At 38.1% G+C, this 518521-nt stretch overlaps 7 protein-coding genes across 17 annotated transcripts; 5 read left to right on the top strand and 2 right to left on the bottom strand.

The window, feature by feature from the left end:
- Nucleotides 1-47973: 47973 nt before the first annotated feature.
- SESTD1 (SEC14 and spectrin domain containing 1) lies at nucleotides 47974-109222 on the top strand. 11 transcript variants are annotated; one of them, XM_064451721.1, is made up of 22 exons: nucleotides 48351-48754; nucleotides 49678-49784; nucleotides 51401-51460; nucleotides 52144-52246; nucleotides 60285-60364; nucleotides 64941-64976; nucleotides 66272-66380; nucleotides 69965-70055; nucleotides 71828-71941; nucleotides 83727-83840; nucleotides 86179-86276; nucleotides 86661-86716; nucleotides 89188-89399; nucleotides 93098-93220; nucleotides 96695-96889; nucleotides 97589-97703; nucleotides 98834-98993; nucleotides 101599-101680; nucleotides 101996-102118; nucleotides 103387-103578; nucleotides 105979-106100; nucleotides 108472-109222. In XM_064451721.1, the coding sequence occupies exons 5-22, from the start codon at nucleotides 60310-60312 to the stop codon at nucleotides 108599-108601; spliced, it is 2127 nt and encodes a 708-aa protein (XP_064307791.1). In that variant the 5' UTR covers nucleotides 48351-48754; nucleotides 49678-49784; nucleotides 51401-51460; nucleotides 52144-52246; nucleotides 60285-60309; the 3' UTR covers nucleotides 108602-109222. The 11 variants fall into 11 exon arrangements, with proteins under 11 accessions (XP_064307792.1, XP_064307795.1, XP_064307791.1 ...); XM_064451722.1 differs by lacking the exons at nucleotides 48351-48754; nucleotides 49678-49784 and adding an exon at nucleotides 47974-48344; XM_064451723.1 differs by lacking the exon at nucleotides 49678-49784.
- Nucleotides 109223-125403: 16181 nt separating this feature from the next.
- On the top strand, nucleotides 125404-226575 carry CCDC141 (coiled-coil domain containing 141). The gene is made up of 29 exons (XM_064451719.1): nucleotides 125404-125708; nucleotides 127282-127404; nucleotides 148347-148538; nucleotides 150711-150819; nucleotides 153551-153804; nucleotides 161489-161608; nucleotides 169597-169791; nucleotides 174652-174824; nucleotides 183133-183274; nucleotides 185079-185198; nucleotides 187140-187331; nucleotides 188125-188301; nucleotides 189815-189994; nucleotides 190924-191049; nucleotides 191615-191803; nucleotides 192112-192291; nucleotides 193339-193488; nucleotides 200315-200455; nucleotides 202515-202709; nucleotides 204320-204503; nucleotides 205801-205910; nucleotides 207888-207992; nucleotides 208620-208703; nucleotides 212330-213213; nucleotides 215157-215329; nucleotides 223875-224029; nucleotides 224127-224256; nucleotides 224351-224513; nucleotides 226282-226575. Exons 1-29 carry the CDS (start codon nucleotides 125607-125609, stop codon nucleotides 226403-226405), a joined length of 5172 nt encoding a protein of 1723 aa, XP_064307789.1. The 5' UTR covers nucleotides 125404-125606; the 3' UTR covers nucleotides 226406-226575.
- A 7467-nt stretch (nucleotides 226576-234042) lies between these two features.
- Nucleotides 234043-475364, top strand: TTN (titin). The gene is made up of 300 exons (XM_064453243.1): nucleotides 234043-234212; nucleotides 236341-236444; nucleotides 240018-240221; nucleotides 240938-241225; nucleotides 241980-242068; nucleotides 242159-242403; nucleotides 244097-244390; nucleotides 244633-244780; nucleotides 245258-245377; nucleotides 246410-246547; nucleotides 247343-247480; nucleotides 247953-248090; nucleotides 249743-250006; nucleotides 250120-250245; nucleotides 251335-251616; nucleotides 251895-251960; nucleotides 252458-252716; nucleotides 253015-253075; nucleotides 253191-253403; nucleotides 254129-254271; nucleotides 254877-255082; nucleotides 255197-255427; nucleotides 255981-256225; nucleotides 256950-257173; nucleotides 257292-257456; nucleotides 257562-257730; nucleotides 258245-259935; nucleotides 260033-260314; nucleotides 260587-260853; nucleotides 261007-261279; nucleotides 261387-261650; nucleotides 261748-262008; nucleotides 262559-262819; nucleotides 263329-263592; nucleotides 263685-263945; nucleotides 264118-264378; nucleotides 264819-265079; nucleotides 265167-265308; nucleotides 265398-265563; nucleotides 265769-266000; nucleotides 266563-266847; nucleotides 266952-267077; nucleotides 269229-269417; nucleotides 273726-273782; nucleotides 288291-288569; nucleotides 289658-290221; nucleotides 290722-291003; nucleotides 291115-291393; nucleotides 291761-292039; nucleotides 292137-292415; nucleotides 292542-292829; nucleotides 292949-293227; nucleotides 293328-293609; nucleotides 293717-293995; nucleotides 294106-294384; nucleotides 294479-294757; nucleotides 294863-295150; nucleotides 295242-295520; nucleotides 295659-295940; nucleotides 296071-296349; nucleotides 296493-296771; nucleotides 296877-297155; nucleotides 297278-297565; nucleotides 297759-298037; nucleotides 298244-298525; nucleotides 299101-299379; nucleotides 299488-299769; nucleotides 300290-300568; nucleotides 300690-300977; nucleotides 301180-301458; nucleotides 301560-301838; nucleotides 301941-302219; nucleotides 302322-302609; nucleotides 302737-303024; nucleotides 303925-304206; nucleotides 304949-305227; nucleotides 305346-305627; nucleotides 305774-306052; nucleotides 306177-306464; nucleotides 306687-306965; nucleotides 307061-307339; nucleotides 307417-307695; nucleotides 307846-308133; nucleotides 308307-308594; nucleotides 311322-311603; nucleotides 311872-312150; nucleotides 312264-312545; nucleotides 312668-312946; nucleotides 313422-313709; nucleotides 313860-314138; nucleotides 314233-314511; nucleotides 314610-314888; nucleotides 315416-315703; nucleotides 315858-316145; nucleotides 316661-316951; nucleotides 317645-317932; nucleotides 318927-319019; nucleotides 319142-319424; nucleotides 319680-319863; nucleotides 320208-320297; nucleotides 320378-320645; nucleotides 320743-321003; nucleotides 321585-321794; nucleotides 321904-321981; nucleotides 322095-322121; nucleotides 322804-322851; nucleotides 323762-323818; nucleotides 323914-323991; nucleotides 324276-324530; nucleotides 325222-325314; nucleotides 325872-325949; nucleotides 326607-326675; nucleotides 327291-327374; nucleotides 327618-327680; nucleotides 327938-328012; nucleotides 328367-328447; nucleotides 329005-329082; nucleotides 329214-329291; nucleotides 329696-329773; nucleotides 329991-330071; nucleotides 330276-330350; nucleotides 330660-330758; nucleotides 331941-332018; nucleotides 332861-332935; nucleotides 333103-333177; nucleotides 333431-333514; nucleotides 333768-333830; nucleotides 334129-334206; nucleotides 338401-338733; nucleotides 340653-340730; nucleotides 340937-341011; nucleotides 341217-341300; nucleotides 341507-341593; nucleotides 342134-342214; nucleotides 342339-342488; nucleotides 342707-342790; nucleotides 343699-343800; nucleotides 343958-344077; nucleotides 344431-344508; nucleotides 345027-345128; nucleotides 345349-345684; nucleotides 346234-346314; nucleotides 347298-347381; nucleotides 347821-347931; nucleotides 349313-349396; nucleotides 350740-350820; nucleotides 351365-351445; nucleotides 351662-351772; nucleotides 351930-352043; nucleotides 353006-353086; nucleotides 353817-353900; nucleotides 354186-354266; nucleotides 354508-354588; nucleotides 354895-354978; nucleotides 355307-355456; nucleotides 366748-366843; nucleotides 367407-367481; nucleotides 368367-368447; nucleotides 369622-369726; nucleotides 370178-370255; nucleotides 370627-370680; nucleotides 370903-370986; nucleotides 374876-374926; nucleotides 375006-375401; nucleotides 375610-375885; nucleotides 376113-376388; nucleotides 376541-376680; nucleotides 377131-377257; nucleotides 377344-377607; nucleotides 377713-377979; nucleotides 378116-378379; nucleotides 378910-379049; nucleotides 379173-379299; nucleotides 379416-379682; nucleotides 379782-380048; nucleotides 380535-380801; nucleotides 380902-381041; nucleotides 382007-382133; nucleotides 382882-383024; nucleotides 385475-385598; nucleotides 386452-386718; nucleotides 386866-386963; nucleotides 387119-387287; nucleotides 387382-387648; nucleotides 387802-388068; nucleotides 388160-388438; nucleotides 388545-388953; nucleotides 389057-389181; nucleotides 389277-389543; nucleotides 390162-390431; nucleotides 390594-390896; nucleotides 391016-391318; nucleotides 391665-391852; nucleotides 391940-392054; nucleotides 392623-392907; nucleotides 393199-393350; nucleotides 393487-393634; nucleotides 393768-393945; nucleotides 394035-394156; nucleotides 394262-394549; nucleotides 394643-394939; nucleotides 395047-395233; nucleotides 395829-395944; nucleotides 396040-396339; nucleotides 396588-396887; nucleotides 396981-397086; nucleotides 398182-398378; nucleotides 398484-398789; nucleotides 398895-399173; nucleotides 399616-399915; nucleotides 400018-400320; nucleotides 400418-400792; nucleotides 400891-401193; nucleotides 401674-401973; nucleotides 402062-402358; nucleotides 402458-402742; nucleotides 402834-403127; nucleotides 403514-403813; nucleotides 403921-404229; nucleotides 404321-404511; nucleotides 404992-405421; nucleotides 405927-406235; nucleotides 406648-406796; nucleotides 406886-406918; nucleotides 407019-407148; nucleotides 407249-407548; nucleotides 407634-407951; nucleotides 408041-408337; nucleotides 408446-408745; nucleotides 409447-409761; nucleotides 409855-410003; nucleotides 410909-411059; nucleotides 411150-411431; nucleotides 411522-411824; nucleotides 411912-412214; nucleotides 412333-412614; nucleotides 413096-413395; nucleotides 413483-413785; nucleotides 413901-414209; nucleotides 414295-414576; nucleotides 414805-415104; nucleotides 415252-415545; nucleotides 415642-418608; nucleotides 418714-419034; nucleotides 419143-419427; nucleotides 419645-419944; nucleotides 420280-420582; nucleotides 421685-421960; nucleotides 422074-422373; nucleotides 422463-422765; nucleotides 422996-423295; nucleotides 423418-423705; nucleotides 423794-424090; nucleotides 424181-424483; nucleotides 424577-424882; nucleotides 425701-425988; nucleotides 426100-426390; nucleotides 426485-426772; nucleotides 426931-427521; nucleotides 427613-427717; nucleotides 428208-428405; nucleotides 428490-428786; nucleotides 428916-429503; nucleotides 429598-429900; nucleotides 430012-447114; nucleotides 447443-447739; nucleotides 447843-448430; nucleotides 448531-448833; nucleotides 448963-449259; nucleotides 449739-450026; nucleotides 450114-450413; nucleotides 450504-450806; nucleotides 450971-451276; nucleotides 451387-453153; nucleotides 453249-453545; nucleotides 454122-454409; nucleotides 454501-454800; nucleotides 454879-456945; nucleotides 457038-457340; nucleotides 457422-457727; nucleotides 457822-458112; nucleotides 458227-458526; nucleotides 458641-458946; nucleotides 459195-459500; nucleotides 459596-459877; nucleotides 460167-460760; nucleotides 460862-461149; nucleotides 461265-461564; nucleotides 462019-462321; nucleotides 462609-462911; nucleotides 463030-463614; nucleotides 463743-464048; nucleotides 464138-464437; nucleotides 464683-465258; nucleotides 465351-465656; nucleotides 465748-466341; nucleotides 466460-472404; nucleotides 472493-472646; nucleotides 473670-473963; nucleotides 474088-475364. Exons 2-300 carry the CDS (start codon nucleotides 236354-236356, stop codon nucleotides 474384-474386), a joined length of 98637 nt encoding a protein of 32878 aa, XP_064309313.1. The 5' UTR covers nucleotides 234043-234212; nucleotides 236341-236353; the 3' UTR covers nucleotides 474387-475364.
- On the top strand, nucleotides 274140-283405 carry LOC104047476 (muscle M-line assembly protein unc-89-like). The gene has a single exon (XM_064451716.1). It carries the CDS (start codon nucleotides 274765-274767, stop codon nucleotides 280909-280911), a length of 6147 nt encoding a protein of 2048 aa, XP_064307786.1. The 5' UTR covers nucleotides 274140-274764; the 3' UTR covers nucleotides 280912-283405.
- A 6199-nt stretch (nucleotides 475365-481563) lies between the features above and the next one.
- PLEKHA3 (pleckstrin homology domain containing A3) lies at nucleotides 481564-494597 on the bottom strand. The gene is made up of 8 exons (XM_064451717.1): nucleotides 494315-494597; nucleotides 490200-490316; nucleotides 488852-489007; nucleotides 488029-488165; nucleotides 486880-487044; nucleotides 485686-485729; nucleotides 485067-485182; nucleotides 481564-483444 (listed from the first exon to the last, which is right to left on the bottom strand). The coding sequence occupies exons 1-8, from the start codon at nucleotides 494352-494354 to the stop codon at nucleotides 483320-483322; spliced, it is 900 nt and encodes a 299-aa protein (XP_064307787.1). The 5' UTR covers nucleotides 494355-494597; the 3' UTR covers nucleotides 481564-483319.
- Nucleotides 494598-494608: 11 nt separating this feature from the next.
- On the top strand, nucleotides 494609-499648 carry FKBP7 (FKBP prolyl isomerase 7). The gene is made up of 4 exons (XM_064451718.1): nucleotides 494609-495000; nucleotides 496492-496643; nucleotides 498858-498991; nucleotides 499289-499648. Exons 1-4 carry the CDS (start codon nucleotides 494792-494794, stop codon nucleotides 499448-499450), a joined length of 657 nt encoding a protein of 218 aa, XP_064307788.1. The 5' UTR covers nucleotides 494609-494791; the 3' UTR covers nucleotides 499451-499648.
- Nucleotides 499649-500869: 1221 nt separating this feature from the next.
- On the bottom strand, nucleotides 500870-511317 carry PJVK (pejvakin). The gene is made up of 6 exons (XM_009500197.2): nucleotides 509819-511317; nucleotides 507446-507641; nucleotides 505720-505861; nucleotides 504876-504993; nucleotides 502987-503091; nucleotides 500870-501603 (listed from the first exon to the last, which is right to left on the bottom strand). The coding sequence occupies exons 1-6, from the start codon at nucleotides 510027-510029 to the stop codon at nucleotides 501302-501304; spliced, it is 1074 nt and encodes a 357-aa protein (XP_009498492.1). The 5' UTR covers nucleotides 510030-511317; the 3' UTR covers nucleotides 500870-501301.
- Between the last annotated feature and the right edge of the window lie 7204 nt (nucleotides 511318-518521).

The raw sequence follows: 518521 nt of genomic DNA, 5'->3' as shown, positions 1-518521 counted from the left end.
GTGGGTCATTATGGTTTTATTACTGCACCACCAAAATGCTACAGCATGGTTATGCCATCTCTGATGGAGATTAAGGATTAACTTTAAAACCAGCCTGGGCATACCTGAGACTGGAAGCAGGTCACTTTGTAGCCAGGGCTTGCTCTAAAGCATAGGCAAAGTAAGCTGCTGCTTGATGCAGCAGGCTTTTGAAGGCAGGTGTTTGGGGAAGCTGTGAAATTATTGTTTTCCCTTCTGAAAAGCTTAATCTGTTCTATAAAAATCTTTACTTTTTGCTTTGCATTAACAAAGAAAAGAGTACAAGAGTAAAAGACTCAGCTTTAAGGCTGTTGAGGGTCTTACAAAGCCAGCAGCACCATCACAAATCCGCAAAGGCCAAGGAATATGAATTTCAGGAACTTTATAATGAAGAATTTACAGACCAACATATACCTCATAGTGGCAAGATATTAGAGACCATTTTCTGCCCAATTTCCACTATTCAGTAGTCACAGCAGGTGACTGTGTTGTAAGAGGATAATTTGCTGGAGAATCACCTACAAAGGGGTAGGTAAGAGAGTCTGGGCTTTCTGCATCCTCTAGGGAAGCAGGTACAGTTGTATTAATCCTTTGGACTGTGAGAATTCCAAGGCAGAACAGTGCTTTTCCATGCGCATCTGTGCCTGATTTTGTAACTCATGCTTGTACATAGCCAGGTTTAACTGCTTAGCTACTTTCAGAGGAGTTACTTGCATGAGGAGCCTGTTTCTGTCCAACATGAGATAGGTTTACAGAACTGTGTATTTTAACTAGTTCTTCAGGAAACGAGTCGTCAATGTATTAAAACACTATTTTACCTGCTTTTTATAACCTACTGTTGGTGATGAGAAATTTAAAGCAATGACAAGTTTCTGCAATTGAAATTGTTCCCATACAAAATCCAGAAAACCTGTACTAAGGAGGGGACTGGCCAGGGTTGTGCAGATTTATTGGACAGCTGATTATTTCAAAGATCATCTTACACTGGTGAATATTTAGGTCACTAAGAATGAAAGAATATGTCATGTCACTCAGCAATGAGAGGAATTACTTAACCTGTGAAACACAAGGAGCTAAAAGGCTATGATTGTAAGCCAAGAGAGACTCGGGTTCAGATTCATATTCAACACCCTTGTTACTCTTCGCTGCTTTAACTTATATTTCGTGTACTGTAACTCCATTTAGAATCGCTTTTCCACCAAAGTTTTGTCCATGACGTGCAGGACTGAGCATTTGAGATGATAATTACGTGATAAATGGCAAACCCTCTCATTATGCCTGCTGGGATCTCATGTTTTAGAAACAAGCTTTGTTTGAGAAGGAAAATTTGTATCGTACTTGCACAAAGGCTGTCAGCTGCTTTTTTGATGTGCTAGGATGTTTTCTCCTGAGGTGTAATATCATTACAGACAGCTGGCTATGAAGTTCATGGATTTGTTATAACAAAGAACTGATACTGAAATATAATATTTGCAATGCAGTTACCGTTTTGAATAAATACATTGAATGTGCAAACCACTAAGGTAATAAGTTTAAAGTAACAGGATCACATCCTCTCACATGTCTATTATTCTCAGTCTGTTCACTGCACTCTGAGCTGCAAGTTGTTCCTGTACAAGAAGCCAAAAGTTATAAGGGGCACTATGTTCACCAGGGATTGTCATCTGGCACTGCCGTCTTTCTGTAACAGAAGAAAAAGGATCCAGACTGGACACAGACACATCAGCAGGAACTTCCTGCTGGTGTGTGTGGCTGGATCATGGTCCCTGTACTGCAAAAGATTTCAAGGGTATCAAACAGAGGACATGGTCCAGTAGTCTACACAGAAACATACTTTTAAGAAAAATAATAGAAATAGGATTTTCTATGACCACTTCAGGATACTAGTACGTGTGCCTCTCATTTCTGCAGGTCAAAATGGTAATAAAATCTTTCCCTCTGATTTTGGTCGGACAGCAGAAGGAGGAAGACAGAAGCTAGCACGCACATTGCCCTGTCCGTATCCTCACTTGAAGTCCTATGATAACGTACACTGGGTCCATCTACTGATAAACTAATAAACATTTCCTCTAAGAAAGATATTATTTCAGTAAAAATAAGTTACCTTATTTTACTCTCTTTCGCTGTGATCTTGGACTATAAATTTTGTGCTCAGAAAAGTTTTGCAAAAGAATTTGTCACATTTGTCTGAAACAGCATAGTGGTTTTAAGTTCTGCAGGAAGTATTTCACTATCTTTATGCATCTGGCAATAACCTAGGGAGCCTCACTGTATATCTTTTGAACATGTCACCTTGAATAAGTGAGGTATTGTGCTATTTATCCATGCTTGGTTGGACAGTAAATCTCTACAGCTGTCACCTTCTGGTCACAGTGGTCATGATGATTTTCTTACTATGCCTAGTATATTTTTTTAACCATTTTTTTTCTTAACATTGTTGTTTCAAGTGACATCCTGAGTATCCTCAAGTACTTATTGGAATGACCAGCATTTCAGGTAAAACTATATGCATGTTTTTGAGTATCTAGAATTCTTAGATATTATGGTTTTGGATTAAAGTAACATTGATATAGAAGTGTTTCTATTTGGTTTAGTTTACTATTAATATTTATTTGTACTGATAGAGTACTGTGCTAGATGCTGAATGCTAAGAGCCAATTTTTGCCAAGCACCAGAAGTGGAGGAGGCCAAATTGAGCCAGTTGCCTTTGAAAGGCTGCAGCTGGGGAGGTCCCCCATAGCTGTAAAAAGGGCAATTTTATGCCTGTCTTTAAAAATGACGAGAAAGAGGACCCGGGCACGTGAAAACAAGTAGGTGATTAGGATTGGCCAACATGGATTTACCACAGGCAAAATCATGCCTGAGCAGCTTGGTTGTTTTCTGGGATGCAATGCCTGCCCATGCAGGCAAGGGGGAGCAGTGAGTGCCCTTACGCTGGCTTCGGTCAGGCTTTTGAAAAATCTCTCGTAGAATCCCAGCAGGCAAATGGGGGCAGCATGGACTGGGTGGGTGGCTGTAAGAGTGGCCGGGCCACCGAGCTCCAGGCACTGGGCAGTCCTTTGCAGTCTGTGACAGCCAGTTGAGTGCTGTTCCTCAGAGGCCAGTAACACCTACGGTACTCACCAGTGACCTGTACAGTGGGACAGAGGGCACTCGGCAAGCGTGCAGCTTTTAAATTTGGTAAAACAGGGAGGCCTGCTTTTGCAGGCAGTATGCTGGAGGGGAAGGCTGCTGTCCAGAGGGACCTCAGCAAGCCGGAGATGTGGTTTGACGAGAGCCTCACGAGGTTCAAAGGCCAAGTCCTGCATCTGGAAAGGAGCCACCCGTGCAATAGTGGAGCCCGGGCCTGCTCACCAGATAGCAGTTTTGCTAGAAAGGACCCGGGTGGGGTGGGGGGACACCCAAATCTTCTGGTGGCCAAATTGAACACAAGTCTGCAGTGCGCCCTTGTGGCAGCAGAGCTTAACTGAATCCTGTGCTGCTTCGGCACACCATGGCCAGCAGGCTCAGGGACGTGGTAAAACTCCTCTGTTCAGCACTTTTGGAGTTCCACCCGGAGTAACATGTCCAGTTTGGGGCCTCTGATACGAGATTTTGACAGACTGGAGCAAGTCTGGGAGAAGGCCACAAAGGTGGTTTGAGCACACTGTATTCAGGAAAGTGAGATAGGTTTGTCGTGCCTGGAGAAGGCTATGGAGGTTCTGGTCACTGTCGTCAAGTGTCTGATCGGTGGTTACAGGGAAGAGAGGTGGATGTTTCTCAGAGAAGCCTCACAAAAGGATGAGAGGTGACAGTCAGAAGCTGGAGGAAAGAACATCTTGGCTGCACATAAGGAAAAATGTTTTCTCAGTAAAAGTGAGTAAGTCCTGGAGTAGGTTGCCCAGAAAGGTTATTGCAATATCCACCCTTGAGGAAGTTCTTATATGAAGCCAGATGAGCAACTCCAAACGCTCTGAGCAGGAGGCTGGACTAGCTGACGTCCAGAAGACCCTGACATCTTAAATGAGTCAATAATTCTAAAAAAAAAAAGAAAGGTCTTCTGCTGAAAAATCAAAAGTAATCATTGTGTTACAGGGCATTAAGAAGCTGAAGGAAACTTTGCAGCACTAAATACTGACTGATCACTCATAATATGGTGGACACCTGCTACGAAAGCCTGAAAAAAATGAGACAAGCATCTTATCTGTACTAGGCTGAAGAAGGGGAAGTGAAAGGAGGATGTACCTGGAAAGGTGAGAGAGGCAAGGTGATAGGGAGGGCAAATTATTTGTACTGCAATATCATGACTGGATTTTGGAGGTGCTGAGGTTGTATTTTTCAGGCCAAAAAAAAAGGGACTTTGCAGTAATTGCAATGTGATGTGTTTCAGGCCTTGGTGAGTTTTGCTAAAACAAATATATTTTCATAAAGTTATTTGTTTAGATTATGTGAAACCATTTAACCAATTCAATGGATAAAAAACTTGTCTTGCTCATGTCCTGTGTTCACAGCCAAGCAACTTTTCCTAGTGCATCAAGCACCATGGCTGACACCTCTTCTGCATTTGTCTCTGGGTACATGTGTTTTGGAGCAATGGACTGTTTGGATTTTGAATTGCATGTTTCTTTTGCACACTACCAGACTTAAAAAGGAAAGACCAGTGCAAAAATTGGTCATATTTTTTAGAAAAGTAGTATGGACTATTTAAGGGTAATGTTGGCAACATAGTAAAATAGCAGCAAGAGGGTGGATTATAATAGGAAAAAAATATACTGTGCAACAAACAGTAAGGCTACTGCTGGCTGAATCTGATTAATATCCACTGGCTATGCGGGTAATATTCTGACTGAAAAAAGGGCCCTGCTCTCTCAGAAGCAGGGTGAGGTACGGTGGAGAGAGATTTCTGTGTCTGGAGAACTGGCCAGCAAAATCCACAGAACACAGATGTGCTGTCAGACATAAATTCATTACACAGATTTTTTTTTTCTCTCTGAAAAAAAATTCAGATCTATACAAATGTACAAAGAAAAATTACTTCTTTCTCCCCCCTAAAATAAAGGTAGGGAAAATATTGTGATTTTATTGCGCAAGCCAAATGAAAATGGAACAAAACGGAAAGGTGGAGTTCATACCTTGGCAACAATTTTTCACTAACTGTTACGAAGTATTTGAGTACCTCCACTGTTTGTCTAAATTCCACAAGGTGTTAAGGGAAAAGGATGTTAAGGACTTAGGTGGAACTGAAGAAAAAAATAGTAAAACATATTCATGAGCATAAAATGTTTTAATGAGTTACGTGAAGGGACAGAATCTGGTCAGTCCCTTTACATGAGATGGGATAGGTGTAGGCGTCTGCAGTGGGTTTGTTAGTTCAGGAGCCACTTAGAAACAACAGATGGCTTCCTCTCACACAGAAGACCTAGGGAGCCCTGGAGGAAAGGGATACCTTCCCCCTCAGACGGAATGAGGAGAGGAACAAGCATAGCCAGACTCACAACCACGAAGTTCAGGCAGCACAAGTGCCAGGTTGGCCACATCTAGCCCTGTGAAGCAGGTTGCATCAGGAAAGGGACCGGCATGTTTGGGTCAGTCTCACATGAAAGCATTTGACTACAGTGCTGCTGAAAAACACTTTCATTATGGAGGTGTCAGCTACTGTGAGTTATTTTCTGAGGCTAGAAGCAGCCACGGCACAAGGACTGCGGTTTACACTTTATATATACAATGCAATTTCAGCAGATTTAAATGCCCAGCACAGCAGCAGCCAGTTGGTGCTGTCAGAGTACTGAATCTGAGCCACAGCTTGCAAGATACTTCAGGCAATGAGAACCCTCTCTGGTGCTCCAGACCCAAACACGGCTCTTGTCCAGCAAGGGAAATTTCCATTTCGTTTCCTCGGGATTTTGTGTTTCCTTCAGGAGGACTCTTGCTCATAAAAATATGTCATTTTTGGTTAAGCCTTCTCCCCAGAGCCAAGTAACCCAAGTTACTTATCCATTTAGACACTTCTGCTCCTCCAGCTGTAAGAGGGAGGTTTTTCCCACTGTTCAAGGACTGATTTCTGCCAACCAAGCTCTCGCCACCCTATGTCTGAACCTACTGCAGCATTGTCCTGCCTTGCCTTCTGATTATATTCTCTCTCTAGCTCCTTCCTTGACCACATCAAACCTTGCCACTTGTTTCTCTGGCCCTCTATCAGCCTCTTAAGTATCAGTTCTCATAGCCTGTCAAGATGTCAGCTCCTTCCTCCATCTCCTGAGTGAAGTCTGTCTTCATTTTCCAGCAAATACTGGTGTGATTTTTTCATTCTGTCCTTGAACTTGAAAGCAGCTCCCTGAACTATAAAGTCGCCAAACAGTCCACCTTCAATATATTCCCTACAGATCACTTACAGCAGCAAAAGCCCTCTTCCAACCCCCTCCCCAAAAAAAGATGCACCACCACAACACCCACAGGGAGAGTAAAACTGCCAGGAGATTTTGTGATGTCAGATCTTAGCGTATAGGAAAGCCTAAGAATGGGGGACAACTTAACCATGACCCTTGTCACTTCATCTGTCTAAGCTCTGTCAGCCATGACTGCACTAAGCACATTTCTGGCAGATCTGATGCTTGCCTTAGAGGGTCAGTGATGCCTGCAAACACTTCTTTTCGGGATGTATTATCTCCTCAGGAAGGCAGGTGGTAGCTTCATTCAAAGTTAATTTTCATGTTCAGCTGTGCCAAATCAGGTTCTCACATGCAATTCAAATTTTAAAATGTTCTCTAACATTTTCTGCAAATGCTGAATGAGAAATGGATCTTCACTGTCTGACTTCACCAGAGCTGCTCTGAGGCTCTCATGGTCAAATAGTGTGAGCCTACCTATTGCCAAACAGGACAAAGGAAGTAGTGGGGGTTTGATTTATATAAGAGCAAATGCACTGGCTACATCCTTGCTTTTTCTCGTCTGTATAACTCCTGGTAGGATCACACAGAGTTGCGCTCCTGTTCTGAACACAGTCCACCCACCCTGCAGAACAGCACTGTTTGCAGTGTAGCCACAGTATTGGAGGGCGCACACGTGCCTTATAATATGTCCTGGGTTTTACCTTCTTTTCCTGCTAAATATCTAGCATGCATCAGAGGCAAGAGATCTGTCTCCTGTTGTATATCTGCCCCTGAGTCCAGGGCTACAGTAATACCCTTCCGTATCATGAAAAGTTAATCCTCCGGAGTGCCTTAAGTCTATGCCTCACCCCTTCCCTGGGGCAGAGATGTGTTTCCTTCCTCTCAGCTTTCAGCCTCCCTCCCACAGTGGAGAGGCAGAGTTCATGTAGAAAATCCCTCCAGTATGAGATTTACCTGTGACTTTCACAGGTGCGTGTTCGCTGATGAATTATTCAGCCCCCAAGGAAAGGGAGATGGAACAGGAACACAATACTTATCTGACAGCAGTTTGGACTTCATTAGTGAACACTTTTCACCTGTGACAGCTACCAAACCTTAAATCCCAGACTCCAGTTCCTTGCTGACACTAAACAGACTCCAGTCATATTCTCCTCCTTCTCTGCTACCCATCTTCGGAATACATAAGGGGTAGGGGGACCACGCAAGCACAGATACTTTCTACCACCTGCCAGACCTGGCACCAGGCTTGTAAATCAGCTTCAGTGGTTGCTCTCTGTAAATGATTTAGTGCAGGAGATACTGATTAGTGGTACCATAGGCATCAGAACTCTTCAAAAGTACAGGGTGATAAGAATTACATCCACATTTTCAAATGCAAAAGTTAATTTTAAAAGTTATGACTTGCTGTTCCCTCTCTGCGACTGAATGCTGGGAACACTGTGGTGCCTTCTAAATCATCAGAGCTGGCCTGCTCTGCAGTCCCCTGTCATGAGAAAAAAACATTGAACAGTTTTATCCTCTTCCTGAAAATACTTAACTCCCTACATATGTTGCCTGCCATTATTTACAGCTATTTTTACAGGGAATAAACAGAAATTTGAGATATGTTATATTTAAATTTGAATCCTGTAGTGGCTGCTTGCTGTGTGCCAGGTTGACGCTCCACTGGTACAGAGAGGAGGAAGCAAGATGAGAGTGGGCAAGGTGGGCTGCAAGAGGAGAGGGAATTCTCACTGCACGGGGATGGTGTGTGAGCTACTAAGAGGTAAAATGCACTCTCAGGCATTTAAGGAGGAAAACATTGCTTAGGAAGGTGTGTTTTCAGACTGTCAGATTTTGTTTTATATTGTGAGTGAGCAAGAATTCAGTTGTGATTTGAAAGGCACGTCTGTGTTGTCACTTAAAGAATATATAACTAAAGATTTAAACTGAAAAGCTCTTTGATGGATCTTATGAAGCAAGCCATTGAGAGGACTCGACTCAGTGCCAGTAACTTCACCTGGCCACTCTAACCCATTCTACTGTCATTTTCCTGTGCACCACGGCTTGATCACCTATAAAATATATTTATACACTAAAACCCTTAAATTTTTTTCAGGTTTTTACTCCTAGGACTGCAATTTTACCTGCCAAATTTGATTCTATGGCTTGAAAAAGCTCCAATGTGCAATAAGTTCAAGAGTTCTATTCATTTTCCACAAGGCACATTTACTGTCAACATCTTCAGAGCTGGCAAATGTTCTAAGTCAAGGAGGTACCAGATAGCAAAGAAATGTGGATGGTGATGGTTACTTCTTTCTATTCATATGCTCATCACATATGTTTACTCTAAGTAGACATTCAACTCCATACTTCGATAATAACCTAGAACATTGATATTGAAGGTAGAACTTTAAGACTAACAGAACTTGTCAGATATTTCCAGCATTTCAGTAAAAGAAATTTTTTTCTTGGCATAAAGGAGAAAGGAATTCTCTTACCCTGATTCACTGGTGGTGGTTGACTTTGACATAAGGAAGGAAGAAAGAAACACAAAATGCTATTCATGTTGTTCCTCAGGGGGCAGCGATAGAGAGCTTGAGACCACTGACAAAATGTTGGCCTCTCAACATATTAATGTGGGTATAAAGAAGAAATATCATTGCTTTTTTTGCCTCATGTTCTTAGTCTGATTTGAAGCTTGGTCATGAGGCTTAAATTACATGATGTTTGGATGCTATCTTTCACTGCTAATACAAAAACCAAGTGGACTGATGACAATATTTGAATGGGGTAACTGCTGATATTCTTCAATGTATCAAATAGGGATAACATTGAAGCCGTTACAATACAGGATTTAAATACGGTATATCTGCTTTACAAACAGAAATCCTCTCAAGACTCTATTGACATGACCAGACATCCTTTAAAACATCCCATGTAGAAACTTCATTCCTGCCTTGATCACATTTTAAAGTATTTGATTCTTCCAAAATACTCATAGAGTTTTCAGAGAATAAGGTCAGTAGAAATTGACTCCAGATAGCAAATAAGGTTTCTTTTAAGAAGATATGAACTAGCAAATTACAATCACCCTCTTTCATTTTAGAAATATATTTTACCACATTGTCAAAAGAATTGTCTTTTCTCATCGTGGCAGATAGAGAAGATGAAAATCATCAAACTTTTTTTGCTTGGTATTTGGAAGGCTGATAGCAGTGATTTTTCCTACCTTTTCTTAAACCTTGTTTTCATGCTTTCAACATGCAGTTCACACAATGATGCATTTCAATGGATCACCCACTTGCTTTCTAGTTCCATTTAAAGTAAGAATATTATCAATTCTGTGAGTGTCTCTTTCACATGTAGTTAAGACAAAGGGAGCTTTTCTATATGGCCTGCTGATGAAAAGAAACACCAGGACCTTAAAAACAGCTAGTGCTTCTTTGAAAAGTGGAAAACACAGGCACATCTACCAGGACTGAATCAAGGCAGTCTGTGAAACAGGCTTCCAGGCCCCTGTGCTGATGGGAAATTAGCCTTTCGCCCATTACCTATTATTAAAAGGAAGAGCTAAGAAAGTAAAATGGAGGTCACACTGCAGTTCATTTCTTTGCCTTATAATGGTAAGGAGGAAGGGGTGATGCCATTCTCTTCAAGCAGGTGAGTGCCCCAGCCATAACTTTTGGAAATCTTGAATGCTTCTCTTCTCTGATCTCTTATGCAGTTTGTGATTCTGCAGCCAGCCCACGGACAGCACTGCCTTGTCATGGAGAGAACCTGGAGTCATTTATAAGCTGATCTTTAGGAAGTATTTACAAGTATTGTAAAGAGAAAAATCCAATTTCCAAAGTTATTTGTATCTGACATATCTCATAACAGTAGACCAGCCTGACTCATTTTCTTATTTCTGTTTAATGTTAAGAAGGCATGACATTTGGTCTGCATATACTACTAGAGGTAGGATTTTCCCCCCCCTATTTGCTGGGAAAGATCTTCTTATTTCTAGCAGCATTAATACAAGTGAACAAACAAAATCCTTCTGCTGTATTGGAAGTCTGTTTTCAGAGTTAAATCTTGGAATAAGCAGAGTCTGCCCAGAGTCTCTTTCAAGGATAAAGAAGCCAAAAATACTGAAACCATGACTCTGCAGCAATAATGCATTTCTTTTTGGCACTGATTGAAAGTATAGAGGTTAAATATGTACCTCCAAAGAAATATCTCTGTGGGCATTGTAAAGAAATTGAGAGCTGATGCCAAGTACTTCTGAAGTTCCCACAGAGTCTTCATACCAGGAGGACAACAATGGACCCCTAGGAAAGCTCAGTAGAGCTTGTCACACCTGAAACAGCTATATGTAGGTTTATAATAGAACTAGTTCAGTCTGGTAAGAGGCCTTCAGGTTGATTTTTAACAAAAGAAGAAAGAAAAGGAAAAAAAAAGGTTATTCATTGTTGCCTGAGAACTTCACATTGATCATGCTTTTTAGTTTTCCTTTTTTTTTTTTTGGTAATGTATTTTAATGCACTGAAAATAATCTTTAATGTTCTTAAGGTACAGCTAAGTTAGAAGAACTCTTCAAGCTTTTTAATTAGCTAGAACTTGAATTTGTAATTAGTTATATTTTCAAAGATTCCTCCCATACTGTTATTGATCTGCACAATGCCTGCTCTTGGAGATACAGCCTTAGCTGTGATAAGAAGTGTAGTGACTGAGGTACCCAGCTCAGTTCCATGTTCTGACATGGCCTCTGTCCTCCTTTGCTTGGTCTCCCATTGAAGGAAAAATACAGTGGACAAAAGCATCACAGAACTTCTGCATAAAGGAGTTTCATCTCAGGAATCTCCTTTTCTTCACTAATCCAGGAATGAAGGAAACAGCAAAGAACTGCACCCCTAAAATCTCTAAGTCTCTGTTGAGCAGAATCCTTGCAGGGACCCCACGAAGTCAACTTCACTGCAGCTGTCTGACCAGCTGTGCTCTTCCCATAGGCATGCTTGTTGAAAAGAAAAACAAGGATCTTTATATTAGAAATTCTGACTTGACATACAGATAAAAACTAACAATCTGTGATTCTTTCTGATGCTTCATGCTACCTTGAAATGCAAAACTTTAGGAATAACAGTGTAACTCTCAGTTCAGTTGGCACTAGGGATATTTGATTTATGCTGCATTTCAGAGTGAAGGAAGTAATGCAGATAGATGGGTTTTCTTATGGCCAGCTGCTGTTAGTCTAAGATGAATGCAGTTAAACTTGCAAATATCTTTCTTTTTTCTTCTTAGAACTACAGCTTTAAGCTGCAGAAGTTCTGCATGTCTGCAAAACTGAGTCTACCAGGGCCCTGTTTAAAGTATAGCACATACGCTTCAGCCTCAAAGAATGATTTTAGCAGGAGAGCCAGCTGTACGTACATTGATCCCCTAAAAACACAGATTAATCAGAAATATATCATTAAAAGAAAAAAGATACTTTTCTAAAGTACTTTCCAAATTACTTTCCTAAAGTAATTAGATTACTTCAGAGTTTACTGTTAAAAGTCAATAAAATTGTTTGCCACAGAACCTAACAAGACATTTTAAAAATATGGTATACAATAAAATTTTACTTCTTGTAAAGACACATTAAAAACTTAATGTTAACTGACATTTATCATGCTATAATAAAAATGTTAGTGATCCTTTTTTATAGGCAAATACTTTCATACTTAATTAGTCGGAGCCCATAAACTAAAAAGAAAAAAAAGCCCAAAACCCAAAGATGCAAATCCTTAAATCTGAAATTCTGTATCTTAAACTAGAACCAAACTACACCGGGCTAAGATTTCTGAACAATGGAGATGCAGGTACCATGATACAGTTAAAAAAATCTTTATACTGCATAGTACTACAACATTCTGTTGAAAATGTTCTGCTGAATGAAATTATAGCACTATGAAAAAATGCACCTCCAGCCAGAGAAGCACTTAGATGTAACACCAAAGAACCTCTCTAACTGGATTGTTATAGATTTTCTACAGAAAATCAAAACATAACTCAGAGTTGATGATTGAAGAGGACTAAAATTTGAAGCAAGTTGAACACATTGGCTTTCACCCTGGATTAGGGCTTTCCTTAGAACCAGCATACGAGAAAGGTGCAGAACGGTTGAAATGGTACCACATAGATTTTGAGGGTCAGTCACCCACAGCACATCACGTCTCACACCAGCAACCCCTGCCATAGCAGCGGAAATACCATTGGGAAGCAACCTATGATGCCTCTGCCAAGTCCTGGCCTTGGGTGCCTGCCTGTGCAGGAAGGAAGCAGGGACTTCTCCGCTTCAACTACAACCTTTTGAACAATCCAGAACCCCTGGTGACAATTCCTGCCCCTTGTCTTCTTGGGTCCAACTAATAAGTGAGTCAAAGAGGATGTAAATGGGTACATACCTCTCAATATGTATGCTATATGCCAATTAAACTCATTAGCCAGTATGTAATTACACCTAATTTCACATCACTTCAGAACTTTGCCTATTAAGAAAACTTAAACTAGTATAACTTATGTTCTCTGAGACAGCAACAATCTGACCTTGAATGAACTGAATGTGAAATTGCCCAGTGATTGATTTTTCAATTTAATTATTTTTTCTTTAGAAGTTATATTTAAATGTGGCACTTGCAGTGTACTGAATCTAGGTCAAATAGATGGGATATTAATAATAACCCATCCTGTGTGAAGTCTAGGGATTATATTTAACAGTAAATTCAGCTTGTGGAATCCTGTGAAGCCTGAGTTTCATGTAAGTAGCCATCTCACACAGGACAAAGGCATACGCCAGAGTTTCCCAGACTTCTGTACACACTCCAAACTGACCCAGGACTCTTCCTCCCTGGTGTGCTTCCCTCCTGTCCTGGTTTCAGCTGAGATAGAGTTACTTTTCTTTGTAATAGCTAGTATGGGGCTATGTTCTGGATTTGTGCTGGAAACAGCGGTGATAACGTGGAGATGTTTTAGTTGTTGCTAAGTAGCGCTTACACTGGTCAAGGACTATTTCAGCTCCCCGTGCTCTGCCGGGTGCACAAGGAGCGGGGAGGGGGCACAGCCAGGACAGCTGACCCCAGCTGACCCAAGGGATATTCCACACCATATGACGTCACGCTCAGCATGTAAAGCTGGGGGAAGAAGGAGGAATAGGGGTTGCTTGGAGTGACGGCGTTTGTCTTCCCAGGTAACCATTATGCCTGATGGAGCCCTGCTTTCCTGGAGGTGGCTGAACACCTGCCTGCCCATGGGAAGGAGTGAACGAATTCCTTGTTTTGCTTTACCTATTCAACTGTCTTTATCTCAACCCACAAGTTTCCTCACTTTTACTCTTCCAATTCTCTCCCCCGTCCCACCAGGGGGGAGTGAGCGAGCGGCTGCGTGGTGCTTGGTTGCTCACTGGGGCTAAACTACGACACCTCTGCTGTACCAATTCTGGGCACCACAGGTGCAGAAAGAAGCAGAGGGCTTCTTGATTGAGATTCTCCTTTTCCTTGTTTAATCAGTTTTCTTTCTACCCCCAAAGAGATTAAGTTCGTGAAGTAGGCTCTGCTATCTGCCTCACGTAAGAATAACTGCAAATGAAGACATAGGATTGTTTCCCGTGGATCCCAGAAGGAAGCAGGATCCCACATTGATCCAGCCAGAAGCTCGCTGAGCTAAAAGGTTTTGGGTAGCATCCAATCCAGCTAAACCACCTCAAAAGGTAAAAAACAAAAAATTAGGCCTTGAGGATTGATAAATCAATAAAAATATTTTGGCTTGTGTGAGCTGAAACAAAATAACAAACTTGGGAACATGTAATTTATTTGTGTATTGGAGCTAATTTGCTTTTCTGAAAGACAGAAGCTTTCATGACGCTGGGTTTTTTTACTACAATGTGCTCTCTGTAATTTGTTAATAGATGGTATTTAAGAAAATGAAGGGGTGAACCTCTCCCTGCATTTGGCTCTTGTGAATCACCTGCCTGGTGCCAGACAAACCAAAACCAGCTCAGCAGAGCTGGCAGCGACTGGCTGCAGGACGCTGCCAGCACAGCGCAGCCCACGCGGCCGCCACGGCAGCTGACCCACGGGTGCTGCCTGGCTGTGTCCGGTGCCCAGTGGTTGTACTGCTTTGGCACACCTTTGGCTGAGTTTACTTTTCCCCCATGCACACTGCAAGTCCTACAGTGCCTGGCCATCTATGTGAATTCAGGGCAGGTTTATTTCTGCACTTGGCAGATAATGTTTTTTCATCAGGGATCTGATTAACAGCCCTGGTTAATGCCTATCATTTACTCAAGCTTCTGATCCAGATGATTTTAAAAAAAGAAATCCCCTATGCAGTAAGTGAATGTAGAAATGGAGAGGTGGACAAGTGATAGCATACAGAAATCGGCAGTTAAACTCTGTTAGGTAGAAACAGCATTTAACATTTTTGTTGAAAAAGTGAAAATTTGGAGAGGGAGAGATGGAGGACCAAGATGAAGAGTTCGTTTGCTTTGAAAAAGAAATTCCTTCACAATCTACTGGGGTGGGATGGGGTTAAATGTTTTCTAAGTAAAACCCTGGAATAAATTAGTATGTCCTATCTGATGCCTCTTCAATTCATGCTTGTTTTTCATCTTGTAGGTGTTGTGTAACTGGGAGATCCGATGGCTTGTTGAAAAGCCAGAAAGGCCTGACACAAGGAGAAAGGCTTTTTCCAGGCATGCTGATGAGCACTGTAAATCCGAGCACAATTTACAATACCTCTTAATGAAACCAAAGGTAAGCTGATGTTAGCCACCTGCAGAGCAAAGGTTTGGAGTGTGCCGTTTGCATCTTGTTGCTGTAATGCAAAAGTCTAGTTAAACAGAGAAAGGCAGGGGGAAGTCAGAAGTGTGGCCCCCCTTACTACTGTGTCAATTTATTGGCAGCTAATGAGAATTTACCTTTTTTTTCCCCCCAGAACTCCCAAATCTTTCAGTAAGTGGAGAGCCGCCGTGCTGGTGTGCGTGTTGATGACACCTAGTGGCAAAATTGGAATAACGCGCCAGAAATAGAAGGCACCATGGGCGATAGTCGTAGTTTAGCCCCAGTGAGCAACCAAGCACCACGCAGCTGCTTGCTCACTCCCCCCTGGTGGGACGGGGGAGAGAATTGGAAGAGTAAAAGTGAGGAAACTTGTGGGTTGAGATAAAGACAGTTGAATAGGTAAAGCAAAAGCTGCGCGCGGAAGCAAAGCAAAACAAGGAATTCGTTCACTCCTTCCCATGGGCAGGCAGGTGTTCAGCCACCTCCAGGAAAGCAGGGCTCCATCAGGCATAATGGTTACCTGGGAAGACAAACGCCGTCACTCCAAACAACCCCTATTCCTCCTTCTTCCCCCAGCTTTACATGCTGAGCATGACCTCATATGGTGTGGAATATCCCTTGGGTCAGCTGGGGTCAGCTGTCCCGGCTGTGCCCCCTCCCCGCTCCTTGTGCACCCGGCAGAGCACGGGGAGCTGAAATAGTCCTTGACCAGTGTAAGCGCTACTTAGCAACAACTAAAACATCTCCACGTTATCACCGCTGTTTCCAGCACAAATCCAGAACATAGCCCCATACTAGCTATTACGAAGAAAAGTAACTCTATCTCAGCTGAAACCAGGACAGTGATGTCAATGTTACTGAAACTAAAGGAAAATAAGATCCAGGGGGGCATAATGTGAACTAGAGGTTGACAGCAAGAAGTGGAAAATAGTATGTTTTGAATGAAATGGAGAAGCTTAACAACATTATTTTAAGAAGCAAAACCAGCTCTGATAAATATATTACATATCTTTATAAAGTGTTCCATACAGAGGAGCTATAACAGGTTCTATGGGATCAGTTACTGACTATTTGAAAACAACTGTAAATGGCAATAAAATAAGATTAATTGGATACCATTCAAGTGAGTTCCACCATTGTTCATGCGAAATAATCAGGAATACAGGCTTCAGGGTAATAAATATAGTGTTCAAGATAAACATTCATCAAGTGAAGTTGATGTGGAAAACTCTCTTTTCAGAGCAGAGGCTTTGGGTTTGCCTTTAAACACCTTGCAGCAGGCAAGGGGAAGGGGGCAGAGGAGGGATCCTGCCCAGGGCAGTGCTCCGCAGTCCAGCACTGCTGGGACCTGCCACAGTGGCAGGAGAAGAAGCCACAAGCCTCCACAGGTAGCTTCAGTGAGCTTCTGATAGGCTGTTTGAGTATGTTAGCTATTTATTTATTTTATTGCCATGCTGGATCTGTGAGGCTATTAAAGTGAAACACCAGCATCTCTGTTCTCAGGTATGAGCCCTGAGAAAGCCCTTTCACTGAAGAAAGAGTTTAATGCTTTTTGTTTTGTTTCGTTCTTCAAACATACTCCTCCTGTACCTTGCAGATGAGTTCCTGAGGGAAGTCTGCCGCCACTGTTACAGGCCTGCAAAATACTCCAGATCCCTGCCCTACCTCACACAACAGTTTCTTTCACTCTAAAGGTTTTTGGCACCTTGCTTTTCAGCCATTCTGTGTCATGTGTTTGCATGCTATCTTCTGTTTGCTTTATTGAAACAGCCTTGAAATCACCTAAGTAGCTTCAGTTTAGCTTCAACTTCCCATGTGATGTCTGCTAATAGATGGTATAGATCGGGAGATATGTACCCAGAAAACCAGGCTGTTGTTACCCTGCCATTCATATTGCCCTCCTCATCTCCCGCTGTGTGCCATGTCATGGAAGCACTGGGGCTGCATTCAGCCTGCTACAGTATTGCTGAGGGCACAACTGAATTACCAGTTTGAGATTCTTCAGTCAATTGAGCATTTGTTTTTAAAATGGTTTAACTCGTACTTCACAGAGGAGCAGTGAAATTAGTTTGTTTTCTCTTTGTTTTAAATCTCTTAAAATTTCATGACTGGCTTCTCTTTCCCCACTCCATGTTTTGTGTTACCTTAACTTGCATATTGGGCTGGTTTGTTCTGAGGGTTTGGGTTTTTTTAGAAGATAAAGACTATTCCTCTAAATTATGGGTCTCTGAGTTGAAATATTCAATTATCTGAGGGCATTGGTATGAATGATTTGCACACAGTGACACACAGAGCTCCATTTTCCTATCAGAATGTCCTCATTTCCACTTTGTAATATCACAGTTAGAGGTCAGCAACTACTTCAGTTTCAGGACTCTAAGTTAGAAAAGAAAGCAAGGAGGAAACTTTCAAAAACTTCCCTCCTCCAACAACCTCTCAGCAATTTTTTTCCTGTTTGGACAATATCCCACACTTTAAAAGCCTGGTTTGGGTCTTTTTTGTCTCATTTATATTTATTCCCAAGGTTGAATAACATATCAATCCTGCTTATGTGGTTTTTTTCTGATTATATGATTTAAATCAGTTAAACAAAAAAAATTGTGATGAAGAAATAAAACATCAATATTCTCACAATATGCAAGTGAACTCTGTGTCCAAGCTCTAGCTAAAGCAGGAATTAGCTATTTGTGTTTAAAAGTAAGGAAAATTAAGTATGTATTTCAAACTTAAAGGAGTTATATATAAGGCTAATACCTTACCAAGACTTAATGACAGCAATCCTGGATTTTAGTGCCCTCTTCTATGGGATGAGAGCCCCTGTCTTGGCTTAGATAGCCAAGATAGGATATACGAAAACACATTGGCTGTCAGGGTTGAACTAGCTATTTACACCCCTGGAAGTGGTGTAGTCCCTCATTCAGACCTGCTGCTGCTCACTACAGGAGCTGTAAGACTAGCAGTTTGCGCAGTATAGCATAAGGGAAAGGTGCAGCCCTCATCAGACCCTATGCAACATCTGCGTGTGTGTCAAGTCTGTGAAAGGCTGCAGCAGAGAAGAAGGAAGCAACCTGTTCTTCATGTTGACTGAGGCTGGCAGAAGAGGCAACGAGCTTAAATTTGAGGAAGGAAGATTAAATTAGATGTTAGGAAAAATTCTCACGTTTTGGGTAAGTAGGCATTGGCATAGATTGCCTAGGCTTTGCTCTTAAAAACTACAGCAGGGGAGATTTCACAATCGCTCAGCAAACCTTTGCCAAAAATTACTCACTGCAGAGTAATGTGTTGACTGATACCTTAAGATCCCTTGCCACTCTAGATTTTAATAATCTGTACAGGCACAGTTCATTGATTTGCTGGTTTGTTCAATAATTTGACATCTTAGCCCCAGTAATTACATCAAAAGTCCTATATCAGCTGCTAGTATGGTTGCATTACAGAACGCTTTGATGTGTTTTTACTAATTGGCTGCTTCTGTATTATTATTTAGTGCGCATTAACTTTTAGCCTGACTCACAGAGAACACTTCAAGTACAAGTGCCAAACAATAATTAATGGTGTTAAAAATACGCTGCAGAAAAAAGTAGAAACTGAGAGTGACGAGTGAAATGTTTGTTACTTTGTCCCCAGAAGGCTCCAGCATGAAAGATATTACAGTATCAACTACTCATGTAACAAGGGCTTGTGGCCTTCCTGTTAGGTCAATGCATTTCCATCAAGGATTCACTTTTTCCTGGAAAATCCTAGTAATTCAAGACTTCAGAGTACCCAAGTTAATAATAACAGCTGTGAAGCGCTTTCCCCAGCCAAACAGTCTAGCAGTCTGCCAGGGCCATCAACTTTTTGCAGCCTTTCTGTTCCTTTTCCTGCCACATACCTGGTAGCACAGAACTGATGTGGGGTTACAGATGGTGACCACTGAGGGCAGCTCTTGACGTAGAGGGACACCTTGTTAACTGAAAAGAAGTTACACACTGATATCAAAAGTCATCTTTATTTTGTCTTCAGAGAAGATGAGAACAGCTGTGTAGCTCGTGTTGTGATATGTGCCAGGAAAGCCGCTGAGGCACACTTTTAAGAAACTCAGTCCCACTTTCCCACTACCTCTAAATTAATAAAGGCCCCCAAGATATCCCCGTTGCTCATCTGGCAGCTGCTAGAAGGGTTTGTCACAAATACATTTTTCAGCTTCAGTCCCAGGTCTGTCTGATGGATAGGGAAATATAAATTGGGAAATAAATATTTATGAGGTATAGTTGCTTGGATTCTTTTATTTATAGATTGTTCAGTGCAGATGCCTATCACAACAGTAAAACTAAAACTGAGCTAGGTTTCAGCATTTATGATTCATCTGCTATGGAAAGCTTAAATCATCAGTCCACTAAAGGAAATGGTTCTGAACTAAATCATGAAGTCTTTATAAGTGTCAGTCTTGCAAAGAAAAGAAATTTATGTTACGCAGTTTTTGCATTGCCCAGAAAGGCTATCTGGAATGCAGGGTACTTCCTAACCATCCCTTGAATACCAACAGCAAAGCTTAGAATAACTGACACTGGAAGCGTAGTTACTGGAGTTGACATATCTCTGAGAAGACCATGGGGTTCAACAGTGATCCCCACCTATATCAAAGGGTTTCCAAAAGCCACTTGCGCTTTGCTAAATGCAGTGTCTGTCACTCCATCACACATAGAGTGAAAGTTGTTATGCTAGGCAGGAGAAGTTGACAGTCAATTAAAACCATGCTCTGCCTGACACTTTGCACTTCTGAAACCCGAAGTGCATGATTTTCCATGCAATTTAGCTTTGAAGAGACATAGTCATATCTGGCCATCATAACCTAACCTTATGAGTTTCTAGCTCTGCAACTCTCCTCTTCATGGGCAATGACTGCAGGTGAAATACCTTCAGGTAAGAAGATGGCTCTGTGTGCCTGTAACAAAGTATCTCAGCCTCTCCTCCAAGTCCAAAAGACTGCTACTTTGGATCTACCGATGTGAACCAATCTTAAGCAGATAAGAACACAAACAACATAAGAAAATGGTTGAAAGTAGTTTAGATGCCAAGCTAGCAAGCTTTCTTGCTTTTAATGCACAGTGCTGGGAAAGCAAAACTTCTGTGTGAGGCTCAAGCACCCATTATCAGCTTTCATACACTAGGCTAGATCACTCCTCAATCTCCTTCCCTGCCCCCCCCCCCCCCCCCCCCCAATATTTCTTACTAGTATTTGTATTACAAGTGATCTTAGTCAGCAATCAAGTCTCCACTGTGCTCATTACTGCTTGCACACAGAAAAGATCATCTTACCCCAGAACGCCTATCACTTAGGCATATGACAAATGAATTGATGTCCAAACTACTTTTGGACCTCTGGAGGGAAATGAATTGGACAAAAGAATGGAGGATAATAGATAATAATAGAAATGGCACTCCATTTCTACTGTACCATGACTGCATCTTTCTTCCACAGAAAGACCTGCCTGCTTTTGCCCATCCAGCTTTTGGGGAAAAATGTACAGCTTCTGGAATAATCAAATCTTGTTATTGTTTTCCCTTGGTTTAAATTGGTGCCTCTTGCTCTTAGTTGTCATTCACTCTTAGTCTTTTTCCATAATTGTTCAGGTTACTTTAACATACAGCACTCCTGCTGGTCCTCAGCCTGGGTAGATTTTTTCTTTCTGACTCAGCACTGTACATTCACTTGCTTACAAAGCCCTCTTACCAAGCTTTCTAGCATTGTGCTTTATAAGATACAAAAAAGTACAGAATTGTACCTCTAACATCATGCCCTCCTTGTGAATCCTCACTTACTTGTCCCACAATGTGTCTTCCTCTCTGTGAAACTGTGAACCATTTTTGGCATTTACCATTTTCTTTATTTTTCAGTTCTGAAGAGGGTCTTTCACATTTCAAGATGGGTATTGGGCTTCAAAATCATATTGATCTCAATAATTGATTTTATGAAGACCAGATCCTCTGCTGTTCCCTTACCTCTCCAAATGGCACTCCACTTAACAGGTAGGAGCCTTCATTCACAGGTACCAGAGTGGAATTGTTTTCCATCAAGAACATTATTACCTGTAAAACTGGATCTTTACTAAGGAAGGTAGAGCTTCCACATTTGTATAATGCATATTTGATGAGTAGTTGAATGAGTTGTGCTTCTTTGCATTGAACTGACATGAGATCTCTAACATTTCACCCAGGCACATTGCCTGTGGCAGAATAATGGTTTGATCAGTGTAGTGTCTTTCATAGACAGTACTGGTACATTGCCAGATAGCTTTTTGTGTTTTTTATCTTGGGACACTGCCGTAAGAAAGCAGGAAAGTTATAACTGAGGCCTGAAGAGAAAATGTAACCCTGCCTAATCAACCCTCAAGTTTCTGGTGCTTTCATTTAATCTTTGAGAGTATTATTCACTGACCAGGATCAGACTGAAAATGCACAGAAGTAGCAACAATATTTACTACAAATATCATCTGAACAGAGGGTTAAAAAGCAGGACTCTATTAACTTGTTATTTTTTTATCAGTAGTGACATGTCTGGTTTGGTGTCAGCTCAATACATAGAGGAAAAAGTGATTCTTGTCCTAAAGAATTTTTGCAAACTAAAACTTAAAATGGGCATTTCTGTGGGTGGACCCCTGCCTGAGCCTCTGTGCCACCAGAAAAGTCTGTCTCTGCAGACTCTTCTGGCTTTAAGTGTAGTCAGGGCTGATGAGAAATAAAACAAGACATCCGATAATACTGCTTACATATCCTTATGCTGGTTCTTTGGAAAGTAGTCGCACTTCAGTTATTGTCTGGGGTTTGGTCCAAGTCAAGCTGTTTGGACACATCTCTTATTGTGATAATTCACATGCAGTTTTCCTTTTCTTGATTTAATGAAGTTGAAATCACACCATTGTTGTTGAATGTATATACTTCCTGGGTAGCAAAGCTCTGCTGAAATTTGATATGTTTAGTTGGTAACTAACACTTACTTCCCAGGCTGTAATATAATTTGCTTACCTTGCCTTTTTTGGCTTCAGAAGCAAACAGCATAAAAATAGATCAGCTTGACTGAGGAAGGCTGTTTTGGAGCCAGTCTAGAAATTAGCTTTGGCTGCTGCTTGCCTACAGACAGGCAAGGCCTGTCTTCCTCCTGAGGGCCCTATACGGCCTTTTTCCAGAGAGGCCCAAATATGTCAGTAGAGGTTTCACTGCTCAGTCTGATTTCTTGCCATCCTGCAAGTCTGAGCACTATCAGAGGTTGCCAGGTTCACAGGTAACAAGTTTCCTACCAAGCAGGAGTTAGTACAGATGGTCCCTCCACCTGCCCTTTCCAGCAAAGGAGGACCTACGTTTTGTCCTATATTCCCTGCAGTGCAGCATGGCCACCTCAGCATGGTCATAACTAACTATGAATCTGGCCTGCTATTTTAAAGGTCATTTTCATCCCTTTCTGATGCCAGAGGTCAGTCTGTTTAGCTAATTGCACATAAAAGTTGCTCTCTGAGTTATGTGCTCTATAAGCAAGTCTCAGTAACATGATGAATCACTGAAGGGGAAGAGGCAAGTCTAAAGTAGGGAAGTTTAACAATCTATTGTATCCTTCCCTTAATTAAAGGTTTGAAGTGAGGCATGTAGATGTGAAGAAGAGATAATGAACTTCCCTCTTTAAAGGGGGAGAGGAAAACCAGCTGTAGGTAGTCTTGGCTTTAAACATAGCTGGCAGAATATCAGCCTGGAACTCAAACCATCCTCTGTGCTTCAATTATCCAGGGAGAGCACCTGGTTCCCACTAGGATGCTGGTACTTTATTTACCTCTTTGTATGAAGACCTATTTTATTTCCTTGGAATTACATACAATTGAATTTCAGGCCTTCCAGGATTTATACAAAACATTAATCCAGCTGCAAGTAACAAAAGGGAAAAATAGAAATTCTGTAAAAAAACCTTCATATAATTATGTAGGAAGGATAGCAAATGTGTGATATGAATAAAGATGCAATCATAAGGAAAATTTATCTCTCAAATGGCTAGAGGTTTATGGGACAAAGATCATCACTGAAAGTCAATCTGTCAGCTGCTGCACCTCTTGTGAAGGATTAGACCTGCCCTTTTCAGTCTGACAGTAATACTTTCATGTTTGCCATTGCTATAGAGAACATTCAGGCAGCCTTTTGGACCTACGCTGCCACAGTGACAATTCTTGCAGTGTTCAAAAGACTGAATAAAGAGATTGGTATGCATTGATACTCATTTGAGCCTCTTAAAATGCTTGTATCTTCATCTAAGCTTTTGCAGTCCTGTTCCACTTCTCTGTTTACTGTAAATCAGAACTCTCCACCTCAGTGAAACTTTGTATGGCATTCCCTGCTCTCCAGAACAAACCGTGGAGGAATCTGTATTTTTTAAAGGCCAAAGGTAATGAGAGCCTCTTTTGGCAGTGGCAGACTGGGATATGAGTAGCAAGCAGACATTGATGCTAGGTACTTCTTAGTAAAGACAGTTCCTTATGTCAAGTGCAAATGAACATGTAGATCAGGCTGGCTGCGCACAGCTGAGATGAAGCCAGATCATACACTGCTCAGCATCCGTCAAAATAAAATATTTCCTTACTTTAGAACACTTGGAAACAAGAGAGGGAGAAATCATATCCTGTAGAATAAGTGTCCTTCAGATCAGTTGCCTCCCTTAGTGGATGGGACAAGGACACATCTCCAATACTTAATCCTCTCTTAATGATGCCCCCATGCCCTTTCACAAAGCCTATGGTCCTTACAGGTCTCCTGAAATCAGCATTACTCACAGTAACAATAATGGATCTATTGTCTTTTAAAAGGGAATTGGTCCCTTTGAGAAACTTCAAACAGTACCCCCAAACAAATGTTTTTAAAATTAAAAATTGTACAGTAAAACATTTGCTATACAAGCAAAAAGATATAAAATACAAGAAATTACAAGGCTTCAGTAACCTGAACAAAACAACAACAAAACATTGTGGTTTTTGTGTGAACAACAGAGAACCGTGTTCCTGATGCTACCACCCACCATGGCTTTTCCGTGGGGACATGCTTCCCTTTAAAACGGTTGATGCTTAACTGAAATTTCAGATCCACAAAACCCCAGCTCACAACCACACTTTGACTTTATCTTTCTCCCTCTTTGATATTTGAGAAAGACCCTTTTATTTCTCTCTTGCATTTGACAAGAAAAACTTGTTTAACAGAAATGCAGAACACAATGGTGGCAGACCTGCACCACATCAAACACTGTGGGAGAGCCTTTTGGATTTTTGTACTGAGGTTATGAAAAGAGTTTATATTGATAGGAAGTTTTTGAGGGATGTTTTGTTCTGAAATGTTTTACCTGCAAACAAATATGAAAACAAAGACCACGTAGGATTGTGGGTTTTACTGGCAAAAGAGTATTTGAGTAGAAAATGTGGTTATTCTTACTGAACACAGGGAGCAGAATTTTGCTTCCTGTAAATTCTTCTGGTTGAGGTTGCTTTCCCAATTTGTTTAGCCTGGAGAATACAAGACTGAGGGTGGATCTTATTAATGCTTATAAATATCTAAAGGCTGGGTGTCAAGATGATGGGGCCAGACTCTTTTCAGTGGTGCCCAATGACGGGACAAGGGCCAACAGGCACAAGCTGGAACACAGGAAGTTCCACATAAACATGAGAAAAAACTTCTTTCCTGTGAGGGTGCCAGAGCAGTGGCACAGGCTGCCCAGGGAGGGTGTGGAGTCTCCTTCCCTGGAGACATTCAAACCCCACCTGGATGCATTCTGGGTGTGCCTGCTCTGGGTGTCCCTGCTCAAGCAGCGGGGTTGGACAAGATGATCTCCAGAGGTCCCTTCCAACCCCTACCATTCTGTGATTCTGTGATTCTGTGATACAGGGTGGTACTCACCTACAGAAACTTTAAGTCAACATCTTTCTTTTTGTTGTCTCTTTCTACCTGTAATATGAAAGAGAGAAGAGGAGCTAGTCATAAGATGGTAGATAACACGTCTTAATGGTAGGAAAATTTAAGTTAGGTTGATCTTTGATTTTTAATAGCAGAAGCTGACTTAATGCTATGCAACAGTTGCTGGTGCATACAGCAAAGACGTCCCCATGTTATAGTGCATGCTGAATGTTAATATGGTATTTGCTTTTTCTTATCCAACTCAATTTGCTTCTAATTCTTCTCTTTACTTTTTTTTTTTTTTTAATTCTGTCAGGAAAGAAAAATCTTACTGGTTGCTAAGTAACTGTAGCAGTATTCCTGCAGATGTGCGCTAGGCATATCTGCTTACTCTAGTGGTCTTCATTTTTTAAGTAAAAAATATCTTTAAGTAAAATAAACATGATTTTGAAAGTAACAATGGCCTGATAAAAGATGTTTTTTATTATCCAAAATGTTTGCAGTGATATATACATTACATCAGCTGATAATAGAAATAGGTTTTGGGAGGAGTGTGTTATTCTCAAATGGTTTATTTTTATTTTATTTATCAACCACCATAGGACCACCCCTCCCAAGAGATTTACACACACATCAGATATGACATAGAGGCAGTCTTGTCACACCTGGCTGCATCTGAGGTGGGAAAGGCCTTCTTCACAGCATACTCATACTAAAACAGAGTAGGCCAGAAGATGGAAGATGGTGGACTCCTTTTAACAGTTTCTGCAAACATTTCTAGGTAGATCATGAGTCTTATCACTGGCCAAGACCTAATATTTCTGCCCAAGGAGGCTGACAATTCCCCCTTTGCTTTTGTCAGTACAGTACTACAGACCTTTAGCCAAAGTTTTATGGGAACGTAATGCGGGTGGCTGTCATGGCAAAATGAAATCTCTCAACATATTTGCATGGCTCCTCGCAGGTAGCACATACGTTATTCAAACATTGCAGTTGTCCTTTCTGAATTTATTTCCCCAAGCACTGCAGATCTCCTTGGGCTCTTGGAAGTCAGGAATCCCCACGGCAAGCAAAATCCTCCCCCATTTCGCATCACCCCTTGTCACATGGGATGGCACGCGTTGTTCACTGACCGGCCCATGTGAGGCCTAACAGTTATCTCCATTATCAATTGCTCCTGTGTGTAAGAGAACTACGCTGATGGGCGTGAAGTATAAAAGTTAAAATCCTATCGATCATTAATTTGGGAGGAAAATACCAGAATGCATATGTAACAGTGAATGATTGTTCTAGCGATAGATTTCATTTTAGCATTTACTAATTTGTGTGTGTTTGACTTTGTACCACAGCAGGATTTTAATGTAGATTTTTAGCTATAATTATCTATAGATAGACTCTCCTCTTAGTGTAGGAGGAACAGAAGAGTTTTAATTGTTGACAGTATTCAAAACTAATACATGGCACTTTAAAGGTGTGGATATTGTGTTAATATTTAATTTATTTTAGCTAGGTTAGGAGGGTTCAATTTATTTTGGGTTTTGTATTCAGTTTAATCAACTATGTCCATTAAGTGTAGGATGTGGCATTTGAATTCTTTGAGTGTATGCTTGTAGGAGATTGATTTCTACCTGTGTTTGCAGAAAGTGAAGGAGTTTGGCCATGTAATCTCCAAAAAGGTCAAACCTTGACTTAATAAACGTATGACTCAAGAACATAAAGCTCATTCTTTAGGACATCACATTAATATTTATTGGGCTTTGGATACTACAAAGACCTGCTAATTAGCTACAGAGTCTTTTGTGTATTGGTTAAACTGGCTTAAATCCAGTTTTGCTCAAGACAGATTAAAATTGCTCCCATTATGGTAAATCTGCTAAGCAGGGGACTCATTCTTATTAATGCCTATGGCTCAGATTAGTGTGTACGTGCATCTTTCTGCCACGACTAATAGCTAGTGGTAGTTGATATTTTTAATAAATTCAGTGAAGAATATTCCCAAGAAAAATCATCCCCTATTGCTGACAGTAAAGTAAGAACCAGGCAGCAGTCAAGGAGCCCAGCAGGACCTATGCAGCTCCATCTGGAAGAGGCACTGACCGTCCCACCCCGTGCAGCTCTTGCATTGTGCAGGAAGGGGGCAAAGGAGCAAAGACCAGAAACCTGGGCTAGGAGTTGCCTGAAGGAATGCCCCCACATATAGAACTGACAGTCCAAACTGTCCAAGTAAAGGGCTACTATGCACAGCTGTAGTTGCAGTACTGCCTAGGTGAGGGAGGATATGTCTATATATCACGCAAGACAATACGGTACAAACATCACCAGGCTGAACTGAGCCTGTAAATCCACAAGACTCAGTCTGGATCTGGTCCAGAATGAGTGCAGCTATATTTGCATAGTGCCAGCCCTAATCAAATACACCCTGCTTCTGGAGTCTGTTCAGTTGTTTCTCAAATACCTTTGATTACAGAGTTAGTGGGTTGGAAAAGATAAGGTTAGACAAAGCAACTAGAAATCTCAATCTTTCTCCAAAGAGGGAAGGAGAATGTATGCAGTGTAACAGCTGAAAAAAGCCTTCATGCCCTGGTAGAAAATTCCCAGAATGAGTGGGCTTAAACTACACTCACAATTAAAAGTTCATTCCTTATGTTGCACGAAGAAGCCATAGAGTAAAATCTGGATTGAAAAAATAAGGGTGGAAAGGACCTAAAAGAGGATGCTAAGCAGAATCACCATTTTTTTTTCCTAAAGAAATATGGAGAGTACCGTTCATAGGCATGACACTAAAAGGTGCAGAGCAATGGAGGGACGAGAGTATGTTTTGTCAGCCCAGGATGCCCCAGGTGATCCTGCTTCTTGGTGTTGTACGTGGTGATACAGACCAAGGTGGGGAGGATGCTGAGGAGGCAGGTTCATGCCCTGTGAGAACACTGAAGCGAGGGAAGGAAAGTAAGCACTTATATATGTTTGACGAAATTGGAGAGAGTGCACTTAAATGTAACTGTAGTAGACCAGCTTAAATCTTAGAGGCACTTTCTGGACTAGTCAGTAAGAGATAAGTATGAATGGAATTTGCCTGACCTTGAATCAACAGAAGCTTCTTTGTTTTCATAGAAGGTATAGCATCTGATAACAGAGTGATTCAGCTGAAGAACTTTGCACCTCAACACAGTATCGTCAACACTGTGGTAAGTCTGGAGGGATAATAAGATTTAAAAAAAAACTTGGATGTGGCTGTTGGAATCTTAACTCCTGTAATTTTCTTTGTTTTTCCTTCTGACAGGTATTTTTCTAAAATAGAAAAATATTATTTCATAAAACCTCATTTAAGCCCTATCCCCTGAACCTTCAGGACTCTCATCTCTTGGTGAAAGGGAGAATAATAGGAAGAGAGCTAAACCATCTGCATAAACTATTTACCCAGAATTCCTGATGGGGTAAAACCACAGAGAATAAAGCGCTCTCTGCTCTTTGTTATTGGCACACGGGAAAGTCAGCCATCAGAAAGCTTCATTTGCATCAACTTTTGACTCAGCACTTCCCACTGATGCTTTTGAGCCATTATAACAGGAAGCAAATTAAAAACTGGTTTGGATAGTGAAGCTGAACTTAACGTAGAGTTCAATTTAGAGTCCTTCTTCAGAATGAGACTCCAAACAAAGTGAAGGTTCTTCCAGAAGCTGAACAGAGTGATAGCAAATTTGGATTAACTCCTCGAGGGCTTCCTTTTTTTCCCCAGAGCTAAACAGAGCTGAAATGGCCACTGTCAGCTGAACTGAAGGGCAGGGCTAGGCAGTGTTCCCAAGGGGCTGAAGCCTCTCTGTGAGCCCTCTTAGACAGTACCACACAATGAAAACCATACATCAGCCAGGGAAGTGGTGGCTAACAGCATATATGCCCACTGCATGCTCTTTCCAGTGAGTGAGGAATCAAAATAATGAACTACTTCTAAAACTAGCTTAAGGGAATATATTATCTACTATCATAAACATGTTGCTGGGGGCAGTGTTCAGGTTAAAGCTGTGTTTCTGTAATAACGGTAATCTCTTCCTCTCTTCCCACCCCCAATAATCCAGTGCTTGGAAGGGGGATATATAGGTAGTGGTTCTAGAAATTCTGGCTAAGGGCTTGAACTAAAGATATATGCTAAGAACCCTGAAATACATTGAACTGGTCTTTTTCTGATTATTCCAGTCTGCTAGAAAAGATTTTATACGATTCAAAGCTTGTATTTCTTGCTAACACATGTTCACACACACAATGGCATTCTGTTGAATTGTATCCAGCAAATTAATTATTCTTCAGAAGGATTTTGGCTTTCTCTGAGGACAGTCCCTACCTCTCTGCATTAAATAATTCTTATGTCTTTGTTTAACAAATAGGTGCAGTGGGGAAACACTTGCCTGGGAAATACCTGGAGGAGATAAGATGTACAAAGATCTTGATGCTGCAGTCCAGGATAAATAGGATGTTGTAATACTCTTAGCAAATGAAAATGTAAATCACAGAAAAGTAGAGGAAGAAAAAATATATTCCCTGGCCTGAACATTCAGAGAAAGGGAGTGAGACTGGGAGATGTCTGACAAGTGCGTTATTTGCAGTCTTCTGCTAATTGAGTGTTATCTGAATTGCTCGCGGCTGTCATTCCATGACCAAACGTATTTGTAGAAATGCCAGTAGTTTCAGAGAGATGATGCACTTACCAGAAAGAAATTGTGAGCACTGTAGGGAGACTACAAGCAAATGGTAACTGATAGGAGATGTCCAGGAGGGCTCCTTGTACTTATCAAAAGTCCTTTCTTAAAACCTAATCAGTGTGGTGTTAATTATAAGTTACAGCTAAAGAATCTAATTGGAGTTTTCTTTGTATATGTGAGTTCAACTTACCAGTGTGCTTGGCCTCTCTACAACCTGACAAGGGACTACTATCTAAGCAATGATCTTCAGGTGAAGCCAATGCAGAAAGATAACTGGCAAAGGAAATACTTTTAAAGGGACTCAAGAAGTAAGCATACAACTTTATGAGACATAGAAAGCAGAAAGAAAAACAACAAACAAACAAAAAAAACCCTCAAAAAACCCAAAGGAGAAGAAACATAGGGTGAGGGAAGAAGAGATGCAGAAACAATAAAGGAATAAATTTGAAAAAAGATGTAGAAAGAAAAAGGAATAGGAGTGAAGGGAAGAATGATTGTGCAAAGAGGAAAAGTTTGGATCACAGAGGGACAAACAGAGTTATGCAGAGGACAAATAAAGAATGGTATGAGAAAAGAGACTAAAATAAGAGAAAATGTGAAAATGAGAAAATACAAACAAAATATCAGCAAAGTAGAATCATGAAATGAATTAAAGGCCTATTTAACACTGTGCTCAGTGAATGTTTCATACTATTTGTCTTAGGCTTTCTGATGAATCTATATTATCATAAACCATGAAGCCTTGATGAGCCATTGATGTACCACACTGTGGATCTTTGTAAGATGAGGCTGCACGTAACCAAACTGAAAAATGCTTTGCCTGCTAGCAGGTGTGTTGCCATGTTGTGATCCTCAGATGCAGCTTGTGGGTACAAAGGTACCTTTTAGATGCCCCCAAAACCACTTCTCTCTCTCTTCCACCTGTCTTTGGCTGCTACTAAACCATAGATTTGTGACAAATGTATGAGTCTGAAGGACCCTTACAAAGTAGCTATAACTCTGTAATTCATACTTTTATTTAGCAGATACAGTTTAACAAGTCTTCTGGCACATATGATTTTACTCCTCGTAGGAAAATCTTACATGTATTTTTAAACCTTTTAAAGGCATTTAAATATATGTTCATGTTTATTTTCAACTAGAGATCATTTCATTTCTACAGTTTCTCCTTTTGGGAGAAACACAGTTTTATGGAGATGGAGCAATACAAATGACTGCATCCAACAAATTCTCTTTCAAATTTCTGTGTGGATACTGAGTAGGTGTTCTGAAAAACAAAACTCCAAATATTCCAAATTCTCCAAAATCGCATTTGTGTTGAGGCATCCTGCTGCTAACAATACCACTTGCCAGCTGCCAACCCCCTGATCTATTGTATAGCTTGTGATGTTTTTGCCATGGATTATTGATTGGGCACTGTGGCCAGCAGAGCATTGGTGATTCTGCTCCTGCCTTCAGTTACAGCTGTCTGCAGACACAGAGGTATGCGCATGCCTTCTCCAACCATGCCAGTGCGACTCTGTTTTCAAAAGCATTAACCGTTGCAGAAAAGCAAGGAGGATAATTGAAGTCCCGTGAGCATTTGAAATAGTTCAGCCCCACTCTATACTGTGAAGACTGCCAAGCATTATGTGTTGTGAGGCAAGTAGAAAATGTTTGAGTAGAGTGTGTGAGGAGAGAGAAATAGATTGAAAGCCACTCTCAGCACACAGCACCTTTTTCAAAGCACTGACTAGCAGTTTGTGTTTAGACAGTAATTTGGGGTTGAGAGGATACTTTCAGGTCTGCTCCTACCTAGCTAAGAGGTGGGGGGAGTGACTTGACTCAACAGGGTTATTTTTCCCTGAATTATGGGCTCATTCATTTCTATGCTCTTATAAGTGGGGTTCTTTTTAGGTACATTATCTCACCCTTGAAGCCTCTCAGCAGGCACTGCTGATTTGTTGTTTGGAAGATAACTTCTATCCCAGGTTTATACAGATAAATTCTATAATGTAAAAGCTCAGTAGAAATGGCTGCATGCAGCTGTATGTGCTTTAGATCCCAGAACAACAGTGCTACTTACAAGCTACTATGAATGTATAATGTCTCCCAGATAACGGGAAATTGCTCCTGTTCTAGGGATATCGTATCTCCAAAAACCCAAACAAACCATGCCATGAAAAACAAAACAAAAAAAACCAAACCCACAAGTGCCATGAATGGTTTCTAAAGTGAAAATAGGTGGCAGTTTTTTGAGTGTCAGCAGGAATGAGGGATGTCTTCCCAGTTGATGAGAGAAGAACTTAAAAAAATATGTATCGGAGCTTTGAGAAACTTTGTGGTGTTGAGTGTCTTGTCCTCTTGAAATAAGAAGACATGGTATAATCACCTTGGAACCAGTAAGCCATCACAGTTTGGTCACTGTGGCAATTTAAAAAAAACAAACCAACCAACCAACAAAAAACAGAAAAGGAAGGGTATGGTGCAGTTCAGATATATATGCCCTGAATGTTTTATATCACAGAGGAATACACATATAATTCAGCTTAAAAGGAATGGCTCTGTTCATATAACTGCAGCAGAAAGTGTCTATTAAAATAAATGAAATGTAAAGATAAGTTCTGGCTACTATTATGACCAAACTGACTTCTTAATCTACACCACAGTTTACGTTCATAACAGGTTTCAGTCAAGCCATTTATTTTATCTTCTCTGTTGTTGTTTTAGGAAAGAACCAGGAAGATCAGCTAAAATTTTCTCTCTTTTTAGGCAAATGCAATCCTGACGGCTGTGGCCTGAAAGGAAGAGCTGCCCTCCCGTCTGAAGAGGAGGAGGACTCTGTTGACATCTGGTGGCAGGAGTGGAACAAAGGGTTGGTTCTGAGACACAGTTTGCTGCCGATGTTATAGGTGAGATATTTTTCATAATAAGCAGACATACCATAATGAGAGTGAAATTGTGTAGTTGCAATATTGAGTGTAAGTCTGGGCAAATCAGCTCACATAAATGTAATTTGGGGTACCAAAGTTGTAGGCTGACAAGGCAGGATAGAAGCCTATTTAATAAGTCTCCTTTGAGTAGGAAAGATGTGTGTGCAGTCCTGTGTGTTACACACACTCTTGCTGGTGAGCAAAGGGAACTGAGGAGCAGGTGTCCTTAGCACAGCTGCAGTGATTACTCGTATGAGTCTGGAGCTGCAGAGGCTCTTTGGAGCGATGGGGCAGCCAAGACAAGTGGCTGGAGGCTCAGAAACAGCAAATGATAGTCAACTTGGACCCGTGGAGCATCAGGAGCTGGAGGCCTTGTTCCTCAGCAGCGTGGGAAACACATACCACCAACCCAACAGTCATAACCTGCAAGAGTGAGGTGTTACTATAGGATGAGAATAACAGCCACAGGACCTGGCACAAGAGATGAAAGAGAAGGACCATATATTATATACTTGCACTTCTGGAAAGGAGTGGTTATGTATTTTATACTACCCTAGCTCCCTGTTACCGCTTCTTCCTCCCCCCTTCAGTGAAATACTGTTCTAATATTTGAGGTCATTTGTCATTCACAAGTGGGAATAATTAGTTCAGTTTTATATTTCTAAGTTTTGGGGTATATATTTAAGCTGGTATTTATTTGAAACTCTTGAAGTTTGAACCCAGCCCTTTTTGCTGTCCGTAAAAGGTTACAGAAGGGTTACATGCCCCCATCTTCATAAATATGGTATTTCCTGAAATACTTTGCAGTTAACTTTTGGACATTAAGCCCTAATAAATACTCAGAAAAGTGTGAGAAGTTCCATATGCTGCTACGTAGTTCCAGATACTGCAGGGTATTGCTGAATCTTCAAATTTGTTCTTATTTAAAGTACATGTGCCTCTCTTCTTATTACAGCTTGAATACATGCTCTAGCTATTTCTAACAAATGTAAGGTCATCCATTGCCTCGCAGTTGTTTACAGCACCCAGCATTACGATAAATGCCTCTACCATACTCAAAGAGTGGCTTGTCTTTCGGTAAAGACACTATATCATCTAGAATGAGGCACCAGAAAGACACCAAGTGATTGGCAACCTGAGATCAATTTATGTGAGGAGGCTGCATTCCTCCCACCTCCCTCCCTGTGGGATCAGGCATGCCGTTGGTAGAGGTGCTCATAATACACCTTCCTCAATCAAAGTGTGGGTCTTGGCAGGATATTCTTCACAGGGCCCCCTGATGGCTTTGAGATGTTTTCTTGCTCTCGCTCTGAAATACTTGAGTTACTCGTTCTGAGGCATAAGGCTTGGCTCATTTGTTCCAACTTTTCTTTAAAAACGGGAACAAAGCATGAAATATAGGCTCCTGTGTCTATCCTGGATACCAGCTATTGCGTGTGGGAGAAATTAAATAGATTGCATTTTCATTTTTGCAGTCTGAAATGGCTGATGGGACATTCAGATGTGATAGTTAAGTTCTTTAAACTATGCTAAATTTCAAAAAAATAGGATAAAAACATTTGCAACTTAACAGAAGTTACTGGTAGTTCAGGTATGATTTTAAGAAGATACTGCACTCACTATTGGTTTAATTTACTCTTATTTTTCATTTAAATATGCAAGACTTACTCTATTAGTAATATTTGAAAATATACCTTGTTCCTTCTTAGAAAGGCAAAGTTTCTCTTAACACTCCTATCTGTAGTCTCTGCCTACTTTACATTTGGACCCCAACATAAAAACCTCATGTTGTGGTTTTTAGCAGTCATCAAGATACTAATTTGTAAAGCATTCCTGTAAAGGCCTCTACCATGGACTAATCTCACAGCAGAGAATGCTTGACTGTTATTTAGATCACCACACTTTTCTAGCCCATTTTCCAATGTTGAAGATTCTAAGTAATCATCTGTTACTTCAAATAATATAAAAATAGCATGTCATTACTATTAAGCACCAACTGCAAGGATTTAATTTTAAACCATTTCTCCTTCCTCTGACTGAAGAAATGCCTCTGCGATCATTTTTAACCTTTCATCAGCAAAATTGCTAAATAATTAACAATGGTTAAATGATGAGAACCTGAGAGATTTGAAAATTATTACTGAAGTGTGTATTTCACTGGAGCAATGACCTATATGAATCTGTTTCAAAATAAAAGCAGTGTATATTCACCACCAGCAGCAGCACAAATATTTTATATGTGCTAGATCTTCTGCTATATGTGCTTATGCCTTAGTCACAGATGCCCCTGGTTCTACATAAGGCGTAAAGATCCATCTCACTGTGAAGAACTACTTCTGGGCTGAGGCTGAGCTCTACTTCTCCAAGGTTACTTCATAATGCTTTGCAATGTCTTCATTTCCATTAATACAAATTACTTATTCCATAGAATAAGCTGTGGAAAACAATGTTGAGGCTCTATAATCCCCTTCTATTTTTGTAGCAGATATTAAGTATTTCCTTGCTTCTGTTAGCTGAGCTGAGCTGATTAGCACTCTGAGTTTTTCTGCAGTTTCTCTACTCTTCTCAATGAGCTCCACGTGCTGATTTTGGATATGCCTTTTATACACCCTTTAGGAGCTCAGAGTCATCAGCCTCTCCATCCTGTCCCATCTCTGTGAGTCATGGGGATTTACTCACTCTCCTTTGCCTCCTAACTTGGGTATGCTTAGAAGCTGCACTTAGTTCTGCTGGGATCCTGATGACCTGCTAATCTAGGTGCCATCAACACCTGGGCCCTTATATCCTCTTCTCCCCTTTGTTCCGGGTACTCCTGTTCATTCTTCTCTCATCCCAGTCTTAACATTTCCACTACAACCCTCTGCATAACAAGAGTAGGAACTGGAGGTATTTATTGGTGGGTGGGGGGGATGAGGAGGAGAGCAAGGCTAGGTGAAACCATGGGAACATGCCATGTACAGCATAAATCTGTCACAAGTCTGGCTGCTCCCTGAACAATTACTTTTTTAAAAAAAAGTTCTGGTGGTTAATTAGTATACATACTGTTATGGTGACACTATTAGGACCCCCAAATCTCTGTCTACAGATCTTTTTCAAGTCCTTCTCAAGTTCATCCTTTTTGTAGATAAGTTTATCTTCCCAACAGTTTTTCGTAAAATCACGGAAATTTCTCTGTGGCTTTCACTCCCCACTTTGAGGGTGTGGATATATCTAACATCTAATCACAAACCTGCATCTCCCTTTTCTGCAATATTCTTCCTTTTGGTTGCATCATGTACCTTTAGTAGTTCTGCAGCCAGTGCTGATGCAACTACCCTTTGAATTGCAACCCCCTCCGGTTTCACCCTCATCTCTCAATAGCCACTTCTTTCTTTCTGCATGCTTTCATCTATTGCTGTGCCATTCATATTCAGTCAAAGTTAATTTAATTTTTTTGGCTGAGGTTTTTGGGAATATAATGGCAGAGAGCTTGTTTTATTTTGGTTTTCTGTTAGAGGTTCCAAGGTACACAGTTTGCTGAATTACCAGTAGTGTTTATACAATCCTAATGACCCTTCACTCCTGTCACTTTATTTATGCCATTGAGCTGTTTAAATCAGGGGCACCTGGCTGGAAACAAAGGGAAGTGGCTGTCTGAGTGTTTTCACAAATAAAAGTGATGTGTCTGTTGCTTCAGCTATATCCCCACCACTTCCTCCTGGAGTATTTAGCACAAGGGTGTTCAGCAGGCTTTGTTAAACACCTGCTCAGAAAATCTGCTGAATACCGGAGGCTATGGGAGTACATCAGCCCATTAATTCTTGCTTTTGAAAATGTTGGTCTAACACTAATACAGAAGTTGTGATCCTCTGTGAGAAAGTGCTCTAAATGCAAATTTTAATCAATGCCATTTCCTCATAAATCAGTCCCTCTAGCTTCCTAATTATCAGCACCAGGCTCTGAATTGTCATTATACTTCTCATATTGAGGTTCAGACAGAAAGTGATATCTTCCTGTGCTGCACAGGAAAGGATTATCACTTTCCTGCCCTATCTGGGATCTGAGCATACAACAAGAAGCTGATTAGCATGCCTTCCTCTCTCCTGTGCACAAGGTTCCACCACTGCAGCTTTCCTACTGTAAAGCTGCTTATGTTTATGCTTCTTTAAAAAACAAAACAAAACAAAACCTACAGGATGCTTCTGCAGTAGTCATTTATAGCTACTTTGAAGAAATGCCAAAATGAAAGTTGAGCCAACATCATTATTTTATCACGCAGTTCATAAATAATGTGATGATAACTGCCGCTTCCCTTTCCTCCTATGCTAACATGTTTTCAGCCTCCTGCTTTTTCTGAAAAACTGAAAACTCCTAGATCAATAAAAAGTGAATTTTCACTAGAATGGCATACAGATGTCTAAGCTTTTAAAACCACTGTGAAATAATTTCGCTCCCAAGTAAAAGAGATGTGAAATTCATTGGCAAGCAAGTGCATGTTCTGTTTTGTTATGTGTAAATGGAATAATAAAAAAAAGTTTGATTCCTGTATTATAATTGTTTGGAAAACAACTATATGCAACCTGTTTCCATTTCCAATAAGCAGAGCTCATTTATTGATTTAATAATGTAAAAATAATAATATGCTTTCATTAGGTTGTTTGGTTTCCTTATGATTGCATGTAACCTTGTTATACCTAACTACTACATATAGTAAAATTTATGATTGCTGGTGTTTATTGTTAATAAAATAATAAATGAAAAAGAGAATATGATCATGTTAAAAAGTACAATCCTTTTACTGCAACAAGCAGTAAATATTGTGCACATTTTAATAAAATTTATTTTTGATTATTTAAATAGACAGTCTCAAAGAGATTTTTGCAAAGCAAAGCGAAAATCTTTTGCATTTAAACCTGAAATTAGAAACAGATATTATATTTTAAAAAGATTGTATGGTAGCTCAGCACTCAGGATACTGCAGTTTTTTAATGACTTTTGAAGGCATGCTCTCCCAGGGAAACCTAAAAATGTAATTGAAAAAAATGCATGGTGGCCACTGATAAAAATAAGGATATTAATGAATATGCAGAATAGAAAAACTTGACATCTATTCAAGGTTGAAAATTTTGAGGCATAATCTGGATTAAACCCAAATACAGTGTTTTATTTACCAATTTAAAACAACAGAAAGACTTTAGGGTGTTGTTTTTTTGTTCAGCTCTGCTGCTGCTGAGCTGCTGCAAATGTTTAAAACCATATCTGTGTCCTGCTCCCTGTGGGAAGCAATGAAATGCTGTGCATTTTCAGTTATGATCTGGGAGGAATCCCGTACTCCTTGCTCTGGGAGGTAAAGAGCCTTTGTCAAGAGCAACTTGGGCCTTGCCTCTAATGTCTGCTTTACAGAACAGAGATATCTAAAGACAGGTTTGTCAGTTTGACTCATCTTTCATGCAGCTAAAAGCCCATTGTGCTCTCCCAAAAGACTTCCAGTAATTAGAAATATATTTTTAAATATTTTATATCGATCATATACTTACATGGTTTATAGGTGGTCTAAAGTCCAGACCGCAGTTCTGCCAGCGGACCCACATGAATAGGGCTTCTTTTCAGTAGTGGCTACTACACAGATCCAATTACAAGATTTGCAGTCCAGTGCAAAAAATATGTCTAATTCTGCAGATTTTTACTGAAATAAGCAACTTCATATACATGAGTAGTCACGCTGAATTTTAAATACAAGAGCACAGATTATACTGATGAGGCTTAGCAGGACTGGAAGAAGAATTACGAAAAGGATTTTCTTCCCTTTCTGTCAAAAATGGCTAAATTTCTTACGTTGGGTTGAAAATTAAAAAGAATGAAGGAAGAAGTCATACATGACTGCCTGGGGAATCTTTGCACAGCTTACAAGTTCTAACTGATCTCAAAATATTTCTGTATTACTAAATATCACAGTGTATGTGTAACCTGCCTCATGCTGCCAGAGGTGGACACACATTCATGAACTGGAATATTGGAGGGCTCCTGAACTTTGCTTGTTGAACACAAGTGGAAGCCACTTGAAGAATGGCACAGCAGCAGCTTAGAAAACCCTGGCTAGTCAACTTTGTTGGACAACAGCAAAATGTTTGAAGAGAGGACTAGTGAAGTCAGGGGTTGATAGCAGGGAAGGCACAAAGGACTGACTGAGTACTCAGAGGGAAGGGCCTGTGTGACTTAACAGGAGGCATTTACTTTTTAACTTTAGGTAGAGTTTGATGAATACTCCCTTTGCTGGAAGTGCTGGCCGAATCAACTTTGCAGGGGAGGGAAAGAAGCTCGTTTTGATCTTAGGTAGTTCTCGAGCCTGGCTCACTGTGTAACTGCACAAATTAAAATGCACAATGAAAAGGCAGTGGCGAGAGGGGCAGGTGCTAATGAAGTTAGGGCTTTTCAAACTCTGGCCTGAGATGACCAGCTACAGAGGACAGGCTGCCTGTAGGTGGGAGGATGGAGAGACATGTGCCATCTTCCAGGTGACAGAGGCATGGGTAGACAGGCAGCGTGGGCACACAGAGACAGCTTTTAGCTAAACCCAAAACATGTTTAGAGCGGGGAGGAAACAAAACCAGAGAAATGCATAACAAAGTTTCTACTGTTAGCTGACAGCAAAGCTGAGAAGGCTGTTTACTTCCCTTACGGCATTTGACACTGAAATGATAAACTCTAGGCACTAAATAGGCCAGCCAGTTTGGAGTTCAGAAAAGGACTTCACTTGAGCTAGTGAGGATGTAGAGGAAGCTATAGGGGAAGAGTTGGCACTTGAACTGGTGACAACAACCAACGGACATAAGGACATGTGTCTGTAAAGGGGTAAGAGATGGCCTAGATGGTACAGAAGAGAATGAAAACGGATGGGGCCTGTTTATCCTAAGGAAGGTTTAAAAACATGCTGCTTCTGACTGCACACGCTTAGTATGTTCATGAATTTTAAGTAGGAAGGTTCATTAGGACAATTTGCTGCAATGTCAAGATATGGAAAACTCAAATGCTTCTTGCCAGTCCTGAGAATTCGAACTTTCTACAGTCTTTTTTCCCCTATTTTATTCCAGATTCTTATCATGCAGGCATTCATAAATACAGGGCAGCAAATTATAAGCAAAATATTTGCTTTTAGGATAAAAAGCCAGACAGTAGTCTGGTTCCAGGTGCTGATTATAACTAGAGGACATGCATTTTACTTATGGATAAAGTATAAAAGATAGACACAGTCAGTTATGAAACAGGGTTTAGGAGAAGAATGAATGAAAACCAATTACTTCATAAAATCATGTGAAACTAGCACAGTCCTTGCAAAATGCTTAAGCAAAACAATCTCACAGCTCTGCATTTATTACACCATTTCAAATATGTCAGCACTCCAAATATACTTCTGATTCATTTTAACCAAACGTTTCAAAAATCCTGAAATGTGAGCCTGTGTAGAAAGAAGCAATAAATGTCAGTAATAGTACCAAACTCTTAGCAAGCAATATATCTGCTAAAGAAGCACAGATTTTGAAAAGCTCTAGCTCCAGATGTCCATTTCATTCTGCTTTCTCCTCCAGCTCAAAACACAATTTTGTAAAACCTGAAAAGGAATAGAACTGCCACAGTTTTACTGAAAGATGCAAGCGTATAATGTTGCAAATAGCTATTCCTTTTCTGTAGAGTCTGAGAACAAACATAGCAGCTTGAATAGCTCACCATAAAAGGATCTACAAACCACACAGATCGACTGGCTGGATTTGATGGGTAGGTACAGACAGGCTTTCGTGATAGCTGTGAGCCAGCTGCTGCATACCCTGTAGCAGACTGCAGGAAAGAGTCCACCCAATTCCTGCTTCTCTGAAGCTAAAGCAGTTAAATATTAAGAAATAAGTAAACTTTAGCTCTTAACACTAAAAAATTAAGTAGATTTAAACACCTTTATTACCATTAGAAGACAGATACTATTGAAACAATAAGGTACTCATCAATATTTATTACAATATAAGATATCAGCATGTATACAATCAAAAATGACTAATTTTGAATTCTTATGTAATGCGAGTATAGAACCATTTTTTCCCCCTGCCATGCCCTAAAAGTGGAGTTGCACACGTGTATTTGAGCTGCCTCTGACTGTGCTCTCTGAGATTCCTTCCCTTTTATCTGTTTGCATCTGGTAAGTTTCCTTATAGTTTGTAGTACTGAAAGTTTAGTTCATAGTACATTGGGTTTTCGACCTGCTTACTGGCTGATGGAAAGAATATGAGGAGTTCTAGTGATCTTTTCTTTAGAAAGGATCACTTACTGTGAGCCTGTAAAGGAAGGGTTTTTAATATTTTATTTTTTTTAACATATAGAAACGTAAATTTTCATGTCTTGTAAAATTTTGTTACATAAACTCAGTGCATGATAATATTCAACAATATTTGTTCTTATGAAAGTTTTTCCACACCTTATTAAGTAAAAATTGTTTCGTGATTTCATTCATCTCTGCCCTATTTTTCCTATCTCTTAGTATAAGCTGTTCTCAAATTATATTCATGTACCAGAAGACAAAGTGCCAAGTACCTAATTTAGTACTTAACAGTTATATCCGAATTTCAGCTGTTGTATAACACCAAATACTGTAAAGACGAAAAGCTCAAGAAATCTTTGCCTCAGACTAGAAAATTATCAGCACTTTGGATTAGACACTATTATTCATATTCCATTTAAATAGTACCTTATTCTCAAGGTGGCCTGAATGACTTTAACAATCTATTTGTAATGTGTGTGACATCTGTGAATAAGATCAGTATTGCAACCTGATTGCCCATGACTTCTGATTTATGTGTGCAGAAAAATGATATAGGAATAGGCTTACAAATGACGTGTGAACTATGCAAAACAACATCAAAACAAGGACTAATGAGTGGGATTTGAAAACACCTCTGTGATTCAGAAACATTGCCCATGATTAGGCTCCTAGGGCTTTCAAATGTGTTTGAAAATCCTGGGCATTCTGACTAAGATTTCAGAAATCTTAGCAAAGTTAAGGATAAACACAACTATTATATTTCAGACTACACTTTCAAAACGCATTAAAATTTGTACACAACGGTTTTGATAAAACAATGAGAAATTACCTCTGCACGTTCTAAAATGTTTTACTTTTTAATTACAACTACAGGTGTAATTCCTTTCTTTGGTAAAACAGTTGGGGTTTTAGCCATGACATTCTCTCTTTCCTGAAAAGGATTTCTGACATGCAAGATGAACACTGAATACGGAATAACTGAACACCCAGTAACACTGAATCTATAAAATAAGCACTCTTCTACACCATAGGTTACAATTTAAAGCTCCGAAGTGCTTAATAAACATAACAAACTATAAAGTCAGGAAGCTTTAAGGACATCCATAGACTAGCAGACACAGTGATGAATTTTGACCAGCTCAGCCACTCACTCCTAAAAATGGCTTTTCTCTGAGAGTGAAGAGCTCTGGCTTATTGCCTCTAAAAATAGCTCATATTTCTTATCCGCTTTCAATTCGCTGTCGCTAACAATGATTGTGATTAGTGTTAGTATATACCCTGGAAGCCAGCTGCCGTTTGTGAAGTTAGAAACCCAAGACAAAGAGGAACCTATACAGAGAATATATTTAAAATCCATAACTGACCAGTTCTTGTTAACACAGGAATACTTGCTATTTGGACATATAGAAAAAATGTTATTGGGAAACTCCGTTCAATTTATTCTTTTTCCAAATGGTCCCCCTTCTGATCCCCAGAAGAAAACTAGAGAAGTTTTTTCTCAAGAACATGCTCGGTAATACCTCCTGGTCAGAACCGTGCTAGCATCCAGAATTGCCCAATATGAGGAATGCACACAAAAAGTGTAAAGCTGTCTTTGTCTACCCCTTTTCTAAGACGGCACAATGTATCAGCTGCAGCACAGCAGTTTCTTGATCTCTGACATACATTACCATCTAACCTCCTTTATACTGTTAACATTTTGCTAATAGCTCATTCTGAAGCTGGAAACGAAATGCAAATCTAATGTAAGCAAAAATGGTGGTGGAACAGAATGTAGCTTCTTCTACAGGCTAATACTAATAAACCGCATGGCCAAAGAGTGAGCAAGTTGCACGGAGAGAGTAAGTAATCAAGCCTCATTAGAAAAATCCTTGTTCTTTTGGTTTTTTTGGTGCAAGCAGAAGAAAGCAGCATGGAGCTGCAAATAGGATTCCAGCAGAACATTCGGTGCTTTGTACAGGAGTCATACAAAACGTCACTGACTATCAGCACGCTCTCTGTTACTTCTATAGTTAGCATTTCAGAGTCATGTACTTTCAGATCTCTAATGCCTCATGTGATAACTAGCATAGAAAGCACGGTTGTTCCTTTTCTTCAGCAAGCACCACAGCAGTAATCCCTGATCAGATCGAGCCATCAGGTGACAGACTATGCTTCAGACGTCCCACCAAACCTGCTCAGTGGTACGGGACAAAAGCACCTAATGTGACAGGTAGGTTGGTTCCCAACTCCCTCCCCTGCCGCCGCAAACGTGACCTGAGACATTCCCATCTCCATTCTACTGTTGTATACCTTCTGACTGAAGCTACAGAGACAGAATCAAGATCCATACACTTGTTATTGCACGAGACACAGGCCAGACCCCTTGGTGCAATTTCCTGTGTAGAAAGGAAGGCATTCCCCCTGCCTTATGGAGGCTCGGGGTCTACTGTCAGCTAGAAAGCAGTTTTCCTTCACAGGACAAAATAAATTTGTGAGGAAACCCTGTTTGTGTTTAGGAAACCTGGGCAGCAAGATACTGACCACAGATAGTTTTGCTTCCCATTAAAAATTTCTCAGGTAGCTACTCAGGCAATGCAGCCTTTAGGCTTCTATTTTATTTTGTTTTTTACAAGAAAGTCCTTATTTCCTCAGTAGGAAGGAAAGGACAAGTTATGAAGATTGTATTTTACAGAAAATAAAAAGTGATTAAACAAAGTAATAAAAGACAGTGCTGAGTTTGCTGCAGGACGTACATTCCAACAGCCTCTAGTACTTGGAAGGATATGATGAGATCAGGGTATGCTTTATTGTTTCCACCTGAGCACTAAGAAGCATATGTAACAAAGACACAATTCCCCTGCCCCATTTCTTCAGAATCCTGCAAAGATTCATACCACTGTCTCTCATTACAGACATGTCACTCATGCAAAGACCTTTATAAACCACAGACTTTCTCGTATTTTTTTATAATTTAACTGAAGAACTTCAAAATTATTGCCAACATGAGGTGGCTATTTAAAAGATTGTTTTATACACCCTTTGATAAGTACGAATATATTAAAACATAGATCCTTCAAAACCTGCTAGGCGCTGCCTCCACAGAGTGCCAGGCTTTCAGCTTGTGCTAATCAGTAAATGCAGTCTCACGGGTTGGGGCTATTTGGGACACAAGTTTCAGATTCTATTAAGAGCACAGTTTAAGGTTTTGTTGCTAATTGTTTCAGAAGAAAAATCTTACTCCTCAGTTCAGGATTAAAAACTAGTATTTGTTTTTAAAAGGACATTTCAAATTTTTTATGCTGCTTGCAGGTGAACATGGCTACCTTCAGAAGCCAGTGAATGGTAGTTCACATAGAGTACTGTAGCAGATCTTTTGTTTGTTTCTGTGATGTTTTGAATGTGCACTTTTTTTTTTTTCTGTCACTTCCTCTTGCCAAACCTCCTGATACTGTTTATTAACACAGAAGGGACTTTTCCCACTCTTTTGCCAACATGAATCTGGCTATATGACAAATACATAAGGCTTTAAAGTAATAGATGTCTTTGCTGCTTACCTGTGAATGCAATGATGTCATCTTGTTATGATCATAAAGCTCCACATACAAAACATTCTCCAGCTTTTATTTACAATTCATCACTCCCAGCCTACACTAATCCCACTGCATGTCATTATTAGCTTATTTACTGTATATACCATTTACGAATTGCAGTGGTCTGCAAGTTACATCTCTAGCCACTTACGCTGGATAGTGCTAGCTTACACTAATTTAACTACTCACACTACTAATTTTTGTGCTACAGGCAAAACCAGTTGTCTATCTGTTGCACAGAGATGTGGAAGCAAAAAACAACCAAGGCAGCAGAGTAAATCACTCCAGGTGGAAGGTTTCCAGCCTGCCCGGTGCAAGGCTGTGCCCGGCTGCATCTCCCTGCGTCCAGTGGCATGTGGAGCAAGAGTAAAGGTGCATAGCAGGTCCACAGAGAGCTGCGCAGGATGGCCACTGTCACACCTGGTGACACCTGGGACCAGTCTTGTGATGAGCTGGTGTCTACTAGAAGTGTGTGTGAGTTTGGCTTGTTTTTCTTTGAAGGCTGATTCTTCTGGAAGTGCAGCAACTGAAGCTGGAAGCAGTAACTCTATTGTGAGAGTGCTGCTCCGCCTGTAACAAAGGCTCTGTTGTGTAAGCACCGCAGCACAGAGCCCAGAGCTCAGGATGTTTTCAGCCTATTTGCTTTTATTTGTATTTGAGTAAATCTAGTGTGGCTGCTGGAGAATAACAGCATATATTAAGGCCTGTTTTAATCAAATGGATCCTTGATAAAAAAATGTACTGTGATTTCTATCTACTGACAGTTTGCATGGCAAAGGCAATGAACTGCAACTCTGAACTGCCAGTATGACCTTAAACAAGATTAATCATCTCAGGTTCTGTCCTGGCAAATCACTCAGCAGAGTAGACACGGAAAAGGAAAGTCAGAAAACCTGTTACAACATCTTGATACGCAAACTAGCACAGCTCCAGCCAGAGTAAAAATGAGGGTGACTCTTGGGTTGCTCTGTCTTACAGCCTCGGAATCAGTTGCAACAGTTTTCCCCTTCCTCTCTGCAGGAGAAGCAGCCTCATTCAGTCATTTGAGAAGAGATTTCAGTTGTGACCAGGAAAAAGGAGAAGGAGAAGTTGGGTCTATATCCTTTTGGCCTAAATTTTCTCTTCTCTTCTCTTCTCTTCTCTTCTCTTCTCTTCTCTTCTCTTCTCTTCTCTTCTCTTCTCTTCTCTTCTCTTCTCTTCTCTTCTCTTCTCTTCTCTTCTCTTCTCTTCTCTTCTCTTCTCTTCTCTTCTCTTCTCTTCTCTTCTCTTCTCTTCTCTTCTCTTCTCTTCTCTTCTCTTCTCTTCTCTTCTCTTCTCTTCTCTTCTCTTCTCTTCTCTTCTCTTCTCTTCTCTTCTCTCTCTCTCCTCTCCTCTCCTCTCCTCTCCTCTCCTCTCCTCTTCCTCTCCTCTCCTCTCCTCTCCTCTCCTCTCCTCTCCTCTCCTCTCCTCTCCTCTCCTCTCCTCTCCTCTCCTCTCCTCTCCTCTCCTCTCCTCTCCTCTCCTCTCCTCTCCTCTCCTCTCCTCTCCTCTCCTCTCCTCTCCTCTCCTCTCCTCTCCTCTCCTCTCCTCTCTCTTCTTCTCCTCTCTCCTCCCTTCTCCTCTCTTCTTTCTCCCTTCCCCTCCCCTCCCCACTTCCTTCAAAAATAACTATAAGAAATTTTATTAGGATTAACTAGTTTACACGTACTGAAAAGTTTGAGATCCACAAGCCAAACCAAAAGCACATGATCTTGTCATAGATAGGTATACTTTCATTTATTGTACAGGCTAGGTGATAGGAATGGTACACAGAATGTAATGTCTGCGCTACAGAGACTTTTAGAAGTGTGAAATATGAAAGAAAAACTCCGTATAGCAGTCATCTGCATTTTTACCTTTACTGATTCTAGGTTTGCACCTTTTAAAGATTAAAGATACATATGTCAGTGACTTCCATTGAGTTTTCACTTGTGATGGACATCAGTGCTGGTCATCAGCTCACTCATATAGTGTTCTGAAATACTATTTGTCCTACAGTCAGAGATTACAAAGATACAGCCTGTGGGGTTTTAAGTAAATGTTGATTAATAGTGAAAGTTTCTTTTTATTGCCTTACCTTCTGACCACAAGTATGCAATAAATAGGCATATATGTAGAAGAGTGACCTAAAAGTTGTATCTGAAGCATTCTTAAAACATTAGCGTGCACACTTAAAATATTGTTAAAATTTTCCTCTTTTAATAAAGTACAAAATATTTTATATGGTTCTCTAAAGCAATTACTTTCGGTGGGAGGCTGATGAAGATCATGTATCTTTGTTTACCTCTACAGGTTGTTAGGGAAGTTTTTTTGTCCTTCCTTCCTCTTCTTTTGCTGCTGCTGTTTTTAGTATTCCATGAAAGAAAGACCCAACAGAGAAGGTATGTTCCCGAGGCTGACAGGCCTTGGCCTCCTCTGAAAATTTTAATGACAATTCTTTATGTTTAGCTCTTGCATGTCCAATGGGTTGTATTGCTGAGAGAGGGACAGCTTTCTGAGTCAGCAGAGGCCCGCAATGAGGTCAGTGGCACAGGCGTGCTCCAATGGTGACGCTGAGGGTGATTGCTACAGCAGATGTTGACTCCAGGAGCCAGGAAACAGCAGCCACCAGGAAAGGGGGCAAACAGTGGTGGTTTTGCAAACTGTGTTATGAGGGGAGCAACCAAGCAGTTGCAGCCTATGTGAGACAGTTTTCATATTTGGAATGAGATACAGTAAATTATATTCACTCTGCAAATAACAAGAGCAAAATTACTGTTAAGACAGAGCTTGCAGAAGCCAATTTTTTGTTTTAAGAGCCATTATGCGGCCTGAAAACGATGCGTTTGGCAGGAGGTTTAAGACTGACAGCAACTTGACCTAGGGCAGTTAGACTGAAAGTGAGACAAGTGTCCTGGCTGGCTTTCTTCACAGCATTTCTTTCTACATTTTTCCTTGTGTTATTTTAGTCTTGGCATAACAAGAGTTTTAGGATGTTTGTGCAGTAGTTTGGACAGACAATTGGTTATTAGCTGCAGCACAGGGGAAACAAAACACACCTTAGTGTTGTGATTCCTGAAACACTGATGGCAAAGGGCACCGGTGGACGCTGACATCAGCCTGTGCCACTATCAATGACCAGTGTTCACCTGTGATTGATTTGACTTGCACTCAAGGCACGCACTCGCGCACCTGTTATCTCCCGATAGTAAAGCACGACTACTGTTATCTTAACAGGGCTGCTAGTGCTAAAAAATCTGAAGTCGGTCAGACTCCGGCCTGTCCTACGCTGGATGTTTACGATGGCCCCTCAGTGTCTGACCGGCAGCCGGGGCGGCGGGAAGGGGGCCCAGGCGGGGCCGGGCCGGGCAGGGCGGTGCCTGGCGGGGCCGAGGCCTAGCGGGGTAGCGGCGGCGGCGCGTTGTCTCCCGGTGGGGTGGGGCGGGGCTCCGCGTTGCCGTCTTTCGGCCGAGCCGAGCCAGGCCAGGCCCGGCGCAGCTGCCGCGGCGGCTCCGCGGGAGGGTCGGGCGGTGCAACGGCTCCGCGCCCCGCCGGCGGGGACGGGCTGAGGCGGGGGCAGGGGAGCGGAGGCGGGCTCGGCAGCGCCCGGAGCTCGCTGACTCCTTGCCGACAGGGGACGGGTCGGAGCCGTCCCCGCCCCCGTCCCCGTCCCCGGGGGCTGTCGCCGGGCCAGCAAGGCGGTACGAGGCGGCTGGGGCAGCCTCTGCAGCCGGGCCGGAGCGGGTGGGTCTAGGCGCCGCCCCGCCCCCCCCGCAGCCGGCGTTTACCCAGCCCAGACACCCAGAGCGCCGCAGCCGGGTGAGTAGCCGCGCCCGGAGGAGCTTTTCCCTCGCCCCGCGGAGGGGAGGCCCCGGGCGCAGCGCGGGCTCTGCGGCCTGGCCGCGCTTTGTTCGCTGGGTGGCGGCGTGGGAGCAGTGGGGCGCCCCGCTCTGTCGGGCGGCGGCTGGCTCCAGGCCCTCCCGGGGGGCGGCGGCCTGGCCTTGCGGCGGGGCAACCCTGCTGCGCCCGGCCGCCCTGGCCGGTGCCGCATCCCCGCGGCAGGCGGGCGGGCTAACGGGGTACCTGGTGGCTGACTGCAGAGCTCGCTGCCGCCTTCCCCCCGCCCCCCCGGTTCCGTCCCGTTTCGCTGCCCTTTTGTGGGTCCAGCCGGCTGCTCCCGGGCCGGGGGCACGGCCGGTCGGTGCAGCCCAGGGGAACCCGCGCAACAGGTTTGGGTATTGTTCGTGCCGCCGCTACATACGTGGCCGCCGTGGTGGTGGGGCTCCCGGTGTCCGCTGCCGCCTCGCTGGGGCCTGCCTTTGTGCGGCTGCCACGGTGGGCTCGGGAAGGAGGAAGAGGGCTTCGGTCGAGGGAGAGCCCCCCGGTCGGGGGCGGGAGCCGGCTCGCCGGTCCGCTCGGCTTCTGGCGGGGTTTTTCCCGGTGCGTGGCCGCTGGTCAGCGCGGCGGCGGCGAGTCACGGCCGTGTGACGGCCTGGCCCCCGGGGTTTCTGGAAGCGCTGCCTGGTCGGGAAGCTGATTCACTGCTGGAGCGGTGCTTGCTCAGAGCCATGGTTGCCATTGCTTGGATTTTTGACAGCTCCATTGTCTAGCGATTTTGTATTTCTCCCCGTAGCTGTAGCGTCCCTTGCTGCCCCCCAACAGAGCTTTTTAGCCAGGCAGTCGTAGGAACGAGGTGCTCTAAAGCACCCTTTTTAAAAAGAATTTGTATGAGTGTATGGAAGCAACTGTTAAAGACCGGAGACGATGTTGGTGGAGAATGGCTCTTTGTATTTTGAATTTTGTAATTTTTTTAATGATCGAAATGGGTAAGGTTTACATAGATGGATATTAGTAGGTGCTTTCGTCAGTTGTTCTTTCATCTTTCTTCATCCCAAAGGAATGGTCCTCTGTGTTTTTAGTATTGCAGTGTCTGCATTGTCCTAACGATTGGATGTTGACTTTGCCTCCCATGTTAAAATTCACTGTGATGAGGAAGTGCTGGGTTTTTTCCCCTCTTTCCCCATTCCGTGACATTGTCTGCTAAGATTCAGTGTATAGTAAATAATGCTGTTATTACATTGTAGGAATACTGCTGGAGATGAACTTCCATGCTAATAAGGGCTTTCATTTTTCTGAATGTGGGTTTTTATAGTCCGAGTCCTACTGTCTATACCAAGCAGAAACTTAAGAAGGATAAAAGGGGGAAGGTGGACTACAGAATAGAACTGAAGCTTGGTCAGCGAGGCCTACTGCTAGCTGGTAAGGTGCTGATCATGCTTTGCTTTGTCAGAGGGGAAAAACCAAAACTAGCTAAAAAAACAAACCAAGAAACCTCACCAAAACTAGGACCAATCATGTTCTTTTAGTGATGGATTTTTAGGATTTTTCACAATTCTTTACATCATAGATTGCTGCTTAAAGAATCCCATAAAATCACCTCAGGCACCTGTTTTTCCTAAAGTAGTATGCTAATAGATGATACTTTATTTGCAGTTTAGATTATCTTTGACATCAGTCTTCCTAGAAACAAAAGTGAAGAAAAATTAAGAAAAAAATATTTATTTAAAAATTTTGTACAAGAAGCAGTGCCATGATGTCTCGTGGGGTTGTAGGCTGTAATTCTAAATTGGCCATGGAATTACATTTTTCGGTAATGCTTATGTAAATGGGAAAGGTACATGGTTTTCTTATTTCCCAGTAGTGAAACTAAGGAGTCAGGTGAAGTTCAGCTCAGTTGCAGTTGGCTGCTTCTTGGGAGTGGTAGTAGGGAGGGGAACTGGAGGTACTTTTATGGAAGAGACTAGATGCATTGATGGTGCACTTCAATACAGTACTATAAAACTATCAGGAGACCTTAGGAATAGGGTGTGAAGAACACCACATTTATTCCCCACTGCTATAAGCAGTTGGGGAAATACAGAACACCTTCAATATGTAGTTTCTGATAAAGTAGGCAAAGCCTACCCTAGGGTCTTGTAGGGGTAAGAAATGATGTTGCAGGACTTCCACTGCATGTCTGCTCAAGCTGTCGTGAGTGCTTGGCTATTGATATTCTTGTTCCTGATCTATGGGTGTGTACTCTTGCCTTCTCTCTATCTTTTTGAGGCTGCTAGTTTACTTGCCTGACTAGAAAGCATCTGGTAATATAAGTGTGGGGTTTTTTTTAAATTAAAAACTTGTTGCGAGAGAGGTTACTGTAATGACTGCTGCATCTGAGTAACTGAGTGTTTAGCGTCTTGGCTTTGCCTGTAACACAGTATACACTATTTTTGGGTTTTGGGGTTTTCGTTGGCGGGTGGATTTTGACCAGTTACAAGGTTTCATACAAGTCTTAAAGCATTTGCTGAGGTTTTAGTTTGCTTACCTCTTAGTTCTGCATATTCTAATACAAAAAGGGATTATTTACATTTTTTAATTCAAGTTATAAATTGCTTTTTAAATTTTATAGCAGTGATTAACTTAATTTGTAGGAATACCTTCTTCCTCTCTTCACAAAACCCACTAATACTGTTGTATTTTTCAATTTTGCTTAAAACTCTGTGTAGATTACCTCTGACTGAAAACTTACTACAAGGATTCTGGTTCTTGTTACTTTCCCACTGCTTCCGGTGTTGCCTCAGGAGCATTGCCTGCTAATTATAAACAATGTTGATGTCTACCATATGTTTTGGTAGAAAATACGGGATTCCTGCTGTTCCACTCAACTGGAATTCCTAGCTTACAACTATTTGTGACTATATAATGGAAATGTTGACTCCCCCACTTTGTAGCTTTGTAATAAACCCGTGTTTTCCACTGCCAAGGAAATAAAGTCTTAGATTGAGTATTAACATCTAAATATATGGTCAAATACTTTTTTTTATTTAAATTTGCAGAATTTGGGATCTGAAGCTCAAACTTGTATCCCTAACAGACGGTGTATTCCAGTACCAATGGTAAGTAAGATCAACCTTTTCCAAAAATAAGATCTTTAAAAATTTCACGCAATATATTTGGTTCTTATGAAGCATTGACACTGATGAATACACTGCATAGAACAGTATTTTTGCAGCTGGTTTTGCACAAACTTATTGAGGCCGTAACTCCTGCTTCCTTTAACTTACCTACTTTACTTTGTTTTCATCTTGTGACTTTTAAAAATCTTTAAAAGGTGCTATAACATAACCAAGGCTTCTGATACTAAAGTTGTGTTACGTAGTTTGGCTTAGATACTGTATAATAGCGCAGCTTCTGTTAGTGTGTCTCACATAGCATTAGTGTCTCACACAGAGGGTAGTGTCTGCAAAGGTATTGGAGGATGTTTAAGCATAACTTTGGAGATATGTGAATTCTGATGTAGAGAGGGAGCTGTGGTTGTGGGTTCGAGTAAGGAAAGAAGTTTTAAAAGCATTGAGGTAGATTGTTGCTGCTCTGGGATTGATAAGCTTGTGCACAGAAGAGAGATGAGAGACTCGTGCACCTTGAATGAGCAAATAGAAAATTGCACTGGCAAAGCTTTTTGCTCTTTAGACTAAATGAGAGTGAGAGATTTTGAAGTGAGGATACCCTTACAGCAGATTCTAAACCCGACGAGAAAGCAAGTGAAAATCAATATGGAGTGTTGTTTTCCTGTTTCTAGGTGAGAAGATGAGCTGCTGCATTTTGGACAAGCTGAAGTTTGGAACGCTGGGACATAAAGAACCCATTAAGAAGGAAATTACAATAGTTAAGAGGAGATGAAGGTATGACTTAGGGCTTTGCAAAATCAGTGATTCAAGGGAGATAGATGCAGTAGGCATGTGAGAATTCAGAGACAAGCTAAATTCCTACTGTGTTAGCAGAGTTGAATCTGAGATGTGTTCTTAGAGAGATATGATGAAGGATAAATGTTGACCAGACTAAATAAGGCCAGAAGGGGGGAGAAAAAAAAAGTGTTGGAAGAAGAAGGTAAACAGTTTTGATGTTAACTTGATGTTTTAGTCACTAAATGATATGTACAGCTGAACTTGAAAAAATAAATGTCCCTTGTTAAGGGAGAGGGACATGTAATATGTTGACAAAAGGTGCCATGGCTTATCTACTTTGAGGTGTTAGTAAAAGCAATGGTTTCTTTCTAATCGGTATACCCTCAGTGTGGATTGTGGCTGTCTCTTTTCTCTCTGCTAGCATAGTGTGTGCTAATTCTTTCATGTTGCATTCTAATTTGGCCCTAGAAAATAGTATCAGTGGAAAATGTATGAGTGTTACATCTATGCAAGATACTCCAGGTAGCAGTTTAGAGAGCCTGATTTTATATTCTCTGAATGTGACTATTTATGATAGTTGAATGCTATATGTTTTGTTTTGAGGGAGTGGGAGAGCAGGAGAGGTGCTTTGGTTACTGTGGCCAATTCAATTTGTGGTTTGCGGTTGAAATGTTCAGAACTTTTTAACATGAGCACAAACACTCAAGACATCTGTGTAAGTTAAAGTTTTATTTCTCTTGCACAAAGTAGTTCAAGGACAGCATAGATAATTATTTTTATTTTACATAAAAATGAATTAATGTAATTCTGAAATATTTTGAAACTTAAAAATGTGAATTAACAAGGTCTGGCATATACCAGATCTGGCATTTTTCAGTCTCTTCTACTTTCATGTTTGGTTAAGATAAGTGAAGTTCTCAAATTACCTATTTATTCCTTAGGAAGGACCTTTTATCATTATCCTTGTTGCATCTACCTTGTGCAGTGAGGAGCGGGGAAGCTACTACCATAATTTTTCGGGGTTTTCTTCTTTGTTTTGTTTCAAAAATACAGAGGAAATTGTTCAGGATGTTCCAAGGTCCACACAAAAATCTTACTCTTGAGCTGGGAATTTTTTTGGTCCGGTATCAAACCCAAAGTTCCAGAGATTTGTAAGCAGTTTTTATTAGCCTCTCATTTGTTTTCTTTTGTTTTGGGTTAGTTTTCTCCACCTGAAAAGCATGACTGCTTTTGTCTGCTATGTTTATGCCTGTGCACCCCACCCTACCTTTCCTCTCAAACAATCTCTTGCCCTTTCATACCCCCTTGCCATTCTATGTGGCTTTCAGTTTAGAAGAGCATTTTTCTCTGTTTCCGTTTGGTTGTAGTGTCACTAAATTGGGCTGAGAAGTGATTCTGAGGGCCTGAGCCACATGCACTTGTAACCAATGCCAAGGATTTGTATTGTTACGAGGTTTTAGATTGTTTTCTTATATAAATGTTGCAAAAGGAACAAGAAGTTCTAATCTTGCACCCCAGAGGAAACTTATTTTTCATTTGCTTCAGACTGCCAACAGTTGCACTCATTGATGCAGTTGTTTGTCTTTTGACTCAGCTGCTTATGGCCTGGAATTGTCCAATCTCTTTCTTCCCACTGTCTTAGTTTTATGAAGTACTGAAGTCATAAGAGCCCTCTGATCTTTTGTCACAAACTGGTTTTGGACAGTTCCTCAAAGAACCAGTGATAAGGTGCTCGTTTCCCCCAGCTCATTCTTGCAAGCTTTTATGACTTGTTTGGGTTTTTTTGAGCAGAGAGAGCTAGAAGAGTAGTATATAATTTTATTACTTTATTCATTGATTATTTTTCTTCCCCCAACCCATGACTCAAACTATTTCTGTGGGAGAATTTACAGTCTGTCTGATTTGTCACATGACCTCTAAGTAAAATTTTAGGAGCTGAACCTGATATTTATTTTTTATGGTTCCTAGGGAAGTGTGATGATGAAGAGAAAATGTCTGTGCTATGCTTTGAACTCAGCATTTCAATTGACCTATTACTATGTAGAAAGTAGTGGAAGAAGCAACCTCCCAAAATGCATCATTCTGCATATTCTGTGGTTATGTGATGCTGTGAAGTGAGTTGGGACTATACCAGATGACTGCAACTTCTGCTGTTTAGGCTGCCTGTTGCAAGGGAGGGTGTAAGTTAGACCAGTGCCTTCTGTTGCCTGTGGTAATGTCCTACAAGGGCAAGCTATAGGGTTCTGCAGGAAGGTAAACATGGGGTGAGTCTCTGTAAACGTGGCAGAAAAGGAAATGTTGATGTACCCAAAACCTGTGACTTTTCTCTACTATTCTGGATCAAAGAAGACTGAAAACTGCAGTAATTTAACGTATACTGTATGTCTCTGGCTTGGTCTGGGGCTGGAAAGTGTAGAGAAAACTAGCAAGCTATCGTTTTGTATGTCAAGTGTTGTAGCATCGTCATGAACTTCTGCATGTTTTCCTTTGCGTTGGAGCAAGACTGCTGTCTGTGGATATGGCCTTTGGATTCAAAGTGCTATTCTTTGAGAGTGCTAATTGCTGCACAGTATCCTGTGCTTGAAAAGGCTGAGGTGTTGGTATTGTGTTTCACAGCTGTATGTGCAGATGGTATTGTGCATACTTAGTTATATTGTTTCTGTGCTTGACACTCTTCCTTCTTTTCTTTTCCCTGACACTTGCTCTAAGCCTGAGGAAAAGCTCTACCATTCTGTGAAATGAATAGTTGATTGAGATCAAAGTTAAAACTTACGAGCACAATGACTTTTTCTTCTTGGATGGCATAAGCTCTCTTATTCACTTGTTCTCCATCTGCTGGTTCACTATTCATTATATTGCTCATCACTTCTTTTTGCCACTCATCCTTCACTTCTCACAAAATGCTGAGGGAGGGGGGTAGAGGGTAAGAAACAAATATGAAAGATGGGTTAAATGGAGGAAGTAGTTAACAGACAACTCTTCTAAAGTCTATAGTTACCTATAGCTACATATATGTAGAAGACAAAGTGTACAAGGTAAGCCTTGAACCTCCAGGGGAAAATGGGGCAGAAGAAATGTTTTTATTTCTGAACGAGTTTTTCCAAGCTTAAATCTGGTATGGCTTTGAGAATGTGCTTTTGGATCATGGTCTAGCAAACTGTTAACCCTAGGCTTAAACAAAAGTAGAGCATGTTTTCAATCTGTCCATTCATCTGCTGTCACAAGTTGCTGGGTTAAAGTACTAACTGAATGTGGAATGGAACTGACATTGTGTGGTTGCATTTTGCTTTGAAATTAAACGAGCCTACATATTTGATGACATCTACTGAGTCTATGGTTTTTATATTCTTAATGCTTTAGTGTAAATTAACAAGTTATGGAAGATCAGGAATATTTTCTGTGGGTGCAACATAACTTCAGTATGCCCCTTTTTGTGGATAGTTTTTACAAATAGTCAGAAAGAAAATAATTGTAGCAGAACAAAATGGTTGAAAAACAAACTTTGATCTGTTCTTCCTCAAATATGTGGAGTTACCCTTTCTCCTGAGGTCTTCAAGGGCTCTAATGATAGAAATTTATTAGTGCTGCTCATAATATATTAGAGAGTAAAAATGAAACACTGTGTTTGAGTACCTAAGCTAATGTTAATCTGTCATGTTTTATTGTTATTTTGAAACTGTCCAGCTGAGTAACCCAGTTCCATGTGCTCTTTAATTGAAGACAGAATTAATGAATGAATGCCTACAGCCTTTTTCTATTTTTTGGGCAGGTTTGGTGTGCTTCTCAAATTACCCTGGGCTATGAGCCCTGGAGACATCTTCGTTTGTGTTCTCTCTTTGTGCCGCTTAGGATGTCATCTCTCCCACAGCTTTAATGTAGCTTTAAAGGAAGATGAAATAATAACCTACATAAATAATAGTGATATTCAGCTTTCCCTGTCTTTTGCATGTGGATTTTTATTTCTGTGTGGGACAGATGAACTTTTTTTTGAAAAGCTGATCCAGGGAAAGAGTGGGGTAACGCTTTGTGGGTTGAAGTTAGCATCTGAAAAAACTCGCATCTGAAAAAACTTGCATGCTGCCTTCAGGGAATGAAGCTGTTAATTCTGAAGGTCTGCAATTTGGAAGCTGATTTTTAAAAGGAAAAAAAGAATTTCATCCTATATGATTGAGGCTTTCCACACACACTCCCCCGCACCCCCTCCCCCCACACCCCTTCAGAATGTCTGTTGTTATTTGTGCTATTGTTTGTGCCTGGACATGCAAGCTGCTACAGTTTTGAATGTAGCTGTCCATCTGCTTCTTGGTTATTTATAGGCAGATCTATGGTGCTCCTTCTAATATTTCAAGTCTTCAAAAACATTAATGAATTAAACATCACAATACTCTTGTAAAAAGGGAATTAATATGTAACATCTCCACTTTACAGATGGAGGGACTGAATGAAGGCTAAAGGGATAAATGACTTACTGAAAGCCATATGTATATTTCATAGCAGAACAAGGAAACGAAAACAGATTTTTTTTTTTTTCCCCCCCAACTTTTAGTCCTGTGTTTAACAGAACAGCTATGCTCTTTTTCTTCATACATGATGAGGGAATAAAGTACTCATGCTCTGAAACTTGCAATAGATGCTTGTGAACAGACTAACCCATTTAAAGACCTTGCACCATGTACTGAGAGTATTGAATGGTTCAGATCTAATGAATTTGGGTAAACGTGTTTATATTAATTCTCATCGAGCCTGAATTTGTTTTGATTGTCAATGTTTTTGACCAGTGGTTCTCACTGGGTTGCTTAGAAAGAAAACACCTGCTAACTGCTAATTGCACAGCAGATTCTTTCTAATGTCTTCAGGGCATCTTACTTCCAGTCATCTATTGTTGTTTTTTGTTTGTTTAAAATAATTTCTGGTTTATCCACTACAGTTTAAAATTCTAATGTAACTTACAGGCTTTCCAGAGCCTGGATATGATCGGGGATGCAGCCTACCAAGTCATGATTTGATTTCACATTGGAGTGCAACCTGAAATATTGTTTGCATTTTTGTCTGTTCTGTAAAGTTTTTTTACTATTTGTTTACTCCCATCCTCCCATCTTCCCCCAGATGTACACCTATTTAATTTAAGTTTGTATTTAAGAGAATTTTCTCCACAAGTAGTATTAGTTTCTGCTTGGTGGTGGGGGGCAGGGTTCAAGAGTTTTCTAGTTTAGGTTTTAAATACAAATATTATGTGGATTTATTGTTGCCACTTTTCTGTGGAAACCCTCAAAAGAATGAATACGTTGTTGGAGATTAACATTGCTGTATTGATTTAAGGACCTGAAAGCCCAGGTCATTCTAAACCAGTTCAGTGAGGTTCTTCAGTATGGTGCTTCTATTTACAATGTTTCCTGTGTACACAAGTCTTACAATCTGGCATATGGTATTTTAATTGGCAGAGTAGATTGCAGGTGCGCATGCAGCACTCCAGGTTGTTTCTGAAATCCAGCAAACAGATTTAACCTCTTTAACTTGTTTCCTATCTGTAAAATTTAAGCATATGAGTTGTCTTTTGTTTTGGAAATGACAAAATGCAGCTTCTTGAAGTATTTCACTTTAGTCAAGTGAAATCTGTTGTCTTCAGTGCTCTTGTTTTTCTTCTGTGGCTTTCTTTTTTTTTTATTTAGTGAGTCCAAATGCCTTTTTTTAATTGGTGAAGAGACACTGGATCTGTTTCTTTCAGCTAAATAGTGGTATGACATTGAGCAACACATCATTCTTTCCTTATTCTCAATTGAGAGCTTGATGACCAGTTTAAGAGCCTGACATTTTGTCTTCCTCCAAACAAGTTAAAAAGACTTTACATTTTATTTGTAGGTCTAAATATACTTATCTGCCTTCTAGTAGTGTCCCTTTTTAAAGCACCGTTGACAGCTCCCAGGGGAAAATAGATGCCAGCCGTCTTGAAATTTTCACTTTTCAATATCAAAAAAAGACTTTTAGTTTAATTCATCCCACGATTCTCTGGAGTGTTAGAGAGGGGTGTTACACCTTATTTTTAAACCTGAGGATTTTTTTCTGATGTGTTCTGATAGCCTGCTCTGATGAGAGTTTTCTAATGGATGGAGAACATCAAGGCTCTCACAAGAGAGAGGTAACTGAAAACTTCAGGGGTTGCTGGAACAAAGGCTAGGTGGTTGAAATTATTGGCAATTTTTGACTCACCTCCCTCCACTCTGAAAGAACAGAGACTTTCCTTTGGTTCCAGGAAATACTGAACAAAAGAACTATTTTCATCCATGGACAGTGGCACTACTGTGGCAGAAATCCAGGCAGTGATTTCATATTAAATAAATAGGCCTTTTCACAACAGCAAAGAAACATGCTCCCTACAGTCAATAAATTGATGCAAACTTCTGTTCATACGTGAAAGTATGAAATAATGAAGTGAGTGTGTAGATTTGGGCTTTCTTCCTTGATTATAATAATGAGCCAGTTGTAATAATTTTGAAATATAACTTGGGGAGGAGAGGGAGAAATCATTACCAGGTACATGTTCCACATTTTAAGAAAAAAAGAACACTGCCAAAATTAAATAGCTTACACAGGGTGGTTTGAGCATGGTGTTTGAGGGACAAAAATGACTGTCTGAGTCATCCCTGAGTTTTGTGTTTTATGCAACAAATGACTTACAAACTCTTGTCTGAAGCATACAGGAAGCTTTAATAGGATGCTTATTTGAGTAATTGCTTAAAGTGCAAGCTGTCTTGGGACTCAGTTTCCTGAAAGAACTGAAGTTTGTTTGTTTCCTTCCTTAGTATGGGAAATGTGTATTTTATATAATTGACAAAAATGACAGTTAACTATGGATATTTTGGGATAAGGGGTAGGAACGAACATTGCGAAGCATTACACATTGGAACATAGAGGGACAGTAAAAAGTTGTTGAGATGTTATTTCTATTTCACAATAAAAATAATTGTTCTTCTCTTTTTGTAATAAAGCTCATTTTTTTTTTTTTTAAAAAAAGAAAAGGAATAACTATTCTGTTTTACTTCAGGATCTGTTTGGAGTGCTTTGGTGCTTTTTTTTTTTTTTTTCTTTCCTCCTTTCTCCTAGATCATTTATAGTTTTGTTTCAGTTAACTTCCCTTCCTCAGGGAAAAAAAGTTCTATTTGTGTGCATGAATGCTGAAGTATCTGGATGGAGATCTCAAGGTTGCTGTATGAAACCCTGTGCCTGAAAATAAATATTATTTTTTTTTTATTTTGACTGGATACTGGTCCATATCTTGAATTACATATTTCTGTGCAGAGTTAGATTTTTTTTTTTACTATTATATGGAATAATTTATGCAAGTTTGAACTCAGACTTACAAGGGGATGCCAGTTGCTACTTTGTGTAGGCTGGAAGAGGAGGTTGCAGTTCAGGTGTCCTGTTGATTGGCAATGTAACACAGAAGCTTAATCACAGTGAATTGCAGTTCATAATGCAATAAAAATGGGATGAGGGTAAGAAGGGAGCTGGGGACAAAAGGAACAGAAACATTTCCAGCTGTAGGTTAGACATGCTTTTATTCTGGCTGTTGGATGTTTTCCTTTGAAGACCTACCAATGGCAGTGTCCTGATAAAAATGTAGCATAATGTATTTAAATAATTATTATATTGCTGGTAATATGGGACAGACTATGCAAAAGTATAATTTTATTTACACTTATTTTATATCTGAATGACCAACCAAACAGATGATCTACCTGTAAATTAATTGTAGTTTAATGCAGTTGGGAAATAGGGCTTTTGTATAAAATTATCTTGGTCTCCCTGGTTGAGATTCTGCTTTGACTTTTTTTAACGACAAGAAGAAAAAATCTGTAATTTTTTATATGGCAAAAGGCTTATGATGTTTTTTCTTCGCTTTTTAAAATACTTTGGATTTTGGTTACAGGGTTCTGTGCTTCCTTCAGAAGAGTACAGAAGTGTTTTGACCAGTGCTCATTCTAGTGAAACGTAATTGATTTCCTGTGCCTGACAACTTTAACTTCTTGTGTTTCAGAGCTGTGAAAATTATCTGAAGTAGAATGGAAGCTTCAGTAATATTACCCATTCTGAAGAAAAAATTGGCTTTTCTTTCAGGTACGGTTTCTGTTTTCCTCAGTTGGTTCCTCCCTGCATAATTTGGATGGGATTTTTAGGTTGGTTACTTGTGTTCACTGGATGTCTTAAACAGAAATACATTGTTGGTTAGTACTTTGTCACATTTCAAAAAGATCTCTGAAACTTAATCTAGGAGCCAAGCTATTGCTGTTGGCATTTAGCACTTGTTTTTGCTGTTGCCTGTAATTCAACCCACAAAGTTGATGTCATGAGGTTTCAGACCATATATAAAATAATGATGATTTAGCAGACATCCAAGAATAATCCTTTCCAGTTTTTGAATGTGGTTTTAGAAATACAGACTGAATATTTTCAGGATTTTCTTCAGAAAGTTTTTTATTTCTTTTCACCCCTGTCTTTTCTCCAACATAGACATGAATGGAAGCAGAATTAGCCATGGGTTGCAACATTTTGATTATTGCCAAGTAGTTAATTCAGGCAAGGCTGGAATTATCGTTGTTTTATTAAAACTTCATGAATCTTGGGTTGAAGGTAATTTTCTCTCCTCCACATGCCAGAGTAAAACAGAAGGGAATACTTAAAATGATGAATTACATTCTCTTGCTGATTTCACTGCTGCCATAGATAGCTGTGTTAGTTCTTGGTGTTTGATTGTCTATGGTAGGTAGATAACTTGCAGAACACTTCTCAACTTCACAAATTGACAAGTGTTGCCATAAATATTCTTCTGGTTTAGTTTACTTTAGCTAGTCTAGTTTAGCCTGCTTCAGTCACTTGAGAAGTAAAACCTGTTCCTTTTGTTAATAGAATTTGTTTTGCTTTAAATTTGCCCACTGTCAATTGCAAATCCAACAATTCTTCTTTAAAAACAAACAAACAATCAATCCCTGCCCCCTCCAAACTCAACTTACATTAAAGCCTGGGACAGCAGGCAATTTCTTGCATAGTAACAGCAGAGGCAGAGCATGTTGATGGTTCAGCATTGTATTGCAAGGGGAAGTTGTCATTAAGTAGAGTGCATTTTCAATTTGCTGTTAAAGCTGCCCGATCCATTTCAAAATATAGATGTTCTTAGTGGAAAGTAATTTATTGAGTGGCAGTTTAAATGCTAGGAACCTTTTTGAACCTACATATTTCTAAGTAGGTTTGACCTTTTTGGAATTGCATAGTATTAATGGATGCTTTAATTTAATGAATGATAAAGATTCATGCAGTAGTTCTTTTAAGCATTCTTCAGCATAAGTAAAGGAACCTGACAGAGAAATCAGTTCATCGTGTCTCTTTAAACCAATTTTATTCCATATAGTTTCATAAATAAAAACATATTAATGATTAAAAGCAAATAATCAGAAAAATTGTATTTTAGGAAAACATTATCCAGTATTTATATGTTGAAGTCTCTTGTAATCTTTAGTTAAATTGGTACAAATAATGTTGGCCCTGCCTTCTTTTTCTGGAAGCAAACCAGAGTGGCTTCTAATGGAGCAGTGTCTCATCAGATTTGGAATCCATGGCAGTGTAACTTCCATGTTGGTAGGTCATTACAAATAGCAGGGGGGAAAAAAGGCAAGTTACTGACTCAGGAAAAAACTCGAACAACCACTTTGGTGCAAAATGAATAAAAGAAAGTTCTTGTGATGCTCTTGGTTGCTTTCCTTAAATGTATTTTCAGTTTATAAACTATACCACTTCTGAGTTACAACACACATCAGGTTCATTCCCCCTGATTTTATTTTTCTGGTTTCTGAAGGTGGTGGTAAATATTTATACTAACTTTAGTTTTTAGATAAGAGACACAAATAATAAAATCAAGATCAAAGAACAACTTAATTGACTGTTGAATTAAATAATTCTTATTGTTTATGGGTTTTTATGGGGAAATGTTAGACTACATCTATGACAGCCAGCACTTCTTAACTGGTAACTTTAAGTAATAGTCCTTTAAAGCCCCATTCAGGGTTTTTCGGTATTTCCTCTAAAAATGCAGTTATTCTTATATGGATAAAGGTGCACCAGTTATCTATTACATAAATGACTGGCCATCATTTTTCATGAATCAGTGATAACTCCTACCTTGTTCTCTTTGTGCTATGGCAGGTTGGCAGAATATTTACCTGATGTGTATATACTTCAGTGCAAGAAAGCTGCACAAAAATCACTGTGCAGACAGAATACAGATGCTTGAATCTTTTCTAGTAGTGTTTACAAGCTGGGGGAAAAACCCATCAGTTGTAACACAAGATGACTTGTCATGAAACTGAATAATTATTGCAGTCTTTTTGTGAAATGTCAAGGGATTATAGTTTTTGGGATTGGTTTGTGGTTTTTTTTTAGTCAGTTCAGCAAATGCTGTTTAAATCCAGGTATAAAAGTAAGAATTTCTGTGTCTGGTGTCTTGTGTGAGTTGGCTTCAAGTGCCAATTCTAAACTTCCATTAGCTAGACCCTGTTCAACTCTGGAGTCTTTCAAGTCTGTGTAAACAAAACATGAGCTGCTATTAATAGTTAACTACTTTTGGGGCTGGCGTTTGTCTATCTTATGAATCCAGCAGTAACTTTGAACAGAACAAGTGCCTTCCAGTTATGAATCAGCTATAGTAAGACTAACTTGCTATAAATGTAAGAAAACGTGTATTTCTGCAAACCCTTCCTTCCCCAGCCATGTATATATTCATTAAAATGAACAGCTTCAATGTTCACTCAGGAGTTTATGGATAGGGAGGAGAAGGAGTGTTAGATACAATTCTTACAAATATATTACCCGGTAGAGTCCTGAGCTGCTACCATGGCTCATGGAGTATTGCACCCTGAAAGCTGCTTCAAGGCGACCCTTCTACTGTTCTCTGTCAAAATACCTTCATAACCTCTTGTGTTCTCACTTTTCCTGTTTCAGGCTCTCTCAGTTTGATCACCAAATTCTGTCCAGTCTGTGTCTCTTATTTTTATTAATACTTGTGACAGTGTTCCCTTGCTTCTCTGCTCCAGTAACTTTTCATAGTTCCTCCATTTTACAGCACGTAACCCATTTTTGAACTTAGCTGTTGCAAATTTTAGTTTCAACAAATTTATTTTCTATATTCCTAAAAAATGCTACCCTCCCTTCTCTGAGGATTTTCTTATGGATATGGAAAGACCAAACAACCCCTGAACATGTAAGGAAAGGCTTCTTTACCAATTTTAATGCTTTATTCTTGCTGAGAGATGGTAGCTAACAAGCTACCATTGAATCAATATGGCTTCTGAACTAGTAACTTACATCTGCAAGTTTTCTTCTTATTTGTTGGATTTAATGTATGCTCACTAAGCAGAGTAGCAAGTGGAGAGAAATTTTTTTCACTCCAAGTGTACAGATGAGCAAATGTCCAGCTGAGGTATTTTTCTTTCCTTTTTCTTCTGCTTCCCCACCCCAATTTTCAGGCTTTCTGCCATTCAGAAACAGAAGGGTGGACAAAATATAAATAATGTTTACTTCAAACTGTGCCTCCCTCTTAGTTTTGGTGCAAAGGATCTATCCGTTTGTCCGTTCTCATATAGCACCACTCTTCAATTCTTCTGTTTAGAAATATAGTTATTAAAATGTGCATTGCTGTTTTCCAGCAACAATTCTACCCCAAAAAAGAGAAAAGGAGGGGAACACTATTGCAGTGGCCCATTTAAAGCAGTACGTCCTTTATGAAGATGTGGAGAGTGTGTGTGTATCAGTGGATCTTTAATACTCTTTGGGGAGTTTGCACAACTTTGGAAACAAGGAAGAAAACTATTGCAGTTAAGATGCCAACATATATTATGTAAACAAACAGTGGGGTTTTTATCTTGCCTGCATCTCTAGTGGATGGGGGGGAATTCTTATCAAATTATGTCAGTGTACATCTATGCATCTGCAAGCATTACTGTGCTGTGTGCTTTGTCTTATTTCGACACAGTTGTTGCTATTCTGTAAAAAGTTGTTCTTACTGATTAGGTAGAACTTAAGTTCTACCAACATTAAGTAACTTTATGAAGCAAAAGCATGACTTAATGGCTTTAACTACGTGAATAACACACCTAATTTGAGAACAAAGGTGTTCTTTCTCAGGTTACGGAAACTTACTTTGCTGCTCTTTCACCCCAAATGAAGCTGGGATTATCGTTATCTTTGTACAGTTTTTCTAAAACATGGAAAAAATTGTTTAGCAACTGCTTCCTACAAGTACTTAAATACCTCTGTGGTATTTTTTAATAAAATAGCTAGTATTAGAACTTATTCTAAAAAAATAATATTGAATAAAATGGAAAAATCTTTCTGCTACTCCAGATTGTAGAAAACTTACTTTGAAACTGGCTTAATGTAGAGATGGCTATTAGTTTAAAAAAAAATACTCAAGGATTAACAAAAACACCCCCGAACTTTAAGATGGCTGAAGTTGTGGTTTAATAAGCTATAAACTCAGTTGCTATATCCTTCTCAAGTATGTTTGGATTCATTAATGTTCTTCACTTCATGTGCAAATTTCCTCTCCACTTCTTGTACTTCCCCTCCTGTTCCCCCACTAAAAAAACCCCACCAAAATATTTGATTGGGTTTTGAAACTAAGGTCTTTTCTTTTTGGTTGTAGACATTAAAAAATTCAAGGGCAGAGAGGAAAATATAGGTAAGCTTGTTTGCTCAAAATAGTGAATACATGAATAATATGAGTTGCTCAAATTAAGTGGAAAGAGGTGTCACAGCTACCTTTGTCCTTTTTACTTAATCCTCTGAGTTAACAGCCGTTTAGAGGCAAATGTTCTGGTCCCAAGGCCTTCTGCCTTCAAAAGGTCACCAGTGATACCCCTGTTACTTGGAGATGTGATAATAGAAGTCAGGTATACACCTGATTTGCCTAGCTCTACAGCGTTTGCGGATTGACCCTTTCAGAGAGCTGTTTCAGTATTTTTCAGGTGATCTTGTTGCATTCAGTGGATTTGGCTTCAGTTCCAGTTTAAGCTATGAGTAAGAACCTAGTCCAGATTAATTTTGGTAACTGGTTCATACCTGCGTAACTCAAAAGTCAATATTTTAGAAGAAAGACAAGAAGAGAAACTTTCAGCTTTCTTTAAAGATCCTTTTTGTTGTCTTGTTTTTTTTTTTAAACTGTACATTTCCAGAGACTTTCTTGAGTCTGAGTAGTCAAAACCAACCCAAACCACAGTTGTCAAACATCTACTTAAATGGAGCGCATCAGCATCACCTAACGCTTGATCTTACTGGGTCTCATAATGGACACATAAATGTGAGGCCAGCTCTTTCAATATTTTTTTGTTTTGCTGATTTGTTTGTATAACTCTTACCAGTAGGACATGAAAATGCATATCAAGATTAAAGCAACTGGTTGGAAATATTTATCTTAATTGTGAGGTAACTGTTAGGTGTTTTCCAGACCTATTTACAATCTTATGTGTTTGAATGAAATACCAATTTAGAGTATCTGCCATGCGCAGCCTGTGGGGTACAGGTCCTCCTTTGTGTAGTTGATGTTTCTAGAAGGTGTTGTGTTCCCGTTGGAGCTGCTGGGTACATGCTCACCTTGGAATTTTACCAGGTTTCTGACAGGCTGGTAGTGTAGAAGTTCTAGGATATATTTTTTAAAAAATGTAATCTAGATGTGCAAAAGTAATGCTTCTGGAAAAATTGATTTGTAGTGTTTATGTTGAAAGGACTAGATGAAAGACTATGACAGCTACAGATGTGGTCTATGTTCTGAAGCTTTGGTGATGCCTTGAATATCAATGTGGTGAATGAATCCTTACAGCTGAGAGGTGAAATGTCAGTTGTGGTTTTTTTACGGTAACTTTAAAAATTACTTTTATGATCTGTTTTGAAACTGTGTAACTACAAAGAATGTTTTAGAATGTTTTACCTTAAAGCCATTACAATGCCTTTCTAATGACTTTCCCCCCCCTGCAATAGGAGGAAAGGACAGAAGAAGTGGCCTCATTCTGACAATTCCGTTATGCCTTGAACAGACAAGTATGGACGAGCTGAGTGTCACACTAGACTACCTTCTAAGTATCCCAAGGTGATTTCAAAGGCATTCTGTTCCAGGCTGCCTTCTTTCCCAGTGATGGAAGGGATCTTTTTATTGGTTTTTATTTGCCTTTCAGTACCAAATGAATTTTATGTAAATGTTTGTTTCAAATGTGATACTGTCTGACTGAATTAGAAACACACATACCAATAAACTAAGGGATATCTACTAAGGCTTGCGTATGTCCTTCTATCTTTTATTCTGTATATCTGGCTTTGGGGTTGGGTTTTTTTTATAATGTGTATTTCCTCACTCCTTTCTTGGGATATCCTTGGTAATTTGTTTTTAATGACTGTGCACTTAATTGCTATGTAGATTAATGAGCCATTCTAATGAAACTCCTAAGCTTACAAAGGTAGCATTCCCCAAAGTAAAACAGCTTCATCCTCCTTCTTTCTTTACTATGTGGCTAATCTTTGTAGCTTGTAGTGCTTAAGTTTGCACTGAGTCTAAAAATATATGAAGTCTTAATGAAGTTAGTAATCAACTCAGATCTTTAAAGTTAAGATGCTGTTTAAATGTGGCGAATGATGACTTGAATATCCTGTCATCCAGACCTTGCTGTAAAACCATTGTTAAGTTCTGCGCGTTACCCTGCAAGCTTATAGTGACAGTTCTTGGTCCTAGCTTAGTTAACTACTTTTTTTTCACTTAAGATCCAGAGGTTGATCTTTATCATAGCTTTGTTTTGTTTTGTTCTGCCACTGATTTGAAAAGGAGAGAAGCCCCTCAGGTAAATGCTTGCCTATGTATCCCTTCAAGTACCTCTTCTGGAAACAGAGGACAAGTGGCATAACTAAAGACTGCTTATTAGTGTATAAATGTTTTTAAAACACAATTAAATGATCCAGTTTTTTTGTAGTTGAGACTTCTTTGCTTCTCTCCCCAAATAGAATTTTTTAAGCATAAGTTCAGGTTGCTTACAAGTAAAACATCAATAGGTATATGAGTATATCGCACAATGTTTTAGTCACGGAATTTTTAGGGTTTTTCAAACAGCTTGTTGTCTTTTGTAAAGTGATGAAAATCCCAAATGGTCATCCATGCAAGTCATCTCATTGATTTAAGGACTTGGCAGTATTTGTGGAACAGGTGCAGGCATTGTTGTTCTAAAGAGCATTAATTATTCTGCAGTCTCATCCTGATGTATGTTTTTACATACATTAGTGTAAAAATTACTGTCTGAAAATTCAACCAAAGTACTCTTTATACTTGGTACGAACTGGGGAATCTGTTTGAAAGCAAAGTTCAGTGTTTCTACATCTAATGTACTGTTTGTCAGTTGTGGAAGAAAATGACCTCTCCTTTATGGTGGCAATATGAAAAAATAATTGTCGGATTTGCTTGCATGTTGTTTTTTAGTGGGAAATACAAACTTTTTGGCCTAAGCACTTGCCTTTTTTTTTGTTCTGGAACTGAAGAATGCTTAAAAAAAAAACAGGTTTGGGCAGGGATGTTGTCCCAAACCCAGATAGCTGTCAAAAAAACATTAATGTCACTATTTTCCCCCAAGTTCTATGTGTAACCTAATATTTAATTCGGTTGTGCATGCCATTATGTTGTAACTATAACTGTTTTGACATATGCATTCTAGTGTTGATGGACATCTGTATCCAAAATTTGAGAGGCATTGCTGTTTATAGTGTTTTGGGTAAAAATTCTTTGGGAGGTGATGTGGGGGGAGTGTTTGTATGTGTAAAGCTTTCACCAACCTTCAGACAATTTATTCCTAGTGTTTCAGCTACTGTTACACCTTTCTTTGATGCTATTTGATGATTTTCTTTGGGTTCTGAAGGCATCCTCAGAATCCAAGAAAAAAAAAAAAGTGGCAATGTTATGCTATTGCCTGTGCATACTGAAGTTTGCTTCCTTTGTATTCTGTTTCTTTTTTTTCTTTTAAAACTGTCATACAAACATTTATGTTTGAGTGTTGGATAAACTTTGCAGAAGTGGTAGTTCACTTTTGAATTTGGTTGTTTGGGTCTTTTGGGGGTGTGTTTGTGTGTACGTTTTGTTTGTTTGGTTTGTGTGGGTTTGCTTTTTTTTAAAAAACGCTAGGTCTAGTAGTAGGGAAGAGCAGATTCTGATGCTATTAGATTTCAGTGAGCCTAAGAAAGCCATGTCTCAAGATGCTATAGTGACACTTCTTATCTTGTTCTTAAAAGTAGTGGTAGTGTGCCTTTTGCATTCATTCTGAATAAACATTGAATGCACAAAGCCTTGAATATTCAGAGTGCTTCTAGGAAAATCATGTGTGTTATCCTAGAGGTTCCTTAAAACTAGAAGTGTGTATGGATTGGCAGTCAACTTTGTAAATTTTTTTTCTTCCTAAATAGACTAGTAAGGTGTCTTTTTTCTTTTTTTAAAATTTTAAATTCTAAGATAATTTTGTCTTTCGCCCATACCTGATGAAGCTCAGATTAAACATGAGACAAATTGCAGTCAAATTTCTTAGTGTGAAACATAATGCTTACTGTTACATGCAAGTTGCTTTGTTTTTTATAAGCTAAGGAGATCACAGAAATGGCTTTTCTGTAATTACAGATTTGGGTGCTAAAGATTACATAATCCTTTTCTTCATCATGTAAATGTCATGGGTTTTTTTAGTTACTTATAACTTTGGGCACAGTAAGTTCAATGTAAGACATGATATCTATTGTGGTAACTAATACTAAGATTATGGGCTCGCTTCCATGTACTTCTCTGGCTGCTGCTGTCCTGGTTGTGAGGAGGTAAAGTTTCCCAGGTGTTGGGACAACCAGAGATTGCTGCCACCATTGTACTCTCTGCACAGCTGTTGTAAGCATCTTGTTGCCAGCTTCTATTAGAAATGAGCAGGAGAGGTCTTTCTGGGAATGCACAGAAACTGAGGGAAGTTTTGGGAAGTTTTAAACTATTTTTCCTGTTTGGTACTTGAACAGAAATACTTTTGAATTTTTGGCTTTGCAGCTGTTTGCAGCAGGTTTTTTTTGTAGTATATGCCAACTGAAACCTTATTAGAAGAAAAAGATTATGTCAGTCTAAAATACTCTTTCCTGTAGATCCATATGCAAAGCCTCTATTCTTGTAGAGGCTTTTTGTGCACTGCAATTCCTAGTCCATTTGTTCAGGAAAGAAATTTAAGCATGTTTAGATGGTTTGTTGCTTGGACATGAGTCACGTCAGATATAGCTGCATCCTCAATTCTGTGCCAATTCACTAGTAACCTTGTGAAAACTGATATCCCTTTGTCTTCCTTATGAAACTGTCAACCTACCTCTTCTTCTTTCTGAAGATTTTGTGAAATACATGTTTATGAAACCTCTCCAGAGTTGCTAAAGTTTAAATAAATGCTTGCATTATGAAATACATCTCAGTGCTACTGAGAAACTGTAATTTGGAATATCTATTAATATGCTTGAGCATTAAAATGGAAAATTATTTCTAAATGAGTAAACTTAAGGTTTTTAAAATAGTATTTTTATAAGTAAAAAACTATGTAGTTTTATTTTTCAGTAGAGTTGAAATCCAGAGTCATTGTGATATGACACTTGTTCACAGATTGTATTTTTTCCTAAGTGTTTTTCTTCTTTTAGTGAGAAGTGTAAAGCCAGAGGATTTACTGTGATAGTGGATGGCAGAAAGTCTCAATGGAATGTGGTAAAGACGGTTGTGTTAATGCTACAGGTAAATACATTTTTATATACTCATAGTTGACTGATTAGTTTTATAGATGTGACCCCAATAACTGTGTTTTTGTAGAGGCAGTAATTTCTTTTTTGAGAAATAGGAAATTTATGGCCCTTTAAAATCACAAAATGTGGTTCTGTGACAGAGTTTTGTGTAGTAAGAGACAATCTGAAAAACAGATGATACACCTTGCTCAGCTGAGGGACAAATTCATTACATGCTGTGAACACATGATTGTAGACCTTTTTCTGAAACGGAGTTTTAGTTAAAATACAGAAATATGCTCCTGGCATCAACTGTGACTAGTAGGAATGTCTGCAGGGGAACAGTTCATGCTGATAGTGCAGCTGAGCAGGTTCTGATGCAGTATGCTGTACTACTCGATTTACATTGGAATTGGCTATAATTGATTTTTTTTGTGTTTAGTAGTCCCAATCAAAACTTATATTCTGGATGCTATACAAAGTAGGAGAAGAAAAAGAAAGTGCCAATTCCCAAATAAAGAAGTTCATAACAACTTGTTTAGTTTTTCAGAACTATGGGGTTAAAATAAAGTACTTGTGCTAAACAGTATAGGTTATTTTCTGGTCCTAGTTGTCAAAAAAACCTGCAAGACACACCTATTCTTGACTAAGGTGGAATTCCTATTAACAGTTATAGTAATTGGATCCATTATATTCTGATTATGCTCTTGACTGAGCTTTCACTTCAGCTAATGTGCAATTGTGACATTTAGTGGGAACTTTAGCTAGTGGGGAAGGTATCTGTTTGCCCATGCTCAGATTTCAGTGGCTTCCTGTGAGTATGAAGCCTGCAGAAACAGAAGTTGCACATCTGTGTCTTAAATTTGAGGAGGAAGCAATAAATAAGATTTTCATATGTAAACTAGACACTTGTGCAGACCACTTGAAACTTCCCTCTGCTTGGACACATGTAGTGGTGGTTGGTCATCAAAGAGACACTTCAGTGAAACACCTGTTTTTTAGTGCTATGCTTTCTGAGTTGGATGCATATAAATTTTTCAGAATTATATTTTTATAAGTAAAACAAACTATTTTAAGAGAAATCCCATGCACTGTGTTACTTTTATATCAGTACTGTGATTATCTAACTGTTGCTTATTGCTATAGCTGAGTAATTGGGATTATCTGTTCTTTGCTGTCATGCTGAATGTAGATCATAAAATCAGCTTGGTAGGTGAAATTACTGTTGTAGGCTGAGGAATGTTAGTGTGATAATACTTTTATGAATTAATATGCTGAGTTGTCAATATTAAGCCCTTTCATTCTAGTTTAAGCAAAATATAGAGAAGTATAGGATATAATCTTGACACGATTTAATAACAAAGTACACAATTCTTTTCTAACTTTATGATTACAGTTTCATTCTATGCAGCAAGTGACACTGGTAACATCTTTGTCCTTAATGTTTGACTTTTTTTGGTAATGAAATGCCATAAATAAAATCGAGTCTAGGCAATAATTCATGTTTTTCTGTACTGATGTATCATGGACTAATGGTTAGGCCTCAGAACTGGGAGTAAAGAGGTTAGATTTTCTTTTCAGTTCTGACACGATTTTGATATGGGATTTAGTGCAATCTACTACAAAGGTTGGAGCCCACATGTGATGTAGATGCAGCTGACTTAGTTTAATTTCTGTCTGTAAATTTTAAGTTCTTGAATAGATGATGACATGTAAGTGGAATTCAGTTCTGTGGTAAATGAAGGTTTAATCTTGAAAATTTTACTTTTTTCATTTGTTCTACAGAATGTTGTTCCAGCTGAGGTGTCTCTTGTTTGTGTAGTAAAGCCGGATGAATTTTGGGATAAGAAGGTTACGCATTTCTGTTTTTGGAAAGAGAAAGATAGACTTGGCTTTGAGGTATGTAGAACTTTTTGTCTACTTCAAACAGAAATACCATTTCTGGTATACTAGAGTAATTGGTTGAAAATTAATGCCTCTTTAAAAATAGTTATATTTGAGATGCTTTGTGGATATCCTTAAACTGCTGTGGCCTTTTAATTTTTCTCTCTTTAAGAATATTAAGTAAAGTAGGGCTCAAATTAGAAATGTGTGGCATTTACTACTTTGCCCAGCAAGAGGATAAAGCTGTTTGATACACATTGATGATGATTTGAGTAAGAAACTCAAATTAGTTTAAATTTTTTTTGACTCTTCTATAATAGACTGTAGAGGTGCGTGTTGTATGGTGTCCCTAAATCAGTAGTAACCGTTTTGAAGAACATCTTGTTGCTGTTGCATGCATGTTCGTTCTTTTTTTTTTTTTTTTTTGAGTTCTCTGACTTTAGTAACAAAGGTTATAGGTCCCTTCAGTTTGCCAAATATGATGTGATAGTGTTCTTACCTTGAGGCAGAGCGTGTACAAGAGACTGCACAGTAATGTTAGCAGTTCCATTCTTTTATCATTTTGGGAGGTTAATGGAAACTTCAATTTTCCTCTTTTTTGTGCTAATCTTGTTTGAACTATACAGCAGGCTTGCTGTACTCACCAAATACTAAAATGTCTACTTGTTTTGTACAACAAAGCTCTTAGTCTCTTTTTGGTGAAATAAATGGAATAGAAAAGTGTTTTGCAGCCTTGTCTAATGCTGTGTAATTCTTTCTGATGGTAAGTTTGTAACATTCTTGAATACTGCTGTAGAAAACTTAATTCTGGGAAAATGGGAATTGGAAGGTGGCAGCTCTAAAGAATCTCTTATGCAGATGTAATGCTGGTAATTCATATGAATTTTGTCCTGTTAAGTCTTGTATCAGACTTTACCTAGAATAGGTGGCTTCATTTTTCAGAAGCAATTCCTGCATGTGAATATGCTCTGAAGGAGTGTCAGGGTAAGATTCCTATTCTTCATCAGATGAGCAAACCCCTCTCCCTTTTTCTTTTTAAATCTGCTTTAAGATTCCCTTTATTACATTACTTCATTTTTTGGTAATCTGATTTAGAGCCTTATAAGTAAGGAAATCCTGTGCGTTTGCCTTCAGGTTGTGTATCTTACAGACGAAGATCATATTTTCTTTTTGAGCAGTTCTTTAAAGACAGATTTGAAAAGTAGCCCAAGTTCAACAGAGCAATGCAAAGAACCTCTGAACAGCAGCTTGTGTGTTTGAAAGTCTGCAGCCAGCAAGATATTCACCAATAAAGGTACTGAGGTGCCTGAAATTTTGCTACTGGAAGTGGTTCCAACTATGATAATCCTGTGACTTGTGTTACAGTTAGACTCTTGGGTTTCACAGATGTCTGTCTGTCTCTTCACCTGAATCCATTAAGGTGACTGGCAAGGAGGTGTGGTCAAAGTGTATTTTCATATTGAAGTTCAGCATGTAGCACCTCAGTCATAGCTTCTTAATCAAAAACATGATTATCCAAAGAGAAAGACATGAGTATGGTGGTGTCCACCTTTTATAAACTAGTCTATTGTTTGGAGCACATCCAAGATGAGAATTAAAAACAGACTGAACCAGCCATCTGTACTCAAAAGGAAGATTGATTTAAGAGCTTGTGTTTAGAAAGTGACTTAAGTTTGCAATATTCAGTTTCACATGATGCTTTCAGGACATAAGGTAAACACCAAAGTCCAGAGAGTGGCAGTAATAAAGGTGAAACCCCCCTCTTCATCAGTCCCTACTGTCTGATTTAGGCTTTCTTTTCCCATCTGCACACTGTAAATATGGTCCTTGGAAAAGTTCAGGAAGCCTTTGAAGTTGTAGTATAAATATTTTATACAGTCTACGTCATGGTATTTCTAGTTTGGAAATTAATCCTCTAGAATAGATTCTTCTTGGATTTTTCTTTAATATGACTTAGCTAGAATCTATTTCTAGACAAATAAGCAGAAAGCCTGCACAAAAATATGTTAATGAAGCAGGGATAATGTTACATGGCTACGATAATAAAGGGATTTTTTTGTTTGACTTTAAGGATTGGCTAACAGTCATTAAATTACTAAATTTTATTAGAGGATTATCAGCTTAGTAATTCTATGAAGCCTGTTCTGTGCTAGTGATGATGATGACATTGTTGGCATAGACCATCATAGTTGTGTAACTAAACCTTTTGGTTTCTGTTTTTAAACTACTTTTTTATTACTGAACTGTAAACATTTCTCCCTGACCTGAAGCTTTGATCTAAGATTCTCTTAAATTAATAGTTCTAAAGTTTTAGGAAGAAGAAAATAAAGTATTAGAGACATATTTCATGCAAACATATATCAAAATGTGTCAATTCTAAGAAAAGTAGTCAATGATGTATCATTTTACAAGAAAAATAATAATCCATTAAAACACAGCAGCTGCTTCCTAGGTGGGAGGAAAACTTCAGATTTGTTCCCTGATGGCTCATTGTATCTTGGCTTGATGCATGGGCAGATCAGAAGTTTGTGTGAGTAGAGGATGATAATAATAGGTAGTTGCTGAAATCTCATTTTGGTTGGCAGGACTTTGCTCTTGAGTTTCCCTCCTGCCTGGTTTAGAAGCACTGAAAAGAGGGTGAGACTGCTTGCTTGCACTGTCAGCTTTGGGGCGGTTGTCATCTGAGGCTGGGTAATGAGCAGCTGTTGATACAGCGTTGCTATAGATGTTTCAAAAGAGGCTGCGTGGTACCATCCTAGCTCATGGCTTCTGCTTGGTTCTTGTGCTTTTTTGGGTTTTCTTTTTTTTTCTCTGTGCAATAACTCACACTCTCAAATGGCATCCTTCATTACAGGACAGGGAAAGCTGAAAGACAGTAGGAATATCTTGTGCTTTCCCAGACAATGAAGCATCACCATTGGTATTAGGCAAGCATTTGTTCTTCACCCTTCATTAATTCTTGGTTATCTGTTACCAGGAAAGCTGGCTCAGTAAAAATGACCCACCTTCTCTGTGCTCCAAAATATATTTTTTTTAGAGGTGGTGGTATGCCTTTTCTCTATTCCTAATATGAGTACAGAGCACTGATAAGGCTATGGAAGCCTCTACCTTATGCACAAATCTACAACTGCAAAATTTATGTTACTGGCAGTAAAAAAAAACAACCACCAAGATTTGTGTAACTACTAGGAAAATCCAAGATTGCTTTTGTACCAATTAAATAAATATGATCTAAAAATTTAAATGAAAGTATGAAATCTTTTTATTCACTTGAGAGAGTAATCTATTTGAATTAAATGCTATGTAACTGTGACTTCTAATTTCTAATGGGGCATCACATCTACCTCCTATTTTCTGCTACCTGATCTTAATACCTTGCTTAATATTGCCTTATGAAGTCATTAATCACAATGCCTCCCTTTCTGTTCAAAGGCAGAGATCCTTCAGAGTGAGATGTGGTGATGGTGAGTTGCAAAGCACTGAAAGTAAATGTGGGAACTGAGATCAAAAGGCTACTGGGTGGATAAGTACAAAGAGGTGGGCTGATTCAGCTGAGTAAAAAAGTGCATATCCTTACTCCTGCTGCAGGTCAATTCACATTCATCCTCCAGCAGAGCTTTCCTCTGTTCCTTTATTCCTCCCTGAAATGCTTATTAACAACGAGCTCGTGTTCATTGAAGCAGTTTTTTTCTGGTCCTGTGCCCATGCTTCGTAAGAGGAGAGTTGTCTTAATTGTTCCAAGTGTGTCTTTCAGCTGAAATGTTGCATATGTTACAGTGTAATACTTCAATATTGTTAATGTTTTAAAACAAATGAAGAACAGGGTTTAAACATAGAAATTTCCAACTGTGTTTTGGAGGGTTGGGAGGTGCTGTTTTTTGTTTTCTTTATTAATGTACTCTACATAGGGATGTGAAACAAATCACTCTTAGTAGCTGTAGTGTGTTGTATTTGGCTGTGAGTTTTTCATACGAAGACAACTAGGATAGCTGGAGGAAAATGCATACCATAAAAGTAGAAGAAATGTACAAGTTCTGCATATGTTGCAGTTTTTACACAATGCAAAATTGCCTGCAGACTGGGGTTTTTTCTGCATGTGCCATTCATTTCAGGGAATGGGAGCAAAAATAATCTCTGAGACTGGTTTAGCTGTTAGATTAGTCCTTTGAAAATTAGTTTGTGTGGAAAGCAGGGAGGAGGAAAGTCTGCTTGCTGTTCTCATCCTAGTGGAAATCATGGAGCAAAATTTAAAAGTTCACCTAGGATTGTGAGATAAGAAATTAAGGGCTAGGTGGTTTTAAAAAAAGGAAAAAAAGAGGAAGGAAAAAAGGGTGACAAACTACTGGAAAATAGTTGGAAAAAATCAGACCTTAGAGTATATAGCAAAAGGATCCTGATAGAACTACTCAGACTTTGGACTTCAGGACTAAGTGTTTCACGCTTGCACTGTAGCAGCTTACAAGTCTAAGTCTCTAGTAATAGTGTCAGAAATTTGTTAAAATCGTATATCAGCAGAGTCTACTCTGGAAAATCTTGTCTCTAATGTGAAATCCTCATTGTAGAGAGGCGTACAGAAACATAAAAATCACATTTTTGCTTGAAAATTTCCTGTGTATCAACCTGTTTATGGTCCATATACTTGCACATTAGAATTGCTATGAAAGAAATATTAGCTAGCTGACTCTTTTGCCATTTTATGTAGTTGGAAAACGTTAGTAAGATCTTGTCATTTGTGTAAAAGTTTAGGAATTGTTTAAGAAAACAACTGGAAAGGCTAAATCCAATGTGATTAGACCACAGTGTTTCATATCAGTCCCCAATTCAAGTAAAGTGAACTTTTTCTCTAAGTCAGTGGTACCTACTACTTAAGTAGGTATTTACCTTCTCTAGACTAACAATCTTTATTGTGAAAGTGATTAAATATCTGTTATGTGGTTAAAGCAGTCCTTAATGTTCCAAAATACAAGAATCTCCACCCCAAATACTTTTATATGTGCTTTCTTTGGTGCCATTGAAAACACACTGTGGTCTAGAAGTTTCTACTGTGTTATGACAAGAAGTTTTTATACCGCTTTGGCATTTTGAAATTAACAATTGTTACTACATATATCTTTATATCTTAGCTCTCGGTATTCTACTTGGAAATTGTGGCACAATTGTTCTTTCAAGAATAATTCTAATAAGCAGAATATTACTCCACAGAATCAAGAATGAAAAACACTGTAGAAAATCTTTAATTTGTGTCAGATCTTCCACTGTTTTAATACTGAGGCATCTAAATTTGTAGCTTTCATGGACCTTCCCAAAAATGCGTATAGGAGTTCCTTTTTTTTTTTTTTAAATCAAAATGATGTTCATTTAAATGCATCTCTCTTTTCATCCGCATGTGTCTTTGCTGCTGTTTTAACACTAGAGGCAATGGGTTCGTTCTTCTAAAAACCTGGGCCAAACCAGGGAATTGTCCCTGTGGAGCTGGAGTATGTAAGCCTGTGTTTCCATCATGCTCTAAATTCAGCCTTAAAGAAGGGTGTGTTGGAAAATAACAGATTGTGTGTGCCTATTAGTCTCTTCTCCAGGACGGAAAAAGATGGTGTGCTAATTATTAGCGTGAGCCCTGGAGGGGAACGTGAATGAGGGGGCAGATCCGTGAGTGCTTTAAAGTGAACGAGACAGTTACTGGGGGTGGAGTTGACAGTCTAGTGCATATCTAGATTCTGCTGGCTGCCCTTGGATTTCTAGTATGCCAGATTTCTGTGTGATACTGGCCAGATAAATATTTAACTTGTGTTTCTTGGTGTAAAGTTAATGCAAATGACCATTGTATAGATTAGTGTTCCATATTAACAAATATCACTCCATCCTACTCAGTGTTTAATCAAATAGTGTTTCAAAAAAAAAGGATTGAAATAATGTTTATCCTCAAACAAAAGGATTCTTCTCCTCGAGAAGAGGAAGTCTTTGCTTTATAATTCTGTGGCAATGGATCACTGTCAGACCAGAGATATGGGCAGCTATGTTTTGTCTGCTAAAAGTGCCATAGTTATTCTTAATATCACAAGGAGAATAGCTGAGGCCATATTTAAGTTATTCCAGCAGCTCAGTTTGCTGGAGAATAAGCACAGCTAACTTTCAAAAAACACAAACACTAATTTAAAAAAAAAAGTTGCTGGCTTTTTTATACAAAAGCTGCATTCAATGTAGTGTGAAAAATGAACATAAGCGTTCTTCAGTTTGGATTTCTGCACAGGCTGAAGTGCAAAGTTATTCTTGCAAAATCTCTACCTTGTTTGTTCAAGCTTTCCTCCTATTTTTCCAAAGCTGTTTGGATATGTAAGCTGCTGGCATAACAAATCATCAAGAATCAGTCCACTGAGAAAACAGCTTTAAAATTGAGCCCCAAGGACTTTATCAAAATTAAGCACTTTATACTTATCAACCAGGCTGTGAGTGGGGAAGGGCTATCTGGGCTTCCCAGTGTTTCTTGGCAGAATCCTGGGGAAATGGAAAAAAAACAAAACAAACAAAACACAAAACCAAACCCTCTATTTATACCTGTTTGAATTAAATTTGTCCAAAATTACCAATCAGTGACCAGATCAGTATAACCAGCTTTTTCCGTGCTTTACTTTTTTTAAAAGAACATTAACAATATTTTAGAAATGACAGATTCTTATATTCCAGTAAGTAAATGAAAAAAGTGTTAAATATTTTGATGCTAGTTCATTAAAATTAGTAAATGGAGGCAGTGATGCTCTATTTGTATTGAGTAAATACTTTACAGTAGCTACATTTGTAGTCAGTTACATTGCAATGTAACAAATTGGAACTGATAATCAAAACATTATATTATTGTATATGTAAATGTTCTTGCCAGTAGTTGCCTTTCTATCACTTTTGCATCACATCAAACAGGTAATACTGAGTATAATATATACATTAAATTATTATTAGAATATGTTTCTAAACATGCATCTAATTTCCTACTAGTATCACTTAGTACCCACGTGATCATGAGGATTACTTAAAATAAGTGAGAAACTGTGGTACATGTTGGTAATGCACTTTCAGCCCATATAAACTTCTCAGTAGTTGAACATACCTGGTAAGAATTCTTTACAAAGGATTGGTGACTTGGTCAGACCTTTTTGCTTGTTGGATATTGGGTTGCTTGAAGTGTAAAACAAAGCCCAACACCACCACCACACCACACCACCCGCCACCCCCCCAGAAAAGCCCAAACCAAACCACCCAAAAATCCTTAAACCAAAACCAGGCTAATAAATTATAGATGGCATAGACATGTGTATGTAATGAATTTTTATCCATTTCCATAAACCTGTTTTGTGAGGATTGGCTTTGTTCTGTGAAATCCAGTGTGTTTTTAGGTTTACACTGTTGTGTAAATGTCAGTTAATATTTTTTCTAAGAGATGACAGCAATTATTCTTAAACTAAATTTGATTTTTAAGATCTTTTTATGCCTGAGATTAAAATTAGGATTTAGTCCCCTTACAGTGCTTCTGTACCTATTTCCTGGTATAAAGATTTTGATCTGATAATAGGTGTAGAATACTACCATCCAATTTAGATAACTTTCTTAATTTATCCCAGAACTTGAATATATTACTCATTGATACCAAGCTATGAAGATTAGTAGATATTTACTTTTCTCTCAAGAAGCTTTCATGCTTAGATTTCACTTGTTTAAATTTTGTATTCTCAAGGGACATGTGCCGTGTTCTTTTAGAAAGTAACTGCTCCTTTCTAGATTCAGTGGCATGGTTGCTGTGATATACTACGCTTAAGAAAAAAATGCCTTGTTACTGAAATTTTACACCATCCTGTTGCCCAGTAACTTCTGGGTTTGGCTCTGAGACACTTGTGTTAAAGAGCTTTTTCATTTCTTCCCTCAGGAAAGTTCAGATGGGTGTGTTTAACATTTTGGTGGTAGTTTTACATGTCCTGTTGAATATCCAGAATTCCCCTCTGATCTTGACATCTGCCTCTCTCTCATTGCAGATGATCAGTGAAAATAATTACAAAAACCAGCAAGAGAGGTCAGCTTTGTAGAAACAGAATTCAAAGCTCTCTTATTATGAAAGATCAGTGTTCGTAGCACTGTTGCATGGGAGAAATAAAAGTGCTGTATTTTCCAATAAAATTAAAACAACCTTTTAAGAATTGCCAAACAAACAAACAACCCCATGTACTGCAAAGTCTTGTGCTTCAACTGCAAAATTTCCTTATTTCTCAGGAGTGAGACTGCAGTTATTTTTTTTCTAGTAACGCCTGCTTACTTCTCCTAAAGCACTGTTCTGAGGTATTTCTGCAAAGGCTTTTGTAATTTTTTTGCCAGCCAACATTGTACAAAGCAAGTTTACTGATTAGAGTAGAGCAATGATGAGAGCTGCTACCACTCTTCTAAGTTTTAAAAAGAGCTGAGTACATACCATAATGACAGGGACTCTGGTCTGTAGCAAACAGGGCATATTTGAAACCTACTACCACTGTCAACTTATTAGCTGTCACTGCTGTCAGAAGTGGTGGATCAAGTGGGAAGTGAAGCAAAGATTTAAGGATTCAATAATTAATACTTTTTTTTCTGTCTTACCATCTGTCCAGATCTATTCCCTTAGGGAATTTAAGCTGCTCACTTTAATATCCAACTGTAGTCTGCTGTCCAAAGGCTTTTACTTTGTATTATGAAGACTTTTTTTCTCTGGAGTCAATGTAATAAGATGACTTTGCAAAAAAAAAAAAAAAAATTATTCCAGTTGTAAGCAAACAGTGGGATATTTCTATTTTTATAACTGTAAGTGATTCTTCATCTGTACCTGTGTCTTATCCAGGAGTATTGAGAGCTGGTCAAGCAATAGAAAGCCATCATTATTCTTTTCAGAGGGAGGAGAAACTGAAGATGTTCTCTGTGGCTAGTGGACTAGTGCAGTTTGGTAATCATTATTTTTAAAGGGAAGGATGACAAATAATTCTAAGTATGCTGTTAAATTATTAAACTGTTGAGGATTTTGAGGAGCCTATGTGAGTAAAAGCTATGTGAAGCACAACAGACAGTATGTCAAAGTGTGAAATTCAAATGCAAAGGTGGAATGCTAATTCATAAAGAAAAACTTTGTCAGGATTTGGTAATTTGACATTTATTTTCACAAAAGGTCAAAGATAATTACTGTGATTGGATTTTGAAAAGTTTTAGGAACCTGACAAAAAATTTGCATGCTATAGGTGCTGAACTTTAAGTAGAATTTGCATCTTTAAAAAAGTGTGTTTTCTCTCCGTGCAGCTTCACACCTACTGTTTTTCAATTTTTTTTTGTTTTTATTTTTTTCTTTGGTCCTTGGTTTATGTTCTTACGGACTATTAATCTGTGGTAGCTGATCAAAACAGTATTTCAGTACCTTAAGAGGCAAATTGCACTTTTGACACCTAGAAATATCAGAGTTACTAATCTAAAGCATATGGAGCATGTTACATCAGCAGTGCTACTAGTCTAGGTCTAGAACAAGAGCTAAATTCTGTTCAGGAACCTCCCTTCTACCACCACCTTGTCAAAAATTCAAATCTTTACTTTTTTTTTTTTTGAAGTGTTCAGGCAGGATTTCTGTAGTTATCCCAGTGAACAGTCAATAAACAATTTAAGAAAGAAACAGTTCAAAAAAAAAAAAGAAAGAAAAAAGAACCCTAGAGACTGGATGATTTTTGGAGCGGTGCCTTAAGTTATAATAAGTCTTACTATTGAGGTGGAAGTTTCTTTTTCAAAATTTTTCTAATAAGGTGCAAAAGAAATCTGTGTCCTTTGACCAAATCTCACTCGTGGGGTGGGTTTTTTTGTCGGAGGATTATTTTCTTATATAGCTAATGTTTGTTACAGGCAGGCTTTTATTTGCAAGAAAAAATTTGTTTTGAAATGTTTCCCTGGTACAAGTTTGTAAAGCATATCCCTTGCCCGCTCTCCTACTTGAAGGATCTCAGTTTTAAAAAAAAAAATAATTATCAGACATAAGTGGTCTCAATCCAGTCTATCCTTTTCTTCAGGCTATTTGTGGTGGTGTTTTTTTTAACAGGTATTTCAGTGATGTGTACCAGCTGCCCTATCTACTTTAGTTTCCATACCAAAAGGTCCTGATTGGGTACATTAATTTTCTCCTTTTTTATAAACTCAGAGATGAAAAGAGAATGTAAAAATGACCTAAAATATAAATGTGTGCCTAAAGAAGGAAGTACAAAGGCCTTTTTTTTTTTTTTTGGACCTAAAGTCATCTGGGGTTTGGGATGGATACTGGCATTACTTAAAGAAACTACAAGCTAATGCCATTTACGGCAGCTACATACTGTTAAGAATACAGGAGAATAGCCTATATTTGCTGAATGTTACTGGAAAATGTTCCTGTACATTAAATATTGGAACATTTGTTTGGAACTACTCTGGATTATTTAGTTGTAAGAATTGAAAAAATCAGAGTGATTCCTGTTGGAAGAGACCTCAGGAGATATCTCTAGTCCAACTTCCTGCTCAAAGCAGGACCATGTCTGAGGTTAGACCAGGTTACTCAGGGCTTTGTCTATTTGGGCCTTGAAAAACTTCCAAGGATGGAGACTGTGCAACCTCTACTTTCAGTTCTTAAAGATGGCCTATGGTGGTTGACTTGAATGGCTTTTGTTCTCAAAACCTGCCTCAGAAACATAGTATTTTCATGAATGATTTTGGTATATTGAATTGGTTTAGTGATCTAAACAGGTCAGAACTGTCCTGAAGTAGTGGAAGACACAACCCTTGAAGTAATTTTAAGGAGAAAACATGTAAGTTTTTAGGATGGGTTTTCTGTCTTCCAGTGTCTGCAGGAACACGGAGCTGGGTTAGAAGTAGAAGGCTCTTTACAGGTGGCTCTTTCCATATATTCTTGTCCCCTGCAAGAATATGCGCATGGTCTAATGGATTCTCAAAATTGTCTCCACTTTCTTCTTTTCCTAGTGATGTATTGCCAATATGTCTGCTTCCATATAGAGTTTTTTCCCACCAGAATTTTATTCTAGCCTTAGCGTATCATGCATCAAAGCAACCTGTGCTGCCAACTTTTGTTTCAGGCTTATATGAATAAGGCTCAGCTAGGAGCCTCTAGAATGCAGGAATGAAGGGAAGAATTTAGTCTTCTGACTAGCAGTGAACAACATGTGTTTTCCTTTATTTCCTGAAGTAGTTGATGAACTACATTTTTTTCCTAGGCAGATGACTCAGGCTTTTAAGCATACTAAGATTTGATTTTGACTATTCATGGAAAGAGTGTGGTTGATCCAACTCTTGCTGAGCGTATTTGCACAGTAAATGCAGGCACTTAACTTTTATGGCACAAACTCACCTCTAGAAGTATTGCAGGTGAGTGATAAAAATACCAAGTGCTTTGCAGTATTATATCCTGCTACTATATTCACTAAAAATAGGTTGTGTTGTGTATGACTTAATCAAGAAGCATCAGTTACTGCCAAGAAAACAGATAGGCAAGAAATGTATTTTGTTTTCCTGTTGTAAATAGAGAAGGTGGTAGAGATGATGCTCTTAACAGGATTATGCATGAGATATACACTGCGTATTAAAATTACTTGTGTGTGTTAGGCCCGTGTTAATTGCAACCGTTCATTTAAATATTTAGCAGTAAAAGGGTCGCTTTCTCTGAACCACAGAAAGATCTGCTCAGTACCTCTAGACACGCTTAACAGCTGCTCAGGTGCTTAAGGAAAAATGTAAGCATTACTTACAAGCATACCTGAAATTTCTTTTGTTGTTGCAGGTTATTTTAGTATCTGCAAACAAGCTGACTCGATATATAGAGCCATGCCAACTAACAGAAGATTTTGGAGGAACTCTCACTTATGATCACATGGATTGGTTGAATAAGAGACTGGTTAGTTTTCATGGTGGTTTTTTTTTTTTTGCTTTTTTTAAAATGTCATTCTTGAGCATTGAATTTCCATTTGTATAGGAACTGCTAAGTGTGTAGAAATTGTCATGTGTGTAGTAGTACAGTTCAAATGCATGAAGTCTTATGATGATAATACTGGATTTGCTCAAGGAATGGTAAAGCTAATGTAATGAATTTGTTGAACCAAGGAGTTCCTTAATGAAGCTGTCTTCTAGACTCTCACTCTAGAAGAGCTTGAGTGTATGATGTAGTCACTACAAAGGGAAATTGTTTGGCTGCTGATAGGAGAAATCCAAAACAAGGGGGAAATACTTGGACTCTGCAGATACTCTGAGGTTGGTTTTCTCTTAGGCCTTGGTTCCTGTGGTTTGAAGCTGTCCTACACTAAAACCTCTGTAAATACAGCTTCCCCAGTAGATACAGAGATGCAGTAAATGTCTAGGAGCAAGTATGCTCCTAAACAATTCATGACTATTTATGATTTAAGCAACTGTTGGTGCGCATAGCACTCAGAATGTTTTTAATCCGTTCTTCACAGGTAGTTGTTTTTTAGTTACTTAAGTATTGTTCTGAAAATTCTGTTTAATCTTCAATGAAACAGTGTGTCCCTTTCCCATGCAATCTATTCTTAAAATGCACATCTCCTCCTAGAATCTCCAGGTAGGATCCTGGACAAGGAATACTCCACAGTGTGCCCCAACCACAACTACCCAAAGCCTTCAAATGTACCCAGCCAATCTCACAGCAGTGCTTCCCCTTCAAGAAAATTTCAGACCTTACACCATGCGTACCATGTTTTTTTTGCTGAATCTTGTCAAATTGTGTGTTCAGACCCAAGGGCAGAGAGAGCATCACCTACTGTGCAGCTTTTTTTCTACTGATCTTTTTTGCATGGCCTTTATTTGTGTCTGTATTAGGGCAAGGCAGCTTGTTTCTTCTCTGCCTGAAACTGAGAGCACCTGGACACAGGGGAGGGAAGGGAGACCTAGTATTTTCATTGTCATTCACTTCTGTCTGTTATATACAAATCTGGCTTTTACTCACTTATTCCTGCATTCATAAAATTCATAAGGACAGTACTTCAACTCTAGCTGGGACTTTTGCTTTATCTGTGCTTGAGACTATAACTGAAAACTTCTTTCTCCTGTCTCCTCTCTTGCCTTGTTCTGCTTGTTTTGTATATTAATGAAGAACATCCTCCATTGCTACTCCTGAATTCTGAAACTAGACAAGAGGGCAGAAAGGTTGTTTAAGGTACTAGCTGAAAAATAGTTTACAAGGGTTTATAAATTTTAATTCTATGGATTTTTCCCTTTTGTAACAACTGAATTTAGCTTGTATTTTATAAACTACCCTCTTATAAATTGTTTTTTTAAGACCTGTCCACCTCATGTTTTTTTGTTTTCCCTGAAATTTACGTAGACCTAGATATGTTAAAGAAGGCTTATCTGCAGGCTATTGATTAATAATGTATTAACACCAAAAAAACCCTGAAAGTTATTGGGCATGTCACTTGGGCCCTGGATCATGATCAGTCCTGTTAAAAAACAAAGCAACCCCAAAAAAATAAAAACAAACCAAAAAACCTCCAAACCAACCTACCCCACAAACTAAACAAAAGCACAAACAAACAAGAAAACCCAGCCAACTAACCAATAAATGAAAAAAAAAAACCAAACAAAAACCCCAAAACCAACCCTCAGAGGTTGGGTGCAGAGGAATCATCTGAACAGTACCCAGTGTTTGACTGTACAGGCCTTGTTATCTGAGATCAGAAGCCCCTATACTCAAAGAAACTGATAAGGGTATTCCTTTATATATAAATCTTTATCTTAGTTACTCATTACAATATAGCCCCTGTTAGTAGTCATTAAAAGCTGGGGTCTTCACAAAGTTGGTTATTTTAATCCACTCCAGTGAGCTGTCAGATGCTTGTGTACATGCCTTGATTCTCTAGCATTATTCTTTAAGTAAACCTTAAGGCTTAAATGAAGATGTAGAATAAATATGTCCATAAGAACTTACAGGTTTTGCAGAAATCTCAAAAAGATTTCAGTATTTTAGAATTCAGTCCATCTTTGTTATACTCAGTGTAATATTTACAATCTCCCTATGGAATATTAGTGTTCTTAGGTGTTCCCTGAAAAAAACCTTATATTTTCTATTCTTTCTACCCTACCATCTGAATGTTGGGAAGTAATTACACTGTGTAAAGACTGAAGTATGCTAACAGAACTATTGGATAAATTTGCACCGCTGCTCTCAATACTGCCATTTACATAATTTTTATTTCTTAAATTAAAACTTGCATTTTATTTAGGTATTTGAAAAGTTCACGAAAGAATCTACATCCTTACTGGATGAGCTGGCTCTAATTAACAATGGAAGTGATAAAGGAACTCAACAAGAGAAAGAGAGGTGTGTGGTTTGCTTTTTGAAATCAATGCTTTTGGATTATAAAATTTCATTGGAAATCCAAACAGTATTGAAAATATGGTATGTCTTAAGTATTTTGAAATTTGTAAAGAAATTCTGCAAGTTTAAAGGTAGACTATAATGGATGCTCATTTGGCTATTGACTACATGCAGCTGCATGTCTGTTTTCATACAGTGAGTTGAAAAAGTGAGGACTACTGAGTGAGGAAAGAAACATACAGTCTCTTAACAGCCTGAGGTAGCTCTGGCCTTAAATGAAATTTTTAGTGCTACTGTAATACAAATTATTAATAATGTGTTTGTTACTTAAAGTAATTAAAAATATTGATTAAGCTTATTATTAATAATGTGTTTACTTTATTCAAGATCAATAGATTTGAACTTCCTTCCATCAGTTGATCCTGAGACGGTATTGCAGACAGGTATAGTAAGTTGAAAAATTATAATATTAGTCAACAAAGTAATATTATTAATTTTTAAGCCTGAACTGAAAGCACAGAGGGCATAGTAATTATCTTAGCCATCATCACAATGTAACCAGCTTAACAATTAATGTAATCTTTGTAGGGTTTTAGAAAAATGTTAACAAATAAATGAAAGAACTCCAAATGCGTCTTTTGAAAAAGCTTTTAATAATCCTGATAACATCTTCACAATATTACCATAATTAGTAAATTTTGAGAATACATTGTTTGTAGATTATGTCAATATGTTGGCCTTATAGAATGAATTTGTATCATAACCACCAAATACTACCATACAGATAGCATTTTCCTACACAACTCTGATAATTTGCATCAACCTAGTTCTGAGCCGACCATCTGTTAAAAGTGAAGCATACTGGCTTCTGAGTCTTTGCTGCTTAGACTCTCCCTTGAGCATTAAACAATTTGGGGTTCTTTGAAACGCTGGGGGTTTTCAGGGTGAATTTTCTATTGGCAATAAAGTATAATAGCAGTGTTGATTTGGGCTAGAAATCTGCTTAATGGTTTGTGCCTTTATAGACTAGGAAGTAATGCAAAGTGTTAAGGTGGTGATCAGAGTCTGAGTGCTCAGAATCCTTATCTTATAGCATCCTACAAACTAATGTCTGGACCACATTTGCCACAGAACTGCTGGCTTTATATGCTCTGTGTGCAAAATTTTAACTTATTTAGATGTGGGATAATATAGTTTGAGCTAAAAGGTGAAACAGTAATTCCTCACTCTGGTCTTTAAAGTTTTTTTAAATACGAAGTGTCTGTAGACACTGTCACTAGATTTTAGTCTAATTGTGCATCCTCCTCTAATGGTAAGATTTTTTTGGACAAAACAACACTTCAGTTTTGTGTAAGTAGATGGCTCCCAAGAATGTTAGTTTATACACATTCTCTGCTTTCTTAATTATGGCATAATGAATTTTTTTTTGAGCTATGAAGTTTAACAACTTTCATTAAATCTTGGGAGTTCCTAAGAGGCAACATTTCATTGTTATTTCACTCTATTGCAAGTCTGAGAATAAAAAAGTAAAACTCTCTCCAGTTAAACTTTCCCATCTCTTAGGGGTAAATATGAACAAACAGGCTTTAGATAAAAGGCTTCCATCTTCTGTAGTTACAAGTACTGTTGCTTTTACAAGCTCCAAATCCACATATAAAGTATAGTTCTTGAACTAGATTCTTATCAAATTCTAAAAATGTTTTTACCTTGAAAATATTAATTCTTTACTGCTGAAACAATACAGTAAAAATTCAAAATTATCCCAGTAAAACTACAGCTTAAAAAAGCCTTTAAGTCTGTTTGCCCTGCAGCTATCTGTGCCTATCTGTGCAGTATTATAAAGGATGAAATCCAAGATGTTTTTTTCCATAGTATGGCAAAATGTATTTCAATTCTTAAAACACGTTCATTTCACAATAATATAGGCTAGGTAATTTGAAGTTGCTTGCTATAATCTCCAAAGCCCTTGGCTTTTGACTGTCTAGATAATATCAGTTGAATTTAGAGTCTACTTTTCTGTGCTTTCCTTGAGATATTACAATTCTAGTGGTAATTTTTCTTAGTGAACTGGCATGTTACCATTGGAAGACCTGCAGAACCGATGATATTGAATTGGCAAATTTTTCACTTTTACACCAACATTTCTTTAGTGAACAAACACTGTTTTATTTGTTAACTTGTTCGTTGAGCTTTCGGGGAAAAAATTAATGATCTGGGTTTACTAGTAGCATGGTGTTTACATCCTGAAGACTTTACAACAACTTAACAATAACATTCTTTGAACAGTTTAAATACAGGATTAGAGAGTCAAAACATACTATTTTCCCATATACAGAAGTTGTTATACTCTATAGAGTCTGTACCCTGATATGGTGCTTAAGAGCACAAACTAAAAGGTGAGAACAGTGAGGAAAAAATTATTGGTTAAAATACTTTGTATTCAGCTCCACACTTCCTATGACAGTTTTGTACATGTTATAAAAATCATGAAAGATAACAGAGAAATTATATGCTCAATTTATTAGTGCTTCTAGATAATTCATTTAATCTAAGAATAGGAATTGTTTGAGAGATACTTTGGATGCTACACAGTATTTTGAAGTAAATCAGAATACTTATAGTTAAGTCTCAAGATTGTGCTTTGTAATTGTTTATTTACATTAATCAATATGAATGTTAAGGTCACAGTATCCCTTTTATATATCTAAAATTTACCACATACCTGTTTTATGACTGATACAACCCCACAAACTGTGGCCAGTGCTCTGCATTAAATGGTATCATTAAATGTGCCCAATGCATGAAAGATTAGCTGCAAAAATGTACTACCAGATGGTGTAAAGGCAGGCATACTTAAAAACAAGTACAAAAATTATTACTGACTCTAACGGCATCATTAAATGTGTTCTTAAAGGTCATGAGTTACTATCTGAGTTACAACAGCGTCGATTCAATGGTTCAGATGGAGGGGTATCCTGGTCTCCAATGGATGATGAGCTACTTGCTCAGCCACAGGTCATGAAGCTACTAGACTCGCTCAGAGAGCAATATACCCGCTACCAGGAGGTTTGCAGACAACGTAGCAAGCGCACACAACTAGAGGAGATTCAGCAGAAGGTAATGCAGGTAAGCTTGGAGTTGCTTTTGAATACTGTGACGCGGAGGTTCAAACTCAAGTCCCAGACTTGAGTTGAGTTTCCTGCAAAACTTAGAGAAGTGAGAGCTTCATGCCTGGTTTCACTCCTCAAACTGTGACCTGTTATTTTTACTTGTACCCACTATGTAAAGCATCCACAGTGACTTTCTGAAGACTATTCTGATACATGGAGGTGATGAGAAATGTGCTCGCTTGCCATCGTGCTGAAGAACCATCACATTGTCCCTTTGTTGTGTATAGTGGCAGTGTACCTCAGGTTGTCAAGGGTCAAATGCCTGACCTGTTAACGAAGAGAGGAACATTCACAAATGACACATTTGACTGTAATCTTGCTTGAGAGTTGGTAACTTTCCTCTCCTCATGTTAAGTTCCTGTTACTGAAAATAAGCCATTCCTTATTCCTTAATTTGTCTAATGTTTGGTGCTTAGTAAAGTGATTAAACTCTCTGTATTTCAAGGCTACCCTGACCAGAATGAATACAAATCTTCCTAATCAATTGTGTGTTAAAGGTCATAATGAATTGGTTTGGTCCTTTGGAAACAGGCATGTAATTAGCACTTTCAACATTTCCTCAGTAGAGAAAATCAAGGAAATGGAATTAATTTATTCCTCTTGTGTTTATTACTTGAAATTAGATTTATATTTTTTTCAAGCTTCTGTACTGTTTGAATATGCATAAAATGGAATGGATATTTCTTTTAACCTTTCAATATTGACATTTCTAATACGTGAGGAGTGAAAATCAAGTACTTGCACTTTACAGCGTTCCAGGTATGGGTAAAGATAAAAGTTAATCTTGTTATTTCTAGCATTGAAAATATAAATCTACTCAAGAAATAATTTTCCCTTATGTAGTCATTCAGGTTATTATAAAAATATAAAAAAGCAAATGTCATCTCTAGATATTTTGAGCTGGAAATAATAAAAACAGAGATGAAAATAGTACTGTATAGAATATATTACTATGGCTGTGGGTACAATCAGGTGAGGCGTCTTTCTTGAGTTAGAGTTACAGTGGGTGAACAAGATGTGCTGATTGAAATGAAATTTATAACGTACTTCAGCAAACTGTTAATGCATTTAAATAGACTTGTCCACTGGGGCATCAGCCTCATTTTGCAATATTTGTATTAGAAATAGTTTTTTGTTTGCTCTGTCTACATATGGATGCTGCATAGTAAGTGAACTGAGTCACAGTACACAGGAAAAATGTATTTTGGTGTTTTACTGAGCTTATCAGTTTTATAAAGTGCATTTAAAAGCTCTCTAAATTGCATACAAAGGTATGGGGAAAACTTACTAAATCTAGAAATTGATTTAATTTCCTTTTAGTTTATGGGAGAAAATTAGGCTTACAGAGAAAAGTAAGGAGATGATGGACTTGGAGGAAGCCGTTTCAGGCAAAGTGCTGTGGAATTTTTTGCCAAAACAAACAGAAGTTGCAGTAAACATGCTTGTAGTGTTTTCAGTTGGAACGGGTGTGTAAAAGAAAGTTTTCCCCTTGTGTTGCTGATTGATTTTTTTTTTTTTAAATTTTCTTTTATTTTTTTTAGTATGTTGATTTCCTGTTAGGTTTCCTTACAATTACATTCCTACTTCGTTCTTTATATAGCTTTTTATATTGCTAACCACTCCTGGCTTGCTTTTGTGTTCCTGTTTCATTTTCACTATTTGCTCTTTCTGCTTACTGTGAACCACTTAGTTCTTACTCCTGTCTCAAACCCCTCATATTCATAACCACTTGTCTTCTCTTGTACCTTCAATACCCTACCCTCTCTTTTTAATCGCCATTCTTCCTTCTATTCCATAGTTTTGTTTCCTTTCATCTTTCATTCTGCAGATGGCAATGATTTCCAGATGTTTTCTGATGAGCAGAACGTTCTCCTAAACAGACTGCTGATGAGCCACTCCGTATGTTACGATAAAATCTAGCTTTCTCCCTCCTTAGGGCAGAGGTGTTAATTACTATTTTTCTAATCTTAATTCAGAAAAATTAATGCCAGGCCTTGCAGTAGTCTAGTAATTAACCATTTAAAAACATATTTTATTAAAATAACATTGCTTGCTTCTCCAGGACCCTTAGTGATTCTTCTCTCCTCAGGTCAAGTATCTGTCACACAAGAATGGCCATGTGTTAAGCTAAGCAGCTCGGAGGCAATGCAGTAGTTGCTGGAAACTTGTAATGGGGAGGTAGTCTTGGTTGGAGAAGGTGCTGCTAAGCAGTAGTCTTGCACGCTGTTTCAGGTTTGAATGAGAACTGTCATTTCCACATGAGTTTTCCAGGCCACACTCTGGTTAGAGGGGCATCTGGGTGCCTTCGCTTCTAGGTCCATTCTGTATTTAACCAGAGATGGCTGTGCAGAGGTGCTGAGCACAAAAAACTTTTCTTTAAACAAAAAGAACCTAGAACTGTAGAGTCTTAATTTGCCCTAGAAATGATAAAAGTAAGGAAGACCCAGGATGCTTTTGGAGCAAAGGATATATGCTCTAAAACAGTGCTGCTTATGCAGGGGGGTGAAAAGAGAAGGTAGGAAGACAAGCGTGACGACTAAAAGGTGGGATGAATTGAGTGACCTTCTGTAATGGTAATGGTCATTCTTTATTACTGTTGCAATGTTTGCCTAGCAGCCCTAGAAAAATGGTCTAGTTCCTTTTTCATTTGTCTTCACAGTTATGGTGTTACATTGTGTATTGTGTTCTATTTCCTGAAAAACTGTGTGAAACTGTTCTGTCACCTTTCTGTAAAGAAAAGTCACATTAAAGAGAGAAAGCTGGCTTCCTATGCTTTTTTATTTATGTTCAGAATGTGGGGGTATTCCTGCATTTCCTCATTTCAGAACTCCAATAGTGACTTTTGCACTAGGTTTCATCAGGGCTGTCTCTGTTTTCTAGATGTTTAAAAACTTATCATAAAATTTTGCCATAGATATCAGCAGATAATTCAAATGTGTATAAGAAACCAAAATTTTACATACTCTGATTTGCCTTGAATAATATCAACATCAAATTAAATAGTTTCAGAATAATAATAGAAATCCATTACTGTAGTCCAAAACCGTGTTGCCATGACCCTGCAAAGATTCCTGCAAAGGCAGATTCAGGGGGTACAGCCATTCAGACTCTGTAAGAGGCTTCTGTTATTTGAATAGAGCAACTTGAAAAGATGTAAGTATATGAAATACTAAATTGTTGTGTAAATCTAATTTTGGAATGAGTACATATCCTGAATTTGAGTGCTAATATATTCAACAAAATAAGGAGAAAGCTTTCAGGTGTGAGGATGAATATAGCTGTACATTGTAATTCACTTGTTCAGACAAGAATTTTTATTGCCTATGAGGTCCATCATCTAGAAAATTGTGGTGTAAGCTCTCTTATTGACATAGATAGAAATGACAAAGTAGGTATGTAACAAATCTTTTGCTAGCTGCCACCTGCTTTCATGGAGCTGACAGGCTAAGGTTAATGAAAAGTGTTTTCTACTTAATGCTTTTGAAGATATGAATGGATTCAACAAGAAGACTTCTACAGATTCTAAAAAGACTTTTTTTCATAAACGTATACTTACTTTGAAATATTTCTGCTTATGTTACATAATTCTTTTTATACCACTTTTCTTGCTATTGATTTGCTACTTTATTTTTGTCATTTTTATCTTATTGACAGGTAGTCAATTGGCTTGAAGGACCTGGATCAGAACAGCTCAGAACCCAGTGGGGAATAGGTGATTCAATTAGAGCTTCACAAGCTTTGCAACAGAAACATGAAGAGATTGAGAGTCAGCACAGTGTGAGACTTCCCATACCCTTTTCAAGCAGCAAAATAATTCTAAGTACTTGCAGTTATGAGCAATGTGTTTTGATTAGAGTATCTAGGAATTTTGCATAGTGCATGATTTTATGGGTTACAGAGGAAAGTACCTGAGCATTTTAAGAACTTAATATGGTCATTATGTGTACACATTATTTTGTCTTCCACTGTAGAAAAATAGACTTCTAGCTTTGATTTTTTTTCTTTTATTTTTTATTATGTTACAGCGGTTCTAATATTTTCATGTTGAGAGGAGGAGTAAATTTCCTTCTTCCTCACTGCCAAAAGGGCTGAGAAGTCCTGTACTTCTCAGGTGAATGTGTTTAGTATTTTCATCTTTATTAAACTACATTTACTAGTAGCTGAAACTGGCTTAACGCTTTCACTGATCAAGGCTTAAGATATAGTTTATATTCATAATGAAACCTTGCAGAGACTGTTTTGTAACTGTACTGACTTGATGTCTTTGCTTCTAATTTTGAAGTCTTATTAAGGTTCAGTAGGATTTTGTTTTCATTGGATGATTAACTACAATTGGCATATGAATACTTGGTGTTCCTAAAGGAACAAAGTTGCTCACAGTGCTTTTCCTCTTTCTGTCTTTCATTGATGTAGACATTGACAATTCTTGCACTTTTCCTAAGTCCCTTTGTAGTCATGGCAAAGTGGTTAGTTGCTGTTTTATAATTTTTCTGACGTAAGTTGAGGGGGGATGACACGGACACGATGACAACGACGACAAACCACAGCAAAACGAAAAACAACAACAAAAAAAACCCCACAACAAAAAAACTCCACCAAAAAAAAAACAACCCCAAAACAAAAACCCCAACCCAAGCCTTTATTTTGAAGCCTGTGCCCTAGACTACACTGGTTCTATTGACTATATCTCTGGGTACGGTTTCCTTGCTCATATGGAGAAGTGTGTTTGTGTGTTTTGGTCATGTGAATCCCCTGTCATTCCTCTAAGCTCTTCAAGCAATGTTCTACTCTGAAAACCAGTACCTTCTGAAGTATCAAACATCTTACAGTTAAAATCCTAATTGGAAAGAAAAGACAAAAAAACCAACCTGCTTGCTTCATTGACAAAAATAATTCTTAATATGTTTCAGTCATATTAGCACTTCAAACTGAAAAGAGAAAACAAGAGTGAAAATACTTTGTTCTTACTTGGATATCTAGAGCAGAGAACTATGCTTTAGCTGGGGCTAAATACAGTCCTTGAAATCATTGAAATCCTGCCAAAGTTTGCAGGCTGGTCTACAGTTTGCTCATCACTAAAGCAAGCACTGACAAGATGGAATGCTGCTTGGTTCTCAGGAGCTGGCCGGAGTTTGTAGAAACAACAGTCAGAAAAATTATTTTAAATTTTATACTAAAAGAAGTAATTGGGAAGCCACTGGCCTACCTTAAATTTAGACGCCTGTTTATAAATTCAAACCATTTTTGGACAACAGCACTGGAAAAAGTGCTTTGCCTTTTCCTTTTATTTTTAAACATCTCATAATACTACTTCTCTTTCATTATTTTCCTATTACTATTTCCGAAACTATTTTTTTCTCCTAATAATTGAAGTGACAGCTTGTACGCTTGCTTTCTCTCATCTTCTATTTATTGTTTATTATATTATTTCTATTTTGAAGATACTTGCAAAAACATTTGATTTGTCTTAAAGATGGGCACTTTCATTTCAGAGTAAATTGAAGTAAAAAAATAATTTTCTTAGGGTGGTTTTTTGTTCTGGTTTGTTTCTTGTTTGGTTTTTTTGGGCGGGGTTTCTTATTTGTTTTCTTTGGGCAGTAGGTTATTTTGGGTTTTTGTTTTCTGACTGTTTTATTCATGAGCAATATACCGCAGCTGTTGTGTTTGAGTAAATGTCCGCCTTTTCTCCATCATTTTGAGCTGTCACAGCTGTGCCTAACCTTCCCCTGTAGAAAGGATCAGAAATACACTTTTTGTATCTGTTTTGCCAGTCTCTTAATTTCATTCATAGCTTGACCAAAATCAATTACTGTGACTATTTTACTTACTTTTAATGCTAAAAATAGAAACTAAAAAATTATTAATCTAGATTTTTGTTTGGCTTCTCATATTGTAGTTGACTTGTCCCACTCAATAAGCTTGATTTGTATGTTCAGTGTCTAAAGGTAATAACAAGAGTTATGATGTGTAAACTGAGTTTATTGAACGTATATACCTATAGTATGTGTGTGACAATGGAAGGTGTTTCCATACGTCATCTTAGTTGCCCCTTTTGGGGTAGGTGAGAGACTTATTCTGCTCTTAAATTTTTGGCTGATTGCTAATTTAACTTTTCGTTACTTTTTTTTTCTCTCCTTGCATCTTTTCATACTCTGTTTCTTCCTGTGAGCAGATGGTAGAGGCGTCTTTGGGTAAAAAGAAAAAAAATTTTCAGAATATGGATATTTACTCTCTATATTTTGCATGCTTTGTAAATAAATTGTGCAAAAGCTGAAGGCATCATTTAAAAAATTGCATACATCCCAATAGGAGTGTGACAAGAATACTAATTAAATCAGATGTTTTAGGCCAATAGATGGTGCTATTCCATAGCATTAGAAATACATAGGGCATTTGAAGGTCACTTTACTGTAGGCCAAAATAAAAGCTGTGGAGCAAACATGTTTTGCTTTACAGGCATCTCAATCATGCAAGATGTGAATGTGATCTTGATGTATCAAGTCACTTTTAAATGTCCCGAAATTGTTAAGTGTTTGAACTATTTTCTTTTGCAAATATACCAGGATCACAACATAACTAACCCCTATGTATGTATTCAGTAATCAAAGCATATGAAAAAACAAATCTACACAATTTGAATTGAGTAGTGTAAAGCTTTCCTTAAATAAGAAAAAAGGATCATTCTGAAGTTTCTGTACATGGATACTCTGTTTTATTCAGAAGATAGAGATAACTTCCACTTTGTCATCGGTAGTATTTATTTCTGAATGTTTTAAGAAAACTATTGCGGGTTTCAATCTCATAACTGAAAGTAACACCTAGATAGTCTTATGAACAGCTCTTTTGTAATAGCTTACCACTTGCCAAAAGGTCTTTTGTTTCAGTAGAGCACTGTAGACATGTAAGCATTAGAATTTTCTTTTTTTTAAATGGAATTCCTCTGTTGGTTCAGTAAAAGAAGTTTGAGTGGGAGTTTGTGATGGGAGCTAGTAGCCATACCGTGTAATTTACCCATCTTTCTGCACCATGTTTTTTATACTACAGTACACATATTAAAATATACCTAGCGCTTTTTGGGTTGATTTGAAATTAGGAACGTGTTTTCCTCTTGTGTGAGTTTTCATAATTATTGTTTAAACTGTAAAGTTCCTTTTTAATCTGATTATTGATTAGTCTGTGGTTAGATGTATTCCATTTTAAGAGAAATAGAATTGTTTGGTATTTTAATGCTTGATTATCTTGTGTTTGTAGGAGTGGTTTGCTGTTTATGTTGAGCTTAATCAGCAGATAGCAGCCCTTCTAAATGCAGGGGATGAGGAGGATCTTGTGGAATTGAAAGCACTGCAGCAACAGCTGAGTGATGTGTGTTATCGGCAGGCCAGTCAGCTGGAATTCAGACAAAATCTATTACAAGCAGCACTTGAATTCCACAGTGTTGCCCAGGATGTAAGTTTTTCTTTTTGACTTTTCACAGGCTCACCTGTCAATATATTATTGCCTTAGTATTATAAATGTTGAATACACTGGAAAAAATTTGGGGGGAGGAGGTGGGGAATATAATGTCACTTGGAAAATATGGTCAGTCTTCACTTATTAAAATTGAAACACTGAGAAGATGGATTTACCCTTTTTCAGGATGAAAGTGCTTTGTAATATGTCTTACATTTCAACAGCATTTGAAATAAAATGGTTACTAGTTAAAGTTGCTTCTTCCCCACCCTCTTGTATGGGTGGTTTTTGTTTGGTTTTTTTTTTTTAATTAGAGGCATATGCGTTAACCACAATTTGGTGTAGTTTTCATAGTTTCTTTTTTAAATTGTCATTTAATCCTTTCCTATATTTGTCTAAAAAACTGCCAACAAACAAATGGAAAAAAAAAAAAACAAAACAAAGAAGCACCACCTCCCCCCCACAAACCCTGCCTCAAAAAAGCCCCTTCCCCCACCTCTGCCCCTATCTAGGGATGTGTGCTCTTGGGATATTATAGGCAGATGGGTCATTTTTCTTTCATCTTGACTTTCATTTCCTATAGATGCAAAGAGAAACTTCTGAAATGACAGATTTCCAAACATTTAGAAAAAGATTGCAGACCCAACCATCTGAAGCTCAAAACTTTTTAAATATTGATATTTGTTTTTCATTTAGTTGTCTCAGCAATTGGATGGCTTACTAGGAATGTTGTGTGTAGATGTAGCACCAGCAGATGGAGCATCAATTCAACAAACTTTAAAGCTACTGGAAGAGAAATTGAAAAGTGTTGGTAAGCAAAGTATTTCTGCATTTAAGACACAAACATTCTAATGAATGCATTACAGGAAAAACTCCAGTAATCCCATCACTCCTTCTGAAAAAAGACAGCAGAAAAAAAATTATACTGATTCCTAGCTAAGTAATGTTCCACCTAATTACCTTTGACTTGCTTATGGTATCTACTGTGTAGTAGTTCTATCTGGGAAAATGATCTGGAAATATTTTCTTCAGTTATTTTACATGTAATATATTTGTTGTATACCATTAACATGCACTTCATCTGTAGACAAGTTTTTTTTTCCCCCTAATAATCACTCATCTAGTGCTTAGATCTTTTTTTCTTCAGAACTGATGCCCTGATGATTAGGATCGTTATCCCCTCAGTTTTAGAATGCTTATATGGAGTATTTTGCAGTAGTTATGAATGTATATGTTAATAAATGGCACATTTATGGTTGCTACACTGTCAAGCATATAGAATGGAATATTTCAGTTGGAAGGGACCTACAAGGATTATCTAGTCCAACATGTTGCGGGAGAAAGAGCTTTGAAGCAAAATCATATATGGTAGAAGCAGTTATGATTTGGAATATGTTTGATGCATAAACTAGATATTCCTTTGGGAAAACAGATAGTAGATCTGCCAGATAATAGACGTAGCAGCAGATTCTAAGGGTTGATACATTTTTCTGTACTGAAATACATCAGCTGTATCGGATGTACTATAAAGTAGTAATTTCTGCCAGCCATGGAAGAACATTTAGGCTACAACTGCTTAGCAGTGATAAATATTGTAGGCATTGTGCAACTGTGTGGATGAAAGACATTAATTAGCTATTTATATGCTGAAAGTTAAGACTCACTGTCAGCTTTCATTCCTTTTGTTATCTGCTAGGTCATAAAATAGCAAAGCTGTAGCTCATTGTTAATATGGACCAATGTTCACTCAAACTTAAAAGTTGGAAAGGGTAGTGAAGGACAGATAGTAATGTCCTTTTCGCTTTCCAGCCTTCCATTCCAGATTCTGTTGCATTTTGTATCTCTCCTTTGGCTGGGGCAGGAGGAACCAAAACCCCAAATTTATAAGTGTGGCCATTGACTTTTTTCTTTCTCTTTCTTTTTTTCTTTTTTTTTCTTCAGACTTAGGCTTGCAAGGCTTGCGTGAGAAAGGTCAAAGTCTTCTTGATCAGATATCTAATCAGGCATCTTGGGCCTATGGAAAAGATGTGACCATTGAAAACAAAGAAAATGTGGACCATATCCAAGGAGTGATGGAAGATATGCAGCTTAGGAAACAAAGGTAATAACAGCAGTTCTAGTCATTAAGATTTTTTTTGTGGTGATAGGTCACACACACGCACAGAGGAAAAAAAAACCCCATATATATAGATGAGACCATTTTGCTTTGCCTTCAGTTAAGGGATGTAATACAACTGTGATTTATATTTGTGATATGTTTAAATGGGACAGAAGCTTTCCTGTCTAATCTGTTGTAGTAGATTCCTACATCCAAGTACCTTTTGTATTTTGGTACTGGATGGAGTTATTTGAGTGCTTTCCTGTACTTGAAAATGCTCAGGAATTATACATTCCATTTATATGGACTTCTGGAATGGATGTAAAAGGCATTTTTTACGTTAGCAGTTTGAGATGGAAGGTGTGCTAAGGCTATAGTAGTGATGATGGCTCTAAAATTATGTATTAATTATGTACAGACTTGTTTATCCTCTTTTTTTCACAAGCTCTACTCTTTGAGCTTGGTATTTTCACTCCTGAAGATGATAAGAAAGATGAGCTGGTGTCAGGTGGACAGGGTATAAAATGGAGTCACAGAGTTCGGTTTTCAAAATATGGGGTTTTTTGTGAGTTTTGTAAAAAGATAGGGTGGGGAATGAAGTTGTGGTAGGGAAAAATACTGGAGAGTTGAATATGCAAGAAGGGTGGATTTTGCTATTGCTCTCTTCTTCCAAGCCCTATTGATTATGGTTTTTTTTTTTAAAGGTTTAGTAGTACTGGATTGGCTATGGTAGTGCATTTTTCTACTCAACTGTGTGAAAGAATCAGTTGTTGCTCTTTATTACTGCTGGAACCCCTGAGACAATAAAGTACTCTCCATAGAAAGTGCCTGAAATTTGATGGCAATGGCTGAACAAAGAGGTGCCTCTAGGGAACAACAAGGTCTAATGAGTATGAAGTTGCTCATTTTGGGAATTAATTCTACCACCCACAAATTGTTTTCTTAGGGGGCTTAGTGTAAGAAATCATGTGTTTTGATAGCATTAAGAGAAGGTGTTTTAACTATGTCCTCTGAATCCTATTTACTTGAGTAGCACAACAAACTGTTTAGAGGGCCAACTTCAGAGAGCTATAGATGACCACGTGTTACTGTGCCATAAAATGGCAGCTGGAATTCAGTACTGAGAAGAGAAATGCACATGGGAGAAGGGAAAACTTATATATGTAGTAATGGAGTCTGAACGAGCTGTTAACTTGAAGCTAAGCATTTTAAAACTTTGAGCATTAAAGCAATTTTTGCAAATCATGGCTGTGAGAAGCAAGTAGAATGCTACGGATTATTAGGAAAGGAATAGAAAATTAGAAAGCAAATGTTATTATGTCACTGTATAGATTTGTAGTCCATTTGTGTTTTAAGTGTTATGCAGTTCTGGTCCCTGTTCTCAGAAGGGATATAGAATTGTGGGAAGTCAATAAGAGGATCAAAAAGTCAATAAAATGTTCAGACAGAGTTATGAAGCAGCTTCCAGGTGATGAATGATTAAACAAGGTTCTTTAGCCTGGACAAGAGACAAAAAAGTATAAGGACTACTCTCTCTCAGTAGCATTTAATAGTAATCTTTGTGACACTTTTTTTTTCCTCCCCAAATCTGTTGAATGTTCCTCATTTATATACATTTGTAGTATAATATTTATTTTTTAGGGCATTTTGCTGCTGTAGTTATGCTTTTAGAACCCATAAACTGTGTTCCTGCATTATCAGATCAACAAATTTCCTTTCTGTAAACATCACAGCACTACAGGACATGTAACAAAACGCAGCATGCTAATGAACTGTTCTTTGGAAGTGCTTATGTTTGCAACCAGTGTGAAAAAACAGATACATGCCTACAGTCTTCTGCAGTCGCTTATAGCGCTGTTGTTGACACTAGTAATTCCATTTGCACTGGACAGGAGTCTGAATCTTGCCATCTACTTAGTAGGCTCTGAAATTGAAGTGCAAAGGTCATTCTCTTAAATACATTAGCTTAGCTCTCACTGTGGAAAGAAACGCACTTTTAATATTTTTTTTTTAATTCTGACTATAGAAAGAAGTGCAAAATGTGCTTAATTCAGAACAAGAGAATTAGAATTAGATTTTATATGAATGAGATTTTAAAATCTTTTCTGACAAAAATGGAAATATGTATTAACATCTTTTAAACAGTCCTCATTTTATTCACCAAGAAAATTTTCCCACCAGCTCACAGTACAATTCAGAATTATGTGAGGTTTAAGCCAGCTTTCACCTAGACTTCAGTAGGAGAAAGTCTCTTAGCTAGTCTGTGTGGTCTTCAAATCTCACCAGTTGGAACAAGTTAGGGAACATGCAATGCAGCTGGAAGGCCTTGTAGCTACTGCTGGTGTTGCTATCGAAAGCATAGCCATATACGGAGTCTTGAGGATCATGATTTCAGTGGGTTCTAGTGGTCAGTTCCATCTACTGCACATTTCTTATTGTTATGCAAGGGGTGGCATATTTTGGCCAGCTTAACAGCACAAAAATGCTTTAATCACCTTTTCATGAACACTTGCATCTTAATGTTGCTCACTGAAAACACTGCTGTCAAACTCAGTGTATTGTGTCTGCTCGGCATGTGTTGGTGAGTCTGTCTGTGCTACTGTTTAAGGTGTGAGGATATGGTGGACGTGCGGCGACTGAAGATGCTTCAGATGGTACAGTTATTTAAATGTGAAGAGGATGCTGCTCAGGTATGGAAATGCCTATGGAACTTCATCATTCTGGTCTTTGTAGTCCAATGGCTAAACTTATAGGGGTTGATAGTTGTACAGTATTTTTGTCACTTTCAAATGTAGTTTTATTTAGTGAATTTGTACAGTGAAAATCAAGGATACAGCAATGACTGAAAATAGTGTATTTGGTGATTGCAGGCATGATCTACCAGTTAAATATCTCCGCTTTTTTCCATATCAGAATTATATGCTAGGACTGAAGTTTACTTTACCCTTCTGGATTAATTTCCTTTCAATTTGCTATTTTTTATTCTTTTAAATTCTGTTTTAAAGGCAGTAGAATGGTTAAGTGAACTGCTGGATGCTCTGCTGAAGACACACATCCGGTTGGGAGATGATGCTCAAGAAACAAAAGTTTTACTGGAGAAACACCGAAAATTTGTTGATGTTGCACAGGTGAAATTAATTACTTTTTATCAATATGGGTTTTGTACATGTTCAGAAGATCTAAATAGAACTGGTACCTGTATGGACAATCATGGAACAGCTGTTACTAGTCTTAATGGTTTGCCTCAGTGCTTGAATGAAGAAATCAAGATTGCTAGAATTGGTGATGAGCCTAACGAGATTTTGAAGTTCCATCAAGAATAGCGACCCTGCAGTTTACTACCTTAGTTTTTTTTCTGCTTCACGTAGGCAATGCAAACCACAAAACTTAAAGTTCACGTTGACTTGCTTTAAAAGGTGTGCATTTCAAACAGTCTTTATAATGGCTTTTGAAGGACTGCAATCAAAATACTTGAAATATGCATGAGCCACTTGGTTTCAGTCTATTTTGTGCTGTACTTCATGGAATAGAGCCTGTCTTTCTACTGGTTTTCCAGATAGAGTTGACTCTTGGTGTATAATGGTCCTGCTCGCACAAGGAGTTTTGGCACCAGCAGAGTTAGTGGTTGAGCAGAACTGACAGCTTTAATTCTTGACTGTAGCAGCCAGCTACAGTCCTGCTGTACAGAATCCTGCTGTATGAGAGAGTCTGCTTACATTCATTGAAGCCATAGGGCACGTTTGCACACCAGTTTGCAAATCTTGAATAAGCAAACAGATGCCGGGTACCTGTGAAAGAATTTCACCAACGAATAAAAAGTGTACAAGCTGGACCTTTTTGGATGCTTTTTTTCAGATGTATACTGCTTTTTAGGAATGTCTAATTCAGATTTGCCAATTAACAGATGTGATATTCTCAAATTGCACCTGTTACTCTGGAACTGATTTCTCTCTTGATGAATTAGAACTGATGATGACAGGAGGGGTAGCTTGCTGTTATAATGATGTGCCACAATGCACCAGGATGCTGGGTGACCACAAACATGGTGACAGTTAAGTCAGTGAGACAGTCATCTTGGCAGTAGATATCAAGTTCCCTTTGTAAGATCCAAGCAGCTATTTGGTATTTTCAGGAAGCTATGTTCTTTTGCCAGTATAAATGTTAGACAACAGGATTTTTATTGTTGTTTTTTAAAGAGCAAAAGCACTGCTTGGTAGTTACCATTTTATAAATACTTCAGCAGTGCTCTCTAGTAGACCAGATTAGTACCATATACTTCGTGGACCTAAACTGAGGAGGCTTCATAACCTTTGTCTGATGTTGTTTTGAGATGTTAATTAGCTCCTAAGTTAAATGCCGTTTTTATGTGTACTTTCCCATACCATTCAACTTCTAGAGTACTTATGATTATGGGAGACAGTTACTGCAGGCAACTGTTGTCCTGTGCCAGTCCCTGCGATGCACTTCAAGGTCCTCAGGGGACACACTTCCAAGACTGAACAGAGTGTGGAAACAGTTTACAATAACTTCTGAAGAAAGAGTGCACCGGCTGGAAACAGCTGTTGCCTTTCATTCAAGTGCTGAAAAGGTGAGTGTTGTGTTTCCTAAGAAAAAAAATTTCTTATTAGAATTTTAGCAAAGAAAATATAAGAAAAATAAAGTTGTCAGTGTATACTTTTTTCCTTTCTAAATTTAAAAAAAAAAAAGGCAGAAAAGAATTTAAGCATATCTGTCTAATTGTTAATTTCAATACTTAACACAATTATTGCTTGCATACCTATATTCGTATAGGGCCTGCCTAACAAAAAGGAGAACAGCAGCCGTGAAGTTCAGGTGCATTGAGCTGGGGCTGGGAAGAATTTTTTTAACTCTTCAGAGATTCTGTTGATCGTAAAGCATTTCTTTGTGTCCTTTAGACTGTAATTCTTATAAGCAAGGAACACTTTCTGGTTTGTGTTTTTGTGCAAGGTATAATAATACAAAGCTATGGGGTCATTTAAGGTCTCTGGAGAGTATTGCCTTTTAAGCTGTGTGCATTTTGAATGTGATATTCTTCTCACAAACTGTATATGAATGAAACCCTCACCAGTTTAATTTTCATGCTTGCTGTATTGCTGTATCTTGTATTTTGCACTTGGAGGGTTTTAGATGTGCTTTCTTCAGACTCTGCCTTGGTATGGTTTTCAAACTCCTGTGACCAAGTGTCTCACCACTGTGCCCAGCTGGATGATGCTAGAAGCCACAGAGGGTGATGAGCAATCCACAACTATGTTATCATGGATAGTTGCTATTCAGTAACAGCTTGCTAAGGGTGGAAATGTTGAGAGTTTTCAAATGTCTGAATTCAAGACAATGGCCATTAACATAAATCACAAGAGGTAGGCCCTCTTTGTCCAGGAACCATTCTTTCTGTGAAGTGATACATTTTGGAAGAGCAATTTAGAGCATGTATCTTTAACATTGACAATAGACTGCACGTAACTGCAAAAAAGCAACAACCTTGCACATGATAAAAGAATATAAATTCATTCTGTCATTGAAGGAAGGCATGGATGCAAAGGTGATTCACGTGCTCCTTGCTTGTATTAGTTTCTGGTTTGTGTTAATAGAATATCCTTCCAATCTGTAGGTATTGTGAGTTGCTGGAAGTTCACAAAAGCAGAAGTATATTATCTTATGTTGCCACAGATGGCTCAGATACCAAATTAGAATTCAGTGGTTCATAAACTTCTAAGAGAGTTGTTCTCAGTCCGTATTATGAGCATTCTTTCATTACTGCAGTAGTAAATTGCTGTGTTTTTAGGCAATCTTAAGTTTAAAAAATAAATGGATAGCTGAAAAAATATGCTGCTTTTCAAAAACATAGTTCTAGGACTATTGTGACATATTAATGAGTCTGTGAGGAAAATACACTATTAATATTCATGTTACTTTGGAACAAAGTAAGAAGTGGCAGAGGGAGAAGTGGAAGAAAATATAGAACTAAGTGCAAGTATTGGGTCCCAAACCTGTCTGGAAACACTTGTGTTCAGACTGTTTTAATCCTATCTGCTCTGTGCCAGATTTGGATTTTAGTTTTGAAACGGCTTGTAAGGGGCCCTTCATTTTCATATTTATAGAACAAACTGTTTCAGTTGGAAGGGACCAATAATGATCTCTAGGTCAACTGCCTGACCACTTCAGGGCTGACCACATTAAACCATGCTATTAAAGGTATTGTCCAAATGCTTCTTAAACACTGACAGGCTTGGAGCATCGTCCACCTCTCTAGGAATCCTGTTCTGGTGTTTGACCGCCATCTCTGTAGATATTAGGAAGCAGTTCTTTAGTGTAAACCTCCTCTGATGCAGCTCTGAATGATTCCCATGTGTCTTATCACTGAATATCAGGGAGGAGAGCTCAGCATCTCCCTCTCTACTTCCCCTTGTTAGGAAGCTGTAGAGTGCAATGAGGTCACCCCTCAGCCTCCTTTTCTCCAAACTAGATGAGCCCAATGTCCTCAGCCACTCCTCACAGGACATGCCTTCCAGTCCTTTCACCAGCTTTGTTGCCCTCCTCTGGATGCATTCAAGGATCTTCACATCCTTCTTAAATTGTGGGGCCCAGAACTGCACGCAGTATTCAAGGTGAGGCCGCACCAGTGCTGAATACAGCAGGATAATGGCTTCTTCCATTTTATATGACTGCCTTGATGCAGGTTACTATTTTTATGCATTTTATGTTTGTTGTTGGAATATTGTCTAGCAAGAATATTTTTTCTTCCCTCTTAAAAGTAATGTAAAATGTAGTATAGTTCAGGGTTTTCATTGTCTATCTATCTTTTCTAGCTTAATTGATGTTTTCCTTTCTTGAATTATGTGAATATTTTAATCACACATAAATGTGCCAGTGAAGATGCTGAAAGAGCATTCACTCTGCCAGTTAATGGCACTTAAACTACATGCTATCCCATGTCTACTTTATTCTGCATTTCCTTTTTTTTTAACAGATTTTGCAAGAATGTCCAGAGCAGCCTGAAGCTTTTAATGAAATGGAGCAATTTGATGAAATTGAAGCAGTTGGGAAATCGCTGTTGGACAGACTAACAGTGCCTGTAGTTTATCCCGATGGGTATGCAAAATGTTTTTCTAATGCCTGTGGAATCTTCTTTTTGTAAAGTTTCATAATAGTCTCATGTGCAGAAGAACCCTGAAGGCTTATTGCTGAAATTAAAGAGGCAGTGCACTAATACTCATCAAAAATTCTTTCCAATCTTTTCCCAGAAAGCGGGCAGGTCCACTTTCAAACTTTCCAAAGACAATATGCCCACTTTTTCAAAGTATTAACTTTTTCACACTCCGTAGTTATTAGGTTTCGCAGTCTTTACACCAGCAAAGTGTGTAGAAGTAACAGAAGAATGACCAGTCCCAATCTCTTCTCCCTGAAAAAAGATACCAGATTTGAATCAGTGTTTTGATCAATTTATTCACAATTCTATCTGAAGTATCAATCCAGTACATTGAAGATAAATTTACATTTGATTTATTCAGCAAATAAAACAGTACTTCCCTTGTGAGTTATTCATACTAATTTACAGTTGATGGCTGTCTTGGGCTACAAAAGCAAATTGAATTTGGCATCTCAACCGTACTAAAACTCAGTTCTCTGTTCAGTAAAATACACTTGTACTTTGTGATGTTGAGCTTGTAGTTAATTTCTTCTACCTGAGTATAACCAAGCCTTGTAACTAGTCTCTGGGTGTGTAGGATCCCACACCATAGTGAATAAGATCTGAAATCAGTATTTTGAATTAAAGGCTGAAACCTTGTGAGATGGTATCAGGCACCTACATTATGGGTTACCTGAAGACAATCTGAAAACTACAGCTACAGGAAGCTGGTCATGAAAATCAATCTCCTGTCATCTTATTTCCAAAATATCATGCTCCCGATACAGGATAGTTTCCTTCAGTAAGGAGTGCTACCCCACGAAGATGGACCCAGGCCTGAACTAGTAGTGATTTTTACTGCCCTTTCAGAAGTGTATTTTGAAAATAGTGGAAGACTTTATAGCTTGGACAGGGGGAAACACCGCAAGAAGTGTTATGTTTGTTGAAGTATTTTGGTATAACTTTTGTATAGGAGATTTTAGTGACCCTGTAAAAGCAGCATCTGTTATTTATTTTTAAAACCAATGTAATTTGCAGATGGGCTACTAAAGTAAAAACAAACATTAGAACCTGGGAAAGCTCCCTATGAAAGATGCTCGCCGCACTTTGAGGTCTGAGTCTTAACACAATGCTCCTATAGCCATAGGTATACATACACCTGTATTTTAGGCTGACTGACTCAACCTGCAACATTGTTTCTGACCCCTCTGGCATTTCAGCAGAGTTCTGTGTGTCCTTCTCAAAAATGGGTTCTTAGCTGTCCTAAATCCCAGGATCCCCTGCTCACCGTCCCTAGGCGTTCTACTTTTGAAGCATGTAACCATTTGAAAAGGGTTCACTTATTAGTAGGAATATTTAAGAAATATAGGAACACACAGAATGTCATAAAAAGCATGCAGGCATTTTCATCACCCTCTTTGCAACTTAGGACTTTTGTCAGTATCTTCTTGGAAGTCCAGGTCACTGTTCCCTGTCCTGCTCATGGCTTCTAATCTGCAGCAGGAAAAAAATCTGCCCATACTGTGGTCCCATGCATAGTTGTGCAGTCTGTTGTCTTTGGAGTTCCCTAGTCAAACTAGACCACTCCTACATGAAATAACTTTTCTGCCTGCTTATGGCTGTCCCCCCCCTCTCTGAAGTCCTTTGTTCTACCACCACCATTTCCAGAGACTTCAATGTCTGTGCTTTATAATTAGATTTGATACCTGTTCTTCTGAAACATATATTCTGTTCAAATCCTGCTTTTGCTGACAGCTTGGTTAGTGGTTTCCCTAGCATTGCAGCTGTTCTTTTGTTGTACTTGAATGGGAGAAATCAACTTACGCAGGCATGTGCTCTTTTTGGTTTGAGAGATAGATGACAATTCAGCAGCATGTGGCTGACTTCACATACAGAGTCCTGCAATAATGCAGCCATTGTATAGCCTCAGAAGTCACGTATAGACAGATTTCCATGATTGTTATAGTACTCAAAACTGCCAGACTGACTTGGTGATAGCCAGAGAACAGTGCTAAAAAGTAGTGTTAGGAAGTATCTAGTTGTGCTTATAGAACAGCGCCTTGCTGTTGAAAGAATCATCTTTTGGATATAAAAGGACCATTTAGTATTTGTAATAATTTCATCAAGATATCCTGTCAAGTCTCATCACTGAGTCTCCAAAGCCTTTTAAAGGTGGCTTTCAAATTTCAAGAGGAAAGAGTGCCTGTTTTTCTTATCTGCTTTGTGTTTTCTAGTGCCGTTCATGTGTATATTCACACACTGTCTTACTTTTCACTGATAGCTTTTTGTGGTTTTGGGTTTTTTGTTTTGTTTTGGTTTTGTTTTGTTTTTTAGGTCTGAGCAGTACTTTGGGAGCCCAAGTGATATGGCTTCTGCAGCAGAACACATTAGAGAGAAGATGAAGCTAGTTAGCCTGAAAAAGCAGCAGCTGAGACAACCAGAAGCCACTACCCCAGAGAGCTAATACTGACCCTTGTCTATGAATTCATAATAGGACTTCAGTTTGTAATCCAGCATGTTGTCTGCATATTACAGAATTTGGCATAATATATTAAAATGCATTTCACAGCCGTTATAAGTCTCATATTTTTTCAAAGTAAATGTTCTCAGCTTCTTAACACTGTACATCTATCAAGCCATAATTATTTAACATGCTATGAAACCATAGATTCCAAGTATCTTATGAAAAGGAACTGTAAACTTTGCACTGAAATTTGCTGTAAAGCTTTACCTGACCTGTCAGCTGCTGCTTAGTTAAACAGCTGATGCAAGCTTTGAATGGTGCTAATAAAAGTGTTAGGAGTTCCATATTATGAAATTGTAGTTCTTTGCTTCCCCCTATGCCCAGGTGATGTAGTAATTTTAGACTGTAGGTAAAGTTCCTGCAGGGTAGGCAGTGGTGACCCTATAATTTTAATTTGAAATATTTAAAAAGAAAATCATTTTTATTGTGCCAGTATGCAACCTGCCCATGAAATCTTTGATATATCAAATTCATTAAACAGATGTTTTCCTATTTGTATTGATAATGTATTAAAAGCTGTTTGTGCTTAATAAAAATCTTGTTTTTAAAATCTAATATAAATTTGTTCTGTCCATATTCCCAAATGTCACTTGTGTTATTTTTGTGATAAATGGTAGTAAAATTCATCACTCCCACAATACATTTCCAAAGTCTGTATAATTTCTCTTATTAAATACTCTTTTAACAAACTGTAGCTATAAGGGGAACTACTCTTGAACTATTATTAATAGGAGTGAGAGTCTGGGGTTTTTTTTCTCACTTTTTGATAGTAAGTACATGAAAGTATGGTAGTATGTGCATAAGTCAGTGTTATATTAATAATAGTTCTGTTCCCGTGTAAGACTGGTACACATCTCTTGTGCTTTATTTCTTAGTCTTGTTTCCCTTTGAATGGAGGATGTTGAATAATGTGAATATCCCTGGTAGTACCTTTGAGGTTAAAGACTTTCATCTAATGAAAAAATGATTGACATGAAGTTCATAAACAACTTAAAACCATGAGATTAGTAATAAAATTGAATTTATTAAGAGAAGGGAATTGGTTTGAAACAAAATCAGCTGTGTGCGTAATTTGGTTAACTTCAGGATTTAATCTGGATAAATTCAGCATTATATTTACTGGAAGATGGTATGGTATCTGACCATTTTAGAATACTATGTATGAAACAACTCTAGGTCTAACATAACCTTATGTTATCTCAATATATTTTGCTTACAGTAAAGATAATGCACTCTTCCTGTGGGCATGGTTATTACTCTGCAGGTTTTCTTGATGGATCTGTCATTTACTTGTGTCTCGGTTTTTTTTGGTGTTTTGTTCCCCCCCCCCCCAATGTTTTCTCCGTAGGAAAGTGATGTGTCAAAGCAATTTCTCTATAAAAATAATAATTCAAAATTAATGGCTTCTCTGTAACTTCATTGATAAAGGTAGGTTTTTTCCCTATCAGGGTATTTTGGCAGAGGAAATCCAATTATTTTCTTATGCGTTTGATGCAGGGGTACAATATTACATTAATACTAGTTTAAAATGATCTGAAGTTTCACAGACCTTATTTATAAAGATACTTTTTCACTATAATCTTTTAAAATTTAATTTAGTTGTTCAATTCTGTTTAAAAAAAAAAGCTGCTGTTACTATGGCTAGTATTTGGATGAGTTAAATTTATTTAGAGAAAACAAACATGAAAAGTCTACCTATATTTAATATAAAGCACAAACTAAAGTAAATTAAGATTACTGTCGTCAATAAGCACTGTCTCCAATTCTGCAGCATTTGTTTGTAAATTGAGTCTCCTTAGAGTAAATAATGGCGTGCAGTATCAAGTTCCATTAAAGTACTATGTTACATTAAGTACATGTTACAAACACTAAGATTATTTGCAGGTTTTTATTTTATATCCCATTTTTATTCTGTTTAGGGGCTCAACAATGTACGCAAAACCAGAGCAGTATCAGAAGCTCCGAACTCATTCATGTGACAGCTGTGTGTGCAACTTGGAACTGACGACCGTTCACCCTAATAACCCCGACGTTAATTTTGGCTCTGTGATTGCAGTTCAATCTTGAGGCTGTTCTTATCTGTCATCCGGCATTCCTAGAGGCCAGTGGATTCTGACTTTCATCCGATTGTCTCTACTTGAGTCTCTGATAGGCCCTTGGGCCTATGCCAGCTTTTCTTCTGTCTCTCTGCTCCCTTCCCCTTCCTCTCTGGAATTCCTTGCCTTTAGGGAGATCAGGTGGCTGGTAAGGTGCTATTTGCCAGGGCTTTGCAATTTGCCCATTTTCTAGGTATCAGAAATGATGGCAGTAGTTTTCTAGGTCATGTTGAATGAGCCTGCCAGGTATTTCTGAATCCTCCCTATAAACTCTGAGACTTCTTATCTTACTGAAAGAATAGAATAAACACCATCTGTTAAGAATATTGTTGAATGTAACTAATTGAGAGAGAGATTTTTGTGCTAGTTATCTTAGTCAATCTACCATCTATGGTTGTACTTGTGACTGAACCTTTAGAAATGTACGACCCTTAGCAGCAAAAAAAAAAGTCAGTGAGATATACAGAGACATGCTAAATGGTAAAACTCTGCTCAAGTAATCCGTGGGTACTTGTCTGTGTAGGTACTACTGCAAGCACTAGTGATGGCTCTGCCTGTGGCTCTTGCGCTGCGCTTTTTGGTTGCAAAAACAACTCAAACATTGGAGTTCCAAACAATGCAAATATGTTGTTTAAGGTTTGTTGTTGTGTTTGGTTTCTTACAAAAATCACCTGCAGTGAGGAATACAGTGCTACACGTAAGATGGCGAGTCAATGTGTTCATTTCAATGGTGTAATTTTCAGACATGGTTCACTGTGTTATGCTTGGTTTGCTCTGTATGGATTGCCATCTCAATTTTAGGGCTTCTGCTTCCCGTGTTCATTTTCTCAGCAAGAGTTGCAGATGCTGGGTAAGTGGCAGCAAATTCCCACTGTCATTGCTGACTTTCCAGGCATGCTTGGATTGCTCATGATCCCCATGCCTTCACCGGGTCAGAGGCTGCAGAGTTCCAGTGGGCTGGAGAGCTCCAGTAGGACTTTTCTCTCAAGTATTACGCCAGGATTTTTTTTTAAGTCTTGGCCCAGTGATAAATGTTTTTAATGCTCTGTTCTCCTCTTAAAAGTTCTTAGACCACTTGGAAAGAGAGTAGCTTTCATGGTGTCTTAACCATTTCTACAGGCAAGTATACAACACGGTTACTTGGTATATTATGATTGAGTTATGCGAGTCTGACTTTTAGAGACTTGGGAATAAGCCATATTCTAAACTGGTACTAAGTGCAGACTGTTCTCTTTCTGAACATTTGTATGCAGCTCTGCATGCCTTTGTTGGGTGATAGATAATTGCAAGCTAGTCGCAGCAGGGTGAAGATTGTACAATGTATTCCACACGTTTGACTGCTGCTCCACATATCTGTGGTGATGATGTGAACGTGATGCCCCATTGTCTGCTTTGTATCACTCACCGCCTCTCGGAGCATGGCCTTCCTCCTCCCCAAGACAAATGTATCCAAAGGAACACAGTAACGTGGTCAGTTTTAGCCAGGGGTTTTATTAATGCTTTGCTTGAAACAGCATCAAAAGGCTACAAGAAGCCACATGCTCAGTGAGCCTTGTAAGGTGGGTGGGTTTTGTTTTGTGGTGGTTTGTTGGTTTTTTTGGTTGTGGGGTTTTTGTGTTTCGGGTCTTTTTTTTCCACCCATCATATATGGCCAATTCATTAGGTAGCTGCCTTTTGCAGGCATCATTTCGTGGTGCATTACCTCTGCAGAACCAGTTGCTCACGAAGAAGCCAGGGCGTTAGCTCCTGCAGGTGACAGAAACACGAACTATTGGAGTTCTTTTTGCCATTTACTGTTAGCTGTTACGTATTCTCTAGGTATGGCTTTGTCCTCTGGACCTTATCAGAGGTATGTCCACATGTTTGCCACTAAACTGTCTTCTTTGCTAACAATTTTCTCAGACTTTGCAAGGGATCCAACAGACATTTTAAAGAGTTCCTTCATTGTTTCCAAAGAATAATTTACTTTCAGGGTTAAATGGTTGCTACTGCCAGTGCGTGTGTTGGGAGGGTATGACAGCTGCATTCCCTGCTTCACAGGGTTGTTAGGAAGGAAACCTTATTAATATTTGGGAGTGGGTTGATGTTATAGTCGTGGAAATCAGACACACCCCCAAAGGATATAAAAAGCACAGCTCAAATAGTTTTCATCTTAGAACACTATGGTGATGGGGTTTTTTTCCTATATATGGTAATGAGACCTGAAGAGCTGTAGTCAGCAAAAAGAAAGGAGGGAAAAATGAAGGAAGTGTAATAAAACCATTTGGTGAATTTTTAAGAGTTTAATTTACAATAGAAATATTACAAAAATCCTGTGGTGTCAACAGGTGGGATGCAAGGAAGTTTGGGAAGATCAAGCTCATCCTTTGAAGGCAGTTAATCAAATACCCTGTAAACAGAAGAAATGTTAGCACAGAGAGAAGGAGTAACTCTGAGAAAGGGGTTTAATTACAGAATATTTGGCAAATAACAGATCAAGTAGGGGGAAAACAAAAACAACCCTATGCAGCCCATAAAGTACTCTTGCATGATATTTTTATGCCTGGAACACTGAAAACAAGGTTCTAAAACATAGTTACTGCAGATCCTGCTGCATTGACAAGGGATGACAAGGTACATCATCTATGTCCGCCTTCTGAAGACTTCCATGTAATGAAAGGATAACAGGGGACTCCTCAAAAGTTTCTGTTGACTTAGGTCAAGTTCTGGGATTCCTCATTGAAACGTGGCTTTTAATCTTTCAACTCTCTCCTGGAACTGCTTATGTTGGATTAAAGCTCTGTGAGTTTAAAAAATGGACGCAATGAAATAGTTTATTTTTAAAACTTTCTATTGGTTTTTAGCTAAAGAAACAACGCACAGTAATTGTATAACTGAGAAAAAAACCTAAATCTAATGTTCCATCTTGCAGCTTAAAAGGATTATTTAAGATTTTTTTAAAATCTGAAAAGTACTGTGAAACATTGCATGATTTTAAAGAACCTATGCAAAAATAGACAAATATGAAACATTAAGGATTTGCAAATACCTTAGCATTATTTTAAATTTACTTGGTTTATGTCCCTTTTACCTCGGGGCCTGACAAGATGTCTCAAGAGTAACACCCTGATTTATGACCATTTGGAGATTAGAGGATAGGAACAGACTGGAGCAAAACCTACTGCAGAGCCAGTGATGCCATGATATCTACTGTAAACCTTCTGTAAAAATGTCAGTGTATTTTTAATGTGACCAGTCAAAACCTTAATCTGAAAGCTATTTTGCATTATGTGAATTTTACCTCAGCACACCAGCAATGTTGTTGTTGCCAGTGAGGACACAGTACTGTTCTTGGACCGTAACATCCAGGCAAATTGATGTGATGTCTGAGAACGTACCCTGCAGTACACTGCCTCAAGCATTCTCATATAGAAATTGTGTTAAGGTTGAAAACCAAACAAGAACCTCTGTGCAATTTTAAAACTGCAAGAAATTTACAGTTGTACTTGATTTGATATTTCCTTTCTCCCCCCTCCCCCAGTCCTGGGACATATAAAGGGTCCCAGTGCTGCTTTGTGTCTGGCTTCAAATTTCAACTAAAGTGCTTGCCTGCTTTTTGTCTCCACACTGTGAGGAAGATCACAGGAGACTATACCAGAAAATATATTTTATCCACCATATCATTAAACTTCAATTTGTATCCTTTTTCAAGCAAAGGTGGTTGTTATTGTCATGGGCAAACCCATTTTCAAGTGTGAAATTTGAGGTAATTAAGCAATGGGGATCCTTAATCAAAGCAGCTGACTGCAGAGTTCACTAGAGGACTGATGCTTCTGCTGAAGCTAGTTTGAGAAATTGGAAAAACTGGTCAGAAATAAATTATTCCACAATTGACAGGAAAATACTTTTGTCTGGGCAAAAGGATCCTGGACAAGTTACTTCATGCTCTGTGATGGATAAAGCTCTTGGAAAAGATATATTTGAGCAACTGGTTTGTTTGCATGATCAGCACTGATGCTGTTGGCAGATGGTAAATGTGTATGTGTAAAATGGTCATAGATAGAACCTATACCTTGCAAGTCTAACACCGACAGCAAGGTCACAGACAGTCAATTTAGCAACTTGTTTTGCAGCAATACTGCAGTACTACAGTGAATGCCTGACTGTTCATTCACTACATCTCAGGCTCTCAGAGCACTGTTATTTCATACAATTTAGTCTTTAGTAGAAAATTAATCTGGAAGCTGAGATCGAAATGTGATTTAAATTGATCCAATACTTAATGCAACATTAGGTTCTCGACCAATGTGTGTGCCACCTTCCCACAAGCTCTTTTAGCTTGTACCTAACACACATCAGTAGCCAGATCCTGAACGATGTAGAGTTCTTTCAATACCTTGACGTGGTTCTCTTGCTACAAAGGGCCAAGTGCCATATATGCCTTTGCATGTACTGTTGATGGTCAGTCCCTAATTCATTCTTGCAGCTCTCAGCTTCTTGTTCATCATTTATAGAGACTTCTCCTGGTTCAAAAATCTTGTCCAGTCTTTTCTCTTCCAGCTCTCTGTTTGAATTCCTTCTCTTTCTTATCCTTTTTTAAATCGTCATTTCTCCCATTTTATGCTGTTTTACTATGGAGAGTGCTACATCTTCTGCCTCCTGCTGGATTCCAAGAGGAGAAACCTGAGTTCCCAAGACAGATGATCATTAATCTGTGTGGTGGAAGAACAAGAAGCTGCTTGGAGCAGACAGCAGAACAATTCAGTGGCCTTCCTGAGAGTTTGCCACTTTCATGACTGCTGTTGGGCATAAGAGAGCAGGAATGCTGTGTTGAAGTCATGGGAGCGAAAGCAGTGTTCTTGAAGACTCAAAACTGATTGCACCTTGGGCAGAGCATTGCAGCCACATACCCTGTGTGAAGAGCCTGTGAAGTGGGAATGCACTGCCAAGGTGGGCTTTCAGATCTTGGGATGACAATGAGGGAGGCTGCAAAGGAGTGTGCACCTTCCAGAGGTGATCCAGGGTCCATGTCCCTGGAATCTGCATTAAAATCCAATAAGGACATGCTGACAGACCACTTCTTGTTTTTTTTCCCTACTACAGTCAAGTAAAGTTACTGATTTTCTATACATATCTCTGGAGGAAGGGAGGCTTCTGGTGATATTACAGCACTGGGTACAGTGGTGTGGAAAAGTGACACTTATCTCTGGTATCACTTATCACAGGTTGGAAGGGACCTCAGGGATCATCTAGTCCAACTTTTCAAAAAGGGCGCAGTCTAGACAAGATGGCCCAGCACCCTGTCCAGACGACTCTTGAAGGTGTCCAATGTGGCTGAGTCAACCTCTTCCCTGGGGAGATTATTCAATGGTTGACTGTCCTCACTGTGAAAAACTTCCCTCTGGTGTCCAATCGGAATCTCCCCAAGAGCAACTTGTGTCCCTTCCCCCTTGTCCTCTCCATGGGACTCCTTGTAAAAAGGGAGTCTCCATTTTCCCTGTAGCTACCCTTTAAGTACTGGTACATGGTGATGAGATCCCCTCTGAGCCTCCTTTTCTCAAGGCTGAACAAACCCAGCTCTCCCAGCCTATCCTCATATGGCAGGCTTCCTAGTCCTCTGATCATCTTGGTGGCCCTTCTCTGGACCCCTTCCAGCCTGTCCACATCCTTTTTGTATAGCGGGGACCAGAACTGTACACAGTACTCCAGGTGTGGCCTGACAAGCGCTGAGTAGAGCGGGATAGTGACTTCTTTATCTCTGCTGGTGATGCCCTTTTTGATGCAACCCAGCATCCTGTTGGCCGCCTTGGCCGCAGCAGCACGCTGTTCGCTCATGTTAAGCTTCCTGTCCACCAGGCCCCCCAGGTCCCTTTCCACAGAGCTGCTCTCCAGCCAGGTGGATCCCAGTCTGTGCTGCACTCCTGGATTATGTTTTTCCCAGGTGCATGACCTTACACTTGCCCTTGTTGACCTTCATAAGGTTCTAGCTGGCCCACTCTTCCAGCCTATCCAGATCTTTCTGCAGAGCCTCTCTCCCTTCCAGAGTGTCTATTTCCCCACTCAATTTGGTGTCATCTGCAAAGCATAGGCTGCTATGCTTTTGAAATAAGTTCCTTCAGGACCTTGAGCTGTGACAGAAATCCTCCTGTAGCATCTTCCTGTTGCACAGGACTTGCCTGGGTCCTATGCTGTGTGGGATACCTGGTCCTGGTGCCCAAGTGAGCTAAATGTGCAGAACACCAAGGTAACACAGCGCTCTCTTACTTATGGTCCTGATCCATGGATTGGTTCTCATGGGAAACGGCATGAGAACACCTTGGTTTCTGGCATATTTGTGTGTGGGGAAGGGGCAATTTCTGCAACCGTAGAGGTCCAGCTGTGAGGACACTTGAGGAAGAAACATGGGCAAAGGGGACTGATGGCCCAGCATGAGGTTGGAAGAGCATTGTCACTTCCTGAGTAGTGTTTCCAACAAAAGCTGAAGCCTGTGTGATAAAAATGAGAACTTTCAGTCTCTCCTTTCTCCTGTCACTTCCTCCCTGAGGAAACAGCTGTAGGCTCTTATCCCTACTCCATCCATCCTAGCAGCAGAGAGCAGGCAGAGATGGCATCTTTTCATTAGCCTAGACCTATGGAGCTGTTGGCAGCCCCTCAGAAGAAGGGAGAAAAAACCTCCACTCTTCAGGTTCTGGAAAAAGAAACCAAAGCCACCAGCTAAGACACAGGAAAGGTGATGCTGTCCTAAGGATGATACAATCTCACCAGCCTGCACTCAGTTTCCCAAGCCCAGAGCTTGTTTGCGTGGTAGACTACAAGAAAAGCCACTCCAGCAGAAAGGAGCACCAGAAAAAACACTTTGCTTCTGTTTTTCCTCAGATGTCCACCAGGATAAGCATACATTCATTTAAGATTATCTCCCCACATGATTAAGTCTACTGCCCCCCACTATGGTGTCTTGTAGTACACATTACCATGCAGACAGCTCAGTCGTCATAGTGTCACTTGGAAGAAGTGTGAAAAACAGTGGTATATATAAAGAATCTCAGTACCAAGTTTTTGTCTGCTGAACCTCTCCTATTGCACTGAACCACTTGCTACTGCAGACAGCAGCATTCAGATCAAATGAAGGCTGAGCACCCAGGCACAGAACAAGGAACAAATCACCTATTCCTGGTGATTGTATAGCAGCAGGAGTTTTTGCTATGGATGGCAAACAATAGCTCTGAAACATTTAAATCCAACTTAACTGCCCTTCAGTTACTTGAAAGAGTATTGGGGGGGTGCGGCGGGGGGGAAGTCTTTTAATTATAGGCAATGCTTTTTACATTTATGTGGGACTTGAATTCTGAACTGTTACGTGCCATCCTTTGTAGGGTGTGAAGGGCCACTTAAACTGAGAGCAGTGAGGGAGTATCCTCATATCCTGTAGTCGCGCCCGTTACTTCGGGTGTCAGTAGTGAGCACACATCTGTTTAACAGCCCAGTTCCAGACAAATAAGTGGGGAGGGGGAAGACTTCAGTACTTCCTGCTTTTTAACCCCCTTCTAAGTATGTCACGGAATTCAGCGCTTCCGCGAAAGGGAGAGGCGGGACCTGGTGCGTGCTCGCTGTTTGAGGTACCGTGGTCTGGAAGAGCGAATGCGTGACTAGAACATGCAGAGGAACGATCAGCAGGGTGAACCTTCAACGAGCAGGGTTATACAAGATGGAGTTATCTTTTTCAAAGAAAACAAAGCACTGCTATTCATAACTCTACTGATAAATTACTTCTTTTTAAAAAGGTTTCTAAAAGCCAAGTTTCTTTAATACTTACAATTCCACTCCCCTGCTGAATTTTGCTTTTTTGGATAAACCCTCTCCAATATCTGCTGTCTAAAGTAATGTGCTATTAGAAGGTGACTGTGCAACATACTTCTCTACTTGTTCTAAACATAGATTTCTAAAACTTGTGTCCATTTAAACCAACCCTTCCAAACAATAACAACAATACAGCTTTAATGTTTTGGTGCGGTTAGTATGATTATTTAATTAGTCTCCTCTAAAACGAATGACTCATACTAATCTTTTTGCATCATTGCTGGCTGATTACTTTTGATAAGATTGAACAGAGATGTTTCACTGTTAGCAGATGGTCCTAAGAACCCAGTTACGCTGGTGTAACTGTCTCTGAACAGACTGTGTAACTTTTTTAACTGATGTTTTTATTTCACAAGCATCTGTATTCATACATAAACATTGACAAATAATTAAAGGGAAACAGTCTTTTAATACAGCTAAATTGTAAATGCAAGTTAAGCATGGAAATTAGTGACATGGGGCAAAACTGTCATTGTAGTTACCTTATTAGTGGGACAGTTTGCAGCTGCCTTGAGTCTTAGATGCAGGTTACAATCTGCATCTTAATCTTCCTTCTTTACAGGGAGAAAGCGTAGCCTGTCTCACATCTATATTTGGTGCAGAGTTTGTACTCCACTGTGCTAACACACCACATCAGGAAGGAATTTCAAATGCTCCCAAGGAATTTAGTAACAAAAGTCCTGCTGGCTTTCCTTACATGCATGGGCGAGGGAACATACTAATCTTGTGTAATAAACGCTTCTCTTTCTGCTGCTGCTGCTGCTGGAGTCTCAACGACGGACTAATGAACTATCTAATGTCTCTTCATTCTCCTGACGGAGTTGAATACGCTGGGCCATGGTTTTCTCTATTGATAAGCTTGCAGTTGGGCTGACTAGTGTACATGCTACCTGTGAGCTGTTAAAACTACTTCACTTTTGTATTCATCAGCATACAGCTTCATAGGCTGTGCAGCATTTGTTTTGGACGACACCCAGTAAGACTGAAATGTTCAGCTTTCCCGGGGCTGCTGATGGGGTAAGTCCACTCTCCAGCTGATTCTGAGGAAACTGAAGCGGAGATAGCCTCCCTGCCGTTTCTTCAGTAACCTTAAGAGGACATGCTGGTCTCTTCACCTGGGATGTGAGAAAAAATGAGATGTGATCACTTTGCACTTCACATTTGTGTATTGTTTTCTGGTTTGTTTAATCTCTTCACCGCGTTCAACAGTTAAAATTTTCATTGTTTATATCTTGTCATTATATTTACACTTGAATAGTCATCAAGTCACTTTTTTCATTTAGTCTTTCCTGTAGCTGTCACTTTAAGGAAAGGTATAAATCCAGCTTGTGGTTTTTTTTATTGGCTGTGACAGCAAAATAAAATTAAACTTGCAAAGAAAAATGATACCAAGTTATTAATGTGTTTGGATTTGGAGACATCTGTTCAGATGAGTTGGCTTGGAGGTGCATCTGCTAATCAGTCAGAGCTGCCAATGGCTTCAGAATCATTGTGGCAACTTCTCTCCTTCTCTCTCTCTTCCTTTCCCGAAGGTGCTTTTTGTCCTCTTCCTCCAGTTTATTGTTGTATGAAACCTCAGGTTTATCTGCAAGTAAAGAATTTAAAGAAATATTTTTTTTTCTTGGGGTTACATTTAAGAAGGAAAGGAGGTTGTTTCTGAAAGCACTAATGTTTTAACACATTCTCAGAAATTTGTTTTGCTGCAGGGGTTCTTGAGTAGAGATCCCAACACCATGGTTTTCTATGCTGCCCACCTTGAGTCATGTGCTAAGATACGAAGAAAGCAGATCAGATTGAGTAGGTTACCACCGAGCTTGGTTTATTATTTCTGTATACTTGAAAACAGGGTGACTGTACACTCTTCAGGAATTTAGGTAGCATGATGCCTAGTGAATAAAAATGTAAGCAGTCCCTATGTGTCAGCATTCCTCTTCACCCTGTATATAATAAGCCAGGTAAAGAACAGGAAGACAATTTAAAAAATAACAGATACTAGAAAGAATGGCCTTTGTTTATGTAACACTTAGAAGCTGGAGTTCTAAATTTAAAGGCTATATGAGCTTTCTTAAAGTAAGACTGGAGGTTGAAGTGTATAACGTGGTTGTAAGCCCTAGTTAAATCTGGTGGATCTCTTCTATTGTTTAATAAATATTAGGGATTTAGGTACTATTTTGACAAGTACTAAGTACAAATAGCATGTATACTTCATGGAAATCCTCTAGGATCCAAAAAGTGGGATACAGGGAAGAGAATGCTTTGGGATGAAAAAGTGGGACATGAAAAATTAATGTCCAGTGGTCTGAAACATATCAGCCGTCGTTGCTTCCCAGGTCTGTTTACAGTATGGGTTTTTTAAAATGTTGTCCCTAGAAGCAAATGAATAGTGATTTTGCTCTTACCATGGAACTGAATTAGCAATGTTAAACTGTTTGCTCGTTTCTCGATCTCTGATACACTGTTGGTTTTATAGTTAGCAGTGTTGTTGTTTTTTTCTTTTTTTCTTCACAGAGCCATGTTCAGTGTGTCAGTGATGAACCAGGATACCTTTGCTTTTGGTCTTTTCTGTGCTTCAGGTGAAGATGCTTTTTGGGTAGCTTTTTATCTTCATGCTGTTTTCTTAGGGTGGTATAAAGTATCCTCAGGACTGGTGATGAAGAAGCAAGAGTAGAAGAGTTTTTGTTAGGGTAATGTACAGGAAGAATGGGAAGATACAATCTCTAATGCTTCATTATACCTGTATGTGTTTAAGTAAAATCAGTCTGGGAACTACCAAACAATAATCCAGGCAACATGGGCAGTGGTTCATTCTTAGCTTTTTTTGCTGGGGGCAGCAAAGTGTCTTTTACCTTTCGGGCACTCTTTCATAGCTGTTTCCTAGCCCTTTAATGGGACTTCTGTGCCCTTTCTTTCCATGGTGGCAAAGATGCTACAACCCGCTTTTTGGGGCCACCAGGGTCCCAGGCTATTTTAGGACTGCCTTTTCTTAAGCTCATGGATTCTAAGCTGACAAGGAAATGGCTTCTGCCTGTGCTTCAGCTGTTACCTACCTGAAGTTAATCTTATTTACTCTGGTTGGCCCTTTCCCTCCCTCTTGCAGGTAATAAAAGCCTTGCTTTTGGGAGCGGGGAGAGTTTCCTCTCGGGGCACTGGCCCTTCTTCAGTAGCTTTGGCAGCAGAAACTCCTCACTGTCGTGAGGGAAGCAAGGCTAGGCCGGGTCCCCCTTGGCCCCTGGGTGGACCAGGGGTTGTGGGAGGACAGACTTTCCTTGGCTGTGGCCTGTGTCGGAACCTCATAGCCAGGCTAGGGGCAGTGGAGTAGCTTGTGCTATTCCTTGCTCTACCTCTGGGTGCTGGGAAGTCAGTTTGTGCCTGGCCCCCACTTGTCCTGCCTCTCCAGCCCTCAATAAAAGGGTAATGTCTGTAAGAGCCTCAGTTTCCCTCTGTTTTCTGGCATCCTTCATAGTGTGGCTGTCAGCAAGGAACACTTCTTTCTAATGAAGCATGAAGAAAGAGATGGTATTAGAGGTTACTGTTCCCCATATGCCATTCATGTACTTTTTGGTCCCTGGGAGGAGGTGTCTCTGCTTCCCGCCTTCCTTCCCTCACTGCTACTGCTGCCGACATAGTTTTTATCATACTTGGTTTTGGTTTTTAGGAATGACAAAACTTGGTTAGGATTTCAACTAGTTTGTCATTCTAGAAACTTACTCAACCAGTGTAGGGGGGCAAAGAGGAGCCTCTTCCAGAAGGAATACCTAGTTCCTGCTCAACCCTCGCCCTTGTATGCGACCTCTGTGGCTGCACAGCCCCCTTCTTATGAACCTGGGGAGACTTGCAGAGTGCTTGCTTTCATGCTGTCATTACTGATGATACCTGAAAATGGTGCCTACTCAAAAGGTAAGATGGTAGGAACCAGCAAAAAGCAGCAACCACAGACTCAGAGAGGTCTGACGTCTTTGTCCCTCATTCAGGTCAGGCTGCCAGAGGGAAGCAGTGTTTATGTACCTTTTTCCAAGCTACTCAAAACCCATCAGTTTCAGGGACGCTCATTCCCTTGTTGTTGTTCCCTCCCTTGCTCTGTGTATGCCTCTTCTCCCAGGTGTGAGACAAGGAAAGAAAAGGAGACCTGTTACATTTACAAACCAGTCAAAGTAAAGGACCTCACATCTTAGAAGCTGCAGGGAGTGAACTTTGTCTCTCCCAGAGGCATTTTCATAGTGCACTGGCAGCTCCAAAGCTCTGAACAAAAAGCAACTTATCCCCAAGACAGATAGGCCCTTTTCCTATGCATAGTGTCAAAACTGTGATTAGTGTGCTTCCCTTGCCACACATGAGAAAAAGCTGCTGATAAGACACGCTTTATGTTGAAAATGAAATGAGTTTTATCATGTTTACCTCTCAAATCCTTTTTATGTATAGTTGTTACAGATAATACCTGACATTATTTACACTAGAGAGACTTGATCTTTTTTCCTATTTTCCTGAGATTTTTTCCTGTGTTCATTTGTTCATTTTCATGCTTCTCATGGACAGCTGGTGAATGCTAGTTTGCTTTTGTTATTCTTACTCTTGCCTTTCACACAGCAGTAGCAAAGGGAAAGTCTTTCTCTCTACTGACACAGATAGCCCATCTGTTTCCTGGCTTCTAGCAGGATTTTTTTTGTTGTTTCAGAGGAATAGATGACAGACAGGTAAGTAAAGAAGACTGAGAAAGGTGTGCTTGTTAAATATTGTTTCCCTGGATACAGCTGAAATGGTTCATCGTGCAATGCCAAAATCCTCAGCTTTTTCTCCCAAGGTTGTGGTAGTGGATCTTTTCTGATTCTTTGCTACCTTTGCCTGCTACTCCAATGTTCCCTGTCTCTATCTTATATGCTTAGTATAAATCAAATCAATACAGTACCCATGCATTTGTTATCAGACATTTTGAATCACTTGACTCAGCTGCTGCCAAATTTGCTTATGGTCAACTTCTTGAGTGCAGTGTTCTTCCATGATTTCCAGCTGTCAGCACTATGAAAAATGATTCCTCATTTAACCTGAGTGAAAAACAGCTCCTATGTCTGGCTACCCTAGTGAGATGATGAATTGGCCCAACTTGTGCCATGAAAAAGTATACTTAAAATGTGCTTTTGAGAGAAAAAAAACTCAAGGACAGACTTTGACATAGTACCAAAATTGGTTTGTAACTCCTTTTATAAGATTAACAAGAGGTCAGACTGGTTTTTTCCCATCAGTTTTTCCAGCAGTCAAGACCTGGTTGTTCTCAGTCCTGTCTGCAGGGTAAAAAATCCAAAGTTGCTTGTCTTCTGGAAAGTTTTTTGGAAATACTGAGTGTTTAGCAAGTTTTGTACAATGGATCTATTTTCTATTGAAACCCTAACAGTGTTCTCTTCTGATTCAGTTTTGAGGTTTTCTTCAGGACCAGTTTTTGTGTGGCCATTAAATTTCAAATGTTTTGTTCTGCCATACCTATTACATGAATACCCACATGAGTCTATATATATCATGAATACCTATATAATGTTTCAGTGGCAGGGGTCCGTAGGCCTCCCACAGGTGTTACAAGGAGTTTCAGAAAACTGTGTGATATTTATTCCCTTGTGGCAGCTTGAGGGTCCATGACTGTTTTGGCACAAGGGATGGGAAAATTGTTTTGATTTGCCAAGCCCATTTAGTTCAGCCCAAAACACTACCGCATACTTCTGGATGCCCTGCTTGAAACTCACGGTTTGAAGATGGCAATCAGATTAAGATTATAATCTGACAACAGTTTGGGGGGGAATGAACAAACAAACAAACAAAGAATCCCAGACCTTGAGACGTGTGTTCAAATTCCCTGTAAATACCCCAAGTTTCTTCCAGTCCAAAATATTTTAGAATTCGCTTCCAGATCTTGGTTTCATTGCAGGTGTCTGTTCTAGTTTGCAATTAGCAAATCAAGTTTATATTAAAATGTATCTAAGTGTTACATATTTTTAAACAAATCAAGGAAGCAGGTGCTTAGAGGAGAGTTATGTATGTAGTTTCTTGGGTGGGATTGTGTTTCCAGAGTGACCTGCAAACCTAAACACCAGTGTCACTTTGTCAGCTGTTCTGTGGAAGAAAATCTAGCAGCTGCTGTCTCATACTGTAGGCTACTTGTGGCATGCTCTGGGCTTCTGGCAATAGAGTTAAAATGCCAAACCAATACTGTGATTTGAACATGTCTATTAATTTCCATGCACTGAATAACAAACTTAAGTGGAGGTTAAACAGTTATTAGAGAGGTCAGTCTTATGCTTATTTAGAACAAAATGAAGACTATAGGAACAACTTACAATTAAATTGAAAAGCAGGTAAATTATCTTAAGCAAGAATAAAACACTCCTTAAGAATTCACACAAAGTGCTTGGTTTCTTTCTCTGGTTGTTATAGTCATTATACTTAAATATTTTTGGATGAAAAGTCCCCTGCCTGTTTTGATTCAGCATCTGACTTATATATACATGTTCATCCTGTTTAAATAGTTTGACTCAGTGGAAGAATTATGTTGACCAAATATATTCAGTAACTAGTAAAGAAGCAAATATTTTACTTGTAGAATTAAAAAATGTAGGTTATATGTTGCATGTTTTGAAACTTCAAAACACTGGGCTTGTCTGTATAGACTCTTTAAAACTTCTTCTAGCTGTTTTAATTTAAGAATGTTTGTTTTTTTTTTTCCTTTGGCTAGCCAGTGTCAGGTGATGTTCATGGAAGAAGCCCTTCACACTTCAGATGGTGACAAAAAAGAACAGGCAGCTTAATGCTACCAAACTAGGGGTGTGTCAAATCTCTCTCAAGAATGATAAACTCAATGGAGTTGTCTATTTTTAACCTCCTGTTCTTTCTTTTTGGCAGACTAATCAGTGTTAGCTGAGCTGTTTCACTGAATGAATCCAAGTAACTCTGTCGCTTTCTGAAATGAGCAGTGGACCTTGCAAGAGTGTTTCAAGTCTGCTTTAATGCATGAAGTCCCGTTTTGAAACACCATGTCAAATGAAGCCAGTTCGGAGCAGAAGCTTTCTACAACAACAGTCAGTTCAGTTGCTGTTCAGGCCGGGGGTGCCAGTATTGTTATAGCTGTACTTAAGGTAAGGCAGCAACTGCTAGCATGTCTGTGGCTTTCTGCTGTATAGAGCTTCCTTGGAAGTTAACGCTTGTTTCTGTTTGTGGTGCTGTGTTTTTTGTTGTTGTTGCTCTTGTTGTTTTGCCTTGTTTTGTTTCCTTTTTTTCTTTAACAGAATAAATAATTTGGCCAAAATATGTAGGCTCCTAGAGGCAAGGAATTCCTCCTACTCTGTTTAAAAAGTAAGATATAAATGCAGAGTACCATGAAAATGTGCTAATAAGTATGATGTTACCATTAATCATAGTAAGACTCCTCAAGAGTTATTTTTAAACTATACTCAGCAATAATTTTACATAATAAGTAGCCTACCAACTCCATAAATGCAGATTGGGTCTTTTTTTTTTTTTTGATGTATTTGCTGGGGGGTGTGGGAAAAGCCTAAACCTGGTAATGAGTGGTTATTTTTTGAAAGCTGTGAATTCATATTCCCATGTGTTTTAGTAGAAGCCCTTGTGTATATATAGCTGTACTTAGAAAAGGTCTTTAGGTGCTTATGTGAGCTGGAATCTGCACCTACAACTTGCACAAAATTTGGCATGGGTAGTAAAGCTTGATGCCTATGTACTTAATCCCAGTTGGAATTTATTGGCAGTTTGATTCTTCATTCTCCAAGTATCTTTGAAAACATGCGAGCCTCAGCCACTTGAGTTTGTCTGCAATGCAGAATCAGGTGATAACGAGATGGGCTGTCACTGAATTAGGGTGATTATTCAGGATGGGGTTACCTCGGTTGTGCTGGTGGGAAGGTTTTCTCCTATCAGTTCTCACCCTTCTTGGGAGACTCTGTCTGCTGCCACAGGGGAGTAACTTTGTGGCAAGGAGGCTTGATTTAGGGTGAAAACTCTTTATTTTGCCCCTGTGTGCTGTGGGAACCCTGGTAGCCTCCAGTGACATCAGTGCTTCATCTTATCACCGTCCTCAGACTCTAGCAGTTTTGCAATAGAGTGAGGAAAGAAACAGCTATGCTTTCAGTTGCTGTCAAGCTTCCTTTCTTTGTGTATCCTCCAGAACACAATGGGAGCTTGCTGTTTGGGTTCCTATTCCAAAGGCTATTAAGTGTCCCTGCTGCTGGTTGTGCAATCTCTCTAAATACATACTCAGTATACAGGTATGTTGGAACTGTGTGGTAAAAATAAGATTTGGGGTTATGGTTTCTGCATCTGGTGTAATATATTTGTACCTTCCACCCACCTCTACACCCACCAAGTTTCCTTAACCATCTATGCAATCTTCAGCTGAAAGGGGAGATGAGTTGGAGATATATTTTTGGTTCATTATGATAATCTCACTCTTCACAGGCAAAACCAAAATCACAGTAGGTATTGGATAAGACTAGAGTCTGGGATTTTGATACATGTTTCAAATGAAGTGAAGTTTATATTGTATCCTTTGCACCTTCATTTTGCAATTGAATACGTGTTTATGGGTCCCTGTGCTCCTATGACCGTGGAAAGTATGTGTGAGCTGAGAGTCTGTGTGAGTAAATGAAGGAAAGCTTGTGTTTTCTGATGGCTGTAATTGTTTACTTATTACAGTGTGGAAAATGGGTGAAGCTTCAGCTGGCTGAATCCACACCAAATTTATTAGAAATTGGCAGCAATCAAGATGAAACTAAAAAGCTACTGCAAGATCATGAATTCCTCCTAGCTAAACTTAAGGTAAGATGTGATAAGACCACACAAATATACACGTAGTTATTATAGTTGAGGTACAACAGCTGGCATAGCTGCCTGGGCCTCCTGTTGCAATGTGGTTGTTGGGTTAAACTCCACATAAAAAAAAAAATGTTCAGCCTTTGTCAGCATAACAGATCAAAGTTAGGCCTCTGCCCTGGAAAAATATGCTCAGTGTTAATTACAGTTTTCTCACAACATCAGTGAAGATGCACTGTTTTTTCCACTTTATACGTTACTGCCAAGTCAGGTGAAAAATTCTTATAGACCTCAGTAACCGCCATATATAATGGAATGTCAGTTTTCTTTTATTCTCCAATGTTACGAGAAGTTTGATTAGCTTATAACGGCTGTAAACACAAGCAAGCTTTTTGTAAGTGTGAGGCAGATATTTCAGGCACATTTTTATTGAATATTAATTGATGTAGGTTATGATAAGAATGACATTGTAACATTAAATATTGCTTATCTTGAGCTAGGAAGATATTAGCTAAGTAACAAACCTACAACCAGATTTTAGCATTCTTAAAAGCAGATTATAACAGTGGCACTTGGATACAGAGTGATATGCTTGCATAAAAAAAGTGAATTGTTTTAAATGTGGGTATTTGACACTGAGAAGAGTCTAAAGGCACCTAGGAAGAAAATTCATTTTGATAGGACAGATTGACTTTATATCTGTAGAAAAATAAATCCCCTTAAAATCCTGGAGCTGGGCAAGGCAATTTATATTAATAGATTACATCTATTTTATTTTTTTGAGAGTACATAAAATTCAGATCTGAAAGAGCAAACAGCATCTGGATAGGATCAAGTACACTTGATTTAATATTCGTGACTGTGCTTCCCCAGTCATTATAAATCTCAAATGTGAGGTAATTTAATACAGTATATACAGAATGTAGTCTAATATGGTGCATAGTGTGGATTTTGAATAGTATGAAGAATAGCATTACAAAAAAACCCAAATACCCAAACAAAAAAGAATCTAAGAACCAGAGAGGGTGGTTCTGCTATCTTTATTTATGGAAGTGTCTCGCTTTTATAGCTGCCAGTGCTACACTCAGGCATTCTTGGAACAAGCTGGTGTATCCTGTTTGAACAATTCAGAATTAGCTGAGTTCTTAAACACTGACAAAAGGAAGAAGCTGAGTTTTGTCTCCTAATTAACAAAAATAAGTTTTAACGAGTGGAAAAAGAAAACATAACAATTCCAATCTCTAAAAGAAAAACAAAGGTTCAGGCAACATTTTACCACCAAGTCAAATCTTAGTGTTATGTACTTATATTAAATGTTGTTTGCTAAGGGGAAGAAAATCATATAAATATTATTCTAAGGGAAACATTATAGACGCTACTGAAAATTTGTAAGGACATGAACAAGGACAGTAAAACAATAAAGTCCTCACCATAGACCCCAACTTGAAATAATTCTATTAAAGAAAACAGAAATAAAAAGAAAAAGGGAGGGGAGAGGGGAAAAAAAAAAACCAAAAGCTGTGATAGATTAAATCTATCTAGATGCATCTCCAAGCTGCTATTCTGTTTTGGTTTTTAAATCTTTAAACTAAAATTAAGTTTTATATATGTTTCTTGGATATCTTTGGATATGTTTGCATATGTTTCTTTTCAGTCATTTAATTAAAAAAATCACTTGAATAGTGAAAAAAGTAAATAATCCAAAAGCATTTCATGTTCTCTGATGCTCATTCAAATGTTTGACTTTTATTTCCATTAGTCTAGATGTATGGGACCTGAAGGTTGTTTTTCATTTACCAGTGTTTACCTTGATTTCTGCTCACAATTAGTAAAACAATAAAATTATCACAAATATTTTAGATAATATTGATTAAAATTCTAAAATCTTTCACTCCTATTTGAGAGGCCTTGTGGCTGATTGCTTGAACCCAGATGACTGATCCTTATTTGGATCCCCAAAGCTTAATAGATTGTATCAGATCAGAAAATCTATTATTCATAAACAGTTAAAGAATGTTTGTCATCCAAATATCTCAGGGAAAAATACTCATTATTTCATGCTTTATATCTGTAGTCCTTGCAAAATTCAGCATTGATTAATGAACATTCTGTAAAAGTATTAAGTTAAAAATTACTATTTTTCCTCAACAATTTAAGGGCTGTAGTGTCGTCATAATTCATACTGACTGTGCATTTTTCAGATATGACCCTTTCTGTCTTATAGTAAGCTGCTAACAGCTGTCAGCAATTATTTAGTCTTAAGTTACCAAATCCACTCATCAAAAGTTTTTACAGGAATGATTCTCAGTCTGTAAGTGTCGATTATAGTAATCTTTTCCACTTAGCATTTGTTCATGAATTATGCATTAGTTATGTGAAGATGGAAAAAGAGGTTGTAATGTTTCAGTCTTCAACACTTATCGACATAAAGATTTAGTTTACTTATGAGAGGATAAAAAGGAATTTAGAAACGTGGGCAGAAGAGGGGTTGAAAGGCTGTTGTTTTGATGGTGTCCAGTACCTGCAATTCTATTCGATCTGTTGCCCTTACTGAGAAACATAAATCTCTAAATTTTAGCAATAATTAATTGTACAAACACATGAGCATTCTTCCAGCTGCAGTCTTATCAGTACAGTTTTTAATTCTTCCATATCATCTGTAAGTTGTTATTTTCATTGACTGTCGTGTTCCAACTGACTCTACCAATGATAGTCTAAGGCATCTTATAACATATTTCTTTTTGCTCTTAATCAGATCTTGGCACCTGGAATGCATCATAAATAGTCTGAAAAAAGGTAACGATGAAGCTAAGGTTTTGTGCCCAAGTAAAACTTCTTTCAGTTATGTGGCAACATTGTGATATTTTATCTCAGGTTTACATATCTTTTTAAAAGGTTTATATGCAACAGCAATAATGTTGATATGGCATTCAGCTGATCAGAAATATCTGGCTAGAACAGCACATTTATGAAAATGAAGGCTTCCATCCAATAAATTACGAATATCCATCAAAAAAAGATCTTTGAATTCAAAGCAGTGTTTTTATTACACCTAATATTTATATTGATGATGATCTGAATTGCTTCAATGATTAAACCTGTATGAATTTGAAAAGTTGCTGAATGCCATATTAGCTCAATTTGGTTTTTTTAATTAGTCTATACTTTTCAAAGTAAAAAGATTAGAAAGTTACATTGCATCAGGAGGAAAAAATTTTTTTTTTCTACTGTGCTTCATTAAAAAGAAGAGAGGATGGAATCCTTAAATTTTTTTATTTTAGAGCTAGAAATTGTTTACAAGTAGAAAACAGTATAATTAAGAATTTCTCCACTTGGATCCTCAGGGAATGGATACAACTTTGTATGCTGTGGAACTTTTCAGTCACCTGAATTTGAAGTACAGCAGTGAGGCAGATTTGAACTGGTTTTCTGTTCCTCCTGTATTATTGTATTAAGAAAATGCAAAATAAATCATGTTTCCTGACAGATACCAGTACTTGATACACATATGGTTAACTTTGCTAATTAGTTTAATCCAATTTGAAGTTAAATATTTGTGCAGGACAGGCAAAAAATCCTAAACCCACAATGATGTGAATGTGAAACTAGTCCTGCTGAGGGGAAGAGTTAGATGATTAATACTAAACACAATTTTGGAATCAGTGCTGAAGAACTTATGGACTTCTATAAGATAATTTATGGAATGGTTGACAATGCTGGCATTATGCCATGATATTTTGCAAACTCATTCTGGGTTTCGATCATCCTTTTGTTTTTTTGCTTCATTTTTTCTCATGCCGGTATCTGTATTGTAAGCAAGAATCAAAATATTCAGGCCAAATTCTTTCATCGACTTCATATGTTGCAGATTCACAGGGGTAAGGAAGGACAAAATTTGGCACAGTGACCAGTGATCAGTTTATAGTACTTCTGATGCTAGAGGAAAAGGAATGTAATCCAGCTCACTGTTCCAGGAAATTGTTTTTTTGACTTAGTAACATTAACAGGAGTTAAAAAACCCTGAACAACCAGATTAACACTCAATAAGAAAGATGGTACTTTAAGGGGTAATAGGAACAGACCTGTCGAATGAGAAAGCAGTGATTTTTAGAACATTACTGCTTTTGATGTTCAGAATTGTTTTGATAAACTGGTGTTTGCACTTTAGGGCATTAGTAAAAAAATCCAGAGTAGTCTCCTTTGACAGAATGTACTCTCTCATACTCACTACTGATTTAAATTTGTTCCATTGAATTTGAGAATTGGGAACACCCTACTATTTTAATAAAAAGCAGAATACAACTTTTGAAAAGATCCCTATTTCAAAAGTTTATGGCTTAGGAAACAGGCGTGTTATTGTTAATAGAGTTGAAAGAATAAATGCTGAACAGGAGATGATAAAACTGAGACTAAACAAAAAACCATGTAAATGATGTTTATAACATCTAGTTAAAATTCCTTTCAGTGCTCTTAAAATTTCACTTTTATAATAATATTAATTTCCTTTATAGTGGAAATTATTCTACTTGGTTTTGTTGAATTGTCATATTGACTACTAGTAGCCCAGATGATTAATGAAACTTGTTTAGAAACAGTGATTTAAGAGCTAAACTGTAGTTGTTTCTTAATTTTGTTCAATGATGTCTCATTGATCAGGAAAGTTTGTATGTGTTCATCACTTGTTCTAGGCAAACTTACAGATTTGTTTTCTTTTGGACATAAATTTGGTGTTTGTAAGTGTTAAAGAATTGCATATTCTTTTATAATTGATGAATTTGTTTGGCAGGTCTAGGTGCCGCCAACACTTATATGTATTCATTGTTGCAGGTTCCGTGAACTGAAATAAAATGTTTCTTTTGAACGTGATTAAGAAACAAACATTTTCAGGTTTGGGATCATATCCCTTTCTCTGTGTGATTTGACCGTTCAGTCATCTCAGCTAATGTGTTCTGTTTCTAAACTAATATGTTCTGTTTCTCTTTTGTTAAATTAGACGGTATCAGCAGTCATAGTTTTGTTGACAACATAAAATGCTGTGATTTCATGCAAGTCTCCTTCCCAACATTTACCTCATCCTTGTTTAGATGACCTTCAGCAGGTTTATATGTTCTGGAAATCTAAATATATGTGTATCTGTATGTTTTGATATCTCATTCTTTACAATTTAAAAAAAATTTTGAGAAGAATCAAAACCAGAAAAACTTGAGACAGCAGCTGTGTTTGTGTTGCCATGCTTTTGGCTATGACAATGTTAAAATTCCCACTAAGACAAACAGCAGCATTCTTGGTTTGCTTCCAAAGTTCTGTTTTTTGTCATTAAAGAGACTGTGGCAGAAATGCTACAAAACAGAAATAAATCTGACCTACAAACTTAAGTTTAAAACCAACACTGTTATTAATTTAGCTCATGAACCTGAAGATTTCTCCTAATTATTTTATTTACTTCAATTAACAGAGCATAAATTGCAAGATAGCAATTTATATGCTAATATCCAAGAGAAACAAATTAGAAAATTACATTCTTCAAAAAGCAATAATACAATATGCTCATATTTTGCATTTGATATATCTTAAATAAGTCTTGCAGTTATTTAAAGTAAAAATATTTTCATAATGCTTATTTTTCAATACATTTGTTATGGAAGAAATTGTTAATATCTTCTGAAATATTTACAATTAATTATTGAGGTGCCCAACAGTACAGTTAGCATCAAAGTTCACCTGCATTTTCATCATAAAGCAGAGTTGATTTTTGCAGATGATTTGAGAAGAGAGAAAGAAGAGGAAAGGTAAGATTTAATAAGTATTTCTTTAGTGCTAGTTCAGCTCACTCACCAGTTTCAATATTTGCATAAACAAAATTCCCACTGAAATAAAACCACTTGGAGACAAATACTATGACTACTTTCAAGTTAATAACTATGTGTATTATAACTTCAGCACTACCTATAAAAAAAGATTAATTTTAGCAGCACCTCAGTGAGAAGGATCATTTACACCTCTGAAAATTCCAGCTTACAATATTCACTACAAGAATCTGAAGCTGTATCTTTGTACCATGTGAAATATGAGCTGAAGTGTAAAATTTGGCCCAAAATAATAATGAAAAGAAAAATAGGGAAGGAAGAAGGAAAGAAACCACTGAGCAAGATCAGAATTTAAAGATGAACATCGTATAATTCCATAATTATGAGAGAAATGTGTAATCCAGTCAGCTGTGCATGAAAGCCTGCTCAAACAGTTTGACAGACCCTACGGGGTTTTCAGGAAATAACAATGACAGACAGAAATAGAAGGAAAAAGGAACAAAAGGCAGAACTTTTTCTAATTTCTCTCCTTCCAAAGCAATCCAATATCCAGATCTAATGAGAAGTATTGCTCATTGGGAGCAATCTGATCATGAACCTCATCATGAATGGTGAACCTGAAATGAACCTGATCATGAATGGAAGAGGGTCAGGAGGAAGCAGATGAACAGCAGTATCATAACTGAAATATTATAAAGTTCAACAATCCAAACATAAGGTTGTGCAGTGGTCTTAAGACCATAAGTGGTCTTAAGTTTATTACTCGATTGTGGAACAGCTATTAACCACCATTGCTGTGGAAACAGTCTAGGATCTGATACTTGCAACTATTCTGAAGAGAATTAGGAAGTATGGGTGGAAATTTAGGATTCTGGTCATCTATACTGAAAAAAGCAGACATCAAAATCAGGTTGATGCCCAGCAGAGGTATCAAAGGGAAGAGGATCATCTTATTTCTTAGAGTGGACTAAGATGATGTTTTGTTTGGATTAGCAGAAAGACTGAGATTCTGATAAATATATTGCATGGGTAAACAGCACAGGAGAACAACTGCTTAAGTTGAAGGCCACTGCTGCCATAGGATTATGTGAAGCACATGGAGATCTTTAAAAAGAGGTAGGCTGGAAAAGGTTTCTGTCAGAGCAATGTCCCAAATAGATTTTTCAGTGGCAATAAAAGGGGCAAAAATCCTAGGTGATTTTGATTGTCAATAAGAAATATTTGTGAAAAGAACTGTCTGAAATTATTGTTTCTAAGGCCCAGGGGCCTGAACTTGATGACCCAGGTATTGTGTCATCTTAACAGACAATGAAAATTCATGGATCTTTGTTTTACTGATGTTCTTCACTTCTGTCTTCACTTCTGAGATCTTGATAATTTAAATCTCTGTTGTTCATGTTGACATAAACTACTGAAGACTATGAATTTCAGTTGTAAATTAGATTGATTCAGGAGCTGCTGCCTGTTTAATAAGAAATAATGGATAGTATTTCAGAAGGAAAATAATCTTTTATGAAGACTGGATTTAGGAACCAAAAAGGTAAAAGCTTTACTGGAATGAAATTTTTGTTTTTTTGAGATGCAAATCACCAAAGTAGTTCAGGAAGAGTGAAATCAATTCTACCTATGAAATTAAGACGACCTCAAATATTTGCATTTTTAATTTTTGAAGTAATATGAGAATTTTTTAACATGAACAGGGATATGTCCTTTTTGTAATGAGACTGGTAGAATTAAGTTTTGCAGCTGTCTGCCACTCATGAAAATGAAGAGTGAAGGTGTAGGATTTGACCTATTTTCAATTTATATATTTTCATTTAATACTCTTGTTTCAGTTCTATGATATGCTAATTATAATTTTGTGGTATGCTATTTTTGCATTGCTCATTTTGGCTAGGCCGAGAGTATATTTTAGTAGCTTTCTAATCAAAATTCAGTTGCTCCAGTGTTCCTTAGTACTGCAGTAACTGAACAGATATGTAAACAGTACACTAAATTATATATTCTTAATCATGGCTACATTTCTTATTGTGGTAAAAGCTACCAAGACTGCACACACAAGCACTCAAAATTGAAGAAGGGACAATTTTAATTCCATGCCTCCTCAGTCCACAGGGTATTCCAGCTTCTGAAGCTCCTTGCTGCAGACTGCGTGTGCTAGAGCTCTTCAGAAAAATTTGTACCTTGTAATGATGTATTCTTCCTTCCTGTTATTTTTAGAAATGATCAATTTTTATGTTGTGTTGAAACTTTCCAGAAAAATCCAGTATGGCACAGATCCTATTGCATGGATTTTCATTCTTCTCTGGCAAATTCACAAGCATCAGAATCTTATAATGAAAAAGAACCATAATTTTAAGCATTGCAGTCTGCGTTAGGATTCCATGAACTAATGCTAAAATATCATGACTCTGAATTTTTCCTTCAAGCAAGCATACCAACACCACCAGAAGGGTTCTATAGAGTCATGTTTTATTGTAACATTATTGCACTTGTAAGTCAGCCTTTCTCTGAACCCTGTCCTCATAAATCTCATCTTTTCCCTTAGTGTTGTCCTTATGTTAGCAGCTCCATATGGATTATTGGGTTGCAACGTACTGTATGCAATCCTTTCTAGGCCCCTAGGAAGTTTAAGTCCTATCTGTCTCTAGTCCTTATTCTCCTTAGGAGTTTGCCAGTCTCTGACAATGCTTCAGGCTCCCTGATGGTGAGGTATCTTCCTCTGTGCGCTTTTCTTTGCGCTCCAGAAGCTTTCTGAATACATGGTAAGAATGTACTTATATGCGTATGCTAGAAGGCCAAAGTTTCTTTCCCTCCAGAGAGGGAGGGATGCTTAGTGTACAACAATCAGGAAAGGCAAAAGACAATTTTGCCCTCTCTTTTCATGCTCTTTTAACCAAACATAAAGTACCCAACTAATGGGCTGCGAACAAATGAATACAAAAGCTATACCATCCATCACAGCTTACATAAAAAGATGTTTCTAGACCTTCAGCTATTCACATTCTGTCTTTGCTACAATACCATACCCAAATGTGCCCTGAAAATGAGTGGGGGAAGAGTTGTGTGGCTTACAACTGCTGCGCTACCAGATAGCATGCATGCTGCAGTCGTGGGACTCCATTTCTGTTAGCTTCCTCTCAGTAAATCTTAACCAGAATGTTGTTCTTTTTAAGCTACCAATGTTCTTTTTTGATATAGTGAATACAGTGGTGCGGAAGTGGAAAGGAAAACCAGCATCTCACATAGAAATTGAAATTGGCCTGTAGTTTTTAAAACAGTGCTTTTCTGACACGGTTTTACTGAGACCAACAGAAGTTGCATATTTGCACAAACCCCTCTTTGACTATGTGTTAGGCATTCCTTATACTGTCAAACTTTGTGCCCTAAGAGAAATGTACCAGTCTCATTTTTTTTGTGTGTTCACAAGGAGTGAAAGTTCATAAAAAGAAAGAAATGGCATATGAATAACACATGAAGTGAAAAGTACTCTGGACATGTTCATATCACATAGTTGTTAATTTGAGAAATAACAGCACCACATACTCTAGTTTTCCATTCAAATTGGAAAAATAAAACAAACACAAAACCAGACTTTTCGTTCCAAATTTGTTTCTGCTCACAATAAATACATCTTTTTATTTGAGAAATCATGCCAAAACAGAAAACTGAAGGATCTGATTCCAAAAATTATTGAAATCAAGTTAAGTCTTTACTGGAAAGTTCTATTAAGTTAATTCAATTAAAAAACAGCCCTTCATAAAAATTCAGGTTTTTGTGAAATAGTTTGCTTCCCATGACTCATCATTTTTTACAATAGAAATACACTTTTTTCCTCTTACTAAGTTTTCCTCTAGGACAAGAGACACGAGTTGGAAAAAAGAAAATTCCATTTAGATATTAGGAAAAAGAGTTTGGTTATGAAGTGGTTGCCCAGAGAAGTTCTGGAATTTCCATTGTTGGAGGTGTTCAAGACTTAATGGGATAAGTCCTTGAGTAACTTGAGCAAGGGGTTGGACAGATGACCTGTAAAGTCCCTACCAACCTAAATTATTCTATCATTCTGTGTTGACAGTTGTTTATATTTCACAGGTGAAAAATATAAAACCAGTAATATTAGACTACTTCATTTAAAAATTAAATATTCCCATATGTAGTATATAGAAACTGAAATAGTGGAGGATAAATATTTGAGAAGTACACAGTAACTAATGTCTTTGACAGTTGTGGAAAGCATAATTTCAAACTCATGGCAATAAAACCATAACAGGACTCTGAAGACCATCTTATGTATTTGAACTCTTCCTCAATGAGGTATAGTTTCCTGCAAAATATTTCTCTTTTTTACTAGTCTGTCTTCTCAAAATGCAGCTGTGTTCTGTTGCTGGAGTAACAGACAAAATGACAACTGTTTTGATACTATATTAAGTTTTTGTAGTATTACAGGAGCTGTTTTAAAAAAAAAAACAACCACAGCTGTTTTAAATGTGTGAACGTTTTTCAGTAGAGATTAAAGATAATATTAAGTCTGTATTTCAAAATTTCCATGAATCAGTTACAAAAACTAAAATGTTATTACACATGAACAAATTTCTAATTCTTTTTTGTAACTTTATGCACACTGCTCTTGCCTTTTGTTAAATATGGCAGTTTAGTTTGCTTTACCTTTCAAATATTCTTTGGTTGGGTTTGAATTCATCACACAGTAATTAAAAAGAATAATTGCATGAAGCATGACTGGTAGTTTTCAAGAGTTATTGCAGTTTTCTCTGTTTTAAGGATTATCTGCCTCACAGCTAATCAATTACTGGAAAATGTAGCATACTGGTCAGGTACAAATGTTAATTAACAACCTGTTCAGAAAAAAAAGTCTTCTAAAAGAAGGAAATCTACTTCTGGGCCATATGCCAGTTTTACAGTGTCCACCCTGAGTAGTTAAAAAATATTTAACATTTGAAATGTCTATTTACTATGTTGAAGCTGATGTAATGTCAGGATAAATGCATGCCTAGTTTTATTTCAAAATATAAAGTGCTCAGCTCTTTAAAAAGTCAGACTTTGTCAAGAAATTCCAAATGGAGCTTCCTCAAATGCCACCTGTTTTTGCACAGTGTATTCAGGACAGCTGTGAAAGTGGTATGATAATTTGGGGGAAATTAACTTACTGCTGGCAAGCAATCCGTGCGTGAAGTTCTGAAAATATTTTACTTCTTTTTAATATGTCAGTATTGGGTCGTGACAATTCTTTTCATAGATTAATATTAAGATTTTGAATTAGTAAAGAGACTAGCAGTATCACATACTCATTTAATTCCTGTTATGTTTTATTCGTTACAGAGCTGGCCCAGAACGTTAAGAAAATCTCATGCTGGATAATTAATGAATGCCACTATTTTTATAGAGTAGTTGTGCATGTAACCATTTTATGCTTCATGAAGGAAGATACATAATAATGGCTTCTCTTAGTGCTTTACTTCAACTTTTTATCCAGTACTATTAAAATGTCTGTTTTAGAAGTAGCATTTATTTTTTAGACGTATTGATTGTGTTTGACAGCTGCTTGCCCAAGCCATTCTCTGCCCTTTCATGCCATGCAATTCGCTGACAAGATAAGATGAAATACTTGTTACTGCACTCAATTCTCTGGAAGAAAATACAAGTCTTTCATGCTGCATAGGAAATGACACCTCTCTGTATACCTTAACTTCTGAACAGAGGCTATCAATTAATTGCTTCTCTGTTAGTCAATTTTATTAAACAAAGGATGTCAGTATCTTATCTTGGAGATGTGGTATTTTAGTAGTAAGTGTACAGATACTCAAAGATAAAAATATTTTACAAAATCTCCCTTTACTTGTTTAATGAACTAGCTTCTCAGTATGTTGTTTTTTCTGATGAGTCAAACATCCATCATGAGTGTAGAAGTGATTTAATTGCTGTTACCCGAGTGTGAAAAAACGCTGAGGACCAAATTCAGTTTAGCGCCATAGCTGACCCTGATGAAGTAAGTTCAGATCCTGGGTCTTCCATAGTATGATGGGAGAGGTCTGTAGGATATCACCTTTCCCAGGGCATGTGGGAATCTTCTGAATTTCCTCAGCAGAGTCTACCAACATTGGTATTCTAAAGCCCAGGCACAGTTAAAAGTTACCTTTAGTCCTTTCTCCTTTAAAAAAAGCCTGTCAAAGGTCAGCATAAATAATTCTTTCTACCTACTGCTGGGGGTTTCTGGGGGTTTCTGGGCTATGGTTTGTTTCATTTTGGTTTTGTTTTTAAGTGCTGGTTGTTGTCTAAATGTCATCAGACAAATGAATTTTGTGTTTCCTTGAATCAACTTGAGTACATTTTCAGTAAAATTTTGATAAAATTGATAAACTTACTTAAGAAATGAAGCAGATCTCAAAGCTCTGGTTAAATGTATGAGCCTGCTCTAGCCTCTTTGGAAGTCAGAGGGGAGACCAAAAGAGCTAAAGCAGCATTGATTTCCTTGCACCCGAAGGATCAAAGCTTATGCTTCAGAGTGCAAATAGCTTTGTGAAATATTAGGATGTAGAGGTAGGAGAGTGGATTTGCATATGCTAGTAAGCATTGTTATTTGGCCATGTTCTGAAAAATAAAAATACTACGTGTAAGTCTGAAAAAAGCCTGTAAAGACCATGGAGCTTTACCTGCAAACGGTGATTTTTCAGCTAAATAATGACCAAATTCCAAGTCAGAGATTTCTATGATTGGTTGCAATAACTATGATGGGAAGCTTTAAAAAAAAGGTAATTTTTATTCATCAGTTTAATTAGCTAGCGTAAGCAATGTTGAATTGAAAATACTTGAAGATACAGCACCCAGTAATGGTTTCTTAGTCTGAGAGATTCACTGACTCTCCTCGTAATAAATGACTCCAAGCATTTGTTAGGAAACAGAGTCTACTACAAGCAGTTTATACCTGTAAAACAGATGCCCAGGAGCAGCCTTGCGTAAGCTACCCAAATAACTCTGCCATTGTTGTTTTAGCACTGTTTCTGACTTGCCAATGCAAGGCAGTGATTTATTCTGCCCATTTGTCCAGCACTTGGTGTTTTTTTGAAGCTATTTAAGTGGGAAGTTTTGCCAACTGAAGAAAAGCAGAAATGGTCAATACGTTTTCATTGTCCTGGAAGGGTAAAATGCTGCTCGCTGCACACCTCTCTTATTGTACAGGAAAACTCTATTGGTTTGGGAGAAAACTGCTAGACATTTTTAAAGAGTTGTTTTAAGTTAAACTCTACATAAAAATATGAGTTAATTGAACATTAGTAGTTTTACTGAAAGACAGGTTTTTGATATAACAAAAAGGAAACCAAAACCTATAATGATTACATGAAATTGCAGAGTAACAGAAATATACCTTAAAAACGCATTGATTATCTATTTATATTCCCCCCCACAGCTTTAGTTGCTTTGACAGGTTGTAAGTATTTCTTAAACATATTGTACAAGGGTTAAAAAAAGGCAGTTCTTTGGCTCCAGCGCCAAGAAAGCAGGTTTCGGTTTTCATTTTTTTCCCTCTTCTTTGAATAACATATACTGTCTGAAAAACATCTAATCAGCTGTGGAATGAGCATGGATTTGGTAATAACTGCAGTATAACTCTCTTTCCTGCACTATATTTTCGGGTTTTTCTTAGCTAACTTGAATTTTAGAAATTAAAATTTATGAATTAAACTTCACATTGCACCGAAAGCATAAATAAGGAAAGCCAATTACACTTGTAGAGCAGGATTAGGTCAAATAAGTATATTAATAATTCTAGCTATATATGCTACAATTACACTTTAACTATGCCAGTAACTTTAGATATTCTTGTCTATAAGCATGTGATCAGCTTTGTAAGCTCAAGACAATGCCAAAACTCTAACTGGATTTAGTACTTCACAATTTCTTACGTATATAAGTGAAGGTGGGACCATGAAACTGTTCAAGAACTAATAAGGTACGGGAGCAATTGACTTCTTCAGAAGTTAAACAGTACTGTGTGCAGTAATGAAAAACTTCTGGATACTTTGCTGCAAATCAGTAATGTAGTAATTGGGTTATTATAAAGCTATGTTGTTTCCGTTTTGAATGCTATATTCTGAGTCTGACAGAAGGTTTATCTTATGCTTACACCTTGTGTAGACACCTGTGAACTAACTTTAAATCAACTGTCTTAGGCATAGTTAGCAGTGTAGCAGCAGTAGTATGAACCACAATTACCTGATGCTTCCACTAAAACTGCCAAACTTTACTTGTATACCTTTAGAAACATTTCTAGGGGTCATTTTATGCCTATCAAGAACAGGGTTTGTTCATTTGCAGCTGGTGCATTTCTTGTGCTCAAAGCCCTATAATGCTTAGTTAAGTTCCAAGCATCCTGTGGCAAGAAGTGGTAATTTGCGCTGGGATTGTTTTCAGATCTTTTTTTAAGCTGCACTGCACTAAAGGGTTTACAGTGCAGATGGCAGAAATGCTTGGCCCCAGCTTTTAGAGAAGATACCACCTCAGTGAAAGCAGTAAAAACAACTTGAGAAGTAAACACCGCGCTAGCACTAAGCTCTAGGCTACTAGCACTGCAGTCCGCTGAATTAGTGACTTAAATTTTACCTTAGTCATGTCTTCACCAGCTGCTCTCAAAACCGATACCGTGGTGTAGACTTACCCATTGCTGCACCATTTTCTCTGAAACAATACTGCTGCAAACTGGCAGCGCTGTGGATAAGCACGCTCAAATTGGCAAGGACAGGAGACAAGATTAAGAAAAAGGAGAGGGCTTGATTAAACTAGAGATGGCTACAGTTACAGTAAATTTACTGTTAGGGCTTATTATTAATGTTGCAGTAAATACAGTTCCTGCACTATAAAAGTATGATTCTTGCACAGTGCCATGAGTTTCAGTTTATGAATTGCTGTGGTACAGTTTTGTCAAATATCTCACAGCCCTTTCACCTGAATTTTTTAAATAAATTATTCGTTAGAAGTAAGCTTTCCAAGTGAAGAGATATTAATTTCAGTTTAATACAATGTAATGAGATCTTGGTGATCTATTTGACTAAAAAAAAAAAGGTTTGAAGACAATCTGTAGTAAATCTTTATGAGCAGTGGTATTCAACATATGGTTAACTCATTACTTTGATCTGGTTTTGTAGTGAGACAATTGGAAGGGAAGCTCTTGCATCTGCTCCAGGTGCTGCTGGCTCAGAAATGCATAACTTCTTCTGACCCAGGTTCTTCCTGTTTGGCTCCTTTTTCCTCTTTCCTTTTCGCAGCTGGGATTATGTACAGCCAGGAGTAAAAGTGAACAGATGTTTATGATGCACAAAGAAATGCCACTTTCTACATACCCCTGACAAAATTTTCCTGTACTCTAAGCAGTTCTGGAATATTTGACTATGGAGAAAGTTTGACTTGACTTTTCAGGCTTGATCAGGCTATAAGATGTTTTTGGGTTTTGTCTTTTATTATTGCTACATGAAATGGCTTGATGAGTCTAAAATCCATAAATTCAGTAGCTTTTCTGTTGAAGATTACACTGAAATGAAATGTGAAGATCAGATGCTGATACTTTAGTGGAACTTTTTGTAGCTGTACATAAGATTTACCAAGATTGAGAAATATTGTGGATAGTTCATGCCTTGGTATGCTCCGTGCAGTAGAAAGCATCTTTTTTTTTCCCCCCTCAAAGCCAACCTTAGCTACGTAATATTTTATAGATAATGTTGAAAGGGGATAATTCTGTAGCAGCAGAGCTATACAAATATATCAGCATGTTTGAAAGCAACTTTTTAGTCTATAGATGGCAACTAAAAATGCCTACCTATAAATAAGAGGGTAGACTTTCATGTGTTATAACATGAAATAATTTTAACTTAGTAGTTAAAAAAAAATTACTTGACTCTTCACATTCTTTAGAACCTTTTGGGGGTGTCAGAATCTGTGATGGAGCACAGCACACATAGCAAAGAGGGAAGTAGTTTGGGAAGCAAAAAGCTGTCTTTGGGTTATCTCAACCCTGGGCGGCAACATCTGCTGAACTGACCTTGAACAAAATGCAGAGGGGTCAAAGAAACAGAGGACAAATGGCTTTTTCAGTAATAGCTATCTCTGAGGCTGAGTGGTCTGTACACTCCACACTGCTTTATGTTTCTTTCCTCACCTAGTAAATAACTGCTTCAAGAAACAATCTGATGGTTTCCCTCTTCGCTAGAGCCACACTTTGCAGGTTGGAAATAAATTGGGGGTTTTCAGGGACCCCAGCTCTCTGTAAGCCTCTTGAAGTCGCTGGAAAGTGAGGGGACGAGTCTGACCCATGATATCAATTGTTAAAACTGTGGATTTGGTTTATCCCTTGCCTGTTGTGGGTAGGTAGCTGCCCAGAGAAGCAAGTATCCTCACCAGTTTCCAGACTTCTCACCAAATTTTAGAACAATCCAAATGATGAAAATTTTAACACCATAGAAAAGCAAGCTGATATTTAGTACTTGAACTCTGACATGAACTTGTACTTCTTACTAAAACATCGTACGAGTGACTCAAATTCAAAGTCTTAGAAAGCCACATTGAGGTAATTTGTTGTAATAGTCCTGAATTTTAGGTCTATTTGAAAACAAACTTAAGACATAGCAGCTGGTGTTGGGTGATAAATGACAAGAATGGAGAATGACCCAGTCTGCAATTGAAACCTTTGTTTGTTATTTTGTTTTCTCTTTATGGTCTCTTCATATGCCTTCATTTACCAGTAGTTAAGCTATTGAAAAAATAAAAGAAATCTATAAACCTTATTTATTTTCCATTTTTATAGCTTTTTAAAAATTAATCTCTTATTTTCCAGTCATGATTCTTCTAGAATATTCTTTTTCTAAATGTAAAATAGTGTTAGTGTTGAATTTGGGTCTTCAGTGCTATCACTCTGAGTAAGGTGAGCTGTTAGGAAAGAGTAAAACATTTCTGTGTCCTGTAGACAGACAGAGCTCTAGGCATTTCATGTTACATTGTCATACATAGTTAGAAAATATTGATTATTTTGATGAAATTGGACAGACAACAATGCAGAGTGATATGGAAAATTATAATAAATTCCTGTCTTATGTGTCTGAAAAGCTAGTCAAATTATCCTTGACTGTGTCTTCATGGTAATAAAAAAATTGTTTTATACTGTGCTTTTACTAGGGTAGCCGTTTAAAATCATCATGCAAGCAGTCTGGCTGTGTTTTCAAAATAGGTCTTGAGAATCAATATCTAGATCTGTTTTGAAGGAATGTAGATGTCATATTCTGCCTTTATGTTGCCTGTGAAATGTATGGAATGATAACAGGAACAGCAGCATATTAGTGTTATGTGTGCTCATTTACCTATTGGCAAATGGCTTCAATTACAGAAATTGTTCATTAGTATTCCTTGTGCAACAGCGTAGAAACAAATTTAGTGGCATAATTAGTTAGATGAGAGCGAAATAGCACATGCGTCTACCAATTTTACTAGCATTATATAACACAATAGAAATGTCACGGCATTAGTAATGCAGCCTTGCCTTTGATGTTCTTGATCTGTTTCTATTGTGAAAATTCTGTCTGTCTGAAGTTAACAAACAGGGGAAAAATGGAAAACTTCTCAGGCCCAGAGGATGGGACCTGAAAAAGACGGGTAAAGTGGCTTTCCAGATGAAGCAATTTCCTTCTTCCTGCTAGTATTGTATTCACCATTGGAGATTTCAAGACCTTACTTAAAATGCAATGTTGTCAAATAAATGAACAATGTAGACAAAGATGTGCCCAGTTATGCAGCCATCATGCCTGTAGGTTACTTCTGAAGGTAATTACCAGTGGAAAAAGATCCCCAAACCTTCCTTATTTTCAGTAAACTGTAATCTGTTTTGCAAGAGAGGTAAGAATACTATATACTACTGTTTTGCTAATTTCCCAGTTCCTTGATAAATATCACGGAAAATAATCCCTGACTTTTTATTATTTTTAACTGAAAACAATGACTGCTCACATTAAATCTCCAGATTTGTTTTCTAGCCATCACTTAACCTTAAAGTAAGCTTTTTATTTTTAGCAGTATGATTTGGACTGAACACTTTATAATTTTGATGTCATTTTATGGAATATCTATTTTGGGTGTCTCATAACTTCATTCTCTACTAAAAGCCAATATTCCTTATAAGATTGTTTCTCCAATAATAAGTTATAGTGTCCTTTTGCTGAACTGCTGTGATATCTGAAAGAAGTGTCATGATTAGGAAACCCAACAAGTAAAGGAAAGTGAACATAATGAACGGTGTCATCACAGCAGAATTTTCCATGTTTTTAATTTTTAGTTTATGGCACTCACTTTCTCAAATGAAGCCAAACTTATCTGCTGAAGGCAAAGACTTGGCATAAAGAATTTTGAAAACCATTTTACATCAAAAATATTGGTAAAGCATTTTCAGCTATATCCAGTTAGCACTCTGAAGTATGTCTACATTAACTTCATCCTACCCTGTCATCAAAGGGTGATGAAGTCACATCCTTGTGTATTTCATTCATTCATCTTCTGTCATTATATTTCTTTTATTCTACACTTTGGCCTTAAAGATTCCACAAGACACTCACAAGACCTTTTCTTCTAGGTGCTAGGAAACAAAACAAACTTCCTTCACGTCTGTTAACCAGGATTTATCCAACACAGGTAGTTCTTGGCAGTTAGTACTTGGAATTTAGCTTTTCTTTGAGGTTGAACAAAGAACCAAGGCTTTGGCTCTGAGGAGATGGTGCGTACATTTAGGAAACCCAGTATTACATGGACAACATAATTTTATAGCTTTGACAGTATAAAAATAATTGAGAAATAATGATGCAAACCAATAAAAGAAAAACCAAGAAAGAGTTGAAAGAACTGTGTTAAAGATTACAGTGAAAGATGGATTTTCATTTAAAATTTTCATGAGCTCAGTTCATTAACTTACCATTATCATTGTTTTGATGAAGCTGGGTTTTAAATTTTATTACTTTTACAAGCATATAATCTTTGTGGTTTAAAATTTATGATGAGTCAATGCTACTTTGCTTTTTATTTCTAATAATAAGGATTCTGACTACTGCATACAAAACTAGAACACCTGCAGCAACCCTTAGTTACCTTGGCAGCTAGATAAATATTCTTGAATAAAACTTGACTGGAGTACTCTGGATTAGATTCCCAAGGCCAACTGTTTTTCCTGATCTAATCCTTGTCTCCTTGAGGTATAATGGAGATGTAACTATTGATAGCAACTGGTTTATATCAGAGTGACAGTATCTACTCCATGCAAATGACCTAATTTAAATTCAAAGCATCATTTAAAATAAATGTTAATTAGATTTCTACTTAAATACAGAATATGTAGTGTTTGGGGGATTTGAGCTTTTCTTCGCATATTATCAATACATATAAATACGTAGAGGGTGGGTGTCAGGATGATGGGACAGGACTCTCTTCAGCCAAGGGACAAGGGTCAATGGGCACAAGTTGGAACACAGGAAGTTCCAGCTAAACATGAGAAAAAACTTCTTTATTGTGAGGGTGACAGAGCAGTGGCACAGGCTGCCCAGGGAGGGTGTGGAGTCTCCTTCCCTGGAGACGTTCAAAACCCGCCCGGATGCGTTCCTGTGCCCCCTGCTCTGGGTGTGCCTGCTCAAGCAGGGGGGTTGGACAAAGTGATCTCCAGAGGTCCCTTCCAAGCCCTACCATTCTGTGATTCTGTGATATTATGAGGCAATCAGAATGGGGATTCAACAGAACAAAAAAAAAATAGGTTTTACAGACAAATTAGAAAGCAGCAGATCCCATTCCTGGTATTCAGAAAATAAAATAGAGTGTGTATTGCTTTCTAGAACACTGGCTTTTGATCAGATGCTCTTTTTGATGGGTTTCTCACCAAACAGTAATCATGCGTTCATGTTGCTGAGCGACTTTTCTATATACTGCAGAAAAAGATGGGTTTGTTGGAGCTGCTCTTATGCTTGTTAATTTTACTGCTGTCTTCATAGTTTGTTGTCTGTAAAGTTAAAATAATTCAGTCTATTTTTTCAAAGAAAGAATAAAAATTCCATAGTTTATTATACTGTTCTTGTAGTACTGCTTTTACAGAGAACTGATGAGCCTCTTCAATTCAAGCTGACATCTTTGTGTAGTATACAAGGTCTAGGGAGGACTGGAAGTTATGGTTCTGTGTTTAGAACAATAAAGTTTTCTGCATTTTCCTCTTTTCAGTTGGATCTGTCAGGAGAATTTCAAATTTTACAATTCTTTTACCTTTATTAGAGTCTGTGTCAGGAGAATGAGTTATCATAGATTGTAATTTGCCTAACAGAGATTTCTTTTCACATTACGCATTCATGTGATAGCACCTGTAATAACAGCAGAAATTGGCACTTTATTAATTCATGCTCATAATAAAATCTGAGATGGGGGAGGGGGGAAGAATATAGAACAAATGCTAATAAATTTTTCTGACACACTGAAGGTTTTTAACATAAGCTGGAAATGGCCCAGCAGTTATCTTTCACATGGTGAGATTAGTAAATGGAATGAAACACAGTAAAATGGTTTTCTTGACAATAGAGTATTATTATTTGGTGGTCAGCTTAAGCAATGCAGTCAGCTGAACTTGAAACATTGCATAAATTTGGTGTTTTTCTGGAGAATACATGCATATGTTCAAGCTACTGTTGTTTGGATTATGTTGAAGTCATTGGAAACTTATGAGTAAGTAACCTTACAAGCTCTTAAATCTTGTAATGTTAGGTAATGTGATATGATGGCATATGAAAGAGGATCCAAAATATCTGCATTGCTACCACTTCCAGGAAGATCTGTGTTTAAGGACATGTAAACCTATTTGAATCTAAATATTAGAGATAGAATGATAAATTCTCTTAACACTTGTTTTAAATTTCCTAAAAATATTGCCTCTTAAGTGCAGATGAATTTCAGAAGCTTGCTATGAAACATGCAGGAACAGCTACACTGCAATCACTAGGAACTGGAAATAAAGCAGGAGTAGGAGGCTTTTGGGTAGTTAATCAGACCCACTGAAGACGTATCTTGACACCAGTATCAGCACAATGTTTTGGATTCTGTTTACAGATTTTACTTTTTTTTTTCCAGGCTTTGGAAGACCAGGTATGGGATCTGCTGCATGAAGCAGACAAGGTTGCAGAGGAGAACAAAGAAAAGAGTCAGGTTTATGATGCCATGGCAGAGACCCTTGGGGATGCATGGGATGCCCTTGTCATTATGTTAGAGAAGCGACAGGCGCTTCTGGAACTTACTTCAGTGTTCTTTGAAAATGCTCTGGAGGTTTGTATTTAAATCAAATGACTCTTAATTTGAAACCTCCCACATCTTATGGGTAGTCTGTTGTCCACTGTAATTTTACTCTGTTATATATGTTCATTGTTCTAGATGCACCCTTCCTTCTGCACCTTTTGGATAGTTCAGGATGAAACTGAACAAAAAACAATGTAGGCTTCAAGAAATATTTTAGTCATGGTATCTCTAAAATTTGTGCTTGACAGGAAAATGGCAGTGACAAATGGAACTGGACCAAAACCTAAAAGACGTAATTCAGTGGCTATGGACATTTTGCAAAATTCATTCCTTATGATACAAAATATGGCATTGAAAGACCTGAATTCTCAGAGGCCTTCACTAATGCTTACTGAAAATTGTCCATTTAAGGTTTTACACTGAAATATCAAAACAGCTACTGTAATTATGCAAAATAAACTAAGTCTACCCTGCCAGTCCTTTACCTGAGACTTCCATGTGCAGATGTGCACAAAAGGACAATTGTGTGAGCCTAGAGAAAGACTTCAGCGTTGTCTTTCCCTGTTTATCCATTTCTCTGTATTTCATTATAATTCAGTGATACACAGGGAGCTAAAGTGGAGAGGGATTCCATGCTCGCTGTGTGTAGCCCCACATTCAGTTTTCCCGACATCCCTAGAGTTTGAGTTTAATAATTCTCCCTGATAATTTTGTTTCCACAGTAGCCCGGTGCCACCTATACATTACAGAAGCAACCATTCTACTGCTAATGTCCTAAGAACTCCAAGATCAACAATCTACTAATTGTTTTGTCCTGGCTATGTGTATTATACAAAGAAATTAGTACAGAGTTGGCTAAGTATCGCTATAATAAATTCTGTACTACCGAAGGTTGACCTACTGCAGAATAAATCCTTAAGGGGCTAGCTGAATTCCCCCGGCAACAGGCTTATATCATTAAAACAAAATGCAACAGCTGGAGCACAGCACAAATCACACCCATTATAGAATATATTATAGAAGGGAAGAAGAAATGCAATATTGATTTAAATAGGAGTCACTGAAACCTCTTATGGAAAGGCTTTTCTTTAAATTATAGCCTGTGATTATGGAAATCTTTATTTTATTATGATAAAACACAAACATATATCAAGAATAGTCTTTAGTGAAAATTGGAACTCACATCTCAAATGTTGAAATCTCAAATGTCGATACTTAATGGTTTTCTTATATAGCATGCAGATCAAGAGTTGGGAAAAATGTGGAACAACAGAAAAGACAGCAAAACGAGTGCTGGCTTTTCATCTTCCTTAATTTCACCATAGGTTTCAGCATCTCTGCTTACACTTTAAAACAAGTCTGAACTCTCCTGGTTTCTTCATTCTTGAAATGAAGCAGTAGAATTGACAAAGTTGGCTAAGATTCAGAATATGTGTCTCAACTCTCTCTTAGCTACTCATACTTGGAATTGCATATGCAAAGGTGGAAGCCAAACAAAGAATTCCTATCTCAGTTTTAAGAATTTCAGTAGATTACCGAATCTGCTCCAGATCTCCCTGAAACACAGCATATTTAAAATATGGAATCCATGGAAAAATGGTCTGTAAAGGAGTAACCTGAGTATTCATTACAGAGATGTTGTTTCCCCACTACAATTAATTACTATTTACCATAATATTCATTAATTTAAATTTGCTACTCATTTCTGCCTTCAAAAAGATTGCTTTTGAAGATTTTATGTAGCCCTTAAATGTTTTTTTGGTTTTGTGGTGGTTCCCCCCCCCCCCCCCCGCCCCCTCCCCCAATATTTTAACATTAGAAAGAAGTTCTGGGAAGGAGACATAGTTAAATGCTTCATTCATGTTAAATGTTTTTACTGAAAGCTTTGAAAATAACAGATTTTTCTATAAGAATTTATTTTCAGTGGGTCTGAAGGCTAGGTAGAAAATATGATTCAAGAAGTGACAAACTAATTACAGAGTATGTCAACTGAAATTTGGGTTCCCTCAGCAATGAGAACCTTAAAAAACCAGACGGTGCATAGAGGCCACAAAGCATCTGTATCTAGCAGTCACTAAAAATGCATTTTTCCAAGAATTTTCAAATTCTCGTGAACTTTCCTTATAATACAGAGATTATGATGGAGTTCTGCAGAAGAAAATTATATCATGTTTCTTCCCATCCTTTGTTTTCTTAATTCAGTTTGCTGTTAAAATTGACCAAGTTGAAGATTTCCTGAAAAACACCCAAGAGTTTGACAATATTGACTCTTTGAGAGAACTCCTTCTGCAACAAGAGCATCATACAAAAGGTACAAACAGTATTCCACTCCTGATGGTGTGTGATCGTGCACTGACTCCTTGAAGGACAATTTTACTCTTCATGTGCGTATTTTTTTTTTTTAAAAAGTCTTAGAACAAATATGAAAATATTCTATTTGGAAAAATATAATGGTGAAATAACTCTCTATCAGGTCTCCTGAAAGATATGAAACTTCTGGCTTTGAGCTAGCTCTCTTATTGTTCCATCTTTGTTGCTGCAGAGCAACCAGTGGTAAGTTTGTATTCTGATTTCAAGGCAGTCCTGGTCAGGTGAGCTGCTAAGAAACCAAGCTGACTTTTAGTGCTGATTGGCATGCAAGTTGTAAAACCATTCTTCTGTTCCATGGGAAAACCCATCAAAGTTATCATAGCTATCAATGAATTAGCATTTTCCTATGGAAAACTTGCCATTAGAAAATTTCTGACCAGCTCTAGTAACAATCTCCTGCTAAGTCCAACAGTTTCTTTCTTGAGAGTGGCCAAGGGAGAACTTTCCCCTCTGCTTTCCTTTGCCTGGGGATGGGGTTTGAAGCAGAATTGGTGAAGTGAGGCTGGGAGCTATGAGATAGAGGTGGCAACTAGTGAGCTTCAGAATCTATTTGCCTAGAGCGGTTCACTGCATTCCATGCTTCCACCTTTGAGGGGTGGGTCTGTGTTTTAATTCCTCACTGAGTTGCCTGATTTGTTCCAAGAGGTCTGCAGCTAGAACCATAACACCATTGGGGAAAAAAGTGCTCTCTCCCCTTCCATCACAACTTTCCTGCACATACGTTTGCCTGGAAAAATTATTCCATGTGACTTCTTTTTTTTGTTTGTTCAAGTTTTAGTGTGAAGCGTCTTCTACCATGTTGTGGTACCCAATTCCAAACGGGCAAAAAAATTTTCTCAAAGCCGATCTTATCGTGTGGCTGCTTCAGACACCTCTGCAATTCCATATGGTTCTGTATTTTTTTAAATAAGACTCAAGAATCCATCTTTGTAATTTTAACCAGATTTTGCTATAAGATTACTAGTAACTGGCAGAATATAAATTAGACTTTATTATTCACTAGTGGAGTACCGGCTTAAATATTTTTAGCTGCCTTAAATGTCAGGTATTCTTCTCAGGAGACTGAATAAAGACTTGAATTCAGGTAACTCTATTATGGGTTTTGGGGCTTCCAATTCAATCTTCATGGGATCAAAGTGCTCACTGAATAACAATTTTAACCTGAAGTATCTGGCAATAATTTAACTGAAAAGAGGGCCTATAACTGTAAGAATCAGATTACGTGGTTTGCCAGAGAAAGACTGCTTTGAATGGGGATAAGCCTTTCCTCAGGTGGAAGAAAGTGGCTGCAATTGATTGGCTTCTTATCTAACTACATCAAATTTGGAAAACTGATATTGACCTATTTGATTAAAAAGAGTGTTTGTATTGCTTTCTGTGAGAAGGGTACTATCTACCCACTCCAAAGTAAGCTGGCCAAAAATATGATGTTTACAAAGTATTGGCTCTACCAGTATGTGACGAGTAGTTTATCACAAATATTTATCACCTCCCCATCCCCCTCCAAAAAAAACCCCCAAACCCAACAAAAAAATCTGTTCTGAAATAAATACCTTTCAAAGCGTAACAAAAAAGATGAAAATATATGAATTATCCTAATTTATCCATTTTTATATGTACTCCATTTTGGATGGAGTGAAAGGGAACACTTCTGCTTAATACCACCTTTCTGGAAAGCAAGAATTAAAATGAATAGGCTTGTTCCAGTGAGCTTGTGGAAACTAAACTCATTAGACCTTGGTGGCTGGAGAAGTGGGGGCATTCCAATTCTGTGTCTTCCCTAGGTGCTCCATATGAAAGGTGGAGACTTAGGGTTCTTTGCCACGAGCTACCAGTACATGTACTGAGCTGGGAAGATGAATGTTTCAGCTGTTTGCTGCCTGTCATTGGTTGCTTCACTAGTAGCTCCTTGCATTCATGCCTGCCTTGTCTCTTATTCTGGCTTGGTTCCCCTTCTTCATCATTCCATACCTAAAATTTTCCCTTTTCATTTGAAACACCTATAAATATGATCTTGTCTGTTCAATAGATTTTGTACTATGTGGTTTTAAGGAGCCAGAACAAAGGTCATTAAATTGTACTAGTCCACTGAATTTTAGCCCTGAATGTATCTGTGGATTAATGTAGAGGTTATAGAAAGAAGGTAAAGGTTCCTGATATTCATGACTTATTTAGCCATAAGACTATAACAGCCCCAGACAGCTGAACTTGTTCTTCTAACTTTTGTGAGGGACATAGAGACCTTTGCTTGCATCACTGATGAAAAACTACAGAGGCAACTGATCCACACAGAAAGCAGGGTAGGGAATTCTACTTCAGCTTACCTGAGGATTGGGGAACCATCAAAAACAACTCAGTTTTTAGAAAACAATATCACTTCTGGATTTTGTCTCAATGGCTCTCAATACACCATTACATGTGTGTATATATTACATTATAGGTATCACGATTATACCTTTTCACGTTTATAGAACAGCTGCCCAAACTGAAATATCTTAGGTTATATACCTGCTAAAGTAAGTATTTATAACCTGTTCATGCAATGCATGAAAACATATTACACTCATGTATGCAAATAGATAGGTACTTTTAAAAATACTTGAGTAATATTTGAAATATGTTACTAAAATTACAAATCACATTTTTTTTCCTATGAAATTCTATTCTTACAGAGCTTTTGGAAAGGTCACTTGCACTTTTAAACAAAAGCCAAGAGCTAACTGAATTCATAGAGGAATTCAAATGTGAGGGGCCAAATGCAAATCCAGAGCTGATTCAGGGAGCCCACAGCAGCTGCCTGAAAATTGACAATCTCCTTGAAATGCTACAAGACAGGAGGCGGCAACTGGATAGATTTCTTAAACATCAGCGCCAAGGACTGGAGCAAGTTCTGCAAATTTGTTTGTGGCACCAGCAAGAGAACCAGGTAAGACACACAATATTAAGGGAAGCCACAAGAAAAACCACAAAACCCAAAACAAAACAAAAAAAAAACCAACAAAAAAACCCAAACAAAACACCCAAAAAACCCCACCACCATCTAACAACTGTTTCACAGTACAGACTATTACAGAAAAGAGCTTAAATATATTTATTAGGTCAGTATCCCTGAGCCACTTCTGTTTCAGATCCTAACTTTTGAATATTTGACTTTGTAAATACAGCATCATCATAATTTATTTCAATATAACTTTAATATCTTCAAAAGCACTATTTCCATTATGTGGATCCCTCCTGTAAGTTATCAGATGTGGTGCTTCAAACGAAGCTAGACTGCCTTCAAGTTGAATTCCCAGCATAAACAAACCTCTAGCCGCATGAGCGATAAGAGTAACTGGTAATATAATTACACAACTGCAGCAGGCTGTTTCTGGACTAGTCAGTTAAAGAGAAGATACAGCATAGTTAGCCAGTTGGTGTGTCTGAAAGCAGAGGCGTATTTTGTTCTTGGATTAAATAAGAATTCTTAAGGTCCTATAGTGATTGCAGGTTTTCCATACCTGCAACCTGTTCCCCTCTCTTCTTTGTTCTCCCACTTTAGCTTCCATATCTTACTGAACTTTTCAAATACAACTTGTTTATGTACCTTACTTTCAGAGCTTAGGTACATTTAAGTCTTACGCTTCCTCTTCCTCTTTCTAGTCATACTGCTCTTTTCCTTTTCATTCCTCATCTCCCAGCACTCACATCAGTAGATTTTCTCTCTTTGTGCTCCGCGTTATCAGAGAAATTTCCGCAGTGTAAGACTCTGCTCTCTCATTTTCCTTGAGAAGCATTGCATAACTTCACCAACTTGTCAAAAAAAGATACAGGGAGAGTCCTGCTCTCTGCCTTTTTGGATTTTAATTATGCTGAGAAGGAGGAACCTACGCAAATTTAACTGCCAAAATCTAACAAGACTAAAGCTTAGTTATGTTCAGTGTTTTGTAAATAGGCTAAAAATTTGTATGGACATCTGAAAGTTCAGCCCTGATCGTGATACCTCTGTAAGTTTCCTTCTTTGCCTCCAAAATAAGTTTACCCCTGCATCAGAGGAAAATACTAGAAACTGTTAGCAGCAGTCTATTTTGCAGGCACTAACTTTGCCTGTGAGGTTGCTTAAGATGAGAAGCATCTTATTAAACAAGCACAACTCTTTGCAGTTTTGCATAGATGCAACAAAATTGTTAAGGCACTCAAGCAAGCTGACAGCCTTATTTCTGGAGCACTCAATATCAGTAGCTGCCAGAAACAGCAAGAATGACGTATTTAATGATTAGATAGGAAAAAACCCAGATAAAAATAGTATGGTCTTATGCAAAGGTCATAATCTCAGTATGTAGTTATAAAATAATAGCTGACAAAAATACTGAAAAACAAGAACTACGGTATAGAAGGCTGAATCCATTTATGTGCAAATCCTTAGAAACTATCTAGTGCGTGTTTAGAGATACATATTAATGCTGCTGTTACAGGTTTTGATTTGTTTCAGTATCACCACATAACTTACTATAAAAGAAATATCCTCAAAAAGAAATGTTGTTTCAATATAATATATTCTAATTTACAACAGCTACAACTGGACTTTCAGTATCAGTCTATGTTGGAAATACACCGTATTTCATTTAGAAAAATGATCCTTTCTTTACATTCAGAAGTATTAGATGTCACTATAATTACCAGATCATGCCAGTGTTATACCACAGTATACAAACATGGAGGAAGATTAAAAATGGTAATGTTTCAGAAATAGCTTGCTGTTGAAGAGTAAGGGATAAACATGTGGGGTCTTTTTGAGCCAAGCTTCTTTAAAAAAAAATAAAAATCACATTGCCTGAGATGTTAAATGACACAACTTCACAAAATTTACCAGGGAATTCTACTTGTCCTCATTGCATGAGGGATAAATATTCAGGAGTAACCATCTAGAATTCACCCTGATTTAGGTGGGATTGAAAATATTGTGCAGTGGAATTTTTCTGTGTGTGTTTCCATTTCCTCTCAGGTATGTGCTCACATCACAAAGAGTAAATACAGAAACTGTTTTCTACTGACAAGTTTCCTGATCTGAAGAGACTAGCCAGTAATTAACTACTTGTCAGCTCATACCTGTGTCCAGTTTGAGGCTGTTATACACATGGAGGGACAAATTAAAATAGTTTTTAATATCATGCTTATCAGAATATACTTGTTTAGTATCTGCATTAGTCAAACCTGTATAATGTATGATTTGTACACTTATGGACAATTAATTTGCATACATCGTGGACAATAAAATATTCACATGTAAATACAGACACTGAAAAACTAACTTTTATAGACTTTATGTAAAATTTCTCTCTCTAGTCTCTAACACATTATATATATAAATTTCTGAGAGATGACAGAAATTAAACTCTCAAAGCCTCTCAGCACATCTGAAAATGAATATTCCAGACTCTGTACACAGACCGAACTCCTCTTGATGTCTAACGGTGCTACATATGCAAGAACAGCATATTGAACTCCCACTGGCATAAATGGGAGTTCAGGGGATTCTGGAGATGAGCTCTGCTGTGTAAGATCTAAGAGTAGATTTTTGCTTTTTGTATTGCCTCTGTTTTGCTAGGCGTAATTATGTAATACAGAATGCTGCGTAATCTGTGGGTTGCTTTTTTAAAAGAGAAGTCAAGCAGCTGTAAAGGTCACTACTTACTACCTGGTTCTGAAGAACTGAAAATGCAGCATCTTCCTCTGATCTCTAATTGGAATGTGATGATCTGATGGGCCTGATTATAACATGTAGCGTGTCTCTTTTTCAGTGTTTCCCAATATGTGAAAGTGTACTTATTTTATAGTTAGAGAAGGATATGTGACCTTCCTTTATGGAAGTGTCAGCATTGTATTTTCTGATAATCTTTCATTAATGGAATTCAGAGGCAGATTGGCCTATTTTGTGCATAATTAGTTATCTTTGGAAGAAGATTTATGAAAGTAATTTTTCTTAATTGATCCAATCATGCATATATGAGACAATTAAAATTATTCATGGTTACTTGGGCACATCAAGGGCAGAGATAAGAGCTGAGTGAAACTCAGGGGACAGGTTAATACACCCACATTTTCTATCTAGACAGATATATGGGAAGCAAACTACCTTGGTATAAGTCACAGTTCCCTGTTTTATTTCATTTGTATTAAAGGTAGTTTAATTGACATAAAAAACCCAAGTAGTGTAGCTCAGTGAATTAAAGGCTGTCATCAGATTTTACCTCAAAAAATGTAGGGCATTCTTCTTTGCTTGCAATCTTTACATAGTAAACTGATAGGTTTATGAGCTTGCGTAGAAGAATTTCTGAGTGGTAGGATATGGGAAGGTTCTGTTGTTTCTTTGCTTGAAAGCAAATTTCTATCATGAAAAATGGAGATTTTCATGTTAGCATCTGACAACGAGTATGTGCACATCCAAATGTGTAAGTGCACATACATGAGGATAAATCCACGGCAGTAGTTGATGTGTAGAGAATTGTCTAAACATGGACTACATCTGCTCATGGTGTGCTCTTTGCTATTTTTTTTTTCCAATAGCTGTGCTCAGCACGGTGCTGCTACCGTTACTGAAAGCTAGAATGAATACATTGAGTTTATCTCAGTTTGGAGGTAAATCTGGAGATTGTAATCCAATGCATAAAACTATTTGAATCACAAAAATATCGTATGAAGTTCCTAGGTGAAGTTGTGACTTCATATTTGATTCTAGCGTGCTCTGCAAAGGCTTTGTTTTGGTAAATATAAAAAATTGTACTTTACAGTGAGTTCTAAGACATTTAGACCCAAATGGGTTTAAGTTATTCAAAACTCTATAATCAGACCAATTTAAGATTACTTCTCTGCTAGCTACTTCTGGTGAAATCGTGGTGCCAGTGAACTTAGTGATTTTACCACTTTCTTAATTATGGCCAATGCTTCTCTTATTGTGTATTTCCCAATGTCTGAGATCCTGTCCTGTGTCTCTTCATAGTGATTTTACTGCTTCTTTTTACTGTTTCTTTTACTGCTCTTTCGCATATATGGGCCAACTTCATAGGATTTGCAGACTTTGATTCTATGTAAAAAAAGCCCCACACCTTGAAACCAAATGAGTTTCTGACATCCTGTCAAACTGACTTGTTAAAGTATGCATGTACCTATGTGGATTACTTGGTTTTAATATTTCACAATTGCAAACATTCCCCTCAAAATTGAAATGATTACTCTTAGCTAATATTCTAAATGACTTCTGCATTTGGGAACACTGTGTAAACAAAATCTTTGCTTTAAAAAAAAAAAAAAAAGAAAAAAAAAGGAAAAAAAGGAGGCCAAAAAACCCCATACAGTGCTTTTGTCTACACAGGCAAGAAACATCACAAAGGCACAAAGGAAAAGGACCGTTCTGCTAAATGTAGCAGAACTTTAAATGCATTTGACTGGTGCACATCCCATTTAGTGGTGGGTTTGGTTTTTTTATTTCCAGGGTCTTTTACAGTCCTTTACAAATCTGGTATAACAAGCCACCAGTAGCTACTCTGGGACAATGTAATACTGATACTCAGTTCTTTACCTATAAAAGATTATTTTATTATTCCTCCTCTTTATAAGGCTATACTTGATCATAGCAAAATCAGTAAAGCCCAAACTTTAAACTGAAGTGCTGCATTTTTCTTCAAAAATGCATCTGTTGTCCCATTTTGCCCTAACACATTATTTATGAAATTAGACAAGGATGCTTCACTAGCAATATTGTGATGATAAATACATTGAGGATTAGGGAATGGCTTAGGTAGTATTGTTATGAAGAGACTGAAATATGTCCCCAAGATGAATCAAGACAGACCCATATTGTCATAATGATGCCTTCACATACTGATGATAAAGATATTATTTGGGATTTAAGACAGTAAATAAATATCAGCCACTTAAATACAGTGATGATTGTGATGAAAAAAAATTGTCTTGTATTTAACAAAAGTCAGCTTATTGTGAATGCACTGCAGAAATTATTTGAGAAGAGCTCATCCTGCAGTTCAGAGTAGGTATGTCAAAATACATAGTGCAGGCTGCTCAGGTTCAAGCTGCCTAAGGTAAGGTCAGATTTCATTTATCACAGGGAAGCTGGGGTTGCCTTGGTTAAAGCATATTTAAGAAAGGGTAAAACTGCACAGTCATAGAGAGGACTGAGGGGAAAGGAAAAAAAGAGTGAGAAGCAATGCTGTGAACACCAAGGTCGGTGAAGGAAGAGGGGGAGGCAGTGCTCTAGGTGCTGGAGCAGGTGTTCCCCTGCAGCCTGTGGAAGCTGTGGAAGAGACCACAACACAGCAGGCATTTCCCTGCAGCCCGTGGAGAGGACCGCATCAGAGCAGGTATCTACACTGTAGCTCATGGAGGAGTCCACACTGCAGCAGTTAGATATTCCCTGAAGTAACTGTGGGCACAGTGAGCCCATGCTGGAGCAGGGTGCCCTGGCAGGAGCTGCAGCCCCTGGAGGACCCGTGTTGGACTAGGGGAAAAGTGCGAGCAGGAAGGAGTGACCGAGAGGAACTGTTATGTGCTGACTGTAACCCCCCGTTCCCCATCTCCCTGTGCCACTCGGTGAGGGGGGGTAGGTAGAGGAGTTGGGAATGAAGGAGTGAAATTGAGCCTGAAGAAAAAGGTTGGGAAAGAGGAAGGTGGTTTAGTTTTTGTCATTGTTTCTTACCAAATGTATAATGGGCAATAATTTATTTTTCCCCAAGATCAGTCTGTTTCACCTGTGATGGTAACTGGTGAGTGATCTCCTTGTCTTTATCTCAACCTATGAGCATTTTAATTTTATTTTCTCCCTGTTCTGTAAAGGAGGAGTGAGAGAGTGGCTAGGTGGGTGTCTGGCAGCTGACCAGGGCCAACCCAACACAAGCTAAGCTATGCTCTTGGTTCATTCCTCCCCCCCAGTTATTTAGTTATTTGTTGAAAGACTTGCTTCTCCTTCTGAATTTACAGTGGGAAATGTAGGAAGGCAATGGGATACTATATATAAGCATTGAAATCACCTGGACCACAATTGGTGCAAAATGTTTCTCAGTTTAGCAACCTGAGAAAAATGTTGAAGAGCCTTTGATTTCTGGTATGGATTATTTGTTGCAAACAGAGCAGATAATTATAGTAAGTGAATGATAAAAGCTAATTTTTGAAGAACAGAAGTGATTTTAGACTTTAACCAATCAAGAAAAACCACTGCCTTTTTCAGACAGATATATTAAACTTCTCTCTTTTCCTATGCCTCCACCAAAATCACTGAAAATAAGGTTCTGTGGGTTTAGTTCTTAAAAAGCTGTTAAATATTCCCAGCTGTTGCTTAAGAGCTAAGCTGGCACAACTGAAATGACTCAGGGGTGTTAGCTGTAGTGGAAGCCAACTGATTGAACTCACTATAACAGGAATATTGTTAAGTGGTAAAGGGGTGAACATTTTGCTAAAAAAGGGTTAAAGAACAACTTTTTCCTCTGCCTAGCATAACACAAATACTAGTTTGTTTTGCTAAGCAGGTATATGATACAGAGAACAGTCCTAATTTACAGAGAATTTTTTCTTTCCCTTTTAGTGCAGTTTTTATTGTCCATTCCATTCCTTTGTATTTTGGTGGACACATAGTAAATGTTCTGTGAAAATGTACTTCCAGGAAAAATGTTTCAATCAGTAAGTACACATCTGGAGGATATGTTCAAGAAATGAATGCTCGGTAGTAATTTGTTTCCTTTACTAGCTCTGTTGAACTCCTGAGATAATGTGCCCCATTTTTTATTTGTAACTGAAAATATTTCCAACCCATTTTAAAGGCTCTTTCATTTTCGGGATTGTTTAAATTTATTAAAAATAGCTTCTACATGGGCAGGTAAAAAAATCTGTAGTATGCTATCAAAACCTGTAGTACCTAGAGTACAAAGTAATTCTTAGTACGCTGTATATGATTTAAGTATAGTGGTAATTTTACAGCCTGAAAAGATTGGAGCAAGTCTCCTTGATACTAATAAGTCATTCTTACTACTATTTTAAAATGCAAAGCTTCACTCAGGAATTCTTGCCATGTGCTGTTTACAAAGAAAGTGAGAGGTACCTACTGTGAATCAAGCAAAAATAAATGCAAGTCATTCTGTGTAATTTAGAAGGTATGTCTGTATACTGTACGTTTGTTACATATACTTTCTGAAGTAAGTCTAGTAATTTTTTTTTAAAAGGGATATCTTTAAGTTAATGTGATTCTAGGGATGATGTGCAATATCTTTATTGTGTTATAAAATATGCATTTATTCTATGTGTGACTATAACTTGATTTCTCTTTATAAATTAACTGTGTTAATTTATAATTTGGTCATACTTGAATAAATTTTGTTACATATATTCCAATACAGTTTGTTTTGGCCACAGTCCTTTCCCTCTGCTTCTATTAATATTTAGTTTATTAATATTTAGATAATACAAATGCAAACTTTTGAATAAAAGCATGAACATTCTGAATGAAAAATGAAAGGATTGAAAATTAGGCCTTCTTTTGTAGATGAAACTGTCTTGTACATATTTTAAAAAAAGGACAGTCACTTCTCAAATTTTTCAGTGACTGAATTCTTTTTATTATTTAGATTACATCGTGGTACAAGAAAAACATCAGAGATTATTTTCACAAGCAAAGCTTAGGCTCATCTCTATTGGAAAATGAAGAGTTACTTCAAGAGCTTGAAGAAGTGGAAGTCAAAGTGAAGGTAAGAAATATAATAGTTGATCAGTGAAGCAACTTTAAAATGAGTAACAAAATATGAACTCAGGCATTTATTTAATAGGCATATATAGGAGTAGATACTTGATATGTGTACGTAGATACATATTTCTGTATGTCTAAAAGAGAATTTTTTCATTTTACTTATTTTGATGTAGGCCTCCAGTGTTTTTATTATTTATAACTTTAAAAGCTGTTGATAAGGTAAAAGTAGAGTAATCCTTGATGTTGTTTAGTTGTTCTTTCAATTTAGTGATTAAGTTCCAGACTGCTAGTTTACGTATTAAACCATTTTGCAAAAAATAAATAAAAGCTATTTTATTAGAATATTAGCAAATTTTAATGTTCATATAGAATAAAAAGCCAGCCACTTCTACCATAATTAATTGTCAGTGAACTGTGTACATGCTTGGAAGAGGTATTTTCCCATTTATTTATTGGGAATAAAAATAACTGAGAATACTTTTTTCATTGTGATTGTCAGTTTTCCAGAGAATAAATCTGTCACCATCACTCATAAAAGCAAGACAGGATTAAAGACAATATTGATTATTTAAAAAATTAGTTTTATGTGGTAAATTGCATATATTTAGAACCTCTTTTAAGATACCTTAATTGTTCTAGCATCAGGTAAGTGCTGTTGCTGGGTCAGGATCATTCCTCACTGTATAATTTTCATGCAATTGTATTTGAATAACCCAGATGACCAAGCAGGCCTTTTTCATCTAAATACCATTCCAATAGAAAAAAATGTCTTTTTAAAGGCTGTTGTGTTGATAGCAACTGACAGGTTTATGATTGTTCAGAGTTAAGCTTCCTTGTAAGCTTTGTGGTTAAATGTCCCATGTTTGCCTGTTTGCATAATTTACAGTTAACTGCTTCAGGGTTGTAATGTAAGCGGAATACAGTAATATTTCTAATGCTTCTCCAAGCAGCATGTCAGAAAACACATTTTCTTCATCTAGGGAACATGAGTATTAAAAGCTAAATTCTGCTGCAAAGCCTGAACAGATGTTTGGCACAAGAAAAACAGAAGATAAACAGTAAATGAGTAAGCTGTGGGGTGTTTCCAGAGAAATAGGGACCCACAAAAATACTTGAGGTGTCCTAAAGTATTGCTGAATTTTAGAACTAGCCAAATGATCATTAAACTTCCCCACCTTAGTGTTGAAAAGCTTTTCTTGTAATTTTCTGCCCTGCACCCTCACAAACATTAAATGGACACACATACACACCCTCCGCGCCAAGATTTGAGAGTAGAGGAGAGGCAGATTTAAGGAATCATGTTTCGATGGGCATATCTGCTGGCACTGATTAACTACTTGCTGTTACATTTCTATGTGTATTGAAGGTGCTTGGCATGGTAGAAGAGAACTGCTAGCACCACTTTGTGGCCAAATAACTTTAGATGAAGAAAAGTAGTATTCTAGATTTTCTGTATTTTGTCTAGTTTGTGCCCCTTTTCAAGACTGAGAAATGCTGGAATTAGTCCTCCTTTAAATAATGATTAGTAGCAAGATGGCAAATATTTCTCTGTTTTATAGGTCTGCATGCTTACTGGGTCTGGAGTGGCTGTGCTAGGTAATAGTGTGCTCTAATAAGGTCTGAGGGTGGTTCTTAATGACCAAATTAAATATCAATTGGTAGTATTAATTTCTATATTTGTTGACATTAATGTAAAGATTGAGAATATTATATTTACTTGGGTTTTTTTTTCCCCAGATCTCTCAGATAATGCTTAGATACATGGATGAGTTATTTCACAGTTAAATGCTGTCTGGAGCTCTCTTCTCTCTCTGGCCTTTCTGGATGGCCATGCACATTTACCATTTTATGCATGGATGCAAGCTCAGGCTATCCAGCCTTTCTTTCCAGTTTTTCTGAGACTGGCGTTCTATTGAGGCATTTGACAAGTATTGCATTTCACCTGCGTAGCAGATGTTTTAACATTCTCCTGTATTGTGGTAGCTAGACCAAAGCATGCAAAAAAAATATTTTTCTTTATGGGCAATTTTATTTTTACCTAAACATTAATCTTTTACATGTGGCAGATGCAAACCTACATTCATCTATCAGGTTCTTCTCTCTGTCTGATTTTCTTGTAGAGCCATCTCACTGCCTTGGGAAAGTGCTCCTTTTATAGCTATTATTTTTCTGTTAATGCTTTGGGGTATTTTTGTTTGTGTGATGTTGTTGGTTTTGGTTTTTAGATAGGTCCGTCTCTGTCCTGGCATTATATTTTAATACCTCTCAACAGTTTTCTGGGAGGTGACAATTTGAATTATTTTTTCCTCTTTCTGTCTGCTGATTCTAACAACTCACTGTAAAATACACTAATATAGCCACCCACTGAACTTCCCAACAGACAGATTATATGGTAACTGTCATAGTCACAATCCTTTGCAGTTGTATTAGTGCACACCGTTTTCTTTGTAATTTGAGGGAATTATATTATTATACTGGTAGGTAGTTATACTGCAATGTAGTTATTGAAGGTAAAAGCCTTTCAGATATTCACAGGGGCTAAATTATCTAGGTACCGATGCATCCAATGAATCTGCCTGAAACAGGCAGAAGTTGGGCTCAGAAAAAGTTCAGTTGTGAACATTTTTGCAGTGTAAAAGAAGAGTCTAATTTTTGATATATTCTGGAAAATATATATTTTAACATTTAATTGGGTTGTGGTTTAAATGCTGCTTTACCTACTATACGGATCACGATCCAAAGTCAAATAGATGTGTTTCAAGCTTTTCTCAGCTTAAACCTAGAATATTCCAGTGAAGAGTTTTACGCAACTTGCAGGTTGTGTAAAAGCCTGAGCTGTTTTAATCCAAAGTTACTATTTTTAAGTAAGAATTGTTCGTGGTATAGACCAAAAAAGCCCATTTATCCCACGACAGCCATTTAATAACAAGATAACGTTGTAGATATTTCTACTTTTTCCAGGATATTTTTGAAAGCAGAAAAAGTTCAAAACTTTTACTTAAAGCCACAATAATTTTACCTCATCAGTTTTAACACTCTTGAAAAATACCTGATTAATCAAGGAATGTAGAAAGGACTCGTTTTCCTTGCCAAATGGAATAGTGAAAGCAAGTGCTTAAAAGACTTACTAATGTGAGGAAAGATAAGAATAGTGACATAAGCTAAGGAGACACATTGAGTGTAGGCACTTGAAATGTGTCTTTAATAGGTCAGAGGAATTTCACAAGCATTTCTTGACAAACAGAAAAATCAAGGTAATAGTAGGCTGCTTATTCCTTTCAGGAAAAATGTGTAACAAATATTTTAGTACTGACTGAGAGACTTTTTTACAAATTTAACATGTAGAAGGCTGAAGGACAGAAAGAACTGACAAAGGTTTTTCACTAAGTTTGTATGTCCTGTTGATGGAAAGTATAGGCTTTTAATGTGTAGAAACATTTCCTTGGAAATAGAAAGCTAAAAATGAAATTTTCACTAGCTATATTATAGTAAATTGAACCAATTTTGAGTAATACTCAAACAAATTAGCAAATATGTCTAACTACATTTAATACCCTCAGAAAGTGTGCAAGGTTGTAATTTATAGTTTATAATAGTCTAAGAACATTATTATAATAAATTGGGGTTTTTTTCTGATCTTGTGTGAAAGGTTAGAGAAGGAGCTTACCTCAGTATAAATGAGGCAGACTTTAACCCGTGCTTTAAGGTCACCTAAAAGCTGCTATTGGGCAGCTTGTACCAAACAGGTTTATGAATGTTGTTACAGTGAAATCCTCTTCCTGGAAATAATTTCACTACAAGTTGAGTAATTTTCTTATAATTAGCTTTGCCTGCTGTAATTATAATTTACACATTGCAATCCACTAAAACGATTAAGAACTTTTTTGGTTTTCTGTATCTGCTTCTAAGCTAACTATAGACAACTTCCTTTCCTGTTATATTAAAATATGCATTTTTTGTTCTTGCATAAAATATTTTTAATTATTACACAAATCACCTACATATTTAACTGCACTTAGCCTTTTTTTTGTTAATTACTATTAGTCCCACTTAAAACCTCCCAACTGCAGTGTTGTTTTCTAGTTCTCATTAACATCTATGTGTTTAAATGTAAGCGAAAATTTGGTTAGAACCTGACTGTGGAATACATTTGGTGGCAGTCATTCCAGCTGCAAGTATTGGAAGATGATGACATTGTGGTGCTGATACAATTGGGCATCAGGGGTCCACACCTTATTCATAAATAGGCCGACTAAGCTGTGTGTATGGAGAGACCTCCTTATTATTTTTTCCCCAAGATAAATTCTTCAGGTAAAAAGGGGCAAATACAGCACGGCAGAATGTAATTATCCTCAAAATCCTCATTCTAGCTGGATATTACTTAGGGCAGAGAGGCAAAGACAAGACTTAATGAAAGGGGAACTATGCATTAAATAATACAGTGCAGGGGTTTCATTTAAGTAGAAGTACAGGCTGGGGATTCTTGCATCCAGATCTCAGAAGTGGTCATTATTTTAATTTGAAAGAAAAATAAAATAAAACCAATTAAGAAATATTCTGCTACAGTTGTTTACTAGTAATAGACAATGTGAAAAATATTGAAATAAAATCACTTTTATTGTGCCCCAGATTAATTTATTTTTATTTCACTAGGAAGCTTGAAAGTGTCCAGTTCAATTCCTCAAGGAATACTTGTATGGCGGGATGGGTTGAGTGTTTTCTTGGGAAGTGGTACAATTTCATTGCAGGATATTCCAAAACAGAAGTATTTTTTACAAGCATACAAGGAAATACAATGGGCAGCATTTGGCATTCAGGTATTTGTTAGTGAGAGAGTTGAACTTAAAAAATCTCTGGGAAGGGTTTTCATGAGGGTTCCCTTATGGAAGGAAAGAAGGGTTAGCATGAGTAAGACAGGTTTGTGTCTTTGGAGACATACAGTGCAGGTATATTGAAGCATAGCCAGAACTCAGTTCTAGATGGAATTTTGGGATTCTGACACATCTTTCTTCTTTGAAATGAAACAAAGCTAAATTTGTTGAAATATGTGGAATTAGTTTTCTTACTAAACCACTTAGAATCTGTTTGAAAATGTTAACACTAGTGAATTATTTTATGCGGGCTTTTAAAAAATTAATTAGTAATACTATAATAAACTTTAAAAGCAAAAGTAGATTTAACATGAAAAAGCAAAATAAGGTGTTAATGCAGATCTATAGATTTTTACAGCTGTTTAGGTCTACCGTGTCAGAAAGGTGAAGTGCGTCCATCACAGTGGAGAAATGACTTACGAACTCAGCAGGATTGTCATAATTTTACTCTTTCTGTTCATCAGATTTTCAAAAAGAAGGAATATGTTGCATGGCACAGAAATAAGATACTGATGAAATAGGTCTGTAATCTGAGACATTTCTACTACTTCAGTTGAAGGTGTCAGCAGTCCTTTTATGTTTATTAGTACGAAGCCTTTTTAAAATTTTTCCTCCTCAGAAAGCTTACTTAATACCTAAATAAGCTTTAATATAGTTTTAAAATGGTTTTAAACTCATGAAAGTTTGCTTGTTAAAATAATGTTTAGAGTCTCATTATATAAATTGTGCATCCTTTTTTCCTCATATTAGCTAAAATATTTGTCTTATAGCCCACAGTGGTTAGTACCACAGACTAATTCACACAGAAAGGTTCATCACTGTAATGTACCTTGGTAATTCGTTTTTGAGAGAGATTAAAAGTATTTTTGTATAATTCATGATTTTGAGACTATTGCATTGTTATGTGTCGACACCACACGAGGCATCACATTCCTTATTCCCATGGGTTTGTTCATATTTTAAAATTACTTTTGTTACCCATGTCAATACCCTCTGTTTCAGCTTTAGTTCATGTGCTGTGAAGCTACAGAAATGAATCCAAAGTTCAAGGCAGGAACACACAGAGGCATGTTCTGAATGCCTGTGTTTTCCATTCTGAGTTGTGTTTTTCACCGACCTGTGAGTAATGCTAGATCTTTTTCCAGAATTGTTCAACTTCAATCTAGAATGCAGCAAGGAAATTACTTCTTTCTGTTGGAATTGCCTTGTACTATTTAAGCTTGGCTATGTTGGGCAATGGGTATGTTAGGAATTGTAGGGTGTCTCTCACTTGTTAGTTGTTGGTCCCAATCTAGTTGATACCAATAGGAAGGGAGAGATAACTGCATCTGGTGAAGTCTATGTAAAATAAGTTGCTGATCTTTTTGAACAAGTGTGTTTACCATACCAGTTGTTGTCACAACAATGGACAGTGTCAGAAAAGGAATGCAGTGAACTACACCAACCAAAATAAGTCTACTCCCATTTCCTGGACTTCAAAGAAGGATGAAGAAGCATGGTGACACACTGTGAGGAAATCAGAATTGCTGCTGTTTGTGAAAGATCTGTGAATAACCAGACTACTTCTTTTGGGAAAACTTCCAAAACAGCACCTTTCACTGGCAATAATTTCACTAAAAGGAAATGACAAATATGAGGCTAATGTTATTTAAGAATGCTGAAAATACAAGAACCTACCCTGTAATCTTGTTGTGCCATATGCACACTTCAGAGTGTTTTAATGAAAAAGTTTGTCTTATTTTTAAATATTTTTCTATCTCCTTTATTAGATGCTTGATACAAATCTGTGGAATGAAACGCTAAATGAATTTCAAAAAGGTTTTTCCCTTATTTAATTCATTACCAGAAAAAGCGGAGGAAATATGCTACCTAAGCCATGGGAAATAGTATCAGATGCTCCTCTTGTTTTGAACAGGCTAATAAGGCACCAATTTTAAGTGTTGACAGGCACAGCATGGATAAAGTACACTGTATAACAGTTTTACTATTTCAGTTTTCTCTGTAAAAACACAGCAAAACCAAAGAAGCAACTGAACACTGAAGCAGTATTTGCAAGACAGTAAGAGATAAAATGGTGTACTACTTTTGACTGTCTTAAAGTAAGACTCCTTTCCATTTGGGCTATCTATCTAGACTGATATGCCTTTCAATAACTCTTTATAACCTAAAGAAGACAGTGGGACTGAATCCTGTAATAGCATTTATCACAAGTGAAAAATGTAGGAAAAAAAGTTTTGTTCATGAAGGCTTATTCCCTAAATTTGACATATAATTTGGGTCAGTACTCTAGAAGCACAAGTCAGTTCAGTATGAACAACTGAAAAAAGAAATAGGAGTCAAATAAACAGTCAGTTCTGATTAGCTAAATATGCTTGCAAGAAGTGGTGCAATGCAGACAATTATCTATATGCAGACTTATACTATTTCAACTGAAACCATTTTAAAACACCTTAGTTTTGAAGTACCTAACTCAGTTGTCAATAATGTTTCTGACTCTGTGGCTTGAAATTCTAAAGTATGACCTTCCTTTTTAAAGCCTCTCTTCGATCTGTCACTGCCACTAGGAAGATTCATGGTCAGATAAGGCAGAGATGTGCTTTGAACAACTTGTGGTTTTGTGTAGGAAATCAGGGGAAAGGTACAAAGGAGACTGTCAAGGATGATAGCACACCTCACTGTAAGGGAGAGTCATTTGATTTAATTGATTACCAGACAGCTCTCTGCAGAAATTGTCTCACTGGAAGCAGCTATTATCTGGGCAATATTTTAATTTGTTCTTCGTTTAAATAGTTGGACTTAAGGGGCCATTTGTCATGTTAGTGTGGTCTTACCCAGTAGAAGTTTCTTGTCTTTATGTTATCCAGATCATTTTTCCCAGCAGACACACTAGCAACTGCTACTTCTGCCTGTGAAACCTTGTCAAAGAATGCCACTATTGAAAACTCTGTCACTAAAACCATAATTTGCTGAGAAATCCCTCCTATTAGAAATACTTTTTAAAATGTTGATAACTTTCAGGCTTTTAAGGGCAATACCTGTTTTCAGTATTTATGTTATTATTGTGCAGGTGTATTACTTTTTTATGTGTAGTTGATTAAAATGGAATTTTTCCTGTTAGGAATGGAATTCCACTGTGGAACAACTGGAAGCTGAAGCCCTTAAGATCTTGCTTTCAGAGGACTATACAGAAAAAGAACATCTAAAGCTTTCAAATCAGAAAATCTGTCTGTTGCGAGAAGAAGTGTGTTTCCGTATGGAAGAAAGGAAAGCCCTGCTACAAGAGGCCAATGACTTTTTTCATACTGCAGGCAAGGTTGGTAAGAAGCCAAGTCTATAATAATAATCTGATAATATAACTGTCAGTGTGCTCTTGACGGCTGATATACATGGGGTTATGCAAACAGAGTTTGCTAAACGATTTGGAATGGAAAATTACAAATCTGATTACCCTTTCATATGACCTTTTGCCTCAAACTTCTAACCAAAATGGCAAATGCATTTAATTTGGGTTGTTTGTTTGTTTGAAGTATGTTGAGAGGAACACTCAGTTTCCAAAATAAGGCATTTGGAGAATATTATTTGTCAAAAATTGTTCTTTAAAAATTGTTCTTAAAGATCACGGGCTCTGTCATGATGGCATGAAGATACAGGAGCTGCTCTAAAATACCCAAACTGTTACAGGCTAGTACAGATAACAGAAATGATGTCTATACTTGCTGTGGTCTCCACAGGGGCTAATAAATAATCAGAATGAGAAAAATCAAGGACAGTATACAATTCCTTATACCAGGCATGTCATAGACTACATGGTCTAGACATGGTGTAACACCAAAGTAAAGATTTTTCCCCTCTGAAGTAGTAGTGCTGTTTCCCTAAAAAATGTTAGAATGCTGAGATGGGAAGGGGATGACACAGTTAATCTAACAGTTTTTGACCTAAAATCAAAGTTGGGCAAACTCATGGGAACAGCTAATAGAAGAGTTGATTAATAAAGAATTGAGGCAGCTTCATACTGTTAGTTCAAATCCATTGATATGTGTCAGGTTAACAATAGGTTTTGACAAGAAGACCAAATAAGGATCAGTAGAGGTAGAAATAGCATTGTAACAGGCTTCTGTAAGATTATATTACTGCTATTTCATCTGTTGATGGTGAAAGTGAAGAATACAAAAACCTCAAGCTACTTCAAGCTGATTCAGAGCCAAGTCTGTTTTAAGCCTTCAGATAGGAGAACAAGTAGGGATTTTTGTCAACAGATGAGTTTCTGGTGGAGTACTGTGGATTGATTGCTGGTATTTTTCTGTTTACAGTATTTATAAATGATGTAAAAGTAGTAGGTAATGGAGAGAGGCAATCTATAAGCACCTATATGGGCAAGGGAAGTTTAATAGCATATGGTTTTTCTATCCAGTAGACAACAAAATCCATAGACAGATGTCAAACTTTGCCAAATTCCAACTAGTAATAGAGCATATTTTTTAAACAGTGAGGAAATGAGCTATTGGAACAATTGACTGCAGTTGTATTACATTTTTTTCATAACTGCAAACTGCATGATATTCTTTAGTTAAAGCAAGAAGTAATTCAGTAATTTGTTTGGCTTACCATATAATAAAAGTAAGTTCTGTTATTAAGTTCTACTCTCAATACACAACAATTTGTTAAAGGAAATTTATTTGAGTTAGATCAGAAGGATTAAGCAAAGAACCCCCTATCTGATCAGTCCTTGATGTCAGCAGACAACTTATTCAAGCCTTTTCCAGGTGTGTGCCGTCAGATAACTATCTTTTGAAAAATGGGCTCTCAATGTTATTGCCTTGATTTGGGGCACAAAGCTTTTGAAAGTTTAGGTCTTTAGCCAGTTGTGCTGACCAACTGCCTCTTACATGGAAGTTAAAGAAAACGATGATTTGTGTGCTTTTTGGAAATATTAAGCAGGTAGACTCTAATATCTGAAGGTGTCCTATTGAGTTTTACATCTCAGATAATTTGGAAAATCAGGTGCTACATCTGAAAACTTTCCACTGAAAAAAAGGGCCTCAGCATTAAAGACCAAACTTAAAATGTGAGATCTCTCTGTTTTGCAACAAGCCTGTTCTTCAAGGGCACATGCATCAAGTAGCATTGGTAATGCAAACCTTTTTTCCAAACTTGTTAGTTAGAAGACTAGTTAGAAAAGTTTATATTTTAAGGTGCCCAAAGACCAAATAGTCTTTTTGTATTTTTTAAGCATATTGTTTGCAGATCGTTTAAAGAAGCTTTAAAACCATATCGTTTCCAAGGATAGCTCCAAAACCAATCTTCATAGCTCCATTAAATGTGCTGAAAAAACAGCCTTAAGACTTTGCCCGCACTAATTATTTTTTTTTTTGAGCACCAGGTGGGGCTGTAATCACATTTGTCTTTAACCTGTACTATGTCCCTTTGGTGTTAGTTTTTTTTTAAGAACATGTGAACAATTCTTGGTGTTGAAGTTATTCACAGACCCCTGAAGTGAGAGATATCTTTTGCTCCAATAAGTCTGGTCTTTCTTGATTTCATTATTATGAGGATCTGGTGATGGATACAGTGTTAAAACTGTCGTTTATAGTCAACCCCCTTCTAGTTTGCACAAGGAGCTGGGCAAATAGAGGTCTATTGCTTTGATAGCAAAAGTAGCACCTTTTCAGAATACATGGCTGTGCTTTGTGGAAGTAGCTGCTGAAGAACGAACTAGATGAGGTGTGTCTCCACAGCATGCTTTTACACCTGTTATGTGTAAGAGTGAATAAAGCACTATAGTTACTATAGTTCAGAAAAGAGATACTTTCAGTTGTTCTCAGGATATGCCTGAACCTCTGGACTTGCTTTACATATAAAGGCCAAATGAGAAAAGTAAAAGTATTAGTTGTTTTGAACTAAGTCAAAGAAAACTCCTTGTAGATCTTGTGTATCTCATTGTCATTTTAATTTTTAATGAGTTAAAGAAAACCAAACCACAGAAGTATAGCGCTAGCATTGTGTTTGTGCCCTTACGTTCTGTTGTACATTTGGCTGCATTCTGTGTTATATTTGGTTTCACTAAGCAATGTTTTTCCGCATGTTTCATGCTCCTTGGCTCTTTTGTAACCATGTAGTTTCCTTGCTTTAAATATCAATCCATTTTTATGTCTGTGTAGTTATCTGCAGTTTGACTTTCTGCAGGGGAATCTCTGTAGCTATCCTCTGAGAATACTTGGGAAATGATATGTGGAATACTCTGAGATTGCTTTGGTGTGGCAAAAGCTTGAAAACGTTCACTTGGATAGCTTTAAGTAAATAAATAAGGTTTTATTGAGTACAGTGTGTGTGCAGGTTCACATTTTTACTTAGCTGTGGAGTATATTGTACCTTGGTGCATAAGTTACTTCAAAATTCATTTTTTGATTTTGAGCTCCGGGACAGACATACATTCTTCTAACTACTTTAGGTGCTAGAGTTTTTTATCTCCTATGTGCCACTGTAAAATTAAAAATAATTCAAGATAGTATAGATAGTAACTAGCTTTAAAGTAAACGTACAGGAGGGACTTAGAGGTGGAGCAGTCTCTGCATGGAACTGTAGGGATTGGAATACAGACCTCTGCATGATCCAGTGAAACTTAGTTTGCTTAACCTTCTAGACTCTCTTTTTCTGTGTTAATGGAATTTTCAGGTTTGTATATGTTGTTAGTCAATGATTTTGTGGTGCTAACATTCAGTATTGGTAAAAATAAATAAATACATAAATAGAGTATTGCTGGGTAGAAACCTTGCTGAAAAATCCATTACTTTCTTTGGATCTTGGTAATTAGTAAAGCATAAGGAACTACAGAGAAACAATTGAACAGGCACAAGACTTTGAAAGCAAGAAAGCTATAGGGAGCCAGATTACAGCAGATAAGCAAAGGATGCTCAGAAGGATTATATCCTTTATTTCATTGAAAAGATCTCAAAGTTATGATAAGGGGATGAGTAAGACAGATTGAACTAAAACAAAACTAAAGCAAAAGCAAAGAATTAAAGTGGAAAAAAAAATAAAACCACAAGAAAATTCACTATTCATGCTCTGTATGTATACAACCACAGAACTGACCAGAGTGGGAAAAGTGCATTGCATGACTTTTTTTGCTGATTTTTAAAATTACTTAAAATGGATCCCAGTCATGAAAAATGGTCAAGGTAACCATTAAGAATGAAATTTAGCTAGAAATATCAAGATTGTTTTTGAATGACATTTGGATTTATTACCAAGTGGGATTCTTTTAATGGCAGGAAATGCCCAGAATGGCTCAGGAAAGAGGGATATTTCTGCTCATAGGAGTTATGCCCATGTTATCTTCAACTTGTTAGTGTTCATTTTAATTACAGCTTGTAAGGTTTTTGTCCTTTTCGCTAGCATAACTGTTGTTTTTCCCTACTAATCTTCAACGCTGAAGTGAAAAAAAACACCCTGTCATTAGTGTTAAGCATTTAGATCAGTAATAATAACTCTCCTGCATCTTTAACGTGTGAATATGTAAGTTGTAAAGTATTTTTGTGTTATCAGCTGATAGATCAAATGATATAATTTCTAAACCCATATAATTTAATTTATGCTTTGGTACCACAGTTCCTCACAAAAAATCAGAGATATGCACATATGCTAATTCTTGAAAAGAGTCTAAGATAGAAGTAGAAGGCTGGATTTGTGTGTTTCATTGTTTAATTAACAGGCAGGTACCTTTCATTACCTTTTTAATAAATTATAATTAAATATATATTTATTTGTTGGATATACATTTGATATATTTAAAACATCAAAAAGAAGAATTTTTGTAAAACTAAGAGTGCGCTTCAACAGAACTTTGAGTGCTAATGTGCTGTATTACTCTCATTGTTTTGATTCTGCTTTAGTATGTCAAATTGGCCTGACTGCTGAAAAAATGGAGTAGTTTTCAATTAAAAAAGTAATCATGATTTTGCATACCCATACTTATATTAACTTGTTGAATTATATTTATATTTTTCTGTGACTTGCAAAGTCAATATCAGGCCCTAAGTTAAAATATTGCTTTTAATTTCCAAAGAAATGTCAAATATTAAATGTCCATGGAGCATCTATTTATGTAAAAGAATATACATGCACATTTTAAATAGCAATATTGACAACAGATGCTTTCTTTTCATTTTTGCAGGTACTTGATGGTCTTGAAGGTATTGAGAATTATCTTAAAATCTTTAATTCAGAAGGCTTACATTTGCCTATCTTGACAACGAAGTATGAGGAATTACAGGAAGCAGTTAAATGTTGCACAGCGAGTGCCTTGCAAAAGGGACAAACCTTAGTTAATAAAGCAGATTCTCACAGGTATTCTCTCCATTTTTGCATATCTGCTGCATTTCTTCATATCTACATGTTGCTTTATAACTTGACTAGTTAGAATCAGGCTGCATTTAGAGGCAGCGTAGCTAACTAAGTAGATGTGTGTTTAAATGACCTGAAACTCAAAGTTTCTGCCATACTTTTCTGTTGCTATTTATACAAGCCAATCTCTTTAACAAATATCTTCAGGAATACTACATGCTACTTGTAAGAGCGGTGTCAAACAGTGGAATTGGTATGTTAGGGCAGTGTTCAGAAACAATGGTTTAGTTAACATTTTGGAAAAGTAAATATATGTAAATGAAAATTAAAATATCAATGGCTATGAACATGCCCTGCTGCCCAATGTAATCCTTTTAGACCTTTTCGAAAGTCATCATTACAACAATTATAATGTGATCTGACACAAGACAAAAACAGGTGTTAATCCAAGTGCAGAAAATATGGAAGTTTATCCAATTCTTGGTAGTTTTAATTAATGAATGAAATACTTTTTTTTTCTTCCGAAGCTTTTGTTAACTACAGTGATGATGTACTCCACAGATATGATTTTTACATCCATGTAAAGCATAACTTAGTTTAGAAAGAGTCCTAGTGACTTAATATCTCCTACTTTACAGGTCTTAGTAGGAGGCTTAGTAGGAGGAGGTTCTAATTCAAAGACAGAGGAGATGATCATGGCTGACGGTTGGGGTCAGCTTAGCTCTACCTTCCCATTACATGCTTATGTCCTTAATTATTCCTGAACTTCAAATAGCTTTACCTCAAAACAGCAACTGAAATCCTAGATAAGATTTTCATTTCATCTCATGACCTTGCAGAAGATTTTATCTAAAGCGTTTTCACCTGTTACCGCAGATGTAATTGGCTTGAACCTAGAAAAGGGACAAAATAGAAAATTCAAATAGAAAGTTGTTTTGGGAACGCATACAGCTGGCTTGACAGCTATTTTTACTGTGTCAGCATCTCCTGATATTTTAATTATATGGGAAGGAAAGGGATTTTACCAGTGAAACTTTGACTTTGATTCCTAAACCAGCCATAATTCCAGAACACATGCTGTTGTTCTCTAGGACTTGATGTTCAGCTAGACATTACCTCAACAGAAGCAGGTATCATGTTTCAAATTATGTCTGCACAGCTAGGAACTCTGAAGGTTTTAATAGAATTAATCCCTAGAATAACATCATTAATTTTCTTTCTTCCTTATTAAGAGTTTTTTTTAAAAACATTTAAACAGTCCAAATCAGCAGTGGGATAGTAAGATGTCATCAGTAGACATCAAGAAGAATGGGATGAATTTGTCAAAATAACCTTATCACTCATTTCTGGTAAAATTCAATAAAAACAGGTAATGTCACAGGTAGATCTCCTGTGTGCCAAAGTGCTGCTCAATATATTCTATAAATAAAGAAAGAAGATAAGATTTCTGCCTAGAAGATATTATAATTTTAAAAACTGCAAAGGAGTTGAAGCAGCAGTGATTTAGAGAAGGAAGGTGAAACTTAGTATCAATAGCCAGTATCAGTAGAAATGTGTCTTGCTGTTTCTAAAGAACAGTGAAAAATTCCAGGCTTTCAAATATTTTAAATGTCTACTTGCATCATAAAAATAAATAACTATATTTCTAAGAAAGCAAATGCAGAATATTATGGCTTTTCAGCTTTTTCCCCGCTACCTTCAGGCCTCTTTGCCTGAATGTAATGAATTTGCCATATGTTTCAATGAATACCTTTTGTGCAGGTGGAACACTGTATGTTCTTAGGCATGGGCTTGAAGATTACAATCATGGAATAACTTAAACTGGCAAGGAACTCTGGTGGTCATTTGGTGCAATCCCTTGCTCAAAACCTGTTGCTCAGGGCCAAATTTTGAATATCATCAAGGATGGAGATTCCATAGCCTCTCTGGGTGACCTCTTCTGGTGCTTAAGCGTTCTTGTGAAACATGTTTTTCTTATATCTAGCCAAAATTTCTGTTGCTGCAACTTGTGAGCATCGCCTCTTGCCCTTCTACTGTACACCTCTGAAAAGACTCTGGTCCTGTCTTTTGTATAACCCCACTTTCTCATTGATAATGAAAGACGATGATTAGATCACCTCTGCACCTCTTCTCTACTCTGAACAGAGTTCTGCCAACAGCCCCTTGTACATCATATGCTTTTGGCCATCTTGGTGACCTCTGCTCAATTCACTTCAGCTTCTCTGTTTTGTATCATGGGGACCCAAACTGGACAAACTGGCCTCCAGATGCAGTTTCACAAGCCCTTAACAGAGAGGAGTAATCTGTTGGGTAGTCTCTTCCAGATGCAGCTCAGCATGGGGCTAGTCTTCAATGCCACAGGGATGATCCTGACTCATGTTCAACTTTTTGTACACCAAGTGTAGGTTTATTTGCCTAACCCATGGCTTTAGGAGGTACCCAGAATGCTCCCAGCCAGCTCGTAAACCTAATAATGGTGACACAGTGAGGACTGTCAGCAAATGTGGTAAGGTGTTATATTCCAGAATATTAAATTCCACCAGAAATGTTCCTGTGTTGAAAGAGGAAAGAGAGAGGCCTCTCTTTGTCATGTATAAGCCACTGTGTACTCCTTAAAAGCTGGCCAGTATTTAGCCCAGTGATTAACCCACATGGGACAAGAAGATTTGTATGAACAGCTGAGGTAGATTTGGACAGAAAACAGACCCCCATCAAGACTAAATCCTGATTATTATTCTGTTCCCCTTATTGCACCATTCATTGGTAGTCTTACCTGCCCTCACAGGCTTCCTATTTCCCTTATCTAACTGGACTGGAAATCCTGAGGGACCTGGAAGTCACCATTTGAAGGTGGTGAAGGGTATGGATCTTCTCTTCCATTTTGCCAGTTCGAGGGAAGGGAGCAGCCAGAAACAGGCATATAATTTATATCAACTCCTGGCTACATGGCTGGTGCCACTGTGAGGGGTTTGGCTTTTATGGCAATGAAGTGTTCTTCAATGACTACAACATGCTAGGGAGGAATGGAATCCACCTGTCCAAAAGGGCTAAGGGAATCTTCAGCAGTAGGCTGGCTAACTTGGTGAGGCAGGCTTTAAACTGAAAGACTTCGGGGTGGGATCTGCTGCGAAAGTGCTCACACCAGCACGTCCAATGCGGGAGTAAGTCAGGCCAAGCAGTGTGGTAACAAATGTTCTGTAGTTGTCTCCCAAGATGTGAAACAGAAGAGTAATCACCTCAAGTGTATTTATACAAATGCATACAGTCTAGGCAACAAACAGGAGGAACTGGAGCTCCATGCCCACTCAGACATCATAGGAGTAACTGAAACATGGTGGGACAACTCAAATGATTGGGGGATCACAATGGACGGTTACAGGCTCTTTCATAAGGACAGGCAGGGTAGAAGAGGTGGAGGAGTCGCACTCTAAGGAAAACTTTGGATGTATTGAAGTCAACTATGGTGATTGTGACTGCTCTATCGAATGCCTCTGGGTTAAAGTCAAAGGGGTCATCTCCAAGCAGGACCTCACAGTGGGCACCTGCTATCGACCTCCTAACCACAACGATGCTGATGAAGTGATATTTGGGGCACTAAAGCAAGCTTTTGGCCAACAGAACCTGGTCTTGATGGGTGACTTCAACCACCCAGACATCTGCTGGAAGAACAATACGGCAGCTCGCTTGCCATCCACCAAGTTCCTGGAATGCATAGATGACTGTTTCATCATACAAATGTTAGATATGCCAACCAGGAATGAGGCACTGCTGGACTTGCTATTCACAAGCCAAGAAAGTCTGCTTTGTAATATCTCGATTAATGATAGCCTTGGCTGCAGTGACCACAATATTGTGGGGCTTGGGATCCTGCTGAGTGTGCTGAAGGTCAGCTCTAAGACAAGGATTCCGGATTTTAGAAGAGCAGACTTCAGTTCACTCAGGGCTCAGTTGGGAGGTATTCAATGGGAAGCTTCCATGGAAGATAAAGGAGCTAGCGAGTGCTGGGAGTTCTTCAAGAACTCTCTATGGGAAGAACAAAGCCAGTTTATCCCCTACAAAGGAAAGGGAAGTAAGCGGAGCAAGAGGCCCCCTTGGCTCAACCATGACCATCTGGGTCTACTCAAATCCAAAAGGGAAGCATACCAGAGATGGAGAAGTGGAGGATTATCCGTTGATAGCTACAAGGGCATTGCCAGAGCATGCAGAGGTGCAGTTAGAAAAACAAAGGCCCAGCTCGAATTGAAACTGGCCTGGCCGTAGATGTCAAAAATAACAAGAAAGGTTTCTTCAGGTAGGTCAACCACAAGCAGAAAAAGAAGGAAAGCACAGGCCCACTGTTAAACAGAATAGGAGAGTCAATCACTAACGAGGCTGAAAAGTCAGAGGTCCTCAACACTTTCTTCACCTCGGTCTTTACCAGCACCGTTGGTTCCCAGCCTTTGGGAACGAAATTGACGATTGATCCAAACACTGACCCACCATCAGTGAAGGAAGAGTTAGTACATGAATTATTACAGGAGCTTGACCCCTACAAATTGATGGCCCTGACACCATCCACCCGAGGGTGTTGAGAGAGCTGGCTGACATCATCGCAAGGCCACTCTCCACAATCTTCAAGAAGTTGTGGAGAACGGGGGATGTCCCAGAGGACTGGAGGAAGGCAAATGTTACCCCTATCTACAAGAAAGGCTCAAGGGAGGATCTGGATAACTATAGGCCCATCAGCCTTACTTCAATCCTTGGGAAAGTTATGGAACAAATCCTCCTGGGGGGCCATCACAAGTCAATTGAAGCACGTGATTGGGAAAAAACAACATGGCTTCGCTAAGGGCAGATTGTGCTTGACAAATCTGGTGGCCTTCTATGACAAAGTGACTTGCCTGGTTGACATAGGGTGGGTGGTGGATATTGTCTACCTGCACTTCTCCAGGGCCTTTGATACAGTCCCCCACAGCCTCCTCCTGCAGAAATTAATGCGTTACGGCCTAGACAAGTTGCCTGTGCAGTGGGTAGGGAATTGGCTGACAGGCCGCACCCAAAGGGTGGTGGTAAATAGCTCTTTTTCAAACTGGCAACCCATCACAAGTGGAGTCCCCCAGGGATTGATATTGGGCCCGATGTTATTTAACATCTTAATAAGTGATCTGGATAATGGATCAAGTGTAGCCTGATGAAGTTTGCAGATGACACCAAATTGAGTGGGGAAGTAGACACTCCGGAAGGGAGAGAGGCTCTGCAGAAAGATCTGGATAGGCTGGAAGAGTAGGCCAGCAAGAACCTTATGAAGGCCAACAAGGACAAGTGTAAGGCCTTGGCCCTGGGAAAATATAATCTGGGAGTGCAGCACAGACTGGGATCCACCTGGCTGGAGAGCAGCTCTGTGGAAAGGGACCTGGGGGGCCTGGTGGACAGGAAGCTCAACATGAGCAAACAGTGTGCTGCTGCAGCCAAGAAGGCCAACAGGATGCTGGGTTGCATCAAAAAGGGCATCACCAGCAGAGATAAAGAAGTCACTATCCCACTCTACTCAGAGCTTGTCAGGCCACACCTGGAGTACTGTGTACAGTTCTGGTCCCCGCTATACAAAAAGGATTTGGACAGGCTGGAAGGGGTCCAGAGAAGGGCCACCAAGATGATCAAAGGACTAGGAAGCCTGCCATATGAGGATAGGTTGAGAGAACTGGGTTTGTTCAGCCTTGAGAAAAGGAGGCTCAGAGGGGATCTCATCACCATGTACCGGTACTTAAGGGGTAGCTACAAAGAAGATGGAGTCTCCCTTTCTACAAGGAGTCCCATGGAGAGGACAAGGGGGAATGGACAGAAGTTGCTCTTGGGGAGATTCGGATTGGACGCAAGAGGGAAATTGACTCGGCCACGTTGGACACCTTCAAGATTCGGCTGGACAGGGTGCTGGGCCATCTTGTCTAGACTGTGCTCTTCCTAGAGAGGTTGGACTAGATGATCCCTGAGGTCCCTTCCAACCTGTGATTCTGTGATCTGTTAAAATAGCTGTTTTTCTATAAGAGACAAGAAAGTATGATCTGACAATGGGATACATAGCAGTTAAGTATTTTCAATCTGGTTGGATTCTTGAACTGTATTTGAATTTGAAAATAGCTGCCAGCTCCCTGAAGGAGTAACTGGAGCACAGTAATTTTAGAATTCCTTCATCATTTGTGATAGAAAAGGTATTCTATGCTCTGCTACTTGCATGACTTTACTAGTTTTAAAAAAGAAGCCAGATTCTTCAGTTTTTCAGACAATATATTTATTAATAAAGTGAAAGAATCATCTGACCTTGCTCAGGTTGGGTGACACTTTGTCAATTTTGATGAGGTGATGCCATGAATTGCACTGTATCTTCTGAATGAGGATACTGGAAAATTCATTTTTAATGCAATATCAAAGTGGCTGCCATGTGTAGTACTGGTTTAAATGCACCAAGAGAAGACAGAGTACATGAACATTAAGAGAATTAAAATGTAGATGGATTTCTGTACACACATTGTTTTATTGTTTTAATTTTTAGAGTACCTGAAAATAAGCCAGGCAGTTTGTATCCACATGATGAGACAGATCTAGTGGTTTATTATTTACAAATCTAATACTGATACCTTCACATTGAGGGAAGGCTATGTTTAAGGCTAGTGACGCTGACTTCAGTGGCGTAACTGGAAGTCCAACTTACAGCAAAAATGGAGAAATATTATGTTCATTCTGTCCTACTTTCAAATCTTGAGGCGTGTTGCAGCCTTATACTAAAAAACAGTCCAAATAAATGATAATGCTGTAAATGTTTGCATTGAAGGGAAATGGATTATAGAAAAGTGGCAGAAGTCAGTTCTTTCTTGTAATCTTAGTGTTTCAAAATTAAAATACTGGTAAGTCTGATTTTTTAGCTCATATTTTTAAATTAAAACCAGCTAGAAAAACAGGAGCCAAAAATTATATGTATCAATTATAAAAAAAAAAAATACAATCAGTGAGTTTTGTCCATTAAGGGAACCCTTGTTACTTTGCCAGCCAATTAGCTTGCCTATGAATGTAAGAACTGCTTTATTTTACTGCTGTTATAAATTTATTGCATTAATTCATAACAAATCAGTTATACTTTCAAAGAGTTTATTGATATCTAAATTATCATTTCCAGAAACTATAAATACTATTCTTTTATTTCTTTTTTAAAAGGAGTGGTGCTAGTAGAAGTTTTTAAACATACCTCTTTTTAAGGAGTACTGAAATAGAGGAGTGACACACTTAAAATGTAAGGATAAAGTGCAAACTAACAGGTTGCTTATTTTTGAAAGAATAATTTACAGAATTTGAAACCACCTACTCCCTAAAAAGGACTTAAAATTTGGTTTCTCTTTGTGATCAGTTCTTGGATCAGATTCAAACAGAATGATCTATTAATACCATAATTCATTTTAGTAGTGCAGACTAAGGTTTTTTCTTTAAGGTTCCAGAATTTAACTTTCTGAGCCTGATCTGAAGTGAGGAGAAAATTTCCTTTAATTTTAGAGGACAAAGGAGGAAACCTGTATTAACATAATTTTCTGATTAAACAAAAGTAATGAAAAACATATTTTGAATATGTTTGTCTTACAAAAAAATCTTACAATGAATAAATGTCAGTAGTAAATCAGTATGTGGGTCTATTTTTCTATATATCAAAACCTCAGTTCTTAATTGTATGTTGTGACTTCTTTACCATTTGAAGAGGACTGCCTCAAGTATTCAGATTGTGCGTTGCTTCCCTGATATTAAATGTTTGAAGTTATAAAACAAGCTGTTGTTTTTTAAATTGATGTTGTCTTTATTCCTGTTAAAACAACATCAGTAAAGAAATGTTGACTTAGAATGTACATGATATTGTTTTTTCAGCAACTGTAAAAAGACTGAAATACTTGAAAGCCAAAAGAAAACATTCTTTTTAAACTAGAAGTGATACACCATATATTTTCACTCTTTTTAGGCTCGTCCTTTTGTGTTTAGACTTTAGGTAGTATAAAGTAAAAATTATTTGTGAAACAAGACACTTCTCAGTGAATCAGGATATCTGGCACATGAATCTAACTTACGCACTGGTGATAAATGATTTTTTTGGAAATGTCATTTCTGTGTTCTACTCTATCAATTTTGTTTCGATTCATTTTAACATTTCTCTTGGTTATTTTTCTTTTAAAGGTCACAGTTTAAAATTCATAAGTTATACAAATCAACAGAAAAGATGTTGATTTTTTAAAATCATTATCATCCTAATTGTTGAGCAAAAATGAGAAATAACAACAGTTCTACTTTTCCATTTTAGCTCTTGGGTGAAAGGAATACAGAAAATGATGGAATATGTTAAAAAAAAAGTAGATCTAGTAATCAGGCAGTGTCCAGATTATGAAGAACTTAGTTTGAAGAAACAACAATGGACTGCCCTTCTTGAAGATCATCTAAATAAGGTACATTATAATCTGTCGTCATCTTAATGCATTCATGACCAGTACATTGCATTTCCATAATTTAGCTATGTCAATATTAAAGTTGACTCAAATAATTACAAATAGCATATTGGTTTGTTAGAGAGCACACAGTAGTTGTTAGAACGCTGAATGCTGTTATCAGCACAGATGAACCTAAATCTGTTCCGAAAAATATTCAGCTCTTTACATGAGAACATTTTACCAGTGATCTTCAATAAAGCATGTATTTGCTTAGATAATGAGCTATTATAATTTGCTCTTTTGGAAAAGAAGTGAGTAATCAGGACTGTGCCCTGTGTGCACGTTTCCTATACTGTTTCTGTGTATTCTGTTTCATTTGGCTGATGATAAAAATAGAAGAATGGCAAAACTGAAGGTTAATAAGCATGGTGACTGTGAACCACAGAAAATTTTCTGTAAGGCTGAAGGAGAGTAGGTTCTGTTCACTGTAAAAATTCCCTTTATTAATTTATTATGCTGATGTATCAAGGATGTCACAGCCTTGTTTAAGCTGCTGAATGCAGTACTGCAGACCTTTTTAATGACTTGTCAGAGATGGAATAGACACATGGCTCCTAAATAAGGTTCTATGTGTAAATTCAAATTGAAAAATATAATATTTCAACAAAGTTCATAATGAAGGAAATCCCAGAGTGTAGGCCAAAAAAAGTAAGTAAAATTTAATGACTGAATAATTAAGTCTGCAATCAGATGTTTATAATGAACTGTTCTGAATTGAAAGGGAAGTCAATTTACTATAAACTGGTTCCTTTACGTACAACGTAAGTAGAAGAGGCCTGGTGGTATTAGAATGCAGTGAAAATACTGTTGTGTTTAGCTGGAAATAACAGGTCTGCTGGTAGCTGTTGTTGGTCTTGTAGAAATGATGGTACCAGCTTATTGTGAATCTTAATCTAAAACTTCAATTATTAAGGTAATTTTTACTCAAAACTGTAGACCTCAATTTTAACATAGTTTCATTCTCAGTTTGTTCTAATTCCTTTGATCCCAGTCTTGCATTAGAGAACACTCTGAAGATTTGAGTCATAATACATGAATTTTCATTACAGTGAACAGTGCTTATTGTTATATTCCTACCAAGCAAAACACTTTCATTTCAACCTTCTGCTAATGCAAAGCACCCCAAAGAATCTGGTGCTAAATTAAAATACCCATGAGCTTCATTTAATAAAGTTTGAACCTCAGTCAGCAGCCACTTCTTAAAATCTATGGTATAATTCATATATCTTATAATAACTATACATACTATGTCTAGTATCATCTGCCTCTGATCTTCATAAGCTGTTTTGATATCATCATGCACATATAACATCTTACAATGAAATGGAGTTGTGTACATGTATCTGCACAAAAATAGGTTTCTTGGCTTGGCAGAGAAGATTTAAATGTACTTTCTGAAAAAATAAAAAAGCATAATAAAAGTATTTCTGCTACGGTTATAATATCTAGGTTATAATGCAGTTGTGCCTTACTGAAATAACAAGCCTGGGTTATTTAGGATAAAGGAAAACACTAGCAACAAAATGAGAGCAAACAGGATTATTTTTTTTTCTCAAATCCCGACTATACCTGTTAGAATTTTCTTAGGAAAAATAGTAGAAATTTCTTCCTTTATATTTTCATTCCTGAATTTCCCTGATTATATGAAGTATGTAATCTAAACACCAACAGACAAGTGTTACTTCACTTTTTCTGTACAAAGTGATGTTTTATACTGTGTACTTGTATAGATTAACTATATAAATAATGCTTTCAAATAAAGGTATCGCAGTCGATTAAAAAAATCACCCCGATGCTTGCAGTTGGTATGGAGATTGGTTCATATTTGTCTGAGTCGGAAAGAGTTTTGAACAAGCACCTTGAACTTGCGAAACAAATGAAGGTAAAATAAAATGAAGCTTTAATGATGTTAAGTACTTTAAGAAACAAGTGCATGCTGTACGCCAGTCTAAATAAGGTGAGAGGCTGAGTTTCTTGTGCATTCCTGGAAAGAACACAGGTCTATAGTTTAGCTTAAAACTGTAGTTAATGAACAAAACAACAGAAAACATTACAAGGTAGTCCTTCTTATATCATTGGTTGTCCCCATTGTCCTTATCATATTATTTGTCACTACTTCAGGATCCCAGTATTGACAGATCCCTTCAAATGTGGTTTGCTGCTCCTACCCTGAGGAACCAAGTTTAAAAATTGTCTAGACAGTCAGAGGCACAGAAAACTCTTGTGGTTTATTATGCCAAATAAAAGGGATGAATCAGCAAAAAATGAAGAAGTGGTTCCCAGGTGGAGAAACTCTGAAGCGGGCTGTAAAGTTGCCATCAGATATTCATTGGTCATGTTAGGGATGCAGCCACAGTACGAGCACTGCAGGTCTCAGCTCTGTAACACAGATGAGGCTATTTTTAAGTCGCATCCAGGGCCTTTCCATCTCCTGTAGCAGTACTGCATTATCTGAAAGAGGTTTAAAACCAGTTGAATCCCCTCCATGATCTTGGCACAGGTGCGTTTTTTCATGGCTAGGCTGAACAACGTGGCAGTATATCTTTAGGGGTATCCTATGTTCTAGGAATTCTTAAAACTCCATTATTCCTATGGAGTTCTTTTTTTTGTTTGAGGCAACAGTTTATGGAACCCAAGAGCTGGATCTGTACAGTGTCTGTGGAAATAAAACTAGCTTTAAGAAAATTCTGGAGAGCACAGACTAAGAATATGAAAAGTTCAGCAGATGAGCAAGACTCTTTTTTGTTCCACAAGACTGTATAATAGCTTTTAGTGTCTTTTCTGCTAAACGTTTGCATGGCAGGGTGTTACCTTTGTTAGTTGCAGTGTACAATCTGCCCTGACTATAGTCACCTCTCCTACCTAGCCTTTCAGTGGATTGTGATATGCTAGTATTTGTGCTCTTGGCTGAATGCCAGAGGTACATATGCTAAGTGGTTTTGAGTTAAATTTGTAAAAGTAGATAAGCACATAGCTATAGATATATGAACCTATGAGTTAAGACAGTGAATCCGAAAACCAGAATCCCACCTGAGTCATGGAAAATGTTAGTAACTCTGCTCTTGCTCAGACAGCATACTGTGACTTTTCCTGGGTCTGAGCAGTTGATGCAGTAACAGATATGACCCACCATTTACTCTCCATCTGATTTCTGCAGATTTGCTGCATGCAAGAACATTGGTTTGGGTTGGAATACAGGGTAGTCTACCATGATGGGCAGGCATTAATCTGGAACTAGGAAGCAAGTATTGATTCAAGAATGAAGATATGAATGGAACTAAGATTCATAAGGCAAAATGGTACAGGGAGAGGCCTTAAAACAATTATAGCAGTAGCCTTATGAAGACCCAGTGCTTCTGGAGTCTCACTCTAAAGTGGACACTGAGTTCTACGAGAATTGAATATCAGACAGGCAGCTAAGAAGGATTTAGATTCGAGAGAATCTGTTCAGAAAGTTGGGCTATACTGTTTATTAAAGGAATTATATCAGTTCTGGATATCGATGTTCCCATATGGAATGCTTCTGTTGTTTTCATCCTTACACTGTGATGTAGCTTACTTAATCTGAATGTTGAGATTCCTACCTTTTTTTTTTCCTTTCAGAATAGGTATCTTAATAACTATATCCATAGTTTTTAAGTGTCAAAATGTTACAGGAAAGCAATGGTTATTTTCAGCATATAATGACGATCATGAGCTCTTCTTCAACTAAGTAATTGAATTTTATATAAGAAAGGAATACTGGTGAAAATTAATGTGATATCAATATTCACAAGTCCTTTTCAGCCATTATACATATTGTTCTATGCTTGTTCCCTCAAAGGAAACTTCACATGAACTGGAAGAAGCTGGGAGAATCATCAAAGATATGGAAGAATTTGAACCTGAGCAGGTGGCAGCTTTTTCTAGCAGAACTGACTTTCTGAACGAAGAACTGAAAAGAATTGAAAAAAATATTAGTCCCAAACTAGAAATTCTAGAAACTTATGTGGCCTTTTTAAAGTCAGCTATGGAGGTAAAGATTACCTATTTAGTCTCTAACCAAACTGTGAAAATCTTACATGTGAAAAATGTGCTTTTAGCTAGCTAAGACAAATCCTGTAGATGCTGTGCCATGGAAACACTGTAAGTCTTTGTAAGATCCTTTCTATTTTAAAGGAGATCTGTTCCATCAGAGCAAGCATCACTCGTCATCAAACTTGCATCAGCATAATGACTAGTCTATGTAGGTTTTGTACTGATTTAAATCAATATAATCAATTCAATACCAATATAATTTTGGTAGCTGTGCTAATGATGCCCAGGGCAGTTAATTTTCATTTTGATGTAATGTTTGTTTTAATATTCTGTAACACTGTTGTTATTTTACATTTAGAAAGAAATTGAGGATGAAATGGAACATATCAGATAAAATTTGCCGTAGGATTTATTTATTTGACGATAAACTGCCAAAAATTTGGATTATGTCTACTTTTGATTATTGGTAACTTCAGTTACTTCATATTAAACAGATCTGTGAAAATCATTGCATTGATACACTGGTCTATAATATCCATGTAACGGTATGTGCCAAAAATTGAACAAATTGCTGCCACCTGTCTGCCAGACATCTACTGGCTTACAGGTTATTTAAAACTTTTTGTTTTTATTATTTAGTGTTTGTATAGGTTTTAGGGAGGGTGATAGATCTTAAAACCTGGAAAAGATTCAGAGGCTGCTATTCAATTTTATCATGTCTGTATACCTTCTGATTATAGCAGCTCAATTTTCAATTTGTTTTTTGATGCTTATTTTATGTCTATCTGTAGGTGAGTGATGATATTCAAAATTTGAAGGAATGCTATAAATCAGAACCACTACAGACAAACAGGGAGGCTGAAAATAAAATTTCAATGGAGTCAGCTAATACTCAGTGGCAAAAGACTATAAAGAAGATTTTTTCAACCCAAAATATGGGTTGCAATTTTCTTAATTTAGTGAATATGGTGAGTATAATCTAATAAACCGTATTGAATATTTGATGTTTGCCTGTGATGAGGTCTAATCCTAGTTCTGTGACTGATGGATTGAGATTTCTTCAGTACTTAGTTTTAAAGGGATTAATGCTGCTATATACTTTCAAAATATGGAAGTACTATTTGACTGCTAATGGAATTATAAGTAATATAAAAAGTTTTGTGTTTAACAATAACAGAGCCCTTAATAAATGATCCAGTACATGCACATAAATATAAACATGCACATATCTGGGTTTTTTTTCATGTTGGAAAGCAGCATATATGCAAGCACAGTATTTTACTTCCACTAAGAGGCAGTCTTTGCTAATTGAGTGTATGAAGTTCTTCTAAAGAAATGGGTGCTAGAGATACTTCCTTACAGATAACTTTTCCTTGTGTCTTCACATTCTGTCTTGGGTTCAGCTGCACTGCCTAGACATGCCTACCTGATTTGCCAACACCCCTTCATGAGATGATCATTTGAGATGTGCAATCACTCCCTAAGTCACCCCGAAAGCAATCCCAATTAATGTAGACAGCCTGGGTACCCAGCTGTTCTTTCTGTTTTTATAGGACAGACTAGGGAGCAGTTACACGAGGCTCAGGAGGGGGAGTGTTTGTTGATAACATACAGCAGCATGCAAGATGAGCTGGAAAAACCTTCTTAAGAAGGGAAGGTGCTCAGGCAGTTACTGTAGGCTAAAGTGCGTGCTGTCACAGCTGGATGCAGCCAGGCACAGATAAGATAGTGTAAAGGCAAGTTGAATGTGTGTGAATGTGAGATTGTACTGCAGTCACTTAAAGTCTAAACATATCTTCAGCTATCATCTCTCTAAAGACCTGGAAGTGTGTTGCCACTGTATTTTCTGCTACTCTGTTCCCATGATATTCTAAGGTTGTAGCTTTTAAGTAGCTGGAAGATAGGTATCATACAAGTAATTTACAAACACAATTTTTCTTAAAAGAAAAATTCTGAAATGGGAAAAGCAGGAACAGCATTACCCAGATTTGTGGTGTTTCTGTTATGGGCTCTGTTAAAAAGAGTTAAAAATACCACATGTTCAAATATTAAACATTTTATCCCTCCCATGCTTCAGTGCTGTGCTCCTTATCAGCAGGATAAGGAGTGGTCTTTTCTTCATCCTCTTCACTTTCCAGTTGCTATTCCCCAAAAGGCCATTTTGGGTAGTTCTGTCTATTCAGAAATTACTTTATTTTGTATAAGTGTTAAACAGCTATCAGATGGCAATAATTCAGTCATTACTGACCCATTCTACGTTTTCAACTTCAACGTTAGCCGTGTCCTCAGTATACAAATTCTGTTGATCTATGCCTAAGAGAAGAGTGTATTTAAGGACACCTAGAATACCAGAAATTTTCAAAGGAGTTATGCCAGAATAGTTGGTTTTTATTAAGCTTTGTTGAGACTTTAATACTATGAAGTTTTAATTGTATTTTATAAAAACATATGTGGAAAAAAATGTGTCTGTTTATTTGCCAGGTAAATGAAAGTTTAATATTAAAAGTAGAAAAATGTGTACGAGTAACAGAAAATATCATTATTAATCTGAGTAAAGAAAAGAGAGAGCTCACCGATCTTTGGGCAATCTGGAATTTTAAAATTACCCAAGTAAAACCTGTCAAGCAACAATGCCAGATATTTAAAGAACAACTAAAAATCGTAAGTAAAACAGCTAGGAAGAAAGCAACTGTGGCAAACATTTCTAGATTGTTATTAGTTTGTCTGTTACTCTCTCATCAACTAGTATAGGTATCACTTGATAGGGAGATGATCAATAAGATACTTTTCAATAGTCTATTCTGCCATTTAGATAGTCATCAAGAAACATTAAAGGTTTTGATCTCTTGCCCTTATTCAAGCACATACAAGTCCAAGTCCCCACTTCAAATTTTAGGTTTTAATCAAGTCCATATACTATACCAGCAGTACTTTAGTTTTTTGTTTGGTAGTTGTGTGTTGGGGTTTTTTTGTCTTTTTTTTTTTTTTTTTTCTTTTGGCTTTTGGTCGGGTTTTTTCTTAAGCACCATTTTGTTGTGACTTCATAGTTACTAAACTAAACTGTGTCCCAATAGTTGCTGAACTCAAGTCCAACCGTGTTCGTCAGGAAAGACAATTGAAACTTCCTTGGCACAGGGACAGCATGCAGTGTTCCTTAAAAGCAACAGTAGCTAGGCTAGTAGCAGAACCAGAGGTTCATAGACACTGTTTATCAAGTGAAACTTGTCATTTAACCGCAACATGTTATTGCAGAAAATACACTGTGTGTATGGGTCCTCTGAGCTCAGCGTCCGAATCATTTTTGCACACTGTCTTAAATGTCTTAAAGATTTCCTATCACCCTTGTCAGTCAGAGGGTTTGAGACAGAGAGGTTTATAGTTTTTTTTTAAAAAATAAAATTAGTAATCTTAACTTCAGAATGTCTCTCATTTTTTCTTTCTTTTTTTTTTTTTTAACTAGTAATGAAATTTACAGAGAGCATTTGGTTGTCTGGTTTGGGGAAGGTTCTTGTTACAAATTTAAATTTTAGTTTAAATTGGTTTTTTGTTTACTACAGATAGAGACTCTGAATTGTTCGATTATCTTTTAGACTACCCATGGATTAGAGAGTCTTCAAGAGGCACTACAGCTTGCAGCAACAGTTGACCTTGGAAGTGACCTTTTTATTGTTTTGGAACTAGAAAAAAAGCTTAACCAAATGAAACCACAGTTTCAGGTGAGAAGCCAAGCTAGTGAAGTGCACTGTGGATCAAAAGCTCTTGGTACAGTAAAGATTCATGCTCATATTATGTTTTATATTTTACATTACTTTTCCAGACGGAAGGGTTTGTGTGTGTTTATAAGGTAAGGCAGAAGACATTTTACCTTCAGTGTCCAGAGAATGTCTTGCATGGTGTTAGCTAAGTATGAAAGTGACACACAAGCATTGGGGTGGTGGAAGTATGAGGAGAGTACCAGCTTCATACTTTTGAGTTAGAGCTGTTCGGAAGCAGAGGTGTGTCATACTGAGCTTCCTATCTCCTCTGAATACTGTCTCCGAGTTTTAGCAATTCAGTCTGCCATTCTCCTGCAAGTCAGTTTCACTTTTTTGATCCAAGGCTGTTTCTGGCTGATAGCTGAAATTCATGCCTAGGAAAATAAAGTATGTGGAGAGTGTTTTAAAGAGCATGGCACTGATTTCTCCCCAGGGTAATGAACCATTGTTAGTTTGTTATTTCATCAAATGTAAGGGAAAACTTGCAAATATATTTGTGTCATTTGAGTAACTTCTCCTTTTCTAGCAACTGAATGCTGAGCTTGAGTACCTGATAAAATTATTAGAATTGCCAAGTCAGAAAGGATTTCCTGTAAAAGAGAATTCTGAGAGAATAAGTGAGCTTATTCATCTCCATCAAACAGTAAAGGACACAATGACAGAGTATGATGAGATTTTCAACAAGACAGTCAAATTCCATCACATTAAAAAAGAAGTGAGTATAATCTCTTAAAATATACCTTCTTCCCATTGCAGTTAGACTCTTTTTGGAATTGGTGCCTGTCATCTTTCTTTTTCTTCCTCCAGACAAAGAGCATTAACCCACCTGGTGATCAGAATTAAAATTTTGGATCTAAAACTGCATGAAATTTGGAGAATTTAAAGTTCAGATCTGAACCCAAATTTAATTACTTAAACATGTCAACAAAGTTTAGGGTAACACATTATGGGTAAGGAAGGAATTGTAAGCTTCCTTTCACATTATTTTAAACACACACTGATTTTTGTTTCAATATATTCTAGCTGGAATATCTATCAAAATCAGGAGAACTGGATATTCCTGAAATATGTGAGGACCCCGAAAATGTGCACCATGCTAAAGCCTACCTTGTGAATGCTCAGGAGAAACATGCACACATCAGACAGCTATATAAACTACTTATTAACCAGGGAGTGGATATCTTGTCTGCAGTGCAGCAACCGGTGAGTCGAATTAGAATGATCTGTGAAATCAAAGATAAATAGGAAAGAAGATTATTGAAGCTATCTGACTTTCAGATGTACAAAAATGCATTAATGTGGAAAAATAAATACAGAGCTTCAAGATCCTTTTAAAAGAAAGTAAGACAGTTGATCATTTTTAGATTTCTCCTTTTGGAGTTTGCAGATATACAGCCATCAAATTAAATGAAATATCCGGGAATAATGAAATTTATTCTTCAGTAGTTACTCACATTACAAATTGCTTTTGCCAAGAGAAAAGAAAAATTAGTTTCTTTGAAATCTTGTTTTAATTTTTAATGGTCTGTGAACAGATCTGACTCTGGAAAACATTGAAATAAATTTGAAATAAGAAGGAAATTAATCTTAAAATACCAGCGCTTTGAAAAAAACCCATGACTTTCTGTTATCTAGTGTTTGTGCAGCTCAAGGCCCTCTTGGTGATTCTGTGAATGCCACATCTGTCTATTAGACTCCTGCTACTTGGTAAAGGTTGCCGTGCATATTTATTCTCCTATAAAAAAAAGGATAAAAAAAGAACAAAAAGGAAATATAATAATGGTGTTACCTTATTAATGGATTTCAGACTGACTTGCATGGCAAAATGGATATCATTTTAGAACGGAGTTATTTATTTGTCACAGGACTGTCATTGCCCTGTATTCATTTACTAGGGAGAAAGCAAGACATTACCTCATGACCTGCCTAGATTATCCACATTGCCAGTCTGCTCTTCAGACTCCATAAACTGATTGACAGCAGAAAGGTGCTAATCTCCAGGTGGCAAAGGACTAGAGTAGGCCACCTCCTTTTTGCTCAGAGTTATGACTTTGACCTAAAACTACGCCTCAGACCACTATTGATTGCAACCGCTATACACTTTCTGTCATTACAGTGGAGGTTTAACAGTTTACTCTAGCCCATTGGGACTGACTATGCATGTTCTACCTCAAAATTATTTTCATTTTAGATTGGTTAAATCAGTACATTTCTTGAGTTTCATAAGTTTCTTGTCTATTCCCTGTTTAGAATTGCTTGAATGTTTCTATAAAGAATCTGAAGCAAGAGCTTGCTAGATTTGAGTGTGATAGCATTAGCTGGAGCTCCAAAGCCGATAAATACGAGGAAGAACTGTCACAGCATTTCCAATACTGCAGCACTCAAGAGGAGATAAATGAGGTAAATGAGATAAATCCCAACACGTTAGATGACTGTTAAAAGGGCTGTTGTGTTCTGTAATATATGTTACTGTTTACCATTCCCCTAGATGCTTCGTACATATACATAAAAGTTGATTTTCATTTTACCAGCAACCTTTGATCCAAGCAGCAGCAATAATAATCTATGGTCCATACCTCTGCAGTTCAGGATTATATCAATTTGTTGGGCTGTCAATGAAGTGCTTTCGCTGTACCAAGAGGACTGGAAATAGAGCAGCTATATTTTGTTTGGCTTTCAGCTCTGTCAGCTCCATTTGAAATACATGAGTTTTCAGATTTCTTTCTTATGAAGCTAAGGTTTCAAACAAAAGTAGAATTTATATATATTGCAGTTGTAAGGTTATTAGAAAGAACTCTGTCTTTTAATGAAAAGTTCAGAATAATTTAGTACTTAACATTTTTTCAGAAACCCAAGATGTGATACTTAAAAATTGCTGGAAGAAAATTGTATATTCTTTGGAACAAGGTATTAGAATTTAGTATTATGGAACTTAGGTTAGGAAAAATTACTTATTTAATATGATTATTAATTTAGCATCTTAGTAGGCCAAATGCAGATCTACTCACAGCTTAGCAGGCTGCGTTGGACAGATGTCTGAGCAAAAATTAGTTTAGGAAAACATTCCATAGAATGAATTTTCTCAGACTGATCCATTAAAATAAGAGGCTGATGGCCTCAACACTTAATATTCTGTAGACTGCATTTCTGCGCATCCATGAAGTACAGAAACTGCGTTCTTACCTGGAAGGATTTCACACTAATTTTTCCCATAGTGTGATGCATAGGTAGTAGAAACACAGTACACTGAAAGTTATATTTTCTTATTTTATCTTTTGCTAAGTAAGTCCACACCTGGAAAAAAAAGACTCTATTTTCTCGAAATCACCAAAGAAGAGGTAATTGAGATTTCTGTCCCAACTATTTTTAATGAGAGAATTATTGTTTGGATTTTCTTTTCTTTTAAAAAAGTATCCATTTTCACAAAAAATGTGTTTTGAAATTGAAAAACATTGTGCATCAAAAAAAGGTATTTTTATTTCTCAATTACAGTTCTAGTCCCTTGTCAGTTATAAACTGAGTGTGTTTCACTCTCTGATCTTCTGTGCATCAGTCTCTTGTGATGTAACTTCTTGGCTGATGGTAGGAGGCAATAGGAACAGCAGGTGGTATAGGAGAAGCACTCTGGCAGAGGGAACCGTCCTGTAGAAGAAGGGAATGAAAGCATGAAGCCTAAAACATTTTAAGTTTTTACTGAAAATGTCTCAAATTTGCTGAAGAAAAAGTTCACTGAGCAGCCTGTATGTAAGGCTGGCCATAGTCAAAGATACACAGTTATACTAAACGAATCTCTTGTTTCTGTCCTTTGATTCTGGGGTTGTATGAGGGCAGGAGATTGTGAATCCTTTCTAAGAATTGTTTTTCTATTTTTATTACATGTCAGACTTCCAGTGAGAGCAGGAAGTAGAAGAAAAAAGCAATCTTCTGTCTCTCTCAAATTTAAATGAAAAGTGTGTCAGTGACATGTATTTCTCACCACATGCCCTATTGCAAAATGTAACATTTTAGCTTCTCATAGTTGATGGACACAGTCTGCAAAATAATCGCGTGGTATATTTTCAATTATAGTGTTAATTGTTAGTAATTGATTTTTTTTTCTTCATTTTAAGTTGGGAAAACCATGTTGGCTGGTTAAGTTAAAACCTGTCATCCCCAGACTTAATTGAACCTTGAATGTAAACTGACTGAAAGGTACCAATTTGGCATGTGGATATCTTTTTCTTTAGACACAATTGGCTAACATACCTGTATATGCATTAATCCACTGCCATTTTTCTTCTTTTTTTTTTTTTACTAAGTATTTATAATAATTCTGTTTAGGGATCAAGAAACCAGACACTGAACTACTTCAAGGATGTTAAAGTTATGACTCTTCACTTCAGTATTTTAAATTCTGTGAATCTTAACATCAGAAATTAGTCTGAGTATTGCTAGAATCCAGCAAGACCTGTCTGAAATAACAATTGTTTTACCATCTACTATGTCTAAGCAAACAAATATTTCATGTGCTAGCAGCAAGCAGCAGCTGTTCATAGCTGTCTCGTGGTAAAGAGCCAACCAGATAATATAGTTGTGATTTACCAGTATACAAAGCAAACTTTAAAGTTGACTGAAAATTTTGGAATTCTGCTGTAAACACTTAAATTAGTTTACATTTAATGTGGTGAATTTAAGTGTGTAAATAAAGCATGTGAGTGAGGGCTTTCATGATTAGATTCACTGGTGTTTGAAAATATCATACTTACAGGACTTGGCTAGCTCCTTGTGTTTGTACCATATTAGTGCTTCTATAAGAAGCAAGGAAACAAATACTTAAATTTATAGCCAAGGATACATAGCATGAGTTTTGAAACAGTCTTGGACGACAGAAGAGTAAAATGCATGCCTTTTGTGTGCCTTCTCTAATTTAAAGAGAATGTGCAAAGGCCAGAAAAAATGTTTTATGCCCTCTATATCTTTGAAAGAAAGGTATAAGGAAAGCTCATATGACTTTGACATCTGTTTTTGCCAGTTCGGGCTTCCTGCATCACTAAGTAGCTTGGGTAGCAGCCTGTGAAGAGCCACAGTGCCCCACTGCATTAATACTGCAATCATTTGTGTTAAGGCTGAGTCAAGCCTCGGGTAACTGTAGCTTAATACTACACTGAACCTGTTCATAGGATTCTAAGTGACACAGTTTTTTATATAAGATAACTTTTGCAATGAAAGAGCCTTTTCTTTGATCACTTTAAAAAAACATTTGTGCATGTCTGTACAAAACTTGCAACAGAAGAGGAACATCCTGAAGGAGGTTCTCAGCTCTCACCAGTCATCTTCTTTCCTCTTCATCGTGTAATTATTTATACACTTATGGAAAGGTATGACTAAAAATGTGGATTTTAACCATGGAGGGGTAATGAGCTCTTTTCACAAGACAGTAGGAACTGATACTTCTTAGCACATTTCTCACCTTGTAATTTATTTTGATTGTGGTCCCAGAATTAAAGTAATCATTAATGACTTGAACAGCACCTTTTCTTTCTTCCCAGTTTCTGACTAGCTTTGCTTCTGTCTGTTCTTTAATCGTTGCCACTTCGAAAATCTATTTTCAGCAACCTGCTTTCATGGGCTGTTTTGATTATTAGTGCTACTAAAAGTTTTATGTTGTAATAAAAAGGGAAGGGTAAGTGGATAACAACACTGAAATACCTCCTAGACTGGTTCACACAGGAATCAAAGCATTTTACTGGAATTGTACTGTTAACAAAAATATGTTTAAAGCAGCTTTATACCTTGCTTTTTCAATTTATTTTGTAGTTGTGTGATAAATCGGAGCAATTGGCACCTAAACCCCTCTCCTCCACTATCATTCTCCACCCGTGACAGGCCAACTATAGTTAGGAACAGCTGCCTGATTAATGACTATGACACAATGGACAAGTTACAAAGTTCCATTAAAGTTGTCGGCTGAAGTCACTGGGGTGTATTAGGGTGTATAGTTCCTTTAGTATTTCTCATTTAATTTTGCAGAAAATAGTGGAAAACTGAGATACATTTAGACTACTAAAAATTGACAGCCATATATTATCCTTGATACAATTGCTGATGATAACAGAAGCTGTGTACATGCACTCTGAGGGGGTGATGTACAAGTCTGAGCTGAATCTGTTTTTTCCACTGAGGCTAAAAGAGAAGGGTGACAGCAGCTGCAGACCTTTAACACATGAGCCATCATATCTGAAACAAGGCGATCTAATTTCACATACTGCTATGAGGAGAGCCTCTGGCCTTATAAATGATCACTAGCTTATGTATGTGCATAAGCCAGTGAAATAAACTAAAATAAACTCTTGCTCATCTCTTCTTTTCCTCAAAGTTAAACCAGCAAATAAGGCTCTTGTGTTCTGAATACAAAATATTGTTCTGCAGAAGTGGTTTGATTAAGAGGGCTTTTAGTTAGATTTTATTATTCTTTGTACTTAGATGGAATAAAGAGCCTTAAACTAATTGGAGATCACAGTGCCAGTGATAGAATTCCCTTCCTTTCCATTACACTGAGTGAACACCATCTGTTTATTCACCGCTGAAATAACATGGCAACATCCCACTACGTGAAATGAAAATGAAGAATATATCCCTTGATGGATTAACATAAGTATATAATAATAATAATGATTGATTGCTAGCTGTTCCAATAACAGTAGCTGCAAAATGAACATTCATTACTCCCTGGATTCTTTGGCAGGGAGGGGAGCAGGGGTAACTCAGTAGGAATTTTTAATATAAAGAAAGCCTCAAATATGTTAACTAAATAGCAAATTGTGGATGTGACCTGACCTTGTTAACACTAATCAAGTAAGCTAAGTTATTTTTATTTGTGTGTCTAAAGGAACAGGCCATAAAGTATTAGAACTGCTGCATTTCTTTTATATCAGTTCTTTTAGAGAAATATAACTTTACATAATTTATTCTACACTATCCTAAAAGCAAAAATTGTCAACCCAAAGGATGTGAAATTCTCAAAACAAAAAACTAAACTTCAGTAGTTTTAATACTCTTCCATTTCAAGCTTTTTTAAATTATAAAGAATTTCAAAATGTGATAATGGAATTCCAATATAATTAAAATAGTACCTTTTATAAGGTACCAGTAGCATATTTTAAGTAGGTTTTATATTTGTCTGGCTCTTGTATCTGTTGCTTTAAAGGCATTCAGAAGTAACTGTAATATCATAGAATCATAGAATTGTTTAGGTTGGAAAAGACCTTTAAAATCATGAAGTCCAACCATTAACATAGCACTGCCAAGTCTACCGCTAAACCTACATGTCTTCTAAATGCCTCCTGGGATTGTGACTCAACCACTTCCCTGGGCAGCCTGTTCCAGTGCTTGACAACCCTTACAGTGAAGAAATTTTTCCCAATATCCAATCTAAACTTCCCCCAGTGGAACCTGAGGCCATTTTATCTTGTCCTATCACTTCTTATTTGGAAGAAGAGACCAACATCCATCTCGCTACTACCTCCTTTCAGGTAGTTGCAGAGTGTGATAAGGTCTCCCTTGACCCTTATTTTCTCCAGACTAAACAACCTCAGCTCCCTCAGCTGCACCTCATAAGACTCATGCTCTAGATCCTTCACCAGCTTTGTTGCCCTTCTCTGGACACGCTGCAGCACCTCAATGTCCTTCTTGTAGTGAGGGGCCCAAAACTAAACACAGTGTTGGAGGTGCAGCCTCACCAGTGCTGAGTACAGGGGGATGATTCCTTCCTTAGTCCTTCTGGCCACACTATTTCTGATATTGTATAGGATTTCTTGCAGTTGTAAATAAAATTGAAAATTACAGAGCTTTCAGAGAACAAAATATAGAAAAAAAATTTATACTTAAAAAAATCACAGTTCTTTGAAGATAATTTAGCTGAGTATGTTTGATATGCTTATTTATATAATGTTGCTAATGCAAAGAATGACATGTGGTTTACTAAGGGCACTTGTAAGAGGACATTAAAGCAGAGAGGTGATTGGCATTGGAAAAAAAAAGATAAAGCATATAACAACCCTATATTATAAATAGTTCCCATGGTAAATGAACACCATTTTTTAAATTATATATGACTCTTCTTTTCAATGTGTATTGAACTAATTTGTTAAATTGGCAATGCATCTCATCCATATGTGTATAAATGGAAGTGTAGCTTCCTAGAGCTTCATCAGTGCCATTCCTATCATTCCATAAAATATTTCATAAATTAAAGAAAATGTATCTACATTTAATCTAAGTAACAAAAGAGTTTTACAGCAAATTTAATATAACTAAATTTAATAGTGGTTATCTCAGCTGATATAAGTCCATCTTAAAAGTCTTGAAATCATGGATGCTTCATAATCAGAACTACTAGGTCATCTTAACTTATATTATTATGAGAATCATTTTCCCTAGTGTTGAGCTTGCTGCACCAAGTCAGTGCCAACTGCTGGTAATAATACTTTCATGTGGTACCAAATCTGTCTAGCTGTAGTTAGGTGAGGCTTTCTTTGTGTAGCTCTTAGGCAGAATCTCTCTGCTGCCATTTGAAAGGCAGGTGCTCATATAGTCTACATCCTGATCCTGCAAAGAACTGGATTCATCTTTGTATGCTGTGAATAATTGTACTAAGATGTTTGGACTAGCACAGTGTATAAAATGAAGTCCCTGTATAGCTTCCTTTCAGAAGGAGGGGAAAAAAAGAACCCGATAAAAAACAAAACCTTATGTAAACTACATGTTGTATTTTATGAGAAAAGTACTATGAATAAATACAGATCTACTTGCCCAAGCCCAGTAAAACTGTTTTTCTGGAAACTAAGCCTGGGCATACATTTATGTGGCTACTATTTCCACAAATGGCCTAGAGTATGTGAGGGATGTCTGCCTCTAGTTAAAATCAATGAAAGCTCTCAGACAGCATTTTTCATAGGTTGTCTGAACAAGGATCTCATCCTTTGCCCAAAAACTTTTTCTGCCCCAGATATTCTGGAAACAATACTCAGCATTCATAATGCAAAAATGTTGATTAGTAAGATTGAGTTCCACTACTGGAAAGAAATTCTGAGGAAATAAGAATGTTTTATGAGATGGCATAGTATTATCAATTTCTGTATTAGATTTTCAGTGTTCAGATTGTGGTCTGTTAAACAGCTCTTGAAAAAATCTAAATTGAAGTGAGCTGGTTTCTTTTTTACTAATAACTATGCTTACTCTGTTTCAGCTCAGAGACTCATTTAAGGACCTCAAAAAGAAATTCAACAATTTGAAGTTTAACTATACGAAGAAAACTGAAAAAGCTCGAAATCTGAAAGTACTTAAAATACAGATTCAGCAAGTTGATACATATACAGAGAAAATACAGGTAATATTAGAAATTTTAGTCTTAGTGAAGGCTTCACTGGCTGAATTGCTGTGGCCTATGCCAAGCAGATCAGAGGAGATGTAAAATGTATCGTGGGCTTCCCTGTTACTCAGATTTATATCTTCCTCTCTCTCAGTCACTGACTGAGACATTTTTCACTGCTCTGTTCCTTTCATTCTTCCATTTCCTTCAGTGGAATGATCTTACATCAATTCCTGACTTCTCGGTGTTCACTTCTTTTATTCTCCATTATTTTTCTATTTAATCTTTTATTCTTCTTGCCTCTGTTCCTTCACAATATGTAACCTGGTCTCTCCTGTCCTTAAAAAGCAAAATAAAACAAATACACCATCAAAATCAATGAATCGGCAATAAATGTGCACATATTCCCTCCTGCATCCAGTTATATTCTTGTCTTTCTCATTTCATCATGTAAGTCTAAACCTTTTCTGTGTCCATTCCCTGGAATTGATCATGCTTATTTGCACCTTAGAACCTTGCTAGCCTCACCCATTCTTTGTACTCACCAGAAACCCTTCTTCTAAAGCCTCCAATTATATTTTTAGTTGCCGGTCAGAACTAGCACTTTTTGTATTTCTTGCCCTGCCAGTCTCTTCCTTCACAACTTTTTTACTTGAAATTTTCAGTAGCTTCTATGATTCTATTTTTGCTATTTCTTTAGTTGTCATTGACTATTCCTTTTACAACCTTTTTTTTTTTTTTCTTTCTTTCTTGGAAATTTCATCCATAAATGCAAATTCAAATCACAGAATCATTGAGGTTGGAAGGGACCTCTGGAGATCCTCTAGTCAAAATTCCTTGTTCAGAGCATGGTCAACTGCAAATGATTTCTCTATGTTACGTCCAGTTTGATTTTTAATATCTCCAGGGATGGAGATTCCACAACCTCTCTAGGCAAGCTGTACCACCCTCAGAGTAAAAATAGTAGGTTGGTGGATGTTTTTTTTGTTTGGTTGGTTTTGTTTTTTTCTTACACAGAATTTCCTGTATTTCAGTTTGCATCCCTTGCTTCCTGCCTTTTCACTAGACACCACTGAGATCAGTCTGTCTCTGTTTTCCTTACTCCCTCCCATCATGTTTTTATCCACATTGATAAGATCCACCCTGAGCCTTCTCTTCTCCAGGCTTAAAAATCACAGCGCTCTCTGTCCTTTCATGACAAATGCTCAGTTACTCAGTCATCTCTGTGGTCCCTTGCTGGATTTGATCCAGTATGTCTAGGTATTTCTTGTACTGGGGAGACAAAGTGACTCCAGATGTGGCCTCACTAGTGCTGTGTAGAAGGGAATAATCATCTCCTTTAACCTGCTGGCAACACTCTACCAGTGTATATTCTTACAAGTGTATACGTGGACAGTTCATGAAATACTTCCCTATTTTAAACCAATCTTTTCCTTTCCAAACAAAAATCAAGGACCTGTCATCTTGCATCAGTTGTAAAAGAGCTAGCACAAAGATGTCCTGATCAACTGGCAAGACCAGCGTTCAGATATAACATATATAAACGTATATATGTACATTATCTTATCCTAAAACTTACAGGTCAAGTTTATATCAGACATCATAAAGTACTACTATGAATACTTGTTCCCCTTGGTCTTTGGGATTATGCAGGATTGTCACTGACGTTGCTTATGTCAGATTCTTAAGCAATATATTAATATTGTACGACTTAAATAATTGTGCTTAAATTGACTTGTATTGGGTTAAAGACTCCCAAGGCTTAGTAGTGTTTTTTCCTTTCCAGATTCAATGAGTTATTTTGTTCAAGACTGCATGTTTTATTAATACAGATATTTATTTTTAAGTTGAAAAATGTAACTCAGTTCTAGCTTTAATTTGCACTGATTTTAATCAGCATTGTAGAGACCTCCAGTTTCCTTTGCTTTTTGAAAAAGCAATTTGTACTTGTAATTTTTAAAACACAGAACAAGAAATAGGTTTATGTGATTTTTTTTTCCCATGTTTTTTACTTCTTATTTGTAAAAATAGAAACACTTTCATTGCTGTATTTAACATTGCTACATCTTTTAAACAGATTCTTAAAAAGAAGATGGATAATTTAGAGAAGAAACTCATTGGCCCTTTAGTAAATGAACCTAATGCTAAAGTTAGAGTACTCTTGGGGTCAGTCAGTGACTTACAAAAACAGCTGAATGACTTTAGCAGAGTTGTGGAGGATTACAAACAAAATCTGGATCTCGTGGAGCATCTGCAACAGATGATGGAAGAGGTACTAGTAAACCTGAGATCCCCACTGTGGCTGTAATAATGATCCAGGGCTGGGATAGATAGAAGTGCTTATAAATACTTTGGGCAAAATCTGTGGCTTCCAAAAATAGTAGATTAGTAAAAATCTGTATTTTCTTCTATTTTTTTCTTAGTAACTGTGGAGGAAGGGGGGGGGGGGGGAAACCATGCAACGTGACCATATTCTTGCACCACTATGCATACGACTGGAGTCTCCACCTCCATATGACTTTCATAGTGATTCAGCCTATCTATGATCATACTTATGAACTAATTTTTCCTAAGTATATTCTGAGGCAACACAGAAAATGCCCCAAGGCCTTCTGATAGCTGTCAAAGCACAAGAGCCAGCTATCACGGTACCCACTTGGTTACTTGTCAGAAATTGCTGTCTATGTGGTATGTAATTCTGTAACTGAAATGTAAAATATTCAGTTCCTTAAAAGCATAATATAATTTTTCTAAATAGACTTAATTGTTAAGGATATGTATACTTCTTTTTCTGAACTGCAGTCTAAGTCTTTGTGGAGACTTCTGTAACTTTATTTTAATATGTCTGAGGACTGCCTTATGCATTGCCTTTTTTTAGAAGGAAAAAAAGTTCATAACAGTGTTTTCCCTCTTGCCACATTGTGTTGGTGCATCTGCTGTAAGGAAAGTGTATTCCTGTCATCATTCTTTATTTTTAGAAGTAATGTTGTTCGTATCTCCAAAGTGATCTAAAGGCATGACAAATAAATTCCCTTAATGATAGATCACAACACTAAAATTTTGTTTAAAAGATTTTTTCAGTGTCCAGTGTCCAGATCTGACCAATGTGTCATTTCACACATTGTTAGCAAAACAATCTATTGCCATTTGTTTGTTGTGGATTCACATTTTTAAACTTCCCCCTTACCAAATAAATTCTTTCCTAGAGCTAAAATTTAAGATTGCTCTTTTTAACCAGTGTAAAGTATCACCTTTTACTCAACAGTTTTCTTTCAGCAAATAGGCACAGTCCTCAGTAATGACTTCAGAGGCAGTTAAAAATGGTGATTATTAGCGGCTTGCTGTAATCATGCAATATGGATAATACTGAGTGAACACCAGATTCTATCATCCTTTGAGTATTAACCAAAAGGGCTCGTTAAGGTTATGTTCTAAAGCCCATTCTTGTCAGTAGAAAGATTACTAGCAACTTTAATGATTGCTGAGACCAAAACCCCAGTTTGTTAGTAGACTAAATCTAAGCAACCTTGTTGCCCTTACAGAGGTATAACTGTGGCCACGACATAGAGTTTGTTAAATTAGTCAGTTCATACGCAAGATGGAAAGAACTCAGATATAAAACATGTTTGCAGAACCATTAACTAGTAACATTATCATGCTTGTAAGATGAACATGGATCTAGTGTTTAAAGGAAATTTAACAGCTATTAATATTTGAAGCAGCATTGGTAATGAACAAATGTTTTTTAGGTTAAATTAAAATCAGAAAATTTAAAACATACTGTATGCTGCTGATTATGGAAAGTCTAAGAACAGTCCAGTCTGTTCTATGAAGGCTTGAACTGCTGATAATTCGATATAATGCAGTGTTTTTACCCCTCAGTGTCAATTTTGGTTTGAAGATGTGAATGCAACAGTCATTAGAGTTGGCAAGTATTCTGCAGAATGCAAAACAAGGGAAGCAATAGAGACTCTCTACAAGCAATTCAATAAGTTTATTGAGCCTACAGTGCCTCTACAAGAAGAGAAAATTCAGCAGATTATAGACCTCGCTAAACGGTTATATGGTGAGGAGTTGTCTGGTAATGTACTGTGGGGAAAAAAATACAATAACTTAGGACAGGAGGAAGCAGATTCCTAGATTTGTTCATTTAAGAAGAAAATCCCATGAAGTTTAAAAAACAAGTGTTGTTTTATTTTAAAGTATTGACTGGAAGAGGTTAAGGATTTCAGAGCAAATACTTAAAAAATAAAAATATGAAAGTACTCAACAGTCTGGTAGTTACTTGGTTTTCTGTATACAGCCTGAGTTCACCTTGAAATCAAAGTGTGAATGTCCTTGCAATATTTATGAGCTTGGAATTAAGACTTCATGGCTTATACTATCTCATTGCAGGCAAGTCTTTGAAGTCAAAGTACATTACAGTGATATACCTCAGTGCTGAGTGAATTTTTTACTTTAACACTGTGAATTACTAGTGGTATTTAATTGCCAACTTTCTTAAATGTTTTATTAGCAAAAAATGTAGATTGTTATGTAAATCGTGTATTTACAGTTGTATTGATCTGGAACGTTGACCAAAAAGAATGAAGGTCAACAAACTTCATGTTTTGCTATTTTCCTCCCACTAGTAATGATTATATACTTGAAGTTATTTTATCCAAAGATAATGTGATGGTTCAAATGCACAAGGATACTGTGTAACCTATCAATTCAGGTAGTAAATCTGAAAAAAACTTCAACAAAGTCAAACTGCACTTTTAAATTCCTCTAATGTAGTGTTGGAAAGACTATTTCGTGAGCAAAGATCACTGCTTTTTTCTCTTTTTTTTTTTTTTTTTAACCTTCTCGATATTTTGAACATTCTTATCTGTAGGAAAGGAGCTGACAGAATGGATTCTTGAAACCAGCTGATTAAGAACACTGGGAGAAAGAAGCTGCTTTGTGATTTTTAAACCATTACATGAGAAAAAGCTTCTCCATCCTGCCTTTGTTTTGTATTTCTTATAACAGGGATCTAAGTGCCTCCTGGCTGTATAATAAAGCAACTAGTTTAGGAGACACTTTAAGAGGTCAATATCTTTTAGAGAAGTAACATTAACCAGATAGAAGCAATTTTCTTCAAGGAGAAGCCTAGCGGAAGACCTGCAGCAAGTATGAGGGCCCATCATACTAACTACTAACTACTACATAAGGTAGTAAGAGGTAGGAAAACACATTGCTGAATACCACAGAACTCCTTCAGAAAAACAAAAAACAGAAAAATGTAATTATTGTAGTATATTAGGGTTACAAAGTACATTGATTGTTACACATCTGTTTGAGGCATTCTGTTTTACTTTCATGTCGTTTTACCTTTGTAGGTATTGAAGAAGGAAAGAAGTATGTTGAAAAAGCCATATTAAAGTACAAAGAAATAATTAATTCTGTTGATGAGTTGTGTAGATCTCTGAGAGAACTTAAGGAGACTAAGGTATTTTTGTTTTTCATCTGGAGAATATATTGCATCTGCATCAAGTTATCAGGCTTAGTGTCTGAATCAGTACTTTTAACTGAGGATCATCTATTGTCATAGGAAGCCTTCCTTAATTGTTCACTTTTCCATTACCGTAGGAAACGATCATAAAGAAATCAATGAAGCGCTACTTGTTTGTGCACTAAACATTCCTCCTAGGTTTCTTTTTCTCAACCCCTTTCAGAACTGTTACTGCTTTCAAGTAAACTTTAGGGGAAAATATAATAAGTTCTTGGAGTATCTAGACAAATACATTTTTTTCATATTTCTTCTTCCCTTGGTACTGTAATATAAGTAACTGCTAGATTTATAAAATGCCAAACAACCTAGCTTGGCTCCCTATTGGAAAAATAATCCCAAAACCCAAGTTGTGTTAAAATCAAAGTAATTTAAATTAGAAAAGCATGGTGTATAACACAAATATCAAAGAGAACAACAACATTGTTCGTTTCATATTCTGATAAGCTTCTTTAAGTGCAATTAAGTATAATGTAGCAACTGAGGAGGAATTATGGAAGACAGCTGAGGGGGCTAGATTTCTGTAATAAAGACTGTCTACTTGACCCCCACTCTCAGAGTAATGTATCAAAAATCTCCCACATGCAGCAGTAGCTGATGGGTTAATTCTTCTGTGAAGTTAGAAGAGTTAAAATGCTTAAATATCCTGCTCTTGTTGATGTTGAATGTTGTTTCACTTCTCTTTGGTGGAATTATACTATTAAAAATTGAAGAACACCTCAATTATCCATTAGTACACTTAAAAACTGTAAGAGATGCCAAAAATACAAATAAGTTCCAAAAGTCATTGGATGAATGGAAAGAAGGCTTTGCCTTGCACTGTGACCCAAATGAAACTTCAATATAAATGCCAGTTAGGTTTTTCAAAGTTCTCCCAATCCATGTGTTACATAAAAGCTGTTGTGTGCAGGACAGTAGCCCCAGGTTCTGTCAGAACAGGGTTTGAACCTTTGATCGTTTTTGCTAGCTCAACAAAATATGGATCTTTTCAAGAGAAGTGGAATTTAAGAATAATTGCAATATTTTACTTTGACTAAATTTGCTAATTGTAAAGTTATCTTTTTTTGAGTTGTTTGGAGAACTGTAACTGTAAAACTTCTGGGCTTCCTTACATTGTGCCACTGTGATGTTCTTCGAAATCTGTAGATTTCTTCCATGACAATTTTAAAGGTTTCATGAAGTCTTTATAAAACACAGTATGGTTGTCCAGATTTCTGTTATGTAAGTACTTTGTAACCAGTTATGCAGTCTTTGAGGCTTAAGCTAGAAATAAGCATTAGCCAAAAAGAATGCTAAAAGTAGCTGATCTAAATTACAGCTAACTACATTCAGAGCAGTTATGGACTGTCCAGATAGGAAGTTGAAGGAGGGAGGAAAACAAAAACAAATGCAAATTCTGCCTGGTTATGTTTGATGCTTAGAACACATCCTTCCTTTTCACCCTTTAGACAAATTTGACCATTCTAGAGGCACACAAATGTTTCTTTCCTCCCTAGAACTGTTTTTCTGAAATCCTGATTTTTTTTCCTAGATTTGTTGTTATCCTCTTTTTTTCCTAATAGTGTCACTTTCTTAATCCTTTATTTTCCCTTACTTATGCTGGGTGCAAATTGGCTAACATTCCTTCGATTCTTGACCAACCACTTGAGTTCTTCAGTCTTTGGTGTCCTGCACTTTCTCTGCCTCAGAAAAAAATCCCTTAGGCTTTGAAAAATGTTGTCTTGTCCAGAGATGAATGAATGAGGTTTTGCTGCATATTTTTGCCCTAAGCAATTTACACCTGTGCTCATGACAGATTTTAGTTAAGATTTCACTTTTTTTTTCTACTCTATTGTACAGAGCATAAGTTGGTGTGTAGCTAACAACTGCTACCTTCTATTGTGTGTAAACTTACTTAATTTTATTTTCACATGGCAGAAAGATGGCTGTTCTGAAGAGTTTGTTACTGTTCAAAAAGAAGTAAGAAATGGTCAAGAAGCATGTGAAGCTGTTATTAAAGACAAAGCAGAGGAACAGAAGCAGGTGAGTTGGGTTTTTTGTTTGTGTTTTTTTTTTTAACTCTGTTTCTTAAAAGGGTTTGTGTATTGCTGGATAGTTTATTGCTTTTCTGTCTTGAAGCCTCCCTTCAGATGGGCATTATCATTGTAGTCTTGGTCATTTCTCTTTCAATTCTTTTTAGTTGTCCCTTTGCATTCTATCCAATCCACATACTCTTCCCTATTAATTTTATTTATTTAGCCTTTTTACTTGCCTATGTATCTCTCTCTCATTTCTGAAATAATATTATTTTCATAATCTTTTACTAGTTTTCCTTTGGTCCTACTGCCACAGTATTCTTAATGCAGATGCCCTCTTTGTGACCATTTCTCCTTCCTCAATGGAGAACACATTCTGCTCTCTCTTTTATAATAAGACTTAAGGGAATATAGGAAGTAATAGAGGAGACTGTTGTTAGTATTTCCCAGGGCCCTAACATTCATATTCCCCCTAGAGACAAGCTATGAAAGTATTTGATTTATAAGTAATATGCTATGAGAGAAGCCTTATAGCTGAGAATTTGAACTAAGTAATGGTGGAAATTATGATGCTTTGAATCATTAAAGTCTTTGTCAGGAAAAAAAAAGTGTTTTTTAAACCTTTTGCTTTCAGATGGCATCAGGTAAATTGCTTACAAATTCAGAAAGCATTACTGAGATGAGAAACAATACTCTGTCTCCCACCGACACTAAACAGGTATTTGCTGTTCATTATTGATATTTTTTTACATTAAATTGATGGGCATTGTTGTGTATTTTCAAAGGAATTTTACTCCTTAATTCCTTGCCTCTCAAAAGTGACGGATATTGTTATGGACTAGTGGGCTTTGATTGTCGTCCTATTTACAGTATTACAAAAATCTAATGCAAAACAAGCACAGAATTGCTTCACTTTTGCAACAGGAAAGTCATCATGGCAAAAACCATGATGGAACACAACTACAGCTGTCAGCTGTTCACTATGACATCGTGTCACAGATAATATGCTGTACTGTTGGTATGATGCTATACATCAAATAAATAACTAAGCATCAAGTTGTCGTCTTCACCCTCGCCTCAAAACCCTGAAGTTACATTTCAGTTGCCAAAATTCCACGTAGCAGAGATCATAAATAAATTCCAAAGTATGGTCTGCATGTTGAGGAAAATGCACAAAAGGAAATTACATAGCGAAAGACTGGGTATGCATTTAGAATGATAAAAATCCTATCAGACAACCATGTTTTACTCATGGATATTCAGTAAATGAATATGAAAGGTTCCAAACTGTCAATGAACAAATGTAGTCTTAGAAATACAGGCAATACAAAACCAGACCTATGTTTTATGAGATTAATTCCTTTAGCTTAAAGAACGTTTTGAAGCCTTGAGATCCTGGACATAAATGTAAATAACTTACTATGTGAAATGTTGTCAAAAATGGAGTGGGTGGTAATATATTTAATTCTTTAGAAAGGTAGGATACATTGGGAATTGATTAAGAGCTCTAAAATTTCCATTTTACAATCTGATAACACAGACCAATACTATAAGACATTAAGTTGTGATGTTTTGTAGAAATTCAACTAATATTAATATTTCCTTCAGTTCAATACATAATGTCTTGTAATCTGCTGATGAGCCAAAATTAAGCCTGAATAATTTTGTTACCTCCACTCCAAGTCAATGGGAGTTTCACCATTGATTTTGAGCCCAGATTTCACTCAAAGTTTTGTGACTGTCCCAAAGAGCCACCCTCAGGGGAATCACCTCACCCAGCAGATGTCCATAGCCTTATTTCCTATTTTGCTAGACCACAGCTTTGCCAGGCCTTGTCAAACTGCCTCAGCTGCCAAGGGGAGAAGTCAAGGGTATGCAAACCAGCAAATATCAGATGTGAAGTATGGCAACTATGATGTTTCCACCCTTTTCACCACTTAAAGAAGTAGCAGGTTTTTTTCTCACTAGAGCTTTTCTGTCTTCTTTTTCCATCATTTCTGAGGAAAGACCTGGCCCATCCTTAGCCCCTTGTCTAGTGGGCCAGAAATCTCTAATTTTGTCTGTACCTGTGCAAGATAATTTTGCAGTATTAATTTGCTTCAGTAAAAAACATCACCCTCTATAAAGTGGACTAAACATTCTCATTGCACATTCATTCTCATGCTGCTTTGATCCCAGGTACACACTAGGGCTGGAAGTTCTCATCCTGCCAAAGCCTGTCTGACAGCTTGCTCACTCACTGCCCACCTGACATTCTTTTCCCCAGCGTTTTCCCCAGCATTTTCCCCAGTGTTTTCCCCAGGGTCATTTTCCAGCAATGTCTGAAATAACTCTGTTCAGTTCTGTGCTCTCCAGATGAGGTGACAATGAAACCGACAGCACATCCCTGCACTAAGATCCTAGATTAGTCACTGGAAGAGTCCTATGTTGTCATAGCCTTCCCGTAGTTACCCAAATGTATGCCACTGTGTGTACATGTGCACAGACTCCTCAGCAGGTGGAATGGACCTGGACCATTGATTTCTTTCATAAATTCTGGCTATTCAGAAATTGTGACCTATGTTTTCTAAATATACCTGCTCAGAATTTAACATTCTAAAGAATTTTTCAACTTCTTAATATTTAATCAGATTTTGTTTATTAAATTTGTCAGTGCAAGTCAGACCAAAGCAACCAGAATTTGTTGCTGAAGTGTCAATTAAAGTGTCATTTAAGAAAGAGTTAAAATTCTTGTCAGGCTTAAAACTAAGAGAATTATTTAGAACAGTGCTGATAAGGTTAAAAGTGCTAGGGAGAGTCAAAATTTCAAACCCTAGAAAAACATGTTGTATGAGTATATTGGAATTAATCCCTAAAAATAACGATTTCTTAGGAATAGTTTACAATTAGTTAGAATCCCAATAAAAAAATTTGAATATGTGCAGAAGGAAGAAGTAACTCAGTATTTAATGTTTTCTCAGTAATTGGAAAGGGAAAAAATTGACACATTTCACCGAATCAGAAAGCCAGTTATAATTTATCGTGTTTATATCCATGATATATTCATACTGAAAGACACTTTGGGGTTCAGAGTTCATCAGGGGATGCCTGTGGAAAACACATTTAATACCCAAACTTGAACTTCATCTTGCAACTGAATTGAATTATTTAGTAAAATAGACACAGTAAAATCCCAACTTTCTTCCAGCCTAATTCATGGATCTGACATAAGTATCAGGGCTTTGAATTAAAAAATGTATCAACTTGCAAAAACACCTATACTCAAACTGCCATATCTACAGGACCAGGGCACATGTAAGGTTCTATTTCTTCTGTTTACTTTTATTTCGTTGATTTTGTGCACTGATGATTAGGTTATATTTAGAGCGATAGCAAAAAGAAAGCAGAAACAAATCTGCCTCTGCACTTTTGTACTGGATACTGTCAAAGAGACCTGATTTGGAAAGTGACGATATCCAGTGTATCACCTAACTGATTTATGTGAAGAGTTCACAGGTGATAGAAACGTTGCTTAGTAGCTTACATATTTTTGTATAGAACTCAACAATGAGAGAATAGCATAAGAAAACATTATGAACACCTTTGCTGAGAGCCCTAGCACAAATAAAATAGGCCTGAATAGGTGATTACACATTTATCTAAATATCAAAACTCAGAGAATTAATTAATAAATCAGGTGTCTTAGATTTTTTTTGTGATTAAAATTAATGCACTTGTGCCACATCCAATTCTTTTTGAAACATGATGAGAGGGATTTTTTTTAAAATTCTGGATCCAAGATAATATAAACACAATTTTAATATTGTTTTCTCTTAATATTTGTACAAGATGTTGGTTTAGTTTTGCAAATCTTGAACATGACTGGTGACTCTCTTTCTCAAAGAATCAAAGTCTACTAACTTGGCTGGTAATAAATTTATTGCTATGTAACTGTTTCCCATTTAGATGTAATTAGGCCACCTCCTCCTCCACTTTCCCCTTGCAAAGGCTTTTATAAACAGCACCTACAGGAAATCCACAGGCTGTCCTTTGTTTATAGAAAGAGGTACTTTTTCTTTTCTTGTTACTGTTATAATAAATGCTTATATATAATTACAATAACATCTGCTAGGATCTATCCAAACAGTTTGAAACTCCAGTTAGCTGTTGCAAATTTTTCTGAGGAATTATCCTTTTCAGTGTATTTCTTCCTGCTTTTCAAAATACTTTAAGCTTAATTAGAAGAAAGATTTCAAATATTGTTGCTAGCTTCTGCATGAAAAAGGGATGCATAGAATGATAACTCATTCTCTCTCTCTGTTTTTCTTCTTCTTTCCCTTCTCTTCTTTCCTCTCCTAATTTAAGGAGAGGAATAAATTGGCTGATATTCCAATTATCTGTCCAGCTGGTGAGGATCTTGTTTCACAGGATACAGAGCTGTCATCTTCAGCCAAAGAGGATAGTTTACAGACTGAATTCCTGGCAGAAGAACTACCCTCCGGAGATGAATATGAGTGTATATCACCTGATGATATCTCTTTGCCACCGCTTTCTGAGACACCAGAATCCAACCTCTTACATTCTGAAACAGAGCTAGAAGAGCAGTGCTGTTGTAGTTCTCATAGTCTGCATGTCAGTTCATATAGCTTGCAAATGCAGAAAGCTGCTAGTATTAAAAAAGTGATGGAAGAGTCTGGTCTTTTAACAAATTCTGCTTATGCTGACGCTACAAATAATAGAATGGAAAGCCCATCAGATCAGCTTGAGAAGTGTATCTCTTCAACAGATTCTGGTCCAAAAGCCAGAGCAGTATCTCCTTTGACCTGTAGCTTACAAGGAATATCTGAAGCTAGCACTACTTCCTGCACTATAAATGCCAAACCAGTATATAGCATGATGAGTGAAGTGTGCAAAACACATTTGCAACACCTTGAACTTCATAAAAGCATGGCAGAAACACAAGAACAATTGCATGACTTGAATAACTGTACTAAAACCCAGGATAGGCTGCATGCTTTGCCCGATGCATTCTCAGGTTTCGTGTTTCAATCAGACACCACCAGAAGCTGTCAGAGGCAGATGGTCACCCGAGAAGAGATTAAAAGTTCATCAGGAAAGAACAGCATGGCCAGCCTAACTGGACAGGCGCCTAACTTCTCCCAGCTTCTGTCTAACAAAACTGTCATGGAAGGTTCTCCGGTAACTTTGGAAGTAGAAGTAACAGGATTCCCAGAGCCTACACTGACATGGTGGGTAGCTTATAATGAGAAGTAGTAAATATACCTTGAAGTATATTCAAGCAAGACAGCTTGAACCACTTATAACCAAATGAATTATTTATAGACTAGGATAAATGGTTTATATCCTTTCTACTCCACACTTCTGCATGATTCCCACCTTCAAAATTGCTTTTGACAATTAACCTACTTGAAATAATCTCTCTGTACTTAATTTTATTAATAATGAGGGCATCAAACTACTGCAAGCATATCCAATGTTTTTTAAGGAAGTACATCATATAGTTTTTATACTCTTGAATATGACATTCCAGTTGTCCAATAATTTCCTAAAACAAATGTGCACCCCAGATCTATCCTAAGTAAATTCACATGGATTTTCTCAGGATCCTGACACTATATATGGACAGACAGGCACATACGTATGCAGCACAGTAAAATATTTGTATAACCACTACATATACAGAGAGAAACACATATATATATTTGTGAGAGTCAGTTGTTGAAAGCTGGAGAGATGTTACAGGTTAAAAAAAAACCAACATAAGTGTCTACACTGAGAGAACCAGTTTTATATTATATATTTATGTGCACTATGTATCTCACTCTGAACTGCTGCATGTCTAATTAGATAGCTTTATACTGCATTTGTGAGAAATACAGATGATGTAATGTAAACATCTTAAAAGATGACTTTTTAGAAATTCCCTACCAAAGGGAATAGGGACTGAGAGGGAGGCAGGTTTTCAAGATTTTGGTAGTAGTCCTTTATGTGTTGGCATATTTTCCTAAAATTGTAACATCTTTTGTCATTTCTCCACTTATTCCATTAGACTTTCACAATAGAGGACTTTCTGTTAATGTATTAAAATGAGATATTCATCTTGCTGGAAACATTTTGATATTATTATTACATATGTAAAGAATTAGGCAAACTATAAGCTTTTTAGTAAGCTGAATTTTCTGTGGCACTGAGAAAAATAGTGGACACTGCAACCTTGATGCTATAAAGTGTTGGTATCAATAAAGTGACTTTGTTTTAAATTCTGGTATTCTAGACTTTGAGGAGTAATGTTGGTGAAACAAGAGGTACCTTCAGCTTTATTTTTTCATAAGAAAGCATTAATTTACCTCAAAAATATATACACTATCGATAAATGGTCTTTTAAAGAATAATATTCAACTGAAAGCATTTTGCAAATTAGAAATTTCTGAAAACAGAAAAGATGTGTGGTTTTGTAATTAAAAATTCACCAATACCATGTATTTTGTACTGATGTAGGCATTTTATTGGATGCACATCTAGAAAAGCATTTCTATGATTGTGTTAGTTTAAAGGTAGCTTATGCTAGAGCCAGAATTTTCCCTTCTAATATGTAAATCACGAGTCAATACATTACATGGTGACAGATCCTCAAGTGTTAGAATATGACGCCATTTCTCTGAAATAACTTCTAATGCATTGCTCTATCCTGTTTGATGGATCGATGATGTGAACTAAGTACATGTTAAGCGGACTGGCATGGAGGAACAGGTCCTTGACTGTTTTTTATACCGAAGACACAAATTCAGAAAGTTTGTACATTGCTTATGCAACTTAAGAGCCTATTTATGAGTTGAATGTGGATTGACTCAACACCTTATTGGCAAAAATGTTTCAGCACAAAACTGAGGGCCCAGGCCTTCATGCTACTATCTCCAGTACTGCAGTGAGATGACTGTGACTTGTCCATTCAAAACCATTTTCAGAAACATATTTTCTATTATCCAGTAATTTGAATAGTTTAAATATTAATTCATATTTGCACACAACTTTAAAACTGAGGAATGAGAGTACAGTAGAAAGTCCTATCTCTTGCTGTCAGTGTAGTGTTGTAGAGGTTGTCTGAATTTGAGAAGTTCTGCTTGGCATACAGTGATATAAATCTGACTTACAAACTGACTCTCTGCTCCAGGTACAAGAAGGGCCAGAAACTGACTGCAGATGAGCACTTAAAGCTTTTACAAAAGGAGACAAAGCATACTTTGTTCATTCAGAAGGTGTGCGATAAAGATGCTGGCCTCTATGTTGTTCGGGCTAAAAATTTGAACGGCACTATCTCATCAAGTGCCATTCTCCACGTGAAAGGTAACAGGCCACCTATTACAAGAATAGACTGGAAAATGCTCTGTGTCATCTATATTAGCATATCACTAATGTACTGGCTATTCACAAAATAAGTACAATATTGACTGCACTGGACTTAATTCTCACGTGCTAAGACAACATTAAATTTATTTTCTTACACTGCATCTTTCACAATCTGTACCAAACCACTTTTATGTCATACTCGATATGTTGCTTGGTTTTTTAATACCAGTATTATGTGCTTATTTTCCTTTCTTATAATGATGTTGAGATAAAAAAATTAGAAAAATTTTCTATAATCTGAGGAAGAGTTTTGTTTTCTAGAAACGTTGGCATTACAAAGTGTTGGAAACAGTCTTAATGGTTATAGGTATTAAATGTCAAGATACAGCCACGTAGAGTGCTGTGATCAACATACATTTTATGATATGCCTTTTTTTGGGAGGGGGTGTGGGGGGTGTTGAAATATTTTTTTGAAACATCAAATGTATTATTTCCAACCACATTTTTCTCATATACTTCTTAACAATTTTTTTGTAGGATAAAGCTTCTTAGTGAAGAAATCATACCATTCATGATTGCACTGGCATAGAACAGATTTAAATCTGCCTCAGCCCAGCAGATAGTCTCCACAAATGAGAGTTGCAGTAGTTCTAATATGGTTGTGATCGTCTGCACTACAAAGATTTGACCCAGAATCATCAGTATTTCTGGAAGTGGCATCTAGCATACCAAAAACCCCAAATGTTTACAAAATGAGACATTCCAACATACCAGTCTGCTTAGGTAGATGCTTGTGATACTTTCTCTGCCTTCCATTAAAATTAAAGACATAAATATTTCTAATAAACCACTAAACTGTTAGTATAAGACAGAAAGATAATAGTTTATGAAGTGAGCATTTGCGTACGTTTAACATGTTTAACACACTGATTTCAGACCGAATCAACCAAATTTGGGAAACACTGAAAAGTGTATTCACACCAAATTAAAAAAAAAATAATCTGTTCTGTATCAGTCAAATAGAATTCTCCTATAACTTCAAAACACTAAATCCAAATCAGAACTTTGTTCACCTAGATATTGCACTTCATTCCTGACAAGGACAACCACAAATATTACTTTTTATTAAAGTAGTAATTTGTTTAAATATTTTATGACATTGACATAATACTGCCAGTGGAAGATTTAATTTATAAATCCTGAAATGTAAATTAATTCTTTAGCTCCAGTACTTTCTGTATTTGTACAGTAAAAACAACTGACAAACAGCTACAGGATTTTTCCTGCATCTTTGATCTGCAGCTTTCATATTACAACTGCACAGGTGCAGAAAATTTATAGAGAGTAAATATTTACTTTCTCTTGCATAATTAGCTAAAAATTAAGTATGCCTTTACTGTGTAGCATGCTATGAGCAGAACATATGTTGCAAATTGCCAAGGGTCAGTGAGATTGAAGACTGACATTTAGATATTTTGGCCCAGTGACTGCAACTTTATTAAAATTCCTGTAACTTTGAAACAGGAGAAGTTCTCAAGGGTATATAACCTCACAGCAATACGAGAGAGAGCAGGATGAGGAGCTGGTGTGTAGATGGAGGAACAAAGTAAATAGTAACCAAAATTGGTATTACCCTTAACGAACAACTTTCTAAGTTCAGTCATCTCCCCAAAATGTTGACTCGTAAGATTTCTCTCAAGTACATAAATAACCTATTTTCCTAAGGTATACTTTCCATTTCACAATAAAGCTATTTTTAATAGTTAGTCTGATTTTTAATGTTTCAATTTTCATAAAAGTAAAATTCAGTTTAGTGTTTTTGTGTCTTTGTGACTTTTTGTATTGTTATTATACAGCAAAGAACCTGTGTGAGCAAGCTGACTTGCATAAGTGGTACATTAAGCAATATTGTAGTAAGAACAAACCAAAGTGTGTCTCCTACGTGCCATAAGGTTTTGCCTGCTGCAGAGGTGCTAGTGCTCGGTAACTTTATACTGTTCACATCACTTATTTTCTATTTGTAAATGAGTCTTCTGAGTGATGGCTGCCCTTAAATCCTCTGTTTTTACTGAAAAATTTTACTCAAAAATTAGTAGTGATTAATGTTCTTTTGACTTGTTTTCAGCTTTTCTAAGTAATTTTATATAATACTCAGATCACTTTTTCAGGTATTTTTGCCTTTAGTATTGAGGCTAAGTATATGCAGACAAAAAATCCAGGAGTGAAAGCAGAAATGTTCTTTCCTCTTCTATCTTGCCTCTGCCAGAATTAGGCCTTTAAATAAAGCATTAACTATCATAAGGCTTGTGACATAAAGAGTCATTGTAGCTCTATAGATGCTGGGCTTAAAGCTGTATCTCTGTTTTAACTTATGGATCCTTCATCTTGAAAACTATAGAAAGTTCAGTGCTAGAGTAATCATTGGTCTGTCTTTTTTTTATATATATATGGCCAGTGTGTGAGTTGAGAGATATGCATTTGACCTTTTTGGTTGGAGGAGAGCTATTTGTTAAGCAAAACAACATTGCGACGTGAGTCTCTGTTCTTCAGAAAGCAAGGTTAGGGCCTGTCTTGCTCAGAAAAAAATTGTCCCAAACTCATCTATAGTTCTATCAAAGCAGGAGAAAAAGATGTGAACTTTTCATCATGTCATAGAGCAGGAACTGGAAGTAGCTTGGGTCTAGACTTGTAGGTGCTTGTGATTGCTGGCTGGCACTTACAGAAAGTCTGCTCGTTATTTGTAATAATCAGCCCTATGAGTTAAAAAGGCAACAGACACAAAACTACTGGATGAGTGTACACAGATTATGGGAACAAATTCTTTCCCCTCCCCCATAACGCTTCCTGATGTGCATCTAGGCTCCTAGGGTGTTAAAAGGGAGCAGGCATGCACACCTCCTCCCTCATACACATTGCATTAAACCTGTTTCTGTTAACTTCATTTAACAGGCTCTAGAACAAGTGGGAGAGATCTGTTACTTGCTTTACCTGAGATTTGACAGCCAGAATACAAGGCCAGTTTGCAAAATTGTGTAAGAGATGCAGCTTTGAATACAAGTGGGATTTATTGCAGATTTTTATTAATATTATTTAGAAGGTAGCCAGTGGTGTAGACTTTTATTGGAGTTTGGCTTACACTCCCAGTTCCAAGCATAACAAGGAGGACTGTCATCTTTCTTCTAAGACAGGAGGAGATAAAGAGAAGCTTCAGAGAGAGAGTAAATTTAATTCCAACATTTACAAATCTGTGCTGCATATGCCTATGGCAAACATAATCTGCCTTTAGTAAAATTCTAAGTATGTATCATGATGCACATCTAATCAAGTATACTTATATTTTGCCCCCAGAGCAGAAAAACATTTAAAATCAATACAACGCTGATTTTTTTTTCCTTCTGAATTCTGTTTTAAATAGTTAATGAAATGACCCTTGTAGCAAAAGTTTGTATTTTCTTTATCTATTTTTCTCTTTTTTTTCCATCATATTTTGCAAGCACTATTGGTAGTTTATCTACTGAACAAGACATAAAAGTAGTTTATCTCAGTGGACTTTTTCAAGGCATTGCTATCTGAGACTTGATTTGGGATTATATACTCCAGGAAGGTTTTCCAGATGAGGAGGTTGTATTGACAGGATGCCCCTGTAACAGTTCACTGCTAGATGTGTTGTTGAAACAGCACCTGTGCTCAATTTTATTGGCTGGAGAAGGATATTTTAAAGCCAATTCTGTCTAGAAGGTCACTAAAGGAAAGCTGACCTCTGCCCACAAAACTACAAAAGAAGAATGGTAGTGAAATGCCACACGTGGTGAACTTGACACTCGTTTTCCAACTTGAAGCATAAATGCCTGTTGTAACTGACAAATTAGGTAGCCCAGAATTTAACAGAGCCTCACAGAAAAAAGATGTCAAGTATGATCTTGCCTCCAGCTATGCCAAGACAAAACAAAATTATTCCATTGAGGAGGAGTAGATTAATGCAGAGTTCATTGTAACCCAGATTAAAATTATATAGGCCTAAAGCTTATATGGAAGATCCCAATAGATTACCTGTCACCCAGGGAAGCCGGCTGCCTTTCTAAGGAAAGTGAGTCTCACTTTTGCTATTCAGTTCAAATGCAGCTGAAGTGGCTTATGATCTATTCCTGTGCCAACACATCTACCTTCAATTTTACTCACACATGGTATCTGTGAAAAGGAAGCTTCCTACTACTGGATTAAATCATGGAATTGAGTCCCTACTTAAATGTTAAATTAGATCTTTCAGGTGTGTGTTATGAGAAGAAAGTGAGATGCAAATGAATCCAACTTTCAAAATCTAAGTACACTATTATTTTCAAGAGTACACACAAGTATGACACTCATGCTATTGCTATGTAACAGACTGTGAAATAATAAAAGGTCAAAGCAAACACCTTAACTTCTGAGAATTGTCATTTTTGCATAGTCAAATTATTAAATGCTAAAAGGTATAAATATAAGGCCAGAAATTGCCTTATCACATCTGTAGAGCTTAATAAATCATTGTAGAAGTATGTAACCCTTTTGTGCGTTAAGTATTTTATCTGAAAATCTGAACATTTCTGTGAATTTTAGATTAGCAAAACTTGATGTTGAGAGTGTGATATTGCATCTACTTTAAATCAGAAATAGCTTTAAATGCAGTTTTTTAATGGGTATGTGGGTAACAGCCACATTGTTAATTGCTGCAAGGAACAAGATTTTAAAAAAAAACAAACCAGAAAGATTAGAGATACACAGATACACAGCAGGATACTGAAAGTCTCCTGGGTTTAATGCTTTTCTTTGTAAACAAAGGTGTAATCAGTGCTGATGACTGCTGTGTTGGCAGTCTGGGTTTAAATACTCTTTATTTAAGGACTTGAATGAATGCCCCCAAAAAATTTGCTGGAAAGTTCCTGCTGTTTTCTCTTCTGATAATCTTTAAGTAAAAAAAAGAGGGACAGTGGTGTAGTCTCATGATAGACTAATATTTCTCTGAAACCTCCCACACACACTCATTCTGTTTCAGCAATAATTTCAACGTAATGCTTCCCCGCTACCGTTCTGCTTCTGCTACTCCCTCAGCACGGTTGCACTTTTGAACCTATAGTTACTTCAAGACCCCAAAAAGTTTACATCTTCCTGATTGCTCTCTCAAAGAGCAAATCTAAATTTCTATCTCTGTAGCCTTACAACAAAAATGTTATTCCAAGGCATGTTACTAATCTAACTTCCCTTCCTCCTTCCCCATATGCAGACAACCATTAAGTGGTGAACGAGATTGCCTGACAATAAGATGTGGAGATGTGTGAAGGGGTATTTACACAAAGTGCATAAGTTTGGAGGTGAAGGGGATTAATTATTTCCATTTTTCAAAAGAAGCAGCTTGTCTGAGGGCCCAGTTCTAAGTCAGTAGGCAAAGGGAGGATGAGGCGTCCCTCTGGTTGGCTTTGGATCAGATGTGGCTGGAGCTGCAGTGGAGAAGGTGGATTCCTCTCAAATGACTGGTAAGGTATGCCTATTTCTGGACCTTGCTCTAGAGACTTTGCTAGGGTAAGCTAGTAATTTTTGTGTGTATATTTTTTGTGGCTCAGAGGAGCTGTACTGTTCAGACTTTCTTTAATGAGGCTACACCATGGTATTCAAGGAGATTGGAGCTCTGGATTATGGATATTTCAGATCAATTGGGTCATGAGACACATTTGGTATTCCTTAATAAAATTTCTTCTGATTGTGCTAGGGGCTTGACTGTGACAAAAGCTATAAACAATAAAGTACTGTGTCTTAATTGAGAGCAACGCTGAGTAAATCCAAAGTCTCTGAGCATCATGGTATGAATCTCAGTCTAACCTAAATTTTGAGAGAAGATGGGGGGAAGTTGATAAACTTGCTAATATCACATTTCAGGACATCAGAGATTGGAAATTATATGCCCTGCCCAGAGTAAAAAGATTAACTGTAAAGCAAAGTAATAAAAAACAGCTGCTGAAAAGAATTTGTCTTGACCTGGTACTACCTGTGTGTGAGATAGACTTGGGGCAGGGGTGAAAGCTGTGTGATAAAGCCAGATGGAGGTGATGTCTCCACCGGCAGTATTTTATTGCTCCCAACTGCTGAGTTTTTCTTCCTTGTTCCCCAGTTTGCGGTAGAACTCTACTGGTTCCTGCAAATAACTTATGTAATATTTAATAATTGACAAGCTTCTTATCCGAAGACATAAAAGTGGGGTTTCATTACCACTGACTACCTGAAATATTTTCCCTCCACAATGCTGGATAAAAGATCAGTTCCTTCAAACCATTGTGGTTCATGGCATGTCCAGCCAAGAAATCATCTTTAACTGGCAAGTGTCTTAGCTTGTTCTGACATTTTGTTATGATATCATGAGAAAACTGGTGGTGAAATATAACCACCCATTCTATTTTGAAGGTTGCCACCAGAGGATGAACTCTTCTTTCACAGAAGACTTTGTTTCCCTGTTGAGTTCTAGCCTGTGCCTTAAAGATATGTAGTAACTGTCACTTCATGGTTTTCTTTGCACATACTGGTTTTCCCTTTGCTTTCTAGAAACTGGTAATTTTAGGTTTTATGTTCTGCTGACTTACTGATAGAAAATCAAGATGGGGTTTAATCATTATCACCATTCCACTCAGATTTTTTTTTTTTTTTTTTTAATGGTAAAAACCATCCTGGTATGAGATGCAGCCTGACTTCACAAGGTAATACAAACTGCACCAGTAATGGAATCTAGGCAAAAATATCACAAGGAGTGGCTGATGCCCACCTAATGTTTTCCACTGGAATACAAGCTTATCATGCACTTTGTGACTTGTTGCTGGCTGCCTGCAAAGAGGAGGCAGGGGTCTAAGCTTGGTTCTCCTGGTTGAAATGAAGCTGTAAGATACCAAATTTCTGTGCTTCAGGTGCATGCAATGCAATGGTGGTGGTAGCTTCTGCATGTTAACTTTCAACAGCTAAGAACTGAATTTTTTTAGCTGATGGGACTGGCGGACCTTAGGTTAGCAAGAGTATGAGATAGTAAAACTCATATACTTCTGCTCTGTATTGTGGCCTCAGTCCTATGGTACATGGGAAGAATACAAAAGCAGCTAAGCTTGAAAGCTCATTGCAAGTAGAGCTCACCTAAGCAGTGGATTTATTAATACAGTAGGTGACAACATCCGCCTCACCATGCTGACAGTCCCACATCTAGCAAAAATAGCTATGGGCTTATATTATATTTGGGTTTAGAAGTTGCTGGGCACTTTTGTGAGATATGCTGATTTTTGTTTATTAATAGCATAAAGAAAAAAATTTTCATCCTAAAACAGTGGACTAATGCTGGCATAGTTGAGAGCAGTTTCAAGCTCTGTTATTTCTGTTACTTCTGTAACCTTCAGTTTCTGAGAAGGCTGGTGATTACTTTCGTTAAATATTATGGACACGTGGTACAACTTATAGTAAAGAGGAACAAGAAGGCATTTGTTAGGTGATAGGAATGCAAAGTGTTCATTTTTGTTGTAGTATGTGTCCTTGTGCGTGCTTCTGTGTGTTACCATCTGCTGCTTTGGATTCCCTGTGTCAAGAATATTTAATCTGAGTTCTGAGATTGTCATCTTCTTCACTGTGGCCCTGGAAGTGGAATATAAGTGGAACCTCCTGTAGAAGTACAGTGATCCAGTAAATCCAGCTTTACAGCTCATTAAGTTACACGTCACATGAAGCAATGCTTTGATTCAGTACAAACTGATGCTGATGATTGAAATTTCTTTAAACAATTTTGATGGGTCAATTTTTATTAGCCAAGCCTTATACTGGCTCAGGTGTCATCTGTCATCCCACAGTTGGCATGAAGCCAGCACAAACTCAATCTTATGTGCTCTGGTTATTGCAATAGAAACACAGTTATTTACCCATCCTTGATCTGAATCAGGTTTGTACTGGATGATCTGGTAGTACGTGGTTTCAGTATTAATGATGGTCAAAATAATGATCTTGTTGAAGTTGTACAGAAGCTACATTCTGGCTTTCATCACTGTTGCAAATATAGATCAATCATTTTTTATTTTTTCAATAACTTTTTTTTTTTACTAGAAGAGTAGGGAAAAAAGTGAAGAAAGAGCATGAGGTACAATGCACTAAAAGTAAAAGTTTGCTCTCTCAACTTTGTCACTTTGAATTTGTGTGGAATATTTACTCTTCCACCTTCACTGAAACACAATAATCCAAACAGACTTGCCTACTACCTACACAAAGAACATGATTCTTTAGTATTGCCATGAAACTAATACCACTATACCAATTAGCATTAAATTCTTGGGTGCTTAATATCCGTGTATTTCAACAAACTTTATATTATATAGATAAATCATGTCTGCCTACTAACTGTCCTGCAAACAAGTTATCCTGAATTCCAGGCATCAATAAAGGCTCTCTTTGTCATGCAACGTGGCGAACCTTATAATTATGAGAATGGATTTATTTTCTTCAGTTGTTTTACTTGTGCCTTTTAAAATATAATGAATAATTTTTTTTTCAGTACAAGGCAAACAGCCAAACTTTGTACAAAAATTTGGACATACAACTCTACAAGAAGGAGAAGATTTAATCCTGCATTGCACTATACATGGAACGCCCAAACCACATGTCTGCTGGAGGAAGGATGATATCCAAGTGGTATCTGGAGACATCAGCGTACGTTCTAATTTCTTGAAATATTTCTTGGGAGAAATGTAATATATTTTGCTTTATGCTACTAATAAACTCCTATATGCATTCTGTTGTTTTACAGACTGAGAAATTAGGAGATACCTATTACCTTTTAAAAAGGAATGTAGTCCTTGCTGATACTGGGAAATACGTCTGTGTTGCCAGCAATGAAATTGGAAAGGCACACTGTTCTGCATTTGTAACAGTGATAGGTGATTCATCCTGCCAGCTGCATGCTTAAGCATGTTGTTGCCATAGTAAATGAGCACCTTGTTTCCACCTACTAATGTACATGTTTTGTTTCAGAGAAGAATAAAACCCCAGAAATTTCCACTGTAGCTCAGGCTAAAACGGAATGGGAAGATGGATACTTTACAGAAGTGAATCTCACCACAGCTGAACTAGTACAAGCCCATGACACACATTGTATGCGAGATCAAAGGCTGGTGGCGAAACATCTCCCAGTAAGGTAACTTGCAGTTCACTCTCTGCTACATCTTGTAATACTCCAATAGCTGTAAGGACCTTAATTAACAAAGCACATATCAGTCAGTCTTCCTAATCCTATGATTTTTTTGCATAATGTAAATGAAGTGCGTAACGTGTGACTGCCTTTTACGCTTAATTCTTCATCAGAATATACACAGTTCTGTTAGATGAAAGGCCTTGTAGCACAGCAGAAAATGGAATCTGTGCAATAAGGTATTTAGTTTAGTGGAATGATTTTTTTAAAATCTCGGTATCTTAATCTAGATATTAATGTAAGATTGAACAGCTCAAAGATACAAAATATTCCAGAGTTCAAAATGATACTACTACATGAACATGAAGTTTCAATAACAGATTATGTAAACAAAGTTTTCTACTAGGTAAACATCTTATTTAGAAAAATAAGTAGCAGTCCTAAAGCACAGGAACAGTCATTGTTCAGTAATTTATTAAAGATGACAAAAATTCCCACTATACAATTTCAGAAGCTTAAATGAGATACATGAAGTCAAAAGTCCTTGTGGTGACTTCTTGCACAAGGTTAAATCTTGCTTCCTGAATTTAGGCTGCGATAGCCTACTGTAGTTTATGGTGCTAAAGCTGCCTGCCTTTTAAGTAATGTAGTCAGGGATGAGAGAGTTTTTATACTCTGTGACCATTACTAATCTGGTTTACTCTACTATTAGTTCACTGTTTCAGTGGAAATGCCAGGGAGGATGAGGTAACATAGGGATGTACGTGGCGGTTAGAAAGAGATTGTGGACATAAAAATAAGACTTGCTGTCAGAGGTTTTCAATAGAAAATACCAGAATGATTCTATTGATAGTGTTTATTACACAGCTCTGAAGTTGATATGGCTGTTTTATGGTGAAAAGCTGGTTTCATGATGATACAGTAAAATAGCTTTCCTTCTAGAAGGTATGTGGAGCAATGTGATGGAAAACAGGCTCCAGGAGTCCCAAAGCTCTAAAGAAGCGATGGTTAATGTGACCTGGGCAAGTGGTTGAGTATCTGTGGGATTGCCGTCAGGCTGGTTTTTCACAGTCTGCTCAAAATGTTAAGTTTACACTGGTCACACAAAAATACATTTGTTGCCTTAAAGTGTCTGAATATTTTCTGAATTTTTCATACATAGTGAATTCTATGGCAAAAAGCCATAGAAAAAAGGAAGAGCAGCGTTTCTTCTGTCTTTACGTTCCTGAGGTGGTTCTTCCTAGTTGTAGAGCAACATGTAAAAGGAAAGGAAAATTATTGCATATGTTGGTTCGAAAGCTGTTCTCATTTCATCATAAGCTGCCTGCATGGTTTCCATCATGTCTGGATGATCAAGCATTGATCCCATATATTTTGCCCAAGTTTTTTCTGTATTGCTATGAAATGGTAGATATTCCAAAGCAAAAAAAAATATATGCAAAATTATGTTAATTTTACTTAGGGCACATAAAGAATTCAGTATGATTAAAATATGTAGATCATGCAGAAAGGTAAGATTTCTCCTCATTTTTCTCATCTCTTCTGTTATTTATAACTAAAGTGTCCTCTGGTAATTTGTTGATGTCAGTGAGATGAGTTTTAAGATATTTTATGTTCTGTCTGGAATCACTCTTTATTTGATCTCTAATCTCGTATGGTCTCAAGACCACAGAGAGCAGTCTATGCCAACCACCACTGTGTTGCTTATGAAAGTGAATGCTGCAGCTGCCACCATTAAAAACATAGGCAATATTAACTGACCTTTTTTAAACAGGTTTAAAGAGAAACTCTGGCTTCAAGGAGTGTATCTTGAACTTGAGAGGCCACAAGAGATTAGCTTCAATTTGGAACATGATCCTATTCTCCTGCCTGTTGCAGAGTATCAGAAGATGGACTGAACTGCAAGATGCCTGATTCATGAAGGTGTTCATATAGTTTCCTGTGTCCATTCATAGATACTGGCCATGGGTGAGGAGAAGATGAATCTTTGAGTGCTGTTCAATTTTTATCTAGGTTACAATTTGTATTCCATTTATTTATAAATAAACCATTAATAAAATTCACCTGCGCACAGTGTTTATTAGACTACGATTTCTTATTTCTTCCAGTTTTGTTCTGGGTTGTTGGACAAAGCTGACAGAAGATGATGATGGAAAAAAGAGACATTAGCCTTTAAAAGTACAGATCCCCTTGGTGATTCATCAGTACCCACTGTTTTATTCTTCTATAAATTCCACCAATTCCATCAACAGTTCTTCCTACTGGTTTATATAGCAAATTCAGACACAAACAAATGAGGACTTAAAACAAAATGAGTTTAGAACTACAGAATTCTCTGGTTTATTAAATACAGTGCTCACTACCTTATTTCTAATAGCTTTGAGACATTTTGAGGAGGCTTAGCATCAAAAGGAGTGGTTACTAATAATATCAAACCTTGTCTAATGCAGGCTTAGTACCAAGAATGTCTTCAGGGAAAAGAGTCTCTTTAAGGCAGCATAATGGAGAAGTCCTCCGTGGTATCGCTTCTGCTTTCAGGACTGGATTACTGTGAAAAAGCATTCCATTTCCAGTTGACGCATGTCATTACAGTCCAAAGGAGTGGACTATGAAGTGATACCCATGCTAGTTTCAAAGCACATCCTTAGTTTAGTTAAGGACTTTCCAATGATAGAATTCCTCAAGGTCCAGCATCCATTCAGGGTATAAATAAAATCTGAACTGCAACTGAAAATTTTGGATTGTGGACAGTCATTAACATGATGAAATTTTTGTCTCTATCTATTGAATTCAGAGTCTGGGTGCCTTTTTCACTTCACTGCAAAGCTCCTTGCAGAGAAAGAGGAGGACTTTTGTAGTGTCATCCGTTTGCAGCACTGAAAAAAGTAGTCCATAAAATGCCCCATTTTGGACGGCTGTTTGACACAGTAATCAACAGAACATCTAGTTAGACTTGGGAATAACTGTTCTTCACCTTGGTCCTTCTGATCCAAATTTTCAAAGTCCTACCTAACAAATGGTACTCAGCCTTCTGCTTCAGTGGACTGCGTATGGCTTGGCCAATATCACAGGTACCTGTATATTGTGTAACTGCCTATTGTGCATCATTCTGTTGTTCTTTATATAAACATTGATTAGGCCTACACTGTGTTCGTATACCACAGCAATGCACCCACACTTCTCACAGAGAGCAGATAGGGGTTTAAGCAGTACAGCATCTCTGTGCTTCTTCCAGGTAGATGTCATCTGTGCAAAACCAGGACAGAAATGACATTTCTGAGAGTTGCTTAAATCATAATGCCAAAATGTTAAACATTTGTCTCTAGCAAGACACAGGGTGGCTGGTAGAAACTTAAATTTATCTCCAAGTTGAAGTACAGGCATAGAGAGGAAATGAGCTGAAAAAATACCATGTACATGTCTTCACCTGATCACATAAATCACTTGCTTGACGTTAGGGAAAAGTCAGTGGCATCCTGCCCACAGAAGAGTCACAAGGCTGTGTATATGTGCACATAAATATAGTAGCCAAGGACTGAGGTTCTTACTCTGCTTATTTGCCCCATATCTCTTACTTTTTTTTTTTTTTTCCCCAAAATGGATGGAGGCAAATGCCAGGCATCTTGTAGATCCCAGACAATTACCTTTCTGCTGACTAAGCCCCTCCTTTGCACATATTGTTTAGATTTAAAGATTTCACAGAAAATATTGTGTTTCTAACTACAGTCACATTCAGAGGACTGACAATGTACATATCACACATCCCCCAAAAATATAAAAATACTCTAAAATGTATGTTCTTTTATCAGCTGGCATGCATAAGTATGGCATATAAGAATTCTTATTTAAAAATCTATTTTGTAAAAATGAAGTGTCTGCTGATCTTGATTCCTCAGCAAATTTAAGGCATTGGGTTACTCTTGCTTTTCCTCTTGATTGTCAGCCTGTAAGAACAACTTAAACTTTAATATTTGAGGTGGGCTTTTTCCCCCTTGATTCACAAGACATGTCTACTTAAAAAATAAAAAATAAAAACAAACAAAAAAAAAAGTGGTAATGCTTTTCTGAATAATACCTGAGGCAAACAGGAATCTGTATATCTGTTCTTACCTACGGTTTCCTTACAAAATTGTAGAAAGTGGAGTTTATAAACAGGTAAACAAAAAACAAAGCAACTTTCTTTTGCCAGTGAGAAACAGCTGTTGCTCCAAGTGTTCCCAGGGAATGGATCCGTTATGAAACATAGTAAGTGTGTTTGTTTCTTTTCATTTTATAAATCATAGATGCCCATGAATTTGTTAAAAAGTCTGAAAAATTTGAGAGTATGTACATATCTATTAAATTCTAAGAACTATCCTGATGTTAGTTAAAATTTGTCCCCAGTATTATGATTTTAATTATTGCTTCGTGGAAGGAAGCAGAACAGTTAGTAAATATATTCTTTACTCAGGGTCTCAGGTTTTGTTAGTAGGACCCTGCTTTCTAAGGTGAGGTGCTGAGTATGTAATGTTTTTATTCATTCCTTGTTCCGCACATGTAAATGTGTGGGGATGATGTATAAAGAAACAATATACAAGCAAAAGTTGGGAAAAGTGATGTCTGTAAATCTCCTCCTTATATATTTCCAAGGAGATGATATGTGCGACAACTACCAACGTGAAGTTAGTGAATATGGACCCTGATAAGTATTCCATACCTGTTCAAATCTAGTCCCAGTTCCCAGTAAATAGTTCACATGTGAAATAGCTAAAGTAGTTTCGGAAAATGCTTAGTGCCTTAGTTATCTTTTCTGCTTTGGGAGCAACTGACAGTGCCTTCTCCAGTAACAAGTAAAACAATTTCGTGTGAGCGAGTTTTAGTTTGTATTGAAAAAGGTTAATGTATTTTGCATAATCATTTACAATATCTCAGATGAGAGACATGAGCATCTGAAAATAACAACTTTTCAGAAGCAAGCTGCAGCACACAAATGTGGATATTCTTGTGAATATGATGCATTTTATAGACTTTAAGGTTCTAAAGGTGTCATTACAAAGTATTGTTTATAGCATTTGCAGAGGGAGGGGAATTGATGAAATTGGTGGAAATGCATTTTGATTTCAGTTCAGGATTTAATGGTTAACAGTAAAGAGAATAATTTATAAGTTATTTCTAAGTTTAAAGAAAAAAGGTGGGTGGGAAGAGGGAAAGCAAAATTTTTTTCCAGAAGTAGACTTTAGAAAACTGGAAATTCAGCAAGAATATAATATCTAAAATACATTTCGGGTTGTGTTTTGTCAGTTCCGTAAGGATTTAGGACAGCATCTTATTGGTGAGACGTTTTAGTTAAAGCGACTAAATAATTTATTTCATTACTCCCTTGGTTCTGCATATTCGGTTGGGGGGCAGAGTGAAATGAAAATAGTGTATGAAAGGAAATATAACAGACATTGTATAGGAAAAAACAGGACAAAGAATTAAGGGGGTGAGGGAAAATGGAAGTGGAAAAGGTATTGCAAATGCAGGTTTGTGGATATGGCTGACTATGCCAAATTGTTGTGAATACAACCTTGTGTATCCTGCCAGCTACACCAAATTTTTGGGAATATGATTCATTACACAGCTTTAGTTAGCAATTTAAGATTTATTAATATTTTTGAGATAGATCACTGTATTAGGTGGTATAATTCTTCACAACATCAGCCAATTTAAAACAGCAATTTGATGGAATTTTTTACAGTCAACATAGTGACTTAGTTAAAGATTTGAGAATGGCAAAGTTCAGACTATTACTTATATAGAAGAAGTGCACAAAGGAAAATTGAGGTATACTTGAGTTAGAATGATTCAGAGGGATTGTGGATGCAGGAGATAAGAAGGACCCTCCTGTTGAGTCATGAGGTTCAGAATAGACACCCTTGCTTTCTGAACTTCTTTCAGAGAGAAGTCTAGGTGCGGCTAGGTCCAATCTTAGTCTCGGATTGGTCACTGGTTTTTGTGACTAGGGATAATATATGTGTATATATAGAGTCAAATTGCACACGCGCACACACACCAAGATTTACCTGTGAATAAAATTTCCCTTTTCATGAGTTTCATAAATTACTCACTTTTATGTGCTGGCATTCATCAGCTCACGGCCAGGGAACCTTGCAAAATTAGGCCTTTGAGTCCTTGCAAAATCATCAATAGACAATCCTTCAATCCTCGTTAAATCTACCCTGAGGGGCATCCCAGCCCAGATGGAGATACAGCATCACACAGCCTGCTGAGGTCCTTGAGAGCTCAAAGGGTCTTCCTCTTGGATTGCTATTTATAGGACTGAGATGATTGGCTTTGGTCAATATTTTACATTCTGGCTACAATTCTGGTACACAAGTCAGGAAGCAAATGGCCCAGGGGTGGACAGAGATTGCCTGGCACGCAAGTTGTTATGATCAAGATAACAGCAAGATAGGGCTTATCCGGAGAGCTCAGAGTGGCCCAGAGGGGCTGCACAACCACAGAAGGAAATGGTTCTTTTTATGCAGTTTTGCAAATTAGCATGCATAGGTAGACACGGGGGCTAAGAAAGAAAGCAGGGTTTATGCTATATTGGCTGTGCAGCCACAGCACGTAGTACACTACTACTGTTTGACACAAAATGAAGAAAAGGAAAGGTGGTGATTTTTTTAAAAAGCAAATTAGGAAATTCCACTTCAAAATCACATTGAAAACTTGCCAAAGTGGTAATTTGAAGCTCTCAGTGTTCAAGAAAGAATGAATTTGTCTTTAAATTCTGACTAGGGTCTTCAGCTTTCAAGGCATCTTCATGGGGGCCTGTTAAAGTAATTGGTCCTTCTGCACAGCACGACTCATCAAGTCAACAGGATTATTAGAATTAGTGAAAGTAAATCACATAAGCAGAGGTTGCTGGTATCTGCCCCACAATGTTTCATTTTGTTGAAGATAACCTGCTACTTCTTAAATGTATTGTTGGCCTACAAAGTAATGCGTATACTATAGTAACATTGGCAATATATAGTTTATACTTAAACCAGTAGGAGACTGAAGCAAATGCTGAAATTTTCATAACAATCCCCAATTCGGATGTCTGCCTGAAAAAAAAGGTCTTTGTCATTATCTGGATCTGACTTTTGTTTGATCCGGGATCAATTAAATAATATTGTTCTTACCAGCAGAGTCTTTGCTACACAGTAATAAGACTGAAGTAATCCTTCTGCTTTTTATTGTGGATACACTATGTGACACTAAACATGTAGAAATCACACTGGGCTGATAGTCATTCTGTTAACAGAAAGCTTGTGATGTAAATAATCTGTATTTCCTTGAGAGCACAAGAAAAAAATTTCACTGTTCAATTTCATTTCTGAATTCACCAGCAAAAGTAAAAGTTGAGAAGGTACAAACTCTTGTTGGAATGGAAATAGATTTAACAGTGCTCAAAAGCAAATGTTAAACTTAAAAAAAAAAAGGAGGGGGGGAGGGGGAAAGGAAGTTACTTTAAAAATACAATGTATTTGGTTTATATATTTGAATGCAGCAAAATCTTTTCCTTGTAGCTTTCTATTATTGTCATCAATTGTTGACTTGATTGAAATAGAAAAAAATTGAACATCTGGCTATCTCATAACTGCTAAATTGACAGTTTACACGTTTCTGTCATTTAGAATTTATCATGTTCATAAGCTTTTTCATTGTTTATTTGACTTAGTGTCTACTAAGTTTGCAGATACTAGTCTGTGCTCTTTCTCCAAGTGTGATTTTTCACTGAATATTTAAGTATTCGACTACAGAGAGAAATGGCCATCTGCTAATTTAGCAAGTTGCTTTTTGGAATGAGATATTAGATACCCTCTACACAGATTTCTATGGACATTTTGTGTCTCTTAGTAGCAGCCAGCTTGTTCTCCCCACTAATGTGTAGAGTTGCATTTGTTATCATACTAAGTCTTGTACAGAGTGATTAGGCCGCCTGACATCTATTTGCAATAAAGAGTTAAAAATGAGCCATAGTACTGACTTTCAGCCTCTGTGAAAGTAAAGATAGTACCAGTGAAGAGATTATTCCTCCAGTGTATGTTGCTGTTGTTACTGCTGCATGCCAAGAGTAGCCTTAAAGTTGACATATTATGGATAAATTAAAGGGCAGATCAAATTTCTGAAGTTATTTTATAAGATCACAGCAATATGACCTTTCTTGTTTCTTTCAGATCTGCAAACTACAGTAAAATACTCCCTTAGAGGAATCATAGCAGTGGTATTCTCTCTTTCCGGCATTTTCTGGAGCTCCTGCTGGAGGTTTCTTTCAGGTAGTTTTCAAACACTAGTGCAGCTGATAGTACAAAAATCCAGCCTTTGCTTACTTCTCTAGGATCCTCTGGGAGATCCTTTTCAATGCGGATGTTGGTAACAGCAGACTGAAGTCCTCCATTTGCCAAGAACATGCTTGATTCTAAGCCCACAAGTAGTCTTATGAGCGAGTTATGTGTTTAAAGAGTTTTCTAGGTGTGTGTTATGTATATTACGCTTCATAGGGAAGAAAAGGATTTTTTAATAAGAAGGCAGCAATGGAAACAGGCAGATGTGGTGCTGTGGTAAATCACCTCCCATTCCAGCTGTAGGCAAGAGCAGTCTTCTAACTCTGACCTCTTTCAGAGGCAACCAATCTAATGGTATAATTAGCTGCATAGGCTGATGAAGCTGGGCTAGTGGAATTTCACAAACTGGTATGCTATTCATGGATGATTAACTCCCTGGTCTGCAGAAGTCCTCCACAGGCCTAGAAAAAAGCCATTAGACTTAAAATCTGCTTTTTTCAGAAATTACAATAGTTGTTTATTTTTTTTTCACATATTTTCTATTTCTGCATTTTGTATGTTATTGTGTGTTAACCTTAACTGCTTGGAACATCCAACAGAGAAATCGTGAAGGAAACAAAAAAAACCCCAAACCACCAGAGTGCCAAGTCTATGTATTACCAAACAGAGTTTTAGAATTCAAAGTTATGGAAAAAAGTAATTTAAACAGTGCATTCTAATAGTGTGCCGCCACATGCCTGAGCTCAGCTTACTTATTTAGTGTGGTGATTGACAGATGCATTTGGTAGCTTCTTGGGTGCTTTATAATGAAAGAAAGTAAGGATGAATCTTGCTGATATGACTACTTCTAACTTGTTCGTATCCTCTGCTGAAATGCTTCCTTATTCCTTTCTTTGTCTTGTGCTTATGACTTAGGAAATTTGCAACAGCTTGTAAACTGCACATTCTAAATAAAATTGAATTATAAATCAAAAGCTTTGGCACAGATGATGTTTCCTTAGTGAATCCCTTTTGTGCTTCCAAAATTAGAGTTGTCAATCAAACCAACAGGTGGTGTATGGTTACACAGAGTGGATCCCCTCTCACAAGATACTTTCTTTTAGGAAACCAATCAGAACTGGCGCTGACATGATGAGGCAGACCTGTCAGCAGAACTGGGGTATATAAGGCAAAACAACTATGTTAGCACTTCTGAGCAGTCGTGCATTCCCCGCCTCGCCTCGGGTGTAGGGATTGCAAAAAAACAAAACTACACTGTCGAGACCGTGTAGTTTTGTTTTTATGATTAGAGGCTCTACAATTCTCATGCTGGGATTGTCTAAAAAAATCTTACTCTGGATAAGGACGTCGTTCAAGAAGATTTCGTTGGGCTTAGCCCACTCTTACAGGCACTGTGAGAGATCAGGTTAGTAGCATGTTTCTGCTAGTGTAATGAGTATTTTATCAGTCATTAATAGGCCTGATATGATCTATTATTATAAATTTGCTTACAGCGGGGTATTGGTTTCAGAATATAGACATGGAGCACTTAAATTCTCTGGCAAGATTATGCCTTAAATTTCTGCTAGTGAATTTTGATAACACTCAGCAAAAAGTTTTTCCAGTATACTTATTGTTAAAGACTACATAAATTAAGATTTGAAAAGGGCATGGAAACATCTGCGTAACTTTAAAAACTCCTTTCTGTTGGGAGTGTTCAAGGTTATGCTACTGGGAGATAAACTGAGAAGGTCTAAGAATAGCTCTGATAAAATGCATATGGTATCAGCTAAGCGCTGATGACTTTTTAAGGGAATCAACTGCGAAGGTATCAATTACATGGCAGCTCAGGAGCACTTGTCTGCTGTCATTCATAGCTGGGAAGGTTATTTCTGGAGCATGACATTTCAGATGCATACTTTCAATTCTAATTATACAAAAAGCCTTATAAGATCAGATCTTCATCACCGAAATTTGCCTAGAAATATATAAACTTTGTGTGAACTCAATGACAATTTTACTTAATTAAATAATTTCCAATCTGTTCTGGAGTTAGGAAATTACATATATATATAAGCTTTCATAATCTTGAATTATATTGTAAGATTATTTCCATATATTTTAGCTGAGCTTCAAAACATAGTTGTAACTGAAGTAGTTCTTAGTGAATTAACATGCAACTGACATTTGTCTTAATCTTCCTTTCAGAAAACTAGTGTTGTGTTAGGATGAAATGTTGGTAATTTCCTTCTAATTTGAACTCATTTCCTCCCACGCTTGAAGGTGAAAATCTTTGATAAAAGGCTGTTCCTCTGTCAAGCTGGAACAAGCATTCAGATAACCAGTAAAGGCAATAAAAAGCAGCCCAAAATCCCAGTAGAATATCCAGTTCTGCCCTCATGGACTTATTTTATGTAGGCATCAAACACTGATTTCAGTGAAGGAACTCAAGTCATGAAGAATTTTCACGCCTTTGAAAGGCAGCAAAAATTTTAAGCCTGGGACTGTCAGAAAATCAGGCACAAAAGCCAGAGTAAACAAGAGTAAATATGTGAGTGAGATTGACTTGAAAAGATCATGGGGTTAACCCTCGTTTAATAAGACATGACATGTTTTTCAGTGGAATTTTTTAATGAGAAAAATTGTAACTTTACTAGATGTGTGATACTATTAAGAAGATACTAGCTACTGCACAATTCAACATCAGTAAGTAAGTTCATGCAAATATAAAATACTACTGATACAGAAGGTTTTCCAGTGGCAGCGTGCTATTTCAAAGTAGGATCTTGTGGCATAGGAAAAGAAAGCAAACTATTTTTCAGATTTCACATGGATCTGCAGTTGTTCAAACCATCAGTGTCACTGGCTACCTTATATCCTAGCTCACATTTCGAAGGTGGCTGTCTACCCATATTCAAAATTCCACTGAGATACTCTGTAAGACTAGAATTTTATTTGCATCTTTAATGCCAATATGCTTCTGTGTAAAATGAAATTATTCACGACTTACAGACTGCTTTTAAAAGAGAGCCTCCTGGCATTTTTTTAATTATTAAAAGCCAAACAAATTCTAGACCATCACATTTTTTTTCAGTTGCTACTTAGTGACCTAGTTGTCTTCCCATTGGAGAAGGCAAAAGATTTGCACTAACAAAACATTTTCAAATCATTCAAACAAATTTTTTAATAGAGGTTATTTTCTCTTTAGGTAAAGGAGATTAATGGACAAAGAAAGGCTAGATGACCTGCACAAGGTCATGCAATGAGTCAAGCAGAACTTTGCCTCCTGCTGCATACTTGTAATGCCAAATCACAGCTTCACTAAATATAACAGTTTCACATCCAACTCAGCCAAGTGTTCTCTAAGGGTAATTTGCTATACAACTTTGTCAAAACCTACAGTCTTCACATTTCTCCAGGTCAATGTTATTTAAAACTGAGAAGAGTAATGTGTTGTGAAAATAATAACAAATATTCCTAAAATCTAGCAAGAGGGATGTGTGTGTAATAACAATTTCACCATTGATATCTAATTATGTTTTTGTTGCTTTCAGAGTGCCTGTAAAGATGACGACAAAAGCACCAACATTTACGCAGCCGTTACAAAGTGTTGTGGCACTGGAGGGTAGTGCCGCAACCTTTGAGGCTCATATTAGTGGTAAGGTTTTGATTCATTCTGGTTTTATTTTATTATTGGTTTTGGTAACATTTTTGCTAAGACAAATGATAACACTTTTCATAGATCATAATCTGATCTGAATGGGTAAAGATCAGTCCTGAAATGTGAATACATATCCACATCATATGGTACTGATTAGCGTTGTGAGGTGCTGTCAGATATGCACAAACATACTGCATAAAGTTACAAGGCCTCCCAGGCAATAGCCAACCATGTTGCCAATCATCCTTCTGACATACATGAGAATTAGACACCAGTCTTATTTGCCAAAAAAATGCAATGAGACTGATGTCTAATTCTCATGTACGTTAGAATCATCAAAACTGGAGGGAAATAGCATTAAAAGTATATACATAAAAATATATACTGTGCTAGTAAGAGTATGTCACATGGGTGCAGAGAGAATAATCTTGTTTGCATGATTATCAGACAGAATGAGGAGTCAAGGTGCAAAATGCAAGGCATATGTTAGTTCTTCATTGACCTAGTGCTAAGCCTTAGTCTGTATTTCTACCTTCTGTGCCCTCGAGTTTACTTAATTCCAGACCTCTGGCAGAGAGGTTAAAAGCACAAAATCTAGGTCCACATGGCCACTGAAGAGGGCAGAAAATGCTAGTTTGCTAGATAGTAGATGTGCATGGTGATTATGATGGTAGTACAAGGCTGGATTAATATAATTTGTTGATGCAATTTAAAGATGCCACATAATTTTAAAGGATACTTCATTTTGCTAGTCTACACACTATTAGAACACAGTACCTTGTGCAAAATCCCATGCAAACCCCTGAAATAACTTTAACAGATAACCAACACCCTGTTCTAAGAGTGCCTGTGACCTCGGCAGTGACTAAGGAGAAATGACACATGTTCCTGCTGATGGAATGACATTGTCTCACAGGCATTAGCAATGTGATGATCCACATACCATAAAACACTACCCAAATGCTCTGTGGCAGGTGCAAACACATGATCTGCCCAACTATAAAGATCTCTGACATCTATGATCCCCTGTGGTTCATCCCTTGGTCCCTTTGGATAACACTGGCTCACACAAGGTGTTTGAACGTGTCGTATAGTCTACATCCATGATAATTTTTCATGCCTTATTCTGTTATTTGGCCCTCTACTCTTCAGTTAACTGCCCTGACCTTCTCTTGTTGTCTATACGCTGTCAATTTTCTGTGAAAAGTTCCTTTCCACTGATGATTACAATACTTATTATAATTATGAATACATAAATATATCATCAGAACAAGTTAGGATGCTAATATTATGGCTTAATGTGTGATTTTTGGCTATTTTAATTTGTGCGATGTCATGGAGTACTTGGGAGGGGAACTTGATCTCTCGACTAAGAGGAGACACAGCAGCTTTTCTAATGGCATATACCACATTTGTAATTTAGTCCCAAACACCATGTAAGGCAATCTCCTATTAGCTTTTATTCATATTGTGGGATTCTGGAATGTCTTTCCTGCCCCAAAAGCATCCACCAAGACTGACGGATCTGACAGTGGCTTGGCATTTAGTTTTTCTAATGCATAAAAAAAAAAGAAAGTTTTATTTCTTGAACTAATTGCATAAATAACGGACTACACAGCTTTATTCTGCTACATTGTCTGCCCTTCCTCTCTATCATGAATCACTGTGAATTTGAAATTCAGACTTTCTGTTTATCTCTGATAACCCTGCCCTTTTATGTACAAGTCAAGTATTAATACAGACCTACAATTTGAATGTGAAAAGCCCAATTAATCTGAGTACCAAGAAGAGTTTAGCAACCACCTGAGATGCAATTCTGCAGTATGTAAACTAGAACAAATAAATTGTACTGTTGTATCAGACTGTGAATTAAGTGCCACATTACAAAGGGTTGATATCAGACAAAAATACCCAGTACCTCCTCCTGCACTCAGAAAGTGCAGAACACTCAAACCCTGTGATTAAAAGCAGCAAATGCCAGAGCAGCTAGGACATCATCATAGGCGGAGCCCTATTGAGTGAACAGTGACTGAGGTGACATGAGGCAGTACGTCATTGTCAAGAAAGTCTGCCATGCTGCTGGCATTAGAACTATACCCATCCTCATGTCTCCACAGTACTGATCAAGTATTGAATATGTTAAAAAAGAACTAACCTGTTCTCTGCTTAACTTTTCTTGAACTGATATTTTCAGGTATTATGCAATGCAAGCAAGACTTTACACTCTGCATATTGTTGAAAGCAGCACATATATCGTGCACAGGTTGGCAATTCCTGTCACATCATTGTTAGGACAATCTCACTGAATTCAATTACTTAAGCAGTGAAGTTGAGGCACTTCAGGTTCCTTTTCTTCTTTTTGGCAATAAAGCTCAAAAAAACTCAAGGGCAATTTTAAAATGAAAAAGAATGTCCCAATAATTAATATTAAAATCATTCAACTGTGAGTAAAATTTAAAACTTTTCTAACCATGTCTGGTGTGGTGGCAGACAACCAGTAAAAGCTTCAGTCTATATATCTCAGCTTCTCTTTCATTTTAGTCTCACAGAGTCATATTCCTGGCACATTAAAACCCCAAATAATTAAATGAGTTTAAGGGAGTAATACTCTAGAAAGGAAGCAGAATTCTGTGGTCCTGGGGTTTTCCAAACCACAGAGAAAGGAACTGGGAAAATTAGAGCAGCTGTAGTAAGCACAGTCTCAGACCTCATTCCTGAGCCCCTGTGCAGTGCAATTGGTGATCTGGCTTGAGAGAATTACATGAAGTAAATTTGCAGGGATTTTCATTTTGGAGAGATGGTGTTTTGGAACTGTATTCTTAAATAAGGTGTTGTTCTTATATGGCTCATATAAAAATTTTTCCTGTTCATCAAATGGGTTTCAGTTGCTCAATATAGTTGACTGAGTAGAACACTGGGATGAGAATTTTCATTGGGAATCTAAAATCATCATAGATATAGAAGATGAACCTATTCAGACCACTTCAGACTGCTTTCCACCAAACTCAAAGAAAATTCACTCCAGAAAAAAGAAACAAAACCCCCAAAGCATTAACAGCACTCAATGTTAATTTCTACAACAGCCACTTTTTCTGTCTCTTCATTTTCTAAAATAGTTTATGTTAGGATAACTGCTTAGCTTGGTTGGAAGTTCTGATTTTTACTTTGTCTCCAAACTATTGGACTGGATAATTTTGTTAGCAACACTGCTAAGATATTAGCAAATAAACAACAACAAAAAAAGACCTCACCTGCTTCAATTCATTCCCCTCATAATTTTGATGAACTTCTATTCCTCAACAGGATTGCCAACCACTACAGTCTGCTCATTATTCAAGTGATTTCCTAAATGCAGTAGCCTGTGCAGTTGTCCTATTGCTCTGCGTATTTTTAATGACCTTTCTAAAAAGAAATTCCTTTACCATTGTGTCACTGGACATATAATCATAGTTCTGTGCCTATGCCATTTACACTTCACTAAAACTGTATATGTAAGTGAGTACTATGGTAATTTAGGATACCTGGCATTTCATAGCATCTGAATCTCCTTTTGCCTTCCTTTTTCTTTAGGTTTCCCAGTTCCTGAGGTGAGCTGGTATCGGGATGGCCAGGTTCTCTCTGCTGCAACTCTGCCAGGTGTGCAGATCTCGTTTAGTGATGGCCGCGCTAAACTGGTGATCCCCACCGTGACAGAAGCAAACAGTGGAAGATATACCGTACAAGCCACCAATGGATCTGGGCAAGCGACTAGTACTGCTGAGCTACTTGTCACAGGTATCAAGCAGCTAAAGAAAGGCATCTCTCTCTGGTACCAATGTGAGAAATAGAGCAATAGAAGTGTCACAGAAAATGAAAAAAGCTTGGATTTGAAGTACATGATTAGCAAAGAAATAGCAAACCAAATTCCCTTTCCTAAAGCAGTCTAGAATTCAGCATATATTCTTACCAGTAATTTCCAACAGCATCCTTTACATCTTAACTATATAAAGTTTAACCTTGATCTTGTAAACTCTTAATCACAATTAAAAACTTCTGGCTTAGCCCTGTATACTTCTGCTCATGTGATATGTCACACTGGCTACATTCAAACTACTCATAAAAGAAAGGATAAAGTTCTGCAGGATGGAGCCCTTAATGATATTTAATGATAGAAATATATTTAGCAAAATAACTCACATAAAGGGCTGTACCCAAGACACTGTGCTTACTACCTACGGTTATAGTCAATATATCTCTAATTCTAGAAACACCTGCAACCACGAGCATAAACAGAAGTATCAGAAATTTTAAATACATGAGAAAAGCTAAGGGTGTTTGCATTTTGGAAAATCAGCTCAACGTTTTGAATTTTTGAGAATGTAGCATCATCTGTCAGTAGCGTGTGAAGGAGAAATAGACCTTGTACACTTCTGATAATGAAAATATCTAGCCCTTACAGTTCTTTTTGACAGACATTGTTTTTCTATTTATTTCTTCAAATAAAACTGTAGCTGGAACAGCACCACCAAACTTCTCACAACGACTACAGAGCATGACTGCAAGGCAGGGAAGTCAAGTTCGACTTGACGTGAGAGTGACTGGAATCCCTACACCTGTGGTGAAGTTCTATCGGGATGGAGTAGAAATCCAAAGCTCCCCCGATTTTCAAATTTTACAAGAAGGAGACCTTTACAGCTTAATAATTGCAGAAGCATATCCTGAAGACTCCGGCACCTATTCAGTAAATGCCACAAATAATGTGGGACGTGCTACTTCAACAGCTGAATTGCTAATTCAAGGTAATGGAGTTGAAGTTGCAAGCCATGAAGATAAGAGTATTCATTGTTGTAATGGTACAACACACACCACTTCATCAAAATTATATCAATAAGTTCATTTATAATTTTTTTCTTAAGAGTTATTAACTTGCTGTGAAAAAGCAGTGTGTGTTTGGTGAAATTTGCTGAAGATTTTTGTCTGAGAATTTCAAAGGACCTTTTCTCCAGAATGGGTCTTCTTTAAACTGGGGATAGACTGGACAGAATAAGGTGTGGGATACTTTCAGTTGTTCTTGCTTTGTTCTGTAGATTTCTCAAAGTTGTATTTGTAAGCTGGCTTTGAAAGAATAGATCTATTGGATTGCACAACTGTACATGGTCTCGTAAATGAGCCTGGTAAGGGTGAAGATAGTTCTTGGAGGAGAATCATAGCAGTGAATCATTCTGCCTAGAGCAGTCTTGCTTGGGTTTCACCTCAGTCAGGCTTCCAAACTCTGTAGTCATTTGAGATCCAGGACTGATTCTGAAAAAAATGCGATAAAGCTGTTTTGTTTGGGGTTTTTTCTAATGACATAGCAATGCAGAAATAGTATTTCAACTGTTTTCACAGTTGTCAGTCCATAGATACTGCAGGAAAAACAGATGGTTGCCTAATTCTTTCTCTGTTTTTTTATATACGTTTGTATATAATTGGAATTGACCATTCATTTATTTCTGCAACTGCTTGTTTTTTTGCCATATGCAATTCTCCTGACCATGTTTTCTCTTCCAAAAGGTGAGGAAGAAGCCGTTCCTGCTAAAAAGACAAAGACAATTGTTTCGACTGCTCAGATTTCGCAAACAAGACAAGCCAGAATTGAAAAGGTATATTTTTCAAAAACAAAGCTGGTAAGGCTAATATGTGGATGATTACTTCTACAATATCTCAGACTTGTTTTCTTGATTTCATTGTAGAAGATTGAAGCTCACTTTGACGCCAAATCACTTACAAGTGTTGAAATGGTCATAGAAGGTGCAACAGCCCAACAGCTCCCACACAAAGCACCTCCACGAATGCCTCCTAGACCTACATCAAAATCACCAACCCCACCAATAATTGCTGCAAAAGCACAAATGGCACGACAGCAATCACCATCACCTGTTAGACAATCACCATCACCTGTAAGACATGTCAGAGCACCAACACCCTCACCAGTAAGGTAAACTTATTTTTCTTTCAAATAAGATTGCTTTTTGAATCACTTTCACATATAGCAGTAATACCATAGAATCAGAGCATAGTACAAAATGGAAGAATTCACTGACTGTGTTTATTCTGACTGTGAGCTATAATGTGCTATATTTGCCACTGCTATAGAAGCGCATGCCTGTTATATAACTTTTCTATTCCATATGGAAGAAAATCCTTAAGAGAATGAATCCTATTTGATCACTCTACATACAGCTGAAGTAGCACTCAAAGCTCCAAGTTCATGATGGAAGACAAGAAAACAGTAGAGCAGTTGGCCCTTGAGTATTTTAGATGAACCGAGAACAGAGCAATGACACTGTGATGAGTGGCAAGCAGAATGGAAGGATATGTAAAAAAACATGAATGTGTATTCTGTTTGTGTTCTCATGATGACTGCAGAAATATTATTTTGAAGGCAGGCAAGGTAAATGTGCATATGGAAAAATGGAGTTTAGCTCTGCTGCATAAAGGATCTTGAGAGGGAAAGTGAGTGATTTGACGAGCAGGGCTCATGGTCTGCGAGACCCCAGGAGGTCTCCCTGAGAGTCAGGTAAAGAGGAAATTGCTTTGGAAGTCCTGCAATGTCAGCATCCTGAAGCACCAGCGTCATGGAAGAAATATCTCCAAGCTGAGTGCTCAGAAGAGCCCCATTTATACCGACAGATCTAGGTATGCTGGTAAATTTTGCCCCATTGAGAATAACTTGCAAGGGCAAGAAGAAATGGATTGTCAGTAACTAGCAATCTGCATAGATGAAAGAATAATTCAATAGTGCCACCTAGTGTGCACATGGAAGTAGAAGTTTGTAGTCCCCTGCTAGTCAAACTTTTAGCTATACAACACAGTAGAAACTAAATCTAAACATGAATAAAGTGCTGCTGCCCCCTACTGCTGCAATTTTTTAATGTTATCTGGGAAATACAGCATTAAAAAAATTCCTCTCGAAGAAAATCTAAGTTAGAGTGCTTTAAAACTATCTGCTAGGACTGGGACTGAATTTTTGGAATATCAAAATTTAGAAACTAGCACTTTCCAAGTGGCTACCAATTATTGTGGCTGAGATTTATAACTGTAAGTATGGGAAAAACTATAGGCCCTGATCAGAAGCTTGCCTTGAGTCTGAACACATCTAAGGATGACATATGAAAATGAGGTGTGGTGCGGGGGTAGATACAGTTTTGTTGTTGCTAGTGGCTGCCACGTGATATTTTTACAAAGAGCAGTTATTTTGTCTCTCTACAGAGACCTGAGCACAAATATATGTAATATTCACAGTGTGTAAGCCTTTTATTGTATTCCTATTAGGAGAATTAATATAGAGCAAATGGAAAATAATTATGTATTTTTATATTTTATATACACATGCTTGAGTGAAATGCCCTTTGACATTTGCTCTTATTTCTTTTTGTAAATCTAACTAAGCTACTACAAAGATATATTACAGTTATGGGTATCACAAAAACACACATTAGGCATAATGTTAAAACCAGATAAGTGTAATCTTACAAGCAGAACACCTCAAAAACTTTTGAAAAATCAAACTACAAAGTATGGAAGGCACCCTAAATGGGGAGTGAATTCAAGTTCAGGCTGAAGTTGTTTATATAGTTGTCATTGTATGACACTACATTAATATAATTGATACTTTATTTTTTCATTAGGTCAGTTTCTCCTGCTGGAAGAATCTCCACCTCACCTATCAGACCAGTGAAATCTCCATCTCCAATCCGTAAAACACATGTAGTGACAACAGCTGGGGCTGAAGTCCTTCCTCCTTGGAAGCAGGAAGGATATGCTGCAACCACAGAAGCCCAGATGAAGGAAACAAGAGTATCTACAAGCAGTACTCAAATAAGAACTGAAGAAAGATGGGAGGGGAGATACGGAGTCCAAGAACAATTTACCATTAGTGGTGCTGCTGCTGGTGAGGTTGCGGCTGGTGCTAGAGAGGTAAAGTCTATTTTTGGAAAGAGCATTGGTTTTGCTCTGTGTGTGGCCTCACCACTGCCCAACAGATCTGCTAAATGGAATCTGAGAGGCTGTGTATAAAAACGTGTGTATCTGCTGTTGAGAGAGTTCTGCTGCAAATATTTAAATGCTGCTTTGCAACATTCTGTCTCTGTACATGTTTTGTGCTTCTTCTGAATGTATGTGAAACATGGAAAAAATGTCTTTTGATTGGACTAATATAGGTGAGAAAGGACAGTGAAAAAACAGCAGCTGTTGCTACGGTTGTTGCTGCTGTGGACCAAGCCATGGTGAGAGAACCAGCTCCAGATGTTGTAGAGCAAACTGCTAAAAGGACAGCAATGACTGCAGTCCACGTTCAACCTGTTCAGGAGCAGGTAGAAATAGAGCACCAATATTCTATAATTTCCCCTTTATCCCTTTATCCAACATACAAACAAGGCATGATTCACTGTGAGGCATTAACAAGATATTACCCAGTGCACTGCAAGCATGCATATTCGTATGGAGCATCTGGACTGTAAAGGAATGCTCATGGATCACTTATTACATTGCTTTCCATCACAGCGGCATTGAACTAATTATTCTTAAACTCTTTTTAAGAATGCCTTCTATGAAAGTGATCCTGTGTTCTCCCTCGTCATTTATTATCTAACATTATTCTTACACTGATGAAGTTTTTCCTCTAATATCTCATTAATAATTTCCCCATGAGGAATAAAATAAGTCTCCCTTAGTATTCTTCCTTCACTTGCATTCCTTTCGTATTTTTCCTTCTCCTCTTCTTTTGATGATCAGTATGTTAAAATGAATTTTAAGACTTTGGTTTTTTCTTTGTTGCTATAAAAAATCAGATGAAAAAGGAGGCAACAGTAGTAATTACCAGTGATAAAGCCGCAAAACAAACAGTAATATCGAGAACTAGAGAAGGAATTGTTACTTCACAAGAACAAAGGCACATCTCTCCTGAAAAGGTGAATACAGATGTTACCTATGATTGTCATGCCCCACCTTGTTCAAAAAATCTACTATATCATCAAAAAGACAAGCCAATGAACAAGAAAAATGACATACTGTAATATTATTTTTTCCTTTTATGTATGTTCAGTCTTTTAGTTTACATTGCTATCATTCTCCTATCTGTCCTTGATGGTGACTGTATTTCCTTTTTTTATTTCACTTCCATTATTAATGTGTAAGAATGTGATAGATAAACTTGCAAAACATTAACTTAGAAAGGAATCTATTTTTTATAGATTGTATGGTGATTTGCTAGATAGTATTCTCAATCATTTAAAGAAATGACATGTAGGAAATACCTCAGATTTTCCATTTTTTTCCTGATTTTGTCTCTAAGCTTGCCATTTGTAGCCTGCTTTGTTTGTTGGCAGTGCAGTGGGTCAGAAAAAGGAGGAAAAACTCATTCTGCATTGAAATCAGTTTTGAAAATACTGAGGAGTGATTGGAAATCAGATTATTTTAGCATGTGTTTTATCAGACAAATATGATTTAATGGAAGACCAGCTTTTATACAGAAATGTTACATTTGCATTCTAGCTCAAATGCATAAGGAAGAAAGTGTAACCTAACTTTAAAGTACTGAGAAACAGAAATCCACCTGGGCAAAAAAATCACGTTTATGTGCAGATTACATCTGAACTTCTTGCAAAGTGAAAGTTACCAAAAACTTGGTTTTAGTATCCTACACTTTCTCAAACTGATTATGATACAGGACAGTTTTTCTTTCATCCAATTTTTTTATTACGGCTTTCAGTAGCAAAGCAAGCATTTGTGGAATATTTTATTATTTTTATGCTAAATGTATATATGTCTTATAAGAAGTCTGTTTATGTTGTTATTGTTGTTTCCAGACTAGATGATTTTGAAATCCAGAGTTTGACATTTTTCCTTTAGTTTTTATCTTCTTTTTCAAATATATCGAAAATCACATACCTTATATTGTTAAACAATATATCCTTAAAACTTCTTTATTTGTAAACATCCAGGTAAGAAAAGAACCAGAGAAAAGTCCAGTACCCACAATAGTAATTGCCACAGACAAAGCCAAAGAACAAGAAAGAATAACGAGAGCTAGAGAAGAAATATCTACTAGACATGAGGAAGTGCACATTGCTCATGAAAAGGTAAATAGATGTTACAGATGTTTAGCTCATTGTTATACTCTAAGAAGTTTGTAAAACCTCATTCTTCATCAAATGTGCTATGTATCTTTGCTCTGCTTCTTTATGAAGAGAAGATTACAAAATGAAAACTTTATAAAGCAAGTTACTCCAAATATAGGCCCAGCATTACAGGTCCAGTTCTTACTTAATAGCAGCTCTGTCCACAGAGGAAGAGTGCAGGTGCCCTTCCTACAGATCCTTTGAGCATTATGGCTTTTATTGCCAGAATTTCTCTGATGCTTAATGACCTTTACTTTTTGTCTGAAGGTAGATTTCTGAAGATAAACTGTAAAGGTTATCACTCATGATATTTATAGGTGGAATTGGATTTAATGTAGTTCATATTCATGCGAGGACTGAATGTATCTGCTGGCCCATATTGTGGAAATATTGTTTGTTGTAGTAACGGATGAAATAGTTCCATTTACTGATGGAAGTGAATATTAAGTCATTTTTATGCAAACAGTTTATACAAAACATAATGATATATCACAATTAACTAGGAAGTGGGAAGACTCTTCTTAATTCACGCATAGATTAATGCAATATGTCAATGACTTCGAATGCAATTTGTTCAGCTAACATATAAGATAGGCTATAACTTGGTCTGTACAAAAGAATGACTTCATTTCTCAGGTGATGTTTTTCCTTTATTGATGTACATTCTGAAACGTTATCCCACTTTCCTGAAAAGCTGTGTAATTTTGACAACAGGCATAATTGATTACTATTATTTTTCTTTACCATAAAAACTAGATAAGAAAGGAAGATATGAAACCTTCTGTACCTAAGGTAGTAATTACCACTGAGAAACCTAAACCACCAGTCATAATATCAAAAAGTAAAGAAGGAGTTGCTACCAAACAAGAACAAGTGAGCATAACCCACGAAAAGGTGAATAGCATTGTTACAAACATGTTTGGCTTTTTATCCTCTCTTCTTTAAAAACCTATGTGTCCCTCAAAAAATACTAACTATACATTTCCAGCTCATTTTTTCTGGGTTTTATTCGACTTTTACTGCTAATTAGACGATATTATTCCACCTCTGTCTTTCTCTCCTAACTTTGTCTCCTATTTTCATTAATAGGATGCCCATAATTCTCTTCTGACTTTTGGAATGAACTGACTGACTCCTGAAATGCATTTTAACTTCTTTTTTTTAAAAAGATCATTACATTTATTTAAATAGGTGTCAGGCTGTAACCATACTTATCAGTATACATATAATACAAAGCTGCGTGCAGTGCACAAGCATCTAACCCCTTAATTCTCCTTCGCTGTTCCCATTCCGAAATGTTTTCCCATTGTTCAAATATCTTTCGGCCATATGTAACTGACACTTCTATTTCTGCTATAATAATTAGATTAAAAAGGAAGCTAAGAAAACTACTGTAGTTCCGAAAATAATTGCTACTGATAAAACCAAAGCACCAGTCACAGTGTCCAGAACTAGAGAAGAAATTACAGCCAAGCAAGAACAAATTCATCTAGCTTATGACCAGGTGAATATAGCTGTTGCAGATGTGAAATGCACTGTTACAAGTTGTTTTATCTGCAAACTTCATATTTTAAGAGCTACTTGGGTACAATTAATTGAAATTAATTCCTGATAACATACCCATTAAGTGGGATGATTGTCAAGTAACAGAATCAATGTGATTAAGTTCCTAGTGATAAAGAGGTTTATGTCTCACCCTGTTAGGAAATGCCACTTTTAAGGCTACAGTCAGGTCTCTCTCTGAAAGCCTAATCCCTACCAATCACTTCCAAGAAATGTTTACTTGTTAAAATTTCTGACTCTGCAATCTTTATTTCTGCGAGATGATTCCTTGCAATTTTATGGCTGTCAGATGAAACAACCTCTCTCTATTAAGGTTTGAATTGTATTGCTCTTTGTACAATACAAACTTTAACATCCATTCAAGTCTGTCCAGCTTATTACTTCTGACTATCAGACACTTGTTGACACTGCTTTGTTCCAGTAGGACTCCCACAGTAGATAAGCTTTTCTATTATAATATAGCCAGGAACTCTTCTATGTGGAAGAATAGTATAATTGCCAAGAACTTTTATTTAAAGTCTATCTACTTCATTAGAAATAGTATGGTACACTCATAAAATACTTTTATAAAATATAATTAAAATATCATAGCATATAAAAGAGGAGTCAGACTGCTAAGAGGTTGCAGTTACTTGTTAGATTATGTAAATTTTGGGCCAAATTCAAATTGGTAAAAACAATAATTTTGATATCAGCATCAATACTGAGTAAGAGTCCCTGTTGCCTGAACACTAATAATAAAACAAAACCTCTGTAAACAATCACATTCTGGCCTTACTTAAATTATTTTAGTTCAAGGTCATAATGATTTTAAAATCTGTATGAAGTTATCCATTAGGCTTTTTCCCATCTACAAGGCATACATTTCATAAGCTCTGTTGCTACATCCAGATCTGTTATGGCAGTAATAATAAACACTAGTAGTAATCATCCTATTACCTGCTGTTTGCTGACTGGGCAGAAATTTGGCCCCTGATAACCTAGAAGTTGACAGTATTTAACAGTTATTAGAAATAAATAAAAGTCCTGATACAAATGCATTATGTCCAGTTTCTCCAAAAGTTCTGTTTTCCTTCTGTAAAATAATTTAAAATAGATTGGTATAGAATTAACAGCTATTCCTTGGTAAAAAATATTTTTATGGGTATATTCCTTAGTTAATACATTCCTATCAGATGCTAGATGCAGCTTTACATTTTTAGTAGCATCTAACAGTTATATGGAGCTGATGAGCATACTGACTTTAAAAGTATGTGCACATTTACATACCTGCCGTACTCTTTGATAAGTAGCTATGTGACTATAAAGTATTAAAAGTGGGCTTGCATACAAATATTGATAAGTATAAGGCATGCAAGCCTACAGATATCTTCTGAATATGCATAGGAAGAGCTTAGAAAAAAAATGTATATTTGTATCTACTGACTCTGAAGTGTCTTTATGGGTGAATATGTTTGATGTATACATTATTACTTTTGCATATCTATGCACTCTCTCTTTGTCTGGAATATATTTTACTGAGCATTTGTCAGATACATAAGCCTTTAATACAATGATGAATATTTATATAAATTATGCCAATGTTATCTGTAGACTGAAGCTGGAAAAAGGGCTGAAGCTGTAGCTACAGTTGTTGCAGCAGTGGATCAAGCACGTGTTCGATCACCCTGGGAACCAGAACAAGCAGGTGAAGCTTATGTAAAGCAGAAAACTTTGGAATATGGCTATAAAGAGCACACTGTTGCTGAGGCCCCAGCAGAACGTCATGTTGTCACTAAAGAAGTTAAAACTATCTATGTTCCTCCTGAGAAACCTATCTCAGCTGCTGAAAAGAAGGAAGTTCATATATCAACAGAGGTTAGACTCAGTTTACACTGCATTCTTTTCAAAAAAACTATGTCCCGGTGAAATCTGTTTCAGTTTGGAGAACAGCATTACATTCTCAACAATTTTTTTGTTGCTGTGTGTAGATAAAAAGAGCAACAGAAACGAAGACTGAGAAAACAATTCATGTTGAACACCCACGACCCCGCACAGCAAGTCCTCACTTCACAGTCTCCAAAATTGCTGTTCCTAAACCAGATCATACATATGAGGTAAGAAGTGAAAACTGTATCCAAGAAGAGCAGCATGGTCATTTATAACAATGGGTCACCCATTCCATTTGTCTTTTCCTCCCACTCCAGTATGGTGCTTTCCCAGGGAGAAGAGGCGTTGTATGTTTTTTACATACATACATTTTGGCTTGTTTGACTAATAAAGAGCAGACTTTAAACAGACACACAAGCTGCTAAAATGTGATTTGTAATTGCTAGTTATTTAAACAAGCTTTTAATTTGTTTAAGGATGCAACTTCAATACTTCATGTCATACAATGAAATCATAAACATTTGTCAAGCAACTTAGGTGTTTTAAAGAGCAGAAGTATCCCTTCTCAGTCTTATTATATGCATCAGGTCACTAGCACATTGGAAACAGTGCTTCTTTCTTCCTTGCAGATTACTACATACTAAGTTAATTTTTGAAATAGAAAAAAACCTGGACTGCATAACCATCCATTTTTAATTTTAATTTTTCCATTTTTCTGTTTGACTCATTCACAGAATATTAAAAGTTCCTATTTAATTAATTTTCTCATTCAAGCATGCTTTCTCTCTTTACCCGGACTTTAAAAATGAACTGGTTTTTCCCTCAAATGTAATTAAACTCTATAAAAATTACATAGAGACTTATGTATGTTTTCCAAAGTTATTACACTTACAATAAAATATTGAAATCTCTTCAGTTATTTTAATCACTGACAGTTATGTAATCAGTAGTATTGTTTATTGCTGTATCAGACTGATTAAATGGAAAGCTAAAGCCTCAAGTGAATAAATTCAGAGGGCATTTCTCATGTTGCACATATGAGCTTCTTGACCATTTAAAGATCAAATTCTAAAGTTTGAAAAAGAGAAAATATTTGAATGTTAGACACATCAAAAGTAATACAAGGATGTTACACCTCTGGTATACTACTACTGCAGTCTAAAATCAGTAGTTATTTTCATATATATAGCTGTTGCAGTGTCAACAAATACGTAACTAAGGAAAAGACTGGTGTATATGCAATCTGCTCAAGAAATATATTGCCTTCTTTGAAAACAAGAGAACAAAGCTGTAACTTTTTCTCCTCTGTACCCTAGGTTTCAATAGCTGGATCTGCCATGGCTACTCTGGAAAAAGAGTTATCAGCTACTTCTGCTGCGCAAAAGATCACCAAGCCCGTGAAACCACCTCAGCTAAAGCCACATGAAGTCAGGATAAAAGCAGAGCCAGTTGCCCCTCCACAGTTTCCCTTTGGAGAGGCGGCTGAGACCTATAAAAGTCGTTATGATACTGAGACTAAAAAAGAGGCAGGTGTAAGCATTAAAGGTGAAGCAGTGCGGGAAGAACACTTGGTCTTGCGTAAGGAAGGTGAAGCAAAGGTATGTTATTAAGCAAATTTCCATCACTTTGACTGACATTCACCTTAAAAATGTAGCATAGCCTCACTTGTTTGCTGTTTCCTCATTGCAATGTTCCACTTTTACAGCATTCTGCTGTCTTTTATTTTTCTTGTTTTACACAAATCTTTCTAAGGACCTAATATTTACCTGTGACAAGTGAAGAGTTCTCTTTACATAATTTCTTTTCTTATCTAAATTCTGCTATTTATGTCCTTGGCTTCATTAGGTGTTCATTAACTGTGCTTTAAACAACCTAGGTGACAGAAACTGCCAGAGTTCCTGTGCCTGCAGAAATCCCTGCTACTCCACCCACCTTAGTCTCAGTAAGTAATTTGTATGTAGATTAGGAGGGTTACACTATGTTTTCACATGTTTTCTATTCTAAATTTTATCTTTGAAAACCTGACCATGAAATTTGGCTGTATTTAATCTTTTTAACTCTGTATTAGGCTTACTTAGCCATACAATTTATCTCTGATACAAACTATTCTGAATGTCTGTTATGGGGTGATTCTTCCCAATTTTGTCACATAGTAGAATGACCTTTGCTGCAGGGAAATAATTTCTCGCCACGATCTGCATAAACATCAACCTGCCTTTTAATTTGCTTGTTAATAACAGTAATATTCTGAGATCCCAAAACCAAATACTTCCCTTTGGAAAATGCCTCTTTTTTTACTGGGTACACTGCTAACAGAACACTTTTTTGAAGTAGACATTAAATTTTCCATTCAAACAGGTTTTAGTTATTCAAATGTCTGTTTGTAGTGAAAATACATACTGACTGTGATGCTTTTTTTTTTTTTTTTTTGCCATACAGGGCCTCAAAAATAAGACTGTGACTGAAGGTGAGTCTGTCACCCTGGAGTGCCATATCTCTGGTCATCCTCAGCCTACTGTGACATGGTACAGGGAAGACTATAAGATTGAGAGCTCAATGGACTTCCAGATCACTTTCAAAGCAGGGCTTGCTCGCCTTTTGATTCGTGAAGCCTTTGCAGAAGACAGTGGAAGATTTACCTGCACTGCTACCAATAAGGCTGGGAGTGTCAGCACATCTTGCCACCTGTATGTGAAAGGTAAGTATATTTATCACTGTAGGAAGATTATAATTTTGTTAACTGCATATTACTTAATGTAACTTAGACATTTTGTCAGCTCCCAAGTAGAACATATGCCTTGAGTTGTATTCCAGGGCTGTTAGGTAACAGGGCTGTAAGAATATGAGGAAAAGGCCAGGGGATCTTGCTTCCTCAGTGGAAGTACTCGGCCCTCTGAGCCAACTATTTAACATTCTCTCTCTTTGTGTCAACTAAACTCACTGCTTAGGCACTAGTAATGTATATTAAAATCCACCATATCATATTTCCCTTGCAGTTTCAGAAGAAATTGAGACTCGAGAAACCGTTTCTGAGAAGGCTGTTACAGAAGAGAAACGGTAAAGTTACTTTCCTAAACAGACTGCTCCAACAGTGGGCGTTAGTTTCTTCTTGCCTCTGTTTATGGGAGCTCCAGATATCAGCTCACTTACCTGCATTGGAATCTCGTTTCAGCTATGTGGAGACAAAGGACATCGTAATGGAAGATGTCTCTGCTGCAGCAGAGGAAGTATTGGGAGAACCCGTACCTCCTTTCTTCATAAGAAAACCTGTAGTACATAAATTAATTGAAGGTGGGAGCATTATTTTTGAATGCCAAGTAGGGGGCAACCCAAAGCCACATGTCTACTGGAAAAAAGGTGGAGTTCCTCTAACGACTGGCTACAGGTACTTTGACTACAGCGCACAAAAACTACTTAAACATATTTTTTAAGAATATTTAATTGGCAGAATAATTTTGATTTCCTTACTGATTCTGAGCCAAATAATATCACTGATTTCTGTGCAATTTTATTTTTTTAAACGGAAAAATCATAGGATCATGTCTTAATGTGAGACTTTAGAAGGCTACTAAGTTTTAAAATTATTTATATTCAAAAGACCATAAAATGAGAAATATTACACATCTAAAAACAAATCAGGAAGAAGTTTTGCATTGGTTTTATTCTGTCTATGCAATGTTTGCATTCTGCCTATGCAAATGTTGTCTATAGAAAACAACAAACTTTCTAGCAGAGGAAAAATATACATTTGTAGCATTCTTGAAATATATCATGCTACAGTATCTCAAAGAAGGACAAACTACGTGCACACAGCATATACCATTTTGCTCTGTTGATAACATCATCTTTGATATTTCAGTACTGATGTTTGCATCCTGTTTACTTTGGTGACAACAGAAAGAAAGTAGACGTGTACTGTAGTTTCAGCACAGTTACTTTTCCTATGTTGTTCTGCAGATTAATTGAGTGAGAATTGCCTGCAAATGTTTCTCTTTTTTTTGCTTGTACAAGTTATGAGTGGTTCTGATTAATTGTATAACTAAAAGCAAATTCGCTAAAAAGTCTGTTCATCAGAGTTATAGAAAGCTTGGACTTTTATGTTTTCTATAGGTACAAAGTGAGTTACAAAAGAGAAACCGGGGAATGCAAACTTGAAATTTCCATGACTTTTGCCGACGATGCCGGAGAATACACTATTGTTGTTCGTAATAAACATGGAGAAGCTTCTGCAACGGTCTCCTTACTAGAAGAAGGTACATTATAGATTAAAGAAATGGGAAAAATATTTTTTAAAATTAACTTTGAAATGGGAAAAACATTTTAAATTGTGCTGCAAATCCTTTGCAGCTTAGTTTGGTCAATTCAAGAAACACAAAAGGAGATCTGGTGGCTCTTTTTCTGCAAGACGGTGTATTTGACATGAGGTTCTTGACGGACTTATATTCTTTGCTAGAACATGTAGCTACAGGGGCCTTCTTCTGTCGACGTCCATAATAGTCTGCGTAACACAAGACATTCAGAGAGTGCTAACTTTTTTTTTTCTCAACTGTCGTAAAAATGCATGAAAGTTTGCAGGAATCAGAGCCGCAGTGAAGAAACTGTAAAATAGTCTCTACAGGTGCTTTCACTTCGAGAACTAAAACACCTATATAGCACAGTAAAACTTTTACCTGTTTATAAATCACATCTGAGTGCATCAGTCTTAGCATTTTATTGCTCTTTGTACTTTATTGGCTAAACAGACAGAAACTCTATTTGAATCACCACAAACAGTAAAATAAGTTTGCACTTGTTTTCTCTATTCAATCCAGTGAAAACCACAAAAACTTATCAAAATTAACGTGTTCTTAATTCTTAGCTGATTATGAAGCCTACATAAAATCGCAACAAGAAATGATGTACCAAACTCAGGTGACTGCATATGTACAGGAACCTAAAGTGGCTGAGGTAGCCCCAGCTATTTCATATGGTGACTTTGAAAAAGAATATGAAAAAGAACAAGCCCTAATTAGGAAGAAAATGGCAAAAGATACAGTGATGGTCAGAACTTTTGTAGAAGATGAGGTATGTCTACCACTCCATACTCATTTTGCATACTGACATTTTACCAGTACAGATCACTTCTCTACAAGGTCATTATCTGACACACAGAACTAATGGTCTTGCTTTTCTGTATAGGAATTCCATATTTCTTCTTTTGAAGAAAGGCTAATCAAGGAAATTGAACTCAGAATTATTAAGACCACCTTAGACGAACTTCTTGAAGAAGATGGAGAGGAGATGATGGTTGATATTTCTGAATCTGAAGCTGTAGAAGCAGGATTTGATTTAAGACTAAAGAATTACAGAACCTTTGAGGGGACAGGAGTTACTTTCCATTGCAAGACGACTGGATATCCATCGCCAAAGGTACCCCAAACCTGTATGACATTAATCTATTTTAAAAACCATCTGGTGCTCTACTTGAAAAATCCCTTAATATCTCATTGTCAGACATTCTGCATTCTGCATAAAGAGCATCAAATCTCAAAGGAAATCCAGTGTTTTGTTTTGATATGAAGCTGAATTTTCCTTTTGTCCCTTAATAGAATGGTGTTAGGTTGGTTAGCCAGTTCAGAGGATGGTTAGATCTACTAGTTAAGTTGGTCTTGCTTCTGAGTATCTCCAAGTTAGCCCACACAAGCGGGGAACATAATAGAAAGTCTGGTCTAGGTCACTTTGCTTTTCATCAAAATGGGCTTTATATCAATTTGTAGCTCCAAAACTTGTGTTTCAGGCTACTGTGAAAACATATTACTTTACTCTTACTTATTTCAAATAAAAATGTTAACACATGTGCATGGGCTGTGATGAAGCATCAGCTGAAAAATAGGAGGTTGTAATATATTGTATGCATGGGTCATCACTGGATCTTTGTCTTTAGGAGAGCTCACATAACATTCCACTGTTTCTTTCCATGCAGATTGCATGGTACAAAGACGGTAAGCGCATAAGGCATGGAGAGCGCTACCACATGGAAGTCCTGCAAGATGGTAGTGCCAGTCTGCGTTTGCCTGTTGTTTTACCTGAAGATGAAGGAATTTATACTGTCTTTGCCAGTAATATGAAAGGAAATGCCATTTGCTCAGCAAAACTCTACGTTGAACCAGTTGCACCCACAGCAACTCCAGGCTATATGCCAGGCCCAGAAGTTATGAGAAGATATAGGTAGGTACACAGTAATATAAAAATCTCATGAGATTTCAGTCTGCTGTGATAGACAGTCCAAAAACTCATTACATAGCAGCCGAACAGCTTAAGTTATTGGAGTTTGTATACCTCTAGAGAATTTCTAAATGCTGTTTTCATGGCTTATATTGATTTATGTGCCAACTCTTTGTCTGATTTGCCTTCTTAATGAGCAATGCAGTTCCCAGAGTACCGTCATTCACATGCATATCCAGCTATCGTGTCAGATTTAAAACTTCAGCAACCGTATTTATTTCTTAAAGTACTCATGCTTTGGTAGAAAAATTCTTCTGCACTTGGAGTTTTAGTACTGTGTGCAACTCTTACTTCCCACGCTTGACACAGCTGTATTTCTATGACAGAAGAAAATCCAGTGTTGCCATGTATTGTGTTCTGTCTACTTATACAGACACACATGCACACAAACGTACACAGGATTACATCCATATCTGTACAGTATCCAAAACCCAAAAGTTTCCCTGGCTCTGGTGTAGCCTAATACTGTTCAGCTATACAAATAGCTGTCAAAAACCTAAAGAAAGTTGACTACAAATAAAAATTAGTTTTGTCACAATTTCTTATATAAATTGGTTAACCTCTTTAAAGTAAATAATGCTAAAGGCTAAAGTTGACCTCTGTTTATCATGTCAGCCCACTGCTATATGATAATGTCATACACATCTGTCTTATCTTTTCCTTCCAGGTCTATTTCTCCACGCTCTCCAAGCCGGTCTCCTGCCCGTAGTTCTCCTTCTCGTTCTCCTGCCCGCAGATTAGAAGAAACTGATGAAGGACAACTAGAGAGACTATATAAACCAGTTTTTGTGCTGAAACCTACGTCATTTAAATGCTCACAGGGGCAGACAGCAAGATTTGACTTAAAAGTTGTTGGCAGGCCTATGCCAGAGACCTACTGGTTCCACAATGGTACCTTAGCCTCATTTTCATCAACAAATAATCTTAAAAACCAATTTTATATGCATTTTACACCTTATTGAGATACTGTTTTGACTGTAACATTTTTTTTTTTCACGTGTATTTGCAGGTCAACAAGTGGTTAATGACTACACCCATAAAATAGTGATTAAAGAAGATGGCACCCAGTCATTGATCATTGTTCCTGCTATGCCTGATGATTCTGGAGAATGGGCTGTAATTGCTCAAAACAGGGCAGGCAAAGCTTCAGTTTCAATGACACTGACAGTGGAAGGTATCTACTGTGCATGCTATTTTTTTAGGAGGCTGAGGAACGTTTCTTATTAAAAACCGTGATTATGTAATTTCCTCTTCTGATAACTTACCCTTGCTCTTTCAGCTAAGGAAGACCTAGTCAGACCACGCTTTGTGGAAAGGCTGAAGAATGTTAGCGTAAAGGAGGGCTCAAGACTGGAGATGGCAGTGAAAGCTACTGGTAATCCTAATCCTGACATTGTATGGCTGAAGAACAGTGACATCATTGTACCTCATAAATACCCCAAAATAAAGTAAGCATTTTTTTGTTTAAATAGTAAAGGAGTTAATAATCACGATCCTGCAAAGTGCCTCCTACAGTGTACTGAATACCCTTACTTCCACTGAAGGGATTCATTAAGGGCTTAGCCCCATGGCTACTGAAGCTACTAACAGCTTTTGCATTGCAGCAAGGCTCTGACATATGAAATATCTTGTAGGACTAACTCATTTTTTTTCCAGATTGTGTATTTGTGTATTTTGCATTTACAAAGCCAATGATTTTACGACAGAGATTTAGGGAACCTTTATCTCTCTGATTTTGAAGTTCTCTGCAGGCAAAACTGCCATTGACTTCAAGACTGTTTTTTATTATGCTTATCTGTTTGATTCTTAAGGACTGTACTCATAAACATGAATAAACATAAAAACGTTATCTAATTCCTCCAGAGACTTGCCTTTGGAGGCTTTGACTTATTTTTGGAGAAGGGAAAAAATTAATAACAAAGAAATGCAAAAAAAATAAAAAAAAATGTTTTAATATTTCAGGATTGAGGGAACCAAAGGGGCAGCTGCCCTTAAAATTGAATCTACTGCCAGGCAAGATGCTGCATGGTATACGGCTACTGCTATCAATAAGGCTGGGCGGGACACTACTCGGTGCAAAGTAAATGTTGAAGTTGAACATGCAGAACCTGAACCAGAAAGGAGATTAATCATTCCAAAAGGAACTTACAAAGCCAAGGAGATTGCAGCACCAGAGTTAGAGCCTCTCCATTTGCGTTATGGTCAAGAGCAATGGGAGGAAGGAGACCTCTATGACAAAGAAAAACAACAGAAACCATTTTTTAAGAAGAAGCTCACATCTTTAAGGCTCAGGCAATTTGGCCCAGCTCACTTTGAGTGCAGGCTTACACCAATTGGTGACCCAACCATGGTCGTGGAGTGGTTGCATGATGGCAAACCCTTGGAAGCAGCTAACAGACTCCGCATGATCAATGAGTTTGGGTACTGTAGCCTGGACTATGGAGTAGCCTATTCCAGAGATAGTGGAGTGATCACTTGCAGGGCAACTAACAAATATGGTACAGACCATACATCTGCTACCCTGATCGTGAAAGATGAGAAAAGCCTTGTGGAAGAATCCCAGTTGCCAGAAGGCAGAAGGGGACTGCAGCGAATTGAAGAGTTAGAAAGAATGGCCCATGAGGGTGCTCTTCCTGCAGTTGCAGTGGACCAAAAGGAAAAACAAAAACCAGAAATTGTTTTGGTTCCTGAACCTGCAAGAGTCCTAGAAGGTGAAACAGCACGATTCCGCTGCCGTGTGACTGGCTATCCTTTGCCCAAGGTTAACTGGTACCTCAATGGACAGTTGATCCGTAAGAGCAAAAGGTTTAGACTCCGTTATGATGGAATCTACTACCTGGATATTGTGGACTGCAAATCGTATGACACAGGAGAAGTGAAAGTCACTGCAGAGAATCCAGAAGGATTTATTGAACATAAGGTGAGACTAGAGATCCAGCAAAGGGAAGACTTCAGATCTGTTCTTCGTCGTGCTCCTGAACCCAGACATGAGCCTGTAGTGACAGAGCCTGGAAAACTTCTGTTTGAGGTACAGAAGGTAGACAAACCTGCAGAGGCAACAACCAAAGAAGTGGTGAAACTGAAAAGGGCTGAAAGAATCACTCATGAGAAGCTTTCAGAGGAATCTGAAGAGCTGCGTAGTAAATTCAAGCGTAGGACAGAAGAAGGTTATTATGAAGCCATCACTGCTGTGGAACTTAAGTCTCGCAAAAAAGATGAATCATATGAAGAAATGTTAAAAAAGACAAAAGAAGAACTTCTTCACTGGACCAAAGAGATCCCAGAGGAAGAAAAGAAAGCACTTCCTCCTGAAGGCAAAATCACCATTCCAACATTCAAACCAGAGAAGGTTGAGCTTAGTCCAAGCATGGAGGCTCCCAAGATATTTGAACGAATTCAAAGCCAGACTGTAGCCCAGGGGACAGACGCACACTTCCGTGTGAGAGTCGTGGGAAAACCAGACCCTGAATGCCAATGGTTCAAAAATGGTGTGCAAATTGAAAGGAGTGATCGTGTGTATTGGTACTGGCCTGAAGATAATGTTTGTGAATTAGTCATCAGAGATGTGACTTCTGATGATTCTGCCAGCATCATGGTGAAAGCAGTCAATATAGCTGGTGAAACTTCTAGCCATGCTTTCCTGTTAGTACAAGGTAATTTAAATTCTCTTACTTTTATCCTACAGCTTATCATAGTGTGTTAAATATATATGGCCAGAACACTGTTGATTCATTGCATGTTGTTTTGTAGCCAAGCAGTTAATCAGCTTCACCCAGAAGTTACAAGATATTGTTGCTAAAGAGAGGGACTCCATGGCAACATTTGAATGTGAGACATCAGAACCCTTTGTCAAAGTGAAATGGTTTAAGGATGGAATTGAGATTCATTCAGGAGACAAATACAGGATGCACTCGGACAGAAAGGCTCATTTTCTTTCTGTACTAGCAATTGAAATGTCTGATGCTGATGACTACAGCTGTGCACTGATAGAAGACGAATCCATAAAAACTACCGCAAAGCTTACTGTTGAAGGTAAGAAGCACACAGCTCAGTACCATGAGTACTGTTGAAGAGAAATCAGCTTCAGGAAGAAATAAAGCAATTTAAACTGATGTTTAACGCACTAAGAAATGTTCAAGCTGCTTTCATATTCTCAGAATCCAGTATGCAAGTTTGGAGATATATTTATGTAAAACGGTTACACCGTGTATATCTTAATTTCCTTAAGCTCATTTAATAAGAAATGTTTTCATCAGGAGTATCTAATCAAGCTTACTCATGAATGGTGTTATTTTTGCCTGTAGGTGCTGTGATTGAGTTTATTAAAGAACTTGAGGATGTTGAAGTACCAGAATCCTTCTCAGGTGAACTTGAGTGCGAGGTTTCCCCAGAAGATGTGGAGGGGAAATGGTATCATGGTGATGTTGAACTCACTTCTAACCATAAATATGTGATTGCATCCCGCCGTGGTCGCCAAATCCTCACTATTAAAGATGTTAATAAAGATGATCAAGGAGAGTATAGCTTTGTTGTTGATGGCAAAAGGACTCACTGCACACTGAAGATGAAGCGTAAGCATTTTTAATACTTGTATTGTCTATATATTATAGATTTTCTATATTATAGCATATATTATAGTTATATCACTATATCCCATGCTGCCTTAATATCCAATATTCTGCTTATCTGTTATGAGAATTAATTAACTTCATTTCATTCCACAGCTCGTCCCATGGTTATTCTTCAAGGACTTACTGATCAAAAAGTCTGTGAGGGAGATATTGTACAACTTGAAGTTAAAGTCTCCCTAGAAAATGTGGAAGGTGTCTGGATGAAAGATGGTCATGAAATTCAATCAAGTGATCGTATTCACATTGTGTTGGATAAACAGTCACACATGTTGCTAATAGAAGATGCAACAAAGGAAGATAGTGGAACTTACTCTTTTAGTGTTCCTGGTCTTGGCCTGTCAACCACTGGACGGATCACAGTGTACAGTAAGTCATTATCATGATTTTGAAGGGGTGTTTGATGTTTGGGTCCTTTAGGATTACTTCTTAAAGATATAGCTTTTTTCATGATTAATATTTTTGTAACTTGACAGGTGTGGAAATAGTGGTGCCTCTAAAAGATGTTCATGTAGTTGAAGGAACAAAAGCTATTCTTGAATGCAAAGTTTCAGCACCTGATGTGTCTTCCTCCAAATGGTACCTAAATGATCATCACATAAAACCTGATGAACGTGTACAAGCTGTATGTAAAGGCACTAAACAGAGGCTAGTGCTTACCAGAACCCATGCATCAGATGAAGGACGTTATAAGCTAATGGTTGGCAAAGTTGAAACAAGTTGCAATGTCACAGTTGAAGGTAGGTTTCCTTTAAGATATAGTTCTTTGTAAAATTATTTATTTAAATACAAAACTGTGGAAGCAACTAATATATTTGTAATGTATTCTTTTTACAGAAATTCAGATTATTAGAGGTCTTCATGACATCACCTGCACTGAAACACAGAATGTGTCTTTTGAGGTCGAGCTCTCCCATTCAGGGATTGACGTAATTTGGCATTTCAAAGGCCAAGAGATCAAGGCTGGTCCTAAATATAAAATCGAAGCACATGGAAAAATATATAAATTGACAGTAGTGAAGATGATGAAAGATGATGAAGGAAAATATGTATTTTATGCTGGAGAGAAGAAAACATCTGGAAAGCTTATAGTAGCAGGTTAGTAGGGTTAAAGTCCAAGATTTTTATTTCACTGTGATTTAAAAATGATAATCACTGTATTGTACTGCATTTTGTAATTGTAGCAATTGTACTGGTTTTGTACTTTAATTTTTCTTTAATTTATCTTTTTTCCCTATGTTCTCCTTGCTCTTCCTCTTATCTTTTGTGAATTGGTATAATCTGAATTCAGCCAAGTTTTAAGTAAGTGCTTAAATGTTTTGCTAAATCAGAGCCACACTATGGAATGCTGTAGTATGCTTTTGATGTAATTAGTGTAAAAAAGAAGTTTTTTGTCTTTAATATTCAGTATACTTGCACTGATAATAAAAATAATAAATGATAATAACAAGGACATGGGTAAGAAACATATTTTTGTGATGTTCAGGTCACATTCTATTCTTGACTTTTCACAGAACTCAGAATGTCTATTGGCATGCTACAAATTAGGGCAAAGAATTTCAGCATCAACTTTTCACATGGTTGCATTTCCGTATGGGGAAAAGTTGAACAGCAACAAAACAAAAAGATGTGCTTTTGCTTCCAACAGGTGGTGCCATTTCAAAGCCTCTCACTGACCTGACTGTGGCTGAGTCCCAGAGGGCTGTTTTTGAATGTGAGGTGGCAAATCCTGAATCAGACGGCCAGTGGCTAAAAAACGGTAGACCATTACCTATGACAGATCAGTATCGTGCTGAATCTGATGGTGTGAAGAGAAGGCTCAATATCCCTGCCACAAAACTGGATGATATGGGTGAATATAGCTATGAAATAGCAAGCTCAAAGACATCTGCTAAATTGAAGGTCGAAGGTCAGTATTTTTTTGTAACTAACTGATGTCTTTAACACTCAGTCTAGCATCACTCACTGTGACTTGGATCAAGCCCTTGGATCCAAGTTTCTTGGATCAAGAAACAAGTGTATTTTGCTTCATTTTTTTGAAAATATTTTTATATCATGATGTGCTTTCTGAGGTGGCAAACTTATTGTGTTTTGGACTCTCCATATTTTGAATTTAGCCTGGTATTTTAATAAAAATACATTTTATTCAAGGTACTGACTAGCAGGTAGAGATTCACTCTTTGCTAGTTTTGTAGTAAACTTATAAAACAAAAATCTGTTTCTCATGGATGCTACAAGTAAATGTTCCTTTTTGGGTTCCAAGCACACCACTTCAGTGAAACTGTGTAAATCAAGATATACATACTATATTTAAAAATGAAGCACCATGATTCAGTTTTATTAGGATTGTTATACGTACTATAATTTTTAATTTTGGTCTGTTTTGTCAAGTTTTTTCTTTTTTTTTTTTTCCCCTAGCGGTTAAGATAAAGAAGACACTAAAAAACTTGACTGTGACAGAAACACAGGAGGCAGTTTTCAGTGTAGAACTGACCCACCCTGATGTGAAAGGAGCTCTGTGGATTAAAAATGGTGTTGAACTTGAATCAAATGACAAATATGAAATTTCAGTGAAAGGAACTGTTCATACACTGAAAATCAAACACTGTGTTGTCACTGATGAGTCTGTTTATAGCTTTAAGCTTGGAAAGATAGGAGCAAATGCCAGACTTCATGTGGAAAGTAAGTAAATCTGGTTTGAATATTAGTTTTAATGTATTGCTTGAAATTCAAATCAAACACACTGCTGAATCTTGCTAACTTTTTTCCTCAAGCTGTCAAGGTCATCAAAAAGCCAAAGGATGTGACTGCTTTGGAAAATGCTGTTGTTTCCTTTGAACTGAGTGTATCCCATGATACTGTACCAGTCCGATGGTTCCACAAAAATGTTGAGCTTAAACAAAGTGATAAATACAAGATGATCTCTCAAAGGAAAGTTCACAAACTTATGCTGCATAACATATCTCCTGCTGATGCTGGGGAATACACAGCTCTTGTTGGGCAAATTGAGTGTAAAGCAAAACTGTTTGTGGAAAGTAAGTATTGTAAGTTTGTAAGAAAGTAATTATATGAATTGCTCCACCAACTCAGATTAAACAACTTGACCTGACACTTCTTAGCCTGTTACCCTTGGGTTTTTTGCAGTCTTTACACATACTGACTTTTAAAAAAATCCTTTCTTTTTGTCTTTTTTTTCCCCCCACTTAGCCATACACATCACAAAGACCATGAAAAATATTGAGATCCCTGAGACCAAAACCGCCTCTTTTCAATGTGAAGTTTCTCATTTCAATGTGCCTGCTGTCTGGTTGAAAAATGGTGTGGAGATTGAAATGAGTGAAAAGTTCAAAATAGTGGTCCAGGGGAAACTCCATCAGCTCAATATCATGAACACGAGCAGTGAAGATTCTGCAGAATACACATTTGTCTGTGGAAATGACAGAGTCAGTGCAACTCTGACTGTAAAACGTACGTAAAAAAGACATTAACCAGAATATTTTACAGTTACCAGTCATAGAGTTTGTGTTAATACATGCACTCGGTGCAATTCAGACAAAACCAGCACTGTTGTAGATTTTCAGATAATCCTAAACAGCCCCAATCACATTTTTAAAAGAGGTCTAGAAGATGTGGACTTGGAAGTCAGATCCTGGGTTATTCTGTTTAGAACAACATGCCTAAACAGCAAGTCACCATAGGAGACAGAATTTGGATTCCTATGTCATTCAGACATTTCGGGAAATTTAATTGTAGTACTGATTCTGGACACAGATCCTTCCTTTTGATATTACAAAAAAAAATCAGAATCTATCTTAAAGAATTTTAAACATCTCTGATCCAGTTAATGTGTTTAAAATAAAGCAAAACAAAACAAAACCCCCAAACAATGTTAATTTCTTTTCTTTTAGCCATCCTAATTACCTCCATGCTAAAAGACATCAACGCTGAAGAGAAAGATACAATAACATTTGAAGTTACTGTTAACTATGAAGGTATCTCATATAAATGGCTAAAGAATGGGGTAGAAATAAAATCGACTGATAAATGCCAGATACGAACAAAGAAGCTCACACACTCCCTCTCCATAAGGAATGTACATTTTGGTGATGCTGCAGAATACACTTTTGTTGCTGGAAAAGCAGCTTCATCAGCCACTTTATATGTGGAAGGTATTTACCCTCTTGATTTGTATATTTAGTGACTTCTAGTGGCTCAACTAGCATTATAGCTCTCATGTTACTTTTTTTCTGCCCTAGCTCGTCACATTGAATTTAGGAAGCATATTAAAGACATCAAGGTTGTGGAGAAGAAGAGGGCTATTTTTGAATGTGAAATTTCAGAACCTGACATTCAGGTCCAGTGGATGAAGGATGGACAAGAACTCCAGATAGGTGACAGGTAAATTATTGTTTCTACACCATATTGACTTTTGTTATGTATTTTCTCCCAGGAAATAATTTGTTCATTTTCTTTTCTGATGGCCTTAGGATGAAAATTCAGAGAGAGAAATATGTCCATCGTCTCATTATTCCCTCCACAAGAATGTCTGACGCTGGTCGGTACACTGTAGTAGCAGGTGGAAACACATCCAGCGCCAATTTGATAGTGGAAGGTCGTGACATTCGTATCAGAAGTGTCCGTAAAGATATCCAGGTATGACCTATACAGAAGAATAAATATTCATAACTTTGTCACTCAAAGAATAATGCAAAGGAAGAGCAATGGTATCTAACCAGCAAGACTCCTAACACAAAAATCTCTAATCATAAGGTCAGGACCTTCTTCTAGGAAACTGGAATGTGGGACCATCTGTAAAAAAAAAAATGCTATTTCTAACATTAATTCTACTTGTTCAAAGGTCATTCAGAGACAAAGAGCTGAAATTGAGTTTGAAGTCAATGAAGATGACATTGAACCACAGTGGTACAAGGATGGTATTGAGATCAACTTCCAATATGAGGAAAGATACAGTTATGTGGTGGAAAGAAGAGTTCATCGAATGACCATCTTTGAAGCCACTTATTCTGATGCTGGAGAATATACTTTTGTTGCAGGACGGAATAGGAGTTCTGTTGTTCTCTATGTGAATGGTATGTTTCCCTGCAAACAATGCTTTGACTGTATTTATTACCCTGTGTTTTTCTGATATCTATATAGCTTCTCTGGAATTCTAAGTCTGAAAGAAAAAAAAAAACCACCAAAACCGAAAGAGAATCTTATGTCTGGAACACTACCAAAATCCTCATGTACATGGATGTTTCTTGCTCTACTGAAATATCTGGATAGCTGATGAAAATGTTATAGCAGTTCTTTTCCCCGACATATTTTATTTAGACCAGGAAATTCTCATGTCCAAATAAAGTCGTTTGTTCATATGAACAAATATGCCTTGCCAGAGGGATCAACCTGAGAATTCTTGGACACGTTTCACCAGAAAACACTTCTGCCAACACAGCTAATTATGTTAAGGCACTTGCTGCTAAATCATTCCCCCTGTATCAAGGAAAAGGGCAGATTTGCATGGGCATGCAAGATTTGGAATAAAAAAAAAAATCTTTGCTAATATTTTTGAAGCCTTGATATATATCAATAATGACATTTCTCTCTCTCCTCTCCCCTTTCCCAACCCCACCCCCACCCTGCATTTTGCAGCTCCAGAACCACCCCAGATTATTCAGGAGCTAGAGCCAACCACTGTGGAGTCTGGCAAACCTGCCCGCTTCTGTGCTATGATATCAGGAAAACCCCAGCCCAAAATTTCCTGGTACAAAGATGATCAACAGCTTTCTCCAGGTTTCAAGTGCAAATTTCTTCATGATGCACAAGAATATACTCTTTTGCTGATTGAAACTTTCCCTGAAGATGCAGCAGTGTACACCTGTGAAGCAAAAAATGACTACGGAGTTGCTACAACTTCAGCTTCACTTTCGGTGGAAAGTAAGTTTCCTGTGCGCCTAACAATATCTATGAAGTAAGACTGTCCACACGTGTGTGATTATCTTAATCTTTCAAAATTACTGGTTTTTTTTCTTATCCTTTAGTCCCAGAAGTGGTTTCTCCTGAACTAGAAGTGCCAGTGTATCCACCTGCTGTCATAATACCCCTACGTGATGCTGTTACATCTGAGGGACAGTCTGCTCGTTTTCAGTGCAGAGTTACAGGGACAGGTGGGTTTAATGAAATCCAGTACATCTTTTCATTTTTGAGAATTTTTCATCCTGAACTCAGAAAAAATGCAACAGTATATGTACTGGGATCAGTCTTTCCCTAGAAGTACGGTTATTTGATATACACAAACAGCAAAATGTTACTCACTGACAATTATCAGTTAAGAAAGTCATAAGCAAGTGGAAGTTATAAACAGTCATAAACATTAAGAGTTTTTAAAAAGATCTGTTTCAAGAGATTCGTCTTTGGAAACTCCTCAGCATTTCAAATGCTAACTGATGTTGGAAACCTGTGTCAGTGATTAAAATGCAGAGTTTCAAAACACGGAGTATCATGGTGGAAAAGCATTATCATGTTAAATGAACATAACAAAGTTTCTGATGACACACAGTGTCATGTCAATTAACTAAACAAACAGGCTGAAACCGTGCCTCAACCTTTATCCTAATATTCCTAGGTACTTCATATCACTCTGCAAACAATAAACTACAATTGCATTCTTTTTCCTAGCATAAAAACGTGTTTGTTCATTGTCTTTTTAAGAGTAGATTTTCCTTAAATAAGTTTGCTAGTTTTAGTGAGATAGAATACCATCCTACATTAAAAATCATTATTTCCAAATTAACAAAAACCCAAATAAAACTACCTTTCTTCACTTCAATAAATGGCCTTGAGTATGACTAGTAATAAAATATTCACGTGGTAAACTGCACAATAAGATCCAGTTCCAATTCCAAAGTATTTACAATTGTTTACAGATAAATAAAACTAAAAATTTAAAAATAATCTTGAGTGATAGCTGTGTAAAAATCCACATAAAATTGTTAATATACATTTATGTGCAAATATATATAATTTGCATTTCCATTGCTTGAAATCAAACTCCACTTTTTTTTAAAAAGCTTTACAACAAATCCGATTCTGCTTTAGAAGTGGTGCTAAAAATCAGAAAATGTATGTTGGAAAGACTGGCCTGCCCTCTGTGCAAAGCATGGTAGTGCAACTTTTTTTACAAGAACTACTTGTATTTATGTGAATGTGGAAGCTGCATTTACAGCAGAGAGCATAGGATCCTTTCATCTAGGTCCCCTTTCATAGGATCATAGAATAGTTTAGGTTGGAAAAGACCTTTAAGATCATCGAGTCCAACTGTAAACCTGATACTGCTAAGCCCACCACTAAACCATGTCCCTAAGTGCCACATCTACACATCTTTGGAACACCTCCAGGAACAGTGACTCAACTACTTCCTTGGACAGTCTGTTCCAGCACTTGATAACCCTTTTGATGAAGAAAGTTTTCCCATTGAAAATTTCCTTGATTGAATATTGTACCCAAATGTATTTCCATACTTCTCACCTGTGTTGCGAAAAACTTTTATATTAGGTTAGGCAATACGTGATTGCAAACACAGGTGTTTAACAGTACCCACTATGCAGCTGCCTATTGAAAACGTCGCCTCTTTCTTCTGATGACAGTAACAGCACACTATTTGTGTGAAAACATTTGATTCATGATGTAATATAGTGCCAGGTGGAGAGGCAAGGTTAAAGTCTGCTTCAGTCCTCTTCTTTCCCAAGTCTACATGAACCTATATAAAAGTCAAGCAACACAACATGTTATATAGGCATTTTAGAAAGGTACAAAAACAGGATTATTCTTGAGAAATACGGTGTGTAAAACATAATATTTGCAACAAAAAGAGGCAAGGTACTCTCCTTAGAAAAAGCATATTCTGTTTTAATTTCTTTAACCTTCTCAGCTCAACCTAGTGATTTTATAGTCTGTTTAATCAGGCAATTGTAGCAGAATCCTTTTTTAAAAATGAGACTTTCTCTGATTCTAGTAGTAGCAAAATATTTTAAATTTACACATTAAGAGGGTAAAGGAAAATTATTTTTACTTAGGAAATAGCAGCACCAGAATCAGTTTTCCCATACAAATATTTTCAGTGCAGAAATCAAAAATTAAAGCCACAAGAGGCCACTTTCCACTGATCATACATTACCAAAGTAATACAGAGCACATTTGAACTTAAAAGGATGCTTGAGATTAAGATTTCTGACAGATATAAATATAAAAATAATGTTTATTTACTAGTCTAATACCATAAGTTACACCTTTTTTTTTTCTTTCTGTTGCTTGAGCAGATCTGAAAGTTTCTTGGTACAGCAAGGAGAGAGAGATCAAGCCATCACGTTTTTTTAGAATGACTCAGTTTGAAGACACTTACCAGCTGGAGATTGCTGAAGCTTATCCAGAGGATGAAGGAATCTATACTTTTGTGGCTAGTAATTCTGTAGGCCAAGTGACAAGCACTGCTACTTTGAAGTTAGAAGGTACAGTGTGCAATTAAAGAAGATGTCTTATTTAGGTCATGTTCCAATACTAATCTTAATATACACTGATGATTATATGTGAGTCATTGTCTGTCATGTTGTCTTTTAACTTAGTTAATGCTTACCGTTTACAACGTCCATGGCATACATTTATGTCTCCCAAATATAGGTCATGCACAGGAAAACATATTTCACAATTTTTCAGTGTTCCATGCACCTCACCTTTTCATTCTCTCCAGTGTTAGAGTCTGTCATGCACCAAACATGGTAGAAACCTTCTTTCTAATGGAAGAGCTGTACTTACACATTCTTTGATTTGACTGCGAGGAGAATCTAGTAAGAGTTTTTGTATAAAATGAATTACTTTGAAAGTGTTGGAAAACATGTTAAACAAAGATGTGTACCAGTTACTTGGGCAGCTGAAAAGAAATAGTTTACTTTCATACAAAATGATGAAACATTAACCAAAGTTTTAGACCAGAAATATTGTCTGGAGAATTTGCTATTTAAGTTCTATATTGTCCTTTATATCGTTTAACCATAAATATTTTGTTTTCTTTTTGCAACAGATTTTATAAATGATTAATTAGAATAATTCATGCTGTTAAGTTGCAAGTTAGAAAAAATATCTTGAATGAGCGAGAAAATTTATTGTAGCATAGGGTAAGAAATTAAAAGTTGGCATGCTTCTTTTCAGGATTTAAAAAGGTTGAAGAAGTTACATCAGAGTCCCATTGGCATGTTTCTTCATCTGTTTCACTTAAGGAGGAGTCTGTTGGCCAAAGGCCCACCTTTATCCAGCCTATTTCAAGCTGCAGGGTATGCAGCGGGGAATCAGTCAGATTTCAAGCTAGAGTCTCTGGCATGCCCAAACCAAAAATCCAGTGGTTTCATAATCAACAACTCATGTTGCCAACAAAAGACTTAGTTTTCCACTTTGATGAGTCTACAGGCACAGCTATACTGATAATAGTAGATGCTTTCTTAGAGCATGCTGGCCAATACTCTTGCAAGGCAAGAAATAGTGCTGGAGAAACAACTTGTACAGCTACACTTACAGTGACTGCAGAAGGTAAAGCCCCATTTTTACTTCAAAGGGATTCAGTTTGTTGTATACCACACTTTTATTCTGTTACTAATATTCTTCTCTCCTTGTTTCACACCTTTTCTTTACCTGCTAATGTTAGTAGTACCTACCCTCTGCAACCCAGCCACTCTAATTTCTTCTGTTTAAGCTGTAAAATTCAGAAATTTGCAAATTTGTATCTTGATATAGGTCAAAGAATAGAATCATTTTGCTGAAGGCTTTCACATTTTTAAAACAAGTAATTAAGTGGTACTTATAGCATTGACTAAGGTATTTTGCAATATCCTGTTGGAAAAAAAGAAGAAAATACCTCTTAAAAAAGTTCCATAATAAGTTTCCAATACTAAAATAGGCAACTTCAGTGAAAGAAGAGACAAACATCAGCTGTGTATCAACTGCATGACTAGCTTAGGCATCACTTGTCATTCATATATGGGAATAGATAATCTTTGTGACAAGAGCGTAGTGCATCTGGCATGCTGAGTTTTCAGATGAAGATCATTCTTTTTCATCCTCCATGCTGTTTGATTTTGTTCAGAGCATGGCCCAGTAACGTTCTTTAGATACTAATGCTATTGTTATTTTTGTTACTTGATTACACAGTGCAAGCCCTAGATAGGCAAAGTTCTGGGAAAGATGTAAAAGAGTCTGTCCAGTCACAGGCTATATCAGAACTTCGTGTTGCTCCTCTCACAAAGAAGAACATTAAAACTTATAAAAAGGAATTTAAACCAGTGCAACAACCATCACAGGAGTTGGGTGTACAGGTTTTTGAAAGCGTATCAGAAAGTTTGACCATGAAGGCTACATCAATTGAAGAAATAGAAGCCATGCACACAACGTTCCTTTCTCAAACATCTCAGAGCACCAGAATCTCTCTGGCTACTGCTTGGGAAATGAAGGATGTCCCTCCAAAGATTCTCTTACAGCTCAGAGACGTAACTGTGAAATGTGGTGACACTGCTCAGTTCATATGTGGCTTAGAAAATGAATTCTTCTCTGACTTTCTTTGGGCCCACGAAGGTGAAATGATAAAAGTGTCTGAAAAACTGAAGATATCACAAAATGGAAGTGTCCTACTACTCACAATCCTAAATGCCCAGCTGACAGATCAAGGACTGTACAGTTGTACTGTATATAATGATTATGGAGGGACAACAACTGCTGCAATACTAACAGTCAAAGGTGGTTATCCGACTTTTAACATTATGACTTACCTTTTGCCACTTCTTTATCGCTGCCAACAGATCACTCATATTTCCTTTATTATCAGTGTTTAATTGACAAAGCTCTAGTAATAATGCTTTGGAGTTTTTCCTCCACATTTATAGCTCTATTCATAAGTGACATGTGCAGTGCTAGAAAGTTGGTATTGTAACTTCATGACTTTTCCCAGCAAGTCATAGATGTCTGAGGCTTTTAATTCCTCATATCTTTCATGATATGCAGTGAGATGTAAAGTAAAACAGGCTGGTAGGAATTTTTACATTTTGAGAATTCCTGAAGCTGGAGTTTAAGGAAGATAAGAATGTCAGATAAGCAATGTTGAACTAGATACCTGTACTCTATGGGTCCAAATTGTTTCCAATAAACCCAGGGTTCCAATTCCAAGGTTGGCAATATAGGTCAATGTACCTGAAGGGATTAATATGTGCAAGTATTGTATTACTGCACTAATTAATTATCTTCCACCCTTCAGTCTCCCTGAGATTTAAGTATTTATTTTTGCTAAGACTCCTTCCACTTGTTCCTGATATCAGCATATTAAAACGTTAGAAGTATTACCACTAGTGAAGAGTCAAAAATGTGTTATCATCACACTGGACAGGTGATAGTATTTCTGCTGAGCTCAAAGGAATCAAGAACAGAAAGCTAATGTGAATAATGAGGAAACCATTGACCCTGTTAATTTGGTTCTTACATACTGAAGTTTCTTTCTTCACTCTTGAGCTGTGCAAAGTGCTTTACCTAATCTTCTGCTGCTACTTTCTAAATTGAGGCTCTCAATTAAAAGTAAAGATGTGCTTGTATTAGGCATTACAGACCAAGTTTTTGTCCCATGAAAGTCCCATAGGCTTAACTGGAACCTAGAATTAGCCAAGCAGGAATAGAGCTCTTAAATGTGTAATCACTCATGTTTAATAGTGTTGTTGTAGCACTAATATGCTGGACATTCTTTTAATACTAATTATCGGGGTTTTTTTCCCCAAAGTATAAGGATATTTTTTAATTCCTGCAAAACGCCTAACCTAATCCTTTTCCTAACTTTATTCTTACCTAGCAAAAGAAGCACAAGGCAAAGCAGTAACAAAAATTACCCTTGAATCAGATACTAAAAGCTTTAAAACAGCCAAAGATTGTCAGTTTAAAGCACCTGAAGTTAAGCAAGAATCTTCCAAGAAAACCTCAAGCTTGTTTATATCTACATCTCAAAGACCCTATGAAAATGAGAAGCAAAGAAACAGAGTCTACTATCCTGATGTTGTGCCATGTGAAGACATCACAGAAACTGATGCCAAAGCACCAGAGTTTCTTGAAACTCTGCCTTCAGAAACCACTGTAAAAGAAGGAGATGATGTGTTACTCTTTTGTATAATGAAGGGTGTGCCTACACCTTGCGTGGTTTGGCTGTGCAATCAGCTAATAGTTGAGGAGTCTGCATTGTGTTCCTTAAAACATCATGGGCCACTGTGCAGTTTAAGATTGATGAAAGTTGGTCAGAACCACAAGGGTATATACAAGTGCAGAATAGTTAATCCTGCAGGACAAGCCGAGTGCAGCACCCATCTGAGAGTGACAGGTTGGCAACTGCATGTTCCTTCCAAGTATCGATTCCTCATGCATAGAATCATTGCATTCCAGTACATTCATTCCCTAGGAGATGATAAAGAACGAGAAGCATCTCATTAGTCTGTGGATTGTTGAATGTTTTCTTCAGGGATTTAAGGCATGATAAAGGCATGTTACATTTGAAACTTTGCCCCACCCTGCAAAAAAGAAAGCAAATCTTATAGAAAAGTGTACATTGCAAACAAGTTTAGAAATATTTGATTACACTGTTCTCAAAATTTATCAAGTGTTTGAATTGTTTGGCATGCATTTATGTGTATGTATGTGTGAATTTCCGTATATTTACAAGAGATTGGATGTTTTTACTACCTAAAGTGTTGGTTGGCATATTTAGCAATTAAAGCTCAAAAATCTTTGTCTTTTTATTCTAGCTCCTGAACAAATTATTCATAAGAAGCTGGAGGAAGAGATTGAAATGGAAGTGAAAGGTACAGTCACCAATGATGTTACTCTGAATAAGTAGTAACAGTAATTAGTACCATTGTGAAAAGCTTTTATCTGCTTACTCGTAGTGTCTGATGGGGAAAGAAAGACACACTTTAAAGCATACTGGAATATGTTGCATGTTTGTTTTGATATGCAAAGGGTTACCTGCATTATAAGGTTATTTAAGTTTTAAAATATGTTTAAAACTTCAAATTTATAATTTTGCAGCCATATTCTTAACTTTTACTTCATGCTTTGCAGCTGTTCACAGAGCATTTATTTGTTCAATTTCCTTTTGAATGCATGGAATAGTTTACTTCAGAAGGAAGTTATACAAATTTTACTTATATGATTTTTAAACAAGTTAGCAACCTAACATTAATCAGTCAATGGACACTACTGGATGGATGAAGTATAATAGAAAGCATTTGTTGTTTAGGATATGTGAAAGCTACACATTCCCATTGATTCCTTGCATTTTTTTTACATAGATTAATTCATCATTATACTTCTCTTACCCTGGCTTGCAGATAGCATATGTGGTTCATGTTGCTTGCCTTTTTCCCTGTGCATAACACTGTGAAGTTAGTGGCTGTATTAGTTCGAATAAACGCCTTCTCATTTCATGTTAGCTAATTGCTTACTTTTAAAAATATCTTTCAAAATATTTTTCTCAATTGTTTGAACATTTAATCTACAAGCAGAAGGGTCAGAAAGGGCGTTTATTCTACTGTCTGCAAGTCAGGTAAGATTTTCTTCTTTGCCACCCAAAGACACACAGCTTTTCCAGGCAGCAAAAACATACACACAGAAGAACGTGTTATTTTGAAATTCATTTTTGCTTGTTCAAGAAGAAATTTCCACAATCTGAAGAAAGAACAGACAAGGAACGATTTTCGTGTCAATCTTTAAAACAGAGCAAGGCGTTGCGTTTATTCGAACAAATATGGTGAGTGAATTACTTTTTTTTTTCCTGGGTGTGTGATGAAATCTGTTGCATGCCCATATTTTATTTCAATATATTGCTATTTCGTTTTTTTTTTCAATCAGACAGCAGGCAAAGTGTGGCATGTTCTCACCCAGTCTCCTTCTCTTGCAGACCAGCACAGCAACGTGAACCTCGAGGGACCTGGGACAGCAGCAGTGCTGGCTTACACCCAGAACTGTAAACCCACATTCACACAGGGCCTCAAGTGTAGGTCTGTGTTGGAGGGGGACCCTGCACTCTTCCAGTGCAAGCTGGTGGCATGCCCAGCGCCCCACATGGCCTGGTTTCACAACAACCGGCCAGTCCACCAGGACCGCCGCAAGGTGATCCGCACTGAGAGTGAAGAGTACATGCACAGTGCCAGCCTGGAGGTGCAGGATGTGCAGGAGTACGATGCTGGCAGCTACAGGGTATTTGCCATTAACAGCGAGGGCTCAGCTGAGTCCACTGCCTCGCTGCTGGTGGCACGCAGTGGGGAGCAACAGGGCTTGGGTTTCAGAGGGAAAGCAGAGTGGATGCGGGAGAGATGGGAATGCCTGCTGCAGCAGCAGCAGAAGGACCGGCTTCGGGTGGTGCTCCGCTGCACTGGCTCGCCCTTTGACAAGGGGCAGGAGGCCGAGCAGTTGCTTGGGAGCCTCTCCCCAGCCCGGGGCATGGTACGAACCATCCATTTCCGAAAGCTGCCACTGGCGGGGCCTCACCGTCCAGGGCTGGCATGCGGTAGAGAGCACAGTGGCACAGTGGCAGATGCTGAGGAGCTGCTGGATGAGGAGATCCGTTGGAAGCTGCAGCGGCTGCGAGAGGCAAAGAGGGCAGCGCTGAAAAAGAAGCAGGAATCCCTCATGTCCATGCCCCAGGAGGGCCCTCTTAGGAAGCCCAGCCCACCTGAGGCAGTTGCCATGATGGATGTCTCTGACCCCCTCACTGTGCAGGTAGTGAAGGGGTACCACAGGCCCAGGGCCACAGGGGAGAGATGGCACATGGCAGGTGGGCTCCTGGAGCCCTGCCCACCCCTTTTTGTCCAGGAGATCAAGCCCCAGGAGGCTGTTGAGGGGCAAAGATGCACCTTCTCCTGCCTCTTCCATGGGCGCCCACAGCCCACAGTCACTTGGTACAACAACACCAAGCCCGTGGGGCGCATCCGGGGCACAGCCGTTCACACCACAGAGTGCCACTCTACACTGACTTTCCCATCCCTGCTCCCACAGCATGGTGGCACCGTTACCTGCGTGATCTTCAACCCGCTGGGCACAGTCAGCACCTCAGCTGCACTCCATGTGAGGCAGCGGATGCCAGGCTATGAGGCCATGAAGAAGGAGGAGGAGGAGGAAGAGGAAGGGAAGAAAGAGGAGAAGGAAGAGGAGGAGAAAGTGAAGGAGGAAGAAGAAGGGGAGAAAGAGAATAAGGAAGAGAAGGTGGAAGAGGAGGAGGAAGTAGTTGGCCTGGCCTTCACACCAGAGCAGGAACTGCCAAGTGCAGTTCCAGACTCAGACTTGCTGTCACTGCCTGTGGAAATCAAAATCACTGCCCCGACTCCAACACCAGAGCAAGACACAGAGATGAGGGAGACCACACAGACCTCTCCAGACCAGGCTGCTCCCACCATAAAGCACAAGTTCAGGTTTTCATTTGATGTGGGAAATGAGCCACCACAAATTGTGGCAGAAGCCCCAGCACACATTCATTGCCGTGAAGGGGAGGCAGTGGTGTTGGAGTGTGCTGTATCTGGGCAGCCCCCACCAGCTGTGTCCTGGTCCCTGAATGGCCAGAACCTCCCTGCCAGTGAGAGGCTGAGGTTCGAGGAAGGCAAGAATGGCATGTACCGCTTATATATTCAAGGGGTCTCTGTTGCAGATGCTGGTCTGTACTGTTGTGTGGCCAAGAACGTGGCTGGAACAGCACAGACTGCCTCTAAGCTGACTGTGCAGCCCAGTGCACCCAGGTTGTATAGCAAGGGTGGAGGCACTGAGGAACTGCCTGCCATGGACCATGCTCTGCACCTCCAAGGCCTCCACACACTTGGGAAAGATAAAGAGGAACAGATCACATGCTCCAAGGAGGAGGAAGACCACCTACAGCTGTCTCCGTCTCCTGCTGAGCAGTTGGGAGAGGAGCTTGAGAAAACTCCTCAGTTAAGGGAAAGTGAGATGAAGAAAATGATGGTGCTGGATATCATGGAAGTTTATGCAAAGCAAGAAATGGGTTATACAGAAGAAAGTGTGAGGGATGTAGATGGTGTTTCTGAGATGAGGCAGCACAGGGGAAATGCTGTCTCCGAGGCAGACAGCTTTCGAACTGATGCCACTGAGCTGCACCCCACCATGTCCAGGGAAGAACATGAACTGGTGGCCAAGGGCTCAGGTCACATTTCAGAGGAGCTGGGGGCTGAAGGAGACAAGGTGGTACCACGTACAGTTACTCTGACCTGGGACATCTTGAAATCACCATTTATGGAAGTGAAAGGGCAAACGCATGCCTCTGAGCAGTCTGCTCTGGCAAGGGAGTGTGAGGATTCACAAGTTTTCATTCCTATATCACCTGTGGTGCAAGAGGAGAGTAATGTTTACATAGAGAGTGATAACCCTGGCTGGGAAGTAATGTCTCCTGATGTGCCTCTTGTAGAAGAGCCAAGTGTGCCCCACCTGCAGGACAACATTGCAAGCACACCCACAAAGGAACAGTTTGGCTTTTATGACTTCTGTACAGAAGAGCAGCAGGAAGAACAAGGCATAGCGCAAGAGAGATCAGCTGACATTGACCAGGACGACAAGGTTGATGATCATCTTTGTAAAGAAGAAATGATTGATGCTGGGGATGCCACACACTGGGAAATGCAGAATGATGGACAAATGCTGCAAGAAATGGAGTCTGATGCAGGCAACTCTTCTTTGGATCTAATCCTCACTCCTGGCACAGAAAACTCAGGTCAGGATTTTACTGAGGAAGTTGAAGTTCACCTAGAAGAAATGCATTTCAAAGAGCAGTTGTTGCCATCTGAGACTGATGAGACCAAGATCACATTTGATCTGAAGAAGTTTGTGGAGCCTTTCTCAGCTGCAGAGACTGTGGGCACAGAACAGGCACAAACCCACCCAGATCCACAGTGTGTGGAAGTAGGAGTGACTGGACTCATGTCCCCCATGCACCAACATGATGTGCTTGTGGAAGCGATGTCTCTGAGTGAGGAGATGCGTCAGAGCTACAGGATGCAGCAGGAGGAGGTTGGTGCCCAGGAAGAGGCACAGCCAAGAGAACTCAGAAGGGCTGATTTGCAGATCCCCAATGGGGACCTTGGCAGCATCATGGTATCTGCTGAAGAGGGATCCTCTGCTGAAGAAACTCGTGAGTCAAAGGTGGGTTTCTGTGGGGAGGATTCACTTGAGGGACAAATTAATAGTTTTCTGGTGGAGTCCACAGCAAATTTCCAAAGAGGAGTGCAGGAAACACATGTGCGGGAGAGTGGGGAACGACTGGAGACCACAGACTCTGAGAGTGACAACTTCATCATCGACTTGATAAAAGCTGCACGTGAAAAGAAACCCCAGGCTGGGCATCAGGCTGATGAGGAAGAAGGTTCTGGGACAGAAAAGGTCTTTCAGACAGGAATGATTAGCTCCACTTGTGAGAGAGAAAGCACAGATTCCCCTGAGGAGGTTCTCAGGGACACTCAGCAGGAACCAAACACAACCAAGGGCTTCTCTTTTGGACAACTCTTACTTGGTTTAGTAATGGATGATCCTGTGGCACAGAAGGAGCAAAGGAAGGAGTCTTGGGGCAAGAAGAGGACTCCCACTGAGGAAGCCTCTGAGAATACTTTGGATGGAGAAGGACTGTGGGAGGATACTTCTGCAGGTCCAGAGCCCAGTGCTGTTCAAGCCTCAGAGATGGAGTCTGACTTGTCCCTAGCCAAGTATTTAAGGTCAACTGGGATGCAGGAAACTCCAGATCTCAAAGGGACAGTTCAGAAGGAACAGCGAGAGACCATCACTTCACTGGAAGTGGAGGAGGTTACCTTCAGCACGGTTTATGACTATTACAACAACCAGCAGGAACTTGTACGGCCCTTCTCTCCTGAGTCAGAAATGTCTATAGAGCTGGAGAGCGGGAGTGGAGAGGAGTCACCTGATTCAGACCGCTTCTATACACCTCCCTCTTCAGTGGAGATCTTTGAAACTGCTTCATCAGCATCCTACCACACACCACTCAGCACACCTGAACGCTACTCCACACCATCCGAGGGCTCAGGATACAGCACACCACCAGAGCACTACTCCACACCATCCGAGGGCTCAGGATACAGCACGCCACCTGAACGCTACTCCACACCATCTGAGGGCTCAGGGTGTAGCACGCCACCTGAGCGCTACTCTACACCATCCGCGGGCTCAGGGTGTAGCACACCACCTGAGCATTACTCCACACCCTCCGAGGGTTCAAAATGCAACACACCCTCAGAGTGCTACCTCACACCCCTTGAGGGACCCTACTCTGCGTCAGGGGACAGCACACCACCAGAGCGATACCGGACACCCACCGGGGAGTATATGGATGCCCTGGCCATGCTCCCCCTCTGTGAGAGAAGGCAGCAGACTCCAGACCTTCCACAGGCTGAGGTGTTTAGGACCCCCTGTGAAGCCCTAGAGCCGTCAGGCAGAGAGATGCCACCTGCATTCCTCAAGGCATTGAGTGGGAGGAGGCTGTATGAGGGCAGCACACTGAGCTTTGTGGCCGAGGTGGTGGGTGTGCCCCAGCCAGGGGTGAAGTGGTACCATAATAAATCTCTGTTGGAGCTGGATGAGAGAGTGCGGATAGAGAAGGATGGGGACAAATGCATGCTGGAGATCACTAATGTCCAGAAAGCTGATGGAGGACAGTATCTGTGCCATGCAGTGAACATTGTTGGAGAAGCTAAAAGTATTGCTCAGTTGGAAGTTTTGTCTGAAGATGGACGGTCACTAGCACTGCCACCCCCTGTCACCCACCAGCATGTTATACACTTTGACCTGGAGCAAACTACATCTTCAAGGTCACCTTCACCACAGGAAATCCTCCTGGAAGTGGAGCTGGATGAAAATGAGGTGAAGCAGTTTGAGAAGCAGGTCAAAATCATAACCAGTCCTGAGTTTAGCCCAGATAAGAAGAGCATGGTTGTTTCCCTGGATGTCCTTCCACTTGCCTTGTTGGAGCAAGCTGCAGGCTTGGTCGCAGAGGAGAATGAGGATGTAAAAATCGATTTCCAAGTCACTGAAATGCCTCCCCGCTTTGCTGTGCCCTTTGCAGATGTTGAGGTGACAGAAGGCTTGGAGGCAGTGTTTGAGTGTGTGGTAACTGGTACTCCTGTCCCAGTAGTGCAGTGGTTCAGAGGTGACACCTGTGTGACACCAGCCACGGGGAAGTACATTGTGAGTCAGAAGGAGGGACTTCACAGTCTGAAGATCCAAAATGTAGGTCCTTCTGATCATGGTTGGTATCACTGTCGGGCAGTCAATAGGCTGGGAGAAGCAATGTGCAAAGGCTCCCTTGTGGTCATGGCTCAGCAGGGAGGAAGTGCTAAGGTGAGCAGTGAGACAGTCACGGGCAGTGAACCACACAGGCCCCAGAAGTGTGACTTACTTTTGAATAAGACTGTGAGCCCAGGTGACCAGTCAGAAATAGGGCTGGAGTTTGAGTCTGAGCCACACATAGATGATTCAGAGAAAGCAATCCGACTGCTTGCAATGACTCAACAAGAGCAGGAAATGGAAGCGGAGAAGTGTGTTGATATTAATTTTGGTGTGGTCGCAAAGCCATCCCAAGAAGAATGGGTTGAGTTTAGGGCAGAGGACTCGGAGAGCTGCAGCTTTGATTTCCAGATCACAGACACACCTCCCAAATTTCTGAGGCTGATTTCTGACTACAGTACATTTGTAGGTGCCTCAGCATGCTTCCAGTGCCTCGTGACTGGTTCCCCCCACCCAAGTGTCCATTGGTACAAGGATGGGGTGTTGTTAGAAGGGCATAGGTACTATGCACAGGAAGAGCAGGGTGGGTTTCATAGCCTTACTATTGAAAACTTGATGCAAAGTGACAGTGGACAGTACAAATGTGTAGCTACTAACAGGGCAGGAACTGCTGAGACTTGTGCTGTGTTAACATTATACTAAATTTCCATAATTTATTTCTTTTGAAATATTGAATGTTTTTATTCTGTTGTTCACTGCAGGTAAAAATGCAGCACTCATTTTAGGGCATTGTTTTTCATCTCTTTAGGGATGAAAACCACTCTATGTGGGCATATTTCTATCTCACTTAAACTTGCTGGGGAATTTAAGTGAGATTCAGTCTGTGCATAGATCTTGTGTACACTTTCTGCACTGAGGTATATTTCAGGCTCCTTCCAAGCTCCTTACTCATTTTTGTAAAGATATTTTAATTGACACTCATTTATGTAAGACTAATTTTTTTTGTATAGTGTACATATTCCTATATGTCAGTAACAGTACTATCATTATTGTTTTACGTAGGCTAGAAATCACCTGAAAATGTAGAAACCACCTTTTCCTTGTAACCTAAAGGTATGAAATACTAACTTCCACTTGCTGCTTAGTTTGCATATAGTTCTGTGAAGGAACTCCTTAAACTGGTACTCCCCATTCTCACAATGTTGTGTCAGAACATGTGAGTCTCACTGATTCAAATCCTGTGTTTACAGTTTCTATCACTGCAAAGTTCTTACATCCATGGGCCTCATTCTACTGACTCATGGAATTAAATGACTTTTTTTTAAAGTCAATAAAATTATGCTGTTGCAAAGGAAAGCAACACAATGGGAAGAAAAAGAAAGTTTTGCATTAGTAGTGACTGGACAGGATTTTTTTCTCTATTACCAAGTAATAAACATGAAAACATATTTTGTACTGTATCTTTAAAAATTAAAGGGAAAGGAGAGGGAGTATAATAAATCAATGATGTAACTGTAAATTCATTAAAATAATTTTGGTTGTCCCCGTATTCCAGTGTCATTCATAAAAAATGCATGGTAGTAAAAAGTGAGATTTTTTTAATGCAGTATTCTTGTTTCACATTAGAACTAAATCTCCACATATTCCTTTTTTCTTTTTTTTAATTAGTAACATAAGTGTGCTATGTGTCAATATGACCAGAAATAAGTAGAATACATTCAATTGTTATCTGTAACATTTTCACAGCAGAAGAGACTTTTACATTAATTTCTCAATGTGAGTGCATATTTTTGTATTTAAAATAATAGGAGGAGGAATCAGCAGAAGCTGACATAATTAAATCAGAAGTAAATCTATCTTACATAAACAATGATGTATTTATTTAAAAATATGTTAAAAGTTTGAAAGTTATTAATTAATGTTTATCAAAAGTTAAGTAACTCTCTAATGCATATGTTAACTTTCCAGTTACCTCTATGCCAAGGTGAAACCTTGAGTTCAACAACCCTAAGCAAAAATTAATTTTACTTTGATTACGTGTTCATAAGGTTCTTCCAGTTATTTACAAATTGCTGTCAGTTGCCTTGCAAACTGCTTTAAGGAGCATAAAACAACTATTCCTATAGTATATTCAGTTATGTTCATGCATGTTCTTATTTCTGAGTTTGATGTGTCCTCACATTGAGGTCAGCATGCCTCAAAAACTCAGTAATCTTTAAGACTATCCCATCACTCACCTTGGATCAAAAGATCAAAAGATTCACTTTGCCCAGTTGTCTTGCCTGATAGAAACTAAACGTCAGGAGTGGCAAGTTCTAATGACGCAATACACAGGGAAAATGACTGGAGTGCTTAGGCTAATACCTGTGTGCCACTTCAGCTTCTTCTCAGTCATGACCCTATGATAAATATTTAAGATTTCTATGTTGTTAAAAGACAGAAATAATTGTGATTTCTCATAGGAAATGGTGGTAGGGAAGAGAAGCATGAGTGTCTGACCCAACATTGTGCTGGGAAAGAATTGCTTCGTGATGTGTCCTTAATCCATTCCTTGTGTAGATGTGTAGCACTAACCGATTCATTAGACAGCAGAGGTCCCTAGGAATGTTGGCATGAATTGTCTGATGTTATATGTCAGCTTTGACATGAGGGATCTTTTAGGTCCAAAGCCAAAGAGGTCAGAGGCCCTTTGGTTAAGTCCTAAGCAATTATGAAATGTGTTTAATTTGCATGTAAATTAAATGAAATTTTTAGTAGAAACAGGCCCATAATTTTTTTTGAAACCGTAAGCCAAACAGGTCCAAGTTCATGTTCACATCTGGAATATATGGCCAAGCATCTTTATCTCTACTTGTGTAGTAGCATTTGTGGTTTCTGTAAGTTTAAAAGTCTTGTTTTAAGTTTCAGACATTAGCCAGGAGTACTATCATGCGCTTATGGAGAGACACAGTCTCACCTAACCTACAATGATATGAATCTGGAGTAATTCTAGTTTTTAATAAACTTACTCTGGGGCAACTGGTATAGATTAGAGCCATGACTGACTACCTGTCTTCAAAATCCCGTGCTTTCGTAAGAATTACAAAACTCATAATTTCATTGTCAGGTTTAATGTCATCTTCATTTCTACAAACAAAGTATCTTTAAAAAAGGATTAATTATGTTTGTTTGTCATCAATGTGTATTGAATGTTAACATGTACGGTTAATTTGTGAAATAAATATGTAAATGATTTAAGTCCATCGCTTCTTGTACTTTATTAATTTCACAGACATAGCTAAAATATGAAAAAGTATTGGTATAGTTTTTCTGTCATAAATATCCAGGAACACACAAAAGTGCATTAATTTTTGCCACACTCCTGTATATAAAGCATTGTCATGTGTGCTAGCATAGGTTCCATTCTGCAATTTTTATACTTTATTATGGGCCCAGTCCTGCCACCCACTCTCAAATTCACTAGCATGTTGTATTTCTGGGGATAATTCCGTACTGTTTTAACAAGGCTGGTAGATAATACTGAAGGACTGGTGTAATTTGTTTTTTTACCTAAGCATGTCTTCTCTGCAGTTGATCACTCTATGGACTGTGCTATGTCATGTATATGATGGTATTTGTGGCAAGATTAATAATTGCTAAAAACAATGAGAAAGAATTAGGTATGGATTATTCTGTTCTTCTTTATAGTTGTTTACTGCAGTGCAGCAAAAATTATCTCACAATAAGTTTTGGAATTTAAGACACTGTAATTCAGAGACTTACCACGGTTCACCGTTAGAGTGCTTGGGGACGTTTATCCACTCACACTTCTTTTATTCTAACAACTCTCATCTCTTTCCAGCATCAAATACTGTGGGCCTTAACTGAGCAAACTTGACTCAGTGAGGATAACAGGATTTGATTTCCAAAAGTTTTCTTTGCGCCGTGCTTTTCATGGATGGCTTGTTCCATTCCTGGAAGTCTTAGATTTCACTGGTGTTTCTAGTGCTGACCATCTGCAGAGAATGACATGTTCATGATGTAAGCTGCCTCTTATTTTTAAACCACCATTAGAACAAAGAGGTCCAACACATAAATGTCTAAATTCACAAAGGCAAGAAAAAGGAAAACCTTAAAGTGCTCTGTCCTCTTTTTCTCTGGTATTGTGGGAGTTTTAATACGCAACATTGTGACAGGGAGGAGTTTAAAAGCAGAGATTTTAATTGACATTAAATCTAGGGTGAAACCTCATGATTTGTAAACATAAAGGCCTAATGACAAAAACAGGACTAAGCTGGTGAAGGAGAGGTCATATCTTAGTGTGTTAGCCAAAAGATAGAGCTGAAAGAGATGAACTAATGGCACCAGAGAAAGATCATGAGCTGAAAAGTTCATGTTATTTTTCCAATCCTAATTCTGTCATTCTGCTTTCTCTTGATGTTTTGAATTAAACCAGGGTCTTAGCATTGCTCTGCTGTACTTGTTTGTATGAGTGTACATACAAATATGTATGGCACATACCACTTTAATTATATTTGTGAAACGCACCAATGTTGCTTGACTGTTACTTGCACTGTCCACCCTAGGGGTATGCCTAACCCATAATGTAATGTGAGGTTTAAAGAGACACCCACATTGATACAGATCGAAAGTTCATAAGTAACCTGACAGCACAGCATGTCTTGTTGTTTTTGGCAGGTGTGTATTTGACAGCAAGAGGACATAATTTGCATTGTTCATTTCTGTTCCGTGTTGAGAAAGCCTCCAGATATAAAAAAAACCCAGTTGCTCTAACACTGTTTATTGCTATCTACAGGTGTTCTCTTAAACATTCTGGTAAAACTAAACAATTTTTTTCCATACAGGGATCTCTAGCTCTCTTGTTGTGTCTTCTGAGGAAGAAAGAAGTGAAGGCTACAGCAGCAGCCTTCAGTTGCCTGATAGAGAGAAAACACTTGAATTTGAGCCTGAAAAACCAGTTTATTCCAGCAAAGCAAAGATGAAAATGGAGGAGGGGGGCAAAGCCCCTGTTTTCCTCAAACAGGTCTCAGATGTTGAAGTCTGGCAGGGAGATGTAGCTAGGCTCTCTGTTACTGTTACTGGCAGCCCCACACCCAAAATCCGTTGGTTTTTCAACAGTATGAAGCTAACCCCATCCCTGAACTGTAAGTTAGTGTTTGCTGGCAATGACCACAGCCTCATCCTCCCATATGCAGGTTTGCAGGATGAAGGTGAGTACACGTGCGTGGCCAGCAATGTACACGGTAAGACCACATGCAGCGCCCACCTCCACGTGCGGCGGCAGCATATACCAGGGGTCCCTTGCTTTGCCAGGGAGCCAGACAGTGTGCAGTGTGCACCAGGCTTCACCGCAGTCTTTGAGTACACTGTGGCTGGAGAGCCGCGCCCCAGTGTGCAGTGGTTCAAGGGGAGTGAGCAGCTCTTCTCTGATGCACGTCATTCTGTTGCTTACCAACCTGACGGCTCGGGCTCCCTGACAGTGCAGGATTGCATGGAAGAAGACTCTGGGATCTACACATGCAGGGCAGTGAGTGCCCTGGGTGAGGCCACATGCTCTGCTGAGCTCCTTGTGCTGCCTGAGGAGCATGCTGTGTGCAGGCAGAGCCCAGCCTTGCAGCACTCTGCAGTGGCAGAGGATCAAAGCCCCCTCTCCTACGAGGAGGCAGGCGAGCTTCCTGCCATGGAAGGAGCTCTCAACATTGAGGCCGTGAGGGAACCCCTAACCCTTCTTCAGCTCCAGATGAGCCAGGCAGAGCACGTGCTGCCCAGGGAGGACATCTTGCCTGGCCTGCCTTCGGTCTGCTTGGCTGAACAGTGTGTTGAAGAGATGCTCACCCAGCTGGCCACAACACAAGAGAGCAGCAGGCTTCTGGCAGAGACACTGCAAATCTTCCCTGCTGGCCCCCAGGGTGTTGTGCCTGCAGTGGCGATGGAGGCACAACTGCCGGGCTGCCTTGGGACTGTAGCTGCACAGATACCCTTGCCCAAAGAGCAAGTCATCCCCAAGGCAGCAGAGCAAACGGCTGCTCTGAAGACAGAGGCTTCCCAAGCCCTTCTACAGGTGTCAAGCACCACTGAGAGCTGTGCCATAGATGGTGACCACATCCAGGTCCTTGAGGGCTTCCAGGCAATGCAAGGTGAGCTGAAGGCTGAACCCAGATTTCCCTCTGAATTGGTCATCACTGGGGGCCAAGCTGTCCTTCTGGAGAACATTTCTTCCCTGGAAGCAGCAGAGGAAGATTTTGCTGCAAGAATCTGTGAAGGACAGGCTGTGAGATTTCCGTTGCTGCTAGAAGAAAACCAGCCCCTGGAGGAGGAACATGTCATCGGTCTTGTCAGCCCACTTACACAGTGTACAAGGGCAGAGAGACAACCCCATGAAACAATGTACACCACTCACCAGCTCCAGCCACACCAAATCCTGAACAAAGAAAGCCAGCTCACTACTCAGGTTCCCAAGAGCTGCAACTTAGACATTAAGTCTCAAATTAGAAATGCACTGAAAGTTGCAGTGGTAAGTGAGCAAAACCTCTTGTTTTCAGAATGGTTGGCTGATAAAGAAAACATTGAAGTACAGACAATAAACATCACCAGGGAACATAAACACACCCTATGCACCTATGTTGTGACCACAGGAGAACTCAATTCCATAGAAATCCCAATCTCCTTGGGAGAAGTCAGCACTCAGACAGCTGACCAGAAAACGGTCTTGAAGGAGGCTTTCTATTCTCTTATTTATGAAGAAAAACATCTCTTGACAGATGAAAAATCCAAAACATTGCCATTCCATCCCACTCCACTTGTCTCAGGAAAATCATGTGATGAAACCTCTGAGCTGGAGCCCCAGCAGGCTGCGAGGATTATGGAGGCAGAAATACCCCTGGAGCAGCCTTTGTCTGCAAAAGTAATCAGTACTGTGACTGGACAATGTCAAATCAAGGATGTGGGTGCAGCTGCAGCCACTGCTGATGTAGCCTCCACAGGTGTTCCCATTGAAACCCCCACAGAAATACTGAAAAGGAAGGAGAAAAGGGAAGAAATATGTGAGGAAGAGGGCAGAGAGTGTCTGGAAACTAGAGCTGGGAAGATAGAGAATGAGCTGGGCAAAGAGAGTTATCCCATCATACACAGTAAACTGGTTGACACTGTTGTGGAGGAAGGGGAGAGTGTCAGTCTGGTGTCTGTCATAACAAATGTCAGAGAGGTGAACTGGTACTTTGAGGGTAAACTGGTGTCTTCAGGCAACAAATTCAAGTGTTTGCAAGATCAGGACACGTACACACTAGTAATAAGCAAAGTGTGCGGGGAGATTCACCAAGGAGAATACACCTGTGAGGCGCTGAATAAAGATGGAAAAACAGCAACAGCAGCAAAACTCTCAGTTGTAAAAAGAGGTTGGATTATGGGGATAAAATACTGCCTTTCTAATACACTGCTTTACTAATGAAACTGCCCTACTATGTGTCTGTATCTTTGTATACGGATGCAACATTAATACCACCATGCCACTTATCAGAGGGCCTCCTTTATCTCTGGACTTATGGTCTCCTTTTACCACTTTGCAAAGCCTCTCACTTCTCTCACCCCAGTCTTTGCTCAGGAGCTTTGTTTCTTCCTGTTCTCATCACAGAAGCAGTCAGGACAAGCTGTATTTCAGTCCTGACCACTTCTTCCCATTGTTGCCTGTGAAGCGGGCCTGCTTTTCCCACTTTTCTCACTGCTGCACCCTCTCTCAGTCTTTAGTCATTGCACAGTTTTAATACAACTTCCCATTCACACCATAATTTCTCACAGCTCCGGGATAGTGCAGTATATGTTTGTATATCATCATTACTGTGCATTGCCATTGCACATTGTTTTTCCAGTATCACCAGTGTGTCTCCTGATGTCATTATGCACCATAACATTGACTGTCCACTGAACCTGGTACCACTTTCATTTCTTACAGATATTTTTTCTTTCACAGTCACTTTATGTGGATTGCAAATAAATCACCTTTTCTTTTTCAGTCACTACTTCAATGTTACTTTCCAAACTGTCAGCGGGCAGGGCTTTGAATTACTCTCTGCTTCTGATTTCAGTTGCACCGATCCTGAGGAGAAGGCTCGAATCTCTGGAGGTGGCTGTAAATCATGTGGCCAAGTTTACCTGTGAGGTAGAGACTGCTCCTAATGTCAGGTTCCAGTGGTACAAAGCCGGCCGAGAGATATATGATGGGGACAAATACTCCATTCGCACTTCCAACTACCTCTCCACACTGGAGATCCTGAGGCCTCAGGTTGTTGACTATGGAGAGTATAGCTGTAAGGCTTCCAACCAGCATGGCAGTGTAAGCTCTACAGCCCTTTTAACAGTAACGGGTAAGTACAGACTTCCAAGCACTTCTCCTTCTCCATAAAGTATCTTGGTATATTGTAATGCTTTCACTGCTATACTTACAAACATTTATGGTAGGGCTCTTGATTGCCATTATTATACATAATGCATGCCTAACTTTGGCAGGTGAAAGCATACAGAAGGAATAATTTTTGAGAATACTGCTTTTAAGTGCTTTCTGTGCCTAGAAAAGGGAATCAGTGTGAAAAGTTTCAGAAGAGAAGAAAGAAGAGGGGAAGAGAGATAGGGAGTAACTAGATCATCAACAGAATGGGATTGGTTTGTGAATACATTCTTGAAGAAGGTTTATTTAACTTCCAGACAGCAAGAAAACATGCACTTTTAAACCTGATTTCTTTGGTGTAATAATCACTGTGTGGTTATCCTAGCACCCTATGTTTATCCTGCAGCTATACTCGTGAGGCAGGCTATGCAGCTATGCATACCTGAACATCTGTGTGCCATGGCCAGAGGAGAACTCTGTGTGACTGGGGAAAGAGGTCCTAAACAAACAAAAGAGGTTCTAAAGCTGTTTCAGTTTGCAAACTTTTTTGTCTGTTGAGAGCTATACAATTATCTTCTCTTTTTTTTCTTTAAAAAAACCCACAATCTTTTGGACTTTTAGTGTATTGTGATTTTTTTTTTACTCTGACTTTTCTGTTTGTGGGAAGAGTCTTTATGTGGTCTGCACTAAGTGCCAGAGACTAAAGAAAGGTGCACAAACTCTGAAATACATGCAGACTTGTCCATCTTGAAGGAATGGTGTGCAAGCATGTCAGTCTTGGGGGAAGAAGTTCTGGCTTTTGGTTTATTTTCCTTTAGTTTGTACATTGCTCCAGAAATTCAAAATGCTTCGGGCTCTGGAGCAATATACAGACCCAAGAAGTATAAAACCAAAAGCCAAAATTCATCATCTTTAACACCTCTTATCTCCTTTATTGCTGATTTCTTTTGCTTAAGAGTGTCCAGTGAAAAACTGGCCCCTCTTGCTCTTTGTCCCTGGCAAATGTGGAGAAAGAGCATAAGCACTGGTCCTCACCTCTGGATAACATTGAACCCCTTTGTTTTGCAGAAGCATTTCCACCAACGTTTCTTACCAGACCTGAATCTATCACTACTTTTGTGGGCAAAAGTGCCAAGTTCCTGTGTACTGTTTCGGGCACTCCAGTCATTGATGTCACCTGGCAGAAAGACGGCATGACCATTTCACCTTCGGACCACCACAAGATCTCCAAAGTGGAAAATAAACATGTGTTAGAAATCTTCCTTCTCACCACCAGTGACAGAGGGGTTTACACTTGCAAAGCTTCCAACAAGTTTGGGGCTGACATTTGCCAGGCTGAAATGGTCATTATAGACAAGCCCCACTTCATTAAAGTTTTGCAGTCAGTGCAGTCAGCAGTCAATAAAAAAATACGTCTTGAATGTCAGGTAGATGAAGACAGGAAAGTAACAGTAGGTTGGACAAAGGATGGAAGCAAAATTCCTCCAGGCAAAGATTATAAGATTTACTTTGAAGACAAAATAGCCTCTCTTGAGATTCCTTTGGCTAAGCTCAAGGATTCAGGCCATTATGTGTGCACTGCCTCAAACGAGGCGGGAAGCAGCTCCTCTTCTGCCAGCGTCACAGTCAGAGGTAAGATAGTCCTTTGTCCCCTTTACCTTTGCTCTTTTTGGGTTCCTGATTTCTTCTTTTGCAGGCAAAATACTTCTTTGGGCTGAAATCATGCTGTGAACTCTTCTCAGAACTGCCATCAGGTTCATTCACCTCTTGCTCATTTCCCCTGCTGCCTTCTGGTTCATGGTGTCTTGCTTCAATATTTCTTTCACCAGCCAGATCCAAGAATTGCTCCTGCATGCGGGGGACAGATGGACAGAGAGGGCAAGAGAAACCACAAGAACTGCAACTCAGCAAAGATTATGCTGATCTTTTCTGAAGTCATGTTTTGTTCTTGCACTAGGAACCAATCTTGCAAAACTTTGTATTTCACCCTTCTTTTCTTTTCCCCTTTTCTTCCCTTTTCCCTTTCCCTTTTCCCATTTTCTTCCCTTTCCCCCTTTCCTTCCCTTTTCTTCCCTATTTCTTCCCCTTTTCCCCCTTTCTTCCCCTTTCTTTCCTTTTCTTCCCATTTTTAGAACCACCATCATTTGTGAAGAAGGTCGATCCATCTTATTTACTAACCCCAGGTGACTCTGCACGCCTTCAATGCAAAATCAAAGGGTCTCCTGAAATCCAGGTTACTTGGTTCAAGAACAATAAGGAAATCCATGAAAGCAATACACACAGGATGTCCTTTGCCAATTCTGTGGCTGTGTTAGATATTTTGGAGATGAAAGTTGATGACAGTGGGAGCTACTCATGTGAAGCTGTAAACGAGGTTGGAAGTGACAGCTGCACGACCGAAGTAGTTGTCAAAGGTCTGTTCTTCTTGCTGCCGCCAGTCCATTCTTGAGAAAAACCTTCTTCCCTTCTTTTTTTTTTTTTTTTTTTTTTCATGGATGACTAATTCTTTCTTGCTGCTTTTATAGAGCCTCCGTCTTTCATCCGAACACTTGAACCAGCAGAGGTAGTGAAGGGAACAAACACCATTCTTCAATGTGAGGTTGCTGGCACTGGACCATTTGAGATTAGCTGGTACAAAGACAAGAAACAGATTCGCAGTAGTAAAAAATACAGGTTGACCTCTCAGAAAGCTGTTATTTCTCTGGAGGTGTCCTCATTTAATAGTGCTGATGTCGGTGAATATGAGTGTGTGATAGCTAATGAAGTCGGGAAGTGCATATGCAGTGCAACATACATCTTGAAAGGTCAGTGGGAGAGAGAAAACACCACTTACTGAAGGGATTGGCAAGAGCATCTCATTTCTTAAAATGTCTTTCCTTTGGATTTGTGGGTGGCTGGGGAGGGTGGGGAGGAGAAGTATCTTCTCTTAAAATTCTGTGTATATCTTAACTCTTACCTGGCATCAAATCTGAATTTGAAGGATATTGAGCTGAAAGGGCCATGCATTACCTTCCAGCTAGAGAATGCAGCTCTTCTGCTTGCTTGCTCTTTATCTAAATTGCGCTATGTACTGCACACACTGTCTCATAAAACTTGTCTTTAAGCAGCAGATTTCATGAGATGATGTGGTAGTAGATGAGTATTTCTTCTTGTCTCTTTTCTTTGAACTAGAACCACCATCTTTTGTTAAGAAAATTGAAAATGTGACAGCTCTGGCTGGAGATAGTATTACGTTACAGGCTGTGGTGAAACGGTCAGAGCCTATTTCTGTGATGTGGATGAAGGGCAAAGACATTATTCAAGATGATAACAAAGTGAGAGTGACATTTGAACATGGTCTAGCAACACTGCAAATTACCGGTGTCCAGCTGAGCTCTGGTGGCAAATACACCTGCGTAGCTGAGAATGATGCAGGAAGTCAGTCCTGCTTTGGTGAACTAGTAGTGAAAGGTCAGTGGAGTAGTGCTGTGATCCCCACATTGTCTCCCACCTGAGAGGAAGAGCAATTTCCTTTTGTTCTTAACACCAGCTTTTAATTCTGTTGTAGAACCTGCCAAAATCATTGAAAAATCTGAAATGATCCAGGTTACAGCAGGGGAGCCAGCCATTTTGGAGTACACTGTCACAGGCACTCCAGAGCTAAAAACCAAATGGTACAAAGATGGAAGGCCACTACCTACCAGCAAAAAATATAGGATCAGCTTCAAAAATAACATTGCCCAGCTCAAATTTTATGCCACTGAAATGCAGGACAGTGGCGAATACACCTTTGAGATATCCAATGATGTGGGCATCAGCTCTTGTACTACCAGCTTCACCGTGCTAGGTTGGTACTAACTCTTTGCAAAGAGCCTTGGCAACTCTGCTCTGAGCCCAACAGAGCCAGAAGCAGAACTGCATGCCTATTATTTTGCTCATGTGTTTGTTTCTTTCATTTTTTTACTCTCAACAGATCGCACTCTCCCTCCCTTCTTTACTAAACCATTGAAGAATATTGACAGCATCATTGGCACCTCATGCCGCCTAGACTGCAAAGTTTCAGGCTCTCTTCCAATGATGATTTCTTGGTTTAAGCAGGACACTGAGATCACTTCAAGTGCCAAGTACACAGTACACTTCACAGAAGGCTCTGCATCTTTGGAAATAAAACACCTAGATGCAACTGATGCTGGGGTCTACATTTGCAGAGCCACAAACAGTGCTGGTAGCAAAGACAGCAGTAGCACTTTGTTTATAAAAGGTTTGGCAATTCGTTTCACATTTCTTGGAGTTTTACTTTTCATGTGATACTATTTTCTTCCTCAAAGTGCAGGCCATGTGTCTTACTCTTGACAATTGTTTCCTTTCAACACAATCTAGAACCACCCAGCTTCACTGTAGAACCAGAGTCCCAGGATGTACTGCCTGCATCAACTGTACGTTTCAAAGGCACATTTAAAGGCACAACACCACTGACGGTGAAATGGTTTAAAGGTGATACTGAGCTGGTGACAGGAGGAGCCTGCTACATTATGACAGAAGCATTAGCAAGCTACTTGGAGCTTTACGCAGTCAAACCAACAGACTCAGGAAAATACACCTGCAAAGTCTCCAATATAGCTGGCTCAGTAACATGCAGTGCAAACTTGTTTGTAAAAGGTTTGCATTCTTACTCTCTTTTAAACTTTCAGCTGCTGGATTGCCCCAGTGGCACTCTTTCTTGCCTTCTTTGTCCTGAACACTCTTCTTAAATCCACAGAACCTGCTGCCTTCAAGGAGAAGCTAGAGCCAACCCATCTGGTAAAGAAAGGTGGATATGCTGAGCTGACCTGTGAAGTCACCGGTACTCCTGAGATTAAAATCACATGGTTCAAGGATGATAGAGAGCTAAAAGAGAGTGACAAATACAGGATGTCTTTTGCAAAATCCTTGGCAATACTCCATCTTACAGAGGTTGAGACAGAAGACAGTGGGGAGTACGTTTGTGAGGCCAAAAATGATGCTGGAAGAGACATTTGCAGTAGCGTTGTTACAATCAAAGGTGTGTGCAACATGCAGCCACCCAGTTAGTCTTTTTAAACTCAGTGCAGTTTTACATGTTTTGAAAGTATGATTAATACAAGCTGCACTCTCTCTTTTGCACTGTAGAGTCACCTTGTTTTAGCAAGGAGTTTCAATCCATGGAAGTCTTGAAGGATTCTGATGTGGTTTTGGAGTGCGAGGTGCTCGGCACACCTCCCTTTGAAGTGTTTTGGGTGAAAGATGATAAACCCGTGCGGAGCAGTAAGAAGCACAGAATAAGCATTGAGAAATCTTTGATTAGCCTCCATGTTTTCAGGTTTGATGCTTCTGATGTTGGCGAGTATCAGTGTAGAGTAACAAATGATGTTGGGAGCTGCCTCTGCAGTTCGGAGGTGACACTGAAAGGTTAGTGCAACGTGCAGAATGCCACTAGCATGCTTTTATCCCAGTGTGGTTTCCATGCCACACTGTCATGCACCAGACCCGTACTTACATAGCCACTTTCTTCCTGCCAGAGCCCCCACAGTTCTTGAAGAGGATAGAAAATATTAGCTCCCTTCGAGGGGGCACAGTTGTGTTTCAGGCTGCTGTTAAAGGCTCCTTGCCCATCACTGTGTCCTGGCTGAAAGACAATGATGAAGTTATTGAAGACAACAATATCAAAATGACCTTTGTGAACAATATTGCCACTCTTCTGGTGAGGTCTATTGAACTGAAACATGATGGGAAATATTTCTGTCAGGCTAAAAATGAGGCGGGAATTCAGAGGTGTTCTGCTCTGCTGACTGTCAAAGGTTGGTCCTATCCTGAGGGATTGCAGTGATCTCATATGGTTCCCTTAGAATTTTTACAGATGCCTTTAACACTCTATCTCCTTGTTTACAACAGAACCTGCTACAATCGTGGACAAGGCTGTGTCAATAGATGTGACTGAGGGAGACCCAGCAACCTTGCAGTGTAAATTTTCAGGAACAAAAGATATTACAGCCAAATGGTTCAAAGATGGCAAGGAACTGACATTAGGCCCAAAATATAAGATCAGTGTTACAGATACTGTCTCAGTCCTAAAGGTGCTTCATGCAGAAAAGAAAGATAGTGGGGAATACGTTTTTGAGGTTCAAAATGACGTTGGGAGCAGTAGCTGTTCTGCCAGCATTAATGTCCTAGGTGTGTATGGACTCTCTTTTATCATTGTTTTTGCATTCAGAAGCTGACATCTGCCACAACAGAAATTGAATTTCATGCTTTGTCTTTTTACTCTGTCTTGGCTAGATCTCATTATACCACCCAAATTCACCAAAAAGCTCAAGAAAATGGACAGCATTAAGGGGTCTTTTGTCCACCTGGAGTGCATAGTGTCTGGTTCACATCCTATAAGTATCCAGTGGTACAAGGACGGCCAAGAAATAACAGCAAGTGAAAAGCACAAATACTCTTTCCATGATAATACTGCATTTCTAGAAATCAATAAACTGGAAGGCACAGACAGTGGCTCTTACACCTGTGAAGCAACAAATAAGGCAGGAAGCAACCAATGCAGCGGGTTCTTAACAGTCAAAGGTTTGAGATCCTTCTTTGTCTTAGGTCTCTCGTTCATAATTTTGGAATTCCCCTTGGAGTAATCCTCTTTCTTCCTTTTTACACATTATAGAACCGCCATATTTTGTGGAAAAACCCCAGTCCCAGGAGGTTGTGCCCAATGCTAGGGTTCAGTTCAAAGCACTGGTGAAAGGCTCTACTCCTCTGCAGATAAAGTGGTTTAAAGACAGCCAGGAGCTCCTCTCTGGAGCCAATCGATCTGTCTGGAAAGATGACACGTCTAGTGTACTGGAGCTCTTCTCAGCTAGGACATCTGACTCTGGGAACTACACTTGTCAGATAAGCAATGATGTGGGGACCGCAACTTGCAAAGCAGCTCTGTTTGTAAAAGGTGTGCAACCCAATGTTCTTCTCATCTTTGTCGTTCTGATTTTTCTGTGCAATTTGGGGGGAGGAGGTAGGAAATCCTTGTATTTCTTTAAATCACCTTGAATATTATAAAGCCTAACCTTTTCTGTCCATATTCTAGAGCCCCCCAGATTTATTCAGATGCCAACTTCTGTAGTAGCTTTGCGTGAAGGACAGTCTACTGCTTTCGAGTGCCAGGTAGTAGGCACACCAGAGATTCATGTCACATGGTACCTGGATGGGAATGAAGTGACTGACCAAGCTAAGTACGGCATCTCCTTCATAGATGGTTTAGCCACTTTGAAAGTCACTCAAGCCAGAGTGTCAGACAGTGGGATTTATGTCTGTGAAGCCCACAATGATGCAGGTAGTGAAAGCTGCAGCGTCGAGCTGAAAGTAAAAGGTTAGTTTTGAACATCTTGTCATCATCCATCTATGCCACATCACGCTGGGTTGATGGAGTAGGGGAGACTTCTTCTCCCCTCAAAACCATTCAAGGTTACTATCTACTTTCCCCTCATTCCTCTTTATAGAGCCTCCAACATTTGTTCGGGAGCTGAGACCCACCGAGGTAGTGAAAGGTTTGGAGGCCATACTTGAGTGTGAGGTGACTGGTACTCCTCCATTTGAGGTGAAGTGGCTGAAGAACAATAAGGAGATGTTCAGCAGCAAGAAATATGCCATCTCCACCAAAGAATCAGTATTTACTCTTAATGTGACTAACTGTGATGTCTCAGATGTTGGTGAATATCAGTGTATTGTATCAAATGAAGGTGGGAGCTGTTCTTGCAGCACAAGGCTCAGCTTAAAAGGTCAGTCCTCTAGGAAGCATACCCCAAACGTTATATCCCCTAGCTGAACTGTAGTGACTAGGATGACTGTATATGATATCTCTTTCCCCTCTTCCCTTTCCATGACTTCTCTTCCAAACAACAAACAAAACCTCAAAACACAGAACCACCATCCTTCATCAAGAAGCTGGAGAATGTCACTAGCATTTTGAAAGGTACTGCATTGTTCCAGTGTGTCATAGCAGGCGCTCAACCCTTATCTGTGTCATGGATAAAAGATGAGAAGATACTAGAAGATGATGAGCACCACCGTATCACCTTTGAGAACAGCGTGGCCACACTGAAACTTACCAATGTTGATCTCAGCCACAGAGGGAGATACACCTGCCAGGCAAAGAATGAGTCTGGCATGGAGAAGTGTTTTGCTTTGCTTTTTGTACAAGGTGTGTACATGGTGTGACCCTTCAAGCTCATCCTTGATGAGTACTTGGGAAGTCAGTCCTCTATCTGTACAGCTAATTGCCGGTTTTTTACACTTTATATCTCAGAGCCTGCACGGATCTTAGAAAAGGCCAAATCACTTAAAGTCACTGAAAGAGACCCCGTGACTTTGGAGTGTGCTGTGGCTGGGACACCAGAGCTCCGAATAAAATGGTACAAAGATGGCAAACAACTCCTGCCCAGTAGATACTACACAATGAGCTTTGAAAACAATGTGGCCAGTTTCAGGATTGAACCAGTCTCAAAGGAGGACAGTGGTACCTACAGTTTTAAGGTTGAAAATGACTTTGGAAGTAGCACCTGTGAAGCTGTTCTGACTGTGCTAGGTTTGTATTGTCATTTGGCAAATTTGCCAGTCCAGCAGGGAGGGAATGGAAAAACAATACTCTCTGTGAAAGATAAGCAAGAAGGTAACCAGTGTGTTTTTGCAATTTTTTGTGTTGGACAGATCAATCAATTCCTCCTGCATTTATCAAAAAGCTAACCAAAAAGGATACCATTCTGGGATCTTCTATCCAAATGGAGTGCAAAGTTTCTGGGTCACTCCCCATTACTGCAAAATGGTCTAAGGATGGAAAAGAGATAACTGACAGTGCAAAATATAGAAGCCTGTGCCATGAGAACACTGTGTCACTTGAGATTGCTAATCTAGAGCTGTCAGACAGTGCAAATTACACATGCAGTGTCTCTAATGTTGCTGGGAATGATTCTTGCAGTGCTGTCCTGACTGTGAAAGGTTTGAAACTCTTTTACTACTTCTTATTTGTGATAGATGGTGGGAAAATACTTTAAATCTTATGCTAACATAACACTCTTATACCTCTTAATATTAACACTGAAATCTTGGTCTCCGTGCTTACCTCACTGATTTTATTCATTCTTAGACATTTCTGGTGTGACTGGATATTTCTTTTTCTTAAAAACTGCAGAGCCACCAAGCTTCTTAGTAAAACCTGAAAGCCAGCAAGCTGTCCCAGATTCCACAGTGGAGTTTAAGGCAACACTAAAAGGAACACCACCCTTTACAGTAAAGTGGTTCAAAGAAGACTTAGAACTTGTCTCTGGTCCAACTTGTTTCATTGGGATTGAAGGGTCAACTGGGTTTTTAACCCTCTATTCAGTGGATGCTTCTAGGAGTGGACACTACACTTGCCATGTTTCAAATGACGTTGGCAGTGACTCTTGCACTACAACATTGATGGTAACAGGTGTGCACACTCTCTTGTCATGTCGCAGTCTTTAATCTATTTCGTTTCTTTCCTTTTTGCGAAGCCCGCCTCAGTGATCTTTGATACACTGCCAAACTAATTCCCTACCCTGTGTTTGCAGCCCACAGTTATTTGGCTCTTTTCCCTCCTCTTTTCTTTCCAGTATTAATTCAGACCTTCCTAACCCCACTTTTCTGGTTTTTTAGAACCACCCAAGTTTGCTAAGAAGCTAGAGGCAGCAAAAGTAGTCAAGCAGGGTGACTCAGCCCGGCTTGAGTGCAAAGTAAGCGGATCCCCAGAGATGAAAGTAGTGTGGTTCAGAAATGACCATGAAATTGTTGCCAGTGAAAAATTCCGTACTTCATTCATTGACTCTGTGGCCATGCTTGAAATGAATCATCTCAGTACTGATGACAGCGGTGACTACATCTGTGAAGCTCACAACCCTGCCGGCAAGGCCAGCTGTAGCACCAAAGTCACAGTGAAAGGTTAGCTGTCCTCTTGTTCTCTGACTACATCCTGTTTTTCCCTGGTGGTTTTATCCCTTCGAAATCCACAGGAGCATGAGATTAATTTCTTATTTCAGGACTGCTTTTTTCTTCAAGTCATGTTTGTTGACGGCCTCTCACCCCCTTTGCCAGGGTCTGAATGAGAGAGATGTTGTTCTTAATGCAGATGAGTGCTAAGCTAGGTGTTCCCCATTTCTATGATTGTCAATGTCCAAGACAGATCATAGTGGGAATTGCTATATCAAGGAGCTGAAATATGAAGAAAAAGAACAGACCCAAACTAATCAGTGGCAGTTTTACACCCTGTATTTGAGATTACTACCAGTTAAATGAGACAGACCTGTACCCTCTCTGCCAAGGGTCACCCCTCTGTTTACCCTTTCTACAGAGGAGCTAAAAGCTCTGAATTCTTGCCTACCTGCAAGATCATTTCATAATGTGCCCATTCTCTTGATTTTCTCAGCGGTCTCACTGTTTAGAAGCCGGTATCAGTAAACTGTTGGTCAAATAGCTCCAGACTCCTTTCTAAAAATGTTTCTTTCTTCCTTTGTTAGAACCTCCTGTCTTTAGCAGGAAACCCTCTCCAGTAGACATGCTCAAAGGAACTGAGGTTAGCCTGGAATGTGAAATTTCAGGAACACCACCATTTGACATTACCTGGTACAAAGACAGGAGACAAATCCGCAGCAGTAAGAAGTATAAGGTTACAGCCAAAAACTACCATACAAGCGTTCGCATTCTTAATGTTGAAGCTGCAGATGTTGGTGAATATCAGTGCAAAGCACAGAATGACGTGGGAAGTGACACCTGTTTTTGCACTGTGAAGTTGAAAGGTAAAGTATTGGCACATATGCCTTCTGCAGTGCTCCCAATGGCACTGCATAGCTCTTTTTTATGTAGACACTGTGTGTATTTACTATAACTGCATATTTCTTCTTCAGAACCACCAAAATTCTTGACTAAAATAAACAGCATGACTGTTGTGGTTGGTGAACCAGTAGAGTTACAAGCAAGAGTGGAGGGCTCCCAGCCGATTTCTGTGCAGTGGCTTAAAGACAAAGAGGAAATCATTAGAGAAAGTGAAAACACGAAGATCACATTTATGGAAAATATTGCAACTTTACAACTTATGCGTACAGAGACAAGCAATGCTGGAAAATACATCTGTCAGATCAGAAATGATGCTGGAAGTCGCGAGTGCATGGCTACCTTAACTGTTCTAGGTTGGTAAAAAGCAAAAATTCATAGAAGATTTTTTTTGAAGTTAAGAACTTGGCTATTTAGTGTCAGCTGTGTGCTTTGCTAATGCCCTGAGTTCAAAATAATCAAATCAGAGAATCCTTATGTCCCCAGCAAGCAGTAGGCATGTTCCTTATTTCCAGTTGTCTAGGGATAGGGGTGAAAGGAACCACAGGCCTCTACACTGTGATGGGATCCAGTTGACTGGATTTTTATGTCTTCTTGCTTCTGCTTCTTCTTGCCTGCTTGGAGGAGGACAGACAGTTACATTTCCCTTTTAGGAGATCAAAAATATTTTTACTTCATTTTGGAGAGCATCTGAAATCTCCAGTTTAGGATAGAATTAAGGATGGAAAAACAGAGCTGAAAAAATTGCCCAGCCCAACAACCTGAGATATCCTTAGTATCAAATGTGTAAGCCCCATCTTATAGTGCTATAATACTTATAGCTAGTACTAATCAAATCCTGTTTTCACCATGCATGTTACTCATCTCTCCTTCCAGAGCCTGCAGTCATTGTAGAGAAAGCAGAGCCAATGAGAGTTACTATAGGAGATGCCTGTACTTTGGAGTGCAAAGTGGCAGGCACACCAGAGCTTTCCACTGGCTGGTTCAAGGATGGCAAAGAGCTGACCAGCAGCCAAAAATACAGAATTACTTTCTTCAATAAAGTATCTACACTTAAAATTATGGATGCAGAAAAGGAAGATGGTGGATTGTACACTTTTGCAGTGCAGAACGACGTGGGGAAAAGCAGTTGCACAGCATCTGTTGATGTTTTAGGTTGGTTGGGTTGCTTGTCTTCTTTTACAAAAACTTTCTTTTGGTCATGTTCTCTTTCTTTTCTTCTGTTCCTTCCCTCCTTTTCTCTCTAACCATGGATTTATTATGTTTTCTTATGCAGATCGAGTCATTCCTCCTTCTTTCACAAGAAAACTAAAGGAAACCCCTTGTGTCCTGGGTTCCTCCGCATTGCTGGAATGCAAAGTGTTGGGTTCACCTCCTATTTCTATTGCCTGGTTCCGAAATGGACTTAAGTTAGTCAATGGGGAAAAACATCAAATCTCCTTTTCAGACAACCTATGTATTTTAGAAGTGAATTCACTGAGCGACTCAGATACTGGAACTTACACCTGCAAAGCTACCAACATAGCTGGTTCAGATGAATGCAGTGCTGTATTGACCGTAAAAGGTCAGTATGTGATGGTCAGGAAGCTCTCTCAGCTGTTCTTTTCTCTTTCTCTCTTGAAATTGCCTATGGTCTTCTGTAAATGTACAGGGGGAAAATTATTAACTGGAAAGTGTTTTGTTCTTTATCTTCAGTAGGTGTGTAGAAATGCCAAGTTTATGCTGTAGCAACCTGTCTTATCTCTCTTTTTCTCTTGTGTGTTTAGAACCACCTTCTTTTGAGAGGACACCAGAGCCTCTGGATGTCTTGCCAGGCACAAGCATCACTTTTACATGTGTTATCAGAGGAACCCCTCCTTTTAAGGTGAACTGGTTTAAAGGGGCCAATGAGCTTGTGCCAGGGGACAAATGCAATATCTACTTGGAGGACACCGTCATGGAGCTTGAGTTATTTGATGTAACTCCTCTCCAAAGTGGAGAGTACACTTGTCTAGTGACTAATGATGCTGGCAGGGCAAATTGTACAACACACCTTACAGTAAAAGGTTTGTAGAGATTGCATCTCTCTATGTACCTTAAAATATTGTTTCCTCCCCTCTATTTGTTCTGCTGTGCTCAACGTTTGTGACTTCTTACCCTTTGTTAGAGCCAGCTGTCTTTGTGAAGAAACTGAGCGATCAGTATGTGGAGCCTGGCAAGCCCATCATCCTGGAAGGCACTTACACAGGCAGCCTGCCCATTTCTGTGACATGGAAGAAGAATGGCCACACCATCACTCAATCTCAGAAGTGTAGCATCACCACCACAGAGAAATCTTGCATCCTGGAAATACTTGATAGCACCAAAGAAGATGCAGGAGAATACACTTGCCATGTTGAAAATGAGGCAGGAAGAGATGTTTGTGAGGCTGTAGTCGCTACCCTAGGTGTGTGCTTCCTTTGCTTCTTTTTCTTGCCTATTCTTTCAAGCATACGCGTTCCAAGGCCTGGCGCTATAATGAGCTTAACTAATTGCTTCTCTTTTTTAGAACCTCCCTATTTTGTTACACACTTGGAACCTCTTGAGGTGTCAGTTGGGGATTATACAACATTGCAATGCCGCATTGCTGGAACACCAGAAATCACTGTCTCTTGGTACAAAGGTGATACAAAACTCAGGTCTACTCCTGAGTACAAAGTGTACTTTAAAGACAACATTGCTACACTTATTTTCAACAAAGTGGTTAGCAACGACAGTGGAGAATATATCTGCAAGGCAGAAAACAGTGTAGGAACTGCATCTACAAAGGCTCTCTTAACAGTTCAAGGTGATGATTTTATATAAGCTTGCTCCAAATTCTTTTGCTCTTGCAAAACTATAAAAATATTGCTTCCTGGGGCATATTTATCCTTTACTCGCTTTCTTCTAGAGCGCAAACGACCACCTTCCTTTGCGAGAAAATTAAAGGACATCGAGCACCCTGTTGGTTTACCCCTTAAATTTATGTGTCGGCTCAATGGCTCAGAACCCATTACTGTGACTTGGCATAAAGATGGTGTGCTGCTAAGTGATGACCACAACGTGCACACATCCTTTGTCGATAATGTTGCAGTGCTGCAACTGGTGCGAACTGAGATGAATCATACTGGGCAGTACTCCTGCACAGCCACCAATGCTGTGGGCACAGCCACCTCAAGTGCTAGGCTCACAGTGGCAGGTGTGTTGGCTTACAAACTTTTGCCTGGATCACAGGCTCTTCCCATTTCATGCATGCGATGGTATCTGTGTGTTGGATTAGCTTTTTTCTGAGGTATGAGTATTACACTGTTTTCTTGTGTTTCTAGAACCCAAGCAAGCACCTGTCTTTGACACCAAACCAGAATCTATTGATGTGCCTTTTGGAGAAAGTGCTGACTTTGAATGCCATGTTACTGGAGCCCAGCCAATACACATTACCTGGTCCAAGGATGGTCGGGAGATCCGAACTGGAGGAAACTTCAATATTACATTTGTAGCCAACACAGCTCACCTTCGAGTGCTCAGAGTGGGTAAAGGAGACTCTGGCCAATATACCTGCCAAGCTAGTAATGAAGCTGGGAAAGACTTTTGCTCAGCCCAACTTGGTGTCAAAGGTATTAAGATTAACTCACCTTCATTGTGTGTTTTCTTTTTCTTGGACAAAGAGACCTCTTTGTAACTGAGTCTCATCTTCCACTCTTTCCAGTTTGGAAATACATATAAAGTAGCTTTCCAGAAAGCTGACATATGTCATGTGGAGACCTTCTCCTATCATACTGCATGACAGTAGAAGCCTTGTGCTCCTGCAAAACCTCCAAGGGGAAAGTTTCCCTTGTGAAGCTGTTTGTATGGAGAGTTACACTCACCCTGCTTTTTTTTTTTGTCATTAGTGCTTAAACTACAGTCACAGTGGTATTCACACATAGCAATTACTATATGGAAAATGGTGATATGGTAAATACAAGTACCTTGCATTTGTAGGCCAGCATTGGTGAGTTTTTCAAATTTGCTAAAGATTTCAGTTAGAATCCTGAATTGCTGATCTATACTATATTGAATCTAGACTATAAATCACTTAAGTTCTTCATGCAGAAATATACTTTAAAGATGCATAAGCAAGTGAAATTATTCCTACCATGTTTCTGCTGCTCCTGCAGGTGAAGTGCTTGTCAAATCTTTCATGTCGGCCTGGGGGTATTTTCATCCCTGAAAGATAACAGCAAAATTTCCCTTGGGTGAAGAAATCATCCTTCATGTGTCTTTTACAGCTCCAGCTGTCTGATGCAGCAGACTCCAGAGTTGGCAGAACATAGTTTTAGTTGTTGCCTTTGCCTTCTTTTCTCTGTCTTGCATCTTTCCTTGAGAGGAAACTCTGGTTGGGGATACAGCCAGCTGCTGTAGCAAGCTTATTTTGTTGTGCCCTGATACTCTTGTGTTCTCTGTAGCTCTTGCTCATCATTTCACATGGCAAACAGGTATACTGTCACTCTCTACATACTTATTTTGTTCTGCAGAACCTCCCAAGTTCATCAAGAAGCCTGAAGCTTTACGGTTTGTGAAGCAGGGGGACACAGTTCAACTTGAATGTAAAATCAGTGGCACACCAGAGATCAGAACCATGTGGTACAAAAATGATCAGGCACTCCAGGCAAGCGAGAAGCTCCACATGTCCTTTGTAGACTCCATGGCGACGTTAACCATCTTGGGCGCCAAAACTGAAGATGCCGGCGATTACATATGTGAAGCCCATAACTCCGCTGGCACAGCCAGCTGCAGCACTTCTGTTGCAGTGAAAGGTTAGCAGCATGGCTCCACACACCACCAGAATTCCTGGCTTCTGGCCCTGCTCCCAGCTGCACACCTGCCTGACCAGGGAGCTGCTGCTATGGCAGTTGGTGGCTGCTGGGGCAGTGTCTCTCCAGCTGCTCCCACATTCAAACACAGAGCAGCAGAAAGCAGGCAGGAAATAGCAGTGGGTGTTCAGCATTGTGCAGCCATTCCCTGTCTCCCCATTTAAGTCAACTGCAAGCTGAATAAGGCAAGTTTGTCAGGTCACAAGGCAGCGTGGACTAGAAAGAACACCAGCCATGATGAGGGAGCTGGATATACTTTGCAGCCATCCTTCTGCCTCCTCTTTATATGTAGTGATGCTGGCAGGAATGAAATTTAAGACAGAAGAGGAGGCTGTGCTGCTGAGCTTCCCTGGTGGTAGCTTTCATGACTGGAAAGAGGCAGGGAAAGCTGGAATGTGGCCCTGGAGCGAGGGGGACCTTTGGAGGAGGAGCACTGATCACTGACTCCAAACAGGTGCAGAAGTGTCACATTTTCTGCCCTTGGGACTCTGAGTGCTGGGATGGCTTACTGGGAGAAGCTGGGGCTCAGGATTTTTTAGAGGTGAGGCCACATATTTGGAAGCTAAATATGGGTTTACAAGAGTAAGTGTAGGCCCCCTTCCTGAATATGTTGCCTCCTGCTACTATCCAGAAACCCACCCAGGCAAGCAGGCTCACACATTATGATGTGATTCTTTTTTTATAGAACCACCTGTTTTTAGCAAGGTGCCAAGTCCTGTGGACACACTTAAAGGCTCAGATGTTATCCTCCAGTGTGAGATAGCAGGCACTCCACCATTTGAGGTGGCTTGGTTCAAGGACCGGAGGCAGGTCAGGAGCAGCAAGAAGTTCAAGGTGACAGCAAAGCACTCTGTTGCCAGTCTTCATATTCTCAGTCTGGAATCTCAAGATACTGGAGAATATCAATGCAAAGCTATGAATGAGGTGGGAAGCGACACTTGCACCTGCCCGGTGAAATTCAAAGGTTTGTATGCTAGAGGACAGAAAGCATCACCGCCCTCTTTTCTTGATCTCCTGGCTGTTCCTCTTCCAAGCAGGCATGCATGATTAACCCTCCTCTGCCTCCTTGTTTTTGCCATCAGAACCCCCACGCTTTGCCAAGAAGCTGAGTGACACTGCAATCTTCATCGGGGAGCCAACAGCCCTGCAGGCAGTTGTGGAAGGATCCCCACCAATTTCTGTTGTCTGGCTCAAGGACAAGGGTGAAGTTATTAGGGAGAGTGAAAATGTCCAAATGTGGTTTATGGACAACATTGCAACTCTTGAGATTGCCAGTGCAGAGGGAGCTGATGTTGGGAAATACATCTGCCAGATCAAAAATGATGCTGGTATGCGGGAGTGCTCTGCCTTTTTACAAGTCCTAGGTGGGTATAGTCTGCTTCACAGGTACTATATCTTACAACTTGCACAATTGCCTCTACCAGCCATTGTTTTCTGGTTATATCCTGTGCTCACCAGTTTGTGGGTAGATTTTTCTGGTGACACACTGACCCCTCCCTTCCTATTTCAGAACCAGCAGTCATCTTGGAGAAGACTGAGCCAATCACAGTAATGGCTGGCAATCCTTTTACCTTGGAGTGCAAAGTAGGAGGAACACCTGAACTTATCACCAAGTGGTACAAAGATGGCAGAGAACTAAGGAGCGACCGCAAATACCAAATTACCTTTTTCAACAATATATCCACTTTGAAAGTCTTTTCTGCAGACAGGGGAGACAGGGGCTTGTATACTTTTGAGGTGCATAATGAGGTGGGGGAAAGCAGCTGCACTTCTTCAGTTGATGTCTCAGGTCAGCTCTATGTCTTTGTTGTTCACACTTCGCTTTATAAGAACCTTTTCTTTTTACCCCTTTCCTTTCCTCTGAAAAAAACCCCAACACTTTTCTTCCTATTTTTCTGCCCTGTCCTACTTAGATCGTCTTGTTCCTCCTTCATTCTCAAGAAAACTAAAGGAAACAAACGGGGTTCTGGGATCATCAGTGCTTCTGGAGTGCAAAGTGTCTGGCACATCCCCCATATCTGTGGCCTGGTTTCAGGATGGGAATGAGATTGTTAGTGGAGAAAAATATGAAATCTCATTCTTGGATAATGTTTGTGCTTTGAAGCTGAATGCCCTGGATGTCACAGATACAGGGCCATACACTTGTGTGGCAGCCAATGTGGCTGGATCTGATGAATGCAGTGCGTTCCTGACAGTACAAGGTCAGTGGAAGGATACTACAGCCCCTTCAACAAAAGTCTTCTTCCCGCTTCTCTTCTTTCCCTCTGGTTCCCCATGGTTTCTTTTTCACATTTTTTTTCCTGTTTTCTCCCTCTTTCTCCTTTTTTTTTTTTTTTAACTCAAACCTGCTCCAGTTTTCCTCCCCCACAGAGACTTGCTTATTAACATCTTTCTCCCTTCTCACTTCTTTGCATGATCCTTAGAACCACCTTCTTTTGTGAAGATACCTGATCCCCAGGAAGTTTTGCCTGGATCAAGTGTGACATTCACCAGCTACATCAAGGGCAGTACTCCCTTCAAAGTGACCTGGTTCCGAGGCATCAGGGAGCTGATGCCAGACAGCAACTGCTCCATCTCTCTGGATGAGTCTGTGGCACACCTGCAGCTGTACAATGTGGAGCCAGGCCACAGCGGGGACTATGCCTGTGTGGTCACAAATGATGCTGGCAGTGCCTCATGCACAACCCAACTCTTTGTGAAAGGTGTGTTGTGTGTGTATGCACAGGTCTCCCTTCATGCTCTGCCTCCAACCTGGCCACATCTGTGTCTCTCACTATTGTTTTATGCCTCCTCACAGAGCCTGCAGTCTTTATGAAGAAATTAAGTGATTTCAGTGTGGAGCAGGGGAAGTCCATTGTGCTGGAAAGCAGCTACATAGGCACCCCTCCCATCTCTGTCACCTGGAAAAGAAATGGCACGCCCATTGCTCAGTCTCCGCGCTGCAGTGTTACGACTACTGACAAATCTGGCATTCTTGAAATTTTCAACAGCACCAAGAGCGATGAAGGCGAATACACCTGTGAGGTGGCAAATGAGGCGGGTAGGGATGTTTGCCGCAGCCTTGTATCCATCTTAGGTATGCATCATTCCTGATCCCCCTAAGGCACCCCAGTGATGCTCTGCCTCTGATCACCATGCTCTCTCCTTCCCTAGAACCACCCTATTTTGTCACACACCTGGACCGCGTGGAGGTGAAGGTTGGCGAGCCCGTGATCTTAAAATGCCAGATTGGTGGTGCACCAGAAATCAAAGTGTCCTGGTACAAAGATGACACCAAGCTCAGATCAACACAGGCTTACAAAATGCACTTCAAGAATAATGTGGCAACACTGGCGTTCTCCACCGTGGAGGACAGTGACATCGGAGAATATATCTGCAAAGCAGAAAATAGCGTTGGCTTCGCCACCTCCACAGCTTTGCTTGTTGTTAAAGGTGATGGGCCAATGGCCACTCTTTCCTGGGGCAGTTTGTAGGAACTCATTGTTGTCTACAGAAAGGGGTTCTTACTACTTTCAGAGTTAACTAATTCTAGATTGACAGGGTGGCTTCCTACTTATAGTGGTGATTATTATTGTTTTGCAGAACGTCAACTTCCCCCTACATTTGCCAGAAAACTGAAAGATATTCAGGAGGTGGTTGGTGCCCCAGTGACATTTGATTGCCGCATAAATGGCTCAGAGCCTATCCAAGTGTCTTGGTACAAGGATGGGGTTCTCTTAAGCGACAGTGATAACATGCAGTCAGCCTTCTTAAATAATGTTGCGACTCTTCAGATCTTGCAAACTAATATGGCTTACTGTGGCCAATACACTTGCTCAGCCCAAAATGCTCTGGGGACTGCATCTTCCAGCGCCAAACTTCTCCTCACAGGTTTGTAGCTCACACTTAAACAAAGATCTTTTCATGACTTTGCAATTTTATTGCTTCACCCTTTTTCCTCACTCTGCCCTTTGTATGGTGGCCGGGGAGAATGGGTATAGCATGGTGAAGTGTGTGGTAAGGAGGGCTTGGTGGTGAGCTCTGCCATGCTTTCCTCTTTGCAGAACATCTACAACCTCCTTTCTTTGACATCAAGCCAGTATCTATCGATGTGGCACTAGGAGAAAGTGCAACCTTTAAGTGCCACATGACTGGCTCTGCTCCCATGAGGATTAGTTGGACCAGAGACAACAGAGAGATCCGGCCAGGTGGCAACTACAAGATGACGCTTGTGGAAAACACGGCCAGCTTGACAGTCCTAAAAGTCGGTAAAGGGGATGCTGGACTCTACACATGTACTGCCAGCAATAGTGTTGGAAAGGACGCATGCACAGCTCAGCTGGCTGTACAAGGTATTGCTGTGAGCTTTAGTGTTCATTAGGCTTTTCTTTGCAAGACAGACACCTGGAAAAAAAAGCCCTGAATGCAGACATGTATGAGACTAACAACCTTTACAAAAGGCTACACTGAGATATCTTATTTCATTTAAATATTATTGTAATATTTAAATCCTTGTTCATCTTTCTTCTGGTCTGGTATAGTGCATGATTTGTCCTATCAAAGGATTCTTCCATTTAAATGTTAACTCTGACTTAGTATCCTTTGCACCTTTATGAAAGGCCCTCTTGACCAGCACAACCTGTCTTCCTCAAAGTCTCTCTGCAGGAGTGACATTCACTAAGTTGTCCCACGGAGGGAAAGGTAACTGAGAGAAACTTATGAGACTTAAATGTATTTTTACTGGGTGTGCAGCTTCTGCAAATAGTTTCACTCTTTCACAGACTGAAAGCATTGAAAACTGCTGTTCTAGACAGCAGAATTGAAGGACCTGAGGGCAAACTTGGTGACACATATCCATTCTGCCAACACTTTGCTTCTCCACATAATGTGTGGATCTTATACATTTCAACACTGTAAATTTATGACTGGAACAAACTGTCTTGGTACAAACGACACTTGTATATTAGTGCAATTTCCTCAGTGTAGGTGGGAACACTGGATTTATTTATAGCTCTTCAGGATATCTCATTCTTACTGATTTTATGAAAGAATAAAGGTAAAATACACTATTTAAATTATGCATGAGTTCAAATGTCCCTGTTGGTTTAGTCCTTTCCTTTTTTTTTTTCCCTTTGTATGAATTTGGGGGGAAAATACCAAAAAGATTGGAAGAGTACATATTATGACTTTTTCTCTCTAAGACAAATATCACAAGAAGTTGAACTACTACTAGCAAGATTTAGTAATAATTGCTTCTCATATGTATTATATATATCTAGGGTATTTCTATCCATAGGGGTTTATTGGTGGGCATGGGAAGAGTGTGACAGACTGAATTACCTGTGGATTCAGTGGCAAATAGGGATGTGGTTGTTATGTAGCTTGACTTACAAAAACCATTGAAAGTTTGTAGAAAGACATCTAAACTCTTTAAAAGTTGTAAAGCTTGTTCCCACCAGAATAAAAATTCTGTTTATGATTAATGATAGCATTACTAATAGGGTTTTTTGACCAAAGTTACCATTCATAAGATGATCCTGACTGACCTTATTTATTTTCTTACTCTTCAACTCTTTATTCATAAAGTCCTGTAATTATTCCTTTTCAACAGGATTTTTTTTTTGATCCTGAACTTACACTAGCACTCCCTTCAATCTTTTATAATTTATACAGTTTTCCCAGGGCTGTAAAATTAATGATGTTCATTGTTTGTCAGTCAGTTTCTGTAAAACTTGGAAAGGCAAGCTCTTTGTGTGCATTGATTTGCAAGTGTTTAAGCTGAACAGATGCTGTCTCAGTTCTATGGCACACAGGTTTGGGTTTGTTGGTTTTTTTTATAATGAAGCTCTTTTGTTCAACTGATCTTGAAAATCTTCCAGTTTTTTATTAACTTCCCCACTTTAATGTCTTAGGTTCCCAATCTGTAGTTTTAACAATTGCTTTACGTTCAAGAAACTGCTTTGCATTCCAAGTACATATCTTATTAGCTTGTATATACTGATTTTTGGAACGGAATGGCATTAGAGTGTGACTACTCAACAGCTCTTATTAGGCAGATAGATAGTCAACTCTCTGTCAAAGTGAAATCTGATAGTAAATTACTAAAGTTCCAAGAGTCATTGAGTTAACAAGCCATCATTTCTATTTTTAGATACTCTAAGGAAGTTTTGTTACTAACAACATAGGATGTCCTGCAAATGTCCCACAGGTTGAAGTAACCCGCAATAAAATAGATATTCTTCCTACACTTTACAGACAGATGCACAAAGAGGCACTTCATCCTGTTTTGCAGAGAGATTTGTTTGTTGTGCCCACATTACCACCTCTTGGTTTTACTAGTTATATCTTTGATCTATGAGCATTCAGCCTTGTGATTCTGAATCATCTGTATGGTATTTTTGATGAAAAGTGTCAAACCTACACTCCTTTCTCGCCTTACAGAACAAAATGTAACCATCCGGTTTACTTTTCAGTCACAGGACCTTTAACACCAATTTCTGTAATACCAGCCAACTCATAATTCCTCCCAACATGATTACTTTGAACCTCTTTTGTTTGCTACCTAAGCTTCTTGACTTTTATTCCTTATATGCACCTTTATGATTGGCTTTGCAATAAATGTGTGTAGGGTTATAATGCAGATACATTTATTGACTATATCAATTGTTAATGACACATTAAGATGTAAAAGAGTTGCTATAATGCTCAGCATAAATGTTCTTAACATTTCTTGGCTGAACAGTTTGGATTCTTGCATTTCTATCAAGGATTTTGATTACTTTTATAATACTTACAGAAAACCACGCATGTCAGCTGATCTGTACTGAATGCATAGGAGGAGAATTAAAGTGGGACAATAAAGTAGGGAGAAATTAGCTGAAATGCAGATAGAAAACTTACTTGCTTCCTAATCTAGATTTTGGACCAACTTGAAGTAATCTAAAAAAAATTTCATTGCAATTGCAAAATTAGAATGTTTGCATAAGTCCCCAGAGTTTACATTTTGCATAACATATTTTCCTGCTTATTCAAAGACTCAGTGCAGTTGAAAGCATCATCTCCCCTTTTTGGCTTTCCAGAACCACCAAGGTTTATTAAGAAACTAGACTCCTCAAGACTTGTGAAACAGCATGATTCCACTAAGTATGAATGCAAAATAGGGGGATCTCCAGAAATCAAAGTCACCTGGTACAAAGGTGAAACCAAGATCCATCCCAGTGAGAAATACAGAATGTCCTTTGTGGATTCGGTGGCAGTCATTGAAATGGACAGCCTCAGTATTGAAGACAGTGGTGACTACACTTGTGAAGCTCAGAACCCAGCGGGTACTGCAAGCACCAGTACCTCACTGAAAGTAAAAGGTCAGAACCCCAGTTCTTTCCTTACCTTTCTATCTGTATGAGTCCTCCTTCGTTAAAAAAGCTGTTAAATCTGACTTTCTTTAGTCAGAGAGGCCAAAACCTGTCTGAATAGATGGTAAATCTCTTGCCTGTTTGTTATGCTGTAGCAGATCTTTCTCATTTATGGTTTGTCTTTGCTGTTCAGCATCACAATGGCTGCTTGAATAGACTGTCCTCTTTAATCTCCTTTGCTCAAATAATACAAACTTTAATTCTTTTTTCTTTTCAGCACCTCCCATTTTTACCAAGAAGCCCCATCCAGTCCAGACCTTAAAAGGGTCAGATGTTCACCTGGAATGTGAGCTTCAGGGCACTCCTCCATTCCAGATTTCTTGGTATAAAGACAAACGAGAAATTCGGAGCAGCAAGAAGTATAAGGTCATGTCCGAGAATTACCTAGCTAGTATTCACATTCTTAGCGTGGATACTGCAGATGTTGGTGAATATCACTGTAAAGCTGTAAATGATGTGGGAAGTGACTCCTGTATTGGCTCTGTAACACTAAGAGGTTTGTATAAAGACTGACACCTTCCTGGCATTTCATTGCTCCTGTCATTCTCCTCCTACTTTTCCGCTCCTGGCGTGTTTTTTTTTTACTGTTAAATATCTTCTCTTAAATAGCACCACCAACCTTTGTAAAGAAGCTGAGTGATCTCACTGTCGTAGTTGGAGAGTCGATTGAACTGCAGGCTGCAGTAAAAGGATCACAGCCCATTTCTGTCCTGTGGTTAAAAGACAAAGGAGAAATCATTAGAGAAAGCGATAATCTTTGGATCTCCTACTCAGAAAACATTGCAACTATGAGGATTGGAAACGCAGAACCAGCCAATGCAGGGAAATACGTTTGTCAGATAAAAAATGATGCTGGAGTTCAGGAATGCTTTGCCACACTGACAGTGCTAGGTTGGTAGCATGAGAGAAAAAACAGGATGTGTTTTAAGATGCTTTAAAATTTCAATTTGTATGATACTAATAACTATTGCATTGTTGTTTTTAAAAATGTTGTGACTTGCATCTCGTTGCAGAACCTGCAGTCATTGTAGAGAAGCCAGGTCCAGTCAAAGTTACAGCTGGAGACTCTTGTACTCTGGAATGCACAGTAGACGGCACACCAGAGCTTACTGCTAGGTGGCTTAAGGATGGGAATGAACTGTCCACTGACCATAAATATAAAATCAGTTTCTTCAATAAAGTGTCTGGGCTTAAGATCCTCAATGCAGGACTAGAAGACAGTGGAGAATATACTTTTGAGGTGAAAAACAGTGTTGGTAAAAGCAGCTGCACAGCTTCAGTGCATGTTTCAGGTTAGTTGACTACTCTTTTTGAGTCCCATCTGGTCCTATAGTTCCTTTACCAAACCTTCAGATAGCAAACTGTTTCTCATGACTGCCAACATGAGAGACTCATTGCTTGTATAATTGTAGGAGTACTTGGCATGCCACTTTGACAAGCATCGATAGATGCCTGCCTAACCTCTAGGGGCAGGAGTTGTTGCAAGGGCTTGATTTCTTCAGCCTTCTTGGACACCTGGTACAATATTTTTGCTTGTGAAAAAGAACTGCAAAAATAAAAGGTATCCCTCAAAAAGTGCGACTGAAAGCTCCTTATCCATCCTTAATCATCAATTATCTACTTTTCAGTGATTTAGGAGCAGATTGCTAAAGCAGATATATCAAAAGAAAGTTAACTGATTTTATTATGCATGGAGAACTTTTTGCATTTTAATCTCCCATATGGTAATTTTTTTTTAATTTTTTTATTTTTTTTTTACAAATGCAGATCGTATTATACCTCCTTCTTTCACAAGAAAACTGAAAGAAACATATGGTCAGCTGGGTTCTTCTGCTGTACTGGAGTGTAAAGTTTATGGGTCACCACCTATTCTGGTTTCCTGGTTTCATGATGGGCAGGAGATTACTAGTGGAGACAAGTATCAGGCTACCCTTACAGACAATACCTGTTCTCTGAAAGTGAATGGACTTCAGGAATCTGATATGGGAACTTATCTGTGCACAGCTACTAATGTAGCTGGGTCTGACGAATGCAGCGCATTCTTGAGCGTTAGAGGTCAGTATCAAGAAGAACCCAGAGTCAGAGGGCACAGATTTATTTTCAAAAAGAATTGATTCTTTGCTTTGTTACATATTTCTAATTACTATGCTCTTCATCAGGAACTCAAATGTACTTCTTCTCGATCTGTTTTATTTGCATGCTTAGAGCCACCATCTTTTGTGAAGAAACCCGAACCACTGAATGTTTTATCTGGGGCAAACATAACCTTTACAAGCATCATAAAAGGCTCCTCTCCATTGGAAGTTAAATGGTTTAGAGGTAGTGTTGAGCTAGTACCAGGACACAGATGCAATATCACCTTGCAAGATTCAATTGCAGAACTGGAGCTGTTTGATGTACACCCACTTCAGAGTGGAGACTACACCTGCCAGGTCTCTAATGAGGCAGGGAAAATTTCTTGCACAACACATCTTTTTGTCAAAGGTTTGTCCAGACTACTGTTTCTTATGCTTCTTTTGCTTCTAAAAATGATCTATTGGCTTTATTTAATTTCTTTTCTTCCCATTGTTCATTATAGAACCAGCCAAATTTGTGAAGAAGGTTAATGATTTAAGTGTTGAGAAAGGAAAAAATTTAATCTTGGAATGCACATATACGGGTACTCCACCAATTTCAGTGACATGGAAGAAAAATGGAGTAAAAATAATGCACTCTGAAAAGTGTAGCATCACCACTACAGAAACGTCTGCCATACTGGAAATCCCTAGCAGCAAACTAGAAGATCAGGGGCAATATTCTTGTCATATTGAAAATGATTCTGGACAAGATAATTGTCATGGTGCAATCACAATACTAGGTGCGTCAAGCCACCATCACTTTATCATGTGTTATCTGAACTACTAATGGTCATTGTGCAATGCCTTTTTATGCTAATGGTGTGTGTTTGTTCTTCAGAACCACCTTACTTCATTACACCTTTGGAGCCAGTGCAGGTTACTGTTGGGGATTCTGCATCCTTACAGTGCCAAGTTGCTGGAACACCAGAAATGATTGTATCATGGTACAAAGGTGATACAAAGCTGAGAGGAAGTGCTACTGTGAAAATGCATTTTAAGAACCAAGTTGCCACTCTAGTTTTCAGCCAGGTAGACAGCAGTGACAGTGGGGAGTACATCTGCAAAGTAGAAAACACTGTTGGGGAAGCTGCTTCATCATCTTTGCTGACAGTTCAAGGTGAATATTTCATTTAAAAAATAGGAAAATGGCCTAATTTTCTTAAGTATGCTTTGCTGATTTGAAGAACAAAGATTACCTTTTCCTTGTTAAACATTTACTGTTTCTTGACGTGTAAGATACCCTGCGGCACTGTCTTCTATTAACAAAGGGCTAACAGTAAAGCTAATCGAAATACATCTCTTACTGACCACAGCTCTTCTCTAGAGATGCAAGCTTCTGCATCTTCCTTCCCCATTGAGAATATTGCTTTGATTGTTTCCCCCATTAGCAGTCCTGAGGGTTAAATAGGCTCACTGGGCATAACTGAAGGCTGAACAGTTATATATTTTCCTGCAACTGTATGCACAGTGCTCTATTCACATCAGGTTCTGATTAAATTATATGCTGAATAAAATTTTTAATCAGAAATTATGATAAAAAATCCAGCATACTCTACAGTATATTAGGCAGTGATTATTGGTGAGTACAGCAATAGGTGCATATCTTCTGAAAGCCCTCACTGTACAATTCCTGTTTTCTTACAGAGCGTAAACTTCCTCCTTGTTTTACACGAAAATTAAGAGATGTTCATGAAACTGTTGGCTTACCAGTTACATTTGACTGCGGCATTGCTGGTTCAGAACCTATTGAAGTATCTTGGTTTAAAGACGGTGTACGTGTAAAAGAGGACTATAATGTTCACACATCCTTCGTAGACAATGTAGCGACTCTCCGTATTTTGAAGACAGATAGGAGCCTTATTGGGCAATATACCTGCACAGCCACCAATGCAATTGGGACTGCTTCTTCTAGTGGCAGGCTTGTCCTTACAGGTCAGTGGGCTGTGAAATATTTAATGGAAATATCTTAAAATTCAGTTTTGTTTTATATATGGATTTAATATTGTACAAAAAATATTTATTTCACAGAGGTTTAAAGCAAATTGAGATTTTTAAGTGATGCTTTTTTATTTCTTTCACTCTTCAGAGGGGAAGACTCCTCCGTTCTTTGATATCCCAATTACACCTGTGGATGGTATTATTGGAGAAAGTGCTGACTTTGAGTGTCACATTTCTGGAACACAGCCTATTAGAGTCACTTGGGCAAAAGATAACCAAGAGATTAGAACAGGACGAAACTACCAGATCAGTTATGTAGACAACACAGCCCACTTGACCATCTTGAGAGTTGACAGGGGAGACTCTGGAAAGTATACATGCTATGCTAGCAATGAAGTTGGAAAGGACTCTTGCACAGCTCAGCTGACTGTTAAAGGTACAGAATAGATAATACATTTTGTGCACATTTTCCCTCCTTTATTTATAAAGGAGGTTAGCCTTACTGCTGCAAGATAAGTTTGAGAAAAACTTTTGAGACTTAGCTTGAAAGTACCTATCTGGAGATACCCATGGGTCTTTTAAGGGAATTAGGAAGAGTCACTAACAACAATGGGGGAGAAATGAAAGAATATGTTCTTTGGCCTAGTTTCTTTATAGGCTTTAGCCTATTTCTTTCTTGAGAACTCAACAAAAACCTTGGGGTTTTTTAAACGGCATTTGACTTGAAAAAATGTAAGAGGACTTTTTTCAAGTAGGAAAATCAACTGACAGTGACTGTAACAGCAAGACAACTGCTGTTTATCTTGGCATACTTTCACTTTTAAAAGTTCTATTTAAATGAGATTAAATATCAGTTCCCCAACGATCAAATTTTTCTTGAAACATTTTCTTTAGAATTTTTCATTTCAGGTTTAGTTCATAGAATTTGAATAATATGTTCTTTTTTTACAGAACGAAAAACTCCACCTACTTTTACTAAGAAACTGTCTGAAGCAGTAGAAGAAACAGAAGGGAATGAACTTAAACTTGAGGGCCGTGTTTCTGGCTCTCAGCCTTTGACTGTTGCTTGGTATAAAAACAACCAGGAAGTTCATTCAAGCCCTCACTGTGAAATATCTTTCAAAAATAATACCTTACTTTTGCATATAAAGAATGTAGAGCAATCAGATGCTGGTTTATATACCTGTAAAGTGTCCAATGAAGCAGGAAGTGTGTTGTGTACGGCTTCTGTTGTTATCAGAGGTTAGTTGAGGTCTTATATTTTTTTGCTTCTTACTTTTCTTTGTTGTATGCTAGCTGCAAATATACAGCCTCTATCTTATGAGCTGGTTTTACTTACCTTAACAGCAGTAATTTGTCCTGAGACAGACAAGATAAAACTGAGTTAGACCACAAAATGAAGGAATTCTTTTGTGATTGAAATAAAACTTTTTTTTCACTATTTGCTACAGCTGATCTAAAGTCAACATTGAAATCTTTATGTGACATTTCTGTTGAATTTTTAATAATTCTCTTTTCATGGAATAAGAGTTTTTCTGTGAAATTACATCTAAGTTTGGGCATCCTTGACAGTGTGTTGTGGCAGCATGTCACTTCATCATAATACTCTTGCAGGAGAGTGCATATTTGTTTCTTTAAAGGTGCTTATAGAGTTTTGCAGCTTAATATCAGTGCTTTAGTTCCTGCATTATTTTTTGCATGTGAATGTCCTTGCTGCATGGAGAAAAGATATTTCTTGCATGTTTGCTTAGAGAACATATTCTCTTTATATTTATTCCATTTTCTAGAACTATAATCCATATTCTCAGACTTCTGCTTATCCTCCTTCATTCCTTGCCATTGTCTTCTTAAGAATCGCATGAATCTCTCTTTCTCTTACATTCTTAATCCTCCTTTCCTTCCTTGCCTATTCACTCAAGCATTTTCATATTCCAGAACCTAAAAAGCCTCCAGTTTTTGACCAGCCTCTTCAGCCAGCAGCAGCAGCAGAAGGTGATACCCTTCAGCTCAGCTGCCACGTTCAAGGATCGCAGCCAATCCGGATTCAGTGGCTGAAGGCAGGGAGAGAAATAAGAGCTTCAGACAGATGCAACTTCAGCTTTGCTAATGGAGTAGCTCTTCTGGAACTTGCTGCAGTTAACAAATCCGATTCAGGAGAATATGTATGCAAAGCTTCAAATGCAGCTGGCACTGATACTTGCAAATCTAAAGTGACAGTTAAAGGTACAGTAACATGGAGAAAATCAAGGCTTATGATGGAAATTTAAAACAAAAATGCCACCCTTCTTTGCTTTCTGTGAAACAAAAGTGTTGATAATTTAATAGCAATTAGTACCTTTAGTTCTTTGCTAAACTGTACAATCTGGGAAGACAGTATATTTAACAATTCATATATATAAATAGTGACATAAGCAGTGGGAGATCAGTGTCAAATTGATAGTGTATTCTTACCAAAAAGATTAAGAATTTAGTTTCTAAATCTAAACACCTAATTTATGAAAAATGCAAGCTAAATGAATGAAATTACTTGGACATGCATATTTTATGGAAAGGATGGGACCAGTGGTGTTTTTTAAAAGAAAATATGAAAGGAACTTGATTGAACATGTGGTCTTAGAGGTTAATTGCTTCAGGACTGTTACAACTGTAAGACATTTTGACCTTTTAGCTGAAAGTAAATATTGTCTAACCATGAGTCCTTCCATGTAGGTCTTGTCTTACCATTGCATAAAAGACATGAGTTCAGTGAGATGTAGAAATAGTATCTGTTTCACTATATGGGTAGCCGCAAGGCTATCAACTAAGCAAAAGAAAAAAAAAATTAACAGATCGCTGATAAAAAAAGTGCAAATAACTCTGAAGGTGGAATTTCCAGAAATAGAAAAGAGAATACCTCACTAAAAACTGACCCATTTTAGAAAACGAGGCTTCTTATTTGTATAACCACCTATGAATTTGCATCCATGAAGAATATAAATGATCTGACTGAGGTTAATGAACAGCACAGTATGGCCCACAGTGTCCAGTTTCATCTGGAAATTAAAATACATGTTAATTAAAACAATATGAAAGTATTTTGCATTTTTCTCTCTCACATAATATTTTGCTCCTTCTCTGTAATTAATTTCTTTTACAATTCCTTTGGAAGCCTCATCACACATGAACATAATCCATTACATGAGACCATCTGTTTTAATTGTTTGTCTCTGTCTTTTAGAAAAACCAGCAGTTGCACCAGTAGCTAAGAAAGCAGAATTGGAAGGAAAACTTTATTTTGTGTCAGAGCCTCAGAGTATCAAAGTTATGGAAAGTAAGAACTCTTTTCAAAAAAGTACATTGTCTTCTATTTGCTTGTATATTATGTTTGAGATTATGTCCTGCTGTCATAGACAGCTGGAAAGACTTAGCTTCCTCATTTGCATCTTTCTGCAGAAACTGTTGCAACATTTATTGCAAAAGTTGGAGGAGACCCAATTCCAAATGTTAAATGGATGAAGGGAAAATGGAGGCAACTCAACCAGGGAGGTCGCATTATAATCCAGCAGAGGGGAGATGAAGCAAAACTAGTAATAAAGGATGCAATAAAAACTGATTCTGGCATGTACAAATGTGTAGCTTTTAACCAACATGGTGAAATTGAGAGGAGTGTAAACCTACAAGTTGAAGAAAGAAAGAAAGAAGTTGTTGAAGGGGATCTCAGGGCAAAACTAAAAAGGTATATGGGAAGTTTTTATAGATTAATTTGTCATCAACACATAAGAAACATTTTTTTTTTATTATGTATCTCACACCAAGATATATTTTTAATATCCATTAAATATGAACAACTACTAAAAATAGAAGCACCTGGCTAGACTAAACTAAAGGCTTCAACTGCACAGGGCAGCTCTAAGTTGATTCATTTTTTCAGTCAACAGCTTTCTTAGGATTGAAGCTTTGTATATTTAACTTCTGTCATTGATTTGAATAGCACTCCCACAAAAAGGAAGGAAGAAGAGGAAGAGCAACCCATTGATATCTTGGAACTTCTCAAAAATGTAGATCCCAAAGAATATGAGAAATATGCTCGCATGTATGGAATTACAGATTTCCGTGGCCTTCTGCAAGCCTTTGAGTTACTAAAGCAAACCCAAGCAGAAGAAAGCCATAGATTGGTAAGATGCAGTGTGGCTGCAGTATTGGCTTTGTTAGGAGTAATACGGTTCCTTTGAACAGACTTGGTGTCCATGCTCTGATGTTACTGTGTGTGCAGGAATTTCTGGTTCCTCTTTAGATCTTTTACAGACAGTTCTCAATTTCTTGCATGCTCAAACCCAAGAAGAAGGAATGGGCCTTCTGGCCAAGTATGTTCTGTCTTCACAACTTGGCTGGAATTTTTAAGATGGGAAGATACGCTAGTTACAGAAAATTTCATGAAGAAATTAATCCTATGTTGGCTAAAATAACGTCTTGACGTTTAGTACCCTTTAATCATTGAGTATAATCTACCTTTTTACAGGAAATTGAGCTTACAGAAAAAGCTCGAAGAGAAGATCAGGAGTTTGATGAACTTGTAGCTTTTATTCAGCAACGACTCTCACAGACAGAGGTAACATTTTTGGGCTGATTTGTGAAATATTCACACCCATAACAGGGAACTTGAAAATAATTTAAACTAATATTTTTCAGCCTATTACTCTGATCAGAGACATTGAAAATCAGATGGTTTTAACGGATGAGGATGCTATCTTTGAATGTGAGATTAAAATTAACTATCCGGAAATTAAACTTTCATGGTATAAAGGAACCCAGAAACTGGATTCCAATGACAAATACGAAATTACAATTGATGGTGATCGCCACATACTGAGAATCAGGAACTGCCAACTTGAAGATCAGGGAAATTTCAGAATAGTGTGTGGACCACATATTGCCAGTGCCAGGCTAACTGTGATTGGTAAGTGCACTTCTGAAGTATGTATTCTAATTAATTTACACTTTAATTATTCCACTGTCTGATGTCTGCTAAAATGTGTGTTTTAACATGCTAATAGAACCTGCAGTTGAACGGCATCTTCATGACACCACTTTCAAGGAAGGAAACACATGCACGCTGTCTTGTCAGTTCTCTATCCCAAATGCCAAGTCTCAGTGGTATAGAAATGGGAGACCCGTTAAGATAGGAGGGAGATACTCAACACAAATCTCTGACAAAGTACACAAACTCATCATCAAGGATGTTAGAACAGAAGACCAGGGACAGTATACCTGCAAGCTTGACAATCTAGAAACAACTGCAGATCTGGCCATTGAAGGTTTGTAAACAGATATAGAATCTCTTTATTACAGTACTGGTAAACAGTTTCTGGATGTTCCATTAACAGAAGAAATGAAAATAGAAGGAATTTCTTAAAGAGATATTTCCAAACTTGGAAACAGACTAAGCAAGAATTTTGCTGTCCTTTCTCTTTGAACAACATGTGACGTACTTGTGTAACTTAGTATTTTTAACTAAATCACCATTACTAATGTCCCCTGGCCCTCAAACAATCTGAGTCATATTTGTTTTTATTTTCTTTTTCTCTTGATACTCTTCTATTTTCCTTGGATTTCCTCTTTTTCTTAATTATTCTTTATCTTTAATTTCCTTAATGAGTTGTATAATTTATCTGTACACCAATCTTGTTATAGTTGTACTCTTATGTCTTCTAATCTTCATTCTTACATAATTAATAGAAGATGAAATCCTTTTTTCTTACTCTACTTTTTCAAGATCTGTTGTTATTATGTCTTATCATAACGTAGCTATTACTATGAAAACAATGAAAAGGAATTAGATAAGATAAATGGCTTGGTGGTGCATAGCAATTGATATATTTTTTGTTTCTAAAAACAGCGGAACCAATTCAGTTCACAAAGAGCATACAGAACATTGTAGTGAGTGAACACCAGTCTGCAACCTTTGAGTGTGAGGTGTCTTTTGATGATGCAGTTGTGACATGGTATAAAGGCCCCACTGAACTGAAAGAGAGCCCCAAGTACAGCTTCAGAAGTGAAGGTCGCTGTCATTATATGACTATTCACAATGTTACTGCAGAAGATGAAGGTAAAAATGCATGGAATATTTGTGCTAATGCCATTCTTTTATCTGATTTTTGTTGTCTGTTTTTATAATGATAAATGCATATAAAAATCAACATTCTTGGCTATTACAGGTGTATATTCTGTAATTGCTCGTCTTGAACCAAGAGGAGAAGCAAGAAGCACTGCAGAGCTCTATCTGGTAACCAAAGGTTAGCGAATTTGCTAAAAAAGTTTATCATCATAGCTATCTGCAAATTTGTGAGTTTGAAATGTGATTCTGGAAAAATAAATAGTCTAAAAGGAATCTAATATTCTTTTGCAGAAATCAAACTGGAGTTGAAGCCACCAGGTAAAGATCATGAGCAAGACTGGCACAATATCATATCTATACCCTGTCATAGATTTAGTGCATTGTTCTGCCTTGTTTTTTATTTTCAAATCCTTTTTGCCTGGTTATAATAAGTCAAAACTATACCCTGAAGAAGTATTCCTCATACACAGATATGAGGAACTATCTATTCTCATAAACAGTGGCAATGAATACTGTGACAACTCCAAAACCAGTGACGTCAATGTGTCTGGGGGCCTATGTTGTACAATATGGGAAGCCGCATTCTCTAAAACACAAAAGTTGATTTTTGTTTGAATGACCGAGGAATAGAACAAAGAAGAGATATCAATGTATAGATTCAATGCTTCAGTACTACTGAAAAAAAAAATAACCAAGGTGGCGAAATGGGTAGCAATCATCTCCTTATGATATATAATGGTCTTCTTTTCTGAAAGTTCTTAAATCCTACTCCAAAATGATGCAAGAATTATGTAGAAATAAAATGAGTCTGTGTAGAGTCTGAACACACCAAAAGATAAATGCAATTATTTATCTATTGTTCAGCTAGCTTGCTCTTGAGGAGCAAGCTACAATCCTTGCATGCTAGAATATAAAGATTAAAGCACCATGAACTACTATTCTTGGGCCACCATATTAATTTTTTATTATTATTAAGTCAATAAACATTTTGATTTTCTAGATGTTCCTGATGCCAAGGTTGCAGTTCCACCTCAAAAACCAGCTGAAGGTAGGGTAACAAGCCATACTTGTTCCCTAGTGCAGTTTTATATCTGCACTGAAGCAGCAGGCCAGTGGGAACCTCAGAGAAAAATCTTAGCTCAGTGATAAGATCTAGTTAATTGTCTCTATACAAATATGATATTAGCAAGGCTCGGCTTGGACAGGATTGTTTTGCTGTGTGGAAGGTGAAAAGTATACACAGGTAGTGGTAGCCTTTTCTCTTAAGAAGAGTTTTTCTTTTCCATCTTGTTTTCTTATTAGTCTCTTCATTCCATCTTCCTTTTATATCCATTTTCCTCTTCTGATCATTCTTTGTTTCCTCCTTTTCTTCTTTTCACCACAGAAATATCTTTTAAACAAGCTGACTGAATTACTACCCTTAAAAGAAAAAAAAAAAAAAAAAAAAAAAAGAAAAAAAATGCAAATATTCTTTTAAAGCCATACAATGGATTGCATGTTTTTTGCAGATGGTCTCTCCCCACGCCCCGGTATTGGGCTACAGACTACAAACATTACATATATTTCTGTCACATTCAATAGTTTACTATGAACCTTAGAAGTTCAGTCTTCTTGGTTTCATTTCCAGGATAGTTTGGTAAATGCTTGCAGTGGCAGCAGAAGAGGAAAGATGTGATATTTAGAAGAATTACTATCAGCAAAGATAGGAGAGTAATGGCAGTAATGAAAATAAAGCTGAGAAGGGTCAGGGTTCAAATAAAGGTAGACTGTGAATTCCCACTCAAAATATATTCTTCCAGCTACAGTAAACTGTCAGAATGAGCATCATGTTTGCTTTTATTCTGCAACAGCAATAAAAGCATCTCACCTATTTTTCAAATGCACTAGGATTTTTCTTCATTTACAGGAACACTTCATAGTCACATTTTATTGTAAATATTTCATTTTTTTCCTACAAGCTGCCCCTATTCCTATTCTTCTGCCTCTTGTTCCACCACCAGAGGAGAAAAAGCCAGGTAAGAATATATAAAGTATTTGGGCAGTGTGTACATGTTTCATTATGACTCCTGTTTTTTCTTTAATTTAAATTTTAAAATATATTGTTTTTAAGCAGAAAAAAAGGTTCCAGTAAAGAAAGTCTCCAAAAAGGTGGTTAAAAAAGGTCCTGAAGAAGCTCTACCACCTAAAGGTAACTTTTTCCTTTTTTAAAAAAAAAACCTTCTTAAAAAAAATGTAGAATTACCTTGTGGAAAGAAGGCAATTTGTTTCAAATTACCTTGAATTAATCAAATCTTTTTGATTTTTGTCTTTATGTTAAAAACATACACATTTAAAATCCAAGCTGATTAGGACTGCTTAAAAAAATAGCCACTTCTTTAAACCATCTGTGAGGGTGAAATAATTTCATTACTGTGAACATCCAACACAACTTGCGAATTCTAGGCTATGATATGAATTATTTATTTATTTAAGTTCCTGAGGTGCTGCCAGAGAAGCCCAAAGAGATCAAAATAGCATCCATGGCAAGGAGAGAAGAGATTCATGAAGAAAAGAAGGAAATATATGAAAAGCCTAGAGAAACTTATGAAGAATGGGAAGAAGACTATGGAGAAGACCATGAGTATTATGTCAAGGAAGAAGGCTATGATGAAGGCGAAGAGGAATGGGAAGAAGCTTATGAGAAAAGAGAAGTGACTTATGAAGAAAAACGAGTCATTCATGAGGAAGGTATTTTCATTATCATACCATTTTATTACTTCTCCTCTCATATTTATTATTAAGGAGCAAAATTTTTGAGCAACGCAGATTTTTTATTTGGGGTTTGGGTTTTTTTTTTGTTACAATAACTTGAACCTTAATACGCTGCTAAGTTTTAACTGGCACTTGGCGATAAGACAAAGACACTAATATGGCGGGATTTAAATGCAAATAGAAATTGATACACTCTTACTACTAACCACAACATCTTGTTGCCAATGGGCTTTGCAGATCTGGGCATCTTTAAAACCTAATGCAAGTTACTAGTTTGTAAGTGTAGTAAGTAGTTTGTATGTGTCATTTCCAGTTGTTTTGGATATTTCTTCTATCATTTTCATGTATTCTAGATAAACTTGGTTGAGGTTAAATGCTTCACACATTAATTGCTTGAAGTTAATAGCTGTATTTTACAATTCCTTGCAGCTTTAACTGTCTTAGGTAGTAGTAACATGTATGCCTCTAGGAACAGAATTTAGCTCTGACGAGAATCCATCAAACTTGGAAATAAGCAGAAAATTTTGCTGCAACAATTGGATCTCCAAAACTCTGTGTGTGTTTTTCAACTTTATAAGCTTATAATGGTATAACTAATAAGTTTTGTGTGTATAGAGCCTCTAGACAATGCATTTTTCATCATTATGCAATGTTGTTGTTTTTAAAGTGGTTGAAGTTCCTAAGAAGCCTGTGCCTGAGCGAAAACCACCAGCAGTTACAGCTGAAAAGAAGGAAAAGAAAGAAGTAACAGTTCGTAAAGGTATTACTGTCCTGCAAAGCTAGCACTAACAGGAACATGTAGATTAAGATCACGCATCTTCTTCAAGCTGAACTGTGATGGTTATTCACATCTCCTTGAAAAGGAGAGAATTCTTTTTATATTGGACCATGATATGAGCAAGGCTCATAGCAACCCTTCCTCTTCTCCACCTCATATATTCGAGCACAGAGAGAATAGTGGCAATGGTAGTTGAAACAAACCAAGAATTCTTGGCAAAATCAAACCGAGCTTCAGCTATCTTTCCTTCTCACTGTATATTAGCCTTGGGCATGTGTGCTTCTTTTGAGCCACTGAATGCTGCACGTCTGAGAAATGTCCTCCATTTAGATCACTGCGTATCTCTCAGGGAAAGGTGGGACTGATTACTTGTTTCACAAGTACAGGTTAACCACCAGTGAACAATGCGTTGAACAATGCAAAGGATGTGCAAAGGTTATAACATCATAAACAAGAAAATAGCCAGTTCTACCTGGTTTGTGTCCAGAAAATAGTTTGCAAGATGATTTAAACAATAAACATATTTTAATCACTTACAGTTGTCAAGAAACCTGTTGATGAAAAAGTGGAGATAATCACTCAGAGGGCTGCAGAAGAAAAAGTCAAACGGGCTGAGGGTAACTACTGTTTAACTACCTTAATGCCATCTTTACATGAAAGTACTGGCTGTTGTTATTTAGCTGGTCTGCATATGCTTTGTCTTCATTTAACATGGGTCTGATCAATTTTTCAGTCTTTGAAATATTAATAAAAGCTTCTGCTGAACTGTATAAGAGGAAGATGGAAAGTTTTTTAGGGGAGAATACTAAATGCAGATGCTAACTACCAATGCTGTAAGAAAGGAAGTGAGCGTAAAATTGCATTGGATGAAACAGTATGTTTCACTCTAAGCTGAAGATGTGAAATCCCCAACTTCCTCAGAATTCCATCTTGACCTGTTGACCAGGATGTCTTATTCTCTTGCTAACCACCTCCTCTTGTATAGCATTTCCCATTCTGCAGCAGGAGTCTGTTGGCTGCAATTCAATATATGTCAGGATATGACCTGTGTACTAAAAGCCCTGAATTACCCAGCCCCGTTAGAAGGTAGCAAGAAAAAGAAGCAAACACATTCCTTCTGTTGCTTTGTGTGGTTCCAAGGAGCCTGACTTAGCTACTGAGTTAGATTATGCTTGTCTTGATTTTTTTTCCAACATCATTGCTAGATAGCTGTAGACTTATTTTGATCTCTTTGCTAAATATATGACTGAGTAACAAATTTTTAATGCCAACAGTTACCAAGAAAGTTCTACCACCAAAACCTACACCAGTGATCATTGAGGAAAAAGTTATGAGAAAGGAAGGTACAGATCATCATCTTTCAATTGCGGTTTACACTTTTTCCAGCATGCCGTGTGTTTTTGTGTGCCTTGTGAATACGTGGGCCTGTGTGTATGTACCTGGATCTGTTCCGCTAATCATGCTGTGACTACTCTCAGTGTTTAAACAGTATGCGTACCATGCTTTTATCTTTCATAAAGTCTGGTTTAAACATGTTTGTGGGTAGCCTTTTGATTCTTGTTTAAACAGCCTACAGGATATTGCAATGTGATTTAGCTTTTTGTTCATCTGTTCTGCCTGCTGGCATATGTTTACATAATAATAGCCCAGTGCCATGAAATTTCTTTGAAGAACTGCCTTTGGAATTATTTTGATATACTGTTTCCAAAAGCCTGTGCATCCATTTATTCTAAATTTTCAGGTTAAAGGTGTCTGTGTCTTTAGTCTTTAACAAATGCTAAATATTATATTTGTATGCTTGTCTTGTGTTCAGTATTTTAGAATATGAATACTGACTGTCTAAATATGTCTAAGACTTAAATGTGCAATACAGATACAGATTTGATAAAAACTCATGCTGAATACCACTAATGTGGATCTAGAATATAAAATACTAAAACAAAATCCTATTTTTAAAGTACCGACAGTAGAAACATGGACTGTTTCAGAAGAAAAGATGTCGGTTTCTGTCCACAGAGAAGAAGAGTATTCATATGTCACAGGTATGTACAAAACCAAAAATCTGTGCACCCAAATCAAAACAATCTTTCAATCCTACTAGATTTTCTTTTAATTTATTTTTATGTATGACAAGTTACATATTTAGACACATTGTCTATTTGTCTTTCAATAGGCATTGCTTCTTTTTGTTCATTGTGTTATGTAGCCTCAGTTTTCTTTAGATTAATAGATGTCAACATTTCAACTATTTTATCTTACCATTGTTTAAATGCTTTTCTTTGAAGAGCCAACAGAGCATGAGAAAACAGTTGAAGAAAGATTCTTTGAAGCTGTTTACCCAATTGAAGGTAGATTGATTAAGAATGAGAGGCTAATCAATATTTAAGATTTTTAAAACAATCTGAATCTGTAGTTAATTAAAACTTATTGTGAGATTTGCAAATGCTGTTGGTTTTCCGGATGAATTTTTTTTACGTATTAGCATATGTGTTTCAGTGACATTTGTGTACTGGACACACATAAAATCTTAAAAGCTTTTTGGATTTACTATGGACATTGATATTTCCTATCTCCAAATTGAATATTTTTTAAATTCCTATTGTAGCACATGAAGAAGTTGAAGAGGAAGAGGAGGAAGAAGAAGTCATTTCTACAGAACTGGAGATCCCTCATGTTGAAGGTGAATTAAATCTTCGTATCATCATGTGCTCCATTTTTCTGAACTTTCACATTATCTGCCTGTACTACACTTTGCCAAAGGATAATATATCAGAACTGAGATCTTTCCATCACTCTATGTCTCTACTCTTAAAATTTCAAGCCCTATTATATTTCTAAATCTAATTCTTCATCATCACTTCTTTAAATAATTATTTGAATATCTTTCTTTGAGATGAACATATTGTATCTCTTTGATAAAACAGCTTTTTTTTTGACAACAGTGTTTGCTTATCCAGGGCATTGAAAGTAGCCTACTGTGATTTGCCAAATATTTTTCCTGTCTCCTAAGTGTTCACCACCTATCTCTTTAAAGTGCCTGAGATACCAGTGAGGCATGTTCCAGAAGAAAGAAAGCCTGTTCCTGTCCCTAAAAAAGAAGCTCCACCAGCTAAAGGTATTTCTATTGCCCTAGTAAAGAAAAAATAATTTTAAAAAATCCCAAATCCGAACAAATTGTCTTTCATTATATTTTTTTCATGTTTTCTTGAAAATATTTATGAATTTACTCTCTACGTGACTTTGGTTTCCATTATCTCCATATGCATTATCTGATTTTGAATGAGCTCCCTTATCTCCATACTTTCACGTTTTCGTTTGTCCTGTTACTTAGATTACAGGTTGCATTTGTCTCAGCTTTGGCCCTTCTCTTTCCTAAAAATCTTGTGCTTGTTGTTTGTATTTAGGTTGTGTGGCTTTTGCAGACAAGGGTAGGGTATTTTTACTTCAGTAGAGTGCCACAAAAGGTGACAGTGCAGAAATGTTAACACTGGAATTTTGTACTGATTCATAGTGTCTTTCAACTATATGTCCAGAAGGTTGTACATTGTATTGTGTTGCAGTACTTGGCTCCTTGTCTAGACATTATTTTCTATAAAGCAATCTTGGATTACTAAAATCTGAACAAGTGGTCCAAAAACTAAAGACCTCTCACTTTGACAATGTTTTCCAAAGTGCCTGAAGTCCCTACGAAACCTGTTCCAGAAAAGAAAGTTGCTGTTGCTAAAAAGGACGTGGCTCCCCCAGCAAAAGGTACAGCATCTTCTCAATATAAGCATATAATAAATATAGTCTTTATGTGTTATGTTGTATGTCTGTTGTCATCTGAGACAAACTCAACAGCCTTAGAAAGATTACTTAAACAAATTTTAATACCTTTAAAGTTCCTGAAGTGCCTAAAAGGACTGTGCCTGAAGAAAAAGTACACGTTCCTGTTCCCAAAGAACCACCACGTGCCAAAGGTATACTTAGTGATGGATTATACACGTACTTGTTGAATATCCTTTTTTTTTGCTAGCTTTTATGTAATCATGTTTGTGTCAGAAATTGATTTTCTTTTTATAATTCTCTGTGCATATATAAATATATAAAAGTTTTTAAGGCCAGGTAATATACCTGAGCAGCATTTCTTCAGTTAAGAAATGAGTCTTAAAGCACTTGATAGGATTCCAAAGACTGGTTTGAGGTTTTTTTTCCCCCTCCCAAATATATGTTGCTCTTGTCTCATAACTTTCTGTGTTAAGCGTATGGATGTGTTATGTGGCTTGTCTTGATATTCTTATAAATGGATCAATGCAATTCTATAATACTCCAATAAATCTTTGAAGTATAGGATTCAGTCATCTTATATTTTATCTTTTTTAAGTGCCAGAGGTGCCTAAGAGAGCTCCCCCAGAGAAAAAAATTGCTGTTCCTAAAAGAGAGGAAATTCCATTACCTACAGGTACACTTAAATAAACGGTCTTTTCTTGTTATCTTAAGCATCTTGTTTATGTCCAATTTTGGTTTTGATTGTTAAGTGAATCTGGTTTTAGTTGTACTTCAGTTACATTAGCTATGTCTCTTTTGACTCAGTTTTGTGGATAACTGCACTATAGATGCAGTCTTAAAACACCTGTAATTTTAGTTACTTACTATTATTATAATTTGTATCTCTGAAGAGCCAGAAGTACCTAAAAAACCAGCTCCTGAAGAAAAAATACCACATGTTCCTAAAGTAGAAGAAGCTCCACCTGCAAAAGGTACAATATTGTTCACTGTAATATCATTTACTGTGGTCTTTAGAACATTGCATTTGTGTCAGCCTGTTCAACAATTGTGTATTGTAAGCAAAATATGCCCATGTGTAACCTGCTTTGGATGATACATTTCTGTTACATGATACTTTTGCCAGTTTTGCACTTTATAGGTCCTAAAACTGAATACTTTTTTTTAAATGCCTGCAGTTCCTAAGAAACCTATCCCTAAAGAAAAAGTATCTCCTGCTGTTCCTAAAAAAATGGAGGCTCCTCCAGCTAAAGGTATGCTTTCCAGTAGAATGAATGTGCTGTTTCTCAGCTTCAGTTTATATGTTCTGCGTTGGTACCTGTCATTGATTTGTGCTTCCCCTGTGAATTCTGCTGTTCTGATTTTATGACAATGAGTCATTACAGTATGTTGTATGTGTTGTGCAATAGTTATTAAAATATTTCTAAATATTAAATCTCCGTTATGTGTTATGTGGTCAGTACCCTTAAGCAATTCTTTGGAAACTTAGATTTAGAATTTTGCAACATTGCTTTCACAAAGGAATTACAAAAAGATACATTTAATAATATTATCTTTCAAAGTGCCTGAAGTGCAGAAGAAAGCTGCTTTTGAAGAAAGAGTACATATCACAGAAGAAAGAATATCTGTTGCCATTCCAGAGGAAATCCCACTACCTGAAGGTACACTATAAACAGACAATAGTGAGAAACTTGTTCTTTGCCTACAGGTCTATAGTTCTAAGACCATGATCAAAATACACAAAGATCTTGTGTTAGTTATCTTGTATGAGTTTTGTGTTAAACATTTTACAGACTTGCAGGCAGTTAAGAGACTCTTGAGTGCCATTTACCATTTCAGTCTTAAATGCCAGGATCGCACCCCATTGTCATGAATGGAAACTCTACCACTGAATACAATGCTCTTCAGATCAGGCTTTCATGAAATCCTAGTAAGAAGTATGGATGTATAGTGCTGAGATTAGACCTCACTAATTAGAACTGTAACCATCCATTTGTCATACTCCCTACAAAGCTCTCTGTAGCTCTGTAGATAACAATACAATTTCCCTCTGCAGCATTATCTTCTAAACAGCTCTTTTAGTTCACATTCTCATAGTTGGGGAAGGTTGAGATCAGTTCCGTTAACTTAGTATAATTCCTCAAAATATCTGTTTCAAGATAGATGAAATTAACATTTTGATCATTTTTATATCCCATTAATAGCTAACCAGTTAAGACAACTTACATCTTCTATTAAAAAGCATAAATGCGCTTTTAAAAGCAGACATGGAAGTTATCTAAAATATGAACATGCAAATATATAGTCATATGGATACACACAGTGTTAATTTCTGTTTGCCTTCTGCAGAAATTAACCTTTTACCCCAGAACAAGTTGATGTTTTCCCTGTTAAAGTCACATTTGTAAATGTGCACATGCCAGACTTTCCTTTCAACTCCTGACCTACCCTTCTCATCTTGTTCCTGTCCTTCTTACTTTCAAGTAGCTGGATCAAGGAGCAAACTCTAACTCTTTGACTGTTGTTTCCCCCTCATCAGCTGTTGTGATGGGGAAGTTTGGGGAGCTGAGGCATTCTGACGGACTCACAGTTGACCAGTGAAGGATATTTGAGAGATAAAACAGCACACAATAGGGTACATGGAGCATGGACAAAACACATAATTTAGAGCAGATCATACATATGTGTTTGCACAACACTTTCTGTATTGTATGCCATTGTCATTGTCGTATAGAACTCGCAAGAATTGGTCTTCATCTTCTCCATTCATTGATCCCTCCCTCCTTCTTTCCCTCCCTTCCTTCATCCACCAAAAATACTAAAACTAATAATTTTCTTTGAAGAACCTTCAGTTGAAGAATGGGCTGAAGAAGAAATGGAGGAAGTGTCTATTTCCATTCACAGAAAAGAGATCTCTGAAGGTACACCAAAATTCAGGAATACTTGACAAAAGCAAAAAATATCCACCAAAATTAGTGTGGATTAATATCTACTCTATTCATAGAGAAAATTTTTCCAGTATATAAATATGTTTCATGTCTTATAAACTTTAATGCTAAGAATGTCTACAATTTCTTTTACTTGCTTTTGAAAAGTGTAGTAGTTAATCCGGTTTTGATACAGTAGAAATAGTGAGGTATCTCTTGGATGTTGAGAATTACCAGCCCTTCTTTTTTTTTTTTAACAAGAAGTTCCTCTTCCACCAGGTTGCCTGGGTGAAGTAAAGGTCCTTCAGATTATCACGGTGCACTCTGGTTCCTCAGATCATTTTATTGTAAAATGACTAAATTGTTTCCACCTTTAAGTTTATTGGTGTTAACAAAATGCTGCGAAGGACCATACCATACACTGATTGACTCAATTACCTGTAGAGTGACACTGTAGAAAGTATTTTTCAAGGGATGACTTTAGTCAAGGAATTTTCTCTGTATTTAGGGAGAGGCTTTCTCAAAGTGAACAAATTCCAGCATTAGTGATCTAGTGGACAGAGGAATGGAAAATGTTGATATAGTACTTTGAATGCTGATCATTTTCAAAATCCACAGAAAGACAAGATCAGAGCTCAATCTCAATCCCATTTAAGTTGCTTGGAGTTTTTCCATTGACTTCAGTGGGAGCAGGATGCTTTGAATGTAGATTTTGTAATACCAGAACTGTCTCTTAGTAAAACACATTGCTTACATTTTGTTGCTTACCTGGGCCATAAAGACAGTAATGGATGTCAAATACTTAAACTCAAGTATTTTATTTTACTATTTTTAAGTGTCTGAAGAAGAGTCTTACTACATAGAGGAGAGGGTAACTGTTCCTAAAAGAGAGGAAGTCCCACCCACTAAAGGTATACATTCTTTTCATTAGAAAATGTTTGTTTCCATTATTCTGACTGTTATGTTGCTACTATATGTTTATCTCCCTTTGTGGGTTCTTTTCTGTATTAAGGAAACTTGTGCATGTTATAGTGATACTACTCCTCTTTCTAAAACTATGTATTGTAATCTTTTAAAGTGCCTGAGAAACATAGGAGAGTTGCTCCTGAACCAAAAGTTCCAGCTGCCCTGAAGGAAGCTCCAGGAGTTAAAGGTATAAACCAGTTCCTCATCTGGGTGATATATCTTCAAGGGGATTATGTTTGTCTTACTGTCTTGTTTGTATGTGTTGATGTGGGTAGTGTCTGCTTCCAGTGATGAATGGTTGTCTCATATTCCATTTTATACTATGAAAAGTATTGTTTGTGTTAACTCAGTAAAATACATTGTAATGTAGGAGACAATTACAAATATTACACCTCAATATTCTTTTCATCCTCCTTCTCATCTTACTCATTTTTCTAAAGTTCCTGAAGTTCATAAGAAAACAGTTCCTAAAGAGAAGGTACCTGTCCCTGTGCCTAAAAAAATGGAGGCTCCATCAGCAAGAGGTATATCAGTGGTTTGTTCATGTTGCAAAAATATGCTTTTTCTGCTGCATTCCGTTTTCAACATATATGCATGTTGATAAAAAAAATGTCTGATATATCAAATTTCTTCAATATTAAGTATGTACTTATACCTGTCTGTCTACAATGTGGCCTTGACTTGTGTCATGTTGATCAGATTTATCTGTTATTTCATCTTTTATCTTATGTCTTTTGGCGAAATCAAATTTTCTAAAGTTGCACAATCTTTTTAAAGAACCTGCAGAAGAATGGGTGCCCACTTTTGAGATAGAAGTTGAAGAACGTCCATCAACCAAAGGTAAACAAACTGAGAATATTATTGTCATATTTTTGTTTGGCTTTACCGTATTTGTGTTTAGGCATTTTACTTAAATAAATTTTTGTTTGTTAGTATCTGTAACCTTTGCCTGGATCTCCCCTTTCTTTTGACTAGTTATTGATCTTTGTGCTGTGGCTGTAAAGTACAACCTTCTGCAGTGTCTCATTTTTGTTGCTGTTGAAGTTTTCTAAGCTTTTTTTTTTTAAGTCAAAAGCACTTACGTATGTCGACATTTCAAATATTGCAATTAAATATTCTTACACTTATTATTTTTAAGTGACTGAAGCGCACAGAAAAATCATCACAGAAGAAAAAGTTGCAGTTGCTAAAAAAGAGGAGGCTCCACCAAAAAGAGGTATATAATCTTTCAGAGCTAAAGAGAAGTCTTGTTTCAGAATGCTGATTTATATTTATAATGTCTAATTGTCTAACACAAGCTGTAATGTTCAGTGTTTGCTGTCTTTTTTGTATTTGATTTGAAGAAATGTCAAGTCTCTGCATTTGTGGTTTGTCATCTGATTAAGTTCATAAATTGTGATTAATGCAAAATCTTTTAAAATAAACTTTTAAAAAAAAATTGTCAGCAGTGCCCAAGAAGCCTGTGCCAGAAGAGAAGGTACCTGTTCCAATTTCACGGAAAGTGGCAGCTCCACCAGTTAAAGGTAGAGAAGCTGAAAGTAGAGAAAGCTTCTAAATATCTGTGTGTATCATACTCATCATCTGCCTGGTTAATCAAATCCCAGTGTCTCCTGATTTGCTTATAAATTGAAAGGGCCTTTGTCTTCTCCCCTGCAAAAAGAATGCAGAACGTGACAGAGAATGGTCACATACCTGCATTCTTTGCATTTTCTAGCCACTATTTAACTTCATTGATCACTTTGCTTCAGAGCTTGCGAGAGCTGAGTGAAGACATTTACTCAGTGAAAAAGTTAAATAAATATGAACACATTTAGAAAAAACTGTCAATGTTTTATAACATTGTCGTTATTCAGTGAAGGATTTTAAACTTCCAAATATGTCCTCTGGTTCTGTAATTTTCTTGTGTTTGAAAAGTGATTTTGTTATGTATCTATGTGTGGTATTCTGTGGTTTAATTACATTTCTAAAGAGCCTAGAGGCAAATTATTTACATCTTATTTTCATGTCAATCATTCCATCTTACTTCATGATGTGTGAATATGCTTTTTGCTTTTTTATGTGTTTTGGTCTATATATCTATTATTCAATGAGATATGTATTATTTTAGTACATATTATTTTAATATTTAACTATATTTCTGCTGTTGCTAAAATTGCATGGTGTTTCAAAATGTCTAATTTATCTGGGGAATTTATTCCTGAAACCCCCAAGATAGTAGTCTTCAAAATACTGAATGCATATCTAGCTACTATGCACTAAAGCTTCAGCTGGTCAGTTCGTCTGTTACTTTAAATGTCTTTATGTTTGTATGTCTGGTGTAATTGTTGTGTTTATTATAAGTATCTTTTCTATGTACTATTTCCTCATAACTGTTTGTCCATAATTCTTTCCTATGAACTTCAGAAAGTGTGTGATTTCTTTTAGAATTTAGTATTCTTACAATTACTATCTTTAAAGTGCCAGAAGCACCGAAGAAAATTGCCAGAGAAGAAAGAGTATCCATTGCTGTTCCAAAAGGAAAAGTGCCTACACCATCAGAAGGTACTCTGGCCCATGGATCAATCTATGAACAGAGGGTCCTTATGCAATACCACCAGAGCTTCAAGCCTGCTGGTCTCGCACCTTTCTTGAAGTTCTGATGTTAGAATCATAGAATCATTTAGGTTGGACAAGACCCTTAAGATCATCAAGCTCATCTGTTAACCTAACACTACTAAGTCCACCAATATGTTCCACCATAGTCCCAAGGGAGTCTTAACAGAGCCTTTGTGAAACATTAGAGACATATCTTTCCCAATTACTCTGGGTGTGGGAGGTGTCAGGAAATAGTAACTAGTTTTTTAAGAAACCCCAAATGGGATATTTATTATTGTACATGATATGGCACCAGAGAAAAATATTAATGTTAAACTCTGTCTTTGAAGTACCAACAGAAGAACAACACTGGGCTATGTCAGAGGAAGTATCCATTTCTCTTCACACAGAAAAGGAGATTTCATACACAGGTATGAACAGACTAAAAAGATTATATGCCCAAATTTACACCTTGACATCTACTTAAAAAAAAACCACGAAAACAAAAAACCAACCCAAATAAACAAACCCCAAAAAACCCCAACAAAATACAATTTCAAGTCCTGTGCAGATCACCAGTTTATCCTGAAAGTGAAGCTTGTAAAACACCACAGGACATATTCCATTCTCACAAAAGGCTTAAATCTTTTCTCCTGGCTTACTGCTGTTGTCATAGTGGAAGCCCAACCATTTCACTAGGTCCTCTTTTGCAAATCTTGCCGTCTGTCTGACCTTTGAGGGGAAACAGCAGCCTTTTCCTTCATTTATATTAACATGCTTTCCCCTTCTAAAAAGAAAGCCTGTCCTTTCCCCTTTCTGTGACAGCAATTCCTCACCTAAATCTGAAGGTCAAAGAGAAAACCTTTACTTCTGCTGTTACGTGCCTGGCTAAGACTCTTAGCACAATCCCATATATTGGACCTGCCAGCTCAAGGCCTTTGAACGAATTCCACAGCTTCGAAAGAAAATTCATCTATCACTTTTGGAGGCAATCTATTGAATTGTGAAAAATGAGCCAGAAGATGCTTCATACTTACTATTTTCAGATCTGCTGCTGTTGATAAACAATGTTATCATATTCATATCATGAAAGATTAATACAGTCACATCAGTGTCAGGTTAAATAATCTATTTAGTGTCTTTACTGGAAAATGATGTGGGGGCAGATCATGAGTACTAAGAGGAGACTGGAAGAGGATCTTTCACTGGCTTTCTGTAAGGCAGGGGTAATATGCCGGCTGGTCTGGAAAAAAAGGGTCAAAGCAGAAGAACATCAAATGCAACAGTTCTCCCATGGGATACCAAACAGAGGTGTTACAGCTAGGACAAAAGGATCCAAAGGAACCTGAGCATCCCAGCAAGGGCACTCATGCACAATGCGGTTTTTGTTATCAAAACAACCAAAGTCACCAGTTCCAATCAGTTTTAGTTTAAGATTTCAAATGCAGATGTACCTGGCACTTACAACTAAATATCAAGCAGGGCTCTGCCAGAAATATTTAAAGTGCTGGTCAGTCTTCACACTGCCCCAGAAATAACACCCGCTTAGCAAACATCAAGACTTGTGGCAGCCACTCATCCTACGCTCACTGTAGCTTGTCATGAAGAAAGCATGTAGAAATTCTCAAATCTGTCACTGATGGGATGGATTCCATCTCTTAAGAAGATCAAAAAACATTTCCCATCTGTTAAGAAAATGCCAAAGTTATTTTCTAACTTGGCAAGTCTAGCAGTGTCCCACACATTAAAATGCTCTGGTGATTTTCTGTGCAGTTTTCAATTACATTGGTAAAAATTTTCCCAAGACACCTGCCTCAGAAGACAGGACACTGCTGTTCTGACAAAGAGAATATGCTGCTTAAACAATACGTGTGTTCTTTACTGAATAAATCTTAAAAACTGAACCTATCCAGACCTTAATCTTTTAGAAATTTTCCTGCTCTTATAGGGAATGGCTCCTTGCCATGCCTGAACAGACAAGTCACTTCGTGAAGCAATTGACAGAAGAGGAAAAATACCTTCCTCACTGAGTCATTAATTCTTTTCCCTTTAATTAGACTAGAACTCTTATACCTTGTCAGTCACTCACAAAGATTTTCTCTGTGTGTTCCCTCATCGTCATCTAGTTACCTATGCAAATCTTTTGTTACCAGTGACTGAAGACTCTTGATCTATTATTGAGGTAGTGCAAAGCGTTACTGCTGAGAAGAGGGGCTGCCACAGAGGACAGTGGATTTTAGTGGTTTTGTAATTGGTTGAACTTGGGTTTTGAGTTCTGCCCATTAGCAAGCTGAACTTCACTGCTGGCAGCAGTGGATGAAGCAGGAATCACATCGCTTGCTTATACTGGGATCTTGAAATGTTTGTTGCTACTTAACTGAATAGCAGCCTAATGGCTTCTATAATTACATGTCCAGTGTCAATAAACACACTTGTCTTTTATGTATCAGCCATGTTTTTGTAAGATAGCTTTTTGTGTTTCTTGACAAGAATATTTGCCTTTAAACAACACTTTTAAAAATTCTGAAATGTAAATGTACTGTATCTTTTAAGTGCCTGATGTACCAGAGAGGGCTATCATTGAAGAAAGAGTACCAATTTACCCTCCTAAAAAAACGGCAAGAGCACCAGCCAAAGGTATATTGGATAGAGTATTGAAATATGTTATAAATGTTTTCTGTGTTTTGTATGTTGCATGTACAGTGAATACTGATTTGTTTTCTATGGAATGTTCTTCCTTTAGTTTAATTCTTATTTGATAATGCCTTGTGACCCTTATTATTAGTAAGACCTATGTGCTAAATTTTAAGATTCTTTCAATTGGTATCTTTTTAAGTGCCCGAAGTACGCAAGACAGTTGTCCGAAAAGAAAAAGTGTATGTTGAAGTTCCTCAGTATGAAGAGGAAGAAGAGATTCCAAAATACGAAGAGGAAGAAGCCACCAGATATGAGAAGGAAGTAATCCATTACAAAGAAGTCCACCATTATGAAGAAGTTAGTCATTATGAGGATGAAGTTCCTCAGTATGAAGAAGTTCCTCAATATGAAGAGGAAGAAGTCACCAGTTATGAAGAAGAAGCAGCTTATTATGAAGAGGAAGTTCCTGAATATGAGGAGGAAGAGTCAGAAGTTCCCCAGTATGAAGAGGAGGCTCCCTCACCAGTTAGAGGTACACTTTAATTTTAGGATTTGTGTGAGAAAAAGTAGTATCTTTTCATTCTGTTAATGTACCAAAGTTTTGTTTTAATATGTTCCAGTGTGCTTTACAGTGTGCCTTTTTTCAAGATGTTTAATGATTAGTATGTAGTGTAGAAAATGTGTGATTGCTGTATGTCTACTCTTTATTACTACCTCTATAAATGTATATGTTCCATGTCATATACGTTCATTCCTCTTTCATTTGAAGTCTTTATAACCCACTAAGAACATTTAACTGAGCTTTATTTTATTCTCATCTGGGGTTCAATTTTGCTATCAGACTGTGCTTGAAATACTTTGAAATGTGTATGAGAATTCTGCAATCACAAACAAAACAATATGTTTATCTAGAAGATAGGTAGGGTGCTTGAAAATACGTGATTTAGGAACACAAGTCACATTGACTTCCTCTCAGAAATCTTTAAACACTCTATAGTTGTTTATTTATTTCTGGAAGAGAATATATTTTAATGGAAAGCAAAGATATAAAAGTTTGATTAAATTGCCATATTTAAATACCCTTAGGTGTTTTCCTTAGGAATAATTTTTACAGTACTGGTGTAATTGTCAACATTGTTAGTACAACATGAACATACTATTCACTACTTAGAGAGGACAACTAGGTCATGCCAAGATCTTGGTAATAAAGCCTTACTACATCATAATTTAAAGATTTAGACCAACTATAACCAACTTTCCAAAATTTCATAATCATCTAAAAGTTCTTAAAAATGTATATTTTCCAGCCCTGATTCAAATCATTCCTTAGAGACCCTTCCCCAAAAAAACAGTTCAGAATTTTTTTGGCTAACTGATGAATGCCAAAACTATATTTAACATTGTACTAGAATTTTGACATACTGATTAGCGCATTTTTTTCTTAGTAAAGAAAAGGCCAGGCTGTACACTGTAAAAGTCAGGTTAATCCTGAACAGGAAGATTAGAGGTAGCTAAAATTTCCTTTGACTCTATCATAAAAGTAAAGTTTAATTCATATGTGCTCCAAACTTTCTTCAGTAGGCTCAGAGCCAGTGAGGTTACTCTCCTGTCATCATAAAACTTGTATGGATATTTCTGGGTTTTGGAGTACAAAAAGCATTAAAATACATTTTAGTTGAAACCTTTGCCTCACTGCACTTAAAGGGCAAAATCTGTTCATTTCAGCGGTCAGGATTTTTTTTTTTTTTACCCAAGTGAAACACTCATAAACAATGTCTTGACCCAACCGATTGTGGTATAAACTGCTGGGTACTTATAGTGTGTCCATAGTTTTGTGTTTGAAGTAAATCAATTCATAAACTTGATGTGTTTGCTTATTACATGTAGAAGCACTGAGGAAGAAAACGTGATCAGCAATATATATTCAATACATATACAAAATTGGCTTATTCAACATGATCAGATGCAACCAATTACATACCTGAGAAACATTAGGATCATAGCTGTAGAGGAAAATAAGGAGAAGTAGTAAAAATACTAAATATCTAATTCAGTAACTAAATAGTTGTTTATTACAATGTTTGTAATAAACATCCAAAAATTGGAGGAAAAGATAAAAATGTATTTTTGCAAGTTCCCCCACCATCACACTTCTTAATCTTCTTTAATAGCTGGTTCTAAAAAGTCAAGCTCTGTCTCAACTCAATCTTTTGACCAGCAAATAAACCCTTGAAATTAAAAGCATTTTTATTGATGGCCTCAGTGGCCGAGCAGGGAGAATGAACATAATAATAGTTAATATAATCTGTTTGCTCTTTTGTTTTGTCTTAATGATCAAATCATGTTAAATCATAGCTGTATGTTTTGGGTATGTATTTGTTATGCTTGCTTGCACTTCCTGTTCCTGTTGTTTTAGAACTAAATACTTAAAACATTATGGTATCTTTCAAGTTCCTGAGGTTCCCAGGAAGCCTGTTCCAGAGGAAAAAATACCTGTTCTGAAGAAAAAAGAAGCTCCTCCAGCAAAAGGTATATATCATCTTTTTATGTTAGCAGGCATCCTCTGAATGTGTCATTCGCAGTATTTTTCAGGTGCCTTACTTGATCATTCCTTTTTTCTATTCTTTATTGAGAGGGCTCTTCATATGAAATGTTTGTGCTGCTGGCTTTTTTTGTTTTATTTCTGTTTTGACTAGCTTGTGGATTATTTTTTAACCAAAGTAATGTTTTTGAAGTGCCTGAGGTGCCAAAGAAACCTGTACCTGAAAGGAAAGTCCAAGTGCCGAAGAAGGAAGCTCCCCCAGCTAAAGGTATATGAACATGTAATTAGCTGTGATCAGAGTGTCTTCTAGACTTCATTTATCTTGTCACTTGTGTTAAACACTAAGATAGTAAAAGGATTGTTGCCCTTAAGAATTGTGGTTCTTTGTGTTTGTGTTCAATTGTTTAGTGTCACTGGCTTATATGTCATGGTGTTTTAGATACACCAAGTTCAATTTACAATCTTTTACTAAGTTCCAGAAGTGCCAAAGAAACCTGTGCCAGAAGAGAAAGTTCCTGTTCCTGTACCAAAAAAGAAGGAACTTCCGCCAGCCAAAGGTATATCAGCTCTTGACAGAATGTGTTAAAAAAAAAAAATTAAAATCGGTCTTTGTTCACCTTTCGTCTTTAATGTAATGTAGAGTGAAAAGAGTTTTCTATTCTTAACAGTTTTTCTTTGCTATTCCACTTTATTGATTCATATCATTGTTCTTTACCTTATGGCTCAAAAATGAAATTCTTAAACTACAATAATATCTTTAAAGTGCCTGAAGTAACAAAGAAACCTGTGCCAGAAGAGAAGGTACTTGTTCCAGTGCCTAAAAAAGTGGAAGAACCTCCACCAGCCAAAGGTACACCAGTTTCTGGTTCAACTGCGTAATTCTAGTTTTGTTTCTTCAGCTTTAGAAGACTGCAAGTAACAATCCCATTCCTCGTCCTAGACTGTTTGATGCTGAACCACTCACTGACCTATGTTTGATCAGGACACTGTATTGTGGCTCTTTCTGTTAGTCATGGGTGCTATGCTTATCTTACACTTCAGTAATTTCTATGTTTGTGTCTTGTAGTGTCTCTGTCTTTTGGATCTTATATATCTAAATTATTTAAAATTACTTGCTCTTTCAAAACTAATGATCTAAAAGATAAACACTGTACCTAAACAGCCAGACTTCCCCCTTAGTCTTACTATGCCAATTTGTAATGCTGTGGTCTGTATGTTTGTAAGCTTACATCTGTGCATAAATCTGTGGATAAAATGAATGTTATCATTCATACACAATTCAATTTTACCGTATTTGTGTAGTTATCTTAATATCAGTTACGCAGTTATAATTCTACTATGTTTTATGTTGCATTGAAAATTAATTTCTTAAACAAAAATGTCTTTAAAGTGCCTGAAGTGCCCAAGAAAGTTCCAGAAAAGAAAGTACCAGTCTCTGTACATAAAAAGCCAGAACCTCCACCAGACAAAGGTATCTCTTCTTATAACTGTACATGTGGATGATGCTTCATATTGTTTCTGAAGTATCATAGCAGTTTGTGACAAATGTTCTTGCTAATTCATATTCTTTAGCTTCTGTGTAAATTGTCCCTTAGTTTCTGATGTTGTGTTGAAGTTTTCTACAATTAAATATACTATCTTTGAAGTGCCAGACATACCAAGACCTCCTCCTGAAGAAGTACCTGGTTTTGTTCCTGAAGAAGAAGAGGAGGAAGAGGAAACTGTGCCAGAGATACCAGCAAAAGGTACACCATTCCTTCTCAAAAATTATCAGAGCGCTTTGCTCAGTTCATTAAAAGATCTTCATCTCTACTGGTTGTTTTAAGCTGGATGTAAACCTTAATTATCCTTCTGAGGGGACTTTTCTTCATCTTTTTGGTCTTTGTGACTGTGTTCGTGGTTTTAGTAGTTTTGATGCTCTAAAAATAATTGAAAATTTCTTATCAAAACAATATCTTTAAAGTGCCAGAGGTGCCCAAGAGAGCTGTCCCAGAAGAAAAAGTACCTGTTGCAGTTCCTAAAGTAAAGAAAATTCCACCAGCTAAAGGTATATCACATTGTGGAGTATGCAGATAATTCCTCTCCCTCACATTTTCATATTTCAGTGGAACCTCATTTTAAAAATCAATTTATACTTATGCAAAGTCAGATTCTTGGTTCTAGCACCCTGCTGCTCCCCTGTAGTGAGCAGTGGTAGGCCTCAGGCAGGGCTTGACTGTCTATTTTGCTATTGACATCAGTGGGCTGAGAATCAGGCCTTGAATGATCTTCTGCTTTTCCATTTTAAGTGACTGCTGTGAATGAAATAATTGATTGTGATAGCATTATTAAGAACTAATGTTTAAATAAATTTAACTTTTGTTTGAAAAAATTACTTGGAATAATATTTTATGCACCTTTACCTGGAAATTCTTCGATTCAGGGAGATCATTCTGACATGTATCTTGAGAGTATTTTAAAATCTCAAGCCCTTTAGCTAAACTTATATAAAAATTAAACCAAATCACAATTGACTGTACAAATAACCAGAAGATATATCCTAAATGTGAAATTCAACATGGAGGCAGACTATTGCAGAGGCCATCCTTTGGTGCTGAGCAAATTCTACCTCAGCAGGTGAATTTTTTTAAAAAAATTTAGACACTGGAAGTTTTTTATGTAAAAAAATTAGATGCTAATAATCTTCTACAAACTCTTATTTGTGGCATATCTTTCTAATAGTTTCCATTGGCAATGATGCTGTGTAATTAAGAATTGGGCAAAAGAGCTAATCCTCATATAATCCTTATAACCCAATTGCACTTCACTCTTTTCAGGGAGTGAAAAATAACTAATAGAGTTTCCCTTAATTTTATTACTCTTGTTACCTTAAAGTTGGTGTCTTTGTGTTTTATGTTATGAATTTTTCTTTGTCATGTTGTGAAAGTAAAGTTCTTAAAAATAATATCTTTAAAGTGCCTGAGGTGGCCAAGAAAGTTGTGCCTGAAGAAAAGGTTCCTGTTTTTGTTCCTGAGGAAGAAGAGGAGACTATTCCAGAGGAAACTATACTAGCCAAAGGTACATGATCTTTTCTTACAAGTTACTCGTGAGATCTTTTGAGTTCACTAAAATACATCACTATTTCTTGTTCTAAGTTGTATGTAAATCTTAATAATCTTTGTGGGGAGCTTGTGATCTTGTTTTATGTTTCTTTATGTTTTTAATGTTTTGAAAGTTTTTAAAACATGTTTGCAAAATAATATCTTTAAAGAGCCAGAGATTCCTAAGAAACCTGTCCCAAAAGAAAAAATACCTGTACCCACTCCCGAGAAACTGGAGCTTCCTCCAGCAAAAGGTACATAAATTAATACCTACGAAAACAATGTGTTGTTATTCTAATTCAGCATCTCTATTTTATTTTGTTTGTTATTTATGTTAGTTTTGTGTCCCGGCTGTCTTTCAGTATTGATGTCTCAGAGTGCCTGTCAAATTCCTAGCAAAAATAAGCTCTGAAATTATTTGACTTGTTCAAGAAGTCTGCCTATGGATATGAAGTGTCTTTTGTTTTTATTTCTGTTTCTTCTTTAAAACATTTAAAATATATTCTGCAGATCAGTTGTTATTTCATTATGTCCTTTTGTAAATGTTTTCTGTTGTCTTTCTCATACTACTGGTGGATGACATTCTTAAAATAAAATGTCTTTAAAGTGCCTGAAATACCTAAGAAACCTGTTCCTGAAGAGAAAGAACCTGTTCCTAAAAAGGTGCCAGCTCCACCAGCCAAAGGTATTGCAGTTTGTAAATGCTGTTATTATTAATAGATAACATTCTTCATACAAGTTGAGTTTAGCAAGGGACATTTTAGTATGTTTGTCTTGTATTATATTTGTCACTATACTATTTGTTTGTTTGTAAGTTTCTGTTCTGCTGTTTGTAAGCTTCTGGGTTTGTGTCTATTTAAAAATTGTGCAAAAGCACACTGAAGTTAGGTCCTATCTTTAAAGTTCCCAAGATGCCTAAGAAAGTTGCTCCTGAAGAGAAGGTACCTGTTGTCCCCCCTGAAAAAGTAAAGGTTCCACCTGCAAAAGGTATATGTACTCCTGATTATATTTAATCTTTATGCTAAAATATTCTTGACCTTCTTCTTTCTAACTTTTGTCTTTGTTGTATGAGATTTCTGCTTGAATTTATGTTAAAATTCTTCATTATCAATGTTCATGTTATAGAGCCATAAAGCTCCATTTCTTGTGCTTTTTTTACTTATACTGCTTTAAGGTGGTTGGTTTTTTTTAAATTCCTAAAAGAAATCCATGTCTTTAAAGTCCCTGAGGTGCGTAAAAAGGCTGTTGCAGAAGAGAAAGTGCCAGCTGTTGTGCCTAAACCCAAAGAACCAACACCAACTAAAGGTACAGCTATATTTCTTCTTATTCCTCCCAAAGATTTGTTTCTCCTCTTCGTTTCTAAAATCTTTTATGATATATATACTGTTTCAGGAGCATATTCTTATATTTTAATGTAACTTACACTTTTAGATATCATGTACATTTTCTGTTCTATGTGAATTTTCTTGACTAACTGTAAAAAAAAATAAATTGTAAGGTAGTAACAATCATACTGTTTCTAAAGTGCCAGAAGTATCCAAGAAACTTGTCTGGAAAGAAAAAATCCCTACTCCTGCTCCTGTGGTGGAGAAGTATGAATATGCATATGAAGAGTACGAGAAGTACGAGACATACGAAAGTATTGAAGAGTTTGAGAAGGTTCAGGAAACTGAAGAAATTGAGGCATATGAGGAACCTGAAGAACCTGAGAGATATAAGGAGATTCAGGAACAGGAATATGAAGAGGAGGCTGAGGAGAAAGAAGATGTCTATGAAAAGTATGAGTTTAAGGAGAAGGAAGAGACCTATGAGAAATATGAGGAGATATATGAGGAGGCTTACGAAATCGAACCAGCTATAGGTACATCAAGTCACTATTTCTTTATTCTTATAGTTTGTTGAGTTCCCAGATACTGCTTAAGCCTCCTTTGGGTGTTTATTTATATTTGTAGTCCTGTGTGTGTCTGTTGCTGGTAATGATAAATCCATTCAAAGACTCTTCCCTTCAGAGTGGAATGGGAGGATTCCCCATCTGACTGCCCAAGAGTGAGCTAGTGTAGATATGACATATGCAAACTAAATGATAATTTTCTGATGCAGTTCAGCTTCAGCCTGAATTAAATACTTTTATGTGGCAATATTTGTTTCTTTCACCCAGTTATCTCCTGTGAGTTACAGAGATGCTAAAACTCCATCTCATCACTTAAATTTATGATCATAGGCTCCCTCATGCCAAAGAAAAAGTGCATATAAAATGTACCAGAAAGATGTATGCTGGTATTCCTTAGCTTTCTGCGTAAATGGTGAGATGGTTCCTCTATAAGTGAGTGGCTGCTATGCTTGCTGTCTTTGTACCTATTGTAATTCCTCATAAATAACTTAAAATCCATAATGAAATATCTTTTTAAAGTGCCTGAGGTGCCTAAAAGACCCCTACCAGAAGAAAAAGTACCTGTTCCTGTTCCTAAAAAAGAAGCTCCTCCAGCTAAAGGTACATCAGCTATTAGACAAATTTAAAAACACAGCCTTCTGCCTGAGTCTCTAAATCCCCAAATCCAGTAATCCGCCTATTCTGATTTGACTGCTAGACCCTTACCTTTCTTTTGCAGTACAAACACAGGGATTAAGTTACTAAAAAAAAAAAAATATTTCATTAACAACTCAAAACTGAGAAAAATTACTTTCTGAGGACAAAGGAAGAGCAGGCAGGACTGTCAAGATTTAATTTTTGCTGTCACATTAGTGACATTTTATAGCTAATAATTGAAAACAAGCAGATGAATAAATTATTAAAATTCTGTTGAGCTATAGTGCCATATCAGTGAAACTCTAGTTTCTTACAGAATGCTAAAAATGTAGGACCTTCTTCGACGTAATGGTGTACTGCATTGCATGTAATCTTGATAGGTGTTCTCTGTATCAGGCTCTACAGGAGATAAGTGTCATGAATAGCAGTTGTCAGTGGATGCTAGTAGAGTTTCTGTACCAGTCTGGAGCTCTGTAATTTTCTGCTCAGAGCACTTAATTTGCCAGAAATTAATTTTGTGCTAACTTTTTGTAGTTGTTTCTCATATGGATTATGAGAAAGGAATCAGTGGGAAGGGGTTTTTATTTTGCATAAAGACTTGGAGTTAGTTGACAGAAAATGAAAACCGTACCATATTCCCAGCTGGCATTAATTAGAGCTGGTAGTTCATGAAACCTAATTGTTAAGGGTTATCCCAGTCAAAAATTCACCCAACAAGAGCAGTGTTTTTCTTTCTTTGAATACTGAAGACTCAGGTTATATAAATCCAAGTGAAATAGTCCAGATAGGTGGCCTGCAATGTCACCACTCAATATCAGTTGAGGACATTGTATTTTGTATTTTTCTAAATTTTCTTACTCTTGCATTGTTTGCTTTTTGTTTAACCTCTACTTTTACATAATATTCATACTGCAAAAGTTCTTAAAAAAACACCAATGTCTTTAAAGCGCCAGCAGTGCTGAAGAAACCTGTTCCAAAAGAAAAAGTACTTCCTGGTGTTCCTAAGAAGGAAATTACTCCACCAGCTAAAGGTACACTGCCTCTGCATTGTCCTCGTGAATCATGAACTCTGATTTCAGTCTTTTGTTTTCATTATTTGTTGAGAAAGATGTGCATATGTTTTATGTCCTCACAGTGGTTTTTTCAACTGTTCGTGACTGTCTTTCTCTGCCTGTTGGTTTCAATTTGTTGAAAATGTGAGAGTTGCTTTAAAAAATGTTTGTTCTGTCATTAAGCTACATCTGAAAGTAGTTCAGAAAGAAAAAATACTTTTCTTTATTCTGAAAAGGAAGGCGATTCCACCATCCAAATATACGACCATCTTTCAAGAATATTTTTAAAATGTTATTCTTCTGTCTAATCTTGAAAATTAATATAGAAGTTCTTTCAGGAAGCATTTAATCCTTTGCTATTTCATGACTCTTTCTTGTGAGATTTGCTCTTCTTTCTAACTTCTTCCGAACAACTTAGGAAGTCCTAAAAGTAAATTGTATCTTAAAGGGCCAGCTATTCTCAAAAGAACTGTCCCTGAAGAAAAGAAACCTGCACATACACCTGAAATAGACGTTCCACCAATGAAAGGTAAAGGAACCTCTGATATGAGATTTTATGGAAGGGAAATATTTGTGTAATTTTTCCCAACTAATATCTTCTAAAATGATCCTCATGTTCTTTACACCATGGCAAGAGTATATAGTCTCTAAGTGCAGATTCAGCTCTCAGTGATATATTGAAAACTCTGAGGCAAACAATTCAGTTTTGTGTTCTACATGTGCTAAACAGTAAATCCATCGATATAGGAATGAAAACATGCTGAGGCGGTATCGCTACTTATACTACCAGTATGTAAGCCTTCAGTGCTTTTATATTTGTAATATAGTTGTGAATTTAGTTTAAACTGGGTTTTTGAAGCCAAATACATTGGTCATGATATTGCTGAAGAAGTAACGGCAAGAGCTAGTAAGTTAAAACCATTAAAACTGTAACACTTATCAGAAGGAAAAGCATGATGACACAGTGGGAAAAACAAATGGCTTATGCTTTTTGAGATCAGAAACTATAAATTTCTTCACATAATTAATTGTTCCAGCAACAAAATTCTAGAACTGTATAATATTTCTCTCTCAGAAAGACACAGTATTTGGGACCTCAAAAGAACTTAGTTTTCTGGGTTTATTTCTGTTTGGGATTTTTAAAGTTGAAAATTATTTTGAGGTTACTAAAAGAAAGCTAATATCTTTGAAGTTCCTGAGTTTCATAAGAGAGCTGTCCTTGAGGAGAAAGTACCCACCATTATTCCTAGAGAAGAGGAGCCTCCTTTGTATGAAGGTACATCAGTAACACATCTACCAAACAGTAAATTGCAGAGAATATCTCAATTCATGCTTTAGATAATTCTGTAAAATATGAGACATTTTCAATTAATTTTTTAATTATTTAAAAGTAACTTCCATCCATGTCTTTGAGATCCTCTCTCCCCCCAAATTTAGTTATAGTTCAGCATTTTTAAAATGTTATTTTCTCCTCTGTTAATGGGAGAAGCTTAAATAAAAGAGAAACTCATTTTCTGATCCAGGAAAGCACTTTAGCCACATCGGACCAAAGAAATGAAATTAAGCAGACACTGGTTTAAGAGCCACCCTGAGTAATTTTTGAGCTGGAATATAGATAGTTAAAGCCAGATGAGGACATGTGAAATTCAATTGCAATTTCTAGTACATAGAACAAAATAACTAGAAAATAAAATGAAACTTTTCTGTGACCTTGTATTTTTACTAATTGGGAATGGTCATTTCTAGCAATAGTAGGTAAATGATCAGGCTGAAATTAGGTATTTAAATAATTTACATTTAAACAGCTCTTTGTCCATATACATGTCTGTATTTTTGCATTATAAGTTGTCTTTCTGATCTTGTCTTGTAAATAATATTAAAATATGTAAAATAAACTAATATCTTTAAAGAGCCTGAAGTTTACGGGGAAGTTCCAGAAGAAGAAAAGGTCCCTATTATTATTCCTAGTGAACCAGAAGCTCCAGCAGCTAAAGGTACACCAACTATTCAAGCAATCTATAAAGCAATACATTCCCTACAAATTAGTCATATTCATAATTCCATCCATGTGCTAATTTGTTGTTTAATGTGTTCATTTTAATGTTTCCTTAGATGTTATGTCTCTGTCATTGCTTCTTTGTTATTTACATTTTGTATATTGTATTGTTCTTTAAAAAATGTCATATCTTTGAAGTACCTGCAGTGACAAAGAAAACTGTCCCACTGAAGAAAATACCTGCTACTGTACCTACAGAAAAAGCTCCTCCGGCTAAAGGTACATGACCTCCAAATGGATTTTCTCTAGTCTTGTTCAAAAGTGAGGTATCAAGTGAGAAACCCAACATAACTCTTTCTCTTGAACAACATGAGCCGGTGTTAATACACTGTTTTCTTCCATTTGATCTCTTCTTGTACATTTTGACTGTTTTTACAAACCATACATATGGGGAGATCAGTGACTGAAAACACTATCATTTTGCAACCATTTACAAAGAAGTCAAAAAATACTTCAGCATCTTTCTTCATATGTTAAACTAATGAACAATTATTAAGACAGAATAATTCATCATTCGGAAAAAAATATTCAAGGAACGTTTTCTATAAGCTCTTATTTTTGTCTTGTGTTAGCAGCTGCCCAAACAGATTGATATATTCTGTATCAAGAATGTAAAATTTAAAAAGGCAAAATTACTGAAAGATATTTAGTAGACAGAAAATTTATAGCAGGGCCAGGAATTAGCCTTATATTTTTCTGACTTCTTGTCTCATGTTCTCTTTCCCAAAATAGTTTCTTTGACAATATATTAGAAAAAAAAAATCTGCAAGGTTGTGGCAGAAGCTTGTTTGCAGAAGTACTCTTTGCAGTCATGTCAGGGGCTTTAATAAAGCCAGAATTAAGATAACACTTTAATCGGGACAAAATACAAAACCACAAATTTTTTTTCATAGAAACATAGTTTTGTAATAAAATTCCAGTGCTGAAGAACTCTCTGGATGTTCAAAACATACTATTTAGTTAATTGCACTGGAGTTTTGCCTTGCTTTTTTAGGTAATTTTGAAATTTCAACACAATAAAATCCTTCAAATTGCCAAAATTTCTAAAAATTGTTTAATAAGGAAAAAAAGACTAGTGTCTTTTCAGAGAAGGGCAAGTTCAGACCTGTAAGTCCTAGGAGTTAGAAAAGTAATGAACTCCAGAAAGTGAAGTTGTTCAGTTGTATTCACGGGTTAATACCATGTATTTTCATATTGTTCTAGTAAAATTTTTTATTGTTATACAAAACTGTACTACTTATTTCCTAGTGCAAATTTCTAAAATAAACCAATATTTTTAAGTTCCTGAAGTTCCAAAGAAAACTGTCCGCAAAGAAAGAATACCTGCTGCTCTACCTAAAGAGGAAGCTTCACACCATAAAGGTACAAGAAATTTTGAGTGGAATTTGAAGGATAAAAAATGTTTTCATATATAAATCTTTAATTATTTTGAGAACATTTTGTCTACCATAAACTAGAGATTAGTTAGCAGCTTCAGTTAGTTGCAACAGTATAAATTTAATTTTTAAAAGAATAAAAATTATATTGCCTGTAGTTGTTGTTAAGAGGCAAATGAGATTTATGTGCAAAAGAGAAAATTTCAAGGGCCCCTGCTACTTGAGATCAGTTGGAGGGGAAGAAAAAAAAAAGTAGAAAAATTACAAAGCTTAGCACTTAAACAGGTAGCTCATTGTAGGATATATCACACATTTTTCTTCTGGCAAGCTGCAAAGGTCAGATCAGGGTAGAACATGAGATTTTTTTATTCTCACATTTGAAAGAATCCCGATTTTGAGGGTAGATATAAAATAGACCTGTGTATCTTAAGCTTAAATATTTCATTGTATTTGTTCTTTATGTTTCACATTGTCTTGTTTTCTGAAGACATTCTAAATTAATTTAAGTATTTAAACTAATATCTTTAAAGTACATGACGTTTATGAGGAGATGCACATAGAAGAAGAAATTTCTACGGTTCATATAAAAGAGGAGACTCCAGCACCTAGAGGTATATATCTTCTTCTTCATCTCTTCCTGTAATTTACAAAGTCATGATCTCCAAGAACATTAAATTATCCAAGTTCATGGTTTAGTTCTTGTTCAGTGTAAGTAATATTTGTGTTCATTCTTTATAGTACCTTCCTTACGTTACAAACCTAGGATTTTTTAATTACTTGTCTTTCTACTCTATATAAATTCTTAAAATGAACTAATATCTTTAAAGTGCCCACAGTCATTAAGAAAGCTGTTCCAGAAGAAAAAGTGCCTATCATTGTGCCTAAAGAACCAGAACCTACTCCTGTGCTTAAAAGATCAGAGTCTCCACCATCTAAAGGTACTTTGATAGCCTAATAAACTGAGGTCTTTTGCTGATATCATCTTTTCTGTTTCTTACATAATTTCTGATTTAATAGTTCACATTCCACTTCTGTCAGATTTGTGGTATTTATGTTGTACATGTCCCTTTTCCTGTTTCTCAACTTGTCTTTAAGTCACAAAATTAAAATCAGTAAATATCTTTCAAGTGCCTGAATTGCCCAAGATAACTATTCCTGAAGAGAAACCTGTCCGTCTGCCTAAAAAGCCAGAAGCTCCACCTGCCAAAGGTATAGGTCAACATATCCTTTCCTTTTCCTTTTTCTTCAAGTTTCTTCTGTCCCTCATTTTGTTGTTAAATCATTAAAAATGAGTTGAGTTCGTCTATTTCATCTAACCAAGAGAAATTCATTGTGATGGCACAGTAATTGTATCAGAAACTAGTTAAAGAGACTAAAAATAAGGAAAACTTTAGCTGAGTCAACATGCAGTAAGATTTACAGAACAGCCATTTTCTCTTCATGGGTGTTTATAGGTACTGTAAACAGCCTCAGATAGTCTATCAATACTCAAGCAAGAAGTATATACACTACCTCTTTCCCATTCCTCATTTTAAACTGAGGGGTCAACTGATTTCATTTTGAATGGAAATAGCATTAGGCACAGAAATCAGTTGTTACAATTCATTCAAGTATTTCAGAAGTCTGTCTGGACTAGCAGTTTCTGTGACATGTCACCACTGCATGACAAAAGATCCCCAGCAAGGTTGCTTCAGACTGTTATTTGCCAGAGGGATAGAACCACGGAGCCTTTTCATGTAACTGTTGTCAGAGTATCCTCATACTTGTTTTGTCTTATTTCTCTGTATTGAATGTTTTATTTCGGTAATTCTTAAAAGTACACTAATATCTTTAAAGTGTAGAAGGTACCTAAGAAATCTGTCTCAGAAGATAAAATAAATGTTGCTTTGCCTAAAAAACTTATATGTCAATAATGGTGACTCTCTGAGGAGGAGATTACTCTTTCTCTTGGGCAGTAGGGTTTACAATAAAAGAAAAATTACCCTTTATTTCTTGTTTATAAAAAATCCTAGTAGCATGTAATAGTATACATTTTTTTTGCATGACATACCTTTTTATATCCGATCTTACTTTTCTTTCTGATATGCTTCTTGTGAGACTCTTTCTTCTTAATAATTTACGTATTTTAAATACCTTAAATATAACAAAAATTAATGCTGTTTTCTTTAAAGTGCCAGAGGTGCCCCAGAAAATTCCAGAAGAGAAAGTACCCATTGCTGTGCTTAGAAAACCGGAACCACCTCCAGTCAAAGGTATGTTGCACTATAGAAAACTAAAATTTGGAGGAGAAAAAAGACCTCGGCCTTGATTGTGCAGATTATTTTTTTGATTGTTTGTTCGCATTGTCCTATTACTTTTATTTTCTGTGCCCATAGTTCTATATATGCTACTGTTTTGAAAATTCTTCTGTTGGAAACATAGCTGTAATCAGTGTACTAGTGTGTTAAAAATACTGATGTGGCTGGGTAGAGATGAGATTGATACTTGAGAACCACAGCAGAAACCTTAAAGAGAAAACAGGGCTTCTGTAATCTGAAATATTCCTGATTGACAGTGAAAAATTAGCCCCAAAGAGTGTTTAATAATTTCAAGGTATAGAATTAGTGATACTGATGTCTAGCACAGGAAAAAAACCCTCCATGCATAGATGAAAAATTGATATCAAGAAGTCATTGTGCATAGAAGAATGTGACAAGGAATAGAGAATGAACAATGGCAGCCCTAGTCAAATGGAGATCCAGGAGGTGGTTGAATAAAATAGAAAAATGTGCTTTGTAATGTTTTGTAATTGGAGAAGAATCTCCAAAAGACTCTGAGGTGATTCCTCAGACTTTACAGGGACATAAAAGAACCTTAAGACAATAAACATGTCAAAGAGATGGCTCCATTAAGAACCTCCCTATTTTTCAATTTCAACAGAAAGGTTTTGAACATAGCTGTAAAATTTCATATGATAAATGAAAATAATTTCTTTCCTTAAAGTGCCTGAAGCACCCAAGGAAATAGTTGTAGAAGAGAAAATCAAAGTTGCTGTGCCTAAAAAGCCTGAAGTACCACCAGCTAAAGGTACCTGTCATTAATAAAACCATGGCAATAATTTGTCTTATTTTCACTGATAAGACCTTTATGATACTATTTCTCTCTGTGCTTTTTATATTTCATTTTTGGGAGTAGTCGCTTTGCTCCTCTCAGATGACTCTCTATCAAGAGTAAGAGCAAAAAGCCTATTTGGTAAAGGGTATTATGCTTAATTGGTGTTACCTGCTGTCCTTTTGTTTGTTCCTTTTTCCACTTTAATGCTATTTAAATTTCTCTAAATTCTTAGTATTAACATAATCATTAATTTTAAAGTGCCAGAAGTGCCCAAGAAAGTGCCAGATGAGAAAATACCGGTTGCTGAGCCTAAAAAACCAGCAGTTCCACCAGCTAAAGGTACTTGTCATTACAACAAAATTAACAGAATAAAAAATATCACTTTTTTCTTGTTTAAAAGACAGTACCCAAGACCTCTGTTAGGACTTTCTTCTGTTGTTAGAGGTTTTTCAAGTGGACAAATGTATTTTGTGAAATCAATATAACTTGGTAATTAGTGTTCTCAGGAACAATGTTCTGTTGTTATGCTTTAATGTTGTTTATAAAGTCCTTATACTAAAAGTTATTAATATTTTTCAAGTGCCTGAGGTACCAAAGAAGGTGGTCCCAGAAGAGGTTTCAGTTAAAGTACCAAAGAAACCAGAACCTGCACCAACTAAAGGTAACTGCTGTACACAATTAATGAAAGAAAAACCCTTCCTTGCCTATGGTACCATTTTAATGTATTGATAATTTACTTTTACTATAAATATTCTATAAAACATTTTTGTTGCTTAAATTGTATTTTTGCATCTGTGCCTCAGTGAGACATCAGAAAGAATTTTCTGTAGGCAAAGAAAAATGTTGATATTCACATCCAAAACCTCTGATGCTTTTGATGTCCCTGAGTTTTACTTCCTCTTAGTGCCTTATGCTGCAGAGATATGTTTGACTCTCATACAAATAGAATTAATTACTTTCTTTAAAGCACCTGAGATGCCCAAGAAAGTGGTATCAGAAGAAAAAGTGCACATACAAGTTCCTAAAAAACCAGAACGTCCACCTCCTAAAGGTACCTGTTCAATACTGGTAAAATTGCACAGAAATTTTAATCTGTTTCCCTAAATATTATCTTTTTTAAGTTTGTGTTGTCCTTTTTTTATATACTCTAGTATTTATAAATGTTACAGATTGTGTTGTTTTCACCTGTGATTAGCTCCCTGTAAGCAATAATGGCTATTAATTGTGTGCAACAAGCAAGATGAAAAAAACACAGACTAGTTATAAGGGGTATTTTTTTTTCTGATGCCATTTGGTTATTTTCACCTTTGAGCTATTGTTGCCTTTTTAATTCCTACTCTTCAAATTCCTGAAAGTAAAACAAACAAATATCTTTAAAGAACCTGAGGTGCCGAAGAAAGTTGTTCCAGAAAAGAAAATACCTGTGTCTAAAATACCAGAACCTGAGGTTGTGCCTAAAGAACCAGAACCTGTCGTTGTCCCAGAACCAGAGGCTGCACCTGAAGAACCAGAACCTCTACCAGAGAAAGGTAAATCTCAATACCATTAACATAACAAAAACAATATTTTTTCTCTTTTCATTAACACTGTGACTTTTCAGGCCTTCTCTTTTCTGAGAATCTAAATGATACTTGTTCTATGTATCTGCATAAGTGTGTGAAACAGACATATGTGGGTCTTTCTGAAAAATAGTGACAAATCTTGCCTGTCTGAATTGCCTGCGTTTTATAATTCAATGTTTCCTACTGTTTTGTATTGTTCTTACTATTCTACCCACTTGGGCTCATGAAAACAACCACAACTAATATCTTTAAAGTGATAATAGTAGAAGAAAAGAAAATACCCATTCTATTAGCTAAGCACAGAAAATATCGATGTAATTGAAATACCAGAAGCTCCACCAAGAAAAGCTAGATGCCATGACTGCTAATTCTTGAAAGTCTTCACCTTATTACCTGCAATGTTATTAATATCATTTGTCCTGTCCATTCTGTTTATAATTATCATGGATTTTACTTATATCTTAAGTTATACTAACTGTGCACACGCGCACTTCCATATGGGACATGCGGCATGGTGGGGGTGGTGTACATTTGAGAGAAAAGAGAGAAAAACCAAAATGTGGTATATTCATCCTTAAAAAGGCCAACATAAATGATTGATACCTGATTTTTTTTTTTTTATGTTTTAATTACAATTGTGGGTTTATGTTTTATGATTCACTTAAATTTCATATGATTGTCTGTGCAGTTGTTAAATTCAGAACTAATATCTTTTATGTACAAAAAGTGGCCAAGACAACTTTCCCAGAAAAGAAAGTACCTCTTCCAGTTTCCTGGAAACCAAAGCCCATTGCAGGACCTCCAAAACCAAAGCCTCAAGAGGTAGAACCTCAAGAACCAGAACCTGCTAGAGTGGCCCAAAAACAAAAGCCTGTTGTGGCACCCCAAAAACTAGAGCATGCTGTGGCATCTGAGGAGCCCAAGATTGTTCTGGCACCCCAAAAACCAGAAACTGTTGTGGCATCCCCAAAACCAGAGCGTGTTGTGGTGCCTGAGAAACCAGACTTTGTTGTGGTGCCTGAGAAACCAGAATCTGTTGTGGTGCCTGAAGAACCCAAGCCTGATGTGACATCCCAAAAACTAAAGCGTGCTGTGATGCCCCCAAAACAAAAGCCTGTTGTGGAGCCCCAAAAACCAGAGCCATTCATTGCCCCTGAGGAACCTGAACTTACTGTGGCACCTGAGGAGTCAGAGACAGTTGCATCAACCCAAAAATCAAAGCATGTTGTGGTGCCCCTCAAAACAAAACCTTTTGTGCCTCCTCAAAAACCAGAGCTGCTTGTAGCACCTGAAGAAACAGAGTTTGCTGAAGATTTCCAAAAATCAATGCCTATTGCAGTGTCCAGAAAATTGAAGCCTATTGTGGCACCCTGCAAGCCAGGACCTGTCAGGGTGCCTGAGGAGCCAGAACCAATTTTAGCACCCAAAAAACTAGAGCCTTCCACAGCAGTTGGAAAACCAAAGTTTGAACTGGCATCTGAAGAACCAGAGCCTGTTCTGGCAGCTGAGGAACAACCACCAGCCAAGCTGGCCGAAAAGAAAAAGAGCGTTGTTATACCTAAAAAAGAAGTAGCAACACAGACTAAAGGTACCTCTTATGAATAGGATCTCTTTTCTTTCTCTTGAGTATACTATGTTTCATTGCTCATTTTAAACACGTAACTAAAAGATACTAATATCTTTAAAGAGCCTGCAATGTCCAAAACAGCTGTCCCAGAAGAGAAAATTCCTGTAGCTGTTCCTGAAAAATCAGAACCTCCATCAGCTAGAGGTACACATTATCATGAATACCTGACAAACACACCTAATCTTCTTCTTTTACCTATTATCTTAACCTCTTTTGTTCTGTCTGTCATTTCGAATCTGAGGTTTTCAATTATGTTTGCTAAACAAGTCGCTCTGAGTATGAGTGTGTGCTAAATTCTTACTTCAGAGCATTTCTGTTGTCCTCTGTGTTTCAGTCTCTGTACTTACGTTCAGTTGTATTGTAATTGTAAAATGAAATGCACTAATATCTTTGAAGTGCCTGAGATGCCTGAGATTGCTGTCCCAGAGAAGAAAGTGTCCATTACTGTGCCTAAAAAACCAGGAGCTCCACTTGCTAAAGGTACATGCTACCATGATTATCAACATAAGGAAGGGTTTGGGGGGTTTTAAAATTAATTTTATTTCCAATTGATCTTTCACTGTATACTTAGATATATAAAATGTGAGAGAGATGTACAAAATATGAATTTCTGTGCAGCGACATCAAAAGTTTTCTCAACTAAAACCATCCAAAATTTTATTGTACTGGTCTTTTTTTTTGTCATATTCAAAAAGTTCAGGAGGTAAATTTTGATTTCTTAGGCTATAGCAATAAATCAAGCAGTTGTGATGAACTCCTGTCTACCAATAAGTGGCAAAACTTTATGGATGCTAACAAGAGTATGAACATATAAACTGTTCACATTATTAGTAGGGATGGTTTGGTATATGTTTTAGTGGGACTTGGCAGTGTTAGTTTTATGGTTGGACTCAGTGATCTTTAAAGGTCTTTTCCAACCTAAATGATTCTATGTTTATATGAGAAAGGACAAAATAAGCAGAAACTAAAGGTTTCACCAGAGACTAGTAGTTTCTGCAAAATAATTGCAAATATCTCTATGTAATGGAGCAGAATCTTTAAAATGTTAATTATAATTTGCTTCTATTTTGGTGATAAGTCAATATTCTCCACTCTGTGATTTGCGAAGTTGTTATCTTGTATGAATAACACCAAAGAGCTGTAAAGTTCCTGTGAACACCTAATTCACTGAGCCTTGTAAGAGACATTTATTTTCAAGATTAATCAGGATGAGAGACTTTATAATTGAAATACTAAAAAACTTAAGATACTCTAAAACCGTGCACACCATAGATTGATGCAGTGCTGCACCATTTCATATACTTTAGAAAGCTCCAAGCACTGGCCCAAGAAATAAACATTTTCTCTGTCACCAGATTACCTCCATCTGGAATACAGTGACATTCCTCAAGTTAAGTGTCACCTCACAGTGAAGATATTTAAAGCATTTAAATAATTTAAATTAATGTAACACAAAACAGTTACAAACTATAAAAGCTTATAAACTATAATTTATTGAGTATAATGGAAGCCAGACCTCTTACAGGAAATAATGTGCAAAACAAAAAAAGAGAGGAAACATGCAAAGAAAGAAAAAGTAAGATGAAGTAAAACTGAAGGATGAAAACAGTGATAATATCCAAGTGACAAGTAAAAAGATGACAGTGACTGCCAAAACCAGCTCAGAACACCCAGTCATGAATGTTACATGACTGACAGTCAAATACAGTAGGATTCCATAAATAGGTCTCGGATCAGCTATTACAAAGAGGGCATGTTTTCTACATTTCCACCTTGACTCAGAAACAGAAAGTAAACACAGGATTCCCACCTCCCGCCTGACATATTTGATGCCCTGGTCATTCCACCTGTTTGAACTGATGACTGAATGTAACCACAGCACTTCCTCAAAGAAGACTGTGTGCGTGTATTATTGATTGTCCTATTGTTTCATATAGAACTGTAGTGCCCACAAAACTAAAACATACTAATATCTTTGAAGTGCCCAAGGTTCCCAAGAAGGGTGTCCTGGAAGAGCCCATACCTGTAACTGTGCCAAAAAAGCCAGAACCTGCACCAGTTCAAGGTACCTGTTGCCCTGTGCATCAGCCTGAATGAGGCTGTTTCTTAGTGTCTTACATGTTGCTTCTGATGTCTGTTATCCTGTCCATTTGTAATTACCTGAAATGTCTACGTTCTCTGCTGTGTACAAATCCTATTGTTCGAACAAAAAATACACAGGGAGCATGAGGGACTCTCCCAGTCTCTTTCATATGTGATCAGAATCTAAAATTTTATTTATCAAAACTGTTAAGATACATGGGAAAGAGCTTTCTACTTTGGATTTTTAATGTAAACCTCTGTCTTTATCATTTTGCCCGCAATCTCAAGTAACAAAAATGGGTTTTTTACCAAAAGTATTTTTCTTTCACCATTACCAACTGGCAACACTGTCTTACCGTGCTAAAAACAACCAGACATAGACATGGCACAGCAATAGCAAAAAATAGATTTAAAAAAACCAAACGAAGAAAAAAAAAACACCCAAGCCATAAAATCTGGTCACTTCAGAGAGAATAAGAGGAAAGCCCGGTTCAATGGACTGTGAAGGAACTGAAACTGCTATGGGAGAAGAGGTCCCAAAATAGAAAGAGGGACATACCTAGGTAGGACAGTAGTATTTTAAGACTTGGACATATGTCATCTGGTGCTGGATCCCAAATAACGTATACTGCAAAATTATTAGTAAATGCAGTGCTTAATCAAATGCATGGTCAGTCAGAATGGTCTTCATTACATGCTCAAATTTCATATGAGAAAAACATAGGGCTGTAGTCACACATTAATGTAACTTTTTTCTGACCGTGAGTTCATTAGGGCCCAAAAAGTGGGTTCTACAAATTTACAATTGAATTGCACATAGTTATTAGGTACAAGACCTCCACATCTTCTGCATTGGTGCAAAAAAATTGTGCATCACACGAAGGAGGAAAGCAAGGGAACCTGCTCATTCTGCAGGTAACTCTTTTACCAGCACCAAAAGCAATTTCTAAATACAGGATTATAGAAGCCCTGAAACATTACTAAGTCAAAAGCCACCACATACTTATATTGTGAAAGTGTTGAAAGAAACAGAGCAGAAAATCATGAGAGAAATAGTAATGATGATGGGATATATGTTTCTCACCCTGTCACTGCCCACACCACTGAATGCAAAATGCTGGCAACTTCACGAAGAATGGCAACAGATAAGATAATGGCTGAGGTTGCTCCCAAGGAAAAGTCAGATCCCAGCAGGGCTGAGAATGACACCCTCTGCTCGCAGAGAGGGAAGGATGCTGAGTGCAGAGGGGGATATCCTAATTCACACCTCAACCTTGAGCTGCCCTTAAACAGAGCTAACAGTTTTCTCACACTGTCCTACTTGACATCACCACTCAATGCCTGTGCCTATGCCCGTGTGTGGTTTTGTCTGTGTCGCTGTGTATGTGTGCGCACGTGCGAGAGAGAGAGAGAGAGAGACGGGGGGTGCCATAAAAGCAGTTCAGTTACTCTCATGAGTGCATCTCTCGTTTACATTTCATTGTTCATCTTCCTGTGCATTGTATAAAACTGACTGTTACTAATATCTTTGAAGCACCTGAAGTGCCCAGGAAGGCTACTCGTGAGGAAAAAGTTCCTGCGGCCATTGCCAAACCACCAGAGCTTCCAGCAGCCAGAGGTACCTGTCTTCGTGGATAACTTAACAAAGAAGATACTTAATGTTCTTCTCTTAAGCGTTGCCCTGTCCTCTCTTGGCCCGTCTCTGTTTCCAAACTGAGACTCTCAAGGTTGTTGCATGCTGGGTAAATGGTGCTGCATGTGTGTGAGAGGTTTTGAGGTGGGTGTTGTGATGGTCTCTGTCTGTGTTGCCCTGGTTTTTGTTCCTACTTGGCACGTGTTTTTGCCAACATAAAATGAAATGAAACTAATATCTTTGAAGTGCCTGAGATGCCCGAGGCAGAGGTCCCAGAAGAGGAAGAGGAGGAGGAAGCACCAGAAGAGGTGGCACCGGTTGCTGAGCCTGGAGAGGCAGAAGCTCCTCCAGCTCAAGGTATACGGTGGTGTTCTGAAAGAGTCTGCTGTGCCCTCCAGGTTGCCACAGTACTGAGTGCTCTTTGCCCCTCTGCGGTGTGTGTGGGGAGTGAGAGCAGTATTTGGTCATGTTGTGTCTTTGTGTGTGTGTACATGCTCGCAGGAGAGGGTGGGACTCATCAGCAAGTGCCTTCTCATAAGCCCATACTTTGGCTCTTTGCTGCAAGTAGTCCATCTGAAGGAAAAGTGGTTGCCTGAAGAGGACTCTCTGGTAGTCTGGCAGGGGTTTACTTTCCTGCTTTTCTGCTTGCCAATTGGCTGTTTGCCTATCTTTTGCTCAGTCAAGTAAAAAGAACTAATATCTTTAAAGTGCCTGAGGTGGCCAAGGAGGAGGAACCAGAGGAGGAGGTGCCAGTGGTTGTTCCCCCAAAGCCTGTGGCTGTGCCCAAGAAACCTGTGGCTGTGCCCAAGAAACCAGAGGTTCCACAAGCTAAAGGTATATTTTCCGGGGGGGGCTGGTTTTTATTTTCATGTATTGATTAATATTTTCATTCGTTATCCCTTCTTTTGTGTATGACATGTAATGTGTCTTCCACCCCTAGACTCTTCTGTGCCTGTCTTTGCATATGTGACTAACCAACCAGTCACTAGAGGAATGTTACAGTGTTATAAATATCTAAACTCTTTGATTTTATCATAAGTGTTATTATATTTTGTATTTTTTAACTGTGAAATTAAGAGGAAGTCATATCTTTAAAGTGCTCAAGGTGCCCAAGAAAGCTGTCCTGCAAGAAAAAACACCTGTTGCTGTACCCAAAAAACCAGAACCACCACCAGCCAAAGGTACATATCATCACTATCACTACCATCACTAGAAAGAAACATCATGCTCTTCTGGACTAAGTTGAACTGATTTTTCTGGTGATGCCCTATCGGATATAGGTGTGTAAGAAATATAAAGTTCAATGTGGAGTGTCAAAACATGACAGAAGAACTAGATTCAATTCCTTGAAAAATATCAGCAGTTTCTGAACTTTTTGCAAAGTTTAAGAATTAATATTTACTGAATGCTTCGTTTAAACAGAATAACATGTTGTTCTGAAGAAAAGCCTGCAAATAAGATTTCAGTTTAAGAACATAATGTTGCATCCCTCAGTTTTCTAATACACTGTATTACTGAATGACAGCAACAATATCAGTTGTCTACATCTTTAAAAGTAAGTTAATGCCAGTATCATGAGGTAGATTTGCTAGCAAAAGACTGAATATACCAACTGATGATCTTATTAGTATATGAAAGGGTCATTAGTATGATCCAAAAGAGAAGAGAGGAAGTGTATATTTCTGTAAACAACACAATCGAAAAGACATAAACTGTGAAAACTAAAAACTGAAGAGGAAGTGTAAAGAATGGAAATAATTGATAGGAAAGAAAGTGGCAATGACAAAGCAAATGTTACTTTCCTAAAAAAATTATGTTCAATGACAAAGTCATGAATGTTACATGACCGATAGTCAAATACAGTAGGATTCCATAAATAGGTCTCGGATCAGCTATTACAAAGAGGGCATGTTTTCTACATTTCCACCTTGACTCAGAAACAGAAAGTAAACACAGGATTCCCACCTCCCGCCTGACATATTTGGTGCCCTGGTCATTCCACCTGTTTGAACTGATGACTGAATGTAACCACAGCACTTCCTCAAAGAAGACTGTGTGCGTGTATTATTGATTGTCCTATTGTTTCATATAGAACTGTAGTGCCCACAAAACTAAAACATACTAATATCTTTGAAGTGCCCAAGGTTCCCAAGAAGGGTGTCCTGGAAGAGCCCATACCTGTAACTGTGCCAAAAAAGCCAGAACCTGCACCAGTTCAAGGTACCTGTTGCCCTGTGCATCAGCCTGAATGAGGCTGTTTCTTAGTGTCTTACATGTTGCTTCTGATGTCTGTTATCCTGTCCATTTGTAATTACCTGAAATGTCTACGTTCTGTGCTGTGTATCAGTTAGAAATTCAGTTATCTAGTAATTTGTATAAATAACCCAAATGATATTTGAAATTTACTGTTTAGTTTTCACATTCTGAATCAACAGATACTAAAATGTTATATTTTAAAACTTGATTGTCAGTTTTTCGGATTATTGCCCCACTTTGTTGTCTTAAATTGACACAGTGATTTTCTCCATGACTCATTTGATTGTCTCAGTTAGTGTATATGGTAGAGAGAAATCTTTCAAAATGAAAAATCAATTCTTATTGAGAAATGCACATATGAGGGAAGCAAGAAGTGACAGCATATCAAGTGTGTAATTAAAACACTGATAATCTTAAATTTATAATAAAGAAGAAATTATTATAAAATCCAGTGAACCATACAAGCTATGGAAGAAGCCACAGTGAAATGAAAATTGAGTAAAGAGTTATTTAGGATAATAAAATAAGCCAATAATAAGAAAAGCATAATTGGGAAGGACAGAAATAGAGACAAAGGAGAATTACTGGGTTCCTCACCCTGTCACTGCCCACACCACTGAATGCAAAATGCTGGCAACTTCACGAAGAATGGCAACAGATAAGATAATGGCTGAGGTTGCTCCCAAGGAAAAGTCAGATCCCAGCAGGGCTGAGAATGACACCCTCTGCTCGCAGAGAGGGAAGGATGCTGAGTGCAGAGGGGGATATCCTAATTCACACCTCAACCTTGAGCTGCCCTTAAACAGAGCTAACAGTTTTCTCACACTGTCCTACTTGACATCACCACTCAATGCCTGTGCCTATGCCCGTGTGTGGTTTTGTCTGTGTCGCTGTGTATGTGTGCGCACATGCGAGAGAGAGAGAGAGAGAGACGGGGGGGTGCCATAAAAGCAGTTCAGTTACTCTCATGAGTGCATCTCTCGTTTACATTTCATTGTTCATCTTCCTGTGCATTGTATAAAACTGACTGTTACTAATATCTTTGAAGCACCTGAAGTGCCCAGGAAGGCTACTCGTGAGGAAAAAGTTCCTGCGGCCATTGCCAAACCACCAGAGCTTCCAGCAGCCAGAGGTACCTGTCTTCGTGGATAACTTAACAAAGAAGATACTTAATGTTCTTCTCTTAAGCGTTGCCCTGTCCTCTCTTGGCCCGTCTCTGTTTCCAAACTGAGACTCTCAAGGTTGTTGCATGCTGGGTAAATGGTGCTGCATGTGTGTGAGAGGTTTTGAGGTGGGTGTTGTGATGGTCTCTGTCTGTGTTGCCCTGGTTTTTGTTCCTACTTGGCACGTGTTTTTGCCAACATAAAATGAAATGAAACTAATATCTTTGAAGTGCCTGAGATGCCCGAGGCAGAGGTCCCAGAAGAGGAAGAGGAGGAGGAAGCACCAGAAGAGGTGGCACCGGTTGCTGAGCCTGGAGAGGCAGAAGCTCCTCCAGCTCAAGGTATACGGTGGTGTTCTGAAAGAGTCTGCTGTGCCCTCCAGGTTGCCACAGTACTGAGTGCTCTTTGCCCCTCTGCGGTGTGTGTGGGGAGTGAGAGCAGTATTTGGTCATTTTGTGTCTCTGTGTGTGCCTGGTTTTAGCTTGGTCAAGTAAAAAGAACTAATATCTTTAAAGTGCCTGAGGTGGCCAAGGAGGAGGAACCAGAGGAGGAGGTGCCAGTGGTTGTTCCCCCAAAGCCTGTGGCTGTGCCCAAGAAACCTGTGGCTGTGCCCAAGAAACCTGTGGCTGTGATCAAGAAACCAGAGCCTCTGCCTTTCCTTAAAAAACCAGAAGTTCCTTTAGTTAAAGGTACATACACGCATGAATTAGCATCTCCTTTTCTCTACATTTGTAAACTTTTTCCCTTGTTTCCCTGATGTATGCAGTGCTTATGTATCTGAGTGAATAATCTGTCACTTAAAATCTTGTTCTTCATGTTTTTAGTTCCTTACTCTTTTTAGTCATTGCACTCTTCACTATAATATGTATATGTGTATCTTAATGTTCAGAAAAATTAAAATTTACTAATATCTTTAAAGTACCTGAAGTGCCAGAGAGAACTGTCCCAGAAGAGAAAGTGCTTCTTACAACACCTAAAAAACCAGAGCCTCCTCCAACCAAAGGTATATATTGCCAGGAGGCATCTCCTGTGAAGAAATGTTTTCTACTCTTCTTTTTCTCCTTTGTTCATAACTAAGTCTATAAAATATGTGTCGTTGTATGTAGACTACCTTGGAAAACACTAGTGCACAAACAGTCTTTCATGGTTATGGCCACTGTTTCTTGCTGTGGTTTTCTGTGTGCTAGATGTCCTTGTCTCTTTTATGTTTCATTCACTTTTATATACACACAAATAAAAGGAACTAATATTTTTTAAAGTGCCTGAGGTGCCCAAGACGCCTGTCCCAGATGAGAAAGTACCTGTTGCTGTTCCTAAAATACCTGAACCACTACCAAGTGAAGGTATATTCCACCACAGATATTACTGTAAGGACAATGCTTTGTCCTGTTCTTCCAAACATGAGCTTCAAGATAGAGGTTGTCCTTTTTTTCCCCTTATAATGTTTGTAAATTCTTCATTTCATGTTTTAGATGCTACCAGTCTGTATTTCTTGTATCTACTATTATATTTTCATATTTAGAAGTGAAATATCACTTTCAAAATTAAAAATTTTCAAGTAACATATGCTCCTACACAGGATATTCCTAAGAAAGTGTGTCTCTTTTTAAGATAATAATCAATTCCCACTAAATTTGAGTATCTTAAAACCTAGGATTTATATTGCTGTTATAATCTTAAATTAATTGAGAGCATTGAAGTTATTCTTTCCAGTTACAAAGACTCATAAACAAATTTAATGTTTAGTTTAGATTGGACACATAGAAAATACTATCCTTCACACAACCCTCATTCATTTTTACATAGAGAGAGAGTTTTTCAAAAGCATGCATTAACTGCAAAAGTAACAGATGCTGTAAGATTACTTATTCTAATGTGTATTTGTCTGTGTCTATTGGAGTAGCTTTCTTTTAGTGATATCTATATAATTGCTCATGTGAAATGATCTTATTACGGGAAACTTACACTAGTTGTCAATATTCTTTAAAGAATATGAAATCATAAAGGAGATTGAGCCAGAAGAAGCAGAAGAAATTCCAGTTGCAGAAGTAGAAGAAGCTTTACTGGTTGAAGGTATACAAAGTACCTACCTAGAGGCTGCAAGACACTTTTATTTCATTACCATGCAGTTTTTTTCTTGCTATGTCATTCTTTGAACGTGTACCTGTATGTTGTAGGTCTCTGCATAATTCTTTGTTATTATGTTTTGGAAATGCTTTCACTTTGTTTCTTGTCGATATGAGTCTTTCTATCATTTGGTTTCCCACCTTTGTTCTCATGTTATTAACATGCTTTTTAAGTGAACCTGGATAGTTGTGTTGTGTGAATTCTACAAAACAGTAGCCTAAGGCTCTTTCATACTCCCATTTAATTCAATGAGGTTTTTTCACTGGCTTCATTGGAAAGGGCAAATGACCATCTTTACATTTGTACATTACTCTTCACATAACTACTGTGGCAGTGAGTTTATACTAAATCTACCTAATGTTATTTAAAGCACCAGAACCTGAAAAGAAGATCCCCGAAAAGCGAAAACCACGACCACCTTCTCCACCAAAAGAAGATATTAAATTGGCAAAAGAACTACTTAAAGGTATAATCATCTGAAGCCACAATTAACAGTGGGAACTCAAACTTATAATCCTTTTAAATCATACTGATGACTCTTGAAAAGCATGCTTTTAAGCATATCACATTGGATTTCTTTTCTTTTCTAATTTACTATTGCTCTAATGGTGCGCCTTACTAATGCTCAGTCCCTTATGATTTTTTACCCGTTCTATACCAAGTCACTTTACATGGGTTCTTTTCAATAGTTATGGAAAAAAAATCAATTTATTTAAAAAAATCTTAACCAAGTTAACACATTCTTCTAGCCTTAACATAATTCTTCTATCTTTAAAATATTCTTACAAATGAAAAGAATCCCCAGCAATAATTTGCTGGTGTTACTATATCAACATGGGTTCCAGGTCATCTGTGCTTTCTACAGGTCATCTGACTTCTAAACAGTTAATCAACCAGAATCATAGCTTTGTAGCTCTTGTTTTCTACTATGTCAATGGTATTAATCAGTTGTTTGGACTTTTTAGAAAGATCTTTTCTTTTTTTAATCTAATGGGGCGTGTGGTAAAATTAAAATAATTTTCTTTAAAGCTCCTGAATCAAGGAAGAAAGTTGTGACTGCAAAACCTGGTGAACCTCCAAAATTGGAACCCCCTCCTGCTAAAGGTACCTAGCTAATATATGAATCTCACTGAAATTAAGCCTTTCATGAGCCCAACGTTGTAGTTCTTGGTATCGTCTTCTCCTCTAATTTGCTCAGAAATATCAAAAATCTGTCTAAATTAGATTATGCTCAAGAGAGGACTCCAGTCTTAGATATATATGTTCATGTTATATTTATGTCCTTACATCTCCCATCATGAAATTCATGAGATGCAAGAGACAGAATCACAGAAGAGGGACAGTTTTTATGAGTTTTGTCACTTGTGTAGATGTCTACTTTGGTTCTTGCTTAGGGAAAAATAAAAAATAATATTCAAATGTTCAAATGTATCAAACATACTTAGTTTATTATTTGTCTGAAATGTAACTTATTTTTGTGAGAGGGCGTTTTCCAGAGATAGAGATGAATAATGAACTGAGCAAGCCACTTTACAAGTACTCCATTATATTTTTCATATGTACGGGAGCTTAAGACAAGCTAAGCAGCTAAGCAGTGAACATCTCTTCTTAATGATGTTCTGGATCCTTATGAACACCATAGACAGTTCAGATTAATAGATATGTAACATAAGCCTGTAATGAAAGAGGAAAAGGAGATTAAAATGATAACTCTCTTTGAATACATAACCTTTATAGCTTTGTCAAACCATACTTCTCTTTTGTTGATTTGTACAAAAATTTCCTCTTATGCATAAGCCTAGAGTACAACTGTATGCAAATAATACAGAGAAAGCATTAAAAATATCTACTTCAGTCTCAACAGTTTTACCTTTCTTTTTAGTATTCATTAGTGGACCAGCACTGTATTTGTGTGTTTGGAATGGTTGTTGGTTAGCTCTTACTGTTGTTATGAACCTATAATAAAATCTGGAATAATATTCTTTTAAGTGCCTGGACTTGTGAAGAAACCTCGCAGAGTAATTCCTGAAGTTACTCCTCCACCAAAAGAAGAAGTTGTTTTGAAAAGAGGTATAGTAACTTTGCTCTGTTTTTTAAAAAAACAGCATATTAACATTGTTCAGTATATTCCCCTAAGTATCATTGTTTTATGTGTGTGGTATGGAAAATTACGCAAAGTACTGCCTCATGTCTGTTTCTTGGGGAAAGCCTTTATAGTTGCAAGGATGAAGTGGGGATATCCTGCAAATCTGTCAGATCCAAAGGATTTGTGTTGAAAACAGAGCAGAACACTGAAAACCTGTCCCCTATAACTCTCTTGTTTTCTTAATCTCTGTAAAGCTTATACTGGAGTGTTGTTTTCCACTGTCTTCAGCTTCTGGACCCCTAAATATTTTCCAGTAACAGTGTAAATGTTATTAAAGTCATATATGTAGAATCTATATTCTCTTTTATCATTGTCTTAGAAGAACTGCACAGATTGCAGAACCCTGTGGTACTAGTGTAGTACTAGTCCCCTTTCCTGCAAAGTCTGGAGCCTTCTGAATCACTTCATCCTCAATTGTTGTTTAGAAAAAGGAAGAACTAATTCCAGTTCTCTTTGAAATACCACAGCAGGATGATTCATACCCATACACCTTGCAGCAGATCTTCAAATTTCAGACAACATAATAAAACATAGATATTCAGTTTTTCAGATGACATTCTCATTAGATACCCAAGACTGATATCTGACAGGACAAAAATAAGTTAAATAAGTGAAATGAAAAACAGATCTTATATAAATTTGAGCACTCCAAACATAATACTTGAGGATTCAGTCCTGTTCTCTCACTGAAGTCAATAGGAGTTTAATCCATAATCTTGCATTTTATCCCTGCAAATAATCTGTAGCTGCAGTTATTAAAGCATAATTATGTGGAGTAAGTAATGATTTAAATATGATAAGAAATGTATGATATTTTAAGGAATTTTATTCTATCATAGACAGTTAACATTGACATCTTTCCTTTCAGACAGACTGGTGTTAATAAAATTATATTTTTGCTCTAGAGTATTTGAATTTTTAAAAGCTTTCAGAATAGTATCTTGAGTAGTTACACAAAATCTTCCATTTATATTGGCTATGTATTTTACATTCCTGTTTCTTCATGATTGTTGGTATATTTTTAATCTTTTGTCTTGTCGCCATCTTATTCTTTTGTTTACCTGTGTTTTAAAAAGTAAAATTCCTTTTCTTTTAAAGTTCTTAAAAAGAAATCAGAAGAGGAAGAACCTAAACCAGAAAAAGAACCTAAACCAGAAGTTAAACCAGTACCTACACCAGTGGAGAAAATTAAGAAACCTGAAGGTACTAGATTACATTCAAATCTATCTGGTAAAGTAAGAAAAAAGAATCCCATTTTTAAGTAGTATTCTCTGAAATTCAGGAATGAAAGCCAAATTTGACATTCACATTTGGGTCTGAATTCTGCATTTTGGGATTGTTTCTCAGTCTTCGCTTTGTATAGAAGAGAACTTTACAAATATTCTACAATACTGATAAAAAGATAACTACAGCAAAACAGTTAATCCAAGCATACATTTAATTAATTTTTTGTGAATATTTGTCCTTTTGTCCATTTAGTGTTTCTAATTTATTCAGATCTCACTCTTAAAAATACATATTCCTAAACCTTATAAACATCTGAAACTCTTTATGTCTAAAAAGGATTAAAGGTTTTTAATACATTGAAAATAATTGTATTTGGGGATTCAGGGTGTTTCAATATGCCTTACAAAATAAAAATAATATTTTAAAGTCCCAGAAGTTCCTAAGAAGAAAATTGAGATACCTGTAATAAAAAAAGAAGAGAAACATGTGCCTGAACCACCAAAAGGTACAGATGTGTGATGCTCTTTTTCCTTATTGCAGCAACTAAATCATATTCATTGCCGAATATCATGCTATATTAACCTATCATCCAGTCTGTCCATGACTATTGTGTCATGATTAACCACTTTGCATTCTTCTGGATTTCTTGTTGTCTTTAATTCTTCAGTGCTTGAAAAATTAATCTTTTTTCCATTGTATCTTGGTTTACAAGAGTTCATCTCAAGTTAATTTCTTGTTTTCTGGCTAAATAAAATATAAAACAATAAATTGTGTCTTCAATTAACGGTCTGTATTGTTGCTTCTAAATTTAATGTTCCATGGAATTACAAAACATGTAAAGTAACCTATTTGTAATTGTTGTGTTTGAAATGCCAGAACCTAAGCAAGCAACTATCCCACTTCCTGGGCCTGAACCTAAACCTGTGGTCGGTAAGAATTCTTTAGTCATGAATACCTGTGCACTCTTTCTTGTATGTCTAGTATTTTCCGTTCAGAGATTTCTAGCTAAAAGGACATTAAACAAATTACTTTAGTATTACTAAGACTGGAAATTTCATACAATCTACAGGATATTTTAAAGAAATTTGTACATAAAATTATTTCTTAAAACAAATATATGAGAACTTTTTTTTTCTTTTTTTTTTTTTACAGCTCTAAAATCTCCAAAACCAGCAGCAGAACCAGCACCAGCTGTTACTACTCCAGTGACAGTCCCAGTGGTTGGAAAGAAAGCAGGTATTTATGTTTGTTCTATGCTAATTATAGGGTTTTTATCTCTGAGATACCTAAATACCTTCAGGATAAAGAAAATGAAGAGCCCTACAGTCATCTAACTCATCCATTACAGGAAGATTTGAGGTCCTATTCAAGGATCTTGTTATTCTAGGTACTGTCACCTAATCTAAAAGACAAGTGTCTCTGATATACCATAGAGCTGAATCTGTGCTCTTGTTTCTTGATGGTGATATGTGTGCCTTTATTTATTGTCCTGCTATGAAATCTGTGTATTCTATTGATTCCTTGATGTTGTTTATGTCCTAATGTAAGTCTTGTGAACTGCATCTTCTATTTTCTGTATAGCAAAAGAAAGATTACACATGTTTCTCAACAATTCTTCTGGTGTTTGGTTTTCTGCTTTTAATTTGTTATTGAAGCCCTGACAAAAGGTGGCAGTGGTACTGAAGAACTAGAGTATTGCTACTTTCATTTGATACGCTTAGGACCCCGTACCACATCCTGCTGTGAAAAAAAACTGTGAAGTGTCCAATTCTTCTGAAGCACCCTGAGCCTGAGGTCTGCCAGTAGAGTGGATGTACATGCTGCTCTCCCATCGTTCAAAGGTCCTGATGTTAGAGTAGAGCTCAGATCTTGGGCACTTGAGAGCCTGATAATTAATGTCTCTTGGCCATTGATATGGTGATGTATCCAGGCCTGCAGCAGCCTAACTAAACCATTTTATATAGGTGGCCAGATAAGCCTTAGGAAGCTGTCATTTTCTGCTACTTTTAACCTGGACTGGATTTAAATGGGCATCCTAGTAGGAAAATGGTCTGCACCATAACAGTGGTTTATGTAGGTCTTCTGTACTGTTTGTGTGTGCCATTCTTATATTTCTTCTGTTTTGTGATTGTGTTGTAAGTTTTCTGTTGTGTGGAGAAAAAGTGTTCTATGTTCATTTTATTTCAGGTTTAGCTGGAAATTTTCTTAAAGTATATTGTTCCTGATGCTTATTCTTACGGATTTTAACTCTCTAAATTACCTGTGAAACCTTTGTAGCTGCAGAAAAGCCTGATGCACCATCTGTACTAAAGCATAGAGATAAAATGCCCCCAGTGGAAGAAGAAAAGCCTGAGCCCATTGTGCTAAAGAAGATTTTGGTTGAAAAACGCTTGCATGTAAAAGAGAGAGTAAGTCCTAAGGACACAGTTCTGGACATTCAGACAGTAGAGCCACTTGAGTTTAATATCTCACTGGAAACAGCTAGCGGAATACTGAAGCCAGAGGGAGATGAGCAGGAGAAAGTGGCTCTTAAATATTTTACTCTGGCTCCTGAAGAAGAGGAGCCAGAAATTACATCTATCGTTTCAAGCAAGACTACCCTTACAGGTGAGAAAATAGAAGTTGCAAAGGATGAACCACCACTACCTGATGAGGAATTGAAATTGATTTCTATAGCACAAGAACATGCGGAAAGAGATTCTGGAGAAGAAAAGGGGGATGAAATTAAATTGGTTGTTCATAGGGAAGGTGCTGTAGAGAAAGTGTCTGACAAGTTTGGTGTTCTTCACGAAGAAAAGATTCCTGAGCATGAAAAAGAAGAAACTGAGTCAACTTACATACCTAAATATATACCCAGAGAACCATATGAGCCCAAGCACCAGAAAAGACTTCTAGGAAAAGAGAGAAGCTCAAAAATCAGTTTGCAACCTGAAGAATTTCCTATGAAGGGTGAAACTTCATTTGTAAAAGATGTTACAGAGGCAGGAATATCTGAAACTCCTCTGCTTAGAAGTGAAGAAGAGAGAGGAGGTTTTACTCTAGAGAAACCTAAAGTTCCTCCTGGAGAATCCTTGAAGGAGCATGGCATACAAAATAAAACTCAATGGATGAAGAAACCTGGTACCACAGTAGCTGAAATTCCTGTAGATAAAATTCTTGATAAAGAAGCAAAGAAAATGGAAATTATTCAATATTACGAGAAAGGTGAGAATCTGGACTCTACATCAGCAGAACTACATTCCTTAGACCTGTCCGAAGAGACTGAACCAGCACTGAGAGAAGATGTTGACCTAGAACACCCCACTGAAGATGAGGAGGATGTTTCCAGAGAAGAAGTTTGTATAATCTTTAAGCCATCTGTTCTTAAGCCAGAAGTAGTGGAGAGGAAAGCAAGAGAAAAATATTCTGCAGAGGAAGGAGAAGTTCATTATGAGGAGGGTTCAGCACAACTGTTGACTAAGAAAGCAATCCTAAGTGATAAAAAAACAGGCAAAAAGATTACACCAGAGAAGGAAGAGAAAATTACCTTCAGTACACACTTAAAAAAAGACAAAATTAGGCAGTCAAAGATCCCTGAAAAGTTCCCTGTGGGAAAAGAAGAATTTGATACAGTGATTACAGGAGAAGGAATGGAAGGTGAAGTTTCCATAAGAGCACATAAAAAGGGAGTCAAAGATGAAATAGTTGACAGATCTGAGTCAACAAAGGAAGTTCCTATTCAGCCACCAGGGAGTCAAAATAAAAAACAATTTCAAGAAGTTCATACCATTCAGGATGAACGTAAAGAAACTCCAGCTCCCAAAAGCAGCAAAGATAAAACTGAAGAAAAGAAATCTTCTTTGACTGTGGAAGAAGTGAAGCTTTCAGGAAAAGAACTTCCAGTGACGGAAGGTACATCAGATGAAAAAACATCAGCTAAACATGGCATTGGAAAAACCACATCTGTTGCCATGAAAAAAGAGAAGGGCAAACTTTCAGACAAAATACCATCAAGCAAAGGAATCCCTGCAAATGGAGAGGTTACTTACTCCTCAAGCATAGGTAAGATAGTAACTCCCAAGAAAGCAGAAGGAGAGAAAGAATACTGGAAATCAGAACCTGCTCATGTGATTGAGCAGGCCAGTAGACTTTTGAGTGAGAACAGGAATTTGGATGCACCTGGAGAATCACGTGAAGTACTGGATGTTCCTGTAAAGTCTCATGCAAAGCGAGGTGAGGAAGACCACTGCGTAATTCTTCCACAAAGTGTTTGTACTATTTGCTTCAGGAGAATACCATTCACCATTGTGATGTGTTCATGCTTTAACACTGTTCACATTCCATCTAATCTACCAGCTGGCTGTATTGGCATTCAGCCACTCTTGACATGTTTGTCTTATCTATCTGTATGTACATCTGTGTGATCAATGGTCACTGTCTTCTTACACTTTTATAAGACTGCATAAACATTTTTTCTAGTATTAATTTTTCCATCCACTGCAATAAACTGTCCTGCAATTCATTCATATCATTCTCCCATTAAAAATATCTTTTACATTTCCTTTCACAAAATGATGATGAGAACAGCATATCATGGGAAATATTTTCAAAAGTCTGAGATGACTCATCACAAGTTGGGCAACTAACAGAACATCCCTTACTCGTAAGAGTATCGCCTTGTCCTGAAACATGTATTTAATTTATACAACTTATATTTTTGTATCTTCATTAGTAAAAGTGTGTGCTTTTTCTAAAAAAACCTGCCATATAATTTATAATAGGTCCTTAACTTATTTTGATTGACAGATGGGTATTGACCAAGGGCCTAATTGTGAGAAAAACATCGGGGAAGGGCACAATTTTACAAAATAATGGGCAGAACAATAAATTGAGGAACTAGGAGCTCCTAAGCTGCCTTTCAGTCACCACTGCTGAACACGTGTCTTTCCCATGCTTTGAGATATTGAACTTACCATTGAGATAACAATAATATAAGTTGTATAACTACATACATATGTTTATATCTTCCCTCCTTTGTATTTGCTAAAGGAAGAGAAAATCTGATTTGTAAAAGAAATGCTTGCTTTAATTTTAGTATATATGTTTGTTTAACTGCACTCCTAATAATATTGCTGTTTTACTTCAGAGGCCAAGCCACCAAAAGAAGAAACCCCGAAGGGTATCAGTCCAGTCAAAGGTAGGATATTACAAGCCAATACCTACAAGCAAAAGCAATAAATCAGATTACTTTATTCATTTCTAAATCTGAATTACAGCCAAGAAGACACCTTCACCAGCAGATGCAGAAAGAAGGAAACTCAGGCCAGGCAGTGGAGGTGAAAAACCTCCTGAAGAGCCTCCATTCACTTACCAACTCAAAGCTGTACCACTGAAGTTTGTCAAGGAGATGAAAGATATAGTGCTAACAGAAGCTGAATCTGTTGGGTCTTCTGCAATCTTTGAAGTCCTTATTTCACCATCCACTGCAATTACCAGCTGGATGAAAGACGGAAGTAACATCCGAGAGAGCCCAAAACACAAGTTTATTGCTGATGGCAAAGACAGGAAGCTGCATATTATTGATGTTCAACTGTCAGATGCTGGTGAATATACTTGTGTATTACGACTGGGGAACAAAGAGAAGACCTCTACAGCCAAACTCATTGTTGAAGGTATTTCCCATTTCAAGTTCATCAATAATTTAAAAGTTAGCTACCCCTCAGGCTAGAAGTACTGGTACTTTGTGAATATATAGTGGTTGGTAGATGCATTCTTTTGCTTCTATCAATCACTACACGTATTGATTTAATATGTAAGGCATTTCTGCATCACACCTTCTGTGTATAAATGAGACAAATCAAAATGTTGTCTTTCCCTCAGCACTCCCAGTGCGGTTTGTGAAAACTCTTGAAGAAGAAGTTACTGTGGTTAAAGGCCAGCCACTGTACTTGACATGTGAGCTTAACAAAGAAAGAAGTGTCGTCTGGAGGAAGGATGGGAAGATCATCAAAGATAAACCTGGGAAATTTGCTCTGGGCATTATTGGTTTGTCACATTCCCTCACGATCATTGATTCAGATGATGCTGATGCTGGCACTTACTCTGTTACTGTTGAAGACTCTGAGCTGTCATGCTCGTCTTGTGTTAAGGTAGTAGGTAAGCAATCAAAATTGTGTTCTCCTTTCTCTGTAGGTTATTTGGGTGATTTTAAAATTTGGAAAGATTTTGTCATAGCATTACAATATAAATGGACAGATAAGATTTTCACAGCTATTAAAACTTGTAATACAAAATCTGTTAGTTCTAGTTCTCCTATTTATGACACATCTATTTGTAGTAGAAGTCTGCTAAGCTATATTTTTCCATAACTTTTTGTCATGCAGAAGTGATAAGAGACTGGTTAGTAAAACCCATAAGAGACCAGCATGTGAAACCAAAAGGAACAGCTATTTTCACCTGTGACATTGTCAAGGATACACCAAACATCAAATGGTTTAAAGGAGATGAGGAAATCCCTGCTGAACCAACTGACAAGACAGAAATCTTGAAAGAAGGAAATAAAATTTTCCTGAAAATCAAGAATGCTGGCCCTGCTGACGTTGGGGAATATTCAGTGGAAGTTGAAGGTCGCAGATACCCAGCTAAACTGACCCTTGGTGGTAAGGAATCTTTTATTTGTATTATATTTAATCAGCTCATAGTCCAGTGTTCAAAAACCTCTAAACAAACGAACAAAAAAGCTAACCTGAATTATTATAAAGCTATATCAAAACTTGACCTCATTATATATTTGTTCATTTGTGCATTCTAGAACGTGAAGTTCAACTTCTGAAGCCATTAGAGGATGTTACAGTTTATGAGAAAGAAACAGCAAACTTTGATACAGAAATATCTGAGGATGATATTCCTGGGGAATGGAAGCTGAAAGGAGAAATCCTGAGACCCTCACCTGTAAGCATCCTTGAATTTTACAACACAATTTATTTAAATTTAAACAGGTCTGTTATTGCTACTCAGTCCAGAATGTAGAAAGGCTAAGCATTATTGTGATTAAAAAAACCTAGTTCTCTAAGTAAGAATTATATCCTATAAAAGCTAAGTTTTGAAGGACCTTAGTTTCTCAAAGGATTACAGCATATTATTCAGACTATAATAAAAATATCCTACAATATCCTACATACATTGGTAGAAATGATGCTGACATTTAAAAGAACTGTGGAACACTGAAGAAATGTATTCTATTTTTTTATTGAGTAAATGTGTTAACTTTCCTTGAAAAACAATTCCAGTCTTTCTGGCTGACTCTTTACTGTGTATAAAATACTTATAGAATCCCTTTATTAAAAATACTTAGTAGTAAGGCATTGCCATTCTATTGATCAAAGTCTGTCATCTCTCCAGACGTGTGAAATCAAAGCTGAAGGAGGAAAACGCTTCCTAACCTTGCACAAAGTCAAGTTAGAGCAAGCTGGTGAAGTTCTTTACCAGGCACTTAATGCATTTACTACAGCTATTCTGACAGTTAAAGGTACGATGCACTTTGGAGTTTGATATCAACTTAAACAAGGTTCACATGGAGCACATTACAAATTACATGTTCTGTTTTCCTTCCAGAAATTGAACTGGACTTTGCTGTGCCCCTAAAAGATGTCACTGTTCCTGAGAGGCGCCAGGCAAGGTTCGAATGCGTCCTTACCAGAGAAGCCAATGTCATATGGTCTAAGGGCACTGATATACTCAAGATTGGAGAAAAATTTGACATCATTGCAGATGGAAAGAAGCATATTCTTGTAATCAATGATTCTCAGTTTGATGATGAGGGAGAATACACTGCTGAAGTTGATGGCAAGAAGAGCACAGCAAGACTGTTTGTGGAAGGCAAGTATCTTCTTATGCACAAAACAATAAAAAATGGATTTAAAAAAGTTTCTTTTAGAACAACATTAGCCTTTTTCTGATGGTATTTCTTTGTCTACATTACAGGTGTGAGGCTGAAGTTCATTTCACCTCTTCAGGATCAAACAGTGAAAGAAGGGGAAACGGCTCACTTTCAGTTTGAGCTTTCTCATGAAGGCATGCTAGTGAAATGGTATAAAAATGACAAGAGACTCCACACTAGCAGAACAGTCTTTATTACTTCAGAAGGCAAAGTTCATAAACTAGAAATGAGAGAAGTAACACTTGATGATATCTCCGAAATAAAGGCCGTGGTCAAGGACTTGAACACACAAGCAAACCTCAAAGTCTTAGGTAATTACATAAATAATTTTAAATATGCTATATGTATGTATAAACAAGTTTTATAACTTGAAAGTGACAAAATATTGATGCTTTAGTAAATTTATATTACCAATTTACCGTTTCATATCCACTATGCCTTTTGTAGAGGCCGATCCATATTTCACTGTGAAATTACAAGACTATAGTGCTGTGGAGAAAGATGATATTACTCTGGAATGTGAACTTAGCAAAGATGTGCCAGTAAAATGGTACAAAGATGGTGAAGAACTAGTAGCTTCCAACAGAGTTTCCATAAAATCGGATGGCTTGCGCCGTATCCTGATAATCAAGAAGGCTGCAGAGAGTGATAAGGGTGTTTATGAGTGTGACTGTGGAACTGACAAGACAAGTGCTAATGTCAGCGTTGAGCGTAAGTAATCACACCTTGGCCGAGGGAAAGTACTGAAATCTTTGTAAAATGGTCTAGACAGACAGACACTCTCTGGAGTACAACGCCAGAAATTGTACCTTCAGAAAGCATGCTGTTATGAAAAATAGCTTAAATATCTAGATTTACAATACTAAGAGTATTTACAAGCGGCAATACATCTTAAGATATATATTAATGGTTGTTGTAAAGACAATGATGATCAATTATTCTTTAGTCCATTTACAGTCAGGAAAAAAAGCAGTTAGTTTAATTCACTGTAACAGATATCTGGGTTAATAATGAGGAAAAATATTATTACTAAAAACAACTTTGAGGCATACTACAGAAGGGGGTTGTAGACTGCCCAAACCTGCAGCTTTTTAAAAAGAGGTTAGTTAAGCATTTATCACTGATAGCATTTGAATGCCCTAAAGAAGGGATTGGGAGAATGTTGAGATCCTTTCCAGTACTACATTTCTATGGTACAGAATGAGTAAATAGATTTGAACATTTGGGGTTTTTGATTTTAGCTCGCTTAATTAAAGTGGAGCGCCCGCTGTATGGAGTGGAAGTGTTTGTTGGTGAAACAGCACGTTTTGAAATCGAAATTTCTGAGCCTGATGTCCATCCTATATGGAAGCTAAAGGGAGAAACCCTAACACCTTCACCTGTAAGGCTTCTTCTTTGTCTTTAGACCATAATTTACACTAGAAAAACATTAATAATAATGTCTTCTGAGTGGCTTCTTAGAATATTCATATTTGGGATGTGGGGGCTGTTTCTTTATCATCAGGATTGTGAAATCATTGAAGACGGGAAGAAGCATACTCTTATCCTTCATAACTGCAAACTTGATATGACTGGAGAAGTATCCTTCCAAGCTGCTAATGCTAAAAGTGCTGCTAACCTGAAAGTGAAAGGTACAGTCTGCACTTTGCCAACATTTCCACATGTATCTCAGGGCACTAGAACAAATCTAGCAGCAGAAAGGTCTATATGAACCTATCACTGAACTGAAAATGTTCTTTGATTTCAGAATTGCCTCTCATCTTTATCACTCCACTAAGTGATGTGAAGGTCTTTGAAAAAGATGAAGCCAAGTTTGAATGTGAGGTGTCCAGAGAACCCAAGACTTTCCGCTGGTTGAAAGGAACACAAGAGATCACTCCTGATGAAAGATTTGAAATTATTTCAGATGGAACAAAACATGCTTTGATTATTAAATCTGTTTTGTTTGAGGATGAAGCTAAATACATGTTTGAGGCTGAGGATAAGAGAACAAGTGCCAAGCTAATTATTGAAGGTTTGTCTGACTTTCCCTTTCTAGGAAAGATTTGCACCATAGTCCTTGAATAATTTTTATTGAAAACATTATTTCTAATGAAATGTTATGTTATTACAGGTATCCGCCTGAAATTCCTTACTCCTCTCAAGGATGTAACAAAAAAGGAGCGAGAAACTGCAGTGTTCACTGTGGAACTCTCCCATGAAAATATCCCTGTTGTCTGGTTCAAGAATGACCAGCGATTACATACCAGCAAAGTGGTTTCAATGACAGATGATGGCAAATTCCATACACTCACAATTAAAGATCTTACTATTGATGATACTTCTCAGATTAGAGTGGAAGCTATGGACAAATCCTCAGAAGCTAAACTCACTGTTCTTGGTAAGAATACCCAAAAGAATTTATATGATATGTATTATCAGAAGAGTCTTATTGTGGAAAATGGTGATCAGAAAGCACTGGGGCTGGGCTTGGTTTGCTAAATCTACATCGCCTACAAAGCCTAAATCTACATTGTGATTTTTGACAATTTTACAATTTGTCTTCTTTGGGTCTCCATTTCCCTGTACACAAAGGATAATAAAAATAACTTTAAAATTTTATGCATCTGTTGCAAAATTAACTATTAGATACTTAAATGGTGCTCTGAAACTCCTAGAGCACCAAAACAGTGTTGTCAGTAATACACTGATTTGTTTCTTAGATATTCATTGTCTTCTGTTTTTGCAACAGAACTGTGTAATCTTTATAAGGACTATATTTAATCCTTCTTGCAGGACATAAACAAGAAATGTATTTTGTGGTAAGAACTAACTGTCTTTTTTTAAAGACTAAAACTTCAGACTGAAACACATCTTTTGCTTGCAGAGGGAGACCCTTACTTCACTGGGAAGCTGCAAGATTATACTGCTGTAGAGAAAGATGAAGTAATCTTACAATGTGAAATCAGCAAAGCAGATGCCCCAGTGAAATGGATGAAGGATGGCAAACCAATTACTCCATCAAAGAATGTTGTTATTAAGGCTGATGGTAAAAAGAGAATCCTTATCCTCAAGAAAGCTTTGAAGAAAGACATTGGACAGTACACTTGTGACTGTGGTACTGATCAAACCTCTGCTAAACTCAATATTGAAGGTATGGTTATTTTACTGGGCTTCTCAGTAGTAGAGGTCTTTTGGGGTCCATCAGAGATTGAGGGAATCAATCACTCTTTTTCCACACGTCTCCCCTCCAGACCGGGATATTGAGATTATACGTCCATTATACAGTGTGGAGGTGATTGAGACAGAGACTGCCCGTTTTGATATTGAAATCTCTGAGGAAGGTGTCCATGGCAACTGGAAGCTAAAAGGAGAACCCCTGACTGAATCAGCCGTAAGCATATATTTCAGGATGTTTTTTACATGTGTCTCAACAATTTGTGGGGAGGTAGGGTGTGAGGGAGAAGGTGGCTGCAGAAACTAAGTGAAATCTCTTTCCACTTTCAATAAGGGTCACTATAATAAAAATACTGTTTTTTCATTAATAACCTAAAAAATTTAGTATAAATTTAATCCAAATTATTATATAAAATTGCTAAATAATAAATTATTTTGCATAAATAAGTACATTCTCTATTGCTAGTCCCTAACAATCATATATCCAGAGTGCACATACTTCATGGAATTCACTTAAACATAATGGCATTTAAAAATACAGACTCTGGATTGTCTGCATTTACCTTTGGTTTTTGAGTTATGTTTGGTTTAAATAGATGTAGATCACAATTTCAAACTGTTTTCCAATACTATAACAGCTAAAATTTGTTTAAAATGGCATAAGGCTTAATCAAATATTCTTAATTCCTTGCTGGAAGGATGTGGAAAGTTAAGAAACAATACAATCATGACTGGCAATAATTTGGCAACTCTTTGATATAACGCTACCAGTGTGAATAATACATAAAGATCGGAAGTTCCATGAAAATCAGTGTCCAGATAAAAGAAAAGGAGCCTTCTCAAGGAAAGGTCACAGCACAGGCTTAGTAATTTCTAGTTCTTTCAGGCTTCTGACAGGCCTACATATGGATATATTGGCTACTCATCTAGCACATACCGTTCACCAACACAAAGGGCTATTGCCCTTTCTTTCTAAGAGGAAGCAGACTGTATTAGGAAGAGAACTCAAAAGGAAAGGTCTGTGAATGAAAGTTTATAAGGTATACTGCAGGTGACAATGGGCTTAAGTGTTGTGAGTGGAGGAGGAGATAACAGATGCATGGTATGAGGAGAAGTAGGGGCTCTTGTGATGAGGAGCACAAAAAAGATACTGAAAAAAATGTTTCAATTCTCTGTTTGCAGGAATGTGAAATCAAGGAGGAAGGCAAAAAGCACTTCCTCACACTGTACAATGTACGCTTAGATCAAGCTGGTGGAGTAGATTTCCAAGCAGCAAATGCCAAATCTGGTGCTCACCTTCGAGTGAAACGTAAGTGTCTTTTAAACTGAAATTAATTAATGAAGTGAAAACAAGGTACTCATTGCTTCTTTGGAACAGGTAGACAAATATCTATACTGCATAGAACTCTCAGCAATTCTTTCCAGAACAGCAACTCAAGGATTTATTACTCAAGCCATCTTAATTTTTCAGTTACGGAATGTCCTATATGTTTTTTAACCGTGTATATAGCTTATTTTTATAGGAGAAGTAAAAATAAGGAGATGGCCTAGAAGGCAGCTTCATGGTCTGGCATCATATGTTGTGAAATCAAAGTATTATAAGCAGAGGCTTTACTGCATTAAAGTCTCATATTAACCTGAGAGGATGGGATTACAGTGATATCTGCAGATAGGGTTAAGAGCTTGATGGACAGGGACAGACCACACAGTTGAAGACCACTTGTTTCCCACTCCAATCCTAGCCCTCGCTATTTTGGAAAACACATGCCTTATCTAGCAAAAGGCATGCAAGGCTTGGCAGGGAGACAGATGCACAGCAACTTTCCTGCTGACCTTGTTCAATTTAAAGAAACACACTCTGCAAATAGGAAATTTTAGGTGACCATCCCTCCCCCTAAAAACCCAGGGTGGCCTCTTCTATTTAGGGAATTTAAAGAGCAGCATTGCGATGTCTGTCTCTCTTGAGGGAAGCCACCATGGAGATTAGTACATAACGGCAGCAGCTCTCTCTTGGGTAGAAGTGACTAACCTGAAAATGATGTCTTCTCCTTACCAAGCTCGGGTAATTGGCTTGCTGAGACCCCTCAAGGATGTAACAGTGACAGCTGGGGAATCAGCAACCTTCGATTGTGAACTCTCTTATGAAGGAATCCCAGTAGAGTGGTTCCTGCAAGGAAAGAAACTGGAGCCCAGTGATAAGGTAAAGAAATGATACTTTATTTTTCCTCATGTTTCCTCCTCCTTCCTCACTTTCAACTCTCTTCCCCTTCTTTATTTCTCATTTACTCTCTGCCAGTAGAAGTAAAAAGGCACAGCAATACAGTAGTGCTGCGGTGCCAAATGGCATCAGATACAGCATATTTTACCCAGAAATTACAGTATTCTGGAATACTACAAGTATGTATTGTACAAAGGGAAACTAAGGTTTCAAAATATCAATCATTACAACAGTGATTTTGTGCCTCATTCTACTGGAGACTCAGCCACAGGGGTATGGAATGATTCTTGCTCACGTTAATTGCAGTTACAGTGAGAGGGTTTTGAAAGGTGCTATCAGGAAATGCTTTTTTTCTCCTGAATGCCAAGCTGCAGTCCAATTCTGCATATAAGGGGATTAAGAGAATTAAAATTCCATTTCGGGCATTCGTTCTGGCTATCCAGATAACTTTCTGGGCAGATTTGCTTGTCAAGCACTTCTCACTAGCTATTTTTAACCCTTCATCAAGTGTTGGCTCTTAACTCAGATCTGAGCAGCCTGGAATGCAGTCAGTTTAAGATTTAAAGGTAATGGTAGGGGAAATACATAAAGAAACGTAAAGGAATGCATTAAGAAATGCAAAATATAAATGGATATCACTGCTTTTAAGACTTCTTTTTCACATACTAGAACTAAGGGAAACAATGCAAATGAAAATACTAATCGGAAACCTCAGACAAAGCAAACTTTCAAGGCATTACTTGACCTAGCAAAGTTTCAGAACCTGTAATAATGCTGCTGATACTACTTTGGTACTTTTTTTTTTTTTTTTTAATACAATTCTTAACATATTATTTTCAGGTTTTACTAGGTCTTTCTGAGCTTCATCAAATTTGCCTAAATAAAAACTATTTCACAAAAAAAGAATAATATAGAAATAGGAAAAGAAAAACCATGATAGGCAACCCTATTACACTATTTAAGGACAGATAAACAAAATTGAAACTCAGCAGATGAGATGTAATAAATCTAGGCAATTGCTTCTGAAGCTAAGAATAAAAATGTGGAAAGCTATTGATCAGTGCAGAAAAATGCTCAGTAGTCTGCATGATGGAATATTATTTTGTTCTTATCCATCTGAGATATCATTTTAATTACATGGAAAAAAATCTAGATTTTCAATCAGTTTACATATACAGTCAAAACTGTCATTTGACTTCAGTTGAAATTTTATCAAGAAGAAATTCAGAAATTCAGTAAACCGTATATTTATTTGATGCATCACTTTCTGTCCATTTAACATAGTCTCTAGAAACACTTGATACTGTCTTCAAGAATCAATATAATTGTACAAGTGTTTCATTTCAGCTGTTTTTAATTCAAACCATTCTTCTACCTCTGTGGCTGGCATTTAGCTGTACACATATAACATTTACTGAAGTGACTTCTTTGTTTATCTTTACTGCTTATCTTGGACAAATATATATTTGGTTTCGTCTCAATCCCTTTCAGATGAGCATTCACTAGAGCTAGTCTCAGGGGCACAATGACCATTTGTGAGGAAGGACAGCGTCTTAGTTCCTTCCTTCCCTCTGAAGCAAAAAGGACTGCCTTCTCAAAAATAACTTAATCTTTTATGCTTCTTCCTTAGCAGAAGCTCACTTTCCCCCTTTATTTTTCTAAACCAGCATCTACTAGTTGATCACATACTTCTCTGAAAATAAATAAATAGAATTCTTCAAGAGCTATATTAAAATTAATGGCATGAATGAGTAGCAGCCTACTTAATGGCTGCAATGCAGGATGTATCCCTGAATCCCCCAGGCCCACTCCTAGACAAAAGGGATGTTTGTGTAGGAGTAGCCCAACTCAAACTCATGATTGTAAAGTAGTTTCAGCAATAGATCAACACAGAAATGTTTGGGATTATTTTTTAGGCAGAATTTTAAACCAAAATTTAATAATAGAAAGTCAAATTGGCATTTACAAAAAAGTGTATGAGGGAAGTGCCAAACCTCTTTATATCTTCTTAAAATTTTTTACTTTAGATGTAGCCAGGAGTAATACCAGCTTTTTTCCATAAATTTACTTATTTTGGTATTTATTAGTACCTGTTCAAAATGAACATGATCTCAATTCAGCCTCATTTTGAACTCTGATAGTAGACTCAGGTTTTCTAATACAAGGACACAAATACCTTAAAACATAAGGAAACTTAAAAATACAATTTCTTGTAAGTGAAAGGACAAAACAGAAATTATTCTCAAAATTCTCAGAACATTTGTGTCTTGAGCTATATCTAATACATACAAATGACAATTATTGAAATTTAATTTAAAAAGTAAATGACCACACTCCACAGGTAACAATAAATAGCAATGCTATTTCATTAAATATTTTTAAAATATTTGTCGAAAACACTTACAAAGGGTTTTTTTAATGTACTTTATAAGGTCATGACACGTGCTGAAGGGAGAGTTCACACACTTATTCTTAGAGACGTCAAGTTAACAGATGCGGGAGAGGTATCACTGACAGCAAAAGATTTCAGAACTCAAGCAAATCTTTTTGTGAAAGGTGAGTCAATCATTTTAATTATACCATAGTCAGTGTTAATGGTCCCTTCATGATTCACCCTGGAATAGGATGTTAATATACACCATATATCAAATTAGTAGGGTCATACATACAATATTGGACTGGTAGATAACTTTCCTGATTAAAAAGCCACTTAAAACCTTTATGCTTCACAGAAGAGCTGAGGAAAAGGGGAAATACTAGAAATATGTCAGATGTGGGAGATGAATCAGTTCATTAGGATTTCCAGGGCTTCAATGCAGACACAAATATTCAATTGGCCTCAAGATGACCCACAAATACTGGCCTTTATGGCTGCCAATGGCTTTTTTCTGTTCTTTGGAATATCTGCAAACATGTGAGAACACAACTGTGCCAGCAGTCAGATGATGTAACATTGACTGTATACCCACATGCACTGCTTGCAAGCTATGTATGGCTAAGAAGCCAAAAAACCACACACACTTCTAATTCAGTAAGGAAAAGTAAAAAAATCATTCCTTAAAATCAGACTATAACTTCAGAGTCACTGAGATCACATGGGTATAATTCAGCTAAAGAAACTGAGTTGCAAGGTTTTATGATGATTTGTGAGTAAAAATCCCATGGACGAGGATATCAGTCAGTCTAATCTTAGAGTAGGCTGAAAATGAGGAAATTGGCTTAATTAACTGAACATGTCTCAGCATTAAAAATAAAGAAAACCCAAAACCCTTCAGCAGAGGTGTCTAAGAGCCTTTTTGATTATTCAGTCAAGGAAAATTAGTGAACAGTATGGGATAGTTCATGGGACAGGAGAGGGCTGGCTCTAATTTAGTTCTTTTCTACCAAAAATCCATCTGTTTCTTTTTAGAACCCCCAGTTGAATTTACTAAACCACTCGAGGACCAGACTGTTGAAGAGGAGGCCACTGCAATACTGGAATGTGAAGTTTCCAGGGAAAATGCAAAAGTTAAATGGTTCAAAAACGGAGAAGAAATTCACAAAACAAAGAAGTATGATATTATTTCTGATGGCAGGGTCAGAAAACTCATTATCCATGGCTGCACACTGGATGATGCTAAAACATACACATGTGATGCTAAGGATTTTAAGACATCATGTTTTCTCAATGTAGAACGTGAGTCATTTACAATTTTCTACAAAATGTCTAAGTACTATAAATGCAGTGTACTAGAATCTATGGCTGGCAATAATATCAATGTCAGCAATTTATTCCTCTCTGCCATAGACTTTCCTCTACTAAAAATTTTCTTTTCTCTTATAGCTATTCGTGTTGAGTTCCTGAGACCCCTAACTGACCTTGAAGTTAAAGAAAAAGAATCTGCTCGGTTTGAATGTGAAATTTCCCGTCCAGGTGTCAAGGTCAATAATAATACTTTTTAATAAGAGTAGCTCCTCCAACTAGAGGATTTTTTTAAAAATTGACCACTTTATTGCATTGTTACAAAAGAACACACAACTGAAATCTATGGTGAATATATTAATATTAATAACCATGTTGATCTGTTCTAAAACAGGTGAAGTGGTTTAAGGATGGCATTGAAATTAGAAAAGGCAAAAAGTATGACATAATTTCCAAAGGTAGAGAACACATTCTCGTTGTCAGTAAATGTGTCTTCGATGATGAAGCTGAATATGCCTGTGAAGCAAAAACAGCTCGGACTTCAGGCCTACTTACAGTGATAGGTAAACATAGCATTTTAGAATCTAAACTATGAACAAGAAAAAATGTGGTTTTTTGATGAAAGGCTTCAATCATCTTTCTAAATTCTTGTTGCAGAGGAAGAGGCTGTTTTCACAAAAAATCTTCATGATCTTGAAGTAAATGAAAATGACACTGTAAAATTGATCTGTGAAGTTTCAAAGCCTAATGCTGAAGTTACTTGGTTTAAAGGAGATGAGGAGGTGCCTGATGGTGGTAGATTTGAACACATTTCTGATGGCCGAAAGAGAATTCTTCTCATACGTAATGCTCATCCTGAAGATGCTGGCAAATATACTTGCAAGCTCCCAAGTTCTAGTACAACAGGAAAACTTACTGTACATGGTAAGAGTCTTACTTTGGTGCCCTTGTTTTCTGGAAAAAAATTTTTTAAATTAAATTTTAAAAATCAGTAAGAATATATAACTTCGTTTACTCTCTTCATAAGTAAAAAATAAAATAAAATCATATATATCTACCAAAAATGTTTTCTTTCAGAACTTGCAGCAGAATTTCTTACCAGACCACAAAATCTTGAGGTGCTTGAAGGAGACAAAGCTGAATTTGTCTGTTCAGTATCCAAAGAGGCAATTACAGTACAGTGGCTGAGGGGTGACACAGTCCTGGAGCCTGGTGATAAGTACGACATCATTTCAGATGGCAAAAAGAGAACACTTGTGGTTAAAGACTCTATTCTAGGAGATGCAGGAAAGTATACTGTCATGGTTGGTGAAGCTAAAGCTACAGCACGCTTAACAGTGATTGGTAAGTTTTATTTTATCAATGTGCTGGTGCATATTTTGTTGCATTCTTTATACTACTTGATATTCTATTTCTTCTATTTTCTCAATTTCAGAAAAACTCAGGATTATAACTCCCCTTAAGGACCAAGAAGTTAATGAGGGTCAAGAAATTATCTTCAACTGCGAAGTCAATAAAGAAGGTGCCAAAGAGAAGTGGTACAAAAACGATGAAGCAATATTTGATAGTGCAAAATACATTATTGTCCAGAAGGATTTAGTTTACACTCTCAGAATCAGAGATGCACAACTGAAAGATCAAGCGACCTATACCATCTCACTGTCAAACCAGAGAGGTGAACACGTCAAAAGCTCTGCTGCCTTAACAGTATTAGGTAAATAACTTTCACTCTAATGATTTTTTTTCATGATCTTACACTCAATTTCACATCAAGATCATGAGGATTTAAATTAATCAGTTTTGGTTTATTGTCTTAACAGAGGAGGATCTCAGAATTGTTGAGCCCCTTGAAGACATTGAGACCATGGAAAAGAAAACTGTCACATTCTGGTGCAAAGTCAATCGCCTCAATGCAACCCTCAAATGGACAAAGAATGGTGAAGAGATCACGTTCAACAAGCGCATTTTGTACAAAATTGATAAATACAAACACTCACTCATCATTAAAGACTGTGGATTTATAGATGAAGGTGAATACACTGTTACTGCTGGACAAGACAAATCTGTTGCAGAGCTTCTTATCACAGAAGCACCAGCAGACTTCATTGAACATCTCCGGGACCAGACCGTCACTGAATTTGATGATGCTGTCTTTACATGCCAGCTTTCCAAAGAGAAAGCCAGTGTAAGATGGTACCGAAATGGAAGAGAAATCAAAGAAGGCAAAAAGTATGTACATTTTATTATGGTTGTTAATATGCTAAACATGCTTGCTTTATTTTGTTGCTTTGTCTGGAAACTAAAATACTACTTACTTTTCTCCCCCATAAAGATACCAGTTTGAAAAGGATGGAAATCTGCACAGATTAATCATAAAAGACTGTAGATTAGATGATGAGTGTGAATATTCTTGTGGAGTGGATGACAGGAAATCTAGGGCAAGACTTTTTGTTGAAGGTATGAGTAAAACTGAATACAATTTATTTCTTTGTGGTTTAGTAATAATAGAAACAATACAAAAATAATACCAAATGAATTGACATTTATTTCAGAAATCCCTGTTGAGATCATCCGACCACCACAAGATATTTATGAAGCTCCTGGTGCAGATGTCATCTTCATGGCGGAGTTGAACAAAGATGGTGTGGAGGTCAAGTGGTTGAGAAATAACATGATTATCGTCCAAGGTGACAAACATCAGATGATGAGTGAAGGAAAGGTTCACAGGCTGCAGGTGTGTGAGATAAAGCCCCGTGACCAAGGGGAATACAGATTTATTGCCAAAGATAAGGAAGCTAGAGCTAAGCTTGAATTAGCTGGTAAGTTTCTTCCTTTGTGTTTCTTCTATAAAATCTTGGATTAGTGAATTAACTATTTAACTAAATTGGTTTGTGTTCTTTCAAAGACTTGAACTAAAATGAATACACAGTCAGGCTGAGACAAGTGCACTTAAACTGTATGAATTATAATTCAGGCAACAAACATTTTTTATTATACCATGCTAATCCAGGTGTTAAGGCAAATATAGGTCACATTTCAGTGTCTGTACCAGTGAGCATGAATTGAGCTTAAAGGAGGCAGAACCTTTCTTTAAATTAGGCCACTGCAGATCTAAAACACAAAACTCTTTGGCCTACTCATTTCAGTCATATAAGACATTTAATTCCTCATTTGACTGATTTACAGGATCAGACCAGTAACTACATTAAATTAATGCTCAAAAAGCAACACCCTCTTCCCTGACTTTACAGGAGGACACAGTACATACCAACCTGACTGAGTTTCTTTCTCTGGAGTAATCCAATGAGTATATGAAGGATTTACTTAGGTTTCACACAACAGATCCTTTTTTCTCTATTAGCTTCTTTGCTGACTACACAAATACATCAAATTTGTTTTATAAGTAAGTACTTACTTGTCATGTTGCTCTTCCTTAGCTGCTCCTAGAATCAAGACTGGTGATCAAAATCTTGTGGTTGATGTTGGGAAGCCTTTAACTATGACTGTCCCATATGATGCTTACCCAAGAGCAGAAGCTGAATGGTTGAAAGGGGAGGAAAATCTGCCCACAACAACTGTTGATACAACAACAGACTGCACTACCTTCAAAATTTACGCAGCAAAGAAATCAGATAAGGGAAGGTACAAGGTTATACTTCGAAACAAACATGGCCAGGCAGAAGCATTCATCAATGTAGATGTCATTGGTAAGTAATCCCATTATTAAAAGCTTGCTTACATTTATTTAAGCCAGAGCAAAAAGAAAACAAAACAAACAAACAAAACAAAAACAAAAACAAACAAACAAACAAAAAAAGAACAAACAAAAAAAGGTGCAATGCCCTAAAATATTGTCACATTTTTGTTAGATGTCCCGGGTCCAGTTAGAAACTTGGAAGTCACTGAAACATATGATGGTGAAGTTGGCCTTGCCTGGCAAGAACCAGAAAGTGATGGTGGAAGTAAAATAATAGGCTACGTCATTGAAAGACGTGATATCAAGCGTAAGACCTGGATTATGGTCACTGATCGTGCTGAAAATTGTGAATACACCGTTACTGGACTTCAAAAAGGAGGAGTTGAGTACCTCTTCCGTGTTAGTGCACGGAACAGAGTGGGCACTGGTGAGCCAGTGGAAACAGAGACACCTGTGGAAGCTAGGAGCAAATTTGGTAAGCAGAAGTTATGAAAAATTCAGTGTTTGATGACAGTGTAAGAAAAGCAGTACAAACTCTAATAGGTAAAAAACACATACCTTGTTTTTCCTTTTTCTCCCTAAAATAAAATGCAGATGTTCCTGGTCCTCCTCAAAATGTAGAAGTTACTGATGTGAACAGGTTTGGAGCTACACTTACCTGGGAACCACCTGAGTATGATGGAGGATCTCCAATTACTGGTTATGTTATTGAGCTGCGTAACAGAGCTTCGATCAAATGGGAGCCAACTATGACCACTGGAGCTGATGAACTGTCAGCTGTCCTGACTGATGTTGTGGAAAATGAAGAGTATTTCTTCAGAGTAAGAGCTCAAAACATGGTTGGAGTTGGCAAACCAAGTCCTGCTACACGTGCAGTAAAAATTATGGACCCAATCGGTAAGTATGCAAGCACTGATTGTGATTGCATTATGAGACAGGGACGTTTTGGCTGGTTATATATTATGTGTGCAGGAAATTTCAGTTGAGAAACGTGCTGCAAATACCATGTACAGTTAGATTTTTCCTACTTTTCCTTCAAACATATCAGAATTACCTTGCTACCATTTGGTTCAGTAAGAATTCCAAATATTTTTGCTCCGAAACTAAGATCCAAAATAAATTTTTAAAACTGGTTTAGAAAAAGCTATGCAAAGGCTTTAGAAAGAGTACTTTAAGGTATAGACAGCTGATACGCAGAACCATAATCAGTTGCGAAAATTTATTTCTCTCAAATTATTTTCAGAGAGACCGAGTCCTCCCATTAATCTTGATCATTCAGATCAAACTAAGTCATCAGTGCAGCTCACATGGGAACCTCCTCTCAAAGATGGAGGAAGTCCAGTCTTAGGCTATATTGTTGAAAGGCAAGAAGAAGGAACAGACAAGTGGATTCGCTGTAATCCAAAACTAGTACCTGCTCTTACTTTTAAGGTAAGATACTCTGTTCATCAACAAACTACTCAATATGTGTAGATCATCTTTAATATGAGTTACTAAATGATTATTTATGCTTTTTAGGTATCTGGATTGAAGCCAGGATCCAGCTATTACTACAGAGTCTCAGCAGAAAATGCAGCTGGTGTGTCTGACCCAGCGGAGGCTATTGGTCCATTAACTGCAGATGATACTTTTGGTAAGCCATATGCTACTTATTAAAGATAATTAATCAGATAACACACACTATTAAAGTGCATCTTGTGGGTAACATGAATATTTTTCACAATATAACTGTGATGCCAACTCATATAAAGAGCCTTAGACATTTGAGATTCTGAGCTATTTCTCCTGCATTATGAATTCTGCAGATAATTAGCTGTGCTATTAGGCAGAGAGCTATTAGGTTGCCTGAGCAGCAAGGCATGACCCTTTGTCTCCCAGCCTAGCTTTGTGGAAGGTGGGAGGTAACAGAAAGAGAAAGGCAGAGAAGATAAAAAAACTAAAAATCAAAACAGTAAGAAGTTTTTATATTGAAGGGTAAATTAGATCTCCTACTTGAAAATACTAAGCTGCCTTATCATCTCATGTATTTCTCAAAAATGTTTAGCCAAGAGAAGTAAGGAGTGATAAGTCACAGCTAGGCCTAGACAGCTCCAATCTGCAGGCTGAGATACAGTCAGAAACAGCCTCTCAACACAGCTATCATTAGCCATATTCAGAACATCTGAAAATATTTCATCTAACCCATTTTCCACTTTTTCCAGTTGGACCTACAATGGACCTAAGTGCATTTAAAGACGGGCTGGAAGTTATTGTTCCAGAGCCAATCAAGATCCGTGTTCCTATCACTGGCTACCCTGTGCCAACTGCCACATGGTCCTTTGGTGACCAAGTCTTAGAACAGGGTGATCGTGTAACAATGAAGACCACTGCCTCCTTTGCAGAACTTGTAATTACTCCAAGTGAACGTCCAGACAAGGGAATTTATTCCTTAACATTAGAAAACCCTGTGTCATCTGTTTCAGGAGAAATTGATGTTAATGTCATTGGTAAGCGGGCATGTATATATTCTAGTAATAACATTCCATATTTATCTTGCTAAAATCTAATTAGGTTAATAATGTGAAATCACACGACTTTCAGTAAACCAAGTATATGAAAATATAACTAAAAGCTAGAAACCCATCCTCAAAAAACCTCTTTTCTGGTTTTCAATATCCAACTTTCCTGTTTAAAGAAGAATGACTAAGAAGAGTAAGTCTTCTAACAGACGGATTACATAAAGATCATCTGTCAAACTCCAATTACAAAATAATTAATACCATTTCTGTGATTTCTAGCACGTCCAAGTGCACCAAGAGAACTTAAAGTTTTAGATGTAATCAAGAACACAGTACAGTTGTCATGGGAACCTCCAGAAGATGATGGCGGGAGTCCAGTTACTGGCTATATAATTGAAAAACGTGAAGTAAGCAGGAAAACATGGAACAAAGTAAGTTCATTCTTTCTCATTTCAATTTCTATTTGCTATATTGTTTCCACATGTGCTACTGAATTTTGTGTCTTTTTTTGGTAATTGCTCTTTGGAAATAAATTTTAAACCACATTGAAGCCTGCTTTCTCTTTAGGTTATGGATCATGTTGTTGACCAAGAGTTCACTGTACCTGACCTCATCCAAGGAAAAGAATATTTATTTAGAGTTTCTGCATGCAATAAGTGTGGCCCGGGAGAACCTGCATATATTGACGAACCTGTAAATATGTCGGCACCAGCAAGTGAGTTAACTTTTTTACATTGTTGCTAATTTTCTGTTTCTGAGATCTTGCTGATTTTCTTCAAAATAAGATGCAAAACAATATCTTCCATAGACTGGTTTCTAAGGCCCCATATGTTTTTAATTTTTAATAGCCGTGCCTGATCCACCAGAGAATGTTAAATGGAGAAATCCAACATCAAAAGGAATCTTCCTAACATGGGAACCTCCCAAATATGATGGTGGTGCCCGCATTAAGGGTTATCTGGTAGAAAAATCCCAACGTGGCACAGACAAGTGGGAGACCTGTGGAGAGCCTGTTGTTGAAACAAAGTAAGTAAATTAACATCAGAGACCATATCCTTTCAACTAACCAAGCCATTCTCACCACTTTAAATATCTGGATTTTTTTTTTTTAACAGAATGGAAGTAACAAAACTCAAGGAAGGAGAGTGGTATGCATATCGGGTTAAGGCTTTGAACAGAATAGGAGCTAGCAAGCCAAGTAAGCCAACAGATGATATTCAGGCCATTGATGCAAAAGGTAATTATTTCAAACACTTATTACACAATTGCAATAGCTGCTTTATTTTTACCAGTCTCTGAAATACCACTTCTATAACAATGTTTTTCTTTTCTCCTAAATCAGAGGCTCCAGAAATTTTCTTAGATGTGAAGCTTCTTGCTGGACTTACTGTGAAAGCTGGAACTAAAATTGAGCTGCCAGCTAAAGTGACTGGAAAGCCTGAGCCCCAGATTACGTGGACCAAGGCTGACAAAATTTTGAGACCTGATGACAGAATCACCATTGAAACCAAGCCTAATCATTCTACAGTCACTATTACAGACAGCAAGAGGAGTGACAGTGGAACCTATATTATAGAAGCTGTAAATTCCAGTGGACGTGCTACTGCTGTTGTTGAAGTTAATGTTCTTGGTATGCATGTGTTTTATGTTGTTTGTAAAAATCATTAGTAGTGTACTGAGGTATGCTAGCAGAATATTAACATTCACATCTTGTCCTCTACAGATAAACCTGGTCCACCAGCTGCATTTGATGTATCAGAAATCACAAATGAATCCTGCCTTCTGACATGGAATCCTCCACGAGATGATGGGGGTTCTAAAATTACCAACTATGTCCTTGAGAAAAGGGCTACAGACAGTGAAATATGGCACAAGTTGTCATCAACTATTAAGGATACAAAATTCAGAGCTACCAAATTAACTCCTCATAAAGAATATGTGTTCCGAGTCAGTGCTGAGAACATGTATGGTATTGGGGAGCCAGCACAGTGTAACCCCATCATTGCAAAATATTCATTTGGTTAGTTAATTAAATTAATGTTAATTTTTTACAATATTTTAATGGGGAAACAAAACCCATATATGTGATGGTTTTTGGTTTTGTTTTTAATTTATTAATTTATACAGATCCACCAGGCCCTCCAACAGGTCTCAAGCCTACAGAAGTCACTAAAGATTCAGTCACCTTAACATGGAATGAACCAGATGAAGACGGTGGCAGCCCCATAACTGGATACTGGGTTGAAAGATATGATCCTGAGCAAGATAAATGGATAAAATGCAATAAAATGCCAGTGAAAGATACAACGTTCAAGTAAGACTATAGTCAGTTTAATCTGAAATAGGTCACAGAGACATAAAAATGTAACAGTAGCCTTTTAAACAAGTTTTGTATTGTTCTTACTCTTTTTTCCTTGCCTCCATAAGCTTAGATCCAACTAACATCTGGTAGCATACTTTTTGTGATACTTAGTTTTAAAGAAAAATGTCTTTACAGAAGAGTGAATTGCCTCTTTTTTTAAAAAATGTTATGCTCAAATAATTCCTGTGCTATGTGTTTTTTGATTATTCATAAGACATTCTAAAATAGCAGGCATAGCCATCTCAAGTATTAATTTACCAAAACCCTGGGTTTTTTTTCTCCTGATATTCATATTAACTAACAACCACAGAACTTACAAAAATGCAGGATGACTCTCAAAACATTGGTTTCTGTGCCATGGTGCACCATTGTACTGTTGACAATATACCTATTTTGAATATTTACTAGTTCATAAACCATCATTAGCAGTAATTTGGGTATTTTCGATTTTCCAAGTAAATTGTAGAATGAAGAGTAGAGAGAATAATGTTTTAGGCATGAGTTAATGTGTAGTTTTGGTTTAATCAAACTTAATTTTTATTTCCAGAGTTAAAGGTCTTACAAATAAGAAGAAATATAAGTTCCGTGTCTTGGCAGAGAATCTTGCAGGACCTGGAAAGCCAAGCAAGGAAACAGAGCCAATTTTAGTGAAAGACCCAATTGGTATAATAAACACATTTTTAATGGTTTAATTTTAAAACAACAACAACAAAATTTTTTGTTTTCAATCACATAATTAATATTGGATTCCTGTCTAGATCCACCATGGCCTCCTGGAAAGCCAACTGTGAAGGACGTTGGCAAGACGTCATTATTCCTGAACTGGACAAAGCCAGAACATGATGGAGGGGCAAAGATCGAATCTTATGTCATTGAACTATTGAAGACCGGAACAGATGAGTGGGTGAGGGTGGCTGAAGGAGTTCCCACAACTGAACACTTCCTCAAAGGGCTTATGGAGAAACAAGAATATTCATTCCGTGTAAGAGCTGTGAACAAGGCTGGCGAGAGTGAGCCCAGTGAACCTAGTGACCCTGTGCTGTGCAAGGAGAGGCTCTGTGAGTATTGTTTCAGAATGTGCTGCTACTGCAGATACAGTCTTTAAAGCTTTGACTTTAAAAAAGACCCATGTATGCCTGCCTCTGTAGGTACCAGGTGAACTCTTGGAAAGCTTATGAAATATTAGAATCTACCCTGATTCAGCTAAGAAAATACAAAATTTTAATACTTTTGGTGTATCCCTGTCTTCCAAGATCTTTGTTGGGAAATACATTAACCTGTTTTACCTTCTTTTTCTATTTTACAGATCCTCCTTCACCACCTAGGTGGCTCGAGGTTATTAATATTACTAAAAACACAGCAGATCTTAAATGGACTGTACCAGAAAAAGATGGGGGTTCCCCAATTACCAACTACATTGTTGAAAAGAGAGATGTAAGGCGAAAAGGCTGGCAGACAGTTGATACAACAGTGAAAGATACCAAGTACACAGTGAGCCCACTGACTGAAGGCTCATTGTATGTGTTCCGTGTGGCTGCTGAAAATGCCATTGGCCAGAGCGACTATTGTGAAATTGAAGATTCAGTGCTTGCTAAAGATACATTCAGTAAGTTCCAGATTAGCTTACTGAGTGATCAGTAGAAACAGCTCACATGTAATGGATTCCTATTCTTCTAATGTGTGTATTTTTTTCTTTTAGCAACCCCTGGGCCTCCATATGCTCTTGCAATAGTTGAAGTGACAAAAGGTCATGTTGATTTGAAATGGGAACCACCTAAGAATGATGGTGGCAGACCAATTCAAAGGTAAGGTCATTTTAAGTTTGTAGAGTGTTTCCAGTAGATTAAGATCTTTTCATGAATGAGGACATTTCTCTCAAAATGTTTAAATTTTACATGGACACATTTTATATGAAAGAGAGGTGGATGGATGTAAAAGAGAAGCCATGTGGTCAAAGCAATTAAGGGTTTAATTTTAAAATGTGGAAATTATGCAACTGTAAATAACCTAATGTCTATGAACGCACATGTGTGTCAACATCCTCAAAACAGCATATAATCAAATTAATTAAAGTGAACTGTATACAAAAGAAAAAAAATTGATGCAACCATAGCCTACAGTTCCTCCAGAGCTGTAGTGACTTACACCCATCTACCAAGTAATAGTGCTACATTTTCCTTCTGCCCTAGTTTCTCACTCAAACTGCGTACACTCAGCTAAGATGAAGCCTCATGTCTTTTCTGTTCACTCTCTTCTTTATTATACTTTCCAGACTTCTTTACTCCTTTGGATTGCTTCTAAATTGCCCTTTTCTTTGATTTCTAAAGTATCTGTCCTCTGAAATTCACCTTGAATGCCAGTTAGATTTTTCCTGTTTATATTTTCACTCTTCCTCTCCTTTCCAATCACAGTAAGCATATCTTAAACAAACTGACAAGTACAGAGATCTGCCTGAAACAACCTAAGTCACTTAATTCACATTACTTTCCCATAAACCATCATAGGCAGATTTTTGACAGCTGAGTAGCTCACAGGTAATATCTACAAATATGTTCAGTGAACTAACCACTAAGGTCCAAACTAGCAAGGACACAAATATAGCATGGAGGTTCTTTTACCTCTGCAGCTCTCTAAAACCTGAGAACACAGAAGTTTAGGAATTGGCTTTTAGTATTGGGTCTGTCAGTAACATCAGCCCCATTACATCTAAGACCTACCAGGACCAACAGGACTAAGTGGTTTGATGTGTGAAGTAAAGTTCATTGAATCTGTCATCCATGTCTCTGTCTACTTTTCAGTTGGCCAACGTATTCTAATCTCTCTTTACCTATTTTATTGAGTAAGAAATCTGAAGTGTTCATATTTCAAATACCTGATAGTATTTTCCCCAATATATTCAGATATGTTATTGAAAAGAAAGAAAAACTAGCCACTCGCTGGGTAAAAGCTGGCAAGACAGCTGGTCCAGATTGCAATTTCAGAGTGACTGATGTCATTGAAGGTACAGACGTACAGTTCCAGGTTCGTGCAGAAAATGAAGCTGGCTGTGGCCATCCCAGTGAACCAACTGACCTAATTCATATTGAAGATCCAACAAGTAAGTAATTCTATAATATACAAAGTATGAATTATGGAAGCAGTGTACTGTGTAGAACAAATATTCTGGGAGAAAAAATGACACAATTCTTTTCCATTTCTGCAGGCCCTCCTTCACCTCCTCAGGATTTACATGTCACAGATGCAGGTCGAAAGCACATTTGCATTGCATGGAAACCACCCGAGAAGAATGGTGGAAGCCCTATTATTGGGTATAATGTTGAGATGTGTGAAGCAGGAACAGAAAAATGGATGCGGATCAATTCTCGTCCAATAAAAGATCTAAAATGTAAAGTGGAGGAAGGTGTTGTTCCAGACAAGGAGTATGTGCTGAGAGTCAGAGCTGTCAATGCTGTGGGAGCTAGTGAGCCATCAGACATCTCAGAAAAAGTTGTTGCCAAGGACCCAGACTGTAAGAATAGATTCTTTGTTTGTTTGTTTGTTTTTTCAGATCTGCATAACTGAAAAAAGAATGCTGTTTGGCAGATTTCTACTAATATTATACTTACTTTTACAGGTAATCCAACCATTGATCTAAAAACTCGTGACATTGTTGTTGTTAAAGGACAGAAATTAAGTATCCCTGTACCCTTCAGAGCTGTTCCATCCCCAACTATAACATGGCACAAAGATGGCAAAGAGTTGAAAGCTGGTGACAGAACAACAATGAAGAGTGACTACACCTCTGCATTGCTTGAAGTCATAGACAGCGTTCATGCTGATGCTGGTGTTTATACTATCACATTGGAGAACAAGCTGGCATCAACAACTGGCTCAATCAATGTCAAAGTCATAGGTAACTAGTCTTTTTCCATTTTGAGAAAGATACTTATCCTCACTTAATCCTGGCAGCTGACAGGAGAAAGGACTACAAAAATCCCTTTTCTGCCATGTGGAGGAATCACTTCAACTCAGACACATGTAGTTTGCCATAAAGGCATTAATGTTACAAAATCCCACAAGAAAAACCACTTTACCCCAAGTTGGTTTAACTAGTCAGTGGCTGCTCAAAGCCCAATTATTATGTATAGTCATCGTATAAATATAAAAAAGCCTATAAGAATTCTGAATATTTTTCACCTTTAGGAACATAAATTCATATATATGCTGTGTAGCCAACATTTGTAGTTTTGGTCTGCTTTCTGCAAGGTAATGAAATGCAATATAATTTCATATTTGTAGGAATACATTTTCCCATCTATTTAGTTAACTGATTTTATTATTCCTATTTAAAACAGGTCCACCTGGACAGTGTAAAGACATTAAGGCAAGCGAAGTAACTAAGAATTCTTGCAAAGTATCCTGGGAACCTCCAGACTTTGATGGTGGTACTCCTATTCTGCACTATGTCCTGGAACGCAGAGAAGCTGGTCGTAGAACATATATCCCAGTCATGTCTGGTGAAAATAAGCTTTCATGGCAGGTCAAAGATCTTATCCCAAACAGTGAATACTATTTCCGTGTTAAAGCTGTCAATAAGATTGGAGGAGGTGAATATCTTGAACTAAGAAACCCAATCATTGCAGAAGACCCAAAACGTAAGGGCTTTTTACTACTAAATAATCTAGCTAATTCAATTTTAACAAAAATCTTCATATTTTCTTTTCTCATATGATCCTTCTTTTGCTACACTTCCACAGAGCCTCCAGACCCTCCTGTTGACCTTGAGGTCCATAACCCAACATCAAAATCAGTAACACTTACATGGAAACCACCCCTGTTTGATGGTGGAAGCAAGATTATGGGTTATATAATAGAAAAGCTTACTAAAGGCAAGGAGAGGTGGGAGAGATGCAATGACTACCTGGTACCTCTATTAACTTATCCAGTGAAAGGTCTTGAGGAAGGAAAGGAATATCAGTTTCGTGTTCGTGCTGAGAATGCTGCTGGCATCAGTGAGCCTTCTCGGATTACTCCATTTGTGAAAGCTGTGGATCCTATAGGTATGAATTACTCATTTGTTTATTTGTAGCAATTGCCATACATCCTCAAACATATTGGAAGATTCTACTTTCCATCTATTATTCTGCGTTATTACAGAGGCTCCAAAAGTCTTCCTTGCTGCAAACCTACAGTCTGGCCTTGAGGTGAAGAGAGGTGATGAGATCATACTTGAGGCACATATTTCAGGGTCACCTTATCCATCTATCACTTGGCTGAGGAATGATGAAGTTGTCAGACCAGAAGAAATCAAAAAGAGAGTAACTACATATACAAGGAAGAAGAAAGGTGAAGCTAAAGAAGAGGAACCTTTCCAGCTTTCACTGCCAGAACGTACAAGTATTGACAACCATAAAGAAGGAGAGTCTGTGCTATCAGTTCGTGACTCCATCAGAGCTGACCATGGCATGTTTACAATTAAAGTAGAAAATGATCATGGTGTTGCAAAGGCCTCATGTGAAGTCAATGTTTTAGGTATGTAATGAATGTCCTCAAAAACACATAGTTGTTCAGAGTATTGGGTAAGAAGTGCACAAGATGAGTACTCATCATTTTTCCTGCTTTACAAACAGATACACCTGGGCCTCCAGTCAACTTTGTATTTGAAGATGTGAGGAAAAATTCATTAATTTGCAAGTGGGAGCCTCCACTTGATGATGGTGGAAGTGAAATCCTAAACTATGTACTGGAAAAGAAAGACAATACAAAAGCTGAAATGGGCTGGGTCACTGTCAGTTCAACACTCAGGCATTGCAAATTCCATGTAACAAAACTGATTGAAGGAAAAGAATATCTCTTCCGTGTATTTGCTGAAAATAGAGTTGGATCAGGGCCACCATGTGTTTCAAAACCAGTGACAGCAAAAGATCCTTTCTGTAAGTTTTAATTTTGAAATACAACCTTTTCAGAAAGCCAGTGTAATCTACACAGACTCTTAGAACACTCGGCTTCATCTGTGTGAATGTTTCCCAGAAGAAACTTAAGCAATGTGATTCTTATTTATTGCACATTTAAAACCATTGAAATAAAGATAAATATTGAAAACATTGTACTTTCAATAGTAAAGAAATGAGAATGACAATCACCATCATAAAACTTTACACTTAAAACCCTTAACATCTGAATAGTGACATTCTCTGTGTTCAGTAGACTAATATTCTTACCAAAAGAGAGAACCACTGCAAGTTTGATTACTGATTGCAGTTAGGAATCAAATTTTCTTTCTACTCTCCTGGGAGTAGAAGAACTATGAATTACTTAAAATTAGTAATTTCTCATATCTTAGTTCTCTCTTAGCTTTGAGTAAGCTCTGGAGAAGACAGTAATGATGACAAAATTACAATTCATCTTTTCAGCTCCACCAGACCCACCTAATAAACCTGATGTGCAAGATGTTACCAGCAACAGTATGTTGGTTAAATGGAATGAACCAAAAGACAATGGCAGCCCGATCATAGGATATTGGATTGAAAAACGTGAAATTAATAGTACTCATTGGGCTCGGGTCAACAGGAACCTTGTGAATGCTCTGGAAATAAAAGTTGAAGGACTGTTGGAAGGATTAACCTATATCTTTAGAGTATGTGCTGAAAATGCAGCTGGCCCTGGTAAATTTAGTCCACCATCAGATCCAAAAACTGCACAGGACCCAATAAGTAAGTAGCTTATCAAAAGCTAATAGCAGATAGGTGACAGAATAGGATTCAAAGCCTTTAACTTTGATTTACACCTATTTATTTATAGTGCCACCCGGTCCACCCATTCCAAGGGTTGCTGATACAAGCTCAACTTCTATTGAGTTAGAATGGGAACCTCCTGCATATAATGGTGGTGGAGATATTACTGGTTACCACGTATATAAACAACTAATGGGAGTAAAAGAGTGGTCACGTTGCACAGAGAAACCCATTAAGGTTCGACAGTATACTGTTAAAGAAGTCAGAGAAGGTGCAGACTATAAACTCCGTGTTACTGCACTTAATGCAGCTGGTGAAGGACCGCCTGGTGAAACTGAACCCGTAACAGTTGCAGAACCTAAAGGTATTGCAATTGTATTATTTTCAAGAAATATCCTGCTGCCTAAAAGGTGTTTTTGAATATCTCTCTTGAAATAATAAACTGTTTCTCTCTCTTCTGCAGAGCCTCCCACTGTTGAGCTGGATATTTCTGTCAAAGCAGGCATTCAGATCATGGCTGGCCAAACTATTAAAATTCCTGCCACTGTGACAGGACGTCCTGCTCCCACCATCGCATGGGCTGTGGAGGAGGGTGAATTAGACAAAGATCGAGTTGTTATTGAAAATGTTGGCACAAAATCTGAGTTAACCATTAAGAATGCATTGAGAAAAGACCATGGAAGATACGTAATTACTGCTACTAATAGCAGTGGTTCCAAGTCTGCAGGAACCAGAGTAGAAGTATTTGGTAAGAAAAATATTTTCTGAAATCAACTGCGCATTTGTTTTGGTGACATAACCTTTGGGCTTTATCCTACTTGTTTGATTTTGGTTTTCAGATGTTCCTGGGCCAGTCCTTGACCTGAAACCAGTGGTCACAAACAGGAAGATGTGTTTGCTTAACTGGTCTGATCCTGAAGATGATGGTGGCAGTGATATCATCGGCTTCATTGTTGAACGGAAAGATGCCAAAATGCATACATGGAGACTAGCTGTAGACACAGAGAGATCTAAATGTGATATTACAGGTCTAGTTGAAGGGCAGGAGTATAAATTCCGTGTTAGCGCCAAGAACAAGTTTGGTACTGGTCCACCTGTTGAAATAGGACCAATTCTTGCAGTTGATCCATTAGGTAAGATGACTAATTTTATCGTGTTTTTTAAACAATTTTTAATTGTATGTTAATAAACAAGTACTGTTGTGTGGATTGCTTTCTATAAAGTGTATTTACTTTACTACTACCTGGATAAGGCATCTGCCTTAGATTAATTACTTCAGTCAGGTCTCTGAATCAGTCTGTAAAACTACTATGGTTCTTTATGTAACAAAATACTGATGTCTACTGAGACACTACTTATTACCTTTTTATCCATATACATAACTTTATACTATCCATAATCATACTCAGATACTTTACATACAAAAGCTATGGCTGTAAAAAGCCAGAGCTACTGTATTAATATGATTAAAAAATCTCTATTTATTTTTTTTTTCATTATGATAAATCTGTGTTAACAGGTCCTCCAACAGCACCTGAGAGGTTCATGTACACAGAGAGGACAAAGTCAACCATTACACTTGATTGGAAGCCTCCACGTAGTGATGGTGGCAGCCCTGTCTTAGGCTATATTGTTGAGAAGAGACGACACGATTCAAAAGACTATGAAAGAGTTAATGCAAAGCTCTGTCCAACAACATCTCTTCTCGTTGAAAATCTCGATGAACTTCATATGTATGAATTCCGTGTCAAAGCTGTCAATGCTATTGGAGAAAGTGAACCATCATTGCCCCTCAATGTAGTTATACAAGATGATGAAGGTATTATCTCCTTTAAAGAAATCCATACAAACTTCTCCAGAGTGCTGCAAGGCAATTTCTCTGTTTCATTTCCACCTTCACCCTGTAATTTTTCTTCTTGGTTTCAGTACCTCCAACTGTTACATTACGCTTGGCTGTGAGGGGAGATACTATCAAAGTGAAGGCAGGAGAACCAGTTAATATTCCTGCTGATGTGACAGGTCTGCCAATGCCAAAGATTGAATGGGACAAGAATGAAGTTTTAATTGATCAAACATCCAGCGCACTTAAGATAACCAAGGAAGAATTATCTAGAAGTGAGGCAAAAACCGAACTTATCCTGCCTGCAGCACTGAGGGATGATAAAGGCACTTACAGTGTGAGAGCTTCCAATCGTCTTGGCACTGCGTTTCGCAATGTGCATGTTGAAGTGTATGGTAAGGATGTGACATTTTAATAAAATGACAGCTAATAAAATGCTTTTGCCTTTTTATTAATGTAAGCCTATGCTCTATTACTTTCATGCAGATCGTCCTTCTCCACCAAGAAATCTTGCTGTTTCTGATATTAAAGCAGAATCATGCTATTTAACATGGGATGCACCTCTTGATAATGGTGGTAGTGAAATTACCCATTACATTATTGAGAAACGTGATGCTAGTAGGAAGAAATCTGAGTGGGAAGAAGTCTCCAAAAGTGCCGTTGAGAGAAGATTTGGGGTAATTTCTAAAATATCTTTATTACATACTTTAGTATGCATAAAAAAATAACAGTAGTACACATCTAATGAAAACTGCTACTTGCATAGATACCTGTGCTCACGTTCCATTTAGGCTCTGGAATTACTAGATGAATGTTGCCCATCTATGTATGTGTGTTTTCCTCATGTGATAAAACAAGAAATTCTCTCTTTTGCTACTTAATCTCAGCTGAGTTTAGAAAACATTTCCCTTTCCATTTCCCAGCATTATTCATAGCTTTACCAACTGCAAAAACAAACACGATGACATTTTCATTTATGTTCAGTCCTATGCACCTGAAATAAGAATATCCCTAGGGCATTACATACAGCTGTGTAGTATAATAACGTAGGTATGTTAATGAGATTCCAAGGCAGAATTTAAAGTGAAGCCGCTGCATAACTTCAAGTAAGTTTATTCTGAAAGTAACAAAGAATTTATATAAATCTTATTTTTCAGGTATGGAATCTTGCAACAAATGAAAAATACCAGTTTAGAGTCCGGGCTGTAAACAAATATGGAATAAGTGATGAATGCCTCTCAGAAAAGGTTGTTATTAAGGATCCCTATGGCCTTCCTGGACCTCCTGGAAAACCCAAAGTTTTAGATCGCACCAGATCATCAATGCTGGTGACTTGGGAGCCTCCTTTGAACAATGGTGGCAGCCCAATAACTGGCTATTGGTTGGAGAAGAGAGAGGTGGGAGGTGTCTACTGGTCACGTGTTAACAGGGCTCCAGTAACAAAACCATCAGTAAAAGGTCTAGAGTATAATGTGCTTCGTTTAGCTGAAGGTGTTGAATACCAGTTTAGAGTTATGGCTGAAAATCTTGCTGGAATTGGCCCTCCCAGTGAACCATCAGATCCTGCCTTAGCAGCAGATCCCATATGTAAGTATATAATTTCTATGACTATTTTTAAGGACATTATCACACCAGAATTAAAATGTGCTATTATTATTTATATTGAATTTAGTGCAATTAATCTAATGCTTTGCTTTCATTAAACCAAAAAGAATATATTGACACCAAGTAGTTTCCTGATTTGCTGTTTTTCATTGTTTTAAAAATAATTAGCTTTATTTTAATTTTTTTACCTCTTTTATGAACCTTAAACTATCATGGCACCAACATTGCCAAATAAAAGTGAATTCAGAGTCAGATTTTTATATTATTGTTTTTCTTTGTTGTTAAAGAGTTCAATCTTTATGCCTTGTATCTTAAGTATCCCTTAATAATATATGTAATATATGTAATTAGTATGCATGTTCTAGGATCATACACTCTATGTATGACAGAAGAAAATTAAAATACTTGCATTCCTTTAGAAACTGTTCAGAAAAATATAGGCAGTCACTAACTCCCAGGTAATTTTTACTTGCTTTTGTTTTACAAGTTGTTCCGGGTCCACCATCTTGCCCAGAGGTCAAAGACAAAACCAAATCATCTGTAGCTCTTGCGTGGAAGCCTCCACAAAAGGATGGTGGGAGTCCTATAAAAGGATACATAGTCGAAATGCAAGATGAAGGTAGTACTGACTGGAAGAAAGTGAATGAAGGAGACAAACTCTTTCCTACTTGTGAATGTGTTATTCCCAACTTGAAAGAGCTCAGAAAATACAGATTTAGGGTGAAAGCTGTAAATGCTGCTGGAGAATCAGAACCAAGTCCTGCAACATCAGAAATACTTGTCCAAGATATTCTAGGTAAGTGTTCTGGTGCGTAATTTAGTTATTTATATCTAAATATCACCTGATGCTGTGAATGTTCAAGCAAGATGCCAAGCAAGCCCAAGTCAAAATAGAACAAATAATTATACAAAAATGTATCAAACAATTGACACACGTTTTTAAAAGTGTGATGATGACCTTTACCAGGGCAGGATCCATTAGAAAACTGATTAGCACCTACATCCATACTAAGGAAATAATGTGTATTTTATGAAGAAATGACTACTACAAATTTTTCTATTTATATACTCCCCAGCTTCCTTTTTGCACACCCACCCTTTCTCACATAAACATGCATTCTGCATGTTTGTGTGGGGCGTTACCTCAGTACTGACAGAAATTTACTTTCAGTAGCTCTTAAAATTTATATATAAAAATTTTTTTGCAGAGGAACCAGAAATTTTCCTTGATATTGGAGCACAGGATTTCCTCTCTTGTCGTGCTGGCACAACAATTAAAATCCCAGCTGTTATCAAGGGTCGTCCAGTTCCAAAAACATTTTGGGAGTTTGAAGGAAAAGCAAAGACGACAGCAAAGGTTAGTAAAACAAAAAACTTTTCTACATGTGTTTCTAGATAGTTAAGCCTATCCCCTTTTATATTTACATTATTTCTCTTTGCTTATAGGAGGGAGGTCATAATGTACCTGAAGAAGCTCAGGTAAGGCAAACAATTTTTGTAACTTTAGTATTGTTGCATTTTTTCATACATACATATTTAAAGTTGATCTATAACTTCTTTTTCTTTCTATACCACACAGGTGGAAGCAACTGATACACGTTCTGTGATTATCATCCCTGAGTGCAACAGAAGTCATTCTGGACGATACAGTATTACAGCAAAGAACAAAGCAGGACAAAAAACTGTGCATATCAGAGTCAATGTGCTTGGTATGGCTTACACATATTGAAGTATTCAAATACTAGGTTTTGGTCTTGTTTTTCTACATTCTTATGTAAAATTTTTTCTGTTGTGCTTGTACTTTAACAGATGTCCCAGGTCCACCAAAAGACCTAAAAGTAAGTGATATCACAAGAGGTAGTTGTAAACTTTCATGGAAGATGCCAGATGATGATGGTGGAGATAGAATCAGAGGTTATGTTATAGAGAAAAGAACTATTGATGGGAAGGCCTGGACTAAAGTCAATGCAAGCTGTGGAAGTACTTCCTTTGTTGTACCTGATCTCATATCTGGCCAAGAGTATTTCTTCCGGGTACGTGCAGAAAACCGTTTTGGTGTTGGCCCTCCTGCAGAAACCATCCAACGGACCACAGCCAGGGATCCAATACGTAAGTGAAATCAAAGACAAACAAATTCTTTAAAACCAGATAGTACTGTACAGTGGATTTAATCACATTTGTTTTGTTTGTGAAGATCCTCCTGATCCACCTATTAAACTAAAGATTGGCCTTGTAACGAAGAACACGGTGAGCTTGACATGGAAACCACCAAAGAATGATGGTGGAGCTCCTGTTACACATTATAATGTTGAATGTCTCCGCTGGGATCGTACTGGAGAAGTGAAAGAGACTTGGAAGCAGTGCAACAGACGTGATGTGGAGGAAACAAAATTTACTGTTGAGGATCTTGTAGAAGGTGGAGAATACGAATTCAGAGTCAAAGCTGTAAATATAGCAGGTCCTAGTAGGCCTTCAGCCACTGTTGGCCCACTTGTTGTCAAAGACCAGACATGTAAGTACTAACTGATGCCAATAAATACAAATTCCATTTTAAAATTATGAAGTATATTTGTATTTTAATTTTTCAACATTTCATTGTAGGCCCACCATCTATTGAACTCAAAGAATTTATGGAGGTTGAAGAAGGAACAGATGTTAACATTGTGGCCAAGATAAAGGGTGTACCCTTCCCCACATTAACATGGCTAAAAGCTTCTCCAAAGAAACCAGATGACAAAACACCAGTGCTGTATGATCAACATGTCAACAAGATCGTTGGTGAAGATACTTGCACTTTATTGATCCAACAGTCTCGCAGAAGTGATACAGGCTTATATACTATAACAGCTGTAAATAATCTGGGAACTGCTTCGAAGGAGATGAGATTGAATGTTCTGGGTAGATATCAAGAACTCTTATGCATTGCATAAATTGATAGCATTCATGTTATACTTTATTTTAATAACGTTTGATTTAATTCTTCTTTATAAAAAATGTATCTTTTAGGTCGTCCTGGACCTCCAGTGGGACCTATTAAATTTGAATCCATTCTGGCTGATAAAATGACAATATCATGGCTTCCTCCATTAGATGATGGTGGTTCTAAGATTACAAACTATGTTATAGAGAAAAAAGAAGCAAATAGGAGGACATGGGTACCTGTTACTAATGAGCCTAAGGAATGCTTATTCACTGTTCCCAAGCTGATGGAAGGCCATGAATATGTGTTCCGCATTATGGCACAAAACAAATATGGTATTGGAGAACCTTTGGACAGTGAACCAGAAACAGCACGAAACCTTTTCAGTAAGTAGGAATATTCTTTCAAATTATGTCAGTTGTTTTCATATGCTGGTATGTGTACAGCATCTGTTAAATACCACTACTACTTTTCTCTCTTCATGTAAGTAAATCTTCTATAGCAGCTTGAAGAGTTTTACCATTAGTAGTTAGTTCTTAAAAGTACATGTAGTACTTAAAAATACTTTCCCCCCTCCTTGTTATATATTAAAATACAATCTCATGCTTTATTTAAGGTTTAAATACACAAATAAGGGTTTGTCTGATAAAACTCAGGTCATTCTGTACTATTTGAGACGTTATTGACCGTATAGATCAGGAAAGGTCAATTTCTGGCCTTCAGTTTTGAAAGAGGAATTAGGTGGTGTAGCTCTGATGTAGAAGGAATGTTAGGCTGGCAAGAGAAAATCATTCTTAAAACATCCAAGATTAGACTGGGCACTGAAATGAAATACTGAGCCAGGAAGGCAAGAAAAAACTCATTTTTGACAATCGTTATTTGAAGGAAAGATACTTGATGTTTCACAAAACTATATGCACCTGAATAGGAATGGGAATGTGAATGAGGGAAGGAGTCTCGTGCAGATAGGTAACTACCTAAAGCAACTGTGACCATGAGAGTGCATAACTCTGTTTTGTACTCTAGCTATCTTCATCTTCCTTTAGCTTTTTTTTTTTGCAAGCTATGTGTGAATTTTTTCCCCCAGCTGTTCCTGGGCCTTGTGACAAGCCAACAGTTAGCAGTATAACACGTGATTCAATGACTGTAAACTGGGAAGAACCAGAACATGATGGTGGCTCTCCTATTACTGGTTACTGGTTGGAGCGCAAAGAGACTACTGGAAAGAGATGGACCAGGGTTAACCGTGATCCTATCAAACCCATGGCACTGGGGGTTTCGTACAAAGTTACAGGCCTTATTGAAGGCTCTGAATATCAATTCCGTGTTTCAGCTATCAATGCAGCTGGTGTTGGTCCACCAAGCATGCCATCTGATCCAGCAATTGCTAGAGATCCTATTGGTAAATATTTTAGATTCCTATTTTTGTATTTGAAAATATTTAGAGAACATAGAATATATTGTTATGCTGTAATGGTATAATAATATTTTTCAGCCCCACCTGGCCCTCCTATTCCAAAAGTTACTGATTGGACAAAGTCTTCTGTAGACTTGGAATGGACTCCACCACTAAAGGATGGTGGTTCAAGGGTCACTGGCTACATTGTTGAGTATAAAGAGGAAGGAAAGGAAGAGTGGGAACGGGTAGGTGGAAAACTACTACAGAATCTGTGTTTCTTCTCTCTGTGTGTCTATCAAAAGACATCCCTCCAGAAAATATATTTTTACAGATTTTCACTATGCAAGTTATTTTATAAAAGTTCATATTTTTGCACTATAATTATCTTCATATGTTAAAAATAGAAGACTAAATATAAAAGTCAGTAATTGCCCCTCCACAACATCATGTCAACTTTGCAGTTACCTAAAGTTAAAATTTTTAAGTTTCTGTTTAAAATGTGAGAAAGTACATAGGTAATTTGTGATAAAAGAACAGAAGATAAGACCAAGTTAGAACCAGCACAAAAGTAAGTCTCACTGGTGTCAGACTGTGCAAAATCATTTCCAACTACTATGTCCCTACATTTTCCTACCTTTTCAAGAATGTATTATTTTTTCAATAGTGCATGACTGAAAATTTAACTGATGCATACCTTGGCTGTTTTTTGTACCTTGGTAAACTCTTGGGTGTATTTTAAGTAATACCTAAATGTCCTGCACTGTTTCCAGGTAAAGAAGCTTCATGTTGGGGCTTAAAAAGAACAAATAATATTTTTTTTCTTTGGCTGCTCTCACCTATATGAGTTTATTTGTCCAATAACACATGTAATTCTTCTGAGACCACAGACTGTTCTAACTGCTGTAATATCTTTGTCTGTCAGATTTATCAAAAAGGTGAATCTTCAGAATAGCTTGTAGGTCCATGTCCTGTATTTCCTTACACAGATTCTGAAGAATTCTGTGTGAGCTATATCCATGTACACTTAAGACTGTCTTGTGCTTGTAAATCTGAAGCAACATCTGATTTAAGATTTAAGATTTGTTTCAAACATTATAAAGGAATTGATGACACCTTGATGTTAGCTGATGTTATAAATTTTTTTTTCCAGGTAAAAGATAAAGAAATTAGAGGAACAAAGTTCGTTGTGGCAGGATTAAAAGAAGGATGTTTTTACAAATTTAGAGTTAGAGCAGTGAATGCTGCTGGCATTGGAGAGCCTGGAGAAGTTACGGACATTATTGAAATTAAGGACAGAATTGGTATTTATCATTTACATTTACATTTTTAGTACCTCTAAGTCAAAGTTAGGGAAAAAAAAATAATTTAATTTTTTTGTTCACCTCCCACAGTGGCTCCTGATATTAATTTGGATGCAAGCGTCAGGGACAGAATTGTTGTTCATGCTGGAGGAGTAATTCGGATCATAGCATATGTCTCAGGAAAACCAACTCCAACAGTGAGTTGGAGCAGGGATGACCAAGTTTTACCAGAAGAAGCCAAAATTGAAGAAACAGCTATTAGTTCTTCTTTGGTCATCAAGAATTGCAAAAGGAGCCATCAGGGTATATACACTCTTCTTGCTAAAAATGCCGGTGGTGAACGGAAGAAGAATATTATTGTTGACGTGCTAGGTAAATAGCATCTTCAGTACCCATGAACAAGTAAAATTTCATAGCATTCAGCATGTATACTTAAATACTTCATTTCTTATTTGCTTTCAGACGTGCCAGGCCCAGTTGGAATGCCACTCCTTACTGAGAACCTAACTAATGACTCTTGTAAATTGACATGGTTTACTCCAGAAGATGATGGTGGTTCTCCTATTACCAATTATATAATTGAAAAACGTGAATCTGATCATAGAGCTTGGACTCCAGTAAGCTACACAGTTACAAGACAGAATGCTACTGTTCAGGGACTCACTGAAGGGAAAGCCTACTTTTTCCGAATTGCAGCTGAGAATATAATTGGCATGGGTCCATTCACAGAGACAACAAAAGAGATTGTCATTAGAGATCCAATCAGTAAGTACATTTCCAGGTTTGGATTACTGTTATATGAGCCGAATATGGAGAAAAATGCATTTACCATATTTTTTTGTTTATTCACAGCTGTTCCCGACCGTCCAGAAGACCTGGAAGTAAAAGCAGTTACCAAGAACTCTGTTACATTAACTTGGAATCCTCCAAAATATAATGGAGGCTCAGATATCACCATGTATGTTCTAGAGAGCCGTCTCATTGGAAAAGAGAAATTCCACAGAGTTACAAAGGAGAAAATGCTTGATAGGAAATACACTGTAGAAGGCTTGAAAGAGGGTGACACCTATGAATATCGTGTGAGTGCTTGTAATATTGTGGGGCAAGGCAAGCCATCATTTTGTACAAAACCAATCACATGCAAGGATGAAATTGGTATGTATCATTTTCGTATTCCTTTTGAAAACAGTGATTACATTTACTTATTCCCTACTTTTTCTTATTAATGTTGCTGACATCTGTGGGCATTGTGCTTTTTAACATTGTCTTTCAGCTCCTCCATCACTTGACCTTGACTTTAGAGACAAGCTTATTGTTCGGGTTGGTGAAGCTTTCAGCCTGACTGGACGTTACTCAGGCAAGCCTGCACCAAAGGTTACTTGGCTAAAGGATGATATTGTTGTGAAAGAAGATGACCGTACAAAGATCAAGACAACTCCTACAACTCTTTGCTTGGGGATACTAAAATCTGTCCGTGAAGACTCAGGCAAATATTGTGTTACTGTAGAGAACAGCACAGGATCAAGAAAAGGATTTTGTCAAGTTAATGTTGTTGGTGGGTTTTACTGAACAACAGTATTGTATGTTATTTTTAGTAGTGATTAGAATTCATTGAATTATACAAAATGTAAATATTAAAATGTGTTCTTTATTACAATAATTTTATTTACTACATATTTATATATTTTTATATAATATTTATTTATACTGAAATACTATTTATTAACTTTGAGTACATAGTTAACTCTGGCTTAGTTTATTCAGCATCGATAATTTAATGTCTCTACATGCATTTAGAGAATGCCAAAACTGTAGAAAAGGTCAATCACCAAATACCTTATAAACATTAAGGAATTAAGTCTAGTGAGTCAAACACATATTAAAGAGGAATAGCCTTGAGGTCTTGATTCCTTATTAAAACTGTGATGCCAAGTTTCTAATTTCATAATCTACTTACTGTATTGACACTGTTTAATCTATGTCATTATGTGAAGTCCATACAAAAGCATCGGTATGCTTTTTTTTTTCTTAAACAGATCGCCCATCACCTCCAGTAGGCCCAGTTATATTTGATGAAGTTCATAAAGATCATATGATAGTTTCCTGGAAACCTCCATTAGATGATGGAGGCAGTGAAATTACCAATTACATTATTGAGAAGAAGGATGCACACAGAGACGTGTGGATGCCAGTTACATCTGCCACAGTTAAGACAACATGCAAAATTCCTAAACTGCTTGAAGGAAGAGATTATCAAATTCGAATTTATGCTGAAAATCTTTATGGCATAAGTGATCCTCTCATCTCTGATGAGATGAAAGCCAAGGACCGTTTCCGTATGTTATTCATTTGCTATCTTACTTTGATACTTCAACCTTTACTCTGTTTATAGTGCTCATAAACACTTTTTTCTTTTTCCCCAGGTGTTCCTGATGCACCTGAGCAACCGATCATTAAGGATGTTACCAAAGACTCTGCAGTAGTGGTTTGGAACAAACCATATGATGGAGGCAAACCAATAACAAACTATATTGTAGAAAAGAAGGAAACAATGGCTACAAGATGGGTCAGAGTTACCAAAGACCCGATTTTCCCCAGTACTCAGTTCAAAGTACCTGACCTCCTTGAAGGCTGTCAATATGAATTCCGTGTTTCAGCAGAAAATGAAATTGGCGTTGGTGATCCTAGTCCACCATCAAAGCCAATTTTCGCTAGAGATCCAATCGGTAAAGTATTTAATTTCTTATTGAAATTGTAATGCACTCTTCATTTCAGTCAGAAAATAATTTTAATAATTTCCTCTTTTTTCCATTTCTTTCTCTTTTTTTGCATTTTTAACAGCAAAACCAAGTCCACCTGTTAATCCAGAAGCAGTAGATAAAACTAGAAATTCGGTTGATTTATCTTGGCAACCACCACGCCATGATGGTAATGGCAAGATAATTGGCTACCTTGTGGAATATCAGAAAGTTGGAGATGAAGAATGGAAAAAGGCCAATCTTACAGCAGATTCTTGTCCTGAAACAAAATACAAAGTCACTGGCCTTACCGAGGGTTTGACCTATAAATTCAGGGTCAAGGCAGTCAATGCAGCAGGTGAATCTGAGCCAGCCTATGTTCCCGATCCAGTAGAAGTAAAGGACAGACTTGGTGAGTTTAATAAAATCAGATAAGTTTACCTAAGAAGAGATTATTTTTCCTCTAAATTTCTAAAAACATATCATTTTGATTCCAGAACCTCCCGAGCTGATACTTGATGCTAATATGGCCCGAGAACAGCATGTAAAAGCTGGAGATACCCTGAGACTTAGTGCTGTTATTAAAGGTGTTCCATTCCCAAAAGTTTCTTGGAAAAAAGAAGGTCATGAGGTCTCACCCAAAGCTGATATTGAAGTTACAGGAGTTGGCAGTAAGCTTGAAATTCGTAACACTGTCCATGAAGATGGGGGAATTTACTCCCTAACAGTTGAAAATCCAGCTGGTTCAAAGACTGTTTCAGTAAAAGTTGTTGTCTTAGGTAATCTTTTTGATGTTCCTTTTATATTGCATGTTTTTATTCTATAATTAGAGATTAAGAAATAAAGGAATGTCTGGAAAATATCAATAAACCTAGTTATAAGAAATGCACAGTAGAAAAAGGACTAAAAATTACATTAAATATTAATTTATCTTGAAATTTACTAGGCTTTGTAAAAAATTCTTTGGTTATCAAATAAATAACAGATTCCATTTTTGTGAATATTAGATAAGCCTGGTCCACCCAGAAATCTGCAAATCAGTGAAGTTAGAAGCGATTCTTGCTATCTCACTTGGATGGAACCAGAAGATGATGGTGGCTCTGTCATTACCAACTATGTGGTGGAAAGGAAAGATGTAGCTTCTGCTCAGTGGGTAGCCATCTCATCTTCCTCTAAGAAACGCAGTCACATGGCTAAATATCTGATAGAAGGCACTCAGTATATCTTCCGAGTTGCAGCTGAGAATCAGTTTGGTCGAGGTCCATATGTGGAAACACTTAAGCCTATTAAAGCTATGGATCCACTGCGTAAGTGTTTTTCAGTTATATGATTGGTTTTGTCATATTGTTCTCGGTAATTTTTTGAGATTAACTTGTTGGTACTAATGTGAACATGGTACACTGCTACCATAGATTGGCCATCCTAGTAACTATTTTGGTTTTGTGTTTTAAAAGATCCTCCGGGGCCACCAAAGAATCTGCATCATGTAGATGTTGACAAGACTGAAGTTTCCCTTGTTTGGAATCGACCAGATCGTGACGGTGGTGCTGAGATAACTGGATATTTGGTGGAATATCAAGAAGATGGTGCAGATGAGTGGACAAAGTTCCAGACAGTCCCTATGTTAGACTGTGTTGTTACAGGCCTACAAAAAGGGAAAATATACAAATTCCGTGTGAAAGCTCAGAATATTGTTGGTCTTAGCCTTCCAGATACAACTATACCAATAGAGTGTCAAGAAAAACTAGGTGATTTTTAGTTTTCCATGTTGTTTCACTGATTCTTTCTCTCTTTCTTTAAGTATTTCCCCTGAAAATTTAATTTCTATTTTCCTCTAATTTCAGTACCTCCCTCCGTGGAACTAGATGTGAAGTTAATTGAAGGTCTTGTTGTTAAAGCTGGCACCACAGTGCGACTTCCTGCAATTATGAGAGGTGTGCCAGTTCCCACTGCAAAATGGATTACCGATGGCACTGAAATTAAAACAGATGGCAGACACAAGATTGAGACTGATGATTATTCAACTGTACTTACCATCAAAGACTGTATAAGAAAAGATACAGGAGAATATCTGCTCACAGTATCTAATGCAGCTGGCAGCAAAACTGTTGCTCTACATCTCACAGTTTTGGATGTTCCTGGCCCACCAACTGGTCCTATTAATATTCTTGAAGTAACACCAGAACATATGGTTATTTCTTGGCGCCCTCCTAAAGATGATGGTGGAAGTCCTATAATAAATTATATTGTTGAGAAGCGTCAATCAAAGAAAGAAACTTGGGGAGTAGTTAGCTCTGGAACAAGTCACACAAAAATTAAGATTCCACGACTGCAGAAAGGCTGTGAATATATTTTCCGTGTTCGGGCGGAAAATAAGATAGGCATTGGTGCACCCCTTGATTCAGAACCAACAGTTGCTAAATATATGTTTGATCCACCATCCCCACCTGGTAAGCCAACTGTCTATGATATTACAGAAAATGCAGCAACAGTGTCCTGGACCCTACCAAAATCTGATGGTGGAACTCCAATAACTGGTTATATACTTGAACGTCGGGAAACATCTGGTAAATGGGTGCGTGTCAATAAGACACCAATACTTGATATGAAATACAGAGTCACTGGTCTTTTTGAAGGCAACACATATGAATTCAGAGTTTTTGCAGAAAATATGGTGGGCTTAAGCAAACCATCTCCAAGCTCTGACCCAATAAAAGCGTCACGTCCTATCACTCCTCCTGGACCACCTATAAATCCAAAATTAAAAGACAAAACCAGAGAAACAGCTGATCTTGTATGGACAAAGCCCCTCAAAGATGGTGGCAGCCCGATTCTGGGATACATTGTGGAATGTCAGAAAACTGGAACTACGCAGTGGAATAGGATTAATAAGGATGAACTCATTAGACAGTGTGCTTTCAGAGTACCTGGTTTAATAGAAGGAAATGAATATAAATTCCGAATAAAAGCTGTCAACATTGTCGGAGAGGGAGAACCAAGAGAACTGGCAGAAACTGTACTTGCAAAGGATATTCTTTCTCCTCCAGAAGTAAGCCTAGATGTGACCTGTCGAGACTTAATTACTGTCCGAGTAGGCCAAACAATTCATATTACTGGTAAAGTAAAAGGCAGGCCAGACCCTGACGTAACATGGTCTAAAGATGGCAAAGTAATAGTCCAAGAAAAGCGTGTTGAAATACTCCATGATCTACCTAATGTTGAACTGCAAGTGAAAGAAGCCAAAAGATCTGATCATGGCAAATATATAATAGCAGCTAAGAACAGCTGTGGGCATGCTCAAGCTTTTGCTGTTGTTAATGTACTTGACAGACCTGGACCATGTCAGAACCTGAAAATAAGCTATGTCACAAAAGATTCTTGTATGATCGCGTGGGAGAGTCCAGTGGATAACGGTGGCTCTGAAATTACAAATTACATAGTAGAGTACCGCCAACCAAACCAGAAAGGATGGTCAATTGTCTCCTCTGACATCACTAAACGATTAGTAAAAGCAAATCTTATAGAGAACCGTGAATACTTCTTCAGAGTTTGTGCAGAAAACAAAATAGGTCCAGGTCCTTGCATTGAGACCAAGACTCCTATACTTGCTATCAATCCTATTGACAAGCCTGGAGCGCCAGAAAATCTTCATATTGCAGAGAAAGGAAAGACATTTGTATATCTGAAATGGAGAAGGCCAGATTATGATGGTGGAAGTCCCAATTTAAGTTATCACGTTGAGAGAAAACTGAAAGATTCAGATGAATGGGAAAGGGTTCACAAAGGCAGCATTAAGGAAACACACTACATGGTAGATAAATGTGTTGAAAATAAGATTTACCAATTCCGAGTTCAAACCAAGAATGAGGCAGGTGAAAGTGACTGGGTAAGAACAGCTGAAGTTGTTGTGAAGGAAGATCTGCAGAAACCAGTGCTAGACTTGAAGTTAAGTGGGGTGCTAACTGTGAAAGCAGGTGACACAATTAGAATTGAGGCTGGAGTCAGAGGAAAGCCACAGCCTGAGGTTGTATGGACAAAAGACAAAGATGCTACAGATCTAACCAGGTCTCCAAGAGTCAGTATTGAAACAACTTCTGACACATCTAAGTTTGTTCTCACAAAATCAAGGCGTAGTGATGGTGGGAAATATGTGATTACTGCAACTAACACAGCTGGTAGCTTTGTAGCATATGCTACTGTTATTGTCTTGGATAAACCTGGTCCCGTAAGAAACTTGAAAGTCACTGACATTTCAAGTGATAGATGTACTGTTACTTGGGACCCTCCAGAAGATGATGGTGGTTGTGAAATACAGAACTACATCCTGGAAAAATGTGAAAGCAAGCGTATGGTTTGGTCTACATACTCTTCCTCTGTCCTAACAACCTCTGCAAATGTGACACGCCTCATTGAAGGTAATGAATATATATTCAGAGTACGTGCAGAGAATAAAATGGGCACTGGTCCACCAACAGAAACACACCCAATTATTGCAAAAACAAAATATGATAGACCTGGACGTCCCGACCCTCCAGATGTCACAAGAGTTAGCAAAGAAGAGATGACTGTAGTTTGGAATCCACCAGAATATGATGGTGGCAAATCAATTACAGGATACATTTTAGAGAAGAAAGAGAAACGATCACTAAGATGGGTTCCTGTTACTAAGACTGCAATCCCAGAGAGACGCAAGAAGGTTACTAATCTCATCCCTGGTCACGAATATCAGTTCCGCGTCAGTGCCGAAAATGAAGTTGGACTTGGAGAACCAAGCTTGCCATCAAGACCTGTAGTAGCAAAAGACCCAATAGGTATCATACCATTGTATTCTACAGTATTTTGGTTTAATGTTAACATAACAGACTGCTAAACTGCACGACTGTGTTCTTATCTGTAATATTTTTTTTGTCCTTCAGAACCACCTGGTCCTCCCACAAACTTGAGAGTGGTTGATAGCACAAAGAGTTCCATAACCCTTGGATGGGGAAAACCAGTGTATGATGGTGGTGCTCCAATTATTGGATATGTTGTGGAAATTAGACCAAAAGTTGAGGGTGCTGATCCTGAAGCAGGATGGAAACGATGCAATGTTGCTGCCCAAGTTATTCATACAGAATTTACAGCCACAGGCCTGGATGAGAACCAGTTATATGAGTTCAGAGTCTCTGCCCAAAACCAAGTTGGCCTTGGCCGACCAGCTGAACTGAAAGAAGCTGTGTCTCCCAAAGAAATACTTGGTGAGTTTTCCCATCTTTTTTTTGAGTATTTGCGTACAATCTTTATTTGCTCTGGTTTTATTTCATGTGCTAAACTTTGCATTTTGTTTCTTTAATTTTGTCTTTCAGAACCTCCTGAGATTGAGTTGGATGCAAGCATGAGAAAGTTAGTCACAGTCAGGGCAGGATGCCCTATTAGACTTTTTGCAATTATTAGGGGTCGCCCAGCACCAAAAGTCACCTGGAGGAGAATGGGTATTGATAATGTTATCAGAAAAGGACAAGTTGATCTGGTTGACACTATGGCCTTCTGTGTCATCCCTGATTCAACACGTGATGACTCAGGCAAATATTCATTGACGCTTGTTAATGCAGCTGGAGAAAAGGCTGTATTTGTGAATGTCAGAGTCCTGGGTAAGTAATGAGAGAAATACCTCTAGACAATTTTTTAACTATATTGAATGTTCATTGGAGGAATTTTTATGACCCCCAGGTGCTACAGTTTTTGAGCACAACTCTGTCAGCTAATACTAACTCTCTATGATTAGGAAGATGATAGCCCCCCCCCCCCCCTTAATTTTAACTTATTAAAGAAAAAAAAAGACTAGCATAAATTGAAATTTCTTTATAGATACTCCTGGACCTGTGTCAGACTTCAAGGTATCAGATGTCACCAAGATGTCATGCCATCTTTCATGGGCACCTCCAGAGAATGACGGTGGTAGCCCAGTGACTCATTACATCCTGCAGAAACGTGAGGCTGACAGGAAGACCTGGGGAACAGTCACTGCAGAACTAAAGAAAACTAGTTTCCAAATAGCTAACCTCGTACCTGGAAATGAATATTTCTTTAGAGTAACAGCAGTAAACGAATATGGGTCAGGTGTTCCAAGTGACTTACCAAAACCAGTTCTAGCAACAGATCCCCTAAGTAAGTATGCCTTCATGCACATTTTATGGATTTTTTTTTTTTCTAATTTTAATAAGATTTTGCATTTTTTTAAAGAAGTTGTTTCTAAATGGGACAATGCCACTAACTACTCAATAATAAACATAAATATTTCTGTACCAGTTTCTTTCAAATAATACAATCTATTAATATAGTGTCTTTGCAATTTTTAAGAATTTTGCTCTTTTCCATTCTTGTTGAATTAGCACAGATAGCATCCAATAATTCAACAAGTATTTGATAGTCAGAAAATCTTGGAAATTCAGTGTTTAATGTGTTCTATGTTTTTAGTGTTTGGGTTTTTTTTCCCCTGCAAGGTGAACCTGATCCACCAAGAAAACTTGAAGTTACTGAGATTACGAAGAATAGTGCTACTTTAGGCTGGCTGCCACCACTGCGTGATGGAGGCGCTAAAGTTGATGGGTACATTGTTAGCTACAGAGAAGATGACCAACCAGCGGATCGTTGGACAGAATATTCAGTTGTTAAAGATCTCTCCATTGTTGTAGCTGGTCTGAAAGAGGGAAAGAAGTACAAGTTTAGAGTGGCAGCTAGAAATGCTGTAGGAGTAAGCTTGCCAAGAGAAACTGAAGGAGTATTTGAAATTAAAGAACAACTCAGTAAGTAACAATTTAAATACTACCTATGTTGCAATATTCTGCTTTAATAATGAGACAAGCAAGAATTCTAGTTTTTCAAGTGAGTCGCAGAAAGACATACACTTTATGAAGTCATCTGGAGGATTATGGTTAACTGTATTGCATATTTCGACAGGTCAGAAAGAATGAGAGTTGACCACTAATTCAGAATCATTAAAGAATTTTGCAAGTATGGTTTCAGTTGGAACCCGAAGATAGGAACTAAAGAGAAATAATAAACAACTTCAATTAATTTAAAATTAGAGAAAAAGAGTCAGAGTGGTATTCTGAGAGATTAATGGGGCTAAAAGTGGGAGCTGTTTTAAGAGAAGAGGAAACAAGTTGTTTATATTGTAGAGTTGTTTGAGAATGTGAAGTGAAATTCAGGGAGAACAGGTTGGTCTAATTAAGGTGGTAGGGTCCCTGAGGCACAAGAAGACATAGGGGTAAGGGACAGATGAGAAGAACCTTCTTCATCTGTGACATGGAAAGAGGAAAAGAGAAGTACAGGAGCAAAAGAGGATGCAAACTAGCCAATGGCAGGAAGAAAAGTACACCAACCATCCTGCCAGGTTTCTTTTGGAAGAAACCACAAAAGATTTTGTGCAAAAGACATAGTAGGAGAAGGGGCTCTACCTGATGAATAATTCAAGGGTAGAAAAATATTGACTGTGGAAGTGGGTTTAGTTCAGCAAGAACTTCAGTCTTTCTTTTCTCCTTCATGTTTGTCTCGTAGAAAGTCAGCAATAAGTGAGCACTGACAAGTTCCAGATATAAAGATTAATTGTTTCATGCATTAGTAGTGCATAAGTCTCTACATAAACATGTGAGAAGGCAATCCAAACTCAAAAATATTCTATTTTAAACTGTACAAGAATGTAAAAGTAGGACTGGAATAGATATTCCCCACTGCAGAATCTCTAGTTGTCCATAAGTGGAACTCAAATAAAAAATTATCAAGTCATTCTTACTGGTGATTCTACTTGAAAGAGAAGCAGAGAACTTTCACATGAAAACATAAGAAAAAGTAAATTAATATGTCACAGAACTTGTATTTATATGTTGTCTGTGGTTTTTTTTTCAGTCCCACCTAAGATCCTTATGCCTGATCATGTTCACATTAAAGCTGGAAAGAAATTGAGAATCGAAGCTCATGTATATGGGAAGCCTCAGCCAGTCTGTAAATGGTTGAAAGGAGATCAAGATGTACTTACATCCAGTCGTCTTGCTGTGCATAAAGCAGAAAAGTCTTCTGTTCTTATCATTAAGGATGTGACTAGAAAAGATTCTGATTTTTACACTCTTACTGCAGAAAATAGCTCTGGTACTGATCGACAGAAAATCAGAGTGATAGTTATGGGTATGTTCCATTTGATTATTTTTAAACCCAGCTTATACAAAACTAGTTGTAATATATTCCAATGATTGCCATTTTCTTTCATCCCTTTTTTCTTAATATACTTTTTTGTGCAGATAAACCAGGTCCACCACAGCCTCCATTTGATATTTCTGAAATAGATGCTGATGCTTGCACTCTTGCATGGCATATACCTCTCGAAGATGGTGGCAGTAACATTACAAACTATGTAGTTGAGAAATGTGATGTAAGCCGAGGGGACTGGGTAACAGCTTTAGCTTCTGTCACAAAAACAAGCTGCAGAATTGGAAAACTGATTCCTGGAGAAGAGTATATGTTCCGTGTTCGTGCTGAAAATCGTTTTGGGATTTCTGAGCCGCTTACTTCCGGCAAGATGATTGCAAGGTTCCCATTTGGTATGCCAGTTTTTGATAGCAGCATTTCTCTTTTAGTCCTCCTAGTAAGAAAGCGTGTGATTGATATCCATCTTTGTATTTCTTTCTAGATGTTCCTAGTGAACCAAAGAATGCACGTATTACCAAGGTCAATAAGGACTGCATTTTTGTTGCCTGGGATAAACCAGATAGTGATGGAGGCAGTCCAATCACTGGTTATCTCATTGAGCGCAAAGAAAGGAACAGTTTACTGTGGGTGAAAGCTAATGACACACCTGTGCGCTCCACAGAATATCCTTGTGTGGGACTCATCGAAGGTCTTGAGTATACTTTCAGAATTTATGCATTGAACAGAGCTGGAGCAAGTAAACCCAGTAAACCAACTGAGTTTGTCACAGCAAGAGCACCAGTTGGTAAGCCAAGGATACCAATAATTTGCAAAAAAGTACTGTTTTTATGGTAATTTTCAATATATCTGCAACTCTTTATGATCTTCAGTTTGCCCTTATGTTTATATTTTCATGTTTACTGTGAGTGCACTGTGTGGGTATGCTGTAAATAGGATGCAGAGCTATTAAAACCATTTCTTCATATGTTAGCTTTTTTGGCAAAACAGACAATAACGTTAGCTTATTTGTCTTAGATCCCCCCGGAAAACCTGAAGTTATTGATGTCACTAAGAGTACTGTATCACTGGTATGGACAAGACCAAAGCATGATGGTGGTAGCAAACTTATTGGCTACTTTGTTGAAGCTTGCAAATTACCTGGTGATAAGTGGGTTCGGTGCAATACAACTCCACATCAAATACCCCTGGAAGAGTATACTGCTACTGATTTGGAAGAAAACGCTCAATATCAGTTTAGAGCAATTGCTAAGACAGCAGTTAACATTAGCCGGCCTTCAGAACCTTCTGATCCAGTGACCATTCATCCAGAAAATGGTAAGAAATGTAAAAGCATTTGAGAACTCTGATAAGAATCTGTGCATATTAAACTAAGACTCCTGTGAAGGATAGGGTGTAGTCTTCCTAGATTGATTAACTCTTGGGCTCTTTCCTTTCAGTTCCCCCCAGAATAGAGTTGGATCTGTCTATGCAATCACAGCTTACAGTAAAAGCTGGAACTAACGTGCGTCTGGAGGCAAATGTATATGGCAAGCCCATGCCAACAATCACCTGGAAGAAAGAAGGAGAAGTTTTAAAGCCATCTGAAGGTGTTAAGATCACCACTAAGAGAAACCTTGCTACAGTTGAGTTGTTCAGTGTTAACAGGAAGCAAACAGGAGACTATACTATTACTGCTGAAAATGCAAGTGGATCAAAGTCAGCAACCATTAAGCTTAAAGTACTTGGTAAGCTAAAGACTGTTAATAAATACATTTACAGTTAAATGATATAGCAAGAGTTAGAGCTATAACAATGTGATGTTAATTCTTCTAGATAAGCCTGGTCCACCGGCCTCCGTTAAAATCAAACATATGTATGCAGATCGTGCAATGCTTTCTTGGGAGCCTCCTCTGGAAGATGGAGGTTCAGAAATTACTAACTACATTGTGGACAAGCGTGAAACAAGCAGACCAAACTGGGCCCAAGTCAGTGCAAATGTACCCATTACAAGTTGCACAGTGGAGAAACTAATAGAAGGACATGAATATCAGTTCCGCATATGTGCTGAAAACAAATATGGTGTTGGAGATCCTATCTTGACTGAACCAGCCGTTGCTAAGAATCCATATGGTAAGTGCTTTGTGGGATAGCTTCATCAGTCACTGTTTTTTTTCTGCACACTTATGAATGTGAATATAACTTTCAAATAAATCTTCACAGATGTACCCGGACCTTGTGATCCACCGATAATTAGCAATGTAACAAAAGATTTTATGACTGTTAGCTGGAAGCCACCAGCTAGTGATGGTGGATCCCCAATAACTGGTTATATACTTGAGAAGCGTGAAACTAAGGCTCTTAACTGGACAAAGGTAAACAGAAAGCCTGTCATTGAAAGAACTGTTAAGGCTACTGGACTCCAAGAAGGAACAGAATATGAGTTCCGGGTGACAGCGTTGAATAAGGCTGGACCTGGCAAGCCTAGTGCACCATCTAAAGCAGTGTATGCTCGTGATCCTCAATGTAAGCTAAAAGTCTCAGATATTTTCCATAGTTATTTCCAAATATTTTCATACAGCATTTGGTACAATAACTTTATGTTATTTTAATTCTCAGATCCTCCTGGCCCACCTGCTTTCCCAAAAGTCACTGATACTACTCGTAATTCAATAAGCCTGTCATGGAGCAAACCAGCATATGATGGAGGAAGCCCTATTATTGGTTATCTAGTGGAAGCAAAACGAGCTGACACAGACAACTGGGTCAGATGCAATCTGCCCAAGAACTTACAGGCTACGCAATTTGTGGTAACAGGGCTGATAGAAGACACAGAGTACCAGTTCCGTGTTTATGCTGTCAATAAGATTGGATACAGTGATCCAAGTGATGTTCCTGATAAACACACTGCCAAAGACATTTTAAGTATGTTCACTGAAAACAAATTACCTTTTTGACTTTTGCTTTAATTGATGAGATGGGTTCCAAAGACAGGGTTTGTCACAGATCACAGAAGAAGATTAATTTGGAATGTGTGACTTCTCAGAAAAATGTAGGCTAAAAGTGGCTAATCTGGAAGAGAATAAGGCAGTTAGGAACTAAGTAGAATCTAACCGGTGTCTATTTTTTTCATTTGTATGCTAGGTACTCTTTAGTCCTCCTATTTTGGGTCTTCAAGAGTTTTTTCTTTCTCTAATCCCAAAATTAGACTTTCCAGATCTCTCTTCTATTCTTCAAACTTTCAGTCTTCTTCATGTCTTCTGAATAATTTGAAGCCAAGGTTACTATTCTAAGCTTCTGTGTGGCATGCTGTTTAATTGAATGACACTTATTCCTGAAAAGCCATGCTGGTTTCTGTATGTATTTTGCTGTATGTACAAAAGCATGGCTTCACAGACTGTCTTGGTTCAAGATAAGCAGTACAGTCCAGGAGACTTTGAAACTCCTTTGAGTCCTAGAGTAACGAGGAGACTTCTTCACATGATAAGTAATATAAATGGTAAAAGGCAGAAAAAAGGGAAGTGAAATGAGTGCAAAAAATGCCAAGTTTGCAAATTATCTTGAAATGGGATCCAGGACACGAACTCAGTAACATCATCACAGGCATGAGAACAAATTGGTTAATCCAGTGAAATGCCAGTAAAGAGGGATGTTTTGTCTCAGTAACTTTAGTGATAGTCTTAAAGATTATATTTTAATTGCTTTTCTTTTGATCCTTTTTTTTTTTTTTCTTAAATACACAGTTCCTCCTGAAGGAGAACTTGATGCAGAACTAAGGAAAGTCCTTGTTTTGCGTGCTGGAGTCACAATGAGACTTTACGTGCCAGTAAGGGGACGTCCACCTCCAAAGATTACATGGTCTAAAGTGGGTGCCAACCTAAGAGATAGACAAGGACTAGACATCAAGTCAACTGATTTTGATACCTTCCTGCGCTGTGAAAATGTAAACAAATATGATGCTGGAAAATATGTCCTCAGTCTGGAGAACAGCTGTGGCAAAAAGGCATACACCATTGTTGTAAAAGTACTTGGTAAGTGTCAGGGGTTTCCCCATTATAATATATTTGTTATCTTTTTAACTTATAATTTTTTTTTTTTATTTTGTTTACTAAATCAAACATGGGGTTGTTGTATTTATCTAGATACTCCAGGCCCTCCAGTTAACCTGATTGTAAAGGAAGCATCTAAGGATTCTGCCTTCATTACATGGGAACCTCCACTAATAGATGGTGGCAGTCCAATCACAAATTATGTTGTTGAAAAACGTGATGCAGAAAGAAAGTCATGGTCCACAGTAACAACTGAATGTCCAAAGACAAGCTGCAGGATAACTAACTTAGAAGAAGGCAAATCTTACTTCTTCAGGGTTTTTGCTGAAAATGAATACGGCATTGGTGACCCCTGTGAAACTCGTGATGCTGTTAAAGCTTCTGGTAAGAAAAAATAATTCATTTTGCCTCTTTCAGTATTCAAATAATTTTTATTTTTAGCCTGAATGGACACTGACTATGCTTTTCTTCCTTCTAGAAACCCCTGGGCCAGTTGTGGATCTAAAAGCTTCAGCTGTAACAAAATCATCTTGCAATTTAGTATGGAAAAAGCCTATCAGTGATGGTGGTAGCCGTATTTTTGCGTATGTTGTTGAGGTCCTGATTGGTGAAGATAAATGGCAAGAAGTCATGCGGGCAAAGAATCTCCATTTTTCAATGAGAGACCTAAAAGAAGGACAAGAATATACTTTCAGAGTGAGAGCCCAGAATGACGCTGGATATGGAACTCCAACAGAGCTCACAATTGTGGCAAGAGATGATGTTGGTAAGAAGCAACCTAAGCTCATTAATTCAATGCTTCTCTTACCCAAATTACGTTTACTTTATGCTTGCTATCATTACTATGCATACATAGAAATCAGATATCTTTAAAACAGCAGAGTTTATGTATAGTTGAATAATCAGTTTCTTTTATTTTTACAGTGGCACCTGATCTTGACTTAAGAGATCTACCTGATTTGTGCTATATAGCTAAAGAGGGTAGTAATTTCCGTCTTAAAATCCCAATTAAAGGCAAGCCTGTCCCAGCTGTAACTTGGAAGAAAGATGAAGACCAGGCACTTGCTGAGAGTGGAAGAGTTGCATTTGAATCTACAGCAGTTAACACCACACTTGTAGTACATGACTGCCAGAAAGCTGATGCTGGAAAATACACAATAACTCTGAAGAATGTTGTTGGCAGCAAGGAAGGCACTATTTCTGTGAAAGTTGTTGGCAAACCTGGCATACCGACAGGTCCAGTGAAATTCGAAGAAGTCACAGCTGATGCCATAACCTTAAAGTGGGGCCCTCCAAAAGATGATGGTGGTTCAGAAATCACTAACTATGTCCTAGAGAAGAGAGATAATGTAAACAATAAGTGGGTGACTTGTGCCTCTGCAGTCCAGAAAACCACATTTAGAGTTACAAGACTTCATGAAGGAAATGAATATACATTTAGGATCAGGGCTGAAAATAAATATGGAGTAGGTGAAGGTCTTAAATCTGACCCTGTCATTGCAAAACATCCATTTGGTAAGTATCCCTTATAATTTTCAAAATTGAAAAAAATGTTTCGGGGTGATATTTATTTCTAATGTTACTGCATTTTTTTTGTATTGTTTAGATGTGCCAGATGCTCCTCCACCTCCCAACATTGTTGATGTTCGGCATGAATCTGTAGCTTTAACTTGGACTGATCCCAGGAGAACTGGAGGCTCACCAATCACAGGTATACCCCCAAAAGTAGCCTTCCTAGTATTTCAGTTAATAGTTCTTTTTCTCTGTCAAAGGGTAAAATAAAACTATCAGGTGTTTATGCTTTAGACTGAGAGATTGAATAATTGATTTCACTGTTTTACTTCCTACTATTTATTATGAATTCTTTTTAAAAAAATAACTTAAAAGATTTGGAAAAGACTAACTGAGAAACAGTATTTTTGCACAGAGCCAAAAAATCTAAAGAAAGAAAACCAAACTCAGCTATATGTTACATTACTTGGGTCCACAAAATTAGCAATTTACATTTACAAACATCTCGTCATTGCAATTACACATATCTGTAATGTAGGTCTACATCCATTTCTTAATCTGGCTTTCAGTGTTCCTCTTGCACAATGCCTGTGACATGCCATATGGGCAGTAAGATGTTTCACAATGCTATGAGAAATTAAGATTTCTAGAAAACCCCTCATATTTTCATCTCACCATTTATCTTCTAGGTTATCACATTGAAGTCAAAGAAAGAAATAGTCTTCTGTGGAAGAGAGCAAATAAAACACCAATTAGAATGAAAGATTTCAGAGTGACAGGGTTAACTGAAGGTCTGGAATATGAATTTAGAGTAATGGCAATCAATATGGCTGGAGTAGGTAAACCAAGCCTGCCATCTGAACCAGTTGTGGCACTTGATCCTATTGGTAAGTCATCAGGAGAATAAAAAGGAAAATTCTGAAATTTGAAATAACTTTTGTTTGACCACTATTTATTTTTTTTTCTTCTAGATCCCCCTGGGAAACCTGAAGTTATCAATGTAACTAGGAACTCAGTAACACTCATTTGGACAGAACCAAAATATGATGGTGGACATAAGTTAACTGGTTATATTGTTGAAAAGCGTGATTTACCCTCAAAGGCTTGGACAAAAGCTAATCATGTGAATGTTCCAGACTGTGCATTTACTGTAACTGACCTCACTGAAGGCTCCAAATATGAGTTCAGAATTAGAGCAAAGAACACTGCTGGAGCTATCAGTCCTCCATCTGAATCCACAGGAACCATAATATGCAAGGATGAGTATGGTATGTAGATGGCATTAAAAATGTAGAATTTTATTTGAATAATTAATAGCAAATCCTCTTTATTTTTTTTTTCTGCTATGTTCTTGTTTTAACAATTAGGTTTGTTTGTTTGTTTATTTGTTTTGACAGAGGCACCAAGCATTGTTATCGATCCTACTTTGAAGGAAGGTTTAACAGTAAAAGCAGGAGAAACCATTACAGTGTCTGCTATTAGTATCCGTGGCAAACCACCTCCAACTTCAGCATGGTCAAAAGCTGGAAAAGATTTTAGACCTTCAGAGCTTGTGCACATTGAAACCACACCAACTTCTTCTACTCTAACTGTTAAATATGCAGCCAGAAAAGATTCTGGGGAATACACAATCACTGCAACCAATCCTTTTGGCACTAAGCAGGAAAGCATAAATGTGAAAGTTTTAGATGTTCCAGGACCTCCAGGGCCTATTGAGGTCAGCAATGTTTCAGCAGAAAAAGCGACTCTTACATGGTCACCTCCTGCAGAAGATGGTGGATCACCAGTCAAATCATATGTTCTTGAAAAGAGAGAAACTAGCCGACTGCTTTGGACATTGGTTGCTGAAAATATTGAAAGCTGTAGGCACGTTGTTAGCAAGCTCATTCAAGGAAATGAATATGTTTTCCGCGTGTCAGCAGTAAATCAATATGGCAAGGGTGAACCAGTACAATCAGAACCAGTTAAAATGGTGGATAGATTTGGTACGTAGAATAAGCTGAGAAGTTCCAGTGTGTTTTTTATTAATCTCTGAAGACTTGATTTTTAGTTTAACTGTACTTTTTTCTTCCTTATCAGGTCCCCCAGGCCCTCCTGGAAAACCAGAAGTAACAAATGTGACTAAAAATACTGTCACAGTTACCTGGAAAAGACCAGTAGATGATGGTGGAAGTGAAATCACAGGTTACTATGTGGAGCGAAGAGAAAAGAAAGGTTTAAGATGGGTCAGAGCAACAAAGAAACCAGTTTCAGATCTTAGATGCAAAGTAACTGGTCTCCTGGAAGGAAATGAATATGAATTCCGTGTCAGTGCAGAAAATAGAGCAGGAGTTGGACCACCAAGTGATGCTTCAAATTCAGTCATATGCAAGGATGTTACATGTTAGTATCATGCCTTTTCTTTCTTCAGGGTGGGTGGGATGGGCAGAGAGCACATTCAGACAGCATGACTTCCTCTGTAATGTAACGTTTTATCTCTTCCTCACTTTTCAGACCCACCAGGTCCACCTGCAAATCCAAGAGTGACTGATACTACAAAGACCAGTGCATCTTTAGCCTGGGGCAAGCCTCACTATGACGGTGGTCTTGACATCATTGGCTATATAGTAGAACATCAAAAAGAAGGAGAAGAAGAATGGGTAAAAGACACGACAGGGACCGCTTTAAGAATCACTCAGTTTGTTGCTGCTCATCTGCAGACAGGAGCCAAATACAATTTTAGAATCTCTGCCATGAATGCTGCAGGTGTTGGTGAACCAGCAATAATTCCAAGTGTGGAAATCAAAGACCGGGAAGAGATTCCTGACTTTGAATTAGATGCTGAGCTAAGAAGAACACTTGTTGTTAGAGCTGGATTAACTATTCGGATTTTTGTGCCAATTAAAGGACGTCCAACTCCAGAAGTTACATGGACAAAAGATGATGTTTCACTCAAAGGACGTGCCAGTATTGAAAATACAGACTCTTTTACACTCTTGATTGTCACAGAGTGCACCAGATATGATGCAGGAAAATACGTAATGACTCTTGAAAACGCTGCTGGTAAGAAGACTGGCTTTGTAAATGTAAAGGTCTTGGATACACCAGGTCCACCAATAAACCTTAAGCCTAGAGAAATAACCAAAGACAGCATCACCCTCCAATGGGATATGCCTCTGATAGATGGCGGTTCACGTATAACAAATTATATTGTTGAGAAACGTGAATCGACTCGGAAGGCATATTCAACAGTTACAACCAACTGCCAGAAGTGTTCCTTCAGGATTCCTAATTTGGCTGAGGGGTGTGAATACTATTTCAGAGTGCTGGCCGAAAATGAGTACGGTATTGGTGAACCAGCTGAAACTGCAGAACCAGTAAGAGCTTCTGAGGCACCATCCCCACCTGAAAGCCTTAATATTATGGATGTAACACGGAACTCAGTTAGCCTGGCTTGGCCAAAACCAGAACATGATGGTGGCAGCAAGATCACTGGATATGTAATTGAAGCACAGAGAAAAGGAACCAACCAGTGGGCACACATCACCACTGTAAAAACACTGGACTGTGTAGTAAAGAATTTAACTGAAAATGAAGAGTATACTTTCCAGGTTATGGCAGTTAACAGTGCTGGAAGAAGTGCCCCAAGAGAAAGCAGGCCAGTTATTATCAAGGAGCAAACAATGCTACCAGAGTTTGACCTCCGTGGTATCTACCAGAAAACAGTCATTGCCAAAGCTGGTGACAATATCAAGATTGAAATTCCCGTGCTTGGTCGTCCAAGGCCTACTGTGACTTGGAAGAAAGAAGACCAGATACTTAAGCAAACACAAAGGGTAAATTATGAAAATACTGCAACTGCAACCATACTAACCATCAATGAATGTAAACGAAGTGATAGTGGTCAATATCCACTGTCAGCTAAAAATATTGTTGGAGAAGTTAGTGAAGTAATCACAGTCCAAGTTCATGACATACCTGGACCTCCCACTGGACCAATCAAATTTGATGAAATTTCATCCGACTTTTTAACATTCTCGTGGGAGCCTCCTTTGAATGATGGTGGTGTACCAATAAGTAACTATGTTGTAGAAATGCGTCAAACTGACAGTACCACATGGACTGAATTGGCAACCACAGTGATACGTACTACATTTAAAGCCACTCGTCTTACTACTGGAGTTGAGTATCAGTTCCGTGTTAAAGCTCAAAACAGATATGGAATTGGTCCAGCCATTACTTCAGAGTCTGTTGTTGCCAACTACCCATTTAAGGTACCTGGGCCTCCTGGCACTCCTCAGGTGATTGCAGTCACCAAAGAAACCATGACTATTAGCTGGAATGAGCCAGTTACTGATGGTGGAAGCCCAATTCTGGGATATCATGTTGAAAGAAAAGAACGAAATAGCATTCTTTGGCAGACTGTAAGTAAAATGCTGGTATCAGGCAATATCTTTAAATCAACTGGACTTACTGATGGCATTGCATATGAATTCCGTGTTATAGCAGAAAATCTGGCTGGGAAGAGTAAGCCAAGCAAACCATCTGAGCCTGTGTTTGCCCTAGACCCAATAGATCCACCTGGTAAGCCGATACCTCTGAACATTACAAGACATGCAGTTACACTGAAGTGGACTAAACCAGAATATAATGGAGGTTTTAAGATAACTGGCTACACCGTTGAAAAAAGAGACCTTCCTAATGGCCGTTGGCTGAAGGCTAATTTCAGCAATATACTAGAGACTGAATTCACTGTAAGTGGTTTGACAGAAGATGCTGCCTATGAATTCCGCGTGATTGCTAGGAATGCTGGTGGGGCTGTTAGTCAGCCCTCTGAGCCATCAGATGCAATAACTTGTAGAGATGACATTGAAGCACCAAAGATTAGGGTGGATGCTAAATACAAAGACACCTTAGTGCTGAAAGCAGGTGAAGTTTTCAAACTTGAGGCTGATGTTTCGGGTCGCCCTCCACCAACTATGACATGGACAAAAGGAGAAAAAGAACTTGAAGACACAGCAAAATTAGAAATCAAAATAGCAGATTTCTCTACTGTTCTTATCAATAAAGATTCTTCAAGAAGAGACGGTGGTGCCTATACACTTACTGCAACAAATCCTGGTGGCTTTGCCAAGCATATCTTCAATGTTAAAGTTCTTGATAGACCTGGTCCCCCAGAAGGGCCTTTGGCTGTGTCTGAAGTCACTGCAGAAAAATGTGTGCTGTCATGGCTCCCTCCACTGGATGATGGAGGAGCAAAGATTGACCATTATGTGGTTGAAAAGCGTGAAACTAGTAGATTGGCATGGACAGCCGTAGCCACAGAAGTTCCATTAACTAAACTGAAGGTTACTAAGCTGTTGAAGGGCAATGAGTACGTCTTCCGTGTGATGGCTGTTAACAAATATGGAGTTGGTGAGCCTCTGGAATCAGAGCCAGTTCTTGCAGTAAATCCATATGTGCCACCTGATCCACCTAAAACACCTGAAGTTACAGCAATTACAAAAGATTCTATGATTGTCTGTTGGGGCCATCCTGATTCTGATGGTGGGAGCCCAATAACTAACTATATTGTGGAACGTCGAGATAGGGCTGGTCTACGATGGGTGAAATGTAACAAAAGGGTTGTTACTGACTTACGTTATAAAGTGTCTGGACTGACAGAAGGCCATGAATATGAATACAGAGTCATGGCTGAAAATGCTGCTGGAGTCAGTGAGCCAAGCCCAACCAGTCCATTCTATAAAGCCTGTGATACTGTATTTAAGCCTGGTCCCCCAGGTAATCCTCGTGTTTTGGATAGCAGCAAGTCCTCAATTACAATAGCGTGGAATAAACCAATATATGATGGTGGTTCAGAAATCACAGGTTACATGGTTGAGATCGCACTACCTGAAGAAGATGAGTGGAAGATTGTAACTCCACCAATAGGTCTAAAAGCCACTTCTTTTACCATCACTGACCTGAAAGAAAATCAAGAGTATAAAATACGGATATATGCTATGAACTCTGAAGGTCTTGGAGAACCTGCTCTTGTTCCAGGGACTCCAAAAGCTGAAGAAAGAATGCTACCTCCAGAGATTGAACTTGATGCAGAACTACGTAAAGTTGTCACTATTAGAGCCTGCTGTACTCTAAGGCTTTTTGTCCCAATTAAAGGAAGGCCAGCACCTGAGGTGAAATGGACACGAGAACATGGGGAATCTTTGGATAGAGCAAGCATTGAATCAACAAGCTCTTATACTCTACTTATTGTAGAAAACGTAAATAGATTTGATAGTGGCAAATACATACTGACAATTGAAAACAGCTCAGGTAGTAAGTCAGCATTTGTGAATGTCAGAGTTCTTGACACCCCAGGGGCACCTCAGGATTTGAAAATAAAAGAAGTTACAAAATCATCAGTTACACTCACATGGGAGCCTCCTCTCATAGATGGTGGCTCTAAAATAAAAAATTACATTGTTGAAAAGCGAGAATCAACAAGAAAAGCTTATTCAACTGTTAATGCAAATTGCCACAAGACCAGCTGGAAAGTTGATTCACTGCAAGAAGGCTGCAACTATTACTTCAGAGTCCTAGCTGAAAATGAGTATGGAATAGGCCTTCCAGTTGAAACTTCAGAATCAGTAAAAGTATCAGAGAGACCACTTCCACCAGGGAAAATAACTTTGTTGGATGTGACAAGAAATAGCGTATCCTTATCTTGGGAAAAACCTGAACATGATGGCGGTAGCAGAATTCTGGGCTACATTGTAGAAATGCAAAGCAAAGGCAGTGAAAAGTGGTCAACTTGTGCTACAGTAAAAGTTACCGAAGCCACTATCACAGGATTGATCCAAGGTGAAGAATACACCTTCCGTGTTTCAGCTCAGAATGAGAAAGGTATCAGTGATCCTCGCCAGCTGGGTATACCAGTTGTTGCAAAAGATCTTGTGATTCCACCAGCTTTCAAACTACTGTTTACCACTTTCAGTGTTCTAGCAGGAGAGGACTTAAAGATTGACGTTCCTTTTGTTGGTCGACCCAAACCAGCAGTGTTTTGGCATAAAGATAACGTGGCATTGAAGCAGACCACAAGAGTAAATGCTGAAAGTTCAGAAAATAACACCGTGTTAACAATAAAAGAAGCATGCAGAGAAGATGTGGGGACATATTTAGTTAAACTTACAAACTCTGCAGGTGAAGCAGCCGAGACCCTAAATATTGTTGTCCTTGACAAACCAGGACCTCCAACTGGACCAGTAAAAGTAGATGAAGTAACAGCAGACAGTATTACCATTTCTTGGGAACCACCCAAGTATGATGGTGGTAGCTCTATCAATAATTACATTGTAGAAAAAAGAGACACTTCCACCACCACTTGGCAGATTGTGTCAGCTACGGTTGCAAGAACAACTATAAAAGCATGTCGCTTAAAGACTGGCTCTGAATATCAGTTCAGAATCGCAGCTGAGAACAGGTATGGGAAGAGTACCTATCTCACTTCAGAGTCAATCATAGCCCAGTACCCATTTAAAGTTCCTGGTCCACCTGGAACACCTTTTGTAACAAAAGTCTCAAAAGACAGCATGGTGGTTCAATGGAATGAACCAGTCAATGATGGTGGTAGCAAGATAATTGGGTATCACTTGGAGCGCAAAGAAAGAAACAGCATTCTGTGGGCTAAATTGAATAAAACACCTATTCCAGATACCAAATTTAAGACAACTGGCCTTGAGGAAGGTCTTGAATATGAGTTCAGAGTTTATGCAGAAAACATAGTGGGCATTGGAAAGGCAAGTAAAGCATCTGAATGCTATACTGCATATGACCCATGTGACCCACCAGGTCGTCCAGAACCTGTGATTGTCACAAGAAGCTCAGTAACACTTCAGTGGAAGAAACCTGTATATGATGGTGGAAGTAAGATCACAGGCTATGTTGTTGAAAAGAAGGAGCTACCTGATGGTCGTTGGATGAAAGCAAGCTTTACAAATGTCATTGATACCCAATTTGAAGTAACTGGTCTAGTTGAAAACCAGAGATATGAGTTCCGTGTTATAGCGCGAAATGCTGCAGGTGTTTTCAGTGAACCATCTGAGAGCTCAGGGGCAATTACAGCAAGAGATGAAGTAGAACCACCTCATATAAGTATGGATCCAAAGTACAAAGACACTGTTGTAGTTCATGCTGGTGAGTCATTCAAGCTTGACGCTGATGTTCGTGGCAAACCAATACCTTCCATTCAGTGGTTAAAAGGTGATCGTGAGCTGACAAACACTGCTCGTATGGAAATAAAAAGTACTGACTTTGCAACAAGCCTTAGTGTGAAGGAAGCCATTAGAGTTGACAGTGGTCAGTATGTACTACTGGCAAAGAATGTTGCAGGTGAGAAGAAAGTTCCTGTTAACGTCAAAGTTCTTGATAGACCGGGACCACCAGAAGGACCTGTTGAGATTACAGGCGTTACTGCTGAAAAGTGCATGCTGTCATGGAAACCTCCGCTACAAGATGGTGGTAGCGATATTTCGCACTATGTTGTAGAAAAAAGGGAAACCAGTCGCTTGGTGTGGACAGTCGTTGATTCAAATGTGCAAACCCTAAACTGTAAAGTTACCAAACTTTTAGAAGGAAATGAATATGTTTTCCGCATCATGGCAGTAAATAAATATGGAGTTGGTGAACCTCTTGAGTCTGAACCAGTACTCGCAAAGAACCCATTTGTAGTGCCACTTCCACCAAGGGCACCAGAAGTCACAGCCATCACCAAGGATTCTATGATAGTTGTATGGGAAAGGCCAGCCTCAGATGGTGGTAGTGAAATCCTGGGCTACATCCTTGAAAAACGAGATAAGGAAGGTATTCGCTGGACAAGATGCAACAAACGCCTGATAAGTGAACTGCGATACAGAGTGACCGGGCTTATAGAAAATCATGATTATGAGTACAGAGTTTCAGCTGAAAATGCTGCTGGTCTTAGTGAACCAAGCCCACCATCCGCTTACTACAAAGCGTGTGATCCTATTTACAAGCCAGGTCCACCCAATAATCCTAAAGTTGTGGATGTTACAAGATCTTCAGTTTTCCTTTCATGGGGTAAACCTATCTATGATGGTGGGTCTGAAATTCAGGGATACATTGTGGAAAAATGTGATGTAAGTGATGGTGAATGGGCAATTTGTACCCCTCCAACTGGAATTAAGAATACTCACATGGAAGTAGAAAAATTAGTGGAAAAACATGAATACAAATTCCGCATATGTGCAGTTAATAAAGCAGGAGTTGGAGACCATGCAGATGTTCCTGGTTCTGTTATTGTGGAAGAAAAGATGGAGGCACCAGACCTTGACCTTGACATGGAATTAAGGAAGATTGTAAATGTGAGAGCAGGAGGTTCCTTAAGACTGTTTGTTCCCATCAGAGGTCGTCCAACACCTGAAGTCAAATGGGGGAAAATGGATGGTGAGATCAGAGAGGCAGCTGTTATTGATACCACTAGCAGCTTTACTTCCCTTGTTCTAGACAATGTTAACAGATTTGATACTGGAAAGTACACTCTGACTTTAGAAAACAGCAGTGGAACAAAGTCTGCCTTTGTCAGCGTAAGAGTACTGGATACCCCAAGTGCACCTGTTAATTTAAAAATTAGAGAGATCACTAAAGACTCTGTTTCACTTTCTTGGGAGCCTCCTCTCTTGGATGGTGGAGCAAAAATAAAGAATTACATTATTGAAAAGCGTGAAGCAACAAGAAAGGCATATGCAGCTGTTGTAACAAACTGCCATAAGACTTCATGGAAAGTAGATCAACTTCAGGAGGGCTGTTATTACTTCTTTAGAATCTCTGCTGAGAATGAATATGGAATTGGCCTCCCTGCAGAAACCAGTGACCCAATTAAAGTTGCTGAAGTACCACAGCCTCCTGGGAAAATAACAGTGGATGATGTCACAAGAAACAGTGTCTCACTAAGCTGGGCAAAACCTGAACATGATGGTGGCAGCAAAATCATACAATACATTGTTGAAATGCAAGTGAAGGGTAGTGAGAAGTGGTCAGAGTGTGCTCGTGTAAAAACACTTGAAGCAGTTGTTACTAACCTAACTCAAGGGGAAGAATATCTTTTTAGAGTAATGGCTGTAAATGAAAAGGGTAAGAGTGACCCTAGAGCACTTGCAGTTCCAGTAGTTGCCAAAGACCTGGTGATTGAACCTGATGTAAGACCTGCTTTTCACAGTTATAGTATCCAAGTGGGACAAGATCTGAAAGTAGAAGTACCAATTGCAGGTCGTCCTAAACCAACTGTTACCTGGGTAAAAGATGGCCAGCCATTAAGGCAGACAACAAGAGTAAATGTCAGCGATTTGACTGATCTCACTATATTGAATATTAAAGAAACTAGCAAAGAGGACAGTGGCACTTATGAAATCACTGTGGCTAATGTTGTTGGACAAAAGTCTGCCTCTGTTCAGATTATAACTCTAGACAAACCTGACCCTCCAGTAGGACCTGTGAAATTTGATGAAATAAGTGCAGAAAGTATTACCCTATCATGGAATCCCCCAGTGTACACAGGCGGCTGCCAAATCACCAACTATATTGTTCACAAGAGAGATACAACAACCACTATATGGGAAACAGTTTCAGCTACTGTTGCAAGAACTACGCTAAAGGTGACTAAACTGAAAACTGGTTCAGAATACCAGTTCAGAATATTTGCTGAGAATAGGTATGGGCAGAGCTTTGCATTGGAATCTGCACCAGTTGTAGCACAGTACCCCTACAAAGAACCAGGACCTCCTGGCACACCATTTGTGACAACGGTTACAAAGGACTCTATGGTTGTACAGTGGCATGAACCAATAAATGATGGTGGCAGTAGAGTGTTGGGCTACCATCTTGAGAGAAAGGAGAAAAACAGCATTTTATGGGCTAAAGTGAACAAGAGTATTATTCAGGACACAAGTTTTAAGACAACTAACCTTGAAGAAGGAATTGAATATGAGTTTCGAGTTTCTGCAGAAAATATTGTTGGTGTGGGCAAAACAAGTAAAGTTTCTGAGTGCTATGTAGCTCGTGACCCATGTGATCCTCCAGGTCGCCCAGAAGCTATAATAATAAAAAGAAGCTCTATTACTCTACAGTGGACCAAACCAGAATACGATGGTGGAAGTAAGATTACTGGCTATATTGTAGAGAAACGTGACTTACCAGATGGTCGCTGGATGAAAGCAAGCTTCACAAATATCATTGAAACTCAGTTCACTGTAACAGGGCTTACCGAAGACCAAAGATACGAATTTAGAGTAATTGCAAAGAATGCTGCAGGTGCAATAAGCAAACCTTCTGACAGTACGGGACCAATAACAGCAAGGGATGAAGTTGAACTTCCACGAATTTCAATGGATCCAAAGTACAAAGACACAATTGTTGTAAGTGCTGGTGAAACATTTAGACTTGAGGCTGATGTTCATGGAAAGCCACTACCAACCATTAAGTGGTACAAAGGAGATAAAGAGCTTGAGGAAACTGCTAGATATGAAATAAAGAACACAGATTTCAGTGCATTAATAATTGTAAAAGATGCTATTAGAGTTGATGGTGGACAGTACATTTTAGAGGCCTCTAATGTTGCAGGAACAAAGACAGTACCAGTAAATGTAAAAGTCCTGGACAGGCCAGGACCTCCAGAGGGCCCAGTCCAAGTAACAGGAGTTACAGCTGAAAAATGTTCATTGGCATGGGCTCCTCCTCTTCATGATGGTGGCAGTGATATTTCTCATTACATTGTAGAGAAGAGAGAAACTAGTCGCCTAGCATGGACTGTTGTTGCCTCAGAGGTTTTGCCTACAATGCTGAAAGTAACAAAACTTTTGGAAGGAAATGAATATGTTTTCCGTATTATGGCAGTTAACAAATATGGGGTTGGTGAACCATTAGAATCTGTGCCAGTAATGATGAAAAATCCATTTGTGGTTCCTGGACCACCAAAGGCCTTGGAAATTACCAACATCACAAAGGATTCTATGACTGTCTGCTGGAGCCGGCCAGATAGTGATGGAGGTAGTGAAATCATAGGTTACATTGTAGAAAAGAGAGACCGAGCAGGCATCAGATGGATAAAATGCAATAAACGCCGAATTACAGATTTGCGATTAAGAGTTACAGGATTAACAGAGGATCATGAATATGAATTCAGAGTTTCTGCTGAAAATGCTGCTGGAGTGGGTGAGCCAAGCCAAGTTTCTCCTTACTTTAAAGCTTGTGACCCCATATTCAAGCCTGGCCCACCTACAAATGCTCATGTGGTGGATACCACCAAAAGTTCAGTTACACTTGGCTGGAGTAAACCTATTTATGATGGTGGTTGTGAAATCCAGGGATACATTGTAGAAATCTGTAAAGCAGATGAAGATGAATGGTCCCTTGTTACTCCACAGACAGGTGTACGTGCCACTCGATTTGAAATCAAAAAGCTTACTGAACATCAGGAATATAAACTACGAGTGTGTGCCCTCAACAAGGTTGGTGTGGGAGAGGCTGCATCGGTTCCTGGTACTATTAAACCAGAAGACAAACTTGAAGCTCCAGAACTTGATATTGATTCAGAGCTAAGGAAAGGGATTGTGGTTAGAGCTGGCGGGTCTGCTAGGATTCATATACCATTCAGGGGACGACCAACACCTGACATCATGTGGTCTCGAGAAGAAGGTGAATTCACAGAAAAAGTTCAGATTGATAAAGGCATGAACTACACACAACTTTCAATTGACAACTGTGATAGAAATGATGCTGGAAAGTACATTCTTAAGTTGGAGAACAGCAGTGGTTCTAAATCTGCATTTGTTACAGTAAAAGTCTTGGACACACCAGGACCACCACAAAACTTAGTGGTAAAGGATATAAAGAAGGATTCTGCTGTATTATCTTGGGAACCACCCATTATCGATGGTGGTGCAAAGGTAAAGAACTATGTAATAGACAAGCGTGAGTCAACCAGGAAGGCATTTGCAAATGTAAGTGCTAAGTGTGGCAAGACAAGTTTTAAAGTTGAAAATCTTACAGAAGGAGCAATTTATTACTTCAGAGTTATGGCTGAAAATGAATTTGGAATTGGTGTTCCAGCTGAAACCACAGATGCTGTCAAAGCCTCAGAGCCACCTCTGCCTCCTGGGAAAGTAACACTCACCGATGTGACTCAGAGAAGTGCATCACTTACCTGGGAAAAACCTGAACATGATGGAGGTAGCAGAATTTTGGGATACATTGTTGAAATGCTGCCTAAAGGAACAGAAAAATGGAGTGTTGTTAGTGAGACCAAAACATGCAATGCAGTTGTGTCTGGTTTGAGTCCAGGACAGGAGTATCAGTTTCATGTGATTGCCTACAATGAAAAAGGCAAAAGTGATCCCAGAGCACTTGGAATCCCTGTGATAGCTAAAGACTTGACAATAGAGCCAAGTTTCAAACTGATGTTTAATACATACAGTGTACAGGCTGGAGAAGATCTGAAAGTAGAAGTACCATTTATAGGTAGACCCAAACCTACTATTACTTGGACAAAAGATGAGCAGCCATTGAAACAGACAACCAGATTACATATTCAGGATACACCAACATCAACTATCTTACATATTAAAGAAAGCAACAAGGAAGATTTCGGTAAATATACAGTAACAGCAACAAACACAGCAGGCACAGCAACAGAGCACCTGAGCATAATTGTACTGGAAAAGCCTGGCCCACCACGAGGACCTGTCCGCTTTGATGAAGTTAGCGCAGACTTTGTTGTTTTATCATGGGATCCACCTGATTATACTGGTGGCTGTCAGATAAGCAACTATATAGTAGAAAAGCGTGACACAAGCACTACCACGTGGAACATCGTGTCAGCAACTGTTGCAAGAACAACTATCAAAGCAACAAAACTTAAAACAGGTTCTGAATATCAGTTTAGGATTTCTGCTGAAAATAGATATGGGAAGAGCGCTCCATTGGATTCTAAGCCAGTTGTTGTGCAATACCCTTACAAGGTGCCTGGGCCACCTGGAACCCCATTTGTAACAGCAGCTTCCAAGGACCATATGATCGTACAATGGCATGAACCAGTTAATGATGGAGGAAGCAAAGTTCTTGGCTACCATCTTGAACGTAAAGATAAGAACAGCATCCTTTGGACAAAACAGAACAAGTCACTCATTGCAGACACCAAATATAAAACAGATGGCCTTGAAGAAGGTCTTGAATATGAGTTCAGAGTTTCTGCTGAAAACATTGTTGGCATTGGCAAAGTCAGCAAAGTATCAGAATTGTATGCTGCCCGAGATCCTTGTGACCCACCTGGCCGCCCTGAAGCCATTGTTGTTACAAGAAATAATATCACGCTGAAGTGGAAAAAACCAGAATATGATGGTGGAAGCAAAATAACAGGATATATTGTAGAAAAGAAAGAACTACCAGATGGTCGCTGGATGAAAGCAAGCTTTACAAATGTGTTAGAAACAGAATTTACAGTAAGTGGTCTTGTTGAAAACCAACGATATGAATTTAGAGTAATAGCAAGAAATGCAGCAGGCTGCTTGAGTGAACCATCTGAAAGTACAGGGCCCATTACTGCCAGAGATGAAATTGAAGCACCAGGGGCTTCACTGGATCCTAAATACAAAGATGTCATTGTTGTTCATGCTGGAGAAACCTTCGTTCTTGAAGCTGATATCCATGGCAAACCTATTCCTGACATTACATGGTCAAAAGATGGTAAAGACCTTGAAGAAGCAACTGCAAGAATGGAAATTAAATCTACCATAGAGAAAACAACTCTTACTGTCAAAGACTGTATAAGAGTAGATGGAGGTCACTATACCCTTAACCTCAGGAATGTTGCTGGCACAAAATCTATACCAATCACTGTAAAAGTGCTTGACAGGCCAGGACCTCCAGAAGGACCTTTGAAGGTTACAGGTGTCACTGCAGAAAAATGCTACTTGGCATGGGCTCCGCCTTTACATGATGGTGGTTCTAGTATCTCGCATTATATCATTGAGAAGAGAGAGACAAGCAGGCTTTCATGGACACAAGTAGCAACAGACGTGCAGGCTCTTAACCACAAAGTAACCAGACTCCTTGCTGGCAACGAGTACATTTTCCGTGTAATGGCAGTGAACAAATACGGAACTGGAGAACCTTTGGAGTCTGAGCCAATTGTGGCTCGTAATCCATACAAACCCCCTGGTCCTCCTTCAACACCTGAAGTTTCAGCAATCACAAAAGATTCTATGGTGGTAACATGGGGTCGCCCAGAAGACGATGGGGGAGCTGAAATTGAAGGCTACATACTTGAAAAACGAGATAAAGATGGTATCCGGTGGACCAAATGCAATAAGAAAAGGCTGACAGACTTGCGATTCAGAGTAACGGGTCTTACCGATGGACATTTCTATGAATTTAGAGTTTCTGCTGAAAATGCTGCAGGGGTAGGGGAACCCAGTGAGCCATCCATTTTATATCGTGCTTGTGATGTATTATATCCACCAGGTCCACCAAGCAATCCAAAAGTTACAGACACTTCCAGGTCATCAGTTTCCCTTGCCTGGAGTAAGCCCATTTATGATGGTGGTGCTCCAGTTAAGGGATACGTAGTAGAAGTAAAAGAAGCTGCTGCTGATGAATGGACTACCTGCACTCCACCAACAGGCCTACAAGCAAAACAGTTCACTGTAACAAAACTTAAAGAGAACCAGGAGTATAACTTCCGAATCTGTGCCATCAATTCAGAAGGAGTAGGAGAACCTGCTACTATACCTGGTACAGTCATAGCAGCAGACAAGATTGAACCTCCTGAAATAGAACTTGATGCAGATCTCAGAAAAGTAGTCACTGTACGTGCTAGTGGTACACTACGCCTGTTTGTCACCATCAAAGGAAGACCAGAACCTGAAGTTAAATGGGAAAAAGCAGAAGGAACAATTAGTGAGCGAGCTCAGATTGAAGTCACCAGTTCCTACACAATGCTGGTCATTGACAATGTGAATAGATTTGATAGTGGTAGATATAATCTTACTTTAGAGAACAACAGTGGTAAAAAATCAGCTTTTGTTAATGTCAGAGTGCTTGATACACCTAGTGCACCTATAAACCTAACAATCAGAGAAGTGAAAAAAGATTTTGTAACATTAGCATGGGAACCGCCACTTATTGATGGTGGAGCTAAAATTACCAACTATGTTGTTGAAAAGCGAGAATCCACGAGAAAGGCATATGCCACAATTACAAACAACTGCACTAAGAACTCCTTCAAGATTACTCAACTACAAGAAGGATGTAGTTACTACTTCCGTGTTCTAGCTGTAAATGAATATGGGGTTGGCTTACCAGCAGAAACACCTGACCCAATTAAGGTTTCTGAACCACCTTCTCCACCTGCAAAGGTCGTTCTTGTTGATGTGACTCGCAACTCTGCTTCAATTAAATGGGAAAAGCCAGAGAGTGATGGTGGCAGTAAAATTACTGGTTATATAGTAGAAATGCAAACTAAAGGAAGTATAAAATGGAGTGCATGTACACAGGTGAAAACATTAGAAGCAACAATAACAGGCTTAAGTATGGGAGAAGAGTACAGTTTCAGAGTGATTGCTGTTAATGAAAAAGGAAAAAGTGATCCAAGAGAACTTGGTGTCCCAGTCATTGCAAAAGATATTGAAATCCAGCCATCTGCTGAGCTTCTTTTCAACACATTCACTGTGAAAGCTGGAGATGATCTTAAGATTGATGTGCCATTCAGAGGGCGACCTCTTCCAACCGTTAACTGGAAGAAGGATGGGAATCCCTTAAAAGAGACAACCAGGGTAAATGTTCAGACATCAAAGACTTCAACCTCACTGTCCATCAAGGAAGCTTCAAATGAAGATTTGGGACATTATGAACTACATCTTTCAAATACTGCTGGATCAACAACAGCTTCCTTAACTGTAGTTGTCCTTGACAGACCAGGACCACCAACTGATGTGCATATTGATGAAGTTAGTGCTGATAGTGTAACTCTGTCTTGGAAACCTCCTGCATATGATGGTGGATGCCATATTAGCAACTACGTTGTGGAGAAGCGAGAAACTACCACAACAACATGGGATGTCGTATCTGCAGCAGTTGCAAGGACATCAATTAAAGTACTTCGACTCACCACTGGCTCTGAGTATCAGTTCCGGATTTGTGCAGAAAACCGCTATGGGAAAAGCACTTACACTAATTCTCCTTCTGTTGTGGCAGAATATCCATTTAAGCCTCCAGGACCACCTGGAACTCCTCATGTGACACACGCAACTAAAGTTTTCATGATTGTAACTTGGCAGGTACCGGTTAATGATGGAGGTAGCAGAGTACTAGGATATCACTTGGAGCGTAAAGAAAGAAGCAGCATTCTTTGGACAAAAGTCAACAAGAGCCTTATACCTGATACACAAATGAAAGTTACAGGTCTTGAAGAAGGACTGCTGTACGAATATCGTGTGTATGCTGAAAACGTTGCTGGAATAGGCAAATGCAGTAAATCATGTGAACCTGTTGCTGCAAGAGATCCCTGTGATCCTCCTGGTCAACCAGAAGTTACTAATATTACAAGAACATGTGTCTCTCTGAAATGGACTAAACCAGAATATGATGGTGGAGCTAAAGTAACAGGATATATTATTGAACGCAGAGAGATACCGGATGGTCGTTGGCTAAAATGTAATTTTACTAATGTGCAAGAAACATACTTTGACGTAAGTGGACTTACAGAAGACCAGCGATATGAATTCCGTGTGATTGCAAAGAATGCTGCTGGACTTTTCAGTCAGCCATCTGAATCAACTGGACCTGTGACTGTAAAAGATGATGTAGAGGCTCCAAGAATTATGATGGATGCCAAATTCAGGGATGTAGTTGTGAAAGCTGGAGAAGTGTTTAAAGTCAATGCTGATATTGCAGGACGACCAATACCAGTGATTTCATGGACAAAGGACGGCAAGGAGCTTGAAGGAAAAGCTAGAGTTGAAATAGCCTCAACAGATCACACTACTGCAATAACAATTAAGGACTGTATCCGGGGTGATTCAGGACAGTATGTACTAACATTACAAAATGTTGCAGGATCAAGGTCTTTGGCAATTAATTGCAAAGTACTTGATAGACCTGGCCCACCTGCAGGCCCACTAGAAATAAATGGCCTTACTGCTGAAAAGTGCCATTTATCATGGGGACCCCCTCAAGAAAATGGAGGTGCAGATATTGATTATTATATTGTAGAAAAACGTGAGACCAGCAGAATTGCATGGACACTTTGTGAAGGAGAGCTTAGAACAACATCCTGTAAAGTGACAAAGCTCCTGAAGGGTAATGAGTATATTTTCAGAGTGATGGGAGTTAACAAATATGGCATTGGTGAGCCTCTAGAAAGTGATGCTGTCAAAGCCCTAGACCCATTTACCATTCCAAGTCCACCTACATCTTTAGAGATCACCAGTGTGAGCAAAGATTCAATAACTCTGTGCTGGGCAAGACCTGAGTCTGATGGAGGCAATGAGATTTCTGGCTATGTAATTGAAAGGCGTGAGAAAACTAGCCTAAGATGGATTCGTGTAAACAAAAAGCCAGTTTATGATTTAAGAGTTAAATCATCTGGTCTCCGTGAAGGATGTGAATATGAATTCCGGGTTTATGCAGAAAATGCTGCTGGCCTCAGTCTTCCAAGTGAAACCACACCATTGATTCGGGCAGAAGATCCAATCTTCTTGCCATCTCCCCCATCTAAACCTAAGATTATGGATTCCACAAGGTCAAATATCACAATTGGGTGGACAAAGCCACTGTTTGATGGAGGTGCTCCAGTAACGGGGTACACAGTTGAATACAAGAAAACTGATGAAACTGACTGGACAACTGCTATTCAGAACTTAAGAGGTACAGAATACACCATAACCGGATTAGCATCAGGCTCTGAGTACGTCTTTAGAGTGAAATCCATTAATAAAATTGGTGTCAGTGAACCAAGTGATGTCTCAGAACCTCAGGTGGCAAAAGAAAGAGAGGAAGAACCTGCCTTTGATATTGACAGTGAAATGCGGAAGACTTTAATTGTAAAGGCTGGTGGATCATTCACAATGACTGTTCCTTTCAGAGGCAAACCAGTTCCAAATGTAACGTGGAACAAACCAGACACAGATCTCCGCACACGAGCAAGCATTGACACTTCAGATAATTGCACATCTCTTACTATTGAAAAAGCAACAAGAAACGATTCTGGAAAATACACATTAACATTGCAAAACATCCTGAACACTGCTACTTTGACTTTAATTGTCAAAGTTCTTGATACTCCTGGCCCACCATCTAATATTGCAGCAAAAGACATAACTAAAGAATCTGCTGTGTTATCTTGGGATGTTCCTGAAAATGATGGTGGAGCACCTGTAAAGAACTATGTTATTGAAAAACGAGAAGCTAGCAAAAAAGCATGGGTCACTGTGACAAACAATTGTCATCGCCTGTCCTACAAAGTGACTAGCTTGCAAGAAGGTGCCGTTTACTATTTCCGGGTTTCTGGAGAAAATGAATATGGTGTTGGAGTGCCTTCTGAGACCAAGGAGGGAACAAAAATAACAGGTATGTTTTACTAAGAAAAATATTTGTTAATATTTAAAACAATATGTGCTTTTAGGTGTTTACTTCAAAATAATATAAAAAAACTTTACAACTGTTTACAGTAAAAAAAAGATAATTTTATGGTAGGTATGTCTTTGGTTTTACAAATGAGAAAAAGCTAAGTAACAGCTTGAATTTTAAATTTTGCTTGTATTTTACTTAAAATGTTTACAAACACAAATTCATTTAAAAACGCATTTTCTCATTCCAGATGGCATTCCTGAGTAATTGCTAATATAAAAAGTAAATACTTGCTATATAGCTTAATCTGTTACACTTTTTTTCTCAGAAAAACCCAGCCCACCAGAAAAACTTGGAGTAACAAATGTCACAAAGGACAGTGTCTCTCTTTCATGGCTAAAACCAGAACATGATGGTGGAAGCAGAATTGTGAGCTACCTCATCGAAGCTCTTGAGAAAGGACAGCAAAAATGGGTTAAGTGTGCAGTTGTAAAGACAACTCATCATGTTGTCCATGGTCTTAAGGAGAATGTTGACTATTTCTTCAGGGTGTCTGCAGAAAACCAAGCTGGTTTAAGTGATCCTAAGGAAATACTACTCCCTGTTACAGTTAAAGAACATTTAGGTATGCATTCTGACATGAGAGAAAAGTTGATACACATTAAATTGAATTCATATTTAAAAAGCTAAAATATTTTTTAATGGTTTGAAAATGTTTTCTTTTTCAGAATCTCCCGAGATTGACATGAAGGGCTTCCCGCATAACACTGTATATATTCGAGCAGGATCAAACCTGAAAGTTGAAATTCCAGTTTCTGGAAAACCAGTGCCAAAGGTGACATTGTCTAGAGATGGTGTTCCACTGAAACCTACCATGAGGTTTCACACAGAAACCACTGCAGAAAGTCTCATCATTAACCTTAAAGAAAGTGTGGCTGCTGATGCTGGCAGATATGACATTACTGCTGCCAACTCAAGTGGCACCACAAAATCATTTGTTAATATCGTTGTGCTGGATAGACCGGGTCCTCCTGTTGGTCCCGTTGTCCTTAGCGATATCACTGAAGAGAGTGTAATGCTCAGGTGGCAGCCACCAGCTTATGATGGTGGAAGTCAGGTTACCAACTATATTGTACTGAAAAGAGAAACAAGTACTGCTGCTTGGTCTGAAGTGTCTGCAACTGTTGCTAGAACTGTTATCAAAGTTATGAAGCTCACAACAGGAGAAGAATACCAATTCCGCATCAAAGCTGAGAATCGCTTTGGCATCAGCGATCACATAGACTCACAGTGTGTTGTTGTCAAGCTTCCTTACAGTAAGTAAAATGCTTCTTACACTATAGGTCAATGTTTTAATGCTCTGATGTTGAAAATACAGTTTTGTTAACAATTAATCACGTCTTTTGACATCATCAGCTACCCCCGGCCCTCCTTCCACACCATGGGTTACGAATGTCACCCGAGAGAGTATTACTGTTGGATGGCATGAACCAGTCACTAACGGTGGCAGTGCAGTCATTGGATACCACCTGGAAATGAAAGACAGGAATAGCATATTATGGCAGAAGGCTAACAAGATGCTCATTCGCACAACTCACTTCAAAGTCACCACCATCAGCGCTGGCCTTATATATGAATTTAGAGTTTATGCAGAAAATGCAGCTGGCATTGGAAAAGCAAGTCATCCTTCTGATCCAGTCCTTGCAATTGATGCTTGTGGTATGTATTCCCTAGAAAATAAAGAAACCCAACCATTCAAGTTGTGCTTCCCACCCCGTGATATTCTGTCCTGTGCAGATCCAAAACAGCTGTTATTCATTAGCAATACTCTTATGTTTCCTACTGCAGAACCACCAAGAAATGTTCGTGTCTCAGATATTTCCAAGACTGCTATCACTCTGTCATGGCAGAAGCCAGCATTTGATGGTGGTAGCAAGATCACTGGATACATCGTAGAAAAACGTGATCTTCCGGATGGCAGATGGACAAAAGCTAGCTTCACCAATGTTATTGAGACTCAGTTCACAGTATCTGGTCTGACACAGAATTCCCGGTATGAATTCCGGGTCTTTGCTAAGAATGCTGTCGGTTCCATTAGTAATCCTTCAGATGTTGTAGGTCCTATCACATGTGTTGATACATATGGTAAGTGTTTTGCAATGATATACTGAGAGTATTTTGTGGTACTAGGAAGCTTAAAGGAAGCACTGTTTTGTAGAAACAGTATTTTAAATACAGAAGGGTAGTTTACAGTGATTGATTCAATAAGCTTGAATGACTGCGAGCTATTTGGGTACAATCGTAATGAACATCTTTGGCTGTATCTGCATTTTTAAAGTCTTATGATGTCTTCATTCTCTGAGTAACAGAAGTCTGCCCATGCCCCATGGCCAAAGGGGTTATATTTATGCACGTGGTTGCCTTTTCCTGAAGGTCTTTCTGCCTCTAGAACCAGGATTAGTTCTAGCTTGTTCTAGGTCTTTGATTTCTTATACATGCTATCTTTACTTTGATCTGTATTTATAAAATGCCTGTAACTATTAGATTAAATAAAGTACTATTATTTTTATTTTTGCTAAATAGAAGTCCAAAATAAGTAAGTTTTTAACTTATTTTTTCTTAAGGTGCACCTGAAATCGATGTGCCACCAGAATATACAGAAGTGGTGAAATATAAAGCAGGAACTTCTGTTAAGCTAAAACTAGGCATCTCGGGCAAGCCTATACCCACAATAGAATGGTTCAAAAATGGCAACGAGGTACAAACCAGTGCACTAGTGTCTATTGAAAACACAACAGAATTTGCTTCTATTCTCATCAAGGATGCAACTCGACTCAACAGTGGCACGTATGAATTAAAACTGAAGAATGCCATGGGTTCAGCATCAGCCCATGTTAGAGTACAGATACTTGGTATGTCCTGAGATACAACTGTATTATGCTACTAAGCAATAATTCAGAAATAAATACTTAATATCTTCTTTCTTCTGCCTTCCACAGACAAGCCAGGACCCCCAACTGGACCTATACAGTTTAAGACAGTCACTGCTGAAAAGATTACAATAATGTGGGAGCCACCAGCAGATGATGGTGGTGCACCTGTAACACACTATGTTGTTGAAAAGCGGGAGACAAGTCGGGTTGTATGGTCTTTAATTTCTGAAAAACTGGAGGGGTGTATCATAACTACAACAAAACTCATCAAAGGAAATGAATATGTGTTCCGTGTCCGTGGTGTGAACAAGTTTGGAGTTGGTGATTCACTGGAGTCTGAACCCGTTGTAGCCAAAAATTCATTTGGTAAGAAACGTATAAAATAACTTATAACTTAATTGCCCTGTGATTATTTGTAAGTAGTACTGATCTACTGACATTTTTTTTTTCACTCAGTTACACCTGGACCACCTAGTGTACCAGAAGTCACAATGATAACCAAGAATTCTATGACTGTTGTCTGGAATAGGCCCACTGTTGACGGAGGCAGTGAAATATCAGGATATTTTCTTGAGAAGCGTGACAAGAAGAGTCTGAGTTGGTTCAAGGTTACTAAAGAAACCATTCGGGACACCAGACAGAAAGTAACAGGTCTGACTGAAAACAGCGAATACCATTTCCGAGTTTGTGCTGTCAATGCAGCTGGACAAGGTCCATTCTCTGAAGCTTCTGACTTCTACAAAGCCGCAGATCCTGTTGGTAAGACACAACATGCAGTATTTCTAACTGGTTAGAAATTAATGGACAATGCATAATTAGGATGGGATTGCACCAATGTAACTGCGGGCAGAATTTATTGCTCTTTAGGATTAATTGTAAATATGGTTTCTGATTTTTTTCCCCCTGTAAACTACCACTTACAGATAAGCCAGGATCACCAACAAAGCTGAAGGTTGTGGATACAACCAAGACATCTGTCACCCTTGGCTGGATTAAACCTGCTTATGATGGAGGAAGTCCAATTACCAACTATGTGGTGGAGAAAAGGGAAGGTGAAGAGCAAGAATGGACTGTAGTCAGTAGTAAGGGAGAAGTGAGGACAACTGAGTATGTTGTATCCCACCTTCAGCCAAGTGTTAACTATTATTTCCGTGTGTCTGCTATAAATTCTGCTGGACAAGGAGAGGCTATTGAAATGACGGAACCTGTTCAAGCTAAAGATATTCTTGGTACTGTACTTTTCAGTGATTTATCATTTTTCTGTGCTTCATTTTTTTTTCAAAACATTTCTTATTGTACATTCCAGGTATGCGCTATTAATTTTTATTTATTTCCACAGTGGCACCAGAGATTGATCTGGATGTTGCTCTCCGGACCTCTATTGTTGCTAAAGCAGGTGAAGATGTGCAAATAATGATTCCATTCAAAGGAAGACCTCCTCCAACAGTCACATGGAGAAAGGGTGACAAAAATCTTGGGACTGATGGAAGATATATTATCCAGAACACAGAATCATCTACACTACTTACTATTCCTCAAGTTACCCGAAATGATACAGGAAAATATGTTCTTACAATTGAAAATGGAGTTGGAGAAGCGAAATCATCATTTGTGAATGTAAAAGTACTTGACACACCATCTGCCTGCCAGAAGCTGCAGCTAAAGCATGTTTCTCGTGGCACAGTTACACTGGTATGGGAGCCACCTCTCATTAATGGTGGGTCTGAAATCACAAATTATGTTGTTGAAAAAAGAGATGCTACAAAGAGGGCTTGGTCAACTGTAACAACGAAGTGCTCTCATACCACCTTTAAGCTAACTAACCTGTCAGAGAAGACTGCATTCTTCTTCCGTGTTCTTGCTGAAAATGAAATTGGACTGGGTGAACCTTGTGAGACATCTGAACCAGTGAAAGCTGCGGACATACCTGGACCTGTAAAAGACCTAGCCATGAAAGATTCTACAAAGACTTCTGTTAAACTGCAGTGGAGCAAACCTGATTATGACGGTGGTAGCATTATATCGGACTATGTTATTGAAAAGAAACTGCAGGAAGAAAAAGAATGGACATATGCAGGCACAAGCAAGAGCTGTGAATTTGAAGTTGAAAAACTTAAAGAGCTTTCTGTCATGGAATTCAGAGTCTTTGCTAAAAATGAAAAGGGCATGAGTGATGGTGTTACTGTTGGGCCCATTACAGTGAAAGAACATATAATAACACCTGAGGCTGACCTTTCTGATATTCCTGGAGGTCAAATTGCAGTAAGAATTGGACATAACCTACACATTGAATTGCCCTATAAAGGTAAACCTAAGCCATCAATGAGCTGGCTCAAGGACAACCTCCCTCTTAAAGAAACTGAACATCTTCGGTTCAAGAAAACTGAAAACAAGATAAGCTTAAGCATCAAGAATGTGAAAAAGGAGCATGGTGGCAAATATACTTTAATTCTTGATAATGTAGTCTGCAGAAAAACATTCACAATCACTGTCATCACTCTTGGCCCGCCATCTAAGCCAAAAGGACCTTTAAGACTAGATGAAATCAAAGCAGATAGTGTAGTTTTGTCATGGGAAGCTCCTGAAGATGATGGGGGAGGAGAAATTACTGGCTACAGTATTGAGAAGAGAGAAACTTCACAAATGAACTGGAAGCTGGTGTGTTCAAGTGCTGCAAGAACAACTTTCAAAGTACCAAACCTTGTTAAAGACACTGAATATCAGTTTAGAGTGCGTGCAGAAAACAGATATGGAGTGAGCCCACCTCTTGTCTCAGCAGATGTTGTGGCAAAGCATCAGTTTAGACCACCAGGTGCCCCAGGCAAGCCTGTTGTATACAACATAACCTCTGATGGAATGACCATATCTTGGGATGCTCCCGTTTATGATGGTGGTTCAGAGATTATTGGATACCATGTTGAAAAGAAGGAGAGAAACAGTATTTTGTGGCAGAAGGTTAATGTTGCATTAATTTCTAGCAGAGAATACAGGATTACTGGACTGCTTGAGGGCCTGGATTACCAGTTCCAAGTATATGCTGAAAACACTGCAGGTCTAAGCCGAGCTAGTGAGCCAAGCAAGTTTACTTTGGCAGTCTCTCCAGTGGGTGAGTGAATGATCAATCGCTCAGTCAAGAAAATTCTAGTCTTGTAGACTATGGTGAGCAGTAATAAAAATAAATTGTAATTATTTTCCTTTCAGACCCGCCTGGTACTCCTGATCACATTGATGTCACCAGGGAAACAGTCACCCTTAAATGGACCCCCCCACTGCGTGATGGAGGCAGTAAGATTGTGGCCTACAGCATTGAGAAACGACAAGGAAGTGAAGACCGTTGGCTCAGATGTAACTTTACTGATGTCAGTGAATGCCAATATACAGTTACAGGACTCAGTTCAGGTGATCGATATGAATTCAGAGTGCTCGCAAGAAATGCTGTTGGTACAATCAGCCCGCCTTCACAGTCTTCAGGCTATATCATGACCAGAGATGAAAACAGTAAGAATTATTTCTTAATGTGCTTTTATTTAGGTACTGAAGCCAGCTAGATCTTCTGGCTGTACTGATTGGAAATGGGAGGCCAAGGGGGGAAGAACATGTGACTGAGGTCCTTCCAGTCAACTCAGAACATTTCTGTTTGTACTCCAAGGTGGTAGGGTCTAAATTAAAGATCCAAATCTGGCAGACATATGTGATCAGTTGCTGAAAGGCATGGCACTCTACATTTGTGTTGGATAAGTGGCAAATGCAAAGTCAGAAAGAAATCATAAACTGTAATATTCTGATGCACTGAGTAATTTAGAAATGAAAATGTGCCTCAGGTAGCTTGGCACACGGTAACAGCATATATTAATGGTGTCTTTCACCTATTCTTAATATGATGCATTGTTTGCTTTCAGGAAAAATAAGTTTATAGTTCATACAATAGCTATAGTTCATATAATTTTTAGAGAATGACATTTTCTAAGTGAAAGAATTCTATATATAACAATCTTTTATAAATAGTACATTAAAAAGAGTATCAGGAAAAAATACTTAGCTATATGGGAATTGAATTATATTTTCCTTTTTCAGTTGCTCCAACAATTGAATTTGGCCCTGAGCACTTTGAAGGCCTTACTGTTAAAGCTGGAGAGAGCATTAAACTTAAAGCTCTAATCAAAGGACGTCCAGTACCTAAAGTGACATGGTTTAAGGATGGTAAGGAGATTGAGAAAACAATGAATATAGAAATAACTACAGCTATTGGATATAGTACAATCTTCATTAGAGATGCCTCCCGGGATCATCGTGGAGTATATACAGTAGAAGCCAAAAATGCATCAGGCACTAAACAAGAAGATATTACCTTCAGAGTACAAGGTACTGCGCCAAACACTTTCAGCATGCTTTTTAAAAATAGTAAGTTATTCTAAGTGCCAGCATTCATAATTCTCAACCTTTAAAATTGCAGACACACCAGGAAAAGTTGGTGGACCAATACGATTCACAAACATTACCGGAGAAAAAGTCACTTTATGGTGGGAGCCTCCAGCTAATGATGGTTGTGCTTCTATTTCCCACTACATAATTGAAAAACGCGAAACCAGCAGGATTGCTTGGGCATTAGTTGAAGATAAATGTGAAGCTTGTACCTACACTGCACTTAAACTAATTAAGGGCAATGAGTACCAGTTCCGTGTCTCTGCAGTGAACAAATTTGGAGTTGGCAGACCATTGGAGTCTGATCCAGTTACTGCACAAATACCTTATAGTAAGTTTCCACCTCATTCTATAGAAAGAACTGTGGAGTTACCATCTTGGTTTTCTAATGACTTTTTTCTTTTTTTAGCTCTCCCTGATGCACCAGGAACTCCAGAGCCTACCAATGTAACAGGAGACAGCATCACACTCACATGGGCAAGACCACAATCAGATGGCGGAAGCGAGATAAATGAGTATATTCTAGAAAGGAGAGAAAAGAAGAGCATGCGCTGGGTTAAAGTATCCAGTAAAAGGCCCATTACTGAGAACAGATACAGAGTAACTGGCCTTATTGAAGGCAATGAGTATGAATTTCATGTCATGGCTGAAAACGCTGCAGGAGTTGGACCTCCAAGTGACGTTTCAAAGCTGATTAAGTGTAGAGAACCAGTCAGCCCACCAAGCGCTCCTAATGTTGTAAAGGTGACAGATACATCAAAGACTAGTGTAAGCTTAGAGTGGACCAAGCCAGTTTTTGATGGAGGCATGGAAATAATTGGGTACATCATTGAGATGTGCAAAGATGATCTTGAAGCATGGCAGAAAGTAAATGCAGAGACTGTTATTGCTACAAAATATACTGTTGTTGATTTGGAGGCAGGAGAACACTATAAATTCAGAGTTAGTGCTGTCAATGGTGCTGGCAAAGGAGAAAGTTGTGAAGTTGCTGCTTCAGTCCAAACTGTGGACAGGCTGTCTGCACCTGAAATAGATATCGATGCAAACTTCAAGCAGACTCATATCGTAAGAGCAGGTGCAAGCATTCGGCTATTTATTGCCTTCTCTGGAAGACCTGTGCCTACTGCTGTGTGGTCCAAAGCAGATGCTAATCTTAGCTTGCGTGCTGACATTCAAACAACTGATTCATTCAGCACATTGACTGTGGAGGAATGCAATAGAAATGATTCCGGCAAGTATGTCTTCACTGTGGAAAACAACAGTGGAAGTAAATCTATCACATTTACTGTCAAGGTTTTAGACACACCTGGTCCACCAGGTCCTATTACATTTAAAGATGTGACTCGAGGATCTATTACTTTAATGTGGGATGCTCCTGTTCTCGATGGAGGTTCACGTATTCATCACTACATTGTGGAAAAACGGGAAGCAAGCCGTCGTAGCTGGCAAGTGGTGAGCTCAAAATGCACTCGACAAATCTTTAAGGTCACTGATCTGGCAGAAGGTGTACCATATTACTACCGAGTGTCAGCAGAAAATGAATATGGTGTAGGTGAACCCTGTGAACTAACAGAACCAGTTGTAGCCACAGAAGAACCTGCTCCACCTAAGAGACTAGATATTGTTGATACAACCAAATCTTCTGTAGTTTTAGCTTGGCTTAAACCTGATCATGATGGTGGTAGCCGTGTTACTGGATACCTTCTTGAAATGAAACAAAAAGGATCTGACTCCTGGATTGAAGCTGGACAAACCAAACAACTTACTTTCACTGTTGAAGGCCTTGTGGAGAACACTGAATATGAGTTCCGGGTCAAGGCAAAGAATGACGCTGGCTACAGTGAGCCGAGAGAAGCTTTCTCTTCTGTTATTATTAAGGAGCCACAGATTGAACCAACAGCAGATCTCAGTGAAATAAGCAGACAGCTCATAACATGCAAGGCTGGAAGCACATTTACTATCGATATACCAATCAGTGGGCGTCCAGCTCCAAAAGTGACATGGAAGCTTGAGGAGATGAGGCTGAAGGAAACTGAGAGAGTGACCATCAAGACAACAAAAGACAGAACCACGCTGACTGTAAAGGACAGTATGAGAGGTGACTCTGGTAAATACTACCTCACACTTGAAAACACTGCTGGTGTGAAAACATTTACTGTCACAGTGGTAGTCATAGGAAGGCCAGGCCCTGTCACTGGCCCAATTGAAATATCATCTGTCTCTGCTGAATCCTGTGTGTTGACCTGGAAAGAACCTGAAGATGACGGTGGCAGTGACATTACAAACTACATTGTAGAGAAACGTGAATCTGGCACAACAGCATGGCAGCTAGTAAATTCCAGTGTAAAACGTACACAGATCAAAGTCACTCATCTCACAAAATACCAGGAGTACAGTTTCCGAGTAAGCTCAGAAAACAGATTTGGTGTCAGCAAACCCCTTGAATCAAAAACAATAGTTGCTGAGCATCCATTCGGTAAGTGAAACACAATTCAAAATTTGTTCTTTTCCTCTGGCTGAGGCATTTGTAATAACTAACATTTTCCTCCCCATCTTTTTTGTGTTTAGTCCCACCAAGCCCACCTACAAGGCCAGAAGTCATTTCTGTGTCTGCAACTGCCATGGCCATCCGCTGGGAGGAACCCTATCATGATGGTGGCAGCAAAGTCATTGGATATTGGGTTGAAAAGAAGGAGCGCAACACCATCCTTTGGGTGAAGGAAAACAAAGTGCCATGCTGTGAATGCAATTACAAAGTCATGGGATTGGTGGAAGGACTAGAATATCAATTCAGAACCTATGCTTTAAATGCTGCAGGTGTTAGCAAAGCTAGTGAAGCTTCCAGACCTGTAGTGGCTCAAAATCCAGTTGGTAAGTATTACTTTTAGAGTTATGTTGTTATTTAAGCTAAAATAGAATTGAATTTCTCATTTTTCTGTTTTATTCCTCCAGATCCACCAGGAAGACCAGAAGTAACAGATGTCACCAGATCTACAGTGTCGCTGAGCTGGTCAGCACCCCTTTATGATGGTGGAAGCAAAATTATTGGATATATTATAGAGCGCAAACCATATAACGAATCTGGTGATGGACGCTGGCTGAAATGCAATTACACCATTGTCTCAGAAAACTTTTTTACTGTGACAGCTCTTAGTGAAGATGAAGCATATGAATTCCGTGTACTAGCAAAGAATGCTGCTGGTGTGATTAGCAAAGGATCTGAATCAACCGGTGCTGTCATTTGCAAAGATGAATATTGTAAGAAATATTCACTTGGAACAATTAAAAACATAATGTTCTATTTTTAGTACTATCATGTAATTTGGTTTTAATCTCTTTTTCCTTATGCCAGCACCACCAAAGGCTGAACTCGATGCCAGACTGCAGGGAGAAGTTGTGACCATTAGGGCTGGATCGGATCTTGTTCTTGATGCAGCCATTGGTGGGAAACCAGAACCAAAAGTTTTCTGGTCCAAAGGTGACAGAGAATTGGATCTATGTGAAAAGATATCTCTGCAATACACCAGCAAACGAGCCATTGCAATTATCAAGTTCTGTGACAGAAATGATAGTGGAAAATATACTCTAACAGTTAAAAATGCCAGTGGGATGAAACAAATTTCTGTTCTTGTCAAAGTGCTTGGTAGGTATCCCATAACTAATAGCCATACTTAGTATACTAAAGAACCCACATTCTTTTAATTAAGATGCTTTTCCTTAGCTGCTAGTAACAATACTTATTTTCATCTCTACCCAGACTCACCAGGTCCATGTGCAGGTAGAATCACTGTTAGCAGAGTAACAGAAGAGAAATGTACTCTGGCATGGAACATTCCTCAGGAAGATGGAGGTGCACCAATCACACACTATATCATAGAAAGGCGTGAAACCAGCAGACTTCACTGGGTTATTGTTGAGGCTGAATGTCAGACTTTATCATGTGTGGTAACAAAACTTATTAAAAATAATGAATACATCTTCCGTGTGAGAGCTGTCAACAAATATGGACCAGGTGTTCCGCTTGAAACAGAACCTGTGATTGCCAGGAATGCTTTCAGTAAGTATTACTGCCTTCTATTCTACATCAGAATTTGTGGGATATTTCTCATAGATAAACAATTTGTTAAATAATAATTTTTTTGTTCACCTTCTTTTTTTAAAAAAAACCCAGCTATCCCCACACAGCCTGGTGCTCCTGAAGAAGTGAGTGTCGGCAAGGAACATATCATTATTCAGTGGACGAAACCAGAATCAGATGGTGGCAGTGAGATTCGGGACTATCTTGTGGACAAACGTGAAAGGAAAAGTCTGCGCTGGACACGAGTGAACAGAGATTACACTGTTTATGATACCAGATTGAAAGTCACTGGTCTCATGGAAGGCTGCCAGTACCAGTTCCGTGTCACTGCAGTGAATGCTGCTGGGAACAGTGAGCCTAGTGAAGCTTCACAATACATGTTATGTAAAGAACCATCATGTAAGTTACCACACTGAAAACATAGTTTAATATTTACTTATAATAATAGAGCATAAACCCACATTGTCACTTCAACTAAGATACCCAAAACCACATATGATCTCACTGAACTAGCTAGTATTAGAATAAACTTAAAAGCAGTTATAGTTCATTTTAAATTCATTTCCTGGCATTCACTGTTTAGGAATTGTTTTTAACTGTAAAATGTTTCCTGCACCAATCTGAAATGCATTCTCTTCTTTTCAAAGATACTCCCGCACCACCTTCAGCTCCAAGAGTTGTGGATACTACTAAGCACAGCATAAGTTTAGCATGGTCAAAGCCCACATATGACGGTGGTGCTGACATCTTAGGGTATGTTCTTGAAATGAAAGAAGAAGGTACTGAACAGTGGTATCGACCCCATACAACTGCCACTCTGAGGAATGCTGAGTTCACCGTGACTGGTCTTAAAACAACCCAGAAATACCAATTCAGAGTTGCTGCTACAAATGTGAATGGTATGAGTGAATATAGTGAATCATCAGCAGAAATAGAACCTGTGGAAAGAATAGGTAAAGACTTAATGTGTATTTTAAGGAATAATTATATTTTCCTTTAAAACTACTAAAAGATTAATTAATTCCATGTTTCTTACACCCTTCACCAGAAATACCTGAGCTTGAGCTTGCTGATGATCTGAAGAAGACAGTTACAGTCAGAGCTGGTGGTTCCCTGCGCCTAATGGTCTCTGTATCTGGCAGACCTGCTCCCGTAATCACGTGGAGCAAACAGGGTGTTGACCTTGTAAGTCGAGCTATTATTGATACTACAGACAGCTACACTCTGCTTATTGTGGATAAAGTTAATCGGTATGATGCTGGAAAATACGTCATCGAGGCTGAAAATCAATCAGGAAAAAAATCTGCTACTATTTCTGTAAAAGTGTATGGTAAGTACTGCTACAATTGCACATGGGCATTACATCACTCATAGCGCACATTGCTCAGGAATAAGGACGTCATTCATTTCCAAAGGAAGTTTGCAGTTTAAATAACATGAGAATGTTTGGAAAGTCAGAGAAACAATCTAATCCAAGGGAAATACATAGTTTCTAAAGCCGTGCTAGTTTATAAATCAAAAGCCAGTGTTGGGGGTTTTTTATGCAAAATCAGTCAATTACTCTAAAAGGAAAGAATACAGAAGGTAAAAAATAATTATTTTTTTTTTGTGTGTGTTAGATACACCTGGTCCATCAGCTGCAGTGCGAATTAAGGAAGTATCAAAAGATTCTGTGACACTTACTTGGGATATTCCAACCATTGATGGTGGAGCCCCAGTCAACAATTATATAATTGAGAAACGTGAAGCTTCCATGAGAGCTTACAAGACTGTTACTACCAAATGCAGCAAGACATTTTATAGAGTTACTGGACTTCTAGAAGGAGCTTTGTATTATTTCAGAGTTCTACCAGAAAATATTTACGGCATTGGTGAAGCTTGTGAAACATCTGATGCAGTACTAGTATCTGATGTCCCCATGGTACCACAAAAACTCGAAGTGATTGACACCACTAAATCAACTGTTACTCTTGCATGGGAGAAACCACCACATGACGGTGGCAGCAGATTGACTGGCTATGTTATTGAGGCCAGCAAAGCTGGAACAGAAAGATGGTTGAAGGTAGTGACACTAAAGCATACTGTCTATGAGCACACAATTATCTCTCTCAATGAAGGTGAACAGTACTTGTTCAGGGTCCGAGCACAGAATCAGAAGGGAGTGTCAGAACCACGAGAGATTGTCACAGCAGTGACAGTACAAGACCAAAAAGGTAGGTATCTACTGTTAAAAATATCAAGGTGAACCTTACATGAAATGAATGAGATATTTATAAAATGGATATTTAAAATATCAATGATGTGCTTTTCTTAGTTCTACCAACAATTGACTTTGCTGGAATACCTCAGAAGACAATTCATGTACCTGCTGGCAAGCCCATTGAGTTAGCAATTCCAATTGAAGGACGACCACCTCCAGCTGCATCTTGGTTTTTTGCTGGTTCTAAACTAAAAGAATCAGAACGCATCAAAATGGAGACTGTTGCCAAAATGGCTAAATTAACTGTGCGTGAGACCACCATACATGACACTGGAGAGTATACGCTTGAACTGAAGAACACAACTGGAACAGTTACTGATACAATAAAGGTTATAATTCTTGGTAAGGGTTTATGAAAATAATCATCCATGATCTTTCTTCATCTGAACTTTGTTACGTCAGCAATATGATTCCTTTTCTCCATTTTTTTTTTCTTTTAATTTTCTTTTTTTTCTAGACAAACCTGGACCACCTGTTGGACCTATCCGAATTGAAGAAGTTGATTCAAATTATGTAACCATCTCCTGGGAGCCACCTGAGCTGGATGGTGGAGCTACCCTTAGTGGCTATGTGGTAGAACAGCGCGATGCTCATCGTCCTGGATGGCTGCCAGTTTCAGAGTCAGTAACCAGGACAATGTTTAAGTTCACCAGACTTGTTGAAGGTGCAGAATACGTGTTCCGTGTGGCTGCTACAAACCGCTTTGGAATTGGATCTTACCTGCAGTCTGAAATTATAGAATGCAAGAGCAGATTCCGTAAGTCTGAATTTTTGCTTACTCTCTACCTTTAGAAATAAAATATAAATTTAAATAGGTTTATATTTCCACACATAGATAAGACTTTTCTAGGTGTTACTACTTCCTGTCACCAGATAAATCGTTACATTATGACACACAGTAGTCTTGTTATATTTCCAGAGAAAAAATGCCATGCATAAACTATATAGGTATAATAGATGCACTGCACAGAACCTGGACGGTAAACTTGGATTTTCTGCTCAGGTCTACCATTAGTCTTACAAATTCCTTTACCCCATTACAAAAACAGGAATATTTCACTGGCCTAGCTTGTAAAGTACTTTGATATTTGCTAATAGAAAGAGTTTGCTAGGACATTGATATTACATTGTCATTCACAATATGTTGCATATTACTAATGTGTAGAATCATTTGATGCTTTCTTAACTAATTCTGTGTTGTGTTTTTACAGGTATCCCTGGTCCTCCTGGCACTCCAGAAGTGTTTGATATCTCTCGAGATGGCATGACATTAACATGGTATCCTCCAGAAGATGATGGTGACTCACAGATTACTGGTTATATTGTGGAACGCAAAGAAGTTAGAGCAGATAGATGGATCCGTGTAAATAAAGTTCCAGTCACTATGACTCGTTACCGTTCCACTGGGTTGGTTGAAGGATTAGAATATGAACACCGAGTCACAGCAATCAATGCCAGAGGCACTGGGAAACCCAGCCGTCCTTCCAAGTCTGCTGTCGCCAGAGATCCAATCGGTAAGTAATTTCCTACATAGACTAAGCACATTACAGCAGAAGGGAATGATATTAGTAAAATTTACTCACTTTTTTTTAATTTGGAAATTTATCTGTGGATATTAACAAATGAGATTCTGACTGGAGAAAACCAAGAAAATATTAGTGAAAACCTTTCATTCTAAGTTTTCCTGTATAAATCCTACAGACTTAATACAGATCATATGGTGCTAATTAGCAGTTGTTACATCTTTTTAATATTCATAAAAAAGATCCTACCCACCCCCTCATCTGATCATCTCTTCCAGCTCCTCCAGGTAAACCTCAGAATCCAAGAGTCACTGATACCACAAGAACATCTGTCTCCCTGGCTTGGAGTCCACCAGAAGATGAAGGTGGTTCTAAAGTCACTGGCTACTTAATTGAGATGCAGAAGGTTGATCAAGTTGAATGGACCAAATGCAATACTACACCAACCAAGATTCGTGAATACACCTTGACACATCTCCCACAGGGAGCAGAGTACAGATTCCGTGTGCTAGCCTGTAATGCAGGTGGGCCAGGAGAACCTGCTGAAGTGCCAGGAACAGTTAAAATAACAGAAATGCTTGGTAAGACACTTCAAGTCTTAACTCTCATTGAAAGTTGTCCTAAAAAAGTACTTGCCTAAAGCAGGTATGACATTATCTGTAAAACAGACATAGCATGACATGTTAATTTTGTTTACAGAATATCCTGACTATGAACTTGATGAAAAATACCAGGAAGGTCTCATGGTGAGACAAGGTGGAGTTATAAGGCTTACAATACCCATTAAGGGTAAGCCCATCCCAATATGCAAATGGACGAAAGAAGGACACGACATCAGCAAGAGGGCCATGATTGCGACTTCTGATACTCACACAGAACTTGTGATCAAAGATGCAGAAAGAGAAGATTCAGGCACCTATGATTTGGCACTTGAAAACAAGTGTGGCAAAAAAGCTGTATATATTAAAGTCAGAGTGATTGGCATTCCAAATCCACCAGAAGGGCCACTTGAGTATGATGATATACAAGCTCGTTCTGTCAGAGTAAGCTGGAGACCTCCTACAGATGATGGTGGTGCAGATATCCTAGGTTATATTGTTGAGAGACGAGAAGTACCAAAGACTGCCTGGTACACTGTTGACTCTAGAGTGAAGGGGACATCACTAGTGGTGAAAGGGCTCAAAGAGAATGTGGAATATCACTTCCGTGTTTCTGCTGAAAACTATTTTGGTGTTAGCAAATCTCTCAAATCTGAAGAACCAGCAGTGCCAAAGACACCTCTAAGTAAGTCCCCTTTTAGATTTTCTTTTTGATAACTAGATTATGGTTTTAAAAGTGCAATAGTATATGCAAATGTTTTAATGCTACATCACTATTATTTCTATTATTTCTGTTATTATAATTATTAACAGATCCTCCAGAGCCTCCAAACAACCCACCTGAAGTGCTTGATGTTACAAAGAGTTCTGTCAACTTGTCCTGGTCCAGGCCTAAAGATGATGGTGGTTCTCGTGTAACTGGCTACTACATTGAACGTAAAGAGACATCTACAGAAAAATGGGTGCGGCATAATAAGACACAGATTACCACTACAATGTACACCGTCACAGGACTTGTTCCAGATGCTGAATATCAATTCCGTATCATTGCTCAAAATGACATTGGTGAAAGTGAAGCAAGTCCTGCTTCTGAACCAGTTGTATGCAAGGATCCATTTGGTAAGAAAATGTTTGCACTAACAGATCTTCTGAAGAGCAACTTAGTGACATTACAGAGGAATTTATTTTCTGTATCTTTTCATTTTCAGACAAACCAAGCCAACCTGGAGAAATTGAGATCACTTCTATATTTAAGGACAGCATCACATTAGAATGGGAGCGACCTGAAAGCGATGGTGGCAAAGAGATCCTTGGCTATTGGGTTGAATATCGCCAGTCTGGAGAAAGCACCTGGAAAAAATGCAATAAAGAACGCATCAAGGATAGGCAGTTTACAGTAGGAGGTTTACTAGAGGCTACAGAATATGAGTTCCGCGTTTTTGCAGAAAATCAGACTGGCCTCAGCAGGCCTCGAAGGACTGCAATGGCAGTGAAAACTAAATTAACATGTAAGCAAAAATATATTGTCATACTTGCTGTGATATTGTTGTGATTTGCTGTGTCTTAAACCACAGTGCTGCACTTAACATGCTGCCTATTTGGTTTACATGTTATTTGCCAACATGGCTGTCCTAAAGCACAATCTTTCAAGTATAAGAGGCACAAGTATAAATGAAAATTAATTACCAGTAATATAGTAATAGAGGACAATTTCATAGCAAACGTAATTTTTAAAAAATTTTCTTTGTCATAGCTGGAGAAGCACCTGCCATAAGAAAAGAAATGCAGGATGTTACAACCAAACTGGGTGAAGCAGCTCAGCTGACATGCCAGATTGTTGGGAGACCTTTGCCTGATATTAAATGGTACCGCTTTGGCAAAGAACTGGTGCAAAGCCGAAAATACAAAATGTCATCTGATGGACGCAACCATACACTGACAGTAATAACAGATGAACAGGAGGATGAAGGTCTCTACACTTGTATGGCTACCAATGATGTCGGAGAAATCGAAACTAGTGGCAAACTACTATTGCAGGCTCCTCCTCAGTTCCATCCTGGCTTCCCATTGAAAGAGAAATACTATGCAGGTGCAGGTGGCACCCTCCGCCTTCACGTTGTGTATATTGGCCGACCAGTACCAGCAATAACTTGGTTCCATGGCAACAAACCTTTGAGAGGATCAGAAACGGTTACCATTGAGAACACAGAGCATTATACTCATCTTGCTATTAAGAATGTCCAGCACAAGTCTCATGCTGGGAAGTACAAAGTGCAACTCAGTAACATATTTGGAACTGTTGACACTGTACTTAACGTGGAAATACAAGGTAATTAATTTTATTTTCAGTATTTTTGTGGAATATTTTCTCAAATATTTGCCGGTAAAAGAACTATAAATATTGTGCTTTTTCTTTTACAGATAAGCCAGATAAACCGGTAGGGCCAATTGTTATAGAGTCTATACTGAAGAATTCTGTGGTGATAAGCTGGAAACCACCAGAGGATGATGGAGGTGCTATGATAACCAATTATGTCATAGAGAAACGTGAAGCCAAGGAAGGAGCAGAATGGCAACTCGTATCTTCAAGCATTTCAGGCACAACCTGTAGAATTGTTAATCTAACTGAAAATGCAGGCTATTATTTCCGTGTTTCTGCTCAGAATACATATGGCATAAGTGAAGCACTGGAGGTTTCATCAGTTGTTGTTATGAAGCCTCCATTTGGTAAGTGGATGCCAAAATATCAATTTCTGTATGTCCCTGTAGTTACTACGGCAAGCTCACTTCAGTTTTTGACTCTTTTTGCTCTTTACAGAAAAACCAGGACAACCTGGTCAGCCAGTAGCAAGTGCTGTCACAAAGGATTCTTGTGTTGTCTCATGGAAGCCACCTGCAAGTGATGGCGGTGCAAAGATTAGAACTTATTATCTTGAGAAGCGTGAGAAAAAACAAAACAAGTGGATTTCTGTAACAACAGACGAAATTCGTGAAACAGTCTATTCTGTGAAAGATCTTGTTGAAGGTCTTGAATATGAGTTCCGTGTAAAATGTGAAAATCTTGGTGGTGAAAGTGAGTGGAGTGAGGTATCACAACCAGTCATTCCAAAGTCTGATGTACCGATTCAAGCTCCACATTTCAAGGAAGAACTAAGGAATCTGAATGTGAAATTTCAAGCTAATGCCACATTTGTCTGCAAAGTCACTGGTCATCCTAAACCAATTGTCAAGTGGTACAGACAGGGCAAAGAAATCTTGCCAGATGGTGAAAAGATCAAGATACAGGAATTCAAGGGTGGATATCACCAGCTGGTCATCACAAACGTAACAGATGATGATGCCACAGTATATCAAGTTAGAGCTACCAACCAAGGAGGATCTGTGTCTGGCACCGCCTCCTTGGATGTTGAAGGTGAATGAAGGGTCTTGATTCCTAAGACAAATTATTTTTAAGCTTTGAATATTTAGACTATTCATGCTCTTCTCGTGCGTTTGGTCATGTGTTTTTTTTCTTCCTCTCTCTATTCCAGTTCCTGCAAAGATTCACTTGCCCAAGAATCTGGAAGGCATGGGAGCTGTTCATGCCCTCCGAGGGGAAGTAGTGAGCATCAAGATTCCATTCAGTGGCAAGCCTCACCCCGTGATCACATGGCAGAAGGGACAAGACCTCATCGATACGAACGGACACTACCAAGTCATTGTTACACGATCATTCACATCTCTTGTCTTCCCAAATGGCGTTGACACAAAAGATGCAGGGTTTTACATTGTTTGTGCCAAAAACAGATTTGGAATTGATCAAAAAACAGTTGAATTAGATGTGGCTGATGTGCCTGATCCACCAAGAGGTCTGAAGGTAACTGACATTTCAAGGGATTCAGTCAACTTAACCTGGAATGAACCAGCTACTGATGGTGGAAGCAGAATCATAAACTACATTATTGAGAAACGTGCTACAACAGCAGAGCGATGGATTCGTGTTGCACAAGCTCGTGAAACACGATACACAGTGGTGAACCTATTTGGCAAGACCACTTACCAGTTCCGTGTGATTGCAGAAAACAAGTTTGGCCAAAGCCAGCCTTCTGAACCTACTGATCCAATCATAACAAAGGAAGATAAGACCAGAGTAATGAACTATGACGAAGAAGTTGATGAGACCAGAGAAGTCACCACAGTTAAAGCAGCTCACTATTCTACAAAGGAACTCTATGACAAATATATGATTGCAGAAGAGCTTGGACGTGGGCAGTTTGGCATTGCACACCGCTGTGTTGAGGCAGTTTCAAAAAAGACTTACCTGGCCAAGTTTGTCAAAGTAAAGGGTGCTGACCAAGTTTTGGTAAAGAAAGAAATTTCCATTCTAAACATTGCCAGGCACCGAAACATCCTGTATCTTCATGAATCATTTGAGAGCCTAGAAGAATTGGTTATGATCTTTGAATTCATTTCTGGAGTTGACATCTTTGAAAGAATCAGCACAGCTTCATTTGAACTGAATGAAAGAGAAATAGTAAGTTATGTACGCCAGGTCTGCGATGCACTAGAATTTTTACATCGCCACAGCATCGGACATTTTGATATTAAACCAGACAATATTATTTACTTCACAAGGAGAAGCTCTGTAGTTAAAATTGTTGAATTTGGTCAAGCCAGGCAACTGAAGCCTGGAGACAGCTTTAGACTCCAGTTCACTTCTCCTGAATATTATGCACCTGAAGTACATCATCATGATTTGGTCAGCACAGCTACTGACATGTGGTCAGTGGGTGCTCTAACATATATACTTCTCAGTGGCATTAACCCTTTTGTTGCTGAAACAAACCAACAAGTTATTGAAAATATTCTAAATGCTGAGTACAACTTTGATGATGAAGCATTCAAAGAAATAAGCATTGAGGCCATGGACTTCATTGATCGCCTACTAGTAAAAGACAGAAAAGCTCGGATGACAGCTGCTGAAGCACTTAACCATGTCTGGCTAAAACAGCAGACTGAAAAGACCAGAACTAAAGTCATCAAGACCTTGAGGCACAGGCGTTACTACCAAACTCTAGTAAAGAGAGAGTGGAATACAGTTGTGTCAGTAGCCCGCATTTCCTGCGGAGGCGCGATTAGGTCTCAGAAAGGTGTAACGGTGGCTAAAGTTAAAGTTGCACCAATAGACATTGGTCCCATTGCTGGACAGATAAAGCATACTGTTGCAGAAGAAGGAGGGCATGCAAAATATGTATGTAGGATTGAAAACTACGATCAGTCCACACAAGTCACATGGTACTTTGGTATGAGGCAATTAGAAAGCAATGAGAAATATGAAATCAAATACGACGAAGGTGTGGCAACCATGTATGTCAAAGACGTTTCTAAAGCTGATGATGGTACCTACAGATGCAAGGTAGTAAATGACTATGGTGAAGACAGCTCTTATGCAGAACTTTTTGTTAAAGGTGTGAGAGAAATTTCTGAGTACTACAGATGCAGAACTGTTAGGAAAGTGAAACGACGGGTTGATACTATGAGACTATTAGAGCGTCCACCAGAATTTACTCTTCCTTTGTATAACCGCACTGCATATGTTGGAGAAAATGTCAGGTTCGGAGTAACTATAACAGTTCACCCAGAACCTCGCTTAACATGGTTCAAATCAGGCCAGAAAATCAAACCTGGTGATGATGACAAGAAGTATACTTTTGAATCAGACAAGGGTCTTTATCAACTTGTCATCAACAATGTCACTGAAGAGGATGATGCTGAATACAGTATTGTGGCACGCAATAAATATGGTGAAGACAGCTGCAAAGCTAAGCTGACTGTGATTCCACATCCACCTCCAGCAGATGCCACACTAAGGCCAATGTTTAAAAGACTGCTGGCAAACGCTGAATGTCAAGAAGGCCAAAACGTCAGTTTTGAGATCAGGGTATCTGGTGTACCAAAACCAACGCTGAAATGGGAGAAAGATGGTCAACCTCTATCCTTTGGTCCTAACTTTGATATAATTCATGAAGGTTTAGATTATTATGCTTTGCATATCAGAGATACTTTACCAGAAGACAGTGGTTATTACAGAGTTACTGCTACAAACAGTGCTGGATCTACAAGCTGTCAGGCTTATCTAAAAGTTGAACGCTTGAAATACGTCAAGCGTGAGTACAAGACTGAAGAAGAGCGGGAGAAACATGTACAGAAGCAAATTGACAAGACCTTACGAATGGCAGAAATCCTTTCTGGGGTCGAAGCTGTTCCACTGACACAAACTGCACAAGAGGCTCTCAGAGAAGCTGCTATCTTATATAAACCAGCTGTTAGCACTAAGACCGTCAAAGGTGAATATGAAATTAAGAAAGAAGAAAAGAAGGAAGAAAGAAGACTTCGTATGCCATACGAGGTCCCAGAGCCTCGCAAACATGTGCGCACCTCTCTTGAGGAAGATCAGAGCATTAAATACTTTGTGCCTCTGTCAGACATGAAGTGGTACAAGAGGCTGCGAGACCAGTACGAAATGCCAGGAAAACTTGAGAGAACTGTTCAGAAGCGCCAGAAACGCATACGTCTTTCCAGGTGGGAGCAATTCTACGTGATGCCACTGCCACGCATTTCTGATCAGTATAAGCCCAAATGGCGCATACCAAAGCTAACACAAGATGATCTTGAAATTGTGAGACCAGCACGTCGGCGTATCCCATCTCCAGACTATGAATATTATTACAGACCAAGAAGGCGATCCCTTGGTGACTTGTCTGATGAGGAATTGCTCCTGCCTATTGATGACTATTTAGCCATGAAGAGAACCGAAGAGGAAAGACTGCGCCTTGAAGAAGAGCTGGAGTTAGGCTTTTCTGCTTCCCCACCAAGTAGAAGCCCCCCACGTTTTGAACTGTCTGCGCTTCGGTATTCTACTGCAGGAGCACAGGTCAGTTCAGAGGAAGAAAGAAAAAGGGAACTGAGGTATTCAAGCTATCACATCCCAACTAAAGCTGAGACCAGTGCAAGCTATGCAGAGCTTCGTCAACGCCATGACAGGGCTGCCTACAGACCACCTAAACAAAAGCAAAGGATAATGGATGAAAGAGAGGATGAAGAATTGCTCCGTCCTGTTGGCACTGCTCAGCGACTCTCTGAATACAGGAGTGAGCTCGAATATATGGCAGAGGAGGAAAAGAGTAGACTCAGGAGAAGGAGGGAAAGAGAAATAACTGAGATCACATCAGAAGAAGAAGAAGAAATAGAAATGGTGCAACACGTTCACAGGGAATTTTCACCTCCCTCTAGACTACTGAGAAGACGACGATCTCTTTCTCCAACTTACATTGAGTTGATGCGTCCTGTATCTGAATTAATTCGACCCCGCTCACGGCCTCCTGAAGAAAGTGAGAGAAGATCCCCAACACCAGAGAGAACTCGACCACGCTCACCTAGCCCAGTTTCTAGTGAAAGATCACTCTCTCGGTTTGAGAGAATGGCAAGATTTGATATATTTTCTAGATATGAGTCCATGAAATCTGCTTTGAAAACTCAGAAAACTATGGAAAGGAAATACGAAGTTCTGACTCAGCAGCCTTTCACCCTTGACCATGCTCCTCGCATCACCCTGAGAATGCGCTCACACCGGGTACCGTGTGGCCATAATACCAGGTTCATTCTAAATGTTCAGTCAAAACCCACTGCTGAAGTGAAGTGGTACCATAATGGTATTGAGCTCCAGGAGAGCAGTAAGATACATTTTACTAATACCAGTGGTGTATTAACTCTGGAGATTCTCGACTGCCACATTGACGACAGTGGGACATACCGGGCTGTATGTACAAACTACAAAGGGGAATGCTCTGATTATGCAACACTTGATGTTACTGGAGGAGATTACACTACATACTCTTCCCAGAGGAGAGACGAAGTAGTACCAAGGTCAATTTTACCTGACTTGACAAAAACAGAGGCATATGCAGTCTCCTCATTTAAGAAAGCATCTGCTACAGAAGCAAGTTCGTCAGTAAGAGAGGTCAAATCAGAAATGTCAGCAACAAGAGAATCACTTTTGTCATATGAACATTATGCTGCTTCTGAAGAAAAAATTGCTGCAGCTGAAGAAAAATCATTGGAAGAAAGGACTGTACACAGGGCATTTAAAAGCACTCTACCAGCAACGATCCTTACAAAACCACGGTCAATCACAGTTTCTGAAGGGGAGAGTGCAAGATTTTCCTGTGATGTTGATGGTGAACCAGCACCAACAATAACATGGTTCCGTGCAGGTCAACCCATTGTTTCTTCGAGGCGTTTCCAAGTAACACGAACACAGTACAAGTCTACCTTTGAAATTTCTTCAGTCCAAATGTCAGATGAAGGAAGTTACACTGTTGTGGTGGAGAACTCTGAAGGAAGACAAGAAGCACATTTTACTTTGACCATTCAAAGAACAAAAATTCCCGAAAAAACAATTACATCACCTCCAACAGTCAAATCTCCTGAGCCTCATGTGAAGTCTCCAGAGCCAGTTAAGTCTCCTAAACGAGTGAAATCTCCAGAACACATCAGTGGCCCCCCAAAAGGAAAGTCACCACCTGAAGACAAAACAGTACCAGCAGAGAAAGTACAATTACCAACTGCTTCTCCACCAAAGATAAAACAGCATCTGAAAGCAGAAACTCTTGGAGATAAGGTGAAGTTATCCTGTGCAGTTGAAAGCACTGTTTTAAGTGTCAGAGAAGTGGCTTGGTATAAGGATGGCAAAAAACTGAAAGAAGACCATCATTTCAAGTTTCACTATGCAGCAGATGGCACCTATGAGCTCAAAATCCATGAGCTCAAGGAATCTGATAAAGGAGAATACACCTGTGAAATTATTGGGGAAGGAGGTGTTTCAAAAACTAATTTCCAGTTTACTGGCCAAGTATTTAAAAATATCCATTCCCAGGTAAAAGGTGCATCTGAAACTCATAAATCAGTTCAGAAAGAAGATGAGGTGCTTACAGTTTCTACCCAGAAGAAATCAGCAGCTGCAACGGAAGAAAAAGCAGCAGTTCAAGAAGTAATTAAAAAGTCAATTGTTACTGAAGACATCAAACAATTAAAAGCAGAAATCAAAGCTTCAACTAAAATGACAGTGTCTGAAGGGCAGAAAGTGACACTGAAAGCCAACATTCCTGGTACCTCTGAAGTAAAATGGGTGCTGAATGGAGTGGAGCTGAGAAATTCAGATGATTACAGATATGGTGTTTCTGGAAGTGATCACACACTCACTATCAAAAAGGCTTGTAATAAAGATGAAGGCATACTCACCTGTGAAGGTAAAACTGATGAAGGTATTATTAAATGCCAGTATGTTCTGACCTTTTCGAAAGAGCGCTCCAGCGAACCAGCATTTATCATGCAGCCTAAGTCTCAAAATGTCAATGAAGGACAAGATGTATTGTTCACCTGTGAAGTTTCTGGGGATCCTTCTCCTGAAATTGAGTGGTTTAAGAATAACCAACCCGTAAGTATTTATGTAATGTATTTATTTGGAAAATTAGAATTATTCATAAAACTGATCTTAACAAAACAATTTTTCCCCCCTTCCTCAGATTGCTGTTTCATCGCATATCAGAGTAACACGCTCTAAAAACATATATTCTCTTGAGATTCGAAACACAGCAGTGAGTGACACCGGAAAATACACAGTCAAAGCAAAAAATTACCATGGGCAGTGCTCTGCTACAGCGTCTTTGACTGTACTCCGTAAGTTTGTTCTCCGGGTTTTGTGTTCAGACTAATCACAACTTTCAACTTTTTGCTGTGGTACATCTACTAAAACGACTTATGATAAAAGTCACTGGTAATGTTGATTTAGGTATTCTAACAAGTTCCTATTTCTTTTGTGTATTATATATGCAGAACTTAAACAGCACTAGAAATCTTTGTAATATCTATAGAAGAGCACACAGGTGCTCTATTACATCAACAGATGCACGTTAGCAGCAGGCTATGAGCAATCCTTCTAGGACAACTGTGTTAAGACCTTGGTGCTGGCAATTACTCTTTCCTCATTTACTAACAGAATCTGTTCCAATAGAACAAAGTAATTCTACAGTTAAAAAGAAATCTTTGGTAACCTAGCCATAACTGAACTGGGTTTAGTATTTTATTGGCTGTACCATATCCCAGTTCCTAGCATCAAGGGGTTGCTATGATTTGCTTGTATGACTGTGCTTGGGTTTAAGGTTGCTATGATTTGCTTGTATGACTGTGCTTGGGTTTAAGGTTGCTATGATTTGTTTGTATGACTGTGCTTGGGTTTAAAGGAAAGCTACAGTGATTGAGCTTTTCTGTTGCCTTTTATAGCTACAGAAAAATGCAGTGAAATATAGACTTTCCCACACCATGCTTGTAAGAACTTGAAAATGTTTCACAGTTTCTACAAACATGAACCAACCACACACACAATTTCTCAGTGTCTAATGCCAGTAATGGTTCTAACAGGAAATACTGTGTGATGACCTGTTTCTTCTTAAGTATGTTTTTCCTTCAAGCTCATACATACTAGTAACAGTTCCATTTCCTATTTGTTTAATTTATAAATTAGTTTGTGATTTGGACATCTTGAATCAAATCATTGTAAAGAATCTCATACTCCACTGCAGTTTTCCACTGACAGCAAACTGCGCTGTCTCTTCATTTCTGTAAAATTAACCACACAGGACTGCATGACTTTGTTAATGTGACATTATTGGTTTTTCCTTCTATGTTTGTGATGCTCCCCAGCTCTAATTGAAGAACCTCCAAAAGAGGTAGTATTGAAGACAAGTGGCGACGCAAGCATGCACGAAAGTTTTTCTTCTCAGTCCTTTCAAATGGCTTCTTCTAAACAAGAGGCTTCATTCAGCAGTTTCAGCAGTAGCAGCATGACTGAAATGAAATTTGCAAGCATGTCTGCCAAAAGCATGTCTTCCATGAAAGAATCCTTTGTAGAGATGAGCTCCAGCAGTATTATGGGGAAATCTAGTATGGCTCAACTGGAGAGTTCAACTAGTAAAATGCTTAAATCAGGTCTGAGAGGTGAGCAATACAATTACTGGTAGAGTTAGTGCTTCAAATATCCTGAAGTAGTCCTCAGAGTAAACCTGCTGCATGGCTTAGTGGAAACTGACTAACTTGGTGTTTCTTCTCCTGTTTTGTAAAGGAGTGCCACCCAAAATTGAAGCTCTCCCATCTGATATCAGCATTGATGAAGGAAAAGTTCTCACACTATCTTGTGCCTTTTCGGGTGAACCCACTCCTGAAATAACATGGTACTGCAGAGGGAGAAAAATTACCAGTCAGGACCAGCAAGGCAGATTCCACATTGAAACCAGTGAAGATCTAACCACCCTGATCATAATGGATGTCCAGAAGAACGACGGTGGACTTTATACCCTGAATTTAGGAAATGAATTTGGTACCGATTCTGCCACTGTGAATATTAATATTCGATCAATTTAGAGAGCTTGATCTGTATTATTTACACTTGTCTTTTTACAAGTGATTCATATATGGACTGAAATATCTGATCTGTAAATATAAAAAAAATATTTTTGTACCTACCTGAATGAGACAAAGTCCAGAGCTATACGTTATGACTTATAGTCATTATTGACCTAAGAATTTTAAACACTTTTTTCACTGACATGTACATACTGTATATAGCCGAAGTTAACGGTTATGAAGTTTTGTACCATTTGTTTTATGACATTTTGAAACGTAACTTTTGGAACTAACAGTTGGTAGGAGAAAGTTTCCTAGCAAACGACTACCCTGCTCAACATATAACTAATTTTTGCGCCTCAACTCATTGTTGATGTCTAAGAATGCCTCAACAGGTAGAGAGGCTCCCTGTTGAAGATTACCTACACCTAAGAGATGTTACTGTGCATAGTATTTCATACATGCACAAATATTTATGTTGAATCAGAAATGTAAGGCATTGGTGATGCTTGCAATTACCCTCCTGTAAGCATTGCTCTAATGTTTTACATTAGATCTGATTATGTCATAATTTCCATACCTGACTGACAATTTTTGGACAAAGTGCCAGCGGCCAGCACTTTGTTCACCCACTGTCTGCGTGCTGTTTCTGACATATTGACTGCCTGAATAGCTTTTAAAAAGTAACATCACCTGGCCATCCCCTTAATCAACGAAGCTATTTAGGTACTCAAGTGCAGCAGCAGCACCCTCTCGGAGGTTCGTAGGGTGCAGTGATTGAGTTTGTGTGGTAGTATTAGACACCCAGTAGTCGCTTCCGGGCAACTAAGCAACGAACCACAGTTTGAAAACAAGCTGTTGTTACAACATCAAATACCGCCCTGCACTTCAATTTGCTTTAGTTCTCCTTAGGTAGTAGTAAATCTTGTTAGCTGTTGAACCTCCTTGAGATAGAATTGTTCAGTTGAAATAAAGCATGCTTTCTGCACCATAAAATCTGTGACTCCTTGTTATTTATTCATTATGCTCTGTTTTTACAGTTCCTGTACTACATTACAGAAAAAGAGCTGCTGAAAGAGAAGTCTAGGTAGAAATACAATTCTCCAGTGTAAACCGGGTAGCCAACTGGTGAAAACTCAGCCATCTATCAGAAACAGCCTTGCCACCAGAAAGTCAGCAAAAAAACCCAAACCAACCAACAAAAAACCCCCGAGCTTTTATTTTAAGTTTTCTTCATAGGTTCTTCACTGACAAAGGATAAATTCTAGCACATGCCTCAGCATTATGCTGTTTTTCTTATCCCTCTGTTAAGTGAGTTTCCAGCCCTGCCACTACATCCTATATTGATAAACTGCTAATCTCTCTTCTTCATAACTGGTCTCTGCTGGAAGTGGTTAAAAAACTGCCTCCAGAAAACCTGGCTATTGCCTCCTTTTTTTGGCAGCTGCAACTAGTACAAACTAGTTGACCCTGATTGCCTGCACCTACAAGTTCTCACCTCCCATGGATGATTAAGGACCTGTGCCCCATCAGTTCTTCATCCCTCAAGTCAGATGACGTATCTATAGGAGCAAAGCCTGTCTTTCCATTCCCGGGGGGAATCACAAATCCCATGCAGGCAGGTCACAATTTTGGTTATCTATGGGAAAAGAATACCAAGGTCAAGGAGCGGCTCTGCTTCTAGAATTCACTCTGGTCAGTAGGAAAAAACTTGAGAGCAAATACACTCACAGCAATGCAACACTGCTTCAGGGGCTGTAAAATTCTCTTAAGTGGAGCACTATACATCACTATGACTCCCAGCATACTACTACCACTAAAAACAAGCTCAGAAATAGCAAAGCAGGTAGTATCTTTAAAAAAATATTCCAAAAAAGACTCACTGTAGAAGCAGACTTTTTTTTTTTTTTTACATTTCCTATAATTCTATATACTGTCAACCACTGGCTATCCAAATTATGCTGGAAAGCTAATAAATGGGGATAAAACAAGGACCTAAGTAAAAACGAGGATTTCAGAAGAGCTAAGTTTTGGGTCAGGACAAGATCTGGACTTTTTCAAGTGATGGAACCAGGAACATTTAGAAACAATCATAAAGATGAGAATTTAAAAGTGCATGGTAATTCTTCCTTAGGGAGGAAAGTAACAAAGAATAATAAAAATGAGGTTAAAAAGGCCATTTGTTTTATCATTAAAGCATTCAAAGGGAAAAAAAAAACCTCAGGAAAGCTTCTCATTCTAATTCCATTCGATGTTTTGAAAAAAAGAACAAAACAAAATACAAGACACAAAAACACACAGGTACAGTCTTGTTTAACCAACAACTAACTTGTGGACACAGGCACGTAACCAAGTTAACACTAAAAAAATGCACTAGTCTGTCATCTCAGCAGAAAGTAGTAGTGACAGACAGCATCTGCAGATTAATGCAGGGACTCTTCCCCATAAATGCTATTGGAGACTCGGTCTTCCGTGGCCTCTACTGAGTCTAGACATATTTACCTGATCATGAGAAAAGAACACTGGTGTGGCAGTGTAAGCAAGTTCATTCTGCCTGTACCTCCCTGGCCCCACTCTGCACAGTACTTAAGCAAGCACACCCAACTTTAAATAGATGAGTCACTCACATGCCTAAAAATAGGATTTAAAGTACTTACAGGCTTTGCTAAAGCACAGCTTTAACAGATAACTTTACACACCAACCTGCTGAGCCAGTGTTTTTCTCACAAGACTGCTAAGTGAACACTAACAGAGTGACACTGATAAAGCCACAACCTAAAGCTTCAATATTCAGTTTCACAAAACACATCCCTAAACAGTAGTTTTTTGAGACAATAGATTAAGCAGACTTTCGATTAAAAAAAAATAAACAGGAAATAAGCATAAAATGAGCAATGAATATCTCAAATTATTTGCTTATTATATTCAAGTCGAATATTGGGCTTTTTAACCATACAAGCTGACATTTGCTCTCTTTAAAGATAAAATTTATTGCGCTATAGGACCAGGTTCAGAAAAATATCCTACCACTGATATGTGTGTGAAGACATTTGGACTTCATGTTTCCTGGGTCCTGACGCATAAGGAGAAACTTTTTAGCAAAGCCCCGCAAGCTGGTGTATAAATTCTACTACAAAGTTATAGATTTTCTACTAATATTTTACATTTGGCAGTCTGAGAAAAATAACTGTGATGGTGGCTAGGCATAATAACACTAAGAGATTCATTTTACCACTAGCAGACAAGGAACCATAGTCTTAACATTGCATTTCAATTTTTACAGTCATCTCCGTTTCAATGACTTTTCCCTTCAAGGGGAGAAAATAATATGAACAGAACACAAATACCTCACATCTCTGATAAAGTATTAAAACTAAATCTTCTCTAGTTTTTTGTTGTTTGCTTGGGTTTTTTTTCCCCCTCCCCCTTTTTGAACATGATAATGTTCTAGAGGTTGGACTTTACAAAAAAATCAGAATAATTAATGGTTCTTAAAAAAAAACAAAAACAAAACCAAAGGATAACAAGCATTACAGTTAAAAATAAATCAGTCATTCCCACACTGGAACATGCCATAGTACAAACAGCAGCACTACAAAGGAGAAAGGATGAGAGAGAAAATAAGTCAGAAAATATATAGAAAAATTAGGTCACACCTATGTAAGTAATTACAACCTCCTTCTGCACTGCAGCCCAAACTTTGCGAAAAATCCCTAGGCAGTCTACAGAGTACACTAAGAAAGGGAAGACACAGAAGTAGCCAAAGCAGAATTTATCACACCGAGGATACGACACACAGTGAAAAGGAGGAGACACTCTTAAGTCCTGTCCCTCGACAGGATTTAAAGTATTACCTTTCACATCTGTAATTGACAGTCTTGGAGATGCCTGTTTACCCTTTCCTTTGAAAAAGCTGAAGGAGGCCGGCTTTTTTTTTTTTAAGCACATCCAGAAGATACAGATGTGCTCTCACCTTCAGCCTTCTCTCCCATATGCATGCTGGTTAGAACAGTCAGGATATGGCTACGGGCATACCTGTGTACATTGGGGCATAAATAACCATGATGATACTGTCCTACCATTAAGGCAGCGGCAGCACCAGACAGCAGAGCTGGGAAACAGTCTGACTACTTTCTTATAGTACTCACTTGCCAAAAAACATTCTGGATTGTTCATCCAGACTTACCAAATATCAAAATGCTAAGTAAACTAAATTCCTAAACAACACCTTCTAATCACTACTGTGCGTACATAGTGGGAAAAGCAGAGATAAAGCTGGCTTTTCTAGCACGTTTTAAAGTGCAGGCCGCTACTTTACCTTCCAGTAAGCTTGTTCATGTCAGTATGTTAGACATCCTTTGCAAAACAGGGGAGCATTGCTGTATGGGCCTAGCTTACAAATCTTAGTTTGCTGCTTAAGGTAGCTTCTAAGGGCCGAGTCCTTCCAAGACAGTGGCAATTCTAAGGATGTACATACACAGTTACGGTCATATGGGGAAGTTTTACAAGTGAAATAAAAATCTGTATGGTCCTTTGGTCTTTGTCGTGGTTTAGCCCCAGTCAGCAACCAAGCACCACACAGCTGCTCACTCACCCTCCCACCCCTGGTGGGATGGGATAAAGAATCTGAAAAGCAAAAGAAAGAAAACTTATGGGTTGAGATATGAACATTTTAATAATTAAAATAGTAACAATGATAAAATTGTAATGAAAACAACAAAAAGAGAGAAAAACAAAACCCAGGAAAAACAAGCAATGCATCCACCCACCAACCAATGACCAGCCCTTCCCAAGCAATGACAGCTGCCCCCCGGCCAACTCCCCCAGTTAATATACCAAGTATGACATCATATGGCACAGAACATCCCTTCGGCCAGTTTGGGTCAGCTGTCCCAGCGGTGCCCCCTCCCCACTCCTTGTGCAACTGGCAGAGCATGGGGAGCTGAAAAAGTCCTTGACTAGCATAAGCACGTCATGGTTTTAGCTGGGATAGTTAATTTTCTTCACTGCAGCTGGCAGAGTGCTGTGCTTTGGACTTAGTATGAAAGCAACGTTGATAACACACTGATGTTTTGGTTGTTGCTGGGTAGTGCTTGAACTAGTCAAGGACTTTTCAGCTTCCCATGCTCTGCCGGGTGCACAAGAAGCCGGGAGGGGAGGGGGCACAGCTAAGAGAGCGGATTCAAGCTGGCCAAAGGGATATTCCATATCACGTAATGTCATGCCCAGTGGGTTACCTGGGAGGGGCTGGCCGGGGGAGGCAGGCAGCAATCGCAGCTCGAGGACCAGCAGCATCAGTCGGCAGGTGGTGAGCGGTTGTATCGTTTGTGTTTTGTTTTTTTTTAATCCTTTTCCTTATCATTATTGTTATCATAATTAAAATAATGATGATGATGATTACTAAACTGTTCTTACCCACAAGTTTTCTTGCTTTTGCTCTTCCAATTCTCTCCCCATCCCACAGGGGTGGGGGGAGGGATTGAGCGGCTGCGTGGCGTTTAGTTGCTGACTGGGGCTGAACCACGACAAAGCACTACTTAGCAACAACTAAAACATCAGTGTATTATCAACATAGTTCTCATACTAAACCCAAAACACAGCACCACACTAGCTACCAGGACTCCCCTTCCAATTAACTCTACCCCAGCCAAAACCAGGACAGCCTTCAATGTTAAACAGCAGAGATTTTCAGGATGGCAACTGTGGATCTGGGGAATCGGGTTCCACATAAGCCCCCTTTAAGCACTAACATTCTCTTCTACATCTGAATCTGGAACTCTTAGGCTCAGCCCTCAAAGTAGTCAGTAAAGAAATGCCCATAACAGGCAGGTTTCACATTAACTCTTTTAAAGCAGGATGATGAGGAACACCTGAAAAAAGGAGCTAGTTTTCAGACACAGACACATCCTTCATTGAGGTATTACACCCCTTTAAAAAGTTACTAACCTACACCAGCAGGAGCAGCAGCTACGCTTCAATGCTTAAATTGATGGTGGCATAACATGCAAAACAATTTTATAGTTCATGAAAATAATCTTAACACAAATAGCTGCGATTTCAATTTTTAAATAAAGTACATTTTATAGTACTTTATTTTTTAAATGCAAAAGCAACCTCTGAAGTATTCCTATCCCAAAGACTGCTTTCTCACGGTGGGGCTGGGGTGGGGGAGGGGTGGGAATTTAAAAAAGCCAAGAGGGTTTACTATACAAACATTAATTTTCAGAGGTTAAAGCCCCTGAATGTTGTAATCTCAGTATTCACAAGTTTCCAGATCACTGAGAGCCTGATTATTAATTCCTTACAGTCCAAGCTAATAAGCCATTTAAGCACATTTCTAATTAGCTGATGTTAGAGATACAACTCAGTAACTAGAAGTGATCAATTTTTCACCTAAATATGTCATATGCTTGTACTTTAAGTGATAAATTCTATTTAAAAAATTGAATTTGTTTCAGATTGGTCTCCTCAGAAGCAACTGAGATCAGAACTAGAAGTACTAATTACACATTCTATGTTAAGGTTCAGCTGCCATTCTCCACCAGAAAGAATAATGATAAAATTAGGCATTCCTGATAAACTCTCTCCTAAACTTGGAAATGAAACTGTAAGAGCACCCAGGTTTTTTGTGGGGTTTTTTTGGGGTTTTTTTTTTTTTTTTTTAAGTCTTACTTCTTATGGATCATTGTGATTGAGCCAGCTAAGTATCATTTTCAGAAATGACTTCTTAGCTCCAGATGCCAGAAGTGTGACAGCAACAGTATATCATCTTCACCAATTTCACTGAAATACATTTTAGCATTTTTGCCACAGGGTTTGGTATAGGTATATATAAAAAGGCTGATTCCACTCCAGCAGGAACATGTTACATATATACAAAGCCATCATTCCAGCTTTAGTGACATGGAGAAACCCAAAACAGTGCTGAAGTAATTATATGCAAATTCTATGCTGCAATCAACTCGTTACTACTTTTGCCTAAACAATCCTATCTGTGGCACTGATCAGTCTCAGAGGTTTTTTGCACAACATGGAGGTCCAAACTGTTTTCTCTGTAGTGTCTGAAAGCCAGGAAAATATATTTGTTAATGTGACATGTACTTAACACTGTACAAAGCTGACAGAAACCTAAGTGAAATTTCAAAAAGCAGCTCTAAGACAGCATATGACTCAAGACAACGCTCTCACCGCAATATGTAGTTTACTTCACAGAACATTTTTAATACTTATTGTTACAATTGTCATAAGCATCATACAGAATACATTAAAGCAAACATTCGGAAAAAAAACGTACAAGCATGTGTGTGGCTGATACGCATGTGTAAATGCTAGCTGCATGAAAACTGACAGACCTGAGCACAAATGACAGCTGTGAGCTGTTATCCACAAACATCTTTATTTGTATGAGCTACTCCATTCCATTCGACCCTAACATAATGGTTTATGAACTGCTATTTTATATATGGGCAACACCTCATATGTTTTTCCTCAATGTTTGGACCTATTTTGATTTTTGATTTAGATAAATCAACATTTCAGAAATTTATAAGGAAAGCTTCCATTCCATTCCCATCTGTCCTTTCCAGCCTGCTTCAAAAACACCAAATTATTCATATACACAAAAGGAAGACTAGTTAAACCAAATTAAAGATTTTATTATAAAAACAGATTTTGGTATGTGCTTGAGTGCAAAGAACCCTGTATATTTAACAGTTGTGTAAATCAAAAAGAGTAAATGGCTTGCTTAAAGTGCTCTACAGCTAAGACTTTATAGACCAAGTTTTTCCCTAAATTAATACCCAAAAAATCCCCAAAAGCTTACGATGCTAACACTAACAACCTTATGCACCAAGTTGCTAGTAGGCACTGTTATACTACATCAGTCATTAATTATTAAGAAAGTCAGACTCCAATCTCATTTACAGTTAATGCAAATTTACACTGATGTAACTGAGAGCAGAATCCATCTCCTGGTGTATACCTTCCTCAAATGATAAAAGGAGTCGCAAAAACAGAAGCTCCCTTTTGTATAAATATGTCATAAATAAAATATGTACAGATACAAATATTCATTACAACAGCAGCTTAACCTAATATTTCAGCTCTTACTTCTATAATACTTGCTAAAAACACCTTAAGTGAGTACATTAAATCTTACAGTGCTAGTGCTGCATTAGCTACTTGTGATGCTACACACCCCAGAAACAATTTATGCACATTTTGAAGCCTTTAGTAGATCTTTAGAAGTGAAAGTAGGTAGAAATTTTTGATGCAAAAAAGAATAAATAAATAAAAATTATTAAATATCCAATGTTTGGTACAAATGCTTCATATTAAGTTATTTTTACACATTTGTTTAGAAAAATACACTAAATATTTGTACTTTCATTGGCTAAAAATAAGGACCAGATTATGTATATCCTTATGTTTTTAAAGAAGGCAATGGCAATTACTGTCAGGCTGCTAGAGTAGACCCATTAGTGCCCATTCCCACAGCCCTTACACAGGCAAAAAAAAAGCCATTACAGGGCTAACTGCAGCTCCTGGAGGATGACCTGGTACAAGTGACCAAGAGGCCCCATGGCACAAGTTGCATTTTCCCCCCCCAAAATGAAACCTTTTTGCTAAAGTTTATAACCTGCAGGTTTACTAATGTATCAGTCAGACCTTCACACTTTTTAAAAAGAGCTACATTTACAAATGTGGATGCTTATCTGTTAAGCCATCATTTGTTCCAAAAAATGCACATTCAAACTGTGAAATATTAGGAAAATACTCTTGCAAATAAACTATATAAAGATAAAATACACTTCAAAGATAGTTTTATGTTATTCTATAAAGTGCAGAGAAATCCTTCTAAAAAGGGGAATGACTACTTCCTATAACAACAGTATAATTACAGCAGCCTTTGCATAGCATTATTTATAGAAAATTGAATACTTTCAGTTTCTTCAAGAATAGGATGAAAGAGTCTCTTCCAGTTCAGATCTTTCCTTTGATACCAATCGATTTTCTTCAGGAATGGTTGATGATACCAGATCTCCATTGACAGCACTTCTAGAACAGTGAGCAGACCCTATGAAGACATCAGTATTTAGTTTTCAACCCTCAAAACTTCATACATTCTGTCAGTTATTCTATTATCTATTTCCTATACATAAGCAATCAGTAGCGTAATTACTCTAGACTTTTCCTGAAAGATTTCAATCAATATCATGCCCAAGGATGATGGATCTGAAGAATGTTCAGCTAGTATAAATCAAGTCATTTCCTGCCCACCCCAATGACTTCTACATTATGAAGGACAGTAATCTATGAGGCGCAGACGTATTCTGTATAAGGAACACATGAACTTTTTTTTTCCTTCAAAAGAACTGCTGCATCGATCAGCATTTAATTAAAACATTTTCTAGTATTGAAATGAAATGGATGACACACTGCAAGTTGAATATTGCTAGGCTACCTGACAGGAAAGAGAAAGAACTAAGATAACTGGAAGGTAGCAGCAGGAGCTTCTAACACAGTAAAAGAAAACAACAACAACAACAAAAACCACAACAAAACCCAGAGAAACTGAGCTAGAAACTAGAGCTACATAGTAAGGAACCAAAAAACCCTGGTATTAGGAGAAACACACAAGACGAAGACTCTTCTCAGCAGTCCTGAAAAGAGTCAGACTGAGTAACCAACACCAGAAGTTCCAGACGGTAACAAGAAAAGCCTTGTGTTACAGGAAGCTGCACCTACATTAGCAATGAGACGCAGAACAGGATCTATACTAAGTTTATTAGCTTGGGATACATGCTGGCATACCCTATGCTGATAGCGAATGTGTGAAGCAAAATAGGTGGTCACCCTGCAACATTTGAGCATCAGAGAACCAAGAAAATGGTGTGGAGGTGCAAATTCTTGCTTCATGATAGAATGTAAAGCATGAGTACTGCTTTGTGCTCACATGGGCTTTCAGCAATGTTTTTTTCAATCCAAGTGAGACACTAAGCACTCCAAAAGGAAACAAGACTAAACCAGAACTAGTCAAGAACTATTCAAGTTAAAGCCTCCCTGAGAGGAGTTAGGATGGAGTATAAATAACAAGATTCAAAAGGATAAATGGCTACTAACTCAGTAGGCCCATCTAATTAGGAGGGATTAATATTCTGATCATGACATCATTTCATAGTTTTTGGGTTGCTTTTATTTATTATTGGCAAGACTGCAGTTTTCCAGAACAGCGCTTGTTCTCTACAGAAGGCAAGCAGCCACCAAAATGAACCATCTTGCCGCGATGCACTGGTGGAAGTTACCCACCACCACCAACAGGGGTCACAGAAAGGAAAATCTGTTTTGTGACAACCAGAAGGTGGCAACCAACAGTATTCCACATCACTTACCAGAACATCGATCGTATAAGATTTGTTAGTACAAACATCTCTTTTCTGGTAATGCCTCTATTTTTATCTTGCCAGGAGTCTCACTGATTTCAATACAACTACTCCAGCTGTAAGATCCTTTTCAATATGAATGAAAGCCAGCAAAAGTCAGCTGCATAAACTATGCAAGTGCTTTATAATATAGGAGTCTCACAACCAAAACTTTGCATAACTAAAGCACTACTACGGCACTAAAACAGCTGCTGTAAACAGGTTAATAAATTGTACAGAAAGATACCAGAGAAAGTCATCCCTCTTCCAAACTTACTCTGAGAATCTTCAAAGGGAGTATCAATGTGAGATTCTGTATCTGAGTATGTTCTTCTGCGCCGCTGTGAAAATCGGTGAAGGGATGAAATAGGTTCTTTAACAGAGTGATTATTCCTACAAAAGAAATTTAAAATAATTTTGGTGCTTAGATTAAACAGTTAATATCAATGTTTTTCACTATACTAAACTAGAAATGGCAGAACCAACAGAACATTCTTAATTTTCATAATTATAAAGCCTGAAAAGGGAAATTAAAATGTAATATGATCTTTATATGCAGAAAAAAATAATTCGAGAACCTGAAACACTGACCCAATAAGAATATTTGCATTTCAAGCTCTATGTCTAACTTCATGAACTTGTCAGAGTAAGTTATTTGCATAAAGTTTCTAGCATGACATAATTTTTATAGTGTATTAGAGACAGCACCTCCATTATTTGCCACCAACTCTGATAATCTGCACCCTAGTTTTCAAAATTAGTTCAAATTATGCTGTTTAAGGTCCTGTCGTCCCCCCCCAAGTGAATTCTTCTCATATTTTGATTTTAATGCTAGCGGGTTCAGGGAGGTTTTTTCAAGACATAAGAAAAAAAAGCTTAATACAGTAGAAGATTACCTTTCTGAATAGGAAGGTCCAGGGTGGCTAATGGAACGCTTCATCTAGGACAAACAAAAACAAACCACACCAAAAATGTCACAAGCTACTTATAAGAATAATATGCATACCTACATTAATTTTTACTTTATTTACAGTCTCTACAAAGAGGGAGGGCAATCTTTTTTTTTTTTAATTAAAAGCAACCTTTCTTAGTTAAAAGTCTGATTTAACTACATGAAAACAGATAGACTGCCATCAATATTAAAAGTTTTAAAGCATTCACACAGGAAATAGTATCCTACAAAAAAAATACTACCTAGTTTCTATGGAATTTATTCTCTCTTGCTTCAGAGTTACTCATAGAGCCATTTGTTAATTGCTATGATGTACATAAACATCAACACATTTTTCCCCTACCGAATGCCAGCATAAATTCCCCATTACACAATAAAGCCAAATCCTGCCTCTTGATTCCTTGTGGTTCTTCTCGTATCACTGTCAAATCTCTATGCATATCAAAGAAAGTTATTAATTTAAATCAATAATAATTAGCTTTGTAAGTAAATTGATTAAAGATAAAGAGCAAGAGATCCAAGTGCAAAGGGATTCCCACAACAAAATCCCACAATACAGCTCATCTTGGAATCTATACATATGATCAAGAAGACATTTAAGATGACTCCACCTACACTGTTCTTCTAAGTGAAATAATCTGTAGTAAAGAGTTATGCAAGTAATATCTTTACCATTATTTACCTTTTTGTTAAATAAGGGCATGTTAGATTAATACAAACATTTTGAATTATATACACTGAAAGATATGCTATCTTGCTGATGTGCTTCAAGCCACAAGGCACTTATCTGTTTAAACAGGATGCAAGGTTATGAAATTTTTAAGATCAGTGTACAGCTAGCATTCTAAAAAAACAAAGAAATGTTTGAACTGAGGAAGAGTTAAACCTCATTCATTTATGATTACAGGGCCTTGACATGTACAGCAAATTACTCTGCTTACGTAAAGGCTAGCAAACAAAGACTGGGAATGGAAAATTATTAATTTATATTTAGGACCAGTACTGATCATAACATAATTGAGATTTCAGCTGTTGACATCATAGCACATAGCAATAGAATAGTCTTCTGCCATTCTTCCCCCCCATCCAACCAACAATATGACACTTGGAAAAAAGTAGTATTTCAAAATGTCTAAACCATTTGGACAGGTGATGGCGACACAGGAGATACCAAGGGATCAGGGTGAGGCAGCTGGAACATTTCTGGCTTAAACTTGGCATTAGCAATCTTCACACATTCTTCAAGTGTTGTGATAAATGTATTACATGTGGCACTAAGCAAGGAAGATGCTTCATTCATGTTCTGAAAATAAATGAAAGCACAAGCATAAGCAAGAAAAAAATACGAGATGCAAGTACAACTCTCCCCTCCACACACTCACACACAATTTCCCCCCTTACCATAAAGAACTTCCACTTCCCATGTTATTTAATCCAGTGTACACCTTCCAATGAAGTTTATTTAAGCAAACAAATGTGACAGCATTGTAACCTCTTTCTGACATCTGAATTGCTTTAGGGTATCAGCCAACAACACCGTAACATTTTTACTGTGAAGTTTGTCTCAGAGTGAGTAACTGGTATCAGAAGATCTTTCAGAGAAACAAATGAACTGCAGTAGAACATGCAAACAGCTTTATCACTCCAGTGTGAGGAGCCTGCAGGTCAGTTTCACCTTGCTGGAAACTGAAAATTTCCTGCATTGTGACTAAGCATCAACTCCTTGCTTTGCCCTAAGTGGACAACAATATTGTCCACATGCTGTTCAAGAGTGTAAAGAATGAAGTAATTCACAATTTTCAGCACTAACTTTCATTCAAAAGTAGAAATACTAGAATAATTTTACTTGTGCCTCTTCAGAGAGATTTATATATGCGGCAGGTTTTCAATACCTTTAACACTAGCTTTCACTGATAACAAAATGGAATACCCTCCTACACAAGGAAGGAAAGAATGGACAAACAAGATTATTTCAACTACTCTGCCTGTAACAGAGATACAAAAAAGACAAATTATTGCTTAACTCATGGCAACCCTTTGGGGCCTTTTAAGCAAATGACTCAATAACACGATTGCTTCCTGATGCATGTTACAATTACGGGTAAATCATTCAGGTACTCTATGCACATATAACCACTGTTAGTGTTATATACACACAAACACTCAAAAATTGATGCTAGGTTAAATCTCCCAACATCAGGGAGATGAAAAAGGCATAAGATGTCAACAGAAACTCAAGGTGTATGATCTAATTAGGTTCTCCAATGGCGTTCTAGAAATTCTGTACCTCAATGCTGGGAGGAGAGCGAGTCTCATCATGGTGAACAAATTCTTGTATTGTATGAACTTGCTGCATTAAAAGATCACAGTAGAGACGAAGTTCAGACATTTTGGTTTTAAGAGATTCATTGGTCTCACTTATTTCTATAAAAAATAAAGGAAATACCAATTTATTGCATACAATGTATGTACACATTTTAAATTTTAAGCACTTTTCATTTAAATTTAAATATAAATTTAAAAATTCACATAAACTTTCACTTAGTTTTGAGGAAAACTGGATTCTGCAATGAGTCAAGAACTGTACTTGAAGCAGGCAATAGTTTCTACTTTTGGATAACTGATGCTAATTTAATGACCATTAAGAAAGTGGCACATTGCACATTACCAGGAAAGATAAAGTTGAAATCTTTCTTAGCAGCAATGTAAAGTAGAAAAAAATTAGTGGATGAAATTTACACTCACCATAGTGGTTAGAAATAGTTACCTTAAACCAGCCAAGAAAAATTATGGAAAAAAACCAATAGTAACTATAAAGAATTGAAAAGCAGAAGTGAAATGGCTTCACAACAGCTACAAATAGTACATGTGTTCTTGTAATGACAATAAGCTGCTGGTATTTCAGCTTCTTAAGATAGAAGAGGTCAATGGAGGTGACCCCTAATTCAAACATCAAGTTGGAATTTACCATATAGATGACTAGAAATAATTACAATTTATATTTAAAGACAATAATACTGACTTTCTACCACAATATTTGCACTATCTTTATCTGAAAGCAAGCATCGAAAAAGTAGTAAGATTGTATATGGTCTAGGTAACACACATACCTTTTTCTTTTTTTGTCCTGGTATCTGCTAAACAGGCTTTTGCACTCCCCAGTGCTACCAGCCACCTTTGCCTTTCGGCCGCATTAACTGCTTTCATGTAGAAATGCTGTTCCCCTGGGATGATTAGCTCCATTCTTGTGTTGTCTGTTGCATGAACTTACGATAAAGGAGGAATAAAAAAGTTTTGAAAGAAAATTAACCTCAACTCAGTAACAATTATTCAAAGTATTTTAAAATGTTTATTACAATCCCATAGTAATACAGTAAGTCACAATGTACCACTGCTAAATAAAAAAAATAAAGCCCAGAGCCGCTCAACCCTTCTCCCCGGCATGACTTCAAGTCAACATGTAGCAACACGAGACACAAAACAGTGGCCAGACTGAAGTACAATGGGGTTCCCTTTCTGCATGTGAATCTGTAATAACTGTCATATTCCAAACCTGGTCTAAACATGGCAAACTGAAGAGTTTTGTTACAAGGACAAGTATTTACAGAAGACTAGGCTAAAAACTGAAATAATCTCCCTTCTAGACAAAATCTGGCTTCAGGTCGCAGAGTCCTAGATCTTCCACTTCACATCACTGATTTAATCTACACCGAGGGAAAGGTAACAGTAAAAAGTTACCACATGAAAATTACTTGGTGGACCATGTAAAATAAGAAGTTCCACTTTTCAATATACAAGCACCCACATCACAAGCCCAGTCATCTGTGGGTATCTCAGAAGAGGTCAAAAGCTGAAAGCAATGGAGAGTTAGAGAATACCTTGCTATTGGCCAAGGAGGTTGACCTACATATTAGAGTACACTAAAGACTAAACTCACAGTCTGACACAAACAGTTCACTTACAAACTCATACATCCTCACCTACATAGGTGGGCAGCTGCTAAGTGACAGAAGTAAAAATGACTCAAGAAATCAAAAGACTAAACATCTCTGGTTTATGAGAATCTCCTCTTTTGGGACACTGCTGCTGTTCTTCTGAAAAAGTAGCATTCACAGATCAGTTTCTTGCCCCTGGTCATAAGGGGGATAAGTAGTAGAACTAAATAACTGGCCAAGGTAACTTCAAGCCTAAGCCACGTGCACACAATTATTTAAAACAAAAAGGAATACATGGTGCATTCTAAATCTCAAAACAGAGCTCTAACTGTCAAAAACATTTCTCTTTGTCACAATTTCATAATTTGCATTCATTACTATTTATGAACTATGATGCAGCCACATTGGACCATAAATACACAAAAATAGAGAAAAAGCTTTTGATGCAGAACACATATTCCGCAATCTCTTCTACTTCCCTGGCAGCTAAAGTTTCCTCAAGCAGAAATCTATTAACTCTTACCTTTTATTTCACACACAGCCATCTTTATACTTCCTTTGCTGCCTTTGCAAACATCATCTTGTGAATCATAATATGACAGTATCCCATTGTCTAAAACAAACCACCGAGGCTGCCAACCTAGCAAGATCAAAACGTGAAAATGAAAGTTCAGTCTAATTACTAAATTGCAAATCAAATTCAGCTCTTTGGCTGTTACAACTTTTATAAAAAATGCAAACATTAAACTATTCATGTAACAGAGCAGGAATTAAACAACCTGCATGGTCTGAAGACCAGAGCCACTCTATAACCAGACTAGTATCACATGGATATTTCACTCCCATTCTTTTTCAATCCAAGATCAGCAGTATTTCAGCTTTCACTATATTCCATTCTAGAGCAAAATTAAATTTTCATTTAGCCACCAAGGAACCCTATTTTGAAGGTTGATAAAATACATAATGCTGAAGAACCATTTTCATTCAAGTGTTTTTCAGGTAGACTTTCTTAAGATTGTAGGATCTTATTTGTAAGACACAAATAAATGACTGGTGTCACAAACTACTACGCTATTAGCTCCTCTGCCTACTGTATTTCAGTAAAAACTTCTATATTTCACACTTAACTACTGACACACCATTTTCTCTGAAAGTAGCCCAGCCCCATCGCTCAACAACAATTTTATGTCAGGCTTTGTGCAGGGAACCAAGACATGGCTTATACTCCTAGGTCCATTTGTTAGGACAGCATACACCAGCTCCCCTACTAAGGTTTTCACCAGCTTTGCATTAGCAAAATTATATAATGATCTTTGACTTCACTACGTATACAAAACAGCATTTTATACATAGATGCAAATACCTGTGAGAATTCTATGTAGCATTACACCATATAGTAAATTATTGTCATGGACCCTCCTAGGTTAAAATATAATAGCATTCCTTTTTTTTTTTTTTAAACAGCTATTTCATAAAACTCACTAGTTATTGGAATAGATGCCCTAATTTCTAATACTACTAAACGCAAATCATTTTGCCTAGTGAATCACCTTTGTTCCTAAAATTAACATGGAACTAAAATATTCCAGCAGAGCATAATGATTACACTGGCCCATTACAGTCTGAGTCAGCTGTACAATAGGAGCAGATTATCCCTCTGTTTTACAACTTGACACCAAACTTGAACTTAGTGCTTGGCTTGTTAGGGTTTGGAATGGCACTGACTGCACGGTGATATGACAGTGTGGTCAATGGTGCTTACCAATTGCCATTGCAACAGAGCAAGCTGCAGCCAAACAGCAGCAGTGTGTTATAACACAGGAGGCTTAATCAGGCACCAGACTCTTAAAAAATCAGCTAAAGGCTTCATACTACTTATATTAAGCCATTACAAGTCTTAACACTAATTCAAGGAGCGTTAAGACCAGATCACATTACAACATATCACAATTCCATGATACGCAAGCAACATGTTACTATTTTTTAAAATTTATTAGTTATAATGCTAAGCATCTGTGTCTTTCAAAAAATGCAGTGCGGTAACTAATAAGCAGATCCACACTCAGATATAAAAAGAGAATAAAAAAAGTAAAAATATTGAAGGATACCAACTCCCACAGGAAATATTTCAAATTGTATGTGTACGTCACCACTTATACTCAAAGAGTATGCAAACACACACGAAATGGCTGAAGACCCTGTCCTGTAAAATGCAGCTCAGAAATGCACTAATGGTTTTTTTTTTCCCTGCTACGCTGTGTTTCAAAACATTGACTCTGTGCTGCCCTTATCTCCTAAGTGCATATGCAGGTGGTAAGCCAGTGCCTGTCTCAACAGTCTGATTCTGATAAAAAGGGCCCCTACATGGATGATTATTCCAGCCTCACATTATGCTGGTATTGGGAAAAACAGAACAAAGGATTTAAAAAGATTCCCAAGTGCCTCACAGAAGCAAGCTAAAGAACAAAAACACCTCTTCTGATTTGAAATTGGGCAGAGTGTCCTACGATTGACAAAAATATTTAAGAAATTTTTACTTCACAAATTCTTAGATGTACTCATATTATTTGAGAAAAAAAGAAAAACAACCTGTATTTCTAGTTTGATTTTAATGAAGGAGGAAACTAAATGTTTTCCACAATGCTTCAGCAACAATAACAAGCTCCTTTGCTGCTTGGCTTCTACCATTAATGACAACAAATACTACTGCCTATTTCTGGCTACAAAAATAGAGAGTAAACAAGAAAGTTGGTAATAATACTTAAAAGTTTCACTAATGTGATTAGATTATATTTTTTTAATTTGCTGCCCTCCTATATTCCAGAAATTGTAGGGAATTCCTGACACGCTGTAATTCTGAAATGCAAGAGCAGTAGATGCTCTCAGTTGGCCAACAAACATGGAAAGAAGAGTTCTGCAGTTTGCTATTTCAGAGGGCTACTGACTTTTAGCAGAAGTTAGCTGCATTTTGATATAACAGTCTATTATGTGTACAGCATTTAATAAATATTTACTTATTAAATAACAGACTTCAAATGGGAATTTATATCAAAGACCAGAAGGGCTCATTACCTGTGACCTTTTACCTTTTGCTACAGTAACATTTTTGGTCACATAAGTGAAAGTGACAATTTTCATTCTATTTCGAAAAGAAACTTGTCCTCATTACTTCTTTCATAACCACAATTTTTCCTATATGTGTTTTCTCCGCATTTATTGTGAAGAAGAGATAAAAGTATCTTGTCAAGTATCTATTTAATTACAGTACAAGTGTTCCCTTTCACTGCAAGGCCGGTATACGTGGACACATACTTGCTCTGAAAAATGCAAGAGTATGCTCTGTACACTTCAATTCACAGCAACCACCCACAATTCATGCAATGTGGCCCATGTTTTATAAACTCTCAGAATCGAGTTTCACCCCACTCCACATTCAAAATTTGAATATGCTGAAGCAGAACAGCACACGTGAAGCGCGGAAGAATGAGAGGGCAAAGAAGATATTGCCAAAGCAGTCAAACATGAGGCCTGATTAAGCATGGTATATGATCCAACACTGATCCGCTCTAGAGGAACAGTTAGTTCTATTACAGTGTCAGAAGAGAAATCTGTTTCACCTTGACAGTACCATCTATTCATTGCTATCTCCAGAGGTGCCATCTCTACTACAACAGACTATGAGGCAAACAAAACCAGAGCTCTGATGGAGACGCAGGCATTAGTGCATTTTTGTCTACTGCACTTCTAAAAATACACATTGTGAATGCTTCACCCAGAACTAACGGTTTTTTTAATCTATGTTACAGGTCAGGATACAGGAACACAGATTAAAAAAAAAATACCATCCAAAAACACATTAAAAGAGAATTCAGACTTTTACACTTAGCACTGAAGACTTAGAAGATGTCACCTTCAATGATTCGTCAATCGCAAGCACAGATACCCTGGAAGTTGAAGCTGCAAATTAAAGCTATTTCTGAGAAGAAAGGGGGGGAAAACCCTACAGCTGGGCCATCAGCTTAAGACGCTTCAGACAGCGTTTCCCCCCAGCCTGCCCGGTTACGAGACCCCGACTAACACGGCAAGGCGCAATCCAGGTCTCGAGAGGCACTTGGCCACCCAGTTCCCAGTGGAAAACCACGGGGGCCGGTCACAGCTTGGCTGCGAGGCTGTCGGGGCGGCGCCGGTGCCCACGCCGCAGGGCTGCGAGGGGAGCGCGGAGGGGCCCGGCTCGGCCGGGCGGAGGGGCCGCCGCCACGCCACGCCACACACACGGAAGCGCGTGGGGAAGGCTGGCGACCGCCGCTACCCGCCGGCCGCCGGCCCACCCCCCGGAGCCGGCCCCGAGCGCCCCACCGCGCCAGCCGCCTCAGGGGCGCCGGCAGCCTCCGCCGCCCGCGGCGCGACGCTCGGCCGCTCCCCAGCGGCTTGGCTCTAAGCGCAAACGGCGAACAATTGCTCAGCCGGCCCGTTAACAACCGCTCCCAGCCGCCCGCGGGACGCCGGGACCCCGCGGCGCAGCAGCAGCGCCTCAGAGACGAGGCCAAGACCTCCGCCCCGCAGGCCCCGACTGCCCCGCAGGCCCCGACTGCCCCGCAGGCCCCGACTGCCCCGCAGGCCCCGACCCCCGCCGCGTACCTGCCAGGTAGTTGGTCCACTTGTACAGGACCCCCTCCATCGCTCAGAGCCCGACGCCGGGCCGCATCCTCCTGCTCCGCCGCGGGGAAAGGGCAGCCGCCGCCGCGGGGATGGGCGCTCACCTCCCGTCCCCGCCGCTACTGCTGGCCGCGCGCGGAGGCGGAGCCGCTCAGCTCAGGCGCGGCGGCCCCGCGGCGGCCCCGGCGGCGCCGCCCGCCCCGCGGGGCGCTCCGCATCCCCCATGCGCGCCCGGCCGCGCTCCCCACACCCCGCCCACCGGCACGACGCCCCCCCACCGCTTCCCTGGCGTCCCTTTCACTTCCTGAGCGGAGGGGGCTGGCCCCAAGGTCCGCCCGCCCCGCGGCTGCCGGGGCCGCCTCCGGGGGGGGGCTGAGGGGCTGCCGCGGCGCAGGCTCAGCCCCTCCGCCTCTCCGCCCAGCGGGGACAGTGCCACGCCGGCGGCGTCCTCGAAGCGATATGGGCCGCGGGCTGACCCTGCTCCTCCTGCCGCTAGCCCTGCTGGCGGCCCCGGTGCAGGCCGAGGGCGGCGCGGCGGCGGCGGCGGAGGTTAAAGTAGAGGTGCTGCACCTCCCCGAGGTCTGCAGCCCGAAGAGCAAGAAGGGGGATCTGCTGAACGCTCACTACGACGGTTTCCTGGCCAGCGACGGATCCAAGTTTTACTGCAGGTGGGCCCGCAGGGCTCGGGCGGGGTGGAGGGGCGGTGGGCCCTGCCCCGCGGTGTCCGTGGCACAGCCTGCCCGCCCCCAGAAGCGGCGGGTCCCGCTGGCCCGGCGGCGGGGGCTCGGCCGGCCCTGGGTAAGCGCTGAGTAAGCTGGAAACCAGAGCCATGCCTGAGAGTGGCGGCCCTCGCCAGTGAAGGGCATCGGCTGGGAGGGTCGCTGAGACAGCTTACATGAAGAACCCCTTTGGCAGGGCGAAAAAAAACAACCCACCCTGTTATCGCCTGCCACGTTCTGTGCTGTAATCTGTGCGGAACAGCTCGGGTTTGGAGGAGGAGCCCCTGGCAGGGTCGAAGGCTGACGGTTTTAGAAACTGGAATACAGCATGGGCTTCTACAAAGTTGGCATTGTGCAGGGCAGCCGTGTTACACTAGTGGTTTGCAGTCTTTATGCCCCTTCCCTGTCGCTGTTGCCCTCCTCGATTTGTGCTGCCTTCCTCTTTGCTCCTATGTTAGCGTTAGACTTTTACTTTTCCACTTCGTCCCATCTGCCTTCAGGCCGTTTAAGCTTAGTTTAGCTCGCTTTGCACAGAAACCTGTGTGCAAAAGCTTTATTTTTACAGTGCCTTGCTTTTAATGGTGGTGCATCCTACTAGCAAGGCAGGACTCCCCTGTGCAGAGCTATGGAGGAGAGTCTTTTCTTTCCTTCAGGTACCTGGCTCATTCCTTACCCATATTTGGACAGATCAGACAGTGGCCTAATTCATTACAAAGCCTTGACTGCTTCTCCCCACTTGCATCTTTTAAGAAAAAACTCAATATAGGATAATTCTTCATTTAACAGTACCATTTTCTTCGCTTTTTTTTTGGTTTTGCCTGTTGAAGTGACTGATTTTGGCACATATAACGGCTCTGATTTCTGAGCCAGAGGCTGCTCAGTAGCTGTTCAGTGTAGCTCCCATACAGGGGACACCTCATATGAGTAGCTGGCTCAAGCATCCAATATCTAAACTGAAGAGAGTGGTGGGTGAGCACACAGTACTGGAGCCAAGATGGCCAGGTTCCCCCAACACACCCCTGCATGCTCTCTCCCATCCGTCCTACAGTGATGGGAACTGCTGAAGACATTTTTGCTTGCTAGCAGTGAATTGCTCCCAGCACTCCTCACAGACTTCCTGAAGTGGCACCTTGTTTCTAGCATGTGGTGTATATGATCAGGAAGATTGGATGGTTTTGTAATGAGTTTTTTTACTTGTGTTTTTGTTTTTGTGGGTGTTTATTTCAGAAGGATGTTGCACCATACACAACTCAAGATTTGACCTTAAATTAATTAGAAATGTAGCAGAAGTCTTAATACTTTAGATTCATGCACTCTAAGCATTCTTGTGTTCTAATAATCTAATGTATGTTTTTACTGACTGCTAATTTAAAGTTATTTTTATGTAAAAACCATAAAATACTAAATTCATTGTTATCCACTCACAATTCTTTTTAATAGTCGGACGCAAAATGAAGGTCATCCAAAATGGTTTGTTCTGGGTGTTGGACAAGTCATAAAAGGGTTAGACATTGCTATGATGAATATGTGTCCCGGAGAAAAACGGAAAGTGATCATTCCTCCGACGTTAGCATATGGACAGCAAGGATACGGTAAAAAAGAAGTTTTAATACTAAACTTTGTCTTTCTTCTGGTTTACCCTTTCAAACATGCAGCATGGTAAATGACTGTAAGAATTGGTGCTCCATTGTTTTGGAGGCACTGAGGGCAACAACTGCAGCTGTGCAGCCTGATCCTGCTCATTCTCATGCAGTTTAAGTAATCCTCATCATAGACCCACACCCAGGCCTTGCAGTTTGCATTAGAATTCAGTATATGGCACCCAATGTGTTTTCCCAAGTATTGCTGTAGTACAAAAATTGACAGCAAAGGGAAGATCTTCGTGATACATATCCGCATTTTTGGCTTAATCTATTATATGCCAATCATGTTTAGTTCCTCTTACTTGACTCCTACCTGCTTAGCCTTTTAGTGACATTCTGCATCTTCTGAGTAAAATGGAATGTAATCCAGTGCATGCCACAGAATTAACCTAAGAAGAAATAATTTGTTTAAAATACTGCTTACATTCTTGATAGTTAATGGACAATATCATCACATTACATAATAATTGCCATGGTTCAATGCATGAAATCTGATTTGAATTTATGATGCTAAAGGGTGCAGTCTACTTTGGGAAAAAAAAAAAATCCAGTCAGAGTTTTATGCAGTGTTTCAGCACTCTTAACTGTAGATAACAAATTCAGCTCTGACTTGGGTGTAGTAGTTTCTGTTGAAAGGTAGCTCCTGCTTTATTATAATTGTTTTGTAGTGATACTATGTCAGAATTCCATGCACCAGTTTGTCTTTGATACAACACCACTGTAGCACTCAAGAGGAAAAAATTTTTTCCTAGTAATCTTTAATAAGTAAGTCTCGTAACAACAAGGAAAAACACTGACACAAACCAAAGTATATTCTCTAATACTAGTCTTAACTATTTGTTCTAGGTAGCACTTCCAGAAAGCATTCTTTTCCTGCAGCATACCTGTCTTCTGTCTCAGCGTATTCCTGCATGCTGGGGAAGATGCCTGCCTAATCTTGAATTAGAAAAGATGCATGTGGCTTTCTAAATCTTTACATATCTTTCCTTTGTTGGTATGTATATTTGTAAACTACTGGCACTGAATTCTAGTATTGTATCTTTCTTTCACAAGTAGTATATAAACCATGATTTATATTCAGATATATTTAAAACATCTACATTTTTAAAGCCTGTGAGATTAAAATCTTTAGAACTCTCATTTTTACTATGGATATTCTAGATGAATAGCGTGAGTAATAGTTTTGTTTACCTTCTGTTTATAAACAAACTAGATTCTTTAGTTTTTCTTAGTTTACGAAGGAAGGGCACAAGCTCAAAATTCTGAGGTTACAATGTCATGCTCACTGGCTTTGGCTGTGAATAGAAGCAACTTGCATGTTTTTTTAATTTTACACTGCATGATATATTGATGCTTTTTTGGCTTTACTTTTATACCTCATTAGTTTGTTACTGTCTCTCTTCAGTTCCTTTTTTTTTTTTGCCAGATGCTTGATGCAATATGTTTATAGGCAGCGGTGTTTTTACATCAGGTATCAGAAAAATCTTTGACAAAGGAATAATGAAGTGTAACATGTAACATGTTTTTTCTTTCTTCAGGGACCAGACAAAATACCCCAGTAGTTTTTTTTCTTTTTTTTGAGAGTCAGATAACTTACATTCTTTGCTTCTTTCTAATGAGCTGTATATTTTAAACACAATTTTACATAAAGTCCTTTAACCATAGGTATAATTCATAGTCAGTTGCTAAAACCTGATATTGCTTTCTTGTTTCTTCAGGCAGAAGATGTATACGAACATTGGTCTATTACTGTAATCTTTTAAATCAGATTGCAGATATTTAATAAAGGCATACATCTTATAATCAGTCTCTCAATAAGCCCCATCACGACAGTACGCAAAACAGTGAGAACTTCAAAAATACTGTTTTTTTCATGATAACAAACCCTCCTCTTGATTTTTAAAAGTACCTGAATTGATGAGCAATATAATTTTATTTCAGAGAAGTATGTTGTTTGCAAATCTCTCTCAAAATCATTTATCTAACACAATCTGAACAATCTTCCTGTCTAGCTGTATAATATTGACGTTCAGAGTTTAATCTGATATTAACACAGCCTTTTGTAATAAAAAATGAGATGCTTTACCTGTGAATTTATCATATGTGTGATCTCTGACCATAGTGTCTGATTTCTTAAATGCTGCTTTTTTCTTCTCTTCATAGCACAGGGCAAGATCCCACCCAATGCAACATTGATCTTTGAGATTGAACTTTATGCAGTAAATAAGGGACCTCGCAGTGTTGAAGCATTTAATCAAATAGACAAGGATAGTGACAAGAAACTCTCTGTACTTGAGGTAATATGATGTAACTAATTTGGAATAAATAGTTGCATCAGTGTTATCTTTACAAGAGCTGCCTCTGCTGCAGTTCATCACATAAAGCTTCTGTATGCTTACACAAACTACACTGTGCAAAGCTGACATTTGTTTGATTAATACAGTAGTATGCCTCAAACTTGCTGGGAAACAAACTTTAGATGTGTCTGCGCAGGAGTCACAATAACTTACGTATATACCCGAAGTGTCCTTGAAGGATAGGTGTTGGTACCAGTGTAAAAGCCCCAATGGTTGGACTTTTTTCTTTTCTTCTAGATAAGCCAGTATTTGAAAGAAGAATTTGAAAGGGATGGCAAAAAACGTAATCCCTCAGTCCACGATGAAATCTTAGCTGATATATTTAAGAAGAATGACCATGATGGAGATGGTTTCATATCAGCAAAGGAGTACAATGTCTACGAGCATGATGAACTCTAAGTACTTAGAAAAAATTTTGACTGTTTTCTGGACACTGAATTTTAAAAAAATACTTTGTCACACAATTTTTTTGTATTTTTTATAGTGGCATCTTTTTATATCTCTTAAGGTGACTATAAAAATCTTATTTTTAACATTCAACTAATAAGATGTGTTAGATATTTCAAAAGAAAAAAATAAAATTGGAAAACACCATGATCTGTTATTAGTGGTTCCTGTGTCGTGGTCTAATCTACAGTATTGCTCAGTAGTCTTTCTCATTGTGTAAAATACTGATGCAAGTAATTATTTCTGTCCTGTCAAGCACACAAAAATTATTCCGGTACCTGCTGACATAGAACATAACTGATGAATGCTTCTCTATCCTCTAAAATAGAAACGGGAAACAGAATCGCAGGAAGGTAACTCTATTAAACCTCTGCAGCTTCTTGAGGAATTGCCATTTGCAGAAAATTTAACTAAAAAAGGCCTTAAATGGCACTGTCTATGGAATGTCAAGATGAAAACACAAATGTTTTTAAAGCAACTTAAATTAACTTCTTTGATGCAATATTAACATGAATAATTTCATGTTCATGAAAAAGCAGTATTTTAAGTGGGTTTGTAAACTTTGACTTAGTAAAATTAAGTTAGCTGGGTTATTCAGCAAGACCAAATCAAAAATCTACAGTATTGTGATGGGACGAGGTAAGATACTCTATATAAACATAAGTAATTATCTGGGCATCATTCTTGTTTCCCTCACTTTGGAAAAATGCAAAGAAGTAGCAACAGTTAATAGTACTTCAGGCTAAGTAATTGTTCTGCTTATGCAGACGTCATAATACTGTGTGACGTACTTTACCCTTCTCACGTGAAAAGCAATGACTGTTCATTTTGACATGTAATAGTTAAACGTACACAGTGAAAGTGGCAGCACAAGCTAAAAAGCTCCCATACCTGATTTATCCTTAAAATCTATCTAAAAGGTAGAAGAACATTTTTAAATTGTTTTCCCGGTTTAAAACAGCATGGGGAGAGCTGCAACAGCATGCTAACCAACAGCACGCCCAATCTCAGCATTGGACACAATTCTGTAGTGCCCCCTGGTGTTTACATTCTCAACAACACGGACCTAATTTTCTGTGGTCGAGCTCTACTGGTTAAAGACCTTCAGCCCTGAAGTGGTGTTGGAACGATATAGTTTGGTTATTTTCATAAGCTTCCAAAACATTTTCTGCTAAGCAATTTTTTTTCTCAACACAAAGTCAAGAACAGCTGTGACCTAAAATCCAAATGCAGAAGGTGGACTGGCTGGTACTTTTCAGTAATATGAACAAACAGTTGACGTGTGGTAATGACATCCTAATGTGAAACGCCTATCCCTACTTTTAATTGTTCCCTTTTGTAAATGAAACATTAGACTGAGCTAAGTTTGAGCATGTTTTTTAATCTGATACTTCAATTAAACATTCATGAGCACACTGAATTATTAACAAATATTCTCATTTTACCATCATATGCCAGTGTAGATAAAGGCAACATACTGGGTTTTAACAACAAGTTTGTGTAAACAACTTAAGTTCTAGCATATATTTTGACATTATGAAAATATGGTTTAAAAGAACATTTTCATTATCATGATAACAAACAGAGAAGGTTCTAGAAAGAAGAAAATGTCAGGGAATGCATGAGGGCATTTTCAAGTAAAAGGTCATTGTGAAGCAAATAGTTTGATGATAATAACATAGTAAAATGTTTTGCACTTTCACTATTTTGCATTTCAACAATTTGAGTCGTATTTGCTAATTCTGAAAAGTTTGTGGCACCGTTATGCCCCTGTCTGCGACAACAGGCACTTACCTAGCTCAGTTACTTTATTCTCTTATGCCAGAGGTCAAAACAGGGCACAGCATGCAGTCGTACGTACTTTTGTCCATTAAAAGAACACTCCAGGCATCCGTAGACTGTCTCCCTTTTAGAACTTCCCATTCCACAAAGGGCACAGGGACCTCTGGGGATGTTGTTATTAAGCAAATTAATTCGGACATGAGACCCTTCTCTGAGATAGCTTGTAGAGAGATCAGTCATGCTTGCAGCTTTTTCATAATAATCTGTAAAAAGGTCCTCCAAGTAAGCATCAGAGTTTGCAATGGTATCCACTACTCTTTTATCTGAAAAAGAATGCACAACAAAAATGCAGCAATGACTTGTCATTACATTATGAACTGTTTTCAAAACAAACTCAACCTAACTATGGAAGTAACAACTGACTCATGAAACCATTGTAAACATGCCACGTTGCAGATTACTTCCCATCAAAAGCCCTGTGTGATGAAAATTTTTCTTTAATTTCACAAAAGACACTGACAAAAGTCAGAATTTTTTTGTATATGACCTATATAATATTTTTCGAAATGCACCTAAAAGGCATGAGGCAAGCTTTTGAAAAATCGGTGCCAAATCAAATCACAGCTGCGTACTTTCCTGTTTAACAGTTTCTATTTCTGCATTTCTAGTTTTATCTTCTAAAAATTGTAAATTCACTTTTTTTTTTCCTATTATTTACAAAAAAACCCCACCAATACTTAGAAGGTTTAGAAAACTTGGAGGACTCCACGTTGACGTCCTAGCAGATTTCTGAGTATCCAAACACCCCAGGAAGAAATCACTATTGGAACTACCTACCTTTTTCCTCTCTCTTTAGGGGTCAATTAGTTTAGATTGGATGACAAACTTTTCGGCAGCTGTGGCTACTGAGATGTGTCATACCCACTGAAGAGTCATTCCCTTAGTGTGGACTGGAGCAGCACTGAAGGCTTGGTCCATAAAAGCCCTTTGATCAAGAACAGGCTACAACAGAGCAAGGACACCTATACAGAGCAGCCTTTAGAAGGATGTGTTTACTGCTCAATATTTATCTTCACACTCAGATTAGCAGATTTCCAAAATACTTAGACCAAGGAGTGTTAAAAGTATAGGATCTTGTTCTGTAAAAGATACAGCTACATACAGTGATACTCAGTTTTGTTGGATGTTGTGTTCATATCAGAATGAGAAGAGAGAACTACGATGGTATCTTGCCCCTGTCCCTGCCATGTGAACGTATAGCCTAAAGAGTACATTCAAATATTTTAAATAATATTGTTTCATATTTAAACTTAAAGAGTTTGCCCTGAAATGTTATTTATAGATTATAACTTGTATTGTGTAACACTAGCTGTAAATGGCAAGCATATGATATAGGCACAATGTTAACTGAAGTTAGTTGTATAATTACTCCATACCATTTATCATCAGCCATAAATTTTTATTTTAAGATCTTTAGAATTTTGATGAACAGCAAAACCATAAATTCGTTATGTGTGAAAAGTCAGATCCTCAAATATAAATTTTAATAACTTTATCGTTATTTCAATACACAATAAATTGAGAGGTACATTTTCCATCAAAATTTTCTTCTGTAAATATTCATCTTGCACACAAATTAAAGAAACAAAAAATACACTCTTCTTGCATTAACTAAGGCATCTGCATATAAATATCAAAAGTCATACTTCGATGAAACAGATTACTCTTTAACCTCCTTAATTTCATCAGTGAAGATGATACAGATTTCTCTTTTTCAAATCCTCCTTTTGAAATTGGAGTCACACAGAGTTCTGTAAAAATAGTAAAAATAAGTTTTCAGAAGAACAAAATATAAAAGCAATAATTGCACACCGGAGTTTAATATGCTTTCTAATCTATAAAGCTAACAGTGTTTAAATTCAGCTTTGCTAATGTTTTTAATGGCTACTACCACTTTTTAATACAAGTCGGCACACAGTAATAGCCCACAGAATGAAGTGACACAGATTCAATGGGAATTTTAAAACATTGGTGGCTTTCAACATACATCATCAGAGTTTGTTTTGGTTTACACACAATTTATGGCCATGTTAAAGGACTAAGATGGTCAATATCATATAAATGGAAGCCCCGCCTCTGAAGGAAAAACATTTCTATGATCTTGTTTGAAACTAAAAATGAAAAATAATAAGCAAGGCTGTCAGTTCTATAGTCATCTCTTCTGAAACAACTACGGAAACTTGTTTTCTTAAAATAAAAATAAGTATCACCTAAGTTTCTATGCATAACTTGAAAGAAAACCTTTGAAATGAAGTATAATCAATTACAAGGAACTGAAAAAAACACGTTTTAAACTTTCTCAGTTGAGAATTCTCTTTAATTATACAAATACAAACATCAGCTTCATTGATTATCTCACTTATAAAGACTTTAGGAAAAAAGGTGCATGTAACCACCTTGCGTAAAGGTAAAATAAAATTAAAACACTTCCAAACCTGAAAGTAATGTTGAGCATTATGGAAGTGAATATAAAGAACTATCGCATTGTATTCTCTCTTTTACTTTTAACCCAGTAATGATGCCTGGTTTGGAGTACACTTAAAAGTTTTTACAGAAGGGTAAAGTCTCACATTTCAGTAAAAAGGTGCCTTACGATGCAGAGTACCTGTCATGGAGGTTTTATACTGCACATGCCAAAGGTTTGAAGCTATTTGAAACTTTTAAAACATAGTGCTGTGCAGATCTACAGAGATGGAGATTCCTTCCCTAACCAGGTCTTTTATCTTGCGATTTACAGAAAGCCACAATGTTACAGAGACTCAAGCAATTCCTGAAACAGTTCCTGTATTTAAGTACCTGTGAATCCAGTGGTGAAAACTTTAATTACCCTAGTCGGGTTGGGCGGAGGGGTGGTTGCGTTTGATATTATCAAGTGCTAGATCAAATCCTAAATTGACTTCCTGTTTTATTATAATGTTGATAACATTGATAATGTAATAGGCTACACTTTAATTAGTGCAAATAACATAAATATATAAGCGCTATCCTTTCCCCAACAAGGGAAAAATTTACAGGAGCTATGCATTTTTTTTATTAGTTTCTAGTAATTGTGATTGTTTCTTCCTAAATATCTTCAGATATCCACATGTGGTAATGATGTATCAGACTGAAATTAAACCCCCCAACAGAAAAAATGTTAGATTAGTTTAGAAGTTCTGCACACTTTCTTCTTTATTTGGATCTTTTTACTTGCCTATCTTATGCAAAACTAATCAGATGGTCTCATAAACCTGTTCCTTACAGTCTAGAAGTATAAGGAGGTGATTTTTTTTGCATCTGTGGGATTTTAAAAACATTACAAAATCATACTTAACTTTTAAAAAAATGTTTCCATGACGGACTATTTTCTAGCACCTGCCTTGTTTATCTTTTCAAGAATTGTTTCCCATAGAAAGTCTGACTACTTACATCCACAATATTAAAGCATACTATTGTATGGGATCGGAACTTACGTATATCAAGAGTAAGAAAACTGTTTTAAAAAGTCAGATCATTGTAAATAATAGCAGTAATGACAGTAATGCACATCACTTACCAAAATTACCATCCAAATGAATATAAAGTTCAAATACACTAAAAGCAATAGTTGTATGTGCAGGAAAAACAATGGCTTTGTCCCGTCCTTTATAATTCTGATTTTCAATAATGTGAAACTATAATTTAGAAAAGCATCAAGAGAAAAAAGTTACAAATTGAAATGAAAAAATAAACAAAATAATAGCTTAACTGTATATATTGAAAATTATAATGCCAGGAGGAAGCTTTGAAATTGAAGACCAAATTTCACAACTAAAGAATTTTATATTAACAACTTTGCATTTTAATCAAGACTTTGCGTTTTGATACAGCTAAGGTAACTTCACTTGCATCATTCATTGAAAATTATGTGAATAATTTATAAATACTAGTAAAGGGCAAATTTCAGAAGATTTATAAGTTCAATTATGCAAACACCAAAGAAAGAGGGAGAGGGAGGAGGAACATAAGACAGGGAGTAAGATGCCAACCCTTGAATTAACAACCTGAAGTTCCAATGTGTTATAGAAGATGAATATAATAATGAAAGATAGGCTATACATTTATTGGAGATTCAAACTAAGAGATTGTAAATTCCCCATTTCTGCTGAGGCTTCACCCAAAGCAACAGCTCTTCGTCTAGCCATCTTTTCATGCATTTCCCATCCCTCAGTCACACAGGCAATACTAAGAAAAAAACAAGTCGTAATTCAGTTTACATCAGTGCAATAATATTTATTTACTTCAGATTTTTTCTGAGCTTACATCAGTAAAAATGCAATTAAATTAAACCATAACATTTATTAAAATGAGCTTTTTACGTCTGTTCATTTAAGTTACAGAATTTTGTCAAACATATTTACCCGCATTGTCTCTCCACGCATTCCAGTATGGACAGTTAATGAGCACTGCCTTGTAGTTCTAATACTTTCCATGACCACGCACAAGATTTCCATCCTACTTTTTCTTGATTGATGAACTAGGCAATGATCAAAGTTTATTTTTCTAAAATCAAGAGGGAGGCAGGAAGGAAATTCAAAGATTATTAGCAATTTACAAGCAGCTAATAGAATTAGTAACTGAAATCAGTAAATAAATCACTGCAACTCTGTCTCATAGCAGTAAAACAACTGACTGAGGAGGTCTCTGGAAAGTTAATACTGATTTTCAGTGTTTGGGAACAGAAGGACTAAAAAATTCAAAGAAAGCCAGTAATATACAAATGTTAGAGAGGATATGTGAGACATCCTGGAAAATTCCAAGTCTGTCCATTTGACACTGTTCTTAGTGACAGTAAAGAACTGTCAATACGCCCTAATCAGTAACAAAAATTTTTAAAGTGATATAATTCATGTCAGTCAGTAAGGATTTATGGAAAATAGATAGTAAAAGCAAAAGCTGTAATGCTCTACCTTTGGGCTTCTATGAAGCTTATGATGATGCAATGTTTTAGTTAGAAGTGTACATGATGCCTATAACAGGCTGGCATACACACAATGGACTAAAAACTGGTTAACCGATACATGTCAACTATAACTGAAAAAAACCCCTATATAACTTATAAATGTGGAACAATCATAAAACAAGTGTTTGTAGAAGAATTTCTACAGGCGTTGGGTCTTAGTCGTGTAACATTGAACATTTTTATCAGAGGACTAGGACCTCTTCCCTCACCCCACCCCCAATTATTAATGATAATGTTTGCAGATTACGAATAAATGAGGAAAAAGCAGGTACAGAACAAGAGAGGTTACGGATACAAAATCACATGCACTGCTTGGTAAATAACTACAAGAAAACAATATATATTTGAAAATACCAAATGCCATATTGTGCATAGTAAATAATTTACTGGGATGCAACACTTGGTTGGCACTGTGACCAAGGGACAATCTTTGGAATACATACAATTTGTTGTATGTATGTATGATTTGGAATACAATCTAGAAATTACACCTAGAATTAGTCACATCATATTTCTATGGGTTTGACATTTGTGCTAGCACTACAAGAACACCAAGTTCGTTTCCAGTGTCCACAGCTTAACAAGGATGTTAGAAAAACTGCATTAGAGACTGCATTTAGAGAAGAGCCACAGAAGGTTATGAAAAATTCAAGTAGATAAATCTACTTTGCTTTTCAAAGAAAAGGCTGTGTAATAACCTCATAAAACCTTGAAGTATCTACTGTGGCAATAATACGTATGGCTCTCTAGTTTATCAGACAAAGGCAAAGAAATCCTACTTCTGAAACCTGAAGTTGGGTCATATCGTTCAAAGTAAATGTCAGGTTTTCAAGAGTATGGAACAACACAGATAGGACCTTGGATGGACTCTTCCTCTCTGGAATTTTTTTTCCTGAAGGATGTGCTGTAATTCAAACAAGAATTAATTCAGAAAAATGTTACAGTCTGTGTTATACAGAAGGTCACGTGTCTAATCCCAGTGATCCAACCTGAGACTCTTGGAAATATCACATGGTGACTGCTATTGATTGGCTAAAAATAATCAAAACCTAACCATTTCAGAGGTTCAACCTAACTGTATGAAATATAATTATGGAACCAGAAAACAAAATATATAATATAACCTTGTAGTAAGTTCTTTAAGTAATGTTGGTACTTCAACCTCATGTTTGGTCACTATGCCAAAGGAAGCTTTAAAGGCAACAGAATCTGATCCAGCAACATCAAAACCAACATCATTCATTATCTGATTTCCTCTTCTACCATTAAGTGAAACATCTGATTTGTCTTCGTAGTTGAGCAACTGGTAAGACGAGACACCTGAGTAAAAGAAGACAACCGTTGTATGGTGAAAAGTCTGAACACAGAATTTCTACACAGCAAGAAGGGAATAAATGGCACTGTTCCTACTATGCTTAACCATTTTGATGTGAAATTCAGAGCTACATTGAGCGTCTATTTATCGGTGTTGCTACTGATGACTAACTGAAAGAGAGCACATAGGGGTCTGAGGGATTTCTGTGCCTCTCTCTGGCAGAGTTGTGCCCATGCTCCTCATGTGATATGTCCTGGGCATGAAATGGTGATTAGGGCTATTTCTAAATTTCTTTGCTTATCATTATTCCCCTAAAGTACTTTTACCTGTAAGTGTGCTCTTGGTACTTGTGTAAACTAGACATGTAGTGTGTTTAATGACAGAGGTGCTGAAACACAAAATGACTTAATGGAGGCCACACAGAATATCAAAACTAGGAATAAAATTAAAGCCACTGTGTATAAAATAATATTAGTGAATTCTGAATTTTGTCTAGATGCAGTAAAAATGAACCTGACATTTCTTAATTTTTGCAATATGTGAATGAGGCATGGGTGTGCCAGTAACATTAACTTTGCCTTTTACTAATGTGTCACAATTAGAATGACTTGCCACACTTTCCATGTATGCCTGATGATTTCAGGGACTATGTCAGTTTATTCTGAAGGAAAACAGATTAATTCTGACTTACTTGAAAGTCTGCATTGATTTATTTTACAATCAAAGGGTAGGTGCCAAGGCATTTCTAGAAAGCTTTCTTTATAACCTTAAATACATTTCCATTACACTAACAGAGAATTATTGGAACATGTTGGTTGCCAAATTAAAATTAATAGAGCAACTAGAACACAGGGATTAGGCATCCAAATACATTTCAGAGTCTGGGGTTTACCCCCTTTCTTATTTTTAATCCTTTGAAGCTTTTCGGATAAACTGACATTATTAAGTCACCTAGTGTGAATCTTGTTTATTTTTAACAAAAAAAAAAGAGTTCATATTTTTTCAGAATTCTAAAAAGATTGCAAATGCTCGTATTTGTCACATAAAGAAGGAATTCAATTACAAAGTTCTTTGCTTACATTAAAGGACAGTATGTTCTGCACATGGCATCTAACCTTTACAGAAAAGACTAGTAAGCTTTTGTGAGACTTTTTAATGAGATTTTGCAACATTTTTCTCAGACATTTTAATGAGATTTTTCAATTTTTCTTCATTCTGGACAGGCCAGCTGACTTGTCCTGAATGTAAGACTAGTAGGATTAGTGGGATTCCAATTTCTTTCATCATGCTTGTGTCCTGGAATCACCCCTTTGTGGGGCCAAACAGTATTTCTGTCTTCTTGTGCTCATACTGGTTTGTCTCAACAGAGTTTTTAATTAATGTAATTGTTGTGCAATTAACATGATCAATACCTTTGTCAAAATGGACCTTTTTTCAAAAGAAAATAAAGCAATTAATCTTTTGAGAAAACATAGCTTGTAGACAAGAATTACACAGACTTTTCAAAGGAAGGTATGGGAAAATACAGGCAGTATAGTTCAACTTTGCACCCCTTAATTCTCATAGGATCTCCTCAGAAATTTCTGATATTGCATAGCAAAGGCAATTTAAACACAGATAAGCTCTTTAAATACACAAAAAGGATTACAAATATGGAAAAAAAATTTATGGAAATCCAATTACTTCAGCCAGATAGCTGTTGTCAAATACTTCTGCTTGTGCAGAGCCCGGTTGAACACCAGGGATTACTAGCATAGAAGTGCTGCAGAACTGAGGCCATTCTTACATACTTAAAAGCAAGAATATAGAGAAAGTTGAACATTTAAAAAAATGTTGAGTAGCAGTTAATCAAGGTACGTCAATACATCTTTCAGGAATCTGTTGCGATTTGTAAAAAATCACAAGGCTTAAATGAATTTGTTTCATTTTAGTTCAGAAAATATCAAGCCTTTTTAGTAAAACCGACTTTTTAACTCTTTTTCCAGAAAGTTTTTTTCTTTTTTTAGCACTCTGACTTGTACTTTTTTCTTAAATATTTACTACATGACTAAGCAAGACAAACTCTATTACCCATGTACTAAAGAACCATCATATTAACTGAACAGTTTAAACTATGTCTATGCTTCTGTATTTACTAGAAAACATGCATTTTTTCCACTTAGAAGAAAGACAGAAATCTTACCTGCAGAAATTTCTTTCTCCCCTTGGAGGATGTCTTTTAATGTGAAAGGTGTTGAAGCAAATTTAGATTTTTTTGAGAGCAAACATTTTCTTTTCTTAATCACAAGGCTCAGAGGTTGGTACTTATCAGCTTCACTGAGACTGGGCACTGGAACTAGTCTTCCTCCATCACCAACCTGTTTAACAAAGCTTTTAGTTGCAGCAGCAAACATATTATGTCATTAGTAATGATAATAATGAAAAGCTCTGTATCAAGTGTAACTTCCATATGTCAAGCCCATGTTCAATTCTTTCTACAATGTTCTTTCAAACAAATTAACATGTTTACGAAAGAAAAAAAAAAAAGCTGACAAACTGGTTTTTTAGATCGAGTTATATTTTGCTTGGAAAGAATCAACAGCATCTTAGCTACCAAGCTTCCATGGTGTATTTCTCAAGACTTCTCTCAAAGACCTTCATTTAAGCTCTCTAATTCTCTATGATGAATAATGAATTACCAGTGTAAACTGATAGCGGAATGGTTGCCCTTTCCCTGGCAGTTTAGTGCTACTGTTTGAAAACAAAATTTACCATCTTAGAAAGAAAAGACAGTAACTTCTCCAACCTTCGCTTCCTGTTAGGAATGATTGATTTATTACTGTTTATTGGGTCGTTGCTGCAGCTGGATTCTAGTGTTTCACCAACAGCTAACAAAGCAGCCCAGATGCACTCCGGGATACCACCTGAATTACACATTCGTGAAAGCTGGTAGGTCTGCTGAGGCAGTGTTGCCTTTCAACAGCGGTTGCATAACCTTCCTGTGAAAGCTCAGCTGGGGAATAAGTGGTGTGGAGGTCTTCAGAAACACCTGGGCCAAAGTGTACAATTAGAGATGGCCGGGGAGAGCAGGGAAAGAGTGGTGGGCTTTCATTATACGTTACTCTTCTCCTATGAGCTCAGCTGTCTGTGACCCAAGGGCTAGTTTTGGGACAGGCCAGCTGCATGTATTTGGCTCAGACTACTGAGAAATTCATAAATTGTGAGAATTATGGAAAATAATAAAAGTAAAACTGCAGACAGAAGCAAGATTATTGAAATAGGCTTGAGGAGCAGCTCAAGGATCCAAGAGGGAAAACACCAGTGTAAAAAGATGTAAAATTGTAAAAGGAAAAAAGAGACTCAGGAGACAGCACCATGGAGGATCTGTACTGGAGGCAACACAGGCCGACCTGTCCTCATGTAAATTATGTCTTGATTTTCTTGCAAAAGTGGTGAGCATACAACTGCTAAACTTTGTAGCACATCTTCCAGAGACTCCTTTTGCAGTTACAGTAGATAAAACATCAGCCACAGGTGTGTAAAGCTACATTTTATTATGAATATTATCCCCGGTTGCCAGGTAAAAAAATCTGTTTGGTTGGCTTTTTTTCTGCAGTAGGGTTTTCATGTAAAAACATTTTAAGGACTGTTTTTAAATATGAACACTTATTTAATAATTTAACATGTTTCAGTTTAGTTCTTTCCAATACTTCCATATCTATTTTTAAACTTTCAGAGGAAGTCCAAAAAAAAGGCAAAAAGAGGAGTATATTACTTCAGCTACCTAAAATGAAGGAAAGGCTGCCAGAGCTTCCTGCTTACTCTAGAGGGTGCTGAAAAATCAAAACTGGTTATATCTAGACTTTGAACTGAAATCACGTAAATGCTGCAATTCAGTCTGACTGTAATTCATATTATACTGCACTAACAAAAAAAACCCCTTTTTATATGTTTTAAAGGGAAAGAAAAGCTAAGGAAATTCTTAAAACTGCCCATTCCGTCTTGATTTGGATTTATGCTGTATATGTCTTATAACTGTATGACAGGATATTTTTTTTTCTACAGGTTATTAAGCCCAGCTGGCACTGTTTAGTCAACATATGTTTGTATTTCTCTTGCTTAGTATGTGGTCATAGATCATACTCAGTCTGATCCTAGTACTAATTTTGATAATGGTTTCATTTGATATGTTTACATGGTACTCCTGTTACGCTAACACTGTATAATCTACCATAAATGCCGCAGCAGATGTTTGTATCATCCTCACGCCACAGGTCAGAGAACAGGAATGCAAATACATTAACAATGCCATGTTCAGAAAACTTTGCACATCCAAGTGAAGGAACCTAAGGTATTTCCCCTGAAATGAAAAACATGCTGTGTACACGTTATGCCTGAATCAGCACCTGAATAAAAAAAGAAATCTTCCCTTGTCTCGCCAAGTTGTGCAGATGAAAATCCTTGCTCACATGTGGATTCAAGGCTACCTCTGGGGAGTGCCAGGGCTGTAACTTTCCGTACCCCTTAGCACAGAGCCACATAACGACAGTAACAAGGTATCCCATCTGCCTTCGCTAGGCAGGATCCTTCACAGAACAACAAAAGGACTTTTCTAGCCCACCTTTATACGTTACTGGAATAAGGTCAGACTCGAACCTTTACCACAACCCAGGCAACCCCTACTAAAACACAATTGAAAAAATATGACAAAAAAAATTTCCCCCCACTCTCTCCCCCCAGATTGCCTAGTATCCATCTATGATGACCTTTGTTCTTAAGTTGGCCCTCCTGAATCATATACAAACTTGTTGCTGGTGTCAGAGGCAAAATTATTCCTCCAGTTTCCCCATTTCCTCGATCACAATAATAGTTTCTTTGTGTTATCGCTTCTCTAATTATATACCCACTGACCCTTGTAAATAAATAAATAAACAAACACTCCTACTGGCAGAAGCCTCATTTGCTGATTCATCTGCAGAGCATGTTCATCTATAGTTGGAAGGTGGAATTCTGTGCAAGAAAAAACGTTAAGTGATGTAAAGATATGATGCTCTACTTTTATGGGTTTTTACTTGATTTTCCTGTCCCTATAACTCTATCTTAACTCTGCCATCTGCTCCTAACTACCATGCTCTCTTCTGCTTCTGTTTGAGTTTCCCATCCCCAGCAGACTGAAGGTGTCTGTAAGTTTACCTAAGTACATCACAAGCCTCAACATGGGGAGCAGTTTCAAGGTAGCTTATTCAGCCCTGTGTTCTGCAGTTTCTTTGCTATATCTTCACCTGGAGTGAACAGCAAGATAGTTTACTTCATATGCAACATGAATTCTGTTTCTTCAGAATGGGTTTTAGCCATTGACTCGTAACAGAGCAGGCAAATATTACCTATATATAGTTGAGAATTTTGATGCTGAAATACTCTTATTTTTTCCTTACATCATACTGATATGAACCTGGAGATTATTTAATAGTAAAACCTAGAGGAGACTCCTGCTTACTGAGTCACCTTTGAGGATGCATAATGCTTTTTGTAGTTACTGGTAACTCCATAACAATTTTTGGTTTTTTATTAGATAGTTATCCTACATTATCCCTGCAGGAATGTTGGATACCTGTAATTATGGGGAGTCTAAAGTTGCAGTTACAGGTTGACGTAAGGTGCATGCAAACTAGGGTCTTGTCCAGGGAACTGAAATTGTGGAATTACCTCACTAATTTCAATTCAGAAATCTAGAATCATCTGCAGATTATTTTGATGTTTCTGTAATCCACATGAACTGATCTGATTTTAATTTGTTTCTCATCACAGTCAACCATATCATAAAATTAGTATGACTAACCAGTCTGTTGAGGGGAGAAAAGAAGATTTAAGTGTTAATTGAGTGGATAAACCGAGTCGGTGCTTCACTTGGAAATGTTAAACCCACATAATAAGTACCAAATTATGCTGGTAATTTGTTTAATACTTTCCTAGTGTACAAGAACCTGCTGTCAGTTGCCAGACCACCTGACTTAAGTTTGAACTATATTACATTTACCTAGAGATCTTTACAAAGGAATAAGTGCAGGAATTTAGCACCTAAAAACCAGCAAAATAAAATGTGGCTAAAAAACCTACTTGCTAAATTCCGTAACTTTCCAGCAGATGGCATGAGTATTTCCCTGGAAAACAAAGGATCTGTGCAATATAGATCCTGTTATATTTCAGGAGATATCAAAAATAACGACTTATGGTATCAAATATGGTCCTTATTACATATATGCTTTTTTTTTTTTTTTTACTACCGAAGTGGTTTTAACAGTTTCCCTCCCCCCTTTCCCACCCTTTTTTTTCTTTTTTCTCTTGTATAAGCGAAATCAGTCATTCAGTACCATGACTTACATCACTTCAGAGCTCCCGGGTATGAGGACAGTGTACCACTGTCACGGTGAACTCCTGGTCTAGCAGTTTGCTGAGGTACAGGGGTCACTTGGCATAATGCTTGCAGTGATTGCTGCTCACAAAGCATTATGGTATTTAGAGACCACTGCAGGAAGAAAAGTAAGATGAAGGTTTTCAGCAGACTTAGCTTCAGCAGCGATACTTCCATGTTGGATTGACTTCTTTATTACATAGTTCAAGTGCAGTGAAAATTTAAATCAGTTCACAAATGCTATTTTAATTACGCAGTATAGGGGAACAATTAAATTAGCTATGGCAGTAATTTAATTTTGTGTAGACTTACTTCATTAAGCTCTCAGTTTGGTAAAGCAGCAAAAAAATGTAGTCACTTCTTGTGTATCAGAAACTTAATTGGTTCCTTATGGAAACCCCTCTGGGCAGCAGGATAAATAGACCGTATCAAAATTAGAGAACTCAGAAATTCAAGGAGGGAACTAATCAGAAGCCTAGTCCTGAAATGTCTTAATTTCCGCACATTTAAAGTATGTTTTACTTCCTGTGGAGCGAGATCCTTTTGAATATTCCACTACTATCTGTAGTCTCAGGAGCAAATTTTAATAAGAAGCTTCTAGAGGTAAGTATTTTCATGGACTTTTATATTTTATTTATATGGGACTTTTGTGTGAACAGTTTCTTCACCAATTAGAATGGACTTGAAAAAAAAATTAAATGGTACAGGGAACACTATTGTCCTTTTCTATAAAAGTATCTAAAACATACCAGTGGGGCTGTTCTAAATTATTTTTAAGGTCACTTTAAACAGTCCATTTGGAAGACAGATACACACACTCAGTATTACTATGTTTCCTATATAATACTCTCCAGGTTTACAGCTCAAGTAAACTCTGTTGGAACCTCCTTCTATTCTCTGCCACAGAATAGACGGCGATAATACATATTCATGGTCGGTGCTACAGTACACATAAAGGTTTATCTCCTGCCAGGACACGTCGTATTATAGTGTGACACTTGCCCAGCAATCAAAGTATTAAAAGCTGAACTGTACTGTAAGTGTTACATTAATGAAAGGCTACAAGATGTGGAGTTCAACTGTCTTCTCCATGGCTTTTGGTTGACATCATCCCCCTTTTCACCTTTATGCAAGCAACATCTGTTGATTTGATGAAAAGGGAATGTGTTGCACAGTTGGCTCCTTTGTACCACTTCACTGCCTTCTCACTAGAGCCATGTTAATGATGAAAAGGAAACACAAAAGAGATTAAGGAGCATACACTCCGATGATAGCTTTACATGCTCTTCCACAGACTTACCTTTCAGGTTTCAGACCTTTGCTCACTGATGTGCAGACTACTTAATCTGTGTTTCATGTGTCCATCTGGAAATAATATGTTATTAAATTACTATCACCAGCTAAAGCATATGAAATATCCCAGCTTCTGCTCCTTTGTAATTGCCCTAATATTACTGGCAGTAGTTTTAATGGGCAGATGGATGTGTTAGCTGTGAAGCATTTACTAATAAGAAATGTGAAAGTAGTACTCCAGGGAGAAATTTGCTAAGATAGTATGTTTACATTTAAACTTACTACCTATGAGAAGCGTGCACATCTTTAAGCCAAAACAAGCGTTCATTTGTCACATAAACATTACTGCATACAATGAAGCTACTTTCATCATCTAGCATTATTGGACTGCAAAGACAAATCTGGAAACAAACAAGCCAGTGTGACCTAAAGTAGGCTTAATGCTGCCTTTCCTTTGGAGGATGCTGCCCGCATGGCTAAACCCTTTTTTTCCAGCATCTGTCGGTGGTGTGTCTGTGTTAGAGGACAGCTTTGTGGGATTGTGCATCCACCTATGTGAGGATGCAGAACTGTAGCTGCTGCTGCGCCACTATGTCTGAAGAAAGATTACAAAACAAAGGATTTGTCTGCCATGATATAATTCACATCTGCCCAATGGGCACTGGTACAGTTATCTCTATACAATACTTCCTTCAGTAGTAGACATATCTTGTTTCTTGCTTCTTCTCCTTGTGTTTTAACATGATCAGCAGGCTTGAACTGGATTTATTTTTGGCATTGCCATTAATTGTTCTGTGATACTGGGCAACTAACCTCCGTCTATGATACCTACTGCATGTGGTTGTGGTAATACATGACTTCCCTGAGCAGGATACTGCAATAACTGACTAGTATTATAAAGTACTCTCAGATCTTTGGATACAGACTATTTATAAACACACAAAATAAAGTAGGTGTTTGTAGGGCATGCAAGAATTCAGTGGCTTCTTTCATAATCACCTCTATGCTTATTCAGGCTATTGCTTTTCATGCTACATGATTACTTCGTCATCTAGTTTCTTAATTTTTTTTTTTCACATGTGTAGGCATAAAGTAAGATGATGCTTGTGCAGTTTCCAGATACTAAATATTTTAACAGACAGGTGACAAAAAATATTCTTGTCACCAAACATGAAAAACAGCCTGACTAATATTGTTGCACTGGCTTGGCTGATCAGCACGTAAGTGAAATCAGCTCTTGAACTAGAACTGAAGAATGAATATGCCCTTGTGCTATATCACCTCAATTTCTTTGACTGCTAAATGTAATGCCAGGCCTTCAAAAATAAGCTACCTAAAGAGGAACTTAAAATACAATCTACACCTTATCTTTTATCCGTTAAAAAAAAAAAAAACAACTCAGTGTCCTTAACAGAAGTTGTAGTCCACTTGCAGTCCAACAAGAGCAACCTTTTGGAAATGTTTCATTATACTTTTTTTCCTCCACTGACTTGTCAAAAAACCTGCTCAAGAAACCTGGGGTAGTCATGAAATTTGAGCTAGTAGTTTCATTTCTTTGCTGAAGGAGATATAGCCAGACAGTCATCAGTGAGAAAATCACACAATCACAGGTTGGAAAGGACCTCAGGGGATCATCTAGTCCGACCTTTCTAGGAAGAGCACAGTCTAAACAAGATGGCCCAGCGCCCTGTCCAGACGACTCTTGAAAGTGTCCAATGTGGCTGAGTCAGCCACTTCCCTGGGGAGATTATTCCAATGGCTGACTGTCCTCACTGTGAAAAATTTCCCTCTGATGTCCAATCGGAATCTCCCCAAGAGCAACTTGTGTCCATTCCCCCTTGTCCTCTCCATGGGACTCCTTGTAAAAAGGGGGTCTCCATCTTCTTGTAGCTACCCCTTAAGTACTGGTACATGGTGATGAGATCCCCTCTGAGCCTCCTTTTCTCAAGGCTGAACAAACCCAGCTCTCCCAGCCTACCCCCATATGGCAGGCCTCCCAGTCCTTTGATCATCTTGGTGGCCCTTCTCTGGACCCCTTCCAGCCTGTCCACATCCTTTTTGTATAGCGGGGACCAGAACTGTACACGGTACTCCAGGTGTGCCCTGACAAGCGCTGAGTAGAGTGGGATAATGACTTCTTTATCTCTGCTGGCGATGCCCTTTTTGATGTAACCCAGCATCCTGTTGGCCTTCGTGGCCGCAGCAGCACACTGTTCACTCATGTTGAGCTTCCTGTCCACCAGGACACCCAGGTTCCTTTCCACAGAGCTGCTCTGTGGAACTACATATTTCGTTTTACTTTGGGATTTTCCTATTTGATTACAAATGTAATCTGATGTAACCTAACCACAGGTAAAAAATGTCTTCACATCAGATTCATGTCTGTAACATGCGTTTATGCATACTTTATTAACTTGTTCTGAATTCTTTTTACATTTACCATTATTAAGATGCACTTGGGATACAGATATGGGATATACAACCTAGCCTGTCTCTTAGATACTCTGCCTCATATTTACATCGTAGACATAGCTTTCAGAAATAAAAAGCACAGTCTAAATATAAGACTTATTTACTGGCCTTGAGTAAAATTAGACTTACCACCCAATCAAAATAAACTATAGAGTACCTCCTCAGCTAGCCCACAGTACCTCATTAGTTTTGAATATTTCAGCTTAACTTCTTTTAATCTGATTTAGTAATGGTTACTTATCTGAAAAACAATTTTGCATATTCAGGTGCAGGAACAGTCAATATTGCTTACTTGTGGTTTTAAACACTTAGGCCAACTTAAATATTTAATAAGCTAATAAGGACTTGGAGAACTATGCGGCTTGATATGTTGGCTGGGCAAAAAGGCTGTGTATCATCACATCAGAACAGATTTTTGTACCGGTAGTGAAACTTGGAACAGCTTTCTGCGGGCAACTCCTTTAGCTGAGTCAGGATGAAATCTTGTCAATAGCTTCCTACACTGTCTCACTTCACCACACCACAGCGCCTACATGTTTGTGGTTAAGAGGAAGTATCATCTGTCTCTTGGTTAGATTAGATTTAAATATAAAATTTACTTCCATACTTAAATAATAGTTTTTATGCTAAATTAGGTGTCAGATTGCTAGTGCTGCCTCACAGGCCTCTTGTACTCTAATCTATTCCCAAAGGTCTGTTGTGTTGGGGTTTTTTTTTAATCAATTAAGT

This window comes from Phalacrocorax carbo, chromosome 5 (genome assembly GCF_963921805.1).
Source record: "Phalacrocorax carbo chromosome 5, bPhaCar2.1, whole genome shotgun sequence".
NCBI lineage: Eukaryota > Metazoa > Chordata > Aves > Suliformes > Phalacrocoracidae > Phalacrocorax > Phalacrocorax carbo.
Note: the sequence above shows the minus strand (reverse complement) of the source record. Positions and strands in the feature narration are given on the sequence as shown.

Excerpts from the sequence above, each read along its gene's own strand:
- PLEKHA3 (XM_064451717.1), bottom strand. The coding sequence starts at position 494,354 with ATGGAGGGGGTCCTGTACAAGTGGACCAACTACCTGGCAG. Across the intron at positions 490,317-494,314 it reads GTGGACCAACTACCTGGCAG|GTTGGCAGCCTCGGTGGTTT; the intron begins GTACGCGGCGGG and ends TGATCTTGCTAG. Across the intron at positions 489,008-490,199 it reads GGCTGTGTGTGAAATAAAAG|TTCATGCAACAGACAACACA; the intron begins GTAAGAGTTAAT and ends CTTTATCGTAAG.
- PJVK (XM_009500197.2), bottom strand. The coding sequence starts at position 510,029 with ATGTTTGCTGCTGCAACTAAAAGCTTTGTTAAACAGGTTGGTGATGGA. Across the intron at positions 507,642-509,818 it reads GGAGAAAGAAATTTCTGCAG|GTGTCTCGTCTTACCAGTTG; the intron begins GTAAGATTTCTG and ends TCTTTTACTCAG. Across the intron at positions 504,994-505,719 it reads TGCGTGGAGAGACAATGCGG|TTTCACATTATTGAAAATCA; the intron begins GTAAATATGTTT and ends TCTAAATTATAG.
- CCDC141 (XM_064451719.1), top strand. The coding sequence starts at position 125,607 with ATGTCAAATGAAGCCAGTTCGGAGCAGAAGCTTTCTACAACAACAGTC. Across the intron at positions 161,609-169,596 it reads AAGTGGAAGTCAAAGTGAAG|GAATGGAATTCCACTGTGGA; the intron begins GTAAGAAATATA and ends TTTTCCTGTTAG. Across the intron at positions 169,792-174,651 it reads TTTTTCATACTGCAGGCAAG|GTACTTGATGGTCTTGAAGG; the intron begins GTTGGTAAGAAG and ends TCATTTTTGCAG.
- LOC104047476 (XM_064451716.1), top strand. The coding sequence starts at position 274,765 with ATGAAATCTGTTGCATGCCCATATTTTATTTCAATATATTGCTATTTC.
- TTN (XM_064453243.1), top strand. The coding sequence starts at position 236,354 with ATGACGACAAAAGCACCAACATTTACGCAGCCGTTACAAAGTGTTGTG. Across the intron at positions 294,385-294,478 it reads TGCTCTGCTGACTGTCAAAG|AACCTGCTACAATCGTGGAC; the intron begins GTTGGTCCTATC and ends TGTTTACAACAG. Across the intron at positions 415,546-415,641 it reads AGAGTGTCAAGAAAAACTAG|TACCTCCCTCCGTGGAACTA; the intron begins GTGATTTTTAGT and ends CTCTAATTTCAG.
- FKBP7 (XM_064451718.1), top strand. The coding sequence starts at position 494,792 with ATGGGCCGCGGGCTGACCCTGCTCCTCCTGCCGCTAGCCCTGCTGGCG. Across the intron at positions 496,644-498,857 it reads ATATGGACAGCAAGGATACG|CACAGGGCAAGATCCCACCC; the intron begins GTAAAAAAGAAG and ends TTCTCTTCATAG. Across the intron at positions 498,992-499,288 it reads AGAAACTCTCTGTACTTGAG|ATAAGCCAGTATTTGAAAGA; the intron begins GTAATATGATGT and ends CTTTTCTTCTAG.
- SESTD1 (XM_064451725.1), top strand. The coding sequence starts at position 60,310 with ATGGAAGCTTCAGTAATATTACCCATTCTGAAGAAAAAATTGGCTTTT. Across the intron at positions 64,977-66,271 it reads GGGCAGAGAGGAAAATATAG|GAGGAAAGGACAGAAGAAGT; the intron begins GTAAGCTTGTTT and ends CCCCTGCAATAG. Across the intron at positions 71,942-83,726 it reads AAGATAGACTTGGCTTTGAG|GTTATTTTAGTATCTGCAAA; the intron begins GTATGTAGAACT and ends TTGTTGTTGCAG.